General features: G+C 39.1%; 1 protein-coding gene across 2 annotated transcripts; it reads right to left on the bottom strand.

Annotated features, from left to right (window-relative positions):
• Positions 1-140,313: 140,313 nt before the first annotated feature.
• KHDRBS2 (KH RNA binding domain containing, signal transduction associated 2) lies at positions 140,314-527,459 on the bottom strand. Of its 2 annotated transcripts, XM_070954715.1 has the most exons (11): positions 527,369-527,459; positions 445,456-445,583; positions 376,872-376,988; positions 349,570-349,716; positions 281,369-281,496; positions 269,092-269,287; positions 246,002-246,015; positions 219,610-219,646; positions 168,394-168,476; positions 151,119-151,177; positions 140,314-140,411 (listed from the first exon to the last, which is right to left on the bottom strand). In XM_070954715.1, exons 1-11 carry the CDS (start codon positions 527,457-527,459, stop codon positions 140,314-140,316), a joined length of 1,098 nt encoding a protein of 365 aa, XP_070810816.1. The 2 variants fall into 2 exon arrangements, with proteins under 2 accessions (XP_070810816.1, XP_070810824.1); XM_070954723.1 differs by lacking the exons at positions 219,610-219,646; positions 246,002-246,015.
• Between the last annotated feature and the right edge of the window lie 49,257 nt (positions 527,460-576,716).

Below are 576,716 nucleotides of genomic sequence, written 5' to 3'. Positions count from 1 at the left end.
TCTAGCTGAATGAATTTTGAATTCTGAATGAATTTTGAATTCATCAAAACAGATTCGCCTTCTGCATTTGACAGTTGCACAGACAGTAATTGAACATGGTGGGTGGGTGGGAATGAGAAAGTGAAATTTTAAGAGGTTTTTTTTTTTGGGGGGGTCATATCTTTGTAGTACTTCTGATACCACTGACTCTGGATAATTGCAACCATGATTTCATTCAGGCATGTGAAGTCTCTTTGTGCAAGCTAGAAGAGCCGTGAGAGGTTCTGCCATGCCTCGATCTTTCTCCTAATATAGTTGGAATAAGCACACTCTTGCCTTAAACCCTCTCTATAAGCCACCTTTTCTGTCTGAAGAATTTACACAACACACTTCTCCTATCACCTGTCAATCAGTCTGGATGTAACTTCAGAGATGTTGTAGCATGGACTGTTCCTCCTGTACGTTTAACAATGTAAGTTGGGCTCTGAGCATGCTTGCATCAACTCTTCTGTTGGCTGTGTGATGGTGTTTTCTGATTATCCGCTAACATTCCCAAATTGGCATGCACTGGGACCCATTTTGAAATGTGTAATCCAGCAGGGCTATAAAAACTTCTCAACTTCAAAATGAGAGTGCTCTTCATGGTTTCACCCTGGGCCATGCATAAAATATACAGTCAATACAATGTAAGTATAACAAATGTGGCAAATACTTATTTCAATGGTTTGTCTGTGTGAAATCACTAGGCAGGAAGCACCATGTATTTCCTTGCCAAATCTATCACACTGTATCCAAAAACAGCTAAATATCAAAGTGATCAATTCAATGAATTGTGGGAAAAAATAACAAGAAATAGACACAATAGCATCTTATCAGTAAAGTGTGTTCCGGTATGAAGCGGTATGCCTACATATGCATGTATGCATGTGTGCACACATACATAAATATGTATGTATACATATGGTATATAATACCATATAATTTGTTAATTTTATTATAACATACAGATAAATTCTGTAAACATAATTTAAGACGGGTTACAAGATATCTGAAGAGGTAATGGACAACTGAAAAGGAAGGCATACTAACTAACTTTCTTGGCATCTATGACAAAAATCAGTAAAAGAAAAGAAAAAAAAGGTACTTAGGTCTACATGTACTGTATGTGATTTTACTTTTTTTCACATCAGAAAGATTGGCTTTTTAATCACAGTATTTTGGTTGGTTCATCTTTTCTTTGAGTTCTTTAGATTAGCTTGTCAATCAGCAATTGAGCCTTTGTTCCTCTTGAGTTTTTGCAGCATCCTTTCTGTTCTACAGGAAACAAATTATTTCTTTCCAGGTATCCATAGATTAGGTTTGCAATGATATCAGTAAGAAGCTTGTATGTTGTTGGCAAACAAGTGATTGGCCTATAGTTTCCAGGGTCCTTTCCTTTTTCTTTATCTTTTTGGATCAAAAATGTCTTTCCAGTTGTCATCCATTCATCATTTTCAGGTTTTTTTAGGATCTGGTTCATCTGGGTTGCCAATCTTTTGTGCACACTTGTAAGTGCCTTTAACCAGAAGCCATGCAGCTCATCCGGTCCAGGTGCACTCCAATTCTTCACTTTTCTTGACTGTCTTTGCACCATTGCTCTTGTTATTTTCACGTCTTCCATTTTATGCACTTTAATAGAGTCTTCAGCCTGTTTGATCCATTTTGCATTTCTGTTGTGCTTCTTGTTGTTTTCCCACAAATTCTTCCAGAATTTCAGAGCTTTCTCTTTATCAGGCTTTTCATTTGTTGTTACTCCATCTCCATTTTCTAAGCTCTTATAAAACTGGTACTGATTTGCTCTGAACTGTGAGTTTTCCTTGCTTTTAATCTTTTCAGCGATGGTAACAACCCTCTGCTTCAGCTCTTCAATTACTACCGCAATCGCCTTATTCCTCAGATCATATCTTGCTTCCAGGCTGCTTTTGACCAGCTTGTTCTTTAGCTGACTTGCCTTAGGTTCTTCAAGTTGCTCAAATCTCCACGTACTTTTTTGATCTTCAATTCTAACCGAATTTTCCACTTAGGCTTCCTCTCTTGCCTCTTTGGTTCTTTTGTATTTTCAACCCCAATTCTTTGGTGGTTATGATGGCTGCTGCATACATCAGTTGGTTTGTTTTGGCTAATGTAGTAGTTCGAATAGTTTGCACAGCCTCATTGACCTTTTTTAGTACATTTCTCAATTCTTTCCGGTTCACTTGGTTCAGCTTTGGCAAACGTGTTCTTTCAGCATCTTCCATTTGATGCTTTATTTTTCCAGCTAATTGAGCACTATCTGTTGGTGTTTGTTCTTTAGTGCTTCCTTGTTCTTTATCTTCATCCATTTCAGTATCCTCTTCTTCCCTTTCTTCCTCAATTTGCTTTTGAGTCTGCAAATCATTCTTGATGTTACTCTTCTTTGTTGATGTACTCAGACCATTAATTGCTTTCTCTTCTATTGCTATTAATTCTTCTGTAGTGAAAAATTTGTGGTTTAGGATTACACGTCGTTGGTCCATCAACCTTTGTTCACTGGTGTCACAGTCCATATGGTTCATCTTCCAAAACTGATACATTTGTATCTGTTGTTGTTGTTGTTGTTGTTGTTGTTGTCATTATTATTATTATTATTATTATTATTATTATTATTATTATTATACATTTATTCATTAAACATGAAACTCAGTCAACTGAACATTTAAAAATGTATCACAAATATTATTGACTGGCACTGATGGTTGATACGGGTTGCTGCCAGCATCCTAGGTATCGACCAAGTATCATCCGCTCCTTCTCCTTCTCCTTCTCCTTCTCCTTCTCCTTCTCCTTCTCCTTCTCCTTCTCCTTCTCCTTCTCCTTCTTCTTCTTCTTCTTCTTCTTCTTCTTATTATTATTATTATTATTATACATTTATTCATTAAACATGAAACTCAGTCAACTGAACATTTAAAAATGTATCACAAATATTATTGACTGGCACTGATGGTTGATACGGGTTGCTGCCAGCATCCTAGGTATCGACCAAGTATCATCCGCTCCTTCTCCTTCTCCTTCTCCTTCTCCTTCTCCTTCTCCTTCTCCTTCTCCTTCTCCTTCTCCTTCTCCTTCTCCTTCTCCTTCTCCTCCTCCTCCTCCTCCTCCTCCTCCTCCTCCTCCTCCTCCTCATTATTATTATTATTATTATTATTATTATTATTATTATTATTGACAAAAATACACAAAAGTGAAAACAGTACAAAAAAATAAACAAGATACTAAAAAGCCAAAGAGTATTTGATTTTAAGGCTGTGTCCTCTTTCTGCCTGATGTCTGGTAACCCTAAATGTAAGTGGATGTGGTTAGCAATGCCCTCTGGCTTCAAAATGGTGCTCACAATTAGCCAGTCAAAGTTCCATCCTTTTCTATAAGTGTGCAGATACCATTGTGCAGAATGCCTACATTATTTAAGGGGCCTTATATCCTTGTATCAAATTCTTTGGCCACCTAATGAGAAGGAAGGACTCACTGGAGAAGACCCTAATGATGGGAACGATTGAGGGCAAAAGAAGAAGGGGACAACAGAGAATAAGGTGGCTGGATAGAGTCACTGAAGCAATCGCTGTGTGCTTAAATGGACTTCAGAGGATGGTAGAGGACAGGAAGGCTTGGAGGAAAATTGTCCATGGGGTCATGATGGATTGGATATGACTTCATGACTAACAACAATAAAATATCCTTGTAATTGCATTTAGGGTTGCAACATTAAAATTCAATCCTCAGAATACTTACCTGAGAGTAAATCTTGCTCATCCTGAATTAGCATCCATAGAGTTACTCTGTGAGGTTCTAAATCTATGAACAATTATTTAGAAATAAATTTCGTTAACTAGCATGGGGCTGAGTAAATAGGATCTGTAAAGCTGCAATTCTGTATAAATAGATCCATTTAAAGATAGCTAAATATATTTTGACCATTCTGCTGCTTCTGGTCATGCAACAAAATAATCAAGCAAGCAAATTTCCGTTAACCATGACTTGTTTGTTCAGTTAGATTAACATTTCAAAATCAATAATTTCTTGTGCAATTATTTTCCACCCAACCTTATCTAATATGACTGAGTATAACAGGGTGCAATAAACTCTATGAATTAAAAAAAAAACCCACACCACAATCTGGACTGGACTATTGCTTTTTAGTACAGTAAATCCAAATCTAACTGCTAATATTTTCTCTATTTTGTGTTGCTTCCTTAATCAGGATCTACATCCCTAAACTGCAAAATCCAGATTCCTAGTGATTGGCATCATACAATTAGTTTGCACCATCTTGTTGCTGCACTCTAATAGACACCCACAACTTTTGGAGATAACCAGTTCCACTGGTTAATTGTTCTAACTGTCAGGAAATTTCTCCTTAGTTCTGGGTTGCTCTATCTTTATTCAGTTTCCATCCATTGCTTCTTGTCCTGCCCTCAGGTGCTTTGGAAAATAGGTTGATGCCCTCATCTTTGTGGCAACCCCTCAAATATTGGAATTCTGCTATCATGTCACCCCTAGTCCTTTTTTCCATTAAATTAGACATACTCAATTCCTGCAACTTCATATGTTTTAGCTTCCAGCCCCCTAATCATCTTTGTTGCTCTTCTTTGCACTCTTTCTAGAGTTTTAACGTGTTTTTTATTTTGTGGTGATCAAAACTGGATGCAATATTCCAAGTGTGGTCTTACTAAGGCTCTGTAAAGCAATACTAAAACTTCACATGATCTTGATTCTGTTCCTCTGTTAATGCAACCCCTGTTGGTGGTATAGGAGATATCTGGCTCAATAATATTAATTGCAAGAGGGACTTTGGATCCTAGTAGACAATCACTTAAATGTGAGCCAGCAGTGTGCTGTAGTCTCCAAAAAAAGCCAATGCAACTTAGCAGTTACTACTATTTATTCAGGTACCATCTATACCAGTGGTGGCAAACCTTTTACTCACTGAGTGCTGAACAGGTATGAGCTTCATGTGCTTCTCACATGTGCATGCTATCTGCGCTAATGTGCGGCTCCTACCCCATTTGCTGCACGTGCAACCACACCATCTGCACATGCGTGCAACTTTTGCACGGCTCCTCCCCATGCGCTGCACGTACAACCACACCATCTGTGCATGCATGCAGGTTTCGTGCGGCTCCCCCTGTGCACTGTGTGTGCAATCACACCATCTGCGCATGCGTCTGGTTTTCGTGCACGCAATGCACGCATGTGAACACTGTCTATGCATGTGCGTGCTGCACACAAGTACTCTTGTGCACATGCGCAAACATGCACACATGCGCAGGAGAGTGCCAAAGACCAGCTGGGTCCCTTGAATTGCACGCATGTGCACTGGAGGCCCAAAAACCAGCTGGGGTGTGCGTGCATGCACAGTTGCAGGTAAGTTGGGTGACAGCTTACATGCCCGGAAAGATGGCTCTGTGTGCCATCTCGGGCACGCGTGCCATAGGTTCTCCATCACGGACCTATACTATACCTGTACATTTGTTTTGTCTTGCCTAAGTGTAAAACCTTACTTTTCTCATCATTGAATTTCATTTTGTTAGATAGGGCCCAGTGTTCAAGTCTGTTGAGATCCCTCTGGACCTTGGACCTATCTTCTGGGGTGTTGGCCATTCCTGCCAGCTTGATGTGGTCTGTTAATTTGATGAGTTCCTTTTCTATCCCCTCGTCTAAGTCACTGATGAAGATATTAAAGAGTACTGGGCCTAAAACAGAACCTTTGGATGCCCCATTGCTTCCTTCCTTCCTTCCATGCAGATGGAGGGAAGTAAACAGTAAAACAAAAACTTTAAACATGGGCTTTGAGTAGGCAAAGCAATACAGAGAGGGGATATTAACCACAATCCTTGCCGGGGATATTATTGAGTGTTTAGTTACCCTTATCAAAGTAACTGACATTCCTGTTTATTTTAGTGGGGGTAGCATATCTGCAGTTTTATTCCTTCGCAGACGTGTTTGCTCTGCCAAACTTAGATCAGGCTTGTATTGCCTACCCAAGTTTTTTTTGTGGGCTCAGGTTTAGGATTTATGTATGAAAGACGGAGGAAGGAAAAAATTACCTCAATTAGGTAATGAGTGGAATCCTTTGATTTAACTGTTTCTGAATCACCCAATTGTGTGGAAACAGGCGGTAATGTATTCCGCACGTGCAATTATTTTTGACACTTAATAGAAACAGCTTTATTTTATTTAAGTAGAAAACTCAGGTAGAATGACTTAGTCGGGGTTTTAAGAATTAAAAAGAAAACCCACAATGAACATATAAGCAATTAATCTACAGACCTTCCTTGAATAACGAATTTCACTGTAATTGCCCACTATCCGCTGTTGATTTGCAATGCAGACTAGGCAACCGTTTGGCTTCCCCATGAAAATTCAGAGTTGTCTTGTTCTAGTAAACAGATTGCTGTGATGATATACAGTGGTAGTTAAACTCTCTGCTTTGTTTACCAATTTTGTTTCATGCTTCATTTGCTGGCTCTCTCCAGCATCTCACAGCGTATGATGATGCAGGCTCAGTTGCACGCTTGGAAACAATCTCTTGGCCACTCTCCAAAAGCTGCATCCGTGTGCCAGAGACTCTTCCGTCTGTGCTTCCGAGCAAAGCCATTTACGTTGCTTTTGGCACCACTCTGATGTGCCACCATACCTCCCTGAGAATTTTTAAGAAGTTGGAGCAAAATGCTTGGAGAAATGCCTTGGGACAAAGTGCAGTCCTTCAGGTTTAGGCCATTTTTTTAAAAAAAATTGAGGAATTCAACTGATGGTTTTATGTTGTTAAGCCGCCCAGAGGTTGTTAGATATGAGATGGGTGACAATAAATTTCATCTTAAATAAATAAACAAACAAATAAAATAATGGTTACTGTCATGAATCGAAGGGGTACAATACTCAGTTTATTAATGCCCAGAAATAGCAACCTAAATCCTAAATATTCTCCTATTCAATAGTAGTAATTTAAAATCTAGCTGACTCCTAAAATATAGAAGTGTGATGGAATGTGGTGTGGAGGTGGGTCCCCAGGAAGGAGCAGGGCATTCCAGGGGAGTAAGTGCAACTTACTCCAGAGGGTATGTGTGAGAGAAAGAAATAGAATAACAGAGTTAGAAGGGAAAGACGATAAAGGCAACGCTTCCCTAATAGTTCACAGAGTATATTGTAAATACAGATAGTAGAGTCTTCAGTCTGGCAAAATTTTGTCTATAAAAGTGAAACAATAAAGAATTCAGCTTGGAAGAATTGCCACCTCACATTCTTGGTTTTGGACATGACAAGTACTGCTTGATTTGAAACCTGCCCCTGTTACGTTTGCCACCTTAAGTTATTTTTGAAAGGTAATCAAGGTGGGATATAAATCAAGATGGGTTGATAGATAGATAGATAGATAGATAGATAGATAGATAGATAGATAGACAGACAGACAGACAGACAGACAGACAGACTACAGAGAGTGATCAATTCAGTACAAGAAACCACTGGTTGCCCTCTAACATCACTGGATGACATATCCAGGTCTCGCTGTTTCAGCAGAGTAAGGAAGATGCTTAGGAATGATTCACACCCTAGCCGGTGTCTCTTTTCACTTTTGCCATCGGGCAGAAGACCTCAAAGTATAGCCAGCCAGACAAACAGATTTAAAAACAGCTTCTACCAGGGCTGTCAGACTCCTAAACACAATCACAATCACTCCACATACATATGGAAACATATGACTAGGTTCCCCCCCCCCCAATTACTTGTATAAGGATTATTTTTTATACTATTTATGTTATCTTGTATTTTTTTTGTTATGGATTGCACCAGTAGAGGCTAAACCAATTTTGTTGTATACATGATATACAATGACAATAAAGGCTATTATTATTAGATAGATGATAGATAGATGATAGATGATAGATAGATAGATGATAGATAGATAGATGATAGATAGATAAATAGATGATAGATGATAGATAGATAGATAGATAGATAGATAGATAGATAAATAGATGATGATAGATAGATAGATAGCTTCTAAACCTTTGAGCCAATACTGGGTTTTTAAATTGTGATTGTTTGCAAGGCTATGTGTGTAGCTGTAGATAAGCCTTCCTCAGCTGATGATACTCCAGCTTTGGTAGGACTACCAAAACTACAATGACTATGAAATTCTGAGAGTTTTGGTTCTAATATCACTTAATCCAGTGATGGGATTAAGTTTAACAGCTGGTTCTGTGAACACGCACGTGCGTACCTAACGCACTTGTGCGCAGCATTCAAAATACAGCAATTTGAAGCTCAGCTGCTTACCTTCTAAGGCAGCCCAGGAAGTAGAACAGCAGAGGCACGGAAATCAGCTGTGCCGCGTGAATCAGCTGAGCCAGAAAGAAGGAAATATAAGACAGGATAGGGCGGGGGGCGGGTGGGTGGGGTCAGCTGATGGTTAAAACTACCGGTTTGCTAGAACTGCTCCTAACCGGCAGCAGCCCACCACTGAGTATATCACAATGGAGAAATCTGCTTTAAATAAATCAGCCAGGCAGCATGTACAAAATCTCATTCTGAAAGAATGAACAATCTAATAATAGACAGAATACAAGTAAGGAGAAAAGGGAGAGATGAATGAGGAAAAGTGTGATTATATACCTTTAAAACTAGGTTGCATCTGAAGGTGAAAAAAAAAACCCTAAATCGATGAATAAAGATCTGATTATTTGAAGGATTGTTTTTCCCCTTATGTCCAGGCATAAAGGATTGTAGCTCTTCTGAAAATGCCCTTGTTACACAAAAAAGGGATTTCACCTGCCTTGCTCTCAATCCCCACAATGTTATATAATCCCTTAAACACTGAATCAAACTTTATGCTTTCTGAGAATTGTTAAAACATCTGTAAAAATGCAAAGGCAGGATGAATGTGTAATGGGACTGGGTTAAACACTGGTCCACAAGTTGTCAAGTTTGGAGACTCCTGGTATAGACCAAGGATGCCTGACCTTTGACTAAAAAACTTATATTTCAAGCAGTCTCCCTTTCTTTCTCCTGTCACAGGGTAATGGGTTACCAACATAAGAAGGGAGGACCCCAGTCCACCTTTGTCATCCAGACCCCTCACCAAACCATCCCATCCCTGGCCTGTCAGTGAACCCCCAAGTAATAGAGCAAAAGACCGCCTAAGGTTTTCTTCCCATGTTGATACTTGAGTCAAAACTGACTGACTGTGTCACCCACTAGGAAATTGGCAAAAATCAAAGCTCCATCAAAACCATAGGAAATGCCCTCAAGATATGAAAATCCCTTGGACTCACAATAGGATTCTCCAATATAGTCCCATCATCCAAGGTCAGCACTTGGACGCACAAAGAGGCAGATTATGAGCCATGGTGGCGCAGTGGTTAGAGTGCAGTACTGCAGGCTACTTCTGCTGCCTGCTGGCTGCCTGCAATTTGGCAGTTCAAATCTCACCAGACTCAAGGTTGACTCAGCCTTCCATCTTTCCAAAGTGGGTAAAATGAGGACCCAGATTGTTGGGGGCAATATGCTAACTCTGTAAACTGCTTAGAGAGGACTGTAAAGTACTGTAAAGCCATATATAAGTCCAAGTGCTATTGCTATTGCTATCACACCCTTTCAGTGAGAGACAACCATGTTTTCTCTTTACTGGAGTCAACTCAACCTTCTGAGATAAATTTTGTTTGCAGGCTTTCTGAAACAAAGACCTAACTAGCCTATAAATGTTTCTAGCTCTACTTTTCAATGTGGGACCATCTTTGATTACTAAGCTGTCTGTTTTGATCTCAAATAAATCCTTCCTCTAACTCAAGCAGGTATATTGTGTTCTTTGACCCATCCTGGAAGAGACCAAGATTTTTCTTCTAACACACACACACACACACACACACACACACACACACACACACACACACAAGCATTGTTGCTTACTGACATTATATGAATTCAACCGCCCACCGTGCCAGCGTCAATTATATCCAGCCTACAATTGTTCTTGCTGTCTGGATAGTCCTTTGCAGTTGACCTTCAAGGCCTTGTGTCTATAGATTGCTTAGGATCCTGCTGAGATTTTAAGAGAATTCATCATTTTGAAATCTCTGGAAGACATCACACGTTTGCCTGGCGCTATACGATGAGGTTTTTTTATGAGTTTAATTCAGCGGCTGGCCTAGAAGAAAACTGTTCTGAATTTTGTGAGAAAAATACTAATGTGATTCTTGCCTTTCATACTGACACAGAACATTTCTGCCTTGGTGGCTGCAACCCCCACCCCCTCATATTGTCTGGACGTGTACATCTATGCAACGAACCGGAGTAAATTTTGAAGTAGACTCACCAAGTCTTGGAAGACACAGCTGCTTTCATGTTTCCAGGAAGGGAGCTTTGCTCATGCACTATGCACTGTATGGTTTTCCTTCCAAATGGTTTGCCTCACTAAACGTTTACCACCACAGACCCAAAGCAGTCAATCTTAGATTCTGTTCTCTTATATTGACTTGTGGTCTCCTGCCCTCTAGAGGGCACAGAGGCCCATTCTATTTCATTTCATTTCATTTCATTTCATTTCATTTCATTTCATTTCATTTCATTTCATGCCAAACGTTGATTATTCATTCAACAGGTTTATTAGCAGAGTCGTAGGCAACTCCCAGACAGGGTTCTAAAACGCAGGAGCGGTGTCCACCCAACTACAGACTTAGATTCCGGATTGTATTTAACAAGACACTAGTCCACTGTGACCCCAAATGCATGGCACCACATGCTACTCAACTCAACCTGTTGTTGTGAAGGAAAGATAGTTTTTCTATTGCAAATTTGAAGCAGAAAATAAAAGTTACCATGAGGTACTAAATAACAGGAGAGTCGTTTCACCAAAGAACCCACAGGAGTGAGATATGGAATAAAACATTGATTTTTCCTTCCTAAGGATCTTTAGGATCTTTGCTCCCATCTTTTCCACTATAATCCATTTTAAAAGAGAAGATTGTTCCCTCCATTCCAGTGTTCCAAAAAATAACACAGACAAACAAACAAACAAACAAATAAACAAACAAAACCCCTGATATTTTCTCCTTATTATTCTGATATTTCAGAATTCTGGGAGTTGAAATCTACAAATCTTAAAATTGCCAAGGTTGTATACCCCTAATATAAGCACAAAGACTCAATCTGAAGAATAATTTATTTTAGATTTGGACATATAAATATGGGAACTGACCAGAGTTGGTTGAAAGATGGGTGCCTATATAAATGTTTTAAATGGATAGACAGGCAGACAAACATGCTTAAACAAATATTAATCAAATAACCACCATTCTAATTAGTTCTTGAGGCTGATAATGTCTGGAACACTTCTTTTGTTCTCTCTGAAACACGCATATTGTTTTTTTGCATGTTCAGATAGTTCTCAACTGTTCGTTTAGAGACAGTTCGTTCAAAGTTACAGTAGCACTGAAAAAAGTAACCTATGAGTGTTTGTCACACTTACGACCAGTGGTGGGATTCGCACCACTTCAAGTGGGATTCGCACCACTTCAAGAGAACCAGTTGTTAACTTTCTGAGCAGTTTGGCAAACTCGTTGTTGGAAGAAATCATTAGTGCAGAGAACCGGTTGTTAAATTACTTGAAACCCACCACTGCTTCCGACTATTGCAACATTCCCATGGTCATGTGATCAAAATTTGGATGCTTGGCAACTGACTCATATTTATGACAGTTGCAGTGTCCTAGGGTCATGTGATCACTTTTTGCAACCTTCTGAGAAGCAAAGTCAATGGGGAAGCCAGATTCACCGTGTTACTAACTTAACAACTATAGTGATGCGCTTAACAACTGTGGCAAGAAAAGTCGAAAAATGGGGCAAAATTCACTTAGCAATAGCACTTAGACTTATATACCGCTTTACAGTGCTTTACAGCCCTCTCTAAGCGGTTTGCAGAGTCAGCATATTGCCCCCAACAATCTGGATTCTCATTTTATCTACCTTGGAAGGATGGAAGGCTGAGTCAACCTTGAGTCTGGTGAGATTTGAACTGACATATTGAGGCAGCCGGCAGGCAGCAGAAGTAGCCTGCAGTACTGCACTCTAACCACTGCGCCACCGTGGCTCACTTGACAAATGTTTTGTTTAGCAACCGTAATTTTGTGCTCAATTCTGGTTGTAAGTCAAGGACTACCTACAAATGCATTCCACAAGACCAGGCCACCTTCCTTCATCTCTATCTTCCCTTTTCTCAAACACAGCCTTCCTTCATGTTGTATTGTGCCATGCCACACTGGGTCATATCCTGTCATGATCTTTATCATTTTACTCTTCTTAGATTCCAAATTGAAATCTTCCATATGTCATGGTCATAATCAGAGCAAGTTAGGGAAAATCTAGACCAGGTTACCAGCTTGAGTGATATTCATACCACAGGTAGCGTTCTCTGCTAAGAGTAAAGGCAATATTAGTGGATTTGAGCATTCTCGTGCTATTCTACACAATCTAGGATTAACACAGGGATATTTTGCAAATCAGCATATTGGCAGAGCCTTTCCAAAAATTGGCTTTCAAATATATATTTTTTTCATATTACAGAACAGGAAATAATGATAGAAGAGAATATTTGTAGTTCAGGGTTGAACTGTGAGGTCCTTAGTGCTCCCTGAGCTTGATGATTTTCTTGCAGACATTTCATTACCAAACTAGATAACATCATCAGTGTATGATGACAGTTTGGTAATGAAACATCTGCAAGAAAATCACCAAGCTCAGAGAGCACCTTGAAACCCACAGAAGGGAATTTTTAAAAATATATAACTAATAAATGTTTTAACTGCAGCTAATATACTTATTTTAGTTAAATTTTAAAGTACATTAAACTAATTTCAGTTCTGTTTCTCTCTATTCTTTGGAGCGTAGCTCTTGGAATGCTATTTGAAGGGCCCTTGGCCTAAATCCTCCTTACTATGGAGAATGATGTGGATTTTAATTTAAGCAAGACTTCTAACTTGTATTCTGCAAAAAAAAAAAAAAAAAAAAAAGCAAAAAACAAACAAACAAACAAACAAACAAACAAAAAAAGCCCCCAAACCACAACTGTCAATTTAGAAGATGGAATCCTGTCAGTTCTCCCTGCTCACTTAGTTGCCAAATGATCTGAATCCACAGCCAATTTCATGCGATCTGTAGCAAATCACTCTATGGAAAGCCAGCTAACTGCCAGTGTTCAAATCCCAGCATTTAAAGCAGTCCTATTTTCCTTGGCCAGCGATGAAGGATGTCTGTTTGATCATGCTTCAACCCTGTGATTGTTTCCTAATGGTTCCATCTCAGCTGTCATCTTCTATCAGGAACAATCAGAAATCCAAAAGCAAAAAAGGAACAACCTTTGCTTTCCCCTGTTTCAAGGTATGTGATCGTAACTCTGTAGGCAAACATTTGATGTTTTTCTTAATATCAATTTTTTTTGATGTTTTACTTAGGCTGATATTGTTCATTACCTTATGTCCTATTTCTCATTCCTAGTCCTTCCTGTGTATTCTACAAGCCTGTGATTAACCTAGATCAGGTGGTTGGCCTGTTCTGTATTGATATTGTATTTTGCAGCATGATCTTTTGTCCAAGTTTTCATTGTTACAGACTGTGGCCATTTTTGTCCTAGATAGAGCTGTTCTACCTCATCTTTGCATTTAGAACACCTTTTCTGTCCCTGTTGCTCTCTATCTTTCTAGATGAAGTTTATGTCCTGTGTTTTCACACATTACTTTGTGACTTTATTTCTGGAAAGTGCTCCCTTCCCTGACTAAATTAGTCTTTTTGCACATCAAGTAATATTGAAAAATTGCTATCTATCTATCTATCTATCTATCTATCTATCTATCTATCTATCTATCTATCTAATCATAGGTGTCCAACTCACCATATTATGTTGCCGTCATGTGATATTTCATGATGTTTTCCCATCCGGTTCGTGGGCCACCAGTTTGACACCCCTGATCTATCATCTATGACGGGGGGGGGGGGGGTCAAACTTGCGGCCTGTGGACTGGATGCGTCACATGCTGCCCTGCCCATGGTTGTTTTAGTGAAGGGGGGAAAAGTCATGATACGTCACGTGATGGCAATGTTACACGGTGACACCCGTGCTCTATAAGGTATCTGATTCTAGGGATTTGAAGATAATAGGATAGAGAGAAACAACGCTGTGACAACGCGAGTTTGACACCCCTGATCTATCATCTCTCTCCCTCCCTCTCTCTCTCTCTCTCTCTCTCTCTCTCTCTCTCTCTCTCTCTCTCTCTGTGAATTAAGGGGAAAAGTGTCCTACAAAAAAATTCTATCTGGAAATTTTCAGGTGGGAAGGAAGGAAGGAGGGAAGAAAGGAAGGAAGGAAGGAAAAGAAAGAAAGAAAAAAGAATGAAAAAAAGGAAGGAAGGAAGGAAGGAAGGAAGGAAGGAAGGAAGGAAGGAAGGAAGGAAGGAAGGAAGGCAGGCTGGATTACTGCAGGATAGATGCAAATTTCTCCTGGAAAAGCTGACAGCACATAGCCATTCTCATCTTTGAAAAATGCAGCTGGGCAATGCTGAATAAAATATAGCTTTAAATTAGTAATACAAACAAGCCAATACAAATTGTGGGTTAATGTTACTTATTTATATATTTATTAGGTTTACATGCCATCTTCCCTTCAGGAGGTCGAGGTAATGTATAAAGTGTAGTGATCCTGTACCGAGCCATACAGATATAGAAATACAATGACATACTCAATAACTCCTTTATAAAACTATATCAGCAGCTCCTGGGGCAGTCTGAATTTCCTGAGTTGATGCTGAAAGAACATTCTTTGTTGTGCCTTTTTAATGATGAAGTGTCCATTTCAAGTCCTGGGAGATTATACAACCCAAAAACTTGAAGGATGCTACTGCTGATACTGTGCTGTAGAATATAGTAAGATGTGGTAAAATAGAAGGGCTCCTCCTAAAATCTACTCTCATCTCTACCGTTTTAAGCATGTTCAGCTCCAGATTGTTCCAGCTGCCCCACAGGACCAGTTGTTCAATCTCCCGTCTATATGCAGACTCATTGCCATCTTGAATGAGGCCAATAACCATTGTATCTTCTGCAAAGTTCAATACTGTACAAGTCAGTACAGTACAATTCAATGTCTATGAAGATTTGGCTCTCTTGAGCTCCAGTTTTTGCCTGTTTAAAGTTTATCAGTCAATATTATCATCTCTGCAAACCATGTAAGTGGGGTGAGGAAATGGCCTTTGGATATCTTGGCCTATCTCTGTGAGGGTATTTTCCTTGCACCCTACTATAATGCCCAAACAACAGGACCCTGGACTGACAGTGTAGCACTTGTAGCCTTTTGCGCAGAGCCCTGTGTTCCTCAGAGCAACTTCTTTGTTATTTGTTTGACCTTCATAATGAGAACAAGTTGATACAGCTATGGCTAATGAGCCAATTATTCTTCCTGAGAATAGCATCCATGGAAGCAGTTTTTCCCCACTACTTTACTGTGGGAATCAATTAAGAACTATTCTATCCTTTATGTTTGCATTGGTAAGCCTCCCTCAATGAGATAATTGATTGGTCAGGAACAAAACTACCCATGAAACTATTCCCAAGCAGGTAATTTGGGCTTTGCTGTGAGGTTCACTAACTCATGTCAGAAATTTAACAACCTGAGTTAACGTTGTTTGTTGCAGCTGTAGCAAGCAATGTATATAGAATGAAATTATGCCAATATTCAATGCTAAATAGCAGGTAGAAAGCATAGATATTTTCTCCACGTAAACAATGATATATAGATTTATCTGCACTAGTTACTGAGTTTTTTTCACTTGGATTTGATTATGGTTTTAAGGGTATGTATGGTAACTTTTTGGGATTGTGGTTCCTTAGTGTATATACCTATGTGTTTGTGTGTGTGTGTACACAAATAACCCCCCCCCACACACAAAGGAACTCCAATCAAAAAATGTTACATACCCTTAAATCCATAATACAATATTATATTAATATATTGATACGATAGGATACGATATGATATATGATATGATATGATATGATATGATATGATATGGGACTGTGTGTACTCTTTGAAAGATGCACTCTATGAATTGCCACGGCAGCCACATCTGTGATGCACAAACAACCACATGAGCCTGGAAAAATAAGTGGCTACTTTGATGATTTGAAAAAAGATGCTTTGAATTAGCTCTCACATCTTCTTTTGAAGAATATACACAGCCTTTGTATACATAAATGTAATACAAGTTATAAATAAATTACAGTACAACTGAAGCCATGCTGTGGATAAGAGTTACAGTATTACTGAGGTAAGTATAATTCCTATTTCACTTGTTTCCTGAGTGAAGAACTTTCCTTGTATCTGTTAAATTCCAGCCTGTTAATTCCAGGCTATTTTTCTAATCTATGAAAACTATTTTGAATTTTATTTCTGTCTTCTAGGGTAGCCACTATCCTGTTCCCCTATTGTGTAACGTCCAAATATGATAAACATTCCATTTACCTCTTCTTCCAAATTGTTACTGAAAATATTGAAGCGTGCAGGAATCTCGATCCTGATTCTGAAAGCCAATTTGACATGGAAATCCAGATGATGAGCATTCCTTGAGTATCCAGATAATTGTTGCGCTCTCCAGCTTACTAATGCAAATATTATTGATTGTTTTGTAAAATGCTGTGTTGAAGTCAAGATATATTAGGTTTACATTCCCATAATCTATTAAATAATTTACTGGTAAATAATGAGATTAGTCTGGAAAGTCTCGCTCTTTATCTTGACAAATGTATTGTGGCTTTTTACCCTATTATTTTCAAGAGGCTGACATATCAGTCTTTCAATCATCTGCTTTAGAATCCCAGGTACTGAAGTTGTTTGAATTCTCATCTTTTCCTTTAATCTTTTTTAAAGATGCAGACAATATTTGACCTTCTTTAGTACCTGGCAGTTCATGCCCATTCTCAGGATTTTGCAAGGTTAAATTAATGGTGAGACCATCCGCAGGATCCTTCACTGGGTAGTGAATGCAATTGTTGTGAGCTATGAGATTTAAACTCACACAAAGCAAAGGTTTGAATGTTTCTATAACCCTTGAGGTGTATTTCTCCATCTTTCATCCTGTTCCTAGAATTTTATTGTAGAATATTTTTTTTTTGTTGGAGAAAACAAAACCAAAAGAATAGTTAAGCAGCCTTGTCTTTTCTTTTGGTACTGTTAACATTTGGTTGTTTTCAACAAGAGAAATGTACTGATTACTTTCTCTTGATGTTGGACTTGGAGCAAGGAGAACAAAATTCACCCTCAGTCATGGAAATTAAGTGAGTTTGGGCCACTCACTGTTCCTCAGTCCAATCTACCTCATAAAGATGTGTCAGGGAAGAATGAGAGGAGAGAATGATATAGATGCTGCCTTGAGCTCTCATCTGAAAGGGGAAGGAAGGAGCCTTTTAATCTTTGATAGTTTTCATCTACCTCATCTCATTCTGAGAATTACCTCCCCTGATATAATATCTACAGCTGATGTCACATCTACAAACTTGGGCTACATGTTTTTCCTCTTGTTATCTTCTTCCTTCTCACCTTCGCTTAACTGGTTTGATAAAGCCTGGGCAGCTATACAAATTGATTTTTTCTCTTTCCCCCCCCTCTCCCCCTCCCTCCCTCTCTCCAACTGGGATGCCAATCCCAGTTTTCATTGATTTTTTTTGTGTAGCTCATCTCATTTGAAGGAATGTCTACCCATTTTTCACTCTGGTTAGTTTCTCTTTTTACTTACACTCAACTTTAGTTTTCCTTAATATTAGGAACACTAGTATTATGTTCTCTCTTTCCTCTGTGTTCCTGCTATTTCCAGTGGTCAAGGCAAACTTATTCTTATGTTTCTTCCTCTAACCTCTGAAGGGGGAAGATATCAGACAGGCAAACTAACAATTTCTTGGAATAATAATGTTTTGCAGCTAGGGCATTCTAAGTAAGCAATGCTAATGCTTTAATTCACTGCTCTACTTTCATTATATTCTCTACAGTGTTCTACAGCATGCTACAAAAACTGCAGAGTGACTTAAGAGTTACCACATTCATGGCAAGAACTAAAAGGTTCAAAATAAACTGGACCATTGAGTGGGATAAAATCAGCTTTCCTATAGTATCTTTGGATACTTTCTCGTGTTATTCTTATGGATTGATGTAACTCTGTCATTTCTAAAGTGTAGGTAACCCAAGGTTGTTTGTGCAAGCATGCATGTTTATGTCAAGGTTATTCAGCTTTATTCCGAGATAAGTATATTCACCATGAATGCTGATGGATGTATACAGAAATATTTTTCTTCTCAGATGACTCCACGGGAAAAGTGAATTCATTCATTATAGAAGAAATCATATCCAAATAATATGCTTTAAGCTGCTAAAACCTCACATCCAGGATATATTTAAAAGAACGTATACATTTAAAAGTCCCATCTTCCATTGTCTGATTACTTTGTGCTCAGTGTAACTGATACAAAACTCTGTACCTCATAGAAATTAATGCTTCTCCTCTTGGACAAACATTTATTGAGACAGATGGCATATCAATCTGGTTTAGAAACTCATGCCCAAGATGTTTGCTTTATAACACTCAGCTGCACATTCTCACTCCGTAAGATACATATAGGGCAAGTGTACTCATCTGCATGTTCCAAACACATCAGTATTGTGATTCACCTAAGAGTGTTGCCCACATATCAAGATCTCAGGTAGGCTCTGGGATTTAGTTGAATGGCACTGGATTATGGCACATATTGACCTATACATTCATAAGAGCTGTTCAAACAATTGTTGCACATCTAAAAAAAGGTTATTTGAATCAGTGGTGAAATCTAAAATTTGTTACTACTGGTTCTGTGGGTGTGGCTTGGTGGTGGTGGTGGTGGTGGTAAATGTGACTGGGTGGGCTGGACAATTTTTTTTAACTTTTAAAACCATTTTTTCTACAACCTCTTTGGCGAAGAGGTTGTAAAAAAATGTTTTCAAAAGGCTCTGACGATCCCAGCTGAGTTGGAAGAGGCTTTTTTTCTTTTAAATGCCTCTGATGATCAGGCAACTCATCTTGGATCGTCAGAGGCTTTTAAAAGAAAAAAAAGCCTCTGACGATCAGGCAATTCAGCTTGGATCATCAGAGGCTTTTAAAAGCTTTTTAAAAAATGCTTTTAAAAGACTTTGATGATCCCAGCTGAGCCGCATGATCATCAGAGGCTTTTTTTTTTTAAAGCATTTTTTCGGCTGAAGAGGTTGTAGAAAAAATGCTTTTAAAAGTAAAAAAAAAGCCTCTGAAGATTGTGCGGCTCAGCTGGGGTGGAGGTGGTGGGGCAGGGATCTTTGCTACCGGTTCTCCGAACCACCCACCTCCATCACTACCGGATCAGGAGATCCGGTTCGAACCGGGAGCATTTCACCCCTGATTTGAATCAATGAGAGCTAATTAAAGTAGGGGCTGCATGAATGGCTTAAGGCATTTAAAGAGGTGGAGAATTTTGTTTATGAATGCTGTAGGTTGGTGTGTGTATGTGTATTTATGTTTATGTGTATGTATATATATGTATATGTTTATATTGAATGTATTGATTTGAATCCCATTTACATAACAAATTGATTACAGGTCAGTCTTTATTTAACAACCACAACTGAGACCTGCAACTTGGTTGCTAAATGAAAAAAAAAATCACATGATTGTGCTTACAGTTTTACTTCAGCTTTCTTTTTTCCTCACGCTGCACTTTGAAATACTCAAACTAGGACTGGGATAATTAGCAAGAAGCAAATTAATGTTTGTATTTTCATTCATTAGATGGGAAGGAATTACAGGAGAGAAAACTGGCACAATAAGGGAAATATATATCAAAAGAAATGAGTTAGTGCCAGTTGTTTGGCTAGCATATTTGCTGCTCCCAGTCCTGAGTATGCTAGACAAATACAATGGTATTTCTCATTGTGTGCCTACTTATTCTCTGTTAATCCCTTTCTCTCAGATGTCTCTGCTCTGAGAGGGGGAAAAAAGATAAAAAACAAAGGGTCACACACAGGATAACACAAACTAATTTGTAATGGGGACCATGTGATTGAGAGATAGATGCTGCAAATGTTGTAAACATGCATCTTGACTGTAAAGCTATTTTTTTTTTTAGAACCATCATGACTTCAAAGAGTCACCGCATAATTGAAGCACTCAATAATTGAAGTTTACCTGTACCATTATTACAACAAAAGCAGTTAGTTATTAGAATAGCAAGCAGGATTTTTGCTATCCTATGTTTTAGGCATAGTCAACATGACTGTGTCCCAGAGATATATTGTGAAATTTGGTACCATTACATATACAGATGGTTAGCAATTTGGTTAGCTTTAAATCAGAATTAAACAAATGGGGGCCAAGGCAATTTCTGTACTGCAGCCATAGCTTCTCATCTCCTGTGCTATTCCTAACTGTTTTTTAAAGTCAACTATAGATATTCCGTGATGGATTGCTGTGGGTTGATAGTGAGACTGGGTTAATACTCAGTTAGACTCTGGGAATGTAAAATCTGAATGAAAGTTCCCCTCTGTTTTTCCCTCCCAATTTGATGAAGACTATCATAATTGGCTAGATGCTTTGTGGACTGCTCTACCAATTGTTGCATTTTCTTTGTAGGAATTGTTCCCTTCTTACTAGTCCCTGGGCCTTTCCTTTGCTTTCCAAGACATGGAAAGATAGATGCTTTTGCTCTTCTTTCCCCACAGTCTTTTCTTTGATGCTAATGCATATTCCCTCCCCCCTCATTGTCTCCCCCTCCCTTATTGTATCATCATTGCTCATATCAAAGCAGAAGGGGAAGGGCTGTTCTTTCATTCCCCCATTCCACATAGAAACTTTGCAGCAAAGAAGAATGGGTGGGTCAAATTCATAGAAGCAAAGTATCATTCCAACATGCCCATACTGGAAAGGAAGAAGGGAAGGGAAGATTTGCAATACTTTGGGCAAACACAGCTGCGATATAAGGATATCTGCAAGAGGGACCTAAAGGCCCTGGGAATGGACATTAACAACTGGGAAACCTTGACCTCCAATCGTTCAGCTTGGAGGCTAAAGATGCAGCATGGCCTTCTCCAATTTGAAGAGACGCTTGTATGGCAATCTGAGGCAAAGAGGCAGTCCCGGAACCAGCGAAATCTGGGGGCTGGGCAGGGGACAGAATGTATCTGCCCTCAGTGTAGAAGGGATTGCCACTCTCGAATTTAGTCACACTAGATGCTGTTTTAAGATCTCTTTCCAGAGCATGATACCATAGTCTCTTGAGACTGAAGGATGCCAATGCAAATGGGCAAGGGGTGAGAAAGCAAAATATGCATGTTTTACTTAGCTTGGTTAGAAAGAGAAAAGGTCCCTGATGGGAGATGTAAGGATTGAATGGGGCATGAGCCTCTAGGGCTGATTCATTGACAGATGGATCAACTGCCAATTGATTTAAAAATGGCCAAATGACTCACAGTAGCATCAACATGTTATTCAAATGAGGAAATGTAATCTGAAATAGATGTTTATGTGGCAGAACTTCTCCCTTCAGAGAATTCTGATATCCAAAATGAAACTCAGTTTGAGAATTTCATAAATGGGAAAGTCTGCCCAATCTTGTCCCAGAGGTGCTTTTTCTGAAGGCAACTGAACTTTCTGGTTTTTCTTGGAAGATGTTTCACTTCTCATCCAAGTGAATGGAGAAGTGAAACATCTTCAACACCCCCCCCCAAAGTCCAGTTGCCTCTTGAAAAAGTATCTTTGGGACAACCATGACCTGGATGACTGAGAATCTCCATAGACATTTAGCTATGCCCAATCTTGTTTTTGCACTGATCATGAGCAACTGTGAAGTGAGGAGATACCAGGCTCCTTCCAAGCCTTATTGGGAACTTCCAGGAACTGAATCTGGGAAGTTCTGCATGGACTGGAGACCATGAGTTCTAGTCCTGCCTTAGGCATGAAAGTCAACTGAGTGACTTTGAGCCAGTCACTCTCAGCCCAATCCACCTCACAGGGTTGTTGTTATGAGGCAAAGAGGAGGCGGAAGATGTGTTGGATACGTTTTCTGCCTTGAGTTATTATTGTAAAAATAATAAAGGTGGAATACAAGTAAATGAAATAAAACAAATCAACAAAATGCTATAGAGAAACATACAAACTTTGTACTAGTTGACATGTATCAGAATTCATTAAACTTATTTATTTCAAAGTGCTTAACATAATGGAGAACCATGACTATAACTTTATAATTCTGTGCATGTTGATAAAGATTACAAAGAGCTACATCAAGGGTTAATGATTTTTTAAAAAAGTTGCAACTAACTATACAACTTTATAAATAAAGGATCTCAAATGATAGGCTGTAGAAAACTTGGCCATCAGTCAGAGAGGACAGTTATGGATTGTTGGCCAGCAATCTAACTCACTAGTTTTCTTTAGCTGTCAATCACACATAAAGTGAAGGTGCCTAGTTGCTGTTAGTTGTATAACAAACCACCATAGCAGAATACAGTGTATCCTAAGTGTTTACATTGGAAGACAAATCTGTAGGTTGAGACTGGAACACCCTGTGAGCCCGTTCTATGTATGATTGACAATTGAACACAGCTAGTGTTAGAAAGGGTTAGCACAGATATCTTTGCAGCTTAGTGTTATTTATTCCAAACTAAAAAACTGATTTAGAATGGCATTTTCAAAAGGCTATTCTCTTTTTTTGTTACTTCATATGAAAGACAATATCTGTAGGGAACCAGAGTTATTTTTAAAAATATTGAAAATCTGTAAGTGGATAATGTCTCTCTCTCTCCCCCCTCTCTCTCCCTTCCTCTCCCTCTCTCCCCCTTTCTCCCCCTCCCTCTCACTCTCTGCATAATTTAAAAAGGAGGGGAGAATGAGACATGTTCATTACTGCTAAACATTGCCCGATCTATCAGCTATCTTTTTGACCTTTCAGAAAAACAATATTTTTTATTGCTCACATTTTTTCTAAAAATAGCAGTACTGTTAAAAATACATGAGATTAGTGGAATCTTATTATGTTCATTTTAGGGGCAAGTGCTCCTTTATCATTGGGGCATCCATTACTTTTATCTATCATGTTTGCCCGGGGATATTTTTTTTTCCTAGCTCAGTGACATGAACTTACATTTCCTGAACTTTCTGCCGACAGTTACGATTTGCAATCAGCTGACATTGCCCTAACATCTTGACTGAAGATCCTCAACTGTTCCAAAAAAATGCTGCAGAACCAGAGGTTTTGAAGGGTGTCAACAACCAGAAGAGGGTAAGAATTTGGAAGCACCAGGTTAAAAAATGGGAGTTTAGGACTTTGCTTTCAAAAGTCACAAGGAATCACATCAAGAAGGTTTTTTGGTAAAATTGAATTAATTGCCGTGAGCATTTTTCTTTCACCCATGTTCCTAGCTCCATGATGAAATAATGTATGGGTTGGGGATGAAGCAACTGCTAGCATCCTTGAGTATATTTAAATGGTTCCTGCTTGCATTGCAGGATTCACATAGATTCTGAGTTCTTCTGTGGTCAGATAGATTGAAAGGTTCCTAGCTGTCTTCTGCCATGTGGTTTGTGACTTTGGTTGAAAGGGTTAACAGTTGAAGTGATCCTTTAGGCCAGGGTGGCATTCAATATGTACTGAATGGCTCAGGAATTCTGGGAGTTGAAGTCCACAGGTCGTAAAATGGTCATAGTTGCCCTTCCTTGCTTTAGGCAGTCACATCTATTGTTTCCTTCTTCCTTGTTCCCAATAAATTAATGCATTTTAGTTTGCCATTCTGTTATCCAATATTCTTTTTGATACCAATTGAATACTTTTGGAATTCTTCCTTCTAAAAAAATGAATAAGTTTTTTTTAAAAAATAGGAAACACTACACCAGATATTAGGACTGTGGAGCACTTCCTTTGGAACATCTACGGATCAGTGGTGGGTTTCAATTTTTTTTTTACTACCAGTTCTGTGTGTGTGGCTTGGTGGGTGTGGCAGGGGAAGGATACTGTAAAATCTCCATTCCCACCCTACTCCAGGGGAAGGATACTGTAAAATCTCCATTCTCTCCCCAATCCAAGCAAAGGTTACTGCAAAATCCCCATTTCCTCCCGATCAGCTGGGACTTGGGAAGCAGAGAATAGATGGGGATGGGACCAGTCAGAATTTTTACTACCGGTTTTCCAAACTACTCAAAATTTCCGCTACCAGTTCTCCAAAACTGGTCAGAACCTGTTGAAATCCACCTCTGCTACGGATTGCATCTTTTTTCACCTTCTTGAAGCAGTGGAGTCTTTGTCTGGTACAGGTAGTCCTTGTTTTATGAAAGGTGGGTTAGGGACTGTTTGAAGTTATGATGGAGGACCCCAAAATCTTCTTACAACGTGGTTCTGAAGTTATGACATCCACCCCCTCATGGTCAAGTGACCACATTTCGGCCATGCTGATCTTCTCTGTGTCATTCCAATTTTAGCATATGTGCTACTCAGTGGTGGGTTGCTCCTGGTTCTGTCTGATTCTTTAGAATCAGTAGTAAAAGCAACGGGAGGCTCTGCCCATCCACCTGGACATCATAATTGACGATCTGCACATGAGCAGAAGCGTGCGTGCATGCGCTTCCATTGCGAACCAGTAGTAAAGGTAAGTAGAACCCACCCCTGGTGCTGCTGAAGTGAGCACAGGTGACCACATTTTGAATGTTTAACATTTATGGCCATTTGCAGAGCCCTGCAATTACCTAACTGTAACTTGCAAAGTTGTTTTTTTTCTTCCAGAAAATTGTATTTACTTTGGATTTCTAGAAAAAGACACCCATAACGAACAATGGGTTTGCTATGATCCCTCATGACTTATAACTGTAATTGTTAGATTTAATTACGGTCAAAAGTTGAGGACTACTTACATGCCATGGTTGCTTCATGCAACTGCTATATATTTCTAGGGAAAGATATGTTGTTGGAGATGGGTGTTACACTTCTCTTTCTCTCTAATTTTCCACCCATCTTTTAACTTTGGCATCCAAAGTGCTGCAGAGTCCTACCCGATGTGGTGTGGTTATTAGTTGAACAGCTTGGATGAAGCTCTGATCTCAATGTAAGAGTCAAATGTTGGGGAGCAGTTTGAAAACTCTCCTTGAGATGATGTGAAAGGCAATTCTTTTAGGGCTTTTTATTACCCAGCACTCATCAGGAACAATTGAAGCTGCACTATTATTTGAATTTTCTGTGAAATTGGAGAAGCAAATTAGCTGTGAAATATGCAAGATTTTTTTTTAAAAATGGAGCCTAATGTGACAACTGAGTATTATGACATAATTAAATTAGTTCTGTGGTGCAGCTTTTAAATAAGGGTAGCTGAATGGAGCAAGGCTCTTGTTCCCGGGCTTCAAACGAAAGGAGAGATTTAACTGTATGTGCCATCTCAAGAACTACAGCTCAGGATAAGAGAAAGGAGGTGTAAAAGTGATTATTCTGCCATTCAAGTGTGAATATTTGTCAGAGTTAAAGACCGACAATAAAACATTCTTGTATAAGCAAGAGAAATCTTTTCAAGTTGCTTTAATTTATTGATGGCTTAAACACTTAGGTTGTTTATTATGTGTTCTGCATTTGATTTTTAGACATCTGAACATGCCCCTTTGTCTCTGTAGCCAGTCTGTTGTTGTTTGTAACACTAATCCTTTCCCTGTTGCAAACAGTGAATATACCTAAGGTATTGTTTTTTGGAAAGAAGTTGATTTTGGATACTTAAAATCCGGATGTTCAGGAAATCATTTCCAGAAGGTGGAAAGCGTACAAAATGAACATGCATACTCTATAATCTGGTTAAACTGGAAACATTAAATTTAAGCTTAACTCCATTGAAACCATTTATTTGTGGATTTCAATTCCTAAATTGAAATCCTAATTCTAAACTCTAATTATGATTGTGTTTGCAGCAAGAAGGACCTACTCGCTGCAAGATAGCCAGACCTCTCTGTTGGCAGGACAAGAAACAATGGATGGAAACTAATCAAGGAGAGAAGCAGCCTGGAATTAAGGAGGAACTTCCTAACAGTGAAAACAATTAACCAGTGGAACAGCTTGCCTTCAGAAGTTGTGGTTTTTCATCACTGGAGGTTTTTAAGAAGAGACTGGACAGTCACTTGTCTGATATAGGGTTTCCTGCTTGAGCAGGAGGGCTGGACTAGAAGATCTCCAAGGTCCCTTCCAGCTCTCTTCTGATTCTGACTTGGCCACGGCAAGTTGGCCGGGGTGAGTGGACCATGGCAAGTTGACAGAAGCGAGTTGAATCAGCCCTTAAATGCTATGCCTGTTTGTAAAACTTTGAAGGGCTGATTCAACTCGTTGTGGCCAACTCACCATGGTCAATTCGCCATGGCCAAGTCACCACAGCCAACTCACTGCGGGAAAGCTCACCATGGCCGATTTGCCATGGGACAACTTGCTGCAATTTAACAATTATTTAAAATAAATAGAAAATTATTTTAATTTTGCCATTCACATTTGCATCCTTTCTTTAATGATTCTATTCCACTATTTCTTTGATATTAGTGTAACTCTTGTTCCGCAGCGAGTTGTCCTGTGGCAAATCAGCTATGGCGAATTGTCCCGCATTGAGTTGGCCATGGCAAGTTGGTTATGGTGAGTTGGTTGTGGTGAATTGTCATAGGCCCTTCTCCACAATGCCTTAGTGAGAGCATCCATCCCTTTTTTTCCCTTTTTCCTTTCCACTTCCCAGAGGGTCTTGAGTCCACCGGTTGAATTTTCATACTGTGCCTGGCTTCCCAGCTGCAGTTTCTGTCACAAATTTATTTATCCAATTAATACGAACAGCACTGCTTCAGATATAGACCCAGGTTCCATGATGGCCAGTTTCCCTGTTCTCACTTTTTGCATACTCTGGATTCTATGAGACAGAACTCAAAGGAGTTTTTGGATAAAATCCAAAAGTGAAACATATCTTAAAAGCAATGCGCAATACTGGGAAGCAAACTATTAATTCTGAAAATTAGCATGACCTAATCTACAATTGGGTGGTTCTGGAACTTTTCTTTCCTTCCTAATGAAATTTCCTTTGTGGTAGCTAGGGTTTTTTTTTTTTCTACAAGCATCTGTCATGCAAAATTAGGTACCAGTGGAAATACACCGAGAATGAAATTCATTTGCACATCTGGTTTACTAGAGAAATAGGGTTAATCTCTTCAGCCCTGGAGAGCGGTTAAGTAACATATTTGTCCACCTTTTAAAGTCAAACAACCCGTCCCTCTTTTGCTTTATAAAGTGTGTGGAGGATAGCCATGCTGGATGGATGGCTGAAGATACTTTGGCCAAAAAGACCGTCTTCTCAATCATATTTTATTTTCACTGTTGTTTATTTATTCTCAGGCTAGTTTATAAGGATGACATCATTTACAGCTGTATTAGCTCCCCACAGATTGTTCCCCTAAGAAGTGGCTTTCCACATGTCCCTCACACTCTGCCTACCAGATGACTGTCCCTTGCCTGGTATATTCCTCCTCCTGTTATATTCCTACTTTTTCCTGTCTGAATCACAGCTGTGGCTGCTGCAAATACAGAAAAGCACACTTGTCTATTGCCCAGGGTTAATGCAAGCCAAGTCTTTTGGGACCCAGCTGGGGCTATCTAGACTGCATTACAGAAGACGGTTAGCTGGCAAGGCAGCGAAGAAAGGTAGAAACTTGAACATCATCTGGGTTTGGTTGATGGAGTTAAAAAGCCCCAAATCTCACCCGTGTAACCTGAAAATATGCAAGTGGGCCACATAATTGCAATTCTCTTATGAGGAGTTTAATGGATGGCCTCCTCTTTCATCTTAATCTTAATGCAGAGCAGCCTGTAATTACGTTTCCTGTTCTGCTTGAAGAGTGACCCAGCCTGAGTTTTGCTGGGCTGAGCTCATCTGTGCCATTTCTTTTTGGGGCAAGCAACATCTGGGCTCTTATTGGTCAGTGGAGAAGCTGGTTGGTGATCTCCATGGCCATTTCCAGGATTCTATATCTCCAGAAAGGAAAATGTCTATGTAAAGCTTGAATCCTTTTGCTTTTGAGACAAGTCTTGGCATTGCATGGGTTCCTTCTATATCTGAAGCAGTGATTAACCAATTCCTTTCTGCATACCTAACCAGAGTCTCAATAACTAGGGCAAGTGAAAGACTGGTGGACTTGTCTCTCTCACCTGCTTTCACACTCACCATCTCTCTTACACTCTCACTCTCACTCACTCCCACTCTCTGCTTCTCAAAGATAGAACATTAGGCCATTTGTGAGGTCCTTGGTGCTCTCTGAGCTTCGTTGTTTTCTTGCAGACATTTTATTACCAAACTAGGTAACATCATCAGTGCTAAAAGGGAGTGGGTTTGAACTCTATTTATATACTAGTGGCTTTTTCTGTCATGTTGATGGAAATGTTCTTGTGGTTTCTTGATTAGGCTGTTTTTACTGTTAGCTTGTTTGTCTGAATTGATAGTTCCTTGATTGGGATATTGTTTACTCCTTGATTGTTGGTCTACTATTAATCTTGGTGTTAATTTATATTCCTCTGGGTATTGACTGCTGGTGAGGCCATCAGAGGAAAGAGTTGAAGAGTTGAAGAAAGGGATTTTTAAACAGGTTTCATTTCCAGCATATTTATTCATGGAGTCACAGGTTAAGGCTTTAAGATGGAAAAGCCCTAAGAAGCCCATGGAAAGCTTACTAGTAGGATGTAAGTGCATAGAAATTCCCACAAATGGTAGTAACTATTGTGATGAGTAGCCATACATGCTATTTAGAAGTTAGCATGGTGATTCAGTTTGATCAAGTCATCCCATTCTCTAGTTCTTCAGTACATGTACAGTGAACGCATTGAAGCTTTTCCCACAATACACTGTAAAGTGGATCATGATATCTTTAGGCGTTTTGCAAAGTGGATTGTGCTGCCTCTGAAATTGGAAGTGATCCTTGGAGTAATTCAGGCTTCTATTATTACTATTATTACTATTATTACTATTATTACTATTATTACTATTATTACAGAATTCTTTATTGGCCAAGTGTGATTGGACACACAAGGAATTTGTCTTTGGTGCATATGCTCTCAGTGTACATAAAAAGACAAGATACATTCATCAAGAATCACAAGGTACAACACTTAATGATAGTCATAGGGTACAAATAAGCAATCAAATCATACTAGGAAACAATATCAATATAAATAGTAAGGATACAAGCAACAAAGTTACAGTCATGCAGTCATAAGTGGGAGGAGATGGGTGATAGGAATGGTGAGAAGACTAATAGTAATAGTAATGCAGATTTAGTGAATAATTTGACAGAGTTGAGGGAATTATTTGTTTAGCAGAGTGATGGCGTTTGGGAGAATTATATTATTATTATTATTATTATTATTATTATTATTATTATTATTATTATTACTATCTGGTGCTCATCTCGTGGTTCAAGGTGACTAACTGCAAAGGTCTTAGTGACATAACAAAATTTCTCCATAGCTGTGAACTGTTTTCCAATTATAGCTAGGCCACAGATTTATGAAATGGAATCACAATATTGGCAATGTTTGATTTCTGTAAGGATTCCAAACGGGAGGTTGTTTGTTCATAGCAACAGATGCACATTGATTTGATGATTTTGTTGAGGGTTCTGTGTAGTGGTGGGTTGCTCCTGGTTCTGTCCGGTTCTTGAGAACCGGTAGTAAAAGCGGCGGGAGGCTCTGCTCACCCACCCTGATGTCACATTTGGTGATCTGCGCATGCGCAGAAGCGTGTGCGCGCTCCTGTTGTGAACCGGTAGTAAAGGTAAGTAGAACCCACCCCTGGTTCTGCGGCAACCCTTTGACCTTTTTCCTCTCTGTATTTTTCCATTGAAAATTCTGAACCCATCAGAATAACTAGTAATAACTTTAGTATCTCTTTGCATTGGCATATGGAAAATGAGACATAAATCATGAATGAATGAATAAATAGATCATTTGTCAATGTTAATCGATTTCCCCAATTTAGATATAATTTTGAAATTCTATTTGAATTATTAGTAAAAAAAAAAAGGAGATGCCATTATTAATTTTTTCTGTTCCCCCCACTGCATTTTGCCGGTTTTGATATTTATTTTCCTTTCTTCCCTTGAGTGAAGAAGTAACTTTTTGCAGTCCTGACTTACTGCTCTTATGGACTTTTTTGTTCAAAATAAAAATATATATTTTTTCTGCTGTGCAGCAAGAATACTTAGCTCAACAGGGGAGCCTTCTGAAGTTTAAAGGTTGCTTAGAGAAATTTCAGAACAGCTAATGCTGTATGAAGAAAGGACAAGGGATATATTTTTAAATCCCCCTTCCACAGCATCTCTTAAGCTGTTTCCATGTTTTGCAAAACAAAGCAACAAGACGAAAAACTTAAATAAAATTAAATAAAAACAGAGTTGCAAAAAGCATACATCCAACTGGGAAATTCTGGACGTTGAAGTCCACCCATCCAAAGTTAAGAAGATTGAGAAACATTTGGTGTGGACAAAAGAGAGGTATTAGGATAAACACATTTTTGTTGTTGGGTTTTCAAAGCTCTTTGTTGTTTCAATTTTTCAGTCAGAGCAGTTTCTTACACCTTTAAATACCACAGATCCAAAGAAAGAGGGTATTTTAGTTTGCCAGTGTTTTGTAGTAATGAACCTGGCAGCTTTAATAAGAATTGTATCAATTTCTTACATTACACCAACTTATATCCCTTAGGAAATATGGAAAACAAACTATTGAGAAGGTTCATTATGAGAACTGTCGATTTTCTTTATTTCTTCAGAAAATTTCAAGCAAAACAAGTAATTAACTAACAACAGCAATAGCACTCCATCAGCGCAGTTTACAATTACCTTACATTCTTGCGATTTCAGCAAGAAATGGTTCCCTACTATAAAGTATTATTTCGGTTAGTTTCTGGTGTTATATTTCAAGCTCTCTATTTCAAATATAGCAGCATGTTAATGAAACAAAGGTACAGAATTTACAGCTTTTGTCCTTATAGGGTAGTAATCTTTCCAAACAAATCTTGATATCAGTCACTGTTAATATGCATTTAAGCAAGGTTGGACTTGGTTAGTATAGAGATCACCAGGACATTTATAGCTGTAGGCAGTGGTTCAGCTGGTTCGCATCAGCTCAGGCGAACTGGTTAAATTACTCACCCCCCACTATCAATGGAGCTGCAATGGAGAAATGGGCAATGGAGCGGCCGGCCCAGGGTCAGGTTGGCTGTCACAGGAGGCTTGTCCCGCATGTGTGGTGGAGCTGGAGGATGGGGATGGGTGATGCCTCCCACAACAGCCAACCTGACCCTGGGAGAACTGATTGTTAAATAATTTGAATCCCACCACTGACTGTAGGGTTAGGCTTGACTTGGAAACTGGAACAAACATTCTAGAAAAAAAGGGCAGCAGCAAATTTCTTCTCAATATTTGTTGAGACGGACACTGCACGAATGTGTCTAAGATGTCTGTAGGAACTGAACTTGATTCAAGGGAATCTTTACTTTTATATAGGATAGGTTAATGAGGCCAGCCCATTAAGCTCTGAATTTTGTTCAAGTGCAACTGGAACACTAAACATTAAAGCTTTCCAATTTGGGTCTTTTCATCAGCTAAATAAACAAGTCTGTTAGAAGCTCCACTGTCAAACTTAGATTAACTATGTCACCAGAGGGCTATTTGGAGTCATTGGAGTATTTGAAGAGGTATTTAGACAGAGTCCAATTGAAAAATAATTTAAAATATAGGATGAAGAGGAGAAGAGGCTTTGCTTTCTAATCCCCTCTTGTTTGTGTGTGACATCAGCACATATGCAAAATGGTGGGGATTGGATAGCTATGCCCTATGTATTATCTTGCAAATTTTAACTGCCCTCTGCATATGCCATTGTCTGAAGCAAATTACCTGCTTTCCTTTTTGGTAATATGTTGATGATTTTGCACAGTGTCTCCATGATGTTTGATCCTGGATTATCCTAGTCTTAAATTGAAACAAATATAAGGATAATATGGACTACAGTGAAACTGGAGTGCTGAAATTACAGGTGTTGGCAGCCCTTTTCTGTGTTGTAATGTTACTTGTGGCTCTCAGAGAATTGCTTCTTCCTCCTTGACAAGAGTTTACGGATTCCATTTAAATGCCATCTTGCTACGAAAAAGAGGGCCAAAGAAGTTTAATACAAAATATTTGTAAGACTGCATTTAAAACTGTATCTATTAAAAACTGAGCTGCAAAAAAAAAAAGCAATAAAAATAAAGATCTCGGGACCTATCATGTTTAAGCTAAAGCCAGATATGTTTTAGATATTGAGGTTCTATCTTGGCTTTATTTCACATTTGTCTCTGAGGATCAATTAGGTTCCCAAAAAAAGAATTTGTCTGCAGACTGTCCTATGTTTTTGCCTATATATGTAATCATGTAATCACAGAGCCTCTATCTGGATTTCGAAGGCCACCAATTGAACAGTGACTCTGGGCTGAGTTCATGTAGAACTGGCTATTCATTCTTAGTTTACATTCAGTCAGATACAGCAAAATATATGGTCTGTGCTCTGATGGATAATTTTTGTTGGTTATTTCATACACATCTTTAAGAATTGAATCAGCAGAACTGGTATAATGAAACAGGATTTGTGATTAAACTGAATGATCTCAGAAACTACTAAAAACAAATGCTTCAGTGCATTTGTTGAATCACTGGATCATTAATTTGTTCAGATTTCTGTCTTACAAAACTATTGTAACATTTTTGGATGACTATTTGTGGGCTCTTAAAAACAAAACAAAGCAAAACAAATTATTACTGGAATTTCTTTTTCAGTCAATAAAAAAAGATGGGAAAAAGTTCATTTTCTCACTACTCTTTAACTTCTTCATCTAATTGTTTTGACACAAACAGGATGTAAATCCTTTTTTGCTTTGTAAAATCTCCTAACAATTCCAGTCTTTACATCAAATTAAAGTAGCTTTTAAAGAAAATAATGCATCTGCAGATGGTGCTGAATTGCATAAAATTAATTACTACATGTGCAAGGTCTCGGTAATGAATTCCACTGAGGCTTGTAAAACCTGCTGCATGCAGAATTAGGTGTTCTTCCTTTTGTACCTGTTCATTTCACTGTCACATATTGGGTCATGTTATGAACAGCATGGTGGCTGAGTTTTGAAGATGCTTGCCTCCTACCCGGAAGGTTGAGAGTTTAATCCTAGGTAACGGCAGGTGTTTCTCTCTGAGGGCACACAGAGAAAATATCTGCTGTGAACTCCGCATAGGCATTAGGAAGGGCATCCGGGCAATAAATGCTCAGCTCTATTAAGTCGCCCTGACTACCCCAAATTAAGGGGTTACAGGGTGGTAAAATATATATATATATTAAGAATTTCCTAAAGATGCGAGTTCCAGGTATAGTTGTAGAAGAAGCGATAGACATCACGATCTCCGGAACGTTTAAAAGTTTTAAAAAAAATTATTTTAAAACTTGTGCTAAGCTTTCGTCGGCCCCTACCGACTTTGTCAGAGTGTAAAATCACCATTGAAGAGCTGCTTGCTTTTATGTAATGCTGATCAATTTGGTCATTGCGCGTGTAACAGGCCCACACCCTTGCCTTCCCCCTGTAATTATCTTATTTTCTGCCTTAGTCATGCTGACAGATGACGATGCACTTTCCCCTGCCTCCTGCCCCATTGTGTGTTGCCTCTTTCTCTCCCTGGGGGATAACGCAGGGTTATCAGGCATTGCTTTGAAGGTATTACTCCCGACTCCCTCTCCCTCATTGTTATGCCTTTCCCTTTTAGGCGCACACGTTGCTTCCTCTAAACCCATTTGTTTTACCCATGATCTTGTGATGGGTCTGCGTTGTTCCTCCTTACCCCCCCCCATCTCCCTCATTCTGCTGTTTCCCTAACCTACTCTCTTGCCCTCTGTCAGGGTTTGTCACCCCTCCATTGGGCCAATCTCCATGCCTAGAGGAGGAAATTTGTCCCCGATCTCCATTCAGTCTTAGTGATCGGTCCTCCTTAAGTCTTTCCTGGTGCCGTAAAGCCTGGTATGCCGGTGGTATGTCAATATGTCTATTGAGGGAGTTGTTGTTAGAGAACCAGGCTTCTTTCAAGAGGCGCCCTCCTTTTGTTTCATCGTGGGCAACGACTTCGGTCTCTTGGAAGTTGAACTCGTGACCATGCTCCTCCATATGCATCCAAATCTGGGAGCGCTGTTCCTTGCGCAGGTCATTACATAGGAGAAACATCAAAACGACTGAAAACGAGGGTGCATGAGCACAAACTAGTGGTCAGACATAAGGAACAGCGCTCCCAGATTTGGATGCATATGGAGGAGCATGGTCACGAGTTCAACTTCCAAGAGACCGAAGTCATTGCCCACGATGAAACAAAAGGAGGGCGCCTCTTGAAAGAAGCCTGGTTCTCTAACAACAACTCCCTCAATAGACATATTGACATACCACCGGCATACCAGGCTTTACGGCACCAGGAAAGACTTAAGGAGGACCGATCACTAAGACTGAATGGAGATCGGGGACAAATTTCCTCCTCTAGGCATGGAGAGTGGCCCAATGGAGGGGTGACAAACCCTGGCAGAGGGCAAGAGAGTAGGTTAGGGAAACAGCAGAATGAGGGAGATGGGGGGGGGGGTAAGGAGGAACAACGCAGACCCATCACAAGATCATGGGTAAAACAAATGGGTTTAGAGGAAGCAACGTGTGCGCCTAAAAGGGAAAGGCATAACAATGAGGGAGAGGGAGTCGGGAGTAATACCTTCAAAGCAATGCCTGATAACCCTGCGTTATCCCCCAGGGAGAGAAAGAGGCAACACACAATGGGGCAGGAGGCAGGGGAAAGTGCATCGTCATCTGTCAGCATGACTAAGGCAGAAAATAAGATAATTACAGGGGGAAGGCAAGGGTGTGGGCCTGTTACACGCGCAATGACCAAATTGATCAGCATTACATAAAAGCAAGCAGCTCTTCAATGGTGATTTTACACTCTGACGAAGTCAGTAGGGGCCGACGAAAGCTTAGCACAAGTTTTAAAATAAATTTTTTTTAAACTTTTAAACGTTTTGACAGAATCTCATCTGCCATCATCAGGCTTATGTGAGGGGTCTTTTGCAGTAACTGCCGTTACTATTTCAAATCTGGTGCTGGTAGTCTGGGATGGCTCCACCTTTTCATTCTGATTGGTTGGGAGTCCCAGTCTGTGTTTATTGGCTTGGCTTCGGGTACATGGTCGGTTTTTCTCCACCAGGTGGCAGGGCTTCATCTTTGTGGCTGGCTGGAATGTGATTTGGCTGGAACTTGTGGCAATACAGGCCTTTTGATGAACCCTTGATCTATGTTTTATATTTATATATATATATATATATGTAGGGCTTTGGTTATTCGGGTTTTCTCCCACGTAAAATTGGAAGTATCTTGGCGACATTTCGATGAAGTCTCATTCGTCATCTTCAGGCTGGTGTTTTCGGCTTCGTGCTTCTAGGAGCTATGAAAACCCGAATAACCAAAGACCTACATACAAACACCCACGAAAACCTCAGAAAATACACACACACATGTGTATGTGTGTGTGTGTGTGCGCGCGTGTGTGTGTGTGTGCAAGTCTTGGCGTATTCTGGTCTTTTCCTGTGTAAGATTGAGAGTATTTTGGTGATGTTTCCACTGAAGATGACGAGGTCCCACTCGTCATCTTCAGGCTGGTGTCTTCGGCTTGTGCGAGGAAAGTGTGATCAGAGATGCTGTCTCTATAAATACTGGTGGGGAGTATATATATATATATGTTGGGCCTTGTTAGGGAAGAAAAAGTGTCTCCTTGAGTTGGAAACTAGGGACCACATACATTTACATTTGCTTTTGGAAGAGTCATTCTGATGGAAAATTAAAACAAGAACATTTTTTATTTTTACATGTGGCAATAATGTTTTAGGTTTGCCAGGAAATATGAATGATTAGAGTACTCTAATTCCTATTTTAGTCAAACTGGAATGGAAAGAAAGATTCACAGCAAAGAATTAAATAATATTAAATAAACTGGCCACAGACTAGTGATAGAGCAGAAGATTAGCAAAAGAACATCCTGGTTGAAACAATGATAGCTCTACACTCTGCTAGGGAATATTTAGACAAGTGTTAGAACACATAGAGAGTTTTGTTGCCAGATACTACCTAAATTAAATGGACCAGCCACATCTCATGTTACAAGAGCAGCAGTGTGTAGAGGAAATAGAGATGCTATAGTGAAGGAGAAAAAGTAGCAATGCACATGACAGACTACCAGTCACCAAATTGTCCATGGCAGATGCATCCAAATCCCAACCTTCTGCTTCACCATTGCATCCAAGCTGAGCATCAGCATCAGCATCAGCATCAATAGTCATGAATGAGTTGGTACAATTTAAGGGTTGATGTAAGGCAAAGGAAGAAGCATGAGCTTCCTTTCTAGCAACAGGATCCCCACTGCTTGCCATCTTATCTCATGTCTGCTGGCCCATCTAATGCACACAAGAGAGTTTTTGTGTTTGCAACCAGAGAGTTGCATACAGAGATCTGCATGGTCTGGCACAGATTGCGATGGTTGAATTGGATGCAGCCCTGCTTTTAACATAGCTTGGAAAATAGGCTGGCTCAGGAATATCTGGGAGTTGAAGTCCACAAGTCATAAAAGGGCCAGGGTTCCCCATTTCTGCTTTAAGATAATTCATACTGTAGATGCTCCATTTTTTAGGTGCTGGTATATGTTGCGCAAGCGAAGATTCTATTTGATCATACGACAAAGCAGATTCTCTTTTTTCCTCTTTCCTTTCATGTCTGCATTCTAGAAAAACAGCCGTGTTTTCTGACAATAAATTAGATCTCTGGGGCAATGGGCAGAATGTTATTAAGTAAATAAGTAAATAAGTCCAGAGCAGATCTTCCTCTTCCCCCATCGTTTTCCTTCCTGGAGATTTTACTCAGGGGATCTGGCTCAGTTTATCTCCACTGCCTGCTTTTTTCTCCTTTTGGGCTCTCTTGGAATTCTTTCCAACTGGAAGACAGGTGAGCAAGAAGGTAGAATTCACAAGAAAAAGGAGCCTCTCCCAAGAGGGGAACAGACATCATGGACTTAAGCAAATGCTTCTTTAGAGCCTCGTTCTTATTTAGACGGTGCTGAGAAGATTCATCACCTCACTTTTGGCCAGTTCTTGATATATGAAGGAAGCCATGTTGAGGGTAAAACTGCCCTCTGCAAAGTAGTGCAATGGACCAGACAGCGAATAGATACGATGCTTAGCAAAACACACAGATAGTCACAGACTCTGAATGCTTAAAGAAAAACAGTCTTTACTTGTAGTATAAAACGAACTTGGCTTCTCAAAACAACTTCTTCAAACAATCACGGTTTAACACAAAACATAGTTTGCTTACAATTCCAGTTCTCTTCAAACACAGACACAGTTCCTTCAAGCAGTTCAACCTTCAATAGCAGGAGCAGGAGCAGAAGCAGGAGTGAGAGCAGAAGTGAACGAACTTCCTGCCTTCCTTATATGTCTGCTTAGCACAGCCAATTAGTCATCCTTGTAGCAGTTAAAGTTACAGAACATAGTTTTCTATATATTATCTACCCAACTGTAGGATAAACATCCAACAAGCCACTAAGAAGAAAAGAAAAAAAGAAACAGTGAGCCAAAAGGTGCGAAAATTAGTACAAGTTAAATAAAGCATCCGTGCTTATTAAAAGAAAAATACATGAATTGAATATATGAATTTTGCTACAGTGGTTGGTAAATTGGAACATTTAGAGCAGCATTCCTGGAAAGATCATCATGTCAACCAGCTGCCCTTTTTACTTAAAAAGATTCTAGGTATCAAACCAACATCCTGGCCTTTTCATAATTTATCTGAACAAGTCAAGGAAAGCTCTGATTTTCCATTTACAGACCCTGAAAAATAAAGTAAGAAGGAATCAAGTGACCGTTGTATGCTTGGGTCACACTGAATTTCAAACGCGAGTCTTGCCTCAGCTGGTGTGCAAGAGTGCTTATACGTGAATTATCTTTGCTCTTCCAAGGTACAGAATTCTTTCTTTCTTCAGCAGCTGGGTTCAGCCTTTGGATTTCAGCCAAGGAGCCATAATTTCAGCCACAGGAGGAGAGATGGCTAATGCAGGCTGTCTTGTGCTTCTGAACAAAAGGCAGGAGATAACCTAGCAATCAAGCAAAGCAAGCAAGCAAGCTATGTAAGGAAACAAAAATAAAAGAAGATAGACCTGGCCCAAAAAAACACCAAGAGTCGAACATGACTGAATGGATAACATTATAGTCATCATCCTCAAGGACATGGGATCCTGGGGGATATAAGGGCTTCTTGGATTGCCATCCCAAAGGTTTGAAATAGCCCAGTAAGTTTTTCAGTGTCCAATATTCACAGAGGGGTGTCAATCAAGTTGACATCATGAACAACAATGATACCCAAATCTGAACAGGAGTGGTGACTTGTTTGGGGTTCTTGAAGCCAGTGGCTTCAGCTAAGCCAACTAAAATACCACTCCGTTCTCTAAGCAAAGGTAGAAGGCTGTTCCTTCAAAAGCTGTATATTAAACCTAGTCAGTCCAGAACTTTTATACCAAATGCCAGTCAGGAATTCTTATAGTTTCTGGAAACTTTTTACCTTCTATTAAACTCCTTCCCCCACTCTAGTCAGATCCAAAATACTGAAAGGGTGGAATGGGTTAAGGTTAGAGTAGTGTTCCAATGGCTTCCCCATCTTTCCAAAATATTCTATTGTCTTTTTCACCTGAATACTTGCATCCTGTAGTGTGTTGCCTCTGCTGTCACACCCCCCGTTCGCTGTTTTACCCAAAAGGAAACGACGACTCGGATGCCAGTTCTTGTGTGCATGTAGTCTTTAATCCGATCAGGTCACAACGGCAACAGCGGGTGACAATAGTGCTCTGAGCACAAAGTCGGCGTTGGGAGCGGCTGCCTCCCAACGCAATTTAAACATTCGCGCCGTCAAAGTAAACGCCCTTCCGGGTTGGGTGGCTAAGGCGCATGCGCCACAGCTCCGCAGGAGCGGAGCGGTTTTAAAGTTATATCCCTATCCCGGCCGCAGGGGTGACCGGCCGCCTGTGTGCCTGAATTAACACCCCCCTTCACCACCGTGACTATACAACGCCGCCCACGGCCCCCCCCGTAGTGCCGCTGGAGAGTGCACGAGCCCGGCTGCGGATCCAGAGATCGAGGTCAGGATCGCTGATATTCGCCGATGTGTCGAGGGGTCTCGACAGGCGGCTCCCCCTACCAGGGCTGCTCCTGGAACATAGAAATGGAAGTATTAATAAAAGTACTGAGACACCAATACCCTTCCCCTACGGCTTGGGTTTATGTGGATAGTGCGTATGAAATTGCTTAATCAGACGGTTGGCCTGCACGTTATCAGCCTTGACCCATGAGGCATCCTCGAATGGGTACCCCTTCCATTTAACTAGATATTGTATCGTGCCCCCCCTATGTCGGGAGTCCAGGAGTTCTTCTATTTCGTATCGGTTTCCATCTACTGGTCCAGGTCTGGGTAGATTGTCCCGGATGGCATCAAGCGGCTTTAAAAGGCTACTATGAAAGACCGGGTGGACCTTACCCAGTAATGGTGGTAGTTTTAGTTCTACGGTAACAGGGTTGATGACCCGTACTATGGGAAACGGGCCTAGGTATTTCGGCCCCAGTTTTTTGCTGGGAATACGCGGTTTGAGGTACTTTGTAGATAAGAAGACTTGCTCCCCTACTACAAACGGTTTATGACCGGCCCTTTTTTTATCTGCTTGACGTTTGTACATTTCTGTTGCTTTATTTAAAGCTGCTCGTATATGTGGCCATTGTTTCCAGATGTGGGTAGCCCACCTATCTGGTGCTCGCTGGTTCTGGTTCTGGACCTCTAGCTCAGGTATTGCGGGAAATTCTTTCCCTGACACTATTTGGAAAGGGGTATACCCAGTGCTTCCGTGAACAGCATTATTGTAAGCTATTTCAGCAAAGGGGAGCAACTCGGACCAGTCAGATTGTTGATAGGACACGTAACAGCGTAGGTATCATTCTACTAGCGCATTGGCTCTTTCAGCTGCTCCATTGGTACATGGATGGAACCCTGAACTCAATCCTTGTGACGACCCTATCAACTTTACAAACATACGCCAAAATTTTGAAGTGAATTGAACACCCCTATCCGATATAATACGTTGAGGAGGGCCGTGTAATCGATAGATGTGCCAAATAAACATTCTGGCTAACTTGCGAGCAGACGGCAGTCCGGAACACGGGATGAAGTGGGCCTGCTTCGAGAAAAGGTCCACCACGGTCCATATTACTGTGTTACCACTACTTTCTGGGAGGTCGACGATGAAATCCATTGCGATCTCATCCCAGGGTCGTGTGGGCTCAGCTACAGGTTGTAGGAGGCCGAGAGGTTTTCCTGTGCGGGGTTTGGTGACAGCACACGTCTTACAGCTTTTTACATACTGTTCAACATCCCTCCTAAAACGTGGCCACCAGAATTGGCGGCGCACCAGATGTAACGTCTTTTGAAAGCCAAAGTGACCAGCTACTTTAGTATCATGACACCTGTATAAAACGGATTGTCGCAGAGCCTCGGGAACATATAGTTTATCCCCCACCCAAACAAGTCCATCCCGTTGGGTTAACTTTTGTTGGTTGTCTTTACACCAAGCATCCATGGTTAGCTGCTTTTGCAGCTCCTCCTTCCAGGTGGAACCTAATCCTGTATAGAACGTTTGGCATGCTCGTTGTTTGTCTGGTAATATCGCCTGTACCACTTTCTCTCTTTTACTGTCATATTGTGGCAGACGGGATAGAGCGTCTGCCAGAAAGTTCCGTCCTCCCGGGAGGTATCGTAACCGGAAGTTAAACCGTTGAAAATATTGTGCCCACCGAACTTGTTTCGGAGACAATCGTCTGGGATTTTGCAAGGCTTCTAGGTTTTTATGGTCCGTCCATACTTCGAACGTAATACCACTACCTTCTAACAAATGTCGCCACGTAAGTAATGCCCATCGTACCGCAAAAGCCTCTTTCTCCCAGATCGCCCAACGTCTTTCAGTAACGGAAAACTTGCGTGACGTATAGGCGCATGGATGCAACTCCCCTTCTGGGATTTTTTGTAAAAGAACTGCGCCCACTGCTACGTCACTCGCATCTGCTTGCACGATGAATGGTAAAGTGGGGTCTGGATGCCGCAATATAGGCGCTTGTGCGAATAATGTTTTCAACGCCTCAAACGCCCTCTGACAATCTGGAGTCCAACAGAGCACTTGGCCTGGCCTTGCCTTCACCCCCGACTCTTTTGTCCGCAACAGGTTGGTCAATGGAAGAGCGATGTGCGCAAAGGCAGGGATGAACTGCCGATAAAAATTAGCGAACCCAAGGAAACTCTGTAACTGTTTTCTTGTCGTGGGTGCTTGCCACTCTAGGACCGTGCTCACCTTCTTTGGGTCCATCTCTACCCCATTCTCGGAGATGCGATATCCCAGATAGTCGAGTTTTCTTTGGTGAAATTCGCACTTCGAGAGCTTAACAAACAATTTAGCTCGAAGCAGTTTTGATAACACCTGGCGCACCAATGCAACGTGTTCCTCCATTGTTTTGGTGTATATCAGGATATCGTCGAGGTAAACAAGGACCCCCCGATATAAATGCTCATGCAACACCTCATTTATGACCTGCATAAACACAGCTGGGGCCCCTTGTAACCCAAAAGGCATGACGCGAAACTTATAACTCCCTAACGGGCAGTTGAACGTTGTTTTCCATTCATCACCAGCCCTTATTCGCACTCTATAATAGGCCTCACGAAGATCTAGTTTTGTAAAAATCTTCCCCGTTGACAGAGTAGCCAACAGATCCTTCATCAATGGAAGGGGGTATAAATGCTCGACACAGACAGCGTTCAGGCCCCGGAAGTCCACACACAGGCGGAGCCCCCTGTCCTTCTTTTCCCGGAATAACACTGGCGCAGCCAAGTGGGAACGGCTGGGCTGGATAAAGCCTCTTGCCAGGTTTTTATCAATGTAACGTCTTAACTCTTCTAATTCTGGTCTCGTCATGGCATACATCCGTGGTTTGGGAAGAGTAACACCTGGTTTTAACTCAATAGCGCAGTCAGTAGGTCTATGGGGTGGTAACACCTCGCACTCTTCTTCCTTAAACACTGCCTCCAGATCCTTATACTCATCCGGGTATGCCGGTGGCGTCGCACTGACTAACCCCCCCACCTGTGGTTTTCTCTGGTCCACTGGTGCCTCTGGCTCCGGCTCTGGTCCTACAGTCAATCGAAGTCGCCGAAACCCCCCTTCCCACCATATAGTAGGCCTCCATTTATCCAACCATGCGAGACCTAATATTACGGGTTCTACTATAGTATCCACTACTATAAACTGAATGGTCTCCCAATGTTCTCCGATGCCTAGTGTGACTAATTCAGTAATCCGGGTTGCTGGTTTCCCACCTAATAAAGAGCCGTCCATTTGTTCAAAGCGAATGGGGTTGGGCAATTTCAGTATACGGAGACCTAGTTCTTTAGCTACAGCCTCCCGAATAAGGCACCGAGTACACCCGGAGTCTATCAGAGCGCCCTGTTGGACTGTCTTTCGGGTGTGGGGATGTTTGAGTGTAATAGGGATAACAAACGGTTGTATTGGACCACTCACCATAGAGTCCACAGGAGCGTCTTCATCGCTGCTGTCAGAGACCTCCGGGACGGCAACCTGCTCGTGGGACTTCTCCGCTTCCATTCGAGGCCCTCGGGTTGTGCTTGGTGTTGTGGCTCTAGACCAATCTGACGAAGAACGAGCTCGTTCCCGTCCTCTAGCCACCGCTGGTGTACTTTTGGCAGATGGTATTGCTGGTAATGGGCATTCGGCTGCCCGATGGCCTAATCGGTTACAGCGAAAACACCGAATCGAGCCCCGTCCCACAGGTACTAGGGAGCGAGGAGCTGACACCCCGACTGCCGGAGGACCTAGCGGCTTGTCCGCACTACGCCGTGCTAGTGGGGGAAAATTGGCCACCCCACGGGTCCGAAACTCTCTCAACCCGACGTCTAAATCCACTGCTGCATGGAACCAGTCCGATAGCTTGGGACCCAATCCTCTATACACGCAAGCTTGCCTGAGGTCTCTATCTAGACCCAGGCGGAATTGATGCACTAATAACCGTTCAGGCCAAGCCCTTAGACGACCAGCCACAGTGCGGAATTCCTTGACGTACTGCCTTGCCGGCCGTCCACCCTGACGTAAAGCCACTAGCTCCCCTTCCAACAACTGTGTTCTCGACTGGTCCTCAAAGCGCGAGCGCAATGCTTCCAGGAAAAGCCCTACGTCCGTCAATTCGTTGGCGTGGTCGCTGTGAAGATCAGCGACCCAATCCGCTGCTTCACCCGTTAGGACGGAGGTAATAGCAACCACAATGGCCCATTGTGATGGGTATAGATGGCCATATAAGTCTATATAACTTAGGACCTGGCTCAAGAACAGGGACACTCTGTCCGCGCTTCCATCAAAGGCTGCTTGTAGAGGAGGAGGGCCCCAAAACCGTTGGTGGGTTTGGCCTACTGCGGGTGCCCAAATAGGAGCCGGGGCCCCGGATCGAGCATCCTGGTCTGCCCTAGAAGCGACTCCCCCCTGATATTGTCCTGGCTGACCACGGAGTTCCGTCTGGGCCTGACCCGTCTGGGCCTGACCCCGACGCCGAGGAGCTAACTGGTCCCCCCCTTGCGAAGACTCTGAACTAGGCAATGACGGTCCTCTACTATCGAGTCTAAGCTTTGGGCTGGCTAGACGGAAGCGGGAGTCAGCATTACTCCGAGACTCCCCCCTCCCCTGCCAGGTGTCCTGTGCAGGCACCCATGGCTGCCACGAATGGGCATCCCTAAAGCTCCCCTCGCCAAACTTTTCACGGAGTACATCCAAAGTAGAAGCCCCTAGTCCTGTAGAATGGCTTCTTTCTGCCTCATCCTCCTCCAGCCAGCGCCTCTCCCTCCAACCCTGGAAGGAAGGCTCGCTGGTTTGGGGTGTTAGCTGTCTGGCCCCGGTAACGGCGGGGCTCTGCCACCACTCCCCCTTTTCAAGCCGTCCAGTATTCGGGGCAGCCCCCTCCGTCTCCACCGCCGCCAACGGCTGTGGCTTCTCCTTGGGTCTAACCACCGGCAACTCCGCCACCGCCTCCTGGCTGTCTGTTGCGGGGCTCGGCATCACGTCTTCTGCCGCAACGTCGTCTATCCCCGGCAAACCGACTGTCGTGCCTTCCGCCATGCTCAACACGCTCCAGCCGCTCGTACCGGATAAAGGCAAACGCCGACTTTTCTGTCACACCCCCCGTTCGCTGTTTTACCCAAAAGGAAACGACGACTCGGATGCCAGTTCTTGTGTGCATGTAGTCTTTAATCCGATCAGGTCACAACGGCAACAGCGGGTGACAATAGTGCTCTGAGCACAAAGTCGGCGTTGGGAGCGGCTGCCTCCCAACGCAATTTAAACATTCGCGCCGTCAAAGTAAACGCCCTTCCGGGTTGGGTGGCTAAGGCACATGCGCCACAGCTCCGCAGGAGCGGAGCGGTTTTAAAGTTATATCCCTATCCCGGCCGCAGGGGTGACCGGCCGCCTGTGTGCCTGAATTAACACCCCCCTTCACCACCGTGACTATACAATGCCGCCCACGCCCCCCCCGTAGTGCCGCTGGAGAGTGCACGAGCCCGGCTGCGGATCCAGAGATCGAGGTCAGGATCGCTGATATTCGCCGATGTGTCGAGGGGTCTCGACATCTGCCTTTTAATCACATTTTTCTGGTGAAGCAGTAAAAAGTGGCTTAGATAATGCACATCTGTTTAAGTGCCGGTGCATTTTGCATGGATGGGCATGAAAACTGAACAATTAAGTCTTAGTTCATGTTAGGGAATTAATTTCGTCGCAATTCCATGCGATAAGGATTTTTATTTGGGTTTTGTGTTCTGCTTATTTGAAAATGTCCAGCACTCTGAAAGGATGATGCGGACTTCCTCATCCTCCATTGTTGTGCTTTCCCCTGGTCCTTGAGATGAAAGGAGAATATATCATGCAGAAAGCACTGCCTTGAACATGAAGCAGTTTTAGAGTTTGATGAGGGATTGGTGAGTTCCCTGCTGTCCATTCTCTTCCCTTTCTGCATCATCACCAGTCAGTCCACTGAACACAAAAGAGGGCTAAGCCCTCCTATGGATTGTTGGTATTCCTGTGGTTAGAACCTTTAAAATCTGTCTGTGGAGAATCTCAATCATCCAGGTCATGGTTGCTCCAAAGGTGCTATTTCCAAAAGGCAAGTGGACTTTCTTGGTTTTTTCCCCCTTTGAAAACAGGATCCATGATTACCTTCTTCCTAAGGCTTGAGCAAGCACCAAGTTCTTTTTCTTACCCCTCCCCTCCATCTCTGCTTTGCAAAATAATATTAAGTGACATTGGTCCTGAATTTTCTTCATATTCTGATGCTATGAAAACTAGGAAAAGGGAAATGTTAGATCTGAACAAATCTGAGGCTAGAGACCTGGAAGGGAGAGTGTGACGATAATAGTACTTTACCCAAGATTCACTGAGTCCTTCACAGTGGTGAAGAAGAATGTGGTGGACTTTCCATTGGAGACCTCATAGTCTCTATTGTTATGTCTCAGGAAAAAGCTAAGGAGGTAGAAAAGTTAAGGAGGTTAGAACCATTCTCTCCTGAATCTTGCTGGCTTGACAATCTGCCTCAGCAAGGAATTGGCTCAAGATGGAGACTTTTTCCATAGGAGAGTCCTCTTACTAAATTATTTACTTCCTTACTTCTTCCTCTTACTAAATATGGCTATATTCGACATTATATTTGTCTGTTAAACTGGGCTGACTCCATTACTACAGTAAGAGACTATCATGTTTACCGGTCAGATCGTGAAATCTGTAGAGGAGGTGGTGTTGCTATATTCTATAAAAAGTCCCTACATCTAAAAAATATTCAAGTTACACATGAACTTGCTCTTCCTGAGACCATCGTCTGCGACCTGTCCTTAAATACCACATTTCAATTCTTACTTTGTTACAGAGCCCCAGATTACAACATTGACCATACAAACAAGTTAACTTCACTACTAACCTGGGCAGCCTCCTGCCCACACCCAATAATCTTTCTTGGTGACCTTAATTTACCACTTATTAATTGGACCCTAAATGAATGTATAACTGAACCTATACATGCAACCCTGTACAATATTGTAACTAATTTGGGACTTGATCAACTAGTAACTAACAACACTAGACTCAACAATTGCCTTGATCTCATCTTCTGCAACAGTTAAAATTCTATTTATGGACTACAAATAAAAGAACCATTCTCCAACAGCGACCACAGCATGATTGACTTTTGTCTCAATTTACGCCCTCTCAAAAATCATCATAATGATGGGATTCCCAGTTATAACTTTAAAAGAGTCTTCCATAAGTAGCAAGCAGCCACTTTGCTGCTGGGGCAAAAAGGATGGGTGGATGAACACCATATATTCTTTATTCTGTGTCCTTGTACTGATTCTCAATTGGGTAAAGGGTATGGACTCTTCACTAGTCTACCGTGGTGGTGCAATGGTTAAAATGCAGTACTGCAGGCTACTTTTGCTGACTGCTGGCTGCCAGCAGTTTGGCAGTTCGAGTCTCACCGGCTCAAAGTTGACTTAGCCTTCAATCTTTCCGAGGTCAGTAAAATGAGGACCCAGATTGTTGGGGGCAATATGCTGACTCTATAAACCACTTAGAGAGGGCTGTAAAGCACTGTGGATCAGTATATGTCTAAGTGCTATTGCTACTGCTATTGCTACTTTTCAGTCATCCCTTTTTGGAGGCGGGTAATAGTAACAGTAATAGAGTTGGAAGGGACCTTGGACAATCTTCAGGAGAGAGAAACACTGAGACCTGAAGTTCAGATAGCTGCATGCAATGGCTATATTTCACAAAAAGCACATTGAGGTAGATAACATGATGGATTTTAGAAGGTCATCATGCTTAAGTATACTTAGAATGTATGAATTTCCTAATTCCATGATGTCTGATTCTGAAATCAAATAAACATGATGTTAATGGACACTGAATAGCCAGTATTCACCTGTTTTAAGTGTTGACCCGGATCCTCCTTCAGCATAGAATTGTTTGACATAGGATTCTCTTTTTCCTTGTTTGTTTGTTTGTTTATTTACTACTACTTTATTTATTGGCCCAGGGTTGTTGAAAGTTGGGTGTCATACAAATTTAATATGCTCTCATTATTATTACATACACAACATGTGTCATCACAGCTGCCTGTTCTTTAGCTGGTGCTGGCTTTCATGCACATCAAGTTCTTCCTAAGAACCTAGGATTTCATAATATATCAGCATAGTATATGTTTGGATTCAAGCAGCGTGGCTTTTTGTAATTGATGGATGGAAATTTTGTCAATGCACAGATTTTCTAAGTGTTGCGTAAGGCTTTTTGTAAAGGCTCCCAGGGTGTCAATAATCACTGGGCCTACCATAGCCAATTTATGTCATAATCTTTCAACTTTGAATTATTATCACTCCAATGGCGCCAGCTGACCCCATTTATGTTGGCAGAGGGGGCACTCAGTCAAGGAATTCTGGCTGGCAGGTCCAGGAGAAGAGCCATCTCTGCTGTGGTTCTTGCTTTTTGAAGTAAGATCTGTTCCCACTCTCCTGGGCTTCCACAGGAGCCTGAAGACCTGACTCTGCCAGTTGGCTTGGGGGCCTAATGGGGGAGTATCACACTGGAGGTAATTGATGGACCAATAGAAGACCCCACTTCTGTCCCCACACACCCTGCTCTCTCCCTCTCCCTCTATAATTATAATTTGTATTTTATTGTTATAAATATTTATTTTTCATGATTTCATTGCTTTTAATGTGGCAAGTTGCCTAGAGTTGCCTGTAGTGAGAAGGCAAATAAGATTAATAAACAAACAAACAAGATTATTATTATCATCCCTTTAGTTGGCATGAGGACCTGCTATTGTTTTCTCAGAAATCTCTTTATAGGTTCCCTGATCACTGAAAGTCTAGATGTGTGAACAAAAATATGTCCTGCAGTCTTGGGAGGAAAATTGGATGTGCCAAGATGAGAAGTTCAGCATTGTCACTTAGGATGGAAATCTCAGGACTGCAAAGAACCATCCATGCAAAGCTGAGAAAATGATTGGTGCTTACTTTCCCAGCAAGGACAGAAAATGGAAAGAAGCTGGGAGGAACCACGAATGGGATGGAGGCGGGGGGGGGAGAGCAAGATGGGGATGTGGTTTGTAATCCAAACAGCAACTTCTTATTATCAGCATCATTTCCAGTTGCTTTGGGGACATGAAACCGGAAGCTTCAGACTGCTGTGCAGAATGCTCATAACTTACTAAGAGTTATCAGATTCTTGCTGTTAATAAAGACCATCCGTGTATATGACCTACTTTACAGATGGCTGTATTTAGAATCCAAATAATCTGTGAGAAGTTATTTTTAAACCATATCTGGGATTACGTCCTTGATAGATCTGATCGGTTTTCAAGAACCCCACTAGGAGTATTAGCAATCCCAGAAGCAAAGGCTTCAGAAATCTCCCCTTAATTAATTCAACAAAATGTTTAAAGTTCTTCCTGGGGCGTGTGTGGGAAAGAAACAACCTTCAGGGATTTCAGTATTCTGAATTAGTTGCTAAGATAAGCAGGAGCAATTCGGAGGGAGGAAGTTAGCATTCTTTTGTGAGGGGACTGATCTGCTCATAAATTAGGCAATCAAATTCTCTGTCACATGTTGTGCTGACAGGGAGCTTCCCTGCAAAACCTTGGCTGAAAATCCACTGACATCTTTCTCAGTTTGACTATTTCTGCCTAGGGCCTCATAAAAGCTGAGGATTAACATTAATGGCATTTGAGGTAGACTAACAAGGGGAAGAAATGAAATCCATTCTGATCTTATATATATATGTCTAAAGCCAGAATAACTCCTAGGAAAACAAGAGGAATTGATGTGCAGACCCTCTGGCTTCCAAAATGTGATGTGTTACAGATGATATGCATTCTATTTTTCCTTCAGTCTCCAAGGGATGTTGATATTATAATACAGGTGAGGACATCCTTCTATAATTAAATCTTTAAATATAGTATGTTATGATAACACTATAGGATCTTTTCCACCCCTTAAGGTCAAGTTTTATGAAAAGGAATATTCATGAAGTCTTGGTATATACTTACATGTCCAATTTTTCACTTGGAGAGCATGTTTTGATGTTCACTTAAAATGACTACCTAAATGGGCTTGCTTGTTTGCAAAATGATTGATGGAGTGGCTCTAACTAGTCTCCCAAATGCTCACATTAGGAGTCAGGACATTTTCTTCCACCTCCAATATATATTTTTGTTCATTTTCTGGACAAATAAACATGGAAACTAATCAAGGAGAGAAACAACCTGGAATTAAGGAGAAACATCCTAACAGTGAGAACAATTAACCAGTGGAACAGCTTGCCTTCAGAAGTTGTAGGTGCTTCATCACTGGAGATCTTTAAGAAGAGACTGGACAGCCACTTGTCTGAAATGGTATAGGGTCTCCTCTTCTGCTTCAGCAAAGGGTTGGACTAGAAGACCTCCAAGGTCCCTTCCTGCTTTATCCTGATTGGAGGTTTGATCCTTTTCCAAAGAGAACTAGGCTGGAATCATGCTTCAGGGTTTATTTTTTTTTCTAAACATATCTCTTGGAATTCTGTGGATTAGAAACAAAGAGAATGGAGATGGGGTTGGTGGAGGAGGCTGTTAATTTTCTCTACTCCTTGTATCTTCCCATTTATTTAATCTTTGAAGCACTTTTTAAAATAAAAATGCAAGGCATCGTATACTGTATGTAAGACAGCCTGACTGCTAAACATGGTGAACTTTAAAACATTTTTGTCTGAATCTCCTCTTAATAGGATAGACCTTACCTTGCAAATGAAAGGAAACCTTATTTCCCCCTCAGTAATCTCTGCCAAGAATATTTCATTGTGAGTGAAATTGTGTGCTCTGTTATGCGTGAAAGTAAACACATTTTTTTATTTTGTATGAAAATTTAAGACATCCATACATGAAGAATAGGAAGCAGAGTTTTAACACATTAGGTTATTTGTCAAACTAGGCCCATATTATGCAACTGGCAGTAGCGCTCCAGAGTGTTAGTGAGGAATCTTTCCCTTCTCTGCTATCACCTGATGTAGCGCGTCAGAGAGATTGCCCTGAAGGGGATATTCAGAATCTGTTACATAAATAAATAGGACAGAAGCATTCCTTAATTCCTGGGAAGGGAACTAGTATTAAGACGACATGGGATGACTCCTCCCTGACTCACGGCTGCATAAGAGGGAGAAGAGGTAGACTTGGAACATAATGTACTATTCTATAATAGTACATTATGGTACTATTATATGGTGGTGAAGGGTTTCCTGCCTGAGCAGGGAGTTGGACTAGAAGATCTCCAAGGTCCCTTCCAATTCTATTCTATTCTATTCTATTCTATTCTATTCTATTCTATTCTATTCTATTCTATTCTATTCTATTCTATTCTATTCATTCTAATTCTAATTCTAATTCTAATTCTAATTCTAATTCTAATAATTCTAATTCTAATTCTAATTCTAATTCCACTCCACTCCTATTCCTATTCCTATTCCTATTCCTATTCCTATTCCTATTCCTATTCCTATTCCTATTCCTATTCCTATTCCTATTCCTATTCCTATTCCTATTCCTATTCCTATTCCTATTCCCATTCCCATTCCCATCCCATCCCATCTCTTTCTGTCTCACTGTCATGTTAAATTCTAGCATTTCTATGCAGTCCAGCACACCACGTAGGGTTGGTGCCTGGTTCCATCTTTTGTAGTGATGTCAAGGGATAGGCAAAGGATGTACCTTTGATATGCCTGCTTGTGAGACAGATCCACCAAACTGTGGTTCTTCTCATATGATTGAGTCAGATCATTCCCATGGACATGGTCTGATTCTAGTGTTCACCATACTCACACCTGATCAGAAACCTCCACTGTTGGGTCTGTGAACCTCTATTTTAAATTCTCCGCTGCCTTAGAATGGTACATAAGAAGATTTATTTATTTATTTTATTTCCAAAAATTTATATGCCGCCCTTCTCCCTAAGGACTCAGGGCGGCGAACACAGGTTAAAACATACAATAATAAAAGATAACGTAATTAAAACCCAGTTAAAACAACGACAATAAAATAATAAAACCCAAGGATCAGGGTCAACCCATTTGTTGAAACAGCCAAGTCTTTAAGTCCCGACGGAAGGAGCGGAGATATTTAAATAACTTCAATCACTTTCTGATGCCACTGCTGGTGACAGATTAGGCAGAGGAAACTTAAAAATACCACACAGGTGCATCTAAAAGCACTTGGTCCACAGAAAACATGTTTGTCCTCCAGCCGGAGACTGGCTTTCTGCATTTGATAAAGCGGATCACCTATTGGCAGATGGGTACCGTGTTGCAATCTTTCCTCTCCCCATCATAGACAAATTGCTAGCATGAATTTCCATGGATTGAAATCAAGGAGCCTGGATAACTCAACAGACAGAGCACTGTAATTTAACACCAGCTGTCTGCAATTAAAGTAAGATCGAATCTCGCCAGGCTCAAGGTTGACTCAGCCTTCCATCCTTTCTAAGGTAGGTAAATTGAGGACCCAGTTTGTGGGGGCAATAAGCTGACTTTGTATAAATATACAAAAGTATGAAGGCTATTGATTAACGCACTGTAAGCCGCCCTGAGTCTCTGGAGAAGGGCGGCATATAAATCAAATTAAAGAAAAAAAATGTTCAGAGCAACGTGATTTCTCCAGAACTTACCCTGTTCTGGCTTTCTCTGTTTGTCTCATCCACAGAGATTCAATCAGTCTCTTTGTAGAATAAGTACTATTCCCAACACTTCAACCAGTGACAAGGATCTCAAGTCTTGAAATTCAGCAACAGCTGTAAGGTCATAGGTTTCCCATCCTTGCCTAGACCAAGCAATAACATTTGTTTGTTCATAAGAGCAGACAGGTCTAAATAGTTTATGTAAACCACATCTGACCCACACAATACTTCCATTGGGGTCCAAAACACTACAGACTAGGCCATAGGTTGCAGTTCAAGTCAATTAAAGTTCAATTCTCAAAGTTCACTTTCTTTCCAACAGATGAATCTGGAAAACAAACAATCTTTTTGATCTCATGACCCCACATTGTTAACAATTATTGAGAATCCCAAAGAACTTTTGTTTTTGTGGGTTATATCTATCAATGTCTACCACATTGAAACTTAAAACTGAGGAAACTTTAAAATACTTCTCTGACTTATGGACCCCTTGAAAAGGTCTTGTGGATCTCCCACTTTTTCCCACACATCTGTGCAACTGAATCAGTGGTGGGTTGCTACTGGTTCTACCCGGATTGGTGAACCGGTAGCGGCGGGTGACGGGAGGCTCCACCTACCCACCCACAACGGGCACTTCTGTGCATCACACACACGCATGAGTGTGCATGCATGAGCAAACCAGTAGCGACGGGTTTTGCAACCCACTACTGAAATGAATGTTGGTGGAACCATCCTTTTGGACTATGGTGCCACTCTCATTTGAAATCATGTTAAGTTAGAATACGCAGTGGCCTTGAAATGTGAAGATAGTCTCCCATCTGCAAGTGAGCTTGTAAATAGAAACACCTGCCTACAGAGACAGCTGACATGAAATGATGAATAGAAAGGCCTTCCATGATGCACTTTGATATTTAAAGTAAACATTAGGGATGTGTTCTAATAGCATTATTCCTCTGTACTTTGAAGCTGCTATATTTTAAGTTGAAACAAAACAGATTTCAGAAGCTGTGTAGAATATAAATGGAATATCAATGGGTGATTTAGTGTTCAGTTGTATGATACTTTGGGTTTTTTCAACAGTTTATTTCGGTTTGTGGTAGAACATTTACATTCTGCTAAATTGCTCTGCGTCTATGGCCACAGACCTAAACAAGTTAGGAAGTCTACAGTACAAAAACGTTCATAATTCACATGCTCCATGTCCTTAATTTAACTTTAAAGCTTCCTCTAATATATCAGAATTCAGAAAAGATAAAATTGCCGGATGGCGTGACCTAGATAAATAAAAGAATGAAACGAGAAGGATCTTTTTGAATTCCAGTCCAAACTATCAAATTTCTGCATTCCTTGTTGCATAAGTAATACTTTAAATCCTGATTTCTTGACACTTGTACTATTTGTAATTTATCTGCCAGCTGCTGGGGCTAAGTGTCAATCTGCTAAAGCATGAATGAAGCCAAAACCCAGTGACAATAGCCACAAGCAACAATTCCTTCACATAGAGGTTCAAATTCTCCAGCAATAGCCTAAATGATAGCCTAAAACCTGCTGCAATATTACTAGGGCAAAAGTCATGAGAACTGATAAAGAGCGGGTCAGGGATGGGTTCTACTTACCTTTACTACCGATTCACAACGGGAACTTGCTTCGCTTGCTCGGTCGTGCTTCTGCGCAAGCACAGATCATCCATGTTGACATGCAGGTGGGTGGGTGGAGCCTCCCACCGATTTTACTACCGGTTCACAAGAACCAGACTGAACCGGGAGCAACCCACCACTGGTGAGGGTCCTTGGTGCTTTTTGAGCTTGTTTTCTTGCAGACATTTCATTACCCAGAATAAGTAACATATCAGTGTTAGTCGTGGCACTGATGATGTTACCTAGTTTGGTAATGAAATGTCTGCAAGCAAACAACCAAGCCCAGAGAGCACCAAGGACCTTTCATTTCAACCCTCAGCTACAAATGTTCTTCTTTATAAGTTCCAATGGAGTTATCATTAGTGCTCCAATATATATGCACATGGACATGGAATGGGAGTTTGATCTGTATTTCTCATCTGTATCTGTTATACTGGCAGTGAGTTGGTTTGGTTTAGTGGTTAAGATACCTGGTTCGAAACCAGGAGTCTATGAGTTTTCGTCCTGCTTTAACCATGAAAGACAATCAGTTGGCTTTGGGCCAGTCACTCTCTCTCAGCCCAACTCACTTCACAAGGTTGTTGTTGTGGGGAAAATAGTATTAGGCATCTTTGCCGCCTTAATTTAGTTATATAAAAAATAAAGGCAGGTTTAAATAATAGTAATAAATAAATAGATCCATGAGATATGCTACTGTTGTGTGTCAGGTAAACCCTGATAGAGGAAAATATGTTCAGTGTGGTTTTACATAATCATTTTTTTCTGTCTATAACTTGATTCCGAGTTCATGAAGGGAAGCTTGGTGCTTGCTCCTAACACAAACCTTTGTAGACGTTACAAAATGCCAGGAGAAATCATGTAGGAATATTATATTGGTTTCTCCTCTGCTATGTTTTGTTTTATTATCCTTTGTTAATAAGGAGAGTCCAGGAGAGTCCTTTGTTTCCCGAATCTAGAATTTTAATCGAATCCAATATTATTATCAAATTCATTGATGTGTTCATGTATGGAAATGGAAATTGCTAGATTCCTCCACAGTAGAATAGCTGTCTACAATTATATAGAAATGTGTTGGAATTTTGCTTAACAAGCATAGCTGAACTTCTAATAGTATGCAAAGAATTTATAATTTGTGCATAATATGTGATTAGATTGGATTCAGTACATATTGGACAGAAACAAGAATAGAAGCTCGCTTTTTACCCTTCTAGCCTGGGAATATTTTACTTTTACCAACCAAAGGATCTGTAAGATTACCTTCATCAACAGTGACAGGCAGTGGTGGGATTCAAATAATTTAACAACTAGTTCTCTGCCCTAATGACTGGCTAGGTGGGCATGGCCATGGTGGGCATGGCCAGGGGGTGTGACAGGCAACACTTAGCCTCCTGCACCTCCCTGGGAGCAAAAACGGGCTGTGAGAGGGGGTGTTTTGGGCCTAGGAGGGCTCCCTGCACTTACCTGGGGCCAAAATGGGGTGCATGGGGACTCTTGGAAGGGGTGGGAAGGGGTGGAGCCAGATAGCAATTTAACTACTGGTTCACCCGAACTGGCCCGAACCACCTGACTCCCACCACTGGTGACAGGGCAAGCCACTAGAACAGGAGTGTCTAATTTAAGGACCAGGGGCGCTTAGATCTGGCCTGTGGGGCCACCCTGGAAACAGTGAAGGACCGGCCTGCAGTCTCTGCCAGAAAAAACAGAGCTCCATTTTTGCTAGCAGAGGATTGCAGGAGGTCATTGCAGCTGACAATGGAGCTCAGGGGGGCCTTGGGTGGCCCTTGCAAGTTCCGTTTTTGCTGGCAGAGGATTGCAGGGAGACCGTCGCAGCCGAAAACAGAGCTCAGGAGCCCATTTTCACTGGCAGAACACTCAGCCCACCACAGACACTTCTGACATGAGTGACATCAAGCTGGCCACACCCATCCCATCCATGCCCCCCCCCCCCGATTGTATATTTCCAATTTAAACCAAATGGGCTGATAACTGAACCTTTCTTTTATTCGGGTTATGGTATTTGGGCATCTTGATCTGAGCATCAACTAGCTGACCGTAAGAAGATGCCAGAAAAACTCCTAACACTATGCTGCTGCCTAGAGATTATGCAAACTTTGTAATCCAGGTATGATAATCTATTTCAACAGTGAAAACAAGACAGTAAGCTGATTTAGCGGGTAGACAACTGTGGGAACATTAGTCAGCTTGCAACATGCTTCATTGTTCGCTAACCGCTCTGATCACTGCTCCTTGAAAATTGCTGCAAGGTAGTACTGGAAGGGTGAGTCATCCTGATGGATTTGGGTTGATGAAATGGTCTTGTATCTGAAGCTTTTGGGGGGAGAGGGGATTGAATCAGGTGCAATTTCACATAGACACACAGACACAGAGAGACTCTGGGTCTAATTAAAAGCATGTGAATTTGGCTTTATGCAGTATGGATTGGTGGTCTATGTGTGTCAAGGAAGAGGAATCTGCAGTTGGGCATTCAGGAGGAGCGAGAAGGACCTGAGTGAACGGGTTGGTGGAAAGGTCTCTGGATTTTGTATCAGAGATCAGCAAGGACTGCTTAACAAAGGTGCTGGAATCTAAGAATAAATATAAGTAAGATAAAGATAGATAATGATGGCTTCATAACAAGGCAGGACTAGAACTCATAGTTTCTTACTTTCCTACCTTGATGCCTTAATAACCACACTAGACTGGCTTTCTGGAAGTAGAGGGTGATTTTGATCATTCAACATGTGAATTGTAGACCCAGCATAATTCCACTGGGCCCAGTAAAGACCTGTTGATCAGCTTCAGCAGAACTTCAAAAGAACAACATATTGTCACAACATTGTTCAATGAAATCATGTAGATGATAGTTTGGAAATACTATACTCAGCTTGGATGTAGAATTGAATGAACGATGTTTGGCTATTATGGGTGGGTTTTTTTTTAAAAAAAAACCAAACTTGCCCAGTCAAAACTATTAAACTTATTTATTCAAAGCACTTTTAAGCCATTCAGTTGTGTGACTTTAGGAGGCCCACAGTACTCTCTTTGGACAATATACATCACTTGAAGCCAAATCCATAAAACCACATCTTCAATAAAATACCACACTTAAAACAAAATCAATAGAACAGTATCATAACAACAGCCCAGTATCCTATCCATAATCACATTCCGTACTCATACTAATAACATCATAACTCATGAATGATGTGCCTACTCCCTCTGTAATTCAGAATGCTCTATGGAAACCCAAGCTTTTAACAATGTCTTGAACATCAAGAGGGGGGAGGACACTGTTGTTATATCTGATGAGGGGCTAAGGCTTAGGAGAGAGAGGAGAAAATTCTTCTCCCATTGAACCACATTGAGCATTCCTTGCTGGTAGAGCAGGGGAACAAGATTCACAAGGAATTTCATTAGCCAGGTTTAATGATGGGGTCAGCTCCCATTCCTGCCCTGCTCTTGCTCTAGCAGTTCAAAAGCATGCAAATGTGAGTAGATAAATAGGTACCACTTTGGTGGGAAAGTAACAGTGTTCCTGTGTGTCTCAGTGTATAGTCATGCTGGCCACATGACCTTGGAAGCATCTTCAGACAATGCTGGCTCCATCAGCTGGAAATGGAGATTAGCACCATCCCCTAGAGTCAGACACAACTGGGCAAGGGAAATCTTTGCCTTTAATGTCAAGAAATTAAAAAAAATTGGATGCAGAATCTTGGTAAATAAAGAAGCTAAAGTTCTGCATTTACTTAAGAGTGAACTCATTAAAGCAGATTCTCTGAGAAGTTTGAAGCACTTTTTCCTAGAATGTGAACCAGAAGGGTTAACTGTACTTTACTCAGATAAACCATGCCCTGAAACATCCATCTACTTTTCACTAGGGGTGCTTTGAAATATTTCCTCTTCTTCCTCAGTTCTCTGGTTATTTGGAGTAAAGTGGCTTCAGAGATCACTAGTCCCCAAAGCATGTATGACTTTAAAGGTAATAATCATACCCAGAATCCAACTGCAGGAAAGTGAAGCTTCTATGGTATTATGTACACTGAGAGCATATGCACCAAAGACAAAATCCTTGTGTGTCCAATCACACTTGGCCAATAAAGAATTCTATTCTATTCTATTCTATTCTATTCTATTCTATTCTATTCTATTCTATTCTATTCTATTCTATTCTATTCTATTCTACCCTACCCTACCCTACCCTTCCATTCCATTCCATTCCATTCCATTCCATTCCATTCCATTCCATTCCATTCCATTCCATTCTCATAATGTAGCTATACCAGGTAGTTCCAGTTGGTATGAAGGCACCTGTGTTCTGTGATAGCTGCAGTTTCTGAATAGTTTTCAAGGAAAGTCCCTGGTAGGACACCTTCTCAACAAGGAGATGACAAAAGTACAAGTGGCTGTCACCCAGGCTTTCTGCTCCAGGGCTTGCCACATTTGCAAACTGGTTGAATCTGGCAAAATTGCTTATGGCCATATCTTCCATCTGCTAATTCAGCAAGGCATATGGGTCCAGGGGAATCCCCAAACTCTATACCAGAATCTTAGGTGAAGCACAACTCATTGATAGCTAAAGACGGCATTGTCCTGGATTCAGTCAGCCTCTGAACCAATAAGTTATTCAAGTTTATTAAGATTAAACCTCAACCAGTTTCTGCCATCCTGACCTTTACTGCCTTCCAGACACCAAGTTAAGGCTTTTAATACCCTTTGGAACAGCATCTCCCTGGAGCATCTCCTTGGAGTTATGTATGGTTCACACTTTTCAGTTGTTACAGAAATCTTTGAAAAGTTGGCTTTGTTCCCAGGCCTGGGTTTAAAGTAGTTACCTAGCCTATCACTTCTTTTTGTTGATTCTTTTGATATATCATGCTTTTTTTTTTTCCTGGATGCATATGGTTTCCCCCCCCTATTTTATTGTTCCTTGGTTTTGATGTATGTTACCCAGTCAAGTGGGAGTCAGATGGCCTCTAAATCCAAATAAATAAATGAAGAATCTCTCAGTTAATCTGGGGTTAGAAATGTAGACCTGGATATACTAATGATGTTGTACTCCTAGCAGCTTCATGTAGATATTAAATAAAATATGGGAGAAGATTATGCACTCTGATAGAGGGAAATGGTTCTTACCAAAAGATGGCACATCTCATCTCACTAAGGGCTCTATCCATAATCTCAGCATCAGCAGGTTCAAAATCTTTCCAGATGACATCACAAGATGTCCCCTTAGGACCTGTTTGGATAATGTCAAGTCAACTTCCAATCCTGAAGTGATCATGATCGCAAAAGGTAAAATAGCTCTCAGTGGGCCATTAACAATTCTCCCGACCCATCGTTCCATACAGATCTCCAAGACTTTTAAAGAGGACTCTGTAGATGCAATAATGGTGGAGATCATTCTTTCAGCTTCAACATTCTTACTGCCTCAGTCTAGTCTCATACATGGCCCTGAGCAATTGTTCATTTGGATTTGCTCATCTTAGCCTACAAGCATTTTTACTGAGCTGGTTTTCCTTTTCCCATCACTCCATATAATGAAATTATAGGGAGAAAAGTTAATATGCTACCACAATAAAAAAAAAAAAATTAACTGCCGTGGTTCTTTAAAAAATTATATTTAATCATGATCTGAAATAATTACACTAACTTTGTTTAGAATGAATATTAACTTTGAATGATAGCGCTGGGAAATTTCAAAGCAGTTGGCTGCTGGAAATGCTGAACCTTGAAACTAGTTTTATATTCAACAAGCAAAGAAGCTTTGTCTGTGGATTATACTGAGGGTTTTTTCTTTTTTTTGTTATTCCAACAACACTGTATTTTCTTCTGCATGTTTTTAAATGAATAAATTGCTTTGCATGTTACATAGCAGCTCCAAGCTCTACGGAAGTGGCAAGAATTTAAAATTCACAAGCCATATGCAAGCTGTCACTTTGACAGATGCATTTCCCCGAGCTATTTTAATGATAATTTCATTGATGGAATCGATTCCAGATTCAAGTCTTTCTTGAATTATCAGATTTTTCCAACGTGTCTTCCTTATTCTTTTATTTATTTTTTTTCTTCTCCTTCCAAAGAGATTGAATTCTGGGCCACCTTTTCCACTGACTGCAACTATCCTGAGATTTTCTTTTCTGTAGAGGTGTTAGAAGTGTTGCTTGTTTAGTGGTGTTGTTATTTTTTTTTTAAAAAAAATTGCTTCTGCCTGTTTCTGAGGCTTTTGTCAATTTGAGTTCTTTGCTGTCAGACATTCCCATGCAGAACAATACGTACCATCTGGTGAAAGGGCAGGTTGAGGATTCGTTTGTCTTTTATGCATAATCCCCACACAAGCCAAGGAATCTTGTCATATTAGCAGAATAAATACATTATTCAGTGAAACAGCTAGCGTAGTGGTCTATACTGTACTTCCCAATGATTTTTTTCTTCTTCCTTCTGTAGATAGATATCTGCAGATAGATAAATGACACTTCTTTCCATCTGCCCTTCCTTGTAGCAATCAAAGCCATTAATAGAAAGAGTAGCCAAAACTCTAACAGGGAGTCCAAAAGGAGATAATATAACATTTGTTATTCAGTAATATACAGTAATTCATATTGCTAGCGAGTGAATTATACTGCTAGTGATCTTCTTGTGTAATATTATCTGTAATTTGTTTCTTACATTTGCTGGTAATGTTTTCTGTACTGCAATTCTTCATCTGATTTTCTGAGCAGATTTACCAAATAATTTAATGTAGCAATGAGACCATTGTGACAAGCCATTTATGTCCTTCTCCTAGATGACTATTGCCTCTGTTTATGGCTATGCTATCTTCAATGACTTCAAAAGGCTATTGGAGGCCAATGAAGCATCTAATAAGCAGGGTCTTAGTGAGAGTTTTATAGCTAAAGAGCTATTTCTTCTTATTTGTTTATTCAACGTGTACACTCCCATTTCACCAAGAGATGACCCTAGGTGGCTTATAATAATCAATAATCGATTAAAAAACATTAAAACATCAAAGCAATAAATAGAGCATTACAAAGATGGTGTGGGAAGGCAGCAAGGTGAACCCAGGGGGAAAAATGGGGTCTTAGTACATTAACCACTTCCAGAATGACATGCGTCCATCAAGGCCCCAGGCCCATTGGCAAAGTCATGACTTTAAGCCCTTTCAGAAGGGCAAGAGGTTGGGTGTGGATCTCATCTTGGGGGTCACGATGTTCCAAAGGTCAGAGCCACAGCAGAAAAGGCTCTTCTCCTGAATCCCATCAGTTGGAGTTCTTTGACTGACAGATCTGTCTATGCTCAGGTGAGATCTCCAGCATCTCGGTAAATGACCTTTAGGTAAATGACCTTGTGCCATTATCCAGTAACCACCCTGCTCCAATTCAGCCAACATTTTGCTTGATTATAAAATCTCATTCCAAGATCTTAGGCAAGGAGGTCACAATATTGTGAGGTTGGGTACCACATGCAACATTTTACAAAATTTCATTGTTCTTGTTGGATGGGGTGATTTTGCAAGGTTCTGATCTTTGAATGTTTTAACATTGTATTTGTAATTTAATTGGGGGTATGCATGGACATCATATTGCGAACTTCCAGGCCAGCTCCCACTTCACTTGTTTTAGAGACTAAGTCAAAATACTGTTTGGTATCTGACAGTCATTCTGATTTTCCCAAAACCAATTGTTTTGCTCAAAACTATTGGTGTTCGATTAATATCTATTATGGTTGTGTTCCATTTCATATAGTGAACTTCTTTGTATACTCCAGATGGATACGAAGATTATCCACAGAGATTGAAACAAAAACGAATTGCAAATTGCATTGTGTTTAGAACAATGCAATGGAGTGAGTCAGTAAGTTGACATTTTTTCTGAGGTAACTTTAAAAGGTAATGCAGACAGGACAGGAGCAGAGATTCTGCCTCCTGACTAGCTTTCTACCACATATAGTTAAAAAAGGAAAAAAAAAAAACATTTGCCATGGCTATGTGTAAAAGAATTGTACCTCTCTCTCTTTTTTTCATTCATCTGACGTAAATGATTTTGTTCAGTTTCTGTAAAATAAATGCTGACCTTCTCTCTTGCCAGGTAGATGCCATTCTTCAAATAAAATGTTATCCCCAGTTCTACCTGCCAACAGAATGACAATTTCCCCCCTCTAACGCTCTCCTAACTTTGATCTTCTACTTGTATTGTCTCTGATTTTGTGTGTGTGTGTGTGTGTGTGTGTGTGTGTGTGTTGGTGAGGGGGATTTGTCTTAAAGGCCAGAGGATTTCGTTCAGCACATTTGTTTGCTGGTTTTCTCCAGTGCTGTAAGCTCTTTTGCATATTGCCAACAGTTTATTTAATGATCCTTGAAAATCTTTGGCTTATTGTCTAATTAGTGTTTCTTGTGGGAAAAAGTGACAGGAAAGTGAGGGCGGAGTCAAACCAAAATTGATTCTTTGGGCAAACTGTAATTGATTTAAGTCTTATGGGAATGGTCAAAAAACAGAGAGGGGGGTGGAGAGGGGGTGAAGAGTGAGAGAATTTGAAACAAGGACAATGTAAAACTGTCACATAACACAAACTCCTGCTATGTTATATATATCTGATTAAATAAAATAGCAGTAATTTGGTTTTACTTGTTTTAATAAGAGTTTTCCTTATTTCTGCCCTAATAATGAAAAAACACATTTTTCTCATACTTATATTCTATATAATCCAAATTTATGGTGCAATTTGCCTGTGTAAAACAATGCCCCAGGTAGGACCCTTTTCATGAGTTGCTGATTAATGAGGAAAAGTTTTAATTTTCCCACTAATAAAAAATAATTTCACTTTACATAAGATTCATCTGGGTTTATGGAGCAATCCAGAATGTGCCTGTGTAAAAAAAATGCTCCTAGTAACATCCTCTTCACAGTTGCTGATTAACGAGAAATTTTAATTTAATACTGTTTTTTAACCGTTTATAAACCATCTACCCATTTAGCCCACAACTGCACAATCCTATGTATATTTGCTCAGAATTAGATTACACTGAATGTAGCGAAACGTATTTCCAAGCAAGTGAATATACAGCTATAATCTGAATGTTGCATTTTATTTTATTTATTTATTTATTTTATTAATTTAATTTGTATACCGCCCTTCTCCCAGAAGGGACTCAGGGCGGTGAACAGCCAAAATTAAAAAACATACAAATGCAAAAGTTAAGATAATTAAAAGAATTAAATCATTGGCTACCCAAATTTAAAACCCCAAATCCATAAAATTTAAAATCCCAATTAAAAAACCATTTAGGCTAGGCCGGCTTGATGAAATAAAAACGTCTTCAGGGCTTTACGGAAGGTCCGGAGGTCCGGGATCAATCGTATTCCAGGAGGCAGCTCATTCCACAGGGCGGGTGCCCCCACAGAGAAGGCTCGCCCCCTGGGGGCCGCCAGCCGACATTGCCTGACCGACGGCACCCCGAGGAGGCCCTCTCTGTGAGAGCGTATTGGCCGGTGGGAGGTTATCGGTAGCAGCAGGCGGTCTCGCAAATACCCTGGCCCTAAGCCATGGAGCGCTTTAAAGATGAGAACCAACACCTTAAAGCGCACCCGGAAGACCACCGGGAGCCAATGCAGCTCGCGCAGGAGAGGTGTTACGTGGGAGCGCCACGTCGCTCCCATAATCACCCGCGCGGCCGCATTCTGCACCAGCTGGAGCCTCCGGGTGCTCCACAGGGGGAGCCCCATGTAGAGAGCGTTACAGTAGTCCAGGCGTGACGTAACCAAGGCATGAGTGACTGTGCACAAGGAGTCCCGATCCAGAAAGGGGCGCAACTGGCGTATCAGGCGAACCTGATAAAAAGCCCCCCTGGCCACGGCCGTCATATGCTCTTCTAAAGACAGCCGTGTGTCCAGGAGGACGCCCAAGTTGCGAACCCCCTCTGTGGGGGTCAGTGACTCGCCCCCAATAGCCAGAGATGGCACCAGCTGGCTATACCGGGACGCCGGCATCCACAGCCACTCAGTCTTGGAAGGGTTAAGCCGAAGCCTGTTCCTCCCCATCCAGACCCGCACGGCCTCCAGACACTGGGACATCACTTCGAGGGCATCATTGGGGTGGTCTGGGGTGGAAATGTACAGCTGAGTGTCATCAGCGTACAGATGGCATCGCACCCCAAAACCACGGATGATCTCACCCAGCGGCTTCACATAAATGTTGAACAGGAGCGGCGAGAGGACCGACCCTTGTGGCACCCCGCAAGCATTTTGCAGTTAACCTGTCCAATGTCCTATACAAGTGAACGGATTGCAAATGGCAGCCTAGATTATTTGTTTGTTTGTTTGTTTATTTCACATGAACTTGAAAGACTGTGCATTAAGAGATACCATTTGCACAGAAAGAGTTAAGTAACCAAAATAAAGAACAAAAGTGAAATTTTGAAAAATAAATAATCCTAGAGAATAGTTTTCTGAAGTAAAGGATTACCTTTTATAATAAAGGATGTATGATTACTAGTTATGCTCGATATTGATGCTTTGTTTGGCAGCATCTTAACTTCATGTTTTAATTAAAAAGAATTTATCAAGAAAAGGAAGGTCAAAGGTTGTGAGGGGTGGGGATAGAAAGGAATGAATATGGCTCACTGCCATCATGTACCACACTAGGGATAAAAGTGGATCTTCGTTGGGGCCTTTACAAAGAACTACTTTTCAAACTATTTCAGTGATGTCCACCAAACAATATGTGTGAGCCATACTTCAAGGTTTACAGAAGAAGCATTGCAATCTAGATGTTTCTTTTTATGTCTAAGAAATTTATACCCAATGATCCTTGAATATCTTCTGTCTTCCCTCAGTGACAGTCTGTCACCTTATACTCAAGAAGGAGGAGGAGGAGGAGGAGGAGGAGGAGGAGGAGGGGAAGGAGAAGAAGAATAATTCCATGATAAATTGTAAATATCATTGGACTAAAAGTCTAAATGCCAACTTGAAATAGCCATTATTATTGTGGTTGTTATTGTTGTTATTGTCACTGTTTGGTGACTCACCTGGTTGTTTCCCCTGTTGATTTTGCTTGTCAGAAGCCAGCTGAGAAAGTTGCAAATCCTGATCACATGATCAGAAGACACTGAAACCATTGAAAATGGTTTTCAATCATCCAAATTGTGATCACATGACTGTAGGGTTGGCTGTGACAGTCATAACTTCGAGGTCAGGTCCTAAATCCCTTTTTCAGGACTGTCATAAATCTGAACTGTCACCAAACAAACGGTTGTAAGTCAAGGGTTATCTGTAAATCATTTATATGTCCTGTAAGCTGTCTTCTATAGCCACATGCTATTGCTCTCTTGCCCCAAACAGATACTATAAAAATATCAAGCCGTCTCATAGCATGAACTGAAAACTAAGGCAATTATGATACAGTGTGTGATTTTTATCAGTGCCATAGTATCAAGAAACTACAACAAGAATTTTTCTTACAACTCACCTATTATGGAAACTTTTATTTAATCATTCCCTTAGGATCTCCAATGTTTTCTACATATTTCCAATTTATTTATTCCTCAATTCTTTAGCAGTGTCCTCCTAGTAGATGTTTTTTTTTTTTTTTAAATCTGATTTATATGCTGCCCTTCTCTGGAGACTCAGGGCGGTTTACAGTGCGTTAAGCAATAGCCTTCATACTTTTGTATATTTTATACAAAGTCAGCTTATTGCCCCCACAAACTGGGTCCTCAATTTACCTACCTTAGAAAGGATGGAAGGCTGAGTCAACCTTGAGCCTGGTGAGATTCGATCTTACTTTAATTGCAGACAGCTGGTATTAAATTGCAGTGCTTTGTCTGCAGAGCTATCCAGAATCCTTGTTCATGTTCAGAGGAGCTGAACTTTAAAATACTACAACTATTGTAGCATTTGCCAAGTAGTCCTGTTCCAAACAATGGGAAAAGTTTGCAGTAATTGAAAGAGCTGCAAGCCAGAGACATTTGCAGTATCAGGCAGATTCATTCCAAATGGAAAGCAGCTCAGCCCCTTTCATGTGTGAATGTGACATTATGATGCACGTTCAAAAGGGAACAAACTTGCATCTCTACCACACAATGATGACGGTTGTTGTCATCCTTTGTTTTCCCCCTCTGGATGCTTTCGCTCTGAGCTGCATTGTGTTTCCATCCCATTCTGTCAAAAAGAAAGTTGATTATAGAATTGGAGAACTAAGTGAGTGCCTCCTCCTTGTTTCCTATGGCAATTCAGATAAAATATGGGCCAGCCAATCTTACAAGCCAAGTCTTTGTATTAGAAGAGATATAGACCCATCCACAAAGAGTATAGTAGCATATCACTAGTTTGAGGTAAGTCATCTGTGATGGCCTCAATTCAATCTGAGAAGGTGACCATTTGGCATAAAAATGCCCAGCTACTCAAGACAACATCTCTCTCTAAAATGCTCACTGTTAAGAGAATTTAACACTTGCCTGCTTGAGCCTTGTACCAAACACTTTAATTGAATTTCAAAATACTTCAATGGGTAATGAAAGGCTTCTTACTACCTTTTGCCAGGCATAGCATCCTGTGGATTACTACATAATAATTTAGCCTACCCAATGCCTGTGTATTGTCTTGCATATTAAAGTGCCTCTAAAGGCTATACCAGAGTTTAGTCAGAGTCCTTTTGGCGGTCCTGATGTGTTGCTATGGAGATTTCAGGTTTCTCAGTCATGACATCCTGGGTAGCAAATCAACTGAGCCAGCGCCTTGTATGGTTTTATTATCCAGAGCCCCTGCACAGTCTAGGCAAGCTTTTTTTTCAGAAAGCAGGAATGCATGACCTTCTTTGCTCATTAAGCACAAATAATTGTAGCTACTAGGAAATGACGGACTTATTTTGCTTTGGGTGTCCCTGAAAGCTGTCAAAAAGGAAGAGTCAGGAAGCAAAACTAAATTAATTTCCTTCCAAGTGGGTTGGGCAATTTCTGGAACCTCTGCCACCATGGGGATTTGATTTTTTTTTTTTAAAAAAAAATCACTGATACATACATCAACATTCCCTTCACACCTCTCTGGGTAGTCTGTGTCTTCCTCAATCTAGAATCCTCTACAAGAGGCTTGGAGGTTTGAGGATTCTGCACACTATCTTGGCTGTGTCCTCTTCTGGACAGAGAGCTCTGAGGTCATTCCTGGGATCTGTTGGAGCCACTCTCCCAGAGTGGCTCCAACAGGAGGAGTCACAGCCACAAGTGTTTCTACCTCCACTGGAACCACTTTGGCCTTTACTTTCCACATCCTCTCCTTCAGGTCCTTGGTATTTCTTCAGCTTCTCATGGTGCTTCCTGATGTTGATGTCATTTGGCACCACTATACATCTATCATTACTGCTGTCTTCTGGCCTTTGTCCATGATATCTGGATGTTTATCCATCTGGATCTGGAAATTCCATGGGATCTTAGTCCTCTAACTGCCCATGACCCTCTGTGGAATCTCCTGTCTGGATTTTGGAGGGTCTAACATATATACTGTGCAGATGTTCCTATACACAATGCCCAGATACTCAGTTCTTGCCTACATCTTATACCCTGCCACACTATGTGACTTGAGGCTTCTTTGCAAAGTCTGCATCTTGGTCCTGTCTAGTGTGGTAGACCTCTGCTTCTATGGATCTGATGCTTAGTAGCTGTTCTTGTGCTGCTATGATCAAGTGCCTTAGCTCAGCCCTTTCTGACCACTGGTTACATTTCCTAATGTCTGTCATCTCAGCTCTCTGTCAGTGGTATATCCCATGTAGGGTCTTATCTTGCTATGGTGGTTCCTCTGTTTGGTCTTCTTCTCATGCCTGCTGCTGCTTCAGCATTTCTCTCAGCAGCTCATCTTTGGGTGTCATCTTACTGATGTATTCCTAAATGCACTAGGTTTCATCACAGTGACTGATACTCACCAGACCCTGCCTACTCAATTTCTGGCCAGGGTACAATCTCTCTCTGTGTTGGCATGGAAACCTGCATACATTATGAGGAGCTTCTGGATCTTCACATCAGTAGTTTCCATGCCCTTCCTTGGCCAACTTATTATACCAGCAGGGTTTATTGTCATAAATCAACGGGGCATATGTGTTGATGGCATGGATCTTGTTCTCATCATTGAGATGGCTCTTCAGGATCTGCTTTATCCTTTGGTGATACTTGGATGTTGTTGTCTTTCTTTCTTTCCTCTTCCTCCTCCTCATCCACCTCCTCCTCTTCCTCCTCGTCTCCATGTGACAGTAAGATTTAAAAAAAAAGTACTTGTAGTTGGTCTTTATGTCTGCTGTGTTGGCCTGCTGTAGTTCCAAAACATTAATCTTAACTTTCTTCCCTGTCTTGAGTACCATCTGGCCATATCTCTCCATACTAAATGATATTCCAATGTACTCACTGTAGATCCATTTTAGGTGGATCAGCAAGACAATGCCTCTTAGAATACAGCTCGATGTCATACAAAGCACCATATTTATTCTATAAGAAGACATTTCCCTCCCTCCCAATACTGAATGTCTCTTGATATCATCTACTAGGCTTCCCTGATCCATTGCCCCATTTGAATAGTGCCTCAACCATAATCATACAAGTCCAACCACTCTTCATCCAAGTCTAAGTATCCAATATAATTAGAGTTAATTTCAGGATGTGAAGTTCTATATTCAAATGTTTCAAACACCACTGAGAGTGTTTTATTATTTATCTACTAGATTTTTATCCTGCCTTTAATATTTTTATAAATAACTCAAAGCTGTAAATGTACGTAATACTCCTTCCTCCTCCTATTTTCCCCACAACAACCACTCTTTGAGGTGAGTTGGGCTGAGAGAGAGAGAGAGAGGGAGGGAGGGAGAGAGAGACTGGCCCAACACCATCCATTTGGCTTTTCTAAAGTAAGACTAGAATTACGCCAAATAGGCTCTTTATTATTTTATTATTTTATTATTTATTATTTTATTATTATTTTTTATTTTTTATTATTTTATTTTATTTTATTTCTGTTTATTTAGGGTTAGTAATTTTATTTAGGGAAATTACAATTGTTTAAATCATTGAATACTACACTGAAAACCATAGCAACATAAAACAATATATTAATATCCCTGAAAGAATAAAGCAGGTAAAAACCACTATCCTTTTGATTATTTGAATAGAATAGAATAGAATAACAGAGTTGGAGGGGATCTTGGAGGTCTTCTAATCCAACCCCCTGCTTAGGCAGGAAACCCCATACCATTTCAGACAAATGGTTATCCAATCTCTTCTTTAAAACTTCCAGTGTTAGAACGTTTACAACTTCTGGAGGCAAGTTGTTCCACTGATTAGTTGTTCTAACTATCAGGAAATTTCTCCTTAGTTCTAAGTTGCTCCTCTCCTTGATTAATTTCCACCCATTGCTTCTTGTCCTACCCTCAGATGCTTTGGAGAATACTTGACTCCCTCTTCTTTGTGGCAACCTCTGAGATATTGGAACACTGCTATAATGTCACCCCTAGTCAGTGGTAGGCTGCAACTAGTTTAACAACTGGTTCTATGAGTGCTTGCTGCGTGTGCGCAAGCAGGCTTTGCACATGTGCATGCCTAACACGCTTATACGCAGCATTCAAAATACAACAATTTGAAGCTCAGCTGCTTACCATCTAAGGCAGCCCTGATAAGTAGAACTGCGGAGGCGCGGAAATCAGCTGTGCCGTGTGGATCAGCTGAGCCAGAAAGCAGGAAATATAGGCCAGGATACGGCAGGGGTGGATAGGCAGGGCCAGTCGATCATCGGAACTGCCTGAATCACCCAAACAGGCCCAAACCAGCAACAGCTCACCACTGCCCCTAGTCTTTCTTTTCATAAGACTAGACATATCCAGTTCCAGCAACCATTCTTTATATGTTTTATCCTCGAGTCCCCTAATCATCTTTATTGCTCTTCTCTGCACTCTGTCTAGAGTCTCCACATCTTTTTTACATTGTGGTGACCAAAATTGGATGCAAAATTGAAGATGTCCTCCTTCAGTAGTTCAGGAGGAAAAAAAAATCAGTGGTCTCACTGGAAAAACTTAATTTCAATAAGATCTTCCATTCCAGCCAGAAGAATATTAATTCTGGTTGTTTCCTGTCTTTGATCATGTTATTAGTCAGTGACTTAGATGTTCATTTTACTAGTTTTGAACTTGATATTAAACTGCCACATAAATCTCCCAGGTATTTGATAATTACTCTTGTCCTACAGCTTATGCAATCAACTTCTCTGTTTCTGGCTGTTTGACCCAGCTAGTGTAGAAACCCACACGAACAGAAGCCCTAGGCATTAGGATCATTCTCTGTAACCAGTGTTTGAACTGCTTTAGAGATACATTTATTAATATTTTATGTGTTTTCATAAACATTTTGATTGAGTGGTTTTAAATCTGTTTCTCTGTTTCACTGTTCTGTGGTCAGCTGCCTCCAGAGATATTATTAGTGGAAGGAGAAGCTATGAATCAAAACCACTTAATGGGAATAATTCTCTTGGAGTGACCACCTCCTTGGATTAGCATATACAGTGTAAACAGTTCCAAATATATGGTACAATATATAGGCAACTCCCTTGCTGTGGGCTAGGCTCCCTATCCTATTTGATTTTTTTAAAAAAGCAACAACATATTTTTCATTGAGGAAAAAAAAAATGGGGACATGGCAGGCAGCAAAAGAAATGTTGCCTCCAGCATAACTTTTATTTTCATAAAAATCACTGAGTCACATAATGATTCCACAAGACATTTATAGCAGATATAAAGTCTGGGTTGCTTTAGCCGGTGCTTTAGTAGTGTGTTTGGTTGCTTTGATTAAAAACAAAATAATCTGGGGGAATAGAAAATATCACTGGAGAAGAGGCAGATAATTTTTTATGCTTGTCATCTGACAAATGGGATCCCCCCCCCAAAAATCTTGTCTTACCCGCCATTGCAGCCATTTTGGAAATTAGGAAGAGTTCTCTCCACATGGCTGCCATGTTGGAAAAAGCCCCAATGACATATTTTAAAAAGATACAGATGTTCTCTCTGGCCTTAAATAATTGACAGTTCCTGGATAAAGCTGATGACTGGTAAGCCGTGGGTTATTAGAAGGATTAGCAGAAAGATTCACTTGTCTGTTGAAAGTAATCTAACTCACCATTCTTGTCTGTTGGGATAGGATATTCCAGACTGCTAATAAGAGTTTTACCTTTTTGAGTATGCATATAACATTTTCCTGATCATCAGAAAAATAAAGTAAACCCAATTAGATTTGTTCCCCAACTGATAACAAGTAATAAACTCTAGAAATGTTTTAACTCTCTTACTCAGAGAGGAACATAACCTATTTTATGTCTGAAAGTTCAGTTTGAGAGAGACCTCTTCTGGGTTTTCTAAGGTGAGAAGGATGGGATAAATATGCAATAAAAAATATGCTTTTTTAAAAATGCTTTTAAAAGTTAAAAAAAAAAAGCCTCGGATGATTGCGCAGCTCAGCTGGGATCGTCAGAGGCTTTTAAGGTTGAAGAGGTCAAAGAGATTGTAGAAAAAATGCTTTTAAAAGCCTCTGACGATCCCAGCTGAGCCGCACGATCATCAGAGGCTTTTTTTTTAACTTTTAAAAGCATTTTTTCAGCCAAAGAGAAAAAATGCTTTTAAAATTAAAAAAAAAAAAAAAAAGCTTCTGATGATTTCGTGGCTCAGCTGGGCATGGCGGGGATTTTTGCTACTGGTTCTCCGAACCACCCGCTGCCATCGCTACCAGATTGGGTGATCCAGTCCGAACCGGGAGCATTTCACCCCTAGATTGGACCATGTGATGAACTTGTGGGTGTGGAGCGGGGTTATGAGCTTTCAACTGGATGGGGGAAACCTGGACGCTTTCAGATTCAGGTTTTCCCAGATGTGCCAACTTGACATCTCTAATAAAGTGGAACTTTGAGGAATCTATTGCCTTGGAGTTTTATTTCGTTGGGGGTTCTTCTTGGAACCCTGACACAGATATTGTGGGTCTGGAAGAGAAAATGTTAAAGCCATATGAGCTTACATGACTGTAAACATAATTCTGATTGACTTTGCCTTGGAATTTTTGGAACGAGGTCGGTAGCTGCTCCCTTCAAGTTCTTTGTTTATTTAACCTGTTGAGCTTATGTGTCCTGACAAGGTACTGCTCTGGGAGAAACAAAGCAATATGCGGAAGGCTGACCTTGGCTGGAAAATATGCAGTGGGGTTTGTCAGGCTTAGACCCATGACTTTCTTAGCAAAGATTACTTTTTCCCCCGCAAAAAAATATTTAGGACGTTTTCTTTCAAAGGGAAGATGCAGGAGGAAGGGACAGATTTAACAAACCGGGTGAGGAAAGCTGACATCTTGGTCTTCAGATCGTGCAAAAGTGGTCTCAGGAAGAGTTTTTGCTGAACTCGACTTTCCAGCTGCTGATGCATCAGGCCCCCCTCAAGACCTGTGCTTCTCTGTTTTTTAGGAGACGCAGATGATAAAACCTGAAATTGTTGGCTGAGAGAAACGAGGTTGCCTTTCATTCCTTTTTTTTTTATTACCTCTTTCAGACTTCGAAATGGGTCTTGTTTGTGCTGCTTTTGACAAAGTGCAGTGATTTTGTTCATTTCCTTTTGTGGGGTTGGCTCTGGCTTGATGTAATGCTGTTTATGAAACCAACCATCTTTTAAGACCAAAAAAAAACAAAAAACCAACCGGCACAAAGAAGGAGATGAGAATGCACTGCAAATGGATCACTATTCTGTGTGGAATAGTTTTGATCTACTCCTGGAGTGGTGGGGGTTTCATTCCTTTTCTGTCGCATTTAAGTGCTAAATACAGTTGTTGAAAGACATCATAACAGAAAAATAGGGTAAAGATGAAAGCTTACATGGTTTGTCCATTTAGAGTTTGGTGTAGCTCTTTTGGATTTGAGACAAACTTGAAATGGCTTTTGTAGATAATGTTGCACTACAGCAGTGGTTCTCAACCTGTGGGTCGCGACCCCTTTGGGGGTTGAACGACCCTTTCACAGGGGTCGCCTAAGACCATAGGAAAACAGATATTTTCAATCATCTTAGGAATAATTTTATGGTTGGGGGTCACCACAACATGAGGAACTGTATTAAAGGGTCACGGCATTAGGAAGGTTGAGAACCACTGCACTACAGCAAAAGGGGACTTGTGCGGAAATTCATACACAGATATCCCAAAGATGCTTTTTTCAAGAGGCAACTGGACTTTCCAGAAAGTCCAGTTGCTTCTTGAAGAAAGCACCTTTGGGACAACCATGATCTGGATGACTGAGAATTTCCATAGACATTCACACACAGATGACCTGCAGCTGAATGGTGAGGGTCCATTACAACTTCACAAAGACTCAGGAGAAGTCCCTCTATTATTGAAACACAGCCAAAACTCTACCAAGCAATGCATGGGAAGTTCTACAAACATCCCTGGATGAATTCCTTTATTCTTTCCTTCTATGCTTAACATTTGCAACATTTCAGATAATTACCTAAGGGCAAGATCCACTGAAGCGCTCACGAAGTAAGATCTATCCTGATTTGAACTTTCCTATTTAAGTCAGAAGGATGGGTAATGCACATAATAAATAAACAATTCTTTTACGCTTTTTTGTTAAAAAATTAGAAGTTGAAGATAAAAGAAGTAGGTGGGTCTTGAGAGAATGGAATAATCTGCAATGGCAGATTATTAAATTTATCAGGTCCTTTTTTGTCTTAGGCTGTAAAACCTGCCCCCTACCATGTTTCCCTGAAAATAAGACAGGTCTTATTTTCTTTTGACCCCCAAAATATGGCCTTGGCATTTTTTTTATTTGATTTATATGCCGCCCTTCTCCGGAGACTCAGGGCGGCTTACAATGCGTTAAGCAATAGCCTTCATACTTTTGTATATTTATACAAAGTCAGCTTATTGCCTCCACAAACTGGGTCCTCATTTAACCTACCTTAGAAAGGATGGAAGGCTGAGTCAACCTTGAGCCTGGTAAGATTCGAACCTGCAGTAATTGCAGGCAGCTGTGTTAATAACAGGGTGCTTTAAACCACTGTACTACCAAGGCATTATCGGGAGGGGGTGTCTTATTATTTTTCAGGTGCAGGAGGCCCATAAACATCGGCCTGCTGCAGGCGGACTGGTGCCAAAGCGCCGACCAGCTGCTTTGCTGGTGGTGCTCAGGCCACTGCCTCCAGCAATCGTGGTAGCTTTTAATTTGCTTCCCATGCAAGCAGCATGAGGTGAGGAGGCGAGGTGGCGGGGGGGGGCGAACATGCCCCACGCACAACTGCCATCCACCCAGAATGGCCTTGCAGAGGCCGCTCCTGCAAACCGTAATTTGTGCGCCCCTTCTCTTAGTAGCGGCCACAAACAAACTCTTGCCAGCCCTAGTCTTGTCAACCTGGGGGGAGGGGTACTGGTGCCAGAGCTCCGAGCAGTGGCCGGTGTGGGCTGTCTGCGCAGCCATGAAGTGGGATCAAGCCAGTCCATGGTTTTTGCAATCCCCTAGCGGTGTGTAACTTGGGAACCAACACCTTGGATTCTCTCTTTTAAACTCTTCCCAGCTATCATTTTGTTCTCTGCTTCGGCTCCAGGGGGGAGGAAAGGGGAGCAGGAGAAGAAACACTGGCTTGGATTGCAAAAGCCACGGACTGGCTCGATCGCCTTCCTCTTGAAGAGCCTGCAGGGCAAACAGGAGATCTGGGGTTTGGGTGACTAGCAGAATTCTCGCTTCTCCACCTCCCCATCCCTCCCCACCTGCCACTCCCCCTCACGGGACGAGATTGGCAAGCCTGATTTGGGGAGCTGAACATGCTGCTGCTGCCCAGGAGGAGAAGAACGTCAGAAATGGGCTTTATCGCAGCACCTCCTCTCTCTCTTCTCCCAAATGGCAGCGGTGCATCCGGCTCACCAAATCTGGCCTGCTGATCTCGGGCAGAAGTGGCAGCAGCTCTGACCTGATTCTCACTGGCAATGCTGTGGGCAAGAATCGGCCACGACGATCCCACTTCATGGCTGCGCAGACAGCCCGCACTGGCCACTGCTCGGAGCTCCAGCATCAGTACCCCTCCCCTCAGGTCGACAGGGCTGGGGCTGGCAAAAGTTTGTTTGCCACTAAGAGAAGGGGCGCACAAGCTATGGTTTGCGGGAGTGGCCTCTGTGAGGCAGTTCCGGGTGGATGGCAGGTGCGCATGGGGCATGTTCCCTCACTGTTCGTCCCCCCGCCTCACCCCCTCACCTCATGCTGCTTGCACGGCAGCTGCGCATGCATATGGTTTTTTTGGGGGGGGGGTATTTTCAAGGGGGGCTTTTGATACCATTGACCATGGTATCATGCTGCACCGGTTGGAAGAGTTGGGGATGGGGGGCACCGTGTTACGGTGGTTCTCCTCCTTTCTCTCAGACCGGTCACAGTTCGTGTTGGCAGGGGGGCAGAGGTCGACCTCGAGGCCTCTTATATGTGGAGTGCCTCAGGGGTCGGTCCTCTCGCCCCTTCTGTTCAACATTTATGTGAAGCCACTGGGTGAGATCATCCATGGCTTTGGGGTGAAGTACCATCAGTACGCTGATGACACCCAGCTGTACATCTCCACCCCAGGCCACCCCAACGATGCCCTTGAAATGATGTCCCAATGCCTGAAGGCTGTGTGGATCTGGATGGGGAGGAACAGGCTCAAGCTCAACCTTTCCAAGACTGAGTGGCTGTGGTTTCCCAGCATCCCGATATAGTCTGTTGACTCCATCACTGACTATCAGGGGCGAGTCTTTGGCCCCCACGGAGAGGGCGCGCAATCTGGGAGTCCTCCTGGATATGCAGCTGTCCTTGGAGGAACATCTGACAGCTGTAGCCAAGGGGGACCTTCTGTCAGGTTTGCCTGATTCGCCAGTTGCGGCCCTTTCTTGATCGGGATTCCCTGTGCACAGTCACTCATGCCCTCATCACCTCTCACCTGGACTATTGCAACGCTCTCTACATGGGGCTCCCCTTGAAGAGCACCTGGAGGCTCCAACTGGTCCAGAATGCGGCCGCGCGGGTAGTCACGGGAGCCGCATGGCGCTCCCATATAACACCTCTCCTGCGTGAGCTGCACTGGCTCCCAGTGGTCTTCCGAGTGCACTTCAAGGTGTTGGTTATCACCTTTAAAGCGCTCCATGGCATAGGACCTAGTTATCTTCAAGACCGCCTGCTGCTACCGACGGCCTCCCATCGACCTCTCCCACAGAGAGGGCCTCCTCGGGGTGCCATCAGCCAAACAATGTAGGCTGGTGACCCCCAGGGGGAAGGCCTTCTCTGTGGGAGCACCTACCCTCTGGAATCAGCTGCCCCCAGAGATAAGGAGAATCCAAGACCTCGGTGCCTTCCGCCGTGCCCTTAAAACCTTCTTTTTCCAGCAAGCCGGGCTGGCCTAACACTTTTTAAAATGTTTTTAATTGTCTGTTATTGTTTTTAATCATGGGGCCAAATTTATATATATCTTTTTAATTGTATTTTAATGTTTGTAGTTTATGTTTTTACTTGGCTGTTCACCACCCTGAGTCCTCAGGGAGAAGAGTGGTATACAAATTTAAAAATAAATAAATAAATAAATAAATTATAGTGCGTGCACTTTAAAGCCCAATTAGGCTTATTATCGGGACATGTCTTATTTTCAGGGAAACACGGTAGAAATAGCAATAACTCTTAGACTTATATACTGTACTTCTCCATAGTGCTCTACAGCACTCTCTGAGTGGTTTACAATGTCAGCATATTGTCCCCAACAATCTGGGTCCTCATTTTACCAACCTTGAAAGGATGGAAGGCTGAGTCAACCTTGAGCCCATCGGAATTGAACTCCTGGCAATTGGCAGGAGTTTTCTTGTTTCTGACTGACACTGTATTGGCTGATTTCCTAAATTCCAAAGTAAGAACTTGGGTTTTTTTTCCACCCAATGTTCTTAAACTCCTATTTTTCTAAGCACCTTCTACTGCTTGACATGACAGACACAACTGAAGGCCTTTTTATGATCAATGGAACATGCAGTGACTTCTTTTTGACAGTCATTGACTTTCTCCATTACCTGGCACACATCAGCAATCATGGCTCATATTCCTTGACCTTTTCTAAAGCCATCTTGAACATCTGCCATCTCTTTTCCCATGTAGAATTGTACTCTGTATTGGATATTCCTAAGTATCATTTTGAAAGCATGTGACATTAAAAGGTATTCTACAATAGCCTTGTACACTCTGTTAACATTCCTTTTTTTTGTCATTGAAATGTCAATTGACCTCTTCCAATCCTTTGGTCACTGTGTTGTTCTCTAGATTCATTTGCATTGCTTGGTTTGCATAGCTTTTAAAGGCAAAATTTTGATTGTTGCCAACACCTGCTTCAAACAACACAAACATAGTTACTGTACCTGTGTATCACTGGATGAACCATAATATCAGATTTAATTAAAAGGAAACAGAAATTGTAGAATAACTATGTCATCCGTCAATACACTTTCAGGTGCAGATTATTACCAAATTAAGTTTAATTTGGTAATAATTAAATTATATTAATTTAAATTAAATTAAGTATTGGTGTCCAATATACAAGTTAAATTTAGGAAATTTAAAAGAGGTGTGCCAACAAGATTTGATCTAGAAAATCAGTTTGCTCAGTTAAAATAGAAGATTAATGTTAAGGAAGAGATTCAACACACCACTTACGTGAAAGAGAACATGAGGATCTATAGGAAGATCCTATAGTAAAAATGAAAGCTAAAAGAAAAATCCAAATTTTGAAGCAAAAATATAGCCAAGTGACTGCTATTAATTAGAGCAAAAAAGAGGATGAAAGTCATGGGCCATAAAATAATGCATGATAGGTGAAGCCATTTCAACATCAAACAAGAAATGATAGTAAATTATATTTCAATCAAAAAGCCAAGGTAGGGAAAAAATAACAAGAAAAGAATGAGAAATGTATTTAAGAACATGAATGCAGAGAAGAGCAACAAAGATGATTAAGAGACTGGAGGCTAAAGCATATACAGGACGATTGCTGGAATTGGGAATGTATAGTTTAATGAAAAGAAGGACTAGGCGTGACATGATTGCAGTGTCCCTATATCTCAGGGGTTGCCACAAAGATGAGGGAGTCAAGCTATTCTCCAAAACACCTGAGGGCAGGACAAGAAGTGATGGATGGAAACCAATCAAGGAGAGAACCAACCTAGAACTAAGGAGAAATTTCCTGACAGTTGGAACAATTAATCAATAGAACAACTTGTCTCCAGAAGTTGTGAATGCTCCAACAGTGGAAGTTTTAAGAAGAGATTTGACAACTATTTGTCTGAAATGGTATTGGGCAGGGGGTTAGACTAGAAGACCTCCAAGATCCCTTCCAACTCTGTTATTCTATTCTATTCTATTCTATTCTATTCTATTCTATTCTATTCTATTCTATTCTATTCTATTCTATTCTACTCTACCCTACCCTACCCTACCCTACCCTACCCTACCCTACCCTATCCAGAAATCCCTGAAAAAACAATGGACAGTTAAGGTAGGACTCCTCAAGAGAAACCACAAAAGAGATCAAATCAAGGCAGATGAGGTTAAAAGAGAAGTTGGCAGATGGGGTATCACACTGATGAACACAATGCCATAGCATTGTGATGCTATTCCCCCATCTTTGTTATATATGTTGGGATGTTGCATGCTTGTACAAAAGGAACAGAGCTTGCTCATGTGATGCCAGAAAGATCCTATAGGCCCATTAGGGCATACTGAATCCATTACAAATGGATAATAGTACATAGAGTGAGAATTATTCAAGAACCAACTCCAGTACTATAGTGTGTTGTTCCTTTAATGAACTTCAGTGTATCATGATTCAGCAATTTTGCTGTTTTCCTTACAGGCTGACATTCCGAAACGATAGTTCCCTAAAGACTCTATGGGAGTTCCCCTATATTAGGAATGCATTATTATTAGTATGGGAGAAAATGAAAGAACAACATTGTTTGCACAACAATGGAAAAGTGAAGAGATCCCAACAGATGAAGATACGATTAGAAAAATATTAGAATGTGCAGAAATTGATAAACTAACATTTACAATTAAAGAAAAGAAAGAAGCTGAATATTTTTTGACTTGGAACTTATTTTATCAATGGCTAGCTGACAAAAACAGGAGCTAGAGAAGGGAAAATATATGAAAGGATTAGTGATATAAGGAAGACACATTAACTTGGTTAAACAAATAGTATGATTATTACTGTTATTAATATTAATATTATTAATATTAATGTAATGAATATTGTTGTAAACACTGTGATTATTATTTCCTAAAATGATTTGTACCCAGACAACACACTGTTCAATTGAAATTGGAATTTTTGTATTCTATAAAAAAAAAAAAACTTATTACAAAAAAAAAAAAAGACTCTATAGGAGTTCCCCTATACACTTCCAGGGAAATATTTTTCTGGATTAAGATATCCTTGTCTGGAAGTTCACAAAATGCTTTTAACAGCAAGACATTTACCTCTGCCCCAGTTATCTAATTTAAACTTCACCTCGAGCTCTTTTACAGTCATATTAGCATATCATTCCAGCCTCCTATCCTGTAGAACGAATAGGGATGTGATGTCCCAATTCTCCAAGTAACAAATTATTAGTCCAATCCATGAACTTGATGGGTTCTTTGCTCATTACTCATGGTTGAAAAGTCATTTTTACACATTCTGACATAATGATGTCTCCTGACACATTTGTGATAAATCTTTCTGAATTCAGGACAAAGACAAGGTTGATGTAGTATGCCACAAAAAGGGCACAGTGTATTTCTGTCTTGAAATCTTAAATTCTCAGTTTCAGATACCTCTGTTGGCACTTTATCACTCTCTTTTTTTCTACATGTACTGTGTACAGGTCCTTAGTATATGTTGATCATGACCTGCAGTTGTGTTTTAGTTAGTTCTAGGGCATGGCATATTTTAATATTCCTTCCAAAGGAAGCTCAGGCTCCCTCATTTATTCATTCATCTGTACACTAAATACTTTATTTCTCCTACTTCATTAGTTATAGAATCAAATTGACAGCTATTGGATTTTAATCTGCATAGCAACATCCTCAATAGCATCTCCATAAATCAGAATAATTCCAAAGAGATTCAAACTCAGCATTCTGACAGGGAATATATAAAATGCCCTAAACATCAGAAGAATGTATTCAATATATTCAGGGCTTGCAGCCACTAAGAAATCAAAACTCTTCTAAACACCTAAGAGCTCCTCCTGCACCACAGCGTAGCAAAATAACATCTAGTCATTTCTAGAGTATTTTACCACATTTGTAGCCAAGTATAAGCAAAAGCTCTATTCTCAAATCTAGTTCAGAGGCAAACTCCCCCATAGAGCACATTCTCAATTCCAATATTAAATTTTCGGTAAATGCATAGAAGTGCCAACTTCTGATACCGCTTTGACCGTTGTGTCAAAGACAAAGTCTTATAGACAGAACATTTGTGAAAGAAAGAAGGAAAAACAGCAGCAAAAGAAGAAAGCAAACAATGCATGGATGCAGTATAAGTGTGAGTGTGTGTAATAAATCTACTGAATATTGGTACCCTGAACTCCAGTGTCCAACATGCTAAAAGTACAAAATGAGGCAATATATAAGCTGATAAACAGAAGTACATCAGTTGTGGACAAAATACCTATTGAACTTTTAAGCTGCAGAAAAAAAGGCAGTTAAAATGCAAACAGCTCTGTGGAAAAATGGAACCTAGCCTGCTGTTTGTAAAATATGGTGAATATACCAATACCACAAAAGGGCAATGTACACATTAGTGAACCATTGTGGTAGTTTCTTATGTGAACATGATTTCTTCAGATCTTAGAAAGAACAAAGGAGCTATACATGGAGAGAAAAATGCCAAATGAATAGACCAGTTTTAGATAAAGCATAAGAGCATGAGATCATATCAAACAACTAGAAAGATAATGAGGAAGAGAATGTAAGGTTTACTTTTGTTTTATAGACTCCCATTCAAAGGCCTTTGATTATGTAGAAGATGCCAGAATATGGAGTACATTAAGATTATTGGGTATGACAAAGCACCTAATTATTTTTCTAAGAAGTCTTTAGAATGAACATGAAGCTATTGTAATACTGAATTTGGAGTTTCTGAATAGAAAAGAAATGCATATTGTCACTGTTGAACTTATAGAGTGAATATATTATAAGAATGGCAGATTGGAAGACATGACAGCTGGGAACTGAAGCATTAACAATTTGCGATGATGTTAGCTGATGATAAAACAGACTATGTAAATCTCATTAGGAAAGCAAAAATAGAAAATTAAAAAAATGGGATTAATGTTAAATATTTTAAAAATGGTAACATCATCCAGCATCCTTAATTAATGTACCATTGATGCTAAAAAATAGTGAAGGCATTATATAATTTGTTTTTCTTGGGTTCACTCAAAAATAAAGATGGGCAGTGTGCTGAGAAGCAGAGAGAAGATTAATTCTAAGAGGAAGAAAATGATAAAAGCATATTTCTGTGGCGGTATAGATCAAAGTAGAGACATTGGTGTTTCCAGTGATAACCTATGATTGTGAAAACTGGACATTGAGAAACAGCAAGAAAAGATAGAAACTTTCAATTACATATTTAGGGATGTTACTAAGAAAACCATAGACTGCAAAAGAGTCAGATAATGTGTCTTGAATCAGGTAAACAGTTTTTATTTGAGACAATGGAACGAAAACACATATCCTGGCCATGTGATTCTAGAGCAGTGATGGCGAACCAATGGCATGTGTGCCAGAGGTGGCACACAGCGCTCTCTCTATGGGCACACGAGCCGTCACCCCAGCTCAGCTCTGCCGTGCATGCGCGCACACCTCCCACCAGCCAGCTGGTCTTCAGGTCTCTGCCGTGCATGTGCATGTGGCGGGATGCATGTGGGGGCACACACATGCAGGGGGGCGGGGCGCATGCAGGGGGCCATGCACACATTTTTGGGGTGTGTGGTGCATGCAGGGGGATGGTTCATGCAGGGGCATGTGCACATGTGCAGGGGATGCAGCACATGCATGGGATACGCACACATGCACGGGGGCAGGGTGCATGCACAGGGCCACACGCACATTGCATTTTGGGGGTTCACGTATGCGCGTGCTTTGGGCACTAAGTCCAGAAAAGGTTATCCATCACTGTTCTAGAGCATGATAGGCTAGAAAGAAAAAAACGTCTACGCTCACGAGACTGTGAGAAGGAAGGGAAAGAGAAGACACCAAGTAAGGCAAATGGATGATGTCCAAGAGATCAAAGGGAGCTCCTGGAAAGAACTACAAAGGCAAGTTGAGATGGTGGACATTTTTTGACACTGCCAAGAAAGGGTGAGCCTCCCTCAGTGGTACTTAATGCATGGGATTCAAAACAAGGAAAGCTATTCTATTCCAATTTCTTCCTAAATACTAAGGGATCAAATCTAAGGGATTTATTTTTAAAAAATTAACGCCATTAGCTCATTGAGAGGGGACAAATTTCATTGTTTGAGGGCTGTAAGACCTTTTGCATGGTATATTGAAGATCATATTCCAAAAATTGGTGGGGATTGGCACATTTGGGAAGAGGTTTCACAAATCTTAAGAAACACTTAAAAACCAACCCACGCTCAAATGCCTTCCCATTCCACAATGTGAGAAGAAAAAGTCACGTTTTTGACCCCATTCACTCTGGAAGGGTTCATGTGGCCATAAAAGCAAAAAGAAAGAAAAAAAGGAAAAAAAGGAAAAAAGAGAAAGAAAGAAAGAAAGAAAGAAAGAAAGAAAGAAAGAAAGAAAGAAAGAAAGAAAGAAAGAAAGAAAAAGAAAATATCATATACAGCTTTTCTCATTCTGTGCAATCATAAACTTTTATATGATAGAAAAGGGGTAAGATCCATTTATTGATTTGTATCCCACTGCAATCTACCCATATCTCATCAGCTTACTGATACAATAAAAACACAATGCAAAACAACAAAAGCATACAGAACAAATAAATCGAAAAACATTTGTGAAACCTCTTCCCAAATGTGCTGCTCCCCACCATCAATCCTCTAGGCATCGCAATGCAAATGTCTTCTAGAAGAACTGAATCTTCAGTTTCTTTTGGAATATCTCCAGGGAAGATCTAATATGCATATTAACTTGAACTCTAGGAAGGAACAATTAGACATACATAGATATAATAAATGTGCAATAACACCCATAATATAAAAATGGGCAGACATATTTTGCCCACTTTCAAATTCTCTGTGTTATTATGTATTTGTTAAATTTATGTATGTCTAATTGTTTTGTGTGTGTATATGTGTGTGAGAGAGATATTCTCTGTAACTCTTGGAGTTTCTCTATTGTTGTGACATTTAAAAGTTGTTATTGCTCTGCTTACATATGGTTGAGAATGCAGCTGTGTAACAATAAAATCTTACTTCTTCCAGAAGGCACTTGTCAAAGTACAGTTTAGTTATTTTAGTACTTTTCCAAATTTAAAAAGACAACTCTTGAAACATCTGCTATTATTTTTTTTTCTAAGCTGAGATGCAATGCTGAGTGCCCCTGCTTTGTTAAGGCTTTTATATCTGAAGTAATCCTCTCTTGAAAAAGTCATACATAAATAAAGTCATGTTAAAGGAAAAAATGGTACTGTGGTGTCAATCAAATGGCCTGAGATTGAGCTCAGCAGGGGCTCAAATCTGGGTGACTATTCAGGAGAAAGTAAAAAAAAAAAAAAATCAGGAAAGCTATAATAAAATGGAGGATGTGGTGGAGTGGGGGCATCTATTTCAGATTTCAGATGGCTGAGGTAGACATCACCAGACGTTTTGAGATGTTGAGGCTGATAAGCAGCCGCATCAGAGTGGAGTCTGTCTACCAGTCACTGCACTGAGAAATAGATCTTGGCATGCTTCATGTTGAAAGTCTTCAGAGCCCTATTGAGAATTTATACTTTCTACTTCACTTTTGTTCGTGTTGCTTCTCTAATATTTTACATGGTCATTTATGAGGGCAGCAAGAGTTTTGTGTTTATTGGCATCCGCTCCCCAGATCGTTTAAAATCCCCAGATGATTTTATGGCATAATTTGTTAGGTGGAAGAAAAATTTTTTTTTGAAGCCTCACAGATTCAAAAAAGCAAACCAAACGTTAGTTTGAAATCAGATCTATGAAGCAAGGGCCAGAATTGGTAAGTCTGTGGATGAAGGAGCAGTGGCTCATGTAGAAAGCTATTAATTAATTGTCAGTGTAGACACAAGAAAACAAAGGCAACTAGAAATCAAGAACTGGATTTTAAGGAAAGGACTAGATTATAAAGTATTCTATAAAATGATTGTTTCAAAGAAAGAATTTATTGATAGAAGGCAAGGCTACCAATAGAAGATAATATTTGTACCTCAGGGTTGAATTGTGGGGTCCTTGGTGCTTTCTGAGTTTGGTTGTTTCCTAGCAGAGCAGACATTTCATTACCCAGCTAGGTAACATCATCAGTGCTAGTAGCTGTGGTGTTTGTTTTGATAAGTATTGATAGGTTTCCTCAGTGCTGTAAACCAATAGGGGTATTTTCTAGAGGTAGAGTTCATTAGTTAAATCAGTCAAAAATGGGTAATTGAAAATCTGGAGACAAAATTGGCAGGCTTCATTTTAGGATGATATAGTGCTAGGAGGATTAAGTGATCACCAGCAGAGTAGTACATTTAGTTGCCAAACTATTTTAAAATGGGGGTGGGAGATGGAAATAGGTTAGCTAACAGACTGGCAATATAAATAAGAGACCAAAGTATCACTAAGCTGTTATTTTCTCAACAGCATGAGTATCACTGACTCTACTTATGTCTGGGAAAATTAAGTCTGAAGACCATGACAATTGTTTTTTTCCTAGATTCATGGTAAAATAACTGTTTTAGCAATCTTCTAAACTAGATCTGCAATCTGCAAAGGCCAATTGATGTAGTGCAAAGAAAGATTTGATCAGCTTAGAGAAGAGCAGTTTTCTGCCAGTGATTTAGACTGGGAAGAAGCTGGCTCCCTTCAGGATGAAAATAGTATTGTTAACAAAGAGATTGAATAAGAGAAGAGCTAGCCCTGCATAACACCCTGCATAATTTAGTATAAATTATGGAGTCACTTAGAAGCACTGTCAAGGAGGATATGACTTGAATGAAAGAATTTATGCGAAGTCTCATTACCACATCCAATACTCTGGTGTCAATGCCAAATGCTTTGAGAAGGAACCATAATTAGTTTTGGACCATAGAATCAGAGGTTGAATGGAATTCTGCAAATGCAACATCACATTTTCCCTTAGTGATGTTAATGTACTTATTAATTAGATGGAACAATAGCAAACAATAACCGATAGAGGAATAATCTAAGTGGAAACCAGAAGATTCCAATAACAACCTTCTAGCGTATGGAAAGTTATTTGGCATATAGTTTATTTGTGTAACTTGCTTGAGAATTTAACTCGCCTCTCTTGAAAATTGAGTGTATGATGGTTAAGTTACAGCCTTCTGGGAAATGGTCACTTTGAAGTTCCAACTGACCATTTAATTCTCTGACTGGTTAATTTGGACTCAGTGAGATGAATCATGTTCTCTGTTAAGAGATTAACATAAGAAATATTGGATGGTAAGAGTTTGATAATCCTTGCATCTTCTAGGAATAGTCTCAAATTTTAGGAAATGATCTAAACTTGCATCTGGAATGTACATATTGTACTAAGGCTATATATAAATGGGAAGTTATAATTTCCTGAACAGTCTCTTAAATTGAGAGACCTATTCAAGGTTATTAATTCCATGCAAACAAAAATGTAAGTAACTTATTGTCCTGTTTCAGGCTTCAAACTCACACAGTTGCTTGGTCAGAAGAACAACCTCACTCAAGGCTTAATAGATAAATAATAGTTAAGAAAAGGAATGTAAATCAAAACAATCTCTGGGGAAAGAAAGCTTACCTGGGTAACTTCACTTTCAACAGGAATGTAGAGGAGAAAAGTAAACATCTGAAGTTCAGACACCCAAGTCAGATTTGTCAGCCAATCCAATGATCAGAGCTTCAAGGATTTTTTTTATTCAAGAAGAGGATATCACATGGCTATTTCCAATAGAGCAACATACTGTAGGTCAGGGCTGCCTCTTAAACCAGGCAACAGCCAGCTGTCTTTAAGATAGGGCCTTGCTTGGCAAAGAGTCTCACTGAGCATTTTGTTCTGCTCTCTGCTCTAATCACTGAGTATGAGAGTTTAGAGGCCTTATCTCATCATCTCATTCCTCCAACTGTTATGATGGTGCCTGTTCAGGGGTGGGCTTCAAAAGTTTTAGCAAGGGGTTCTCTGCCTGGCTGCTGGCCTGGGTGTGGCCATGGTGGGCGTGGCCTAGTCAGCCTCCTCCACCACAGCTGGGGGGGCATTTTTGCTCTCCCCGAGCCTCTGCACACGCCCTGCACTTACCTGCCTCCAAAACGGGCTGCATGAGAATTCCTGGGAGGGGCTGGGGGCAGGGTGGGCAGGGCCAGCCAGGAGTGGGATTTGGGGGTTCTCTGAACAGCACAGAATCTTAGCTAGAGGTTCTCCCGAACCCCTGCGAACACCCAGCAGCCCACACCTGTGCCTGTTTGATTAGACTCAGGTGATTCCTGGCTTGGTGTCTCCTGAGTTTGACATTCCACTAGTTCAGCTGTAACAAATTTTTCAGAGTGGTTGCTTGGGTCCTGGACCATAACATTTATATCCGGACAAACTGGTCTTCTCTTCCCTTAATTCATAGGAAAAGAATATAATTAATTTCTGATCAATGATTAAACATGATTTTATGAGCTTAAATTTTTGTCAGCCTAATTTTTACACTGAAGTCACCAATTAAAATAAAAGAGGAAGGAGGAAAATGGATATGATGTTTATTGGAAAGAATTGATAATTCGATTTTTTTTCAGAGCTGGGTGTGACAGATGTGTTCTTCCCTTTGGTTCCTGAGAGGAAACTCTGAGATGGACAAATGGAATCAATTTGCTAAGGGTACTGGAAACCAACTTTCCTGATTTTATCAGGAAAAATAATTTTGGGATAAGCATAGTAAAGCATAAGATGTTCATACTGCATGAAATGTCATGATAGCTGGAAACATTAAATAACCGTCTTCAGTGAATTTGATTGATTATGTTCTATTATGTCAGTATTGACTATCTGAGATTACAAAGATAGATATTCTCCAGGAGGATGTATGCCCAACCCGGTCATTTAGGTCTTTTAAAGCTGCACCATTGCTATAACTCAGTTAATCAACCTTGCCTTATTCCTCTCTTTTCTTTCACCTTTCACAGCATTATAGACTTCTCCAGACAGCCAAGTCTTCAATAATGGTTCCAAAGTATGATAACTTGAGCCAGATAATTTGTGTCTCCATTGAGAACTCTGAACTGATTTGTTTGATGATCCATTTGTTTGGTTTCTTGGCTAGCCATGAAATTCTTAGGGTTTTGTCGAACATCAGTCTTCAAAAACATCAGTGTTCTTTCTTTCCTGCTTCTTCAAAGTCCACTTTTCACTTCTGCAGAGTATCTTAAGGGAAAACCATTTTCTTCATGATTTTGATCTTTGTAGCTAAAAACTAGATAAAAATATCCCTGGCATCGGAGTATATTTTTGAAGGCCTTCATGGCTACTCTATCAAATGCTACTCTATATAGTATTTATTGATTGTTGGTTTCTTTACTGTTATATTTAGCCCTTCGGTATCTTTATTGACAATTCTAAGGTTGGTTGCTTTACCTGTTGTCATTCATTTGGTCTTATTTTATGTTCCAACTTAGTATTATTTTTTCCACTGGGCTCCTTGATTTTTATTACTAGAGCTTGCAGCTCTTCTTTGAATATTCCTTATAATTAGAATGATGCCTATAGCTATGGAAATCCTTGTGAAAATGTTAAAATTTGATATTACAGTAGACTTACCTTTTTGTTCCCTAATTTAAACTCATTAAAAATTATGCATACACTATTGCCAAATGGATGGTATTGAGGGACCAGCTATTTCCTACAGCATCTGTTTGGCTGATTATCAGCAATCCAGGCTCCTTCAATTAATCAATGCATCTATTGCCTTCTCCATTGCCATGCCCGCCCTTTGGAATGAAGTTCTCCCTGAAATCTGGAAGACTGTCATCCTGATGATATTTTAAGGGGCTTGAAGACCTGGCTTTTTGTACAGGCTTTTAATGAGCACACAATTGCAGGCTCCATTTGCATCAGGATAAGACAAGCGATAGATAGATAGATAGATAGATAGATAGATAGATAGATAGATAGATAGAGATTTTAGTTTCCAGGATGATCATTATTCATTTGTGTCTAATGTCTTTCAAAAATAGAAATGTAGAAATAGAAATAATAGAAATGTTACAAACAATTATTTCTACACCACCTTTTTGGCTGGCATTCAGATGTAGGCTTTTACTAACTTGGGACTGGTGTGGTATTTGATCCATGCAATAGAGTCCATTGTAATGTCCATATTAAAGAATCATGCAGATCTGTTTAATTCTGGTATTTTTTCCCATGCTAAGAACACAATTAAATGTTTAAGTCTTGTATGTAAATGACACACACGTGATTTTCCTTTCTGCTGTGCCCATCAGCTGTTATCACACTACTTTTGATAATTCCTGCCCCCCCCCTCCAGTATTTGGCACTCACACTGAACTTCAATTCATTATATCAGAAAATTTGAATAAACCTTACTTTGGAAATAGGAAATTAAAGAAAGATCCAGAATCAGCTCCCGCTTTCTCCCCCATGTTCTGTGTCATATGGGGAAAATAATAATTGTGACTGCTATTCCCCTCTTCATCATTCCTTTTAGAAGTCACTCTATACAATCCAATGCTTTATTGCATCTCTGCAATAGTCTTCATACCAAAGAATTAATGTTCTCAATTTCTCCTTTTTCCCCCCTCAATAAAATACAGCTTCTAGAAAAGTTTTGTTTTCATTTTCCCCAAATAACTGGCAAAGGTGCTCCCAAAGTTGGGAAGGTTGTATTATGTGTATGTATGAGTTTAGAAGGAAATACATCAATTTCTGGGCTAGTTCTGTGGCTCTCATCACAATGAAGTTAGGAAGTAATAGGAAAGGCTCTCATAGGATGTTTAAATGAATTCCTCCCCTTTTCCCAGCTATTCATGTTTCAAAAGAACTTATTCCTGGAATATGGAAAATAGCAATAGCAATAGCACTTAGACTTACATAACTCTTCACAGTGCTTTACAGCTCTCTCTAAGCAGTTTAGAGAGTCAGCCTATTGCCCTCCAAGAATCTGGATCCTCATTTTACCCATCTTGGAAGGATGGAAGGCTGAGTCAACCTTGAGCCTGGTGAGATTCGATTTGCCAAACTGCTGGCAGCCCGTGATCAGCAGAAGTTTTTCTGACCTAGGCTTCCTTAGAAATTAAACAGCACAAATTTAGTCCCAGCAAACCTCTTTAATTCATATGGCTATAAATTACTTTCATTTACAGCCCACAAGGCTTGATAAACAGTCTTTCAGAGGAAGGTTATCAACACCCATCTATCTCACATGAAATGCTGCCAAAGAACTAATTTTCAGATGCAGGGCAAGGCCAAACTTGGCACAGAGTCACGAACAGAATTTTCAAATCTTGAATCGGCCAGATGAACTAATTGCTTCCTGCAAAAGCTCACGTCCCATTCGCTTCTCTTTTATGTCTTATGGGAGTGGCCAATCATCTCCAAGCCTTACTCCCAAGTCACCCGTGTTTCCTTAATTGTTCCTGTCTCCTGGCAGCTCTGCTCATGCACACACCGGGAACAGGATCATGCTGTTCTTCTGCCTTGCTGATGTCAGACTCCAGAGACTCCAGAGGCAGCAAAGAACTACCAGATGGCCTTGGCCCCCTCTCTGTGTCTGATTCAGAGCCATCGTCCAAGCCTTACCCAGACTCCAGGACTGGCCCACGTTCCTCCCCAACCTCATCACGGTCTGAAACTGCTGCCAGCTCTGCTGGCCGCTGGCGGGCCACAACAGAAATAGCCTGCAGTCCTGCACTCTAACCACTGCACCACCATGGCTCATAGAAGTATTTTAGAGAAGTATTTTACAGAGACATACAGAGAGAAATAGCCCTTTATTTATTTATTTATTAGTCATATTTCTATGCCGCCCACTCTCCGAGGACTCTGGGCGGCTTACACCAAAGACGGTATACTAAATAGCATATTGCCCCCTAACAATCATTTTATCCACCTCGGAAGGATGGAAGGCTGAGTTAATCTTGAGCCGGTGAGATTTGATCCGCTGATCTGAACTAGCAGTCAGCTGAAGTTCTTTCTTTTTCGTAGGTTTTATGTGTATTTCTCTTTAGCCAGGTTCTACCTACGTAAACCAAGATATTATGCAGCCCTAGTGAATTGTGATTTCACTGAACTAGGGCTGCATAATATCTTGGTTTACGTAGGTAGAACCTGGCTAAAGAGACATATATATATATATATATATATATATATATATATATATATGTATGTATGTATGTATGTATGTATGTATGTATGTATGGATATGGATATGGATATGGATATGGATATGGATATGGATATGGATATGGATATGGATATGGATATGGATATGGATATGCAGTATTTCTGAAAAGGACATGTTTTGAATAGCATTCTATTTTTCCCTTCTGATGAACAAGGTTGACATTTTTCCCTGAAATACTTTAATAAGACAGGGGATTATATATACCAGATGCAAAGCAGTTTCCTTTTCAATATATAAAAAGAAATTGGTTTGTTTAATGTTCAGGACAGCTCAAAATTATCCATCCCATTGGAAGAAATAGTCGCTATGACCTTTTTTTTTGTCTTAATGAATGTGGATTTGAATGGGATTTTAAAAACTGAGCAGGGTAATAAAGTTTTACTGATCCATGAGAGAATTTGGGGGCGGGGGGCGAAGCACGATAGGAGGCTAGAATTTCTGCTAATCATAGCAGCCACCATTCATTTAATATGGACTCAGTCCACGTTTCTTGAGTTCATTTGCATTCCTTAAGGGACCGGAAAGGATACATGTGATAGAACTTGCATTCCATCCTTGCAATTACAGTGACCCAAGCTATTCAATGTCTGATCTGTGGTGAAGCCTACAAAATATGCTAAAGGCAGGAGATTCTGTAATATATAATTTAGGAAGGAAAGAAGGAAAGAACCCACACCCCCCCCAGGTTTATGTAGCAGAGATAGTTCCTGCCACACTGGTTTACCTATTAGTCTTGCCTCAAAATATAGATAGTCCTTGCTTAGTGACCACAATTTAGCAACCAGCAACTTCCTCATGAAGTGAAGTGTTTGTTAAATGAAACTACTCCTGTGCTTATAGCACTAGCACTTAGACTTATATGCCACTTCACAGAGCTTTACAAACTGCTCTCTAAGCAGTTTACAGAGTCAGCATATTTCTCCCAACAATATGGGTCCTCATTTTACCGACCTCGGAAGGATGGAAGGCTGAGTCAACCTTGAGCCTTTGAGATTTGAATGGCCAAATTGCAGGCAGCCAGCAGTGAGCAGAAGTAGCCTGCAGTACTGCACTCTAACCACTGCGCCACTCTGGCTCAAGTAAGACTGTTTCATTCAATCATCTCTGATTCTCAGAAATTGCCTGAACATGTCCCTGTAGTTTCCTTGGCAGGGTTTTTCAAAAGTGGTTTGCTATTGCGCCCTTCTTAGGGCTGAGAGAAAGTGGCTGGCCCCAGGTTGACCCAGCTGGCTTCTTGCGTAAGGCAGGACTAGAACTCATGACCTCCTGCTTCCTAGCCTGGTACCTTTCCACTAGAGCAAACTGGCTCTTTGTACAGGAATATAGGCTATTAAAACAGAAATAGTATTCTGTCCCCTCTGCTCATTTAAATGTAACTTTAAGTTCGCAATGGAAGTATTAAGAACAGGATTGCTTTTCTTTTCTTTAAATTTCCCCACAAGTGACATTTTATAGGATAGTATTTGTAAGCAAACATTTTGCACAGTTCCATTTACAAAGAAGTTACCGCTCCCCAAACAGCCAACTTTATTGTTAAATCAAATGAGCTCAGTACCTAGCTCTTGTAAATGTTACGAGTAATGTTTTTTTTATTTCAGAACATATGTTTCGGTGTCAGGACTGAAGGGAAAAATGACTAACAAACCAAGCAACCACAAATACAAAGGCAAAATGAAAGCAGATTTTTTTAAAAAACTGATCAAATAAATATTCCATCAAAATTGACAAAAATTAGGTAATGGCCCTGCCAGACAGATTATTATAAAATGGATTATTATAAAAATAATATTTTTCTTTACAATTTTACATTATCTCCATTAACAAATTAATGTCAGATTGCCATAAACCTATAATTGTTCTCTGAATAAGAGCCATCATTATTAATTCTTCCTATCCTTACAATAACAACCTCTAGGTTTTATGTGTTCATTTAAAATGATGAGCCAGAAATTTTATATTGAATGCGCTTTGAACTTGAAATGCTCTTTGAAACAGAAATTTTGCGTTCAAGTTGAATTATATTGCTCATACAGTAAATTTTCTAAATTTGTAAAAATATTTTGAATTCACAATAAAACAATTTTATGGTGGCCTGATTAGAACAGTGGGCTTTGAACTTAAACCATTTTTATTTTGAGCTCAAAATATTTTATATTGTGGTAGAGTTTTGCACATGTCTAATGATTAGGGGGTTATTTTTTTGGGGGGGGGAGAAATGAAAGTTTGAGGATTTTTAGGTTTTAAAGATTTTTCTTTTTAAAAGAATCTTCCAGAAGGATATCAAAACTTGGTTTTTCCAGTTGCTCTGAGGCCCCAAAAGGATGCTCACCACTGGAGGTGGTTAATGGGGTGAGAAGGTCATATCCCCCATGCTGTCCATCTTCTTGGTTCTAATTTTTATATCCTTTAAATTTTTAAAAAATATTATTTTACTCTATGTAAGTCATCCAGAGTTGCCTTATTGTGGAGATGGGCATTAATACACAAATAAAATAATACTTTTCTAAAAAAAAAAAGAAATATTCATATTGAAGAAGTGCCAGCAGAATAATTCCGATATTAGTAATAACTCTCCATAACCAGAGCAGAGGTGGTTGGTATTCAACAGGTTCTGACCAGTTCTGGAGAACCGGTAACGGAAATTTTGAGTAGTTCGCCCCGTCCCCATTTATTCTCTGCCTCCCGAGTCCCAGCTGAAGGAAAGGGGAATTTTGCAGTAACCTTCCCCTGGAGTGAGGTGGGAATTGAGATTTTACAGTACCCTTCCCCGGCCACGCCCACCAAGCCACATCCACCAAGCCATGCCATGCCCACCAAGCCACGCCCACAGAACCAGTAGTAAAAAAATTTGAATCCCACCACTGCCCCAGAGTAATAAACAACCAGGCTGCCCTAGATCTTCACTAACAAATTTTTTTGTGTCTTTTCTCACTAGTAAAGCCCAGAATTGCAGCTATGGAGCTGTTTTTGAAATCAGTGCAAACAGAACAATAGTATTTACAGATATGTGGATTTGCAGAAGAAGATGTATTGTGTTTCTCTGGAGGATCCTATTTTGAGTGTATGCTTTTATTGCTTCCTTTTCTTAAGGCCAGAGTTTGGCCATTGTCTTGCCAAAGTTTTCTGCTAAAAAGATTGACATGTCATGAGCATGCCCCTCTTAAAAATGTTTTGCACGCCTCTCATATGGAAACAGTGAAACCCCTGCAACATTTCACACAATGTTTTTTTTTTTTCCTGGCTTTTTTACGGTATTCCTGTCCAGGATCTTATGAGATGGGCTAAAGTATTAGTGATCTTTGCTGAAAAATTTATTTATTTATTGTTTATTTATTGGTTCGATTTATATGCCGCCCTTCTCCGGAGACTCAGGGTGGCTTACAATGCGTTAAGTAATAGCGGTCATACTTTTGTATATACCTGCTTAGTAGGGCTTCTGGCCCCCCCTAAGTGCTGTTCTTTTTTATACAAAGTCATCTTATTGCCCCCACAATCTGGGTCCTCATTTTACCTACCTCGGAAGGATGGAAGGCTGAGTCAACCTTGAGCCTGGTGAGATTTGAACTTGCAGTAATTGCAGGCAGCTTAACAGCACTTTAGTCCGCTGCACCACCAAGGCTCCTTATGAAATCTTATGAAGCTGGTTAAGCCCCTCCCCCCCCAAGGTTCTCACATTGTGTGGCAAATGATTGAGAGGGAGGTGTGCTCACTCTTTTGTCTGGCTCCGAAAACAGGAAGCATTGAGTCTTTTCCTTCTCTAGGACCAAGGGAAGGAATTAATTTCCTTTCCAATTAAAATGATGCTTTTCTTGTTCACCTCTATAAAAGTTTCTCACGATAACATTAGTGTGACAGGCTCTGAACAGAGCAATAGTGTGTGCCTTCTCACAGCTCCAGCCCCCCCCCCCCATCCTCACAATACCTTTCCAGTTACTTTTCACTATGTCACATTTGTGATACATCGTTATTTGGATGGGGTTTCTCTTGGCAAAAAGAGGTTGACTGTCCACTTGCAGATATAGTACAATCTACTCTCAGCCTGGACGTCTCCCTGCCCTAATTTACCCTTGATACAATTATGGTTGCCTCTTCTACCTTAATGAGAATGTTCTTCTAGCAACAGGGTGAAAGGTGTTCAACAGAATCAGATCTGCTCTTTCCCTTTCCCTCTCCGTAGAGCAAGGAGGCATTTCATAATTTCTCCCCCTTTCTCCTCATTAGAGGAGCAATGAGCAATGACAGCCGCTTCTTCCAAAAATGTCTTTGGGAACATAACATTATTAGTCAAAATATTGGAGATTGTGTGGCCTGGACAGTTCTTCATTTTAGGCCCACCTGCTGTAATTCAGTGCCACCTGAGAGACAACAAGAGCATCAGTTATAAAGCACCCTTAGTTTTGCTGTCTGTCATCTTTGCAGAATAAGATCTAAGTCTCCTATTTGTTAAGGAAAAAAAATATACAAACGGTGAGTTTATCTCAGATCTATGTTTGCAAGTGAGTGCCTTAGAGAAGAGCAGTGAGATTATGATTGAAATAAGGGGAGCCTGAGAGATGCGCTAGAAATATCACAGGGGGTACTATGGCTCAGTGATTAAAGATGCTGAGGTTGTCAGCTGGAAAGCTGAGAGCCTGGGTTCAAGACCCAAGCACCTCACAATGGGGTGAGCTCCCGTTACTTGCTCCAGCTCCTACCCACCTAGCAGTTCAAAAGCATGTAAATGTGAATAGATTAATAGGTACCATCTCAGTACGAGCATTCCAGCTGCCTCGGCATATAGTCATGCTGGCCACATGACCACAGAAGTTCTTTGGACAACGCTGGCTCCCTCAGCTAAGAAAAAGAGATAAGCACCACTCCCCTAGAGTTGGATATGACTGGACAGGGGAAACTTTTATTGCCTTTATCATAGGGATCCTAGAAAGAATATAATTCAAGTGACAACAAAACATCTCCCCCCCCCACATTCTAATAGGAGTGTTCTTCCTTAGATTTCCAGCCGTCGGGATATTCCCTTCCCTTTCCACAACCCAAATTTCCATTTCTCTTCTCCAGTGAGTCTTGGCTACTATAGTTCTAGAATGCTCATGATTTGTATTTCCCTGAAGTAAAAGACATTTAGACTTGTAGCATTTCTTTCTCCCTACAGATAGTCCTCAATTTATGACCATGACCACAGTAGACATCACGGTCGTAAGACATAACAGTCATAAAATGGATTGGCCACAGGACCAACTTGATTTTATGACCTTTTTTGCAGTGGTTGTTAAGTGAATCACTGCAGTCATTAATACAACCACAGTGGTTGTTGGTTCATTATGGAGGTGGTTTTGGCAAAAACTGGAAGTATAAAACTGTAGTAAAATGTGGTCACATGACTGCAGGACACTACAAACAACCATACATGCCAAGCACCTGAAGTTTGGTTAGGTGACTGTGCAGGGGGCACTGACTGTTGGAACGCTGAATCCAGATCATAAGTAGCCCACAGGTCCACTGTAACATCGAACATTAGCTAAGCAACTGGTCATATGTCGAGGGTTACCTGCATCAGTTCATTTTATGAGTTGTTTGGGATGTTGTTTTCCATTTTGTAAGCTTTTCTGATGTTTAGAAATATCTCCCAGAGTGCCAACTCCCACCTCTACCCTCAACATAATAATATTTCCAACTATAGTTTCTTTGTTATTCCATTTCTCTTGGCTATACTATGTTGAGAGAAGAGATAATGATGATAAAAATGTTTGTATATTCATCTTGTCTGTCGTGTGTCTACTACCATCAGTATTTGTGTTGTTTATTTTTCTTGCGGCCTTTGACCTAATAAGATATAATGACTACCATATATGTCTTCATAAAACTGTGGTTTTATTTATAACAGTTGCTTTTCAGTAAATAAGCTTTCAAGTCAATAAGTGAATATTGTTTTCTTTGAGTTTGCTGGGGCAGGCAGATATTTGCAGGATGGAGAACTGGCAGGTAACTAGCCAAAATATAATTGACCAAAGTTTTTCATGAAGCAATTTAATTCAAGGAGGAGTGACAAGTCTGGATGCCTGGGAAGTTAACCATTTAGTATATCATTTATTCTCCAGGTAGAAATAAAATATGAGCATTGTACAGCAAGCTTTCATATCCTGCTTATTCCAAAGCTAAAACATTTCTTTCACACAACAGATGTTTCTGCCTCTTGCCAATATTTCTTGAAAAAAACCTACTTGCAAACAGCACAGAGATCTTCCTAAAATTAACCTATTCTGTAAGTGGCAAGTATGGATAGGACATGGAAAAGTTTCAAGAGTTTTTCCTGATTGTTTTATTTCAGTGAAATGTTTGAAATTATTACTTATTTTAAGAGACTCACTCAAGGGAGAGAATGTCTGTTATTCAAGACAGTCCGTTAAATCTGAAATAAGGTGAGCATGGTGATGATGACATTTGCCTAATGTATTCGTTAACCAAATGAGGCAAAATTGTGTGTTATTATGTCACTTCGGTGATGATGCCATTATGCAAATCTCACTAATAACCCCATTTGTGCAAGTTTATGTCATTATACAAATTACGGAAATTGAAGCAAAATGTTGTAATTTTCATCATTTGCTCAATGCCTACATTTTGTAGTTTAGGTTATTCGTAGTAGAGAATGTGGTCACTTTGATAAATTAGGGAGAATAAAATTCTTCCTGTCTGATTCTAGGCTGCTGTTTTCCCTTGATGGAATCAGGCTCAAGAGGATTTTTGTTTTTAAGAAAATCATGCTTATTTTTTTTTTTTTTTTTTTGGTTTGAAAGAAGAAGCTTATTCAAGTAGCTTCTTCAGAAACAACGAAACATTTCAAACCAAAAAAGAAAAGAGTCCTGTTGCTGTGACTCATCTTCCCGCCAACTTGATCTGGATGACTGAGAATCTTCGTCAACATATTGCCATCCATTTTGGGGAAGAAACCCCTGAGGTTGGGGCGGGAATATGAAAAGGAAGCATGCTTATTATTGGTCGTTGTTAAAAATGAAAATAAAATCAGAGAAGTGGTCCACTCTTACATACTTAACAGAATAATGAAGTTTATGAAACTTTACTCTTGGTTGGAAACTCCAAGTATGCTTTCCCACTAAAAATACTACCCATTGCTATTTTGCCTGCAGTTCCATTGGGGTGTGTGTGTGTGTGACAACAAATAAGAGAGGTACTTAAGAAGGAAAACTTTATAGGAGAAAGAATTTGAAAAAAAAAATCCCTTAGGAACCTTGGGGCTTTTTGCTGCCGTTTTATCCCAAAAATAGCAATCGTCAATACTAAGCACACTTTTTAACATAGCCATTTAATTTCTAATGTTAAGAATTGGTACCTCTTCTTTCATTGCTCCCTTGGCTTTCCAAGATCATGCTTCCAAAATCTGATGGCCAAAGGCTGCAATTAAGCCAGCCTCCATCATTTTTGAACTAAAATAACAATAGAATGAGGAGACTCCTTTCCGTTTCGATCAATCGTTTTTGTTTTAAAAACTGCACAGACTCGGCAAATATTGGCAAAAGAACATCATTCTCCTGCCTTCACCCAAGAGGTTGCAAAAAAATGGAGGAGAGATGTGACTTCTTTCCAGCAAAAATGTGTTGTTTTTCTGGGGTCATCTGTAGTTTGACCCTCTTATTTTGTCCAAGAAAAGGTGTCGCTGTTGTGAAGGCAAATCTGACAGTCTGACTCAAAAATTAATTAGAAATCTAATGCAGGAATGCAGTACAAGTCAAATTGGCTAGTTCAAAATTGTAATTACTGTGTACAGGAGTTAAGTTGTCATTAAATTAACTGTGGTTATTCTCTGAAACAATGCACACCTAGAAATATGAATGCATTTCTCTTTGGACCAGCTAAATTAGTATATCAACAGTTTTCACGCCTTTGTAACATTTGAATATTGCAGTGGTGAAATCCAAATTTTTTTACTACTGGTTCTGTGGACGTGGCTTGGTGGGCATAGCAGGGGAAGGATAATGCAAAATCTCCATTCCCACCCCACTCCAGGGGAAGGATACTGCAAAAATCTCCATTCCCACCCCACTCTGGGGCCAGCAGGGGTGGTATTTGCCGGTTCTCCAAACTACTCAAAATTTCCTTTACCGGTTCTCCGAACTGCTCAAAATTTCTGCTACAGGTTCTCCAGAACCTGTCAGAACCTGCTGGATTTCACCCCTGGAATATTGCAAGAAGACATATGCTATTACGTGGTAATGCCTTTAAATATTTTCATGTCTTGTAAATCAGTTTTCAAATAAAGTTTGGATGTCATTTGCCTTAAACATCCAATCGTTGAATCCTCTGTATGTCCACTGGCCTCTGTACAACATTTCCAGACTTGTGAAAAATTACACAATTGGTCAGATTTTATTGGTCTTCGAAAAATAAAATGTTTTATACTCAAGAAAATGGATATGGAATTATAGCTGAAGAGATCTTTTTATAGTGCAGTGCCATGATATCTACTCAGAAGTAGCTTTCATTAACTTCAGTGGAGCTTCAGAGATTCTCTATAGGCTTTGAATCAAAAAGCAAGCAAATGGATAGATATTCCTAGTTGAACCAATTATTTTAGGATTAGGTCAGACAGGTGTATTTATTATAGAGTAATCTACATAAATGAAATTACCACTACTGATAGATAAATCTGTCACATTAGAAACAGGACATGGGTTAGGATTTTACACTTATGATATGACTTGTTACTCTGACTTTGTGGGTAGGTGGATCAATGGTGTTGTGTTCTCTGCATTTCTTTCACGGAAGGGTGAAGAGCAAAAGATTCACCGCAATATAAAAAAGATGTTGAGACTCTGAAAAGAGTGCAGAGAAGAGCCACAAAGATAATTAGGGGACTGGAGGCTAAAACATGTGAAGAACTGTTGCAGGAATTGGGTGTGTCTAGTCTAATGAAAAGAAGAAACTAAGGGTGACGTGATAGCACTGTTCCAATATTTGAGGGGCTCCTACAAAGACAAGGGGGGGGTGTTCAACCTATTTTCCAAAGCACCAAAAGGCAAGATGAGAAACAATGGTTGGAAACTAACCAAGGAGAGAAGAATCTAGAACTAAGGCGAAATTTCCTAATGGTGAGAGCAATCAGCCAACAGAACAACTTGCCTTCAGAAGTTGTAGGTGCTCCATCACTGGAGGCTTTCAAAAAGACACTGGACAATCATTTATCTGAAATGGTATAGGGTCTCCTGCTTGAGCAGGGGAATGGACTAGAAGACCTCCAAGGTCCCTTGCAACTCTATTATTCTATGTTCTACAGCTGAGCAAAATCCTGTCATTGAAGGCTGCCAGCCATCAGATGTTGCTGGAAGCTCATAAGTAGGATCTGAACATCGTTAGCCTTCTTAACATCTTGCACTGAAATATGCACGCAAATACCTACCTCCCCTCCCTAGATATAAACCCAGTTTCTGCTTATTATAACAGTTTTTCTAAGGAAGGCGTTGGCACTATTTTCTTTCCTTAAGTAAAAAAATCCTTAATTACTAGGAAATGTGCAGGAGTTAAATGACATCATTGTCTTGCAGTGCATTCATTAAACCAAACCCATCACATGTGAAATATCACAGGGAGTTCTTCGTCCATTAATCAAGGCTGTACACTGGATCAATCTTATTTAGAGTATTATTGGTCCTGGGCAATAAAAACTCTCCCCACTAAGATTGATTCACAAGCACTTCATTTTTTTTTTCAACACTTCCAAAAGATTTATTGTTCTACGGGTTCTCCCCCCCCCGCTTTGTTACAATTTCTTTCTTGCTTCCCCCCTCCGACTTTGGGGTAGGTGGACCGATGGTGCCATGTTCCCTATGTTTCCTTCTCGGAAGGGTGAAGAGCAAAAGATCGTCTTGACCTTTACAAGCACAATGTTTTGATTTGTTGGCCGTCACATCTTTTTCTGTTCTACAGTTGTCAACAGCCTGTGGAAACAGTGGAATGAGATTCAGTCAGTCATTAATTATCGGTGACACAAACACACCTGCGCAGCCCAATACAAATAAGCTCCATGAACATTTCGGATCCTTCATTATTCTTTCATGACCACAGCCGAACAAGAATGATAAAGCATTTCCTATTCCATTCATAAGTGCCAAGGCATAGGCCATAATGCTCTACAAATGAAATCATTTATGGACTGGGTTACAAATACCCCCCCCCCAAAAAAAAAGTATGTGTGTGTGAACGTGCATTATTATTTTCAGCCCAGATCAATCCATTGCCGAATGAAGGACCTTTCATTGGATGTTGTGGGCCATAATCTACCACACTGATCCTATGTGTGTTTTAAGATAGAAGCATTTCAACTTCCTGGAGTTGAAGGCTGGGAGCAATGACTGGCCCAAAGACAGCCAATCAGTTTCATTCCCTAAGAAGCTATCTCTCTCTATTCCTAATGAAGCACTTTAATCCCTACATCACATTCCCCCCCTCTCTCCCTCCTGTCCCTCCCTCTCTCTCCATTGATTTGACTGAATTCTAAAACTCAAGAGCCACCACATGATAATATGGCTTTATGAGGCAGGATCTTTTCAATGTGATCAGAATTAATGAGACTTCACAACTTCATGGTAACCCCCCCACCCCTTCCTTTTAGGGTTTATTTTTCTATAAAAAATAGTTTGAGGAAAGAAGGAGTTGAGGATGTAGCCTTTAATCATCAGGTTTGGAATTTCAGGAGCTTTCCAATTATGTTGGTCTGAGGCAACAGTTGCACATTCAATAAACCTTTGATTTTTCTAGTCATCGATGCCAGATTTTATAGCAGAATTGATCAAATTGTACTGTAGTTTATGGCATTTACTGAAATGTTGCCGCTTCAATTTACTGGGCCTTTATTAATAATTGAAGCCCTCCCACTTTGTTAAACCTGTTAAAATAAAGTTGTACTGTGTTACCTATCTAATTCTGCCCATTTAAAAAAAAAACACAAAACTTTCCTTTCTTTAAAAAAGTGAAAAGCATAGAAATTTAGCTGCAAAATCTGTATCTCTTCTTACATAACTTTCTTAAAAAAAAAAAAAAACCAAAGTAAATTTTCACAATGTCTTTCTGCTCTTGGGGGAAAATAACAATCTTTCAATTCTGTATTTCAAAAGGTTCTTTGCATGGTTCTTGCACCTTCTTCCCATGTTTGCCTGACATTTGGGAGATTCTTCTCTACGAGGAGGAATCTCACTGTTAAAATAAGAGTCGCTTTTGCGTTTTGGTGGAAGCAAAAAGAAGTAAAAGAAGTTTACTCATGTCTACAAGTGCTGGATTCCCTTGGAGGGGGTATATTTTATCCCATTCTTTCTGATTTTTTTTTTAAAAATACAGTTTTTATTGTCTCCAAAATTGGTGAATAGGAGAAATGATATTTGGGATTTGCAAATATTGCTTTTGACTCAGATTTGAAGTTGAAGCTTTAATTCACTTGATTGCAACCAGCCCAAGTGGCTTGATGTATTAGTATTATTATATTCTCCTAATACCCTATTTATACTCCTTGTGACTACATAGAGAAACCAACATTGGCTATTGCTTTATTCTAGGATATATTTTTTTTCAACTTCTCAGTTTACCCTACAAGATTTCCTAGTGATCTCCTATCAAAGGATTGATGAGGTCGAATTCCATTGGATTGTATTCAAGCTATAGCAAGTAGAAGTAACTATTCTCATGGTCAGAAACAGAATACTGAAGTCGATGGCCCACTGGTTTTTCACCAAATATACCTTTTGTTCCTGTCTTCTAATCATGAGCAAATATGACTTGCATTTTGGAAGGGCTTCTGAGATGATGGGATGATAAAAAGCCAATGCAATCCTAGGTTGCATTAATAGAAGGGTAGAATCGAGAGCACGGGAAGTGTTAGTACCACCTTATAATACCTTGGTGAGGCCATACCTGGGATATTGCATCTAGTTTTGGTCGCCACAATATAAAAAAGATGTTGAGACTCTGGAAAGAGTGCAGAGAAGAGGAATGAATATGATTGGAGGGGGGGGGATGCTAACCCATATGAAGAATGGTTGCAGAAATTGGGTATGTCTCGTCTGGTGAAAAGAAGGGCTGGGATAGACATGATAGGTTTCACTATTTGAGGGGCTGCCACAAAGAAGAGGGGGTCAACCTACCGCGTTTTCCCAAAAATAAGACCCTGTCTTATATTTTTTTGAACCCTGAAATAAGTGCTTGGCCTTATTGCCATGTACTCAAAAGCCCGATTGGGCTTATTATTAGGGGATGTCTTATTTTGGGGGAATCAGGGTATTTTCCAAACCACCAGAGGGCAGGACAAGAAACGATGGGTGGAAACTAATCAAGGAGAGAACCAACTTAGAACTAAGAAGAAATTACTTGACAGTGAGAACGATGGCTTGCCTTTAGAAGTTGTGGGTGCTCCATCGCTGGAGATTTTAAAGAAGAGATTGGACAACCCATTTATCTGGAATGGTATAACCCATTGTGCAGGGGGTTGGACTAGAAGACCTCTAAGGTCCCCTCCAATTGTTGTTATTCTGTTATATATATGCAAAGTTGTTTTTTTATACATTAAATCATCAATGGCAATTATTTATGATCTTTATGAAGCCTCATCAGTGGAGAAAGATGGCTGTAAATCCTGCTTGTGAATTTCCAAAAAGCAGATATTTCCAATATCTCTGAGGCATTGGATGTTGGACCTGATGTGTTTTCAGGATTAGCTACCCAGGTATTTTAGAGAAGGGGGCTAAAATGTTCTGATGCAATAGGTATCTAGCATTTCAGCAGAACCTTTCATACATGTTCAAATAAGAAGATGCTTCCTCATCTTATTTCAGCTTTATTGGGTTTTAATTCCTATAATGCACAATCAACTCAGTCCTTGGGAGCCAGTCTCAATACCACTGAAAAGCGCTGGAGTGGGATAGTTAGTCGATGGCAGTATTATGTCTACTACTTAAAGTTAGGACTTAATATTCTAACCTTTAGCTGTCTCTGACATGCTTAAATATTGCAAAGTGTTTCTTCATGTCTATTATCAAATCAGCCAGTCATATAATGGAGCCAGATGGCTCTTCCTTTGATTGGAATGAAATTACACCCACTTAGTACATTTGCAAACTCTTACACAGGCTGTATAGGACAATCATTCACCCTTGTTTGGGAAAGGGGAGGGAAGGGAAGGGAAGGAAAAGGAATGGAGAAGGGAAGAGAAAGGAGAAGGGAAGGGAAAGAAAGGAAGTGAAGTGAAGGAAAAGGAAGGGAAAAGAATGGAAAAGAATGGAAAAGGGAAGAGAAAGGAGAAGGGAAGGGAAGGGGGAAGGGAAAGGAAAGGGTAGGGAAAGGAAGGGAAGGGAAAGGAGAAGCGAAGGGGAGGGAAAGGAGGGGGAAGGGAAGGGAAGGGAAGGGAAAGGAAAGAAGGGAAGGGAAAGGAAAGGAGAAGGGAAGGGAAGGGAAGGAAAAGGAAGGGAAGGGAAAAGAATGGAAAAGGGAAGGAGAAGGGAAGTGAAAGGAGAAAAGAAGGAAAGCGAAAGGAGAAAGTAAAGGAGAAGGGAGGGGAAAGTAAAGGAGAAGGGAAGGGAAAGAAAAAGTGAAGGGAAGGAAAAGAAAGTAAAGGAGAAGGAGAAGGAGAAGGAGAGGGAAACAAATACAGGAGTACTGATGTCTTGAAGAAAGACAGCAAAAGACAATAAATATTAGCTGAATGCTAAAAGAGATATCTTTTCAATTCATTTCAGAGGTACAAAAGAAACTTCCCTGAAATGTCTTTATATATGTAAACAAAAATGAGTGCAACACTCTGCCTTTCATTATTTGAATGTTTGTGTAGGAATAATCATAAATAAGAAGAAAACTAAAGCAGGTACCTGCTTTAGTTTTCTTTTTATTTATGAATCTAATTTATGATTCAGTATTTGATAATTGGAATAGCTTAGGTTATTTTAAAAGCCAAAACAGCAGTCTTCTTTCAGGAAAAAAGAAATATTTCCCACTGGTTTGATAAGCATTCATTTGTCATCTTCACTGTGATTTAAAATCATTTTAAAATCTCAGACAGGCTTTGAAAATAGCTGAAGCCAATTGGAATCTAATTCTGGTGGATTGCCTGGTACTTAATATTTTCAGCATTCTCACTGGAAATCTAATGAAGAAAAAGTAATATATGCTTTACAGAATTGAGGTTTAAAGGTCCCCACTACAAACTGCTAGCTTCTCTGTCTTTTATTTCATGTATTTATGCAAATATTTATGGCTCTTTTTAAAAGAACATGAGCAGGGAAAATGTAACTTAGCTGGATGACCATTTTTCAGAAACATACACTTTGATCATAAAGGGGATAATTTCAAAACTATTTTATTTCCAACTGCGTGAAATATTTGGATGTTGACCTGAACAAGCTTGGATAATGCTACCAACATAGTCCAGTGATTATGAGTAAGTATACAGGAGCAATTTGATAAGAGTCTCAACTTTCAATGTCTCCCCTATTTCCCCCCCCCAATTTTTTTTCTCTAGATACAATATTAATTACAACTTTTCTTTAGCTTTTAGTATTATAATAGTTCTGCATATTTCAGATCAATAATTTTACTATTCTGTTATTCTCAATGATCGTTTAGTTGCCTTATATATATTGTATCATATTTTACTCTATTTATTTTTACCCCACAAATTCTTAAATTTAACTTACAGTTTTGCTTGTTAGTGACTTTATAGCTTGTTTTACTCTAACCAATTGTGACTCTCAGTTTTGCTGGTCAGTGACCGAAATAAAATGACTGATTGACCGAATGGCCATTAACATTTTCCTTGTCCATTAAAGTAACTCTTTGCTTGGCTTTCTTTGAGCTATTTATTTCCCACACTCAAAGGGGCAAGAGAAGTCATGGGGCTCGTGTAGGGAGCCTCACAAGAACCTGTTCTAGGAATATCCTATTTCTAGTCTAATGTCAATACTCTGAAATTATATGAGGGGATCCCTGCCAGATCAAGCCAAAGTGAAGTCTAATCCGGGATTCTATGTTCTCCTATGGCCAGCCAACAAAATGGGAAGTCATAAGATTTCCGCTGCTCCCTAGCAACCAACTGCCTATGATGGTTGGTACTTACTGTATATGACGCTTCCCTGTCTAGAAAAATGACATGATCGGATTTAAGGATGAGTGAAAAAAAATTGGTTCAACAATGCTCCTCTTCCTCATTAGTACATGCCTAATGTACCATAAGTATATTAAAATCAAATCAGAGTGTATATTTCACTCCCAAATAATCCACATTCTATGAAAAAAACTTTTCTGTACAAAATATGCCATGTACAACTTTTCTCCAATTTCCCATAGTTTATGCAGCAGCATTTGCTGTTTTACATCGTTTGTTTTGGGAAAAGAAAGAATCTATGCAGGACAACCTAGACTATACCTCCAGCTTCTGATAATGTGTGGTTGTATCAGTGGTGAAATCCAATTTTTTTTACTACTGGTTCTGTGGGCATGGCTTGGTGGGCGTGGCATGGGAAGGATACTGCAAAATCTCTATTCCCTCCCCACTCCTGGGGGAAGGATATTGCAAAATCTTCATTCCCTCCCCACTCTGCAGCCAGTCAGAGGTGGTGTTTGCCAGTTCTCCGAACTACTCAAAATTTCTGCTACTGGTTCTCCAGAACCTGTCAGAACCTGCTGGATTTCACCCCTGGGTTGTATCCATACTGACATTAGGATAAACCTCCCCCAATACATTGCTAAACGTGGATTGATAAATGCTACATTTGTGCTATCTTGGTAACTGCTGTCCATAACTTCTAAGCACACACAGTTTACCTGTGGTTGAAGTTTTCCTACAATTACATTGTTTCTCACTGCAAAAGATATGTCTCCTTTCACCTCAAGCTAGAAAAAAACCCCCAGCAATTACTAATACTTTTATTATATTTTGAGAGACAAGTGCACGCTTATTGTGACTTATGTCTTCTACTAATTTTATCCTCCAAGGTGGCAATTTATTCTTACACGTCTAGCTCTTGGAGAAGTTTCAAAGAAATGTAGGAGTTGTCAGCACATAAGCATCAACACATTTGTGCTGCGCTGCAGCCATTCATAATGACACCAAAATGTGCACTCACTTATTTGGCATTAATTTAATGTCCCACTTAACTTCTATCAGATGCAAATAGCTGCCTCATCCATTTAAGAGTTTCCGAGCGTGCACATAATGAAGTGCTCTGTGCCTGTCAAGTAAGCAGAATTCATAACTGAAATCAGAAATGGATGAGGAAATTTACTGTCTTTCTCGCCAAAGAAAATGGAAACCTCCAAGCTGGCAGTGTCAAATTTATAACTCACATTGGTTTTCTTCCACCAGCTTTGCTCCCCTTACTCTCAGTGCTAAGAGGGTGCTCATGGATGAATATAAACGTTTCAATCCCTTTCTAAAAACAAAATTAGCACTATTATTATCGCACTAACTAAAATCCAAATAATTTAGGCATCCCATCTCTGGTATTTAAGTTGATTTTATATCTCGTGTTTCCTTTAAAAAAAAAGTCCCACTGTTTCATTTTAAACAGTGTTCTATTTATGATCCGACTCCGTGGAGAAATATTTTTATGAGCATAAATGAAGATAATGACGATCATTAGTCACTGCCATTAGCATAAAGCATTAGAACCTTTATGCCATTCATAACAGGCTGTGACATGAGAGTAAAAATATGACTTCCCATCACGGGTGTCTGCTTACTGACTACAGCTGGTTTCTATTTTACCCAGCTCCACTGATATCAGAAGGGTGGTAAGAGTAGAATTTAATAGCATGTTCATCATCATGTCTAATTGTTTCTCACCAGAGGGTATGAAGCTTTATGTTCACGATCAACCCAAAACAAATAGCCATCCTGCTTAATGGCTGCTCAATTAATGCTTATGGTCCCACTTTTATACCCTGAGTTATTTGACAAATAAACTCCGAGAAGCAATTTAAGGACCTCTGAAGCTTAATGATAAGCCAACTGATATTTAAAAAGAAACAAAAAATATATATCTGGTGAGACATTCTTTATTGAAAGAAAACCTTTGAGATTTGGCATCTCTCTCTCTCCCGACTTCATTCTATCAATGGTCAGAATTGGCTTTGAAGACAACTTTTCTCCTTATGGTGTTCTAAAATAGTTAGGTGACATAGAAAGGATTCTGTTTGATTTTGTTTGATACAAATATCAAATGGAAATGCTAAATTCACTGGAGTGGATTTGTGATGCTGAGGTCAGTTCTTTAAAATATTTCTAGGATGCCCTTAAGGAGAGGAAAAACATATCTTATAAAGGTAAAATACTGTAAAGAGGTATAAGAATAAAGCATAATAATAATAAAATCCTGATCCAAAGCCAACATGCCAGCATTTAATCCTCTCTACTATCACACTAAAAATCAGACGAATCTGGGGTTAGTAACTTAGTTTGGGGTAGTAAAAGGAAGGCTTGGTGGAAGAGCCATCTGGGAGTGGTTACAACCCCAGATGGTAGCCCGGTCTGCATGAAGGAGGCAAAGGCAGGAAACATTTTCTTCCTTGTAGCAAAGAGTTTAACCGCCCGTGAGAATGGCATCACTTCCTGCAGGTAGGACTTTAAACAATTGGGTCACAAATTCTTTCAGCTTCTACAGGTAGAAACCAGCTCTCTCAACTATCCAGCACAGTGAATTTACACATCCTCTGACTCTTTTGCCTTTTGGAGTCTAACTGGCAACATGTTTTGCTATTCTTTTGTCAATAAATCCCGGATCAATTCCTACAGCAATAGTAAAAATACAAGCAAAAGATAAAATACAGCATAGAAAGAGAAATCTGCATCTCCTAGCAGTCTGGCCGTCAGCGGCCTGTGTGGATTGTAGCTGATTCTGACAGCCAGGAGGCTGGTGTGGTGCTGTGCCAGCAGCCTGTGCAGCTGGCACTCAAGTCAGACAATGAGGAGGCTGGAGAAGATGTGGTGCCAGAGGCAGGGATTCAGCCAGGGCCTTCAGAACCTCCAGAAGCTCCTTTAAGTGAAGAGGACGAAGAGGAGGAGTCTTTTCTGAATGCATGGGCGCGCAGAGCGGCCAAAAGGCAGGAGTGGCTCCTCAGGAGGAGGTCTCCTCTAGAGTAAGGCTTGGGGCTAATTGGCCACTCCCTTAGCCTATTTAAGGAGGAACGCCTACTGAAGCAATTTGTAGGGAACAACTTTAGTTCATTCTCCTTCGTGTCTGGATTCTTTGCAAATTGCTTCTGGGCTTTCTGCCAACCTTAGTAAGATTGTGATTACTTTATCTTTGATTTCTTGTAGGCTGTTAAGAACGTTTATTAACAGCCTTTGTTTGGAAAAGACTGAGTTATTTTAGTAAATTTAAGTTTTGTATAGACTTTGTGTGTGCTGCATTCTTTGGGGTCCGTAGCTGGGGCAGAACAGGTACTTCAGAAAAATCTCTGTGCTCTGTCTATCTGGTGGTCACTGACACTGCTTCTTCTGCTGGTTTTCCTGTTTATATACGAGGCACCAGGGCATTTGCCCACCTGGGTCTGCTTACCCATGTCTCTCCACATTCTTTAGCCCTTGACTTCTCAATACCTTCCTCCTACTCCTGCCTAGTGGTCAATGTGACCACCTGGTTACTCATGTGCCTACTCTCCTGGCCAATCACTGTCATGTTTTTTTTGTTTTTGTTTTATTTGATTTATATGCCGCCCTTCTCCGGAGACTCAGGGCGGATTACAATGCATTAAGCAATAGCCTTCATACTTTTGTATATTTTTATACAAAGTCAGCTTATTGCCCCCACAAACTGGGTCCTCATTTAACCTACCTTAGAAAGGATGGAAGGCTGAGTCAACCTTGAGCCTGGTAAGATTCGAACCTGCAGTAATTGCAGGCAGCTGTGTTACTTTTTGTCCATTTCTTTTCTCAGTCTGGTGCTTTCCCACATGATGTGCTGAAAGTTTACAAAAATAAGGTAAAAAAAGGCAAAAATAAGGTCAAAAAAGGGGGGGAAAGACCACAAATCCATGCCCCATCTGGAATTTATTTCATATATTAACTCTGAGGGGTCCTTAGTGCTCTTTGAGCTTGGTTGTTTTCTGATGATATTACTTAGTTTGAGTAAGGAACATTTGCGACCAAACAACCAAATTGAGAGAGCTCCAAGAACCCCTCATTTCAACCCTGAGCTACAAGATTTTCCTTTATTGATATGTTAACCCTGTCCTGTGATAAATGAGTGGAAAAGAAAGCTACTTGCATATTAGTGATCCATATACCTAAACTCTTCCTCCCCACTTCTGTCCAATCATGTCTAATTCTCAGAAACTGGCTGGACAAGACCAGTGGTGGGGTTCAATTTTTTTTACTACCGGTTCTGTGGGTGTGGCTTGGTGGCCATGTCATGGTTTGGTGGGCGTGGCTTGGTGGGCATGGCAGGGGAAGAACACTGTGAAATCTCCATTCCCACCCCACTCCAAGGGAAGGATACTGTAAAATCTCCATTCCTTCCCCAATCCAGGGGAAGGTTACTGCAAAATCCCCATTTCCTCCCGATCAGCTGGGACTCTGGAGGGAAAGAATAGATGGGGGCAGGGCCAGTCAGATGTGGTATTTACTGGTTTCCAAACTACTCAAAATTTCCACTACCTGTTCTCCAGAACTGGTCAGAACCTGCTGAATACCACCTCTGGATAAGACCCTATAGTTTTTTTGGGGAAGGTTTTTCAGTAGTGGTTTGCTGTTGCCTCCTTCCTAGAGCTGAGACAGAGTGACTGGCCTCCGGTCACTCAACTGGCTTTCATGCCTATGGTGGGACTAGCACTCCTTGTTTTTTGGTTTCTAGCCTCATGCCTTAACCACTACACCAAATTGGCTCTCATATCTAAGCCAGTGGTGGTATTCAGCCGGTTCTATCTGGTTCAGGTGAACCGGTAGCGGCAGCTGCAGGAAGCTCCGCCCACCCACCCGGATGTCATCATGTTTTTGACGCTCTGTGGATGCACAGAAAGTCCAAATGTGAGCGTGCATGCACATGTTCACATTTGCGAACCGATAGCAAAAGTAAGTGAATACCATCCCTGATCTAAGCTATCCTCTAGCAATTTCCTGTAGCTGATAGAAGCCTGGGGATGAGTTGCTCTTTATCAAGCGAATGAGCTATAATTCAGCCCCCTCTTCTGTTTTAGCAGTTACATTAATTAAAAATGAGAGTTCAGAGGCAGGTTTCCCTGCTACTGCTTGGGTGCCTATTAATTCAACACTTTCTCTTTTGTTTGAGATCTTAGTAAGTATATGTTTATATGTAAAAAAATACCAGCAATAATAAGCTTTGGATGAAGAGGTTCCACCGCAGGTTGTGAACCTGAAGGATTTCTAGTCGGTGTTACTAATTGTGTAGAACAGTAATGCAATCATCCAGAATATTTTAATTCAGTCTCCCTGATCTTTGATTTCTCATATTATGTTACAAGACTGCTGCTCCAGCACCAAGGCCATTAATCATTGATATTCTGGTGTCCCCCAAAGTAACTGGACAAAATTAGACAAGGAAAGAACAAGACTTGAAAGATGACTAAATTCTTATCAGAAATTACATGTGTTTTTAAAAAATCTTTCTAGTCCTTCTTGATAGAATATTGTAATCTATTTTAACACTTAAATATAGTATTTAACATCACTATAATCATACTATTATTATACAGGCGATCCTCGACTTACAACAGGTTCATTTAGTGACTGAAGTGACAACATCACTGAAAAAAGTGATTTATAACTGTTTTTCGCACTTACAACCGTTGCAGCATCCCCATGCTCGTGTGATCAAAATCTGGCTGACTCATATTTATGATGGTTGCAGTGACCTGGGATCATATGATCCCCTTTTGCGACCTTCTGAGAATCAAAATCAATGGGGAAGCCAGATTCAATTAACAACTGTGTTGCAGTGATTCACTTAGCAACTGTGACAAGAAAGGTCGTAAAATGGGGCAAAATTCACTTACCAACTATCTCACCTAGCAGCATTTTGAGCTCAATTGTGGTCGTAAGCAGGAGTGAAATCCAGCAGGTTCTGACAGATCCTGGAGAACTGGTAGCGGAAATTTTGAGCAGTTCGGAGAACCGGTAGCCGAAATTTTGAATAGTTGGGAGAACCGGCAAATACCACCTCTGGCTGGCCCCAGAGTGGGGAGGGAATGGGGATTTTGCAGTATCTTTCCCCTGCCACACCCACCAAGCCATGCCATGCCCACCAAGCCATGCCACGCCCACCAAGCCAAACCCACAGAACCGGTAGTAAAATTTTTTGAAACCTACCACCGGGGTGGAGCAAGAGGCTTGGGAGGGAAGGAATCCTCCCTAAGTTATTGGGTTTAAAAGTGATGGAAGGAGATCTGTACTTTCAGACTTGCAAGATTCTGTTAATGTATTATTTACAATAAAGTAGAATTAGCTTATCTGGCTATACTTCTTGTCTGGTTTACCAGGTAAAATGGCTATACCTAAAGAAGAAATAGAAAAGCAATGCCTAGAATCTCAGTCAGGCAAGGGCAGGAAAGACTGACCTACGTCATATTCATCATCTTCTTTCAAAGAATATTTAGGGTAATTTTAAAGAATCAACAGCCCTGCGAAGCCTGGATATACCAGAGATTATATGCAAAATGTTGTGTTCTTTGATATGGGATTTAGGAGTGAAGATTGGTGGCCTCCTGTAAAGAAAGGATATAATAGCTCTTTCAATATTTTGTTTTCTCTGTTTAAGTGCAATCACTCTCTCTCAGGCGACACATCTGCCACACGTGTCAAGTACCTATTTTTCATGCCTCACCTTCCAGGGTGATAGAATGTGCATAGAGGCAGCAGTGTTGCATTGGGAGCTGGGCAAAGTCAGCCTGAGATAACAGTTCTTGAAGGACAATAAACACAGAAAATCACTGATGTATCTTTTATCATATCAGAGGGCAGATTGCAAGAGTTTAAATCTGACAATGGAAAAATTTCTTAGAAATGTTGGAGGGATTCCAACATGCTCAAAATGCTCAAAATTAAATTATTTTTCTCTCTCTCCCCAGTTAATTGTTTTACTGCATCATAGAATGCAAAGGATACATTATAGAATACAGGGAGTAACTGAGTGTAATGGCATTTATACAATAGAAATTAGACATTTTTAAAAACTATAATGATTAAGATTACTTAAACTTTTAAAGATGTATCAGTGTTCGTATGGTTTCTATATACATTTCTAAATGTAACGAACCTAAGGTTGATTAAGTATTGCTAATACCAGTTGCAAAATACATTTTGTACTGTTTATTTATTGTGATTTATAAATGAAAGGAAAAAAAGAGAAAAAAGGAAAAAGAAGGATTTGGTTGGAAGAAATAGATAGATATTTAATTGTTTTTAATTAACAGATTATGTGTGAGAAAGGTTTTTGTTTGAATTTAATATTAAATTCTGGACTGTTTATTTATTGTGATTTATAAATGAAAGAGGAAAAAGGGAAAAGGAAAAAAGAAGGAATTACTTGGAAAAAATAGATAGGTATTTAATTTCTAACTTTGCCTTTCTTTATATTCTGATTTGCAGTGTTTATAAACATTTAGACCTCTTAAAAACCATACTGCAAGCTTTTCTCTTGCTATGTAATATATTGCATACAAAGAACCATTCTTGTTTGAATTTGGTTAAACTTCTGTTGTGGATAGATGCTGTTAGTTTTGCCGTTGTTGCATGTTCTTAAATTCTTAAGTTACCAATAAAATATTGTCATTGTTGTATCTATCTTTCAAAGTTGGGTAATGTTTATCTTCACAGCTATGACTATATATCTCAATAAAATATGTGTTTCTTGTTAATATAGTCTGGGATTATACCTAGTAAAAAAAAAACCACCTGTGATTTCATTTCAAATTTCATTTCTAAAATCCTTAAACTGAGCAGAGATTAGATCTGATGGCCTGAATGTCTGCTTCTGTAGAAGCTGTGGTGGAACAGTGGTTAGAATGCAGTATTATAAAAAAAAATATAAACTTGTAGTGTAAGGTTATAACATTGGAATCAGACATTTAATAATCACTCTTTATTAAACTATATAAGCTCAATGACATATATTCTGTTGATGACAAAAACTTATATGTAAAATGTTAGGTGGGTTTGTAGGTGGTGGGTTTTTTGTTTGTCTTTGTATTGTATTGTATTGTATTGTCTTTATATCTGTGTTTATATTTTAATAATAAAAAAAATAAAAAAAAATAGAATGCAGTATTGCCGGCTGACTCTGCCCACAGCATGGGGTTTGATTCTGATCAGCTCAAGGTTGACTCAGCCTTCCATTCTTCCCAGGTCGGTAAAATAAGCAGCCGGATTGTTGGGGGCAATATACTGACTCTGTAAACCGCTTAGAGAGGGCTGCCTGTAAAGCACGATGGGGTCTATTGCTACTGCTATTCTTACTCTGGTATACAAAATTTGTATTAAAGCATTCCTCCGTCTGGATCTTTTTGTATTTATTCTTCTTTATTTAAACAATAATGCTTTGCTCTTGCAATTCAATAGGCATTAATTAGAGTGACTTCCAATAGTTAAAAGGATAGTAAAACAATAGAGAGGAAGCTTGCTGGAGTGTATTGGTGAGCACGTATGCATGTGTGTTTCTACCACTAATGGGAGGAAAGTGATTTAAAGAAGAAGTTAATTTGACTTTTGACTTAGCCCTGTCTCTCATCATCTCCAGCCATGGCTTTCCATTTCTGACATAATTACAAGACAGATTTACGAAGAGCCCATGAAGTAAGCCCACTAATTTCCTCATTGAATTTCCTCTTTAAACAATCCACATTTTAAACAAAAGATCAATCTTTTTCATCTATGTATATCTATGGCTACGTAGAAGAGAAAGACTCAACAATCAAATCCTAGGAACACTACATAATAATAGGTATTATTTGGACATACTGAATGTGCAAAATTACTATGAATGTTTCATGCTAAGTCCAATCAATTTATGAAATATAGCTCAAATTATTCTATTAGAGGGAGTTCTTAAACCAGACAACACTAGAAGTGCTTCTCTTCTCCTTTGGCAGTAATAATATGTCCATGATCAGAATAACAGAACAGTAAAGGGACTTGGAGGTCATCTAGTCCAACCAGCTGCTCAAATAGGAGAGTCTATAACATTTTAGACAAATGACTATCTGGTCTCTTCTTGAAACCCTCCAGTGAGGAAGCACCTACAACTTCTGAAGACAAGCCATTCCATTGGTTGATTGTGTTCAATGTTAGGAAATTTTTCCTTAGTTCTAGGTTGCTTCCCTCCTTGATTAGTTTCCATCCATTGTTTCTTGTCTTCTGGTGCTTTGGAAAATAGATTGACTTCTTTGTGGCAGCCCCTCAATCATAAAATATTTTTTAAAATACAATGTGTGTATCCTTCAGAACACTTACAATGAGTTTCCTAAAGGGACCAGTAGTAAGTCTGGTCCTGTCAAAGATTATGAAAAGGCCATTTCTTTAGACAAAGATGGTCAGGCCAAGAGCCTGAGGCACTAACATATGTTGCTTTAATTAATTATAAGATGGGAATATATTCTTTGAAAGTTTGAGGAACTTCTCCCAGCAAACTCCTCATCTGAATTGGCTCCAGGCCAATGGCCTATTGGAACACCACATGGACTCAATGTGATCCAATTGTGGTTGGCTGAACAAGGAATGGATGGATATGACAGTCTCCATCTCTGTACCTCTCTCTCTCTTTCTCACACATAAACACCCACAGAAAAGCAGACAGACTTTTGCTCTAATTTTCTTTCTTAACATCTTTTTTTTGCTTCTCCCTAAGCAAGCAGGGTGTGTGGGAAGCAGAAACAGCTTTTATCAACAGTCTGAACCAATTTCTTTCAGAAGACTTTTTGAAATCATGCCAAAACTACAAGTAACTTTAGAGTTACAGATTCACACATTGAATCAGATTTTTTTTTTTTTTAAATGGCTCACACTGATGTTAATAAAAGCCCTATGACAGTCTAATCATTGCATATACAGGACAATTTTTTCCCCCCGAGCAGATCATCTTGTTTGACAGATCTGGGCAGATTTGAGAGAGGAATAAATCACAGGGAGTCTTGACCAGATTGAAAGCTGAAATATCCCGAGGTTTTAGTAGCGATGCAGAATGTAAAAGTGAACATTGATACAATCTGTGTATCTGCAAAACTGTACATTATCTTTTAACAATTTCTCATAAAACCATAGGAAAGCAAGTCCATTCTGAAGCCACTTAAATGTTCTTTAAAATGTGGTAGGACTGATGCACACACAAGAAACAGTTTTGCTTTCAAATTTTATTGATAAAATTCATTCATATATTCATTGATATATTTTTTAACTGAATCTATTCGTTTGAAATTTTGTATTTGCCATCCTTTTCTATTTCATTACACCTGAAACAAAATCATCCCATTCTAGATTGCCATCATTTTTTCCTATGACAGCCAAAGAGATCATTGGGATTCAGACAGATTGTTCATATTTGAATGAACTGAAAAATAATTACATTAATATAATTATATGACATAATTATAATACTTTATTTTGGAAGGATACAAATGAAATAACTGCAGTATTATTTTTTTTCTAAACAAATATCTATATTAAATGTACTATACATGAAATACAAGATGGGATCTTTAATTTGTTGGACACATCGAGAGTTCTAATGCTATACTTTTAGAGAAATTGCAGCCAGCTGAATTTATGAATTTTGGCAGCACGATAGCCTATCCTATTGCATAATAAAGTGGATGGGAACTATATTAATTGTAGAATCAACCTATTTCAGGGTATCAGTTTGATAAACTGTTCTAAACATAAGACTTCTCTTAACATTCTTGCGCGTGAAAGTTTTAATAGTGCCACTTTTGATTTTGCTACTCTTACTGTCTCTAAACTCCTTATTGCCAATTCTGAGTACACTTAGCATAACTAAGACTTTCTGCTCTAAGCATGTCAAAGGATATTCTTAGAAACTTCGTTAGTTAGAAGGAGATGGTCATCTTAAGCAGATGAGCCGGAGGCTGATGAAAAGATAGCAGATGGGCCATTAGCTGTATTATCTCTGGAAACAATCTGTCTTGGGCTCTATTGGCCAAGTTTATGGCAATTTTCCACATTCTTATATGAATTTTTGCTGAAACCCCTTTGAACTAGGACTAATTGTTTGGTTATCTTGATTATGTCATGAAAATTTATCTCATATTTCTTTAGCTTCTTTGATCTTAGAGATTTTTCTTATCTGTTTTGATACTATTATTTTCATAAATGGCAATTTAAAAGCTATGTAGGATAAGTTATTTACAAATGCATTCATAGCCTCTCAAAACAATGGTCAGTATTTTTCTTGTTTGTCCTTTTATATATATATTTAAAATTTTGTATTACCAAATTCAGCAGTACACCAGTGCCTGATTATGTAAAAGGGATTTATATCTGCAGATAATCTTCGAATTACGAATGTAATGCAGCCTTCCAATTACATTCAGAACCAGAGGATTCGTAGGATTGAATAATGTAACTTGAACGTGATTACTCCCTGCTTTGCTCACACATTCGCTAACCGAATGCGCGGGTCATTAAGTGCACAAGATATCTCAGGGTGGGGAAAGCCATGGGGGTCCTAGTGCTTCTGATGACCCAAGGCCTTCCCCAACCCACTGAGATATCTTATGCTTCCCCGTCCCCCCATCCTGCCTGACTGGGTCACTTATCTTACATAGATCTCAATGATCAACAGGGCTGTCTCCTCTCCAGCCTCTCTGCTGCAGTTTCACCTTAAGCAAGCAAAGGCCCCATTCTTGGCAGCAAAGGGCTTTCCTCAAGGCCTTTGCTGCCATAAACGGAAGCCTGGAGGGACGCGCGTGCCCCTCCTGGGCTTCGTTCTCACCCACAGATGAGAGATGCATATGCACCTCCTGGCCTCCGTTCTCAGCAGCAAAGGCTTTGTGGAAAGGCCTTTGTCACCATAAACAGAGGCCCGGAGGCCTCCATTCTCTATGAATGCACTAAAGACCTGAAGGATCGGAGGAGGCCAAGAAACTGAAGGCTCTTTGCAAGGTGAGTCTCCACAGGTCCAGTCCCTGTGCGACCTTGTGGGGGGGGGGGTTGTGTGGAAATAGGCAGGGTGAATGTCACAGTGCCTCAACGATTGTTCTTAAGGATGAATGACTGCCGTGATGCTGCAACATTTGTAACTTCAGGGCTGTGTTGTAAGTACTTGGGGGGTTATGTTGTAACTTTGAATGGTCACTAAGTCAACTGTTGTACCTCGAGGATTACTTGTAATGAGGGATCAGGTGCAAGTAGCACATTCAAAACTAGTTAGAGCGTTAGAATACTTGATGCATTCATGCTTACATATGATTTATAAATTATATACTTTAGACTGACTGGTGTAGCTTGGTGTTTTGATCTGGAAATAAATATTTGGAAATATGCTTGGCCAGTAATGAAAGCAACAGGTGAGCCACCCCTGTGTCCATCTGGTAATATCTAGTAATAGTAAATATGTGACATAATGACACTATTTCAAGTTTTCATACCTCTCCAAGGAGTAACCAAGGAAGTATTTTACAACATATAATTGCAATTAAATAAGACAGGAATCAATGCTACTGGGATACTATTTTTGTGAGGAAAAGTGGATGTTATGTGGCTATTCCTGTAGTGGTTTAATGAAATTGTGGGATTTATTTTTTGATTGAGATCTGACTTCATTTGAGGCAATTGCCAATATTCATATGCCCTTACCTCCAAACCTTCTTCATTTTAATAACCATCACCATGTCTATCCCTTTCTGCTACTGCATTATTCATATAATTTATTCATATTTATTTATTATTCATACTATTTATATAAGCTACCTTATAGGGGAGATAGATGGCATAAAAATTTAATAAACAAACAAACAAACAAACAAACAAACAAATAATGGTTTTTAGATTCCCCCCCTGTTTTAATTGGCTGTTTTATTTATTGTTTTATGCCATCCCGACTCTTCTTTGGCGGATGATGCACAGCTACTGATAAATAAATAAATTTATGAAAAGTAAGCCAGACAAACTATCTCATTATGTCTTGTATGGAAACAAAATTCAAATAATTATTTTAGATATAATTATAAAAATAATTAAGGTATCAAGCTTATTTTGAACTGGTCTTGGCTGAGTTCTAGAAATTAATGCCTGGGAAATTCAAGACTTTGACAGCATCAATTCCATAGTGCAGCAGTTAAACAGCTGAGGGCCCACTAGCTTTCTTCTTTGTCCATAAAAGACCACAGTGGAAGCAAATGAAGATTGTACAAACTGTGAAGTGCCCCAGGAATCTTTCCTATATTTTTATTTTATTATTATTTTTAAAAAAGCTTAATGAACTTACAGCAGTAGTGAACTTCCTAACCAATAGTAACAAAACTTTTAATTGTGCCCATGTCAATGGTCAGGTGGTTCAGGAAACACTGAAATCAAATGTTAAGATCACATCTGGATGTAATGTATGAACACTTAATATTGTATACTCAGAAAAAAAAGTTTGATCAAAATTATAAAGAGTTTAGAGGAGACTTGGAATAGGCCCTTTTTAAAAATGCTTTTGCCTTAAAACAAAATATTCAAGTTGAACTTTCCTTTGGTGATTTTATGGACATGCCCATATACTTTGCAATCAGTAAGTGGAACTGCCATTGCTTTCTTCCAGGATATTTTTCAACTTTTCAATGTACACTATAGTACTGGTATGTACCCTGGAAGTCTCCCATTCTGGTATGAACCTGGCCTTGCTTAGCTTCTGAATTGTTCTGCCATGGGCAGAAATCTTGCATTTTTATCCGTCTAAAATTCCAGTGGCTCCTTGAGTTGATTGTGTTATGAATACGTGGAATACTTGTAGCATAAGAAATATCAATTCTAATAAATTCCCTAACCTCAGAATATGAGATAAACTGTGTACTTTGTTCATCCTCTATAACAGGGGTGTCAAACTGGAGGGCCATGGGCCGGATGCATCATGCGCAGGCCATGCCCACCCCAGCTCTGCAAATGGGAAAAACATCACAAAACGTCATGTGATGGCAACGTGACGAGGTGAGTTTGACACCCGTGCTCTATACAGTATCTGATTCTAAGGATTTGAAGATAATAGGATAGAGAGAAACAAATACTGTAAAATTATTTGATTCTAAACCGTACAATTATTAGGTGGAAAGCTTCTGACTCCCCACCCCTCCCCGCCATGGTACAATTTGCATTATGTACATTCCCTTTCCATGCGCACGGTGGCTTACTGAGTCAAGATTCTGCATGACTGAAGTGTACATGAATTTTTATTTGCCTTCGGTAATGTGATTTTTGAATATGAAAAGCAGGATAGAGATTGGCATGCTAAAGTGTTCAACAGTGCCTCCCTGACATATTCAGTAATTAATGGTAAGATACGTAATAACATTTGAAACCACTCTACTACAATTCCATTAACCCACATAATGGATTGTGCATAATGATGACCACAATTGTTCCAATTTTTTTTTTTAATTTGATTTATATGCCGCCCTTCTCCGAAGACTCAGGGCAGCTTACAATGCGTTAAGCAATAGCCTTCATCCTTTTGTATATTTATACAAAGTCAGCTTATTGCCCCCACAAACTGGGTCCTCATTTCACCTACCTTAGAAAGGATGGAAGGCTGAGTCAACCTTGAGCCTTGGCGAGATTTGAACCCTGCAGTAATTGCAGGCAGCTGGTCTTAATAACCAGCTTAATAACAGGGTGCCTTAAACCCCTGTACTACCAAGGCTCTTCAATTTGTGCACAGGGCCTTGGAATGCTTGTTTGCTGGGTGCCTTGTTTGCTTTGTTTTGATCGGACGTGACTGTATGATGACCATCTGTAGTCTAAGTAGAAGGAGCTACAAATTTATTGCCCATTTCATTGTTTTTGTCACTTATTACTTGCACAGTAAAAGGAGTATCGTAAGCTATGTGGGGCCGCAAAAAATAAAATTCTGATTTTGTATGTGTACACTTTTGCATAAATGGTAATGAAGGGATGAGACCTTCCTTTGGAGTTGCTCAAATATCTGCATTTTGTCAGATGAGTACCTTGCTTGTAAATCGAGTAAGCATTTGAGTGACAGGTAGATGTCTGAATTGCCACAGCCCATGGAGAATGCGTAATTCTTGGATAAGCAAATTTTTATTGTTCTATATAATGAAGCAAATAAGAAAATGTTGCCAGAAAAATGAAAAAGATTAGATCTGCTTGAAACTTCCTCTCCGCCTGATCTTTTTCTAAAATTAAATATGTAAATATATTAAAAATAAATAAATAAGACAGTGCCTTGATTAAGATCAATTTTGATGATATGAGAGTGAAGGGATTAGTTCTGTTTGTTCTCCTGGATGAGAAAAGCGATTCTCATTTATTAAACAAAACATAGTCCAGATTTAATATCATAACTATTGTTTACAATAGTTTAAAGGGTTTTTTTCCCCTAAATTGCTGCCTTTTTATTAAAACGACATTGATAATAACAATGGGACAAAATGCAGTTCAACAAGCAAAAAAAATATCGCGGAATATACATATACAATCACAAAGAGAAAAAAACAAAATTTCAAATAAGTGTGCTCAGGATTCCTTCCCAGAATGTCATTTTTTCTTATTTTTAATATAAAATTTAACATATTTTGTTTTCTTAAAAAGTATTGTCAAAGCAGCATTCTATGGATTAAGCTAATCTATTAGGAAAAGTTTGTAAATATAGTAATGAAACAGTGTTTGGAATAAGATTTGAATAAAAGTCTTTGCTGAGTTCAGCTCCCAAATCATCCTTGGGGATCAGCTAATGCATTGCTATGGGCTACAGATTTAAACGTTTATAACTTTGGGGGGGGGGGGTCATTGGCTTAGAGATGCTGATTAGCTTCAGTATTTCTGGTGTGAAAAGCTGGTGTTTTAGTCTCCTGAAGCCATGTCAGAGTAGAGGATACAGAATAGAGGGCATGCATAAGCGCATCAGCGTGCCTATCATCCCTGTCCTACTGTCCCCATTTATTTTTATTCATTTCCTTCGTTCATGTCCATGTAGATATTCACATCTGCTATCTTGTACATGTTTGACAAACTAATAAATAAATAAAATGCAATCCTAAATTGCATTAACAGAGGGATACAGTCAAGATCAAGTGAGGTACTAATACCACTCTATAAAGCCCTAGTAAAACCACACCTAGAGTGTTTTGGTCACCACACTATAAAAAAGATGTTGAGACTCTAGAAGAAGTGCAGAGGAGAGCAATTAGGATGATTAGGGGACTGAAGACTAAAACATATGAAGAACGGTTACATGAACTGGGTATGGCTAGTTTAGTGAAGAGAAGGACCAGGGGAGACATGATAGCAGTGTTCCAATATTTGAGGGGCTGCCACAGAGAGGAAGTGGTAAAGATGTTTTTCAAAGCACCTGAAGGCCAGACTAGGAATAATGGATGGAAACTGACCAAGGAGCAGAGGTGAAATGTAAAATTTGTTGCTACTGGTTCTGTGGGCGTGACTTGGTGGAGGGGGGGTTAATGTAACTGGGTGGTCGTGGCCAACTTTTTTTTTTTTTTAACTTTTCAAAGCATTTTTTCTAATGCTTTGAAAAGCCTCTGCCAATCAGGCAACTCAGCTGGGATCGTCAGAGAGGCATTTTAAAAAATACCTTTCTGCCGATCAGGCAACTCAGCTGGGAGTTGCCAGAGACTTTTCAAAGCATTTTTTTTAACCACCTCTTCGGCCAAGAGGTTGCAGGAAAAAATGCTTTGAAAAGCCTCTGATGATCCCAGCTGAGCCGCATGATTATCAGAGGCTTTTTTTTTTACTTTTAAAAGCATTTTTCTGGCCGAAGAGGTTGTAGAAAAAATGCTTTTAAAAGTAAAAAAAAAAAAGCCTCTGATGATCGTGCAGCTCAGCTGGGCATGGGGTGGGGGGGGGGGGGAGCAGAGATTTTTGCTACCAGTTCTCCGAACCACCCGCCGCCATCGCTATTGGATCAGTGATCCGGTCCGAACTGGGAGCATTTCACCCCTGCCAAGGAGAGATTGAACCTAGAAATGAGGAGGAACTTTCTGACAGTGAGAACAATTGACCAATGGAAATTGCCTTCGGAAGCTGTAGGAGCTTCATCACTTGAGACTTTCAAGAAAAGATTGGACTGCCATTTGTCAGAAATGGTGTAGGGTCTCCTGCTTGAGCGGGGGGTTGGACTAGATGACCTATAAGGTCCCTTCCAACTCTGTTAATCTGTTAAAATAAATAAAACATATTGCTTTAAGGGGAAACAAAACCAGGCCTCTACTGTTATGTTATATTATGTTAATTTTATTTTTATATCGCCCTTCTCCCGAAGGACTCGGGGTGGTGTACAGCCAATTTAAAAACATAAATCTACTAGGAAAACTCTGCACTTAAATTCCAAAACACTGAAAGAATCACTACATGGGTTCAATAGAAGCCTTTATGCAGTTTCTCAAAAGCAAACACAACTTTTCCCGCAACTGCAATAGAGGGAAACCACAAAGTCCCAGAAAAAGAAGCCACTGCTTTAAGGAGATTCAAAGGGATACTAGGTTTTCCTCTTGCATACCCTGAAGTAGGGGTTTGTCACCTTTGTTGTAAACTGTGGTAATTTTCAATATTTTTCCTGCACAGAGGAATTAGCACAGAGACGGTGATTGAGGATTGTGGTGATCATATGCCTGGTAGTTAAGTTTGGGAAGTCCCATCAGAAAAAAATGGTGACCCCTAGAAATATAGAATGGACCTCCTGGAGAATCATTGGCCTTCAGCAATCATATTCTATAACTTACTGTACCCGGCCACGCGTTGCTGTGGCCCAGTCTGGTGCTTCCGCTGGGCTAAAAGAGCGAGGCTGAAGTTCCAAACTCTCCAAGAACATTTGGTGGGCGTGGCCAACTCGACGTCACTCACTTTCATCAGTCATATGACAGCCCCCGAGCCACGCCTATGCAGCTGGTGATTAGGGCAGAGAACCGGTTGCTAAAAAACAATGGGAACCACAAAATCCTCCCTCTCTGTCTCCCCCTCTCTCTTTGTATCTCTCTATGTCTCTCTCTCTCCCCCGTCTGTATCTCTCTATGTCTCTCTTTCTCCCCCCCTCTGTATCTCTCTATGTGTTTCTCTCTCCCCCTCTCTCTGTCTCTGTCTCTGTCTCTTCCCCCCTCTCTGTATCTCTCTCTGTCTCTCTCTCCCCCCTGTATCTCTCTATGTCTCTCTCTCCCCGCTCTGTATCTATTTATGTCTCTCTCTCCCCCCTCTGTATCTCTCTATGTCTCTCTCTCTCTCCCCCTCTCTCTGTATCTCTATGTCTCTCTCTCTCCCCCTCTCTCTGTATCTCTCTCTGTCTCTCTCTCTCCCACCCTCTCTCTCTGTATCTCTGTATGTGTCTCTCTCCCCCCCCCGGTCTCTCTGTATTTCTCTATGTATCTCTCTCCCTCTCTCTCTGTTTATCTCTGTCTCTGGCCCAGCCTCTTCTGCATCCCCCGCCATTGCCCTTACCTTTTCAGGCCAGGCCTTCGCAGCTCTTCGCACCACAGCATGTTATGTTAACAATATATTTGTTTCTACTCTCCTACCTATCTTAAGCTAGAGCTCATTACTTTAATTTACAACTATTTATATTTTATAGAATTATGAATTTCTATATCTAAGTTTCTATTGCTATGTTTGTAGCACTATATTTTTCTTATCTGGTTTTGAGCTCTTTAAATCTTTCCAATCGAATCTAATCAATCTTTAATACAGGTAGTCCTTAATTTACAACCACAACTGAAACCAAAATCTACGTTGCTAAGTGAGAAATTTCTTAAGTGAGTTTTGCCCCATTTTACCACTTTTTTTTGTTGCCACATTTGTTAAGTGAATCACAGCAGTTGTTAAATTAGTAATCCTGTTGTTAAGTGAATCTGGTTTGTCCATTGACTTTGCTTGTCAGAAGGTTGCAAAAAGTGATCACATGACCCAGGAACAGTGCAACCGTCATAAATGTAAGTCAGTTGTCAAGCAGCTGAATGTAAATCACATAACCATGGGGATCCTGCAATGGTCATAAGCATGAAAAATGGTAATAAGTCACTTTTTTCAGTACTGTTGTAACTTCGAATGGTCAATAAGTGAATTGTTGCAAGTCGAGGACTACCTGAGTCTTCTGTATCTGGACTGCTGCTATTTTTTTGTTGATATATTTTGGAATTATATCTAGTGAAAAATTTGTGATTTAATTTTCAAAATTCATGTGGTAAAATGTTCATTTTTTTTCATGGCATTGCCAAGATTTGTTACTAAGTGATTTATCTATCCTGGAAATTATTAATGGAGTGACATTTCATAACCAATCTGCTTTTCCCCAAAATTCCCTTCATCTGTGCTTCCTATAAGTATTCAGGTATATATGTGCAAATGCCCATTTTTAGACATTTCATTCAGTAAAAACACAACTGCATCTGTGGTGTGGTATGTTTCCTCAGAGAACAGAGCAACAATTTTTATAGCATTTTTAAACATGTAAATGTATGTGCTACCTGAGTCTTCTGTATCTGGACTGCTGATTTTTTTTTTGTTGATATGTTTTGGAATTATACCTAGTGAAAACTTTGTGATTTAATTTTCAAAATTCATGTGGTAAAATGTTGGTATGTTGGTTTTAAGTCCAGCAGGTGGTGCTGTTTTTCAATGTTTTTCAATGTTTGTCAATGTCTTTCAATGTTTTCCAATGTTTTTCATGTTTTTACCTGTCACAAGTGTGACATGTATATAATATAGATATATAAAAACATGCACGTAGTCGAATGCAACATTGTGTCAAAATTTCAAAGCAATCGGTGAAGAACTTTTGGAGATGTGCGGTTATGTACAAACGGACATTTACATTTTTATTTATATAGATAGGGGTATTAAACTGGCAACCTGTGGGCTGAATGCATCACAAGCAGGCCACGCCCACTCTGGCTCCACAAAGGCAAAAAACATCACAATATATCACATGACGTGATCGAGTTTGACATCCGTGTTCTATTGTCTTAAAAGAGAAAAGGAAAATTTGTAACGCATCTGGCCTCTATTTACTTTTCCTAAGTTTGTGTGTGAGAGATGTATACTGCATGTGGAAATGTATGCTTTCCCTACAGTGTTTGAATTTGGAGCCTGCCACTTGAATTTAGTCTGATATTGCAATTCCTAAACTTGTACCTAATAGATAAGCTCTATCCTATTTAGTTTTCTAAATGCTTAATATTTAGGGATCCAGATGTTCCTGCAGAGAAGAATAAAAATCTGGGATACCTATTTTTTTCAGTAAGTTCTCAACTTAGTTGTTAAAAATCATTGTTACTTGGCTGGGATGTGTGATGACTGGAATCGTAGGTAGTGATTTTTGGTTTAAAATCAGGCATACCGTATTTTTCAGAGTATAAGATGCACCTACCTTTTTTGGTAAGGAAAAGAAGAAAAAGAAATCTTTCTCTGCCCCTGAGCAATTTTGCCTTGTTGCAGCAAACAGCAAACAGCCTGCTTTACTTTCATTTTCGTTTTCAGCATAGCTTGATTAGCACAAGGAAAAAAAAATCTGATCCAGCAATTTACCTCTTGGCAGCAAGCAGCAGAGTCCTGCGCAAAACAGCTGAGAGCAAATCAGCTGAGAGTCAGGAGGCCGAGCCAATCAACTTGTGCTAATTAGGCTGTGCTGAAGCTGAAAGGAGCTGTTTTTTTCTTGCTGTTTGCTTGCAAGGAGGTAACTGCTGCGAGGCAGAGGCCAAAGGATGGGAGCCAGTGAGTGGGCAGGGCTACATTCGGTGTATAAGACGCACCTAAATTTTCACCCCCTTTTAGGGAGGAAAAAGGTACGTCTTATACTCCGAAAAATATGGTAATTTGATATTAGGAAAAGCAGAATGCTTTATTTTGAAGCTCACATAACACTATATAACTAGAATTGCTGGAATCAACATCATACAATATACCACCAATGAACTTTTAGAGCTCTTATAATATGATTTAAAAAGGAATTTACATCTAATAAATTTACTAGTCTTGTTAATTAAGTCAAGCAGCAAAGTAATGACAGCTTATGTAAATTTAGTATTTTGTGTTTTTAAAGAAATTGTCAGGTTATTTTATCTTAAGACTGCTGCCTTGAATCACAAGGATTTTTTTCTGAATGTTTTGATTGCTCAGTGTTGTCTCACGCAGACTATTACTGCCTGATGATCCAAGAGGAGCAGAAATCAAGGTGCTACAAATTGAAATATTCAAAATGAGTTTCAATTTCCCCTCCTTTTTAGATATTCCAGGCATGTCCAGGCATGGATAATCAAAGGCACACAGTTAAGAGAACGCTGAAACTTTATCCTTGTTAACGGATTAAGACTTTTTCATAGAATAAGCAATATGTGTATGTTCACATGTTTGTCTTTAACCATTTTTGTCAGGGGCTGTCACAGAGAAGAAGGAGTCAACTTATTCTCCAAAGTGTTGGGGGCCAGGACAACAAGTAACAGATGGAAACTTATCAAAGAGAGATCCAATCCAGAATTAAGGAGAAATTTCCTGTCAGTGAGAAGATTTAATCAGTGGAATGGCTTGCCTCCAGAAGTTGGGGGTGCTCCAACACTGGAGGCTTTAAGAGGACATTGGACAGCCATTTGTATGGAATAGATAGGATCTACTGCCATGGGCAGGGGGTTGGACTAGAAGACCTCCAAGGTCTCCTCCAATCCTATTATTGTATATTCTATGTTGTCCAAGTAAAGCACAGTGCAGTGGACAGTTGCGGAACTGTTATCTGTGGGCAGTACTACAGTCAGATCTATCTATCTATCTATCTATCTATCTATCTATCTATCTATCTATCTATCTATCATCTATCTATCTATCTATCTATCTATCTATCTATCTATCTATCTATCTAATCTACCTACCTACCTACCTACCTACCTACCTACCTACCTACCTACCTACCTACCTACCTATCCACTCATCCATCCATTTATCCATTTATTTATTAAATTTATTTGCTGCCCATCTTTCCACAAAGTGACTGTGTTTTTCTTTCCAGATCACTTCTGGATTAGAAGTAATTCTAGGGATGAAACTGGCTGGAGCCACCAACCAGAGGGGGGTAAGATGCAACAGGATCCTTTTGGTATAGTACTTTTACTGTTAAATAAGACCCATCTGAATGTACATAGAATGGTCTTCTTGTATCTGTTTATCCTTCTTTGCTCTCAAAGGTGCTTCTGGATAAACAAGGCAAGATTCAGATGCCATTCAGTGAGAGGTTAAAGGAGTGCTAGAAGCACCAATGGAGTGAAAACTCCTATTTGCCTTATTTATTTATTAACAAAACGTAATGGCTGCCCATCTTACCTCAGGGAAACTGTGGGTGGCTTACAATAATAAAAATTCTTGCTACTTCTGAAGGAAGTCCTAAAATGTAGCAAAAGAGTGGAATCCTAGTTTGTTTTTATCTTCTTATTTGTATTTCCAAAGTCAACTACACGGGTTGACTCCATAATGTGATGAACTATCGGTATATTATTTTAAGAGAGAATTCATCATATATATCACTCTTATGTTTAAATGTTTACTTCAAGCATTTGAAGTAAACATTTACTTCAAGCTTCTGGCTGTTAATGCTTTCCTAAAATAGAAGTTTTCAAGCAGAATTTTAAAAGCCATTAAAAAAAAGTCCTATTAGCACTCACAACCTATTTTATTAATGGACATAGCCACATAATTTGAATATGAATATCTATGTCTATATTTGACAGTGTAAGAGTGTAGAAGAATAATTTCCTTTATAAATTAACAAAAGGACATGAAATAAGGCTATATTACCAAGGAAAAATGGCTTATAACATTTAAAAAAAGAATCCATTTATATACAGATAGTCCTTGACTTACAAACATTTATTTAGTGACTGTTCAAAGTTACAACGGTACTGAAAAAAAAACAGACTTATGACCGTTTTTCACATTTATGACAATTGCAACATCCCCAGGGTCACATGATCAAAATTCAGATGCTTGGCAACTGACTCATATTTATGATGGTTGCTGTCTCCCAGGGCAGGGGTCTCCAATCTTGGCAACTTTAATCCCAGCTGGCTGGGGAATTCTGGGAGTTGAAGTCCGCCAGGCTTAAAGTTGCCAAGGTTGGAAACCCCTGTCCCAGGGTCTTGTCACCCATCATCTTCTGTGATGTTCCCAGCCAGCTTCTGACAAGCAAATTCAATAGGGGAACCCAGATTTACTTACCAAACGCACAATTCCCTTAACAACTACAGTGGTTTCCTTAACAACTGTGGCAAAAAAGGTTGTAAAATGGGGCACAACTTACTTAACGACTGCCTTGCTTAACCACAGAAATTTTGGACTGAATTGAGGTGGCATATCAAGGGCTACCTGCGATCACGCACTTCATCAGAAATCAATCCCTACTAGAAAGGATGTGTGATTCAAATTTTACTGTTATTTGCCGTTCGACCATTTCATAATCCTAGAGACTCTTCTTCATTTGGAAGATGGATTTATGTGTCTGTGTGCAAATAGTTCTGTGTCATTTCAAGTTAGACCTAGTCACTACAAAAAGGGAGTTGAGGTGACAGAATTCTAAACAGGTAAACACTGACTGTGCCAGTTCATACTGCAGATTGCAAATGGCATTTCTGAAAGCTTTCCTCTACAAAAAATATAAATCCCCGAACTAGAAAATAAACATAAAGGGCTTGGCTGCACACTCCATCCCACAAAACATTCTCATGCATGACATTTTGGGGGGAAAAAAAATCTAAGTTCAATTTATGAGGCTGTGGACTAATGTACTCCAGTATTACCCAATACAGAAGGTTAATTTCTCCCTGTTGTGGTTTATTGTTTTGCTGATATTCCTCGTAGTAATGATGTTTCTCTCAAGTTGAATTTTAAGGGGCCATCCGCATTAGAACCCTAACTGGTGATTGATCTTCGTCCTCTTGAAAAGCAAACTTAAGCTAAAAATTATGCCAAACCAAAAACCTAAATGACTCAGGGTGCTTTACATAATAAAAAGGCAGAACAGATGATATGTACCCAGAAAGATCGCATACAATAAAACAAAATGATGCCAAATCAAATCATGCAATCCCACCCCCACTCCCCCACTATTAAAGGAAAGAGCCCTTTGTTCAATGGCCTATGGAACATCATCCGGATGGAATGTTATTGAATTAATGTCTACACCAGGGGTGTCCAACCTTGGCAATTTTAAGACTTGTGAACTTCAACTTCCAGAATTCCCCAGCTGGCTACCCATTGAAATTGTCTTAAAGTATGATATCACATTTATAAGATAATTGATCTTCTCTTTCTTGGCACACTTATTCTCTTTCACACACTTCTACAAATAGGATGAAATAAGCAAAGAGCATCACATCCTTTTCCTCCTTCCTTTAAGAAGGAGCTGTGGTGGCGCAGTGGTTAGATTGCAGTACTGCAGATAAACTCTGCCCACAGACTGGAGTTTGACCCTGACAGGCTCAAGGTTGACTCAGCCTTCCATCCTTCCAAAGTGGGTAAAATGAGGACCCAGATTGTTGGGGGCAATATGCTGACTCCATAAACAGCTTAGAGAGAGCTGTAAAGCACTGTGAAGCGGTATATAAGTTTAAATACTATTGCCTTGCTTTAAGTAACCAAATTGAAGCAGAGGAAATGGAGGTGGAACATGAAGTGGGGAAGCAAAATCATCATCATCATCATCATCATCATCATCATCATCATCGGGCAACAAAGCCCTTCTTTTGCCAGTGAATGTTCCTAAAATTCTGAATATAAATAAAGGAATATTCACATGGTTTATTTTTACATGTTTGTATATGTTATTTAAAAAGTTATAATTATGACAAATTCACTGAAGCTTTACAAAAATAAACACTGTCTAAAACCACAGAAAATAAAAAAGTTGAACTATAGAGGCAGCTAGGCTACATGATCTAAAATACTTAGAAGGCTTGAATAAAGAAAAAGTTAATTCTCTTTTCCTCCTGGAAGACTCTCCCGTAATTGAAGTGCCACTGCCACTAATGCTCACTTTGTTTTACCTCATTTAACGAAGAAGTGTTTAAACTCCTGATAGATTTATACAGGAGAAAGTGTTTAAATCCCAGATTTAGTTACTTCCATTTAATAATCTTGTGGTTCTAATTAGATCAACTACAATTTCTGAATTGTTTTTATAGGTACAACTCATAGTAATGTTAGAAGGACCAGGGGAAACATGATAGCAGTGTTCCAATATTTGAGGGGCTGCCACAGAGAGGAGGGGGGTGTCAAGCTATTTTCCAAAGCACTTGAAGGCCAGACAAGGAATAATGGATGGAAACTGACCAAGGAGAGATTCAACCTAGAAATGAGAAGGAACTTTCTGACAGTGAGAACAATCAACCAATGGAATAGCTTGCCTTCAGAAGTGGTGGGAGCTTCATCACTTAAGACTTTCAAGAAAAGATTGGACTGCCATGTGTCAGAAATGGTGTAGGATCTCCTGCTTGAGTGGTGGGTTAGACTAGATGACCTATAAGGTCTCTTCCAACTCTGTTAATCTGTTAATCTAGTTGCCAACGCTTTGTTAAGGGAAGGGGTCTTCCCCGCTGCACTCAAAGAGGCAGTGGTTCAGCCCCTCCCTAAGAAGCCTAGCCTGGACCGTGACATTCTTAACAACTCCCGTCCAGTCTCCAATCTTCGCTTTTTAGCGAAGGTTGTTGAGTCCGTGGTGGCACAGCAATTCCCTCAATTCCTGGAGGAAACAGACTACCTCGTTCCTTACCAATCTGGTTTCAGGCATGGTCACAGCACGGAAATGGCATTGGTCGCTCTAGTAAATGATCTCTGGTGGGCCAGGGATGGGGGTTGCTCCTCCATCCTGGTCCTTCTTGACCTCTCAGAGGCTTTCGATACCATCGACCATGGTATCCTGCTGCAGCGGCTCAGAGAGATAGGGAGAGGAGGCACTGTTTTGCGGTGGTTCTCCTCCTACCTCTCTGGTCGCTTGCAGTCTGTTTGGGCGGGGGGTCAGTGATCCTTCCAGAGGCCCCTCACTTGTGGGGTGCCTCAGGGATTGGTTCTCTCTCCCCTGCTCTTTAACATCTATATGAAACCGCTGGGTGAGATCATTCATGGGTTTGGGGTGAGGTATCATCAATATGCTGATGATACCCAGCTTTAGATCTCCACCCCTGACCACCCTAGTGATGCCCTTTCCGTGATGTCCCATTGCCTGGAAGCGGTGTGGGTTTGGATGGGGAGGAACAGACTCAGACTCAACCCTTCCAAGACTGAGTGGCTGTGGATGCCGGCATCTCGGGATCTGGAGGTTCCAACTTTAATGATCGGGGGGGGGGGAGACTCTTACTCCCTCCGATAGGGTTCGCAATCTGGGTGTCCTCCTGGATTCTCGGCTGTCCTTGGATGACCATCTGATGGCCGTAACCAGGGGGCCTTTGCACAGGTGCATCTTGTGCGCCAGTTGCGCCCTTTTCTAGACCGGGATGCCCTCACCATGGTCACTCACGCCCTCGTTACCTCTAGGTTGGTCTACTGTAACACCCTCTACATGGGGCTGCCCTTGGGATGCATCCAGAGGCTCCAGCTAGTCCAGAATGCGGCCGCGCGGGTAATTACGGGGGCCTCGCGATACTCCCGTGTAACACCTCTCCTGCGTGAGCTGCACTGACTGCCGGTGGTGTTCCGGATTCATTTCAAGGTGCTGGTGCTTACCTATAAAGCCCTTCATGGCTTAGGCTCGGGGTACTTGCAGGACCATCTCCAGCTGCTCTCCCACCATCCTGTGTGCTCTCACAGAGTGGGCCTCCTCAGGGTGCCTTCAGCCAAACAATGTCGGCTGATGGCCCCCAGGAGGAGAGCGTTCTCTGTGGGAGCCCCGACCCTCTGGAATGATTTGCCCACCAAGCTCAGGACAGCCCCTGACCTCCTTTCCTTCCGTCGTGAGTTGAAGACGTGGCTCTTTCATCAACTTAACTGATCCATCATGGGTTACAATGTTATAGTTTTAAACTGTTTTAATTGGGTTGTTGATTTTAATTTTATTGTGATTTGTATTGGATATTGTTTTTGTAAGCCGCCCTGAGTCCCTCGGGAGAATGGCGGCATATAAATCACAATAATTAATAAATAAATAAATAAATAAATAAATAAATACATACATAAATAAATAAGGTTAAGGAAATAAATACGTACCTCTGCAAAATAGTAATTATATTCTATTTAATCTATACCCTTTATGAACCCAAAATATATTGTCTATCTTGTTTTCCAAGTACAGCTTCTATCTTCCTGAGTTATATTTAAATGATAGGAAAATACCGATATGCTACTATAGGAAACAAGCCCTAAATCATCACTAATATATAACTATAATCAAAGCAGGGAAACTCTTGTATTCAAAACTTGTGAAAAAGAAATACTGTGTAATAGCCTGCATACACATTTACATAATTAGTTATGTTCTAATAAAAACAATTATTCCGTATTCTTGGTATTCAGCATCTCAATGCAGAAAGGCATGCTGTTGACATGGCCCAGTTTATTCTATTAACCTGTCTAGGGATTTACTGATTTAAGAGTGTTCATGCTTTCTGAACTTTAGGCACAGTGTTTTCCTAGAATGACAAGATGAATTGTTTGAGGCGAAAGGGGATTGGGGAATATTCACCGAGAAAGCAGTTTTCCAATGTCTTAAGATTTGAGTAGGTAATACAGTACAGTAGACTTTAAAGTCACTAGGCAAAATTGATCTTTCTGTTAATAATACATATGATCGTTTGGGAAAAAAAAATAGCAGTATTTTATGTCAGTCTTCTAGTACATCATGGATTTATCAACTTAGATAAGACAAAACTGACACCAATAATTTATGTGCAATTACATTGTCTTACTGGAAAAAAAGGAAATCTCAATAAAAGCATGGTGTTATTATTTGCAATGTATTTCTTTATTTAGCATGTGGCTTTTATTTGCAAATAGTGCCAGGTCCTACGGTTTTCTCCAATTATTTTGTATCTCTGTCTTTCTTAGACTGTATTTAACCCAGAATCTGATTGATGCAGTTAATTTTTCAGTCTAATGTGCCTTTTTGTGATCATATCTAAAGATTATTTTTAAAGATATCTTTATTTCTTTCATAATATGTTACATGGCAACTAAAGGATTGTCCCTAATTTAAAAATCTTTGTAAAATCACGCTTCTGAATAAGCCTGGAAAATGCACTTAATTTATCTAACCTAGTAAAATTTCTGCACAATTAAGATTGTGAACCATCTGGAAGCTGATTAATTATTCTGCCTTCTAATTCATGTTTCAATTTACTGATTAACGTCTGCCTTCCCCAGTCTGAGACCATCTAGATAGGTAGGGACTGGAACACCCTGAATTGCCTGCCAGCATGAGAAAAAAACATAATTAATTGAGATTCTGGGAGTTCTGAAAAAGACAAAATGCCACATTAGGAAAGGAATTAAAAGTGAAACTGCCAATATTGCAGTACAATCTGCCTTTGAGTCAATGTTGACTCCTGGCAGCTTTCTTAGTAAGATTTTTTTCAGAAGTGGCTTGCCACTGCCTCCTGCCTAGAGCTGAAAGAGTGACTGGCCCAATGTCACCCAGCGAGCTTTGCATCCAAGGTGGGATTAGAACTCACAATCTCCCAATTTCTAGCTAGCCAGCTGCTTTAACCACTAAACCAACCTGATTCTCACTTGTTTCTACATTTGAAAAAAGACTGAATCAGAGGTGGAAAATGTGCAGAAAAGGACAACCAAAATGATCCGGACTTATGAGAAAATCTTAAACCATTTGTTTGTCTTTAGTTTAGGGAAAAAAGGGGAGCAAAGGAGAGAAATTATCATGGTACAAAACATGATTGGCAAGGAGATTCCCTCAAATTAGCAAAAAGCATCAAATGAAGCTGACTGAAAAGAGATTAATAAGAGACAAAGAAAGCACACCATGCAAAGGTAGTCCATGGAATTCCTTCCCATGAAGTATGATAGGTAAAGGTTCCCCTCACACATATGTGCTAGTCGTTCTCGACTCTATGGAGTGGTGCTCATCTCCGTTTCAAAGCCGAAGAGACAGTGCTGTCCGAAGACATCTCCGTGGTCATGTGGTTGGCATGACAAAATGCCAAAGGCACATGGAACGCTGTCACCTTCCCACCAAAGATGGTCCCTATTTTTCTATTTGCATTTTTTATGTGCTTTCGAACTGCTAGGTTGGCAGAAGCTGGGAGAAGTAACCGCATTATGCAGTACTAGGGATTCGAACCACTGAACTGCCGACCTTTCGATCGACAAGCTCAGCGTCTTAGCCACGAGCCACAGCGTCCCTTTTATTAAATATGATAGTGGTTATTAATTTATCGGCAGGTGTCTTTTTAAAAAAAGGAAATTAGATTAATTCCTAGAGTTCATCTGAAACTCAACATCTTTTTCCATGCCAGTGGCAAAGGGAAATAATAGTGAAAGAGGAATATGTTTCCAACTCCTGTTTGCCAGCACCTCAGAGGCATCTGATTAGAAACAATATGTTGTACTAAGATGGGCCCTGGTTTGATTCAGCAGTCTGATCCAGCCTTACATTATTGATTTGTTGTTATTTATTTGATTTATTCATCAAATTTAAATGAATTAGATGAGCCCATCTCAATCACATACGATTATCTTTTACAATACGGCCAATAAGCTCTTAACTGCACATTTTAATGGGACACTTTAACACCAATTGTTCAAAATAAACATTTATGTTAGAAAAATGCAAGAGACTTTGCATTGGAAGAAAGCTAAAGATTATCGATACAGCAGGTTCATGGCAGGTGGTTTTCTGAGGCACTAGAAGCTTTTAAAAAACTGAGCCATTGATACCCAAATTAATCTTCTCACGTTTCAATTTCACCTGGATTTCATAAAACACAAATTAGATGCTATTTTGTTGTGGGTGGGGCATAGCAAAATAACAACTGGAAAATCACATCAGATTCTCATGCCTAGGTAGTTCTTTCCCCTCTTTTAAGAAAGTTACCTTTAAATTAAAAAAATATATATCTGAAGACTTATTTTTCATTTTTTCCAAGTGTACAGTATTTTGCTTTGAAAATCCCTTTAGGGATTTTCTATAGGCCTTAAAGCAGTATTCAGATAGACAAACAATGTGTATATGGGTGTACTGTATGTGTATAAATTATATTGCCCAAATCCTCAAGATCAGTAGTGTCAATGCATATACCCGATAATCCGATTTGAGTCCCAACTCAAAAATAGTCACCCTGACAAAAAATGAATCAATCTAATCTTTATTGAAATGTTGTCTTCTTCTAGATAAGAAGGCTGCCCTACCTTGCTTTCTTCTTTGCTCTTGTTTAATATGTGGTTTTTATAACCCGAGGTCCATTCAAAGTTCATGTAGTTTGCTGGAAACAACAATGACCCTATGAATGAAATGAGATAGTAACTTAGTGAATATCAGATGCTAGAAGAGTCTCCTTTAACAAAGATTTGCTAAACTGTTTCTCGTTATGCATTTCAAAAAGGATCTCTGATTATAATCATGACTTATGCTTTGTTAATATTAGATTTGCCATCATTGGTCCACGGCAGAATTATATCCATCTGACAACTATTTGCAGATGGTCCTTCTTCCAATCAATTTAGAAGGCTAGATGATTTTTCTCTGAGCAGTAAAATTGCACCACATGTCTTGGACCAGAGAGCTGAAGTTCATCAACCAACCCATACTTTGGGGTTTGTCCCATTGCCGGTTCTCTAGAATAAGATAATGGTTTCAGGGTAGACAATTTTCAAAGCTTTGAAATAAAGTTCAGATCTCTATGTTTGGAAAAAAACAAAATCTTGTGAATGTATTTCTCAAGTGTGTGTGTGTGGGGGGGACTCTAGGATCCCCGAGGGTCAAACAGTGAAACTTCCAGTTATGAATAGACCAGAAGTCAAAATGGCATAAATGCACCAACCAATGATTTTAAGCAGAGAAAAAGGCTATGCTTTTCTTGGGGAAGTGGAAGAAAATGTATTTTTGTACTGCCAGGTGTAATGTCTTACTGGGTTATGCTTTGTATTTGTGATGTATCTCATTTGTTCACACAACAAATCCAATAATATGTATTGTAAGTGAGAAAGAAAACCATACGCTGAATCCAGAGTGGAAATCAGAGCATTAAGATTGCATTTTGTAGTTAGTGCTGTGGTAAACCAAGACATATATTGGTTTGGTTTGTGGCAAAGTAACATATTTTAAACTGTGTGTACAAGGAAGTGAAAGAGATGAATAGTAGATGTTTCTCTACTGCTGTTATTTTTCCACTATTAGATAGGTTCTCCTTTCATGCAGAGTAAGATGTAACCGGCTTGGTTAGACATCTATGTAAAGTACATTTCAGGGCAATCTAGCATGTTCTAGAATTCTCTGCCACATACAAAGGATTCAATTATGAAAAGAGCTTCTTCAACCATTCGGGTAATATGGGAAGAATTGCCAAAGGGGGGGGGAAGTTGAAATTGCCTAAAATTTAGACCATTCTTTTGCTAGAAATATGTATGTAGTCATTATATCAGTATGAGGACTTACCCCAGGGCCAATAATATGGTTGCTTATAGCTGAATCATGAACTGTGGAAAACACATTCTCTTTGTACATTTTAGCAACGTTAACTTTAGCTGTCAATGTGTGGCCTAAATGACTCAAAAATATCTACACACATTTTTCTTTTGTAATAAATAGCACTTCTAGTTATTGACATTTTGTGGAATTGTGTACAGTATTAATTCTATATAGCTATATTATTCCAATTTTTTCTCTCCAAGAAATATTATGAAAAGAAGGTATAAGAAAAACTGAAAGCTCCTCTTGGCCCTTTGACTTCTAGAACAAAACATGCACAAAAAGTTGTATCTGAATATAAAATCTGTCAGCAGGTGTGAGAGAGCAATCAATTCTCCTAGTTCAAAAGCTGGTACCTTGCCAACCTGAGATGGCTTCACCTGCAAAGTGGAAGAAGATGAATCAATAAATGAAAGAAATCTATCTTATATAAAATAAAATCTAACACAAATACAGGCTAACCCACTCAATCCTGAAAGTCATAGACCACATTTTGAAAATCAGTTATGTCTTTCTGCTCTTAAGCGATAGTACACTTACAAAAATATATGTATGTTGATTTTGAAAAGAAATGTTCCAATCTTTAAAAGAAAAATAACTCCATACATCACATTCATAACCATTCTGTGGCTTCTTGGACATCAGAAATAGCTTACTAGACAGACAAGCACAAAAACCAACACCACATGGTTCTGTATCTTTTGTTCTTAGAATAGTTTTAGCTTGTATCACATCTTGGAGTCTATCGGTATTTGATAGATGAGGACCCAAGTTTACATTGCAAACTGATCATTTTTACACTAAAGGAAATCCCACTTTGATCAATGGGGGTGACATCCAAGAAAGAATGGATAAAACTGCAACCTTGGAATTGGAATAAACTGAAATTGTTTAGCAACAATGGCAGTATTGTCATGAAATCAGCACAATCCTCACAATTACTAGAAGCGAGGAATCTGTAGGGTCCCTGGAGTTCTCTGAGCTTGATGGTTTTCTTGCAGATGTTTCAGTACCCAATAGGTAACATCGCTAGTCAGCACTGATGAGGTTACCTAGTTGGGTGATGAGATGCCTGCAAGAAAATCACTAAGCTCAGAGAGTACTAAGGATCCCACAGTTCAACCCTGACTTACAAATATTACCTTCTATCAGAAAAGCATCTGTTTTCATTGATTGACTGTATTTCTTGCTTACCTGGGCATTATGTTACAGTCTTCTAGTTTGCTGTCCAGTATGTTCAGATCCCTGAAACAGTGAGACAGAACATTCAGTGTGACAGATGCCAACCTAACCAAGCCCACATCAATAAACACAGCTGAATCAACAGAGAAAATGCATGTTTGAGAGACTAGTCAAGAAAGTTAGCATGCAACTCCAGCTGCAAAAAATCTTACATGGGCTCACAAATTGAACAGCCACCAGCTTTTCTCTGCTCTCATCAAAAAAGTAAACCAATTACATTGACAAAAAGCCACTGGAAATAAAAAAATTGCATTTAAGATTGCCTACGATAAAATTCTTCCTTTTTGTCATAGAAATGTAGGTTATATATTCACTGTTAGCAAGAGTTGCATTACTATTATTGTTAATTTTAGTTCTGTTTATTGCCTCAAGGGTTATATATTGTAACATAATTTTGTTGCCACTAGTTAATGTTAATTAGCTGTTTTAATAGCCTATAATACCTATTTGTTAAGTTTGGCAGGTTTACTTTTTTAACTATCAGTAACTTAATCACTTGGAATATTTAACATTGCTGTTGCATACTCAAAATTACAGTTACTATTATTGTTACCTGTTTAACGTTTAGTCATCCTTTGAGTCCTGCGACATATTTCGTTAATAATCATCAGCCATCAAGTCTGATATTCTCAAAAGAAATAACAGCCCTCTATAAACTGCCTTCAAGGGAGGTGATAATTAGCACTGAAAATTACAAATAGAGTTTTTGAAGTTGAATAGCAACAACTGGGCAGTGACACTGATGATTGGACTGTCAAGACAAGTTATTAGAGAACTCCGCAAATGCAGCCGACACACTCCTCAGAGTGAAAACAAGAAGGTGAGTCTATGCAATGCTTACATGTTGAATGGGATATTTAATGTATGGGGAAACTCAGCGGTTGAAGATCTAGCATTTAGACAGTCTAACACTGGTAAGCAATAATCTTACCTCTTTAAACTCCATTACATTCTCACGAGAGACAGGCTAATACAAACGAATCAATCAGAGCGTGTGTTTAGCAAGATCAAACTTAAGAGGAGAGTTTAAAAATCCATTTATTCTTCTAAAGCCACGACTTTTTTCCCCATTAACATGTTATATACATTAGTGTCTTCTAGTCATGAGCCATGTCACAGTTTAGTTGGTTAGCTTTTAAATTATTTAACAACCATAAGCTATTAATACAATTTTTTAAAGTCTTGCACATCGTCTTAAAACAAACTTGGGTTCATTTATATAGAGATTTTGTTTTTGTAAAAGAAAGGGTTTATATCAAAAACATATTTAGGCATCTCTTGAAGAAGAAATCAAGCAGGCATTTAAAGCTAAACACACGTAATTCCAAATTTAGTTTGTTACAAAAGTTTTCAGCTTTATTGACAAGTTATGGCAAACATATTTGACAAAATTATGTTTCCTATTTAGAGAAGCTTACACATGGAACTTTATGTGATTTAAAAAAAATAATAAAAAACAAAACAAATACAGATTAAAACACTGGACAAATTCAGTTAGCTACATCCATACAGTAGCAGCTTGTTGTCAACCCCGTTAAAACAGCATTTAAAATGAAATTTACAAACTTAATATTAAGCATTTTAAATCTAACTAACATATATTAAAAGACAGGTTAAAACAGCTTATCTACATCTCGATTATCATCTGGTTCAAAAAAAGGTCATATTACATTTTTTTTTTAGCAACCCTAAATAAAAACTCAACCTTAGTGTGGGGAAAGGGCGTAAGAGATGCAGCTTCATGCTTCTTTTTTTTTGTTTTGTTTTTCCTGTTTTGCTTTAAAATTACACACAACAGTGAGGAGGAACAACCAAGACAACATCATCTTGCTGAAAGGTTTAGTCAACAACTGCCAACAGTCTTTTAAAGTCCATGTCCTAAAAATAATACTAATGCCAGTTTCACTCCATTCTGGAAACATAACAGGTATACAGGTAATCATAAGCAGTAATTCCTAGGATAGAAAAAAAAATGGGCTATTACTTGTCTTGTTGCCATTTACGTGGAGACCACGGGTTCTTAATTGTCTTTAAGTTGAGGTCACAGATGTGGAGAATATCTTTCAATATCTACCATAGGGGTGTTCCCTGTAACTCCCTCTGGTTGACCTGGGAGTTGGAGCTTTTAGGCTGGGACGACTTATGGTCCATTCTTCTTGAGCTAAAACAGACAAAATAAAGAAGAAGTTGCTTTATTTTAGTAGACATGGATATGAGGCTCTGATCAAGCTATCCAGCTAATGATGCATCGAGTATTTAGAATATGAAGCCAGCAGTACTGTCTAAGATCCAACTGCTAACGAAAGAAAGCTCTCGGTCAAGACCAAAAACTCTCTTTCTTCCAGTTTCCAGCACATGTAAACAAGCAATGTTTTAGCCAAACTATCAACCTTGGGGGAAAAAAACAACACTCTTCAATTTTTGCCTGTTGCAAACTTATTTCATGCCTGAGTTTCTAATATGGTCTGAATAACTGGATCAGGAATTGAGTCAGAAGGGGGGAACTGAAAGATGAATGATTATATGTTTTCTCATTTAACTTAAAAAGAACAGTGGAAATGATAGGAAACTTAGATATTATTACAATGGTCTTTCTAATACAAGCAGATAATTCTGTGTACACACAAAAGTATTAATACAAAGAGAGGGAGGGGGAGGGAGGGAGGGAGGGAGAGAGCTATAGGTTATTACAATGACAATAGACTGGTTCTCTGCATTAGCTCTTAGTGATGTTGCTATCATTATTGTGATTTTATTAGCACCCACTTTTCTCTATCTTATCAGATACAGGTAATCAACAATTTACAACCATTTGTTTAGGGACTGTTTGAAGTTACAACGGCACTGAAAAAGGTGATTCATGACTGTTTGTTACATTTACATCCATTGTAGCATCCCATTGGTCACATGATCATAATTTGGATGGTTGGCAACTGGCACATATTTACAATGGTAGCAGTGTCCTGGGGTCATGTGATCACTTTTTGTGACTTTCTGACAAGCAAAGTCAATGGGGAAGCCAGATTCATTTAACAACCATGTGACTAATTTAAGAACTGCAGCGGTTCACTTAACAACTGTGGCAAGAAAGATCATAAAATGGGGGCAAAACTCACTTAACAACTGTTTTGCTTAGCATTGGAAATTTTGGACTCAATTGTGGTTGTAAGTTGAGGACTATCTGTATGAATACTGTAGCTGAATAATTTCCAGGCAGTATTGGCTCAATAAATATGCCTCTTCTACACTCGCGTAACATTGTTAAATCACTGTGAGGAGCAAAATAACAACTAATTTCATCCTAGAAATACATTAAATACATTAATAGGGGGCAGTACAGACCTAATTTATGGCTCTGCATAAAAAAGATAGTGTTTAGATAAACTATATCCAATTAAACATAATAATCTGAAATATTAATTTATTTTGAAAGTAATTTCTCAACAGACAATAACAATGTTCTGTGATATTGCATGCAAAATATTAGCATAACTTTTCACTCTTAAATAATTTTATTAAAAAGAACTGGAGCATGGACATCTAATTTTCTTATATTTTAAAAACAGCTCCTTAAAAATACTATCATCATCATCATTATTGTTATTTTTATCTTAATTTACTATGGCCTCTCATTCCAAAAAATTCTTGGTGGCTTACAACATCCACATATACAATTAAAACAATTTAAAATAAAGTGTTTTAGAAACTGCACAGGAAAGCAAGGCTTATATTAATGGTCATTTGTTTGTTGAGAAAAATCTGCAATCCATCATCTCTGTCAGATTCTTTGGTCTATATATGCTATTCCTTGCCTAGTTATGACTGAATGTAATAGGATGTGCTTCTGATTAGACATACTTAGTACTATGCTTGAATGACTATTGCTATTTATAGAATTTACAGTGTAATTTTATATACAGAAGTAACTCGCGTGAATAAAGTAAGATTTTCTGGCAGGTAAATGCAAGGGACTGCAATCTTAATTACCTATATGCTAGTTCTGTTGATTAAAAAACATTAAGAATATTACTTGGTAGGCTTAGCTGAGTTTTTCTAGAGGCCAGTTTTTAGCTACTGAAAGGATTTGTGATTGTTTTTCTTCCCTTTCCTCCATCCCATTCCTAAGCTTTGCATTTGAAGCTAGAATTCTAAGTATCTTGAAATATACTCCAAATATACATTGTTGTCTAATTGATATCTTGACCCCACTTGCTTCCTAGTTTGTGCATCATTTACAGTTTTAGCTTCCTAATCAAAATCTGTCCTACTTATATCAGGGTGTTTATTTATTTATTAAATTTTTATCCTGCCTTTATTATTTTTATAAATCACTCAAGGTGGCAAACATTCCTAATACTTTTTCCTCTTTCTATCCCCCTGCCTCACAACAACAAACACCCCTTGAGAGGTAAAGTTGGGTCGAGAGAGTGGCTCGCCCAAATTCACCCAGCTGGCTTTCATGCTAGAACTTTCTCCTTGCTTTTAGGCCAGCATCATAACCACTCGACCAAACACTCTCAATTTTTACAACCAGAATTTGGTGTTGCAACTAAAGCAGTTACACTTTTGAAAAGGTAGAGGATGGCCACATTTGCTATTTTTCCAATAGCCAAACTGCATCATTCACAGAAGCATCCAAGACTTCCACAGAAGGGATGACCTTGCAACACATCTATGGAAGGGTAGAACTGATGTTGTGACATCATGGTGCCTCTTTTATCATTTGGGAGTCTCATCATGGTTAGCTATGGATGCCTCTGACTTTTTAGCACTTCTTGGACAGACCATGGGACTTGCAAGGAAGTAAAAGCAGCTGCAAAGAGCCCTACATTGTTGTGAGGTGGACTATAATTTTGCTGTAAAAGAGCAACAACCAAGAATCTAGCAGCTTTATCCATTCTCAAAACGAAGAAAAACTAAATGCATCAGTCAATTTATGTCTGGATAGTTAATTAAAAATCCAGACACAAATCTGCCAGGATAGAGTTCTGCCTTGCAAAGAGAACCCTAAATTGGATTGGAATTAATCTCTCCGCATATCCTTATTTCCCTTCACAGAAAGTTTCTTTTCTTCAGGCAATTGTTCTTTCAAAGGAGATCACAACTTTCTTTGTCACAGAAAAGATATGACAGGAAGACATTTGGCGGAGTAGGAGTTGCTTCTTTTGAAGAACTTCCTATGCAGAACTTGAAATGTGTGCGGCATGTTGAAGTGTTATTGTGAATAAATTATTTTTTCTAGCATTGCTTGGGATCTGTTTGACCTGAACATTCATTCCTCCCCCTTCTTCTGATTCCAAATGCTGAAGATTAGACTTGTCATATGCCCAGAGTTACAGACAGGATGTGAAAGATGACAAGTTCTGTTGTAGGAGGATGAAAGCATAATGTGCTCTATTCCTCAATGTTGGGGTAATTTTGGAGAGAAAGGAAAAGACACAGGCATTAAGAGCTGCATAACAGACAGAAATTCAATCTATGTGCTTCTCCCCCTTCGTGCAATTACTTTTCTTACTACATTTCTTTATAGAACTTTAAAAAGTGAAGAAAATGGCAACCAATTTAATAAGGGATTGGACCAATTCCTCTACAGGAAGGATTTTAACTTCGGAGCAATATTGGTTAAGAGAAATACAACAGGACCCTAATGTGAATCTGTCAAAGATTCAGGACAGATGAATAAGAGAATAACATATTTGGAAGGGACCTTGGAGGTCTTCTAGTCCAACCCCCTGCTCAAGCAGGAGACCCTATACAATTCTGGACAAATAGTTGTCCAATCTCTTCTTAAGAACTTCCAGTGATGGAGCACCCACAACTTCTGATAGTGGATTAATTCCACTGATTAATTGTTCTGTCAGGAAAGTTCTCCTTAGTTCTAGGTTGGGTCTCTCCTTGATAAGTTTCTATCCATTGCTTCTTGTTCTGCCTTCAGGTGCTTTGGAGTACAGATGAAAGGAACTACAGGTTGACCTCACTTAGTGATTACTTGTTCAGCAACTGTTCAAAGTTACAACGGTCCTGAATGAGGAGATTTGCTACTGGTCCTCAAAGTCGAGGCTGCTGCCGTGTGCCTGTAGTCATATGATCACAATTTGGGCACTGGCACACCAATTTGGTAACTGGCACACCATTATAAGGGTCACTGCATCCCACAACCACAGGATTTCCAATTGTGACCATCACTGCCACCTTCCAATAAATAACATCAATGGGGAAGCCAGTAGGAAGTCACAACTCAAGGTCATAGAACATCACATTTAATGACTGTGTGTGAGATTTGCTTAATGACTACAAACAGAAATATAGTCCACATTAGACAGATGTTATTCTGGACGTTGTGACTTTTTAACATTTGGAAGGTTGTAAATTCCTCATTCCTGTCAGAATTGCTGCCCATTTTCCCTTTAAGCAATATTATTTATCTGTCCTATATGGTGTTAGCAGCCCATTCACAACTCCATTCTGCGTATAACATTTTAGGCTAGTAGAATGCTATCTGCAAAACTCCATCTTGGTCAATCTCAATCAGAAATCCTTGAACAAAGGGGTGGGGTGATGCCATCTTATTGTGGCTTGAGGTATGCAAAGTATCCATGATTAACTATCAGGTTAGTACCCAAGACAAAAGAAATTCAGTAAAGATGATCTTGTCTGAAAGTGCAGCTTCCTATTGGTGCCTTAAAGCCATTTTTCCTCCCCAGAAAAAGATGCCAGAATTAAGGGTGAATGAAAGAGAGGATGGGTTGCCAGATAGAAGAGGTAGCGGTATGACATGGGAAGATGTTGCTCTGGAGTAGGGACGCTTGGCAGCTGCCATGCAACAAGGCTAGAGTTTGTATGGAAGGGTCCTCTCTGTCTTGAATTGAAAGAATGGTGCAAAAGATTTGGAAGAGATGTGATACAATCAAGGTGCATGCAAAAGGAGGAAAAAGAAAAAATAAACAAACACAAACCTTATCATGTCTATAAGTTTAATAAAAAGTTAATAAAAAATAAATGCATGAGCAGAAACCCTTTATTAATGTGGATATTTCCAGCATTTTGTGTTTTCAGTGAATCAATACAGCAATCCACTGTTAAGAGTCCTCTCTCTTAAGGAGGTACATCTGGTGGGACCCAGAAGAAGGACCTTCTCCATGGTAGCTCCCTCCCTTTGGAACATCATCCCTGTGGAGATTAGACTGGACTCCACTTGGACACTTTTTTGCAAGACCCTGAAGGCCTGGTTTTGTCAACAGACCTGGAGCCCATCAAGTGGCTCATTTGATTGCTTGTTGTCACCAAGGTGAGTGGGAGGTTATTGTTTTTACTCTTTGTATACTGGTTTTTTTATTATTTGTGAGCCACGTAGAGTCACTGAAAGTGAGTGGGCGGCCATACAAATTCATGAAATAAAATAATAAAATGGGGAGTAGGAAGTCAATTGCCATTATTGTTGGCTGCTAGCCTCCTTGGTTTGTTTGATAGTTATCAATTCTGACTTCAGCCATGTTACTTAAAATTTACACTGGCTCTTCTCCATCATCTTTGCTAGGCTCTGGGGAAACTTCCTACATGTACTGGATATTGAAAGACCATATAGATATCATGCAATAATATAATAATAGACATATATCTGTTCTAGGTCCATGGATTGGTAGCCAGATGGAAATGCCACATGTTGCTTTTTAAATTAGTCTTTTATAAAAAGGACTTTAATATTTTAAGATATTAATTAGGAGGAGCAGAGACACCAAATAAAGGTTGCTTGACAAGCTGAAGTCTGCAGATTGTGACTCGCTTTGATTGCCAAAATAATGTATTTTTCTCATGTTCTATTTCACTTCCAAAGAGTGTGGTCCTTGGTGTGAAGCCAAGGCTATTCCCTATGCTCTTCCTAACTCAAAACCTGGAGTCTGGGATAGGGTATCTTTTCAGTGGCCGTATTGCCTGCCCAAATGACTTTGCTCCTGTAACCCCCATGCTATAGATGATGTTTAGCATGTCCTGTTGTCCTGTCATTTCTACCTGAACCTGAGTGAGGCATTGATCCAGCCCTTTTTAAAGGAATTCCTAGGGAGAGATGATCAATGGTATGTTATAGAAGAGAATATCTGTAGCTCAGGATTGAACTTTGGGGTTCTTGATGCTCTTTCAGTTTAGTAGGTTTTTTGCAGACATTTCATTATCAAACTAACATCATCAGTGCTAGAAGGGAGTGGGTTTACTATATAGTAGTGTTTTCCCCTATGTCAGTGTCTTCTATCTTTAGCAGACTATAAAAACTCTATCATTTACTATGTTGCCAAAATCTGCCTCACTGCTACAAGACTGAGGCAACAAACATTGTCCAACACAATTGCATTTCTTCAATACGTTTCTTCTTTCCTTTCTTTCTCTCTTCCTTTCCTCCTCTTTAACTTATAGAACTTACTTTAATTGTCATTTTAATGGACTGTGTGTATTTCACATATATGTGGATAAATTGGTCAAAGATTGTAATAAAGATTTAGCTACTTCTCCTTCCAAATTGCTGTGACACAAAGATAAAAAGGCGGAGGGAGGTTATATACCACTTGTATTCTGCTTTAAGGATATTTGCAGGGGTAACATTATGAATGACTGAATTTTCTTGCATATTTTGAGAACTATGGGTTTAGTCATAGCTATATGATTGGGATATAAAATGTGGCAAAAAGGATTCTGGTAGTTTTGTTCTTATTCCATGTATCTGAATTTTCTTGGATATTGTGAAAATGATGGCTATTCAATATAGAGCACACACTTTGTATCATTTTCTCATTTGTATTGAGAGCAATTAAACATCAATTTGTCACTTTCATAAATACCTGGAAGATCAAAAGCAAAACCGAGCAAACTCCATACACAGTGGCTAAATTCACAACACATGTTTAATGGGGTAAGCGTGTTATGCAAATACTGTCACTCTATTAACAGTGAAGCAGAAGAGGGTAGTTTTTAATTCTATTCATTTGTTAAACTGCTTTCATCTGATCGGTTGTGTTGTATGAAGACCATAAACCAAAACAAGGACAAAGCTGCATTTATTTTAAGCAGTCCTCCAAAAAGAAACAATGGAAAGGAAAAGCCATTGGAAAAGCAAGAAAGTTCTTGCAGAATTCGGGTCCAGCAAATTGTAAAACTTTCCTAGAGTTCTCCTGACCCAAGAGCTCATTGAATCCAAGGCATTTCCTGGAGGATGTGTGTATAAACAACTGTACCTTCTTAAATGATGGTTTCAGATCCAGTAAGAGTGATGCATGCTGGCAGAGCCACTAGTAAGTTGACAGTCTGGTGACAATTCCTCCTCTTCCTCCTCCTCCCTCCCTCCCCCAACTGTAAATACTGTTTCCAGGACTGGAAAAAATAAAGCCTATCATCTAGAATCTTCCAAGTTCTATTAACTCTGGACAATGGTAGACTCCTATCTTTAGAAGTAGATGATTCTTGGGAGAAATTTCTCATGCTCTTACAATCTAAAATTCTTTGTTAAAGGGGATTTACTGAAGTATTTCATAAATTAGAGTTATATTTTTGAAAAACAGATCTTGATCTTTACGAAAAGCAAGAGAACCCACCGGAAGAGAAAAATGCTGATTAAGAGAAACTGAAGAAAGAATGAGAGAAACTAAGGATGAAAGGATGGGCAGTTCCATGGGACATTTTTAAAAGTTGAGACTAATGCTGTCTTTTTCACTAAAAGCTGCATGCGATTACTACTTGCAAATTTAGGAATAGTGAACATTCTTGGTATATCAGCCCTTGAGGATCTAGCAGAAAATATATCTAATAGTGTATGTTAGGCAGCTGACTTAAATTTATTGATTTGAATCCCCCTTTCCTTTTTTTTTTTGGCTTAAATAATCATCATTATTGAGTGGCATAAGGAATGATATCGGGACAAGAAATATTAACCTATTGTGAAGAACTGGTTGAGAAGCAACTATCTAAAAGAAAAGCTAGGTTACCATACTGAATCTATGTTTTTTTTTTTAAATAAGCAGAGGTCAGCCTTCTAGATTTACCAGACTTGGATACCAAAGTGATGAATGCTAAAACTATTTTTATTACAGGGTTACAGTTCAAGAATCTTGTGAGACTGAATGTGCCTCCCTCCCGCCTGCCTTCATCCTAACCAGAATTAGCAACACTCAGGTTTGAAATTTTCTTTCAGGTAACAGTTTTGCTTTGACTCAGATTTCTCTTATCAGATTTCTCTTGTCTTGTCTGAGACTCTTCCTTCTGTTCCTCAAGGTTACTCTCACAGCCCAGGACAGATATATGGGATATCACAAGCACAAGATGATATAGCTCTTTTGAAGATTCCTTTCATATTTAGATACAGATAAAAAAGAGCCTAACAAAGATAAGTATTTAGGACATGTGTATCTCCTGCTAGCTTTGCAAGTGCTGCTGATATTTGCTGTAAAGCTAATTGTAGACATGGAACAGGTTCAAATTCTGAATGCTGTACAACTATAAAGAAATACAGAAAAGGGAACAACATATCTTAGACATTATTGGACAAGGCAGCTCAAATGTGTATCATGTGAAATTACTGATTGATCAAGGGGTTCAGTATATTTCTGGGGCTTGAGCACAGACAAAGCTATATTGCTATTTCTCAGTTATTATTGATCCTACTAATGCAAAAATATCTGAGGTATCACACAAAACAGCTTTGGGGGAAAGGGGATAAATAAATAAATTAATTTATTTATTTAATACATTGATATGGCTAATCATCTCATATACATGATTCTGGTGGCTAATAATTTTTTTAAAAAGAAAAGAGTAAAACAAAACCAAAAATTACAAACATAACATAAACTGGCAGCTGAAAACAATCACAACATCCTACTCTTAACATATTCAAGGAATGGACTCATCATCCACACTACCAGGGTGCGCTGATGGTGGAAACAAGTTTTCAAGGCTTGGTGAAGATCCAGCAATGTCAGGGCAAGTCTGATTTTTTTGGGACAGGGAGAGAGATTCCAAAGAGGGGTCTAAAGAGCAGAAAAGGCCCTCTTCCTAGGTGCAGCCAGATGCAAAATTAAGAACATTGCAAAATCAAAACATCTTTATTCACAGTTGTTGGGATTGCATACCTGACTAGCCACAGATTGCACACCACCACATCTATTTAGTTACTGAAACAGACCTCAGTTGTATATAAAGGAAAGGAAGACAAGGACAGGAGGATAAACTGAACCAAATTAGACAGAGGGCATTTCAAGAAACGGAAAGTGGAAAGAATTCATGAAAGAAAATACAATGCCCAGTGGACTCAGGAGTTCAACTATAGTTCATTGTCATTGTCTTGTGGCTTTACAGATTCTTTTGACATTACATGTGGAAGAAATGCCATTTTCCATTTGCCGGTATCATTGTTAACATTGATCTATTAGGAAATCATGATTTTAAGTTAAGTGTGAAAGAAATAAAACTTTACATAGGACACATATTTGCTCAACACTCCAAGAAACGTAATTATTTTTGAAACTGTCAACCTACAGGAATATTTGAGCATCATTTGCCTTGTTGTGTTTATTTTTTACAGGTGGTTTATTCACCTGCTTTTGTGGACTCACTTGCAATATTTTAAGAAGATTCTTTGTTCCAATAGAACAAAACAAAAAGTATTCCCCCTTGCTCCTTAACAAAAATTCCATGGACAAAATATTATTACATAGTGATGAAGTGTTAGCTAAAATTAAAGTAATTTACGGCTTCTAAAGCATAGGAAATATTTTGAGGTCAAATATTATCTAGATAAAAATGCATTTTCACTGGCAATATGTTGCATGCATTTTTTTTCCCAAACTCAGAAAGACACAAACTATTCAAAGTTAAGAACTTTAAAGTTGCAATAATCCTATCATACTTGGGAAAGCAGGAGTAACCATACATCTCCCCTGCTGAGACTGGAGAAAAATCTCAAGCTCAGAGGAGATGAAATCACCTCAGAAAACTACTCCTAAGAATGTAGGTAGAAACCTTGATAATTTCTACTACTACGAAAGCAGAGCTTTGCTGCGGGAGGAAAGGAAAAAGTGACAATGTTGGAATTGCTTTAGACTAGGGCTGTCAAACTCGCGACCCGTGGGCCAGATGCGTCATGTGCTGGCCACGCCTACGGCCGGTTTAGCGAACGGGAAAAAAGTTGCGATACGAACGGTGTGAGTTTGACACCCCTGCTTTAGACTATCTTGAAGTGATGGTTCAAAGGAAGAATTAAGCACATGCTTAAATCTTTTTTAATGAAACCAATTGAATTTAAAATATTTAACTTCAACTGGATTGAACCTCTCTCTGACTCTTATCAATTCTAAAGAGTGAATAGTTTTGTAGCATTGGGAAACCAGTGGGCCAATTTCTCTGAAGTGTATAGCTAAAGCAAGCTCTTGCTCAAATGGAAAGTAGTCCATATTTACATGGTAACCAGTGCAACAACAGAAAATAATTGCTGTAGCCTCCTAGCCCATGAAATCTTGCTTCCCATGGAGAACAGGAATATGAGATAACCAGGTATATATAAAGTTGCTGTTATATCAGTAACATCACTAAATCTGATGCTTGTCACCATGCAATAGATTTGCACATTAAATGGCATTTTCACCATCACTTTTGAAAACTGACCCTACCCCTGTGATTAACGTCATTGCAAACCTCTGATCAAAACGGATTTGTTTGGTTTTGTGACCTCAATTCCACAAGTTACATTTTACTTCAGAATGACATAAATCAGCTTAGCCTGCCCTCTGGGAAAGCAGGAAGAGAGAACGTACGAGTAATTTTGGGTTGTCACTGAATGATTGCTTTTCTGATTTCACACATTTACCAAAAATAGATCAAGCCTTACCGTAGCTGTCATAGGCATCTTCACTTGTTCCATGACCATAGTCATAATATTCAGGCAGACTGCAATAGATTTAGACAGCGAGTAAAAAGTTATTGCAAAGGGAAAATGGCTCAATTGAAACAAAACATTAACTAAACTTGTTATTTTTCTCTCTTACGCCTTTTATAAAAGCTACAACGGTGAATGGTATGTACGATGGTATGTTATCTGAGAGAGAAAACCGAATTTAAAAAATAAGTGAACACAAAACACAGCCTGTTCCATTGGACCGCTTTGTCTCTTAGATAAAAACAAATCTTATAGCAATGGTGCTTTCAAGGGAAACATGTGGAGTACTCATTTTGTATCTTCACCGCCAGTTTTCCAGGACATTATTTATGTAATCAGTTTTTTTTTTTGGCCTTCTCAGTTAACCTGAACTAAAAACGTCAATTACAGATTTGAACGACTCAGTTACAATATCTAGAGGTGTGCATCTTTCTGGTGTAAAATGTGACCTTGAGGATCTTGCGACATTTGCATGCTACAAGTGATTTTTCAGGTGCCATGGGAAAAAGTCACATTAGATTTCAAGCTGTAAAGGACTGGAAGGATTTAAAATTCATTGCCATCATCATCCTTTCTAATAAATTTTTCCCAATAAAAACTGCAGAAGAAATCTGAGCACCACGACATGGCAAATATGTTAGTAGCACAAAGGACAATTTGGGGACACAAATCTTACATTTTAATAATGTTGGAAAGGTTGTATGCATCACTAAAGGGAATCAAAAATAGCAGGAAAAAACAGTTTTCACAGTAGGATCCCTTCTGTCCAGTAAGAGAAATATGCCCTGTCATTCTTCCTTTCTGCTGGTATTCATGAGTTTGCAAGGCCGGCCTTTTACACAAGCTCGTGTTAGTAACACAAACTATAATAAGCAAAGTTTAATGTTCATTACATTAAATTGTGTTTTGTTTTCTGAAACAAATGCCCAATCTATCTGGCTTTATTTGTACGTGAATCTTCCTGAATCACTGTTATTTATTGAGTAATTACAATCAAAATAAAGTGCTACAATTGTAATTGTATGGTATTCAGAGTCTTATTGCTATTCTTTGCTTTGATTGGGAAAACAGACATTGTTGTCCATACATATATACTGCAAATGTTTTGTGTTCTGAAAAAAATAACAGTCTGACTAACACCTCAGCAAGATAGTACAACTCAATAACTCATAACATGTAACATCTCATAATTACTCATAGCAATTTCTTTATAGAAACACTAAGAAATCATAATGTAGTTGATAATAGGTTAACTCAAGTTCAATAAATGGCTTAAAAGGGTGACTCTGTTTTAGATTAGATTTAGAATTATTTAGAAACTAGTGGTCCACATCATTAACCTGATTGAAAATCCATGGCTCCAACATGGATTCAAATCCCAACATGGATTTAAACTACCTTCAAGTTATATTAATGCATGTGAGAAAAATGTAGCAATATCAGAGTAGCAGTGAAGGTGATGGCCATTGTCAACCAGGTGACAATGAGTTCTAGGCCTTCCTTAGGCAATGAAACCAGCTGTGTGACTTTGGGCTAGTCGTTCGTTCTCAGCACAATATACCTCACAAGGTGGTTGTTGTGGGGAAAATAGGAGGCAGGAGAATTAGGTATGGTTGCTACCTTGAGATGCCCAGATATTGAAAAAGGCAGAATAAAAATCTAATAACAATAACATGCAAAAGGAATTGATAGGACAACTCCATTCTTTTAAATGCCTTCCAGTCAATGTTGTCTCCTGGTGAGTGTTTGGACTAGTCCTTCCAGTTTTCTTGGCAAGGTTCTTCAGTAGTAGCTTGTCATTGCCTCCTTCCTGGGGCTACAAGACAGTGACTGGTCTAAGGCCAAACAGTTGACTTTGTATCTAATGCAAAAGTAGAATTCACAGTCTCCTAGTTTCTGGTTCTTAATCACGATGCCTTAGGGACATCTGTTATTTTCTTTCTAGTTGAATTTATTATTTCATACTTTTAAGATACACATGGATTGTTTGATTTCAGAAAAACACTTGACTTCCATGTCTTTCTAATTGTCATATGGAAGACTGTGACTTGGAATGTAAGAATAGTACATTATAAGAGCTTGAATTACACATGAAATGACTGAATGAAAGAAAAAGATATGTTGCCTGTTTGTGAAATTAAAAGTAGAATACAGCAGAATGAATGAAAGTGGTCTGATCTTGTGGAGTGGAGTTCATGAATATATGTAGGAAATTGAAGGGTATCGTCAGACATGAAAGACCAGGATCACATGTGAAGTTCTGATTAAACTCATTTATTATTATTTATGCTTATGCATAGGAATCTACTCAATTAACGGTTAGTTTTATTTTGACACTAGATAAGTGTCAAAAGGAGTTGAACATAGTCTGCTTATGGATATTTAGAGACTCTAGGCTGATTCCTCTTTTGACTCTGTCCCCAGTTCTGCCACCCCTTCTCCTACAGGTATGAGTTTAATTAGAAATGAGAGGAATAAATATATTCCAGAAAGTATAAATTGGAGTCAAGATTGTTGGGAATGTGTGGTAGAATAACACATAGCTGGTGATCGTTACATGTTAAGCTCCAGTGAACAGTATTAATGAAAGAACAAAAGATGAGTTTTTGAGAAAAAAAAGAGAGAAACATTTTAAATAAATATGATCTAGGGACAAAAGTTATTTTGTTTTGTGACATGAATGGATGGGTGAGGATGAGACAAGAGACAACAAAAATATGACTGGTCATTTGGAGACACAAGAATAAATAAGATTGGTGAATGTTAAGTCAGTATCTACTTAGAAAAGTTTTTTTTTTTAAAGTAAGGATGGTGACTGTTTACTGAATATCTACTTAGAAAAAGAGTTTTTTTTAAATACATGGTCTAAGCATAAATCTATTCATTGATACTTGTTATTCACTTGTTATTTATGATAAAAGATTGAGAGACTCACAGGGGTGATGAGAGGTTGTGAATATGGAATACAACTTTTAGATATTGTCAAGCGTGGGCACTGAGAAAATGGGTATGAAAGAAAAAGGAATAAAAGAAAGAAATAAGACAGAATGTAGAACAACTGCAAAAGAAAACATGAGTTTCCCATTAAATGACATTTAGGGGTACAGAAATGACAGGAACAAAAATGGTTTGTGAGCACAGAAAAGCGTAGAAAGACAATATGAGTGGAGTTGGTATAAGTTAGATTTGGTTAGATTTTTCTTTTTCTTTCTTTCTCAAAGTTCCCCCTTTCATTTCTTTTGCTCCAATCCTGGAGGCATTTAAGAGGAGACTGGAGAGTCATTTGTTTAAAATGGTATACGGTCTCTTGCTTGAGCAGAAGGTTAGAGAGCTAGAAGGCAAGCAGAGGGTTAGAAGACTTCAGAATAGAATGGAATGGAATGGAATGGAATGGAATGGAATAGAATAGAATAGAATAGAATAGAATAGAATAGAATAGAATAGAATAGAATAGAATAGAATAGAATAGAGCAGAGCAGAGCAGAGCAGAACAGAACAGAACAGAATAGCAGAGTTGGAAGGGATCTTGGAGGCCTTCTAGTCCACACTATTTCAGACAAATGGTTATCCAATCTCTTCTTAAAAACTTCCAGTCTTAAAAGACCTCCAAGATCTCTTCTAACTCTGTTATTCATTTATTCTGCTTACCCCATCTTACTCTTTTTCTGAGGCTCACATATATTGCACATCCAAGATGTGAACAGCATAAAGAATATATATGAATATACCATATGTCAAATTTCTATTAAAATATGTCATCCGAAAGAAAAGTTTTGCACAATAATTTTGTATGACAGTACTAATCATCTCCTTGGCTAACCTTTGTTGAGGAGTCTCATTTTAACAAAAGCTATGTTGGAGTCTCTTGTTAATTTCTGTTTGAAGAGCATGATAACAATTCATATTATCACAGCAGTTTGGACATTGTGTATCAATGAATAAATGTATGCTTAGCCCATGATTTCTGCTCTGTCAAAGCAATGCAGGTGTAAATGATCTTTCACTCACCAATGGATAACCGTAACCAGTCCTTTGGAATTATAAAGTAGAGCTGTGTAATGTTCTGATTCAATTCCATATAGATACTTCACAGTATAAATTGTGGACAACTCCTGTGTTTGTATCTCTGCACACTACTAAGCACTTTTCTCTGGACATGTGTCCAAAGAATTTTAGAAAGATGCCAATATAATTCCTTTATATTAATCAATGGTGTGACTGCATCTGGAATATTGGGTGAAGTTTTGGCCACCACACCTAAAAAAAGGATATACCGTATTTTTCGGACTATAAGACGCATTCCCTCCCCTCAAAAAAGTGGGTGGAAATGTCTGTGTGTCTTATAGAGTGAATGTTGCTGAAACCCCGCCCACCCTCCAGCTCCCACCCTTCGGCCTCTGCCTCCAACAATTTGCCTCCTTGCAGCAAACAGCAAGGTCAGCTTCAGCACAGCCCGATTTAGCACAAGCAGCTGGTTGACGGTTGGATCGGCCTCCCGGAATACCTCCGATCAGCTGTTCCAGGCTGCAGGGATTGCCGCTGCCCATCGGCGCCATCGCTGCCCATCGGCGTCACCATCTAGCGCCGCCTCCGTATGTCCCATTTTTGGCCTCTGCATGCCCCATTTTTGGCCTCTGCACGCCCTGTTTTCAGCCCAAATTATTTTTATTTGGATACTCAAGCTGGATGTTGACACTATTTTAGTGTTTAGTAGAATTGGGGCTAACTCTTGCATCACTGTTCTAACGTATAGGGAAAGAAGCACAGAACAAAACATGTCACCCATCTGCCATTTTTCCTTTCATTGTTTAACTAAAGGTGCTTTTTCAGGAGGCAAATGGGCTTTCTTGTTTTTTCCTTTGAAGATGTTTCACTTCTCATCCAAAAAGCTTCTTCAGCTCTGACAGGATAGTGGGGAATGGAAGGATTTATATTCCTTGCAGACCAAGAAAAGCACCTTTGGGACAACCATGACCTGGATTACTGAGAATTTCTACAGACTTTCATTGTTTAAGTATGTCTCTCTTACTTCTCCATAGCTAATTGTTCTTAGATATTATGAAGATGATAAGTAGGGACAATTGTTCTATTATTACTATTATTACTTTATTATTATTAGAACTAAAGAGAAATTTCCTGACAATGAAAATAATTAATCAGTGGAACGACTCACCTCCAAGAAATTGTGGGTGCTCCATCACTGGAAGTTTTTAACAAGAGATTAGACAACCATTTATCTGAAATGGTATAGGGTTTCCTGCTTGAGCAGGGGGTTGGACTAGAAGACCTCCGAGGTCCCTTCCAACTCTGTTATTCTGTTCTGTTACTACTATACTATACGATCATCATCATCATCACCACCACCACCATCATCCCCATCCATGACTTCATTTTACTAGATGAATGTTTGCTTAACAGAAGGAAGTCTGCTAATTCCTGTGTGTGTCTCCTATACTGTCTACCAGCACTTGCTTTCCCTGCCATTTTCCTTTTCTTTAAGGATAGAAGAAGTAGAGTGAAGGTCTCTGCTATTCTATCTCAGATCCACTCATGTAGCAAAATGGATTCAATACGAGATGAGATAGAGACAGACAGGTAGCAAAAGAAACACTGAAGATTTTTTTTTTTAAAAAAGGTTTTTTTGACAGGGGAGTAGAATGAATGAAAGTGGGGGTAGTGCCTGAAAGAGATGAAAACCAGAAGACAGACTGTACATAAAAACTAAAAGTCGGGGAAAGAGACAGTTAAGAAAGGATAAATAAAAAAGAAAAAGAAAAGGATTACCTAAGGAAGAGTGAAGGGCCGCAGGGTAAATCTAAATTTCCATCTCTCTTGCTCTCACCGAGCAAAATAACTGTCTAAACATTAATTCTAGCAGAAGGATGAAAAACAAACTTCAGTCCCGGAAACACAAATATAGGTAGTCCTCAACTTACAGCCACAACTGAGGCCAAAATTTATGCTGCTAAGTGAGACATTTGTTAAGTGAATTTTGCCCTATTTTATAACCTTTCTTGCCACATTTGTTACGTGAATCACTTCAGTTGTTAATTTAATAACACGGTTGTTAAGTGAATCTGGCTTCCCCATTGACTTTGCTTGTCAGAAAGTCGCAAAAGGGGATCACATGACCCCGGGACACTGCAATTGTCATAAATATGAATCAGTTGCCAAGTGTCTGAATTTTTATCGCGTGACCATGGGAATGCCGCAACTGTCATAAGTGTGGGAAACAGCTATATGTCACTTTTTTTCAGTGCCGTTGTAACTTTGAACGGTCACTAAACGAACTGATGTAAGTTGAAGACTACCTGTGTAGTCAGGATTTGTACAGACGATATGGAGGCAGTAAAACTCACTAGCATGCAGTGGTGGGTTTCAAATTATTTTACTTCCAGTTCTGTGGGCGTGGCTTGGTGGGCACGGCAGGGGAAGGTTACTGCAAAATCCCCATTTCCTCCTGATCAGCTGGGAGGCAGAGAATAGATGGGGTGGGGCCAGTCAGAGGTGGTATTTACCGGTTCTCCGAAGTACTCATAATTTCCGCTATTGGTTCTCCAGAACTGGTCAGAACCCGCTGAAACCCACCTCTGCTAGCATGTTAACATCAAGTAGCTTTTCACTCCTCCTCCTGTTTTTTTTTTAATATATGGAGAAAAAGTACACAATGTTTGAGGCTGCAAAGCCAGAAAACAACCAGAAGTCCAACTGAATAATTTTTGAAATGCTCCAGAGCAATTCAAGAGCACCTGTTTCACTTTGACACCTCGCCTCGATTTGAAGGGGAGATTCAATTGAAGCCTCTCCAAATCCAAGTTTCACACAGCCCTAATGTACCATGTGCGCTAAATCAAAAAGTGGATATAAATACAAGCATATTAAAACCACTTTAAATGGAGATGTGATTAGCCCATCTGTATATAAAAAGCCTAACATGGAGATGTGAAAGAAGAAGAACCGTATAGAACATGAGACAGTCTATTATCGAGGCTGTCACATAAAATATTGGAGATCTATAATGGAAAGAAATCTTCCATGGCATAAGGGCAAGAAACTTTTATTTACTTCAGAGGTCGCATACTTGCTTTGTAGTTTTGTTCACTGAATTTTTTAAAAAATAAATAAAGTGGCACTTCAAAAGAGTTTTGGATGATGAACGCCATACATGAATTGCTCTGAAACCTGCCAGCTTTTTAGCCTTGCTAATTTGATTCGTTCAGTAGCCTCGGAATAAAATATATGGAAATGTGAGACAAGTATCAATACAAACCCCAAAGTGAAATATAGCAATGCATAAATCAATTCCATGATCCACACAATAAAAGGGGAGTGAAATAAGTAGCAAGCATACTATATTATCAAGATTGTATAGATGATGCCATCTGTTCTCTATATAAAATGCTGCTATCTTACATAAGATGCTGAAAACTAATGTCAATGAAATTTATTTGCTAATGTTTGCATGAGCAACTAGGCATTGTCCTTGCAGCAACACTACTACTGTATATGCTCGAAAATGGGAAAAAAACTTGACAATATTCTCAACAGGGTATTGATGGTTGGTGAAGATGATGGAACTTGCGGAAATGGCTAAATTAACTTCTTTGGGAAAAAAACCCCCAGTATCTACCTTTATAGACTTTTGCATAAAATTGAAAAATATACCCTTACAATTTGTGCTTTGGATGATTAGAAAAAAAAAAGGATGTTAGAAAAGAGTCAGCATTATTTTGTTATCATGAAGTAAGAGGTAACGTAACTTTACTTATACTTGCTGCACAGGAAATTGGAAGCTTCTTTGTATTTGTATTCTTTCTTTCTGCAATTTTTGTCTTCTTTTCCTTTTCCTCTCTTATCTGCTTTTACTTTGTATTACTTTATGTTAGTTTTTATGCTCTGTGTATCAGTGGTGGGTTTCAAATTTTTTTACTACTGGTTCTGTGGGTGTGGCTTGGTGGGCTGGCATGGCTTGATGGACGTGGCTTGGTGGGCGTGGCAGGGAAAGGATACTGTAAAATCTCCATTCCCACCCCACTCCAGGGGAAGGTTACTAAAAAACCCCATTTCCTCTCAATCAGCTGGGACTCGGGAGGCAGAGAATAGATGGGGGTGGGGCCAGTCAGAGGTGGTATTTACCGGTTCTCTGAACTACTCAAAATTTCCACTACCGGTTCTCCAGAACTGGTCAGAACCTGCTGAAACCCACTTCTGCTGCGTATGTGTGTGAGTACCATACACACACACACACACACACACACACACACACACACACACACACATTTATTTAGCGTATGGCTTATCGTACATGGACATATATTAACCTTTTTCCTAGTTTAAAAAAACACACACATACACATACACATAAACACAGAGACATAAACAAACAACCAGGTATCATCCTATACTGGTTCAAAATCTTGAAATTAATGGTCTGCTAAAATGTCTTCTGTATTTTGTTCCCTCTCCCTTTCAGTTGCATTGAAAAATATATGATTTTGGGTATGAGTATCCTATGCTTCATTACACAAAACCCTTCCCAACACCACACCCCTCAATTTCTCATGCTTCATCTGAAACCCAAGAGATGACATCATGAAGGAACTCCTCCTATTGTTGTGTCCCGTCAGTGGCCTGTGCGGATTGTAGCTGATTCTGACAGCGAGGAGGCTGGTGTGGTGTTGCGCCAGCAGCCTGTGCAGCTGGCACTCAAGTCAGACAATGAGGAGGCTGGAGAAGATGTGGTGCCAGAGGCAGGGATTCAGCCAGGGCCTTCAGAACCTCCAGAAGCTCCTTTAAGTGAAGAGGACGAAGAGGAGGAGCCTCTTCTCGATGCACAGGCGCGCAGAGCGGCCAAAAGGCAGAAGTGGCTCCTCAGGAGGAGGTGTCCTCGAGAGTAAGGCTTGGGGCTAATTGGCCACTCCCTTAGCCTATTTAAGGAGGAATGCCGACTGAAGCAATTTGTAGGGAACAACTTTAGTTCACTCTACTTCGCATCTGGATTCTCTGCAAATTGCTTCTGGGCTTTCTGCCAACCTTAGTAAGATTGTGATTACTTTATCTTTGGTTTCTTTGTTTTGAAAAAGACTGAGTTATTTTAGTAAATTAAGTTTTGTACAAACTTTGTGTGTGCTGTGTTCTTTGGGATCCGTAGCTGGGGCAGAACACCTATTCAGACATTTGGGATCAGGAAGTGCAGCAAAGTGAGGGGGCTGCCAAATGATAGGAAGAGACGGAGCAGAATAAGTCAAATCGGCAGTCTTCATCTCTTCAGATATTACTATCCATTTCCCAGCAATATTCTCTTTGTAGAGTAAGGAGGAAGGCAGCAAAAGTAAGAGATTAATGGGGGTCGGGGTGAGAGAGCACTTACAATGGGTTCTGACACCTTACAGATGGCATGGCAGGGTTAAAGAGCATGCACAGTGGCTGTAGCAATGGACACATAGCATCCAGATGGTGGAGAAAAAAGCAATTTCTCTCCATCCCATGCCACTCTTGGAATTACTGCCTCTCATTCTGGACGTCACATTTGATCAATGTGCTAATATTTGATGTGTGTTCAGAGGATCACCAGAGAAAGGCAGCACTGGTGGATGCTGATGTCATTAGCAGCTTACTACTGGGAAGGGCACCTTTGCCACTCCATACCAGGTAGGGCCCTGGAAACTTCTGTTAAGCCTACTCTCTGCTTTAAGTCTTTCCTTCCTTCCAGGATGGTTGTATTATTTGCTTCTCTGAACACAAGGATGAAAAGTGGTATCCAAAACGAGAGGTAATACTCCAGATATGGTATGATGACTATGGAATGGAGAAGAAAGATTCTTTCCCACTAATTTGCACATTATGCTTCTATTGCTATAGCTTAATGAACAGGCTGTGTTTTTTTATTTTATTTTATTTAGTTATTTGCATGCAAATCGCTCTGGAGGCAAATCTCAAAACGCTACATCTGTGCTATCCACATTAATGCCTAATTTCAAGACTTCGCTGAAGTTCATCTTGGAGAACTTTGACCCAAAGTTCTCAGTTTCCAACTGTCATTTTGTCATCTCTGGTGTCAGTGAATTTTCATAACTTCATGCCAACTAAAACCTGACAGACCCACTCACTATGCTATACTATGCTTAAAAATATTAAATTTATCTTTGTTATGGTGGTCATTCATTGAATCAATTTGACTCCCTATAAGAATCAGTAACAAGGACTATAATGTACTTCCACAACTGTTCCTTTGTAAAAATGTAACTTTGACATTTTTAATATTACAAAGGGTTGGCTAAAGTTTAACTAATTTATGAAACTAATTTATGGAATCAGTAAAACCATGGTATTAGCAGCTGTTGCATAGTCTCATAGCACATCTCTAATCTCCTTGACTTGATGCTTCAGAATTATACACACGGACATGATGTTTGTTGCTATTGAAGCAGTGGCAGGTTTGCACAGGTTGTTCCTAGAGAGACACTTGGATCAGCTGTAGAACAACTGTATAAAATATGCTGTTTTTGGAAGTGGGAGTGCTTTGGTTTAACCTAACTCTTCTGAGCCCTCTTCTTTCTGGTGATTGTGTAAAGAACTAGCTCTAACATGGGACTACAGGAAATGAGATCAAGAACACCCTCACATCTTGAAAACATTTACGTCCCACATGCTAATCTGTCCAGTGCTACCACTGGACAGAATCAGGTCCTCTATTTGAGAAAGAAATCTGATTGAACCAAATTTGAAGGGCCCTTGATGCTCTCTGCGCTTGGCTGCTTTCTTGCTGACAACTCATTACCCAAATTAGGTAATATCATCAGTGCTACGGTACAGACTGATGATCTTATCTAGTTTGGGTAATGAAACATCTGCAAGAAGACAACCAAGGGCAGAGAGCACCAGGGACCCCTCATTTCAACCCTGAGCTACAAATATTCACCTTTATCAGTTCCAAACTTGAAGACATCCATCAGCTGATTTAAGTATGGCAAGGTCATCATGTGAACTCACTTTATTAAATGATATTGTGGGTGTTTTATATCATCCGGCCACTCTGATGCTTTTGCCTTGAGATTGCTGATGAATGCAAGAAATTAACGGGTCTCTCTAGAGCCCTACCAAAGCCCAATTATCTATGTGTTTCATATACAGCTGTTCACAAGACAATGCATTGAAACCAATAGGAAGACAGCCAGAATTCTGAAGCAAAAAAATAAAAATAAATGTTACTTAGAATTTTGACTTAGTGAGAGATCTCATCATCTCCATAATTCATATTGACTTCCTCTCATATGAGGCAATACTTGACAACAGAAATTGAGAAAAATAAAAAGTGTTGATCTTGTATATCAAGTCAGGTCCTTTTTTAAAATGTATACCTAGCACTCTAGGCAGAATTCCATTATCCTTTTTTGTATGCAACAAAGTAGGTGGATCTGTCACAGTGAAGCACAGGAGCGTTATCTGTTGCTCCTAGAATCAAAGCTCACAGGAGGAGACAATCTTCATCTAGACAATAAATCTCAGATACCACCTCGGCATATTTTATAGCATGTATGAGAATTACATAAAAAAATTAACGGGAAAAATGAAGACAAAAGGAATTTCTGGTTTATAATTTGGAGATGTTCCTATGTACAAAGATGCACCGGTGGTGCCACAGCAATCCCTGTCTCTTCCCCTGTTCCCACTTTCCAACCATATTTCTGTCCATCAGTAAACAATGAAAGGCCAAAAAAACCCTGGTATATAACAATGTGAGCTTCTAATGCAGGGCTGTCCAGCCTTGGCAACTTTAAGACTTGTGGACTTTAACTCCCAGAGTGGCTGGCTGAGGAATTCTGGGAGTTGAAGTCCACAAGTCTTAGAGTTGCCAAGGTTGGACAGCCCTTGTTCTAATGAATACTCTTGGTTGCCAGTGTAATGCATCTTCCTGGCAGGGATACACACTACTGAAAGAAGGTAAATGCAGACCTCCTTTAGCGACTGCCACATTTAGCAACTGTCCGCAATTATGACAGTGATTAAAAAAGTAACCTTATGATCAATCCTCGTATTTTCGACCTTTGTAGGCCTGTAAAGCAAAGGAAAGCTGAATTAATATTTTGTACACTGTCACAATTTCACTTAGTGACTGCTTCCCTTAACAACTGAGTTGCCAATCTCAATTTTGCTAAAGAAAAACTACCAGTAATTATAAATCTCAATTGGAACTGAATCTATCCATCCATCATGGGGAAGGTCTGTTCTCACAAATCATAACTTGGGAGAGCTTTCATTTTGGCCTTATGTGTAATTTGCATCTGCATAAGGATCTAGTGCTTTCTTTTTCCCGTGTCCTGCATGCCATTTTCCCTCTGCCTCTCAATTTAAATCTTACATCAGTATATGCATCTGATATATGAGCTGCACCCCATAAAAGCTTGTACCTTTTAATTAAATTCATTTGTCAGAAAAATTACACCGGACTCCTAATTTTTTTGCCACACACTCCTGTAATTTCTGATTTACAGATTATCTGGATATCTCCTGACTGTGCTCCAATTATTACCTCACAATATTTTTTAACTGATTCACTCTCTCTTTCTCTCTTTAAAAAATAATAACAAAATGACTTCCAAACAAACTCAAAATAATTATATAAATGTCAAATAAATTTTAAAAATGGTGCCGTAGTGCTGGCAGCAAAGGAAAAAGAATCATCATGGCTGCTGAAACTCTACCCACCTACTTGCCTCAGACTTAATTTGGTAGCCGAACTGATTCTGTTTCTGATTTAGATGGACACTAAATGAACAAACAGAGGGATTCCTATTGCCTTGGTGAAGACTTTAAACTTCTTAAGCAATGGAGTTTCTGCAGTGCAACCATCTAACAAACAACCTGAACGTAATAACAGGATGGAAGTAATATAACTGGGGAGGCAAATCCCTCAAACTCAATAACTGATTGTAAATTCAATCTCAATGGTCGGCTGCTGTCTTGTGCCTTCCAATAAAGCTGAATTATTGAATCAACGTGATTCGGTTTAACAGGGAATATTACTGTGAGGATTCTACAGCAAGCTATTACATAGTTATTAATATGTGATTTCAATAACTGACAATTGTCCCCATGATACTGGGAAACCATCTACATCTTTTTTATGATGGATAGATATTTTACTTTTAACAAAGCAACAAGTTCCTCTTTATTTCTTTGTTCAAAACGATATCCACTCTGCTTTGCACATGGAATCCCCTAATGTAGTCATTTCCTAAATGCTACAAATGGTTGGAATCTCCAGTCTGTCAGCTCTTGGCTCCCTTTTCTCATATTATGAGTGAAAGTCAGGAGCCAACAGCACACCCTTCCAGAAGATTTATGCCTTCACTATGGCAAAATACACTCTGTAGCAGGATTCGGGTCTCACACCGGGTCTGTAATTCTTTCTCCAGCCACTCCGGCCTCATATTTATGTGAGTTCCTAAGGAGTTGGATAGGAGTCTGTGATGAGTTGGCAAAAGGCCCATGATGGTGATTAAAGAATCTGCCGGCTTCTTTGCTTTGAACTCAGGCCTTTCTGAACCACTGGATAATGACTTACATTTGGCATATTTTTGAACAGCTGCCTATGTAAGTCTGTTATGATTCATCTTGGTTTGCATTGAGAAACAAGGATTTCTTTAAGTTCGAGATTTAAAAGAGCTGTGGTGGCGCAGTGGTTAGATTGCAGTATGGCAGGCTAATTCTGCCCACAGCCAGCAGTTCGATTCTCACCAGCTCAAGGTTGACTCAGCCTCCCATCCTTCCAAGGTAGGTAAAATGAGGCCCCAGATTGTTGGAGGCAATATTCTGATTCTGTAAGCCGCTTAGAGAGGGCAGTAAAACACTGAGAAGCGGTATATAAATCTAAGTGCTATTGCTATTTATAGCTGAAACCTTGTCTTATTTTCAGTTTTCCAAATATTTTAGAGGATTGGCAGGCAAATTTCAAGCTGGAGGGATGTGGATTCCCTATTGTGGCTAAAATGGCTCCTATTGTGGGTACAGGTAGCCCTTGATTTACAACCATTTGTTTAGTGACCATTCAAAGTTACAACAGCACCGAAAAAGTGACTTACGACTGTTTTTCACACTGATGACTGTTGCAACATTCTCATGGTCAGCTCTTGGCTCCCTTTTCTCATATTATGCATGAAAGTCAGGAGCCAACAGCACACCCTTCCAGAAGATTTATGCCTTCAGTATGGCAAAATACACTCTGTAGCAGGATTCGGGTCTCACACCGGGTCTGTAATTCTTTCTCCAGCCACTCCGGCCTCATATTTATGTGAGTTCCTAAGGAGTTGGATAGGTGACCAAAATTCAGATACTTGGCAACTGGTTCATATTTATGCCAGCTGCAGTGTCCCGGGATCATGTGATCATCTTTTGCGACCTTCTGACTATCGAAGTCAACAGTCAGATTCACATAACAAGTGTGTTACTCATTTAACAACTGCAGTGACTCACTTAATAACTGTGGCAAGAAACATCATAAAAAGGGGCAAAGTTCACTTGACAGCTGTCTCACTTAGCAACAGAAATTTGGGGCTCAGTTGTGGTTGTATCTTGAGGACTACTTGTACAGGCAGTCATAAAATATTCATTTACTACAGGGTGTAAAGGTGCTCCTTGTCATCCCAGTTAATGACCTCCTCTTCCTTGTCCCCTTAGCAAGATGTCTACCAATCCAGCCTCCAATATTTTTCTAGGCAGATGGGGCAACTCTTCCAAAGTGAAGAGGCATACAACCTTTTTTTGTCTCCCTCCCCTTCCAAATCTGTGTGACCCATTTGTGGCAAGGCACTATTTGTTAAGCCTAACAATCCTCAAGGCTCTTGTTGGGAAATGAGGAGAGACGACAAGAACAAACTCTGAAGTTTCTACAGTAAAAACAATGTACAAATGTAATAATAAAACAAACATTGCCCACGAGGATAGGGATAGCAAATAAAAGAATCTGGGTTATTCTTTTATAGTAGGACAAGTGGGGCAGTGGTGAACCGGTTTGCTGTCGGTTTGCTGGCTGCGCATGCACGCTGTGCGCCAAGTGTGCTCTGCGTGTGTGTGTGTGTGTGCATGCATAGTATGCGCCAAATGCGCGGAAAAAGGAGGCTTCAGATGGTAAGTATAACAGCGAGGGGGGGGGAAACAGCTGTGCCGCACAATTTAGATTCACTAGAAAGCAGGATTTCCTGCTTTCTAGCGATTTTAAATTGCGCGGCACAGCTGATCATTGGAAATACCGGTTCGGAGGAACTGGTACAGTTTTTATCATTACCGGTTTCATTAGTTTTTATCACTACCGGTAGAACCCGTAGGATTTCACCGCTGAAGTGGGAGCAGGATTGTGCTTGCAAAGAAAAGTAGCAATGTAATGCAACAGTTGGAGTAGCATTACGGCAAGGTTTTCAACAGATAGTGGTGTACCCAAGGATGAGATGCCATCTCTAGAAGCCAAAGTGGGATCCCCCACTTCTCTAGAAAGAGAGCTTGAGACATGCAAGATTGATGTCAACCTTTTGAAGCAGTCCAGAGCAGGAGACCGAAGTCATGAATACTACTACTTTTCTTGTAAGACTATTGAATCTTTCAAGTCTGAAAGTATTCCCTGCTTCCCTACCTGTATGTACTAGGGAGGATCAATTCTGAGATGCTGCCTCAACTTACATTTCTGTTTGGGCTCCAATTTTGTTTACCAAACTGTTGCCTCGGGAGGGGTTCTTCCTCCTGTCTTTCAAGGTTATTCCTACAACCCATTACAGAACGTACAAAACAACAATTTGCCCTTTCAGTGCTAGGTACCTTCTAATATGTCTTGCCTTGAAAGACTCAGTTATCTTCTTGAGTAGCAAATGTATTGCTCTTGTTGTGCAACAAATTCCTTTCTGCTAAATACCTTATCAGTTCTTGCCTTCTGCTTGCTTTATCCTGTCTTGCATCCCAAGTTTTGTCCAGAGTCTTTCTTATGTAAGCCATGCTGAGCCTCTGGTCTTACAAGATTCCCATGGTGTTACTCAGGGGTGGGTTCTAAATTTTTTTACTACCGGTTCTGTGGGCGTGGCTTATTTTGTGGGTGTGGCTTGGAGGTCATGTGACTAGGTGGGCATGGCTAGCTGGTCAGAGTCATTTCTGGAAGGTCCTCGTACTTACGACCAGTCCTCACACTTATGACCCGACTCATTTGTTTGCTTTTAACACTGATCAGCTGTAGGACGGTCCTTTGAAGCCCCGCAGCAAGAGTTTAAACAGTTTTTTTTCCCTCTAGTCATCAGCTGGGACTCAGGAGGCAGCAATAGATTGGGGGTGGGGCCAAATAAAAGGTAAGAATAATGTGGATGCGGGGGTGGGAGGGCGGGGGGGGGAGAACCAGTTCAGTGACGTCATATCATCACCGCTACCAGCTTGGCCGAACCGGACCAAACCAGGAGGAACCCACCACTGGTGTTACTGAACCTAATTCTGTTCCCAGTTTCCAATGTGTATAGTTTTTATGGGTCTGGGAGTGAAATCTTCTGTACAGTCTTGCATATCTATCATGCTTTAGTCCGTATCTTATACCAATAATTTTTTACAATTTCAAATTTTATTACTTATTTATCTAATTCATATCCTGCCTTTATTCTTTTTACAAATAACTCAAGCAGTGAGCATATTCAACACACCTTCTTCTTCCTAATTTCCCCACAATAATCCTGTGAGATAGGTTGGGCTGAGAGAGAAGGACTGACTCAAGGTCACCCAACTGAGGTTGGGATTTGAACTCATGTCTGTCTCTTGCTTTCTAGCCGGGTTCCTTAACCACTTGAACACACTGGTCAATTTAAAAATTATAAACAACAACAGTAAAATATGGTTGCCTACTGTAATATTGTAGGTTTTTTTTTTGTTTCTTTTGTTCTTCTTGCAGCTCATCTGCTGCTTTATAGTCTTTTAGCAGGAAGAGATTTAAGCAAAAATAAGAGACTGCATTTGGGCAGAAATGATAGCCCATTTACAAGAAGACCTCTCCTTTGACTTGGTTTTGGAAAAAAAGTAATTTGCTTCCATTTTGACTGTCATTGCACCATGAAATGTGATAATTTTAATATTATTGAAAAACATATTGTAAGAACTGAGATATGTTAAGATGTTGTTCCAGCAATAACCTGTCATTGGAGTTAAAAGTTAAAAATGTAAAGAAACCCAGGGACAGTTTGTCATTAAAATAATGAGTACTTACTTCTGTGTTTGTGTAGTATAGCTATTATCATAGGCTTCATAACTTGGTTCATCATATTCACCCCCATATCTATCATCGTATCCCTATAAGGAAAAAAAAAGACCTAATTTAGAAAGCTGATCCAGTAACAGATTGACACCTGTAACAAAACCTTAATATTTAAGTATTATATTGAAGCAAATTAACGTATCTTCAAAAATACAGATTTGAATGGATTTGGTTCTTCTAGTCAAAGCATTCCCTGAGCAGAGTTTTTGTCACAACTTCCAGTCAGAAAAGAGACCCACCTTCACGTTTGACTCTGTTCTTGAGACTCATTTTGACTCTGTTGATCAGTGCTGTAGTGCAGAATTTGGGGAAGCATCAAGGACTTTGAAAATCTGGATTATTAATGTTGTATTAGGAGAATTTGGAAACCTCTAATTTGGTTCAGTGGCCTAAGCCAAAGCATCATAAGTGCTAATCAGGTAGAGATTACTCCAGAAATAGTTCAGTGCTATTATCTAGACAAGACTGATAAAAATGGAGTTCCCTTGGTCAAAGTATGGCACAGAACAAAACGTAAATTGCATAAAGGTGAAACTGTCAAGTAAGCCATCTCTATGAGGAGGCTAATCATGCCAAGCAACTTGAAATAGTGGTCTCAAATATGCCAGTAAATTTGTTGTTTTGGAATACGATAAAAAATAAAGTGATAAAGATAAATGGGTTAGCAACCTTTACTATGAAGAATGCCCATCCCATATTCTAAACAGATTGTTTGTGGACTTGGCACTATCTAACAGTATGAAATAGATGAACTGGCAGATAAACTCTGGACAAAGAAACACAATGTGACTCTGGCAGAGAAAGGAAAATTGGTTCCGGGCAGAGAGATAGAGGCTGACACTAGGCAAAATGAGGATATATGGCTAAAAGTAAACTCTAATGAAGGGAGCCCAGAACCATATGGTAGCAAAGGAATATTTGGAATATTTAAGATTGAAAATTATATAAATGAAACAAAGGTAAACGTGTTGGAATTAGAGCTGACCTACTGTATGGGATCAGTGTGGAATGGAATATAAACTCACAAAATTAGACTACTAGTATACTCAGCCGTTACAAAAGTCCTCCTCCATTATTTTGATCAGGTTATGTACAACAGTGGTCTGAAGAGAGTCATAGTGAAAGGCTAGGCTGCTTTTTTCCTGCCTTAAAATGATCATGGCCCCTTAGAAAACCAAGAAGTGGCTACCCTGTTGGATCCGGGTTGTTGTTTTTTTTTCCTGCTGTAGAAAAGTGAGGAATGTCTCAAAGGTGCTATTCTAAAAGGCAACTGGACTTTCTTGTGGTTTTTTTTTCTTTGAAAATGATTTGCTTCTTACCCAAGTAGCATCTTCAGCTTCTTTGATGAAGAGCTAAACATTTTGAAAGGAAAAAAAAAAAACCAAGAAAGTTTGGAAAAGCATCTTTGGGAAAACCATGATCTAGATCAGGGGTCTCCAACCTTGGCAACTTTAAGACTTGTGGACTTCAACTCCCAGAGTTCCTCAGCCAGCAAAACTCTGGGAGTTGAAGTCCACAAGTCTTAAAGTTGCCAAGGTTGGAGACCCCTGATCTAGATGATTGAAAATCTCCATAGACAAAAGTGGGGAATTCCTTTTTTTTTTTTTTTTGCTTTAATTTATATGCCGCCCTTCTCCGGGGACTCAGGGTGGCTTACAATGCGTTAAGCAATAACACATTGCTTTTCTTCATCTCATCTCCATCCGTTCTTGCTTTGTTGTTCCTTTACAATTTCTACTAGCATGGTCTACCATCTAATCTTGTTGGTGGCCCTTCAGAGGCTACTCATGACCTAGGTGTGCAAATGATGCCAGCACATATAGCTTTTCTGATGCAGTGCTGTTATCTCAGTCCTTGGCTGTTAGGTATGCTGCTAGTAAGGCTGAAGAGCAATTTATTGTATATCCTAGGAAAATGTTAATGAAGGCTACAGTTATTTTTTTTCCCCAGGAGTTCAGCGTACAAATGCATTTCTAAATAGTGGTGGGTGAAATAATAGCTTAAAAAATGACTAGATGATTGCAAGAATGCATTGTCTCATTATATCACTAAGAAGCTTATTACTGGCATATAAAACATACTTTTCTCTCTGTCTCTGTGTCTCTCTTTTCCTTCCTTCTTTTCTTGTACAGAGAAAGCCACAAGTAAGTTCTGTACCAAATATGTTTTTAACTTATATCATTCTGGTTCTAATTTCTTCTGCCCAACTAATAATTGGAAGGATACACTATAAGTGCTTGGGTAAAATCATAAAGTCTATCAGTAGTCAGGTGGGTCAAACAACTGAGCTGCTTTAGCTATCAATTCTGCCAAATTTCCTAGAATGACTCTCAACCTTGATTTTAGAAGATTGGGTTGCTTAAAAATAACCTCTTTTTCTAACAGTATGAAATAGGTGAGCTCATGAATTAGCTCAAAAAAAAAAAAAAGAGTTTTCCACTTAAAAAAAAAGTGTGGGGGGTGGGGAAAATCTCTTCCGAGCCCTCATTTATTAGTATTGGTCAAAGCTGCAGCTCAGAAATTCAATCAGATGTTCATGTTTCTGAATTAAACAGACTTTCTGAATCAAATCAGATTAAACTGGGTTATGTAAGCCAGTTTACATAACTGGGGGGAGGGGGGGGCGGGAGGGCCCAGCTCCCGAATAAAGAGAACCGGTTCGGTGACGTCATATCGTCACCGCTACCGGCTTGGCCAAACTGGGCTGAACCGGGAGGAACCCACCACTGCATCCATCCATCGATCCATCAATCCATCAATCCATCAATCCATCCATCCATCCATCCATCCATCCATCCATCCATCCATCCATCCATCCATCTATCTATCTATCTATCTATCTATCTATCTATCTATCTATCTATCTATCTATCTATCTATTACGATGTTCCAGATATTGCATGTTCAGGAAAGTTCATCTGACAAATAAATGCAGGATTAAAAAAGAGAGATCTTTCCAATGAATTAACATTAGACAAGCTACTTTTCAAAATACACTTAAGAGCTAGATGTTTAACCTCTGTGGGTTTTTTGTTTTGTTTTGTTTTTTGCAGTACCTACTTTACTGAGAACTATTTTATGACATTTGAGCAGACAGGAACATTCCATGATATTTTGCAAAAAGCGTTGGAAGAGAAGCACACTCAAAAGGTCAAGAAAATTAAACTCTTTTTCAGAACAGCTTTGGCACGGAAAGAGAATCTCCTATTACTGTTATATATTTAATTTTGAGTATCTACTTCAACCAGCCACGGTGATAGCAAATAAGATTTGTGGCTAGAGTCGCTTGAGTGTAACCATGAGAATGCACTGTTACGAACAACTCCAAGGAATTGCATCAGCACAAATTGGATTTTTCCTGCAATGTTAATCGCAGCCAGTATTATTGTCATATTTGGCAACTGACAAAGTAGCAACACTTAAATTTATACTCTTCAACCACTTTCCACTTTACCCAGATTATATTAAAATGGATAATTTTCAAGTGCAAATATCAAAAGCAATATGAATGCATGTTCTGCATCTGAGCACATTCTGGCAAAGGGACTGATCACTAGATGCCCTCTTCTGGAACATGATGCTATTATGGAGCAAGTTAACTGTAAACATGCTGGAAGAATTAAAAGCTATAGAGAAAAAAAAAATTAGAAATCCAAAACAGAAGAACAGTGGGTCAATAACACAATAATACTGATTTGCAAAGAAGACCAGCAATTTAAAACTGTAAAGTCAGATGGAAGAAACTGGAGTATTAAGATTATCTTTAGAAAGCTTTCTGGCCCCCTCAGAGAGGGTTCACAACTTGGGTGTCCTCCTGGATTCACAGCTGTCTTTAGAAGACCACCTGACGGCTATGGCCAGGGGGGCTTTTTATCAGGTTCACCTGATCCACCAGTTGCGTCCCTTTCTAGACTGGGACGCCTTGTGCACGGTCACTCACGCCCTCATCACTTCCCATCTGGACTACTGTAACACTCTCTACATGGGGCTCCCTTGAAGAGCACCCAGAGGCTCCAGCTGGTCCAGAATGTGGCCGCGCGGGTGATTATGGGGGCGACTCGGTGCTCCCATGTAACACCATTCCTGTGCGAGCTGCACTGGCTCCCAGTGGTCTTCCGGGTGCGATTCAAGGTGTTGGTTGCCACCTTTAAAGTGCTCCATGGCATGGGACCTGGATATTTATGAGACCGCCTTCTGCGTCTGATAGCCTCCCACCGACCAGTACGCTCCCACAGAAAGGGTCTCCTCAGGGTGCTGTCAGTTAGACAGTGTTGACTGATGACCCCCAGGGGAGAGCCTTCTCTGTAGGGGCACCTGCCCTCTGGAACGAGCTGCCCCCAGAGATTCATCGGATATCCGACCTCCGTACCTTCTGCCGCATCCTTAAAACGCTATTATTCCATCAAGCAGGGCTGGCCTAAAATATTATTTTAATCGGTTACAGTATTTTAGACGATTGGCCAAACTATTTAATAATTTTAAATTGTTTTTAACTTTTGTATTGTTGGTTTTATCTTGGCTGTACATTGCTCTGAGTCCCTTTGGGAGAAGGGCGGTATAAAAATTTAATAAAACTGAAACTGAAACTGAAACTACTGCTATAATCTGTTTTGATTGCAGAAATCAGAACTAGGAGAGTTTTTTTAAATAGTGGGCCATAGCTTAGGAATTTCCTCTTCAGGTTTATATTAGTTATCTCATGTATATTTGTTAGTTAGAAAATTCTGTAGACAGGCAAACATGAAGCCCAAAAAAGATAAATCTACATTTGCTAAACGTGCTTCTACCTGTTGCTGCTTTTTTAATGATCGTAACTTTCTAATTAGGGCAGATGGTTTTAGCATGGAAGGCAAAAGCAGTTTATTCATTTCACAGATGTTCTTTCATTAAGTGCAATCTGTCTGCTTTCTGTTTTAATCTGCAATGTTTTTTTTAAAATCACATGAAATATCTCTCAATGCATTCCTAAACATTTATTTTGTACATATTTTCTTAGACATTTATTTTAAAAACTATTTTATACTAGTATGTTTTTATCATAGAGGTTGATTTGTATATATGTGTTTTGAGATGAGAAGACAATTTAGAAATTAGGAAAGATTTAAAAAAATGATTTCAGTATGTACTGGGTCCATTAATCTGGACCAGGTTGGTTTACTCTGAAATAAGGTTCAAATGAAATAGTTTAGCATCTCTAGGTTTTAGTAAAGCAGTTGGTATCTCACTTGAAAGGACTTTGTTCTGTACTTAACAGCCTCTAAAATGATTAAATACACTACACATAATTTTGAAGTTTTGGTTCTGATGTTACTTCCATAGAAATAAATCAACATTCGCATCATCCAAACATATTTTATCTTCTGTTCAATCAGCTTCATTTAACAGAAGCTTGTTAGAATGGGACTGTAACTGATAATAAATGATTTCACGGAGACCTCCCCTTGTGAGAAATGCAACCTGTACAAATGCATTGTGACACTAGTGTCATCTATTCCTTACCATCAGCCCGGCACCTATAGATGGCTGTTCACTGTGATGGGGAATTGAGCCAGGTGTCTTTTCAGAGTGCCTCTATGCATTGAAGTGATGGTCTTCCCCTATATCAGGGGTATCAAACTCGATTTCATTGAGGGCCACATTAGGGTTGTGCTTGACCTTGGGGTCCAGGGTGGGTGTGGCTGGGGAGGGCATGGCCAGGGTGGGTGTGGCCAGCTCAACATCACCTGTGTCGGGGCACCTGTGGTGGCCAAGTGCTAAAGCAGGACTTCCCTCAGACCCCCCTCCCTCTCATTAAAATCTCCTTCCTTCCTTCCTTCCTTCCTTCCTTCCTTCCTTCCTTCCTTCCTTCCTTCCTTCCTTCCTTCCTTCCTTCCTTCCTTTTCTTCTCAAGGCCCACAGGCTGGCCCTTTGTTGTTTCCAGGGCAGCCCTGCGGGCCAGATCTAAGCACTCTGCGGCCTGGATCTGGCCCGCAGGCCTTGAGTTTGACACCCCTGCCCTATATGGTGGTCCAGCGGAACAGAACAGAATAACAGAGTTGGAAGGGATCTTGGAGGTCTCTAATCCAACCCCCTGCCTAAGCAGGAAGTTGTGGCACTTTGTTTCTCTTGGCAAAAGTGGTTTTGTTCTTGTTTGAAGGCTCTTCTTAATGCAGCGCATGCATAGAATTCATCCAGGCAGCTTTTAGCAAACATAAACAAAAATGTTTATGAAGAAATGAAACAAAGAATGAACAAAGCACGATATCACAGCAAGCAAGTTTTTAAAAATGCATGTGAGAGTTGGAAAGCAAAGTGACTTTACCAGTAAACACATAAAAAGTGTACATTATAGAAATGTGCACAAACCTGCATTGCACGTACTTCAAAGATCATAGAATGAATGCAGAGATAGGAAAGAACTGTCTGCAGTTTGGAAAAATAAGAAACTAAGTATATTGAAATTGTTTAATTGTTAGGTTGAGCTATTTTTACAGCCAGGCAGGCTTTATTGCTTTGTAGCCTGAATCTACTTAATTCCATTATAGGAAATCTTACCAACAAAATGAAATACCTATTTTGAGTATTAAAGTATCAGATTCTTGCATGGCTTCCTCTTATTTGCTATCATTAGAGGGTCAAGCACCTTGCTGTTCATCTACAAATGTTTTCATATCCAGTAAGGGAGAGGAAGATTGCAAGGCTCCTATATCACGTTTTCTGCAGGAACGGCCCCAGTTACTAGTAAATACTCCAATGGTGGGTTTCAAATTTTTTTACTACCAGTTCTGTGGGTGTGGCTTGGTGGGCGTGGCAAAATCTCCATTTCCTCCTGATCAGCTGGGAATTGGGAGGCAGAGAATAGATGGGGGTGAGGTCAGTCAGAATTTTTACTGCGGGTTCTCCAAACTACTCAAAATTTCCACTACCGGTTCTCCAGAACTGGTCAGAACCTGCTGAAACCCACCTCTGAAATACTCCATCATCTTGCAGCTGAAAGTGAGTTGGAAAACTGGGCCATTTTATTTGCAATGCTAAACAACAGATCCTCTAAAGCAGTGGTTGCCAATTTTGACAACTTTAAGGTGCATGGACTTCAACTCCCAGAATTCCCCAGCCAGAAATTCTGGGAGCTGAAGTCCATGTGTCTTAAAGTTCCCAAAATTGGAAACCTCTGCTCTAAGATTTTGGATTCCAGCTTACTTTAGAAGGAACAACAGATGTTTACCATGATATAACATAAAAAAGTAAGCAAATTCGATCATTTTTTAAAGTCAGAAGAATCCTATGCAGTCCTTCTGCCTGAACACGTGGTGGCTAATGGTTAAGAACAGGCAGGATGGTCCTTGTTCCAATATCAGCAGGTCTTTTAAGGGAAAGCCTTCTCTCCATTGAGTAGGAAATGGACAGGAAATAAAATCATACCTTCTGATTTCCATATATGTAGGTTTTTCATTGGAAAACAGAATGCTTGCTGGAATTCTTGCGTTACTTGCCTAATACATCTTATCAGGGATTGCAGTAGGTTGCTCTAGGGCAGGGGTGTCACACTTGATTTCATTGAGGGCTGCAACAAGGGTTGTTTGACCTTGGGGGGGGGTGCGGGGAGGGCATGGCCAGCTCAATGTCACTCGTGTCAGGGGTACCTGTGGTGGCCTGAGTGCTCTGCCAGCGAAAACGGGCTCCCAAGCTCCGTTTTTGGATGCAGTGGCCTCCTGCAACCCTCTTCCAGTGAAAATGGAGCTTGGCAGGGCTGCCCATGGCCCTCCCAAGCTCTAATTTCACTGAAAGAGACATCGCGGGCCAGTCCTTCACTGTTTCCATGGCAGCCCCACTGGCCAGATATAAGCACTCTACGGGTCAGATCTGGCCCCCAGACCTTGAGTTTGGCACTCCTGCTCTAGGGACTGACTCCTTCCAAGCAGCTAGAAGACCTGGACATGCTAGGTCTACTGTAATGCTCTTTACACCGAGATCAGCATGATAGTTGGAAGCATTGTTTGGTTGCCTGCCCTTAGAAGCTTTGCAAACAAAGAGGAATTCTTTCATCTCGATAAATTGTGGAGATGTTTTAAGGTGCAATTCACCAGTGGAATGGCTTGCCTTCAGAAGTTATGGATGCTTCAACATGGGAGGTTTTTAAGAAGAGATTGGACAGCTCTTTGTCTGAGATGGCATAGGGTTTCTTGCCCAAATAGGTGGTTGGACTAGAAGACTTTTTAGTTGAATGGGAGAAGAAGGGTTTATATAAATAGATATGAAATGCTGACACTTAGGCTTTCTGACTCATGAAAAATAAAGGCGGGAGACGGGAGAAAATTAGGAAGAAGCAGACAACGCTAATGCAGAAGCTCAGGCAGCAGAAGCAACGCAAAGCCATTAAGGGTGAAATTTGGTTACTTATTCATCCCTTCAGAGCAGTAACAAATGGATGGGTATCATAAGCTCCCAAATTTTAAAAGTGGAGTCTTAATTTCCCTTCCCATCTTCTGCATGCATCTGAGATGATGCAGATGACTCAGCCATTATAAGAAGCCTGCTTTGCATGAATGTTAGCACTGATTCCTTCATACAACAAGGCATTTATGGCAGAATAGCAGCTCGCTGAAAAACAAGCTGTCAACTCCACTCCAATTATTTGGTGTGCAGCTTCAGCACTATGGAATCTTTTGTGACTGTAAATTCAGAAGTAAATGTTCTTCCAAACCTAGATATTTTTTTAAAAATTACCAATTTTTAAATTGGAATTACCAATTTTTCAATGCAATTCAGCATTGAATTGTTTTGGGAGGATCTTTAGCTAAAATGGTAATGAAATTGATGCACCTACCGCTGGCAGATTCTACAGGTATTCCTCGACTTACAACCATTTCTTTTGTGACCCTTCAAAGTTATGACATTTCTGAAAAAAGTGACGCTTGTCTTGTCTTTGCACTTATAACCATTGCAGAGTCCCTGCAGTCACATGATCAAAATTTGGGCCCTTGATAACCATCATGGATTTATGATGGTTGCAGTGTCTCGGGGTCACATAATCGGCATTTCCAGACAGTTTCTGACAAGCAAAATCAATGGGAGAAGCCGGATTCACTTAATGACCATGATTTGTTTAACAACCATGGCAAAAAAAGTGATAAAATTGGGCATGACTCTCATAATAACAACCTAGCTTCCCAATGGAAATTTTGGCCCCAATTATGGTCATAAGTCAAGGACTTCCAGTATTATAAAAAAACTTAAAAGGCATAGATACTAGGATTATGGTGAGAAAAATCAAAGCTCTCTTTGTGATAGCCCCATAATTATGGACTACATTGATTGGATGGAGAAATCATACCCAACATGCAAATCATGCCAAAGTTGGAATTATCACACCATATTTCTAGATTTCCCCCCGTGAAAATACATCATTAACTTTATCCTTCCTTTTGACACTCAGAATAATTTCATCTTATTTTAATTTTAAATTAAAAATTGTTTTTGCCATATCAGCGATTTGGGGTTTTGCATTTTATGATGGAAAGTCTGGCTTGAAATGAAACATATACTGTTTTTTCCTTGATGTTTAATACCGATTATTGTTTTAAAGGTTTGTGTATTGTTTTGAAAAGTTGCCTTAGAAGCCATTTCAATGATACATAAAATAAATTTAAAATATGGTAATATGTGTTCATATTAACGGAATCCTTTAAAAGGTGACTTAATTAATGCAAACTATCTCTAGGATTTCAGGCATAAGCTTATTTAAATAATTTTCTATTAAGTTCCTGGGTGAGAATAATCTGTTGTTTTTCTTATTGCTGTAGAGTGTAGCAAATTGATTTAAAACTCATTCTGTTTTGTAATACTTCAGAAATAGTATTTGCAGTGAATATTTCAAGGGAGTGCCCTTCCATAATGCAATTTTTTTCTGTGAAGCATTCATTTTGTTTTTCAATACAGTATCTGTCAATACAATATCTGTAAATGGAATGATTTAATAGTAATATCATTTTACATATTGGAAGTGGAAGTGCTTTTGCTTATCCCAAAGATGTCTATGATTTTAACTATTTCATGGAATCCAATCCCAGCTCAGCACTTCTTAATACAATTACCGTGATCATTTCATTGACCCTGAAAAGTATTTTGGTAAAGCTTACATTGATTTCATTATTCTTTGGTTCCCATTTCATTCGTTCGTTTGTTCTTTTTTTCATTTGTCCCCCTAACCAGAATGCCTTATTGAGAACACGTGATTATTTTTTTATTTGCATTTATTCCTGTATCACTCCCGTCAAAAGTGTAATAAGATCCACAAAACTCAGAAACCCACACCTAATCAGTAAACAATGGATAACATTAATGACAGGGTTAGGTTCCTATTAATGTCAAATAATTTTGAAAGTGGAATATGAACCATCGTAAACATTAAATTCAAATGATCCATGTCTGGATATCTAATACCAGCATCAACATTTAAGATATTTCTTTATTATTTTTGGAGTCTTCAATCCATTCCTGACTCTGGATGTCTGCTTGGATAAGTCCCTGCAGTTTCACCGGCAATTTGGAAGTGGTTTGCCTTTGCCTGCTTCCTATGGCTAAGAGTTAGTGATTGGCCAAGGTCGACTAGAACTCACAGTCTCCTGGTTTCTAGCCTAGTACCTTAATCACTACACTAAGCTATCTCATATTTAAGAGTCATAACATATATCTTCAGCATAGGTGTGCATATGTATACATTTATTTACACACACACACACACACACACACACACACACACACACAGACACACACACACTGAATATCGTGTCCTTAACACTAAGCACAATAGTTTCCTGTGTAATTTTTTACTTTGACAAAGGAATCCCAACATCCAATCTCTTATATTATTTAGTGTTACTGACACTAAATAACCTTTTAAAATAAAGATTAGCAATAGCATTAGCAGCACTTTAGACTTATATACCGCTTCATAGTGCTTTACAACCCTTTCTAAGCAGTTTACAGAGTCAGCCTATTTAGGGTATTTATTCACAGGTGAATCATTGTCAAGATTTTAAAGCTTTTTAGCAACCTCTTCTATCCCTCTCACTCCTTTTAAATTGGCCTTTTAATACGTTTGCCCTTATAAAGCTTTCAAAGCATTCTTTTCCCCTGGCACTTTCTGCTGCTACTAAGAATTTACATCTTCAAAGCCTTACGATTACCATTTCTCCACATTTCAGCATGTTTTTCTTAAACTAACTTTGTCAAAATTAAGGATCATCTCTCCTTTGATTCCAGAATTAAGAATTCCAACAAATGATCATCTTGTCCAGATATTCCTTTGATATTCCACAATGTGCAAGAACTTTAACATTTGTTCTGTTACTTATATATTTGCCACTTGATGGATACCTAAGAAAGAAAGTTAACAAGATCAAATCTTTGATATTTATCTATATAGCAAATACTGGTTTATACAATATTCATCTTGGCTCCATTTTAAATCTTGTTTATCAGAATGGGTTCTATTGAAATAGGAGAAATCCTTAACCCAGAAAAAGTTGAGTGACCTCACAACTTCCTCCGACAGGACTGTGTCTCTTTATTGGGTCTTGGAAGTTAAAGCATGGACAAGGCCACTTCAGTGATGGAGACCCCAATCTTCATTTTTCCATCCAACAAAAGGTAAACAGATTGCTCCATTTCCTTTGCCATTGATGGGATAAATACATTTGACAACAGGACCGGCAGATTTCAGCAAAGGAGGGTAGGGTTTGGGGAGTCATGCCAAGGTCTTTTGGAGGTTGGATGAGCAGAGTAGGTATGAGGCCTAGAAGGTACAAAATTTTCTCCATAGGGGCTGCCATTTTTGAATACAGGTTTTTATATTATTGTTTACCCAAATAAGCTATAGGCTATTGTTTATGTTTAGCAGGAACCTCCCAAAAATGTTTTTAAAAAGTCTGAGCGTGCTTATAGCTGTTAATTATTAGGGGACTGTGGAGATTAAATAGAATAGAAAAGAATAGAAATAGGCAGTGGGAATAGAAAGTTATGGAAGAGAGCATGGCAGAAATACTAAATTCCAAATTCCATTTTGGTGCCACCTTACTAATTTGGCTCTTCCTCCAAAGAGCACAAGGCATTTTTATTCTACAATTCTTTTTTTTAATCCCAAAATAATTTTATGGAATACAGTAAACTGAAAGGTTGGCTAATGTTACCCATATGCCATGTGGATGAATCAAAACATAACAGTTTACAATCCATTTCCAGTTTTTTTTTTAAAGACCTCCATGCACCTCCATGCACTATTTAATAGACCCAGAATTAAGAGATATTTGAAACGTAACAGATTGTTCACTATTAAGCTGTGGGCAGGCATTAAGCTTATTATACAACTATTTTCTTGGTTTTTACAGATAAGCATCGTTAATGGACCTAGAGACTTTTTAAACATTTTCTTACAAGAGTGATTGCCAAAAGGTAATGTAAAAAGATAGACATGGTGTTAAAAGAAAGAAAGAAAGAAAGAAAGAAAGAAAGAAAGAAAGAAAGAAAGAAAGAAAGAAAGAAAAATAAATGTGAGGCAGACACCAAAACTGAGTGCCAAGCAAAATGCAATGTAATAGCGAGCACGGTGATTAAGGAAATAAAGTCAGGATAAACACCATTATTGGGTAGTAGCTGTTAGTAATTAAAGTAGCTTAATTAGAGTATCATAGCGCTCTTCGGAAGATAATTTTTTTCTCCTAATATTTATGTTTCCTATTTTAAATCTTCTTTTTTTTCTATTCCCAGTGATTGGGCAGGGTGAAGAAACAATCCTACATCTCCTGTGGATTCCTGCAGTCAGACATCAGTATTATTGGTGGCTGGGAGGGGCGGGGGCGACGACGGGGTATTGAAAGCTTTTCCCTGGAGAAATGACTGGAAAGTAAGAGGAAGTTTACCTTTGCTACCCTGTAATCCCAACAAAGAAAAGAGATTGTGTGAATATGAGTTTATATAAATGAGAGGGAGGGGCAAGAAAGCTTTCCACTAGCATTTCACTAAGCCACTCATCTGGCTTGATTTCCCAGGCACCAGTGTGATACCTACCATATTTTCAGACATTAGTATATGTCCTTTTGCAAGATGACAGCTAAAAACTAAGGGGGATCAGGAAAGAAGGGGTGATATCATAGATAGGAAAAGAAAAATGAACTATTAAAGGAGGACCCAAAGATGCTTTTTCCAAAAGGCAACTAGACCACTTCTCATCCAAGAAGCTTCTTCAGTTCTGGATTCTCATTCTTGGATGAGAAGCAAAATTATTTCAAAGAAAAAAAAACAAGAAAGTTCATTTGCCTTTGGGAAAAAGCACCTTTGGAAAAACCATGACCTGAATGATTAAGCATCTCCATAGATTGTTAAAGGAGGACCATAAATATCCTTTCTATTTCCATGAGGTAGACTCTTAGAAACATCTGGTTTGGTCACTGAAATGAAGACATGTTTGTGATGGGCATGTTGATGGCCTGATGTCTTGCTTGCCTCAAACCAAGTTCATTAATGTCACAGTGAAATTAGAAGCACTGATGGCAATGTTGGGTGAATCGGTGGTCATGAAAGTGCACCAACTCTATCTCTGGGTAAATATTGTAGGAGTGAAAATGATAAAGAAGGATCTGCAGTGTCACACATAAATTGATAGTAGTTCAGCTAGTAGTAGGCACAGAGAAGAGAGTTGAGTTATTTTATGGGGTCATTGTGAAACAGGTTTATTCTGTTAGTGGTAAATAGGAAACTACCCACAATTTTGACATATAATCTCCTGTATAAATTATGAAGTACCAGTCCATCTCTTTCAACTCTAGAAACAAAGCAACGGCAAACCAGTTCCAAAAATCCTGAAAGAATATTTACAGGGACTAATCCAAACAGCTGTTTGGAGTGAACCCTGACACCAAAAAAGAAAGGAAAAAGCGGATAAGGTAGGATCTGAAAGGCATTTTATTTTTCCATTAATATTGGCATCTGGAATGAAGTAATAAAGTGGAATAGTAAGAGTCAAGAAAGGCAAAAGGAAGAGTGGAATTTGAGATGGTTTTAACCACCACCAACTCTGGTGGTTTTTAAAAGGGGACTTGACAAAAGTATGGAGGTTAAAGTTGTTGAGAACAAAAACAGGAGAAACGTTCTTGCTTAGGAGACTTAAATAAACGTTATGTTTCCATCATACAGCCCTTATTTTCCTTATGCTTATCTCAAGATTAAGACAGAATTTGGCCCAGCTGTTTTGGAAAAGTCTGGCCTATATCAATGGCATACATTATATATTTATAGAACAGAATGTTAGAGGGTTGCCTCTGTGGACCTTTCCTGTCATCATGGAAATATGTTTACCTGAAATTGGGACAAACTCTACAGGAAAATTATGAGTTCTCCTTCTGTGTGAAGGACATTTCTTGCATTTTACGTAGTAGACATGTGGATTTTTTTAAGATGTTCATATTGTGCTTGGATGTAATTACTATATTTCTATTCCTTTTAAGATAATGATCCTATCCAAATGCAGGTAATGTTAAAACTGTTGATGGCAATGAGTCTACACAGATTGGGTGCCGGAAAGAGATGGTCAGCAAAATTCCAATCTTGCATGAAATGCTCTCTGCAGTTTGCCTTGACAACAGTCTTGTTAGACACTCAATATCAAATAATATTAGAAACTTCGAAAACAAGTTTGTTTTCCCTTTAAAAACTATACTTCATATTTGGTGCTGATATTTATTGCATTGTATACAGATGTTTTTATATTACGATTGTGCTGGTAATCTCACTGACCATAGTTGCCGCAGACAATACACAAACCAACAGCCAACTAATACAGTGGCTAAACTTACAGTTGTAGGATAGCAGGATAGATTTCATCACAGACACAAAGAAAAACAGAGAGCATTAGGATTAATATATTTATAGGACTCTGTGTAGATTCAAAGCAGTGATTCAGCTCAACAAAGCTTCAATTACAGCATCACTTTGAAGCAAAGAATCAAATTAAAATGAAGACTTGGACTGAAATGATACCCCAGATCAAAGCTTTGGATTGGGGTAGTCATAATGCTTTGATGAAGCTGAAAAAAGGCCTTTTTTTTTGCACATGCACATATATGTGCAAAATACCCTTTACCCTTCTCTCTGGATCAAAGTACTATAAAAATGAATGGACTTGCTTTGATACTTCAACATGAAATGTTGAAGCAGAGCGGCTTTTTTTTTTTTTTAATCAAAGCATCCTTTCAAATCAAATCATCTTTTATCAAACAATACCTGGAATCAGAAGCAACACTTGGGCAATTTCTTCCCTCCCTTTTACATTTTTATATAGTTGTTATTGATTGGTTTCTGCATGATACGGGGAAAAAAATCATTTTTGCTTGAGAGACAGAGGAGACAATAAAAAGACATTGTCTCTTTCATACTGGACTACATTTTACAAGAGACCTGGGGATGATTTGAACATACTCAGGATGATTCAGCTTGCCCCCGTTTGGGCATCTAGAGAAGGTCTCCTTAAAGTTCTGTCCCTGTGAAAGGCAAGGAAAGACGTTGGAGAGCAGGAAGGTCCCCTCTGAGGCAGCTGCCCCAAAAATGCACTCAGATACTTCATTTTGGGTGGTTCCAGAAAATCCTGAACATCTCATTTTTTTCCATGGGCTTTTGCTTCCTAATGAGTGAACATCCATTTTTAGAAATGGTTTTGTTACATATTTGTTTGTTTATGTAAAGGAAGGTTGTGGAGAAGATCGTTTTAGTGAAATGGTGTGTTTTATGCTACAATTTTGCTATAAACCCCGAGTCATTTTATCGGGTGGTATACAAAAACATCGTGTTAAATCAGAGGACTTCAAACTTGGCAGCTTTAAGACTGGTGGACTTCAACTCCAAGAATTCTCCAACCAGCTATGCTATGCTGGCTAGAGAATTCTGGGAGTTGAGGTACACAAGTCTTAAAGCTGCCAAGTTTGAAGACCTCTGTGTTAAATAAATGCCACCACCCTGGCTTGATGGAAAACATAACTTGAGTTTGGGGATGAATATTTTTAGATTACATAGCAAGACAATGCAGAGATTTATTTTATAAAGAATAAGTAGTTTGTATGCGTATTCTAGAACTTTATTACAGAATCTTAATCCTAGAGTGTTCCATTTACTCATTTTCCTGCAAATTTACCTAATTCTTTTTAAAATACATTTTAGCCACATGGTAGATCAAAATGAGCATCACTTGACATTGAGTAGAATTGTGATAGCACAAAATTGGAAACAACCAGATATTCCTCCAGATCAAATTATAATAAACAAAATATATGAATGTGCGGAAATGGACAGATTATCAACGGAAATGAAGGAGAGGGAGGACTCCGAGTACTACTTAATTTGGAATAAATGGTATTCCTGGCTGGAGAGTAAACATAACACCTAAGGGATATTTTTGTTATGAGTTTGAATTGTAAATAGAAGTTAAGATAATTTAAATAAAGATGTAAGTTTAAGATAGAGATATTTAGAAGTAGAAACTGTGTAAAGAGATTAAGTTGGTTAGAGATACCAATGCAGAAAAGTTGTTACTAGTATTGAAATTTTCATATGATTGTCTTTGTGTGTGTGTGTATATATATATATTCTTTTTTGTGTGTGTGTCTTTTTTGTGTATTATATTTCTTTTTGTTCTGTGTATTTTAATTTTTGGAAATTTAATAAATACTATTTTAAAAAAACAAAAAAACAGAATGAGCATCACTTGGAAAAGTATTTGAGAGCCTGGGTGTAGCGAATTAGACTGCTCCCTTCCATCACAAATAGGGTTACCAGACATCCAGCAAAAGGAGAGCAGGTCCTCCTTTTTGTCCTCATGTCTTCTCTCTTGCAGGCATAGCTTTAAAAATCAAATATTTTCTGGGTTTTCTTGAGTATCTAACAAGCTGCCTGAGCAGCATTTCTCTACGTTGTAGTGCTTTCCTGATAAGTACCAGCTGCAGGGTTAAGAAGGTTTGCTCTCTGACCTTAATTAGTTGATTAGTGCCCCCCGGCCAGCTTCTGTGGCTGTTTGAAATTGACAAGACATAATCAGTTACTTGCTGAAGTCTTTTGCCTCCTAACTAGGCTCTAGTACAGGGATCCCCAACCTGTGGGTCATGGCTCACTACTGGCCCACGGCCTATTCTCAACCAGACTATGTGAGTGGTGGACTGGTAAGTAGGTGTGCGCAGCCCAACTCACACAAGTGGGGAGCATCGGCACTTGCAGCCCCACTTGCCTGTCACTCACAGAAATGAAGCTGTGGGTGTGTGCGTGCGTGTGCCTGCCTCTCACACAAAACCATCCCTCTTCCCCCCCTTCCCACCATGTTGGGCCGCCAACCTGGAAAGGTTGGGGAACATTGCTCTAGTACACTTCTGGGATTGAAAAACCAGTCTTTCTGATGCTGGCAAAAGTAACTTCCATTTCCTATATACATGTAAGCCTACGTACTTTTTCTAGCTAAAGTTTTTCACTGCAATTTTTACTGTGGAAGCCAAGACAGTGAAATCAGTAGCACTTTCTCCAAGCTTGGTTGTTTTCTTGCAAAACGTTTCATTACCCAAACCAGTAACATGATCAGTGACATGATGTTATCTTGTTTGGGTAATGAAATGTTTGCAAGAAAACAACCAAGCTCAGAAACATCAAGGACCCCTCATTTTAACCTACAAATATTCCCCTTTAAGATATAAATATTCTCTTTATTTGTCTTCCTTCCCAATTGTCCCTGCCCTTCTTTGTCTGTTCAGATATCTGGTAGGCCTAATCTCAAACAGATAAACTTCAGGAACAGTACTTATAAAGAAGCTATCAGTTTAAGTTATTAAACAATGGGCCATTCATATGGAGAAAAGGAGTCCTGGACTCAAATAATAGATACAGTGTAATGATACACTGACCCAGAAAAAAAATCTGAATGCTGTAAAAATTTTTTACAAATGGGATGATGTACTGGGGAATATGGTGATTAGCAAGATTGACTTCTGTTTGTGGCAGGTACCAAAAAATAATTGCAAAATGTCACCCAGAATCATCTCATGTCACTCAGATGCATTTTACTGTAATTGCCATAGTCCCAATTAAAGTCAATCTAGACCTACAGTAGGATGGGCTGCCTGAATTACAGCACAGAAATAAGATATCTGTAGTTTTATGTGGGAAAGACATTAGGGGACAGGGGAAGGGAAGAGATGTCGCTTAGTGAACAATCAAATAAGAGACATCATAGCCTGCAGCTGTACAATGGACAAAGCAAGATGCTCAGAAAGGAATGTTCCTAATATCTCAGGTTGTAAAAGAGACAGGAGGACCTGGAGCATGCCTCTTCTGCTGGGTCTAATGGGACTGATAGGCATAATCAGGGAGAGGTGATCAGATTTTTATTCCACTTGACAGGTTTCCCATGTTGGCTGTGATGAGCATTTTCTGGCATGGATCTGAAGTCACATTTCAAGGTAGATGACAGAAAGAATCTACTTAAGCCTTTGTTTGTTTGTTTGTTTGTTTGTTTAAAAAGAGCATTATCAATACTGAAGTTTAATGAATGTGATGAGACTACATGGCAAACTGGTAATCCCAACATATCTGGAGAATATTAGGTAGCGGTTATATTGACACTGCATGACCGGGCAATGCAAGTTGTGCAAATAAAGTTGTGCTTCTCTTTTGCATGTTAACATTGATATCTGATAGCTATTGTTTCCAAGAACATGCCTAGGTAGTGATGATTTATTTTATTTTTTTTAAATCTCTGTAAGACTTCTGGCAGCAAACAGATTGCTCATAGTTCTCCTTCAAAGAGGTTAATTGTATGCGATTGGGACATATTTTGAATCTGCTTATACAATAAATGCTTCAGGCAAAATTAGTTGAATTTAGGACAATTGTTTAGAGTAATGAATGCAGTTTCTTTGAGCATGATTTATGCATCAAAAAATTAGGTTATTTATTTGGAATGTGTTTTTAATGAGATTCCAGCCAAAAAAAAACAAACCCAAAAATTTATATACAAACATGCCCATATACACATGTATGTATATATGTAACATATGATACAATTATCAGGCTTTTCTAGATTGGCAAGGCAAAATATATTTGTGAGGAGATAAAGACTTAGATTAGTAGGTTTACTATAGCAAAAGAATTCCATTGCTGCAAACTCTATTAATATTATAATCAGTGTTCATTTCTTGAACCTCTTTCTCCTACCTACTGTATTCAAAGATGTAGGAATGACTGCTTTTAGAGAACATACAGTTACCATCTATTCTTTATGTTTCAAACAGCTTGATCTAATACCAGGTCGTTAACTTTTCATTGGGTAACAACTTTCACAACAGCAATAACAACAACAACTCACAGTTAGAAAAATGTTATGTTATAAAAGAATACAGAAATTAACTATAAATATTGAACGTTAAAAATTATATTTGCGATTTTTGTTTATTTGAGAAAATGATCCCCTGATAACGAAACTGAAATGATGGCATCTTGAACTGGAAATGAGTGGACCCTTTTGTGACTGGATTTCAAGCTTTCAGACAGTAAATAAATAATTTTATAGATAATTAAAATATCTCTATTTTGCCACAGCTTAGTAGAATTCATGATGCCACAGATCTACCTCAAAGCCCTATTGTAACATTTTAAAGGCCCCAACTATGTGAAGTAGGCTGTTCCCATAGGAATCAAAACCCTAGAAATTATGTCCTAGTACAAAGAAACAAATATATATGGATAAGTGTATATATGAAAAATATATGGATACATTTCTGTTTAGAGTGAATTTCTCATTTAAGAGGGCATGAAAAAAAAAACTTTTAGGCATAGAACATATTCCTAAACAGGTTCACTTGCAGAGAAATCCCACAGCATTTAATGGGACTTATGTCCCAACAGAAGGGTACATTTTTTGTAATCTTAATTAGATGCTTCAGTCCAATGCAAAGCCTTAATAAAGTGCTACAGTCCTACTCCGGTATACTTGGAACTTCCATTCCCTTCAAAGGAATTCAGTTCCAATACAAATACTGGATGTAGAACTGCACAGCTAATCTCCAGTCCTAACAAGACTATCTATGGCAGGGATGGGCAACTATGACCCCTTTATGACCTATGGACTTCAACTCCCAGAATTCCTAAGCTAGCTATCCTTCCTTTGGAAGGTCTTTGGCCTCCCTCCCTCCCTCCCTCCCTCCCTCCCTCCCTCCCTTCCTCCCTTCCTTCCGTGAATTGGAGTCCACAGGGACCATAGTTGCCCACTACTGATCTAAGAGTTCCATTGGACTAAATAGTTGAAATGCATAGGACTGCATTAATCAGAAGTGTAGTTTTAAATATGCCTTGGATCAAAGAAACAATAAAGGAGATGTTGCTTGCAATGTTACAAAGTTAAAATGTAACAGTTTTTAGATTAGGAAACTTTCTTCCTTTCCAGTACAAGGTGAACAGATACATTTTCAGGGAATATGTGTTTCTTTCAATTGTGAGTAGTAATAAATGAATATTAATGGAACAAAATATTCCAGAGCATATAACACAATATATCTAAATCTGATATCCTTTACAGTATTGCTACTTCTAAAATTTCCGTGGAATACAGTTTCAAAATTTGTAAGGGGCCTGGTTGGATATAATCTAAGTCAGTCCCTTCCTTCCTTCCTTCCTTCCTTCCTTCCTTCCTTCCTTCCTTCCTTCCTTCCTTCCTTCCTTCCTTCCTTCCTTCCTCCCTCCCTCCCTCCCTCCCTCCTTCCTTCCTTCCTTCCTTCCTTCCTTCCTTCCTTCCTTCCCAATATCTGAGCACCTAATATTGCCTACCTGTCACTTAAATTGAGGAAAGGTGACTTAGCCAAGGTCATAAAACGAATTAAGTTTTCATTTCCCATTTTTCAGTACTTTAGTGGTTTCACTGAAGAAATGAATAACAATACGACATTAAATCTCAGACAAGCAAGGCATGAAATGAAACTAAGCTCCTCTAGCTGAGGGTGAAGGAGGATTTCACCGAACTGTTGGATTTCACTGTAAAACATGGCAGAAAATGTATTTATTTATTTATTTTGTTTAGGAAATTTATATGGCCACCTACTCGCTCACAGTGAGTCTAGAGTCTCACAAGCAATAAAAACACAGTATAGAAAATAAAATAAAGTAAAAAACAATAACCCTCTTCATTAAAATACAGTTTTAGTTATAAAACAGAAGATAAAAAGGGAAGAAAATGGGAGAGCCTAGATTCAGCCCCTTCTTTCTCTAGCCTTCATGTCTTCAGCATGAGGTCTGAAAGGAAGTCATATTCACTTAATGAAGTGTCCACATGATTCAAGTCATATTTTATTTGGATCCTGATTATGAGGAAAGCTATAATTGCATTCAATCCAATACAAGCAACTCCCCTTCAGATCTGGTTTGAACATATGGAAACAGGAGAATGGCAAGACAGGATTTCTTGCATAACCCTGTTCTCCGGCTAGTTTGAGGCCTTCACACATATTTAGGCAACATGGTGATAACTGATTAAAGCAATTTATCATTCAAACTTCAACTCACTCTTCATTTCTTTTGTAGAGTTCTGAGCTTTGTGGTACTTGTTCCACTCATATGCTTGATCTTGGCACTGATTTGTTCCTTGACATTTTAATTATTCTCACATGATTAATTTAGGGAAAATCATACAATGGCTGCTAAATCCTCCATTATCCTTATAATTGAGGGCTCCCATCTTTTAGCTCAAGTGAAAGTATACCATATTGAATATGGCCCACAAGGGCTTAATAAATTAATTCAGACCTCACGTTGGAGGCTTTGGAGAATGAACTACAAAATAATATAGATTATTTTTTAAAAAAGCCAAAAGGGACCCACACCATTTTGGAATGGTGAAATTTTTTACTTTATAAATCTTTATTTTGAAAGTCCCAATCAAAAAAATAAACTCTTAAGAAGTGTTGGAATATTAGGTTTACTGCTAAGTGGATACTCAGTTTTGAATCTAGGCCTACTTTTGTACAAGAATGTAAGATGAAAGGCCTATCCTGTCTAGATTTTAATCCTACAGAGTCTGACCTTCCCTCATGCTTTAATTCCCCAACAACAGGTCGTGAAAAGTTGATTCTTAAATAAGGCTGCTCCTGTGACATGGGTGCTTTAGAAATCATAGCCCACATTCTGTCAGTTGTAAAAGACATTGGCCACCATCTAATTACCCTCTTTTAATCTAAATTTCCATATAATTTACATTATTTGTTAGATAACTAAAATAAATCTCTGTAAAAAATATCAACCCATTGCTACATTATACATTATGTGTAAGCTTTGCCCATGATTGCTAATAGTCATTGACTTTGTTTTACTTATTTATTTACCATATGGCATCTACAGAAGTCATGTGGTTACTAATATACAATATTAACAAAACACATTATGCATACAAACAGAAATATAAGTTTAAGTAGAGCATTAGCAGTGTGTGTGTGTGTATGTATGTATGTATAAAATTAAAGTAAAACCATGATAAAATCATCATATGGCGCCATAGAATCACATGAGTTTGTCTTATGTTTCCCTGAAAGTAAGACATATCCCAAAATAAGCCCTAGTATATTTTCTACATGTGTGCCTAATATAAGCCCTCCTTAAGAGCCTGCGCAGCCGGCCGGCCACTCATTCCATCTGGTTGTTTGTGGTACCTATTCAAAACAGAGTGATGGGAATTGTCCCTCTTTGAGGGAGATGGGCGGTTTAGAAATAGGAAATGTAAACAAACAAGCTATCTTGTCCATCAAGCCTTGTAATTTTGATATTACCTTTCTGGGCAAAGTAATCAAAAGGCTTGATCTAAAATGTCTTCAATACTTAGATGTCTATCATCCCTCTGTCTCTCCCATCTATACACGGAGAGATTTAGGAGAAAGCACCATCACAAATGCCATGTTGGGTAATGAGACTACTTGAAATGGCCCCTTTCAGATTCATATTGTAACAAACTCCTTTCTTATTTAAAAATACTGTTTCAATTGTGATGAACATCGTTACTATGGCAAAGAAATCAACGGATTTGGACAATTTTACAATGGCTGGTCAGAAATAGCACTGTCTCCTCCATGACAATGGACACACAATTTGGCTATTTTTTTCCTCACACAATTATTCTTATAGAATATTATTGGTCACAGTAGTTTATCCTGAAGCACTGTCCTATCTAGAGAAGAAAGGAAGGATGCTAACTGTGAACTTGAATGCTTTTTGACTGCAATCCAGGTAAATTGTTTTGGGCAGTGTTACAGAAGTGGTTTATCACTGCCAACTTCTGTCTTTCCAGTGTGGCCTACAAATTATTCTCCATCCAAGCATTAACCATAGGCTGCATTTACATATTCCAAAATGTTCTTTGATTCTCCTCTGTATGTCTGGAGGTGGAAGGAAAAACTATAGCCTCGCATATATTTTTGAAGGGTGAACAATATAATAGAAAGTACAATATAACTAGTGGGAAAAGTAGCTCAGTTGTACGAAATCAGTTGCTGTAATTGCTATGCCACAAGCTGAATAGGATAAGGAGGGAGGCTATTTTAGCAATTACCTAATTAACCATCTGGATAAGAGGTGGCATATCACATCATGGAGTTTTATATAGACACTTCACTGCTCTGAGATTATTAGATAGACAATGAAAGAATTGACTTGGTCAAAACAATATATATTCAGAATTTTTTAATGAAAACTTCAGTTCTGACTAATTCCCAAATCTATCTTGGTGAAGGAAAAAACCACCAGCATAAGAAAGCCTCATATGAATTGTATTGTATACTAATATCCATTATTCTGTTATGCTTTGCAAATTTCCTGCAAAGTGTAGTGCTTAGCTAATGAGTTAGGACTTTCTGAAGGTCAAGGTGTTCTTGAATAATAGTGACATCTTTAAGAGAGTTGCTGTCAATATCCTGGTTTATCTTCAGATCATATACAACTTTTGCCTTTTACTAAAAAGGCTTACTGTCCAGGTACAGCAAAATATAGTTAATGCTGTAGGGAACAATTACCTTCAAATTTATAGTGGCTCATATATTTCTGCAGCTATATATCTTACCTCTTGTATCTGGAATATTCATAAGACATTGTAACTGTGAGAATGAAGAGTTCTTAATTTTTCATAATATAGGCACTCATGCAAATACTATAGAAGGAAGGAGGCTATACACTACTCTCTAAAACCATACAGTAAGCTTTGGCGAAGCATGGTATCAATTGAATATTAGTATGATCACAGTCATTTGGCATTTTTATTTACCTATCGAGTCCTTCCCAAGGACTTGGGAGAGGCAGATATTGATGTTTTATAATATTAAAGGTATCCTTGCAGGATGTAAGCTGTTCCACGTAAAGTTGCCTTTTGAAATTGACTGATGGTGAGTTGTAAGTGCTGATTATGTTCAAGTGCTGTTGTTGTTGTTTTGGGATTGCACCCAACGTGCCTATTATTATTGGTACTCCTTTGCTTTCGTTTGCCACAGTCATTCTATTTCTAATTGCAGGTCTTTACTATTGTTCTGAACCTAGTCACTGCATATTGACTTCAGTACTTCAGTATTTTTTCCAATACATTTATCAAAGGGCAGTAAAGTTATATCCATATTGGCAATGGAAGACAATGCGTTGGTAGAAAACTCAGTGATCCCACTTTAGATAATGGATGAATTTCTTTTTGAAAATAAAATGAAATGAGAACAAAAGTGTGTTCTTCAATATTTTTATAAATAATGCGTAGAAAGGGACAGGAGAAATGATTCTCAAATTTGCAGATATGATAAAGCTGAGTGAGGGGTAATGTTTAGAAGTCAGACTCAAGATTTAAAATGATTGATAGACTAGAACCTTATACCCTATCTAACAAAATGTTGATGTGTTCTGCTCTTAGGTAGTTAAAACCAGGTGCATATGTAGAAGATATCAGGCTTAGCACAGGGGTGAGATCCAGCAGGTTCTGACAGGTTCTGGAAAACCGGTAGCGGAAATTTTGAACAGTTCGGACAACCGGTAGCGGAAATTTTGAGTAGTTCACAGAACCAGCAAATACCACCTCTGGCTGGCCCCAGAGTGGGGTGGGAATGGAAATTTTGCAGTATCCTTCCCCTGGAGTGGGGTGGGAATGGAGATTTTGCAGTATCCTTCACTGCCACGCCCACCAAGCCACACCCACCAAGCCACGCCCACAGAACCAGTAGTAAAAAAATTTGGATTTCACCACTGGCTTAGCAGCATTATTTGCAAGGAAGATATGGGTGTCTACATATATTACGGATTAAGCATGAGTTAAAGCCGCATTTCTGTTACCAAAAGACCCAATGTAATCATGGGCTTCCTCAAAAGACATTGAAAATCAAGATCCTAGAAAGATATTGTTTCTTGGCTGCAGAGGCCTTTCCTGAAGGCCTCTGATAGAGAAACAGAGGCCGGAGGTAACATGCACAAGTGGCGACAAGGGGCCGCAAAAGAAGTGGTCCAGCAGTGGGCTCCTGCTGGGTGGGGCTGTTGGTGCCACCGCCGTGAGGTGAATCAGTGGAAGACATCCCCTGAAAATAAGACCTGGTGCCTTTTTTTGGTGGCAAAAAATATAAGACTGGGTCTTATTATCAGGAAAACACAGCATATGCTGCACTGCTCCATCCATACCTGGTAAACTGTGTCCAGTTTTGGTCACCAGGTATGCTGATCCTCAGAAGGATGCTGAGGAACTAGAACGAATGCAACAAAGATGGTGAGGGGGGATAAAGATCAAAGCCACTGAAGAATGGTTTAAAAAACTGGGTACATTTAATTTTTTTTAAAAAAAAGGAAGGTCAAGGGGAGACATGACAGAAGTCTTCCAATACTTTGATTACCTATTTATATTAAATAAATTTACATGCTCTTCAGCTTTCCATTGAGACTCTGGCAAAGGGGGAAGGAATTAATAAAATATATAAATACGCAAAAAGGCTGCACAGGGAAATGGTGTAGATTTATTCTTCATGGTGCCCAAAGGTTGAACAAGAACCAGTGGGTGGAAGCATTACAGAGAGAGATTTAAGCTTCAGATAAAAAGGAATTTCCTGACTATAAGGGCAGTAGAACAGCTACCATCATTGGAGGTTTTGAAAAAAAGGTTGGACAGTCCATCGTCTGGGATGATCTGAGAATTCTTGTCCTGGGCAAGCAGGTAGACTAGACCTCCAAGATCCCTGTGATGCTATTATTTCTATTGCATATGTCTAGGATTATCAAGAAGGAGAACATTATATAAGAACAGTAATATTACTACATTGAATATTACTACATTGAATATTACTACATTGAAAAAGCTGTACATTGTACTCAGATCTTAACTGCTAAATACACTGAGAAAAGGACCTGTAACATTTATTTGACACTTAGAATAAGTGCTTGTATTAGACCATTTTAATGCAAAATTTAGTTATATGGTATCATTGCTATCTAGGAGATATGCGAATTAGAGTTTCATTTATATCTTTGATCTCCTGTGAGTGTAATTTGCAGGTCTTTTTTTCCAATCTGAATCTCACTGAGTGTGGGACAAATGATTTTTTATGAACTACTTTGCACCACCTACAGTTATCAATTGCAAATCTGGATATCCTATTGTTTTTTTGCTCAAAGGGGAAGTTGTTGGTATTAAATTTCCAGATGACTGTTACACATTTTATCCTAGCACAGTTTTCAAGCGCTTCAAGAATACATGCATATTTATTTTCCTGTTTCTTCCATCCAATTGTATTGTTAATGCATTAAAATTGCCTCTCTTTTTGTTTTTGTAAAATACATCTTCTATGCAATTGTACTGCATTCCGATTTTCAAAGGTAATCTAATCAAGCTAGATATTTTTATATCCTAAAATGATTTTATGTACTAAAACGAAGCTACACTACGTGAGCTTACAAAGGTTGCTTACTGCTAAGGGAGAAAAGAATATTCAAAATGTTCAAGCAAAAATAACTTTTAAGGAAAGCATTCTTAGCAGTGGTGGGATTCAAAATTTTTACTACCGGTTCTGTGGGCGTGGCTTGGTGGGCATGGCAGGGGAAGGATACTATAAAATCTCCATTCCCACCCCACTCCAGGGGAAGGATACTGTAAAATTTCCATTCCCTCCCCAATCCAGGGGAAGGTTACTGCAAAATCCCCATTTCCTCCCGATCAGCTGGGACTCAGGAGGCAGAGAATAGATGGGGGCGGGGCCAGCCAGAGGTGGTATTTGCTGGTTCTCCGAACTACTCAAAATTTCTGCTACCAGTTCTCCAGAACTGGTCAGAACCTGCTGAATACCACCTCTGATTCTTAAGCAGTCAATGGGTATAACTGATCAGTTGTGCACAGAAACATAAATGAAAATCTAAGAAGTGTGCACAAATTTTTCTCTATGCAACGAAAATGCAGGGTTTTTTTTAGCTTGATGTATGTTGGAATGATTCTCCAATTGCCTTCAGCAAGAAACAACTTTGCTGTTTGTCCAAAGATCTGGGAAGGTTTAGCATTAATGGAATCACCGTGTAGGGCAGAGGGAAAATTAGAGTACAAATCTTACAACATGTTGATGATATCTTATGTTTTATAGATAAAATAAATCTATCTTTAGATCTCATAGACATAACTCCTTAATAGAATTATATTGAATAGATATAAAAACATATTAAAACTCCTGTAATGCCTTAATTTGGGGAAGAGCCTGGGCGACTGGATGGAGCTGAGCATTTGTTGGCCGGATGTCCTTCCTGACGCCATGTGGAGTTTACAGCAACTATTTTTTCTTTGAGCCCTAGGAGAAAAAAAACCCATCTTCTACTACCTTGGATTGAACTTGCACGGGAGGCAAATGTCTTGATCGCTAGGTCACCACCCCACTCATAAAAAATCTATTAAAATAGATATAAATATATCTATTTATCTATTATCTTTTTTAAAAAAATATATTTATAACCATTTGGCATTGATGCTTGAGTCTGGGTTCCTCTCTAGTTACTTTATAATTTGGAATAAGTCAGACGGGATGGGATTGGATCATTGTAATAAGTTAGGAAATAATAAAGATAAATCAAATTAAAAAAAAAATAGTGGCTTTCTGATGAATTCCGATTCCTTTATCTTCATAATAAGGATTCTCAGGAAGTTTTCTTATCCAGACAATTTGGATGTAACTCCTCTTTTGATGCAAATGAAAGAAGATCTAGACAGATGGTTTAGAATACCTTTGAGTATCTGCGGTAAGATAAATGTGATTAAGATCAACTGAACTCCAAGGTTGATTTACATTTTGAGATTCCCTTCCACTTTTATTTCAGCAAATCATTTTCAATGAATAAATTTCTTTCGCAAGGACATCTTTGTATTTTCTGTTGCACAAGTAACAGATAACTGTTGAGAAAGGTGGATGTAACATTCAATATTGTATGAATATTTATCCTGGCTTTGATTATTGGCTGGGATAAGAAACTATGGAATCCCATTTCTCTTTGGGAATCATTATTTGACCCCATTAAAATCCTTGCAAGCATTGAGCTTCCCATTGGATGGAAATGAGTTTTAGTATCTGTATATAATGATATAAATCTTATATGGAAAATAAATGGTTGTGATTATAATTTTGATTCATTTACCCATGGAAAAATTTGCATTCTGGTATAATTTTAGTTTAAAAATACTGTAATACCTAAATCTAGTTTCGGGAATGGGAATTAACTCCCTTCCAACTCTGTTATGATGAAGCTATTTTTAATGTTACTGAAGAATTAAATAGACAGTTTCCTTTACCTTAAAATCTTCTTTATTTGCTTAAATAACTTATTTATTTAAATTTCATATGAGCTGAGTGTGTGCCCATGTGGACAAGGAACTATCAAAGCTAAAGCTTATGTCTTACTACACTGAACCTTCTATAAGAACTCACGGGCCCATCTCATAACATCTTACCCAGTGGTGGGTTTCAAAATTTTTTACTACCGGTTCTGTGGGTGTGGCTTGGTGGGCGTGGTATGGCTTGGTGGGTGTGACTTGGTGAGCGTGGCTTGGTGGGCATAGCATACTGTAAAATCTCCATTCCCACCCCACTCCAGGGGAAGGTTACTGCAAAATCTCCATTTCTTCCCTATCAGCTGGGACTTGGGAGGCAGGGGCCAGTCAGAATTTTTACTACCGGTTCTCCAAACTACTCAAAATTTCCGCTACCGGTTCTCCAGAACTGGTCAGAACCTGCTGAAACCCACCTCTGACCTCACCTGATAAAATACCCAGTAAAAACCAATCTTTTTTATGCATGATTGCTGTTATCGGATCAGTCCAATTCGTCTCTTTGAATGTAGCTAAATTTTGTTATACTATCTGCAAATTTAGACAAATGTTGATTTTTCATTGATAACCCACCACTGTGATATATTATCTTGCCTTTTATTTTATTTTTATTAGTTTTTATTTATACTGCTGGTCTGTGATCATAATAAAAAATATTTATTTATTTGTGATTCAGTTTATTTGGCCCAGACCCTATTGCTGCTTCTGAAGTTTGACAATAGTTAGAGGTCTTTTTTTAAAAAAACTATGCCTCCTAAGTCATAAACCCACTTTTATGTAGAGTCGAAGGAAGTAGATTAAATTGACATTAGTTATTTATGTGATCTCTTGATTAATAAGTATCAATGCCCTGCCTTGATAAAGCATGGAGAGTTTATTCAAAATGGTGTAATTAATTTAAAATCTTAATCGGATCTTTAAGTTAGCACAATAAAAATGCTTCCACACAATAAAAATGCTTCATGGTTATCAGATGCTTTGGAAATGGTTAATAATAGCCACTTGGAGCTGTTACCTCTGGAGTTGGGATATTAATGAATATGAATACATTTTTGTCCTATTAGTCTCACAGAGACTTTGCCCTATTAGTCTCACAGGGACAGACATCAGCAAAACAGTGTTGACTGTGTCCTTGGAACCTGTGACTTATGAAAATAGCAAGAACTGTAGATCTGGAGGGCATGACGTTTGAGTAAAATAAGAATCACATTACAGTGGATGGACAAATCTGATTCTGATCTATCATAAGGAACTGCTTGATCAATCAACATTTGAATTCTTTTTTTTTAAGGTTGGGGGCAAAGAAAATGGTTAAATTTTGGGAGGTTCTTTTTATGGAAAAAAATTCTCTAAGTCATCACATCTTTTTTTTTTTTGGTTTTAGTTGCTTACTTCATCAACACCACTGAATGTATCCATAGGTTGATATTTGGCACAATGAAATGTGACAAAAAGACAAAAAAATCCCTCTTAAATAAGATTTTCTATGGTGTTAGGATAAAGCTAAAGAACGAAAAGATCATTTCCAATATCTGAGGAATACAGTTTCTCTTCTTTTCCCACTGGAAAAAAGCAGAAAACCTTAATACCTCTTAATTATCACTTGGGTTCAATTAGGCCGACAATGGGAAATCTCTGAATTACATGATGCTTGGAGGAGAGGAGGAGGAAGAGGAAGGAGGAAGGTTAGAGAGGAATGAATCCGATTGGAATTAATCCAGTAATTTATATGTGTTGTCACAATGACCAACACTCCTTTTCAGTGCCATGCTTCACTTAGATCTACATCCTGTACACACACGTACAATGTCTATTAGACCAACCAAAAAGCAAGATTCTCAGACCGCTGTTGATTTGGCTTTCATAGTTACCATGAAATAGTTGATTTTATTCTGTTATTGTTCATAAAAGCCAACTTTTTTTTGGATAGTTAAGTTGCCAGGATTGTGTTGTGAATTTTCTTAGCTCTCTGACAACATCATGGCGCTGTAAGTACAAATGGGGACCAAGGCAAATTTTATCCAACATAGAGGTACGTTATTTGCTCAATGTCTGCCAGATGCTATACACAATTTTATAGGCTCCTGAAATTATTTCTCAGCTACATTGGCAAAAATTGGACTTCTGTGTTTCACTGCACACAATTCAGAGAGAACAGTAGGAATTTAATGCTGTGAGACAAAGTTAACACAACACAGTGGGAAAGAAGAAGAAAAAGAAAAAAAGAACCCTTCATATGTTGAAAACTTGTCACTAGGATTTCCAAAGGTAGAAAATCTATTGGATTGTATTTGCTTTTATCCATTCTCCAAATGCAGCTATATTGAATGTGAAAAGCCATAGGCAATGGCATCATGCGGAGCCAGACTATGCGAGCAACACAACCCTGCTGCTTTCTTGGTAAAAGAAAAAAGATGAATATTTCCAGCTAGTTAATGTTAGAGTCTAAAATTGTCAGTAGAATATACACTGCAATCCTGAAATTCTGGCAGTGTACTTTTTGTATGCATGGAGGCAGTCTTCGACTTACGACCGCAACTGAGCCCAAAATTTCCATTGCTAAACAAGGCAGTTGTTAAGTGAGTTTTGCCCCCATTTTACAATCTTTCTTGCCACAGTTAAGTGAATCACTGCAGTTGTTAAAATAGTAAGGGCCTGGTGGCTCAGCAGACTGATAGCATTGTAATTAACACCAGCTGTCTGCAATTACTGTAAGTTCAAATCTCACCAGGCTCAAGGTTGACTCAGCCTTCCATCCTTTCTAAGATAGGTAAAATGAGGACCCAGATTGTGGGGGCAATAAGCTGACTTTGTATAAATATACAAAAGTATGAAGGCTATTGCTTAGCACATTGTAAGCCGCCCTGAGTCTCCGGAGAAGGGCGGCATATAAATCAAATTAAAAAAAAAAAAGTAACATGGTTATTAAGTGAACCTGTCTTCCTCATCGATTTTATTTGCCTGAAGGTTGCAAAATGTGATTGCATGACCCCAGGACACTGCAACCGTAATAAATACAAGCCGGTTGCCAATTCGCTGAATTTTGATCATGTGACCATGGAGATGTTGCAACAGTTATAAGTCACTTTTTCCAGTTCTGTTGCAAGTTTGAATGGTCAATAAATGAATGGCTGTAAATCGAGGACTATCTATAACCCTAAAGTATTAGCACTGAAAGTATCCTAAACAGAAATGGAAGGACAGTTAAGTTCTTCATTGAACTGTGCATAGGCTTACTGAATTCCTCTGATAAACATGAGACCAGTGGTGGGTTTCAAAATTTTTTACTACCGGTTCTGTGGGTGTGGCTTGGTGGGTGTGGCAGGGGAAGGTTACTGCAAAATCCCCATTTCCTCCCGATCAGCTGGGACTTGGGAGGCAGGGAATAGATGGGGGCGGGTCAGAATTTTTACTACCAGTTCTCCGAACTACTCAAAATTTACACTACCGGTTCTCCAGAACTGATCAGAACCTGCTGAAACCCACCTCTGCATGAGACCATATAAAAATAAGTTTCAATAGTATGTAGTTAACAAAATTTTACTATTATTTAATGTTTCTTTGAATATTACACATTGGTAGTTGAGTACAAAACATCATACACCCTATTTTTCAATGGAACTTGCATTCATACAGAGAACTAAATTCATCCACAAAAGTCTACAGTATGTGAACAGCTGTAGTGAACAAAGATACATTTGCAGTATATTATGGACTATTGGATGATTAATTGGTACCTTGAAAGAGAGCTAGATCAGAGTAGATATTCAGAAAGATCTCTTTGGACTGAGTGGTTCTATTATCTCCTGTGTTTAGTGAAAAAAAGCCTACTGGATCTTCTTCATTCATGAAGGAGTCATAGTGGCGCAGTGGTTAAGTGCAGTATTGCAGGTTAATTCTGCCAACTGCTAGAAATTCAATCCTGACTGGTTGGCTCAAGGTTGACTCAGCCTTCCATCCTTCCGAGGTGGGTAAAATGAGGACCCGGATTGTTGGGGACAATATGCTAACTCTCTAAATTGCTCAAAGCGGACTGTAAAGCACTATGAAGTGGTATACAATTTAAGTGTTATTGCTATTGGTATTGGTATCTCAGACTGAGAATAAAATGATATAATCCTGTAGAAATTATACAAATTGTCTACTGCTGATTTCTGCTGGAGAACAAAATGAAATTATTCTGCTGTCCCAAATGCAAGATCCTTTGTGATGTATGTTAAAAGGATTTATTGCACTAAGAGTTCATAATGTTCCTTCACCATTGTTATACCTTCTGGATGCATAGTCCTCTGATCACAAATCTATATGTCTTTCTGTTTAGTAACCACCAGTTACATTGAGGGTGGCAGGTATGAATCCTAAGATACTTTGAAATGACAAGGGGATTTAACTACCACATTCAGTAATAAGCAGTGGTGGGTTGCTCCCGGTTGTGTCCGGTTCTATAGAACCGGTAGTAAAAGCGGCAGGAGGCTCCACCCACCCAACTGGACATCATAATTGATGATCTGCGCATGCGTGAGCGTGGGCGCTCCCATTGCGAATCGGTAGTAGAGGTAAATAGAACCCACCCCTAGTAATAAGGGAGAAAAATCTTCATTCACACTAGTCATTTAACAGAATAACAGAACAACAGAGTTGGAAGGGACTTTGGAGGTCTTCTAGTCCAATCTCCTGCAAGCAGGAAACTCTATAATATTTCAAACAAATGATTATCCAATCTTTTCTTTAAAACCTCCAGTGCTGGAGCACCACAACTTTTGGAGGCAACTTGTTCCACTGATTAATTGTTCTCACTTTCAGGAAATTTCTCCTTAGTTCTAGGTTGCTTTTCTCCTTGATTAGTTTCCATCCATTGTTTGTTCTCCTGCTTTCAGGTTCTTTGAAGAATAGGCTGATTCCCTCTTCTTGGAAGAGGGAATCTGGAAGACTGCTATCATAAATAAACCTTTAAACATGAAAAATAAGTCAGATTTTTCATGAGTAGGCATAGCAGAGAATTTCTGAAGAGCAATTTTCCACATTCTCAAATGCACAGTTATACGCAGGATTTGAAAAGGAGGATACAGTGAGAGAAACAGTTACTTAGGGTTAACTAAATATATCTAAGGCTGTAAAACATGCAGAAGTTTGCTCAAGGACACTATGGAATTTTCTATGTAAATCACATTGAAATAGAACATTTATTTAGTTTGAATATCATGGAAAATATGTAGATCTTCATATCAACCAATGCCTACAGGCTATAGAGCAGTGATGGCTAACCTTTTTGCCATCGCTTGCCAAAAGCGGGGGGAGTACGGGGGGGTCATGCACATGCGTGCCCATACCTATAATTCTATGCATCCTGCTCCCCGCGCATGAGCGTGCAACCCCCCCACACTCTCCCCACTTTTGGCATGCGGTGGCCCGGTGGGCCCAGTAGGCTGTTTTACGCTCTCTCCAGGTTCCACAACCTTTCCAGGAGCCTGGGAAGGGCAAAAACAGCCTTCCCTCCCAGAGGCCAGAAAAAGCGTGTTTCCTGATTTCTGGTGGGGCCAGAAGGCCCAAAAATCAGTGGAGCTGACCTCGCATGCTCACCAATATGGCTCCGCATGCCACCTGTGGCACACGTGCCATAGGTTTGCCATCACAGCTATAGAGGGATTCAGGTTATTTATTGTATTTTTAACCTTTCCAATTTTTTCACCAGAAGCTTCACATACAAGAGCCAATGTGATGTAGTCATTAAGGTGCAGAAATACAAATTAGAAGAATCACGTTATAGTCTACTCTCACTGAGTAACTTTGGGATAGTGCTTTATTCTGGTAGGAAGAAGTAGAGGAGGAAGCTCTCTGTGTGCTTCTGAATGAAAGATGGGATATCAATCAAATCAAGTTAAAACAAATTAACAATGCCCTCATTTTTAAATACACTGATACAACTATGCTGTTTTAATGAGATTTACACAGAAAACTCCATTATGACCTTGAGAAAACCTCTGGAGGTTGCACAGCCTTAGAAATATTTTGTTAACCCTAAATAACTGTTTCTCTCATGCCATATCCCTTTTTTTTTCAAATCCCGCATTTAAGTCTGCATTTGAAAATGTTGAAAATTGCTTTTCAGAAATTCTCCGCTATTCCTAGTAATAAAAAAATCTGACTTTTTTTCCATGCTGAAAGGTTAATTTAAACTAAACATAATCACACCTCTCCTAATTAGCCTCCTAAGTTCTAGTACAGCTGTGATTAAAAAAAATACCTTCAAACCAACTGACGCATTATGGAATTATGATTAAAAATACTAATCTTGAGGTAGCTTGAAAAATGCAAGGAAAATCTTCATGCTCTTTTTTTTAACTATTCAAACTCAATTTTTCTTCCATAATCTGCAAATGTGACTATAGTCCAGATCAATTATATATTTATAATAATTTTATTGACGATTATGTTTTACAATAAAACTAATACAATCTATCAATAAAAAGTAGAAAAAGGGAGAAACGGGGGAAAAGAAACAACTCTCTTCATCCCCAAAAAGTATAATCATTATTAATGACTTGTCACTACCTCTTAAAGTAAAAACAAGCAACCCTTCATCCCATACCTCACTATAAACCCATTTCTAAAACCTCCTCTCTCCATATTAATTAGCAAAAGTCCATTTAGGGCTAGGAAAAATAACAACATTAAAAACTATACCTAGTACATTCAACCTAGCTCCTTCCTTCAATAGTCATACCTCCATATCTATTTAAAAAGATCTTTAAAACATCATCAACCAGTTCCAATCCAAAAACCAGGGGGTGGGATTCAGCGAGTTCGGACCAGTTCAGGCAAACTGGATGCTAATTTTACATCTGGTTCACCAAACCGGTAGTTGCAAGGACTGGCTGGCCCCTCCCCTCCCAGGAGTCTCCACGTGGCCCATTTTGGATGCCAGGTCAGTGCAGGGCCTGTGCGGAGGCTCTGGAAGGGTGAAAAACAGGCCTCTCGGAAGTTCCGGAAGTCTGGAAATGGCTCCATTTCCAGCCTCCGGAGGGCCTCCAGAGCCCCCGCCATGGTGCAGGAGGCTGAATAGGCCGTGCCCACAATGGCCATGCCTACCCAGCAACCGGGCAGAGAACTGGTTGCTAAAATTTTTGAATCCCACCCCTGCTTTAAATGTTAGCAGAAATAGCAATCTATTTATTTTAATCTTGATCCAATAAACCAATTTTATATTCTTTCTCCCCCACCAATAAACTTTAAATCCCTCAAAGTTCTATCATCTTAGTTTCGTTTCATCTCCCAAAATCCTTGGCATTTTTGTCAAGCCACTTTTGTAATTCCAATAGGAAGAAGTTGTCACTGTTCAGAGTCACACTATCTCTTCTCAGAAAAGCTTTGGCAACTTCAACAAGTTCCTTTTGTGAGTCCAGTGTAGAGAAATTGTCCAAATCACTCTTCCGGTTTAATAATTGTTGATTTAATTATGCTGGTAATTAAATCATCATCCAGTTTCATTTGTAAATGCTTTATTTACTTAGTTAGTTACTTCTCAAATTTAGGTAGCCACCCTTCTCACTAAAATCAACTCTGGATGGCATACAATAATCAAGTAAAACAAGAGACATAAAAATAATATTTATAAAAGTATGAAAATCCACACTGAAAAAATAAACATTATAAAATAAATATGCAAATCCTAAGCAGAGAGAGGATAAAAATGGCCACAGCAACAATGGAACCAGCTAAGTAAGTCTCCAGTTCCTTGGGAGCCCCAGGCCAGACAACATAACCAGGCCTTTTAAGGGACTTCTGAAATGCCAAAATGGATAGAGACAATCTAATTTTGAGGGGAAGTATATTCCATAAAGAGGGCACCACTGCAGAGAAGGCACATCACATGGGACCCATCAAATTTAGGTCCCTAGCATGCCATCTCTACCAGATCTAATGAGGCAAGCTGATCTAACTGAGGAGAGGTGGTTCCTTCAGATAGCCCATCCCCATGCCACAAAAGGATTTAAAGGTTTAAACGAGCACCTTGGATTGCACCTGGAAGAAAACTGGCAGCCTGTCAGGTGCAAAAAATCAGGTCCACACAATATGGTCCAATTAAATGGATTAATTGCTAATCATATCTATGCACAAAGATCTTCTCAACTAATGGTTAACACCTACTTGGAGTTAGATAAGGGACAACAGAATTCAAGGGAGGTTGGAGTTAGTTTGCTTGTGGCTACATAGAGATTCTAGGATGATTCCTCTTTTAACTCCACCCCCAGATTCTGCCACACAGCCAATGCAGCTTGTGGAGCAGAAGTGTAACATGCCCTGTTCTAAGACTGCATGGAACTGCCTGCACCACTGCATTCTTAACTACCTAAAGCTTCTGGATACTTTTAAAGGGCAGCCCCATGTACTCCAATCCAGGGGCGGGTTCCAAATCCCATTGTTACCGATTCTCTTGTGTGTGCGCGCGCATGCATGTGGTGCTTCTGTGCATGTGCAGATGCGTCCGGGTGGGTGGGTGGAGCCACCGCTACCGGTTCGCCCGATCCGAAGCGAACTGGTAGCAATCCACCACTGCTCCAATCTGGAGGTAACCAGGGCATGAATGACTGTAAGCAGGTCCTTCTTACATGACAAGAAAGGGCATTCCTACCACTACAAAATGGTTCCTTCTCTAGACATCCCCAGAAAGAATAAAACCTGCTATGGTAATTCTCTCTCACCCCTAGTTATCCCCTTTGCTGGCACAAAATACTAACATTAGTATTTCATTGCTTTCTACTATTTTATTACTTAATATTATTTAATACTAAGGCAATATTTAAAATGAAGCCATTATATATGGTTTTGAGAATTAGGTAAAAAATAATAGATTATAGAGAAATGTAAACAATACTGTAACCATAGAGTAAAAAGATATTTTATATTTATCCTTATAACTACTGTAGAAGAAAATCAAAAATAATTTCTTTACAATTATGTTTTCTTTATTTTGAGTTTGTCTTTGCTCTTTTCTTCTTTTTTCATTTCTAAATATTGGTTCTCATTAGGTTTTATTCTGTATTTACAATTTTAATAACATTTTATTTTAGAAAAGAAAATACTAAGGCACTGGTAAGATCTAAACTCCAAAAACGGTATAGCATTGGTGGGCAATCAGGAATGAATATTGTAATTCAGGGAAGGAAGCTATTACAACCCATCAACTAATTTTGAGCATTCAGAAAGATAATACATAGATTTATACTCATTCCTGTCTCAAATCCTTTGTGCTCTTTTTCTCCGCACATCTTCCTATGTAATCATACTTTGGCCATCCTTCCTTCCTTCCTTCCTTCCTTCCTTCCTTCCTTCCTTCCTTCCTTCCTTCCTTCCTTCCTCCCTCCCTCCCTCCCTCCGTCCCTCCCTCCCTTCTCCCTTCCCTCCCTCCTTCCCTTTTTATTTAACAAATTTGAATGTGGCTATGGGTAGCTTATAAAATTTTAAAAATCTGCCATATAATAAAACCCCATAAAATCTCCCCTGCCCATCCCCCATGGCAGCAACAACACAATCAAATCAGTCACTTGATAGGATCCATTCTCAACTACTTCCCAGGTTCCCTCAAAGCATCCACTGATAATCACTGCAAATGTACATTCTCTACATTCCTGTTGATATAAACATCTCCACAAGAATCTTCTGTCACTAGCAGATTTCTGTCGCAGAAACTGTAGAAATTTCTACAATTTCAAGAGCTTTGGGCAGAGGATCAATGCCTGTCAATAGTTGCTTTAAGGGGGGGAAAAAAACCTTACAGTAACAGTTTGAATTACATGTGGCTGATATATTTAGTTCAGCAGCATAACATACAGTTTTCCTACAAGAGGCATGTTCGGTGTGAAAATCTGTATGGGTATTAAATATCATAAATATATATCTCAAGGATGGATGAAAAATGCCACCACAACATACTTTAATCAAACTTGGGCTTCAGAACAAAGTTTTAATTGCCTTCAAAGGCTTAGCGTTCTGATGATACTCAGCAACTGACAAAAACAGGCATCCAGATTCAATTGTCTCATTGTAGATTAATGTGCTTTGACAAACATGACAAAAGCCTGATTAATGACAGAAGTGAAACAATGTAATGGTCTTTGTTGAAATTCTGGACTCAATTGCTAAAATTTACATACAAAAATTAGTAGTTGCTGTAGAAGGGATATTTTTTTTCCACACCGTCCGTTAATTTGAGGTAGAGTCAGGGCGACTGGATGGAACTGAGTGTTTACTGGCCAGATGCCCTTCCTGATGCCTATGTGGAGTTTGTAGCAGATACACACACACACACACACACACACACACACACACACACACACACACACACACATCTATATTTATATATCTCTATCTCTATCTATCTATCTATCTATCTATCTATCTATCTATCTATCTATCTATCTATCTATCTAGAGATAGATATAGATACTGTATATAGCTATAGCTATAGAAATAGATATAGATATAAAAATAGAAATAGATATAGATATATCTTTGCACCCTAGCAGAGAAATATCTTCTGCTACCTGGGATCAAACTCTCAACCTTCCAACAAGTGTTTTCATCACTAGGAAATCATGCCGCTCACATGTAGAGGTGGTAATACTGCTAATAAATTCAACATATGTATTATGGCATTTTTTCTGGCCTCCCCCTAAATTATTTCTAGTATGTGGCTTTCATCATATGAAAGTCAGGCTGCTTAAGTGCTTTTGCAATGTATCTCATGTTCAAGAACTGTTGTTTAATATGAGGACTCGTGGAGAATTTCTGCCAGACAAGACCAGGTAGATGGTGTCACACAACAGAAGGTACTTTCTCTATTCTTATGCTGAGTCATTCTCTGGTGGCTTATATTTTAAATGAGAAATAGCGATATTATTATTGTCCGCTCGATAGGTGGATAAAAATGCCAAATCCAGCTGTGCAGATATGGACAGACTCACTTTAGAACTCAAAGACAAAAGTGAATCAACATACTATGAAGTCTGGAATAAATTTTATAATTGGTTAGATAAGAGGAAAAATGCCAAAAACAAGGGATAACGAATGTCTGGAAATGTACATATCAATGTATATATCAATGTATATCAATATATCAATGTATATTGAATGTGTGAATGTAATATAGATTTATTAAATACATGCATTGTTGTTTAGGAAGTAAAATACTGCATACTTGATATATAATGAAATAGGAGATATGTAAATTTGTATATAGATCAATGAATAGATCACTTATTAATTTGATTTAGACGCAAATGTTAGAAACCAGAGACATTGAGTAATGTCCATTGTTTTACTTTTAAAACTAATAAAATATTTAAAATTTTAAAAAAAGGCAAATCCAGTCTGAATATCTGGCTGACAATGCAACCAAGTTGGTTGGTTGCATTTTCAGCCAGATGTTCAGACTGGATTTGGCATTTTTATCTATCTATCGAGTCCTTCCAAAGGACCTCAAAGAGACAGATGTTGTTTTTTTGGTATTATTAAGGTATTGTCAGAAGATATTATTGTTAATTGCACTTTTACATGCCTGGTTTATTGCCTTTGTAATCTGTTTATAGTCACTTTCATAAAAGTACCATAAAGCACTTGCACCTGCATGCATATATTAGAAACATACAGTTAGGTGATAAAGAATGGGTTGCCTCCTTCTCCAGTTAGGCCTACAACTGTCACTCAGCTGAATCTAGCAAAGGCTATTATGGCTAACAACAGGAAGAGAACATGGTGACAGCTGAATGTGTGACATGCCAGTGAGATTCCTAAGTTATTCCTAAAGTCCAACTTTATTTACCATGAGTTCTAGAACAGGGCTTCTACTTGGCCTAGCCAAGTTGTCTCAGAGGCTCATTGCCATTCCTCTCTCTGATTTTAAGGGTCATCATGGCTGCCAAAGGACCTAAAACTCAGGGTAACTAATCTCAGACAAGGTCATGTTCTCATCCTTATCAAACCAGGCTTGATGATATGCATCAGGTCTACTAGTTTGTCCATATCTCTCACACAGAATCCAATTTCCCAGCAAGATCTAGAAACACCAGGCCTACCAGCAAACCATAGATGCTCTATGACAGCATCCCTTCCAGTTGCCAAGATGCCTGACAGGACTTTTCCTCTACTCCCATCCATATCCTCTGCTATTTTCAGAAGTGTCTATTTTCCAGATCCATGAAAGTCTCTCTGACTCTCTTTCAGTCTTCCCTTCTGCAACTTTCACATTGCTGAGGACAATCTCCAAGAATCCTCTGCACTGCTCACCACTCATGTTGTTTTTGCTGGTCTTTAGCTGCAGTCCTGGCTTCAGAAGGCTAGGACTCCAACTCATTAGGCCGAGTGCCACACTGAGAAACGGTAAATTTACACAGTATCATCTAAAGAGGCATTCCCTTAAATCCACGTGAAATAAGTGGAGAAATGCACATTTCTATTGGGACAGAATTCTACTTGTATGCTTTGGAATATAAAACTGCTTGGATGCTCCACTGAGTGACAGACTAAGAAGAAGTAACAGTTGAAATACCTGTTGGAAAATAAAACTTAAAAGTGAAGATCTTATGTAGTTATGTTAACAGAACATCAAAATTCTGACATAAGGCCTGTTATATTTGTTTAAAGCAGTGGTGGGTTGCCCCCAGTTTGGACCAGTTTGCAAGAACTGGTAGTAAAACTGACGGGAGGCTCCGCCCACTGACCCGGATGTCATCATGGACGATCTGTGCATGTGCAGAAGCTTCTGTGCATGCACAGAAGAGTGTGCGCGCAGGCACGATGCGAACCGGTAGTAAAAGTAAGTAGAACCCACCCCTTGTTTAAAATATCTATTTGATATTACAGGTAGTCCTCAACTAACAATCATTCATTTAGTGACGGTTCAAAGTTACTGAAAGCATTGAAAAAAGTGAATTATGACTGTTTTTCACACTTACAACCATTATAGCATCCTCATGGTCACATGACCAAAATTCAGATGCTTGGCAACTGGCATGTATTTATGACATTGCAGTGTCCTGGGGTCATGCGATCACCTTTTGTGACTTTCTGACAAGCAAAGTCAATGGGGCAGCCACATTCACTTACCAATGTGAATAACATAACAACCACATTACTAACTTAACAAGTGCAGTGATTCACCCTACAACCGTGGCAAAAAAGGTCCTAAAAAGGAGCGAAGTTTGCTTAACAATTGTCTTGCTTAGCAACAGAAATTTTGGGCTCAATTGTGATCGTAAATTGAGGACTACTTCTGCTAAAAAATTCTGGTCTAATTTTAATATCATGTATTCTAGATATTTTATGGCAGTAATTTACATGCATTGACTCTCAAGGGTAGATACTTTCGAAAGGAGCTGTGTTACAGGAATGATAATTTTATCTTCAACTAATAAAAGTTTTAGTGCTACTTTTACTGTTTGGCAGGAGAAGGGGTGTGCGTGTGTGTGCATGTGCACTGAATTACTTTTTTTCCTTTTATAACAGCTTCAGGATTCTGAGCCATTAGGAATTAATGTTAAGTATATCACACTAGTCACTTCATCAAGACAGCAGGTATCCTTTTCAAAGAGAATTTCCTCTAATGTTGTTTTTCACTAACTTTCCTTTTGCCTCTTCAAACCTAAGGCAAAAAAAGAAGAGGAGGGGAAAAAAAGTACGATGTCACACAAATAATACCAGACATAGGCATGCTTCGTTTGGAAATGTGAATTTATGGGCTTAAAATAAATGCGTGCGCATATGTTGCAGCTGGAGTTTTTAGGAAGAAAAGTTTTAACAGTAGGAAAGAGGTCATCTATAATGTATAAGGAAGCTCTCTTCTGACACTTGAATCATTTTATATTCTGTTCCACATAGATGGAAATCTTTTTCCTTTCAGATCTGCATGATTGATCTCAGTTCGTCAGATCGTCGGCTCTCCGTCAATATGCAGAACACCCACTGATATCAATGGGAGGGCCTTATAAAAGAAGCAGAAAGAATCAGAGATTGAAATTGAGAGTGGCCTAATTTTAGGTTGCCTTCTGCCTTCTGCCTTCCTAGGCCAGAAGCAATTGTTCTTTAAACTGGAATATAACATTGGTGATACCGGGATGTCAAAGGACAAAGTACATTCTCTCTATTTGGTAGGGATTTTTTTTTTAAAAAAACACCATTTGACATATGCTTGAGGCCAAGGTTTATTAGGGATCAGTCCGGTCCATTTTATTGTCTGCATTAATGAGACAGTTTTTAGATTATTTTTTTCTCTGTAAACCTACAAAGGATTAATATATTAACACTGCTTAACTATGGCACACACTCATACATTCTTACCCTTGAAATGCCTCTATAGTAATTCAAGAGATGTTGGGGAAGACTGGATGTTTGGTATGCTAGTTGCGTGCCTTTCAGAAGTTATTGAAAATAGAGTTCCCCTGGAGAGAATTCAGAGAATAAAATATAGGCTTTCTTTGGATGATAGATATAGGATATTGAATTTCTTTATTGCATGCAATTATATATTATATGTTGTGTAAAAAAAAAAAGTTTCTCCTGTCCAGGTGTATCCTACTCTAGGGGGCGATACTGATCTCTGTTTTCTAGCTGAGGGAATCAGCGTTGTCTGAAGATGCGGCTGGCATGACCATACACCAAGGCACGCAGAATGCTGTTACGTTCCCATCAAATGGTACCTATTAATCTACTTGCATTTACATTTAAACAGTTCCTGTCAACTGCTAGGTTGACAGGGACCGGGGCAAGAATGGGAGCTCAACCCATCATGCAGTTCGGGTCTCGAACTACCAATCTTCCAGTTGACAAGTCTAGTGTCTTAATTGCTAGGTCACCACACCTCTTCATATGTTGTATAGTATATTATAAGTATGTAGTATTGTACGCTGCCCAGAGCCCCTCTTTGAGAGAGATGAGTGATTTACAAATATGAAATATAAATATTTATTTGTGATTAAATGTTATTTCTATATTCTTTTAGCTGAGTTAATATGCACTTCATTTATCTCACTGTATGTTTCTGCTGTTGACCACTATTCTGGCCCACTGGGTGCCAGCGGAGCTGGTGGCAGATTCAGACATTGAGGAGGTTGGGGAGGAACTTGGGCCAGTTCTGGAGCCTGGGGAAGGCTCTGATGGATGCTCTGTGTCAGACGCAGAGATAGAGCCAGGGCTGTCTGACATTTCCCAGCCACTGGAGAGGCAGCTACCTTTGGAGGCTGATATGAGTGAGGAGGAACAACAACTGGAGCCTGTTCCAGATGCACGTATGCGCAGAACAGTTAGGAGAGGTGAACAACGGAGGACAAGGAGTCGACAACTCTGGAAGCAAAGCACACGTGGATGCTGAATGGCCCTTCCCTGGCTGGGGAATAAATAGAAGGAAAGGGGAGTGGTTGTCGTAGGAGACAACAGTTCGTATTTCTTAAGATTTTGCTCATTGTGTTTCATGTCACAAAGAGGGAGGGAGGGAGGGAAGGAAAGAGAGGGAGGAGAGAGAGGCAGGGAAGAAGGGCGTGAGGGAGGGAGGGAGGGAGGGAGGGAGGGAGGGAGGGAGGAAGGAAGGAAGGAAGGAAGGAAGGAAGGAAGGAAGGAAGGAAGGAAGGAAGGAAGGCCAAAGACCTGCCTTCTTATTTGTTGCTAGTCTAAACATTAGGACTCCTTTGTATAATTTAATTTATTGCTTTGGCAGAGTCCATAGAGAAAAGAGCAGGTCACCTTACATTGCTGTTTGTTTCCAAACAAAGCATGCTGAGTAAACACCAAGAGTGTTGTGCATTTTATTCTGATAGTTACCATGTTGGAGTTGGGAAGTCAACATGCACTAATATCAGACAAGTGTTCTGTGGTCTTTTCAAGTTGGCAACAGTAGCAGGGGCATAATAAATCACTCGAATAAATTGTCAACTTAGTAATGCGGCCAGTGCTGGGCTGCTTCTCATTAAGTCCAAGAGCAATTGAGGAAACACCACTGTTGCTGCTGAATCCAGCATTCTTAATGAGACATGTTACCATAATTATTTTGCTCCCTGACTATGCACTCTGTCATTTGGCTTGCTAAAAAAAGAGAGAGAGGGAGAAAAAGAAACAGCACACAAAGAACTTTAGCTAGTGTTTGGCAAGTTGAGGGCCTTTGAATGTTATGCCTTTTCAATATAATTTTGAGTGACCTTTGAGGGATGGTTGGGCTTTGGACACATCTATTGTTATTAAATAATAAAGCCTGGAGTGTTTTAGTGAAACCTAAATGCAACTGGTAATTTTTTTCATTATGCCCTGGGATACATGCCCAAATAGAGGGCTTCAGGAATGTCAGCCTCAAAATAGGGTGACTTAATAAAGTTTCTTTGACACATAGGGCACAAGCATTCTCTTATAATGTGCCACATCCATCAGTTATTTCAAGGTTGAAGGGAAATGCCTTGGATTATCATCTTCCTATAATGTGCTTTCAGTGACACCAAAAGAAAAGGCTGGTAGAGTTTTACATTTGCCAGATTTCAACCTGTCATTCATTAGGCAATTTCACAGGACTAATTAATCATGGCACTAAATATATAACTGAGTAGGCAGGAAACAAATTGGTGTCCTCCCTGTAGTATTGTGGGACTCACTTTCCCTATAAATATCCTCCAATAATTACAATTAGTGAAGAGGGTGAAATACTGCCCAAACTTTGTCCAGAAAGGGATATTTCTTGGAAGAATGGAAATATGTATAAGACATGAAAATGATTGAAAATGAGCCCAGAAATTAATTGTACAGGTTTTTTTCCAAGATCCCATCTAGGTCATTCACTGGGACCAGAGGTTTAGTCTTCTGAGCTTTTGGACTTGTGCTGGGGCCCATCCTCAGGGAACTTTTCTCTACCAGAATATGTGCTGCGGGCTATTCTATGTTTCGTATTTATGTGGTGCCTTCCTACTGGTTGATAGATATGTTGGTGGCTGGCAATTTTTTCTAACCCAAAGAAGAGGAAAATAATATGCCCCTTTAAGAGATAAAGTAGAAATCCTCCAATCACAAGAAAGTAACATTTATTATTTATTATTTGCAAGCAAAGCAGACTCTGGTTTGTTAGAGAATGCCTGCAAATTTCATCCCACTAACCTTTACATGGACTTCCAAATCAGTGGTGCATATTAAGTACAGCCTCCACTTAATGAAGTTGGATCTTTATATTTTAGCACTCGTTTGGAAAACCAATTAACTCTAGCTCTATTGAACAAACTCAAACAGGAAATAAATCAAGTGTTAAAACATCGGTGAAGAGCCAGACTTTCTGTAATTAGGGTACTGATGTGCCCAGGGCTGACTAGTTGTGCTGAGTGTTATAGATTGACAACTTCCACTTTCCAAAGCAATTAGAATTTTTAATGCCCCCTTGCTACATGGGTTGAAGTCTAGCACAAGTACAATAGGATTTTGATCTTAGGAAATGTGGTGATTTGGTTTATGTGTGAAATCCATGCTCTTCATTCAAGAGCCTTGATTTCCAATTATATTAGGGCTCTGCTTCAGTGATTAGACCAAAATACCTATCAATATTTACTTGGATCCTGTTTCATGGAATTGCTCCTAGGATCACAATGGAACATAGGTAAACTAAAGGATATCAAAACAGCATTTTCTGGTTTAAGACCATGATTATTATTCTCAGAGAAGGAATCATTGAAATAATGATCTGGCTTCACAAAGAATCCTATTCCTTCTACAAAGAATCCTATTTTCCAAATCTCCAGAGAGTAATGGGTGGAAGATCATTAAAGAGAGATTCAACCTAGAACTAAGGAGAAATTTCCTGATAGTGGGAACAATTCAGTGGTGGGTTTCAAAATTTTTTACTACCTGGATATGGCTTGGTGGGCATGGCTTGGTGGACATGGCAAGGGAAGGATACTGTAAAATGTCCATTCCCACCCCAATCCAGGGGAAGGTTACTGCAAAATCCCCATTTCCTCCTGATCAACTGGGACTTGGGAGGCAGAGAAAAGATGGGGGCGGGGCCAGTCAGAATTTTTACTACCGGTTCTCCGAACTACTCAAAATTTCTATAACCGGTTCTCCAGAACTGGTCAGAACCTGCTGAAACCCACCTCTGGAACAATTGATCAGTGGAATGGATTGCCTTCAGAAGTGGTGGGTGCTTTTGTCAACTTGATGAAAGAGAACTTACTTTAGAAAGTATTTTGAAGGTGAAGACAACCTTAGATACATTAAATATCACGGATGAAATGTGATATCCTTAACTATCTTTAGTTAAGAAATAGCCAAAGGGGGAGTACAAATCTTCCCTTATCATCTTCTCTCCAAAAGCCTGCAACCTCCATAGCTTCTGACATTTCAGTTCAAGACCTCATGATGGCCTTCTCCCATTACGTCTTTTCAATAATAATGCTTCTCCGTTGCTTTGGAGGAATCCTATTCATATGAAATCAATGGAGAATTTATTTCCTGGAGAAATTGGAAGACTGCTCGCCAATTTCTCTGCCTTCAAATTTGACGGAGAAGGTCAGCTTGCCATTTGTGCCCTATTGTAAGTTTGAGCACTAGGAGATGAAATTTCCATGAAATAAGGAAGAAGCCAAGCATTTGGTAACAGGCTATCTGCAGTCCCAAGGCTTCATATAGCCTTCAGCAAAATTCCAAAGGTCCTATGCAAAAGATCAGTTCAGTCTTATAAAGGTTAACTGTCCCTTTCTTACAACATATAGCTTGAGAGAGGATGGAGGATTTCAGAAAAACGAAAAAAAACAAAAGAAAAGAATATGTATGAGAGAAATGAGACTTGTCAAAAGGGTACTTAAAGAGGATGTCAGAGGACTGTATATCTTTATTCACCTTTGGGCCTGGTTCTTTTCTTTCCTTCCTTTTCCCTTCCTCTCCATGCAGCCCCAGGAGGATTATCACTGAATATGATCCTTCAGGGAACAAAAATTACCCATTCTCTCTTCTATAGACTTCTGGCTTTAGGAGTTTGCTTTTAAAAATGAAGCAATTTTTAGGATAAAGGATGTTCCTTTCAACTCTCTTCACTCTACAATATAGTCTAAGTGAGCTGTATGTTCCCACCCCCAACACATATCAACACATGAAATTACCGTATTTTTCAGAGTAAAAGATGCACCGAAGTATAAGATGAACCTACCTTTTTTGGTGAGGAAAAGAAGAAAAAGAAATCTCCCTCTGCCTCTGAGCAATTTTGCCTCGTGACAGCAAACAGCCAACAGCCTGCTTTACTTTCATTTTCGTTTTCAGCATAGCTTGATTAGCACAAGGAAAAAAAAAATTTGCTCCAGCAATTTACCTCTTTGCAGCAAACAGCAGAGCCCTGTGCAAAACAGCTGAGAGCAAATCAGCTGAGAGTCTGGAGGCCGATCCAATCAATTTGTGCTAATTAGGCTGTGCTGAAGCTGAAACGAGCTGTTTTTTCTTGCTGTTTGCTTGCAAGGAGGTAACTGCTGAGAGGCAGAGGCCAAAGGGTGGGAGCCAGTGGGTGGGCGGGGCTACATTCGGTGTATAAAACACACCTAAATTTTCACCCCCTTTTAAGGGGAAAAAAAGTGCGTTTTATAATCTGAAAAATACGGTAGTACATGTAAACAAATATGATGCAATTTTCTTATAAATGAATTTCACTCAGTTGCATTAATGATGTATCCAAAACTTTGAATTTTAGAAGAAAAAGGCAATAGTATGAGAAAATCACCTGAAAGTCTATAAAGATGTTTATATAGAAACATTTTATCCTAAAGACGTAATGTTCCAGATTTCCTTCTTGCTTTAGCTCTGCCCAACTTACATTTCAAGTCTGTGTCTATAAAACTATAGTTATTATATCAGTTTCATAGATCTTAAAGACTATAGATTTGTAGGAATCCCAATTAAAGAAATCTGAAAGGGCCTGTCCAATCGCTGCTTGAAAATATTCAGAGAAAAGGTCACCACCACTTTTGCGATTGGTTCAACTGTTTAACTGCTTTTATCCCTGGGAAGATTTTTTTTTTACAACATTCAACTGAAATGCACCTACCTTCCTGCATCTCCAATCCTGCATGAGATGACAGAGAACTGGAATTGGACTTCTTCTAATGTGACAATGGTCACATGGTATTTCAAGAGTAGCCCTGTCTTCTTTTTGTTCCCACCATCTTAGTTTCCTCAATTTCTGGAGCACCCTCAAGCCCTCAAAGAGAACTTCACATTCCCTTGGGTTTTTCTGTTTATGAATGTAGCCTTCCATAAACTAAGGATGCTTGGTTCACAATAACTCTTGTGAAGGTGAGAGTTTGGATCAATCCTGTCATTGAGGTGTTGGGGGCACCTACCTGCAAACCACTGAGTGCACTAATACCTAGAGATTGTCTGATTCAGCCATCTGTGAAAGATTTAGTGGGCAAAACTGAGGTAAAATAGGATATTTTGAAACAGTTGACAAATGGTAATAAAATCCCAGATGAGGCAAAAGCAAATTGATTAATATTTGAACTTGTCAGCAACCTAAAACACAGGCATAAAATTAAGCATTTTGGTGTCTAAGTAGGATATAAAAGATGTCCACTAAATTTTTGTGGGGTTTTACAAGCATAAAGAAAACCAAGGTATGTGACTTGGGTTTTGCTTAAGCTACTCCAAGATTTTTCCAAGTGGAGTTTTTTTTTAAAAAATAAGGACGTTTTGAACACAAGGATCTGAGAAGGTGGTTGGAGGAAATGTAGCTGTTTCTTCAAAAGGGAACACTAATACAAGTAGTCCTCCACTAATGACCATAGTGGAGCTCCAAATTTCTGTTGCTAAGCAAAACATTTGTAAAGTGAGTTTTGCCCCATTTTACGACCTTCTTGCCACCATTGTTCAGTGAATCACTGTAGTTGTTAAGTGAGTAACACAGTTGTTAAGTGAATCTGGCTTTCCCATTGACTTTGCTGGTCAGAAAGTCACAAAAGGGATCAGGTAAGCCTGGGACAGTGCAACCGTTATAAAAATGAATCAGTTGCCAAGCGTCCAAATTTTGATCATGTGAGCACAGGGACGCTGAAATGGTCATAAGTGTGAAAAAACGGTCATAACAAGTCCCTTTTTTCAGTGCCGTTGTAACTTTATACAGTCACGAAATGAAATGTTGTAAGTCGAGGACAACCTGTATAAGTTGTGGAGAAAAGTCTTGTTAAGTTTAATTTTGTTTAGTGGAATTTGATTAAAACAGAACACACAACCCTGCAGTCTTCTAAGAAAAGTTATCTTTGTTTGGGTAAATGTGATTGGTAGGCTGCACGAATACCACTCTCTCTAAATGGCAGAAGCACCATAAAGACTGAAGTATTGTTTGCTCTTAAGATTATTACAAGAACTTAACGAAACAAGCATAAACTTTCAAGGACAAATTTAAAATCTATTGTCCTACTACTGTTCCTCTTTATACCCAGCTTCTCAAACATGCAAAAGAGGAGCCTGGAGAATTCTAAAAAGACTATATACGCATGCATAATGTTAAGCGAAACCTAACTAAAGCTACAAAATCCCTCCATCCCATTCTTTATTAAAAGATGGCCAAAGTGCGACTTAAGGATCTGAATTCAAAATGTTGCAATGATCAGGAAAGAGATGGGGTGATTGCCGTGCATGTTCCCTGCACCTTTGAAGACTTGTACCATTTATAAGAAGGTGCAAAAGAAATTTTGAGTGAAACTTTTTACTCTTATAATACGTTGCAGCCTCTAGAAAATGCTTTGGACTTCCTATCATCCTGTTCATGGGTAGTATGCTTGATACAAGGCCTCCATAGGGCCTTGTTGGGGGGGGGGGAGGGCAACTATGGCAACCATGCTGGCTCAGGAATTCTGGGAGTTGAAGTCCACAGGTTTTAAAGTTGCCATAGTTGCTCACCCCTGGCTTACAGTAAAGAACTCTCATTCCATAGCAATCACTCTCACCTACAGGTATTTGGATAATCTTGTGTCCAGTGTCTGATGGTTGTTCTTCTTAGTGTTACTGATACAATATTTTTTGTTGACTTCTGACTCAACCAAAGTGAACTTTGTACTGATTAATCATTTTGGTGTTATTAACCATCTACTAGGGCAGTGATGGCTAACCTTTTTACCATTGCATGCCAAAAGTGAGGTAGCTCGCTTACCCCGCCCACCTCATCAGAGGCTTTTTTTTTTTACTTTTAAAAGCATTTTTTCTACAACCTCTTCAGCCGAAAAAATGCTTTTAAAAGTAAAAAAAAAAAAACCCGCTGATGATCACGCGGCTCAGCTGGGATCATCAAAGGCTCCTGAAAGCATTTTTTCTGCAACCTCTTCAGGCGAAGAGATTGTAGAAAAAAAAATGCTTCTAAAAGCCTCTGGCGATCCCCGCTGAATTGCCTGATCATCAGAGGCTTCTGAAAGCATTTTTTTCTGCAACCTCTTAAGGTTGTAGAAAAGATGCTTTTAAAAGTAAAAAAAAAAAAGGTTGGCCACACCCACCCAGTCACATTACCCCCCACCAAGCCACGCACACAAAATAAGCCATGCCCACAGAACCGGTAGTATAAAATTTTAGAACCCACCCCTGGCCCACACCCATAATTCAATGCGCCCCATCCCCCTGCGCATGCGCACATGACCCTCCCGCACCCTCTGCTTTTGGCATGATGGGCCCGGTAGGCCCATTTTTCACCCTCCCCAGGCTCCAGAGGCTTTCTTGGAGCCTAGGAAGGGCGAAAACAGCCTCCCCCCCCAGAGGCCCTCTAGAGGCCTAAAACAGCCCATTTCCTGACTTCCAGTGGGACCGGAAGACCTGAAATCAGATGGCCAGCATACTCATGCACGCTGGAGCTGAGGTAGGGCAACGCTCGCATGCCCAGGGATATGGCTCCGTGTGCCACCTGTGGCACATGTGCCATAGGTTCACCATCATGGTACTAGGGGATATATATAAACCTCTACTTAGATATGGCACAGATATTTAATTGGCTGTTAGTGTGCTAGATAAACTACCCTATGGCTCTACAATGCAGTTGTTAAAGTCTTAATCCACTTCAGGAAGCTACTGTAACAGATAGTAATTAACATTTCACCACATTCTCTTTCAGGGAATGAACAGAGCCCTAATACTAATAAGAATTAAAAATCTGATAGGTTTGTCAGTTCCTGTCTTTGACTTTAGCTGATCAGATAAGAAATTACAGTTATTGGTGCTTAAGAGTTCACATGTCCAGCAGAACAGACTATGAGGTAAGTCAGAAGAAGAAAAGGTGTATCACCAGTGAAAATAAAGAATTTCTGGATCAGCAAAATACTACAATAGTAGTAGCAATAGGAAAGCTGATCAAAGAAGTAGACAAGAGGTAGACAATGACGCCAAAGCTACTGAAATATTTATTAACAGAATTAGTGCATTAAATGCAATTTAGCTCTAGGTTCATCTGCTGAAATAGCATAATTAAAACTATGTACCTGATTTTGTATTGTCCACAACATATGAAAAACAGCTAATTGAGCCATGGAACATTGATTGCAAGATTATCAAAATAAGTATATTTTTCTTCTCTGACCTCCATACAAATCAAGGTATGCTCAACTGACAAGAATATAAAGGTAGTCCTCGACTTACAACAGTTCGTTTAATGACCATTCAAAGTTACAACGGGACTGAAAAAATGTGACTTAGCACCGTTTTTCACAGTTACGACCTTTGCAGCATCCCCATGATCATGTGACCAAAATTCAGTTGCTTGGCAACTCGTTCAAATGTATGACAGTTGCTGTATCCCAATATCATGGGATCCCCTTTGGCAACCTTCTGACAAGCAAAGTCAATAGGGAAGCCAAACACACTTAACAATTGGGTCACTAACTTATCAGCTGCAGTGATTCACTTAACAACTGTGGCAAGAGAGGCCGTAAAATGGGGCAAAATTCACTTAAGCAATGTCTCACTTACCAACAGAAATGTTGGGCTCAACTGTGGCCGTAAGTCAAGGACCACTTGTACTAGGGAAGTACAGGTAGCTATTTACACCCCAGATTCAAAGTTCCAACCTCTGGGCCCTCTCGTGGTCATGTAACCACATTTTGGGGGTTCAGCACCTGACCCACATTTATGGCTGTTTGTAGTGTCCCATAGTCATGGGGCCACAATTTATAACATTTTTGGCATAACACAGCATTTACTTCTGGTTTCCAGCCAAACACACCCCATAGTGAACAATGACTTCATTTAATGACCATGATATTCACTTAATAACTACACCATTGGTTTGCAACCAAGGTGTTCGCTTAATTGCCAACTCAAAAAGGTTGTAGAATCAGGTGCTGGTTGTGTGATGACCCACTTAATGATCATCACAACATGTGACTGTAATTGCAGGCTCAAATATGGTTGCAAGTCCAGCACTTCCTGTACTTAAATATGCCATCCCTCATAATCCAAATAAATACCTTAAATGGCCCCCTAAACGACCTTATAATTGGAATCCTGTTTTATAAGGAGGGATTGCATGTGGATAGTTAAAATCATGGATAGGGAATGAGTTAATGTGGAAAGAAAATTGCCCTATATGGTCGCTGTAAAACTCAATACTTTTTTTCACTGTGTCTTTAGAAAGTAGATTTTTTTTTTCCTCCCCAGGTCTTAGAAACTTACTCTGCCATTTCTGGGTTCACTTTGCAGCAGTTTGGTTGATAATTGTGAAGAGCTGGAAAGGTCAATTCTGTCTGTTTTATCGGCATCACTTTATTGGGACTGCTACTCAGAGTTATTGCTGCTGGCAAAACGTTACATTTTAAAAATGTCACCCGTTTTTAGTTACGACTGTTGCAATGATTGTTTAAGAGGATTCGGATAAGAGATGGCTCCTGCAGCATAGCCTTGTTCATTTTGAATCTGAGATTAAACAAAGAGAATAGCCTGTAGTTTAATTGGCTGTTATCAAAGATGGCACTCCAGATAGGCCTTTCATCTCACATCAGCAGGGTAGCCGGCTGGTAACATGGTAACTGATGAGATGTAAGGTTTCGGATAGTCTTCTTCCGCCCCGTAATCCAACTGTGCTGATAGCATGCTAGGCATCTAATTGAGGTTCTTGTCACATTATCCGAATGCCGTGCGCCTATCCGAAATTGAGGTACAGCATGGATTCATCTCCTGGCATTTGAAGTGCTGCACCTTAGAAAGGCCAAGACAAATCTTTTCTGTCAGTTTTGCATTTTATTAAGTTTGGCACTTGAATATGTCCGGGACCATTTGCTAACCTGAGAAGCTGCGTTGTTCACTATGTATCAAAGGCTTTTCTCCAGCTAAAATATGGCTTTGTCTCAGGGAAGGCTAATACGAGAATCTACAACTTGAATTTTTAGCTAAAATTAATTGGGCAGCTGCGGGGGGGGGATTCTCTGGTTCCTTTGATTCTTACCGATTTGTTGTCTCTTCTTAGAGAAAAGACATTGCCTTGATATACTGTGGACTCTTAGTACAATCCATAATAACGCCTGATTTGGGGAGATTAAGCCAACTTGGAGATTAAGCAATGAGTTTTTGATCAGGAATCACAAAGTGACGGAATCAAATTTCCCTGGCCTCCACAGCAGACCTTTCTCCAAATCTATTTATTTCTTGGACATTGTTTACCTCCATTACCTCCAAGGAAAACAGTCATTGTAGATAAGCTTAATAGTGCAATTGATGGTGTTGGGGAGAGTTTTAGCAACATCCTATTTCAGGACTGCCCATATCTACATTTCGATAGGACAATAAAGACAGTTGAGGATGTCTTGTGGTGTTGACTTTATCCTTGAGATTGTAATATCTCATATTTTAACTAATTGCTTCAGCTGGTCTGTGGAGGAGAATGCACTCTTTTTTTTTTTAATCAGTGCACTGATCTATAAAAATTTCTAGGAGGATTTCCAAATCTGCTCAGTTGCTTTTGTGATAAAACTCTACGTTTGGCTATACTGCTGGGTACACATCAGTGGTGGGATTCAACCGGTGTAACAACTGTTCGCTGAGCACACGAGGAAATAAAGGTAAGTAAAGCACAGGGGTGGGTGGGTGGGCCCAATTGATCGTCAGAGTGAACTGGTTCACTCCCAGTTGATTGTTGGAGTGACCGATTTGCTCGAACAGGTCCGAACCGGTAGAATCTCACCACTGGTACACATTTGGATATTTATCGCTAATCAAGCAAAGTACACCTGGTTTTTAATAGGGCTATCATGGTTCAGGTACAGGACTCAGTTTCTGACGCTGAAGAGGAAGCTCCAGAAGAGCCTTTGATATGTCAGCCTCAGGAAGAATCACACGAGGATGATCAAACACAGGGAATATCTAAGCAACAGGAAACGTCAGAGGAGGTTGAACCTCCCAGCCCATGCATGTGATAGGTAGAGAGGAGAGCAGAACAAAGAAGGTCTATTAGGCTCCTGGCCAAGAAGTAAATCTTCTGACTAATGACAGCTGGCTGCAGTCTATATAAGGATCTACTCTGCCCTTGTTCTCATTGCTGGACATAATGCTTGACATTCAGCTCGAGTGTGACATTCTGCTTTTTGGATCTCTGACCTTTAGACTAACCGATAACCTTGACCCAACTCTAAAACCTTGGATTGACTCTGGACGATTCTTTAGCATGCTCTTGTTCTCAAAGCAAATCTTGCAAGCAAGTCCCAGTTTTGTTCACATTTCTGTGCTCTTTTTACATTCCTTTATTTCTGTGCGCATGTGTGGCTGAAAGTTGCAGCAGGACAGGCCTGCACATCATACTGTATGTCCTGCCATGCAGTCTTATGTAGCCAGCTAGTGTTTTTTTTTTTTTAAATAATTAATTTACCATTGCCAAACATTATCACTACCAGGAAAAACATGTCACCGTGAAAAATATACCTCAGGCATGTTGATATTTCTTTGACTATTACCACTGTATCCTACTTTTAGCTATAATGATTTCTACTATTTATAGATAGAAATCCAATCTCCCAAATAAAACAATGTTTTTTTTTCCCTAGAAACAGAAAGAAGTCTGAAGTTACATTCCAGAATTCATGCTCATCTGTTTTCGAAGAAAATCTTTTACATTTTCAAAAGCAATGAATATTATTTAACACAAGAGCATACAGTAACTTTATTTTCTTACTTTGATATTTTAGAGCCATGTAAGGACAAAACTAATTGTATTTGTGATCAAGCACCCACAAAAGCCCTTTTGGAATGCATTTTGTGTGCTGTTGCTGGATCACTGTCTTGTTCTTTATTTTTAAAATCGTCGTTCTTATTTTTCTCTTTATTATTTTATCTCTGATTATTCATTTTATATTTATTGTCATTACACCTTGACCCATCCAAAGACATCTGGAGTCAGGCGGTGCATAAATTGATTAAATCAAATCAAATCAAGTTAAATTCATTCACCCAAAATTAACAAACAGGTTAAAAAAAAATTGACCTAGCCACTGTTTTATTATATCACGTTCTATTGTTTAAATACTTCTATCCAACCCAACTGCAACGTTGCAGATGAGTTGAGCCCTGATGCAGAGGACTGTACTGAGTTAAGACAAAAGAGGATAGATGACTAAATTTATTTCAAACATTTATTTTTTCATACTAAAATGGATGATTCCCCATTGATCCCTCTAAACCAACCTCCCAATGTTGTTGTCTGAAAAGAAGCTGTAAGTGCATTTAGTTTCTGTAAGTCATCTTAGTTTCTTTGCACACTTCACTGATAATAGGGTGAAATGACAGAGAGAGTAGGAGTGCATTTCTTTGCCTCTCCTCCCTGCATTATTTTTCAGAATGCCTGAAGGAGGTTTTAGTCTTTCATGTATTCATTATACTTTCAACAGGTTCAGTTGTTTTCTGTACCTCTTTATGAAAATCACGCTAGTATTATTTGTTCTGGAGTTTGTTGTATAGCTTTAATATACCTTCAGAAAGAATCACTGATTCTTTACTAATATTTTATTATTTATTTACTTATCAAGTTCTTGTTTGTTTTCTAGATTTCTATTCTATTTTCTTTCTAGGAAATTAAGCATCTTCCTGGGGATTGTACTGGGTTGTATCCTGACTATGTGGTGTATTTTGAACTAAGAGACACCGAAGGGGCCAAAATCATCAGGTCCATGCCTGAGAGTGGACTTCTGTTTGAACTCCTGCAAACTTAACCCAACCCCTTAGCGCAGCACTGGCTCTCTAATACTTTGAGACACCATCACTGTACAGTGAGTTAAGTTCTTTTGAGCTCAATCAGTTTTGTTTCAGTTGATGGGGGAAAGTGCTGTAGCTTTAATTTTGTATTTGAACGCTACACTGAATTAAGGGCGTATGAGTTATTTCCTCTCCCTCAAGAGAATTAACTAACTGTGTTTATAATGAGCTAACAGCATGAAAATTTAACCATGCCATCACCTCTCATCTATAAGCTGGAGTTGCACTCCATATAATGCGTTAGGATTGCTCTCTAAGGTGATTAGTGTCAGGCCCAAGCCCAAAGACGACACAGTGAAATCCAGTCGAGTCCAATTCTTTATCTGCTTATACCAAGTGGATGGAATCTTGCCAGACTAAAGTTATAACTTTCTAACCTAACAGTTACATCCTGGGAGATGGCTACTCTGAATCTCAATTCTCCCTGGCACATCTAGCTCTGCACCACACAGTCTCTTAATTTGGGTTTCTTTCTGGAATGTACTACCTCCTTCCTGAGAAATCATGCTACACTTGCAGGAAACCCCCCTCCCCTCCAGTCTTCTCCAAACTCACATTCCGTCACAATTAGGAGATGCCTCAACACTTGCCCTCCCCATTCTCAACAAATTACGACTTGTGCAGGATGTTAATGCAGCCCTAAGTGCTTTAAGTTTATCAGTTAAAAGGTAAAGGTTTCCCCTGCCCATTTGTGTCCAATTCTAGGAGGGGTCGGTGCTCATCTGCATTTCTTAGCCAAGGAAGCCAGTGTTAGCTGAAGATGTTTCTATGGTCATGTGGACAGCATGACTATATGCCAAAGGCACATGGAACACTGTTACCTTCCAACCAAAGTGGTACCTCTTTGTCTACTTGCATTCACCTGCTTTTGAACTGCTAGGTTGGGGGAGCTGGTACAGGACCAGCAGCTCCACCTTGTCATGCCTTGTTTGGGTATTGAACTACCAACTTTCTGATCAACAAGCCCAGAGTCTTAACCACTGGGCCACCACACCCCATAGTCTAATCAGTACACCATCTATATTAGTAACAGTCGCTTTCATGATCCTTTTTAAATGATGCATAGTTTTTCAGAGTTTGCGGTCTATCTATGGGACCACAGAATAAATAAATTATGGATCATGGTAACAAGTCCTTGGGTCTTGTAGAATCAGAGCTGAATGATCAGTGGCACTGTGCAGTACTTTATCACATTTATGCTCAAATTTCAGTTCGGTGAGATTTATTTGCTGGATAAATTTAAATATAATCCTTTCATTAACCAATGTGAATAGGTATCTTTAAAAAACTGATAACAATAGAATCCCGACTCTTATATTCCCAACTGATTTTGGCTTTGTTTGAAATAGCTGTCCAAAATGAATATATCTGGCTGTTATCCTCCTGTATACAGGAGGACATTCACAGACAGTTAAATTAGTACCACATTGTATTTTTATTATAGGAAAAAGCACCAGTTCATTTTGTCATGCCCCTACTTTGCTCAAAGTAGATGTTCAGCTAACCTGTATTGCTACCAAAGAATAAAATCTTAATTCTCAAGTATATTATAATCAACACCTTTGTATAATCCGTATATTTAAATTCCATCAGGCATTAAAGTCCATCTGACAAGTTGGTCTATAACTATGTTCCTGATGGATTTTTATATAATTATCTGAGTGGTTGTTTCCCTTCTGAAAAATAAATCTGAATAGAAATAATTCAGAACACTGAGCAAATTAGGTTTTTGTAAAAGTGGGCATCATTGATATAATTTCTAATGCCTTTGTAAGGCTGTAGCTTAATTATTAAGATAAGCAGAAGGTTCTAACTGCAACCTCAAGAAACTCCAGATAAGAATGGCTGCTGTGTTAATGAAAAATATGCTGCGTGAACCATGGAAAAAATTCAGGCAACCGCCTTGGTCAGTAAACTAATGGAAATATATGTAAGTTTTCAGGCAATGTAGGCAGAATCGGGTTCTAAAACCAAAGAAGGAAATCAGGCCAGAAATCAAGGCCAATAAGTCAGTAACAAGGATAGGCCAGGCACAGACTGAGCCCAGCAAGAGCTTTGTTTCTACCCCACTTTTCTGTTTTGGTAAGCACCGAAGGAGCCTAGCAAACTTTTCAAAGAAAGTATATTTACAATGAGAAACAGATTGAACTGAACAATACAAGGAATACTGAACCCTCTATCAATTAAAAGTATCCTGAAAGGAGATATATTCATAAAAAAAGTTGGGGGCTTAGATGCAACTCTGAGGAGAGGCAATTCCATATTGGAAGAGGAAGGTAGAAAAAGGATCTCTTCTGGGGTACAGAATGATGAGGCATCCTGTAGGAAACAGGAAATAGTTCAATTTTTATGACTGTCCACATAATGTCATATTGTGCTGTTCTATCAGCAACAATGGGTAGGCCACAAAGCACAGTGACTCATGAAGCATTCTTAGTAACTCCTAGTCTCAGTAAAATAAAACCAACCATTATTGTGAGACTACCCACCATAACTTCTTTCTTCTAGGATCCTTTCTATTGAGCTAGTTCACACATGACATTAACCTTAGCACTGATGATGTTCCCTAGTTTGGTAATGAAACGTCCGCATAAAACATCTAAGCTCAGAAACATCCAAGGACCCAACAGTTCAACCCTGCTACACATATTCTCTTATATCAATACTAAGCCATGATTATTATTATTTTTTTTGAATAAGCTTCAAAAGTTAGGTCCTGTACATTTTACTAAATTATGAACTATGGCTTACAAAACTGCTGAATTAAAATTGTATGGTGTGCCAAAAATCAAACAAGCCACAACATGGCTTAGTGTGATGTATTGTCCCATCCATTGACATTCCATACAACATGGCTGTCTTGGCAACTACAAAATAACAGGACTGAATTGTATTTCTGGTGAAAAGCGGGACATGGTGTAAAATGTGAACATGGACATGGTGTAAAAGTTTTATAAAGTGAGAAAAAGCTTTGATGAGTATAGGCAAGCAAATTAATCCCATTCCCTACAAACATTCAGTATAATGTCCATATTCTGGTATATTCTATGCATGCAATCAAACGCCTTCTTCCTCTTTTTTTCCTTCCTCCAATGCCAGGTTTTGAAATGCTAAATCAGGCATTCTATTCCAACTCTACAATTAGAACCATGCGAAAAATGAATTAAATTCTCCTCCTTCATCACATTCTCAAGCAGAGGCTGGGCATTTCCAGCTGGAAGACCGAACTATTGTGCAACTTCTAGAAACCATGAAAATCAGAGCTCTGAATAATGAGAAAGCTACATTAGTAGAGCACACTCCATTCTGCAGATCCATGCCTCTCAACTTAGTGACTGTAACAGAGACTAACATGCCTTTTCTATTCTCTGTCATGGACTTTATGGGACTATATATATTCTCTCTGTGTTGTATGTGTGTATGTATAAAACATAACAGCTGCACATAATGACAGTCAAATTCCTCCAGAGCTCATATGAATAACCATAAATCCATAGCTGGAGTCACCCTCGCTACAACACCAGAGATTACAATTCTGTATGGGAATTGTATCTTGGGCATACCAATATGTTGAGTTGCTATATATTTACATCATATTTTACTGGGGTATGGTTAAATGTACTTATTTTAAAACCCACCCATGTGAAACATGTATGCATTTGTTTCAGGTTATTGATTTGTGGCACTCTGGTTCTGTAATACATCTCGCTGGAAGGGATTTTTCTTTTAGCCTACACGGTAAAACTGTGAACATGAAATAACGAAGATAAGATTATTTTCTGTTTTCATCTCTATTTACATTTTTCTTTAAAGAACAGCAAATGAAAGAAATAAAGGGCAAACAACATGTAGGCTCTTAATGTTCCCCCAGCAGCTTTTTATCTGTTAAATTTACATCCTAGTTGTAGCTTAGGGTAACAAGGTACCATATGTAGTCCTCCCTCCTTCATTTTTTCCCCAATAATTCTGGGAAGTGAGTTGGCTGAACATGGACCAGTTGTTTCAGTTTTAGTTCTTAAGTTCTTCCCACTTCTTTTCCATATGATTCCCATAATGTAAATAGGGCGTTGTGACAGTGGCAGGTAAAGGAAATGGAGGGGGTAGAACGTTATAAGAATGAATAAGTGAAGGATAGGCATGATCTTTCTTTTTTGGCCCTGCTTGTGGTATGGATTCATTCTTCCAAATGCTGCCTTGCATGGAGACTTGAATACTGGACTTACTATGCATTGCTATAAGGTAGGAGCCTCACTTCATAGCCATCATTTGTTGACCCTGACCAAAAGATCCCATCAATTATCTCAAACTTCTACACATTCTGGTTCTTTACCCCTTTCCAAATCAGTTCCCACCCACCCACCCCCTTTTCTTGCTTTACTGATGGGTGAAACCCAAACTTGAGTCAGTTCTGCCTGTGGATGTTTCTTTTCTCCCTGGAAAGACTGCTTATTACCCTTCTTATCTATCACCTCTGTTTCCATTGAGTCAGGCTGGGGAACTGACTGGAAGGCAGCTCTGCTATAGCATGGAACTTCTCTCTCTCTCTCTCTCTCTCACACACACACACACTGCAGTGTTGATCTGTTGGCATAGAGAGAAGAAAGTGTCATCTTTTTTGTACATATGCATTTGCTAATAGATTTTTTTTAAAAAATCATTTATTACAGCTGTCCCATGCAAGCACATTCCTTTGCCAAACACCAGATAAATGCACATAATTTTGTGTGGATAAATGTGTGCCCTATGTATGGGACAGGGGTCTAGAAACTTCCTTCCTTCCTTCCTTCCTTCCTTCCTTCCTTCCTTCCTTCCTTCCTTCCTTCCTTCCTTCCTTCCTTCCTTCCTCCCTCCCTCCCTCCCTCCCTCCCTCCCTTCTCTTCCTTCCCTCCCTCCTTCCCCTCCTCCCTTCCTCCTTTTTTAAATATCTGGGGTTGTGAGAACAAAAGAGAAACTCAACAATTGTAAGTTTGGATCAAATAACCAATGCTCATTAGCTAACATTGTTAGCACTCAGCTATCCACAGTATTGGGCAGAGTTGAGATTGTTTGAAAATACCCTCTTTGAGCTCCAGAATTATAAGCATATCTAGATATGCTGACCCAGTGGTGAAATACAAATTATTTTACTGCTGGTTCTGTGAGCGTGGCTTGGTGGGCATGGTGTGGCTTGGTGGGCATGGCTTAGTGGGCGTGGCAGGGGAAGGATACTGCAAAATCTCCATTCCCTCCCCACTCCTGGGGGAAGGATATTGCAAAATCTCCATTCCCACCCCACGGCCAGCCAGAGGTGGTATTTGCCGGTTCTCCGAACTGCTCAAAATTTCCGCTACCAGTTCTCCAGAACCAGTCAGAACCTGTTGAATTTCACCTCTGTGCTGATCATATTCCTGAGCTGCGGATTGTGAGGACAAAGAGGAGGGAATGCGAGTTGATTCAGAATGATCTAAAGATTGAATGGGTGGGTAACAGTAATTTGCAACGTGCTATGAATTGGTCAAAACATTAATTTCAACTAACAATTAATTTCATTAATTTTAGCTTCATTAATATATGACTTTCATTCTATTTGCAGAATTGTAGTGGTTTCTGAGATATGTATCTATATATCTAAATACTGACATTAATATAAAATAGGCATCAGTATACTGACCATTTCCTGATGTCCTTCTTACAATGTCTGTAACTTTTTGCATAGTTTGATATTTGGTAAAATATGATTCCATACTGTAGCTTTTGCACTTGTAAAAGGGGAAAAAGGACTAATATAAAACAGCTATTTTGTTTCATTACTGGCAAACATCTTAGTACATATTTCCCAAGGCACTACTATATCACATTGCACATTACACTGGTTGACAGCTAGGGGGATTGTGTTTTATTAAAACGTTAAAATACTAGCAATTTCTCTTTTATCCATGAAATATATTGTATATATGTCTCTGAAGGAAATATCCATAAAGGAGAAGGGAAAAAAAAACCCTGCAAACATGAATGTGCAAATCTAGAACTTGTCTTCTCCCTCTTGTCAAGCCATTGCTCAAGGAATCTAAAGAACTGGTTCGGGGCGAGATATGAGGAAATCCCTTGCCATAAAAATGAGGAGACATTGTGAGATTAATATTGTGCCTTATGCTCATAGTTGTGACGCAGGTGAGGGTCTTTGAGCTGAATAACCAATATGCTGAAATCCTAGGAGAGGTGCATCTCACCATCAACATTACCCTTCCGTGCTTTTTCTGTTGGAGTGCGAAAATAATAAGATCTGCAAGAAAATACCATTTGCCTGCAAGCAAGAACTGCTGGGACCAAAAACAGAGAAAGTCATAGAAAATAAAGAAGCTAAAGGGCTCTGGGACTTTCGAATTCAAACAGACAAGCACCTGCCATGTAATACCTCAGACTTAATAACTGGCGATAAGAAAGACAAAAGTGTCCGGATAGTGGATGTGGCAGTACCTGGAGACAGCAGAATAAAAGAGAAAGAATTGGAGAAGATCACAAAACACTAAGACCTGCAAATAGAAATAGAATGACTGTGGCAAAAGAAAGCAAAGTAGTAATAGGTGCCAGAGGTGCAATCCCAAAACAACCGGAGCACCACTTGAACACCATCGGCATTGATACATTCACCATCAGTCAATTGCAAAAGGCGGCTTTACTCAGAACAGCTTACATCCTGCAGACGATACCTCTAACACCATCAAACATCCACATCTGCAGCCCTTGCGAAGGACTCAATAGGTGGATAAAAATGCCAGATCCAGTCTCTGATTGAGATGAACCAACAATAATCATATATTAATCCACTATCATTGCATTAGGGTTCTTTTATTCAAACTGAAGGTCAAATTCCTATCCAGTAAGAATTTGGGTGTGTGTGTTTAATTATTTGATCTTTTGGACAAGATATAATGTCTGAGTCCAGCGTAAGACGTTTAAATTGCCGAATTGACAAATCACTATTATATTACTTTGGAAAATAAATAGAAGTCAATTGTCAGTTCATTTATACATCATCTTCTTTTCCTTTTTTAATTTTAATTTTACTTTTCATTATTTTTTTATACTATTGCTGTAAAGCCCCAAGTTATGATTCATAAGGGGTCTTACGACAAATCTTATGATAAGATAGGAAACACTTCTCGTCTCCCATCTCGCTATCCAAAGCTACTGTTAAATAAAATAAATTGGGCAAATCTGCAGCAATTCTACAGATGTCTTTTGGCATGACTTCTATGAACTGTCAGAGAAGGACTACCAAAGAAATTAGGAACCTTGAAACTGTGTGGAACAGTTAATGGATCTGGGTACGTTTAACACAGAGAAGAAGTGACTGAGGTGGATATGGGTTTTCAAATATCCAAAGGGTTGTCATGTGGAAGAAGGAATAGACTTATTCCCAGAGGGCAGCAGCAGAATCAGTCAAGGAAGGAGGAGGAACTTCTTGGCAGTAGAAGCCATTAGCCATTGGAATGACTTGCTGTCATGACTTCTGCATTTGAGGTCTTCAAATAGAGTCTACGTAGTGCTCAGAGATAATCTGGTATAAAACTGAATGTTGGAAAAATGGCCTTCTAACTCTGATTCTATAAAACATAAGCTTAGTCCGATATTAGCCCAGATTTCTTGTCTGTTCATTACATATTTTCTTCCAACTGTGTTCTGATCTACTAATTTTAACAAATTTTAAAATCCAGGTGGGAATAATTAATTTTGAACACTTATATACAACAATTTGAAATTATAGTGATACTATACCACATTACCAATCTGTGATGCTGGTCCTTCTATTTCCTTCAGTGCCCGATGTGGAGATGAGCTTTTCAGAAGCCCAAAAGGAAGGGGTGATAGAGGTTATCTTTATCTTTTTAATAAAAAGTAACCATGCATGTACAGTTCACAAAGATCTGAGTTGAAGTGTAAAAGAACAGATGCTATCACTGACAACATACTGAATATGAATATGCCAACCTCTGTATAGCAACCTATCAATGGCCATAAGCGCACATTATTTAGGCAACTAAGGAAAATAAGCACATGAATTGGATGTAATTTGGGGTGTGTGTGTCTTCCTATTGTTTGCTTCTGTATTTTGCATGGCAAAATACAGATACGAAGATGTTAACAATTTGCCTTCCAATAACACTATGCTTAAAAAAATCTCTTTCTCTCTAATTTTTCATTGGAGCTTGATTTCAGGCATCATCTACATGTTAAAAAGATAATTTGGTGTAGTGGTTAAGGCATCAGGTTAGCAGTCAGCATGCCATGTCCCACCTTGGATACAAAGCCAACTGGATGATTTTGGACCACTCTCTTTCTCTTAGCCCTAGGAAGGAGGCAATGCAAACCACCTCTAAAAACACCTGGTCAAGAAAGTTTCAGGGACTACTCCTGCAGTCACCAGGAGTCAAAAACGGACTCAAAGGCACACACTACAGCTGTTAGCTCTATAATGTAAGTTATAATGAATAATATATTTGAACCTGTAACTCAATAATGAGGGAATTCTGGGAGTTGAAGTCTGCAGATCTTGCAGTTGCCAAGATTAAGAAACACTGCTGTATCTGTTTTACTGTAATATCCCTTTAGATTTTTTTGTTTGTTTTATTTTAAATGTAAAGAGAGAATTTTAGTACCTATTGCCCTTAACTGCAAAATACAATCCTTGTGTGTACTCTTCTTATTTTTCTTTCATCATATTATCACCACCCATAGGCAATCATTAGATGATTTGCTGATTTATGGTTAGAGTTTATAAGGTAAACAACGCTAACGCACAATGGACATTTTCCCCCCAGTTGTATAACAATAGAAAAATGTCTATCGGTTGTATACCAAGCTACATATATCAAGGAAATGGACTGGGAAGATTTTTTTCCCTGTAGAAAAAACACAATCCTTAGCATCAATGACATTCAGAACTGCTCTTTTATTACTTTGCGGTTTTGTTCCAATGCTATTTCTTTGACTGTCACCCATTTGTTGTGCAGGAAGCATAGCTAGGTATGAAAAAGCACGAAAAGCGTCCCCTATCAGAACAAGGTCACCAAACAACCTCAGTGTGTGAACAAAATTGCTATTATTTGGAGTGGTTCCGGTGATATACATTCTGAAAAAAACAAGTTGTGGTTCAGCTCCCACTACTTCTTTCTGACCCAACATTGGAGACATGAGATCTTTGTTCGATTGCTAGTTTGCTTTGCCTTTCCATTTGAAGCCCAAGAGCCTATATTGCACCTTCATCTTATAGTCTGAAAAGTCTTGTCCTGGCTCAGTAAGGATTTTATAAAAGCTTTCACATTAATTTGGTTGCTTCTACTTCAAAACAATTGTCATACAACTTGGATTCCTCAGAAAAACTCTCGAGCAAACTTGTGGTGTCATGTTACCGTCACGTGATGTTTCATGACTTTTTCCCATTTTGTTGTGATCTAGGCTTCCTGAGTCATTAAAACACACAAGTAGTCCCAAAAACCTCTTTTATTGCAACAGCTGTGAATTACGTTCATTCACAGTTGAGTCCCAATTAGTTGCAAAAAGTCCTTCGGGAGAAGTCGTTTGGGAAAATCAAGAACCTTTATCTCCCTTGACATGCTGCCAAAGACCTACTTGGCAAAGCCACACGGAGTCCAGAATCAAACAGAGATGCCAATTGGGAACAGAATTAAGAACACTGCTTTCCTGCAAAGGGCCCACATGCCTTTGCTCCTCTTTTAAGCCTTATGGGAGGGGCCAATCATCTCCAGGCCTTACTCCCGAGTCATCCCTTTAGTTTTAACTGTTCTTGCCTTCTGGCAGCTCTGCGCAAGTGTGCACTAGGAACAGGCTTCTCCTGTTCCTCTGCCTCTCTGATGTCCGACTCTGGAGGCTCTGGAGTCCATGTAACTCCCAGATGGCCCTGACCCCATCTCTGCCTCCGACGTAAAGCCCTCGTTTGAGCCTTCCCCAGACTCCAGGACTGGCCCATGTTCCTCCCCAGCCTCCTCACTGTCCAACTCCACTGCCAGCTCTGCGGGCTGCTGGTGGACCACATTTGCAGAGCTGGAATGGGTGTGGTCTGTTCATGACACATCAGGACCGCAAGCCCCCAGTTTGACACCCCTGCTTTAGAGAAGCTTGGGAAAATCAGACCAGATGTTTTTACTTTTTGCAAGCTGCTCATATAAAGGGATCCTACTTATGTAAGACTGGAAGATCGAATCATATACCAGGGAGATTACTAAGCCCTGAACATCCAAATGATGGTGGCCGTTGGGTACCTGAATCCTCCTGATGTTGTTGAAATACAGTAGAACCTCTGGTCTTGACCATAATTCATTCCATAACTTTGGTTGCAAACTGATTTGGTCGTGACCTGAACCTAATTTTGGAAATTTGATGCTTAAAAAAAGAAATGGCTTAGAAGGGGAAATCGGCCGCAAAAAAAAAAAAAAGTGGATTTTTTTTTTGTTGGAACCTGATTTGGTCATGGTCAAAAGTGTTCGTGACCAGGGGTTCTACTGTAGATCGTTTGTCAGCATGACAAACGGTAAGAGAAGCTGAGACAGGTAACAATACCTAGAGGGCTACATTCTCCCCACCTCTTAAGGAACTGAGAGTAATTTGATCAGGATCTTCTTTACAGTAATCTATAGTACACAATGCAGGGAAGCAACAGCCCTCCTTCATGCAGACTATGTTAACTCTGTGAAGGTGTCATATGAACACCATGAGTCATGGTGAAAGATGAAATCTACCCAAATCTACTTTGGGTAGATTTGACTAATCTCTTAAAACCTTTTAACCATCACCACATTGGATAACAGGACAATGCTCAACATGAAAAATGCTTGTTCAGAAAGGCTTTATTGAATATAATAGCCAAATTGCAACTTCTCTTCTAGGAAATATAACACTGCAATTGCAACATAGAGACAAGATATCAGATGGCACTATTATAAAACCCAAGATTTTCTACTCACTCCAAATACATAACTCCATTTTTCCTGATACTGTGACTTACTAAAAAGCCCTCCTGGAGAACAGAATTGCTTAGAACTTAGGTTTGTTAGGACTTTTTCATCAGCTGCATCTTTAGCAATACAAGGAAGAATCAGACCTGTTAAATATATTTCCACCCTTTTGTCAAAAAGGTGCTTCAGATGCTCAACTAGGAATAAAAACACTCCAAAAGGTTTGCTCGATTGTAACCATTACCCTTTTACCTCTAATATTACAGCTGTATTCTCAAGGAATGCCTCTTGTTGATTTCACTGAATCTCTTACCTATCAGTTTCATGAACTCTTTGGTCTTCTAGTATTAAATCCTCAATTTTGCTGATGGAACAGTTACCTATTTATAGGGATGATTTCACTAGGGAAGCCTCTTCACCTTTTCTCATATTTACCTGCACTGTCTAGAAGCTATTTTGCTGGACTGTTCTGCAGAGATTTTAACTGTTTAAATTACTTCTGAAACTGACATCTGTAAGTTTGGTTCAGTAGAGGGTGAGAATTAAAAAAAAAAGTGGAATACATTTCTTTTTTACAATCATTTTCTTTTCATAGATCAATATTTAAGAAACAGAACAAAACCAATTCTATAATTTAGCTTCTAACAGCCTACGCCACCCAATTTTCAGAATTTCTTTTTCCTTCCCTCAAAATACTCTGTTCTGATTTGCCTTGGAGCTTGACAGTTACTTAATGATAATCTAACATTGTTTATAGATTAATTTTCAAATTCATTAATCAAGGCTTCGAGAATTGCCCAACGTGATTCTACAGTAAAAAAATGGCAAGATAGGAATGCTTTGGGTAAAATTTCCAGAGAATAATTTGCATAGTAAAGCACACACATAGTCTTGCACACACAAACACAAACACATGCACTCACACATGCACACACATACACACACAAAGAGGCATACATATATTTATTTGGATGCAACAGCTTTGAATTCAGTGGGATTCCTTTTCAATTAGGACAGAGAATGTACTTTTAACTGAGATGGTCATCCTCTTCCACCAGCACACAGCTTTGGGGCGGGGACACCCACACAAGGTGGGTGGGGAAAGAAGGAAGGAAACACCCACCAAACTAGTCATATCAGCCAAATTAACCTTAGTAATCAATGAGGTGATAAATGTTACCACCACGCAGAGTCATGCAAGTGCTTCCAAGACAATATTACTAGTTGGAGAATATTCAGAATGTTTCTGAATAAGCTGTACTTAGTTGAAACAGAGAAACAATCCTGTGGCCCCAGCTCTCATATTGAAACTGAGGGAAGATTCGGTCCCCCAGAGATTTGCCAGACAAAATTTCCTCTAATCCCTATATAATTTTTTCTTCTTATCAATTCTGCTACTAAATCTTCCAAATAGCAGCGGGCTCCCAAAGGCTCCTGAACAGGGGTAGCAACTATGGCAACTTTACAACCATGGCTGGCTCATGAATTCTGGGAGTTGAAATCCACTGGTCGTAAAGGAGCCATAGTTAGCCAGCCCTGCTCTTGAAGATCAAAAAAGTCCCAAGGCACTTCTGGTTATTAATAGAATTCAACGCACTTGAATTCAGAAACAAAATGAAGCTTGGATCTATTTTACTAATTGTAGTAGACATAACCTTATAGATCTCCCAATCTACTTACAAAGTTAACAAAACTAGTTGCACCTAACAATAACTTTTGCACTCAAAAGCCTGGACTGTCAGTGTGCAGAGGTGTGCTGAAGATCTCCCTTATCCTTCCCCAAAAAGTGCATTTTCAACTACTAGTACAGAAACTTCTCATCCACCATTCTTCTTAACAAGGTTGCTCAGTCAGAGACCTCTTAAAAAACCTTCTGTTAGCTTGCATTTTCTTAGAGTTTAGAGTTTATTGGATTTCTATACCGCCCTTCTCCCAGGGGACTCAGGGCGGTGTACAGCCACATTAAAACACATGAACTTATAAAATTTAAAACCAATTAAAACAAATATATACAATTTGGCCCTCAAATTAAAATACACATACACCCACTTAAAATTCATATTAGGCCAGTCCGGCTTGCTGAAACAGGAAGGTCTTTAGGGCATGGCGAAAAGTACGCACTTGGACCTCTTTCTTGCTGGTGCCAGTTCAAATCCATCTTGGTTACTCGTAGTCTCTTCCTCTCTACGAGTCCTGATCTGCTTGCCTAGCCATCATACGTTAGATAATTCTCACTGCCTTGACACATTGAATAATTCCCTTTATGAGTGAAACTTGCTGACTTATACATCTTCCTTGAACCCAAAAGGCAACCAACCCACCAACCAACCAACCAACCAACCATACATACATACATGTATATCTATCTATCTATCATGCACATTGACTTCAGCATAATACTGAGGACTGCCTGGATTAATCCCTGCAGTGTTTGGAATGGTTTGTCATTGCCTTCTAGAGATGAGAGAAAGTAAGTGATTTAGGGTCACTGAGCTGGACTAGAGGTACAGGTTTCCTGGTTTCAAGTTGGTTAGCTTAAGGGCTAGACCAGACTGGCTCTCATCATTACCTCTTACTCTTGAGTAATCTTCTTGTCACTCTGGACACTTAAAGTATTCTTTAAGCAGTTAAAATTTTGAAAATGTTAACAGCCACAGTTTCACATTTTAAAAAGGGGTGGGCTAATGTTAAACCTTTTTTATTATTATTCTAAAGGGAGCACATTCTACTATCCAAAGACACTCAGATACAAAAATTACACTGAGCACTTGAGTCTACATTCTCATGACATTTTAATCTTGCTATGTCTAACCGTGTTTGGCAATATTATTATATCCTCTTTTTAATGAGAAATGAAAGGGATTCTTACGCTTTAAAATTTGGCAGCCTACAAGCAAAGAATACCAAAAAATAAAGCAAATGAAACATGAATATGTAATAGCTTTTTAATGGGGAGTTAACACTTAACAGAACCTAAGATGTTGTGTGACAGTGAATATAATACTCATATACAAAGCTTATGAGCAAAGAAAATGAATACTTTTAAATGAATAAGTTCATAAAGGGAATGTGTTGTTTAGTGCATAACCATGTTATTAAAATATTTGAAAGTTTAGTTGAGTGTTAGTGAAGCATAAAAAATATACACGAGTCAAAATCTTATATAACTGATGAATGTTACAAGTATTACATTATTCTCTGGAGGTAACTCATTTCTTGGGCCGAAATAAAGAGAATTAAGAATGGATTTTGGAGAGTTCAGGTTCTTTTTTTTGTGTGGGGATTGAAATTTGACAAAATAGAAGAGGAGGATAATTCCCTTTAGAACTGCATTCAGTAGCAAAACATTAGAACTCTCATAGCAGTTAGCAATAGCACTTAGACTTACATACTGCTTCACAGTGCTTTACAGCCCTCTCTAAGTGGTTTACACAGTCAGCATATTGCCCTCAACAATCTGGATCCTCATTTTACCCATCTCGGAAGGATGGAAGGCTGAATCAACCTTGAGTCCCATCAGGGTTGAACTACTGGCAGTTGGCAGAGTTATACTACATTCTAACCATTGGATCACCACAGTTCTTCTGAGATTCATGAACTTATATAGTGTCTGAACAAATTTTCAGTTCTTATATAGACTAATACTTGCAATTGACCTCTAGGATTAAATGAAGTAAATCAAAACATTCACTCAAAATTTCCTATTGAACAACCTAGGTGGACTTATTTTAGCAATGGAGCATGAAACAGTCAGTGAATGTTTTCAGAATAAATGGCTGAGCCAGCCATTTATGATTTCTATAAAGACAGGAAAACAGGTTTTGTGCCTATATTTCTAAGACTACCTGATACTATGTATTTATCAATTGCCATTTCATGATATTAGCTAAATACACTACAAACTGTATTGTATAAATTCTCTCTCTCTCTCCCCTCTCCCTCCCTCTTTCTCTCCTCCCTCTCTCCCCTATCCAATTTATGAAGTTTTTTCATGTCATCTCATTGTTTCTTTTCGGATGGGGGCAGATCTACTAACCCTAGATAGACCCGAACAGTAATTGGATGGATGACAAAGAATCATGCATTGGTGTGCATTGGAATATTTTCAACAAATACAATTTGCCAGCAAGAAAGAACTGGTGAGAACACAAAATAGACAAAGTAAGAGAAAATGAAAAAGCTAAACTGCTCGGGGAGTTTAGAATTCAAACAGACAAGTACCTGCCACACAATACCCCAAACTTAACAACAGTCAATAAGAAAGACAAAAAAATCAGGAATAATGGAGGTTGCCGTGCCTGGAGACAGCAAAATAGACGAGAAAGAACTGGAGAAAATCACAAAATACAAAGATCTGCAAATAGAACTAGAATGACTGTGACAAAAGAAAGCATTATGGAACCAATAGTAATAGGATCCTTGGGTGCAATCCCAAAACATCAAAGTAACACTCGAACACCATTGGCATAGACAACATTTCTATCAATTGACTGTGAAAGGCAGCTTCTGTGCCAATATTTTTGACACCATTAAACATCTGCCTGTCTTGGGTCCTTGGGAAGGACTCGATAGGTAGATAAAAATGCCATATCCAATCTAAATACCTGGCTGACTCTGCAGTCAACCCTAATAATGGCAGAAGCCAGCTAAGGGTTGAGAATGAACATCTAGGGTAGATAGTAATAATTTATTAAACCTTTATGCTTCCTGATTCTCAGGGTGCAATGTCACAAAGCTGGTTTCTGAATAATTGGTATTTTGTGACTCGGCTCTTTCCTTCTGACAGATACTTTGTGATGAATCTACCGCTCTCATGGCAGTCATTTTCCTTAAGCATCCATATATGTTCTTAAATATACCCATTGATCTGAGATATAGAATACTATCTAAGAATCATAACTTCCTTCATTGGTAAGAGAAGACTATTTACTCCCACTGACATCTTTTCAAAAATTTGTGTGGTTACTAGAACATAGAACATCATCAGAGTTGGAATGGACCTTGGAGGTCTTCTAGTCCAACCCCCTGTTTAAGCAGGAATTCCTAAACCATTTCAGACAGGTACCTGTCCAGTCTGTTCTGAAAATCCTCAAGTGTTGGAACACCCACAGTTTCTGAAGGCAAGCTGTCCTGCTGATTGATTGTTCTCACTATCAGGAAATTTATCCTTAGTTCTAGGTTTAATTTAATTTAATGTAATTTATTTAATACCAAGTGCTTTCGGCCATAACACATTTAAGGATAAACTCTTCCACAGCTGCATTACAGTCATTTTGGATTAATTAATCTAAGCATTACTTAAAATGCCTGCCTGTGCATGCCAACAGGTAATTTTTCTTCAGTAAAAAACAAACACTACAACACAGAGACACACACTAAGTTTATGACAAAGTGTCTTGGTTGTATGTAGGAAGTTTTAGCTCCCCTGGCAACTGGCGCTTAATGTGTCTGATTTATTACTTGCATCTCAGAGTTGTAACATGTGCATGACAGGTATAATTCAAAATTGGTTGATTGTAATATGGCAAAGCTCGGGCTTTATAACACATAACTGATTTTCGAATGATTGACACCGAGATTCATTTGGTGTTTCCATTTATTATTTAAAACACACATGCACAAGAAAGGTAACCTAGAGGGCAATTTGCTCTTACAGCAAAATGTGTGTAAGAGCAATCAGCATGAAAAAAAGGATGGAATCATGGATCAGAAATATTCACAAATACGTGCTTTATCGTTGACCTCATCTCTTTCCCAAAAAAACCAAAAACAAACTCCAAACCCTGCTTTGATAAAAACCTAATGGGTGCTCGAGAGAACTGCTTTATCAGCAAGCAAGCAACTAGCTCACTTACCAGTTGCTGTGTCCACAGAATGCGGGATACCAAAATAAACCAAGTCACTGGGGATGGAGGGAATTGATGCTTGTGATGCAGAAATGAGAGAGAGAGGGAGAGGGGAGAGAGAGGGGGGGGCGCTTTGGGCAGGGGGTTACTTGTAAGTGTTGACTTTCGATAATTGCATCTCTTTGTCAACACTGTTATGCAGATTACTTTCAAAATTCAAAGTGGAGGCAACGGAATTAACTTGTCCCGAGCGCTGGGGGTGCCACAGTTTGGTTAGCTCTAACAATAACAGCACAGAATAAACGTTGCGGTTTACATTGCCAGCTTGTGTCTTTAGGATTTTTGGCAAACAGTCCAAAGCAGTCCTGTTTCGTAAACAGAATTGTCATTTTTACCATTTAGTTAAACTATGATTGTACCATTCCACACTGCCCAACAGTTAGTTCCAGAAAAAGAAATGTCTAAAAATCTAGAATTAAATCTAAAGAAATTAAATCTAAAGAATTAAATCTAAAGAAAGCAAGGAAAATTAGAATGCAGTTTCTCTCTTCTAGTACCTCTTCTAGTATTTCTTATTAAATCCTCTACGTCAGGGGTGTCAACCTCAAGGCCCGAGGGCCAGATCCGGCCCATGGATTGCTTAGGTCTATCCCACAGGGCCAGCCTGGAAGCAGCCAAAAGACCGGCCTGCGGTGTCTCTGCTAGTGAAAGTGGAGCTCCAGTTTCACTGGCAGAGGGGTGCAGAAGGCTGTTGTGGTTGAAAATGGGGGACACCCCTCACCACGCCCACCCTCAGCTATGCCCTCCCGGCCCTCTGAGGTTAAACACAACCCTGATGGGGCCCTCAATGAAATCGAGTTTGACACCCCTGCTCTATGTGCTGGCAAATTTTCAGGATTTTTTTTTTTTACTTTGCCTTTAGAAAGACCAAAACACACACACACACAAAACCACACCACATTAGTGGCTATCCCTTTTCTGCGTTGCTATAACTTTACGCAGTCTAGACGATAAGGCCAAAACAAGGCCAAAAAAATATATATCTCAGGACTAGTATAGGTTACTATTTACAGTACATTAGCTTGTCAATATATAATAATAAAATCATCAGCAATACCTTGCCAAATGAAGTGATACAGTGCCCTTGCTTCCTCACATTTTTGATCAGGTCTTTAAAAAGTACTAATCATTTGATGGGATTTTAGAGACAGTTGGGTTTTCAAATCGGTACAGATATAATATTTTAATTGGCTTTAAATGGGATTTTAAATTTGGGGTTTTATGAATTGGGCCTATCATTTAATAATTTTAATTATTTTTAAATTTTGTCTGTCTTTGTGTTTTTAATTAGTACACCGCCCTGAGTCCTTCGGGAGAAGGGCGGTATAGAAATTAAATTAAATAAATAAATAAATAAATAAATAAATAAATAAATAAATAAATATAGAAAAACAACTAACTAACCACTCACATTCATCCACAATAGCCATTATACTAGCAAAACTGAAGATAAACTAATACAAGGATGATATGTCCCAGCTTCTGGTGTTCTCCCAGTTTTGACAACATTGAATGAGTGATACTTCAAAGTTCGGTCTGCCACAGTACGTTGTAGTAACATGACCACAATTTGAGTGCTTAGCAACTGGTTCATAGGATGATTGCAGAATCTCTCAATCTTGTGATCGCCATTTTCAACTTTCCCTGCCTGCTTCCCACAAGAAACCAATGGGGAAATTGTTAGGGAAGATCAAAAGCTGCTCCAACTGCTTTTATTCCTGAGGAGAACTGTTATAGAGTATGAGATCCCGGGGATCTGTTACTCGATGGTGCACGCCCACATGCAGGTCAGGCCGCAGCACCTTCCCATATGCACACCTGCCCTCCATAGCACATCTGCTGCCTAGCTGAGCTTGCACGATTCCTCAGCAGGCCCCGATCTGCTGTCCTAGCATTCACCTGTCTTGTTTGTGAACCATCTAAGGAAAGGTTTGTAATTGGGACTTGCAGCTTCTAGCTGGCTTCCCCATCGATTTTGCTTGTTGGAAGCCAGCAGGAAGTTGCAAGTCCCAGTCATGTGATGTCCTTGCTTAATGACCCGTGATCTTCATTCAGTGATGGCAGTGGGGACTGCCAGGATTGCGATCACTAAGCAATGCAGTCATGTGACATCATGCCTTATGAGCGCATCGCTCCCAAAGACCTTAGTTGAGCAAGGTCTACCTCTACAGAATATTCTTGTGATTCTTGTTATAGCCCCTTTCACAGTTTATTTATCTGCACGGTGAACTAAGTATATTACCAAACTTTTCTAAAGCATTAAATGATTCAATAATATGATTATATATTCCAAACTGACATATATAATCAGATACCCCCCATTTTAAAAAGATGTCCCACAAGAATCTTGTGAGCATAGTGTGGCTGAGAGAGTGGCTGCCTGAAGGCCATTTCATAATCCTCGAGTCTCCTTTTTCAAATACTGATGCTCTGTCTAAGAGGCCTAATTGAGCTGTTCTTCAATCACACCTTTAATGTCCAGAATACAGTAATTCCATAAACAGGCTGGGTAAAATACAGAAGAAGCTGCTTAGTTTGGTGTGATATCAGAAAAAAAACAACAACCCAGAGTGCAGATGCTGGGGAAGGAAGGTATTCTTTAAAAATCATTCTACTTTTTTTTTGCTCTACCATCTTCCTTTTTAATTTTAAATTAAAACAGCTCTTATTCTTCACTGACAATTTGAGATATGTGCATTTTCTTTGTTTTCTCTGCTCATTTCATCATTCTGATGTATTCTTTCATTACTGAAGCTGTGTACTGTTACTATGGAATGCTTTGCTAATATATTCTTCAGAGAGCTTCTCTTATTGAATAAAGAAATATATAAAGATATTGTACATCACGGTGATTCAATTAAGCAGGTAACTTAAAATACACAGGATGTTAGAAGATAGCGAATGCTTGCAAGTTACTGTTCAGCATTGTGCTATAATAGCATAATTTGTCATTTTCATAAAAAGTCAATATAATCTAATGAGGGAAGAACAAATAGTATCATTAAATATGTACTCTAATAGCAAAACTACTTCTGCATTTTTAAATCAATAGCTGTTCTGCAAGAAGCCAATTAATATGTATATGATGCTATGCTTGAATGGCTAAATTGCGTGCTTTGCCCTGTTATGTGTGTGTTTGGTGTGCATGTACTGTATGTTTTAGCTTAGATTTTGAATTTTTGCTTGAAGCTTCTGGAGTACCAAAAAAAGCACAAGGTCTATTTGGAGGTAGCGTGGGGATGGGTGGATAGGAAGTGACAATACATGCATTGTGACATCACAATCTAAATCCATGACTTATGTTCTCATGTCCAATTTCAGGATGCAAATCCAAAAGCCTAGGATTTTCTTAACATGACACATGCTTTGTCATTTTTTTTTCATTACTGGAGCAAGTAATGGGCGCCTATAGTTGTGTCATCAGCTTTCATGAAACATAAAAGTTTCTGCAGATACTTCAGTACATGGAATGAATGAGTGAGTGAGTGAGTGAGTGAGAGAAGGAAGGAAGGGAGGAAGGAAGGAAGGAAAGAAAGAAGGAAGGAAGGAAGGAAGGAAGGAAGGAAGGAAGGAAGGAAGGAAGGAAGGAAGGAAGGCTTCCTCCATATTTGAATGCCTCTCATTGATACAATCACAGGCACAGTGCTGGCTGTTGTATTCGAAGGAACACTGAGTAAGACACCTTTATTTATTTGTGAAATTTGCATGTTGCCTATCTCTCCACCAAGTGATTCTGGTTGGCTTACAGATGTCATATAAAGCAGAATAAAACAATTACAGGATTAAAACATCAAACATTAAAAACTAAAATATGAACATTAATATTAAAATCAATCAAAAGAACCAATGTCTATATGAGGTAGAGGTGGGATATTGCACTAGTCTACTAGCTGCCCTCAAAATGGGATGTCCGTATGGGCCCCGCAAGCCAGTTGGCAAAGCCAGGTTTTAGGCTCTTTCCAAAGGCCAAAAGGGTAGGGGTAGATCTAAAATCAAGGGCCATGATATTCCAAAGGGCAGGAGCCACAGCAGAAAAGGCGCTTTTCCTGGATCCTGCCAGATGCAATTCCTTGGCTGATGCCCTTTCTATACTTCCAGACTGAGTGGGGCGGGTCAATCCCATTGGGGTGAGATGGTTCCTCAGGTAACTTGGCTCGTGCCACAAAGGGCTTTAAAGGTGATAACCAACATCTGAGGATTCACCTTTAGGATTCTCGTTTGCTTTAATTTCTTGCTATATGCCCACATGAATTAAGGCATAACAAGTGCAGCAAGAAAGAACCTTTTCTGATAGTAGCCTTTACCCTTGGTAAGTCCCTACCCTTTTAGCCTTCAGGACAGCCACTCTTCCCTCAGGCAGTGGGGTAGAGCAAGACACAATCTATGACTTATTTGTTGGATATATTTCAGAAGAATGGTGGAAGTACTAGAGCAGGGGTTTCAAACTTAAGGCCCGGGGGCCAGATCTGACCCGCAGGGCTCCCTGGAAACATCGAAGGACTTGCCTGTGGTGCCTCTGCCAGCAAAAACGAAGCTTGGGAGGGCTGCGTGATGGCCTCCTGCAATGGTCTGCCAGTGAAAATGAAGCGTGCTGCCTTACTGAGCTCCACTTTCACTGGCAGAGCGCTGCAGGAGGCCGTCACAGCCAAAAACAGAGCTTGAGACTGTGGGGACTCTGGTGCCCTGGGAGCTTGGGACCTGATGCCCTGGGAGCTTGAAAACCAGGCTGGGTGCTTTCTCTCTGCTGCCTAGGGCTCTGAACAGCCTGCACCACCATCCAGGGTCCTCTGCATGGCCTGAGAGGGACAGGGAGGCTCCTCTGGAGGACAAGGGTTTGGCATTCTCCCTGGTCTCGCCTTCCTCCACTGGAGACAGTGGATTCCCCCAGCCCTGCCCAGGCCACCACAGGTGCCCCCAACATGAGTGACATTGAGCTGGCCGTGCCCACCCTGGCCAAGCTCACCCAGCCCCCTAATGTCAAACACAACCCTGATGCAGCCCTCAATGAAATCGAGTTTGACACCCCTGTACTAGATATTTTGTTTTTATAGATTGTTTTTTTTTTTTTTACAGTTTTCTTGTATGAGCCACTCAGAGTTGTATTCCAATATGGGTAGTCCTACACATTCTTAAATAAATAACCCCTGATGTGGCAACAATTAAATTTGAACAAAAGTACCAAACTGCCAGTTTCTTTATTTAACATGAGCTCTGTGTGGAAATAATTCTTCTCTAATACTAAATGCTGCAGGAACATTATCTAGCTTTTTAACTTTTTCAGTAATTGCTCAAAGTCTCATTGTAGGGGTCACGTCAAATCTAACACATTTTGCTTTAGAATAAGGTCAATTTTCATTTCATTGTTATCACACATTAAAGAGCTAAACTACATTTTCAACTGCAAATTGGAGTCGAAAAAGGAAATAGCAGACTTTAGATTTTTATTAGGAGTGAAGATATTCAAAATTATATGAATTTATTTATTTGACATTAGGGCTGTTTTTTGCCCACCGAAAAGGTTTTGCCTGCCAGTGAATTCTGCCATCAAAATATAATATCTTCAATAACATTCTATAAAAGCTATCGGTACAATATTCATGCAACTGAATTGCTGATTAATAAAAGTTAACAAAATCTGCTTTTGTGAATTAATCTGCCACTGGGCAAAAACCTTTTGTATGTGAAATTTGATCCTTACTGGTGGGCAAAAAGGAACTGAAGGAGTTGAAATCAGTTCTAGAACTGACAGGAGCTGACAGTTCTAGAACTGACAAGAATTTTGTTAATGTGTAAAAGAGAAATCATAAAGGCCTTTATGTTTATTGAAATTGTGAAATGCTTTTTCATACCTTGATACTTCCCTGTAATAATGAGTATGAATTGTTTAAGTCCACTAATTATGGGTTAAAATGAGATATGTGTGCTTGAGTACACACAACATTGTTCTAATTTTTTATCAAATACTGTCATTGGCAACAATATGCTATGTGAAAGCATTTCATTGGAATGTATTTCACTCAGTGAGCTGTCACAACTCTTTCTTCAAATTTCCTCTCTGCTGACTTGATCCAATTATTCATTCCTAGAATATAATGATATTACTGCACTGTATTATTGAATCACATTAGATATTACGGCAGGTAGGTTCAAAAAAGATTCTTAATATTTTGCACTCCTACCTCACTATTAGCAAGAAAGCTCATTAATCATTTAGCAAGACATCAACCTACATAGGGCCCTTGTCAGCCAAAACTGAGCATTGCTATTGGAAAAATCAGATTTCAAATTATTATCCTGCTGCTTCCTCCAAATTAGCACTGCGTATGTTCAGAGCTTACTCCTGAATTAAAAAATGCAAGTGAATTATACACACACACACACAGACACACACACACACACACATATATATATACACTGCTCAAAAAAATAAAGGGAACACAAAAATAAGACATCCTAGATCTGAATGAATAAAATATTCGTAGTAAATACTTTGTTCATTACATAGTTGAATGTGCTGACAACAAAATCACACAACAATTATCAATGGAAATCAAATTTATCAACCCATGGAGGTCTGGATGTGGAGTTACACTCAAAATTAAAGTGGAAAAAAACACTACAGGCTGATCCAACTTTGATGTAATGTCTGTAAAACAAGTCAAAATGAGGCTCAATAGTGTGTGTGCCTGTATGACCTCTCTACAACGCCTGGGCATGCTCCTGATGAGGTGGCGGATGGTCTCCTGAGGGATCTCCTCCCACACCTGAACTAAAGCATCCCCCAACTCCTGGACAGTCTGTGGTGCAATGTGGCGTTGGTGGATGGAGCGAGACATGATGTCCCATATGTGCTCAATTGGATTCAGGTCTGGGGAACGGGCGAGCCAGTCCATAGCATCAATGCCTTCATCTTGCAGGAACTGCTGACACACTCCAGCCACATAAGGTCTAGCATTGTCGTACATTAGGAGGAACCCAGGGCCAACCGCACCAGCATATAGTCTCACAAGGGGCCTGAGGATCTCATCTTGGTACCTAATGGCAGTCAGGCTACCTCTGGCGAGCACATGGAGGGCTGTACGGCCCCCCCAAAGAAATGCCACTCCACACCATTACTGACTCACTGCCAAACCGGTCATGCTGGAGGATGTTGCAGGCAGCAGAACGTTCTCCATGGTATCTCCAGGCCCTGTCACATCTGTCACATGTGCTTAGTGTGAACCTGCTTTCATTTGTGAAGAGCACAGAGCGCCAGTGGCAAAGTTGCTAATCTTGGTGTTTTCTGGCAAATGCCAAACGTCCTGCATGGTGTTGGGCTGTAAGCACAACCCCCACCTGTGGACGTAGGGCCCTCATACCACCCTCATGGAGTCTGTTTCTGACCGTTTGAGCAGCCACATGCACATTTGTGGCCCGCTGGAGGTCATTTTGCAGGGCTCTGGCAGTGCTCCTCCTGTCCCTCCTTGCACAAAGGTGGAGGTAGCGGTCCTGATGCTGGGTTGTTGCCCTCCTACGGCCTCCTCCACGTCTCCTGATGTACTGGCCTGTCTCCTGGTAGCGCTTCCATGCTCTGGACACTATGCTGACAGACACAGCAAACCTTCTTGCCACAGCTCGCATTGATGTGCCATCCTGGATGAGCTGCACTACCTGAGCCACTTGTGTGGGTTGTAGACTCCGTCTCATGCTACCACTAGAGTGACAGCAGCGCCAGCATTCAAAAGTGACCAAACCATCAGCCAGAAAGCATAGGAACTGAGAAGTGGTCTGTGGTCACCACTTGCAGAACTACTCCTTTATTGGGGATGTCTTGCTAACTGCCTATGCTTTCCACCTGTTGTCTATTCCATTTGCACAACAGCATGTGAAATTGATTGTCAATCAGTGTTGCTACATAAGTGGACAGTTTGATTTCACAGAAGTGTGATTGACTTGGAGTTACATTGTTTTGTTTAAGTGTTCCCTTTATTTTTTTGAGCAGTGTATATACTGCTCAAAAAAATAAAGGGAACACAAGCAGAAGACATCCGAGATCTGAATGAATGAAATAGCCTTATTAAATACTTTGTTCTTTACATACAGTAGTTTATACACTGCTCAAACAACTAAAGGGAACACAAAACTACTGTATGTAACGAACAAAGTATTTAATAAGGCTATTTCATTCATTCAGATCTCGGATGTCTTCTGCTTGGGTTCCCTTTATTTTTTTGAGCAGTGTATATCAGAGGTGGGTTCCAGCAGGTTCTGACCAGTTCTGGAGAACCGGTAGTGGAAATTTTGAGTAGTTCAGAGAACTGGTAGTAAAAATTCTGACTGGCCCCGCCCCCATCTATCCTCTGCCTCCAAAGCCCCAGCTGATCGGGAGGAAATGGGGATTTTGCAATAACCTTCCCCTGAAGTGGGGTGGGAATGGAGATTTTACAGTATCTTTCCCCTGCCAAGCCCACCAAGCCACATCTACCAAGCCATGCCACACCCACAGAACCAGTAAAAAATTTTGAAACCCACCACTGATATATATGTATATATATGTATACACACACATATACATACATATACACACACATATATAAATATATACATACATATATATATATATATTTGTATAAATATATACATTTTTTGGAACCCTGAAATAAGCGCTTGGCCTTATTGCCATGTGCTCAAAAGCGCAATTGGGTTTTTATATATGTTTCCCCCCAATTGGGCTTTTGAGCACATGGCAATAAGGCCAAGCGCTTATTTCAGGGTTCAAAAAAATATAAGACAGGGTCGTATTTTCGGGGAAACATGGTGTATGTATATGGAAATATACATACATACATACATACATACATACATACATACATACATATATATATATATATATATATATATATATATATATATATATGTCTCCATCAAAACTATTTAGAATGCCATGCTAGACATGTTAGAAACCGCAGTCTCTTGCCTTGCCTTGATAACCCTTTCAACCTATGGTGTTCTCTCTCCCAGCTATTGATAGAATAAACTTGGCATATCTCATATTTGATTTGGACCAGAAGTGGTATTCAGCAGATTCTGACCAGTTCTGGAGAAGTAGTGGAAATTTTGAATAGGTTGGAGAACCGGTAAATACCAACTCTGACTGGCCCACCATCTATTCTCTGCCTCCTGAGTCCCAGCTGATCGGGAGGAAATGGGGATTTTGCAGTAACCTTCCCCTGCCATGCCCACCAAGCCTCACCATGCCCACCAAGCCACGCCACGCCCACAGAATCGGTAGTAAAAAATTTTGAATCCCATCACTGATTTGGATAGTTCATGTTTACTTCTATTGGTTTTCAGCTTTTCTTCAGCTCCACTTACAATATGACACCCCATAAATTACTTCCAGAGGATTGTGGTCCTTGGTTATGAAAAAAATGTTAATAATTATATCAACCACTATTTATTTTTTTAATAAAACATTAGAATCTGTTTCAGAGGATTGTACATTTGCTGACTTCGCCGAGCACATAGGCTTGCCCAAAGAGGGAGTGAAGTTTCAGTGACTTTCATGGGCAAATTACAGGATCAGCCAAGTATTATTTGCCCAATATCAAAATCAGTTGGTCAGCTTCATTGCTCTGTTTAGCATCAAACTTCTCCTTTTTAAAAATTCTTCTACCAGTATAGCTCAGATTCCTCCTTCTTCAAGATCCTTCTGATTCATTCTCCTAAGATCCTTCATAAATTAAAAGCTCAGGATTACCAAAGTAGAAAATGGTATGCAAATGTATCCTTTTCTGCTTGGCTTTCTCTAAGCCAGTTCTTTCCTACTTACTATTTCCTGGACTTTCTCCACTATATGGATTTTGTTTGTTTATGGTTGGGAGAGGAAGATGAGATTGGCAAGGAGAAGTAGAGAGGATGAGTATGAGCCATTTCACATTTTTTGCCAAATGAAAGGGAATTGCACCAAACCTGAAATGGAAAATCCATGTAAGCTTTCCATGTCCTTTCTTGGGTTTTTTTTTCCTTGTTCTTCCTCATTAGTGCTTCTCAAGGAATCAATTTAGTATTTAGATAGCAGAAAAAAAGAAAAAAGCCTCCCCTGGATTAGATAAAATATTCTGTCTGCTTCTCTTTTTCTTTTAAATGGGTGACATCAGTGGTGGGCTTCTGACGGTTTGGACCGATTCTAGCAAACCGGTAGTTCCGACAATCAGCAAGCCCCACCCACTTGCCCCCACCCTATCCTGTCCTATATTTCCTTCTTTCTGGCTCAGCTGATTCGCATGGAACAGCTGATTTCTGTGCCTCCGCTGTTTTACTTACTGGGGCTGCCTTAGAAGGTAAGCAGCTGAGCTTCAAATTGCTATATTTTCAATGCTGCACGCAAGTGCATTAGGCGCACACGCACACTCACAGAACCAGTTGTTAAACTGGTTGCAGCCCACCACTGAGTGACATGCTTTCTTTAGAATAGAATAGAATAGAATAGAATAGAATAGAATAGAATAGAATAGAATAGAATAGAATTCTTTATTGGCCAAGTGTGATTGGACACACAAGGAATTTGTCTTTGGTGCATATGCTCTCAGTGTACATGTCAGATGTAAATGCCTTATTCTCTAATGTGTAAATAATGTATATATGGAACATCAGGGGTTAACTTATTACTTGAGCTTTAATGTATTCATATTTTACCACTCCCATTCCTGGCTCCGCCCCTTGTATATAAAAGGAGCCATCCTCCCCATTTTCCTTGCTTCTATCTTGAATATTCAGCGAATATAGAATGCCTATTATGATTAAAGAGAATTATATTTAAACCTATAACTTCTATTATCTTTATTGAGTCTGATCCTGAAAATATTGCAACAAGCTGGTAGCAGAGGATGGTTAATTGACTCAATAAGTAATTAAAAATGTCCAAGAAAGATAGGCCCAACACCAGGGCCTACAGCAAAGAAATAGAAACTGATCAAGAGATGATCAACGAATCCACTAATGCGATTTCGAGAGAATCCGAAGAATACACCACTGAAGAAGAAGAACTGATGAGTGAAAATAACGACCAGGAAGAAATCGAGATAGAAAATAACGAACTCAGGTCAGAAATATTAAAAATACTAAAAAGCCAAAAGAATGATGAAAGCCTCATCGCGGACCTCCAGGAGATGCTGAGGAACAGCGGAGCAGCGAGAGAGAAAAACGTCATTAAAGAAAAACCCAAAGATCAAAAAACTGTGAGTGAAATGACTACTGAGAAAATAGTTGTAAAAAAGAAAAGATGTGACCCCGCGCGAAATTTTGAACGGCAGCCATCTTGGTTTCAACGAACTTCAAAAGAGAGTGAAGCAGAGCCAATCAAAACGCTCAGTTCAAAATTTCTGGCGCGAAAAACACTATCAGACGGAGAAAGTGAAAAAGAAGTCTCAAACTCTTCAGATGAACCAAAATCAGAAAGTGAAGACGATTTAACAAAGTCTCAAGTAAAGTCAGCAATGAAAACGCTTTTTGCTGCTTTTGGGCCAAGATTGAAAATCTCCAAGACATCGACGAAGAAGCAAGAAATCAAACCGACAACTCAAGACCTGCACGCTCCCATCCTGACTTCGAAAACGACGACACCCGAGCCCAGAGAGCCATGCCGATTCCGCCCTACACCGCAGACAGAATCGAGTGCCAGCACACACAAGAGAAAGAGAAGAACCGCCGCCATCACCAAAGCCCCAAAAACCGAGCCAGAGACCGACTCATCTGAAGAGGAGCGGATCGAGAGAGCTGAAATGGAGAGAACCTTCCACAACGGCGCCAAAGAAGAAATGAGCAACGCGCATGTGCAAAACTACGTAGACGGCTCCGAAAGACTTGAACTGGCCAGAGAACCGCGCAGACTCGTTACAAGCATCCCAATGCCGTTCTGTAATTTCCTGCACTTGAGAGACCACGGACTGCCTCAGGTTGTAAGTAATGGACAAAATAATGTGGGGAACTTACCCAGTGACTTCCCAAAACTTAGAGTTGATGGCATTAATTTACAAGAGTGGTACCAACAGCTTCAGGTTATTTTTATGAAAGAAAATTTACTATTCTTTATAACTAGTCCTCCAAGAAGACCTTGGACTTTAAAAATAGACTGTTTACATCATAGAGCATTTTTCATAATAATTTCTAGCGTGTCTCCTGCAATGTATCATAGCATCAAACCAAACCTAACTGTATCAGAAATAATTCAATGCATGTTTAATCTATTTCACAGCGATAGCGTAGCCACAACCACAAGAATGTCTAAGGATTTCTTTTCTTCTAGAGTGAAACCAGGGGTTTCTATAAGTGAACATTTGATAAATCTAAACAAAATAAGAGCTGAGCTGCAATTGAGGGGGGAAGTGATTTCAGATCAAACTATGAAAAGTGTTATTATCAATTCACTTGATCCATCATGGGATAGCTTTATGTCACACTTAGATACCATTAATTTGGGATATTTATCAATAGAAAGTCTATCTAACAAATTGATAGCAGAAGACAATTCAAGAAAAAATCGTTCCAGTAACCAAACAGAACACAAATCTTTTAGGAAAGTAGTCTTTCAAGATAAATATAATGAAGCCTTTAGATGCCACAATTGTGGATCCAGGGAACACAGTAGAAGAGACTGTCCCAAAGTCTCAAGGGAGAGACATAGGCCAGAATATAGGAGCAAATACAATTACAGACAATCTTCCACAGATAGACACAAATATAGAAATCCACCAAACTAAAAACCAGTCCTAGACCAAAAAAATCTAACAGATCAACTAATAATATTTTTGATTTGGTACATATGGACTTAGTTGGTCCATTAACTCCATCAATTACCTATAGAAAACGTTACTTCCTAACAATAGTGGATGATTACAGTCGCTATGGTTTTGTTTACACATTAAAGCACAAGGATGAAACTTTTCAGAAATTTAAGGAATTCTACAAACGCATAGAAACACAACATAATATCAGAATAAAACAAATTATGACAGATAGGGGATGTGAATTCATGTCTAAAGAATTCTCCCAATGGTTAAAGGATAGAGGGATGCTACATTTCACGTCCAATCCATTTTCTGCCTTTCAAAATGGGATTGCAGAGAGAAAGAACTCCACACTACAAACCATGATTAGATGCACATTAGAAGATGCTGGTTTAGGCAAACAATTTTGGTCAGAAGCCTTACATTATTCAAATTACACTCAAAATAGAACATGGTCCAGTATTGTGAATAAGACACCATATGAGGTGATGTACAATAGAAAACCTAAATTAGCACACATGCACATATTTGGAGTTACTGCAGACGTGCACATACCTAAACAATTGAGGAGAAAGGGAGAAAACGTATCCAGGAGATTAAGATTCATGGGATACGAAACTGGAACCAAAGGGTACAGATTCATCGATAATAATAACAAATTTATAGTATCCAGAACAGCTGTGTTTCATGAGCAGGCCAATTGGTCTAAGTTGCACCTTAATGAAATTTTTCTTAATAAAAGCAAAGATAATATATCTTGCGAGGAAGGAACAACAGAAAATCAAAATATTAACAAAAGTAAGAACAAAACCAAAACTTGGACAAATAGTCAGCATAAAATAAAGACAGACACATTAACAAAAAAGGAAGCCAGATATTTGCATGACAACCATAGCAAACCTGAAAGAAATATTAGAAATAATAGAAACCAAATACCAAATAAATACAAAGATTATATTATGCATATGGATGGAGAACAAATAACACCTAATACATATGAGGAAGTATTGAAACTTCCCCGTGAAGAAAGAGAAAAATGGGAACTAGCTATGGAAAAAGAAATGAAAAGTTTACAAGGATTAAATGTATTCACACCTGCGATCGCACCTAAGGATAAAACAATTATAGGTACCAGGTGGATTTATAAAATTAAGAATTTAGAAGGAGGTAATACCTTATACAAGGCCAGACTAGTTGCACAAGGTTATGCACAAAAATATCCAGAAGACTATACTGACACATATTCACCCACAGTGAGAACAGAGAGTGTCAAAACAGCTCTTGTAGTAGCATCTGCACTCAATCTAGACGTGTTTCAATATGACATACAGACTGCATACTTACATGCAAAATTAGATAAGGAAATATATGTAAGAGCACCACACAGTCAATACACTAATAAGAACGAAATTTGGTTACTAAATAAGAGTCTGTACGGATTGAAGCAATCTGGCAAAAGATGGTACGATTGTTTGGTAAAAGTACTAAAGACCATGGATTTCAACGCCACCACTGCTGATAACTGTTTCTTTGTAAAAAAGAGTAATGATCATATTGAATTTGTATTAATTTATGTGGATGATATTTTATATATTGGAAAGCATAAAGAGAGCAGGGAAATCTTTGTAAATAAGTTAAACGAACACTTCTCATTGAAATCACTAGGTAAAGTGAATAAATACCTTGGTGTACAAATTAACAAAACAAAAAGGGGATTCAAACTTACTCAAAAAGATAAAATCATTGAACTCCTAAACAAATGTAACTTAAATAATGCCAAAACATGTGACACACCTATGCAAACTGATTTTCTTAGAAACAATGATGAATCTTCCCCTGAGTTTAAAGACAACACATTTTACAGATCAGTTATAGGTTCACTCCTTTATATATCTAATTGGACTAGGCCAGATATTGCATTACCTCTCAATTTATTGTCAAGATATGTTAGCAAACCAACCTTGTATCATTGGGAAGCTGTCAAAAGAATTTTAAGATATCTGAAAAGTACATTAGATTTTTGTTTAATATTGGAACCCAATAATGACAAAGAACCAAAAATTACTTGTTATGCTGATGCAGATTGGGCTGGTGATACATCATGCAGAAAGAGTACCTCTGGTTATGTTTTTCTATTGAACGATTGTCCAGTTTACTGGTATACTGGTAAACAAGAACTGGTAGCCACCTCTACCACAGAAGCAGAATATGTTTGCTTGTCTAAAGCTGCAAATAACCTTGTATGGTTCAATGATTTGATCACAGATGTTTGGAAGAAACCTACTTTACCATTTATTATGCATGAAGATAATAAAGCGGCCATTGAAATTTCTAGATCCGATGCAATTGGACAAAGGTCCAGGCATATTGATATAAAATTTAAGCACGTGAGACAACTATCTCAAGACGGATTCATCAAAGCAATACATTGTGATACTTCTGAACAATTAGCTGACATATTAACAAAACCCTTACCTTCTAAACAACACAAATATTTAACTTCTAAATTATATGTATTATATTGTCCTGAATCTGAATGTAACTGGTGTTGTATAACGAACCGGCATTTAGAGGGGGATTTGTCAGATGTAAATGCCTTATTCTCTAATGTGTAAATAATGTATATATGGAACATCAGGGGTTAACTTATTACTTGAGCTTTAATGTATTCATATTTTACCACTCCCATTCCTGGCTCCGCCCCTTGTATATAAAAGGAGCCATCCTCCCCATTTTCCTTGCTTCTATCTTGAATATTCAGCGAATATAGAATGCCTATTATGATTAAAGAGAATTATATTTAAACCTATAACTTCTATTATCTTTATTGAGTCTGATCCTGAAAATATTGCAACAGTACATAAAGAAAAAATAAAATATATTCATCAAGAATCATAAGATACAACACTTAATGATAGTCATAGGATACTAATAAGCAATCAAATCATACTAGGAAACAATAAAACAATATAAATTGTAAAGATACAAGCAACATGGTTATAGCCATAAGTTGGAAGAGATAGGTACTAGGAAGGATGAGAAGAAGTTTAGGAAGTTCATACACACATATCTTCTTATACCCCAACAGGATTGACTTGTTTCTCTCGCTCCAGCAGAAAAGGCTTTCTTCAGAGCCCGTCTGCCAAAGAATTTAAGCATATGGGATCTAGGAGAAGAGCCATTTTATTCTGTGGCCTCTGGCTTTTGGGGAGGTTCCCCTCACCCTCACACATCTTCTTGGTTTTTAGTTTATTATTTAATCTTACTAATTTTATTGTTATGTATTATTGTTTTTACTTTTTTTTTTTTATCATTCTGCAAGCATCCCAGAGTCACTATCACAGTGAGACGGGATGCAAATAAATTGTAGGCTTGTGGCCTACAATAAAGTGTTTCTGTTATGATCAGAAGAACCCAATAAACTGCTCCCATTTTAAGATTGCATCACTGTTTAAGTAAACTTCAGGTCAAGCTATTGTCTCCCATGATTCATTTGACCTCAAACCAAATTTGGGAGGGAGGGATTTGAAGTTCTACATTGTAGAATATTTAAAGATGTTGTCATCCCATTCTAAATGAGTTATGCAAAGTTTATCCTTTCAATAGCTGGGAAGGACAACACTAGAGGTTGAAGGGGTTGTCAAATCAAGGCAAAAGACTGAGGTTTTTAACATGTCTAACATGGCTGGTACATTAGCTAAGTTGTTAAATTGTTCAGCACCAGTCTATTTTCACCTAGGACCTTAAACCCTGATCAGAGAACACAGACAAGAGGAACAAGGCTATTCATGTGCAATAGTTGACTTGCCCATAGACCAGGGGTCTCCAAACTGGGCAATTTTAAGTATTGTGGACTTCAAATCAACTTAGAGCTTCTGCTACAGGGCAACATTTCTGGATTTATATAAAAAATACTTTTTCAAAACCAGGCAGGTGATATGAATTCTTAGGGGCCACAAAAAGAAAGTCAGCTAACACTCCTGACACTTACTCGTTACTTAGATTATTATATATAGATATGAATATTGATTAAACTGTATCATACTAGTATCACATAGAGCAACTTTGCATTTTAGACTGTGTCAGCTTTTCCTTTAAACTCTATCCAGCAGTGAAGAACAAAATTATTTACAGATGAAATATATTATCAAGATTTTCAGCTGAAAGAGGTATTCTGTTTTATATAGAAATAATCTCTTGTGAGTCAAATCATGAACTTGACCTAGGAAAACATTCAGAAAAATAATGTGTACTTTATGGCGCATTGCATGCTAAAAAGTTTCAGATGAGGAAACTAGGTTTATGGTAGAAATGTGCTAGAACTAATTTTCTTCTCCAGACGGTTGAGTTGTCCAAATGAAGAAAGGAAAGGTCACTGAGCTCAGATGAAGTTCCCCACTGAGTTACATCTAGCTGGGCTGCAGTCTTATAGCTACAAATCTGTGCCATCTTATTGAACTCCAGCTGGGTTTACATAACATTAGAAGGCATCCTATGCTTTGTTCAGTGCAATCTGTGAAGCCATTTCTAATTTGTAAACTATGGTTTGTAGCAAGGGTGGGTTCTACTTACCTTTACTACTGGTTTGCAGCGGGACCACACGTGCATGCGAGCAAAGCAAGCACGCACGCGCGCTCTTCTGCGCATACACAGAAACTTCTGCGCATACGCAGAAGCATTTTGGTGATGTCAGGGTTAGTGGGCGGAGCCTCCCACTGGTTTTACTACTGGTTCTACAGAACCGGTGCGAACCGGGGGCAACCCACCACTGGTTTGTAGCTTTGTAGCTAAAGTAAAAAACAAAACAAAACACCAAATTGTTATTTCTGAATGAGTGATACTTTGAAAGTTTGGCATACTTTGCTTAGGGATTGGCATTTAGCTTCAGTTGTTACTACCTTAACAACTGCAGTAGGTCACTTAACCACTGTGGCAAGAAAGGTCGTAAAATGGGGCAAAGCTCACTTGACAACTCTCTCACCTAGCGTAAGAAATTTGGGGCTCAACTCTGGTCGTAGGTCGAGGATTCCCTGACTGGGCCTTTAAGCTGGGACCTTGTGCACAGAACCTAACGCTAGGTATTATGAAAACTGGCCACCCTTGGGGTATCACTGTTGTCATCATTAAGAAGCTCCTGACAGCTTATAAAATATTTGGATATCATCTTGCCAGGTATGCTTTCATGTTACGGTTTTAAATCAGTTTGCTTGAGTTAATAATGTTACATACAATCTCTTTATTCACTGGAGTGCTCATTGTCTCTGGATCCCAAAGAACCAATTGTCTGGGCAGATAATCATTGCCCTAATACTTGGCCCAAAACAGAGGAGAACACAAATCCTCTCATTCCTGCTATGGTTTGACACATTTTTTTTATACATATTAGCCTTCTAATATCTTATAATAAAATCTTCATAAGATACAATCAAGTTATTGTTTACTGTCATTACCTAGAAATGATATCATCTGAACCTTCAAGAAGCTGTACATATTATTAAAATGTGATTTATTCATTTATCTACATGGTTTAGGTGTAAAAATAATCCATCACTTAAAATCAAGATGCTATTCAGACTAATAAATTTCATTGTCTGGGTTGATCCAATTATCAGTGCATGCCATATGTTTTTCACCATTTTGTTCATTTTCTATAAATACTATGCCAAAAATGTATGAGTAAAAACATAATTTTAAAGAATGGAAATAGTTATATTATTTTTGACATGTAAGCAGATTGGAATGTAACTATACTTTTGTTTTCAATGTGGCATCTTTAAATATTCTTATTTTGACATATCTGATCATCATTATTTTCCTCTACAAAATATTCAGTTTTAGAATAACCAATTGCCTAATTCTTTACTTGGACAAGTACGTGTTCTTCAGAGGTGCTTTCTATTTTTAACAACAACAACAACAACAACAACAACAACTACTACTACTACTACTACTACTACTACTACTACTACTGTACTACTACTACTTACTACTATTACTACTACTATTACTGCTACTATTGTTGTATGTACGCTATGAGCTTATGCACTGGAGAAAAAATCGTTGTGTGTATGATCCAACTTGGCCAATGAAATATTCTATTCTATTCTATTCTATTCTATTCTATTCTATTCTATTCTATTCTATTCTATTCCATTCCATTCCATTCCATTCCATTCCATTCCATTCCATTCCATTCTATTCTTACTCTTTTTTCTACTCAGGTATATTCTTGTCAGAAATAAAATATATCTGGTGGTGGTTATTAGCTATATGTATATGAATGGGACTTTAAGGAACTGTATCATCCATTATAAAACCTGGAATTATCACACAATCATGGATGGATTATGACCTTGGCACAGTTTCTGATTGTGAGGACAATGTGCAAACTAAAGAGGCTGAAAATGGTTTTCTTCCTTTCTTTCCCAAACAGGGATTTCATCTGAGCTGTTACAGACTTTTTTTTTTTAGGAAACAAGCACTTAAGGGAAAAGAGATACAAGGGGCTTTATTATTGTAAATCCTGCTCACCTGTTTTAAAACATTAGAAAGCAGTGTGAAATGCTTTAATCCAGGTAGTCCTTGACTTACAACCATTCATTCAGTGACCGTTCAAAATTAGAACAGCACTGAAAAAGGTGACTGATGATTGTTTCTCACCCTTACAACCATTGCAGCATCCCTGTGGTCACATGACCAAAATTTGGATGCTTGGAAACTGGCAAATACTTATGACGGTTGCAGTTCCCCAGAGTCATGTGATGGAGGAACATAGGTGGTTAAGAAATATGAAATATAAATAAATAAATAAATAAATAAATAAATAAATAAATAAATAAATAAATAAATAAATAAATAAATAACCATGTAAACCACCTTCTGCAACCTTCTGGCAAGGAAATTCAATAGGGCAGCCAGATTCATTTAACAATTATGCTAGTAACTTAACAACTGAAGTGATTCACTTAGCAGCTGTGGAAAGAAAGGTTGTAAAATGAGACAAAACTCATTGAACAACTGTCTTGCTTAGCAATGGAGATTTTGGACTCAATTATGGTCATAAATCAAGGATTACCTGTAAATGTATAGGATAAATGAATACGGGTCCTCATTTTCAACTACCGTTAATTCCTCATTCATACAGTTTGCCTGTTACCCAGAATTCAAAACTTTAGATTGTCTCCAAATGGCACCAGAAAAGCCACTAGAACTGAATTAGGATTTTTAAAATCTATTTAGGAAATATTTGGGTAAATATCTGAGGAGTCCCAAAGGTGCTTTTTCAAGAGGCAACTGGACTTTCTTGCTTTTCTTTGAAGATGTTTCGTTTCTCATCCTTGAAGATGCTTCTTCAGCTCTGACTGGATGGTGGGGAATGGAAGGATTTATACTCCTTGCAGACAGTTGGTCATTTGCATTCTTTTAGAGAGTCTCTGAGGACACCTGGAGGTTTATCTGTGTCATCAGGGTCACCAGAGTGTTGCAAATGGGTGTGGAGCCTTCTTGGAACTATTGACTGTGTTGTAGGTGATGTCATATCCCTCCCCCTCTGTTGAGAGAGGGCTGTTCAATTTTGACATAGATGGTCTCTTTGACCACTCTTTCAAACAGTGGTCCTCTCTATCCAAAATGTGAACACAGTCCTTTCAACAGTTCCAAGATGGCTCCACACCCATTTGTACTACTCAGTGAGTAGTACACAGACAAACCTCCAAGTGGTCTCAATGACTCTCCAAAAGAATGCAAATGGCCAGCTGTCTGCAAGGAGCATAAATCCTTCTACTTCCCACCATCCAGTCAGAGCTGAAGAAGCTTCTTGGATGAGAAGCTTGAAATGTCTTCAAAGAAAAACAAGACAGTCTAGTTGCCTCTTGAAAAAGCATCTTTGGGACAGCTATGACCTGGATGACTCATAATCTCCATAGACACCTTGCATGAAGGCGGAGACTCCCTTTGGATCCATTCCTTAAAGGTGTAAATCAGATGTTGCCACTCAAGAGGTTCAATTCTACCTCTTTGAAGCATTTTTCCTCCTCCCCTCAAGTCTTCCGGACATGTCATTTTTGCCATTTGTCCTGACAGAAGGGATTTCTAGACATATGCATGCACTCATGCTATGTATTAAAACACCCCCTACTCACAGCTTCAAGAAATGTATTTATTATTTTTATAATAATTACATTATTTTTATTTTATAATAATCTATAAATTATTATTTCATAATAATAATTATATAAATTATTTATTAAATAAATGTACATAGCTGCCCAACTCATACATAGGTGACTCCAAGCGGTTTACAAAGTTTTAAAAATTCACCATATAATTTAAAAAAAAACATTAAAAAGAAACTCTACTCCCCCCTCCCCCCGTGGCAGCAACAACACAATCAATCGGCCACTTGATCAGCTCCCTCTCCTTTTGTGTTCCCTAGGCCCACTGACAAAACCATATTTTTAGAGCCTTTTGGAAAAGCAGTAGGGTCGGGCCAACTGTACCTCAGGAGAATGATGTTCCATAAATAAAAGGCCACTACCGAGAAGGCCCTTTTTTGTGGTCCCACCAGCTGACAATTCCCAACTGATGGGACCTGTAACATGCCCTCCCTTCCCATCATGGTGGGCTGGGTGGATGTAATAGGGACAGGCAGGGTGCAGGAGAGTATCCGAAGGCACCTTATCTTATTTGCACAGGCTTGTTGATCACGAAACAGTTCTAAAAATGTCTACTTCTCTCTTAAATAATAGCTTCTACCACAACTGGTGCGTGTGTGTGTGTGTGTATCTGCAGAAATATTAAAATGTGACAAAATGTCTTCTGTTATAAAGCTCACATTGTCCATAAATCTATTGAAATAAGTACAGGCATTCCAATTTGTCCCCAGACTATTGAAAAATGCTAATAGCAAATGGAGCTTAAAGAGCAGCATGTGACATTCGGTTTCATTTTTAGTAATTTTCGCTAAAACACACACACACACACACAAGGGAAAAAAAAAAACCAGCACAGCCTTAAAAGCAGCAGCTCTAATTGTATTGCTCTGGTTTGGCCTCTTAGATAAAATGGAATAAGTGATTGGATCTACAAGTGATTGGATCTCCTTAGGATAAACACTAAGACTGAATCCAACTAGTTTTGGTAAGACTCTAGACAAAAAGGATGTTATATCTTGAATGATATTTATGCTGTTATTCATGCCAAATTCCTGATAGGATTCCCTCTTCAAATCATCCATCCATCCATCCATCCATCCATCCATCCATCCAACCAACCAACCAACCAACCAACCAACCAACCAACCATCCATCCATCCACCCACCCACCCTACCTACCTACCTACCTACCTACCTACCTACCTACCTACCAACCAACCAACCATCTATCTACACAAACACACACATGCACACATACACACAAAATCATACGACATGCTTGGGGGTGGTGGCTTCCAAGCCACCCCCCCGAAGCAAGGGTGAAATGTAAAATTTGTTACTACCGATTCTGTGGGTGTGGCTTGGTGGTGGGGGTAATGTGACTGGGTGGGCGTAACCAACTTTTTTTTTTTTAACTTTTCAAAGCATTTTTTCTAATGCTTTGAAAAGCCTCTGCCGATCAGGCAACTCAGCTGGGATCGTCAGAGACTTTTCAAAGCATTTTTTTTACCACTTCTTCGGCCAAGAGGTTGCAGAAAAAAATGCTTTGAAAAGCCTCTGACAATCCCAGCTGAGTTGCGTGATCATCAGAGGCTTTTTATTTTTTACTTTTAAAAGTATTTTTTCGTCGGAAGAGGTTGTAGAAAAAATGCTTTTAAAAGGAAAAAAAAAGCCTCTGATGATTGTGCGGCTCAGCTCGGCATGGGGGGAGAGGGTGCACAGGGATTTTTGCTACTGGTTCTCCGAACCATCCGCCGCCATCACTACTGGATCGGGCATTTCACCCCTGCCCTCAAGGGTGCAGTATTTACACTGCAAATACTCTCTTGCTGATGTCAGAAAAGAGACAATTTTCTGTTTTATGACCATATCTGGTAATGGAACCTGGATGGGGGAAGGCGGGACCACATGAGAAAAACAAGGTTGGAAGAGGGCCACTTGCAAAATAAAATCTGAGACACACTGCTAGAGATACCTTAATATGAAGCGGAAGAGTGTTCTTTTATAAGTGGTACTCACTCGGAATATTGATAGAAGAAATTGGTTTCTAATCTGTCCCAAAGGTGCTTTTTTTTCCCCTCAAGAGACAAAAGTGGACTTTCTTGTTTTTTCTTTGAAGACATTTCGCTTCTCATCCAAGAAGCTTCTTCAGTTCTGACTGGATGGTGGGGCATGGAAGGATTTATACTCCTTGCAGACAGCTGGTCATTTGCATTCTTTTATAATAAGAAAGTCCAGTTGCCTCTTGAAAAAAAATAGCACCTTTGGGACAACCATGATCCGGATGACTGAGAATCTCCATAGACATGTCTAATCTGTCATTACTGTGGTCAGTGTTGCATCTCCAGAATTCCCACAACATAAAACCCCCCAAGGCACTTGTGCATTGATAGACATGAACATTTATACAGGTAGTTGTCGATTTACAATTTATTTTATTTATTTATTTATTTATTTATTTATTTATTTATTTATTTATTTATTTATTTGATTTATATGCTGCCCTTCTCTGGAGATTCAGGGTGGCTTACAATGCATTAAGCAATAGCCTTCATACTTTTGTATATACCTGCTTAGTAGGGCTTTTTGGGCCCCCCTGAATGGTATTCTATGTTATACAAAGTCAGCTTATTGCCCCCACAAACTGGGTCCTCATTTTACCTACCTCGAAAGGCTGGAAGGCTGAGTCAACCTTGAGCCTGGTGAGAAGTGAACTCGCAGTAATTGCAGTAAGTGCTACTTTAACAGCAGTTTTAGTCCACTGCGCCACCAAGGCTCGTTCCTTTAGTGATCATTCAAAGTTACAACGGCACTGAAAAAAGTGACATGACCATTTTTCACCCTTACAGGTGTTGCAGTATCCCCATGGTCACAAGATCAAAATTCGGATGCTTGGTAACTGGCTCATATTTATGACGGTTGCAGTGTACCGGGGGGCCATAAGATCACCGTTTGCGACCTTCTGTCAAGCAAAGTTAATGGGGAAGCCAAATTCATTTAATAACCATGTTACTAACTTAACAGCTGTGGTAAGAAAAGTCGTAAAATGGGACAAAACTCACTTAACAACTGTCTTGCATAGCGACAGAAATTGGGGGGGTTTAATCGGGGTCATAAGTCGAGGACTGCCTGTAATTTGATGCCTCAGATAAATGGAACTCTCATTCTTATGCAGATGTTTTGGAAACCTGAAACAATTGTGCTACCTTTTTAACAGAACCTATAATTTTCTCAGTTCTATTGCTAGAAACACATCAAGGAGGCTTCCAAGCAACTGGGTTAGTTTCAGTCAAGTTTTGACACTACCTATTTAGCACATCATCCAGATATAATTACTTGAGGATTTTTCACAGTTGTGAACTATTGAATGTTTCTCCATTCACTCCTTGAAATAAAAATAAAATAACTGCTGAGATTTTTTTTTTTTTAAAGTAAAATGCATGGGAAAACCTATTTCTCAAGAACCTGAGCTATGAAGTGGCTTGGCTACAGCCTTTTCTTTGAATCATCCCTACTTTTCTGAATGATTAAACAATCATGGCTTCACGTTCCTTGAATTAAAGGGGGAGAAAGAAACTTCTGAACCAACCATGCAAAGGCAAATCCAACATCCGAAGCTCTAAAACCACGATGATATATCTCCGTGGGAGACTGATTGGCCATGATCTACTTTGCTCTGGGTTCATACAGAAATGAAATGATGATAATAGCACGAATGTCCTTGAACAGAAAACAGATCAAAATTCCCATTTATCCCTAATGAACCACTGATCCATATCTAGCTTGAAAAGAATTAAACGCATGAGCACACACCCAGACATGCACAAAGCTTATGTATCTGATCTTTAATTGGACAATACGCTTCTCTCTCAGTCTAAGTATTGCACAAGCATGCTTTGTCTATATTAGACCCTAACTGATTAATAATACAATTAATGTTCTGCCTTTTCTGCAGGAGTTTTGGTTGGCTTTTATGGGGACGTTCTATCTTTAAAAAAAAAAAAAATACCTCCACAGAAATCCTGTGAAGAAACTTAGGCTGAGAAAGTGGCTGGCCTGAAATCACCCAGGCCAGGTGGACTGGCCTATGGCTGATGGACTAAAAGCTGGGCCTAGCTCAGGGCTGTCAAACTCAAGGCCCGGGGGCTGGATCCGGCCCACGGGGTACTTAGATCTGGGCCGCGGGGCCACCCTGGAAACAGCGAATGACGGGCCCGCAGTGCTTCTGCCTGTGAAAACGGGCTCCCGAGCTCCATTTTTGGCTGCCACGGCCTCCTGCAAACCTCTGCCAGTGAAAAAGGACGTGGCCCTCCCGAGTTCCATTTTCACTGGCAGAGGGTTGCAGGAGGCCATGGCAGCCAAAAACGGAGTTTGGGAACCTGTTTTTGCTGGCAGAAACACTGTGGGCCACCACAGGCACCCCCAACACGAGTGACATCAAGCTGGCCACCCCCCCCCCCCGAGGTCAAACACAATCCTCATCCGGCCCTCAATGAAATCAAGTTTGACACTCCTGGCCTAGCTCAACAGTTTCATCTCTACAATTCAAGAATGCCTCCTCAGGAAATTTCAAGGCACCTGGAATGATCTCATCACAGCCACACTAGAAGCAGCCAGATGGTTATGTTCCTTAGATATTGAATTATAACATCTATCCCATTGTAACTCTACAACATAATATTATGGTGATTTTATTACAGTTCTATCTTAGTTTAATATTTTAGCTCATATATTGTATTGTCCATATATCTTGTATATATGTATATATATATATATTTACTGATGTTTTATTTAAGCTTACATTTGTGTATCCGTGATTGCATGACCTCTATAGATGCCCTACTAAATAAAGAAATAAAAATCTCTACATTATACTAGCTCTCTAAAAAAAAATCACTGGCTTTGAAAGATTTCATATGTCACTATATTGTTTCTATCACTCTTCTTTATAAAACTGGGATAGTTTTTTTAAAAAATAAAAAATGTAATGCACTTATAATTGGTCTATGATGTATTCTTAGTTAAAAACAAAATAACATTTGGCTATTTTAAAAAATATATTTTTAAACCTGTGGTTTGAGGGCCGCCAAGGTTTAAGAGACCTGTTTGGTTTAACATTGACCAATTAAATATATGAACAACAAGCACTTCCCCAATCTTCAGTTATCTTGTGAGCACAAAAATCACTTATCTCAACAGTTACCTTGCAAACAAACAAACAAACAAACAAAAAAATGAAGAAATTTAATCTAATTTAGTGTATCCCAAATAAACTTTATTGGATGTCTTTGGGCCACTCGCTAGCTTTTAATTCAACCTCTTCCATAAATTTGCTTGCGGGGAGGGGTGGATGAAGAAAATAGTGCTATGGATGCTGCCTCTGAACTCTCAGAGGAAAAGTACAATATAAAAACTACCACATCAACGTATCATTTTAAAATAAAAGCTAAACATTCCTACAACACTTTGCAAAGCTTAGACTTTCAGACTTAATGCAATCAGCAATCCTCAGAATCACTTTGAAAAAAGTAGGCAGACATTATGTTTTCCTATGCATATAATAACCCTGGCTCGGGATGAACTGTTCTGCAAAAGAACATACTTGGGAATGAGATAATGGCCTGAATAACTCTGAAATTGCAAAAGCTAATGCAGCATCCAGCTCATCAAATGCAAACAATTCCCTTGGGATTCTTCTGAATGCTCTTTATGGGTACAATTAACATATGAATAACCACTTGAAGCAATGTGAAATCTGACTTAGCAGTTGACATTTCTTTGTGTTGCTGAAAAATAGGTACTTACGTATTCTTCGTAAGACTCATGTGTTGGTAGAGGGGGAGGCCTGTAACCTGGTACGGCCGGAACTCCTCTGGCTCGAGGGGTGGGGACCCCTCTGGTGGCGGGTGGGACCGGGAGTACTCCGCGGGACACTGGCGTTCCTCTTGCTACTTGAGCTCCTCGTCCGGGTAGTGGTGGAGGAATGGCACTCCCACGCCCCCTAAGAGTGAACAGAGCAAGCCAATGATTGTGATAAGGAGCGCTAAAAAAAATGAAAGGTTTATAAAGGTTCATAAAAGGATTTCTGCGCTGACTGCATTGACATTAAACTGTTATGAGAGTCAGTAATAGAGAATGCATATTACCATTCGGGGTCCTTGGTACTCTCTGAGCCTGGTTCTTTTCTTGCAGAGGTTTCATTACCTAAATCAGGTAACATCATCAGAGCATTCTGATGCCTTGATGTTGCCTGATGATGTTACCTGATGTTTGGGTAATGAAACATCTGCAAGAAAACAACCACTCTCAGAGAGTACCATGGACCCATCATTTCAACCCTGAGTTATAAATATTCTCCTTTATTGGTACATTACCATTCAATGGTAAAGTTCAAAATTTGGAAGGAAATGTAAGAAGGAAAGAGTGCTGAGGAGATGCAACAGGCAAACCTAAGAAGGGCAATACTCAACATCTTAGATCAATATTCATAATATAGAGAACAAAGAGAGTCAACTTGAAACCCTTAGGATGAAAGATCTGGTATGGGAGAAAGTAAGGGGGCCAAAATTTATTAGTATTACTGAAATCTGATGGGGTAGGACAGGAATATAATCCTGGAAGGTTACAAAGAGGTCCAAAAGAAACAGACTCACTGAAAAGTGTGTGTGTGTGTGTGTGTGTGTGTGTGTAAAAATGATGACTCCTGTAGGGAATTTATAATACAGGTATCCTCAACTTCATTTGTTTAGTGACCGTTCCAAATTACAGCAGCACTGAAAAAAGTGACTTATGCTCATTTTTCATATCTACAACCATTGCAGTGTCCCCATGGTCATGTGATCAAAATTCAGACTCATGGCAATTGGCTCCTATTTATACAGTTGTAGAGTTCTATGGGCAAGTGATCCAAAGGTTTTGCGACCTTTGACGAACAAAGTCAATGTGGAAGCCAGATTCCCTTAACAACCGTGTTACTAACTTAACAAGTGCAGCGATTCACTTAACAAATGTGGCAAGGAAAGTTACAAAACTATTGCAAAACTGCTTTGCTTAAAAACAGAAATTTGGGGCTCAATTGTAGTTGTAAGTCAAGGGCTACCTGTGCTAGGATGAAAGCTCTGCAGAAAGCATCTCAGTCAGTATTAAGTGAAAAAACATAGAAATGACATGGTACTACAGGTCCCCCTAGCAAGCAGAAGATACAGATAAAAACTTTGTAAACCAGATGGCTAAGATGTTCAGGAAATATACCACCAAGGCAATGAGGAATTTCAGCTACCCTGATATCATCTGGGAATTAAACTCTATGCAGGTAGACGTACTTTGTAGAGAACTTCATTATCCAAAAGGTGAAGGAGGAAATGAGGGGACCAGTTATACTGGACTTAACTGAAAAGAAATGGTTGGGGAAGTGGAAATTGTAGGAAGTGTATAACCTAGAATAACACCATATGGAGGCGGGAAAAACTGAAGTTGATCAGATTAGTGTTCCAGAGTTCAAAAGAGCTTGAAGGAGTCCAATCCTGAAGAAAATCCTGAAGAAAAATTAGTTCAGGAAAGTTAAGATATTCTGGAAAGTGACAAAAATGTGGGGAAAGATGTGGCTGCCTTAAGCAGTGGATTCCTTAAAATTAACATGGCTGTTGAAGCCATCATTCCTTTCCTTTGGTTTAGGCAGAAGCCTGAAAAAAAAAAGATATGCTTTAATAAAGAGCAAAAAGGTACTGTGCTCACAATACCTAGAAATCCAAGGCACTCTTCCAAATCACTCCAGCATTTGTAAAATGTTACTATTATTATTTAAAACATCCTAAGGGATTTGTGACTGTGGCATCTCACAGAAATGTGCTTGAACCTGGCACTGAACTTCTGTGGCTGCTCTGGTTCCTCTACCTCCAAAGCAGGGGTGAAATCCAGCAGGTTCTGACAGGTTCTGGAAAACCAGTAGCGGAAATTTTGAGTAGTTCAGAGAATTGGCAAATACCACCTCTAGCTGGCCCCAGGATTGGGGTGGGAATGGAGATTTTGCAGTATCCTTCCCCAGGAGTGGGGAGGGAATGGGAATTTTGCAATATCCTTCCCCTGCCACGCCCACCAAGCCACACCATGCCCACCAAGCCACGCCCACAGAACCGGTAGTAAAAAAAATTGGATTTCACCACTGCTCCAAAGATAAGCTTAGTGAAGACATTCTAGCAAGCCTTCAGCACAGAAGCTCATGGATTGTGCACAACTCCTAAAAGATATTTGGCTGGTCTATAGCTAAAATATTAAAAAAATAGCTTCATCGTATTATATCATTGGTCTGCTCTACCTCCTGCTATGGCTACGTATATTTTAAATGACCTGAGTATTGCCCCCATTTGGTGGTTTGAATTATTTAACTGATACTGTATATTGCATGTTTTATTCCATATGGTTTATTGTACCTTTATATTTTAGTTGGAAGTTACAGTAGGGGACTTGGGATCAAAAGGTGGAGTGAAATTCTCCCACACATAATTAAATATTCTTTTAGGGGAAGAATCTACTGTAGAAACATCAATGCAGAATTAATAGCTCATGACAAAGATGTAACAGAACCCGCCCCCCCAAAGAACATATAGAATGCTTAAAATCACGAAAACCTATTATATTCATTTGTTTTGCACACTTCAATGGCAGAAACTGAGGTCAATTTCATTAATTAGTCATGAACCTGGACCAGGCACTTTCACTGAGCTGGAATACGTCATATCACAGGAAGTAAAATATTGGGAGGGTAGAGAACAACCAGGTAAGTGGTCCTGACCTTCTAGGGGGAAACCTAGGGCATAATGTAATAAGTTATAAGTAAATTCCCTTTGAAAGCAGAAACATTTTCAACAGTTTTGTCAGTGTGTTAACAATTGAAACGCCACCTATACCATGTAGAAAAATGGTCCCATCAGAAGTTGTCAAATGGGCCATTTTCACCCTCCGGAGGACCTCCAGGGGTGGGGGTGGGGGTGGGAAAGGCTGTTTTTGCCCTTCCCAGACTCCTAGAGAGGCCCTGGAGGCTGGGGACAGCAAAAAACGGGCCTTCCAGTCTCACCAGAAGTTGTTAAATGGGCCATTTTCGGCCTCCAGAGGACCTCTGGGGGGTGGGGATGGGGAAGGCAGTTTTTGTCACGGCATTATTTTATTTACCAGCTGAGCTAATTATTTCTGGACTATCAGACTTTCCGTATCTTGCCAAGAATTGTTATCAAAAGCTACTACGCATGTCCATCCACCCACATTCCTTCACACTCTTTCCTTTGTTCTCATGCCACGGGGGTGTCGACTGCTGGAAAGCAGCCGGCCCGAATTACTTTCAAAATGTAGCAATTAACTTTCTTAGTTAGTGAGGTGTTTTATTTTCTTTATAATAAATAAATGAGTTTTATTAGAGAACTTTTCTTCGTGTTTCTTTTCAGAATATTGCAACAGGGAATAAGCCTTGATCCATCCTCTAACCAGGGTGATTTGTCCCAGAGCCAAACATGGGATTAATCAATGCCCTGACAGTTTTCACCCTTCCAGACTCCTAGAGAGGCCCTGGAGCCAGGTGAGAAAGAAAAATGGGCCTACCAGGCCATCGCATGCCAGGAGCGGGGGAAGCGGGGGAGATCGCGCGTGCATGCGCAGGGGCAGGGGTGGGGCGCATAGAATTATGGGTGTGGGTATGTGTGCGCGCGACCCCCCCCCTCGGTATGCAATAGTAAAAAGGTTAGCCATCACTGGTCTATATTATAGGCTTTTGCTTTTAAAGTGTATATCACAAAAATTGTGAGATTGGTGGCCTTATATATTTAAATTATATGTTATATAAATAAGATGTAAGTTGTGTGCAGCCAAGACTTATTTGAAATAAACACTTTTTCATTTCAAGATATTCAAAAGAAATCATTTTCTTACTCAAATTTTGATCAAAGTCCTGGAGACTAAATCATACTGTATGAAGAACAGCTACAGGATTTGAATTTAGCTAATCTAAAGAAAAGAAGAATTAAGGGTGACATGATAGCAATATTTCAGTTCTTGAGGGGCTGTCACAAAGAAGAGGGGATCAAATTATTCCCCAAAGCACCAGAGGCAAGACAAGAAACAATGGTTGGAAACTAATCAAAGAGAGAAGCAACCTGGAATTAAGGAGAAACTTCCTAACAGTGAGGACAATTAACCAGTGGAACAACTTGCCTCCAGAAATCATAGGCACTCCATCACTGGATGTTTTTAAGAAGAGCCTAGACCAGCGGTTCTCAACCTGGGGGTCGCGACCCCTTTGGGAGTCGAACGGCCATTTCACAGGGGTCGCCAAAGCCCACTCTCGCCGCCCCCACGCCTTCACTCACCCTCACCCTCTGCCTTTCTTGGATCGTCGTTCACCGTTCGCTTACCCCACCCACTCCCAATCTATTGCTGTCTCCGGAGTCCCAGCTGATGGCTAGAGGGAAAAAAAACTTTAAATTCTTGCCACGGGGCTTCAAAGAGCTAGCTGCAAAGAGGTAAATTCCTGGAGCAATTTTTTCCCCCCCAGCTATGCTGATAAGCAAAATTGAAAGTAAGGAAGCAGGGTCTTTGCTGCAACGTGACAAAATGAGGCAGAGAGATTTCTTTTCTTTTTCCTCACCAAAAAAGGTAGGTGCAAACAATGGGAAATTTAGGGCAAGAGGAGGTTCAAGATTTTAAAACACAAAAGAAAAAAAGCTCTATTTAACTAGGGAATTGTAATAATTGAGATACTATTAATTGTATATTGTGTGGAAAGCAGAAATGGTTAAGTTGTGGTTTGGAGGAATATATGGGGGAAATTATTTGGTTTATTATTATTGGTAAATATAATTAATTGATTTGTAAGAAATTGGATTGCATGGAAATAATTGGAATATTCATGTTCATATTGATTAATATACAAAAAAGATAGTTATATAACTAATTGATTTATATTAAAATGTTGAATTTGTATTAAACAACTGTATTACATAATTAACCAATGTGAGGATGGATATTTATTTATTTATTTATTTATTTATTTATTTATTTATTTATTTATTTATTTATTTATTATTTGAATTTCTCTACCGCCCTTCTCCTTTCGGACTCAGGATGGTGAACAGCCAAAATAAAAACATTTATACATAAAGTACGATTAAAAATAGATTTAAAATAATTAAATTTGGCCCATAGTTTAAAATTTATCAATTTAAAATCCATATCAAAATTTAAAACCAACCATAAAATAATAAAATCAAGAGAGACCAGCTAACTGAAAGAGATGAGTTTTTAGGGCCCGACGAAAAGTCCGGAGGTCGGAGATCACTCGTATCTCTGGGGGTAGATTGTTCCAAAGGGTGGGTGCCACCACAGAGAAGGCTCTCCTCCTGGGGGTCGCCAGCCGGCATTGTCTAGCCGACGGCACCCTGAGGAGGCCCTCTCTGTGGGAGCGAACTGGCCGGTGGGAGGCTATTGGTGGCAGAAGGCGGTCCCGTAAGTACCCTGGCCCTAAGCCATGGAGCGCTTTAAAGGTGATCACCAACACCTTGAAGCGCACCCGGAAGTCCACCGGAAGCCAATGCAGCTCGCGCAGGAGAGGAGTCACATGGGAGCGCCCAGTCACTCCCATAATCCCCCGCGCGGCCGCATTCTGCACCAGTTGGAGCCTCCGGGTGTACCCCAAGGGGAGTCCCATGTAGAGAGCGTTACAATAGTCCAGACGAGAGGTGACGAGTGCTTGAGTGACTGTGCGTAGGGAGTCCTGATCCAGAAAGGGGCGCAACTGGCGTATCAGGTGAACCTGATAAAAAGCCCCCCTGGCCACGGCCGTCATATGCCCTTCTAAAGACAGCCGTGCATCCAGGAGGACGCCCAAGTTGCGGGCCCTTTCCGTGGGGGCCAATGATTCGCCCCCAATAATCAGCGATGGCGTCAGCTGGCTATACTCGGTCTTGGAAGGGTTGAGTCGAAGCCTGTTTCTCCCCATCCAGACCCGCACGGCCTCCAGGCACTGGGACATCACTTCCAAGGCATCGTTGGGATGGTCTGGGGTGGAGATGTACAGCTGAGTATCATCAGCGTACTGATGGAACTCCACCCCAAAACCACGGATGATCTCACCCAGCGGCTTCACATAAATGTTGAACAGGAGGGGCGAGAGGACCGACCCTTGTGGCACCCCACAAACAAGGTGCCTCGGGGTCGATCGCTGCCCCCCTGTCAACACGGATTGAGACCGGTTGGAGAGATAGGAGGAGAACCACCGCAAAACGGTGCCCTCCACTCCCAGTCCCTCCAGCCGGCACAACATGATACCATGGTCGATGGTATCAAAAGCCGCTGAGAGGACTAACAGGACCAGGATAGAGGAATAACCCCTATCCCGAGCCCTCCAGAGATCATCCACCAACGCGACCAATGCCGTTTCCGTGCTGTACCCAGGTCTGAAGCCGGACTGGAATGGATCGAAATAGACAGCTTCATCCAGGTACTGTGGAAGCTGTTGCGCCACCACACTCTCAACAACCTTTGCAATAAAGTGAAGGTTGGAGACTGGACGATAGTTAACCAAAACAGCCGGATCCAGGGATGGCTTCTTGAGGAGAGGCTTCACCACCGCCTCTTTCAAGGCGGCCGGCAGGACACCCTCACTCAAAGAAGCGTTGATAATTCCCTGGAGCCAGCCTCGTGTAACCTCCCGGGAAGCCAGCACCAACCAGGAGGGACACGGGTCCAATAAACATGTGGTGGCGTTCAGCCGTCCCAAGATCCTGTCCACGTCCTCGGGAGCCACAGAATCGAACTCCTCCCAGATAACATTCTCAAGGCCTGCCTCAGTCATCTCGTCTGAACTAACCCAGTCAGCGGCCAAGTCTTCCCGAATCTGAGTTATTTTATCATCCAGATACTGTACAAAATCCTCAGCTCGGCCCTGCAAGGGGTCCTTCCATGCTCCCAGATGGAGAAGGGAGCGGGTCACCCTGAACAGGGCGGCTGGGCTGTTATCTGATGACACGATAAGAGCAGCAAAATAGCTAGATTTCGCCGCTTTTATCGCCACTAGGTAGGTCTTAATATGAGACCTTACCAGTGTCAAGTCGGATTCGGAACGGCTGGCCCTCCAACCGCTCTCTAGGCGTCTTTTCTGGCGCTTCATTTCTCTCAGCTCCTCGGAGAACCAAGGAGCTAAGTGAGTTCAGTGCCGGGTCAGAGGCTGCAAAGGCACGACCCGGTCCAAAGCCCCGGCAGCCGCACTATCCCAGGCGGCCACCAGGTCATCAGCCGAGTCGTGAGCTAGAGTTTCAGGAAATGGCCCAAGCTCCATCTGGAACCTATCAGGATCCATCAGGCGCCTGGGGCGGAACCACCTGGTCGGCTCCGCCTCCCTGCGACGGGGTGCGGCAGTCAGAAAGTCAAGTCGAAGGAGCAAGTGGTCAGACCATGACAAGGATTCAGTATCTATATCCCCTATATCAAGGCCACTCAACCACTGACCAGAGACAAAAACTAAGTCCAGAGTGTGTCCCCCCATGTGAGTAGGGCCGTGAATTACTTGGGTCAGGTCCATGGCCGTCATGGAAGCCATGATATAAAAATAGATGACAATGCGAAGGGGTATAATATAGAATAGAAGGGAAAAATTGAATTTGGTTAAGATTAGAGATGAGGATGAAGGGTAATATTGTTTTTTTAAAAAAATAGATGAGGAATAAATATGGCAAAAAGGAAATATAGAAATTGTAAATTTAATTGAAATGACTAAATACTGTGTTGGAAGAAATATCCTTCTGGGTTCTGCTCCAAGTGGGGAAAAAGACACTGGAAACATGGAGACTGCTTGGAAAGATAGTTTAATGGTGGACAGGATCACATGGCTTGATGGGGCCCATTGTGTTAGTTTCTGTTGCTATTGTGTTGCAAATGTCCTTTGACAAAGGATTGACTTTCTGCCTCTGGCCCATTTACAAAGGGTGGGGGGCAGGAAGGTGGGAGCTGCTTTGTCTGTAAAATATGCTTCTCCATTTCTCATCCAGGGAAATATAATATTCTGCCTTTTTAATATTTCCCAAAATATTTCATTCTTCTAGGAAAGGAGTGGGTGCTAACCTCCTACAACTGTTTAAATTTGTGAACCGGCCAAATACTCTGTTCAAAGAAAATACGTTATATGTTTGTATGTGTGTTTCTAATTATTGCTATTTATTGCTATTTGTTCTCTTTTATTCTTTAAAGTTTAACAATTCATTCTTTATCTTAATATCTTAATATTTGTTTGGGATTGATTTTTTTTCCTTTCATCTTTTTTATTGTACAGCAATCTTTCTCCTCAAACCTACCATCTCTGACTTTTCTTTCTTACTTACTTTCTCTTCCCCCCTCTTCTTCTTCTCCCTACTTCCTCTTTCTTTCTCCTTCTCCTCCTCTCTTCCTCCCTCTCTTACCTTCACTCCTACTCTAATTTCCCTTCCCTTCCTTCATCCCTCTCTATTGCTGTATCCTTTTATGCATATGGACTACTCAGAGGGCTGAAAAAGTTATTTTTGACCGGTCCTCGAACTTACGACTGTCCTCACAAATTATGTTTTTGCCCTATCTGTTGTGAAATGAGTGACATGGTTGTTAAGAATGCTGCACAGGCATAAATGTGAGGATGGTCATAAGTGTGAGGACCAGTCAAAAGTGCGAGGACCTGTCAGAAATGACTTTTTTCAGCCCTCTGAGTAGTCCCTATACACATAGCCATGGCCACCCGGTCACATGACCAGCTAGCCATGCCCACCCAGTCACATGACCTCCAAGCCACAGCCACAAAATAAGCCACGCCCACAGAACCAGTAGTAAAAAAATTTAGAACCCACCCCTGGTTGGGGGTTACCACAACATGAGGAACTGTATTAAAGGATCGCGGCATTAGGAAGGTTGAGAACCACTGGCCTAGACAGTCACTTAGCTGAAATAGTATAGGTTCTCCTGTTTGAGCAGGGAGCTGGACTAGAAGATCTCTAAGTTCCCTTCTATTCTATTCTATTCTATTCTATTCTATTCTATTCTATTCTATTCTATTCTATTCTATTCTATTCTATTCTGTATATTTGATGAATATGCATTCTATGTTAATAATGTTGTGTATTAGGATTCTATGGAATTTTCAAATAATTCAGAAGAAATCCTTTGGATTTCAGACAAGAATATCCCATCTTTACTATCTATTAAGTTCCCTATTTTTAAAGGTTTTTGCATGAACATGAAAAAGATGCAATGGCTCTAAGAACTGCATTGACTGTTTCCTTAAAATAGTATCTTTTTTAAAATAAAGGATGCCAAGGCAGCCTGGAAAAAGTCAGTGTGCTCTAATGAAGAACAGAAAGCTGTTGCATTAATGTGAGGTCTGAACTTTTTCTTCTGAATTAGCATACTCAGCCCTTCCCTATATTATTCAACATTATTCAAATTAGAAAGGTGTTATAGTAATCAGGATTTGACACATAAATCTAAAGCAGGCACTATTTTTAATCACGTGCTGATTCCTGGAAAGAATTTATTCTGCAGGAATTCAGTTGAAACCACAGTAGGTTTTAAGATGAGATTCCAAGGATCTGAATTGTTAACACGGACTTGCAAAGAATATGATTTCAGAGGGAGAAGAGGTAGTTAAGAATGGGAATATGGCTCACTTTAGAACTTTTAGAGAAGGAAAGAAGAAATGAAATGCAGCTAATTCTACAAGTACCGGTAGTAAGGTGAACTAAACCACCTTATAAAATAGATTCCTGATTTTATTAGAAATATTAAATTGCATGTAATTGGAGTCATAAAGGGCAGAATCGAGTTTGATGAAGACATAATAATGTTCCCGTACAATGAAATTATGATCACACTCTGACCTTGGCTGTGAACGTTCTTGATCTCCATGTTTTGGGAAGGTGTTATTGAAATAAGTGTTTCCTTGTTTAGATGATCATTGCATACCCCAGAGAGAGAATGAATATTAGTTATCCTAAGGATAAGTATAGCATCAATCCGCTATAAAAGAAGGTGGATGTGCAAATGTAATTAAGATATCTACATATGCTGATAGAAAAAGGAAGTTACTACATTGAAAGAAAAACCAAGGTTATTTTTAATCAGTGTCTTGAAATGTTAATGAAAAAAGAGAAATAAATCCATATGGGATATTGGATAAAACCAAAGGCTTAGTTTAGACTTCAGTTCTGTGAACCCTATGAGGTTTTATTTGGACGTTTTTGCATGTACCAAGTTAAAATCTACCTACAGTCAATTAAATTCTTTTGTGGTATATAGAGAGACTGCCAAACATAAATTAAGAATAAATTTAATTTTGTAGTAGATTTTAAAATAAGTTAATTGTACTGGATCTATTCTAGACATTTTTTTTTATTATTCTTTTGAATAAGTCATCATGCATAAGTTATCCCAAAACCTGCTTTACACAGAAGCAGAAGGTACGCCCAAAATATAAGCATTTAACAAAATTGTTCTTGCAGATTTTCAGAGAAATAAGGCCCTACTATAAAGACAGGCAAGGGACGAGGTGGCTCAGTGGCTAAGACACTGAGCTTGTCAATCAGAAGGTCGGCAGTTCAGCAGTTTGAATCCCTAGTGCCATGTAACAGAGTGAGCTTCCATTACTTGTCCCAGCTTCTGCCAACCTAGCAGTTCGAAAGCACATAAAAAATGCAAGTAGAAAAATAGGGACCACTTTGGTTGGAAGGTAACAGCGCTCCGTGTGCCTTCGCCATTTAGTCATGCCGGCCACATGACCATGGAGACGTCTTTGGACAGCGCTGGCTCTTCAGCTTAGAAACTGAAATGAGCACTGTCTCTAGAGTCAAAAACAACTAGCACGCATGTGCAGGCAGTGTTGAAATCTAAAATTTGTTACTACTGGTTCTGTGGGCGTTGCTTAGTGGGGGGGGTAATGTGACTGGGTGGGCATAATCAATTTTTTTTTTACTTTTAAAACCATTTTTTCTACAACCTCTTCGGTGAAGAGGTTGTAAAAAATGCTTTCAAAAGGCTCTGACGATCCCAGCTGAGTTGCCTGATGGGCAGAGACTTTTTTTCTTTTAAATACCTCTGACGATCAGGGAACTCAGCTTGCCTCTGCGGATCAAGCAACTCAGCTTGGATCGTCAGAGGCATTTAAAAAAAAAAGCCCTTTTTTTCTTTTAAATACCTCTAACAATCCAAGCTGAGTTGCCTGATCGTTAGAGGCATTTAAAAGAAAAAAAGTCTCTGCCCATCAGGCAACTCAGCTTGGATTGTCAGAGGCATTTAAAAGAAAAAAAAGGGGTTTTTCTTTTAAAAGCCTTTGATGATCCCAGCTGAGCCACGCGATCATCAGAGGCTTTATTTTTTACTTTTAAAAGCATTTTTTCGGCCGAAGAGGTTGTAGAAAAAAAGCTTTTAAAAGTAAAAAAAAAAAAAAAAAGCCTCTGACGATTGTGTGGCTCAGCTGGGCATGGGAGGGAGGGGCAGGGATTATTGCTACCGGTTCTCCGAACCACCCACCTCCATCGCTACTGGATTGGGTGATCTGGTCTGAACCGGGAGCATTTCACCCCTGTGTGCAGGGTTTACCTTATAAAGACAGGCATCTTCCAGAAATATCAGTAGGTGACTTTAATCACCTCCAGCCAGCAAGGCTAAACCCATTGCAGGATTATGAGAATTGTAATCCCTAAAACAACTGAAGGAAACTAAATCGGTGAAGATGAGGGTAGAGGCCATATGGCTCCAGTAGATGTGGCTATGTTTATTTAAATATGAAAATACTGGGATTTATGCTAGGATGAATGTTCATCGGTTTGGAACAAAACCATAAATTTTCTTTAGTCTCTTTGCTTTACAAGACATATTTTCAGTTCCTCTGTGTAAATGCAATTACAACTAAGTGGAAGGTTTTGTTAGAACCAAATGTTAAACAAGACACCCTCTTTTATTTTTCTCAGCTGTATCTGTGAACTGTGGCATGTATCTGTTTATTAACCAAGTCATTTGTAACCGAGGTTATAGCTATTATAAAGTATTTATACTGAGTATAAAGAAAGACAAAGCAACTGACCTTGAAGGAGCTGCAGGAGGAACCCGAATTCCTCTTCCTCGAATACTTCGCCCACGAGGTGAGTCCTCTGAACCATTTAAATACGACAATTCTCTCAATTGCTCTTGACGGATTTCATCATTATAGTCCTGGGAAAAAGGAAGCAATAGAGCATCTGTCATCTTTACTACTGAAGTTCCATTCCTCCTCCTAGATTAGCTAATTTTAAGTTTAAGATGATTTTCAGGAAACTTAAATGACTTCGTTGCTTGGTACAGTGCTTTAAAAAAAGCAAATAATATTTAACCCATATTATGCAGGTAAACAAAATGTATTCTGCAAATATGGTTTATTGCCATCAAACTAGGCAATGTATGTAGTACATTTTCTTGTAGGTCATAGAGCTACGCAGGAGTAGACTTGACAGAATCAGCCCTAAATTAGTTAGATTTTAGAGTTTTTCAAGAGTCAAGATTCTATTTGAAATAAAGTAAACAGTGCATAAAGGGGATAGCTTGTTTCCATCTCCTTAATGACAACTCCCCTTTGGGTCATGTGACCAGGAGGAGGGGGCTTAAGAATGAAAGAATTGGCAGTATTTTGAGCCACTGTCTAATTGCCTCACTGGGATGTAGTGAGGATTAATATATAGTATATATATATATATATTCCACAATGCTTGGCCAGATGCAGCCCACTTGTGAATTTATTCTTTTCTTCGATGGTTTTGTTTCACCACACCAAATTGAGTGCCTTCTGTTCTGTTTGCAGAGAGCTATCCTACTAATGAAAAGACAGAATTCCAAATTCCCTTAAAATTATTTTTCAAGTTCCACTCCGTTAGAAAGAATGAAAAGAATCATTCCTGCTCTATAATAGGGAAAACAATCTGCCTACCTCTGATTCATTGTTTAGCTGAATGGAATGAAAAAAGCAGAAACACATCACTGCTTTGCAATGCAAACTTCACCCTTTATGTATTTCCATGTGATGTCAATGCAAGCATGAAAGGCAGAACTTGCATGGTGACATCATGATGCATATGTTGTCATTTTTGCGCCATTGTGTCTAGCTGAACTTAGGCTGCAAATCAGTGGTGAAATTCTGAGCACATTGTAAGCCGCCCTGAGTCTCCGGAGAAGGGCGGCATATAAATCAAATTAAAAAAAAAAAATTCAAATTTTTTTACTATCAGTTCTGTGGGCGTGGCTTGGTGGGCGTCGCATGGCTTGGTGGGCGTGGTAGGGGAAGGATACTGCAAAATCTCCATTCCCTCCCCACTCCAGGGGAAGGATACTGCAAACTCTCCATTCCCACCCCACTCTGGTGCCAGCCAGAGGTGGTATTTGCCGGTTCTCTGAACTACTCAAAATTTCCACTGCCAGTTCTCCGAACTACTCAAAATTTCCATTCCAGAACCTGTCAGAATCTGCTGGATTTCACCCCTGTGCCAAATGGGTTGGCAGGTGTAACTGTTATGTAGCTTGGATCCTTTACAGGAAAAAAAAAAACCCCTCATCAGTAGCTTTATTTAGTTGCCCTGGTTGGGCAAAGTACAATTGGAAAGGGAAAGAAGTCAGAAGAATTCCATTGACCAGCTCTTTGATGGAGGTGCAGCTTTGCTCCCTGTGACCACTGGACTTTTCCAGAGTGGTGGGCAAGCTTGATCTCTCCTGGACAGGAGCCCCTCTTAAGTGGCAGGATAGAGTTGTACCTAGGCTGGCAATACTTGATGTTAGAGAGCATTGGTACAATGCAATGCCATAGAGTTAAGCAGTCTAAAGAGAATGGCATGGTGCAAGCGAAGCTTGTAGCCTTGCCAACAAGCCTACTCCATCTATTTGTTATTGTAAAACCGATTTACAATTATTTGCATGCCACCTACTTGACTGACTGTGGATAAAATCAATTAAAAGTACAGCCCTCATAAAATCCAGTCTTTAACATCCTTGCTTTTAAAGGAAAGCAAGCAAGTTGACCAATGTTTGCACGATCAGCCTGAAATTCATCTGTGCCTTATTCAGAGACCTGCCAGAATCATGCAGAATTTAGAGCTGTTTTGTTTTAATCTGCACCATATAAATCTTACAACTTTGTCTCATCTCTTATTATGATGAAGTTCTCACAGATTCCATGCATCTTTGAGGTTTTAAAATGGCACTGTTAATTGTAAAACATTAGAAATTTAAGGGAAATGCAATGCAGCCTATCAAATGAATATTAGTGCACACTTCTTCACAATCGTGAAGCCGAATCTTGACTGTTTCTTCTGATAAAATAATTCAGTTTGGTGACCATCAAGAAAGGGTGTAGCAGTTTTGCAATATGCAAGCATTCCTCTCTTGATTCTAAAGGCTTATTGGAAATATTAATGCATTTCTTGGCTTCATCTAGCAGCTGAAACAATACACTTATTTATATCAGCCTTCTGTGCTGAAAATAATAAAAACATATTAGATGACATGTCTTATTTCTGTCCAAATGATACAAATAATTATGTACAAAGCAAAAGCTAGTTTTCAGAGCAGCACTTTTTGATTGCAGCTTTGAAAATCATAATAATCATTCATTTGCTGCTGCTGAGGTTTACTAGGAGAAATTGGCATATTCTGTAGTAAACCTAGTTAAATAAATAGAGGAAAAATATGTATCATTCTGATTGCCATTCAAAATAATTATATTTTGATTATAAAAAAAGACAGGTGTACTAAATGATGAGCTCTGAGATAATTCTACTAAAAAGATATCCCAATCAGTTTCTTTTAGTCAATATCATTTGCATTTTCAGATATATTTCTTCTTTTGTGCTGTAACTTCCCATTATTGTTTCTCAGAATTAGAAGGAATCTCATTCTTTGGATTTATTTTTTCTGATGATGCCCCAGTAATGATGGCAATGATGTTCCTAATTCAATATATTTTAGGTTTACCTTTTATAATTATATCTTGTGTTTGTTGTTACATTATTATTATTATTATGTTTATGTTGTATTTTGCTCAGAGTCATACCGCCTGAATTGCATGGCCTTATATCTTTTAAAATAAATAAATATCAGAATTTTAATTGCATAGTACTGTTAGGTGCATTCTACGAACCAAGCTGCATAAAAATGTCTTCATGTGCTACTTTCCCATTGCCATTACAATGTGAAATACTGTCAGTTTTTCCACTTTGTGATATAAAGCATCTGATATAAAGCAGTGGTGAAATCCAAATTTTTTTACTACTGGTTCTGTGGGCGTGGCTTGGTGGGCATGGTGTGGCTTGATGGGCATGGCTTGGTGGGTGTGGCAGGAGAAGGATACTGCAAAATCTCCATTCCCACCCCACTCTGGGGTCAGCCAGAGGTGGTATTTGCCAGTTCTCCGAACTACTCAAAATTTCCGCTACCGGTTCTCCAACCTGCTCAAAATTTCCACTACTAGTTCTCCAGAACCTGTCAGAACCTGCTGGATTTCACCCCTGATATAAAGGTAATAGTATTCCATTTCTGGAACTGTGAAGCAATCAATTCATAAGTTTATCTTAGTTCAGAAAGACAATTCATTGATGAATGGATATATAGTCTGTATCTGTCTATGAAACTTTCTCAACAGTGGAGAAAAAAATATAAAGGTATAGGGAACATCCAGACCCATATAATCAGGTGTCCTTGACTTATGATCACAACTGGGGCCAACATTTCTGTTGTTAAGTGAGTCACACCCGATTCTACAACTTGTTTTGCCATGATTATTAAGCAAATCACTGCAGTTGTTAAGTGAAACATACAACTGTTAAGTGAGTCCAGCACCCCGCATTGACTTTGCTTGTTGGAAGATGGCTGGGAAGGTCTCCAAAGGCAATCACAGGATCCTAGGATTCTGCAACTATTATAAATATCTGCTAGTTGTCAAGCCCCTGAAATTCGATCACCTCACCATGTGGATGCTAGTACAGTTATAAGTATGAGGACTGGTTGTAAGTCACTTTTCTCAGTGCTGTTGTAATTTTGAATGGTTACTAAATGTTTGGTTGTGTTGTGACTCCGACCCCCGAGCCCGTCTTATCGGAGGGAGAAGACTCTGAAAGTGAAGGAGAGGAGTTGGCAAGGCCTCCCTCTCCAGGACCCTCCTCTCTGGCAATGCCTCAGGTGTCTTCCGAAGGCCAAGAGATAGGCCAGGAAGCAGGCACTTCCGAGCAGCCGCAGTTAGACAGTGATGGAGATAGGTCTTGGCTGGATCCCCGACAGTGTCGGAAACACAAGCGTGCGCAGCAGAGAAGGAGGCGTGCCAGAGATTAAGCTGGGTCACTGAACCACACCCCACAGGGGATAAAAGGGGGTGTGGTGGCCATTCAGGCTTTGTGACGGACAAAACTGAAAGCTAGCAAGTCATTCTGCATTTCTGGAACTTTGTTATATGCTCTGCTTGGATTGATTTTTGGACTGGACTTGACTATTCTTTGGCTTTTGTGGACTTACTTTGATGTTTCGGTCAGAGGAGATAAACCTCCCTTTGTAAGTAAAAACTTTTGGCAAGCAGCCACTGGGTTGCTGCCAATTCTGTTATCAAAGGAAACTCTTGTCTGCTGGTTTATTTTAACTCTTGGTCGACTGCTGGTGTGCATGTGTGAGACGGGGACAGAACAGTTGTAAGTCAAGGACTACATGTAGTACTTTGGAGACCTAGAACCAGACCCTCTGGTTTTGATCAAAATCTGAGTTTCAACCACTAGTCCGTGGGGATACAAGCAAGGGTGAAATCCAGCAGGTTCTGACAGGTTCTGGAGAATCGGTAGTGGAAATTTTGAGCAGTTCAAAGAACCAGCAAATACCACCTCTGGCTGGTGCCAGAGTGGGGAGCGAATGGAGATTTTGCAATATCCTTCCCCCAGGAGTGGGGAGCGAATGGGGATTTTGTAGTACCCTTCCCAGGAGTGGGGTGGGAATGGAGATTTTGCAGTATCCTTCCCCTGCCATGCCCACCAAGCCACACTATGCCCATCAAGCCACACCCACAGAATCGGTAGTAAAAAAAATAGGATTTCACCACAGGATACAAGGAAATAAAATCCCTCAGTCTCTGAGGTAGAAAGCCAAAAGCAGAGAGATAAATTTATCTTTTCATGGAAAAGTTCCTGAAAATAATGCAGTCTATACAGGGGAGCAATAGGATTGGCTCATGTTATCTAAGTGCATGAATCAGGGCTATCTGCATATATTTAGTACAACTCTTGTGATGCCCCAGCACTAAGTGGTCTGACTTTTGCCTCCCCTCAAGAATGCCTTCTTAGAACATTTTAACCTGATTATCCCTTTTTGCTTTCTTGCTGAAGGTTGGTTACTACTAAGAGCCTTTGTTCCTATTAACTTTGACTGTTTTTGAATGTTAGCTTTTGCCTCACAAGTCCCCTTGCTATTGTTTGTTAACACTGAATCAGTATTTTACTACTGGTTCTGTGGGCATGGTTTAGTGGGTGTGGTGTGTCTTAGTGGGCATGGCTGGGGAAGGATATTGCAAAATCTCCATTCCCACCCCACTCCAGGGGAAGGATACTGCAAAATCCCTGTTCCCCCTCCACTTCTAGGGAAAGGATATTGCAAAATCCCCATTCCCTCCTCACTTCTGGGGGAAGGATATTGCAAAATTTCCATTCCCACCCCACTTTGGGGCCAGCCAGAGGTGGTATTTGCCAGTTCTCCGAACTACTCAAAATTTCCGCTACCAGTTCTCCAGAACCTGTCAGAACCTGCTGGGTTTCACCACTGCTCAGGAGCCAGGAAGTAGAGTGAAAAGAGCATGTGTGGGCACACTTTTGTTCTACATCTTTATGAAAGCCCAAAGATACTTCTGTAAAAGTCCCATGAGAATAGTACATGCAACATTCCAATAGAATTGAACTTCCCAGAAGAAAAAACGAAGAGAGAATTACATCAACACAGTGAAATATTTGGCCAGCTGTTTGGTTTGGTGTACTATTTGTTACACATAATTATATATACAGGCACATAGTCAGAGGGCATGCCTATAAGAAGCAAAGATAGCTGATTATTTATTTATACAATATTAGCATCAAAGGCAGGAGTTACAGCACCCAGGTTTTTAATGCCTCTTAAGTGATCCATATAAGGCTGATTTCAATATTATTCAACTAAAACTCTTCTCTTGTCCATGCTAGTGAGAGCTGCTAGGAATTGTAGTTCAACAGTATCTTAAGAATGAAAGATTCTCCTTTTCTTTCTTGGACAGCAATATCAGCTCATTGCTTCACGTGGCCAGGAAGAAGACAGGGGTATATAAGTATGAAATCAGTTGACATGTAGACAGCCACTTTGGTTCCGTGGTGAAGGCACCAGGCTAGAAATCAAGAGATCAAATCCCACTTTAGCTATAAAAACCAGCTGGGTAACCTTGGGCCAGTCACTCTCTCTCAGCCTAACTCACCTCACAGGATTGTTGTCGTGTGGACAATAGAAAGGAGAAGGACTATTGTGTGTGCTTGCTGCCTTATTTGTAAAAAATAATAAAGGCAGGGTACAAATAAATAAATGCATGTAAGATACTAAACAACTTTCTGAACATTTTAGCTAAGGAAGAACAAGAATGAAAAAGGTCAAATAACAAATTGGAAATAAGGATGACTTTTTATTTGACAGGAATGAGAGATATAATTGAGTATTTTTGTAATATAATGTAATTCAAAACTTCACCCAGAAATAATGAAACAAACTCAACACTGACATTCTGATATAATCCAAGGAAACAATTTTTTAAAATTAAAAACATTGAACTAACGCGTTCCGTTTTTAAATTGTTATATTAAGACCTTAACTGGGAAAATGAAGGAAAAAACAAGGTGATTAAATAACACCGCTAATTTTAAAATAACCATCCTATTAAAAGATAAACCCCCCACTCTTCTTTAGATCTATTAAAGCAATTAACTTGTACCCAGTAGGCCTGGATACAGTTTTGGCATGTATAACTTTGGTAGTAAACAAAACTTTTCTAATTAAAATCTTATTATTACTGTGTAGCAAGTTTCCTAAATGCCCAATAATCTCTAATTTGACAATTATGTACAGTCACATCATATGATTTGAAAAATTACTTTTCAAACTATTTATGACTAGGAGGGAACACACCCACACACATACACAGGGAGGTTTAGATAGATATCTGAGAGGTAACATTTCCAATTGTTTTATAAATCCTACCTGATTTGTCCATCATTAGATACCATCTATATGTTAGAAAACCAACTTCTGTAAAAGGACAAAGGACAGTTTCTGTCTTGAGCATTCTTTTGAAGCCTTTAAATCCAACACTGCCATGTTCATCAAGGCATGGAATTAACTGCTTTCACTCTTAAAGGGAGAATCTTTTCCATTTCTTTAAACTGTAATAATCCTATAACAACTGTAACAGGATTCTTGTTGGGGAGAAATTAGGAGAAGGAAGGTGTGTGGGATATGTTCCCTGCTTTGAGTTATTTGTAAAAATAATAAAGGCAGGATCAAAATAAATAAATTAAACCAAGGGCCTCTATATTAAGATTGAACAGCCCCTCTCTCAACAGAGAGGGAGGGATACAACACCGCCTATCTCCTGTTTACAACAGTTCTTTCAGCAGTTCCAAGAAGGTTCCACACCAGTGGTTGGTTTCTACTGGTTCGCACCGGTTCAGACGAACCGGTAGTGATGGTGGCGGGAGGCTCCGCCTACCCGCCCGGACATCATCACGGACGTTCTGCGCATGTGCAGAAGCGCTGTGCAGAAGTGAAGCGAGTGTACTCGTGCGCATGCTCACAGTTCCGAACCAATAGCAAAGGTAAGTGAAACACACTACTGTTCCACACCCATTTGCACTATGCAGGTGAGCCTGAGGATACATATAAACCTCCAAGATGCCTCAACGACTCTCAGAATGAGTGCTAGCGATCATATGACTGCAAGGAACATAGATCCTTCCATCCTCCACCGTTCAGTCAGAACTGAAGAAGTGTCTTGGATGAAAAGTCTTCAAGAAAAAAAAGTCCAGTTGCCTTTTGAAAAAGGCACCTTTGGGACTAAGACGTCTGAGAATCTCCACAGACAAACTAAACCAAACTTTTTTAAAAAAAATAAATCCTTAAGTTGCTTTACTAAGCTGACCAGTTTTTTTTTTTTCTTAGACGTGGCTTGCAGATTTGGGTATATCAAGTGAAGTCTTTAGATCTTTGCTCTTATATCTGTCCCTGCACCCACAATATTACCCCTTTTTAAAAACCTTTTCTCAAATGCTTAGTGGTGTTTTCTCTTCATAACAATCCTTTGGGAGATACTTCCCCTTCCTTGAGAAGTTCTACGGCTTCCCCAATGGCTCCATTTGCGTTAGAACTCTTTAATCCCTTCCTCTGATCCCTTTCCATAGACCTATTTATCTCTTTCCTACATTCTGATAATTACAAGCTCTGGCCACTGATTCTAGACCTCCATTATTTCATGACAATTCATTAGTGATATGCACCACCTTTATTCATTTCTCAGACGTTACCACAAAGTTAAAACAAATGATATAAAAGTCCATGCATAAAAAGCAATTCTAGGAGAATAAAAATACAATCCGGGCCTTTGTTCATCAGAGTGAATGATTATTAAACTGAATGTAAGCCACATCTTTAAGATGTATCACTGTGGTCTGATGGTTAACTGCATAAAGAGTAATAAATGTGCTAGCCCTTTTAAATAGAAATAGCACATGAAAAACTAGACAGCCTTTCTGGAAACTCTTAAATAAAGCATCTCTCAGAGCTTGAGACTTAATGGCTTGAGAATATGCTGTGCCTGTGTATATTTTATGCTTTGTAATTTGTGGATGCAATCATATGCTAAGGCTATTGGCTCCGCATATAGTTCTGGTTAGTGTTTGTAGCACACTGCACTGTGGAGGATTAGGGGAAATTGATATGTAGCCCCTCACATCTGTGGATAGGTGAGTGGTGGTACTGGTGGTAGCAAGGAAGGAGTAGTTTATGTGTGAATTAGTATTCCACTTTTGTACTTTAACACCTAATAACATTTTAATAGACCAGGATCAAGTGAGGACATTAACAGTGAGGACAATTAACCAGTGGAACAGGTTGCCTTCAGAAATCATGGGCGCTCCATCACTGGATGTTTTTAAGAAGACAGTCACTTATCTGAAATGGTATAGGTTCTCTGGCTTGAGCAGGGGGCTGGACTAGAAGACCTCCAAGGTCCCTTCCAACTCATTCTATTCTATTCTATTCTATTCTATTCTATTCTATTCTATTCTATTCTATTCTATTCTACTCTACTCTACTCTACTCTACCCTTAAAAACAACTGGCAAAACAGGACCACAAAACAGGTCATTCTATCAATGGGAGTGTCATTTAAAGTTTCTGTGTGCTTCCTGTCTAAATTCATCATTATCTGGCTCTTGGGTTCCAGTCAGATACTCAGACCAATCTAGGAGTCAGCATAGGACCACCTCAACCAATGAATACAATGAGAATTAAAAGAGAGATTCTCTCCCCCCCCATTAAAAATAGAATTAGAGGAAGCATGAGTTGATTCTTGGAACATTAGAATGGTTCTGGATACAGCTATGAACATGTGTTAAATGATATTATACTTTTTATCCTGTCTCTCTCTCTCTCACACACACATATTAAACTCAAGATGGTGAACAGACCTAATATGTTCCCCAGTGCAACAATCCTGTGGGGTGGACTGAGAGTGCCTGGCCCACAACCACCCTTTCATCTCTAAGGCGGGACTAGAACTCACTCACCATCTCCTGGTTTTTATGCCAGCATCTTCACCACTGCACCAATCTGGGTCTCAGTTGATATGTATGCTTGTACATACATGTGAACATCATTGTCCTACTGGGGATATCACAATTGATTGTGAGATCTGAGCTACAACTCACTTGGAACCTATTATTTTATGCTATCCTATTTGTATAACTATTTAAGTCATAGCAGTTGGGATTTGACAGCTGCAGACTTCAAACCTCCATTGATCTATGGATGAAAGAAATGACTACAAAAACATCAGGTCTAGTTAGATGGATTCTCTTAGTCTTTGAAATGTGAATATATTATTACCAATTCTTTTGTTTCCATTACATTCATTATAAGCCCATCCATTCTGCAGCCAAAACATGACTGACAAAACAACACTGTTTTTTCCCGCCAATTAAATCAAACTAAGATTCTGTTTTGTACAGTAATTAGTAACAAAAATATGCAATATGTACACCCATGCCATCAGCCAGGCTCTCTTAAGACCAGTGATTGGACAATATCCATTTTACTTCCTACTCCAGAGAGTATGGTTCGGCTTCAACAGTTTTCTGTCTAAACTTTTCTGTCCAAGATTTTAAAAATCTTGACACAAATATATTTTCTGAAGACGCAAAGGATTTTACTCATATTTGAAAATATGAGGCTCCCCCCCACTTTTCTCTTCACAACAAAAATACCCACAACTCTTTGTGGCTTTTCACTTCAAAAGAAAAAAGAAGCCATAACTAGTGGGGGTCATGCTGGGTAAAGAGAGTAAAGAAGCCCAGGCCCCTGCCTATTGAAAAAAATAGGATAGATTTTTTTTTTTTTTGAGAGAGAGAAATACAAAAGTTGTCTAGAAGTTCTTGCTAATTTTCAGATGCACTCCCAGCAGGATCCATAGCCATATTGTTTTACATTTTTATTTAAGGCATAGATTCTAGAGAGTAGATTACTTTCTGGTTAAGTGCAGGATTTCAATATAGCAATAGCAATAGCACTTAGACTTATATACTGCTTCATAGTGCTTTTACAGCCCTCTCAAAGCTGTTTACAGAGTCAGCATATTGCCCCAACAGTCTGGGTCCTCATTTTACCCACCTCGGAAGGATGGAAGGCTAAGTCAACCTTGAGTCGGTGAGATTTGAACTGCTGAGCTGCAACTAGCAGTCTGTTCTGTCCCCATACCATGCACACACCCAACCAGCCAGCCGAGGGTTAAATAAACTCTTCAAACACTCAACATCAGTGATAAGGAACTTGGCAGCAACTCCGTGGCTGCCTGCCAAAAACTTTTACTCCGATAACACAGACAAAAATACACACAGTTTGAATAGTCCAGTTTGTAATTAAATCCACAGCAAATAGGTCTTGTGTCTGAAGGTGTAAAGTGCCTCGCCAGAGATTAGCTTTGTCCGTCACAGAGTCCGAATGGCCACCACACTCCCTTTTATAGCCTGTGGGGTGTGGTCCAGTGACTCAGCTAATCTCTGGCATGCCTTTCTCTCTGCTGCGCACGCTTCTCCCTGCGCCTCTGGCGAGGGTCCAGCCAGCACTTATTTTCCTTGTTGCTGTCCACCTGTGGCTGCAGGGACGTGCTTGACTCTGAGCCTATCGTTTGGCCTTCGGTGTCCTCCGGAGGCATTGCCAGAGAGGAGGGTCCTGGAGAGGGAGGCCTTGCCAACTCCTTCCCCTCCCTCTCAGAGTCTGCATCTGTCGATAGCCCAGGCTCAGGCAATGGAGCCACAACACAGTCAGATGAAGTAGCCTGCAGTACTGCACTCTAACCACTGCACCACCTTCTCATATGATGCTTTATAGGTGTAAAGCACCATGCAGCCACTTGTTCTCTTCTACTGTTTTGGCTTCTGCTCCTCTACAATATGAAGAGATGATCACTAATGTACAATTTGTCCATCGTCATCATCATCATGGTAAGCCACACACATGTACTGTACACCAATATAAATTCAGATATTCAATGTGATTTAATCAACATTCCCCCTGAGATAATAGAAAGCATATGTATGTCTTAGCCGGAAATTAAGTGAAGCTTTAAAAGAAACTTCCCACTTATGTACATACTGTATATGTTTCCTATTATCTAAATGGAACATTGGTCTGATTGTGCACATAATCACATACGCAAAAACAACAACAACAAAGAAGAGTGAGAGAGGGTGGTATTTTAATGTTAAGGCACCAGAGCTTGTCTTTGACCTCTCTTTTTCCTTTCAATTGGAAAATGTAATTGAATTTTGAATGTTACCATATCCTTTAAAAAAAAAAGGCTTACGCCCTTTAATTATTTGCAAAGCCCTCTCTAGCAGCAACTAGAATGTATTCTCAAGCATGGCTGTCATTCACAGCAGTGCATGGCAGGCAAATGAATGGCCTTACAGATGAATGGCCTTGATTGTATTTTGCTGCAAACGATGGATATGTATATTTTCTCTACACATGCAACACAAAAAAATAATAATTGTGCATAAAATTAAATATCATAACTTTCTTGAACAAAGAGTAGTGCAGACTTTTCCCAATTATACTCTACTACTCTGTTCTACTAGGCAAAGTGGTTGCATTGCACTGAATAATTTGAACCATCTATAAATGAATATTGAAGGAGTTAGCTGAACCCATTCAGGAAAATGCTTTTCCTCTGAGCTTGTGCAAACAATCCTGGCTGTTAGTTTCTCCTGGCAAATTCTATGTCCTCCCTCCCTCCCTCCCTCCCTCCCTTCCTTCCTTCCTTCCTTCTTTCTACTGTCTCACTGCCATTATCAGTACAAGCAGCTTTCTCTCAACTCTAGTGGTAGGTTCTTCAAACTTCCTCTCCAAAAGGAACTGATCACTTCACTTCTGGTGCTATGTGATAGTTATGAGAGATTCATTTAATATTGTCTTTCTGATTAATGAAAGCATTGAACTGAGTTTGGTAATCTCAAATTACAGACTTCAGGTTGAGAAGATTGCAGTTCCATTCCATGCCAGAAGCAGCACATATGACAAATGCTTCTAATTATGAAAATGGAGCACTTACCTTCAGAATATTCTTCTTGATCTGTAACTCTGCTTCTTGATTATTTAACATGCTTAGTTGCTTTTTCTTTGCTCTCTCTACCTATAAATCGTTTCAGCAATTCAAGTGAGGTATGTTCAAACCAGTCATTTAACCCACCAAAAGAATGTACAAACTCTTCCCAGCTTTATTTAATTAATGAATTAATTAATGGGCATTGCAGAGACTAATTACTTATAGCTGAAACCATAGGGAGAAAGCAGCCAGTTTTCAGCTCACTGGACCACAAATAGTATAAATGGACAAAGTTACGTGTAGCTATAAATTACTTAAGGCTGCAATCCTCAGCAATCTGTTGAGGAACCTGTCACCCTGTGAGGAACCTGTCACCCTCTAGATCAGCCTTTCTTAACCTTGGTTCTTTCTAGGTGTTAACTTCAATACTCACCCACCCCGAATTCTCAACAATAGCCATGCTTGCTGAAGTCTGAATTTGGTACTGCAGATGCTCCAGCAATTAAATTACTTCTGTCAGGTGGAAGAAGTCAGGGGTCGGGATAAAGTTCAACCTATTCTCCAAAGCACCAGAGAGCAGGACAAGAAGCAATGGATGGAAACTAGTCAAGGAGAGAACCAACCTAGAACTAAGGAGCAATTTCCTGAGTGTTAGGACAATTAATCAATGGGATGATTTGACGCCAGAAGTTGTGGATGTTCCAACACTGGAGGAACAGTGTTCAACAATTTTAAGAGATTGGACAACCATTTATCTGAAATGGTGCAGGGTCTCCTGTTTGAGCAGGGAGGTTGGAATAAAAAACCTCCAAGGTTCTTTCCAACTCTGTCACTCTGTTATTTTGTTACTACAACTTTATTTCATGCTCCCCGTATACAATCTGAACTACTATGATCAAGGTGAATTGGTGTTAGATAAGAGTCAACAAACTTCAAGCGGGAAGGGGGAATGCACTTAGGTCTGTTAAGGGGATGTAGAGTCTCCAAACGGATGACGTGCTTGACCCCGGTCTCGGGCTCAGCCTGGTCATCTTCTACACTTTCTTTAGCATGATTAGCAGTATGGGATAATGAGAACTGAGTTCAGTGAAAACCTGAAAGGTCATGAATACTTTCAAACTGATTTCACACCTCTGTTAAATTATATACACTGATCCAGAAGTTATGCTTATCTAATTTAATTGAGCATCGTTCCCTTAAAATTTATTTATTTATTTATTTATTGGTTCAATTTATATGCCGCCCTTCTCCAGAGACTCAGGGCAGCTTACAATGCATTAAGCAATAGCCTTCATACTTTTGTATATACCTGCTTATATAGGCTTTTGGCCCCTCCTAAGCGGTGTTCTTTTTTTTATACAAAGTCAGCTTAATGCCCCCACAACCCGGGTCCTCATTTTACCTACCTCAGAAGGATGGAAGGCTGAGTCAACCTTGAGCCTGGTGAGATTTGAATTCACAGTAATTGCAGGCAGCTGGCAGCTAAGTGCTATTTAAAAGCACTTTAGTCCGCTGCGCCACCAAGGCTCTTAATAATAATAATAAATATCAAGGCATCCTTCAAGATGACAATATCAACCATTTTGAAGTCAAGAAGGTTAGAAGTGAATACATTATGAGACTGAAGAAGATTTTAAAGTCCAAACTCAGTGGAGGAAATATAATCATGGCAATTAACATCTGGGGAATTGCAGTCATTAGATACACAGCTGGAATAGTGGAATGGAACTCAAGCAAAACTAAAAGCCCTGGATAGGAAGATTAGAAAAATAATGACAATAAATTGTGCTCTTCTTCCATTTTAAAAAAAGATGCAAGTAAATCAGATAACAAGCCCTAGTAATTGCTAAGAGCAGGAAAGTTGAGGAAAGAGATACTAATTGTGACTGCACAAGACCAAGTCTTAAGAATAAGTGCATACAAATCCAGAATTGCAAAGACAGAAACAGAACAGAAAATGCCACCTCTGCAAAAAAAACTGAAGAAACAATAAACCACCTAGTTAGCTGCTGCAAGAAAATCGCATAGAGTGACTACAAACAATGGCATAACAAAATAGCAACAATGGTGCACTGGAATATCTGCAAGAAATATTTTCCCTTCAAGCAAGAACTGATGGGAGCACAAAATAGATAAAATATTAGAAAATGAACAAGCTAAAGTAGGGATGTCAAACTCGATTTCATTGCTGGCCATATCAGCATTGTAGTTTTCCTCAGGGGGCTGTGGGGGGGCATGGCTGGGGTGGGGGTGGTTATAGCTGACTGGGCATGGCCTGGGGGTGTGGCCAGCTCGACATCACTCATGTGGGCCGGGTAATATTGGGGAGGGAATCCAAGGCTCTCTGGCGGGAGGGGCGGCTCATCCCATAAGGTGAGGGAGGTGAGGCGACGCAGGGGGCAGGGTGAGGGTGCTGTGTGCATGTCCAGGGGGCAGGGCCAAGACAGCGCTGCGGATCTAAGGCTGGCCACAGTCTCGCCCGGATGGCCACCACCAAGTTGCAGATCAGCACCCGGTTGGCCTGGGCTGGGCTGAGGCATCACAGGCCAATCCTTTGCTGTTTCCAGGACGGCCTCATGGGCCAGATCTAACCACCTTGTTGACTTTGACACCCCTGAGCTAAAGTATTCTGGGACTTTAGAATTCAAACAGACAAGAACCTTCATATTTATCAACTGTTGATTAGAAAGACACAAACCTATGGATAGTGGAGTGCCAGTACCTCGAGATAGCAAAATGGAATCACAAAATACAAAGACCTGCAAAAAAATTGACTGTGGCAAAAAAAGCAAAGGCAATACTGTGTTTTCCTGAAATTAAGACCCTGTCTTATATTTTTTTTCAACCCTGAAATAAGCACTTGGCCTTATTGCCATGTGCTCAAAAGCCCAATTGGGTTTATTATCAGGGGATGTCTTATTTTGGGGGAAACAGGGTAGCAATAGCAATAGGCACTTTTCTTGAATGTAATCCCAAAACATCTGGAGCGCCACCTGAACACCATCAGCATTGACAAAATCCTCATCAGTCAATTGCAAAAGGCAGATTTGCTTGGAACAGCTTAAATTCTGCAACACTATCAAACAACCTCTACCTATCCGAGGTCCTTGGGAAGGACTCATAAAATGCCAAATCCAGTCTAAATATCTGGCTGACTGTGCTACCATGCACATAATTCCACCATTTAATTTTGTAATAATACCAACATCAATTACAGAATTGGCAGCAGTGGTTCCTCATTTTTTGAGATACAATAAATATATATGCCATCTGACACCCAGCAACTCTGTATAAATACACTTTGCATTGCACCATAAATAAGTTATTTCGGCAGATTTGTCAAATGCAACAACCTAATCTCACAGAAATTGAAGCTAAAAGATAAAGAGGAACCAACTGCATGAACTGCTTATCAAGACATCCTACTACAGATCTAAACTCAGATTATGTTCATAATAACATTTTACCAAAAGAAAATAATATGCCTTACATATTTCTTCCAAGTTTGTCAGCAGTATCTTCTGAACTGGGGTATTTAAGGCACCAAGGAAATACTGCTCTATCAATATAAACATCTGATATTTTTTCCACTGCTAGAATGACATCATAAATCAATATGACAAGTACAGTCTCTGTGTTATGTCCAAGTTGGAAACTCAGCTGCAGAAAAGTGATATAATTTGTCAGAGGTCAGAACAGTGTAAGACTAATCCTTCCAACTTCTTGAAAGGCTGGTAATTAGTCATCATGCAACAGCTAGAGAAAGGGCTCAAAAACTATGTGAAAGTAACAATGGGTTCTTAGTTTCTTCAGCATTTGAAACGGCCCATTATTCATTCTCTGGATTGGCTCCTATGTGCCAATCTTCTTTAATATAGTGTCATCCTGATGTCTGAGACCATAATCACTACCATGCCTTGAAATGATGAGGGTTGTGGGCCAATATTGCACCTGGTTGGAGAAACCTGCTCTAGGCTAAGGGACTGACTTCTCACTCTTTCTGTGAGAATTGGTCCTGAAAATTGATATTGACTTTCTGTAGACTACTCATTTATTCCTGAGCCCTTGCGGAGAACAGAAGGTGATAGCTTTAATCTATCTGTCTGCTATGGGACAGCTTTGTATTCGCAGTCAAGCTCATTATACTAATTAATGGTCTAGTTCCAATTGCAAAACATGATTGCCATGCTTATATACTTCTTAGGAAATGAATGCCCGGGAATCAAAATACATAAGGTTGGATGCAAACAGGACAAATGGGAGATTAGCAACACATTGGTGGGAGTGTAATCCAGGTTCTACACAGTCTGTATCAGACGTCTTATAGACCAGTTAATCAGGATTAAGTCTATGGTTGAATTGGGAGGGATAAACAGTTTGGATGAGTTTGATATACCAAAAAAGGAAGTTAAAAATTAAAAAAAAAAACACTGAGGAAAGTCTTTTATGCATGAATAAGTAATTTCCTTAACATGCCTAGGGAACAACTGATGCACTGATTTAACACTTGCTACTTTGTTGTAAGAACTTGCTGCTTTGCTGTGTTCTGTGTCCTTCTCTTTGAACACTGGAGTTTCAGTTTCATAACATAGCTAAGTGGACTTCAGTGAAAGCAACTGTTAATTTTCATGCACTAACCACTATCCTTGGGTGAAATTCTCAGTGATATTTTTAGAGAGATTAGTGACTGGCTGTTCAATGAACTGATGGCGCAAATGTGGAAAATGTAATACTATTTGGAATGTTACGACTGGCCAAATTGTGAGCTAATTTTCATTTCTGGAATTAAGATGGCCAGTTATTGAAACTTTGATAGCAAATGAATAGTTGAGGTCCCAGTGAAGATGACAGGCGTTTGATATTTAGGAAGCTGTCCTGTAAAAACTCTCACTTTGAATGAGAGGGAAGTGAAATTGTTGTGAAATTGATGTTATGATAAAAGTGGAGAGATTACTTCTCTTGACACACATATAACAACTGACAAGAGAAGAGGACAGAGAATCAGCTGCAATTTATCCGTTTGGGAGGATATTTTGGAGTATCTGTTCATGGGGGTGGAGATTTAGACCAACTAGAGGAAAAAGCACATGCTTAACAGGTACCTCTTTCCCCCTTTTTTTCCCTACATGGTGATAATGCAATAGTAAAATTGGAACAATATAAGGAAGAAGTATTGATTAAAACTGACATCATGTGGTGATGGGGTGGAGAAGAATTTATAAATTGACTGGATTTGCCTTTATTCTTTAATGTCAACGTAAAATAATGTGAAGTTTTCTTTAACTTAATTCAAATGCAATGTAAATGAGGACAGGTTTATTTGTGGCCACACCCCAGGTATGAGCTCTTGACGATATTATTTTACACACACAGTGTAAAATGCAATTTTGCGCAGTGCGATTTAAATAACCTACTAGGCAAATGCAACATCAGACAATAATTTTTGCCTAGCCTCCTTCCCTTTTTAATTGGGCAATTATACATCTGCTTCACCTATGCCAATACTGCATACGCTTACTGAACATGACTTTTTATCATTTAAGTTTAGATGCTGTTTTCCATCATTTCTTCCTGAGATTACTTAACCGATACAAATAAGTAATCTGCTTTTCTAATGATGTTACATGTTTCATCAGAATTCTTTCTTTTCCCGATCATTGTGAAAAGTGAACACAACTGTATTCTACTTCTTAAGAATTAACTCACAAGGTACAGCAAGACATATTAACATTCTGGGTTTTTAATAGGGTTGCTCACAGCCCCCCTTCAACCTTCACTGAAGTTGTGTGATTTCTCTTAATTTCCCATACAGGTGGCCATGTCATGAGGATGTAGTTAGGGTATGATAGTTAAAACTTCATTAGCTAAGTGATCTTCAGTGAAGGCAACTGTTAATTTCCATGCAACATCCATTATCATGGGATGAAATTCTCAATGTTATTTTTAAAGAGATTAGTGAGTGGCTGACCAGTGAAATAATTTGTTGTACAGCAATAGAAAAGAAAAACAAGTGCCCAGAATGAATAGCAAATAACAATGCAAGTATCCTTTGTCCTAAAAATTGATCCCAGTTAATTCCCATGTCTTTTGGAGTTCTATTAGTGATTTAATTTCTTTAATTGATTTATTACATCCCATCAAGTCAGTGTTGACTTCTAGCAATCACATAGATTTCCTCCAGGAGGACCTTTTCCCAACCTAGTTCTTCAGCTCTTCTAATGGAGAACCCATCTCTGCTTTCACGGAGTCCATCTACCCTAATGCCAGTTGTCCTCTTCTCTTTAATTGCTTTTCATTAAATAAAGTGAATTGAAATGAATTCTTGTTTTCATCTTGAGATGACAATTCATTCCGTTTTGAAGAAATCGTGTTGGGAAATTTAGTGGCTTCTTACAACACATTTTGATTAAAGTAGGTCTTTGTCTTCAATAAGTAGATAAAAGAGAATGAAATAAAAACTGGTTCAAAAGTGAGTGACAAATGTTAGACAGTTTTCAACATATTTAAAACACTTCAGAACAAGAAATATCTTTTTTTTCCTATGTGCATCTTAAAACCTGATTAAATTAAAGAAAAATGATCTTGCTGCAGGAAAAATATATTGTTTCTCAGCTAAAGTTGCTGAAATTTAATAATTTAAAATACATCTATCTAATTCAATTGCAGGTAACAAGAGATAAATTACTAGCAGTTGGGGTGCTTGAATAGCTTTTAAAACTTTTCTACCTTGAGGCAATCTTAAATGATTATTTTTAAAGCAATTTAAAAGCACAGCAGCACTTTTATATTTATTTATGTTATTCCAGTTATACTTACAAAATATTAATGTTAAGGGTCAAACATTTTAAAATAACTTTCATTAGAAATTGTTATTATTGTTCCAAATGCCTAAATGAAGATGCAACTTTTAGCTTCAGGACAATTCATTTAAATATTCATCTGGACTTGACTGATGAATAATATTAACTGGGTTAGAAAGTTTTAAAATTAATAGTTTTAATAGCTCCGTTCCTGCATGCCTTTAATGATACATTGTATAAATGATGATACATAAATATTTTAAATAAATAAAAATAACGACTATACACAGCACTCAATTCCAACTCATATGCATAACTTCAGGACTGGCAAATTTGACCAGTTTGGTTGCATTTTATCCTCAAGCGAGACAAGAAAATCTTTCTGTTACTCTCCATTTCTGAGTTTTCTAATTGCAAATTCTTGGTCATTTTTTTTTAAAAAAACCTTTTATCCACAGCAAATAAAATACTAAAGGAAAAAAGATTATCACAATATACTTAGACTTCAGTAAGGCATTTGACAACGTAGACCACAATCTACTTTTTGGTAAACTAGAAAAATGTGGAATAGACAGCATCACCACCAGATAAATTTGTAACTGGCTGAAAAACTGTAGTCAATGAGTAGTCCTTAATGGTACTACATGTACATGGAGGGAAGTAAGCAGTGGGGTACCACAAGGTTCCATCTTAGGCCCAGTACTCTTCAATATCTTCATAAATGACTAAAATGAGGGAATTGAAGGGAAACTCGTCAAATTTGCCAGTGACACTAAGCTGGCAGGAATACCCCAACACTCCAGAAGACAAGCTTAGGATCCAAAAAGATCTTGATAGACTTGAACAATGGGCCCTATCTAACAACAAGAAATTTAATGTGTAGAAAACAAGGTTTTACACCTAGGCAGGAAAAACCAAAGATACAACTACAGATTAGGTGAAACCTGGCTCAAAAACAGTAACTGTGAGAGGGACCTTGGAGTCCTAATGGATGATCACTTAGACATAAGCCAGCAGTGTGCAGCAGCAGCATCCAGAAAGGCTAATACAATCCTTGGTTGTATAAACAGAGGCATAGAATCAAAATTATGTGAAGTATTAGTTGTGCTTTATAAATCCTTAGTAAGACCACACCTGGAATATTGCATCCAATTTTGGTCACCACAATACAAAAAAGATATTGAGACTTTGGAAAAAGTGCAAAGAGCAACTAAGATGATTAAAGGTCTGGAGACAAAAACATATGAAGAATGGTTGCAGGAATAGGGTATGGCTAGTCTAGAGAAAAGAAGGACTAGGGGGGACATGATAGCAGTATTCCAGTATTTGAAGGGCTGCCACAAAGAAGGGGGGGGTCAACTTATTTTCCAAAGCACCAGAAGGTAGGACAAGAAACAATGGATGGGAACTAATCAAGGAGAGAAGCAACTTGGAATTAAGGAGAAATTTCCTAACAGTGAGAACAGTTAACCAGTGGAACAGCTTGCCTTCAGAAGTTGTAGGTGCTTCAGACTGGAGGTTTTTAAGAAAAGACTGGACAGCCACCTGTCTGAAATGGTATAGGGTCTCCTTCTTGAGCAGGGGGTTGGACTAGAGTAGGGGACCCCAATCCCCACTTTGTGGATCAGCACCGAGCCATGGCATGCCAGCAACTGGGCTGCGCAAACAAACAAAGCCTCATCCGTTGGATGCAGGCGGCAGGTGAAACCACGCCCCCTCCGGTCCATGGAAAAACCTCTCTCCACAGAACTGGTCCCTGGTTCCCAAAAGGTTAGGGGCTGCTGGACTAGAGAAACTCCAAGATCCCTTCCAGGTTTATTCTATTGAACATGCTATTGTTCACAGATAGGACGGATAACATTTTTGTAAGAAATTAATGGCATTAATGAAAGATGTTTGTATTTTTTTATGGTATAATATAAAATGATCTAAATTGGGATAGCACCTTTGGGATCCATTGCATTATTAATATCACTTTCTTTGGGAAGTTTTGACAGTAAGGTCTTGGACTGAGACTGTCAAAATGCCAGGGAAATCAGGAAATCCAGGCAGTTCAAATGAGTATAAAAATTTATTTCATGTTAATGCTCCCTTCAAGAATCTGAACTACTAATAGTGAAAGCAAATTGGTGGTGGATAAGAGTCAATGGAATTCAAGGTGGGCTGGACTTAGACCTCTAGTGGGTGTGAAAGGAATTGAGACTGATGATGCGTTTGACCTCTCTCATGGACTCAGTCTGGTCATCTCCTACAGAGACTATCTAAAAATGTAGCTCAGGAATTAAATTGGATACTGTTGCTGGAATTATAAAAAAATTGAAGGTTTATTGACCTATATAATAAGGTAATGTGTGTCAACTCGCAAAGTATCCCTGGCCTGCTCTCGAGTTGCCATAGGCAAGGGGGGTGGGAAACCGGCGAAGCAGCACGGCAGCCAAAAACAAAAGCATATTCCAGACATATCTCTCTCAAGGTTGTCTCCCAGGATTACCCACAGCGGCCGGAGGGGAGTGAACTCTACAACCCGTGAAATTGCTCCATTGGCGAATGTGACTGATGACACACTCTGGGGGAAGGGGGGAAACAGGGTCAAGATTGGGCTGTAAATTACATGGGGTAAGAGTTGGCTTCACTTGGAACGTGCTGACATGAAGCTCCTAATAAATAATTGGATTTCTTTTGAAGCTTGGCTCAAGACTCATGATTTAATTAGGGCATCCATTGGAACCATCAGTACGCTGATGATACTCAGCTGTACATCTCCACCCCAGGCCACCCCAACGATGCCCTTGAAGTGATGTCCCAGTGCCTGGAGGCTGTACGGATCTGGATGGGGAGGAACAGGCTCAAGCTCAACCCTTCCAAGACTGAGTGGCTGTGGTTCCCGGCATCCCGATATGGTCAGTTGACTCCATCACTGACTATTGGGGGCGAGTCTTTGGCCCCCACAGAGAGGGCTCGCAATCTGGGAGTCCTCCTGGATACGCAGCTGTCCTTGGAGGAACATCTGACGGCTGTAACCAGGGGGACCTTTTATCAGGTTCGCCTGATCCGCCAGTTGTGGCCCTTTCTTGATCGGGATTCCTTGTGCACAGTCACTCATGCCCTCGTAACCTCTCGCCTTGATTACTGCAATGCTCTCTACATGGGGCTCCCCTTGAGGAGCACCCGGAGGCTCCAACTGGTCCAGAACGCAGCAGCGCGGGTAGTGACGGGAGCAGCATGGCGCTCCCATGTAACACCGCTCCTGCGTGAACTGCACTGGCTCCCGGTGGTCTTCCGGGTGCGCTTCAAGGTGTTGGTTATCACCTTTAAAGCACTCCATGGCATAGGGCCTAGCTATCTTCGAGACCGCCTACTGCCACCGACGACCTCCCACCGACCCGTGCGCTCCCACAGAGAGGGCCTCCTCGGGGTGCCATCAGCCAAACAATGCAGGCTGGTGACCCCCAGGGGGAGGGCCTTCTCTGTGGGGGCACCTACCCTCTGGAATCAGTTGCCCCCTGAGATAAGGAGAATCCATGACCTCAGTGCCTTCCGCCGTGCCCTTAAAACTTTCTTTTTTCAACAAGCCGGGCTGGCTTAATTTCTTTTTAAGGGTTTTTTAATTGTTCTGTTTTGCTTATCGTTTTAATTAATGGGGCCAAATCTCTATATATTTTTAAATGTGTTTTAGTATTTGTATTTGATGTTTTTATCTGGCTGTTCACTGCCCTGAGTCCTCAGGGAGAAGGGCGGTATACAAATTCAAAAATAAATAAATAAATAAATAAATAAATAAATAAATAAATAAATAAATAAATAAATAAACCCTGACAATGTGATAATTTGGAATCTTTTTGGAAAGGTATTTTAATCTATATTCTGGTCCTCAAATTATGACCATTCATTTAGTGACTGTTCAAAGTTACAACACCACTGGAAAAAACTGACTTATAGCCATTGCAGCATCCCCAAAATTTGACTGCTTGGCAACTGGTTCATATTTATGGTGGTTGCAGTGTCCTGGAGTCATGATTATGTTTGTGATCTTCTGACAAGCAAAGTCAACGGGGCAGCCAAGATTCACTTAACCACTATGTTACTAATTTAGCAACTTAGAATTATACTATAGTAGTCTATATGCCATTTATATAGAGTTTTGACCATGAACAGTATCGTAAAATGGTCATTCTTTTTTGAAAAGATTAGGGTGGTAATTTTTGAAAGGATTAGGGTGATTAGGGTTACAGAGCGTGCACATTTTAGACTGAACTGAAGATCTTCTCTCACATTAATAAGTTATTGGAAATCTTATTCAAGGCTATTTTAAGAGTTGGTATCATGAACAGAGAAACCACAATATAGAATTACATGGTCATTTCCTGGTATGGTGCCATGTTTCTTGTAGCTGTTTGAATTATGCAGAGAGCTCATCATTCATCAGCTAGGTCAGGGGTGGGCAATTGTAGCTCTTTTACAACCTGTGGACTTCAACTCCCAGAATTCCTGAGACAGAAGTCCACAGGTTGTAAAAGAGCAATTGCCCACCCCTGAACTAGGTTATCTTAATTTTGGAGCTATTCCATCTCAAAATGGAAATATAAGCCACAGTTTACAGTTCTTATCCAGGCCAGGGGAAAGGCAAAGGGCTACTTATCAAACGGTTATCAGGGAACAGTGATAAAAATGATCAATATTGGTACATAAACTGCCATAATCCCCACAGAACATAACATTTTAATTTTACTTAGTTTATAGTCAGGGCAAACTATCTGGATAAATGCTTAATTGCATAAAAGCTACTTTTATTATGTTTTCCTTTAAATACATACTAATCTTTTCAGGAATAAAATGATGTTAAATAGTTTGAGCCTTGGGTGAAACTTTGCAATTAACTGGCTGTATCCGTGAAATAGCGAAAGAAGTGGGAATATCAGAATGCTTAGGGGCTTTTCATATAGATGAAATGCAGAAATTTAAAGCAATTGGCTTTTTACAAGGTTGCAGATACTGAGTAGAAGGAGTGATGGAACCTACTCTTAGCAGAATTCCATAGAAACCAAGAAAATAACTTCCTAGTCATCATAATGAAAAATAACTTAAAATGCTCAGTTTTTTCTTTCTTTCTTTTTTTTTTTTTAAAAAAGAGCCAGTTTGGTCTAGTGATTAAGACATCAGGCTAGAGACTAGTAGACCAGGTGTTCTAGTCTCACCTTAGCCATGAAAGCCAGGTGGGTGTCTTTGCGCCAGCCCCTCTCTCTCAGCCCAACTCACCTCTCAGGATTGTTGTGAAGAAAATAAGAGGAAGTGGGATTCAAATTTTTTTACTACCGGTTCTGTGGGCGTGGCTTGGTGGGCGTGCCATGGCTTAGTGGGTGTGGCTTGGTAGGCATGGCAGGGGAAGATTACTGTAAAATCTCCATTCCCTCCCCACTCCAAGGGAAGGTTACTGCAAAATCCCCATTCCCTCCCAATCAGCTGGGACTCGGGAGGCAGAGAATAGATGGAGGAGGGGCCAGTCAGAGGTGGTATTTACCGGTTCTCCGAACTACTCAAAATTTCTGCTACCGGTTCTCCAGAACTGGTCAGAACCTGCTGAATACCACCTCTGAGTCATGCTCCCCACCTTAAGTTATTTATACAAATAAAGAAGGGAAATAAATAATAATTTATTATTATTTGATAAATAAATAAATCAATTAAAAAGTTACAATATTCAGTTTCAATAACATCTTTTCATAGAAAAATCTTATTGTATTATTATAATGTCCACTGCTTTAAGAACTTGATTATCTATGTTAACATTTATTAGCTTTAGAGGAAAGATACTAGAAGCTTTCAGGGAATAATAATTAGAATTCCAATGCCATGTCAGTTACTAAATGCTTTAGTGCTCTCAATATTAGTTGGACGGTGACCTAATAGTGACCTTGACAGAACTATTTACCAGCATATTTAGAATGCAGAGCTTAACATGCACTGAATTAAAAACACATTGAAGTGTGTTAGACTTCACATGTGGGTGTTACTTGGAACCCTAACATATACAAGCATCCCTTTTAGCACGTCTTCTTTGTTGTTTCACATTCTGAGAAATGTATCATACTGTAAATGGCTTTTTAATTATTCCTATTTAATAGCGGGCCAGAAGGTTTCCTAATGTGATAATAAGGTATTGTATGCATGAATGTAAAGCTAATGCATGAGCGTTACAATCTTACACAGAGTTTTGTGCTGAAACAGGAAGTTTGTTTATCAGTAAGTTATTCAGCTCATTTCTCACATAAAGTCTCCATCTGAATACCAACAAGATTTACATGCACCCATCAGGATAAAGCAGTCTTTATGTGGCCCCTGAAATTCAGTCACAATCTGGATATGTGGGTAATCAGAACAAGTGAACTCTACCAGGAAACAATATTTCCTAGTAGAGAGTAATAAGTAAACCTGTCATACTGAATTGTAAAAAAGTAGAGATCGCTAGATGGAAATAAATAGATGGCATTTCTATTATTTCATTCTATTATATCTCTCTGCTGCCATCTAGTGATTGTCTGACTATTTACAGACTGAATATGAAAGCTCTATATCAGAGTTCCTCAACCTTTTCAGCTTTGTGGACCAGTGGGTGGGAGAGGGAGGGGATGGTTCCATCCGTGCAGCAGGCAAGTGCATCCATGCAGCTCCATTGTGCAACTAGTAGGTCCATAAGCCACCAGTTGTGAAAATGGAGCTAGCTTGCCCATTGGTCACATGAGTGGGGATGCGCGCACACACGTTCATCCACTACTTCCACGGCCCAGTTCCAAAAGGCTCAAGGCCCAGGAGTAGCTGATCTTTTTTTCCTCTTTGTCCATTCCTTTGATAGTCTTTCATTTCTTCCCCTATTTTTCCCCTCTGTTCTTTCCATACCAAAGCCTGTAATTATAGGCACTCATTTCTTTTTTCTCTTCTCTTCTCTTCTCTTCTCTTCTCTTCTCTTCTCTTCTCTTCTCTTCTCTTCTCTTCTCTTCTCTTCTCTTCTCTTCTCTTCTCTTCTCTTCTCTTCTCTTCTCTTCTCTCCTCTCCTCTCCTCTCCTCTCCTCTCCTCTCCTCTCCTCTCCTCTCCTCTCCTCTCTTCTCTTCTCTCTCTCCCTCACCTGAGCAGAAGCAGAGGCATGGTGGTGATCTGAGACAGCTGGATGCAGACTGGATGTAACATCAGAGTTACAATATTGTGTTCTTAGGGGCTATTTGGAGGCTTAGCAGAAAATCTTTCTGACAGCCCATACAGATGATGTCAACTCAATTTTCAAAGCTGTCAAATGAGATGACTGACCTGATGCCAGCTCCATCAATATTGATGCCATTAAGAATCTGTAATCTTTGTAGTTTCACTTTAGAGTAAGGGCATACACAGATGTCACTTTGGACCCTGTTGGGAGCAGGAGATTTGATATTTTTAGTCTGAGCAGATCCACAGCGAGATGAATTTAACAGGACCAAAGTTGGAGTAGTGTTTGTTCTACTTTCTCCATTCCCCAACACCCCCCCCCCCCCTCAAATTTCTAACCAGTAATGGAAATGCCTACAGTTTGGGGAAAATATATAGAGGTTGAGGTTGTTGAGCTTTTGAGGCCATATAATATGGTCTCCTGGTCAGTTCAGATAAGACAGGAAAAAAGGAGCCTCTGGAGGCAATCCTCTTCTGAGTGACAGAACAAAACGACCAGGAATCCTAGTCTTTTTATACTTTATATCTGAGTTTTTAATTAAAAATCCCCATAAAATTTTTTTGGAAGTGGATTTGTTACTGCAAAGTGAGCAGGAAAATGGATTGGTTTTACATTGATCCTCAAATCCCTACTTGACAAGAAAAGAGTTCTTTCTGTTCTATTTCACATATACTTTTACAAATTGCTTTGTGTCAAAGTCAAGCAAGATCACAACTGGGGTAATTTTACTGACAGCATTCCCATTTCTCTAGAGACTATAATTAATGAAGGGGTGCAAACTTTATGATGCATGCAATTTTGAAAATTTACCCTCTATGTTCTTTAAAGATAGATAATGGATAAATATGGTCTAGTCTTGAAGGTATAACAGTGTCTATATTGTCAGACACAATTAGACACAACATTGTCAGACACAACTAGACAACAACTAGACACAAGAACAGTTTTTTCCCAAATGCCATCACTCTGCTAAAGAAATAATTCCCTCAACACTGCCAAACTATTCACTAAGGCTGTATTACTATTACTATTAGTCTTCTCACCGTTCCTATCACCCACCTCCTCCCACTTATGACTGCATGACTGTAACTTTGTTGCTTGTATCTTTACGATTTATACTGATATTGATTGTTTCCTAGTATGATTTGATTGCTTATTTGTACCCTATGATTATCATTACGTGTTGTACCTTATGATTCTTGATGAATGTATCTTCTCTTTTTATGTACACTGAGAGCATATGCACCAAAGACAAATTGTGTGTCCAATCACACTTGGCCAATAAAGAATTCTATTCTATTCTATTCTATTCTATTCTATTCTATTCTATTCTATTCTATTCTATTCTATTCTATTCTATTCTAATTCTATTCTCACAACTGATAACACAGCATATCACAGCATGGATATGCTTCAGCCTATGACAGTTCTTGAGATCTAGCCTTTGAAATGAATCCTCATCATTATCATTTAAAAATGAAGGACATTTAAATGTGTTACCTGGAGATATTAACTTGCATTCTTATCAATGACAGTAGCTGGGGTTCCTCTAAGAGCACTCAAAAACAATAGTTGGCCCAAAATGCACTGGGTCTTGTGTTAACTGGGACTAGACACTATGAACATGTAAACTAATGCTTTGGGCTTGCCATTAATTTTCCAAGTTTGCCTTCAGAAATTGTGGGTGCTCCATCACTGGAGATTTTTAAGAAGGGATTGGACAAACCTTTTGTCTGAAATGGTATAGAGTGTCCTCTTCAGCAGGGGGTTGGACTAGAAGATCTCCAAGGTTCCTTCCAACTCTGTTATTCTGTTAATTCTGTTAAAAAGCTGGTTTTAGCCTATAAAGCCGTATATGACCTGGCCCAAAGTATCCTTAGACTACACCCTTAAATCAGAATCAGCTCATCAGTTGAGAAAAATTGCTGGTAGTTTCTAAGTACAGTGAAAATTGTGATATGTGTCTATGTGTGGGGAAGTGTTGGTAGGTAAGGCTTGGAGGATATACTTCTTGGTTGTGGAACCAACTGCCCTGAGACTGTTGGATTTCTAGAAGTTGGTCAAAATGGAGCTGTTCCAGAGCATTTTTAAAAAAGAATAATCAATTAACATGACATAAATGGAATTGCTATTGAGATACTGTCTTTATTTCAACTTAATTTAAATGTTTTTTTTCATGGTTTTACTGTTTTAGTTATATTGTATTGTGGCTGTTTTATTTCTGAGAAACAATGAAAATATAAAGTTGTGGTGTCTAAAAGTCTAATAAATAATTATCCTTGTTCTGCTTCCCAGTAAATCTACTCCCAATTCTATTTCACAATCAAGCATACACAAATTTTGTGTTATGCCTAATTGTGCAGTAACTATTGATTTCTTACAGCATCTGATTGACTTTCTGCAATAAATTTTGTATCTAAGGTACTGTTCCTTATTAACTGATCTTTAACTTTAGCTCACTTATTTCTTAAATTACTTTCTTAGAATGGAGATTAGATGAAAGGGAGCTTTCCTATGGGAGAAGGAAGAACTGCAACTCCCTAGTTATGGACTTCTGTACTCATGTTGGTGAGTCTAGTATCAATGATAATTTTACTCTTGTAGCCTAATATAAGACTCGCGAAATAGTCCAGACAGAAAGTATGGCCAGATGAATTAATTCTGCTTTACTGTAAAGTTATAGTAATAGAATCTTTCAAGTCTGAAAGCATATTTCTCCCCAGTCATCTTTACAGTCGATGAAATTAGGGGAGGGTCCTTTTTGATATGTTTGCCATAATCACATTCCTTCTGCAGGCTAAGCTGTCTCTTATGCCCTAGCTGCAGTTCTTCCCCATTTCCCAAAGTCATTCCCACCTAACGTTACACGAAGTCTCTATTTTGTCGTGTTTTCTCATTTTATTTTTTCAGAATATATTTTTGTACCTTTCCCTCCCTAATATCTATCAATGTGATAAACTTATATATCTCATTCTTTCACTTTTCTATGGAGATTCTCAGTCATCCAGGCCATGGTTGTCCCAAAGGTGCTTTTTCAAAAGACTTTGTTTTTCCTTGAAGACATTTCACTTCCCATCCAAGAACTGAAGAAGCTTCTTGGATGAGAAGCAAAACATCTTCAAGGAAAAACAAAGTCCAGTTACCTTTTGAAAAAAACACCTTTGGGACATTCCCTCACTTATTGAAACATTAATAGCACATTATACACATATACACATCTATGTCATCTATCTCCATTTCTATCTCCATTTCCAGCTCTATCGCTAAGCCCTTCTTTGCCTTTCCCCAGGGCTCCCTATGTATTTAGGAAAAACTGAGAAACTGCCCCACCCATGAGGGGAGGAGACAGTAAAGGACAGCAGAGAAAGATAGCCAATAGGAAAAAGCAAGACTGAAAGGTTTTAGCCATCATTCATTCTTTCTGTATTTCATACAGTTCAGATTGCAAGAGAGGTATGGAAGACTGTAAAAGAGCTCATGCACTTACGTTGCTATCTTACTTCTATTTTTCAATACAACTCTGCTTAACAAATTTGAATTTCTATCCTTTTTATGGAAGTACATACATTTAAGTGTAAAGATAAATCCATCATTATTCCACTGTTGTTTGCATACCCTCGCTCTCTTTGAAATTAGTTAACGATTTCCATCAGATTGTTATGATCTGACCTAAACAATGATTTATAGTACGTTCACATGAAAGCTCATTTAAATCCACTGAAAATGTATCCATAGGGTTTTTTGAGCCCCCTGAAATGACAGATTCAACAAATGTCAAGTGTTCAAGTAGATAAGAGGTAGGATTTTTCAAGGAATACAAATCCAATTGAATGAAGAACAAATGTGAAATGAACTTATTATTTATCTAAATTATCAGCTTTAAAATACTGACTGGGAACCAGTGCTATCTACTTATAGATGTTAATTTCCATATATATTGAAATGTGATTCTTTTTTTTTTTAATGTACAAATTATATAAGAAACACGAGCTTTAGCATGAAAGTGTTAAAGTCTTTGGACAGAAGTTAGTCTCTAGGTGCAGAAATATCAAGGCTGTTGTTAAGAACGCTTACTGGGGTTAAACTGAAGACAGTAGGATTTTTAAATACATGTTGTTAACATTACCTAATTGTGTACCAATGCATACTTCTTTGGGAATAGGTCCCAGTGAGCATCCTGGGATTAAGCCAGACATTATTAAACTTGTTAGAGACAGAAAGGTGAATCATAATCATCATCATAATTAATACTCTGCCAGTGAAGCACTACCTTGACATTAGTGGTGAAATCCAATTTTTTTTTTCTACCAGTTCTGTGGGTGTGGCTTGGTGGGCATGGTGTGGTTTGGTGAGTGTGGCTTGGTGGGAATGGCAGGGGAAGGATACTGCAAACTCTCCATTCCCTCCCCACTCGTGGGGGAAGGATATTGCAAAATCTCCATTCCCACTCCACTCTGGGGCCAGTCAGAGGTGGTATTTGCCAGTTCTCTGAACTACTCAAAATTTCCGCTACTGGTTCTCCGAACTGCTCAAAATTTCCGCTACCGGTTCTCCAGAACCTTCAGAACCTGCTGGATTTCACCCCTGCTTGATATGGTTGTGAGGTTTGAGTGCTCCAAAGAGGATGAGAGCTCTGCTTAGAGGTTCAATCATACTGGACAGATCTCATCAGAGGAGTCACACAAAGAGTGTCTCTTCCATAAACAATATGGTCAGATGTAACTTACAGAAACTCATACTAGATCAGTCATTGCCCAGGTCAACAAGAGCCATGCTAGGTTTTGGAGTTTCTGAACATCTGGTGGCAAATGGGCTACAGTACTGAGAACTGTTGGATGAGCCACCAGGCTAACAGCTGCAGAATTACTGGAAGAAAAGTTGATTACCCATCACAAAATATACAGAGTGAAAATAAAGAAATAAGAATCTGTTATTACAAATCAGATCTAATGGGAAGAAACAGACTCAGACTCAATCCATCCAAGACTGAGTGGCTGTGGATACTGGCATCTCATGATCTAGTGGTCCCGTCACTTGTGATAGGAGGGGAGGTACTCACTCCCTCAGAATGGTTGCGCAATCTGGGTGTCCTCCTGGATTCATGGCTATCTTTAGAAGATAATCTGACAGCTGTGACCAGAGGGGCCTTCACACAAGTACACCTGGTGCACCTGTTGCACACTTTCCTAGATCAGGATGCCCTTGCCACGGTCACTCATGCCCTTGTTACTTCTCGGTTGGACTACTGTAACACCCTCTACATGGGACTGCCCTTGGGATGCACCCGGAGGCTACAGCTAGTCCAGAATGCGGCTGCACGGGTTGTTATGGGGACTTCTCGTTACTCCCGTGTGACACCTCTCCTGCGCGAGCTGCACTGGCTGCCGGTGGTCCTTCAGGTCCATTTCAAGGTGCTGGTGTCCACCTATAAAGCCCTACATGGCTTAGGCCCAGGGTACCTGCAGGATCATCTCCTGCCATCCTCCCATCGTCCTGTGCGCTCCCATAGAGCGGGCCTCCTCAGGGTGCCGTCAGCCAGACAATGTCGGCTGGTGGCCCCCAGGGGGAGAGCGTTCTCTGTGGAAGTGCCGACCCTCTGGAATGGGCTGCCCACTGGGCTTAGGACAGCCCCTGACCTCCTCTCCTTCCGCTGCGAACTGAAGACGTGGCTCTTTCATCAAATGGGCTGATCCGCTGGGGTGATTTTTACATTGGAATAATTTTAATCAAATTTTAATTGGATTTTAATTTTTATGTAATTTTTCGTTCTGTTGCATGTTTTCTCTGTAAGCCGCCCTGAGTCCTTCGGGAGAAGGGTGGCATATAAATTAAATAAATAAATAAATAAATAAATAAATAAATAAATAAATAAATAAATAAATAAAGAAAGAAAGAAAGAAAGAAAGAAAGAAAGAAAGAAAGAAAGAAAGAAAGAAAGAAAGACAAGAGGATATCTGACAAGAATGAACCAGTTCAAAAAGATCAACATCCAGAATCAGAAATAACAGAATAGAGGCTGGAAGAGCAATGTTGATTTATAATATGGAATAAAATATTCATATTAGTAGAATTGGAAGAACTGCAAAGATCTGACTAGGGCAAAGAAATGGAAGCCTTGTCTGAAGCAGCTCAAGATGCAGAGGAAAATCAGGGGGGGGTACCTGCTTACCAACAACTTTCCAATTGCTAACAGGTATAGTAGTTGATGCAGTCCAACATCATTCTTCCACCTGAGCAGAAAGGAAAGAGCAGAGGAACAAAAGATCAACTCCTAATTGAAAGTATGATTTTGGAACACTGCAAGAGAAGGAACCAACTTGAATGTAGCTTGGACTGTTTACATTTACAAGAAGGCATTTGACACCCTGCTAAGTGAGGGAATCAAGTGTTGGAGTGAGCAGAAACATCAGAAGCTTTGTGCAAAGATCAATGGAACAATGGAAGACACAATTGTTGGTCAACAGTGATATAGATTGGGAAAGATTAATATCAAAAGATAATTTTTCAAGGAGACTTACTATCACCACTACTGTTTGTTATTGCACTGATTCATCTGTTAACAATACAGAACAAGTTAGGCTAACAAACATCAAAAACATCTGGCAGGCTATCCCACCTCCTTGGACTGAATCTGAAGCTGTATGAAAAAGCACCATCTGAAGTTTAAAAAAAGAAAGAATAATTACTCCACACCATCCATATATACAACCAAGACATTGCAATGGAGTTTGGCCTTGACCAATCTGCCATATTCACCATCAGGGGAAAACAGTGAAAACTGAAGGAATCAAGATGCCCTATGGAAATAACATCAAGGGTCTGGATGAAGACCATCGCTACAAATACCTGGGCATCCTTCAAGCTGAGTACATCAAATCCAATGAAGACACTTGAAGTGGCATTTTCAATCTTGTATGACTGTCAGCGGTAATATTTTTATTTCACTTGCACATAGCATTGCAAATACCTTGACAACTCTCTGAAACTTCATTATGTGAAATGCTCCGTGGGCTAGTTGCACAACCACAGCTGAACTTTCCAGCTTTTTCATAATCATTACACAGCCAGTAGCCAAATAACACTAGCATTACATCAAATATAACCTCGAGATATAGAGCCATGGCATTCTCGAGAGACTAAAATGCTAGAAAAATTGCTATTTTTTTTTCCTCTAACAACACAAAAACCTGTATTCTTGTAAAAGCTATTTCAACATTTTTAAAATCTTCTTTGTTAAAGAAGAACACTCCGACATAGAAATGTGTCACAGAGTAAATATATCCCTGGCATAGGAGTAAAAATTTCACTATTTTTGCTGAACTGACGATAATTAAGTGTTAAAAAAGGCTGGGCAATCAAGATAGTTCAAGAAATAACATTAACAATGGAATGATTGGGCCTTTTCTTCAAGAGAAAGGAGAAGGGGATGACAAATTTCTGAAACTAGTGATGGACAAGCTCACTTGGTCTAATTTTCTAACATTTCAGAATTAATAAATCAAATGTATAAATGTGATAGCTTGGAATAACTACTTCTGGATCCAGTTTGAAACCCACCCAGCACATAAGGGTCATTCTGTTTTATACTCACACCATTTCCAGGCAATTCTGGAAATATCCACTTGACCAAGGCTATCAAGTGGATTTCAAAGCTCAGTAGAAACTTGAACAGCAACCTCTAGTATGAATCATACATTTAATTCACCCTACACAGGTCTTTACTAAATAATCAAATGTTACAGCATGTAAAAATGTAGATAAATCAGTGACCATTTCTATATTATTTGTTAGTATTAGTTAATATTGTTAGTTAACATGCGTGCAAATCTTAAGAATAGTACAATCAAAATAATAAAAATCAGAAACAGTTTAAACAACTATCAAGAGCATAATAATCCATTTTAAACTGGATTTTCATAATCCAATATTAATAATCCAATTTAAAATGTTATCTAAACTATTATAGATTTAATGGACTGGTAATAAAAGTATCTAATTTTGCATCTTGACTAGCAATGATGAACCCTAATGGTGCAGTGGTTAGAATGCAGTATTGCAGGAAAACTTTGTCCATTGCCAGCAGTTCGATCCTGACCAGCTCAAGGTTGACTCAGCCTTCCATTCTTCCAAGGTCAGTAAAATGAGAACCCAGATTGTTGGCGGACAATATGCTGACATTTGTAAACTGGTTAGAGAGTGTTGTAAAGCACCATGGAGTGGTATACAAGTCTAAGTGCTATTGCTATTTATTGCTAATTTGAGATTTTCTGGCTTAGAGGTTCTTATTTTCCAATGGGATAATAACATTATAGGTCCATTGCCCATTATGGATCCAGCTTCATTTAGATTATATAAGGATTTGGCCTGGCTTTGAACTGGAGGCAGAACAACCAAGACCTTTTTTAAATTTGGAGGGAGTGTACTTCCACTTGTGAAAATTATCACTAGTGAAGGCATTTTTAATTTTTTTGTCCTCCACCCCCTCACCCCCCAATAAATGTTTGAAACACCATTCATGAAAAGGAGTCATTTTCATTATATTGTCATGTCTTCCAATTAAGAGAGTTCTATTGATTACAAAACGTTGTAATATAACAAAGCTGAAAATAGAAAGCTGCCTTTATGGATGGGTAAAAAAGCAGAGAGGGAGAACAGATGGCATTCAAACTATTGTGGAGCAAATAAACAAGACATAAAGCACAAAGTTGCGACAAATTCAAGAGCTGTCAAGCAAGCACCAACAGAATAAAAAGTATTATGTACGATGGCAGTTAGAGACTCCACAGGCACCTTATAGTACCAACCAGGCATATTACTGAGAAACACACTATGTCAGGATGTCATTGTTGTATAATGACTCCAATAGCATCTGCCAAGGATGGTGCTTTCCAACAGTACTTTCCTGTTGACAACCAGATTAATGGCAGTTGGTGCCCAATAGCTCAAGTTCTATGCGTTGTGAGCTCACAATTCTTCAAGGTTTGCACATGCATTGCCAAACCTACTTACAGGATTAGAATGTCACATCTGTTGGTTTGACATTATTCGCAATGAAATAGACAATTTTACAGTCAGGAAACTATCTTTCAATCATATATACAGTAGTACCATACAATAGTGCTTTTATTTTTTGTTTCAAATGTTTGTTTAAAGGAGACAATGCCAGGGTGGAAATTCCTGCATTTATCTAACTTTAAAGCACTTTGAGATGGTGTGATTTACTTTGTATTTTATACTGGAAAAGCTTTTCTTCAGAGTTTCTTCAAATTCCCTTTTTAGGGGGAGGCATTGGCCTACAGGCTCCCTAGTGGTAAAATTAGCAGGCATTTTTTCCATCTTATATTTGGAAAAATTGGAAGAAGGGCTAAATGTTCACAATGTCATCAAAGTCTTTACTTCCCATTGCCAATCCTCAACTTTGTTGAAGAGCACACTTTGCTAAGATATCTAATTTCAAATGGTAGAAATCAAAGAATAGAAAAAACAGATGGCTGTAATATATGTTGTGGGAGTAGAAGCCCTGTCCCAGCTAGGTAGGGTCACAATAGCACCCTCTAAATTAACTGCTGGTTTGTGGATCATACTTACAGCCAACCTTTTGAAGTTGGACGGCTTTCAAACAACGTTATGACCCAGCATAACAGTGGGGTGACGTGGTGGCACAGAGGCTTAATGATGCTGGAAATGGTCTGCATTCTGATGGTTTGAGCCTGGCTTTATGAGATGGAGTGAGCTCCCGTTGCTCGATCCCCAGCACCTGTCCACCTAGCAGTTCAAAAGCATACAATATTACCAGTAGATAAATGGTTACACTTTGGTGAGAAAAAAAAGTTAGCTATGTTAGGTGTGGAGAGCAGAAGCCGGTGCTGGACTTGGCTGAATATGAAGCATCATGACATGAGGTGAGGCAAGGTAAGACTGGCAGAGGAGCCTGGAAGAGCCAGCAACCTGAGTGTTAGCTGATATAAAGCTAGTTTGTCTCACCCGGTGCATCAAAAATAGGCATGCAAGCACCGAACAAAATAAACTAGCCTTCTAAGCCGTCAGGACTGCATTGTGTGTCTAGCATGTGTAGATTTCCTTGACATTGCCATACGCTAAATAGATAAATAAATAAATAACCCAGCATGAACACTATTTGAGTTCCCTCAAATGGTTTATTTCAGAAATCTTTTTTATACTGCCTTTGTTTATTGTAGCTGTTAACTATCTGTGCCAAAACCACTTATGAACAGACAACATGTAACAATGTATATAACCTTCAGCTGCCCACCCACTTAAAAAAAAAAAATCTGTACAGTTTTACACTGCCATCTGTGAATCTTCACTGTTCTATCGCTTTTGTGTCTCAGTACTGTCTCCTATCAGTGTTGGTGGACATTTGTATATGAGTGTCATGGCCCCTGTGTCTGCAGAGGAGGACAAGCCAGAGCTGGGGCTGAGGTCAAGGGGGCAGCCTCGTTGGCTCTGGAGGAACGTGGGGAGGAGCAGGACAAGGCAGCCCCGGGTCCCTCGGGCTTGGGATGGCTTGCCAACAGGGAGGACAGGGGCAGGATGACTGAGAGAGGGGGAAAGAGATGGCAGGCAGTGGAGATGAGGAGTGATGGAGCTCAGGCAATGAGCAAGGATTGCCCCCTCCTGATCCCCGAGCACAGAGAGTGGAGAGGAGGCGGGAACAGAGCAGGCTGACCTGATGACTTGGGAGGAGAGTACCCTGCCCCTCTTCACAAGGCACACCTGGGGACGGAGACTTAAGGAGATGCTGTGGGGAGGGGCGCTTGTTGGGAACAAGCACTGAATTCATGGAGTTTTGTGTGCTGTTGCTGACATCTGGAGTTAGCTGGACTTCTTGCCTTCTTGCTGCTTTGCTTCATTGGACTCATTGCCTTGTTCCTTTGCCTTGCTGGACTTCTAGCCTTGAAGCCATTGTGCTAACAATATTTTGCTGGACTAGTTGCAGTCAGAGGTTGCTGGAGTTTGTGTGAATGCTTTGCTCCGGGACTTGCCATAAATGTGGGAATGTTTGGGGGAAAGTTGGAGCAATAAAGGGGAGTTTGAACTATCAGCTGGCTGTGCTTCTGTGCCTTGCCCCAGATCATCACAATAAGTAAATGGGCAATGGAAGTGTGACACTTGTGTATAATGAAACAGAAGGATTTCTATTTAGATGCATGTTCACTTTTCTTAATACTTCATTATACTTCACTTACATCAGGAAGCATGGTCTTGCTTATTGTGATGGTAAAGGTCTTTTACTGTTCAAGTTTTTATGAGATTCTGGTTTTAAATTGATGAGTCTTATTGGAAGCTCTCATCAGTATCCAGGCCACTGTAACAGAAAAAAGCTTCTAGAAATTCAGAAGCTACAGAGAAGATTATAATTCTTAGCATAACTCTAATAAGAATTTTTCAAGAGCTATACAAAGCTTCTTCCAGAGATCAATCAGCTTGTTTTTAGGGCTAGGAATCTTTAAATGCAGAATTTTAAAATAATAACAATATAAAACAACAAACAATGACAATGATCTATTATACTTGTAAGTCACATAATCATTGAATTATTGTTGCCATTATCACATCATAAAGAATTAACCCCCTGGAAGATTCATGAAGATGCATATTTGATTCAGCTGAAGAAACTATGTCGTTTGCATTGTATTTCATACCTTATATCTTTTTAAAAAAATTATATAGCTTTGCTTCATGACTGACTTGGTAAATAACTACTTCTTATAATAATTTTGTTCCCATAATCAACTGTGTACATTCTTTCCTCCTTTTGAAGCAAAATTACAATTCCATAATAGGAATTAGCTGTATAAATTTCTGCATTGACTGCCAAAGTCAATGTGGCTCCAAAGTAAGCTCATTAGAAATTATGGAGGGTCAGGGAGCCATTGATTCTGCCAAGCCTGCCTATTGCCTATTTCTGATTCCCTTTCAGACTTTCTAAAGTAAATCTGAAATATTCTAATGTAAAAAAGAAAGAAATTTGAAAGTTGGTGAAACAATCTTTCCTCACTTGTGAAAGGAAAAACCCAATTAATGTCCCTGCTAACCTATATAAGGGACACAAAATTGAAATCTAAATGACTTAACCCTTCGCTGCAGAACAATTTTAAACTTTTAGATCTATTGGTGTTGTTTCTTTGTAGGAAATTAGAGATGATCCTCAAAATACTAGCTCACAGTTTCCCAATAAATCCCTTGAGTGAAATTATTTCTGGATGTAAGACATAAACGTTTTTTGTGAATGTGATCCTACTTAATGTCTTTCCCATATTATCAAAGACCTTGAAATCTCAGCTATCTGGATTTTCTATCTGATTCAAATCATCATTATCAAACAGATATGGAAAGATCACTTCCCACATATGGTGTGATAAAGGCATCCAATATGAAAGACAAATGTATTTTTATACTGTATTGGGAATAAAGGCCAGTAATAACACAGATGCTGCTGCTGTTTTTCTGATTCTATGAAGCACGGACAAATGTAAAGCTATAATTATTCAGGCTTGTGTTTAGGACTATTACAAATTGTATAATGTGGAGAATTTTCTTAAACTCTTTTTGGGGAATTGTAAATTCACTGCATCTTGTACAAGAGATTAACTTCCTGAATATTTCAGTGTTAACAGATGGTAGAATACCCAGTTTAGGGTTATAGCACAACTCTTCAGCAAAGGAGCCTATATAATATGCAGATGATTATTGGTGAAATATAATACTAAAATATAGTATCATAATTGTCACTGGATTTTTTTCAGCCTAGATCAATGATGGCGAACCTTTTCGGCACTGAGTGCCCAAACCGAAACACGTGTGCATGTGCATGCATGTGCGTGCGTGTGAGCGTGCCGGCCAGCTGGTCTTTGGGTTTCCGGCATGCGCATGTGCACTGGCCAACTAGTCTTCATGCACGTTGGAGCACCGGAAACCCAAAGACCAGCTGGCCGGTGCATGCATGCCTGTTTTTTGGTTGGTTTTGGCTGGTCTTGGGGCCATTATTGGCTGTTTTCTGGTGCTCCGGTGGCCGTGAAGACCATGTGCACCAGAAACCAGAAGAGTAGCTGACAATGGCGCACATGCCCACAGAGAGAGCTCTGCGTGCCACCTGTGGCATGTGTGCCATAGATTCGCCATCATGAACCTAGATATACAACAGGGAAAGTTGTTGCTACAACTACATCAGTGGTGTGTTGCCCCCGGTTTGCACCGGTTCTATAGAACTGGTAGTAAAACTGGTAGTAAAACTGGCAGGAGGCTCTGCCCACAGACCCCGACGTCATCAGAATGCTTCTGTGCATGCGAGCGCATGCGCACGTCTCCGTTGCGAACCGGTAGTAAAGGTAAGTAGAACCCACCCCTGAACTACATGTTCTAGGACCCACCATTCATTTAGTGCTTTGCTATTTTCTTAAAATAATCATTCTGAAGATAATGCTAGTTAGTCTTATGTCAGTTTCATTTGTAGTTTATACTCTAATAAATTCAATAAAATATTAGAAAAAAAAATAAGGCATTAAGCAGAAAATGGTATTTCTTTCCAGTAACTTTCAAAAGCAAAGCTCACAATAAATTTACCTTAAAGATGACAATGTTTATGGAAGGCAATCACAAAACAATCAGATCAAATACTACCCTCACCAAATATTCAAACTTAAATTAAATGATTTTTTAAAAAGTTTTCTTCCATACTGTTTTTTGTTTTGTTGTTTTTATTGAATTTGTATACCGCCCTACTCCCGAAGGACTCAGGGCGGTGAACAGCCATAAAATAAAACAATGTAAATACAAAATTTAAAATAGAATAAAATGAATTAAATAATTTGGCTGAACAAATTTAAAACCCCAATACTTTAAAACCAAATTTAAAATTTCCATTTAAAAAGGGGAAAGACTTAGGTCAGGCCAGCCTGATGAAACAAGAAAGTCTTGAGCGCGCGACAGAAGGTACGCAGATCTGGGATCCTCCGTATCTCCGGGGGGAGCTCGTTCCAGATAGTAGGTGCCCCCACAGAGAAGGCTCTCCCCCTGGGGGCCGCCAGTCGACATTGTTTGGCCGACGGCACCCAGAGGAGTCCCTCTCTATGAGAGCGTACTGGTCGGTGGGAGGCTATTGGTGGTAGCAGGTGGTCCCGTAAATAGCCAGGTCCTAAGCCATGGAGCGCTCTAAAGGTGATAACCAAAACCTTGAAGTGCACTCGGAAGACCACTGGGAGCCAGTGCAGCTCGCGCAGGAGAGGTGTTACATGGGAGCGCCACGTCGCTCCCATCACCATCCGCGCGGCCGCACTCTGCACCAATTGGAGCCTCCGAGTGCTCCTCAAAGGGAGCCCCATGTAGAGAGCGTTACAACAGTCCAGACGGGAGGTGACGAGGACGTGAGTGACCGTGCGTAAGGAGTCCCGATCTAGAAAGGGAAGCAACTGGCGGATCAGGCGAACCTGATGAAAAATCCTCCACTGCTTTATTCCAACAAATGTAAGACACTTCTTTGGCAGCCTTCAAGTCATAATAAATCCTCTGATATTTAGCCCTTCAAACCTACCAGAAATTCATCCATCCTGGAACAGAGCAAAGGAATTAAATGTTTGACATAACTCCTTCTCCCTCATATAATAACTACTGGCAACTGACGGGGGAAGGATAAGAGTTATTTGCTGCAGATACTTACCTGGCAAGTATCAGTGCAACACTTCTATTTTCTCTGCTGCAAAGAGAAAACTGTCAAAAACCCATTGTTTAATTACATTTACTGGCTGAATCTCATTAGTTGTTGTTTCCAGGATCTTATTCAGCACTGTTGGCAGCACTTCAGTACCTTCGAAACAAAAATTACGAGTTAGAGTAATAGGAACTTGGCTGGGCTTTGCTACTTCGGGCACTAGGAATCATTAGCACGGCTGCATCTGGGTGATGTAAGAATGACAAATTTTCACTTATATATCCTGCCACTATTTTCAGGACTCAGATTTGATGAGCTTTTAAATACACCTACTGTACATTCTTCACCTCACCCCAAAGAAGAAATTTACAATATATGAGCCGCATATTTCTTTTGAAGCGTAATGTCAGGATTTGCCAAAAATGGAATTGCTCAGAGCTGGATAGCACACAACTGTAATTCATGGGCTCTGATAGCATTCTAACCAGAATTGCATTAAAAATGCACTGGGGAAGATCAGCACGAAAAAAAATAGGTATGGTAAATGTGAAGTAACTTCCCTTAGGAACGGCAAATTATAGCATGAGTGAATACAAAAACTACATGGGGATTAGTTTGTTAGGTACGCTTAGATGTCTTGATTGAAAATCTGTAAGAGGTACTAATGAACAGAATTACCGTAGGAGGTGTGGTGAAGGTAGGTGGTGTTCAGACCAGATTCTGGTCTTCAGAATGTCACTGAATAATATATGAGTATAAGAAAGATATAAGGCAAATAGTGCTAATCAGAGATGGGATTGACTTACCTTCCCTACCAGTTTGCTTTGCTCGCACATGCCTCATCTGCGCATGTGCGCAGCCTTCTTCACATGTCAGGGGGGTGGGCAGAGCCTCCCACAGTCGCTGCTTTTGGTTCGCGAGATCCGGAGAGAACCGGCTAAATCCCACCTCTGGTGCTAATATATTATTACTACTGCCTTGTTGTATTCAGTACAAAATTGTGATTTTGTCCTGCATGTAATGGCTGTGGGGAATGGACAGGATGTCAGCTATGCTCTGAAGGTTGCTGCAAAAGGAAGGGGACAGCCACAGAAGGTGGACAGGAAGTCGGCCATGCTGGGAAGGTCTCTGACATAGGAAAAGGAGCAGACAGTGTTGTGATCTAGGTCCAAGTAGTTATTACCAGACACAATCAATCCTAAACAAACATATTTTATTAGAACAGCTGACAATTACTTCATTCTCAGCTTAGCCCAAATTAAGTCCAAAACAAATTCTCCATAAACAGTCCTTCAGCCTTATCACCAACCTTTATCTACTTTGGCACCCTGCCAAAGGCTTTTCTTGGCAAAAGTTCAGAAGCAAGAGACGCTGATATGAAACAAATGTAGCAAGACAAGAAACAAATGTAGCAAGACAAGAAACAAATGTAGCAATGTTGCTTTCCTACAAAGATCTCAAGAGCCGTTGCAGCTCTTTTAAGCCTTCTGGGTGGGGCCAATCATCTCCTGGCCTTACTCCCGAGTCGTCCTTTTTGCTTCAGCTGCTCTTGCCTTCTGGCAGCTCTTTGCATGCGTGCACTAGGAACAGGCTCCTCCTGTTCCTCTGCCTCTCTGCTATCCGCCTCTGGAGGCTCTGGAGTCTGCGCATCCCTCCCAGATGGTCCTGGCCCCATCTTTGCCTCCAACGCAGAGCCCTCGTCTGGGCCTTCCCCTGAATCCATGACTGGCTCATTGTCCACCCCAGCTTCCTCACTGTCTGACTCCGCTGCCAGCTCCGCAGGTTGCTGGCGGACCACAACAGAAAGTTCTTCCCATCCGGAAGAAAGGGTTAAATGGTAAATCACATGGCTTTTTTTAAAAAAATTTGATTTATATGCTGCCCTTCTCCAGAGACTCAGGGCAGCTTACAATGTGCTCAGCAATAGCCTTCATCCTTTTGTATATTTATACAAAGTCAGTTTATTGCCCCCACAACTGGGTCCTCAATTTACCTACCTTAGAAAGGATGGAAGGCTGAGTCAACCTTGAGCCTTGGCGAGATTCGAACCTGCAGTAATTGCAGGCAGCTGGTCTTAATAACCAGCTTAATAACAGGGTGCCTTAGACCACTGTACTACCAAGGTTTGTTTGAGACTCATCCTTTTTATTACCTGTTGCACTCCCAGAACCAATTAGTGCAGAGTACTGAGGTACCATGTACATGCTCTAGATCAGGGATGTCACAAACTTATGGCCTGCGGGCTGAATGCATCACATGCTGGCCACGCCCAATTTAGTGAAGGGGGAAAAACTTGTAATATGTCATGTGACGACGCGAGTTTGATACCCCTGCTCTAAATGTTCCAGAGAAATATTGTCAAAAGCACAGGTTTCTACAGATGATACAACAGGCCTTCTGCAAGAAACATCAGCCTATTTCTGAATCATAACTGCCACAATGGTCACTGGTATTAAGCAGACACACTATCAGATTTTCCTTTGCTATTCGTCTGCTCATAAAAATATAATAACTATCAGATTCTCAGTAAGCAATAATCTCCTTGACAGGTTTCTTTCTTCAAGAATCTCTTGGTAATATCAAGTTATAAATTAAAGATTTGGAAGTTAGAGAGCAATAATAAATAAAGATCACTGAAAAAGTAGTATTTTTGCCAGATCTCTCTTGGCGTGAACATGTAGTGAAAATTCTACACCAAAGTATCTGCTAAGCTGCTTTTTACACATGTTCTAAAATGTGATTTGGAGTTTCTCATCGCCATCTGCTGAGATATTTTCCCTTTCCTATCAATATGACATTGTGCCAAACAAGGAAGCAGTTTTGTCTTATTCAAAATTGGGAAACTAATTAATATTCTGATGAGAAGCCCAGCATTGGAATCTCCTGCTAATTTAATAAAAATGTCCACATAGCATCTATGTTTATGACTGCAAATGACCAAAACTTTAAAAACATGGGGGGGGGGGAGAAGGAAAATGATGGAGGATAAAAGGAGTTAGGAATGGAGAAATAAGTTCAATTATGCAAACAGACTTCATTTATTTGAAGCAATTTTCAAGCAGTGGCCCTGGAGAAAATAACTCAAAAGACCGAGGTGCTGCGAAACATCATCATTGTTTTAGCATGAAATTGTATTTTATGCTTTTAATATCTATGTACTACCTAAAGAACATGAAGTATGGAACAGCCCTAAAGTATAAGTGTTTTAAATAACTGGAACAGGACAATTTGAAGATAGCACACATGTACTTTGCTGTCTAAAGAGTTTCCAACTCCCTCAAGGTATTGGATTTAATCTTTAAGGCTTTTGAATGAAGGTATAGCCCTCTTTCAGTGACTGCCTCGTTTAATGACTGTTTAATGAACTATGCAACCCATCCTTACATTTATGATCTTGCAAGTCTAGAAAGCAAAGAAAAGCTGAAATGAGATCACAAGCATAGCTGCAGTTAATTTTTATTTTACTCTGGGATGAAAGTAAATTTACCTAGTGGTTTTGCAAAGTTGTTGTTTTGAACATCTCTAATAGCTTAAGGTTGCTAAATAGTTAATTTTTTGAAAATGATTAGAAAATGAAATTGGTGAACCCAGGGTCCTTAAAAAGGCTCTGCTGTGGTTGAAAAATGGATGGCTTCTTTTCATCTCCTGGTACTCAACCTTCAGAAAACCATTCTACTGTGGTCTTTTTGTGAGAAACAGCCATCTGAAGCAGGGGTCACCAACCTTTCAGACCTCAGGGACCACTAAGTTCATAATTTTAAATCCCGCAGACCACTAATATGATCTGCCTAATGACTGGCTGGGTGGGTGTGGCTAGGTGGTCATGTGACTGGGTGGGCATGGCCAACTCAATGTCACTCATGTCACTCATGTCGCCGGCTTCTACTGCCCCCCCCTCCCACCCACTCATTGCCTGCCTGCCTGCCTGCTCCTTAGGGCCCCAACAGGAAGCAGTTGTTGGAGCTAAGCAGTCACCATGAGAAAGAGTTGGCAAAAAAACTGGCTCAGTTCAAATTGGATTTGGCCGACAAGGAGGCTCAGCAGAAGCACCTCACTGAGAACTACGAGCATAGGTTTTCCAAGCAGAGGAAAGAACTACAGGAGTGCAAGGCCAGGTACCGGCACCTCCATGGTGCAGTCCCACTGGAACGAGGCCCTCTGGCTCTTTGCCACCAGCGGTGCTTCCCTCCAGCCTTCGTCCACAGCCCTGTCCCAGGAGGCTGAAGCAGACCCCGAATCACAATTTCTGTCCCCCTCCGACCCGCACAAAAAGACTCCGAAGGGGGAGGCTCTTTGCAGCAAAACAAACGTTCATTGCACATATCTGGCCCAGTCTGAGGACCCTGATTTAGTGCAATATAAAAAATGCAAATAATTTTTTTCTGTGGACCACCAAAATTTTCTTGTGGACCACCAGTTGGTGACTACTGATATGAAGCACAAGTGGGCAAATTCCCATCCTCTCTTTTTCCAGAGAGAGTCCTTTGGCTATGGCTGCAATAGCATCTCTGCTCATTTGAATGCATCTTAGCTTGCTGTTCCTCACCCAGAAACGTACCGGTGGCGTATCTTTTGATTTAAGTTTCCCCAGTTGCCAATGGTTTACCTTGCTTGCATGCTGTTGTAGTAGCAACTTGACTGGCAGATAAATTGCAGAATATGGTTTTTGGTCACCCTATGACTATGTATATCTTTCACACATTTTATACATTCTTTGAAAATGCATTTACATGTTTTTCCTCTCCTGAAGGGCTTCTTTGCTACAAACTAATTATTCTAGCTACTTAAAATGGAACCCTGGTAAGTGCCCTCCCATAAATTTGACTTTCCTTCTGTCAGAATTATCCGAGAAGATCCCACATGAATGGCCACGTGATTGTGTACCACTAAATTCTCAGCTTTTGATTCCCAGGCTTGATCTCTCTGATACCCGCCTCAATTTAATTCTGATTTAATTATTTCCTCTGATGGCTCTTGTCACAGAGATCAAGCTGGGAAATTGTGTGCTGGTATTCAATGTGTTCTGTAGATGTTGGACTAGAATCTTTCTCTTTGCTTCTAATATGTGCTGCTCATGCTAAAGAACTTGTTGCCCTTGCTTCTACTTGCAAATTGGGAGTGGACCAAATTGCAATATTGACATGAAGTATGCCCATTGACTTAGTCACTATTTTGGTGTTCTTTTGAAGGAGTGGTAGTTCCTAACCTCCCCAGGTACTTCACATATCTTGCTTCGCTTTGAGATATTGAAACTAGCATACTGATGCAGCAGCCTGTACAATTGCCCTTAGAGACCTACTAGTCGTAGTAATACCCAATAGTTCAAAGATATGCCTGAATCCCCACTTTCACATTTTTTACAGAGATAAGCCTGCCCATATGAAAAAATGGTGCTATAGATGTGCAGGGTGTGCAATGGACTCTGAAGGAATCTGGCAACATCCAGCAGGTGTCTTGCGGCAGCTCAACAACTTGCAAAAGTTGCAAAACTTGTGCCACACATGTGAACAACCTACTTTATCTGTCTGGTACACTCCTTTTATTCATTCTTAACAATTATGATTAACCTGTCCCATGTGCCAATTACAGGTAGTCCTTGACTGATAACTACAATTGAGCCCAAAGTTTTTGTTGTTAAGCAGAGACACTTGTTAAATGAGTTTTGCCCCATTTTATAACCTTTCCTGCCACAGTTGTTAAGTGAATCACTGCAGTTGTTGGTAACATGGTTGTTAAGTGAATCTGGATTCCCATTGACTTTCTTTGTCAGAATGTCGCAAAAGGTGATCACCTGACCTCAAGACACTGCAACCTTCATAAATATGAGCCAGTTGCCAAGCAACCAAATTTTAATCACGTGACCATGGGGACCATGGGGAAACTGCACCAGTTGTAAGTGTGTAGAACAACCATAAGTCACTTTTTTCAGTACCGTTGTAACTTTGAATGGTCACTAAACGAACGATTGTTAAGTCGAGGGCTACCTGTATACAGTGTGAGTCCTGGGAAGCCCTTCCCACAGCCAGGCTTTGGATATAAGGACCTCCTCAAGGCTCACAGATGGACTTCACAAAGCTTTCTAAGAAAAGCATGTTCCTTGTGCTAGTGGTGGTTTGTACTTTTTCAGGGTGGATGAAAACTCATCCATGTGGTTGCACCAGTGGTGGAATTCAAATTTTTTTACTACCGGTTCTGTGGGCGTGGCTTGGTGGGTGTGGCAAGGGAAGAATACTACAAAATCTCCATTCCCACCCCACTCCAGGGGAAGGATACTGCAAAATCCCCATTCCCTCCCCCCTCCTGGGACCAGCCAGAGGTATTTGCCAGTTCTTTGAACTACTCAAAATTCCCGCTACCGGTTCTCCAGAACCTGTCAGAACCTGCTGAATAGAACCCCTGGGTTGCACTGATGCTGTCATGATGTTTAAAATGTTGACTGATTGCATTCCTAGATGGCGGTTTGCTGTCTCATTGGAATTTGAAGCAGGTGCTCCTTTCTCTAGTCAGTTAATGAAGATCAACTGCAAAGCCCTGGATATCAAGTTACACTTTCATATTCCTTAGTAGCCCAGAGTTCAGCATTTATGTAGAACAATACAACTAAGGCATGGAAACTCAGTTGGCTAAAGACACTATTGAAAGTTGCCTCTTATAGCCAGAAATGCCCTCCAGACATTCTTATGGGGACCAGAACACCTCCTGATAGGAACCAGGAGGTGTTCTGCTTGAAACTGTATTTGGCTGGCTGACGTTGGGACTCACTGATTATAATTGCTTGATGCCTCTGGATGGAAACGTTGGAACAATCGCTCATTAAAAATTTCCAGCTTGGTTTCCCAAGGTGAGAGCTTCATTCCAGCCATCTGTTACAGTCGTTTGCCATTCTTGAAAGCCAGGAGACTATGTTCTGATCCAGAAATAGGGAAGCACAGCCAGGCACCATGCCGAATCAGATCCTTTTAAGTGCTGCTGACAAGTCACACGGTATGTAAAGTGCAATGGTTGAACAATATACTGTAAGCATCACACTGTGTTAGCTTTACTAGGTAGACCAGATTAGGGAATCAACTCCCGAGGAAAACTACAATAATTTTTATTGAGATTGGAAATCTTAACAGAATCTTGCAAGTGTGATTGTGCCTCTACCTCCTCCTCCTGCTCCTCCCCCTTAATAGTTCACTGAACACAGAGATACTATCTGTGTAAACCTGACTGTTTACAGTGTAGGTACAGGAACTTTGGAAAACTTACTTTTATCTGATAAATTTTTATTTTATTTCCAAAGTTAAAATATAAACTTCAACAAAAAAAGAGAGAAACAACAACAAACAATAGCAATAGCAATAGCACTTAGACTTACATACCACTTCATAGTGCTTTTACAGCCCTCTCTGTTTACAGAATCAGCATATTGCCCCCAACAATCTGGGTCCTCATTTGGATGGAAGGCTGAGTCAACCTTGAGCCGGTGAGAGTTGAACTGCCGAATTACAGCTAGCAGTCAGCTGAAGTGCTGCACTCTAACCACTGCACCACCTCGGCTCAAAAACTAAACAAGATGAAAAAAATGTGCAATCTGGAGTAGGCCTCTTCTACTGGAGCAAGCGGGAAGGGCCAATACCATTAGGGTGGGACAGCTCCTCAGACACTCATTTCTATTAATTGGAACTTGGAACTTTTTAATGCCATTCTTGATTCTGTAGAAAATCCAGAGGGAGAAGTTTCTTCTTTGTTTAAGGTGGCCTCATGAAATTGTAGAGCTTTGGATTTACTGATAGCAGCCCAGTGGGGAGCATGGAAAGGACAAGAACTGGGTTGTTTCTATACAGAAAAAAGAGGAAATACAGAGCAAAACATCTAAATCCTCAGAAGTGCTATTATATCTTTCAGGGAAGCTGCACACACCACCAGAAAGTGATTGAGAAATTCTCCTGGCTTACTTTGGGAAATGCTATTTTAAAACATTTTAACTGTTGCTTCCTTTCTAAGTCTCATAGACTTTCAAGGAAACTTGAAAGAACAGGTTAAGGATAGACCATCCTGGAAATCTAACTATGTCCATGATAGTGAACCTATGGCACGCATGCCACAGGTGGCACACAGCACCCTTTCTGTGGGCACATGAGCTGTCACCCCAGTTCAGTTCTGCCATGCATGCATGTGTGCCTCCCGCTGGCCAGCTGATTGTCAGGTCTCTGCCACACATGCATGGGTGGCGGGGTGCATGCAGGGGACTGAACGCGCATGTGGGGGTGGGTGGAGCATGTGTGGGGGCTGTGCGTGTATGTGTGGAGGGTGGTGCGCATGCGGGGGGTCAGGCACGCATGTACATGGGGGTGGGGTGTGTGCATGGCGTGCACATGCGGGGGTGGGGTATATGCAGGGGTGCATGCACATGCATGGGGGCAGGGCACATGTGCAGGGGCCACACACACATTGGATTTTGGGGGTTCAGGCACGCATGCATGCATTTACATGCACGCTTTGGGCACTCGATCCAGAAAAGGTTAGCCTTCACTGCTCTGTGTGGTCACTAGGAGTTAAAAATAAATTGATAGCATATCATTCCCCACCACCAAGGATCAGGTCTTTGTTATGAGAAGCCTACATTAATGACACTCTGAACAGAAACAAGGTAAGAAAAAAAAGTTTTGTGAAATCAAAGGAAGCAACAAAAATAGAATTAGAGCAGTAACCATAGTCACCTAGGCACCACAAAGGTTAAATTAATAAATTTGCGTAGTTGCAGAGTTATAACTCTTGGCATGAAGTAGAGGGGTGGGCACAAAGTAGAAAACAGAGCCTCAAGTTAGGCAAGTAAATTACCCCAAATATACTTTCCCTAGAAAAACAGAAGTGTCAGCTCAGCTATAAAATACTTAGATACCAAGGAATGTTAATTTAAATTCTAAAGAGAGAATAAAAACACTGGGACATAGATAAACCTTAAAAAAAAGTAAAATCTTAACAGAGACTTTCTTTGACCATTTTAATTAAGGAATTTTGCCTCTGCTGCCTCATCGTTCTCATCTTATGAATACATAAAGTATCTGCCATAACCCAGTCAGGGAACAGCTGTACTGATTAAATGTAAATTGTAATTTGTGTAAGTCTATGAACTTGTAAACCCTCCCCTTGTAGGCTGATATTTTTTTGCCTCTAGTACCATAATGAACCAATTTGTGCTTTGTTTGTTTAGAACCAGAGGTCCACACACAATTCCATTGAAACAATTGGTTTCTTGTGGTGCCCCAGGCAAAAGAACAAGTCTAAAAGGGATAGGGACGCAAAACCCCTCTTTATAGACTTATGCAAATTACCATTTAATCAACATAGCATTTAACTGATTAGATTATAACAGGTGCATGCTAATGAGGTCAGAGTGGTAAGGTGATGGGTTGAATACAATGGCCTTCTTGAGTTGAGGAAGGAAACAGTCCAAGAATGTTATTTTTATTGTGTTATGTTCCTCTAAGGAGAACAAGGAGTTACACTGGCACTGGAAAAAGTGACTTATGACAGTTTTTCTCACTTAATGACTGTTGTAGCATTCCCATGGCCACAGGATCAAAATTTGCCCACTTGGCCACTGATTCACATTTATGATGGTTGCAGTATCATGCGATCCCTTTTTGTGACCTCCTGACAAGCAAAGTCAATGGGAAAGCCAGATTCATTTAACATCCATGTTTCTAACTGAACAATTGCAGCGATTCACTTAACAAATATGGCAAGAAAGGTCGTAAAATGGGACAAAACTCTCTTAACAACTGTCTCACTTAGCAGTGGAAATTTTGGGCTCAATTGTGGTTGTACATTGAGGACAGTGGTGGTTTGCTCCCGGTTCTGTCCGGTTCTTGCAAACCGGTAGTAAAAGCGGCGGGAGGCTCCGCCCACCCACCCAGATGTCATAATGGATGATCTGCGTATACGCAGAAGCTTGTGTGCATGCACAAAAGTGTGTGTGTGCACTCCTGTTGCCAACCGGTAGTAAAGGTAAGTAGAACCCACCCGTGGTTGGGCACTACCTGCAATAACATCAGAAAGCCCCAGTTTTGTCTAGTGGTTCAGGCACCAGCTATAAACTGGGAGACTGGGAGTTCTAGTCCTGCCTTAGGTACTGAAGCCAATTTGGTGACCTTGGACCAATCTTTGTCTTCCAGCCCTAGAAAAAAGACAAGGGCAATCCCCCTTCTAAAAACATTGCCAATAAAACTGCAGGGACTAGTCAGGCAGTCAAAACTGACTTTAACATACAAATACATACATAAAAACCTCAGAAAAAGAAACAACCTAGATTCTAGCACCAACCCAAAAGAGAAGACGACTCAGGAAAACTTTGAGACTGGGTAGCTAATGTGACAATCTTTCGACAGAAACAGCAGATATAGCAAGATAAAGGAGTAATTTCTCAAGAGATCTATTTTCCCCACCTTTTCTTTTTCCAGGTTATGAAACCCTCTTGCGTTCTCTGTTCAAAAGGAGTGTGTACTCCTTGTAAAAACAGATAAATATAACTCCCCTTTCTCCAGTAAAAAAAACCCTGTGATACTTCAAGTGTGTCTCCAAATCATGATTGGGTCAATGTAAAAACAATGCTACAGGCAAGACAATATTCCTAATGGTATGAAGATCAGAAGAAACAAATCAGAACAAATAATTTTGGTTCATAAACCCTGAGTAGAGGCCCACCTATATTAATTTTAATGGCATCCAGCACACAGGCCACCAGTTTGACACCCCTGTAGACTTAGGCTAATATGTCTATTAGGAATAGACTATTTTATTTTGCCATTTGGGGGGAAGGGAAGGGAAGGGAAGGGAAGGGAAGGGAAGGGAAGAAACACTATTTCCTTTTTGCCTTTTTTGAAGATAGAGCTTTTGATTTTGTCAGTCTTTTGCACTAAATGTGCAGTAATATTTTCTTTGCTGTTCAATAATACAAGATAAATAGATTACTGTGAGATGCTTTTTTTAAAAAAACCAAAAGCTCATTTGGTCATTTGAATGGCTCATGTATTTCAGTAAAGTATGGACTTATATTACATTTAACAAATAACACATGAACAATTTGGTGTACAACTGGTTACTGTATATGCATTTCAATAACATAATTGGTTTAACTCATATAAGTCTCTATGGAAAAGATTTTTCTTCTTTTTCAAAGCTTATTGTGAAGTGAAACCTTTGGATAAAAATGTACAGAAAGAAGGAGGAAAGACAGCAAGAAGGTTTTTTTTAGCAGATCTAACAAATAATGTCAAATAAGTTTGACTTAACCAGGATGTGATAAATTAGGAAATCCATTTAACTTGGACATTTCCCAGGGAATAACATTAAGGCAAATGAGATTTAACTGACTAGGACTGATGCTTAATTGGGATGATAATTCCATTTAATTGGGATGCCTGGAGGCAATTAAGTGATTTTCCGATATACAAACTAATATGTTTAGGACCATGTCATTCCTTTATAAAATAAACCACCTATCAATTCTAGATCAGAATCCAAAAGGTCTTTGAATCCAGCCTATAATTTGTTTAATCTTACACGGTAGTGATTCTAAAACATGGCTCTGTATAAATAAAGTTACACAAACCAGAGTCCAGAGACAATGAATGAGTTTAAGGAATAACTTTATTGACAGCTTGGAAACTTTTCCCAACAATAGCTTGTTTGACTGTTGTTGTGACCCCGACTCCCGAGCCTGTCCTAACAGAGGAAGAGGACTCAGAAGGTAATGGGGAGGAACTGATCAGGCCTCCCTCTCCAGGACCCTCCTCTCTGGCAATCCCTAAGGTTCCATCCGAAGGCCAAGAGGAACAGCCTGGGATATGCCAGGAGGAAAGCATATCGGAACAACAACAGATAGGGAGCAAGGATGATGAATCCTGGCTTGATCCCAGGCAGCGTCGGAGAGAGAAGCGTGCGCAGCAACGAAAGAGGCGTGGGTGGGCCAGAGATTGAGCTGAGTCACTGAGCCACACCTCACAAGGAATAAAAGTGGGTGTGATTGCTCTTCAGGCTTTGTGACAGTCAAAGTTAAAAACCTGAGAGTCACATTGCGTTACCTGAAATCTGGCTTGTGCATATTTGGATTGGACCTTGGTGAATTATTGCTTCGTGGATTATTTTTTGCTACTGAATCGGACTGAGGATAAACTCTCTCTTGCTTACTGTGAATGAAAACTGACTTGGCAGGCATTTCGCAGTTTACTGCCAAAACTCTTATCTGCAAGGGTTTCTAGTCTGACTGCATAATAAAATCTTGGCAGGCGTGCCTGGTTGTGTGTTTGCCTGTGTGGGGAAGGGGAACAGAACAATTGTTTAATTGTTTTCAGTGTTGCTTGTTGGGATAAGTATCTTTCAAACTTATTATTTCTCCCTTAAAATGGGTATCATTTCTCCAGCAAAAAGAGGAAAAGCCAGCCAATAATAATACTGACTAGTTTTGGGGAAGTTAAAAGGATGTTTTTCCTTTGATGGGAAAAATCATGTATTACTTACTGGTTTTCCTTCCTACTTATCTGATATTTGATGCCATGTTTTTGATCTTGTGTACTAAAAGCATTCATACTTGACTTTTAACATGGTCTGCTATCTGCATATGCCTTACACCAGAGGTGTCAAACTTGCGGCCTGCGGGGCCAGATGTGGCCACGCCCACCCCCAGTTTAGCAAAGGGGGAAAAAGTCACAATACATCACATGACAAGAACGTGATGCCACAAGTTTGACACCCGTGCCTTTCACTGTACAGAAATATAGTGTATTTGGCTTTTGTTTTAATTCTGAGGGGTTTATTTATTTATTTATTTATTTATTGCGATTTATATGCCGCCTTTCTCCCTAGGGACTCAAGGCGGCTTACAAAATGACAACTTCAATACAAATCACAATACAATACCAAATTAAAATCAGTAACCCAATTAAAAACGATTTAAAATTATACCAGTGTACCCCCAAACGGATCAGTTTAATTGGCGGAAGAGCCACGTCTTCAGCTCACGACGGAAGGAAAGAAGGTCGGGGGCTGTCCTGAGCTCAGTGGGCAATCCATTCCAGAGGGTCGGGGCTCCCACAGAGAACGCCCTCCCCCTGGGGGTCGTCAGCCGACATTGTTTGGCCGACGGCACCCTGAGGAGGCCGACTCTGTGAGAGCGCACAGGACGATGGGAGAATGGCTGGAGATGGTCCTGCAAGTACCCCGGGCCTAAGCCATGAAGGGCTTTATAGGTGAGCACCAGCACCTTGAAACGTATCCGGAGTGCCACCGGTAGCCAGTGCAGCTCACGCAGGAGAGGTGTTACACGGGAGTATCTAGACGCCCCCGTAACTACCCGCGCGGCTGCATTTTGGACTAGCTGAAGCCTCCGGACACATCCCAAGGGCAGCCCCATGTAGAGGGTGTTACAGTAGTCCAACCTAGAGGTAACAAGGGCGTGAGTGACCGTGGCGAGGGCATCCCGGTCTAGGAACGGGCGCAACTGGCGCACAAGACGGACCTGTGCGAAGGCCCCCCTGGTTACGGCCGTCAGATGGTCATCTAAAGACAGCCGAGAATCCAGGAGGACACCCAAGTTGCGGACCCTGTCGGAGGGAGCAAGGATTTCACCTCCGATCATTAAGGATGGAACCTCCAGATCCCGGGATGCCGGCATCCACAGCCACTCAGTCTTGGAAGGGTTGAGTCTAAGCCTGTTCCTCCCCATCCAAACCTGCACCGCTTCCAGGCAGTGGTTTAACGCTCATCATGAATAAAACACACAAAAAGAGAGCATTTTCATGAAGTAGGCCTTTCACAATGTGCTTATAGGATCAGAAATCTTTTGATTTTCTCCCTCTGGCATTCAAGAAAACATGCCAATGCTTAGTTTGATTTAATCTACTGTTTGGTTTTATGAAAACTTCCATGTCAGACAATATTCTATTAATTGCTTGCATAGCTCTGAATATATTTAAAATAGATCTGGTTCTGCCAGTGGGCCTGGGGAAAGCAGAACAGGATAGAGCCCATTAAATGGATCACATGATGTGTTGTCACTGGGGTGCGGTGTTATTTTATTATATAATTTTATTAATTTATTATATAATTCTCTCTTTTATTAGTTTTATTGTTTTTATATGATGTTTTTACATTCTTGTAAGTCGCCTGGAGTCGCCATGTGTGAATAAACAGCAATATAAATCTCATAGATGAATGAATGAATGAATGAATGAATGAATGAATGAATGAATGAATGGTCTTTGGCTATCCAAAAGTGTCAAATCCCCGTTTGATTTTCCTTTCTTTGTTGATGGACAATGCCAGTCACAATTCACATACTATACGCTCTTTTTAAGCATAACTCAGAATAGAAGCGGATAATTGTTACAAATTTAGGGAGGTTGTATAGTGGATCCTTGGTGCTCTTTGAGCTTGAATATTTTCTTGCAGACTTTTCATTACCAAACTAGGTACAATCATCAGTGTAGGTTTGTATAATGGATCTTGTGGTAATACCTTAAATTCCTTAGCTAACTACTATTATTTATGTAATTGACATAACTTGAAGCATTCCCCACTTTGGTTTTAAATATACAAACACCTTCCATATCAATTTGGCTGATAATATCTTGCTCTTGTGTTCCTACTTTCTGGACTCTATTTTATTCACAAATAGTGAATAAAAGAGGCAGGTTACAAAATATTATGGTAAAACCTAGAAAAATGTTGGTATAATTTGTTAGTTTCTATTTTCTCCTAACCATCAAGGTCATATTACTATAGAAAAGAATCTGTTTTCCCATGAATGTCAGTGCAGAAGTTAATTAACAATTAAATTATACTACTTCATTCTGGTTTTAAAAAAACTGCACAAAAGTTTGCATTTAAGTAACTGTTTAAACTTATATTTTGTACCTAGTCTCAAAATGCATATCACTGGAATGCATTTCCCCTCCAAAGATGAATTCATATATCCATTTAATTTCCAAACAGACATTTCTTTTAAAAAATGCATTTACTGTAGGCATGTTTCTTTTTAGCAGCGAACTGCATGATGACATTTAGAAAAGCATGGATTCTGATAGATGGCTTCTTCCAACCCATACATCAGTCTCTGAGGTTCAGAGCAGGTCACATGGTGCCTATCATATTCTGCTTACATTGTCTACTGTCCGTTCCTACTGGCTGATTTACATGGAAACCAAATAAATGAAACAAAATGGAAAAGACTCTGGATCCTGATTCGTTTGGTAGTGAAAAATTGTTCCATTTCTAATCATAGTGAACAGGGAAAGAATTGCAATCACTCTTATAGACAAGCACACCTTTTTCATTGCAAAAAGAAAAAAAAAAGAAAAAATATTTCCCTTTATCCCTCAATAAAGGAGAATGCAGATACTTCAAGCTATTAAGCTCTGCTTTCTCTCCTCCCCACCCTCCCTGGGACCAATATTTCTACTGAAAAAGTTATCTCTTTGCAGGTTCTCTCATCTGTCTGTCCCAAGCAGAACCATAACAAGTAACCTCACATCCCTCCTTCCTTCTGTGTATTTTCAAATAGAGAGCAGGGAAGAGGACGGAAGCACCAATAGTGACACACAAAGAAGGAAGTCCTTGCTGTACTATTTCCTTACTTTTGCAGAGGAAATAATATTTTATTTTATTTTATTATTTTAATTTTTATTTATTTTATTTCCACCTTTATTACTTTTATAACTAATTCAAAGTGGTGAATATATCCAACACCTTCCTCCTCCTGTTTTTCCCACAATGATAACCCTGTGAGGAGAGTTGGGCTGAGATATGGCCCAAGGTCATCCAACTGACTTTCATGACTAAGGCGGGACTAGAATACATAGTCTCCTGATGATTGGCCCAAAGACACCAAGCCAGGTTTTATGGCTAAGGTAGGACTAGAACGCAGGATCTCCCAGTTTCTAATCTGGTGCCTTAATCACTAGACAAATCTAGCAATTTGTGAGGAAAGAATAATTGCGCGTGAAAGAAAAGCCAAGTCAAGTCAATTCAGACATTGGAAATCAATGAAATGGGTTCGAAACCTTTTGTTCCCCTTTTTTGGCTTTTCTTTTCGTTACTTGTCTTTTCTTCCTCTTTTTCCAAAATCATAATTCTGAAGAGAGCCCCCAAGATTTAGTCATTATAAGTAATTCTGGTATCTTTGAATTAAGAGTAAAGAAATAGAAAAGCTGAAAAGAGGGTCCCCAGTCAAGCCTAATAGTAGCTTGGATGGACAATGTTATTCTTCAGGAAGGAAACGGAGGGATAAAGATTTCTAAAGATCTAAGTGCCAAAGCCCACTGTAACAACATTGCCAAAAAGGCAATGCCTAGGATGCACTGCCTGACTCTGGTTTCTTCCCCAAGCCCCTAAAACTTTAACCTTAAACTGTCTACTGTTGACCTTACCTCATTCCTAAGAGGTCTGTAAGGGGCATGCATAAGTGCACCAGCGTGCCTACCGTCCTTGTCCTAATATTCCTTTTTATGCTTACTCTTTTCATGTATTCAAATTATGTTTATACTTTTACCTGTTATCTTATATATGCTTGACAAATAAATAAATAAATAAATAAATAAATAAATAAATAAATAAATAGAGATGGGGAAAACACAGCACAGTTTTGATCAGTTCTATCATCTCTTGGACTATATTCTTTCCAACCATCTCTTTATTTCTATGAACATTATGTAATAGCCTTCACTGAATGTGTTTTTTAAATAATCAGTCTCGCATTTGCATTTCTCCCTCCTCTACCACCTTTTTCACTTACTTGTTCCACTGAACAAATTTTTTTCTATTAACAGAACTCCAGACAATTCCGTGGCACTTAGTAGCCACATTCAGTCGGTATTTTTTGTTCCAAGCAACTTCTGAAAGTTCTTTCTTTAAGTTTACTTTTCACTTGGGAAATTAACTGTTTTCCTAACATTTTCTTTTTCATATAAAAATTGAATTTGGGCTTTTTGGTGTTCTGTAAGACATGTGTAATTTATCCAATTTTTGAAAAGGCGATCCTTTCTATAAATAAAAAATGACGCAATATGTTTCCCTTTGGCATAGGCTTCGTAGCATTTTACAACGATAACATTTTTTGTTTTTTTAAAAAGGAAATTTTCATATCCTATTTAATACTTGATATGAGGATGATATGTTTGGACTGTTAATGCCAGAGCTGTCACTGGATGGGCCCATAACTATGGATTGCCACTGGCCCGCATGGACTTGGTTATTCAAGGCTCACATGCAGCTCTTTTTAATAATTAAAGGAAGATTCAGACTAGGTTGCCAGTCTTAGTCATATCAGTGAAATATGCAGCAGATAAAGGCAGTTGGCACACATTTGGGGCACTATACCACAAGGTCAACCAAAGCTTAATTTAATTGCAAGCACATTCATGCTATCCTATGTAAACTAAGTGGCCAATTTGCAAGCCAACACACTGTTGCCCTTCTCCCTTCAACTAGGAAATACATGCAGCATGTTGATGAATTTAGAATGCAAACTAAAGCACAATGTGATTTATTTAATTTTTGGTTTAGAGTGTTACATGATATTAGTCAGTGTGGTTTATGTTTATGATTTACTTGTGCACTAATCATTGTCCTCTTTAAATAACTCATGACTTAACCACACATAATTAGGGATTCTGTTTGCATGTCATGCCAAGCACAATTTTATTCTTACAGGGTTTTTCAAGATTACAGAGGTGAGCGAATCCAGCCCAGCTGATCAGCCATCAATTTGATGTATTGTGTAAATCCAGAAAATAGGCTAATTCGGTCAACTTAACATTTTGTGCAAACACAGCCCTATTTTGGGTATTTAGGCATGAGATGGAGTTATTTCAAGAAAAAAGGACAAAATTGTGCTAGCAATGGCCACCAGCACTGTTAAAGCTAGCATGTTGAAATGAAAATAGCAAGGCTTCTAATCAGGAAAGAAATAAGCTTCTTGGGATAAGCAATTAGCTCTGTGAAACCCAGGCTGCCTTTAAACAAACTGATACAATCCTCGGAGATTCAAGAACAGATGGAACCCATTAAGTCTAAATTCTTCTGCAGGTAGGAAACAACATTAGAGGCACCCAAACAGTTTTATAACTTGCACTGCAGCCACATGTCCAAAAAGCTGCAGCAAAATGCCGTATCAGATTTGTGAGAGCAGAAAACAAAATTATGAGGCTCATATTATCACTGCCCTTAACTACACTACACTACACTGCTCTTAACCCGCCTTCGGTGACTTTCAGGCTATCACCTCGTTGCATATTGTTCTCCTAAACCTTTGAAATAAACACTTTCCTCAAAAGCCAAACACTGAAGTACAGAGTCTGGAAGCAGTGCCATCCAAGATGCCTTCGGTACTCAAGCTGTTAAATGTGAATGATTTCATTGAGATAATGTTTGGGCAATGGAAGTTGCAAAAGCCGATATATGGCCTATCTCAGAATTAGATCTGCAGATGTGTAATACACGGTTGTTTTTGTCTCTTCCAAGCTACAGAAGACATCTGTAGGCTGTCTGGATATAAAGATCTCCTGAGTTTCATTTTCTTCTGCCTTTTCACTCACATGTCTCCAGGCAGAACTTATGATCTATGATTCATCAGTGTAATGAAAGGAAACTAGGACTATGACCTGTTCGATACTGGCCTGCCAGAAGTCCCAGAAAAAGATCCTCTTTCAGTGAGGGATTTTTACATTATCTTCAGAGAGTGAGCTGAAGATTCATAGAAATCTGGACTACCATTAATATCATACATCTGAATAGGTCACACATGGATACACACAATCCCAACATCCTACAATATTTGAAGTGGCGTGTATAAGCCTTCTTTATAACTTTAAAGAGCGGTATAAACAAACATTCCTACAAAAATGATACAAATCCCCTCAAAAATTTCATTAGTGCTTTTTTTTTTTTTGTTATCTTGATGAGGCTCATTTCTGATTTCAGCAGCAACATGTCCCAGTAAGAACTTCTTTCATTTAGCTATCAGCCAGCTTGTCAATAAAATCCTTGTTTTATCATGCATTGGTGGCATGCCCATAAAATCTAGGTGAGAGTAATGCAAAACAAGTGGATCCTGCAAACTCTGCAGGCTGAGAGAAACAATAATTCCTCTTCAGGTTGAAAGCTTTCAACGCATAAATGTTTCGTATGGACAATTATATAACACAACTGAAACATGTGCTAACTTTTAGCAATCTTATATGAACCATGCATAGTGCTATACATAACTTGTCCTCATGCATAATGCGTAGGAAGCCTTGATTACATTCTGCAGGTGAATGTTCCACCTATATGTCAGATTTTTAAAATTGAATATTTTTTATCCCTCCTTTATTATTTTTGCAAATAAAACAAGTTGGTGAACATACTTAAGGCTCCTCCCTCCTCCTATTTTCCCCACCACAACAACCCTGTGAGGGAAGATGAACTGAGACAGAGTGACTGGCCCAAGGTCACTCAGTTGGCCAGTCATGCCTAAGGCAGGACTAGAACTCACAATCTCCTGGTTTGTAGCCTGGTGTCTTAACCACTACAGCAAGTTGGCTCTCTGATTATATGTCATTTTTGAGTCCTGGTGACTACATAGATAAATTGTATCCAAGACGATGTATCCCTAACTTGTTCTTTCAAAACTCTCAATGGTGTACTACATTACGGTGTAAACCATCCACAGGTCATTGTCTTCTTATCTTTCCTTTTACATTTCTCACCATTAGAGTCTATTCAAGAGAGCTGAGTCTTCCCATAATGTGTCAGAAGTAGGATAATTTAAGTATTGTCATTTATGCCTCAAGTGGGATTTGTTTGATGAGCCATCAGTTCTTATTTGTGTATTTACTTCTCAAATTTATATAGCTGCCCGTCTCACAAAACAAGTGACTCTGGCCAGCATCTTCTAGACTTTCTATGGCATTCTTGGGAGCCTTGTGAGAATTCTCTTTTTAAATGTTCCTCTAAGCATGCAGGGAACATCTTAAAACACTAACAGCAGATGGTCCTCCTCTTCCTTTTTCTACAGGATTTGTTATTGTTTGGAATATTTCTTCTTCTGAATAGGCTTCCCTTCCCTGCCAAGATCCTTGTTCCAAATTGTAAAATGATTTAACTACACCAGTAGTGGTGTCCTTCTTGAGCAGTTTCTTAATCATCATCTGCAATATACAAGATTGTAAATAAGCCTTCACTCCAAATCCTACTATAGGAGGAGTGTTTGTCTTGTTTATCTTGAACATAAAGAACCAATACTTCCTGCGAAGAAGGTAGCCAAAAATATAGAAACAGAAACAAAAGACCAGCTGTTCCAGGGGGCTTTTGTTGCTACACTGAAGGCAATGTCTTTGTACATGCTGCAACGGAGGCTTAGCAATATCTGCTTTAAAAAGTCATGAGCGTTACTATGGGACTCATACCAAAACACATGCTTTTCATCATCTGAATTCAATTGCGGTCTACATCTTATGATGGGTCAGGAATGAGATACACCAATTTTTTTTCCCTTTTAACATCTTCTCACTTTCCCTAATGCTGAACTTCCAAACAACCTGGGAAACATTTCAGAAAACTCCAGTCATGCATTCATATAGTGCATACAAGCCACGTTGTTCTTTTTTAAAGTAAAGAGCATTACACAAAAAAGAGAGTAGCAATCTTCAGTCCAATAAATTAATGCATAAATTAAAAAAGGAAATACATCAATACTATTCTCCATTTCTTTCTATCCTGGTGTCTACCACTTCCAGAGACTGATTTATCCTAAAACTTCTCACTTCACTTCTGCTCTTCCCCTTTCTCACAAACATCTATTCCTCCTTCATGTACTTACCTGGTGGTTAGTTCAACATCATTCACTATCTCTATGAGTAAACCATCTAAACTAAACCATCTCAACACCAATCACTCCGTCACCTGGTTCTTAAGGTCAAGCCAGTCTCATCTCCTTAAATTACTGAAACATCATGCTAAAACACTATTTTTACAGGTCTTCAGAACACAAGTGATGAATATGCCCTGGTGCCTTTTTACCTCCTCCTTATAGTAACTGCTTCTGTTTTTTTAGATTAGCAGACAAATGGCATCTAAAAACGTCATGGAGGAAGCATTTTATAAATAGCAATTATCTTCTGAATAAAACCATCCTAGGAATAGAGGCGTTGCTACAGTATTTTTAAACCAAGCACTATTAAAGATTTGAGGTCTAATATCATGTAATCTGCAAAGAACTTTTCATAATCCGTTGCAGCTCATACACTTGAAATAACAGTCAAGGAAAAAAATATAACATATTTGACTTCAGCTCCTGCTCATGCTACAGATTTAGATTTATTATCTTGCTTTTCCTCAGGGAGGAAAGCATACATGGTATATTTCCTCTTCCCATTTTCCTCCCCATAATCCTGTCTGTGGCAAAGTCACCCAATAACTTTTATATATACAGTTTAACTTTGTAACATACCGGCTCTTGCCTAATTTTGTATGAATTTTTCGCTGCTATGCACATTTTGTATCGGAATGTAGACATATGGACATATAATTATTGTGTGCAGCAGTGTGTTGAAATATTTGGAGAAGTGGAACATCCAAAGGAGAGCTCTCTTTTGATCCACATATTAGTTTGGGAATTGTACAAATTAAATCTCTTCACTTAAATATGTGGACAAAATTAATTTTTGCCCTTCCCTAAAGGGAGATCTCTTGGGGTTTTGTTGTCTGACATGTGCTTTTCAGAAGGTGTTGCACAATAGTTTGCTGAATAGTGACTTTCATCTATGTGGTACATAAGCTATTATATGTGGCATTTGCTATTGCAATAAATGCTATTTTTATAAACAACAAAACCTCATAAAACAAATTAAAGTCACGTCGTAAAATGGGAAATAAAAGACAAATTCTTTACTACACATTTGTGCAGAATGAACCATTGGCATAGTTTTTAACAAGCCAGTTAATAACAACTTTGTTGTTTATATTATAAATCTGAGATTATTATAAAACTGAAACAAAGGAATAAGGAATAAATCTACAAACTGTAAAACATAGCTGTTATGCCTGCAGTAAAGCAAAATCTTAAACCTCACACCAGCTGTTCAGAAATTTAATTATTATATTTTTTTTAAAAAAATATCCTATTTATTATTTTTTCAGTGCTCTATAATGTGCATCATAATCATAACTGTAACCAACAAAACACAAATCATAGGCTGTAAAAACCCTAAAGATTAAGACACAATTTTAAAAGTTAGGAAAAAGGCATGGATCATTTTTGTCCAATAGAACAGACCATTGTTTAGAAATGAACCGTGCTATAAGCTCATGATTTAAAATAAAAAAACATTACTACAAGTAGCTATGGCCTTAGAATTAGACAGAAGGAGGAAATGGTCTCAAATGGCAGCAGCTTGATGCCTTCAGCTTTAGTAGAAGACAACCAAATTTTTGTCTATGTCAAAGATCTAGCAGCCAGGCCAATGCACTATGCTGCTTATGTAGTTTTTGACCATGTGAGATACAATATGCAATTCGGTTGCCATTTGTGTACACTTTCAGCTGCTCTGTTAGGACAGAACATTATGTGAGGTAAACCATCATGGAGGTAGTTTACACTTCATACCCTCGCAGCCACACCAAAAGTAGTTACTGTAGATGATTAACTTCCTTGGATATTGTTGTAACTCTATGGTACCACATTATGGCAATTTTATCCCAATTTCATATTTTACCCCATTGATTGTATTTGTGTTTGTATGCATAATGTGTTTTAAAAGTGTTGTATATCAGTAATTGTGTGAGCTCTGTAGATGTCATACATTAAATAAATAAATAAAATATGTAGACTCCTTCAACTTAAATTTAACTAATTTCATGGACATGTCCACAAATTTTCTTGGCAACACTAAGGAAATGGTTTGCTGTAGTGGGGAGTAGCTGGCCCTTTTAGGAACAAGCCAGCCTGATGCGTCTAATGGGAGTCATCTGAGCCCTGATATCCAATAGAAGAAAAGAAGATTCTGTTCGGATTTTGGTGGGAAGAGTTTTGGGTGTCTTGTGGAGTCCTAGATGAGCAGAGGGTGGCCTTCAATCAGCTTGGACATTCAATCTTGCAGCAGGAGCTAGAATTGTACTATTTTTGGCTATTTTTATCTCTGTCTAACCATGGTTTGATGTATGGAACCTAATTTTCTTTTTGCATCTTTAATGAAGTCATTTTTGTTTCATTCCTGAAGTCAACTAGTGGCCTTCTGGCTCTCCCATCCCTACCTCACCTTGGCTGAGCTACCCAGTCCCTAAATTTTGGTTGTTTGGTTTTTCCTCTTTGTATTTAACCAAAGTCAAGGGGAGGGTGAGGATTTCCTCTTCGATCCTCTCCTGGTTCTTCACAGGACTGGTGTGGAAGAGAGATGGTGGTTTAGTGTGTGAGTGTGTGTGAGATCACAAGGGTGGTTATCACAGAACTGAAGGACCTCTCAGAAAGGGCTGGACCCTAAGTGCCTTTTCCCTTATTAAATTTGGCAATATTTTTGCCCGGGATGGTTTTCTGGTATTCAAGTACCACCCACTAGTTTTATAAGTTCAACCATGGTTGGTTAAGTGTCTATTGGGACAATTTAAAATGCAATTTAGCATTTGTTTTGTCTCTGAAGATAATGCCATTATTATCTGTCCAAAGTTTCAGGAAGGTCTGTTAAGAATCCTCTTGCACCACTAAAGTGAGATGCCCACAATGAGACAACAGACTTTTTCTGTGGGCTTACACATTTTGAAATCGTTTATCCCCAGAAGTCCATAAAGCTCCCTCCCTTATAATTTTATCTTAGTGTTAAAGAAATTTAAAGACAGTTTTGTTTCCCTGAGCTTTCAACTGCAACTAGGTTTTGTTGGCATTATCTTGCGGAAGAGTTGATTATTTATTGTTGATGTGTGGTTCCTGATGGGTTTTTTAAATAACAAAATAATAATTTTATTATTGTAGCTGCCATTTTATCTTCTTGTAACCTGCGGTTCAAGTAATGGGGTGAGTTCCTGTTACTTGTCCCAGCTTCTGCCAATTTAGCAGTTCGAAAGCATGTAAAAAATGCAAAGTAGAAAAAAAGGGACCACTTTTGGTGGGAAGGTAACAGCATTCTGTGCACCTTTGGTGTTTAGTCATGCCGGCCACATGACCACGGAGACGTCTTTGGACTGCCTTGGCTCTTCGGTTTTGAAACGGAGATGAGCACCGTCCCCTAGTGTCAGGAACGACTAGCACATATGTGCAAGGGGAACCTTTGCCTTTACCTTTTAACTTGCCTAAAGTCTTTTGAGATAGGCATGCTATAAACATTGCCAAACAAACACTCTCTCATCTCTTTTTAGTAAATCTCTACTTGTTTATCACATATTCATCCTCTTGTTAGTATTGTTTCATAGTTACGTCCTTGAGAGAAAATGGCTGCCCACTGATTGACAGTTACATTTTCAGAAACATATTAAACCTAGGCATAGAAAACCTAGCCAGTGGACAGGCTATTGTAGAATAAATGTTGATCGAACACAGCAAAGAGACAAACCATCAGAAACGTTTAGTAGTGTGTCTTTCTCAATGTGAAGGTGATGGTTAGTAATTGGAGAATTACTCAGCCATAGAAAGTCGAACTGGATGGGTGAAGAAATGTGAGCAAAAAACAAACCAAAATAAAATCATATAATGATTCGTTGAATATATACTTTTTTGGTTTGTTCCTGACAATGGATGGTCGGTCACAACAATATGACAGACACAAGTATTGGTGTGCCAATCAGCATCCTCTCTGTGTGTTTAATAACTCTGTCTGTTTATGTATCTAATATCCATATACACTAAATATTAAGGCTTTTTCGGCTCTAATAAATGTCTACATTCTGAATTCTGAGGTTTATTATGGAATTTTTACATCTTTCATTTCTTTTTTGTCATCTTTGATAATACCTTTTGCTCCCCTGACTCATTAATTTAACTTTTTGTATGCCCTGAGGATCTCTGCCATTTAGCTCCTGTTGGATATGCATGTTTCAGTAGCAGCATATCTTATACATGTTGCAGTATTTCGATTATACCAATAAGGACAATAAGGAATAAGGGCAGAGGAATGTATTATGTATATCACTGGTATACTATATAGTAATAGTATACCACAGGAAGTCCCCAACTTACAACAATTCATTTAGAGACTGTTCAAAGTTAGAGCATCACTGAGAAAAGTGACCTATGACCATTTTTCACAGTTATGACTGTTCCAGCATCCCCATGGTCATGTGATCAAAATTCAGATGCTTGGCCAGTAGTTCATATTTACGACAGTTGCAGTGTCCTGGGGTCATGTTATCCCCTTTTGGGACCTTCTGACAAGCAAAATCAACGGGGAAGCCAGATTCAGTTAACCATGCTACTAACTTAACAACTGCAATGATTCACTTAACAACTGTGGCAAGAAAGGTTGTAAAATGGGGCAAAACTCACTTAACAAATGTCTCACTTAGCAACATAAATTTTGGGCTCAATTGTGGTCGTAAGTCAAAGGCTACCTGTATATGTATCATATACTAGCCAAATGTGCCCCAATTTATAAACTCATCTTAAACAGATATTTCAGAATATGAAACAGTCATAAGTTCTTTAAAGCTGCCACATCTTTCCCATTGCAGACTGCATGGGACTTCTGGAAAAGATGTGGATGTTTCAAGATGCATTGTATTGTACAACACCTTTTTGGAATCAAATCTGAAGCACTGCACTCCCCTAATAAATAGCAAATAAAAATGACTGCGAACGCCCTTGGTTTCATTCCAGTAAACTTTTTTTTCCTGCCCTTAGTCTCTCACAAAACCCCTTCAAGTTTTTGAAGAACCATAAAGTTCCACAGACTACAATTTGAAAAACGTTTGCTGAAGCAGACGGGCAGAAGCATTTCTCCTTGGACTGACTAATTGTATTTCATTTCCTTGATAATGCAAAGAAACTTGGGATGTATTCTGGTGGGTTTTTTAGCAGGTTTTTTTTTTATGGTTAACCTTACCTGTATCTTGTTCTCTAACTCTAGATTCATGTTCCCTGTTATCTTTATCTGTAATAGCAGTCTCAATCATGCCTAACATCTTTTCCCTGTTTGTGTAGGAGAAGAATTGGCAGAACCAGAGAGTGGAGTTAAAAAAGAGGAATCAGCCTAGAATCCCTACATAGCCACAAGCAGACTACGTCCAACCCCCCCCCCCGAAATTCTGTTGACCCTTATCTAACTCAGAATTGGAGAGGAATGCCCCCTATAGTTGGACTAGTAAAATAAAATCTACAGTGGAATAAAACCCACAGGGACTCCTTTCTTTATCTAACTCGAAGCAGGTGCTAACCGTGAGCTGAGAAAGATTCCTGTGCATAGGCATGAGCAGGAATTCATCGGATTAATTGGGCCTCACATTTGGGCCTGATCTTTTACACCTGGCAGTTTGGATTTATTTCTTGGATATCAAAAGAAAGAACAACACGCAACAATTAATAAGCAACAGTTAACTCATTTGGCAATTTCCAAAAATATGTTTCAAGTGCAGAATAATCAAGGGTTGATATTTTCTTCAACTGGTGATAAGGATAGTACCGGAAGAGGAACCAACATCTATTAATGATGATGATTTTCAAGTACTATGTTTAATGCAATAGAGTGATTGCCATGTACTGTACATTTGTAATAGCTCTAGTCTGCAAACAACTTACCGGAACAAGAAATTTTTTAATTTCTTCCAGGGCATGACTCATCCGTGAATAAGCTTCTCCAGGAGGGGCAAACACTTCAATTAATACATGTAGTTCATCACTCAAGTGTGCATATTTGGCTTCTTCACTTTTTCTTAGTTCTTCTTCCTGTGGAGAAGAGTATTTTTAGAAATCACTTTGCATTGATTTAACATTTGTAAATTGCAAACCAAAGGTCATAATCTAGGCAGACTTTCAGCAAAATGAGGCCCCGTGAGAAACAACAAAATTCTTGTATAAATTACTTCACGATCTGAAAATCACTTTGTGTGAATAATGAAAACTAGCATAATTAACATCTGCAACAGATTTTAATCAATAAAGCATAGAATGGCTAATGCCTCACAGAGTGTTGAAATTTTCACAATGCAAAAAAAAAGCCCATTTCTAAAAAAAAAGAAAAAAAAGGATCAATTCAGATTTCTTTCACCAGAGTAACTGATGTGATGAACTATAAAATATATCCTAAAGTGCTATTTATTTTGTTTGCTTTATGAACCACTGTTCATCAAACAGAATTGTGCCCAGAATATTTTAGTAAAAAAAGAAGGATCAAACTAGAAGAAACAATTATTAGTAAAATAGCCAGATAAAAACTTTAAAAATAGCAGCATTTGTTGCAATATCTAAAAGCATTTATCAAAACTAAAATGTAATAACATGTTTTTAAAAAAGGAGTCCTTGCAGATTTTACTCTGCTAGTTGTTGCCAACTAGCGGAATAGTAGGGGGCAGTGTAGGGGGCAGTGCTCATTTCTGCTTCAAGGCCATTAAGTTGGCACTGTCTGTTTCCATGATCATGTGGCCATCATGATGTCACAGAGTGCTGTTACCTTCCCATTGAAGTGGTACCTATTTATTTACTCGCACTTACATACTTTCGAACTGCTAGGTTGGCAGGAGCTGCGACGAGGACGGGAACTCACCCTGTCACATGATGCTTGGGTGTCGAACCTGGGCTGCTAGCTTTCCATCTGACAAGCCTAGTATCTTAACCACTGAGCCACCATCCTGCCCCAATAATGTGGAAGATATGAGAAAAATCACTCTTCTCTAGAAAGTCAGCCACTATGGGAGAAAAAATATTTTGGCTGTGGTATTGGATACACACTACAATAATGGGAGCTCAACCAAAGCTTATGAAATATGCAAGCCTTGGCATCTTGGTATTATCCTAATCTTGTGTTGCAGGTGCTTAGACAAAAAAACCTGGTTTATATTTCCCCCATATTCTAACTCTGTGCTAACTGTATAACTGCCAAGATATATCAATATAATAATCAGAAGCTGAGCTCAAATCTAGGACATGTTTACCTCAAGCAGATTTCTTTAAACTTTTATGTGAAATAAAAATTCTACATTAAATGTTCTGCTAGAAAGCTGTAAGGAAAGAGACCATCTCCTTGGAAGAACCCGTGAAGGATTTCTCTTGCTGTTTCCCATATAATGGGAGATTTATCTCTAGCATCACAAATCAATTGCTTTGGCATTTTGCAGGTGTGGGGACAACTGCCAGCCTTTCAGGCCTTGAAGAAAAAAACGAAGAGACACACTGATAATTTCTTCCAATGGTAGTGCTATTTCAAAACTAGTCACTTTCCTCCACTAAGGAAAAAATATCAAATGAATATTTAGGCATTATTTATATTTGTATATTTTCCTGCGCATTGGACAAAGAAACAAGTTGAGGTAGTCAATCTTTTTTTTATTATTATTATTTACAATCAAAGGCTTGGCATAGGTTCTTCAAAGACCAGTAGACTTTCCAGACATTTCCTTCATAGCTCCAGATCCATCAATTATATTCATTCACTAGGATATGTAAAAAGAATATGCTTCATGCCCAAGGCTCTTCTGTAGTAAAAGCAAATTTCTGCTTATATGATAGAAATTTCTCTTTGCTTTCCCTCAAAGCTTGAGGAGGAGGTTTAAGGATATTCCAGAGCAGATCTTTTAGATGCATGAGATGTTAGAGGTGAACAGGAATTTCTGCTTCCCAGTTTTGTTGATGGAAAAAATTCTGCCAGTAGAAATACGTGCCATAAGTGACATTCTCATGGAAGAAATATGGAGTTGCATTTCTCGAGTTGTGAGATGCCCGGGGTGGGTGTGTTTTTTTCATGTAGCATGTTTTGTTGTTCCTTATTTTTAAATTTAGTTTTTTACTCCTAGCACAAAGAGAATAAACTACAGTATGTCAGCTCCAGGGATGGTCAGTTTACCTCTGTTCTATGATCATTTCATGGGAATGGGAGAGTTTTGATTCTACAGAATAACAGCTTTATTCAGACCAACTCCAGAATGCATCCTTTTTGTTTTCTTCACTGACAGAGTTCGACTGTTGCTCATTTATCATTGTTGATGAAGACTTTGTTTTATTTTTTAATATTATCTTAAGACTAGATGTGATCTGCCCAAAAATAGTAATCATGCTAATTTGGGCACAGAATGTACCAACACTTGTTCAACGGACACGTGTAGGCACTGCAGTTGCTGCACTAGTCAATTAACTATTGACATGATCCAAGAAGCTTCTTCAGTTCTAACTGAATTAAGTTAGAACTGAAGAAGTTTCTTGGATGAGAAATGAAACATTTTCAAAGGGGAAAAAAACCTCCAATTGCCTTTTGGAAAAAGCACCACTGGGAGATCAATAAAAGCAAACATTACAGTTCTGCTCCTGACTTTTCTGAAACTGGTGTGTAGCAAAGATCATGTCAATAGTCCCACAATCTTTGCAGAAGCTGCACTGTGACTCTGGCAGCAGGCACCGCTCCAGATGAGTGACCTGATGATGTAGCAGGACGTTTGCAAGGGTTTTTCCTGCAATGAGAGCAGAGAGATTTCTAATGAGCTTTCTAATAGATTTACTTAATGGGTAAGTGTTGGTAAGCCCACTCAGTGCTCTTTCTATGAAAGGAGGCAATCCAAACAATATTGTGATTTATGGAATACTTAGGGATAATTAATATATTTACATGTTTTTGCTTCAGTCCCGGTCAACAAGAGCTTGAGTAGCAGAAAATAAATTGAGGTACAAATCCAAAGATTGCCAAATCTTTTCTATAGAATGTAAATATGTTAGATAGCCTTACGGAAGGCCTCACGTTGAAATTTCTTGATTATTTTGTTCATGGATGAGGCAACACATGACTCAAACAAAACAAAGAAAGGATTCAAAAGCAGGCTTCCTCATTATGAACTCAGGACTAACTACTATTGTTGTAAAGAAAGGAGAACAAGAGAAAAATATTTGCCCAGAGCGATGCTGCCACTTTACATCTAATTATGTTAAGTTGTTCTGGTAGACTTCATATGTAACAAGCTTTTTGAATGATAATGTATCTCTGATGAGCCATGCAAAATTTGCAGGTTTTTCAGCCATTTAAGCACAATCCAAGGTATTATATCTGAAATAGAATTCTGAATAAGTTCAGAAGGGATCCATGTTTCTTTTCTGTTGAATCTAGCAATATTGACCCTATTTTTAACCAGAAACTGCTCTTCGTGGGTATTTATTAAGAATTTCATGGCATACAAAACAATAATTAAGTGTTCAACTAATGAGGTAGATATAACTATTAGACATATCCAAAGCGTACAGCTTCTCAGTTGACTTTGAACTGTTGTCCCTAAAATGTTATTTTTCATAGCTGATTTGAAAGAAATCAGCACGAAGAGGGAACAGACCCTATACGTTGCTCCCATTAATACAACATCCCATGTGTGGTAATGGGAGACTCAGTCACCTGTAGTTAATTTAATAATCATAGTTTAGCCAATGTGTGTACTCAACCACAAAATCCTCAGGTCACGAAATCAATGCAAAATTTTAATGGTGCATTACTATATATTTCTCCTGGATAAAAGTTTTCTGTCAGAAAAAAAAAAATCCAACTCCATTCTTGGAAGGTGCTGCCTGAATCTAATTCATAATTACTTGATTTAAAATACTATTCCAAATCCCTTGGCAGAAATGATTTTTTTTTAAAAAATATACAATAACAATGAACAGATGCCAGCTTGTGCATTCAGAAAGTTATTGAAAATTTGGCTTGTCTCCCAGGCTTGGGGCAGACAGGTGACTGAGCTCCTGTACTAGGTTGTTTTATTGTCATTTATACTATATCTTCTGAAACATATTATTTAAACAACCCGTTTTTTTTTAATTTAAGACCCCTAGAATCCTCCAGAGTTGGGCAACCTTTAAACAATAAAAGTTTGATTTATAGGCAGTATAACAACATTTATCTATGTTCCAAGAGTCTGAATTATACTGATCGGGTGACAAAAACTCTTATTTAAAAAAGAGCAGAATTTCTCATGTTTTTTTTAACCAGATAAGGAGTTATAAGGCAAGTCCTTGAATCTCTTTACATACTTTTTATTATTTTATTATGTATTATTATAGATCAATGAATAGCAAATAATAGCAACTAATAAAATAAGTAAATAAAACCATTGCTCTTGTCCCCCAAAAACTGGCCCTCAGCCCATTTTGACCCATGGATGAAGAAGATGTAAGATTTGAACTTTGGATCTACTATATATATGGCTTAAGTCTTACAGTTTTTGGTTGTATTTCTTTCTAGAAATGGATTTTCTAGTATCTTTAATGAAACTTATTAAGAGCTGTGTCCTTTAATCGCTGTCTGAGATTTTTCTGTTCTCAATATTAGTCTGAAGTCTAAAACATGAACAGACTCTGAGGGTGAAAAAACATTTTGAATTCATATTTCTCATACTTAGTTTAGTATGAGAAAATAGCTTTTTTGTTTGATACATTCACTTTCTGATTAAATTGTCTTTGTTTTTATCCAAAACAAACATATATAATGTGTTCTATCAGATAATTTACAGATTTAAAAACAGATATCACTAGATTGCCTGCCAGGTGTTTTGACTGTAATAATCAAATGAGCTTTTTTGCAGTGTAATACAATATCCGCTCAACAAATGCGTAGGAATTCATGCCACGAGTCACGACATAAAGCTAAAACTGATTTTGCAAATGCTGTTATGCCCACCCTACGGTCCAGCTGTAATAATGATAATAGTAAGTGATGGTTTAATAACGGTAAGGGGAAAAAAAGTTAAATCAAGCAAGACCTAAATTGCTTTGTACAGAGCCAGTCCAAAATATTTATCACCTGCGGGATAGCACAATACGTCTTGCGTTTCATGCATAGAAGCCAACTAGACAGTTGGATTTTGTGAGACTGGTGAGAGGACAGCAGGATGGTTTATGAGGATCAGGAGAAGATGTGGAGCATGGTTGTAACCTACTGCTATCAGGCTTCCAACATATGCTACAATCAGTTACTGAATCTTTGCCTAAATATAGGACTAACCCAGGGGTGGGTTCTAAATTTTTTTACTACCGGTTCTGTGGGCATGGCTTATTTTGTGGGCATGGCTTGTGGGGGGGGGGGTAATGTGACTGGGTGGGCGTGGCCACCTTTTTTTTTTTTAACTTTTAAAAGCATCTTTTCTACAATCTTAAGAGGTTGAAGAAAGAAATGCTTTCAGGAGCCTCTAACAATCAGGCAACTCAGCTGGGATCGCCAGAGGCTTTTAAAGGCATTTTTTTTCAGCTGAAGAGGTTGCAGAAAAAATGCTTTCAGAAGCCTCTGACGATCCCAGCTGAGCCGCACAATCATCAGAGGCTTTTTTTTTCACTTTTAAAAGCATTTTTTCGACCGAAGAGGTTGTAGAAAAAATGCTTTTAAAAGTAAAAAAAAAAAAAAAAGCCTCTGATGAGGTGGGCGGGGTAAGCAAGTGGCGACCGGGCCTGGGACCAGTTTGGGGGCGTGGCCAGCCAATGTTATTACCAGTTCTCCGAACTACTAGAAATTTTTACTACCGGTTGTTGTGAACTGGTGCAAACTGGGAGCAACCCACCACGGGACTAACCCTGACTTTCCAAAGTCCCCTGTGAGAGCCTTTAATAAATTGGCCTTTCTCTTTCTCTATAACTTGATCTACTAGGAAGTCAGCTCAGATGATTTTTTTTTTTTAAAAAATCTGCTACGGTTAAATCCATTCTAAAATAGCCCGAGAAGTCATTAGCTATTTTTACATGCTCTGGCATATATACACGATACCAAGTTCAATTAAAATGCAGATGTGCTCATCACCAAGGAAGGTTGGTTAGACTTCAGATGAAAGAACGTTGAAATTGTCTGAATTTTCTAACTACTCATATTCTAATGTAATTTTCTATGATATACAGTTTTCTACTGGGAAAATAATTTCTACTTTATTCGGGAAAAGGAACAGATGTTTGCTGACTGTTATACTCAACTAAGATTTGGAAAGCCAATATACTTGCCCACTCAACAGGCCGTTAAGACCTGTTACTTTATTTCCCTTAGGCATTAGAGCTGGGATATATAAATGAGTCTGTTTTGTGAATTATAAGGAGCCTCAGTTTTGTTTGATTTAGATTATTTTAGCTTTGCCTAATTATAGCATTAGCCCTTAGACTTATATACCACTTCATAGTGCTTTACAGCCCTCTCTAAGCAGTTTACAGAATCAGCCTGTTGCTCCCAGCAATCTGGGTCCCCATTTTACCGACCTCAGAAGGATGGAAGGCTGAGTCAAGCTTGACCCTGTCAGGATTGAACTCCTGACAGTGGGCAGAGATAGCCTGCAATATTAACCACTGAGCCACCAGGACTCTGATTATGGGTGCTCTTTTTTTTTTTTTTTTTTTACAGTATATTGTGTTTGTAAATTAGTTATTAACCTATCTGGGTTATGGATTTAAGCTATCTGGGTTACAGATTTATGTCTAAATAAATAAATGCTAAATAATCAATAATCCCCCTCAAAACCCTGCCCTCAGGAGGAGTTTTTGAAATCATAAGAGATCTATGGGAGATTGGGGCAAAATACGCACTCTATTTGGCATTAAGGTAATCCAATGTGGAGCTAGTCTGTATTTCTGATTGTAAGATATGCATAAATTTTTCCAGGATGATTGTCAAGAAGAGCAGAATCCCTGAAAACAGCTGCAAGCATTTTTCCATTTAGCATTGTGTGACTTAATACAAATTCAGAGTGCATTGAAGATCGGCTTGGGACATTTAAGCATGTGGCCTATTTACTTTATTATTTGTAATTATTACCCTGCCTCTCTAGCTCATAAGAAGTTATGTCAGGGAAAAACATAAATATTTACATGGATTTTTGATATTTTTGGATTTTTAGTGCGCAACTAAGGATCTATTATTTAGTAAACCCTATTGGGCCACAATGAAAAGCCTAATTTTGAGGAAGCTTTTCCAAATCTAATAGAACTGATGTCTGGATTTTGGCAGAGAAATAAAAGGAGCTGTAAAGAGAGAGATCCTAATATCAGATGCTGGGAGCTAGTTCAACAAGCCAGAAGATGGTTCTTGTCTCTGATTCTTTCATAGCGAAACAAAAGCGTCACGTAACTCACGTTCTATAATACAGAACTGAGTGCCGTAAAGCTATTCAGAGCAACTGATTTGCCAAAACATACCATAATCATAAGGACCTATTCAAAGTGAATCACCAAATGCCCTACTTGATTCAGATACTTAAAAAGGCTTTAACAAAGTCTGCTGAACAAGTACAGAGGCTCTTTTCCATCAGAGGAAAGAGCTAAACTGCATCAGCCTCTTTCATCTAGTAACCATGTTTACTCAGACAGATTAATGCCTCTAATTCAGTAGTGAAATCCAATTTTTTTTACTACCAGTTCTGTGGGCGTGACTTGGTGGGCCTTGTATGGCTTGGTGGGCATGGCTTGGTGGGCATGGCAGGGGAAAGATACTGCAAAATCTCCATTCCCACTCCACTCTGGTGCTAGCCAGAGGTGGTATTTGCCAGTTCTCCAAACTACTCAAAATTTCTGCTACTGGTTCTCTGAACTGCTCAAAATTTCCGCTACTGATTCTCCAGAACCTGTTAGAACCTGCTGGATTTCACCTGTGCTCTAATTCCCCTGACCAGCATGTTCGTTCCCGAGGATGTTCTGCCTTTGACTTCAAGGCAGCTGAGACTTTGGGAATTGCAGCTAGTCCTTGACTTGTGACCCAAAATTAAGACAGTTGTTAAGTGAGTTTTACCCCATTTTTATGATCTTTCTTGCCACAGTTGTTAAGTGAATCACTGCATTTAGTAACATGGCTGGTAAGTGAATCTGTCTTCTCCATTGACTTTGCTTGTCAAAAGGTCGCAAAAGGGGATCCCAGGCCCCCAGGACACTGTGACCATCATAAATATGAACCAATTGCCAAGCATCTGGATTTTGATCACATAATCATGAGGATGCTGCAATGGTCCTAAGTGTGAAAATTGGTCATAGGTCACTTTTCTCAATGCCTTTGTAACTTTGAACTGTCGGTAAATTAACTGTTGTAAGTCGAGGACTACCTGTACACAGATCCATTCGAAGATTTACCACTATTTTGCCCAGGTTAAAGGTAAGCCATGGCTTCTAATCAAACTGCATATGATAATTACATATGTAGTGGATGTAGTGTCTATGTCACACTTAATTGCTTCTTTGTGCAATTATTTCTGTCATGCTTCCCTTCCCTTCCTTCAATACTCCTCCGATCTCTTCTCCTTTTCAATGAGATAAATCTAATCCTTCTCAAGAAGATACACTTGCGTGATAGCTGTTTTACTGATCCATGAGACAGACAATTGCACACACTCCCTGCAAACAGTTACACAGAGAAGTATGGTCTGATGGACTCAAGCTTATGATCTAGATTTCTTGTGGCTGAAATTGAAGTCTAATCAGTGACAACCCCTCAATACAAACATTTAACTGATTGTAGTGAAGCTTAACAAAGCCCAAAAAGAAAGCTTGGGTAAATCACAACAGGAGTCACAGAAGCACAAAAACTTTAGATTGGATTAGCCAACTGAAGTAAACCAGAGAGTGAAACGTTGTGAACCAAGCACAAAAACAGCAACAGGCATTAGTATGCAATTGGCATGTTACCACTGACTTCTAGCTGGTGAATAAATTGTATTCAAATATCAAAGTATAGACATTATGAAGAAATGTTTCCTCTGGTGGTTCCCCCCTCACTTCTGTTCTCTTAAATCAGGTCAGCCTTAAAGATCAACAATAAAAAATATTCTGGATTGTATACTTTGTTGTAAATAAGCTCCTCCTCAGGAAAAAAAAAGGGGGGAGGCAGTAATTGTTTCAGTTTAGATTCTTAAGTGGCTTCTATTTCTTTTCCTAATTAAGTACAAAAAATGATTCCAGCTACAAAATAATGGTAAAATATGTACATCTGGGACATATATATTTGTTACTTCTTTTTCAGAGGCAATTAGAAAGAAATGAATCTTGCAGGCAAAGGATATGTTTAAAGAGTACAGTTAATCTTTTTGGAAAGAGGAAAATTCAGATCCTATAATCAGAACATAATACCTCTGCAGTACAAATTAGTGCACATCCAGGATTCCCTGTGTATTAATCTTCCTGATTTATTAATTTTAATGCCCAATTTATCTTAAATTCCATTGTGTAATTATTTTATCAGAATTTTGCAAATGGCTTCCTGTGAAAAACTGAAGTTTCCATCCTTTTCAGATAAAAATACCCTTTCTTTATAAATTGTATAAATTTTAAAGGTACTATTTTCTCTCCTCTGCTTTGAGGAGAGAATTAAACAAAGTAATACATTGTAATTCCTTCTTAGATCTTTCAAAACAGTGAATATAATAATACTCTTTTTTTCTACTCATTACAGAACATGTGACATCTCCTCTATATGGTTCTAGTGGAGTCTCCTCATTGTTGTCACACATGTCACAAAAGGATATGCCATGGCACTTCACGGTAAGAGACAAGATAGCTGAGGCAGGGAAGGGCACAGATGGTCTTTTGTTGCTTTTTTTTTTTTTGTCTGCTAACAACATTTTTGCTCACCAGTGAGTCTCACATACCAACTGGTATACTTCCAATGGATTAGGGTTAGGGTTAGGGTTATCGATCATTGGTTGATTGCATTGATGTACCCATGCAAGAATATACACAACCAAACATATTGCATGGCCCAAATCCTTGGCAGGCAAAAACATTTTGGACATGAGATTTTAAGCTTACTAGAGAGCAAAAATGGAATAGCCCTCATATGGCTTGTATGCCCTAAATCAGGGAGTCTGCAAACTTGGAAACTTTAAGACTCGTAGACTTCAACTCACTGCTGGCCGGGGAACTCTGGGAATTGAAGTTCACAAATGTTAAAGTTGCCAAGTTTAGAGGCTCCTGCCCTACGCTATGGCCATTCTGAAAAGGGGGAAATGCTCAGTTCTTAAAAGCTATGATATCAATTAACTACCCAAAAGTTGCTGTTTGCAGTTGTGACTCAGAACTGAGAGGATGGGAGAAAAACCTTAATATTTCACCAGCCAATTTAGGAGTACAGGAAATTTTTGATTTACAACATTCATTTAGTGACCGAACGGCAAAAAGAGATGCCGACTGGAAACTGAGTTAGCAATGTTGCTTTCCTGCAAAAAGATCAAAGTCCTTTGTTTCTCTTTTAAGCCTTATGGGAGGGAACAATCATCTCCTGGCCTTACTCCCGACTCATCCCTTTTGCTTTAGCTGCTCTTGCCTTCTGGCAGCTCTGCGCATGCGTGCGCTAGGAACAGGCTCCTCTGTTCCTCTGCCTCTCTGCTGTCCGACTCTGGGGGCTCCAGCGTCCGTGCATCACTCCCAGATGGCCCTGGCTCCATCTCTGCCTCCGATGCAGAATCCTCGTCCGGGCCTTCCCCAGATTCCAGGACTGGCCCATGTTCCTCCCCAGCCTCCTCACTGTCCGACTCCACTGCCAGCTCCGCAGACAGTTGGTGGACCACAACAACTCAGTTCACATTTTGCATCATGTCCTAATAGGTCAAAACCATAGGCTGTGGTTTTTGAATCATGATTGTTAGGTTCACACATCCTTTTAGCCCAAACTAAACCAACCAACATTTTCCATGAAATCTTCTATCCTTCCATTACAGGCAAACTGTCCTGCTTCTCATTGGAACTCTTCCCTAGATGTTCTTTCCAAGGCCACTGGTTACACCTTCAAGATCATCTCAATTGTACGGAACCATCCCTCCATAATTGCTCTTTCCAAGGCCTTTTGTCACATTCTTTATAGTGGTACATATTGCTTCATGTTCTTATTTCGTATGCTTGTTCCACCTCTGGTAGCTCCAACCAAGTCAGTACGGGTTTCCTTGATGTGCAATCCTTCAGGATCAATGCACATGCCGTACATGAAGAAATCTCAGTCATCAGTCCTTGGAGTCTCAAATTAAAAGGATCAACATCTAGTGATGAGTAAGCTCTCTTTCTGAAACCAGGACATAGACGATGCAGGTCAAGACAGAGAAACAGCATGATGTGCTCTTAGGACATAATTTTAAAGACAGAGCTGCTGCAAAGTCCTCGTGAGAAGGGAAGCATGTTTTGAGCCCCCCCCCAAAAAAAAACCAAGCAAAGGCTTAACCTTTACCTTTTATACCTGTAGCCTAGAATCATCATTGCTAGGGGAAGTAAAATATCACCGACACGCTGAAGATATTTTTTTGTGTTTAAAGGCTGAAAGTGTCACGACTAATATATTATTTTTTCTTTCCTAAAGGTGAATCTACCAATATTTGAGTGGTAGCCTTTTGGAAATAATGTAATTTTTTTTTAAAAAAGAAGCACTTCTCAAACATTCACGAATGTCCAGTCTATCTATGGTTCATAAGGTCACTCTCATTTATACAGTAAAAGGTAAAAAGAAAAGGGGGAAAAAAGAGAGGTGGGAAAAAGGGAAAAGAAAGAAGGAAAGAACTTTAAACAAACCACGTTGCCTGGTAATCATTGGATGAGAAAAAAATGTCTGGGAGACTAAGCAATAAGCCTTGCTGTAAAACCGGGGGGGGGGGAATAGAGTCAGAAAACACACAGCTTATTTTTAGATTAGTTTGGGATTTAATGATGCCAAAAATAGACGGTTGATATTAGATAACGAAGAACTCCTTTACTCTTCAGCATAGCTTTACTGTTTGTTTGATTGAATGAAATTATTTCCATCATAATGTTGGGCTGATATAGCTAACTTTAGCAATAGCACTTAGACTTATATTCAAAGTGCTTTACAGCCCTCTCTAAGGAGTTTACAGAGTCAGCCTATTGCCCCCAACAATCTGGATCCTCATTTTACCCACCTCAGAATGATGGAAGACTGAGTCAACCTTGACCAGATGAGAATTGAATGCTGAACTGCAGGCAGCCTGCAGTACTTCATTCTAACCACTGTGCCACCACAACTCTTTAGCCAGAGAAAGGCCATTTTGTCCAAAAACCCACCACCCCTTCATTTTGTTCACTTCAGATGTTTTTCCTTTGGCTCTCTCGTCCTCCGGCTGTCATCCTTGCCCTAAAATTCCTGGAAAGCTATATGATAGCCTTATCAAAGAGCACAATATCATTCTGAACCAGGAAACCAGTCAGCCTGATATCTGAGGGGTCCTTGATGCTGTCAGAGCTTGGTTGTTTTCTTGCAGATGTTTCATTAACCAAACTAGGTAATATCATCAGTGCTAGTGCCAGGCTGATACCTTTCAGCCAAAGAGCCTGATAAGAAGGCAACTGATTATTTCTTTGTTGTTCACCAATAATTAGTGTTCTATGGTATTTTGTAATTTTACTGGAATTTTTGATACTGCTCTGTTTGAAATTTTCAAAATCCTAAATTTGTATAGGCAATGAACCTTAGATACATAGTCATCTTGGTCAATGTCTGGATTTTTTCCCATTTATAATTCAAAACTGAAAAGCAAAGGAAATTCAGTGGAAAGCTATAAGAAGACAAAGAAAAACATCACAGAAGTAAATGATTCACTACTGTGTGGAATTGAAACAAGTGTTGATCATATCTCTCAGCTTCCTGAAACCTGTTATCTGCAAGGAACAGGAACCAGGATGTCAAGGAGCAGCTGACTAAATTCACAGTCAAATAATCCGCTCACAATTAGCCCTTTCTTTTTTTCCATTGCACAGAAAGCCAGGAAGAGAAAGATACTGTAAATGAATAAATGGCAATGCAAATAGGATTTCTCAGACCGTGATCTGGGTTATTTGGATAATGGAGGGGTACCACGAAATGGGTTGCAACTGGTAAAAATGTATGTTGACAAAAGCTCTAATGTAAGAACTTTGACTTTAAAGGCTTGGGCACTGTAAAAGGAAATGGGAGTGGTGCCCTAATTGGACTTAGTAAAAAAAAAAAAATCAGAAATGAATATTGATGCATTATACCTATGGAATGCACTGTCTCAAAGTATAAAAAATAATTCATGTGAGTCTGAAATTTTAGTATTCAAAAGAAAATATGGTTACTATATGTGAGGAGTCCCATGACTGGGCTATTGTTTTTGATAAGTCTTTCATTATGCATGAAAGTATGAAGCCATGCAGAATTATAGATCAATCGATCGATCAATCAATCGATCGATAGGTAGGTAGGTAGGTGGATATAATATAGATATAATCTGTAATATAATTTCATAATTTCATTTATTATTTCATAATTTCATTTATCATTATTACACACACACATATCCCCATCTTTGATAACCATGCAATTCTGCTTGATAAGCTCCATATGCTTCCAATATAATAATGCATATCACATTAACATTATGAATGGAATTATGAATGGAAAAATCTTAGGATTTCTTTTTAAATCTTTCACTAAGAGCATTTAAAAATATCAAGCAAAAGTCCAACCTTAAGTGTTTTGACCAAAGATGTACTGAAGTAAGTACTGATAATGCTGCAAATTGTTGTAGATTTAGGAACAGTTTTGCTTGATCTGAGCTGCATTTCTGAAGGTGGAATGGATTCCATGTGATGATTAGAAGGCCTCAGAGGACAGATGGATTCTATTTTAGATACACTGCATTATCCTTGAAAGCTTAGATCCAATGATTTTCAGATTCCTGAAAAGAAGATAAGCTTTTTTCCTTAGCTAGGTAACTGTGAATGGAGGAAGCAGGAGTTCATCCTAAAGTCTTTTTTTAAAAAAAGCTTCCAGTGATGGCGACCCCCAACGTCTGGAGGCAAGTCCTTCCACTGATTAATTGTTCTAACTGTCAGGAATTTTTTTCCTTAGCTCTAGATTGATTCTCTCCTTGGTTAGTTTCCATCCATTGCTTCTTGTCCTGCCTTTAGGTGCTTTAGAAAATAGGTTGACACTCTCTTTTTTGTGGTAGTCCCTTAGATATTGAAAGACTGTTATTATGTCACTCTATCTATCTGCTATCATGTCACCTTCTTTTCATTAAACTAGACAATTCCTGCAACTGTTCTTCATATGTTTTATCCTCCAGTCCCCTAATCAATTTTGTTGCTTTTCTCTGTACTCTTTCTAGAGCCCCAACATCTTTTTCATATCATGGTGAGCAAAACTGGATTAAATATCTACTCCCACCTCCGGAAATTTTTCACATGAAGGAAAATTGGTTGGTAAATCATGTCTACAGATACAGATGTTATAAATGTTCATCCTCAAACATGGAGAATGCCAGGAGGATGAGACTGAATCCCATGGTTAAAGTCTATAGCGCTCAATAGGATTTACCACAAATCACGGGTAGGGTTGCTAATATTTGCTGCTCATCAGAAAACCTCTACTAATCCATTTAGTTTTTGCAAATAGAAAGAGAAAAATAGCTCAGTCGCAAAAAGATCTTTTCCCTAAAATAGACTGTGTTAAGTAAATCCATTTTCACCATAGTAGCAGCTTACATATTCTGCTGAGAGGAAGAGCCACTGAACTCAAAAGAAATTAAGCTAGAGTACGAACACAGAGGTTTATGCTTATTATGCTGACACGTTTCTATAATCTCTCTCTCTTGCAATATATTTTTGTGTGCACATATGTATGCAAGAGGGTTGTTTATGCACATGTTGCATGTATATCTATAAAATTAATTTTAATCAGTATTCATCAATTCAATTAAAATCACTTATTTAATTTTTCCCTAATATCTATCCATAATAATATCCATAATATAATATCCATAATACATCCATAATAATCTTTGTGGGGGAAAATTGCCAGGGTTGGTTTCAGCGTGAGAGATCAATTTTAGCTGACAAGGAAAGGAAACTGTAGAAAACTGTGGAAAATTCCACATAAGATTTTTGTTCAGGTTTACAATTTTCTGTCAAATCATTCTATCTGGGTGGCATTTGTATAAATTCAGAATCACCTTTCTTTGAATATCAGATGTCAGATATTCTAGTTGTGTTTAATACAACTATTATTCAAAAACCAAAGTCTTTAATACGTAGGCTCAGTGAAAACACAATACAAAGTTTCCTGTTCAGTCCCAATAGCCCTTCTACTGACAGCTAGTGCTATTTTTCTTTCATTTCCATACACTAAATACATTTTCTTTCATTTTCTTTGAGAAGCCATGGTAGGAATCAGCAATCAAAATTGCAGAAACATGCAATTTTCTACTCATCTGCCAAAGTCAGCTCTCTATCTTGGGTATTCTGCAATGTGACAGAGAGTAAGTTTCACAATGTTGAAAAGCACCATTGTTTAAATTCAGACAATGTTCTACTCTATAATGATGTTTGTGAATAAAAATTATACTATAAATAATAATGCTACTCTGAATATGTAAGGACATGGAATATTACTGTTCTATTGTTGGCCCTTTCTCTTATAAGACACTGCTTGGAAGGTTTTACATTATACAAATCATAAAAGTACAAGGCCAGAAGGGTCCTTGGAGGTCTTCTAGTCCAACCTCCTACCCAAGGTAATAGTCTTTATACCAGGGCTCCCCAAACATGGCAACTTTAAAACTTGTGGATTTCAACTCCCAGAATTCCCCAGCCAGCATTCTTATACCATCATGGACATGGAGTTAGGGGTGTGATGTACAATTCTTCACTGTCGATAATCAAGACAGTTTTTTATACAGGTATTTAACTATCTTTCTATTTAGTTATTTATTTGGTAAATTTATATACACAGCTGCCCACTCCATGGCCATGACTCTGAGTGACATACAAAGTTTAAAATGACAAAAAAAAAAAAAAAAAACCAACAAAACAACAAAAAACATAGCAACAAACCCATTAAAGAAACATTGAAAACAATAACAATCATTAAAAGCCCTGCAAAGAATTCTATGATTCTTCCAGACTTGTTCTCCTCAGTAATCTGTAAATACCTCAATTGACTTGAACAATGGAAGTAAATATCTATGTTCCTTGCGAGGAATGTGGTATTTTATGTAAGACTTAAGCTTACAAGCCACGGTGGCGCAGTGGTTAGAATGCAGGCTACTTCTGCTGACAGCTAGTTGCCTGCAATTTTGCAGTTCCAATCTCACCAGGCTCAAGGTTGACTCAGGCTTCCATCCTTCTGAGGTCGGTAAAAATGAACATCCAGATTGTTGGGGGCAATATGCACCAATATGCACTTAGAGAGGGCTGTAAAGCATGGTGAAGTGGTATATAAGTCTAAGTGCTATTGCTATTGCTACAAGAAGAGACTGTGACTTGACAGATATATAAACACTGACCAAGTCAGCATGAGAAATGAGATGTAAAATTGTTACAAAACAGAAAGAGGCTCAGAAATTAAATGTGGGGCTATACATATATGTGTAGAACCATATTTTCTTGCATTGTGGCCGAACTCAACCCAAGCAGAGGTTTTAGCATTCTGTGCAGGGGTGAAATCCAGCAGGTTCTGACAGGTTCTGGAGAACTGGTAGCGGAAATTTTGAGCAGTTCGGAGAACCGGTAGCGGAAATTTTGAGTAGTTAAGAGAACAGGCAAATACCACCTCTGAGTGGGGTGGGAATGGAGATTTTGCAATATCCTTCCCCCAGGAGTGGGAAGGGAATGGGGATTTTGCAATATCTTTCCCCTGGAGTGGAGTGGGAATGGAGATATTTTTTTTTTTTTGCAGTATCCTTTCCCTGCCATGCCCACCAAACCACGCCCACCAAGCCACATCCCACCCTCCAAGCCACGCCCACAGAACCGATAGTAAAAAAATTTGGATTTCACCACTGATTCTGTGAGAATGCAGTACACTGGCTGGTTGCACCAAGAGATGTTATCTTGCTTTACTGGGATCTTCCCAGGCCCAATCCAAGGGGGAGAGATGGAGGCTGCAACCTGTCTCCTCCCACCACCCCATGGATCAGCCAGTTCCGGTGACCAACTCATGACTAAGAGTTTCCAAATCAAGGCAGATGGGAGACTCTGCCATGCTTTACTGGGATCCGCCTTCCCCTCACTCCATCAACATGTCTCTTAGATGGTTAGTTCCACTGCTCTAATTATACATCAGAAAGTACTTCTTCCTAGGACTCCAGACAGATCCCATATAAGGGAGAGAAACTGGTGGATTTTTAATCACTACTGAGGAAATTCACTAATTGCTAAACCTTAAAGTGCCTGGCAATAAGCTATTAGGAGAACACTATTCATTGGCTCGTTAATAAGGTAAAATTGAGATTAGCTATATAACAGAAAAAAAACTATTCTATGGGTAGTCTTCAACTTATAATCACAACTGAGCCCAAAATTCCCATTTCTAAGTAAGACAGTTGTTAAATGAGTTTGGCTCTATTTTACGACTTTTGTTGCCATAGTTGTTAAGCGACTAATTGCAGTTCTTAAGTGAATCTGGCTTCCCCTTTGACTTTGCTTGTTGGAAGGTCACAAAAGGTGATCCCAAGGCACTGCAACCATTATAAATACATGTCAGTTGCCAAGCATCCAAATTCTGATCATGTGACCACAGGGATGCTGCAATGGTTCATGCGTGTGAAAAAATGACCATAAATCACTTTTTTCAGTGATGCTATGAACTTAGAACGGTCACTAAATGAATGATTGTAAGTTGAGGACTACTTATACTATATTTTATAATGCCTCTTGGACTAGGGGACAGCATGTTAAACAACTACTGGATGTGACTAGAGAGAGGAGAAGAGGGTAGAAGATTTGAATCAAGGTGCTCTCAGCTTATGGGTTAGTTCTGTTGAGTAAAGTAAATTTGATTATTGATAAAAGGGTTCAAAATCAGGAAATATGAACGGGATCTTCTGGAATGCAATGACTGCAATTGAAAATAGACAATGGGTATGTTGTTGGAAGACATGAAGGACTAGGTTAGAGTTTTGTGAAGGAAATCTAACTACAGGTAGGCCTTGAATTAAATCTAACTACAGGTAGGCCTTGAATTAAATCTAACTACAGGTAGGCCTTGAATTACAACCATTCATTTAGTGACTGTCTGAAGTTACAAAGGCATTGAAAAAGTGACTTATGACTGGTTTTCACACCGTTGCAGTATTCTCATGGTCATTTGATCAAAATGTGGGTGTTTGGCAACTGACATGTATTTATGACAGTTGAACTGTTCCAGGGTCATGTAATGTGATTATTATTTGTCACCCTCCCAGCTGGCTTCCGAAAAGCAAAGTCAATGGGGGAAACCATATTTGCTTAATGACTGAATGATTCACTTAACAACTGCAGTGATTCTTTTAACAACTATGGCAAAAAAGATAAAATGGGGTGCAACTCACTTAACAACTGTCCTGCTTAGTAATGTAAATTTTGGACTTATTGTGATCATAAGTCGAGGACTACCTGTAGTGGTTGACATGACTTGAAGACACATAATCAATTATTCAAAAAGTGGACAAGGGAATTAGCAATATTTCCCAGTTAGTACTCATTGTATTGTTGATGAGAAATTAACTATAAATAGTACATTAAATTATGTTAATAGATTTTAAAGATTGCATTAATGTGGCACACCTCAATTTTCCCTGTGTCTTCAGAAATGAAATGATAAGTCACACAAAGTTTTCCTGAGAAATACAGTGTTATATGAGAATATACCCAATTAACTGCAAGGAAGTTAATTTTTTCTCCTTATTTATAAATGACTACAAGCTGAAATAACCGACTTTCTTTAAAACTGTTACTGAAGAATGAAAAATTACTGCTGATTGTACCATAACTGTGCCAAGATGAAGTTCTAACTATAAAGATTTATTGATCCTGGTTAGATATATGAAGAAGGGATGTTACTGTACAATGGCAATCAATAAGAAAAATAATTTAGAGGCTAATCAATGACTGTGAATAAGGCAAGAGAACATTAATCCCTCATGGAGATATTACCAACACATATCTGGGTTACATATCTAAATTTCACTCACAGCTTCCCTATTATGTTAATCAAGAATCTGAATTGCAGAGGACTTGAAACTGCTGTTGGTTGGAGTTTGAAGGGTTTTTTTATATTACTATTCTATTTAATTGTCTGCACTGTAATTTAATGTAAGGCAGTCTCTGTAGTGGCAAGTGCAAAAATTTCTTGTAACACTAACCTATTAAGGCATATTAAAAGTATTTATCATGCTTCTCAGGAGTACAGATAAACACAGCACAGCGGAAGCTTTAACATAATTGCTCCAAATAATTCGAAATGGCCTTTTCTCCATTCATCCATATGAAAAAATTGGAAAACAACAGTAATAAGACAAAATACAGCAATATCAGAAATAAATGTTTGTGGAGTTCAGGGCAGATAAATGAGATATTCTGGACTATAAATTATGATTCTGCAGAAGTGTAGAAGGGGATAGCAATCAAGGGAAGAAAGATATTTCTCAGCTCCCTAGCCAACCAGCACCATAAAATGTCAACTGTTTATTCATATTTTTCTTTCTATTATTTCAGACTCCCTCCACTTCCATTACTTTACTTTATTTAAATTTCTGGTGTAGCTTTAATTAAGCCATTCTTCAGACACATACAGAATCTGGCGAGTCTAGAGGGCAAATATAAGAGAAGACACAAATTCTGTTTTCCTGTGTAGAATGGTTTTATTGTTTTATTAAAGAAACAAGAGTCTTCCAACTTCAAGTGAAAATGAAAGAATCTCTGTTATTGACAAGTTTCTTTGAGGTTTGACTTACTTTATATCTTTAATTCAATTAACTACAATGTAACTGGGAACATTTTTTTTTCATATTGCCTTTCTATAATATTGTCTTCACTGAAGATGTGCTTTGGGTGCAACAATTTACATTTGTTAAGAAGGAGACGGGTTAGACTGCAAAGTAAACTAACTCATACATAAACGCCAATATTTTATGACTAATGTTGAAAGTGATCATGGACAGGCTCGAATTTGACTTCAAATACTGGATTTTAGTGTCATGGAAGATAGTTGACTTGCCAAGAGGTCACTGTACACTAATTAGCAACCATTGTGACCAATTCATATGAAATCTGGCTACTATTCAAAAGCATTGTTTTATTTTATGTGACCATGATATTTATACACTTATACAGTTTAAGACTGCTCCCCTAGAAATATTGGTTTATGAATATGCTTAATTTTTAATAGTTGGGATCACCATGTGGCACTAATTAGATGGTTCTCAGGTAGGTGCTTTATCATCAGAATGAATGTTACTCCAAGACTGATATGTATTTGTAGAAATGCTCCTATTATTAATAGGAAAATATTTTGTACAGGTTGATAACACATTAAGAAATGTGTGTCTTTTATGTGACAGTCAAACTGCTAGATTTCCATTATCAAAATTATGATGTTAATATGAATCTTAGGGTTTTAACCTATATTATTTGCTTTACCTTTTGAACTGGAATTCAAAAGATCTTGTTCCCTTAATATCTTCAGAGGGACCTACTTCCTGTTTTACTTGTCAGGTTTCTTCCCCACATTAAAGCTGGAAGATTCATTTGGAACATATTCAGAAGGAAACTCAAGTTTGATTTGAATCCTCATGAGCAGCTGACATTATTTATCTATTTGTATCCCACCTGCATTATTTTTTACAATTAACTTGAGGTGGAGAGCATATCCAGCATATCTTATTCCCTCCTATTTTTCTCAAATCAACGGCCCTGTAGATGAGTTGGGCTATGAGAGAGCCACTGGCCCAGAAGTAACCCAGCCATCTTTCATGGCTAAAGTGGGACTTGAACTCACCATCTCCCACTTTCTAGCCCAGTGATTTAACCAATAGACCAACCTGATTCTCAAAATTATCAAATTCTACAGCCTTACCACTATTTAACATTCTCACTTAATTTAAGACTTATTCTATTTTGGGTCCAAATTATTCGAATCACTTTTTCTATACTCTTTCATCTTCTTCATACCCACTGATCCACTTATCACTTAATAGATAAATCTTTTTTCAATTTCTAGATCAGTTACCTATCAAAATGCTTCCTGTTTAACCTCAAATATGTAACAAAATATAGAGGAGCATAACTGTCAGTCACAGCTAGTATTTGATAGCAAGAATAATATTGCTCACTTGAGTAGATTAAAACAATTATTTATTTGCATATATCGGTACATGTATGTATTGAATGCCACATAATTACTAACCTAAGGTGTTACCTTGCAAAACACAGTTGCAAATATTATTGTGAATGATAGCAACCCTTGGAAAACACTATTCATGACACAAGTGTTTCCTAAGCAATGATGGCTATATATAATTCCAATTGTCATCAAATTTCACTTGTGTTTATGGTTTTAATTGCTTCCTTTCATCACATTCTCCCAGACTACTTGGAATCCTTTTGTGAAGAGATAAGGTGCAGGTAGAGAAGAAAGAAGAATAGGAAGAAGAGCTATTTAGTCACAGGACACTTAGACGCTTGTAACAGTTTTGCAGGGCCATTCTGGTCTGAAAATGACAAGCGTCATGCAGCGCAGGAGATGGGATGGAAGTGCCTACTAACAGAATATAACAGAATAACAGAGTTGGAAGGGACCTTGAAGATTTTCTAGTTCAACCCCCCTGATCAAGCAGGCAACCCTATATCATTTAAGACAAATGATTGTCTATTCACTTCTTAAAAACCTCCAGTGTTGAAGCACCCACAACTTCTGAAGGCAAGTCATTCCACTAACTGATTGTTCTCACTCCTAGGAAATTTCTCCTTAGTTATAGGTTGGTTGTCTCCTTGACTAGTTTCCATCCACTGCTTCTTGTTCTGCCTTCACTGCTTTGATGCTTTGCTATTATTTCAGTCTGTCCAAGGACTAGTGTTGATACTGGCTGCTCCCCCCCCTTATTTTAAAAAGGGTACAATTCTCTTCTGTTCCACCAGGCATGGTCCCATCAGTTAAACAAACTGCCGTGAGTTCATGAGCAAACTCTGCAATTTAGTCCCTAAAATGTTTGAATTACATTATTTAGAAAGGCATCAACATTTATACATCGATTCCCATATTGCTCATTTAGACTAAGGGAAAGAGACATTTTGCATTTCCCTTCAAATGTCCATCCTTTTTATGTATTTTTTCTAAAGACAATCCCTTTCTGTTCCACGCTGAACTGTCTGGATACCCTTTGTGGTAGCAGACAACAGGGTCAGTTCAAGGCCTTCTGTTGCTTGTGACAGAATAGCAAACAGGACACTCTTATCATTCAAGTCAAGCAGCTTAGCATCCAAGGTCACTCATGTTACTGTGCTGCATGGGGAGAAAAATCCCACAAATATCATCATCTTTATTCGTTGTTTTAGTAAAACTATAAGAACGACATAAAAAATAATTTGATGCTCCAATGTGGGACAGAAAATACGCTGACTTCTCTTTACCGAATGGGAAGGCTGGCTCTTAAGATGAATCTTCAGTTGACATTATATGACATGCTTCTCATGAATAAATCAGTTGGTGAACACAGGTGGATGGATCTATTCTTTTTGATAAGGCTTCTCTCCAACTTCATTCATTTCAAAAGTCTCTAGAGTCAAATTTGGCGATCTGTGAACATTCTAAGTTTGGAACGGCCTTTTTGTTTTCTTGTAAAGAACCAATGTGTGACTTGCACAAGTCAGGTGGAGATTGATTCTGACCTTTGTACAACACTATAGCCCAGGTTTTACTCATAACCTATTAGCAAGAGAGAAGGGCATATCCATGCTTATAACATAATTTTAGCTTTAAAAGTCCAAGAATTTTCCAATGGATTGTACTCAAACATCATCAACCCAGCTAGAGATACCCCTTGACTTACAACCATTTGTTTAGTGACCATTTGAAGCGACAATGGCACTGAAAAAAGTGACTTATGACCATTTTTTACACATGACCATTGCAGCATCCCCATGGTCACATTATCAAAATTTGGATGTTTGGCAACTGGTTCATTTTTATGATAGTTTCCTGGGGTCTTGTGATCACTTTTTTGCAACCTTCCAAGGTTTCCAACAAGCAAAGTCAACAGGGGAGCCAGATTCACTTAACCACCATGTTACTAATTTAACAATTGCTGTGATTCACTTAACAACTGTGGCAAGCAAGCTGATCAAATGAAGCAAAATTCACTGGAAATGGAAATTTTGGGCTCAATTGTGGTCGGAAACTGAGAATTACCTGTACTTCATCTATCCATTATTCTTTACATTTGTTTCCTATTTTATCAGAAATTCAGGGAAGTGTTTATGTCTCTTCCCTCTTCCAATTATATCCCTAATAATTTGGAGAGCAACAATTGGGCTAAATTTACTATCAGATGTTGAATGAGGGTTGAATTTAGATGTCCCAAGTTCTAATTCCATGCTCTAACTTCTACACTACAGTCCCCATTTTTATCTTATTTGAAGTTGGTTGTTTTTCCTATGAATTGTTAAACAATCATCATCAGTCCTTCAGATGATTAACAAAATCATTACTTGCCTGGATTATTTTTTCCCTTCCTTTTTTTCCTTGTATATCGTTCAGGAATTTGAGGACACAAAATCAAGCCAAAATAAGGAAAGAAATTACCAACAAATCATGCATTTCTATAGCACATTATAGGAAAAAGATGTATTTGACTTGAAGAGAAACCAGAGTATTGTAGCAAATTACAGTAAACCACAGTTGGATTTAGTAAACCAGCATTTACTAAAGATAAACCATTTTATTCACTGCTTCCATGCAAATACCACACTAAACCAAAAACCATACACATCCCATTATGGCTTATGTGAACCAGTCATCATGGCTAAATGCTATGTATATATCTACTACTCACTATGAGTTAGTCAACAACAATAGTTCAAAAAGTCATCATTTAGCTTTGGATCTATGCCAGGACCAATATTTACTTTACATTTTCGGAGTTGGCCCAAGATGTTTTCTTGCCTGTGCAGACAATAGGACAGTATTTTTTACTACACTAAATAGCAGCGTTTCAGTCAAAGAACAGGGAAGCAAATGACACAAATTCATTTCTCATATAATTGGTCAGTATTTACTCACTACACCACCAAATTGCTAGCCTTTCCATAGCAGCCGGAGCTGGAGATGACCAGTCTACTTTATTTGCCTTTTTATAATGCAGTCCTCACTTTATAAATGTTGACTGGGTGAATTTGCAAACACCTATCCCAGGGGTCTGTAAGCTTAAACACTCAAAGAACCATTTGGACCCGTTTCCCACTGAAAAGAAAACACTGGGAGCCACAAAACCCTTCCCGTGCCTGAATATTTCTTGAGCAGCCACAAAACTAGCATATGTAGTTGAATTAAACATTCTGTTTTCTTCTGAAAGTTTTCTTTTCTTGGATTTATCCATGGTTGGCCTACCGGGGGTTGAAAAGCTCAATAAATCATGTGCTGGTGGGTGTCGCACATTGGCGGTTGTGGCGCATGTTTTGAGTGACAGGGAGCTGCAGCAGAGGGGTGAAAGAGCCACATGCGGCTCCAGAGTTGCAGGTTGCTGACCCCTGACCTATCCATTTACAGTAACAATACTACACAGCATGTCTCATTATGTTAATACATGTCTCAGTGTGTACAAACACACACATAAACACATACAGCTACACTATATATCCACATAGGCTCAGACACACAGAGGTCTCTGTTTTGGAAAAAAAATGGCAATTCTGGATCATGCTGTAGCAGGAAGTAGACGTTAATGATTCACTTCTCTCCCTGTCTCTTAAGGCAATTGTTATATCTCCTATTATGATGTTTTAACTGCTGAGATAAATGACAAGGTTGACAGAAAGATAGAAAGGAACCACTACAATGTCAGTAATAACTGAGTGGAAGAGATAAACATGCCAGGCCTGATATGTAACAATCCAAATGAGTGAGTAGAATTAATAAACAAATATGAGACCTGGTTCTGCATTAAGATACGTTGCCATCACCTTGTACAAAAGCCACAATTGAGTAGCAATATAATGGAAGGAATAGGTGGGAAAGCCCAGGGGGGTAAATAACCAGGCTGAGGCAGAAAGACAGGAGTAAACAAAGGACAACATTATTCTTCTTGAGAAGCTACTTCTGTTCAGCTTTTCTCCTTCCATAAAAGGGGAAAACTAAGCTATTTATATGAACTAAGATCTCTATAATGAATGTACTTACTTTTCTTTCTTCCACATCATCATTTTCCCTTTTGTGTCATTGTCATGGCAGAACTAAGGAACTAATGTATCGATCTGAAAACTATATTGAGTAATTTAGTGCAGGATAGATAGATAGATAGATAGATAGATAGATAGATAGATGATAGATAGATATTGCGTTGCTTTAAATTTGATTGAGAAGAGATGCTGTACAGATACTCCTCAACCGAAAACCACAATTGGGACCAGAGCACCTGTCATTAAGCAACATGGTTGCTAAGTGAGTTGTGCCCAATTTTACAATCTTTTTTGTTGTATTGTTAAGGAAATCATGTGGTTGTTAAGCAAATCCATCTTTCCCCATTGACTTTGTGTGTCAGAAACCCTCCCCCTGAGAATGTTGCAAGTGGCACTCCCAAAACCCCGAGACACTGCAATTGTTATACATACATTCCAGTTGCCAAGCTTTTTGATCAAGTGATTATGGGAACACCATTGTTAAATAAATAGCAATAAGTCAAGGGTAACCTGTAATTCAGGCTTCTGACTATTCTGAAGTACCTTGATGCAACTGAACCTGAAGAAAATTTTCAGGCTGATACTATCTACTATAAATTTCAAGAAGTTTTAATACAGTTCCAGTTTGAAAGCATACAAATGCAAGTAGATGAATAGTACCACTTCAGTGGGAAGATACCTTGGTGTATAGTCATTCTGGGCACATGACCTTGGAAGTGTCTTCAGACAATGCTGGCTCCCTCAGGTAGGAAATGGAGATAGGTACTACCTCTTAGAGTCGGACAGTGGAAAGCTTTACCTTTTGCCTATAATTTATTTCATCTAATAGGAATTCTAAAAGCACACCTGCAAGACCAGTAAGATCTTATACAGCTTGTGTTGTGCACTAACAATAATAGTACAGGTACGCAGCACAAAAACATCATTTATTGGAAACTGTGCATATTTTGGGGTCCTTCCATTTTATCTTCACAGCATCCTGTAAATTGGGTTAAAGTGAGTGATGTGGCCTGTCGGCCGCCGGCCCCTCCAACAGCCAAATCAGATGAGGAGGAGGCATGGGAGTCAGGATCAGCATCAAGGCAACCTGAGAGCTCCAAGGGGGAAGTGGGAATGGAGTTGTCACACACACACACACACACACACACACACACACAGAGAGAGAGAGAGAGAGAGAGAGAGAGAGAGAGAGAGAGAAAGGGGGGGGAGCCTGGGCCGGCCTTCAGCCCTCAGATGGACAGTCAACAACTCTCAGGTCTGGAGATGGCTGGTGAGGAAAAGGAGGAACAGTTGGGTCCAGTGCCTGAAGGCAGAGGAGAGGAGAGCAGTGGAAATCTGTGGGCCAATCCTTGGGAAGGAAGAGCCACTACTGCTAGCGAAGCCCCACCCTAGCTCTGGTGATAAAAGGCAGGGGGCAGAGATAAATAGATGTGGCGGACAACTATTCATCTCCCTGCCAGACAGACTTGTTAGCCTGCTGTGTGAGAGAGACTTTTTACCAGGGCACTCCCAATAAAGGAATTGTTGATTAATTACTGAGGGTTTGTTGTGTTTGGAGAGCTGGGTTAGAACAGTGAGTCATAATGAAGGCACCATGGTATCTAATGAGTGTCAAGGGCAGATGAGCATACAACCCTTCATTTCCCTGGTCTCTGTGTAGCCCACTAACCACAATACTGGTGGTCATAATTTCTATACCGATTTCATTTTAAAAGATATAATCTTCCAAGAATAATATTTTGAACTGTTTTCATCTTCGTTTGGTAAGATTGGAAATTAAGACTTGGGTACAATACCTTGGCTTTGTCTCTCATCGAACCTTTACCAAGGATAGACATTTTTGCACCTGTTTCCTCTTGTAATCTTTTTAAGGAATTTCCTCTTGGACCAAGGAGTTTCCCCACAAAATTAAACTAGAAAATAAAGAGAAAAGAAGGGATAAATATTAGAAAATATTTCCTTTTTGAAGTGCAGTAACAGAGAAATCCTGACCAAGAAGAGAAGATCCAGAAGTATCATTTCTCTGCAATCCCAAATCAACTGTATTTTTCTTATTCATCTCATAGCTATCCTACCTCATTGTAATGACTCAACTGTCTACACTAGTGATAGCTAACCTTTTCCAGACCGAGTGCCCAAAGCATGTGCATATGCAAACCCCAAAAATGCAAAGCACGTGCGTCCCCGCGCATATGCCCTGCCCCGTGCATGCACATGGGCCACACACATGTGCTGTGCCCCCTGTGCATGTGCACACGTCCCCGCATGCACTACACCCCCCATAAATGCGAGCACCCCCCCACATGCATCCCACCCCTGCATGCGTTAACCCCCCACGCACACATGTGCTCCATCCCCTGACAGAGACCAGAAGACCAGCTGGCTGGTGGAAGGTGCGCACGCATGCGCGGCAGAGCTGAGCTGGGGCGACGGCTCGCGTGCCCATAGAGAGGGCACTGCATGCCACCTCTGACATGTGTGCCATAGGATCGCTGTCACTGGTCTACACAATATAAAAAAATAATTAAAGCATTCACTATAAATTGCAAAACCTGTGCACAATATAATGATACAATAAAACAAAATAAGAGAAAAATATAAACGAAAGATGGCACAATCCATCATCTCAATAGAATGCTCTCTAAAATAGCTCATTTTTGAACATCCTCCTGAATAATGTTAGAGAGGGGACTAATCTGATCTCTGCTTGGAGGCTGATGCCTCCTCATTTCTCAAAACAATGGGTAATCCAAGGAGTTTCTCTCTAGAACATCTAGTTCAGGGCTGTCAAAATCTGGGTCCATGGGCCAGATGCGTCACGCGCTGGCCACCTTAGTGAAGGGGAAAAAACTCCCGATACATCACGTGATGCCACTGTGACGCCGTGAGTTTGACAATCCTAATCTAGTTGGACGATTCTATAGATATGCAAAGTGGCAAGGAGGAGCGTAATCTTTCCTTAATAATATCTGGACATGTCTATCACTTTGCAAATTATTTTCAAAGGCACTCACAAGTAAACTAAAAGCATATCATCATAAGCATACCACTTATCTTTATATTACCAACTAATAGAGATATGTACAAATTGCTTAATATACTGTATAAAAACACCTTTCTCTTATAAATGTTTGTTACCCCCAACATATTTACAGTTAGTTAATGAAACATGACATAATGAAACATATCCAACAATATATCAATAGCACATGTCTGTCTGTCTATCTGTCAGTCTATTATCTGTCATCTATTTATCTATCTGTCAATCTATCATATCCAACAATATGATATCAATAGTACATGTCTATCTGTTTATCTATCTGTCTATCTACAGTATCTGTCAATCTATCTGTCTGTCTGTCTGTCTGTCATCTATTTGTCAATCTATCTCTCATCTATACAAGGGGAGCTCAACCATCCACATTGCGCACATCAGCTTTGGCCTTGAGCGTCTCTGCAGCAGAGTGGAGGTAGTCCTCGACTTACAAACAGTTCATTTAGTGACCATTCAAAGTTAACAGCACTGAAAAAAGTGACTTATGACTCTTTTTCACAGTTACAATCTTTGCAGTGTCACCATGATCATGTGATCAAAATTCAGATGTTTGGCAATTGATTCATATTTATGACTGTTGCTGTGTCACAAGGTCATGTGATCCCCTTTTGTGACCTTTTGACCAGCAAAATCAATAGGGAAGCCAGATTCACTTAACAACTTGGTTATTAACTTATCAACAGCAGTGATTCACTTAAACAACTGAGGCAAGAAAGGTCATAAAATGGGGGAAAATTCATTTAAATAAAGTCTCACTTAACAACAGAAATTTGGGGCTCAATTGTGGTCGTAAGTCGTGGATGAGCTGTATGCTGCTCCAGTGTAGGGTGTATCTGCACATGTGAAACAAGTTGATATTGCCGTCAATGAAGCAGTATGCTTAGTGACAGATTGTCTCAAATCTACACCAATTGAGAAAATATATCCTCTCACTGGCATTGCCCCCTCTAAGGTCAGGAGAGAAGTAGCAGCAGATGCCAAGAGAACTTAAGCAAGAGAAAGTTCCTCAACATCCTCTGAATGGACATATACCCCAAGCCCGCCAACACAGATCTAGGGACAGCTTTGTGGCAAGAATAAACATTCTTGAGGGTACATACAAACAAAATAGAATTAAAAGATGGAGGAAGGAAACAATTGAGCAGGGAATAACATTAAAGGAAGATATGGCTGAAGGATCTGACCTCCCTTATACTACCCTGTTTCCCCCAAAATAAGACATCCTCTGATAATAAGCCCAATCAGGCTTTTGAGCGCATGGCAATAAAGTCAAGCACTTATTTCAGGGTTCAAAAAATATAAGACAGGGTCTTATTTTCAGGGAAAACATGGTACTTGGAGATCTCTGAATAGGTTGAGATTGGAATGTCTAAATAGAAGCTCTTAGCGGATAACAACAAACTATGTGAATGTGGTGAGACACAGAGCCTGGCCCATCTGCTGGTATGTCGGCTACTACCAGAAATATATACCAATAATGATTTATTTTTGGCCAACGACAAAGCCAAGAAGGTGGCTTCATTCTGGCAGTTTAAAGTTTGATCCAGACATGGAAGAAGAAGCATCTATTATCTATCTACAAGATCATTTTATTTTTCAAAAATATTAACTGTTATTATACCAGGCTTTCAGTGAAATAATCAAAATCCAGACTTCCTTTTAAACAGCAGTTTTAAAGCAGCCGAAGGAGGAAATATCAAAGGTCATTTCTATTAATTGATTTGCCATTCTCTATTTACTGACACAGCTTGAGCTGAACCATCTTCATTTCTGGGCTGAAGTCACCATTCCCATCATTCTCAGCCAGCGGGCCCAATCAGAGAGGCATAGAATATCAAGATTAGCAAACCACCCACTAAGGCCCAGTGATGGGATTCAAATTTTTTTACTACCAGTTCTGTGGGCGTGGCTTGGTGGGCATGGCATGGCTTGGTGGGCATGGCTTGGTGGGAGTGGCAGGGGAAGGATACTATAAAATCTCCATTCCCTCCCCACTCCAGGGGAAGGTTACTGAAAAATCCCCATTTCCTCCTGATCAGCTAGGACTCGGGAGGCAGAGAATAGATGGGGGTGTGGCCAGTCAGTGGTGGTATTTACCGGTTCTCCGAACTACTCAAAATTTCTGCTACCGGTTCTCCAGAACTGGTCAGAACCTGCTGAATACCACCTCTGCTATGGCCTACTGCAGGAAACTCCTACCATGCCTCCAGGCTACAGAAATCCATCATTTCTTGAAACAATTTGTGGCACAGTTGAACAATTATTACCATTAGTTAGTTTTTCTTGATATTCAACCAAAACCTACTTCCCTTTAATTTAAGCCCATTCTTTTCGTCGTGATTTATAGCAACTTCAGGAGGGCCATCAATTCCCTCACTCCTAGCATAAATAAAACTGGAAATATCTATGTGACAGATCATGAATTATTGCTCCACAACAAACGGTTCTTTCTCTTCTGCTCACCTGCCAAAAGCTGGCAGGAAATTTTTACTGACGGACTTTCGACTTGCAGTGCTAACTCCCGGAGTGTGCTAGAGGAAATTCAAATTCTTCACAAGCTCTTCAGGCTACAGAAGGAATCAATAGCCCCCTCTTGTCTTCTCTTAGATAGCTGAGAATTTCAGTCTGTCTGTTTTTGGTATGAATGTCACTTAAATTCAAATATTTCCTCATTAACTACAGGTAGTCTTTCACTTACAGCAGTTCATTTAGTGACCATTTGAAGTTACAATGGCACTGAAGAAAGGTGACTTATGACCATTATTTTCATATTTATGACCATTGTAGCATCCCCATGGTCATGTGATCAAAATTTGACTGCTTGGCAACTGCCATGTATTTAGAATGGTTGCAGTGTCCCACTGCCATGTGATTCCTTTTGCGACCGTCTGAAAAGCAAAGTCAATGGGGAAGACAGATTCACTTAACAGCCATGCTACTAATTTCACAACTGCAGTGATTCACTTAACATGTTTGGCAAGAAAAGCTGTAATATGGGGCAAAAATCATTTAACAACTGTCTCGCTTAGCAATAGGGCTCAGTTGTGGTTGTAAGTCAAAGACTACTTATAGTTTGAAATAATATGTGTCTTCTAAAAGAATCAGTTGTAGGAGAAAGTTAAAAAAAAATGTTCATCCTCCTTTCAATGCTGTACAGATAATTTTTTAAAAAGTCATTGGAAAAAAAAAATTCAGCAAAGTTCCATGAGCAGTTTTAGTTCATTCGCATCTTTCAGAGCTCTTTCTCCGATGTCAATTCGACTTTCATAAAAGCTTTCTTCAAAAGAATTGTTCTACCAAAATTTGTGGGGTGTTTATGATTTTTATAATGCAGACATCAATCACACTGTAGTGATGTAGAATTAAGAAATAAAGAAACTAGCACCATTTAATTTTAAGCCAATGTGGAGATTGTTATAATGCAAAGTCTATCAATGGTTTTATGAAACATTTTTAATTACCTGATCAGCTTGTATTATGTATTATATATAACCTGGATGACACTCAAATTGGAAGAAACTTAATTATTTCAAAAATTGTATATCAAAATCTAATTATAGGATGCACTATAATTCATTGGAATTTTGTTATCATTAATAGCAATTATAATTAAGGCAGTACTTACATAGTGATTTGCATGTTCATAACGCAATGCAAACATTAATTTTCTTATTCAAGTCAGACCTATATTCAAAAGAAACTACTTATTTTAATTTTACTGATGTGCTCTTGCTCATTAGCATATCTTTAAAGAGGCCATATTAATTTGCAAGCAGCTCTGTTTCAACAGAGACAGCTTAAAAACTTACAATTTCCCCAAAACTGTGAGGAAATGGGTTGAAAGTGCTGGTGTTTCTTTGCAATGTTACAATTATTGGAAGTGGGAATAAGTCTTGCATCTCAGAAGGCTTTCAGTCTTACTACACATCAGCTATCTCAATTAATCAAGTATTCCTGGAAGAAGTATGTTCCCCTTTGATATTCAGGGGTCAGTAATTACTTTCTTCAAGGGCCATTGCCTGATCTTAACTGTAGATCTTGCAGAATACAATGATACGGATAATAACAGGAATATAATAATAATAACAAAGCAAAGATAGTACTAATCATGATAGGCATCTTGGATGCAATGCCAAAATAACTGGAGCACCAGTTGAACACCATCGGTATTGACAAAATCACTATCGATTAATCACAAAAGGCAGCTTTACTTTACAGCTTACATCCTTTCACCATCAAACACCAACATCTGTCCATCCCACCTTCTTCGGAAGGATTTGATAGATGGGTAAAAATGCCAACTCCAGTCTAAACATCTGTCTGACTGTGACCAACCCTAATACCGTAATAATAAATGATAAAGATTGTGTTGACCGATTATGTTTAGCTTTAAATTCAGTATGGATAGTTGAGTTTTGCTCCACAATGTTATCAATTCACTGGAATATATTATTTTTATATATTTTGATATGTTATATCAAATATATGTTATATATTTTGATATGTTAGATCCACATATTCAAACCTGCTGTTCAAAAGAATGATTTACCAGATGAGGTTTTTCTGTCTCTCTGGAAGAGAAAGAAAAATGGAGAACATGACACCATAGAAATGATCCATGATAGGATCAAAATACAACTTCAACATTAACACATATCGTGGTAAGCTGGTTCATGCAATTTCTTCTTGCTTGTTGGTTGTTAATTGAATATATTAGATTATTCTATGAAAGTCGTAGCATATGACTTATCCTTGTATCTGTAGAGTTGTAAAAGGTCCATTCTGATGTGTTATTATCAGGGTTATTATCAGTTGTGAAATTCAAATTATTTACTATCAGTTCTGTGGCATGGCTTGGTGGGCGTGGTGTGGCTTGGTGGGCATGGCAAGAGAAGGATACTGCAAAATCTCCATTCCCTCCCCACTCCTGAGGGAAGGATATTGCGAAATCTCCATTCCCATCCCACTCTGGGACCAGCCAGAGGTGGTATTTGCTGGTTCTCCAAACTACTCAACATTTCCGCTACCGGTTCTCTGAATTACTCAAAATTTCCACTACTGGTTCTCCAGAACCTCACCCCTGGTTATTATAGTATGTACCATGTTGAGCTTTCTTGATCAAAGATGGAAATTAAATATAATAAGTGTGTCCATATGTCCGTGTGTATAATGAATTCCTGGTGTCTTTTTGGCAGCAATTCAGAAATGGTTTACCATTGTCTTCTTCCAAAACAATGTTTTTTGACTTCCTAGTCCGGTCTGCACCTTTGGCATTTGCTAATATTGTCCTGTTTGAATATTAGTTATGTCTTATTTGATTTTTTGAGATCTGCCAAAGTAGCCAAGTGTAATACCACCTAGCTGTGTGGGGATAGTCACACATACATATACACATACTAGACGAAAATTGTGTTCCTATGTCTCTCCCTATTTACATTTTTTGCATTGCAAGTAGAAAATTGTAAGTGGTTCCTTGACTGAAAATTTGTTCCCTTTTGAGTGGTGGTGTTGAGGGTAATGCATATTTTATATCACAAAAGATTTCCCTAGTGAATAGGTACTAGAACATGTCTTCTTGCAATAAAAGGAAGCAAATTGTTTTGTGCGTTTTATATAGATTCACTGCACTGAACAGAACAAAACTTCATCTAAAATATCTTCACATCAGTTTAAACGAAGCTTTTACCAAAGCTTATATCAAAATATGCTTAGAATTGCTTTTGGTGAAATACATGTATTTTAATGGGCCTTTCTGAAAGGTGAGACAAATAAATTCTGATTTATAAGAGTAAAGTTAGACTCTTTGGTAGCGTCTTCTCTAGAAGCAATTATTTCTTCAGTTGCCTGCTTCATCATTTCCAAATATCTTCCATAGTGGAAAAAAACACATATGGGCATTTTAAAGGCTTTACTTTCAAACAACAACAACTGCAAACGTTCAGACTAAGATCCTCATAATCTGTAGAAATAATGACATAAACACTTGATCTTAGGTACTTTTGTCTTTCTCAGCAAAGTTTGCTTTTTTTTTTCTTTCTTGTAATCATCAGCCCTTTAATCTACCATCTGGTTCAATATTCCCCCCCCCCCCCCCCCAGAAATGGACTGTCTTTAGAGTTCCATATGGAGCCTTTCAAAGATGAAACTTGTGATTCTCTATTGTCAGCAAAGGCAGCCAGGCTTTGAAATGATACGTTACATTTGTCTGTCTTCTGGGACACATTATTTGCAACGATCATCAGACAAGGATTGCCTTTGTCAAAAACTTTGATGGACTTGTGTGGTTTCCATTTATTTTATTTTTTTTTTGAAACAAACTGGAATTCAAAGAAGAAATTACCCTTAAAGAACCATTGCTTTTTACTTCATTGCTCAAAGCCCAAACTTTTGGGTTTTTTTTTTTTTTCAATTTACCTTTAAGCCCCCCTTAGAGTACTTCTTGAATGCGGCAGCTCTCTAGGTGAGCTGGATGTTTATTCCCATAATCTCAAGGCAGCATATCCCAAAAAAAAAAAAATGTGTTGACTGGCAACTGTGAGAATTGTAGTCCAACACATCTCAAGGGCAACCGGTTGGAGAAAGCTGCTGCGTGACCAAAGTTTATTTATAAGCAGCTTCTTCGAGATGCAATCCCATAGCAGCATGGGAATGGTGAATTATGCAAAGCTATGAGTGGTGCCAAGGAGATCAAGTAAGAGGGGTTTTCGCATTCTGCCAGGCACGTCTTCTACCTCTTTCTACTCTACTTCTAGGGTGTTTTTAAAGTCGGAAAGGCTCATGCAACTGGCATTATCTGCCTCACTGTAAGAAGCATCAGAGTTCCTGACTGCTTGAGAATGCAACATCCACACAGCATCCAGGCAACTGTGAAGAGACTCAGAAAAAATGATTAGCACTTGGCCACTTTCAGTGTTTCGAGCTTAGGAACAAGGAAATTGGGAGTTCTAGGTCTCCCTTAGGCATGAAACGTGGCTGTTGTTGTGAAGAATAATAGAAGGCAGGAGTATTAGGTATATTGATGCCTTGAGCTGAATATATATATATATATATTACTGATAAAGAAATAAAGGGAGACTGGTATAGATCTATTTCAAGCTTCTTAGCTCTCATCAGCCAGCCTTACCCTTACTTGGATTCGAACCTGGGCTGCCTGCATGTTAGGCAGTTGTATTAACCACTGAGCCACAGGTTCTCCTCCCTTCATCAGCCTGAGCCAGGGGAAAGATTAAGTGTTTTACCGAGACACCTGGTCTACTCCAACATATGGATTAATACAACTTCCTAACGTGCAGGCAGCCCAGGTTCGAATCCAAGCAAGGGTAAGGCTGGCTGATGAGAGCTAAGAAGCTTGAAATAGATCTATACCAGTCTCCCTTTATTTCTTTATCAGTAAAATATATTTGGTATTAAAAAAAATGGTTTGTTGTGGATGCAACTGCTTGAGGGCTCCTGGGTTGGAGCTGAAAGGCAAAAGAGAGCAGAATGCTCTCTCCCACATGTTGGAGTAGACCAGGTGTCTCGGTAAAACACTATATATATATATTTGTTTTCTTTCCTTTTCGTAGGCTTCGTATGTGTATTTCTCTTTAGCCAGGTTCTTCCTACGTAAACCAAGATTTTTATGCAGCCCTAGTTCAGTGAAATCACAATCCACTAATTTCTAGGCTTTTTTTTCTGGCAGCCAGCAAACACTCTGCTGCCCATTGGGAGACTAAGGAGACTAAGATAGATCTATTTTGGACTTATAAGTCCTCATCAGTTAGCCATACCCTCATCCCATGTATCCTCCCTGTAAAGGTCCCTGTATAAGTCCGAAATAGATCTATATATATATAAAGAGAGAGAGGGAGAGAGGGAGGGAGGGAGGGAGGGGGAGAGAGAGAGAGAAGGAGAGAGAGAGAGAGAGAGAGAGAGAGAGAGAGAGAGAGAGAGAGAGAGAGAGAGAGAGAGAGAGAGAGAGAAAACATAGACACATTAAACCAATACTGGAGAGAAACAAAGGCTGGAAAAATTCTGATTCCCCCCCCCACACACACACACACAAATGATGCTTATGTAGCCTGTAATTGAGTTAATCTGCGCTGCCCTCCAGATTCCTTGCAACCCGCTCAACAAATCTGCATTCATTTCCATAGCTGAATTGAAATAAATTATTCATTATGAAAATGGATTTTTCCAGCTAGAAATAATATTTATTTCATTATTACTCTGCCATTAAGGAGCAACATGCATACTTAAGACCCCATTCAGCACAAGGCTACAGTGAGGAGTAATACATGCTTTCCTTTGTATGCATAGCCATTTAATAGACATTTTAGACATTTTTTTCTTCTTCACTCCTCGGTGATCAGGGTTCCCTTCCCACCTTTAAGGGGAGGGAAGGAGAGTGGGGAGGAATCGCGAATCTTACTCTGATAACCGATGATTGCAGTAAAAAGCAGTCTAATTTGCTTTTATATAATATTAGTCAGAGGGGGAAAGCACTGAGAAGCTGCCACAGAAGGATAATTACAGGTTTGCGATGCTGTATTGGAAGAGATTCATTATAAATATGAAAGAAAGAAAAAAGCAAGTTTTTTTTTGTGTCATAAACACAATGGTGCTACAGTGACAACTGTATCTGTTTCAGAAAGATGCATAGTATTAAAATGAGGAGTATTCCATTCACTAATACGTTGCAGATTTACATAAACCCTGTCTGGAATACCTATTAAATATTCTTTTTTTTTGAGGGGTGGGGTGGGGGGAATGGGAGAAAAGATGAAAGAGGGAACAAATTTACTTCTTTCTTTCATTTTTTAAAAATTATTTGAGGAAGAGGAGCCCTGCAGCTGTGGAGGCTATTGTTTGTTTCTTCAAAATGCTTTGTTTTAATGGACAGTTTAGAGCAGTGTTTCTCAACCTTGGTAGCTTGAAGATGGGTAGACTTCAACTCCCAGAATCCCCCAGCCAGCGCTGCTGGCTGGGGGATTCTGGGAGTTGAAGTCCACTCATCTTCAAGCTACCAAGGTTGAGAAACACTGGTTTAGAGAAAAATGCCAGTCTTAGCAAAAGGACACCATTTATTTTTGTGGTAGCTATTATCCCACTTCTCAAATACCAAGTAGGATCAATGTTGTCAATCCTGCTTTTCCATCTCTTTCTCCTTGCTTGTCCATAGTTATTCTATGGGATTTTCTTCCCATCTCTGCTCATCTTTTCTTCATGCTTTGCCATATCACACATCTGTTTTAAGTAGCCACTTCCACTTGGACCTTCAACTGTTGCTTGGGCGCTGAGTAACTGGCACATGGGAGTAGCTGAAGAGGGAGATGTGACAGCAAAGGCCAGGTGCCTTATAGAATAGCATATTTATACAGATAGTCCTTGACTTTCAAGAGTTCATTTAGTGACTGTTCAAAGTTACAACAGCACAAATAATAGTGTGCCGTTTTTCACCCTTACAACCATTGTGGCATTCCTGTGGTCATGTGATCAAAATTCAAACGCTTGGCAACTGGTTCATATTCATGATGATTGCACTGTCCTGAGGTCATATGATCAGCTTTTGCGACCTTCTGACAAGCAAAGTCAATGGGGAAGCCAGATTCACTTAACATCCATGTTACTAAACAACTGCAGCAAGAAAATGGGGCAAAACTCACTTAACAAATGTTTCACTTAGCAATACAAATATTGGGCTCAGTTATGGTCGTAACTCGAGGACTACCTGTATAAGGTAAGGAAATTAGGACAAGATGTCATCCTTCCTCGGTTGCATGGATTGGGCAGAACCCCTTAGCAACACACATTTTTCTCAAGAAGAGAGTGAAAAGTGGTAGATTTCGAGGAGGAGAAGGAGGAGGAGGAGGAGGAGGAGGAGGAGGAGGAGGAGGAGGAGGAGGAGGAGGAGGAGGAGGAGGAGGAAGAGGAGAAGAAGAAGAAGAAGAAGAAGAAGAAGAAGAAGAAGAAGAAGAAGAAGAAGAAGAAGAAGAAGAAGAAGAAGAAGAAGAAGTAGTAGTGCTGATTAAATTTGAAGTAGGAAGCCACACAAGTCTGAAGAAGGATATGGAGACGGATGATTAGGAGGAAGGATAGGCTCTGTAAAATGCAGAAGATACTGGAGGAGGTTGTTACTTGCATGGTGTGGATTTCTTTTGTGAGGATGGGTGGGAAAAGGCAAAACATCAAAGTATGGGCAATTTGCTTTGAAAGTGTGATGTGTATGGATGTGTTGTGTACAATTATAAAAGGAATTGGGAAGAAAGCATATTGCTGAATCCAGTCCATTTTTCAGGCTAAGGATTCAAATTAAAACATCCCTGAAAAAACTGGCTCTGTATCTATGTCATCCCTTGCCTTGGAGGGTTCCTCCATTGAAGGGGAGAAAGAAGCAGAAAATCAGATTGTGCCTGCAGATGCATACCTTCTAATGGAACTGGCCAAGGACTGGGCAGCTTATCTTAATGGATGACACACACACACACACACATAAGTAGACGCACAAACATTCCAAAAATGAGAATTCTCCTGAGGCTGTACCATCTTTCACAATATCTTCCAGAATAGACATATGCGCTGGCAGTATATCTACATAAAAGCTGTTACACCTTTTGCTGCTGATGAAGAGGGATCCAACAGGGAGACACAATCAGCCTCTGAGCTGTCTTTTGAGTTGCAAGGCTTTTGCATTGCAAAACAGTTCAAATGTCTCCTCAAGGTGAGGAGACCACACATTTGACCCTGAGAGGGTCTTTGGTGTCACCTGGCATATAGGCCTATTGGGTATATGCTGATCTTTAAATGTTTGATTTGATAGCCTCTTGGGTAGTCCTTTTCGCCTGGTGATTCAGATTTGTTTCTGAGCATCATTATCTTATAATGAAACAAACAAGCAAACAAACAAAAACAGGAAAAGGAAATCCTGGGAGTGAGTCAAAAGCAATATAATTAATATTGCTGGGAAAGACATTTTAAACACGATCATATAACGGCTGATGATATTATATGAGCATGAAAAAAGGTGACCAGTGTCAATCACATAATGCGTGAATGTGGAAGAAACCTGAACTGATTCTCTTTTCCATTCTGACAACTTCCAGGATCGAGGCTTTAAGCCAAGGAATCAACCCTGGCTGTTCTTTGAAAGGACAGATATTGAAACTGAAGCTCAAACACTTTGGCCACCTAATGAGAAGAGAGGACTCCTTGGAAAAGACCCTGATGTTGGGAAAGACTGAAGGCAAAAAGGGAAGGGGATAGCAGAGGATGAGATGGTTAGACAGTGTCACTGACGCAATGAACATGAATTTGGGCAAAGTTTAGGAGACAGCGGAGAACAAGGGGTACTGGTGTGCTATGGTCCATGGTCGGAAGGAGTCAGCCATGACTTAGCAAGTAAACAACAATAACAAAACAACAACCAAGGAAACTGATTAACTGAATAGGCAATTAGGTCAGCCCAAATTACATCACAATACAATATAATAAAATTAGCAAATTTGGGGCAGTTTCACAGGCAGGATAACCATGTTACAAACAGTATCTTGGATCTTTGTGATATCATATTGTTTTAAAAACATTTCTAGGACTAGGCTCCAGAGCATGCATAAAATCGTTTTTCAGTGGTCTTCGTTACAAGACATCAAATGATATACTTCTAAGACACTCTACATTTTCTGTTTGTTTCTGCTGCTAAAAGGAAACAAGCATACCTGCTATTACTCAATGGTAAGTAAGCTGGGTACATTTTAAAACAATTCCTCCTTCTCTGAAAGCTTTACTGGAATTCTTTCATTCTGTATAAGCAGATCAAGGTCCCCGCTGACCTGCAAATGAAAGCTAATCAATGTTCCAATGTCTCCTAATAAAATTTAGTAGAGCATATCTGAAAACAAATACTGTAAATCAGAGACTTAAAGAGCAAAATAAAAAAAAAAAAGTATAAGAGCTCATAAATATCTGTCTCCTGAACATAAAGTGGGTTCCTATAATCTCCCCCCTTTCCTCCTTTTGAAAACACTAATAAAAGGGGGGATTAAGTTGTAACACTCACCACTTTGGCACATCCAAAATAAATTGGAAGACCACATTACCCCCTTTTGATTTTGTATGATACTATTTAACAATTGCAGCACATTAAGCTTGTGACTGAACTCTTTGCTGAGGGGAGGGAAGTTTAGTGTCCCTTCAGTTCTTGGAGTTTCTATGTGCTGTACTGCTCTACAGTAGTGGCCAAAATTGTGGAAACCTTTTGGGAAAAGTGTATTTTCTAAAACTAGCTAATAGCACTACTTTTTTTTTTTTTGGAGTAGTACCATAAAGTTATCTATCAATGGAAAGATAATTTAATCAAGAATGTAATGCAATAACTTTTATGAAGGATTTGCTATTAAAATAGCAGTTTCAGTATAAAGAAGAAAAGTGAAACACGTAGTAAAAACGAGATATACAAAAATTATCACATCAGTTAATACTTAATTGGGTAACCTTTAGCATGAATTACGGCCTTACAACATCTTCCCATGGAGTGAACCAAGTCTTTTAGTTCTGCACTGTTAATGTGAAACCAAGATTGAAAGATTGCTTCTATTAACTGGGTTTTATTGCTAGGTTGCTTCTGACTAACAAGTTTCTTTAGTCGGCTCCATAGATTTTCAATTGAGCTATTCACAGGCCATTCCAGCAATGGAATATGATTATCTTGAAACTCCCCCCCCCAAAAAAGTGATGTTATTAGCCATTAAACCTCAAAAATACACTTTTCCCAAAAGGTTTTCACAATTTTGGCCACTATTGTAGTAGCATTTCTGGGAGATGGGACTCAAAGAAATAGAGCATGTAGAAACTCCAGACTTCAGCCATGATGGCATTTCTAGAGCAGTCATATAACTTGATTGACATATTATTGACATATAGTATGTTTAAGGTTTGATATTTTGTTTCTTAGCCGAAAGGTCTTTTCAAATGCATTCTTTGGCATTGTAATCAGAAACCACATACTGTATATCAGATTCAGGATTATCAAGATGTAGTAAGAACTTAAAAACTTAAAAATTTGCATGATCCACAGGTTATTTCCTTTTAAGTTTGTCACACAGTCAGATGGATTTGGCATTCTTTTCTACCTTTTCAAGGGATAGGCAGATGTTGATGTTTGATGGCGTTAAAGGTATTGTTGCAGGATGTAAGCTATTCCAAGTAAAGGTGCTTTTTGCCATTGGCGGGTGGCTATTTTGTCAATGCCAATGGTCTTCATTATTATGGTTCGGTGTGCAGTCTGCCAGACGTTCAGACTAGATTTGGCATTTTTGTCTACCTATCGAGTCATTTTCAAGGACTTGGGATAGGCAGATGTGGATGTTGGACAGTGTTACATATATTGTTAAAAAATGTAAGGTGTTCCAAGCAAAGCTGCCTTTGGCATTCAACTGATAGTGAATTTGTTATTGCCGATGGTGTTCAAGTGGTGATCCAGTTGTTTTGGGACTGCATCCAAGGCATCCATGTTTTTTTGTTATTGTTACTGTTTGTTATTATTTTGCATTTAACTCCTTGGGAAGAAACTAAATTTACTACATTGTAGAATTACTTCTCAAATATTTGGCATTTGACCGTTTAAAAAAAACTGGGTTATCCTTGACTTATAACCACAACTGAGACTGGATTTTTTTTGTGTTGGTAAGCAAAGCAGGTTGTTAAGTGAGTGGTAGCCAATTTTGTGATCTTTTACAGCAGTTGTTAAGTGAATCATGTGGTTGTTAAGAGACTCTAGCTTGCCCCATTGATTTTGCTTGCTGGAAGCTACCTGGGAAGATTAGAAATGGCGATCAACTTTTCCTGGGATGCTGTAACCATTGTAAATATATGCTGATTATTAAGAACCTGAATTTTGATCACGTGACTATGGGGATGCTGCAAGGACTACGGGAACCAGCAGCACTACTCAGGTAACTCTGAGGAGAAACAAGAAAGTTCAGTTGCCTCCTGAAAAAGCACCTTTGGGACAACCATGACCTGGATGACTGAGAATCTCTACATAAATCACTTTTTTTCAATCTGTTGTAACTTTAAATGGTTGCTAAATGAATGGTTGCTAAGTTGAGGACTACCTGTATGTATTCTCAGAAAGAGACACATGTGCTTAACAGAAATTTGTCAAACCTCATCTTTAAATAGGCTTTTCATTGGCAGAGAGGCAACTTTAGATAATATCATCTTCTATGTGGTCTATGCGTGATGTAAAAGTTCACTTAATGATATATTTAATTATGACATCATTTTTACTTTCATGGAAAAAAAGCATTATAGTATTATTGCAGGTTGCTTTGTTTCCCTCATTTTTGTTTCTTTATATTACTATTATTATCTTTTAAAATGTCTTATTTTAATTTATAGCTTGTATTACCTCATATTTTTTACATACATTATTTGTTTTTGAGTAACCTGGAATGACATTAATAGGTTTTGGTTTCAATTGTTACCGTTATTAATAACTGTAGTATTTAGTCCTGTGTCTAAAATTCAGTAAAATGACATTTAAAAACACTGTGCGGCCCAAAATAAATAAGTAAAGCAACCCTTAACACAACTTTCACACATAAATTAGCTCTGAGATGTCCCAGTGTGAATAGGAATTGCATCTCTCCTGACAACCCATCCAAAAAATTCTTTCTGCAATGGCCTGTATTTATTGACAAGCTGTACATGGGCTAGTCTCAGCCACTGCCTCTCTTCACACAAAAAGCTCATTTGAGTGCTTCAAATTAACATAATCATTGAGAAGTAGCACAAGGCAAACCCAGAAGGGTTTCTAATAGAATTAGTGTGGTTTCTAAGGCAAGAATCTATTTTTACTAAACAATCAATGGAATTGTATCTGGATTTACAAGTCAGATACCTTTAGCTTATCAAAATATTCCTTGTCTCTTTCAAAGACAACTCAGCCTATTAAAATACTTCATTAAATTCTTGCCATCCATTACAGAAATAGGGTTTTCCTGACAGATCAGATTATTATAAATGTTTCAAAGGAAGCTAGGAAGTTCGTGGATTTTTTAATTTATTTACTTAAAAAGGATTTTGCTCTGTATGTATATTCATGAAGACAAGAAAAAGTCATCTACTAGAATAATGCTTTAATTAAGACTATATATTAATCAAATATTTGAAAGCAAGAATAGTCACAGAAGACTTTGAACAACAGGTTTCTGGAAAGTAGGAGTTAACTACTTGGTAGTACAGGGGTTTAAGGCACCCTGTTATTAAACTTATTAAGACCAGCTGCCTGCAATTACTGCAGGGTTCGAATCTCGCCAAGGCTCAAGGTTGACTCAGCCTTCCATCCTTTCTAAGGTAGGTGAAATGAGGACCCAGTTTGTGGGGGCAATAAGCTGACTTTGTATAAATATACAAAAGGATGAAGGCTATTGCTGAGCACATTGTAAGCCGCCCTGAGTCTTCGGAGAAGGGCGGCATATAAATCAAATTAAAAAAAAAAAAAACAACTAATGTATCCTAAATTATTACGCCCACATTTGGAAATATTTGAAGTTTGATGAATGATTCTCTATTCTACAAGGTTGAGAATGGTGTGCTATCTCTCTGCAAATATATATTGTTTTTGAGAGGGGACAATTGTCACCTAGGAAATTTGGGTGGCATCTGTAGGCATTCTTCCAGAAATACCTGGACCTGAGGCCTGGTTTGTGAAATTGGACAAATTAATATTGCTCCTGTTGTACCATTCTGATGCTGCACAGTAACATCCCAATCCATATTGCTTGGTCTTAGTGCCAAGATGGTGGTAGAACTCCCTACGCTCATGTTGCTGAGAGATGTCAGCAGTTAATGTACAAAACCACCAACACTCATCAACATAATCATTGCAGGTGCTCTAACACATACTGAGATCCCCAAGCCCAGTGACACTATCATGTCTTTAAGGCCTTGCATAATGTAAGTTTGTTTATTTATTTATTTATTTATTTATTTATTTATTTATTTATTCATATTTGTATACTGCCCTACTCCCGAAGGACTCAGGGCGGTGAACAGCCATAATAAATACAAATACATATAAGTTGGGTCAGGATCAATCTAATCTCTGGAGGGCATCCACTATGACAGAAAAGGTTCTCTTCCCAGGTCCTGCCAGATATCACTCATTCAAGGACAGGATCCAGAAGACGCCTTGCTGGACCTAATGAGACATAATTGGGGAGAGGCAGTCCCTCAAATCACTCACTCCTGACACTAAGGGCATTTTAAATTGGACCTGCAAGCTTACTGGTAACCAATGCAGCTCGCAGAGCAGAGATATAATGTGGGCTAATCAAGGAATGCAAATAACTGCTCATATGTTGTTTTATTCTGTATTAGAAGTAGATTCTGGAATGTTCTTCAAGGGCATCCCCATGTAAAACAAATTGCAGTTATCCATTTAGGGCAGGCCTGTTAAACTGGCAGCTTGCGGGCCGGATACGTCATATGCAGGCCACACCCACCGCAGCTCCGCAAAGGCAAAAAATGTCACAATACGTCACAATCCAGTTCATGATGCGATAAAGTTTGACACTCATGATTTAGAGGGTGACCAAGGCATGAGTGACTGTGAAGAAAGTCTCGCAGTCCAGGAAGAAAGTTTATTAGATTTCTATACTGCCCTTTTCCCAGGGGACTCAGGGCGGTGTACAGCCATATTAAAACACATAAATTTATAAAATTTAAAACCAATTAAAATCAAATATATAAAATTTGGCCCTCAATTTTTGGCACAACTCAATGTGAAGTTTTGCAATGTTCTTCCAAGCAACATCAATCATGAGCCCAGGTGGAGCCTCAACATATAAGCAGGCTCTGTTTGTGATAAAGCAATCCCATCCAGAACAAAAGATGGCACTTCCCTGGAACTAGGGGCCCTAATACCCAAAATATGTTGAAGTAATATGAAGTAATATACAAGCTGAGTCAAGCTGACATAGTGGTGAGAACTGACTACTTTGACTGACAGGGAGTGCTTCACTAGTACATCTTCAATCATAGTCCTTTGGTCAATACAATGGTTTGTTCATATCTGCTTTATCTTTTTTGCTAGTTCTGTCTCAGTGAAACAGGATTTGGGGAACAGGGTGCAGGCAGAATCAATAAGGTTGCTAAAATATGTGTGTGTCTGTGTGTATTTTGGTATCTTCCAATCAGTCCTAACTTTGCAAGCATTCCGTTCTTCCTGTCATTGTCATAATTAAATTTCATTCCCTGGTGTTTGTCAAGCTCTCTATGTTGTTGCTTTTTTTAAACTGGATAGCATTCACTTATTTTTTTAACCCATTCAAATTTAGATCTGTCAGTATGGTTGCTACATATCTGGCTATAATTATTCCCTGACTTTTGTAGCATACACAGTGCCTTGTAAGGGACAACTCTTCATTTATCTTTCCAGTGAGAAGGTATTAGAGTTATTTGCTATTACGAGGCAACAGTAGCTCGTCCTGCTAGGGCAGAGATGTCAAGTAGCCAGATCAATATTAGTCCAAAGTAAGTCTTTTGGTAGTATAACCATAAGAAGCAGAAACCGAGGCAAGCTTCTACTAAAAACAAGGTGAAGTGGGATCTTCAATGGCCAAATATATCTCTTTTTATCTCTTAATTGCAAACAGCTTGAAAAGAAACCTACAAAGAACTATATAATTATACTTACAGAGAAGGAAGAACCAGCAATTCTCATCAGGCCAAAAAAGCAGACAGTTACCTTGCGTTCAATCCAAAATTCAACATGGATGTGTCACCGATTTCAGTGAGAATTACTTCTGAATAGCTTTATTTTCTTCTCCATTATTTTTTTTAAAAAAACTTCAATTCTTTCTGTCTCGTTGTATTTAAAAGGATATGTAGTTCTTGGTAGGTATATATAAAAAAAGAAAGCTGAATATCATCTGCATGGGCCATCTTAACAGTTACAATCACCAGTTTTTACCAGCTTGGAGAAGGTACACTTTGACGTTGCTGTTAAAAGTTTATAAAATTCTTGTATCATAAAAGTCAAAGGAGCAAATTAAGCCATTGAGTCTAACTCTCTGCCTCATGCCGATTTTTAAAATAAAGCATCCATAACAGATACCTGAATGGCCTCTGACTGAACACAGTTTAGCAGATGGGTCACACCAGCTCCCTAGTTAATTGGTTCCAGTGCGGCACTGTTCTTCTTCTAACATGTCTTCTAATAAGTGGAATGTTGCTTCAATCTATTTATATCTACTATCTGAGATGAGAGATACCGGCGTTTGAAAAGTGGTATCATAACTCCACTAGGTCTTTTTTGCTTCTTGAAGGCTGAATATTCCCACTTTCTCTTTATAGGACTACACTTTTGTGCCCTAGTAATCCTTGAATCTGTTTCCAGCTTCTTAAAGTGAGATGCTTAGAACTGGAAATAGTATTGAAGTGAGGTGAGATAATGCAGAATAAAGTTGGAACTACTAATGATTTGGAAATTAGACCTGTGGTTTAAAATTGCACTTGTCTTCAGTATCTCACAACTATTCAATTTCATGTCCCAGAGATGCTTTTCCAAAAGGCAACTGGACTTCGTGTGGTTTTTTTTTTTCCGCTGAAAACATTTTGCTTTTCATCCAAGAAACTTCTTCAGTTCTTTCGAACTGAACTTTCAGAACTAAAGAAGCTTCTCGGATGAGAAGCAAAATGTTTTCAAAGAAGAAAAAAAAAAACAAGGCAGTCCAATTGCCTTTTGGTTTTGGAAAAGCATCTTTTCCAAAACCATGACCTGGATGATTGAGAATCTTCGTAGACATTATTCCATTTCATATTTATTTATTCATACACACACACACTTAAATAATTGTGGAATTGTTCTGTCACTAAGTTATACAATGATAGGTCTGGAGCTAAAGCATCGCCTCACCAAAATCGGGAAACCTTTCTTTTATATGGGCTGAATTTTGTCATTATTTGATTAAACCAGGGATGGGTTCTACTTACCTTTAATACTGGTTCGCAACGGGATCGCGTGTGTGCATGCGCTACGCTCAAGCGGGCGCCTTCTGAGCATGCGCAGATCGCAGATGATGACATCCGGGGCACTGGGCAGGGCCTCCTGCCGGTTTTACTATCGGTTCTTGCGAACCGGTCTGAACCGGGGGCAACTCACCACTGGGTTAAACCCTTCTACAAAATAGGATTTGGCTGTGTATTGCTGACTCCTGGCTCCAAATTAAGCCACTTGGCTTGAAAGAAAATTCTCAGCTACTTGATATAAAATGGCTTGATAAGACCATGCACTGCAAACTAGAAAAAGCTCTCTAGCTGGCTACGATTGCTGTGCTTTTTTCCCCAGGTCTCTACATTTCATGGTGTGGATGGAAGCTGAATAGTTGTGGGTAGATGACATCCTTAATATCTCAGTCCCGACACCTGTTGGTTTTCAACTTAAATCTCATATACTCCATTGCTGTGTTTTGTATTGAAAGAAGGTCCATGACCTTGCCTGATTGTCAAAATCTGTCTCAGAAGCTTTTTGTGAGGGGTGGAAATTCCTCTCCTGAAATGAGCACAGACTTTTCTCAGATGTGACATCTTGGCAGCGTGGACTCCTTCCATTTGTTTAAGTATTGTTTGCTTGCTTTAATCTCCTAGTATTTAAGCCAATGTTTTGCCATGTAGGAACTCTTGAAGGAAATCTTGTTCTGCTTCAGTTTTCTTTAAATAGTGTTCATTGTTGTTTTAATTTACTTGATTTTGTGCTGACACATTTTTCTTGGTGGCTTCTGTACTTTTGTATGTACTTATTACTGTGATTCTAGTTCTGTCAGTGGTTTTGGAATAAAATCATAATAACACAGCATAATAGCTTGGTACATAGCCAAAAGAAAGAAAAGCTTAATTAGAGTGGAGTTGAGTCCATGGAGAGGCTCACTAGAGAAATGAGACCAGATTTGTATTGTTTAGCAAGGTTTCTGCACTAGTAGTTAGTGGCACCAAGATTTCTTAAAAAATGCACTAGACAGATCAATACAGGAAGTCCTTGACTTACAGCCATTCGTTTAATGACCGTTCAAAATTATAACAGGACTGAAAACAATGAATTATGACCAGTTCTCTCACTTATGACCATTGTAGAATCCCCACATATGATCATATGATCAAAATTTGGGTGCCTGGCAAACAACATACATTTATGATGGTTGCAGCATCCTGGGATCCTGGGATTGTCATTTGCAACCTTCCTAGGGAGTGTTTGGCAAGAAAAGTCAATGGCGGAAGGCAGCATGAGTTACTTAACAATTGCAGTGATTCATTTAATGACCATGGCAAAAAAGGTCATAAAATGGTGCACAACTCGCTTATCTGCCTTGCTTAGCAGTTAAGGACTACCTGTAGACTGCTTGTTTTAGCTATCGCAAAACCAGTCCTAGTCCTCATTAAGAGAAAGATTAGTGGATGTTTTTCCCAGGGTAGAAAATCCATAAATTACTTTATCTTAACTTGCCTCCAGTCTCATTTGCTGGCCTTGGAGTGGAGACCAGCTATATAGTCAGAACAAAATTATTCTGGCACACTTTGCATCGCCTCGGGGATTGAAGGAAAAGATATGAAAAAGACTTCCTGGATGTGCAATAAATTCAATCTAATGTGCCTTTATTTAAAAATTCCTCCAAGCACTGAAAGTATGAAAGTGAAAATGTAGCTTTAGCAGTCAAAGACTAAAATTGTCCAACCTTTTGGCTTGCCTGGGCCGCATTGAGTGAAGAGCAATTGTCTTGGGCCACATAGAAAATATATAATATAATGAGTCATAAGGATCACATAGTAATGTTAAAAGATTATGATTTTGTTGGGTAGCATTATTAGCTGTCCAGGGCCACGTGAGGCCCGTGGGCCATGGGTTGGACATGCCTGATTTAAATCCTGATTTATTTATTTTTTAAAATTTGATTTATATGCCGCCCTTCTCCGGAGACTCAGGGCGGCTTACAATGCGTTAAGCAATAGCCTTCATACTTTTGTATATTTTATACAAAGTCAGCTTATTGCCCCCACAAACTGGGTCCTCATTTAACCTACCTTAGAAAGGATGGAAGGCTGAGTCAACCTTGAGCCTGGTGAGATTCGAACTTACAGTAATTGCAGACAGCTGGTGTTAATCACAATGCTTTTAGTCTGCAGGCTCTTTTAGAGAAAGACCTGGCTAAGAAGATAATACTGTAACATGGTGATGAGGCTGAAAATTTTTACTATGCTTTGGAAAGTAGGACAGAGGTTTCAATCCTCATTTTGGAGATAAAAGTGTTAAATGTTGTTGTAGAAGGTGTGGGAGACCATATTTAGCCTAAAGGTTGCCTGTTACAGGTTCGAACATCACTCGAAGGATCCATTCAATCAATACATTCATCAGCAGTCAGAAAAATAGTTTGACCTGTACAGTTATCACAGATGTACCCACTATCCTTTTTTAAGGATACTGTAGGATGTCCCACAGGTATTTTTTCAAGAGGCAACTTTCTGGTTTTTCTTTGAAGATGTTTAGCTTCTCATCCAAGAGGCTTATTGAGCTCTTATTGGATGGTGGGGAATGGATGGATTTATACTCCTTACAGTTAGCTGGTCATTTGCATTCTTTTAGAGCAGAGGTCTTCAAACTTGGCAACTTTAAGACTTGTGGACTTCAACTCCCAGAATTCTCCAGCCAGCATACCTGGCTGGAGAATTCTGGGAGTTGAAGTCCACAAATCTTAAAGCTGCCAAGTTTGAAGATCTCTGTTTTAGAGAGTCGTTGAGGCCACCTGGAGGTTTATGTGTGTCATCAGGGTCATTTGAGTAGTGCAAATGGGTGTGGAGCCTTTTTGGAACCGTTGAAAGGACTGTCTTGTAGACTAGAGATAGATGATGTTGAGAGAAGGTTGTTCAACTTTGACATAGAGGGCCTCTTTGAGCCCTTTTTTAAACCAGCGGTCCTCTCTCTCCAAAATGTGGACTTTGCTGTCTTCAAAAGAGTGCCTTTTGTCTTTTAAATGCAGATGGACTGATGAATCTTGCCCTGATGGGTTTGTTCTGTGTTGTGCCATGTATTTATGAAGTGGTTGTTTTGTTTCCCCAATGTACAGATCTGCACATGGCTCACTGTGTGACTGAGAATCTCCATAGAATACACTAAAGAATATTTCAGTATTAACTGGAAAACTTTCTTCCAGCCTTTTATACAGAATTCAAAAATCTCTTTCATTGATAGACCTAGACATTTGAATCATCAAATCAGCATTGGTTAAACCTTTGTGTATGCGCCCTTCATCTGTCCTTAGAAGGCCTGTTTCATTCCACTTGTAGAACTCCTAGAGTTGAGTAGAGTAGAGTTGTAAAACCTCAGAGGACCACTAGGTAGCAATCAAAGAGATATAGAAAATTCCAATTTGTTACTGTCATCTAGTGGTCAATCTTTATAGTCCAGATGTAGCAATTATGTATTTGCTTGTTTGTTTTTCAAATTTGTACTAGGACACACCCAGCAAAGCTGGTGCTTGTGATACTTTATAACTTTAAATAACAATAATTTTAGTTAAAACAAATACAGTTAGCAACAAATGACAAAACTATTTTTTCCAGAATTATAAAACAGCCCTGATTCTGGAACATAAAGTGAACTTCAAGGAGGAAGAAACTCTCAGGTTATGTTTAAAAGCAGTTGAAGAAGATGAAAACCATACATTGCAGTTGAAGTAGTCCTCAGCTTCAACCATTCATTTAGTGGCAGTTCAAAGTTACAATAGTACTGAAAAAAGTGACTTATGACTGTTTTTCACACTTACAACTATTGCAGCATTCCCATAGTCATGTGTTCAAGATTTGGATGTTTGGTAACTGGCATGTATATATGACAGTTGTAGTATCCCAGGCTCATGTGATCACCTTCTGACAAACAAAGTCAATAGGGAATCCAGATTCACTTAACAACCATGTTATTAACTTAGCACTACAGTGATTCACTTAACAACTATGGCAAGAAAGCTCGTAAAATGGGGCAAATGTGAAAAATGGACCCTGTAATGTGAAGACAATTCTTCAACAATAAAGCTCATAGAAAATTCTCTATGATGATAAGTTGGCTGCTGAGTTAATATTATAGGATGGTAGTTATTCATTTAATTATGAAGGAAGTTATTTTAATATAACCACTTTTGAGCCTCTTCTTTTGCAGAAATACATTTTTCCTCATTTCCAGCCTCCTTTACCTCATACTTCCACCAAGCATCCTTTTTCATACTTCCCATTAGGATAATTCCACACATCACAGTAGCACTCTGCAGCACGATTTGGAAGAGACTTCCAAGGTCATATAAAGTCCAACTTCTTGCTCTCTGCTAAAGAACTTTGACAGATGTCTATCTAGCTTCTCTTTAAAGACCTCCACTGAAGGGGAATATATCACTTCATGAAGCCGAGCTATTCTACTGATTGACAGCTTACTAGGAAGAAATCCCACCAGCAGAATTATTTTTCTCCCCTGGTTAACATTCATTAAGAGTGTTGCACAATGTTTCTCCAAAGTATCTCTGGTTCTTCCATTATCATCACTTACTGGAGGGCAACGATCGCCACTATTTGGATTACTGTTTTTGTATGTACCTTTTTTATACAAATTCATTTTTCCCGATAAGACATTTTAGCCCTTCAAAGGCTTAAATCTTCACCTTTTTTTCCTACATGCATTCAACAATTTTATCCCCAAAGACCTAACCTTCTTTCGTATCTATTACATTCAGTTTTTATAAGTTGTATGGATATACAATCTACCTATTTTTCTTTATTTCATCTGTCAATTTGTGTTTTTTTTAAAAAATCATTTATATTTCTTATATTCCATTTGTCATGATTGCCAGCAGATGGTGCCACTACCCATCATGGCTTTGATTGAACAAGACTTTTCAAGTAATAATTTTAGTAATACAAAAAAGGTGTCTAGATTACCAACCTTAATCATACAAGCCACATGTGACACTCCTAATAGTAAGAAGTTTTGGCACAATTTGTCCAGTATGTTGCAAAGATAATCAAAGCCCAGTTTTACCCCAATTATGTATAGGATAGTTTGTATCCTATACAAACTAAAATGCTGACCTAGACATTATCTTACAAACCAATATACTATTACTTGTATCACATAAAGCAGAAGTCATATATAGGATAATGACATGTTCAAGTAACACTGTCGTTCATATGGATTTAATTTGTCAGAACTGTTACTCAAATAGGAAATAGTGGATTGTAAAGGTTCAGAGAAAACCACTGATAGTAAGTCAATGAGCAGTGCAGAAATAAATCCGTACACAACATTGTTTGAGACACTCTAGCATTTTAGCCCAGCTCCATCCCATTCCCTCTGTAAATTCAAACTGTCATCTATAATCACCACACTAACCTTCCAGAGTCTTAGCAACTCCAGCTTCTACAAAAAAATATTCAGTAGACTTGAAAATGGAGCTTGGTAGTTTTTGATATTTTTTTTCCTTGATAAATTATTTTTCTCATGAAGCTCATGAGGCCAGTACGCTCTCATAGAGAGGGGCTCCTCTGGGTGCCGTCAGCCAAGCAGTGTTGACTGGCGGCCCCCAGGGGGAGGGCCTTCTCTGTGGGGGCACCCACTATCTGGAACGAGCTCCCCCCGGAAATACGGAGGATCCCGGATCTGCGCACTTTCCGCCGTGCTCTTAAGACCCTCCTATTCCAGCAAGCCGGCCTGGCCTAATTTTCTCCCCTTTCTTTTAAATTTTTAAATTGAAATTTTAATTTGTTTTAAATTATTGGGATTTTTAATTGTGTTGGGCTAAATTATTTAATTTGGTTTTAATTATGTTTCTAACTTTTGTATTTATGTATTTTATTTTGTGCCTGTTCACCGCCCTGAGTCCTTCGGGAGTAGGGCGGTATATAAATTTAATAAAACAAACAAACAAACAAGCTAAACTTCTTTATCATTAAGAAAAGTTAATAATTTGCCAGTTTTCTTTGTGGTAATGCTGATGCAGATGTTAGAAGTGTTCAGTTCTACTCTACTCCATGTAAACTTGTGCAGAAGATATTATCACCAAGCAGAACATGAAGTCACTGAAGAACTGGCTGGCCTTATAAATTTCATAAAAATAAAATATATGCTAATATATAAAATGCAAATTTTCAATAAAGTTAGGATATATAGAGAAAGCTGTTTCTCCTTAATGAGATATGACATTTGATTAATTACTATCAAGTTGGGGTCAAGTTAGTGACCAGATGAGCAATTTCTCTCCAGAATAATCTGTCTTCAATGTGACTTTTAAATGTATGACAGGAGTAAAACCTAATATAGGATAATATTGTGCAAATAATTACCCTATAAAAATTACTGAATTAAATTATGCATATTTACTCTATGGAATGAGGAAGAATATATAAGTCTGCTTAGGAATTTTTCACTGAAATAAAAAATTACCAGGACTTATTTTTTTTTGCTATTATTTGTGCTTTTTAGTATGTATTTCAGTACACTGATCAATTTTATATCTTAAAAATAAATTGTATTATTTTTAAAGTTTGTTCTTACTACTTTTTTTCTTAATGTGTTTTCTCTTGTTCCAGTCCCCTTTGTGTTTCAGTATTATTCAACAGGATCTCCCATTGGAAGAGTAGGAATCATATGATTATTCGGTTTTTAAAAATGTCTTCAAGCAATGCATGTAGATTATCCAAAGGGTTTTCTATTATTTATTATAAACAGCAGAAAGACAACTTTTAATTAGCCATGCTTATATTTTTATTAAAAAGGAGGATATATTTCCCTGCATTCTGTTAATGTGCTCATTAACTCTGACACAGCCTTATTATGTTCATTAAAAATGAGACCATCGTAAGAACTGTGTTGCCTTTATTATATCTCAGAATGTTTTCTGCTTGCATTTCAAGGCCTTTAGATAGTGCACATATTATCCATAATTCAGCAAAGGGTTAATTATGCTTACTCCTCTGATTTCAGTAAGATTTAAATATTCATCCTGCCTTGCCAATAAATATGCCCATGTTTACTTCCTTAATTACTTAATTGGAATGTAACTATATTACAGTACATAAATAAATAATAAACTAGAAAAATTTCAGGCGCAAACAACCAGATCCACACCTGTAGTGTTCAAACTAGTACTTTATTATTCTATGCCTATAGTATAGGAATCTCCCCAAATTGGCAGATCTCACCTGAAAAATAGAAGATAAGAAACTGGGAGGGAGGAGGAGAATCAAACCTTGCCCTTTTGTGTTTATGTAGGGACTAATTTCCCACTAAAGCCCTCCTCCTGACTGGATGATTGCTCTCCAAAAAAATTGAGTATTCGTTAGTATTCTTCCATTTATAAATAGATTCAGTCTGTACTGCACCTCTGGTTCCCCAGCTCATTTTTTTTAACATGATCTTTCTTTTGCTACCTTCATTTGCCATACCAAATTTGGTCCTATTCTGTTCAGTTTCCAGAGAATTATCCTACTGACAGACAGACCAAGTGCTGATCCCCTTTGCATAATTTCTTTCTAACATCAGTTTGATTTGGAAAGAATACAATAATTGACTTGATCAATTTCACTACTTGGGAAGAAGATTCTGTCTGTGACTTTTTTTTCAAAGGCAGCCTTTCTGTCAAGTTTTGTTCAAGCTGTGGGTAGAAATCTTCACCTTCTTCATTTTGCCTTATTCAGCTATTCATAACAGTGTTACTTTTAACTTAGCCTCATATGGTTGAATGCTTGTTTTATAACATTTTATTTGTGCTTTAAATTGTGTTAATGTTATTAAAATTATTTTTATACATAATTTGTAGAAAAGGAAGGAAGGAAGGAAGGAAAGGAAGGAAGGAAGGAAGGAAGGAAGGAAGGAAGGAAGGAAGGAAGGAAGGAAAGAAGGAAGGAAGGAAGGAAGGAATTTTTATTGAGAATTTTGAGGGTTTAATCCTTAAGAAAATCAAGGGAAATAGTATCTTAAATTAAACACAAGTAACTACAAACAAGGTTAATTTAAATGTGCTTTTTAAATATTCAATATAAACCATATTACGTACAGTATTTGATCCACAATCTAGTTAAAATGAAATGCTTGCTTCAACTGAAGCTATTTTTCCCTTTATAATTAAAGAAATGCTCTTAAATAATTGTATTATTACAGTCTGTTACAGAATCATCTGGTGCATGGAACATACATATTCAATTTTCAAATACATTTACAAGAGTGAATGACCACAATACTGCAAATAAATTACATGCACTTTATTATTATTGCTCCATCTGTGCAAAGACATATTATTGAGGCTAATCTATTTTCATTGCCATTGCTATTATCTCACTATCAAAGTACATGGAGTCCTTTTGGGCTCTTATCTGTGATGCACAGTTTGGGTAGTTAAAAGGTCCAGTATAGACAACAACATTATCCAGAGTTGTCCCTGGGCTATTGAATTGCACAATTCTGTTAGCTGTTCTACTATTACTAGAACCAGAAAATATCAATTTAGACCCAATCCCTTAAAAGACCTTTAAGGCATTTCAAGAGCATCTCTTGATTCATTTTCAGTTGACACCAACAGATTATGTCATATTATCATTCAGATAGAAACCAGGGTGAGTTGGCATTCAAAAGCATGTTTTCCCACAATTTCATGAAAATCTGCCATCTTGAGGTCCAAAGTGTACGACTAACCTCTCACCTTTTCTTCCCCAGCTACCTTGACATTCTAGTATTCTAGTTTTCCCCCTGTTCCCTTTCTCTGCACTGGGCATGCTTTAATAAGCCTCTTTCCAAGAAGAAGGCAGTTTAAAAAAGCAGCAAGATTCTTATCTTTGACAGGCAGGGAGAAAGGAGTTTGATGCTGAAGAGCTGCTACTCCTGCTGCTGTTTTGGCTGCTAGATCCTAGACTGGTGGAGTCATTTATCATGCTCCACATGCTGTGCTGGCTGACTCATTGTCTGGGTTAATTGATTCATCCAGGCTGCCACCTGACTCCGGTACTGAATCATGAAGTTGCAAGAGAATTGGTAACCATCATTATTCTGGAGCATGTGGTCTCCTCCAGGAGTGTTAAGAGTAGGAGTGGGCTTCATGCAGACATGGCTTGATTCATACCTCTCTTGACACAAACACACACACACACATGCCTGCGCTTCTTAATTAGCAAAGAAGAAAACCTACGAAAACTCTGCCACATTGGATAAATAAAGTTGATTTCAAAGTTGAAGTTCTTACAGCTATTGAAATCATGTTGAGCATTATGGAACCCACAAAAATATATATTTTAAAAACCCCTTCTCATCTTTATGGGTGGTCTGTATCTTGCTCAAACTTGGCTCCTTTACCAAAGGCCCAGAGTGTGAGGGTTCTATGTAGGATCTTAGGTGTTCCTACAATTGCACTCTTCTGACAGAGAGCTCTGATGTCGTTCCTGGGATCTGTTGGAGCCACTCTCCCAGCTTAGGAGTCACAGTCCCAAGTGCTCCTACCACCACTGGGATCACTTTCCACATCCCCTCCAGTTTCTCCTTCAAGCCCTCGTACTTCTCCAGTTTCTCATAGTCCTCCCTGATGTTGCTGTCACTTGACACTGCTACATCTATGTTAAGATATTTAATTTAATAGCTGGAACAGTAAAGTGAATAATGGGCCTGTTGTAGTTGATTGGTTGGAGAGAGCTGGCTCCTGTTATTATGAATGGTTGCTGGGTACAAAGGAGTCCCACCTTTTTCTTCTGTGTGCTGTTCTGTGATTTACCTGATGATTTACCTCATGATGTAGTGATGTGCCTGACTATCTTGTTTGCTGTAAATGTAGAATATATTTAATTATATAAAACTACAAGTTCGTGTTAGTGTCTCTGACTCCATCTGGACACCGGTTGCGTAATTTCCTGGCAATCTATCACCACCACTGTCTTCTGGTCCTTGTCTACACACACACACACACACACACACACACACACACACACACACACACACAGGAACATCAGCTCCCAAGTCTAAATTCTAGGTTTCTTTCATAGACTTTTGGTTGCTCTGGAGCATGAAGGACAGTTGCACATGCTTATATAACAGTCTTATCTGATCAAAGTCACCTTGCTTTTCATGCTTTGCCAGCTTCAGCCCTGACATTTTGGAAAAGGAAAATGGGGGTCAAATGGCTAGGGACAATAGACATAAGCACTGACAGACTGGCAATCAGACACCAGATCAAATACAAGCCAAGGGCAAGAGGTGAATATATAGTCAAAAGAGTATATATTTTTAAGGAACAAGTTTGACAGAAAATATTCAAACTTCGGAGGAAAAGAGCATCCATTGATTTTTATAGAGAACATTAATGATCATTGTTGGATTTTTTTTTTAATATATGTTTTAAAATTCTAACCATACAGTAAGATTTAATTTTATAAGCCTTAGTTTTGTGGACTTCGGAAGAACTGAACAAGATCTGTCGATACACGGTATGTTTCTGCACATTTGTCAAATTCCATTCATCATTTTATACATGGAAAATACCGTATGTATTTGCCACTTTGCATATGCATAAGATGTGTAAAAAATGTAAAATGAACAAGTGTAAAATCCCATTTGGGTTTAATAGTCATTTTTCCTCCTCTTCTCCCATTACAGTGGTGGATTGCTCCCGGTTCTGTCCGGTTCTTTAGAACCGGTAGTAAAAGCGGTGGGAGGCTCTGCCCACCCGCTCGGACATCATAATTGAAGATCTGCGCATACCGTTGCGAACCAGTAGTAAAGGTAAGTAGAACCCACCTCTGTCCCGTTAGTCCATTACATCGAGCCTTTATTGTATTTTTCTTCAGTTTCTTACTTTAGAGTATTCTTTCTAAGTACTTGTACTTCCGCTTGTTTTTGCTAGATCTTACAGTATTAAACAATTTATTGCCTAAAAGTTAAGTTTGAATTATGCAGAGCCTTAGAGGTACTTATATTTACTCAATTCAGGTTTGTTTAATACACCATGAAAGAGAGCTTCTTATCACTATGTTGGTAGCAAGAAATAGATAACAGAGAGACCTAAAAAGGCAGCTGTACTTTATTGTTACAAAATGGGAACTACAGAACTTTGCCCAAGCAATATGAACTGCAGTGAACAAAAGAAATATAAACTAACAAGACAACATCCCCTAGCAACCAAAACTCCTCTCCTTACTTTTTACACAGCAGCCTTCTAAATTCAGCCTGAAAAATCTGAGACATTGTGCCTTGGCAATAGCTCTAGATCAAGTACCACAATCAATGTTTGATCTACATTGTGACTCAATTTTGTCTCATTTGATTGCCAATGTGACTCAATTTTGTCTCTGATATTTCCACAGGGAATGTAGCGGACACATTAGCCACAAGGAATGGCATGACCACATTGAAAAGTAGAAACCATTCTTCTTAGACTGGATTGGCACCAACAGATTCATGAGAGGACACTTTCGAGAGCGATGTCCATTACATTAACTAACAATACAGCACCCTGGCATACATAACAGTGATCTATGGTTCCCAACAATACAATGAGACCTAAGATCATCTCTTATCCCTGCTACTCCTTGCAATGCCCTTCTGTTTTGCTTGCTTTTTTCCAGTTTATGCAAACAGCATGTTCCCCTTTTCCCGCCCTCTTGGGACACTTATAATGTTTAATGTTAACCTTAAAGCTCAGCTGAGAATTGACTCTAGCAGCAGTCCCCAACTTTTGTGGCTTGGCAGCCTGACTGAGTGGGAGGGGAAGAGGAGAACTGGGCTGCATGAGCAGTGGGCCAGTGCACATGCACACACAGCCCATGTGCAAGTGGTGGGCCGGCATGTGCAGGCACACAGCCTTTGCAATGCGGTGGGCCAGCACGCAGGCGTGTGTATGCCCGCTGCTTGTGTAAGTTGAGTTGTACGCACACGTGCACTCCAGCTAGGCATTAATGTGGCCCAATTCTGAATAGGCCACAGCCTGATAGTGGACCGTGACCCAGAGGTTGTGGACTCGTGGTCTATAGGCTCTCTGCTCTAAACAAGCCTAGATCTGTGTCCAATGAGCTGTGGAACTGCTCTTCTTCAATAGTCTACAGAAGCTATAACTGATTTTGCCTTCAGCTAATCAGTCTATAATTTAAAGCTGTGAATTATTACAAATGCATGGTTTTGATTGAATCATCAAAGCCACACTCCATGACACTGTACTGATAACTTGACATGTGTTCATTGTGCTTGTGGTGTTACAGAATCAGCATTAAACAGATATTAAGCCTTGAATAACTAGCAAAGCCTATACCCTCTCTGGAAGATAAGTATCAAGAGATTACTTGACACGTGACCTCATTTGCTCTGATTGCATCCACAATCAGCAAACCTAGCTAAACTTTGTCCTGTAATAAACAAAATTTATTTTTAAGTGCTTTTTATCTGATAGCTCAGCGGGATATGATTTTTAAACAGATTTCTCTTCCTTTTGGAAATTGTTTTTGATAGCCTGGGTTGCACAGTAAATATTAAATGTTTAAATGTCATTCCAGAAAAGGAAACTATGGTAGAGAAATGGGCCATAGTTAGCCATCTCAGTACTTTTCTTTTTGTACTGACAGCAATATCCTTAGGGATCTGAAAAATTGACAAAAAGCAATGTTGTCCTTGAAACACAATATCTCTGTTCAAAAAAAAAAAAAAGTGAAAAGTGAAAACTCCTTTTCTATATCTGTGCGTTTAGAATAATTGGCTCAGAATTGTTCAAATATATGTGAAGGTTATCCCTGTTATGTTTCCCAGATCAATGTCAGCTTGGATTACCAGGCGCAGGTGAAGGCATGAGATTGCATAAAGGAAAGCAGCAGGCCAAAGACATTACATGGACTTACATGTTTTTTATTCTTGTTGTTATTTCCAGATAGAGGATCACTACTTGGAACTGTATTATAACCATCTTCTCAACAACCTTCCCCAGGTTTAATTGTTTGTCTACTTACTTTTTTTTAAAAAAAGTATATAGCTACCCATGTTATGAACAACAATCCTGGGTGGCTCACCAAACATTACTTTTTAATATTTTCAAGTCAATATAACTCCTGGCAACTGCTTACGAAGTCCCTGCAATCTTCTTGGCAAGATGTTCAGAAGTGGTTTGCCCTTGCTTCCTTCCTAGGCCTGAGAGAGAACAACTGGCCCAAGGTCATGATAGCATCATGAAACCTGGAACACTGATATATTTCTCAATCATATCATAACAAACCCACCATTCCTATCCTTGAGAATTTTGAATTTTTAAACCACAATTCACCCCCTATCAAAATGTTAGAGTAGGGTTTTGTGCCTAAGGCAGGTCTATAATTCACAGCCTTCTAGATTCTAGCCTGGTCCCTTAACGATCACACCTAATTAGCTCTCCACAAAACAATAAAAATATCAAAGAACAAGACAACCACAATAAAAATTCTGGTTCCCCATAACAACACTTTCTCACACATCAATGCTCCACATTGCTGGTTTCCAGCCTCATTCTACCCAGCATTTGTGGGAATGGCCTTCTCAAGGCCTTCTGAAAGTCCAAGAGGATAGGGAGCCTGTTGGATCTCAGTGGGAAGAGTGTTCCACAAGGCATTCTTCCTTTATCCCACTTAAATGACCACACTTAAGGGAATAGATCTTTTTTCCCTATCACATCCCTATCTCCACATTTTTCCTGAACTGACAACGGCCCATAGGAGGAATTTCTCCTGATATCTACACTGAAGATTTCACTGGAGAACTGGAACCCAGGGAAGCTACAGACCAGTGGCAATGATAGCATTATGAAAACTGGAACACTGATATATTTCTCAATCATATCATAACAAACCCACCATTCCTATCCTTGAGAATTTTGAATTTTTAAACCACAATTCACTCCCTATCGAAATGTTAGAGTAGGGTTGAAAGAAAAAAGAGAGAAAAGAAATTTGCAGCATAGCATATGTTCTGCCCTATCACAAGTCTTTCAAAATGCAATTTCACATAAACCTTGCCGGGACAAGAAAAGTCCTGAAACATACACACATACACACATCCAAGGACACTCATTCCCCCAAATACAAACACAAATACTCCTACCTGCTGCAGAGAGAGAGAGTATGTGAGAGAGTTAACAGCAAGTGGGAGCAAACTGACAGGATGAAGAATATACCTACTGCCAGGGAATTTACATATTCCCAGCTCATGCGTTGGCCACAGCTTACCCCAGTTTAATGACACTTTTGAACTGACAAGATGATGATGCTCCCACTCGATGGGACTAATCAGACCCAGTAAAATGCTTCAGTGACCAAAATTGGAGGGAAACTTGCACAAGCGGCTATCTTGCCTTAAAGATAAATGGGATCGTAGGGGCTCATTTAGCTTCCTTCAATTACAATCCAAGTGCGGGAGGGAGGTACAATTCAAATGTAATTGGAGGAAGAGAAACTAATTTAAGTTTACAACACAGAAGGAAAAAGACAGAGAGAGAGAGAAAGACTCTGAAATTAAAAGAGGTTGACAATCTGCCTAAAAGGATCCCTACCCCATTACCAGAACTACACCTACCTCCCTTCCTTTTGTTTATTTCCATGAACAAATTGTGCATAAAGTGGAGAAAGGATTGCAACTTAACGTGGCTAGCAAATTACACACTGGTTGCAATATAGCCAACTCTTAACGAGTAAGGATTTGCATTCCGGGTAAAGAATCCTCGTCCTTGGAAACAATAGAGTGTGTATAGTTTAAGGCAGCACTTTCCAATGAATATCAGTGAAATCAGACAAAATGTGGAAAAATATCCTTTCCTGTAGACATCATTGCAGTTTGTAAAACAATACAATACAAGCCACTAGCTGAAGTGAAGAGGAAAGGTTCTTCATGTGGGAAGCTTTCTAAGTTAATCAGAACATTGATGAAACTATAGCCAGGATCCAGACCAAAAAAACAAAATTAAGTTATTTTAGAAAGCTGTTTACAGTCTGCCTGCTTTACCATTGACCTGAATGCGATGGAGGCATCACGTTAGATAACCTAACATCTACAATATTACTCTGTTTTACAGAAAAAGCTAAGGAAACCACATTGACTCACAAGGAGGAATATATCCAAAATCCATGGTCAGACAATAGCTACAATTAGTTCTAATAAAGATTCTGCCTGCTGGCAATTTTTGCTGTTTCCTGGCACTGCTGTTGGGCATTTTGAGGAACCATATTGATTCTAGAAGTGTGAGAAGAGATGTAGAGGATACCCAAACAGCAAAACAAAGCACAGGAAACAATTCTCTACGTGCCTTTTTTTTTCTTCTTCTACTGACAGCTGTAAGGGAATGTAGTACTGCTGCTTAGGCTGCAGAAAAGTCCAACCCTGTGGTAGGCAGCATTTGTTCTTCTGATACATAAAATAAAGTTTTCTCAGAGTCAGAGACAAATATTTGTAACTTTCTGTGTTACAGTGTGGAAATTGTAACTCAAAATCAGCAACTGATTAGAAGGAAATAGTTTTCTCCAAGCAGATGATACAATTTTGTGAGGTGGTGTCAATAATCCAAGTAGGCTCCTTTATAACTTTATAACTTTTCTTCTCTTTGTCATTCACATACTATTCATGCTCTTTCACAATGAGTTAAGGAAACAGAGGAACAGGGATAACATGTTGGTGTCCATAATACTGAGAAGACTTTGGTTATAAATGTTCTTTCAGGACATTTATTAGCATTTACAAGGCCAGAGTGACAGGTTTAGACACCTGGTCTGAGATGGCCCTATGATAAACCATGGAGCAGTTGCTAGAGTGTTTTTTTTTTTTTTTTAATATTTTGAGTCACATGTTAATGATGGGGGAGAAATTCTGAAAATTAGTCATTGATAGGAATATATCTGGGATGCAGAAAATTGACTGACCACTAGAGGGGAGCAAAATGTTATTTTCAGCTTGCCATCTAGTGGTCATGCAGAGTTTTGTAGCCCAGATCAGATAGCCCTAACAGAGATTGTGGAGGGGTCCTTGAAGGTTACACGATGCAAATAGCCAGATTCATTAAAAAAAAAAAACAGATACAGAAATCTGCATAAAAATCTGGAGCAATTGATCAGAGGAGTTTATCATTTAATACTACAATACCCTATGCTATGCTTGTATAATGAGTACATAGTAACAACTGTGCTGTTTAAACTGCAAGAGTCCAGAAAAAGATTTCTAATGGATTTCTCAGCATGACTGAATTATAAATTCACACCCACTTCATTTCTAACAGATGGGCCCAGCTATCTTGAAGAGCAAGACTGTTTATTATTGGATAATAACAGTGCCCTTGTTTAATAATGGCCATCAAGAGATGTGCTGATGTACTGTTTCCATGGAGATGTGGAAGTGTCATTGCATAGAGTGTCTGTTAAGCTAGTCATATCTCCTCCTATGTAGACTATCAATAAAGGAAGAAGCCCTCACTTGTCAACAAGGAATGTTGCAGTAGAAATGAGTGTAACCTGTCATTTGTTCACACTGTCACTGATGGATAACAGTTAAAATCCTAAAGGAGAAAATAGAGAATCTTAATGAACAATTCAACTATATTCAGAAAAAAATGTGTGCACAAAAACATATTGCATAAAATAAAACCCACAATCTACATAGTGATCTAATTATGTATCTTCTCATAAGCTTCAGAAATGTGATTGCACATTCCTTTGCCACAATATTGTGAATTGCTCTCAATGAAGAGACTGGTTTTGAATGTACACATGGGATCTACAATGTTTCAACACAGAATGAATTGTCCTGCAGATCATGGAGTAAGTTTATCTTCTTTTTGGATAGTCTAATCTATTTTGCTGTCTTTCAATGTTCCAGTTATTCTGAGGAATCAAGATGTCATTGATGTTGAGTATCTTCAGACTTCACTGAATAGTTCTGGTGAATCCCTGATTTTGCAGGTTAGGGAGGGAGAAAAGATTCTACTGTTTTCTAGAAGGGTTTAGCTTCGGGTTCCCATCAACTTGTATGGGTGGAGTTTAGGTCATATACAGTATTAACATGTTCTGATTTCTTCCCAATTCTTTCACACTGTGACCTAATTTGCTTTGCTAATTGGCCCTACTTCTACTATCAGCTATTAATCATTCTTACACTTATTTGTATGAATATGCAAAGTATTCAGAGTGGTGCTTAGAAACCCATTCTATATTTTTCCCTCCACTATCCTATGATGCACTGAAAGGTTGCTAGGAACATCTAGCTCCAGAGCAGGCTGTTTCTACTTATTTTGGTTTAAAGGGTCAGGGCTCCATGCTACATAGAAGCAGAGGTGGGTTTCAGCAGGTTCTGACCAGTTCTGGAGAACCGGTAGCGGAAATTTTGAGTAGTTTGGAGAACCGATAGTAAAAGTTCTGACTGGCCCCGCCCCCATCTATTCTCTGCCTCCCGAGTCCCAGCTGATCGGGAGGAAATGGGAATTTTGCAGTAACCTCCCCTTGGATTGAGAAAGGAATTGAGATTTTACAGTGTCCTTCCGCTGGAGTGGGGCAGGAATGGAGATTTTACAGTATCCTTCCCCTGCCACGCCCACCAAATCATGCGCACACGCCATGCCAGGCGATCAAACCGGTCAGTCCTAGTAGAGATCAACCCTGACTGCTCTTTAGAAGGCCGGATCCTGAAGATGAAACTCAAATTCTTTGGCCACTTAATGAGAAGGAAGGACTCACTGGAAAAGTGCTTAATGCTGGGAATGATTGATGGGGAGACAGCGAAGAAGGGGATGACAGAGAATGAGATGGCTGGATGGAGTCACTGAAGCAGTAGGCGTGAGCTTAAATGGACTCCAGAGGATGGTAGAGGGCAGGAAGGCCTGGAGGAACATTGTCCATGGGGTCACGATGGGTCGGACACAACTTCACAACTAACAACAACAAATAGATTGCATGCTCACATAAGGATGAAACATAGAAACATAGAAAACTGATGACAGAAAAAGATCTAGTGGTCCATAGACTTTTGGCCCTTTGAGTTTTTTATTATTTTATTTTATTTTATTTTATTTTATTTTATTTTATTTTATTTTATTTTATTTTATTTTATTTTATTTTATTTTATTTTATTATTTCATTTTATTTTATTTTATTTTATTTTATTTATTTATTGGTTCGATTTATATGCCGCCCTTCTCCGGAGACTCAGGGTGGCTTACAATACGTTAAGCAATAGCCTTCATATTTTTGTATATACCTGCTTAGTAGGGCTTTCGGTCCCCCCTAAGCGGTGTTCTTTTTTTTTATACAAAGTCAGCTTTTCTTTTTAATTTATGTATTTCTTATTTTTATTTATTTTTATGTTTTAGTTCTCGCTGGCAAGATTATTTTAATCCAGGTCAAGCCCAATAAATGCATATGGAATGTTCCTCAGAAGCAAAATTAGCATTACACACACTAAATATTGTGTCATCTGCCCTATGTTCTTGTCAATATAATTTATAAAAAGTAAAAAAGAAAAAAGGGTTATATCTGTGGAACAATATGCCTGGAACATGAAAATCCAAGCTTAAATTAAACAATAAGAAAGTCAGAGTTTTGGGTTCCAGAGGAAAAGAAAGATGACGAAATCTCCTAGATATGGAATTCTACTTTGCTTATCCTTTAAAACTATTCCAGGATTGTCTTGGTGGAAATCTTATTATCATCCTAAGTAGACCTCTACCCTTATGTTTCAGAAATGCTTATGAGGAGGAAAGGTGGAGTTTAATTAAATGGTCATGCTTTGACTATTCTTTATAGGGAAATTTTCTTTTGTGCTTACTATTGCAATGGCATTTTATATCCAAAAGAAGTAAATAATTTTCCCAAATGATCACAGTTGCCATGATTATTTATAGTAGATCATAATATAAATAAAGGTACTTATTAAAGACTGAGCTCATAAAGTACGGAATATATTTCTGTGGCAATGTATCATATGCATTAGGAAATAAGCAAAAATATGGGATATGTAAGTGGATGCTACTGGCACTTTCTTTAATATTCATCAAGTTATATTATAATGTGATATTCCATAGTACTTCACCACCGGATGAAAATAACCTATAAAGGGAGAATCAAACTTTAATGAAAATATAAATTGAAAAGAGGATAATATTGAATGCTCTGCGCAATCCCTGAATACAGGAGCTCCTCCAACGTGCCTGTTCTTAGATGAGATCTTGGATTGAAGAATTTCTTTTCTTTTTTTTTTTTAAAGCAGATTGAAGCCAGTGAACTGAATCAACCCAGGGAAACGTAGGAAGAGAGACAGCATACTAGTTGCTCTTCTTGATACAATTTCTAACATAAGCCTGTTTACCAGCATTGCCTCTATTTCAACTTCACCCATGGGGTTTTTGAGAGAGGCTTCAATTTCTTTTTCGCTGCAGTTCATAGAGTGTTATGCTGATATCCTCGAGTCAACGTTTATTTCCCAGTTCTGCCAAATCATAAAATTGTTTCCAGTTTGGCAGGCAAACTATGTGTCTTTGATGTGCCCTTTGTCCGAAAGACGTTAAGAGTGAATGCAGTGAATGCATTATAAAAGGATCGCAGCTTACTATGAATATTCCATTAGAAAACAGGTAGTCCTCGACTTACAACAACATTGAGTCCCACATTTCTGTTGCTAAGCAAGAGTTGTTAAGTGAGCTTTGTTCCGTTTTATGACCTTTCTTGCCATAGTTGTTAAGAGAATCGCTGCAATTGTGTTAAGTTAGTAGCATGGTTAAGTGAATCTGGCTTCCCATCGATTTTGCTTGACAAAAGGTTGCAAAAGGTGATCACGTGTCCCTGGGATACTGCAACCATCATAAATATGAACCAGTTGACAAGCATCAAAGTTTTGATCATGTGATCACATGATGCTACAATGGTCATAAGTGTGAAAAAAAAGGTCATAAGTCACTTTTATTCAGTGCCACTCTAACTTCGAACGGTCACTAAATGAATGAATGGCTGTAAGTTGAGGACTATCTGTATATATTCAGTGACCACATTAGGGGTGGGTTCTAAATTTTTTTACTACCGGTTCTGTGGGTGTGGCTTATTTTGTGGGCATGGCTTGATGGTCATGTGACAATTATTTAGGATTTAGCAGAAGTACTGGTCTACCAGGCTTTTAACTGCTTGCAGAGCTGTACCGATCTACCCATTTATTTTTGCAGGCACTGGTCTACCTATTTATTTTTGCAGGCACTGATCTACTCATGTATTTTTGCAGGCACCGGTCTACTCATTTGTTTTCTTTTACCATTGATCAGCTGTAGGGCGGCCCTTTGAAGCCCCGCAGCAAGAGTTTAAACAGTTTTTTTCCCTCTAGCCATCAGCTGGGGCTCAGGAGGCAGCAATAGATTGGGAGTAGGACCAAATAAAAGGTAAGAATAACACGGGAGTGGGGGGCATGCGGGGGGGGTGGGGTGCCGGGGGGGTAGAATCGGTTCAGTGACATCATATCATCACTGCTACCGGCTCGGCGGAACCGGGCGGAACCGGGAGGAACCCACCACTGGACCACATATAATTTTCCACTGAAGTTTGGAACTTTTCTTTCACAAATATACATTTGTGCTTATTATTGAGTTTTAATCCAGGTCACAAAAATCTGAAATCTATATAGTCTTGGATGTATATATAATCAAGAATTGAGGGACATAATTTAATACATGGACCAAAACTTCACTTCTCCATTTCTCCTGTTAACATGACACAGTCTGGCTACAAATGTATAGTTTTAAAGTGACTTAGCTTCATATGGTTAGATTAATGGCAACTACATTTATTTTTAAATCACCTTTTGGAATGGCCTTAATCATGTTGTAACTATTTTGTATTCCCAGCAAATTATATGAGGTTTTGTTTCTTCTAAACAACAATATGCTGCACTAAAATATATTTTAGGAAACTGGCTTATTTCTACTGTATAATTACTACATGGCAGCTCAAAACATTATTTAGAGAAGACAACTCACTCGCTCCCAAGAATGATAAATACAATGGAGGTGACTCTATCAATTCATGATTAATGGGATCTTTTTTATTCATGAAGTTAGATGTCAGACTTGACTGAAAAATGTACATAATCTCAAATGTATTTATTCTAAAACAGTTAAATTGCACTTTTGCTATAGCAGGGTACAATAACAACTACATTTCACTGTTCTACAAATTACAACAGAATGCATGTCAACTGATGACTTTATATGTTCACTGGTTGAAAATTTCATTTTAAGTTGCCAAATATAAAGGAAAACTTCCTTTCACCAGAGTATGGCATTAAACATAAAATAATATACAGACCCTAGTCTATTTCAGTCCTTAAATTTGCTATAAAGAATACTGGGTTTGCAAAGCATCTGATTTATAGACTATTCCTACAAAATAAACCCATCTGGAAAAAAATACGTAAAATCTTTTCTGTTATTAGGTAGCTCGCATGATATAGTTTTAAAATAAAAACCCTATCTAGAAATCCACAAAGTAAAAGAAAAAATTAATAGGTTTGGAACAGAGCAAAATAGAAGGAAGAACACTTGTAACATTATGAATCTGGGTATGCTGATAGGATATATATAAGGCCCTTTCAGAATAGAATAACTCTCTAGTTGTTATTGCAAACAGAGAGGAAAGAAAACTAACAATAAACCTATGTGTTACTTACTTTAAGAATCTTCACTTCTTTAATAACTGAGGGCTGTGATTTTTTTTTTAATTGGCACCAGTCAAGAGTCTAATTTACCCTCCCTAGCTATGGCTTTTACCAATTATAACTCCCCAGTGCAGAGCTGAGTTTTTTCTAAGCTCAGATCTTGGGAAAGCATTATTGATAAAACTTCAGATGAAGGGGGGGGGGAGGGGGGCGGGAGGATGCGCCTTAAAGAATAGACCACTTCAAATCCAAAGAAAGCCAGAAAGCACTTCCAGCTTTCTTGAAATTATTCCTTTGCATGCTCATACATGTGTAGCAAATTGAAGACAGCTTTTAAAGCTGTCAATGCACAATTTGCAAATGATGTGGCTGCTTTAGTGCTTTAAGAGGCAAGTTTTGCTTTCAGTGAAGGATCTTGCAAAGCCCCTTTCTGAACACTTTCCACTGTCCTGTTAATTATCCCTTCCATTCTCTCACTCCACCATCGCTGAATTCTAATATTATAAATATTAGCATTTTTGTCCCTCAGATAGCCCAGTACCATGGTTTTAAAGATCAAAACCAGAACCTTGAATTGGAACCAGAAGCAAACTAGCAACCCATGCAGCTCATAGAAGTAGGATGTGACATATGCTGTTTTGGAAGCACACATAATTTCCCATGCTACTGCATTCTGTACCAGCTGAAGCTTTCTGTATACTCTTGGGTAACCCATGTAGACAACATTACAGTAATCTAACCTGGAGGTGACTAGAGTAACAGTAACTGTGAGCTGAGCTTCCTGATCTAGGAACAGGAGGAACAAGTGGTGCACAAACCAAAGGAGCCTGGATAGCTCAGCAGACTAATGCATTGTAATTTAACTCCAGCTGTCTGCAATTAATAAGTTTGAATCTTGCCAGGCTCAAGGTTGACTCAGCCTTCCATCCTTTCTAAGGTAGGTAAATTGAGGACCCAGTTTGTGGGGGCAATAAGCTGACTTTGTATAAAATATACAAAAGTATGAAGGCTATTGCTTAACGCATTGTAAGCCGCCCTGAGTCTCCGGAGAAGGGCGGCATAGAAATCAAATTAAAAAAAAAAAAAAAAGGAGTCCAAAAGTCCTCCTAGCCATGACTGCCACTTGCTCTTGGAGCAGGAGTTGTGAGTCCAGGAGGATCCCAAGTTGTGTACTGGGTCTGTTTGGGGTAGTATGATACCATCAAGCACCAAACATGGCATAGATTCAGTAGTTCCCAGAATCTAAAGCAACTCAGTCTTACCGGGATTCGACTGTTGTTCTCTGTTGAATGAAAAGGATCCAGATAATCCACTTCTTCCAAGATCTTCTGAAGCTGCTACACAAACACTTACTGAATCACCCTTTCCACTAAGGGAGTGTTATATACTAAAGGAAAATTGTCAGTGATGGCTTTTTGAGGAGCAGGACTACTCATAGCCTCTTTAAAAGGTAGAGGAACAACCTGCCCCGCACCTTCAAAGAAGAATCCACTCATATCATACGTGCTTTAACAATCCAGGAAGGATATGGATCTGAAGAGCTGGTGATTAAGCTCACAGTTCTAAGGATCTTGTCCACTTGTCCAGGTTTAACAGATTCATATTGTTCCCAAATAGCCAGGCAACCTTTTCCCCCAGATATCTCTTTCAGACCTGTATCAAGGCTGATAGCCTACCATAGGTCAATCGGAGTAACTTTGTCCAACAGATGTTGAAAATTTTCCTCTGAACACTCTTACAAGAAGTTCTCCAAGTTTTCTTTACCCATAACAGGGTGGCTATCTACAGGACAAAGAAGTACTGATATACTTGATCACCATTACCTCCACAAGGTAGGCCTTAATAGCAGCTCTAATCAATGTTCAGATGTATCCGTCCTTCATTGTGTTCCAACAATGCTCAGACAAGTCTTCTCTTGTTTCATCTCCCTGAACAATATCCCCAAGAAGGGAAAGTTATATTGATGCAATCTCATCCAAATCCCCCCACCCCTTATTCCACATGGTGACCAAGGCATCAAATGGATGGTGCAGCAGGAAATGGTCTTTCCCTCTGAACCCAGCTGAGACCATCAGTGTGGGGTGGGGCGGGGAAGGGTGTGAACCAATCAAATTGGTCCAACTTTCCTGCAGTGGTTAGTGGCATTATCCCATAAATATCAAGGCACAATTTAACCATGACAAGGGAGGCATCAAAAGCTCAGTTTCAGATCACATAGCCACTGCTCTAACAGGGCCATGGATGATCTGTGATAGTCTTATTGCCATTATGACGGCCAATGAACTCCCAAGCACACCCCAGACCAAACATCTAAAGAAGGCAGATTGAAGTGGCCCAGAATCATGAATCCCCAGTGTTTGTATTTCATAGGAACAGATCTACATCTTCTACTGAGGTCATTTTCAAATGTGGGGAATGGTAGATTGTTTAAATTATGCTTAGGTGAAAAATATGGTCAATCTCTTTTTCATTTCCAATTCATGAAACAAAAGGGTGAGGATGAAGCTTATTCCTGTAGATAAAAGCCACATCTGAACAATGCTTGAGGTACAGCAACAATGAGAAAAGAATGTGTCTGTCAGTGTGTTCAGAGGAATGAAAAAAAAAAATAAGAATTAAGAAATTTTCATGTGAAGCTTTCACCTGATGGGAAACACTGCTCATTTCACTACAGTCTCATGGGTACTTCACACATACTCATATATCCTGGAAACTATTAAACTGTCTGATAAATTCATCCAATTTAACTTCCATTTCAATGGGTCATTGTGAGGCTATCACGTCTAAAAGAGAGTATCATTAGAATCCATGGGCCATGAAATCAAGAGGATTAAATGAGGGAAAATTTAAAGTAATATAGTAGTAAATCAGGCAGCTTACTTATGCATGACAAGCAAGATCTGAAGGTTCCTACATCAAACCTGGATGAAAACTCTGCTAAAGTCAAGACTGAAATTATACACACCTGGATGAGGTGGGAGTATCACTGCAACTCCTTACTCCCATTTCAGGCAAAGAGAGAAATGCAAATGAATATGATGAAATAACATTCAACTGGGAACATAGTTTCCACATGAGAAGTTTAAAAATATTACCAAAAGAAAGCTGGCGGAGAAAAATTTAGAATAACATGAAATGAGGGGGGAAAAAAACCTAAAATATGAAAATAGTTCTAAAATAATATTTTTAAATATAAGAAACCAGAATGGACTTTGACATCAAAAGATTGATTGATTCAAATGGATCACCAAATTCATGTTTTGGAAGTTGAAATTCTACAATCTAAGTTCCACAAGAATCTCTATATTAGCCACCCATCTATGCAGAAAAAAACATCTGAGACTGATCTGGACTGCTGAGCATGGACTCAATTGTGACAAGCTATTTTGGTTGAATTGTTGAATTCAATATGGTTGAATTGAAGTGATTATAGGATTGATAAGGATTTATGTGGTGTTTGTTGGAACTCCAGATCCTCTAGTTCACGGGTGTCAAACTCACGGTGTCACATGACGTATAGCAACATTTTTTTCCTTTGTGGAGCTGGAATGGGTGTGCTTTGCACATGACACATCTGACCTGCAGGTTGCCAGTTTCACACCCCTGCTCTAGTTGAAGTCTAATGCAAGGGATGAACATCTAAAGTCAGGCCCAGAAAGTTATAACATCTAGCTATTGCAATTCTATGGCTCCATATTAAGGTGATTTTATTATGCTTTTTATCTTAATTTAATACATTATATCCATTACTATATTGTCCACATTATATGTGTGTTTACATATGCTTTATTTAAACTAAATTTGTATATCAGTGATTGCATGACCTCTGTAAATGCCATATGCTAAATAAATATAATAAGGCATAGAAAAGAGTATTTGAGCTACAACTTCGGTATACAGTGTCCTTCCAAAGAACAGTCAGGGCTGATCCTAAAGGAAATCAACCCTGAATGTTCTTTAGAAGGACAGATACTGAAGGTAAAGCTCAAATACTTCAGTCATCTAATGAAAAGAAAGGATTTATTGGAAAAGATCCAGATGTTGGGAAAGATTGAAGGCAAAATAGAAGAGGATGGCAGAGGATGAGCTGGTTAGATAGTGTCAATGATGCAATGAACATGAATTTTGGCAGCCTCCAGGAAACAGTGGAGGACAAGGGAGCCTGGTGTGCTATGATCCATGTGGTCATGAAGAGTCGGACATGACTTAGCAACTGAACAACAACTAGAAAAGAGTAAGAATTCTACATGGAGTTATATTAAGTTCTTCTACTCAGAGCAGATATATCTCAGAGAGTTGTGTGCAGAGTGCTATTCCCAGTTACCGCAATCTTTTCTCATCTTAATGGAATCATTTAGAATACTGGGGCAGAGGGACAACTAATGTGTTGCTGATTTTCTATTTAAGGGGCAAAGCACAATGACAATACTGAGCTCCAGAACTTCTCTTATGAAATTTGGCATATTCCTGTGGGGAAGAACGTTCCCCATTTTCACCGGGAGCACTCTATTCACTCAGCAGTTTCTATACAGAAGGAAATCTAGATATTCCCAAAGGTTTGCTAACTTCAGAATTGTTAACAAACATTTCCATGGTTACATCTACTGAATTGTCCTTAAAATGCAACCACCTCTCCAAAAGTCATGAATATAAAATAGTTATAGACTTCTGTATCATGAATATGGAACCAGAGTGCTTGATCTTGGCTCTTATACAATGTAAAACACTATAATGTCTAATGATGAATTTCTCCTCAGAGAATGAATAATTGCAGCCAAGGTGAAACTAGTCAACTTTCTATGTTCTTGGGAAAGAAAAGATACCCTATTTAGGCGATGCAAAGAAACAGAAATCTGAGATAACAGTATTGCTGATTATAATTCTCCTGTATCTGCTACACACATAGCAGCTGTTGTCGTTTTGTGGGCTTAATGGGCATTGTGGTATGTTGCAAAGCAGGAATAGGCTCTCAGTCTTTCATCAAAGTCAAGATAAACCTGGTCATACAAAAGATTCTCTCCTCTTATTCAGAGGAGCCGGCTCTTTGTTATTTAAGGAAGGTGGGAGAGCAGGCTAGAATTACCTTCCTCCCCCCCCCTGCTTAATTTTTAAAATGGATGCTCCCAGACAGTGCCATAATTGAAGTACATCTATGTGACTACTGAGCCAAATTTGTCCTTGTGGAGATATTTGCAAGGAAAGGCTCATTTGCCAATCTGCATGGTGATATTTTTATGGCAATTCACGCCAAAATATTGTTTACTTTTGTAAATCAAACCTACTAGAGAACCAGCATTTACCTTAATGGCCATTTACAATTATTATTGATCGACTCTCTAGTAAGGCTTCAGATATGAAGTATTTTGCCTGCCTTCTCTCATTAGTGTTAGCAATCTGCTGCAACATATTATAATCCTCTGATATTTGGAAAAGTGCGGCTGAATAGAAAACAGAAAAAAATTGAGGTGCAGCCTAGCAAACGGGATGCCAATTAAACCAAGGCTAGCTTGACACTCATTAGATACTTCTAGCTTTAGTCTGCTCTAAGGAGTACAACATGGAAGAGCATCCACAAAGTAGATACAAAGCTACAGCTACTAGTTTTGTTTTGTTTTTAAATATGTATAGGGGACAGTAGATAAAGCATTGTGTGACTTTGGATCAATCATTTCATACCCCCAGACACCAGCCAATTTCCCATGTTATTCCTCTTGGAGATAAAAAGGAGGGAATTCCCATGTAAACTGTCTTGAGGAGGAAAAGCAGAAAAGCAGGCAAATTAATAAATGTCATGCTTTTAATCAATTCCTTTATACTCTTTTATATTGCTAACATTTCCATGGGATAGGTCTGAATAACTCAAAAGCACCTAAGGAACTTCATCATTCCTTAGCTATGTATTCATATATCTACAGGGCATCGCAGGGCCAGATAATGCTTTAACTGAGTCATGCTGTAAGACTTAAGTCAAGGAGGCATACAACTGCAAAGCTAAGGATAGTTATAATGAATGGTGTAGATGTAGACTAGTTCTAACTAGTCCTCCCTGCCCCCATCCCTTATCTCATAGCTTTAATTCCTTCAGCTTCCTCTTCTGTACTTGTACCCTTTGGGTAACATTGCCCACTCCTAAAACAAATACAGGTAGTCTTGATTTATAACCACAATTGGGCCTGGAATTTCAGTTGCTAAGTGATGTGTTCATTAAGCAAGTCCTCATGTGACTGATCCAATTCTACAACCATTTTTACTATGGTGGTTAAGACAATATGGCTTTCCCAATTGACTTTGCTTGTCAGAAGTCAGCTGGGAAGATCACAAATTGCAATCTCGTGACTGCAACATGCTGCAGCTTTTGTAAATGTGAGCCAGTTGTCAAGCACCTGAATTGCAATCCTGCAACCATGGGATGTTGTAACAGTCATAATTTAAAGAATGGGTAGTAAGATACTTTTTTTAAGGCTGCCTAAATTTGAGGCATTGTTAAATGAACAGTTTTAAGTTGAAATGTCATATATATTAAAAATATAGCCAATTTAAATTTAATTTTTGTCCTGGCCTACCAAATTCTTTGTCCTATTCCCATCCTCTATGGGATTTCAAAGCCTAAGTATAGCCCTTGCCATCAAAAAAGATGTTGTACAATGGTACTCTAGACCTTCAGATATTTTCAGACTTCATTTTTCAGTTCAACCATGAAACTCATTGTATATCTTTAGACTTTCTTTCTTTCTTTCTTTCTTTCTTTCTTTCTTTCTTTCTTTCTTTCTTTCTTTCTTTCGAAGTTTTATATCAAAATATATTTTATTCTTTATACAGTTTCCATCTTCTCTTAAAACAGAATCCACAATGAGCTACGAATGAGTCTCCACTAGATAATTGACAGTCAAACTGAAACTAAATTAATTAAGGGAAAATAGGGAAAATCTTTTACTCAAATTTCCTCAAACCCCCAAATAAGTTATCCAGACTTAATCCACATATCAAAAGGTAAAGTCTGTAAACACAAATAGAGTTAATTTAATTAGATCTCCCAGTGGAACTGCATATTCACAATACACACCTACACCTACACCTACACCTACACACACACATACACACACCTCTCAAGTGTCACCCTAGAATCAGTACATGGACACTTCCACATCCAGAACAAGCTCTATATAACTATAGCTATATAACTATTCCTGTACCCCATTTGTCTGCAGATGTCCCTAAAGGCAAACTCTTTGCTTTTAGGAATAAATATTTCTTCTCATAGCTGCCTGGGCCTCATTTTGATTTATTCTTGCACAACCCCAACTTGAGTTGGAACCTTAAATTATTCCTCTGACTCTTTCTTTCTTTCTTTCTTTCTTTCTTTCTTTCTTTCTTTCTTTCTTTCTTTCTTTCTTTCTTTCTTTCTTTCTTTCTTTCTTTCTTTCTTTCTTTCTTTCTTTCTTTCTTTCTTTCTTTCTTCCTTCCTTCCTTCCTTCTTTCCTTCCTTCCTTCCTTCCTTCCTTCCTTTCTTTCTTTCTTTCTTTCTTTCTTTCTCTCTCTCTCCCTTCCTTCCTTCCTTCCTTCCTTCCTTCCTTCCTTCCTTCCTTCCTTCCTTCCTTCCTTCCTTCTCTTTCTCTCTTTCTTTCTCAACAGAGATGCCTAAGAATGTCAATTCTATTGCCTGCCTAGCTACCTACCTACCTACCTACCTACCTACCTACCTACCTACCTACCTATCGTATGATTTTCAAAGTCAAATGGAATGCCCACCATCAATGAGATGCAGAATTTCTTTTTAATATTCTCTCTGCTGACTTGTATTTCTCTACATCAGTGAAAGTAAACACATTTTCTGTTATGCAGTATATGGTTGAATGTTTGTGACCTTCATAAGCATCATGAAAGAGAGGAAATACATTTGGGGAGAACTGTTATACTTATTTGGTTTTCTGCCTGAAAATGAGATCAGCATCTCTTTCTTCCACAGCCAATGTTCTGACAGCTCCAGTCATATGAGTGGTATGCATTCAGCCATACGGGCAAAGATAAGTGCAATGGTCTGGTTGATTGCATACCATGTGCTGCACATTTGATCAATTTTCTTAGCCAGTCTCAGTGGACTGTTGCAGCAATTTTTTTCTTTTTTTTGGAATTCTTCCGGAATTGTGTGGGCTTTTTCTTCAGTAGTAATTGTCTGGTTGTTTAAGATTTTCTAAGAAATGAGTGCTTTAATGTTCAAATACATTTCGGAAGTAAATTGAAGTATTGGGTCAGTAAAACAGTGGCCTACTTTAGATAGAATTAAGACCAATGAAGAAAAAAAGCAACAGGAAAAAAAAAACTGCAAAGGATTCAAGTGATTCAATAGAGACTGGGTTGTTGTTTTTTTAATTTGTTGTTCTGAATGATGTACTTCAGCTATGCAAGAAATGCAAAGGAAGTTTGACAAGAGCTCCAGTTGACCTTTTTATGGTTGTAAATCTACTGAGGCATCTTGGAATTGTTCTCCAACAAATTCAGGGCAATTATTATGACTACAGAACTAGGCATGGATGAATCTGTCAGTTACACTTTGCCTAACACGTTTTTTAAAGCACAAGTTTGTTCTGAATCAATTCATTAGTCTGCAATTTCTTTTAAAAATCTGTCATATAAACCTTCCAAAAGACAGCAGAAATGATGGGGAAGTTGTTAGATATGTAACATTGCAGTGGACTCCAGAATGTCTATGTAATACATTTTATACATTTTTCACTACAGTAGAAATCTGTGTGAGGAGGAAATCTGTAATGAATTTTTATAGACATTTTTGTTGAAACTTACATCCCAAAATGTAGAGAGGTGTAAAATTTTCCGATTTCCCATTGTTACTTCCTTTATTATTCATAGTCATTATTTAGTGGAGAATATAATTTATTTCTCCTTAAAAAAAAATCCTGAAAGTATCCCTAATTTGCCACTATAATTTAGTAGCTCTTGAATGCTTTGTTCCCCTTGAGCATTTTTATTATAAGAAACCCCAAGAAAATCATACTGAGTTTATCATTTTGTTTGGTTTATCAAACAAAATGAAATAATAGTTATTATCTAACAAAAAACAAAAAAAAATTACTTTCTTCCATGAGAAACACTTTCAAGAGTTACACTTCTTAAACTTTTGTAATGTTTGATGGTATGGCCATTTCTCTAATTTCAGAACAATTACCTTCTGTAGGACTAGGACAGAATAGAATAGAATAGAATAGAATAGAATAGAATAGAATAGAATAGAATAGAATAGAATAGAATAGAATAGAATAGAACACTTTATTGGCCAAGTGTGATTGAACACACAAGGATTTGTCTCCGGTGCATAAGCTCTCAGTGCATATACAAACAACAAAGTGATAAATCATAAATCATAAGATGCAATAATAAATCATAAGATACAAACAACAAAGTGATAAATCATAAGATAACAATAGGAGAAGGTAATAGGAATGATGAGAAGGATACTGTAATATTAAGGCAGCTTATTACATGGATAAATATCCTTAGATAGACATACTTAAGACAGTGCTCTGGGAATTAAGTGTTCAGCAGAGTGATGGCACAGGGGCAAAAATTATCTTTGTGTCTAATTGTTTTGGCATGCAATGTTCTATAGGCTCAGGAATTCTGGGAGTTGAAGTCCACAAGTCATAAAAGGGCCATAGTTGCCCACCCTGTTCTATAGCGCTGTCCTGAGGGGAGGAGTTGAAACAGTTTATTTCCAGGATGTGAGGGGTTTGTAGATATGATGGGTACTTGTCTATGTTCTACCTGTAAATGCTATTTGCACCAAAACTCTTGAACCTGTTTTATTAAAAATGTTGCAGATTATATCTTTTTGAAATAGGACAGTTTCTTGATCATTTTTATCCTAGTCTGTCAATAGGTTTGACCCTACTCAGTGTTGCCTTACTTATCACAGGCAGTTCAAATGATATGAAGTACCTTTTTGGGTATTTTTAGAGTTTTGTTTCTCCAAAATGTCATGAATCACTGGAAGGCTTTTAATAGAATTTCTTCACACTATCTAATTTAAGGAGATATATTCCTGGCATTCCATCTTCAATGAATTCTACCAGGTGCTGCCATCATGAAACAGCATAAAATATGCTATTAAGTTATCATCTATGGACTAGAATAATTCAATGAACTCTAGAATAATTTACTTTAGCACAAATAGTATTCTTGGAAACATATCTTATTAATCAATTTTATTTATTTGATTTACATTCTGGCAAACATTCAAGATAATAAATAATAATTTCAATTTAAAATTAGTGATGCAATAAGTAGTAAAATCATTTAACATTTAATTTTATCTTATTCAGCTGATATTTCTATTTGAGCTTCAAATTACTGCAGAAAAGAATCTGAAGAACAGATTCCTAGATTATTTTTTAGTATATCAGCTCTCTGCAGAATTCTTACCTATTCAAAATTGTCATATTGAAATATAATAAAAATAGGCGGATATCCTAAAGCCATAAACCATATTAAGTTTTCAAACATCCTAATATTTCCAAAGGTACATATTTAGTATACACCCCAAATATCCTACCATTCTAGTCTATTATTTTGCAATGTTTACAAGAGGATTGAGAGGATTTTAAATTATTTTAAATTATTGTTTGAATTGTGTTTATATACACACATACACACATACATACCATATATACATACATACATACCATACATACCATACATACGTACAAATAATTTCTTCACTTAGTCCCACTCACAGTTTGAAAAAGATCAGTCATCCCATCTAATATTATTTTTAGATCAGAACAAGCCCTATTTTACTTATATTCATTGGAATAATTTTAGTCTCACACATAATTTGAAGTTGTATCTAGATTACGTTTTAGTCAATGGGAAAGTTTTGGTATAATATTTTGGTATAAAATTGAGCAAGAGGCCCACTAATAGAGTTCTACCAAAAAAATTCAATGTTTACAATAAATATTTTTATCCAACAGCCTCAGAAACAACTCTGCATCACTGACATATGACATCACCAGATGGACAGCAGCAAAATCAATGGCCTACATGCTTTGCAAGCAAAAAGAAAAGCCAAGAGATCAGAGTGATCACTTTTTCTTGAAACATTACAACTGAAACTAAAAAGAACAAGATGTGTTCTCAACAATATCCCATAAGATCAGAACCACCTTAATACCCTTGTAGGGCCTAGGCACATTTATCTTAAATCCTACAAAGAAATAATAAGATGGATGCTTAAGTTTGTGAAGATATTCCCAGCGCTTACAGGTAAGACCACTGACTTGTACTTATCCTAACACATACACACATACACTTTGTGTAGATAACAAAGATTCTGACCTAAGCCAGCTGGGATAAAGTACATCTTGCTATATATGTGCTTTTAAGCAACTGCAATTACGCATTACTATGGTATATCGTTACATTGTTTCAGAGCAGTGATGGCTAACCTTTTCTGGATCGAGTGACCAAAGCGTGTAAGCGTGTGTGTGAATGTGTGTGCGTGCGCCCGAACCCCCAAAATGCAATGTGTATGCGGCCCCTTTGCATGCAGCCCGCCCCCATGCATGCATGCATGTCCACATGCGTGGCAGAGACCCAAAGACCAGCTGGCCAGTGGGAGGCATGCATGCATACGTGGCGGAGCTGAGCTGAGGCAATGGCTCGCATGCCCACAGAGAGGGCGTTGCATGCCACCTCTGGCACACATGCCATAGGTTCGCCATCATTGTTTTAGAGCCTTGTTTTAACTAAATGATTCCAGGATTGCTGATTATTTTTTTCTAGCTTCTATTTAAAAGCAACAAATTATATTTGATTTATCTGAACCCTTAGGGAAAAAATCATTTCAGAGGGAAATTAGTTAATCTATATAATCTTTAATCTGGCTGTAAAGATTATGAACAGACACCACTTTTGCCTAACTCTTGTTAATGTTTCAGTGTGAGTTTCAATGCTACAATGCTAATTTTTAAAAGCCATGCAATGCAATGGGAACTATTTTAGGTCTTTTCCATTTCACATGTTTGTTCCAAATTAATCCTAAATTAATATATCCTCTCTTACCCTATTTGTGATAATAAGCATCAAACAGATTCTACATGTTAGTGGCATGAATTTCCTTAGCTGACTAAATAGGTGTTTTGAGGTTACACATCTCAGGCTGGAACTACATTATAAATAAATAAATGCAACAACAACAATAAAAGGCTATGCATTATTAAAGCAGGTATCCTTGTTAGTTTGTTGCAAAAGGCTATGTGTAGCAAAAGGTGATTTGTTTGGAATGAGTTGCTTGTTTCCTGTTTATTTTTTGCTTCCAGTTTGTTTTCTGCCAGAAGTGATTTGTTCGTTTCCTGATAGCTGGAATGTGGAAGTGACCAACTTTCTGCAAATATATGAAGTCAGGCTCATAGCAGTAATAGGGTAATAACTGTCTGACGATTCTAGTTTTGATGAAAATAAACAGCTGACAATGTGATAGGTGAGAAATTGTTCCTCAATTTCTCCACTATGGCATAACTATCAATGAAACCCAAGAGCAAGGAGTTAATTAGAAGGAAATTTGTCCCAAATTTTTTTTTGCTTTGTTTCACTCTTAAATACAAGGAAGCCATTTCGCTTTTCCAAAGAGCTTCAGGAGAATATGGACTCCGACCTCTCTCTGTTGAAAGGAAGACATCGTTTCAAAGATGTACCCAGCCCGGATGCTGATTACAAAGCTTAAATGGTAGCCTATGTTTGGTACAGTTATTCTTTGAACATGACATAAATGTATTTTTATATATATATATATATATATATATATATATATATATATATATATATGTATGTATGTATGTATGTATGTATGTATGTATGTATGTATGTATATATATAATCAGATTTCAATGCAACCCACACTGGATGTTCTTTTTAAAAGTTTTTGGGACTTTTATTTTTAGAATATACATCAACATCAATACATGAACAGTGTGGTGTCTGGGTATTGTTCATTTTGGGACAAATGTCAATAATAATAATGGTATTTGTTACATTAATCAAACTTATGAAATCCTAGTATTAATATACGTATTTGTTTTAAAGTAGCTATTCAATATTTCAATGTTACATTTTAATGCCAATTACAATATTTGTGTCAGGTTTCGGTTCTGTCTTAAATGAGTTCCATTATCAAGCGCAGAGTCTCTAATAAATCACTTTTTATTAAGAACAGAAATAGCCGACATTCCTGACTCTAATTGCTGCCAAACTGGCTCCTCCTCCCAACCCCCTCCTCTTCCGCTCTCCAGCCCAATGTCCCATTGGCCATCATGCAGATCCATCTCTACGTCCCGGCACGTACTTCTCACAGGAATGTGGCCCCCACCCTCGTTCCCCAGGAAACCCTATCTGTTGCATGCAGAAAACTAGGTAAAAGTTCATCTCAGCAATAAATCAGCGCTTCTGGTCTTTGCTTCATGTCTTCATGTCAGAACTGGAAGAGAGCCTAATTTGGAATGCTGACAATTTGTGTACTATGAGTTTACATAGTACTGCCCTCTTTCAACCTCTAATCTTTCCCTCTAGTTATTGCTTTTATTCTATTTTATGAAAAATATATGTGCTAATATTCCCCCTATTTTTTATTTCTGCCTCTATTCTGGCTTCTAGTCAGGCCACCATTACTAATCCTAGTGTTAATGCACTTGTTTATATTAAGATATAGTCCTTTATTTAATTATTCAACTTTTCAATGCACCATTCTAGTGCCAAACCATATTATTTAAACATACTTAATAATACTATCTTTCAACCTCTAATCTTTCCATCTAGCTATTACTTTATATGAGAGTGTATATTCTTATTTCTACCTCTATTTTAATCAAGCCGTCATTATATTTTTAAAAAAAAGATAGAAAGAGGAAAATAATATTTCTTTTCTATCCATCATCTCTTGTCCGTTTCAATTCTTCAATTCTTATTCATTTTTTAGCTTGCCTCCCATACTCCTCTCTTGGATCCTTGTCTCTATCAACATCTGTATCTTCACTATTCAGTCTAAACATTTCTCCCATCTCTATCCTCCTCTGCTGCCAGGCCTCTGAAGTATCTACCCAGGCCCCTATCTCCCTTTCAAAAGTATCTTCCTGCTTATCCGATTCTATTTTTAAATCTCTTAACGTACTTTCCCCTTGGTTTATTTCATCAGTCATCATTATCTTTATTATCTTCTCCTTCTCATCTTCTTTTTTTATTTGCTGATTTGTCTATTCTGTCTTTTCCTCCATTTTTTCTGTTGTCTCTTCTCTTTCCTAGAATATTTGGTCTTCATTCATTATCGGTTGCAGAGTGTTTTCTATTTTCCCATTTATGCCCTGCAATAGGTTCTTTATCGCCCTGTAATTCTTTGTCAAAAGTGTCCTTAATGCTTTGGAACATCAACGCTATTTCTTTTGAAATTTCACTTATTTGCCCCTGATGGAGCATACTTTGGAAAACTTCCTGGACTATCTAAATGGAACTGATTTAATAACACTGGAATATAAAGAACTATGAGCACTGTACTTTCTGAAGAGCAATATTAGGTTTTAATATATTGTTTTTGGACTATTGAGTAAGAGCGGGACTTACTAAAATAAGCAACACTGGATGTTCAAGAGTCAAACTATTTATAGTTATTGTCAGATACGAGTGTGGTAATATCAGGGAAATCTGTCAGTTGCAAACATAGTAGCACAGGATTTGAAATTAGTTTTGGTTATATTCTTTTTTAGAATCTAAAAAATACTCATAAGTTTGTAGTTTTAGACAGGTTTATATAACATTTTTAGGAATAATTGTCCCTCCTATGGAGGTAAAATCTGGAAAACTCAGATATTAGAAGGGATTATTTTTTTAAAAAAATAGAATCTTTGCAAATGCTAAAAGTACTAGTTATCTGTATATTGTTGTATGGGAAATATGTGACAAACTGCCAAATGCTTCAGAAAGACTGATGGATGAAAACTTACCAAATTTAGAGAAATATTGTAGGTGCAGGTATTTTAAATCCAATGTTGTTTAAATATTTACCGTATTTTTCGCTCCATCAGATGCACTTCCCCCCTCCCCCAAAGTGGGTGGAAATGTCTGTGTAGCTTATGGAGTGAATATTCCATCCGCACCACCTGGAACAACTGATCGGCGGTATTCCAGTAGGCTGATCCAAGTGCCGATCAGCTGCTCAACGGCAAAGGCTCTAGCATTCCCCGGCAGAGGCAGCAGACATGGAGGAGGCAGCAATGGCAGCATTTTCAGTCACTCAGCCCGCTGATCAACGGGGCTATGGGAAGCCGGAATCCAGCCATCACTCAGCTGACTGGTGGTGGGTGCATCTTATGGTCAGGTGCATCTTATGGAGTGAAAAATATTATTTTATGTATTTATTTGTTTAGTGCCACCCATCTTGTGGAAGATGACCCTAGGCAATTTACAATCATTCAATAAAAATGCCATATTAAACAATAAATAGAGAACTTAAATTTAAAATTCAGTTAGAATTAAATTGAGCAAGATGAAGGGGAAGGGAGCAAAGTACACATGGAGAGGAGATGGGGTCTTTTTATCTAAACCATTAACCACCTCCAGAATTCCACACCCCCATCTGGACCCCAGGCCAGTTGATAGCGCCAAATCTTCAAGCCCATTCAGAAAGCCAAGAGGGTGGTTGTAGATCTCACCTCGGGAGGCATAATGTTCCAGAAAATGGGAGCCACAGCAGAGAAGGCTCTTCTTCAGGACCCTGCCAACTGGAATTTCTTGTTTTGTTTTTTTATTTAAAAAAATGGTTTACAAAGCAGTGTAACCTATTGTAAGCAGTGGTTTCAGACAGTACTATACTTTTATACTTTAGGGGAACTAAAGATCTCCACAAACACGTTGTTATTGGAGGGCCCCTGGCAAACCACTTCCAGTAATTGGAAGTCAATCACTTTCTCTTTCCTCTTCTCATGCTGGTGTGAGAAATAAAATCTAAATATAGCATGGTTTTGTTTTTTTTTCCAGGCACTGGAACTGGAAAAGACAGTGACTGTCTTTTCATAGCAAGCACAAGCACTAAAATGTGTGTGAAACTGTGCTATGGCCCCTACTCAATTCTAGTCACTTTGCAATTATCTCACATCATCTCATAAGGCCATAGGACAGTCTGAAATCGCTGTGTTTTATTTGACTAGATCTCATGTGCCCGCTGCATAATGATTTCTATAGCCCTGGATACTTTAATCAAATAAAATGAAGTGACATTCCAAAACATAATCTCCAGCACAATGTCAATCTTTGAAACAATCATGCTAGGTATGATTATTTCTGACAAAAATCAATATGGAGTAAAGGTATGAGACTACTTTTGAATTACAGACCAAAACCTTGGAAATTATCACTATATGAAGAATTATGGATTTACCAAGCATGGGGACAGGGATGAGGATTCTTTCTGAAAGCTGGAGACAGATTGTCTGCCCAGATTTACAGTTTTGAATTGCCAGGATGTGTTTATTTTCTGTTTATGAAATAGGTTTTTAATCAACAGAATGGAGGCTGGTCAATTTTATTCCTTGTGGCAAACTTTAGATTATTTTTTAAATAGGCTGAATGATTTTATTCTTTTATTCTTTCCTTTGTTGTTTCCCTTTTTCTCCTGTTTCTTTTTTTATTTTTCCCTTCTCTAAGAATAATTCAAATCAGTTTGGTGTAGTGGTTCAGGGAGATCATGAGTTCTACTCCTGCCTTAGGCATGAAACCAGCTAGGTGGACTTGGGCCATTCATTCTTTCTGAGCCCTAAGAAGGAATCAATGGCAATCCACTTCTAAAAAACCTTTCCAAGAAAACTGTAAGGATTAATCCAGCCAATGAAACAAACAAACAAACAAAAAAGATCTGAACTTTATCGAAAATCAGAAATCAAAATCCAGTCATTGACAAATACTGTAAAAAACCTTTAGCACAGCTATAGAGATCAAATTTGGCCTAGAGAAAGTCTTGGCTCATAACACATCTGATTGAAAAAAAAGGAAGTGTGGGTAATTGAAGATAATAGAAGACAAAAAACTGGAGAAATTCATGAAATATCAAGATCTGAAAATCAAAGTTGAAAGATTATGGCAGAAACTGACTATGGTCCCAATGGTTATTACACTGGATGCAATGCCAAAAAATACTTGGATGCCACTTAGAAAGTATGTGCAATGACAAAATTTCCATTTGACAATTGCAAAAGGCCACACTACTTAGATCAACACATATACTATGCCAATTCATTATGACATCCTAGGTTCTTCGGAAATCAATGCAAATGAAAGCCAACACCAGCCAAAGAACTGGCAACTGTGGTTTCACATTCTTTTGTGTAACAAGAGCAACAGCTTCATTACTAGATGACTTCCCCCAATGAGAAAAGGGCAAAAAATTGCAGCTTCAAATCAAATCATATCATGAACTAAGAAGGATAAATAGGGTGCAAGGGCACTAATCAAGGACACTGTCCCATCCCACCTACTTTCTTTTTTTCTGGATTTTTAGAAGAGAACCAGGTTCTTACACATTCAAAAATGTATAACAACTACTAGATAGCCTAATGAACATGCAGATATTAAATATTTTTAAAGGTTGTGTTCTCACAAACCCCATTTAATTTGGCTCAGCATCCATTACTCCTGTATATAATGCATCTTTAGTAGATAGTAGATAGTTTAGTAGATAATACCAAGCATTATAGAAACATAGAAATGTAGAAAACTGATGGCAGAAAAAGACATAGTAGTCCATCGAGTCTGCTTAAGAGTTATGTGTTTCTTAGTGCCAGAAAACAGAATATACATATAATAGGTATTTCAGATACACACACACACACACACACACACACACACACACTTTAAATATAAAGTAAGCATAAAACAACAAAACAAAAAAAATAAAAAAAAATAAAACAACATTACTATCATTTATTGTTATTTAGAAAAAATACAATAGTGATGATTGGCAGGATTAGTGCTATTGCTCAATTGAAGGTGGAACAAATGCAGACAAATTATTGGTAGCCCAACAGAGCAAATACATATGTATAAATATGGTTGGAGTGTTTCTTGCTAACATTTATTTATGGTGTTCGGATTTGTAGTTTTTACAAAGTTTAACTCTCTAGAAAGAGTTCAATCCAAGTTTATAGGAGCTAGGCTTGCAATTCTGGGATGCATCGAGAATGCTAACTTATAACTACAGACCAGTTTGGTTCCTCTAAGAATCAGAGCCTAATATTATCCCGATAATTTCTGGTTAAAATGATTTTTACCACCACCCTCATAGTCACACTCATTTTCAGAGACCATTTTTAAATCAACTTGGTTAATTAGAGCTAATAGCATTTTTTACTCTGCAGATCTCTTTTAGAAGAATCTTTGCCCATCAAGATTTGAAAATGCTAGGAGTCCTCTAAAGCATCGTATCTGGGACACTAAACATGTATGTCGCTAGAAGGCAAAAACACAAAATGATGTCTCCCTTATTTTGGCCATGTCACTCAGGGGAATTTACCGGAAAAAGCAATTATGTTAGGAAGAGTTAGGTGTAAAAGGAAACCGGGCCATCAAAGAACACATAGGCTGGACACGATCAAAGCTGAGACCAGCCAGAGAAGAGCATAGAAAAACTCAAAGAAGTAGGGCAAGATCAGAAGATGTGGAGAGACATGACTCATAGAATCTCCACAAGTCAGACACAACTGAATAGATAACATCATCATCATCATCACCTGGGATGCTGATTTGCAAACCAGCATAAATTTAGAATCCAATCCCATAATCCATGGATTTTTTTCCAAGTGATATCTGCCTTCATTCTATCTTTCCTCCATTGTAATTTTGAGATGTTGCCGGGGTCTTCAACTTGGCCAGGATGGACCAGTGGTGAAATTCAATTTTTTTTTACTATGGGTTCTGTGGCCATGGCTTGGTGGGTGTGGCTTGGCTTGGCGGGCGTGGCAGGGGAAGGATACTGCAAAATCTCCATTCCGTCCCCACTCCTGGGGGAAGGTTATTGCAAAATCTCCATTCTCACCCCACTCTGGGGCCAGCCAGAGCTGGTATTTGCCGGTTCTCTGAACTACTCAAAATTTCAGTACCAATTCTCCAGAACCTGTCAGAACCTGCTGGATTTCACCCCTGGGATGGACCCATTTCCCTCTGCAGTGCTTTGGGGGGAGGGGTGTTCTACCCCAGCTCCAGGTTCCCGAGGATATTGACACACACCAATGGTCCTTATCAAATTTATTAAGTAGCAAGAATAAACCAAAGTCCGGCAAAAGTTGGCAACCAGACCAGAAAACAAGATATGATAATACTTTTCCAAATATGCTCTGATGATAGTTACAAGTTGTTTCCAGCAAGAAACTTACTAAAGGCATGTGACTTAAATAGGCTAACGGAGTGGCCAATTATCCTCAAGCCTTACTCTCGAGGAGACCTCCTCTTTCTGAGTAGCCACTCCTGCCTTTTGGCAGCCTTGCGTGCTCGAGCATTGAGAAGAGGCTCCTCCACTTCGCTCTCTCCACTTGAAGGAGCCTCTGGAGGTTCTGAAGGTCCTGGCTGAGTCTCTGCCTCTGGCACCACATCCTCTTCAGCCTCCTTGCTGTCCGACGCGAGTGCCGGCTGTGCAGGCTGCTGGCGCGACACCACACCAGCTTCCTCCTCGTCGGGATCAGCCACGATCCGCGCAGGCTGCTGGCGGGCCACAACAGGGTGTTATAAAAATTTCCCTCTTCTTCAGCTTTTAGGCCTGTGTGGAGACAGCTTTGTGGAGTCCCTGTGCCACACATTCCTATCCTGCTTTCTTTACAAGGAATTCCTGGACATCATTCATCTTTTCCATTTTAAAGAAATATCCAGGCAGTGAATATGATGATAATCTGTTGCTTCTTCTGTGTGACCAGGACTCTGCCCTATCTATTCAGAGTGTCTGACTCAGTGTCTTTATTTGATTGTACTCCAAAATATACCGGTTAGCACTCAAAATTCATTGTAGTATTTCAGAATTATTCTTCCAATTCAGTTGAGTGTCTTCAGAATATTTGTCACATATCAAATTAATGATAAATTCAGATAAATGAGGTTAATATTTATATAAGTTTCAGAATAATAAATTGTATAAAAAGATCCATGTATATTTTTAGGGTTGTGATTATATTTTTCAAATTAAACAAAGCGTTACATTTAGCTGATTAATTGAACTGCAGTTTGCCCAATCCATTTCTTTTTCTCCCAGCCAATATATAATTACAGCTAATTTTGTACTGCAGCTCAAATGAACAAAAGTATTAGCTAATTTGCATTTTGCATGTCTAGTTAATTTAAAAGCCCATTTATGTAAATAATAGTTAATTGAAACACAGCATACAGTATTGAGGCAGATTAATTCATTTAGTGGAAAAATATATATATTTTTTCATTTAGCCTCTCTTTATCAAGCACTACTCAAAAACAAAAAGGCACACATAGAAGATCTTAATAAGATATCTCTTAGAGTGGGATATTTCTCACTGGACCACCACAATTATCCTCTTTGGAGCCCCCAAAATCTGGAGCCAGCATCAGTAATGGCAAATATCCCATTTCCTCCATCAGCAATAAAACATCCCCAGTCCACTTTTCATGCCCAAACTATTTTGGTATCCACCCAAAAGTACAAAAAGTATACCTATCTAGAGAGAGAAAAGATTAATTTTATACCACCCCAATTTTAGGGTGCCAATTTTGCAAATTCAGTAATTTCTTACTCTGCCGATTCTTAGCTGAGATTGATATAGGTAATTGCCATCTGGGACCAAGAACTACAGAGATGACCTTGGAGAATCAGAGGATAGTAGTGGCAGTTATCAAAATATGAACCGATCTTGGGAAGGAAAGAAGATGTTATATAATTTTAGGGATATTTGGTAAAGTGCAGTTTGTATCAAAGAAGCATCGTGGGATGTACAGTATGTACACATAGTCCTCAGTTTATAATAGTTCATTTAATGACAATTCAAAGTTACAACAGCACTGAAAAAAATGACTTATGACTGTTTCTCACACTTACAACCGTTGCAGCATTCCTACGGTCATGTGATCAAAATTCAGATGTTTAGCAACTGGCTCATATTTATGAAGGTTGCAGAGTCACCCGGGGGTCATGTGATCAAACAAAGTCAATGAGGAAGCCAGATTCACTTAACAACTGTGTTACTACCTTAACAACTGCAATGATTTGCTTTAACAACTATGGCAAGAAAGGTTGTAAAATGGGGCAAAATTCCCTTAACAAATGTCTCGCTTAGCAACAGAAATGTTGTGTTCCATTGAGGTCGTAAGTCAAGGACTACCTGTACTAGTAGTTAGAATTTTTCCTGTGTTGTATTCCTGTAGAGACACATGATCATTACATACTGCTTTTCTTTGCTAAACTTACATGCCTTTGTAATAGCATCCTTCTACTTGTAAACAACAAGTATTCTTGCAGCAGATCAATGACCCTGGGTCAATTGCTCATAGGAAACAGATAACAAGCCCCGGACTACACTGTTTATACTATTTGTGCATGGTGGCTGACAGGTTATTGTAACTGTGCATTGAACTAAAACTGAGGAACAGAGAAAGCTTATAGCTCTCCAAGTCATAGCTCTCCAAGTGAGTCTACAGCAAGGTCCCCACTTTCAAATTCACATAGGCAATCCAAAGGAAAAGGCACTATCAGGTATAAAAAGGTAAAGGTTCCCCTCGCACATATGTGTTAGTCGTTCCTGACTCTAGGGGGCGGTGCACATCTCCATTTCAAAGCCAAAGAGCCAGCGCTGCCCTAAGACGTCTCCGTGGTCACATGGCCGGCATGACTAAATGCCAAAGGCACAAGGAACGCTGTTACCTTCCTACCAAAGGTGGTCCCTATTTTTCTACTTGCGTTTTTTAGGTGTTTTCGAACTTCTAGGTTGGCAGAAGCTGGGACAAGTAACGGGAGCTCACCCCATTACGCGGCACTAGGGATTCAAACCGCTGAACTGCCGACCTTTCGATCGACAAGCTCAGCTTCTTAGCCACTGAGCCACCGCATTCCCTACTGCCAGGTATACCAATGGACAAATCTTTAACCCATTTTTCCATATCAAATATCAGGCTGTCCCATAGACTATTTCTGAGCCACTTATTGTCTCTATTAGGCCAATTTCTCTCCCCTGTCTTGTCTTCTATAAATTTCCTTAGGAGGAATTTGCTGTGCAGGTTGCTCTACTGCACCTTAACCTTGCTTGCTTGCCTAAAAGCCAGACTCAAGTATGAAGGAATCAATTATATTTATTCAGCCCTATTCTCAGTCCTTCCTTTGTAGCCTTCTGATGAAAACACTGATCTTGACTGATTTGTGGAAACGTGTAAAGGGAAGGAAGGGACAATGCCATCAGACTTTCAAGATTCTGTTACTCTACTCTACTCGGTCTGTCTGTCTACCTTGCCTTCAAGTTAGTTTTTTTCTTTCTTTCTTAGCAACCACCTAAGCAAGTTTTCTTGACAAGGTTTCTCAGAAGCGGATTGCCCTTGGTTCCCTCCAAGAGCTGAGAAAAGAGACTAGCTCAAAGACACCCAGCTGGCTTTGTGCCCAGGTCAAAACAAAAACTCACAATCTTCCAGTTTGTAGCTTCACCAATACACCAAACTGGCTTTATCAATTCTGTAGAGTTCCAGTATTTGTTTGTCCAGGGTTTGTTTCTTGACTTGGCCTACCTCAAAGGGTGGACATCAAGCTTTCCTTCTGTCTCTTTATCTCAGCTATTTTCCCTTGCTCAAATCGGAATGTTTTGATTCTTCACTTTTAGATATTTTCTTAGTCTAAGCTAAGGGTTCTTAACTTGAGGTCCGTGGATCCCTCAGGGGACCGCAAATAGATTTCAGGGAGTCTGTAAATTTGGATGCAGAAAAAAAAAATACAATTTTATTTTCACAATCTCTAATTGAAAATTAGCCTGCCTTGTTATTGAGTTAATGGGCTAATAGGGAAATGAATACATGTCTATGTTATATTGATGTCTTTTAATATTTTGATATTTGTGTCGGAGTATAATTGATTCCTTTCCAATGCAATCTATATCCATGTATCTTATTTTACCCATTTAAATACATTTTGGATGTGATGGAGTCCATACCTTTCACCAGCTACTCAAAGAGGTCCATAGCCCCAAAAGGTTAATAATTCCTAGTTTTGCTGCAATGGCTAAACCAACAGATATCAGAGCAATGTGATTCTTCAGAGCTCTACTCTTCATATAGTCAGTGGAGGACTAATGAAAAAGCCTAACAAGGCATTAACAAGCAGTACTCTAACCATGCATTTTTTATTATTATTCTTTCACAACAGTACATTCAGAATTCAGGAAACAAATGACAGATTGGAATCAATGCACCTTTCTTTCTCTTTCACATTTTTTACTCATTGAAATTTATTGCTAGAGTTGATAAAAAAAAGAAAAAGAAAAATGGAGAGTGTAATCTAGGCTAATAATAGGCTATATACCATCTGTCAATAATCAGCAGGATAAATTACACTAGAAATAAATGGTGTGTTTGCTATTTTGGGGGTTTGATTACTGCTATAGAACAAATATTTGTATATAAAAAAAATAAGATCACACGAGGAGAGCAATTTTTCTTTATCTAAAAAAATAAAAACCTCTCCCTCCTTGTTCTTTACTATGCAAATCTGCATAACGAAATTTTTATTTATTTGTATCCCACCTTTATTATTTTTGCAAATAACTCAAGGCATGTTCAACACTCCTTCCTCCTGTCTTCCTCACAACAGCCCTGTTGGGTGGGGTGGGTTGAGAGAGGGAGGGAGCGGCCCAAAGTCACCTAGCTGGCTTTCATGGCTAAGGTGGGACTAGAACTCACAGTCTCCCATTTTCGAGCTCTGTGCGTTAACCACTAAATCAAACTGACTTGGGGAAGGACATTGTCCTTTAAGTTGTAGTGAATTCCTTTGTAGTGAATATTTTTTAACTTCAGTGTAAATAGGAAGAAAACAATTGATTTCATAAGGTGAATTCTTGGAAGCAGGAAATAGCTATTAAATATATTTTTTTCAATTATATAATACATTTGAAATTTCTTCACAACAATGGAGACTTCAATTCCTCATTTGGAATGAATCTGGTTTTTAAGATAAACAGACTGTGATGGAATGTGTCTATGAAAGGAGAGGTGATGTGATGGACTACAGTAACTAGCAGGTCCCAGGAAAGAGGGGGAACACACCAGTGGTGGGTTTCAAATTTTTTTACTACCGGTTCTTTGGATGTGGCTTGGTGGGCGTGGCATGGCTTGGTGGGCGTGGCTTGGTGGATGTGGCAGGGGAAGGATACTGTAAAATCTCCATTCCCTCCCCACCCCAGGGGAAGGTTATTGCAAAATCCCCATTTCTTTCCTTTAAGCTTGGGACTTGGGAGGCAGAGAATAGATGGGTGTGGGGCCAGTTAGAATTTTTACTACTGGTTCTCCAAACTACTCAAAATTTCTGCTACCGGTTCTGCAGAATTGGTCAGAACCTGCTGAAACCCACCTCTGGAACACACTCCTAGGTGGGTGGATGGGTGAGACAAGAGACAATACAGTTCAGACTTGAATCATGGAAAGAGGAAGGTATTTAGAATAGCCATTCCCTAGAATCTCCCAGGGTATTTCTTTTATTTTCTTATATCCTGCCTTTAATATTGGTTCAAATAACTCAAGGGGGAGAACATATCCAACCTTCCTCCTATTTTTCCTAACAAATCTGTGAGGTTGGATTGGGCCGAGAGAGAGTGACCAAGGTCATCCAAATGGCTTTTCTGGCTAAGGCAGGATTGGAACTCACAGTCTCTGGCTTTTTTAGCCTGGTGCCTTAACTACTAGACCAAACTGGCTCTCTTGTATATGCATTAGGTAGAGTAATATAAGTTGTCTAGATGGTATAAGCCAGGGGTAAAATGCTACTGGTTCGGACTGGTTCGCCCGAATCGGTAGTAATAAAAGCTACCGGTTTGGACAAACCAGTATTTCCAACGATCAGCTGTGCCGCACAAATCTAAATTGTGTGGCACAGCTGTTCCCCCCCTCGCTGTTCTATTTACCTTAGAAAAGGCTTCTTAAGCCTCCTTTTTCAGTGCTGCGCGGTAGCACCTGCACTGCGCAGATGCGCAAAGTGCACGTTTGGCATGTAATGCACATGCGTGCACAAAGCGCACATTTGGCGCACACCATGCATGCGGTAGCAGACTTCGGAGCATTTCACCACTGGTATAAGCCAATGACATAGAACTGAACTTTGGCTGGATTGTTCCTTGTCATTCTTGGACTAAGTCTGACCCAATCATTCTTTCCACTGTTATTAGTTACAAAACAACAACTATTTTGTCACACTCCTGAGGAAAAAAAATGGTCAGTATACTTAATGCCAATCAAAGGTGATTTTTTTCCTTTTTTTTCCTAGTTAACATTTTTATTGAGTTATGAGATAAAATAAGATACAAAATACGAAAGAAAATAGGAAAACAATGGGGAAGAAGGGGGGGAAGGAAAATGAGGAAGGATTAGGAAAAAGAAAAAGAAGCATTGACTTCGACTCTCTCTGTTGCAGTAAAATAGGGCATTAACACCAAATCCCAACTTTTTGTTTTTTAATAATAATATAAACTAACCATTTCTATAAGGAAAAGGTGAATTTATTCTTGATGATTAAAAAGATGCTGGTCCCATTTTGCTCTAAATCTCTTTCCACTGATTTAATGTTGCTTCAGCTAGAATTCAGAAATATATGAAATGTTCAGGTCAATCAAAACTCTGTCAACTAACATTCCCATTATTGTAATTTTTGGCTGCTGCAGTCAGAGGATTGGAAATCTTAGGTCCCTGAAAGGTTTAAAAACTCCTAAACACCTAAAGCTACAAAACCCACATCATAATACTCCATATTAAAATGGCAAAGTTGCATACTGATGATCAAGGGATTAAATGATTTAGCAGACATCTTTCACCTAACATATTCTGCATTCATGACAAACGGGATTGAATCCCCCAGTTTATTGGAAATTAAAAGAACTCTGCATGAACGAACATCCACAATTCTTACAAAGTGATGCAAATGAAACCGGCACTAAGGTGGATTTGAATCAAGTTGGAAGCTGGCTTTTAGGAGATTAGTTTGGTCATCTATTTATCTACCCTTGACTTTCAGGTTCTATAAATTTTGTAAGCCGCCTGAATCACCTATGTATGAATTGGATAGCTATATAAATTTGTTTAATAAATAAGAAAATAAATCTGAGGTAGAAGCTTTGATCATCACCTGTTGCCTGATCCTTTAAATGTGTCGTTCCAAATATGAAATCTGAGACTGTCTTTATGTAAAATAAATGCCCCACTTCCCTGTGTCCATCTCCTTTCAGCATGTTTTCTCCAAAACCCAGTTTGAAAAAAAGAGATCACCCATTTCACTCAAAACAACCAAGAGGCACAAAAACATTTCAATTCTGGATGAAGCAATTGGAGCATGACATCAAATTATAACAATAACTATACCCATTTATCAAGAAAATACAATATATCATATATTATGTAGTTATTACGATACCTTTGGATATTGTTTGACGGGAATCAATACTCTTTCTGACAGCTTTATATTTTTATTGCTGATGACATCAAGATATTTTTTCTCTTCATCCTCCTTTTTCTCATCAGAACTCTGGAACTTTTCAATTTCTGGAAAGAGTGAACAAAAATGGACCTACAGTTATATTACTGATATTGTTGGATAGAGTCTTCCTTCCTTCCTTCCTTCCTTCCTTCCTTCCTTCCTTCCTTCCTTCCTTCCTTCCTTCCTTCTCTCTGACATCACTCTGGAAACACTCTGCAATAGTATATACATACACATACGTACACACATATACACTTACACACATAAATGAATATATATTTGCACACCACTCATTTTAGTAGAATCAAGAATCAGTGGTCAAGAATAGCTTATTTTGAATTCACCACCAGGCTTGTTTTTCTAAATTGAAAAATAAGTAAAATGGGTCCATACTGGGAGTCTTATTATGAGGTTAAGGAATCTATCAACTACGATCCCATTCTAGATTGGCTCTTGTTGTAAAATGTCATTGCCCCAAATCTGTTTATTTCAATAGATGCGTTAACAACTTTTGGGAATATAAATGGTTAATACAAGGTCTACATAGTCCCCAAATCAATCCTCTCTGCAGATGTTCCTATTGAAACTCAAATCTGAGATCAAGATGTTTCCAATTCAGCTTACTGACATAGTGGTAAAGTATCTGAAAAGTTCTTCTAAAAGAAGGAGATACAGATTAAAATGTCTACTTAGCCATAAAGTTCATTGCTTCATTGGAAGTTAATTATTATCTCTTTGTGTGATCGAACCAATAGGATTGTTGTGAGGATAAGATGGTTGAGCTCTAGGGAAGATAGCTCTTTTTTGACTATATCATTCATGGAGGAAAAGTAGTATGGTGTGTAAGAAAGAAGTAGGACAATGTTATTGAAAAACTACTCCCTTTTGCATATCTTTTGCATATCTTTAACCTGAATATTTTCTTTTGAAACTTGCTTTGAAATTTATTTGGTAATATATATACTGAACTGAGATCTGAGTTGCAAAACCTGAAATGTGGAATTGCTGAGTTCTAATTTTCAAATGCTTCTGGAAATCTGGATCAAACTAGTTGCAATGAGTAACTAGTAGAGTAGGGGTGACATCTAGCAGGTTCTGACAGGTTCTGGACAACCAGTAGTGGAAATTTTGAGTCGTTTGGAGAACCGGCAAATACCATGTCTGGCTAGCCCCAGAGTGGGGAGGGAATGGAAATTTTGCAGTATCCTTCCCCTGCCATGCCCACCAAGCCACGCCCACCAAGCCACACCACTCCCACCATGCCACACCCACAAAACCAGTAGTAAAAAAAATTGGATTTCACCACTGTAGTATAGAGTCACATTTTTCAAGCACCCCATACCTCAGCAGAGCTATCACTCTGATAGCTCAACACTTGTGCTGGAATTGGCAGTCTTTTGCCAATCTTGGCTGATCTAGAAAGAAAGTTAAGTATTTAGAAAGGGAGGGAAACATCTGGGGATTCCAGGGCTGTAGGCAAGATTATAAAGTCCCAATTCACATGATGGAAGGAATCAATGGCAAACAAGAAAATCAGAATATATAAATCAACATAAAATCAGATCAACTTGGAAGCTGCATAACATTAACTATACATTTGTGTTATTTAGTACCTAATAGACATTTGTTTCCCAAGAACACAGAATAACAGAATAACAGAGTTGGAAGGGACATAGACAGTGGTGGGTTTCTATTGGTTCGCCCCAGTTTGAGCAAACCAGTACTGGCGGGAGGCTCCGCCCACCTTCCCGGACATAATCACGGATGTTCTGCGCATGCACAGAAGTGCCACGCACGAGCAAAACAAGCATGCGCATTTCCGGTTCTGAACCAGTAGCGAAGGTAAGTGGAACCCACTACTGGACATAGAGGTTTGATTACAAATTAACAGAATTAGAAGGGACCTTGTAGGTCATCTATTCCAATGTCCCGCCCAAGCAGGAGACTCTACACCATTTCTGACAAATGGCAATCCAATCTCTTCTTGAAGCCTCCAGTGATGAGGCTCCCACAACTTCCGAAGGCAAGCTGTTCCATAGGTTGATTGTTCTGTCAGAAAATTTATCAGAAACCAGTCTTCTAGTCCAACCCTCTGCTCAAGTAGGAGACCCTATACCATTTCAGGAAAATGGTTGTCCAATCTCTTCTTTAAAACCTCCAGTGATGCCCAACTTCTGAAGGCAAGAGTTGAAGAGGGCCTAAGAGATTATCAAGTCTAACTTCCTAAAGACTGCAAGACCCACTACACCATCAGGAAGAGGTGACTATCCAGTGTTTGTTGGAAAAGCTCCAGCTAAGAGGGCAACAAATAACTCCATGCACTCGTCTATTCCACAGACTGGAAATACAAAGAAATGGTATCTTCTACAATGGTAAGTCTTTTCCTCTTTTTAGTCAGAAACCAGTCAACTGCCTTGCAATAGCTTACTAGTAGCCTCTTTAAGAGGTGGTGGGGAAGGTCAAGGGGCTGAAGATGGTAATGGTAATAAGGAGTGGGAGATGTATATGATCTCTAGCCACTGTCTGCACTGAAGGTTTTGCATGCCTTTCCTGTAATTTAATGTTTTCTACATTGGATCAATAAGATGAAATAGAGGGTGCCTGCTTAGGAAAACAAATATGGTTTATTTATGAGGAGAAGATGTACGCGGATGAGGCTTTGATTCCACTTCTGGAACTCTATTAAGAGCACTGGAAATTGTCATGGGATTCCCCGTCTGAGGAAAGGAAATACTACTCGTTATCAATAGGACCTTCAATTATTATTTACCTTGTTTCAGGCCTTAGCAGTGACACTGGGAAGTAAGCAACCACTAACTCTGTGTAAAGCTTTGCTCTGAAGCTGTGAATGAACGGCACCGTCTGATCAATGCGGGAGGGAAACAAGGCAAGCAAAGCAGAAGTCTCATTTTGGGAGAAGCCTGAGCAGAGCACTAGAGATGGTAGAAGAGAGGAGGGGAGAGGAATTCCACAATAATGGCTGAAGTGTTTCCCAGCAGGGTTGTTTTGGCACACACTAGATGAGACTACCTGCTGGATGCAGCAAAGGATGGCAGCCAGAGCAGCAGGCTGAAAAGATTTAGTTGCTTTAGAAAATACTAACAGAAGACAGTAAATCCACACCTAAGGAGCCACATCAGAAACCGGGACTGAAAACAATAGGGCTGTGAAGGTTCATAGGTGTGTATGCACACACATACAGGTAGCCCTCGGCTTATAACTATTCATTTAGTGACCATCTGAAGTTACAACAGCACTGAAGAAAGTGACTTATGGCTGTTTTTCACATTTATGACAGTTGCAGCATCCCCATAGTCACATGATCGAAATTCAGACACTTGGAAACTGGTTCATATTTAGGACCATCGCAGTGTCCAGGGATCAAGTGATCACCTTTTGCAACCTTCTGACAAGCAAACTCAACGGGGAAGCCAGATTCACTTAATAACTGTGTTACTAACTTAACAACTGCAGTGATTCACTTAATCACTATGGCCAGAAAGGCATGGGAAAACTCACTTAATAACTGTCTCACTTAGCAAAAGAAATTTTGATCTCAATTATGGTCATAAGTCGAGGACTACCTGTATATAGCAAGCCAGCCAGGAATTTCCTTCAGACCAGAGGTGGGTTGCCCCCGGATTGCACCAGTTCTATAGAACCGGTAGTAAAACCGGCGGGAACCTCCGCCCACTGACCCCGACGTCATCAAAATGCTTCTGCACATGCAGAAGTCTCATTTTGGCAATCTATTCACACAAGTTGTTGTAAAATATATTTATTCACCTCAGTTTTCAACCCCAAAGACTATGGTAACAGCTTGCAAATATGATGCTGGGATTCTTCATGGTCTTACTGCAGTCTTAAACTTGACCCTCCTCAAGGAGTAAAATTGTCTTACTTCTCCTGCCTATCAAGGGCCTTGTGACCTCTTTCTGTCTCAGCCCTAGCTGCTGAGTTTGCATAGGGAGATATAAGAATTAAAACATAAAAATTAAATAGATGGAGGGAGGGGTAGAGGGAGAGAGAGAGAGAGAGAGATGACAGAGAGAGAGAGAGAGAGAGAGAGAGAGAGAGAGAGAGAGAGAGAGAGAGAGAGAGAGAGAGATGGGCGGCATAACAAACAAACAAACAAACAAACAAACAAACAAACAAACAAACAAACAAAGTGTCCAGATGATACAACTTCCCTTTTAGGCTGTTCCCTGTAGAACTGAATGAATCCATAGCAGGGAACATTCTGGAACAGCTGAAAAGCCACTTTAAAATAAGTCACAAGAAGATTAGCTAAAACAATGGAAAATTAATGCGCACCTCTGTGTATGAGTAAGTGAGAGGTTCTTCCTCCCTACCTTTCTGAGTTCTTGGATATTCTGGGAGACCTTTTCATCAAACTTCAAGCTTCTAGAAACTTTCAGAGCTTGACTAGTATCTGTTCACTTACAAATACAAGCTGGTTGTTCCTGCAAGCTGACACATCGGCTTCTAATGTTGAAGCTGTATTCATCTCTGCAAAGCAAGAGCTACGCAAATATAAGTTGTCCTCAGGTTATGATGGCCATTGAGATCCAAATTGCTGTTACTAAGCAATGTGGTCATAAAGCACAGAATCACATGAGTACATCACTTAGCAGTGGTAGTCCTGATTGTAGGAAGTTGTGTCACATGAAGTCCTTGAGGGACAGCTGCATGTCATTGTCAGCCATTCAATAGTATCTAATCCCCAGCCGCTCTATGGATCAGCACTCTCCATGCCCTTCCACTCTTGCACTGCCTCCCTCAGATCCTTAAGGATGATTAAATGAGAAATGTGCAAGCTGTCTGTCAAGGACCTCATGTGACCACAATCACAACCTCATGTAACTTCCTATTGGCTTCTCCACTGACTTTGCTTGTGAGAAGTCAACAGGGAACATTGGAAATCACAATCACATGACCATGTCTTACTACAATGTCGTAATTGCAAACCAAGTGCCCAGATTATAATGATAGACTGCACTGATACTGTGACAGCTGAAACTGTGAGGACTGGTCTTAAGTCCCTCTCATTCAGTGCTGTTCCAAGTTTGAACAATCACTCAATGAGTGGCTGTAAACTATGGATCACCTGTACACATATACATACATACACAAGGTATCTTCAGAAAAACTTGTCTGGGGTCTGAAGGAGTGACTCTTACTATCCTAGTAAAGATTTTGCTATGTATGTTCAATGCAAGGATGGATGGAACCAGAGAAGAAATGAAGCATCAAGGACCATTGTCACTGTTCCCCCTTTCTTAGATGCTTTAGCAAGTTTGATCGTATTTTTAGGGAAAGGAAGTATTTCTTCTTTTTAAAGAATTACTTAATGGCTGCCATGCCAAGACATTGACGTTAATTATACTCCACTTCACTAAACCTGACATTTGTTACGAAACTCATGTCACAAATATGGTTTTTTCTCATTAAAAATAATCACTCCTATCAGAAACATACTTCGCTACATTTTGAGGCATGTCAAAACATATCAAATAACATATTCCCTTCCCATCAGCCTCTTCAATCTCCCACAAAATAGAATGAACTTTCTTAGACCGATGGCAATTGGTTCTCTGCCAGAATAGGAATGTTAATAATTACATCATTGTTCTCTGGGCAGTATTGATAATAACTTAATTATGGAGAAAAGGGGTATTATTGATATATTATTGGATATTCATCACTGATGATATAACTTCATAATCAAACCAAATTTGTGAAGGCAGTTTCACTACCTTTGGGAAGCTGCCCAATGCAATGAAAATCAGAGAAAGTTGTTTAATCCTTAGCTTCCTTGCAAAAGGTTCCATTAATCATATGTCTTGAAATGCATGTCTATAATTATTTAAGGTATTTAAGTTGCACTAAAGTTATAACATGACCTACTGAGTAATATAAGGCTGCTGGGTAAATACTTACTTAGCTTTACATGCATTGTGAAAGATGTGGGCATTGAACTGTGGCGATTGAAGCTTGCATCCTCAGAAAAACCTACTTCATCCACGATTTAAGTCAGTTTAAGTGCTTATATAGCAACAGGTGATTATACCTGTTCTTTGTTTTCAGGGAGAAAGCTGCTTAAATTGTCTATTACACAAGAAACGCATAGGAAGGAAATCCTTATACAGATACATGGACATTTTATCCAGTGGTGGGATTCAAGTAATTTAACAACCGGTTCTCTGCCCTAATGATTTCTTTCAACAACCAGTTTGCCAAAGTGCTCAGAAAGTTAACAACCGGTTCTCCCGAAGTGGTGCGAACTGGCTGAATCCCACCACTGACTTTATCCCTAAATAGTTCACAGATGATCTGAAATTCTGAGGCTAATCAGAGGATGTAAAGTTTGGTTGGAAATGAAGGACCTCTGATTCTATGGTTGGAATGTCTGAAGCTTCTACTGCAGTAATTTCAGTAATATCAGAGACTATGTGGTTTTTCTGCAACAAGTAGACATGCCATGTAAATTAATAAGGGTGATATTATATTGATATATTGATCATTGATATAATATATACGATCCCTCTTGATAACATCTCGGTTCATTGGTTTATTTACCTATTGGAACAATGCATGTTTCAAAAGTCTTTTGGAGGAAATGCTTTTGTAGAGAGTCGCAGAGATGACCTCGGAGAGGCTAGAAAAGAAGACGGTTTGAAGAACATGGGCTAAGCCCGGGAATCAGAGAAATCCACAAAAAGAGACTTTTTTAATTACACAATGTAAGGAAGGGAAACAATTCAGACTTTCAAGATTCTATTACTGTAGCCTGTACAAGTAGCCTGTATAAGTCCAATCAAACATGTTGGGTCTGTTTCTTGATCTCATCACCCTTGAAGGATGGACAGCTTTGGCCCTTATGCGAACACAAATGGTAATGGTAATCAAGAAAGACCATAGGAGACATGGGGAAGAACTGCAGAAGGAATGTGGGCATGGCAAACATCTCAAAAAGGACCCATTTTCTTGGGCTGAAAGGTTGCATGGAGAAATATATTTTCACGCTTGCAAAATTCTGTTAATGCAACCTTACAATAAATGAGACCTAGTTCTTCTGGGTTGCTTCAGGCCAGGATCACCTTGAAAGACTTGCAGAAGCAAAAGTGTAATATCTCTCAGCTATTCGTTAATGCAGTCCAACTTTTTTAGGCCTCCCTGAAAAGAAATGCCACTGCTTGAAGGAATCTTCTCATTAAAGTTAATGCAACCCACTCCCTCTTTTTCAAAGCTTCCATGGAAACCTGAAAGATGTCAAACTGCTTTAATGAATAGTGGAGAAATTCTACACTTGCATGAGGTCCAAAGCATTTCTTCTAAATCCTTTTGGAATTGTGCACATCTTTAATATGTTATAGTGCAAATGAATTCTTTATACTGTGACACAGTAAGTTTTTCATTTACAAAAGCAACCAGAAGCATGAGAAACAGGGTATTCAAATCCAATCAAAAAGGTCAACAATGCTGGAAATTGATCAGAAGAAACTTTTGGTTTGTCACAGGGTTTTTAAAAATGCAATTACAGGAATCAGGTCATCCCATTTGACTAAGTAATGTAGGTAGTCCTTGATTTATCACAATTCATTTAGTGATCGTTGAAAGTTTTTTTCAAACTGAAAAAGTTACTTGTGGCTGTTTTTCACATTTACAACCCATTGCAGCATTCTTATGGTCATGTGATCAAAATTTGGATGCTTGACAACTGGCATATATTTATGAGGGTTGAAGTATTCCTGGATCATGTGACTTTTGCAACTTCTGACAAGCAAAGTCAAAGGGGAAGCCAGATTCACTCAATAACCGTATTACTAACTTAACAACTGCAGTGATTCACTTAACAACTGTGTCAAGAAACATCATAAAATGGGGCAGAATTCATTTAAACAACTGTTTTGCTTAGCAACAGAAATTTTGAGCTCAGTTGTGATCATAAGTTGAGGACTATTTGTACATGAAATTGGCTATTAAAATAAATCTCATAATTTAATACTATATTATAGAAAACATAAATATAAAAAAAAAAACACTATTCCCTTGTGAAAATAGGATATATATGTTTCATGGTTCATAAACCAAAGCATAGTTTGAGTTATGAGCCCAAGCTCAAGGTTGACTCAGCCTTCCATCCTTTCTAAGGTAGGTAAATTGAGGACCCAGTTCGTGGGGGCAATAAGCTGACTTTGTATAAATATACAAAAGGATGAAGGCTATTGCTTAACACATTGTAAGCCGCCCTGAGTCTCCGGAGAAGGGTGGCATATAAATTAAAGTAAAAAAAAAAAAAGTAACAGTAGAAAAAAAAATGCATCATGGATGGAAAAAAATCACAAATAAAATTGATTTCAGATGAACACACTACTGTGAATGGGGGGGAGGGAATGGGGTTTCATTCAATTACATTTGAACATAAGCTTACACAATTCACACTTTTTACACATTTGATGGACAACCAAAAATGATGTGATATTTTGATAGGTATATTTTCTGAATTTCCCAATGCAATTTTCCAGTTTAAGAATCAACAAAAAAAGAATTTAGCTGTGTGCTCAGTCCCTACCTGTATTCACTGTACACACATGATTGTGTATCGTCTGACCCATCCACTGTGATCATTAAGTTTGCAGATGACACCACCATACTGGGTCTTATTACAGGTGGAGACGAAAAAGCGTACAGGTTCAAAAACTATCCACATGGTGCTTAAAAAAACAACCTGCACCTGAACATCAGCAAGACCAAGGAGATGGTGTTGGACTTCTGGAGGAAGAGAGAGGAACCTACCCCACTTTACATCGAGGGGGCTGTGTAGAGAGAGTTTCCTCCTTTAAATTCCTGGGAGTCCATCTCAGTGAAGAGAACAATAGAAAGTGTCCTCACTTATTGCATCACAGTATGGCATGCCAGTCTGACAGCCGCGGATAGAAAAACATTACAGAGGGTGGTGAGCACAAAACATTGTGGGCTGTCCCCTGATACCACTAGATGAGATCGCTAGGGCTCGCTGCCTTAGAAGAGTGAGGAAAATTCTCAGGGACGATTCTCACCCTGGTCATCACTTCTTTACCCTCCTACCATCGGGAAGGAGATACAGAAATATAGTCAGCTGCACAAACAGGCTGAAGAACAATTTTTATCCATGGGCTGTCAGACTCCTGAATGAGAAATAACATCATAACTACATAGTATGATGGACTGCAGGGCCGGCGCAATGCGTAACATGTTCCCATGGGGGGGTGCATTGAGGAAGCTCAACCAATCTCATTGTACATATGTTATGCACTGACAATAAAGATTTGAAATTTGAATGCTACACTTTAAAAACAAATATAATAGCAAAAATAAATATACAAAAACTCACCGAAGGAAGAAAAGTCATTTGCAGAAATTCATACTTAAGGAGAAATGGCCTAAAATGTGTTACATTTTCCAGCTGATGCCAAAATTGGATGAAATACTGTACATTTTGACTCAAACAATGAGAAGCTAAGACAAATCAAAACGACAGACAGAAATAGAGAGAAACTGATATGAAACTGCCTTGGAGCAAGTAGCTGATACAGAAATAGGACCGAATAAAATTAAGAATGGAAAAAAAGAAAGAAATTTAAATTGACAGATAGGAGTATCCTTACAATCTACATGCTTCTGTATTCTGTTTGTATATCCAAACCATGGGAGAGCCTTGTAAAACATGTGGACAGTTCAAATTGGTAGTCTATATACAATACATCTGGTAATAGTGTGGCTGTATAGAATAATTTATTGAGTGGCTTGTTATACCATCAACATGAATCATATACTATTTTTAGCACATGGAGTGGGAATGGGAAAAAAATTGAACCATTTGTGTTTGAGGAACAAAAATGGAAGCAAATGATCAAGGCAAGTAAATTCTTAAACCAAATTAGCTTCCTAACAGGAAGCCAGTAAAACTGCAAAATAAAAATTGCCGTTCTGGACTGCAAAAGGTAGACGACAGCAAAGAGACAAAAATAATCACCTTCTCATCTCCCATGTACCATATTAATCGTATAGATTTGCAATGCCAAAAAAGTGAATATATCTGCAGAGGATTGAAGTTAGGGTACAAGTAGATTAGGGGAATTCCATTCCAACCTCCTCTGAATTGAAGTTACCATCACTAACCTTCTGACTGTACAAAGATCCTCTTTCTTTTCCATTTCTTTCTGGCATCTGTGTTGTTCAACACACTACTCTTCACACCTCCAAGAACAATCATTATAAGCAATTTAGATATCATCTTGCTTGGTATGTAAGCTTTTTAAGTTATGCTTTTAAATCTGCTTAAATTAATAATAAAGCTTAAAATCCCTTTATCTCATAGTGTGTTCATTGTTTCTGGATCCAAAAGAACCAATTGTTTGGGCATCTGAACACTTGACATTTGTTCTAACACATGCAGAAAGTGGGAGAAAAATAAAGAACTAGGGTTAAAAAAAAATTAACAAGCAGAAGAAAGCTTAACTGCTTTTTTTCAATCAAGCAATTTAGTAGTAGGGGACAATCTGGGTTGCAAACTGGGAATTCTCAAAGCTGACTTTATTTTAGTAGGATCCATGTCCAGCCTTGTTAAGTTTGCTAAAGCCAAAATAGATTCTAGCCCTCTTCTTGTTTTAACTTCTTTGGGTTGACTTTTTAATGTTGGCTGCTATTTTCAGTTCAAGGAGACAGAATTCCAAATTCAAAGCTAAGTTGAATGAGCAGCTTTCAAGCAGCAGCAGGATTGAAGATTTTCTACCATGTGTTGGCAAATAGTAGCTGTAAGAACTATAGAAGAAAGAGCCATATCAGTACTTCACAGGCTGGCTCAATTCACAGATGTTGGACAACTGCTAAAATTCCCTAATAGAGTGACTGACATATCTGGGTTGCTTGTCTCCCTTTCCTCTCCATCATAGGCTGTAGTCCATACTACTTGTTCAACAATGGTAATAGAATTTCCTTCCAGATGAGTAGACATAGGATTGCACCAAGAGAGAAAGTAATGCTTCAATATCATCCATGTCCTAAACTTAATATTTTAATAAGTACTACTGTTCAAATGACTAAATATAATGAATTTTGTTTCTATGTCCTGCTTTTTCTGCTTTGTCAATGTCTTTACTTTAGTAATTTTCCCTGTCCTTAGCAGCAGCTTTTAAATCTAAGGTCTCCATGGTTATTTAATTTTTCTTCTCAGCGGTGAAAAACTTTTTACCAAAACAGGTTCCATAGTATTAGGACTGTGAACTCTGAAATAATAAACGTTTGCTTGTAAAAAAACCCGAAAAACAAAATAAAACCCTAATGTTAATCAGCTGAAATATGGGGCATTTTTTTTTCATCGTTATTGAAACAAAAATATTGCCTCATTTTTTTCACCAAGATATACAGTTTCCTTGGCATTCTGATATAATACTTCTGAATCTCCCCATTTTGAGTTTTAAACCATGCTTACTATATAACAGCTGAGCAAATGCCCTTTGGATTCATCGATCTGGACATTTGAGGGACAAAACATATCCCTAACACCAAAAAGGATTATAAATGTTTTGTTTACTTTATGCCTACCTCTCCTCCAGCTTTGCAAAAAGCAAACAGTTTGACAATGTGAAATTTTATACTATGATCTGTTCAACTAGGTGCATTTTATGCCTGCTAAATGAGATGAAGCGATCAGTAAAATAATAATCTTTTGGTTCCAAAAAATATGCAAGTATAGAATAATATAATGTAAAAGTTTGAAGAAATCCAAAGATCAGACAGCCAACACCCTGCCTGGTGCAGTAATTTATTATCACAGTTCTTTAGAAACTTATACAGGTAGTCTCTGACTTACAACCACTTGTTTAATAACCATTCAATATTATGAAGGTGCTGAAAAAGTTATTGATAACTAGTCCTTGCACTTACAGCCATCATTGTGTCCCCCCACAGTCACATGATCAAAATTTGGGTGCTTGGCAACTAGCATGTACTTCCAATGACTGCAGCATCAGAGAATCACATGATCACCTTTGGGAACCTTCCCAGAGACAGTCAATGAGGTAAACTGGATTTGCTTAATTACTGTGTGATTTACTTAAACAACCATGACTAAAAAAAAAAGTTGTAAAATTGGGTGTGATTCATTTAACAACTTTTATCCAGTACAAAAGTCTCAATTCCTATGGTTTTGTACTGAGGAGCACCTATCCAAGGCACAAGTGAGTAATCTCTCCTTCAATGGAAAAAATATTGTCAACCAGAGCTCTCCACCTGGTCACTGATGTTTGCCCATCTCAAGCCCTCACCCAGCACTGTGCAAAATTTTTGAACAAGAGTCGCTTACAAAATTCAGACTGAAGTAAACTGCCTCAACTTGCTGTGAGAATCACATTTGTGTGAGATGGGCAGCCATATAAATCATATAAGTAAAATAATTACATTCCAAACTATGGATTAATCCATAAATGCAAAGGTGGTTTATTATCACAGGCACAGTAATATTCTTTTTCATCTCTTTTTCCTGAGCATATTAGGTTTGGATTAGGGAATGATAAATCATCATATATTTTGCTGGCTATTTGTTTGAGTTAATTCAATATATACAGGAATTCGTATCTTGCTAATCAGGAAGAGAGTTTTAGGAAATTGCTTCAATTGCCTGCCTTTCATTCCTCTAACTGCCTTTTATCTGGCTGCACATCTGTCACTGCAAATCTCAGCAGCTGGTCAAAGGAACATCTGTCACTGGTTACTCCCTTTAAGAATGTTCATTACAAGAAAATAAAGTCGTGCAAAACCTTTATTGATTCAAACCACTGTCAGTTCTCTTGATAAACAGTGGAATTACTCCTCTGGGTTTACAGAAGGTCAAAGATTCATTCCTGACTGAAAATTCCTGAATTTTCATTCCTGAAAATTCCATCTGAATTTTCAGATGAGGAATACTTTGCTTCTTCTTCAATCTCTGTTCTTCTTCTTTCCAAGATGTTACCTTTAATTTTGTGCAAAGTTTGTTTTCCTGTTAAAAAGCATTCATCAGTTAGCAAAAGTATTTGAATGCTTCTGTATCAGCCTGAGCATGTAACATGAAAAAGGCATTGTTGATGATGCAGTATTTATTATTTCAAATTTTAGGCTGCCTGATTTACAGATTAAAAATTAAAAGAAAATAAGAAATATCAAGAATTCAGCAAAAAGGAAAAAAAATAACCTTGTGCTTCTTTTTCTAGAAACAAAATACCTTATAATTTTAGAGGGCAGAGCTAAAATAATCAATTACTAATCAATCAGTAAAATAAATAAAGATGGTGATGGACCAAAGCACTCTAAAGGTGCTTTTCTTTTCAAAAGGCAACAGGATTTTGTTTTTTTCTTGAAGTTGTTTTGCTTCTCATCCAAGAAGCTTCTTCAGTTCTGACTGAATGATGGAAAGGAAGGATTTATATTCCTTGCAGTATATATAAAATATAAATCCTTCCATTCTCCACCATTCAGTCAGAACTGAAGAAGCTTTTTGGATGAGAAGTGAAATGTCTTCAAGGAAAAACAGTTAACTTTTGAAAAAAAAGCACTTTGGGACAAGCATGATCTGGATGACTGAGAATCTCCATAGACATATGCGAATAGATAACACACTCAGAAATTAAGCTACCTTATTCCTTTTATCTTTTATTTTATTTTCTATGTTTTCATTATACTTTTTAGCTTTCATATCATGGGCCAGTAAGCCTTACTCTACTCTACTCAAGCCTTCTTGTTATTTTCTGGCTCCTGTTAAGCAATTTCAGCAGTCCTCACAGCAACATATTTGTAACTGTTGGTTTTGATATACAGGCTGAGCTTGTCTTCACTCTTTCCATTAACTCTGGTCACCAGAAAATATTGGCAACAGGATACCAATGAAGATTCTCAATCATCCAAGTAGAGTTGTTTAAAAGTTGAGTAATGACAACTGGGCTTCTTTTTTTGTTGGTTTGAGACATTTCTCTGCTCATCCAGGCAGTTTTATCAGTCTAACTCTCTGCCTAACTAACTTTCCCTGAATGACTGATGAAGCAACTTGGATGAAGCAATGAAACATCTCAAACCAACAAGAAGTCCAGACTGACTCAACTTTCAGACATCAGCTACATGAGATTGTTCAAAGTTGGTTTTGATCAAAACTAGTTATTTTGAGCTGGACTATGCCGATTGTTCTGACTTGAAATTAACTTGTGACTACAGTGGGACTTTTACAGGATAGCCACTACAGCAATTGAGAATAGTCATATCCTGCTGCTCTTGGGTAGAAATGATGTGAGAATGGAATGTCGAGGGAAGATAGCAGTTCAACCTAAAAGGAAGACAATGGCCCCAGAACTGCATGATTGCCAGTCTGTCATCTTTTTAAACAAATAAACAAAAGACCAAACAGCATCAGAAGAAGAAAAAACAGGACTTATCTACAATGTATAGTGTAATAACTGCAAAAGCCACTATGTAGGACAAACAGGCAGAGAACTGGCAGAATGCATCCATAAACACCAACTAGCAGCCAGAAGACATGATGAAAATTCTTTAATTTTACAATATATAAACCGACTTAATCATACTTTCAACTGGGAAACTGTAACCATCTTAGACCAAACCAAGTCCAAAAATGCTAGAAAATTTCTAGAAGCCTGGCAAATTAGCCATCAATTGACACATACATAATGTCTACACACTATGCAAAAGAGACAATCAACAAGACAAAAAAGGAACAAAAAGACCAAAATAGCTCCCCACCAGCAATCAGCACTCAGATGAGCATAGATTAACTCCAAGATTAACATCAGACCAATAATCAAGAATATCAATAATCAATAATCAACAATACCCCAGTCAAGGAACTGCCAAACAAGTCAACAGCAAACATCCCAACCAAAAAAATCTCTAAATCTCTAAAACCATCAACTCTGACAGAGCAAACCACTAGAATATAATCTGAAAGCAAACCCCATTCCTTACTAACACATTATGTTACCTAATTTGGGTAATAAAATGTCTGCAAGAAAACAACCAGGCTCAGAAAGCATCAAGGACCCTTCAAACAAACAAACAAACAAACAAACAAACAAACAAACAAACAAACTTGCTATGAAGAAATTAATCTGGGTGGTTGGGTTGTCCTTGCGAGCATGTGTGAATGGGTAGATGAGTTCCAAGTGGGCTCTAGTTTAGTTGATTTTATGGGCAGGAGTATGTGTGTATGGACATACTGGTATATTTCATGTTTTGCTACACCTGTTGAAATTGTAAAAAGACAAGAGCTATAAGTACAACGTTGGTTTGTTTGGTTTGATGAACTTTAGGGGGGAAAAGGGTAATTGAAAGCTAAGGTGCTTTTTATGTGACCTTTCCCTTGACTTCATTTTGTTGCCCTATCTCCCAAGGTTATTCTCGCATACTATTAACAGTATATGAAGGATCAAGTACTGGTTAGTTGATTTATTGTTACTTCCATGTATACATTTTATTCTTATTCATATTTATTTGGAAAGTTTATGTCACTTACTCCTTTAATTACTTTAAATGGCTTACATCTTTTTTAAGAGAATTGTAAAATATTCTGTTTATTTGGCTCAGCCTAAGTTCAATTACCATCTTTGAATTATGCTAGTATATTGATGGAATGTATATAAAATAATTATAATTCAGGATTAAGGAACAAATAGCTGGTGATAACACAAGAAATATTATAAGAGAACATAATCTATAAAATAAGGCTATGAAATTAATTACTGCTGCTCAGAACAATATTTTATTTCAAACCCCATTAAAGTTAAACTGCTAATGGTTAGTTTATCATTATCAATTCAGATAACAGATATCAACAGTGATTTCTAGAGCCTGTTTCTGTTTCTGCAGAACCCCAGTGGTGTTTTCTATTCATACAAAGCAAGACATCAAAGTTCCATCAGTCCTGTTATGTCTCCTGATCATTTTGGGCACATTTGCATATTATTACCGGTAGTGAGATGCTGATATTAAAGCCATCTTCCTTTTCTGGATTTTCCTTTTTTTTTTTTTTTAAATAACAGCCACTCAGCTGAAGCTGATGCAGAATTCCAAGCCACCAAATATTTCACATGATATGAAGTACTTGTAAGAAGGAGCCACCTCTTTCAGTTCTGAATATATGAAATAAAAGCAGTCAGATGATGCTGCGTTGAGAATATCTGTGTATGAATGAAGATACCAGTCCATAATTATTCACTCATGTAACTGAAATTTTAGGACTACTAAAATTAAATAATAGTTTTAAATCCTAGTTAGGCAACTGCCAAGAAAAACTGGGTGGCAGATAGACTTTTCCCAAACAAAACATTCTGAACTGTGATCTTGGCTTCTACAAATGGTTTGAGTTATCCCATGGCGAGTTATCCTATTCCAATTTTAGGGATTTTGGAGGTGTGTCTTCTCCAAGATTCCTATATTGTCGATCGATCGACATGGAGCATGCTGATCCACCAAGGCTGCCAAACATCTGAGGACAGAAGAACAACCATAGCACTAGAGAAGAGAGCACTCTTCAAAGCCAGAGCTACAAATGCTGCAACAATGGTGCCCACACATCTGCCCGAAATGTGGCAGAACATTTTGTGTCCGTATAGGTCTTACCAGCCACCTGCTGACACATTGTGGACAGCCCACAGCCTGTTAGATGTCAAGGTCCTCTTCGAACACGATGGATAAACATCATATTATAGAACAGCATTTTTCCCGATAGCTTTCTTTCTTTCTTTCTTTCTTTCTTTCTTTCTTTCTTTCTTTCTTTCTTTCTTTCTTTCTTTCTTTCTTTCTTTCTTTCTTTCTTTCTTTCTTTCTTTCTTTCTTTCTTTCTTGGTTCAATTTATATGCCGCCCTTTTCCGGAGACTCAGGGCGGCTTACAATGCATTAAGCAATAGCCTTCATACTTTTGTATATACCTGCTTAGAAGGGCTTTCCCCCCACCCCCCAAGCGGTGTTCTTTTTTATACAAAGTCAGTTTATTGCAGGGGTGAAATGCTCCTGGTTTGGACTGGCTTGTGCGAGTAGGTAGCGATGGCGGCGGGCAGTTTGGAGAACCGGTAGCAAAAATTCCTGCTCCCAGCCCCCATGCCTAGCTGAGCCGTGTGATCATCAGAGCCTTTTTTCTTTTTAAATGGCTCTGACCAGCCAAGCTCTGACGATCCCAGCTAATCAGGCAACTCAGAGCCATGTAAAAGAAAAAAAGTTTCTTTTTTTCTCCCCCTCCCCCCCCCCAGCCTCCAGCTTGCTTACCTTAGCTGCTGGTCCCAACGCTGTAATACCTGCAATCCATTGCATCAGCAAGCAACTGAATCTCCCTGCCTGCAATCAAGCTCATCGGTGAGCAGCTCTATTTGCAACTTTAAGACTTGTGGACTTCAACTCCCAGCAAAGCTGGCTGAGGAATTCTGGGAGTTGAATTCTGGGAGTTAAAGTTGCCAAGGTTGGAGAGCCCTGTTCTATTGGGTAAGTTTTTTTCCCCTTTGGGAGCTTTAAAAAAAATAGTTATTTGGCCATTTAAAGTTTAGGAAGTTTTAAATTTAGCTGCTTTTATATAAAAATAAAAATAAATTAAAATAAAATAATATTTGTGCAGCTTTCTGAGATTTAGTGTGTTTCTGTAGTGTTTCACTCTAACTATACAAACACACAAAATCTCACAAAGCTGTATGTGGAATTTTGTGTGTGTAAAGTGTGAAAGTTGTTTTTTTGGGCTTTTTGTGGCTGTGTGAGGTTCCTGCTTGTTGCGGGGCCATTTTGGGTCTAGCACAACTGCTTTTACATTGTGGGCGAGCCAGTTGTGTTGTGTTGTGTTTTGTAGGTTAAAAAAAGGCAAAGAAGTGACATTGACTTGGCCACGCCCACCCAGTCACCTTACCAAGCCCCGCCCACTAATTAAGCCACACCCACAGAACCGGTAGCAAAAATATTTAGATTTCACCCCTGGTTTATTGCCCCACAATCCGGGTCCTCATTTTACCTACCTCGAAAGGATGGAAGGCTGAGTCTACCTTGAGCCTGGTGAGATTTGAACTTGCAGTAATTGCAGGCAGCTGGTGATACTTAATAGCACTTTAGTCTGCTGCGCCACCAAGGCTCTTATGGTCCCAACATTGATGTCCTATTTAGCAGGTTCTGAGCTAGACCAATGTGCAAACTGCATTGGAATGCTGAGAGGTAAAATGTGTATATTCTCCTAGGGAGCTTATTTATTATTTTTGGCCTTTTGGTTATGATTTGTTTTTAATTCTCTTGCTACATAGCCTTGAGTTACTTGGCAGCCTTAGAAAGCAAATTACAAAATAAACCCATTTCCATGGAAAGAAAAAAAAATGCCCAACACCATTAAGAACAACAACACGCTAATTCTTCAAGATAAAATCATCTCTTGTACATTTTATTTTAAATAAAGATGTAGGTCTTTGGATTGGAGTTTGAAGGCTGGATGAGAATAAATCAAACTTTAGCATGACAGCAAATAATTCAACAGCAACAAATATCTTTTCATGCATACAGTTAATCAGTTTGTAACTGCATACCTTCTTCCTAAATTAGAAAGTCAGAAAATTAGAAAGATTCCTGGCATTTTGTTTTCTCTTTACGACTTCCTTCAGAAAAGCAGAAAAAATATATAACATTGCAACATGTAAGTAATAGAATGAAAGATGAAATCCAGTTATCAGCAGTGGTTCATCCTTTAGTTGCAAAGAATTGTTTCCTCTTCTTATCTTATCTTGCTTTATATATATTTGAAAAGTCATTGAGATATAAATTATTATTGTCTATTATTTACTGTTCTAAAATAGATCATAAGAGCTTTAGCCTCTTGTCAAGGACAACTATCTCCTTCTTAACCACATTTGTATAGTTTTACAGGGATTGTTGATAAATGTAAGTTAAATGTTTGTTGTTCATTTTTGCAATGTTCCTCTTAAAATTATACTGAATTATAGCACAAAATAAATGCAAAATGTTGTGAACATCATCAAATCATAGAGTTGGAAGGGATTATTTAAGCCCGTCTTAATACATCCAAATTAAAGCATTTGTGACTGCCCATAGAATTAATATATTCCTCAGAGGATTTTTTTAAAAAATGTCAATGATAGATTATTGGATGATTAGTGTAAATTCTATGGAAGTTGAGCCATGATCATTTCTCCCAGTCTACAAGGATTGATTTCCCCTTGAAACTAGCACGTTTTACAGAGAGGCTATCTTGCCCCTGTTGAAAGAGAGACAAGAATCTTGCATGTTAAATGGGAAATTTCTATTTCAAATACTTAAGTGTCCCTGAGATGAAGGAGAATCATAGAAAATCACAAGTAACAGGACCAGGTCCCCACTTAGTTGACTGTTACATCTTTCTTATTCAGAAACTCCAGAAACTTGTTGCCAAGGAGATGGAGAAGCTCAAGCCAAGTTTTAAGTACCGATCAAAGCATCCCTGATAGATGGCTGTGCAGCTCTGCTGGAAGATATTCAGGGAAGGAGAGATCACTCTATTCCTTCGTAATTGGTTCCTCTGCTGAACCACTCTACCAGGAAGCTTTTACTAACAGTCAACCAGAATCTGCCTTCTCCTAACTTAATACTATTATCCTGCATCCTGGGATAACAGAGAACAGGTTGTAACATTCTCCTCTGTGACTCTTCAACTACTTGAAAAATGATGCCCTATCTCACTTTAGGCTGCTTAAGATTTAGTTTCTCTCATTTCTAATCCTCTGTATTTGTTCCAGTTTCTCTGAATCTGGCTTAAAATGTGTTGTGTTTAGGAAATTTAAATGGGATATCTTTCTACATTCTTATGATAAACAGTATAAACACATACATTGACAGTTCTCAAGGTATGATCTAAAACAATATGGGATATTATTTATTCATGTAATTTGGAAATGAGTGATGCCTTCTAAAATTGTCCTGAATTTTTTAATAGATATGTCACACTGCTGACCCATTTATAACTACAACTCTAAGTCCTCTTGCGTGACCACATAGCCTCTATTTTATACATGTGGTTTTGATTTTTTTTTCTTCTAAATCAGGGCTGTCAAACTCACGTGCTGGCCACACTCACACCCGGTTTAGCAAAGGGGGAAAAAGTCCCAATGTCATGTGATGCCACCATGACAACGTGAGTTCAACACCTGTGTCCTAAATGAAGAACTTTGCATTTCCAAATTTTATTTTGTATTTTTAACTTATTACCCTAACCTATTGGTATAATTTAAAAATTTGCATTCATATTTTAGAATGCTAGCTATTCTACCTAACTTTACATCATCTGCAATTCTGCTCTGTATTTTCATCAAGTCATTAATAGCTGTTGAAGAGGACTGAGACAATTTAATGAGCACTATTAGACTAAACTTTTAAAAGAACCTCCAAATGTGCCTAACAGACATGCCATTTATCTGATATTCATTAATTGGAATGTCATGAGGTAATCTGTTACATCAGGATATATTATATTCACATAATCCCAATTTATTTCACTGCACACTGAAGCATGGAAAATTTTTAAATGGAATGTCAATAGTTACTTCATAATTGCCCAGGATTCCTCTTTGACCTTAAATTTAGTTTTTGGTGGAAACTGAACATAAGGAGAATATAAATATAGTAAACAACATACTCATAGAAGCAAGTTGTATGACTGGAGACATACATTGGAAATGTTTAATCTTGACAAAAGTTAACCACAACCTTCATGAGCTAATCATATCATATTAGACTATAATTCCTCACCAACTGATCCTTTTTTACTCAAAGATCTACAAGACATCATACTATATTAAATATCTTTCATTTTTTTGTTGAAGAGATAATAACAGCCTACTTTCCTCATTCTTGAAGGTGAGAAAACTGGATCCTTCTCTCACAAACAAGCAATTACGAATTGCCCAATTTAACACAAACAAGCAATTACAGATTGTTCCATTATCCCCAAGATATGCCCAAATCACCCCCAGCTGAAGAACTGCTGATCTAAAAGCAGATTTCTCTCCCCTCCACTTTCCTCATCCTGTCCTTACTAAAATGGATTATTTGTACTAACACTGCAAGTTCTATTTTCCAATTTGCAATTCTAAATTTTCCTTAAAGCCTTGTAAGAATCCAAGGCAATTAAAGCCAGAAGAGACCACAAGCAAGGTAAAACAAACAAACATTATGCTCTTCAACAAATAGCATTTATGTTGAAACTGGATATTCCACTCAAGTAGCATTGCTAAGATGTCCCCAGAGAGCTCAGATGAGAGTTAAATTTATGAGTGAAACCATTTTGCACAAGCGGTAACCTATCTGGCAAGCATAATTTGTAAAAGCTTTTCGTGTTTCAGTAGGTCAATTTACAACAATCCTTAGAGGTAGATCACTGGCTCCTAACATCCCCACACTAACATTCCCACCCAGATGCCAACAACATTACTTTGAGATAAGCAGATTTTTGAAGGGAATTTCTACCTGCCAATTCCCTGTACAGGTGTTTTATCTTAAATGCAAAGAACCTACCAATTACATGGAGCAGACAACCAAACTAATGTTTGGCTTAAAGGTTCATAATTCATAAGCTCTGTGTGTACAGCTGAGCCATTATGTTATTAAAGGCATTTATGAGCTTATCTGACAAAGCAATTTTAATCTAAAGAAGCTGCTTCGGGGGAAAGTGCAATCTTCCAACAAGCCACTTATTTCAAGAAGGACTTTGCGGTGACACCTAAACTCTGTGAGAGCCTTACGGCAAAGAAGGCTTCTACAGGTGCGCTCACAGAACTGAAACCTCTTATTCTTCTGTTTAAAGGATAGAATTAATGCTGCATGACTTTTTAAAGCTTTGTGTAACTTTGTTTGTATTTACTCAACCCAGTGCTTGAAAAACCTGATACAGGTAGTCCTAGACTTACAAGCATTTGTTTAGTGACCATTCAATGTTACAATGGCACTGAAAAAAAGTGACTTATGACTGGTTTTCACACTTATAACCATTGCAGTATCCCCATGGTCACATAATCAAAATTCAGGTGTTTGGCCAATGATATTTATTTATTTATGTCAGCTGCATTGTCCCAGGGTCATGGCATCACCTTTTGTAACCTTCACAGTCAGTTTCTGATATGCAAAGTCAATGGGGGGAAGCCAGACTCATTTAATGACCACATGACTCACTTAACAATTGTGGCAAAAAGGTCATAAAATGGGGCAAAACCCATGTCAGGGAACTACGCAGGTGTCCAAATGGAGTCAGAGACAGTGACACGAACTTGTGTATGTGTGTGTGTGTCTGTATTTATATATGTAGTACATCAAATAAGATGGTCAGGCATATCAGTACATCATAAGGTAAATCATCAGGTAAATCACAGAACAGCATACAGAGCACATAGAAGAAAAAGGAGGGGAAAATCCAATCATAATGTAGATTGCCTCATGCAGGAGCCCGCACACTCTAACACAGGGGTGTCAAACTGGCGGCCCATGGGCTGAATGTGTCATGCACAGGCCACACCCACCCCTTTTTCCATGAAGGGAAAAAGACATCGCGATACTTCACGTGATGCAGCAAGTTTGACACCCATGCTCTAACCAATAAAGCACCATTATGTGTTCTGGCCCATTATTCACTTTACTGTTCCAACTATTAAATTAAATATCTTAACAATTCACTCAGTAACTGCCTCGCTTCTCAACGGAATGTTTAGGGTCAAATGTGACCATAAATTGAGGATTATCTATAAAGCAGATGTTATTTTCCCCTCTTTTTTGACAGAACATATTGATGAACAGCAATTGACACATGTAGCAAGAAGCCTCGGAAAGCTTTCTGATCCTCTCTGTTTACCTAATTCTCCCTTTGTTAACAGAAGCACTAAGAGGCTTTGGAAAAAAAAATCATCTGCTCCTTTCAAATATAGCTTCTAAAACAGTATTTTTTTCCCATTTAGGGAAATGGAGTAATCTATCTGTAGGCATAATCTCTCTGCTGCGCCGTAATTCTATATAAATTTCATTGTAAGCTCCAGGTGCTTACAAGGCAAGGAAAACATCCTGTGCTTAAAACAACAACACTGTATTTAAGGAAACAAAATAATGGGCTCTGTTATTGCTGATTGTCAAAGTGTCTATTCTTGTGTGATTACTATGATATTACTGGTATCAATATGTTCATTCTATATAAGTGATTTATAATTCATATTTTAATATTGTGCCTTGGAATTTAGATACTGTCTTCTTTGATATTCATATTTATTACCAGGGTGTTAGAAAGCAATCCATTCTTTTGCACTTAGAGACAATAATGTCTCTAAGTGTGTCTCTTTCAAGATCTCTTTAAGCTATAAATAATCAAGAAATCAACTTATATGGGAAACAATTGCTTCTGCCATGTATTTTCACCAATTAAAACATGGAATTAAGTATGCAGTTTGATTTATTTATTTATTTGCTAGGTGTGTATGCTTTACCAGTCAAAAACAAGCCTGAGCAGTTTCCAAAAATAAATATGTAAAGTAAGGTTGAAAAATACAGATATAACAATGTCACACAAAACCCAATATCACAGATAATTAAAACTCAGCATTAATTAATCTACAGGAAGCAGCAATTTATCCCCATCCTGAGGTTGATATGCATTTGTGTGCACGGATTTATGGAAGGGAGGGGAATTGTGCTGGAAGGAATTGTAAATAGATATTATGGCTTCATTAGCTATATAGCAGCAGGTAGAAACACTTTGACCAAAATGAACTTCCTATACATAGTTAAGGTATTTGTGCATTTTTCCAAAGTAGTTTATGCCTTGTTTGATCCCTTGATTCATTAAATTTGCAAAAGGACTCCAACTGCTCACCTGGGTTAGATAAAATAAAAGTAGATGGACTGTTCCACAAGTGGATAAATGATGAAAAAAGACCTGCTTCAGCAATGCATGGGTTTCTTTTAAAACAGTGCTTATTTTGGCCATTTATTTTAAGCACCTATTTTAATTTCATCACCAAATTTTAAAAATTACTTTCCTATCTCAATATTTTCCTATAGAAGAGGTTAACTACTGATCGTAACAGTGAAAACATTGCCCTCTCCCCAGATCAAATTAAGAAATTAGAGACTCTCAAATAAAAATGATGACTTTTTTTTATTTAACATTTACATATTCAGTAGGAAAAATGCTTATATGAAGTTTTATAGTATTCCTCTTTTAAAATCCTATTTGGAAGCAATCAAAGGAGACTACTGACTTTGGGGAACAGGAAAATAATAATATGCTTTTTTTAAAAGTATCACATGAGTAACTGATTTTTTAATCAAATTTAAATTTGATCAAACTCCTAAGGGAAAAAGAGGCCGTTGAAACATGGTATTATTTGAGTTTCAGTCTATTAAAATAAAGTGATTATCAAATCAGAAATGATCAAAGGAATAGATTCAAATTCTGATGCCCACTGCATGAGAGAATTTGAGTTTGTTATTTAAGAGAAGCTATAATTAAGATATTTGGAAAAAGGTGCTGTTTTATGCAGTAAGATAAAGCAAGATTTGTTTAAGTCCGTAAGTAGATAATTTCTTGCTCATCCTTTGATGTTAGAATTTTTTCAAACAAACTTTTTGATGTAAATCACATGGGCTTGTTTTAACCAGGAGGATAATTAATCTTTCTATGCAAGCATCAAAGCTCAATAGTGATGTTCTCTCTTCAGAAGTCATGAGAGAATCACCATTTCAATTAGAAGCTATGTTTGATCACTGTAGGGACTACAATAACTTGTAGCCTTTCAAAGTTTTTCAAAACTAAGAAAAATATTCCAGCTTATTTGTTCTCTATATATGTTTCATTTTTAAAAAATCTGTTGACTTGTTGAGGAAAAATATAATGGACTTTATACAGAGATAATTTGAGAAAACTGGGTTTTTCTTAATTTTATTAATTTCAGTGAAAGAAAATTCAGAATGAATAAAAGTTAAATTTACCACACATGAACATATAAAGCATCAAATGAAAGAAAAGGGCCTTAATTCCCTGATAAAGCAAAGGACATATTTTATATCTATTGAGCCTAAATCATTTATGTTTATTTACAGTGGATTGCATTGAAGATTGTCAAATAAATGTCTATCATGGCAAAGAGTTATTTGGTGGAGTTATTTGGAGGGAAAAATGATAACTCTTAAATCCTGACTGCCTTTAATGGTTTATTGGTGCAACTCAATTCATTTTTTTTTTAATTTGATTTATTTAAAGAATGTGAAAAATTTACAGTAGCTAAGATTGGATATCAGTGTGCAGAATTACCCACCTCTGTGTGAATCTTCATCCTATTTAGAATAGAATAGAACAGAACAGAACAGAACAGAATTTATTTATTTACCTATGATCCTGTAAACTGTGCCATGACCTAAGAGCAAAATAGTACATAAGTAGACATTCCTGCCACCCTAATACATAATTCCTGGTTTAGATGGCAAAGCAGTCATTGACCTTCAAGACTGTGCCAATTCTGATTAAGACAGTTTTGCAGGGATGGCCTACCAATGAATGAATGTATGAATAACTAATTCTAAATCAGATTGGGATGAGGAGGGATGGGGATCTTTACAGCTGTGGCATCACTTTCCAATTTATACTACAAATATTAGAAAAATGTTGACCAGAAATAAATTGCTCATACATTTTTAAACTCATTATGAAATATGTTTAATACAGAGTTTATCTCTTGATATACAGTAGTAACTGCAGAAATTGCCCAGGAAATACTTCATAACAAAACACACACACACACACACACACACACACACACACACACACACACACACGAGTGAGTCCTGGGCATGTTCCAATGGCTTTCAGAATGATATGACTTAAAAATAATTGCACAACAAGGCTGTAAAATAAGTCCAAAAGTGAACCGTTATAAATCTAAGTAATTGATGGATGCAGTTAAACTTTCAGATATTCTGTAAAACTGAGAACATTCTCAGTTGCTCATTATTCTTCATACTGATATCATTTTATAATCATGAGATAATGACTCCAGGACAATGACAAGCATGTTGAGATATCTTATTCACAGGACTTAACTGTTTTTTTTCCAGAGACAGGAACAATTCTGTTTTCTTTGTGGGAGGCACACACAAAGATTTATTTCAAATACCAAGGCCAAAACTATCAATGGCAGAGATACTATCTCCCACATAACTGAAGCCTTGAATCTATGGCCTACAAAATGGACACCATGTGGCTTTCCAAAGCTTTTGGTGAAGCATCAGTCAGCTCATCATCATCTGCTAGTGAGTTCCAAAAATATGAAGCACACTCTTTGTAAGGCTGGATAAGCAGACTGAAGATGGGTGCTGGACATGGGGGATGGAAATCTACCTATGAAAGCTGGCAAACTTGAAAACAAGGAAGCTATGAGATATATCATTATAGCTACCTGGAATTGCTTATGAGTGAGATGAACAGCCTATAAATTTCATAAATAAATAATCAAAATGTAACACATGTCTTCCACACCCAGGCACCCAGGCACAATAAATTCCACAACAAGAACTCTTTGTTATTTTGTACAGACAAAGAAGAGAGATGTAGGTTTTAAACTGTGGTTCTAATATAAATATGACTTAAGACCTAGATTGTACAGTAGCTGATCTTCATTATTACACTTTCTTTGATATTTGCAATAAAGGCAACAATCCATTTGAGCCTTGGCCTTAATTCTTCCACTATAAGCTATTAAGTACAAATTTGAATTTCTAGAAACAATTACATTTCTGTATTCTGAGTGAACTTCCATGCTACAAAATTTTCATCAAGCCCCTGGTTCAAAAAGAGTTTGGGACTCCAGAATTCTGTTCCCCATTACAACTACTGGTACTAGAATCTCTTCCTTTATATTTCTAATATTTCCATTAGATTCCAAGATGGCGGCGCCGAAGGCTGCCTCTGTGAAATGCTAATGGTTTCTATTCTATTCTATTCTATTCTATTCTATTCTATTCTATTCCTTTATATTTCCAGTGTAAAGCCAACCCCAGCAATTTAAAACATCTTATAACAGGACAGCGGAACCTGATGTCTCAACTGTATGCAGTATATCAGAAAGAAGAAATAAATACAGGTAATTCTTGACTTACAATTGCCAGTTTAGTGACAATTCAAGATTACAAGGAACTGAAAAAATGACTTATGACTGTATTTCACACTTAACGCCCGCTGCAGCATCCCCATGGTCACGTGATCAAAATTCAGATGCAACTTGGCAACTGACTCATATTTATGACAGTTGCAGTGTCATGCGATCCCCTCTTGCAATCTTCTGACAAGCAAAGTCAATGGGGAAGCCAGATTCACTTAATAACCATGTTACTAAGTTAAAACTGCAGTGATTCATTTAACGACTGTGAAAAGAAAGGTAATAAAATGGGGCAAAACTCACTTAACAACTGTCTCACTTAACAACAGAAATTTTGGGCTCAGTTGTGGTCATAAATTGAGGACTACCTGTATATTGGAGAGCATATCGACAGCAGTTAATTAATTTGAGTAAAGCTTTTTTTGGGCCTTGGTGCACCTTATTTCTTTGCCCTGCCCTGCCCATTTTGGGAAAAACAGACCTGGGTATCCTTAAGGTGGAATGTGAACCTCAGCGTAAAAATACATATACTTTCTATAGTTTAAGTATTGAATATTGTTTTAGACAAAGGATTTTACGAAATGATTCTCTATTTAAAATATACAAATACATATAGATTCAGGGGAATTTTTTTTTTTAAAGAAAAGGCAGGGTTTCTGTGACAGAAAGGCCTTTCATCTTTCAGAGGAGCGCTGAAATAATGGTAATAATAATTGGCCTCTTCAGCTTTCAAGAGATATCTTTCTTTCATATTTTAAATATTGCTTCAAAAATTCCTGGTGATGAAGTTTGTTCTTTTGACTCCCCCAAGGGGAAAAAACGAAAACCAAATACTTTTCTCTAGCTCTTTCTTGGGTCTCCTTCTCCTTTTCCCTCTCACTTCTTAGTTCACTTGCTATTTCTATCCACTCTCTTCCTGTTCCAATAAATCTCTTCCTGTTCCTGCTTTATTCGTCTCCCCATCTTGTTTTCGCATATTCTTCTGAGGATCACTGACATGGAAACTTGAAAAAAATGAACACAATCTTCCACAGTGCCTTGCAGAGGAGAACACTGTTTCCACTGTTTCAAGGAGAGAGAGCAGGCCACCGCCACCCTTTGAATTATTTACTTCCCACATCAGTCAGAGTAGCATGAAAAGGGAAAGATCCTGAGCAGATCATGTGATCTGAGTATGCAACAGCAAAAGGGAAAGATCAAGTTTCTTTTCCCTCCATTATTTCTGAGCTACAAATCATCCTTGATTTGGAACCGCTCATTTACTGATAATCTGAAGTTGCAGTGGCACCAAAAAAAGTAACTTATGAACATTTTTCATACTTATGCCCACTGCAGCATTCCCATGGAAATGATCTAAAAGTTGACCCACACTCTGTCAAGGACCTAGGAGTACTCACTTCAAAAGATCTAAGTCCCAGAGCTCACTGTAACATCATTGCAAAAAAGACATTAAGAGTTGTCAATCTTATTTTACGAAGTTTTCTCTCTGGTAACACTATACTTCAAACTAGGGTATATAAAACCTTTGCCAGACCTATACTTGAATACTGCTCACTTGCCTGGAACCCTCGCTGTATTTCAGACATCAATACATTAGAGAGGCTCCAGAGATATTTTACTAGAAGAGTACTCAAATCTTCTACTCGAAATAAAATTCCCTATACCACCATGCTTGAAATTTTACACCTGGATAGCCTCGAACTATGCCGCCTACGTTCCGACCTATGCTTAGTTTATAAGATTATTTACCAAAATGTCCTACCTGTAAATGAATACTTTAATTTCAATTGTAATAACACAAGGGCTATCAATAGATTCAAACTCAATGTAATTCGCTCTAATCTTGATTGTAGGAAATATGACTTCTGCAATAGAGTAGTAAATGTCTGGAACACGCTACCTGATCCTGTTGTTAGTCTCGCTAATCCTCATACCTTTTACCTTAAACTGTCTACCGTGGACCTTTCATGTTTCTTAAGAGGTCCCTAAGGGGGCGTGCATAAGCGCACAAGCGTGCCTACCATCCCTGTCCTACTGTTCCCATTTATATGTACTCATTTTATGTGTTTATGGCTATGTTTTGCCTATTTATATCCTTTTATTTGTGCCAATATTTTTCATGTGTCCATGTCTATGTCTATACAGTTACTTGTTTTTTTGTACTTGTTGAAAAATAAATAATAAATAAATAAATAACTAAATAAATAAATAAATGGCCATGTGATCAAAATTTGGATGCTTGTCAACAGGCATGTATTTATAACAGTTGCAGTGTCCCTGTGCCCCATACGATCACTTTTTGTGACCTTCTGACAAGCAAAATCAGTGGGAAATTCAGTTACTAACTTAACATTTGCAGTGATTCACTTAACAAGTGTGGCAAGAAAGGTCATAAAATGGGGCAAAACTCACTTAACTGTCTTGCTTATGAACAGAAATGTTGGGCTCAGTTGTGGTCGTAAGGGAAGAACTACCTGTAAGTAGATGTATTATTTTCCAATGTCAGAGAAAGGGAACATTTGGGTGGCAGTGGAGATTTCCCCTCTCTTTCCATAGATGTGTCCAAGCTGGAAATCAGGAATCAAGTTGGATCCAGCCTCAAAAGATCTCAGCCTGGCCTTTTGGATTCCAGTTAAGGAATACATTAACTCGAATGAAAAAGTACTTGCATCTCTTTTTGTCATTTCCCCTTTGGGTGCGAAGGAAGCACACACAGCAGCCGGCTTGGATGCAAAGTCATCAGACAGATGGCCAGGGCAGGGACTTTAATGTACGGAGTTGCTAACTAAAATCTCCCAAAGCAAGCATTATCCATCAAGGAAATTGCATGACTCTGCAATGATCCTAGGAGCATATTAATTTCATTAAACCAATTACTGCTTTGTAATGTATCCAATTCTAAGCCTAAGCCTGTTATTTTTTTAATTCTAAAGAAAATAACACTTTTTTTTTTGCTTAGAGAAGTTTTAGTGAAGATTTTAGCAAAGCCAGTTTGTCCTGGTGGTTAAGGCAGCAGGCTAGATAGTGGAAGACCATGGCTTCTAGTTTTGCCTCAGCCATGAAAGGCAGCTGGGTGACTTTGAGCCAGTCACTCTCAGCTAAACCAACCTCAAAGGGTTATTGTTGTGGAAAAAGTAGGAGGAGGAAAGAGTATTAGTTACGTTCGCTGCCTTTAGTTTATAAAAATAATAGAGGTGTGATAAAAAATGAAAAAAATCTGTAAGAATAATATCAGATAATATAGATTAGGAATCTGACTTCATCCTTTGGCATCAAGAAGAGCCTTGGTAGTACAGGGGTTTAAGGCACCCTGTTATTAAGCTGGTTATTAAGACCAGCTGCCTGCAATTACTGCAGGGTTCGAATCTCGCCAAGGCTCAAGGTTGACTCAGCCTTCCATCCTTTCTAAGGTAGGTAAATTGAGGACCCAGTTGTGGGGGCAATAAGCTGACTTTGTATAAATATACAAAAGGATGAAGGCTATTGCTGAGCACATTGTAAGCCACCCTGAGTCTTCGGAGAAGGGCGGCATATAAATCAAATTAAAAAAAAAAAAAGAAGGAATCATAACATCTTGGTCCTCAGAAGACAATTTGGTAACTTTATACTAGGGCATGAAAAGAAAAAAATATTGTTTTACATTTTTATTCCACTGGCAATGATATACTGTACATGTTTCTCCACCTCTCTCATTCTTCTAGCTTAGTCTAAAATATCATTCAGTAATCTTTATGTTTATATGGTTCCAGCTTTCTTCCAGCTTTTCCTTACAATAAAACTTAGCTAAATAACATGGGCACATCCAAGTTATTTCTTGGAAAAAATATGGTTTGCGTTGCCTTCTGGGAACTGTTTACAATATTATTTCCCTTGGATTTCCTCATGGTTTCCTAGCTCTCTAAAAACCAGATAAAATCCTGCTTACTTTGACATCAGCCAAAGTCAGGTCGATGCAGCCAACTAGCTGGGCAGATTTATTTTCTGAAGTACACAATGGTCTGCAATGGATAGGGGTCCATTATGTAAACTTTCCTTCATCTCCGTTTATAAATACCATCCAATAAATGCAATTTCAATAGTAATTATTTATTTTCTTTTGAACCCTGGACTCATTTGCCTTTTAAACATGGAGATGGGGAAGAAAAATATCTGGCTTAGCCATTTCCATGTACAGGTAGTCCTCGACTTAGAACAATTTGTTTAGTGATTGTTCAAAGTTATAGCAGCACTGAAAAATTATGACAATTTTCATATTTATGAATATACAACATATTTATGTTGTAGCATTCCCATGGTCATATCAAAATTCAGACACTTGGCAATTGGTTCATATTTATGACGGTTGCAGTGTCTTGAGGTCATGTGATCACCTTGTGTGATCAAACAAGCAAAGTCAAATGGGAAGCCAATTTCACTTAAAAGCCATGTTACTAATTTAACCACTGCAGTGATTCACTTAACAACTGTGGCAAGAATGGGGCAAAACTCATTTAATTGTCTCACTTAGCAACAGAAAAGTTAGGCTCAATTGTAGTTGTAAGTTGATGACTAGTTTGTTGAGCAATAGAAGAGAGTAGAATTCTTTATTGGCCAAGTGTGATTGGACACACAAGGAATTTGTCTTAGTGCGTAGGCTCTCGGTGTACATAAAAAGACAAGATACATTCGTCAAGAATTATAAGGTACAATACTTAATGATAGTCATAGGGAACAAATAAGCAATCAAATCATATTAGGAAACAGTCAATATAAATCGTAAGGATACCAGCAACAAGGTTACAGTCATACAATCATAAGCGGGAGGAGATGGGTGATAGGAACATCAGAAGGTTAATAATAATGCAGACTTAGTAACTAGTTTCACAGTGTTGAGGGAATTATTTGTTTAGCAGAGTGACAGCATTCGGGAAAAAAATGGTCTTGTGTCTAGTTGTTCTGGTGTGCAGTGCTCTATAGCAAGATTGGAAAATTGAGTAATTTTGGAAAGGAGGAAGAAAAGAAATCAAAAGCTTTTTTCTTTCAACAAAACATCCACTGAAGGTCTGTTCTGGCTCTTCACGTACATATTTCTACTTGTACATTTTAAATACTTCTGGAAAGAGTCTGAAATTCTAAGACTTGGCCTGCTACCAATCCACATTTCCACCTAATTTATTCCTCTCCATCTGCTTCCCAACTGACTCATTTCTCTGAGCTCACATGATAGTCCTCTTCAGCTTTGCCATGCTGAAAGGAAAGGAAAGGAAAGGAAAGGAAAGGAAAGGAAAGGAAAGGAAAGGAAAGGAAAGGAAAGGAAAGGAAAGGAAAGGAAAGGAAAGGAAAGGGATGCAATTGATTGGAATGCCCCACCTTTTGTGTATGTGTGAAACTGGCTGCAGAAAAACAACATCTGGGAGCCAAAACAGATTTCCACTGGCTGTTGGTCACTTTTTCCCATTATTTTCTAGTTACCTTGGCTGAATTGCTCTGTCAGAATATGCTGCTTCCCTTCACAAATGATCTTAATGACAGAACAACAGAGACTATGATTAACATTCATTAAAGTCTCATGTGTAAGCTGCATCAGAAGAAATGAAGTAGTAATTAACCTATACACTTTAACTGATTGTTATATCTAGCTATTAGGGCTTAATGAGGATAGACAGTGTTGGGTCAAAAAGCTTACACTTCAGAAAAAAGCACAGCAACATCAGCTGTCACTCCATTAATTCACCAGCTCTGGCTCACATTAATCCTTTTGCAGGAGCCTCTCTGCTCCTCCTGGACTTCAAGCAGGGAGGCAGCAGTAAGATCAAAAATGGTAATGAGCAAAAGTTTTATTATTATTATTATTCAACTAAAAATCCCCCCTCCCCCAACTTCAGAATGCTAGATAGTGTTTCTCAACTTTGACAATTTTAAGAAGGGTGGACTTCAACTCCCAGAATTCTAGGAGTTGAAGTCCACCCTTCTTAAAATTGCCAAGGTTGAGAAACCACTGCTCTAGGCCTTTTACAGTTACAGTGATGACAGCAGCACATTCACAGTTATGGGATTGCCTCCATATTCTGGTATACTTCAGATATAATAGAGAATATAGAGAAATAATTATATTTCAGATATAAAAAGAAGCTCATCAAATGTTGGCTGGGAATTTTGAGACCTGAAGGCCTCACCCAAAATTAGAGACATCAAGACTGAGAGAGGCTGTCATTAAGGGCAGATTCTTTTGATATTTATTGATTTATTGTCAATCAAATTTATATGGCTGCCAGTCTTACAAAATGTGACTCTTGGTGGCATACAATAAAAAACATAAATAACAATATTAAAAAATTATACAGTTTAAAAGGTAATATTTTTATTAAAAGGCTAGGAGAGAGCATTAGATATTATAAACAATGTGACCACATCAATTCCTCATTTCTTTGAGACTCCCGGGCAAATTGGCACGGCCACATTATTCACAATGCTCAGTATTGTGAGTCAATTAGTAAAATAACTTTATGGGTACAAAAGTGTCTGTCTGTCTTTCTGTCTGTCTGTCTGTCTCTGTCTCTGTCACTCTCTCTCTCTCTTGGGTGTGTAAGGTAGAGAGTATATATACAGTTAGCATCAGTGATGGGTTGACCCCGGTTCAGACCGGTTCGCAAGAACTGGTAGTAAAACTGGTGGGAGGCCCCACCTACCGCCCCAGATATCATCATCGTGATGACATGTGATCATGCACATGTGCATGCACATGCACAGAAGCTTCTGCGATCCCATTGCGAACCCGTTGCAATCCTGTTGCGAACCGGTAGCCAGCACCCCTGGTTAGCATGTGTGATATTCAGGAATCTTGATATACCAACTCTATAGAAAAAAAATCTTTATCTTAAAAAACATTCACCTTTTTAGCAAAGAAATAAATCAGCTGATGGGAAATGGAAAATAAGTATTCTGAAATGTTTCACAGAACTATTTATTGCAAGTCTCTGCTTGTCAATGTGCCAAGGCAATGAGTTAAAGACATTAACATTCCAGGAACACATCACATTTCTTTAAGCGGGCACCAAATCTATTGCAAAATGTATAACTAAAAATGGAAAGTCTGAATAGAGGTAGATAGCTCAGAAAATTAAAATGAGAGAAAAACCATATTTATGTCTTATTTTTCTTTTCTCTTCCCAACATTTCATTCCCCACACCAGCTTCAGATTTTTAAACAAAAAATTCAAGCAAATGAAAGCAAATATACATGTCCCAGGATAATGTTGCAAGATCGAATCTGGGTCGGTCACTGGGACCAGAGGTTTAGTCTTCCAAGCTTTCGGACTAATGCTGGAGCCCATCTTCAGGGAACTTATCTCTCCTGGAATATGTGCTTTGGGCTATTCTGTGAGTCATATTTATAAATACAACTTTATAAATAATAAACATAATATGCATTTATAAATGTGCAACACATAAATACAACTCACAAAAAAGCTCAATGCACATATTCCAGTAGAGAGAAGTTCCCTGAAGATGGGCTCCAGCATGAGTCCGAAAGTTCAGAAAAGTAAACCTCTGGTCCCAGTAACTGACCCAGATTCGATCTTGCAAAAATTTCTAGGTCTTATTGTCATTAAATCTGAAAGGAACAAACATCTTTTAGAATGCAGGGAGTATTTTGTAGTTTTCTTATGTATGATGTACACTGAAGATGACATTTAATTTTGTTGTATGAGGTGCAATGACAATAAAGTAAACTAAATTAAAAAATAAAGTACTGTAGGGCTATATCTGAAACATGATGCAGATTTTGCTAATTGGAGATATGAAATTGGACCTTGTCTTTCGTGTCAAGTGGCCTCCTACTACATGAAATGAATTGTTTTTCCTCCATGTCTTACATCATGTAAGATGGCTTAGGACCTGGTTATCTACGGGACCACCTACTACCACCAATAGCCTCCCACCGGCCAGTACGCTCTCATAGAGAGGGACTCCTCTGGGTGCTGTCAGCCAAACAGTGTCGACTGGCGGCCCCTAGGGGGAGAGCCTTCTCTGTGGGGGCACCTACCGTCTGGAATGAGCTCCCCCCGGAGATACAGAGGATCCCGGATCTGCGCACCTTCTGCCGCGCTGTGAAGACCTTTTTATTCCACCAGGCGGGCTTGGCCTAATCTTTTCCCTCTTTTAATATGTAAATTTTAATCTGTTTTTAAATTATTGGGGTGTTTTAATCTGTCTGGGCCAAAATGATTTAATTCGATTTTATTTGGTTTTTAAATTTTTTGTATCTATGTATTTTATTGTTTGGCTGTTCACCGCCCTGAGTCCTTCGGGAGTAGGGCAGTATACAAATCAAATAAACTAAACTAAACATCAAGGGTGTCAAAGTTGCATCGTCACAGTGGCGTCATGTGACGTATCAGAACTTTTTCCCCTTTTGCTAAATCAGGGAGGGGCGGGGCCAGCACGTGACGCAACTGGTCCACGGGCTGCAAGTTTGACCCTGTCTTACATAGACATAAAATGGTCATCTGATTGTACGTACCAAATGATGACTTTAGATTGTAGTTAAATGTACTTTCCTAACATTGCATTTTCAAAGTAACAGTAAAACAATTCATTCCAGCCCTCTCAATTCATATTTGGCAGAAATATGATCTGCTGTTCACTACTTTTAACCTAATTTATATTAGATAAATGATTGCACATTCATGTATATGTTCATGAAATTGATGTACAAAAATGCATTCAGCTAGGGAAAACTGTTTGCAAAAACAATTTGACAAAACTACAAAACTACATTCATTGGAAAAAAATGTTTTACAAGAAATGCAAACATGAATGTTGATTTTAAAAAAACCCTAATCATAGCAGGTTCCAAACTTACATATGGAAAAAGGGCAACCCATTACAACAAGAGACTATTTTCCAAAAATGAGAAACTAAAAGAAATCCTAATTGGCATATTTCATCATCTATATTGTAATACCATTGTAATATCATGGCATGGCTTAATTCTGATAGAGGTAAGAGAAAGCAGATGTGTAGGGAAATTTCTATTTTTATTATTTTATGATATTTATTTGTTAGGATTTTAGGGTTTTAATGCTGTAAACCACGCACAGTCGTTTTGTTACGAGATGGGTGACAAATTAAATAAATAAACTTACCCTCTGTTTGTCTTTTTTGTGGTTGGCAGAGGAGTTGTATCTCTGAGTCATTTAACTAAAGAGGAGATTATAGACATCCTAGTTGAACTGATCAAAGCTCCATCTGGTCCAGCATTCTCTATCTGAGAAGCTGCCCAGCAGGATGTCAACCTGCTAGCCCATTCCTGCTCTCACTCTTGGCAGCTGCCTCTGCTTCAAGCAATAGGGTGTAGATAGCTAAAGTGCTAACAGCCATGAATTTGTCTTGCTCTTTTAAAATTATCAAAATTGATGTCCATCACCAGATCTCATGGTCTCAGGGATTCAGAACTGCTGTTATTATTAATAGATGAAAAGTAAGGCATCGCTGTTATTTTGCAGTGCAATACAAAACTTTGTAAAAAAATATTTTTATTGTACAATACAGTGTACAATACAAAATTCTTAGCAAAAGGAAGTATTGGATATTGCCTCCTTTCTTAACGCACAATTGTGCTTTGGCTTTAGTGATCTCGATAGGGGTATAGATGGAAACATTAGGGAGCTTGAACCAAAGACACATCATACAATATTTTTAATCTTAGTCAACTCTTTAGATAAATTCTTAAGTTTAATGTAAGTGTAATGTGCTCTTTTCCTGTAAAAGTTAAGGTAAAGTTTCTATTTAACGACTCTTCCAGGTAAGAAGAATGAACAAATTGCTCTGCAATTTGATAGCCTGGTCAAAAGCTATGGGAAATGTAATCCTTCGTTTTCAAGTACTGCTGATATGTCGAAGATAGAATTGAAGATAGAATTCAGTTTGCTACCATGCCAAGATGGATGGTAGTATGTTAAAAACACAATATGTCATATGTGTGGAATTCTATTTGTAGATCATCTTCAACCTGATCTCCCTCTTTCTTTCTAAAAGGTGTTCTTTCATGTAAATATCGTTAAGACAAAATCTAGTCCTATTTGAAGACTGCCAGCATTTTGTGGCATGAAAGGAAGCCAAGCATCTTTTATGAGCTATGTCAGATGCCAAAAAAAAGTAAGGGTCAGTGGTGAATGAATATTTCTCTAGAGCTCACTCACAATGCTCAGTTCTCTTGGAAGGCAGGTTAACCTCAAAATATCCAGGCTAAAGAGCATCTGACTGTAAAATTCAAAATCTCTCAGCCAGGTTCTGTGAAGCCAGACAGTGGAAAACAAGACAGGCATTTCAATGGCATGAATCTTTGTAACTCCTTGGTCTTCAAGCTAAATATGGACTTTGATCATTTCTAATATCTTATTAAAACAGATAATGAATCCTTAGTTTACTGGGTGCATGATCTCTAGAGATATCTACAGGATAAAGTGCCTGGAACTATTACATTTTCATTTCAAAACTGTCAAAAAATTCAGTGCTCCATTTTTTTTCCTACAATGCTTGAATTTGGATAGGCAGCGAAAAATGTACAAGTACTCAAATCTTTGTGTTAACAATGCTTGGCAGCACCTAGTCCAAATTTCAACCCAAGATCTTTCCAAACCTATCTGAAGATCCCTGAAGATTCCAGAGATTGATCCTTCAAATCTCTTGTCTTACTTATTTCCTGAAGTAACTTCACCATCTAATTAGTTTTCTTTGTTTATTCTTTTAAAAAAGTTAATATTTTATATTGAAATTAAGGAAATGTCTATATTTGTGGACCATTAAATAAATATATGAAAAATCCAGGATCTGTCCAATTAAATAATTTTTCTCTATGTTTTCATCTTTAAGAGCGTTTTTGGACAAATTAAATAATGAACATAGTTGCTTTTCTATGTGCCTTTCTTTATTTTTCCAATTGTAAAGGCTTTAAACAAAACTTTGTATCATTTTTTTTTAAATTCAAAATTAGGCAATTATGTACCCTTTGTTACAGGCTAACATATTTTAGTATGAGTCTGTTGTGTAATAATTGTACTAACTCCACTTGAAGTAACTTTTTCTATTCCATCATAGCAACTATACAGAAACTGGCTATACTATTTAAAATCTCCTCCTCCTGATTGACTAATAGGTGATTGAGATAGTGATCCTCAGTCTTGCCTTAGTACTATGCTGTGATAAGGGACAGATATATTTATAAAAGAGGCCATAGAGTTTCAATCTCCTTAACACTTAATAAACTGATGAAATGATATTGTAATACCAATTTGGGGATTATTTTCATGGCATTGAACAAAAGCACAAAAACTTGAGCTCACCAATTAATGTTTGATTTTAACATATCAAGAGAAATGCTACTGCCTCCTGGGGCTTTTCCATTTTTCATTGCAATATTGGATTAATAGTTTTAGTGGGGTAACAGAGGACTAATCTTGCAAGTTCTCCATAACTCACTGGGAGTTATAGATATGCAACTTTCAGATGAATAGATGGGTCAATAATAATTTCCCACATGGAGGCAGAGATGTGGATTTTTCTCATATCGCCTTGTACAAATTGTAATACAACTGTTAAATTTGGAGGCTTAGACCAGTTGTCTCCAAATGTATCTCAGAGTCCCTCCCCCCCTTTTTTTTCTTTTTCAATGAAGCTTTATACTTCCTTTTTTGTTCATGAAGTAAATTGAAAAGCGATGGACAGCTGCTATTGTTATATGAATTTATGTTTTCAATTAAGGATTAGTTAGTTTTGCACATTTTTCATCGTATTATTGGTTGGATCTTCTGTTGCTGGAACCCCATTTAATTTCACAAATTAGCGCCTCTTAATTAATGTACAGTGTAAATTGTAAATCCTTTGGGATTTTTTTTCATTAATTAAAGAAGAGTATAAACTGTTTACACTGCCAGATTTATATACAGTGTATATTGTTCTTTGCATCTCTTCAGTCCATTTTATATAAATATTTAGTGGGGTTTGAAGAATATTCATTGCAATAGGATTTTTCGTATATATAAAGCTAAACATTTCAAGCCAAATGAAAATTTTGTTTAAAGCCATCACTAATCAAAGATATCCCAGCTCTGAAATTAAGTATCACTACATCGGAAACAATAATGTAATCAATAACACTCGCTTGTTCCAAAGTCATCCCAGAAAGTACAACTTCCAGAGATGTTATTTTCCTAGGCACCATTCAGGATTAAGCTAAATCTAAGTTATTAACTGAGTCAAGCATCATCCTGCAAAAATCATATCTTCTTTCTCTTAGTCAATGTATTAGAGAGGGAACTGGATAGTATTACTAGCCGTGGTGGTACTAGAAAGCGCTTTGGTGGCACAGTGGTTAGAATGCAATATTGCAAGCAAACTCTTCACATAGCCTGGATTTCAATCCTGACCGACTCAAGGTTGACTCAGCCTCCCGTCCTTCTGAGTCGGTAAAATGAAGACCCAGATAATAATAATAATAATAATAATAATAATAATTTTATTTCTATACCGCCCTTCTCCCGAAGGACTCAGGGCGGTGTACAGCCTATTTAAAAACACAAAAAACACGACAACAATTAAAATTTAAAATCATTAAATAATTAGGCTCCAATTAAAATCCCAGAAATTTAAAATACCCCAATTTAAAACATTATGTTAATAGCCCTGCCTGGCGGAACAACAGGGTCTTCAGAGCGCAGCGAAACACCCGGAGGTCGGAAATCTTTCGTATTTCGGGGGGCAATTCATTCCACAGGGCTGGAGCTCCCACAGAGAAGGCCCTCCCCCTGGGTGTCGCCAGCCGACATAACTTGGCTGATGGCACCCGGAGGAGACCCTCTCTGTGGGAGCGAACTGGTCGGTGGGAGGCTATTGGTGGCAGAAGTCGGTCTCGAAGGTACCCGGGTCCTATGCCATGGAGCGCTTTAAAGGTGGTAACCAACACCTTGAATCGCACCCGGAAGACCACTGGGAGCCAGTGCAGCTCGCGCAGGAGGGGTGTCACATGGGCACAACGGGTTGCACCCATAACCACCCGCGCGGCCGCATTCTGGACCAGTTGGAGCCTCCGAGTGCTCTTCAAGGGGAGCCCCATGTAGAGAGCATTACAATAGTCCAACCGGGAGGTGACAAGGGCGTGAGTGACCGTGCGCAAGGCGTCCCGATCCAGAAAGGGCTGCAACTGGCGAATCAGGCGAACCTGATAAAAGGCCCCCCTGGCCACGGCCGTCATATGCTCTTCTAAAGACAGCCGTGCATCCAGGAGGACACCCAGATTGCGAGCCCTCTCTGTGGGGGGCAAAGATTCACCCCCAATAGTCAGCGATGGCACCTGCTGACCATATCGGGGCGCCGGAAGCCACAGCCACTCGGTCTTGGAGGGGTTGAGTCTGAGCCTGTTCCTCCCCATCCAGGCCCGCACGGCCTCCAGGCAGCGGGACATCACATCAAGGGCATCGTTGGGGTGGTCTGGGGTGGAGATGTACAGCTGAGTATCGTCAGCGTACAGATGACACTTCACCCCGAAACCACGGATGATCTCACCCAGCGGCTTCACATAAATGTTGAACAGAAGGGGCGAGAGGACTGACCCTTGTGGCACTCCCCATGCGAGATGCCTCGAGGTCGACCTCTGTCCCCCTGCCAACACAAACTGCGAGCGGTCGGAGAGGAAGGAGGAGAACCACCGCAAAACGGTGCCCCCTATTCCTAACCCCCTCAACCGCTGCAGCATGATACCATGGTCGATGGTATCAAAAGCCGCCGAGAGGTCTAATAGGACTAGGACAGAGGAGCAGCCCCTGTCCCGAGCCCTCCAGAGATCATCCACCAACGCGACCAATGCCGTTTCAGTGCTGTACCCCTGCCTGAAGCCCGACTGGTACGGGTCTAGATAGATAGCTTCATCCAGGTGCCGGGGAAGTTGTCGTGCCACCACGCTCTCAACAACCTTCGCCACAAAACGAAGGTTGGAGACTGGACGATAGTTGGCTAATTCAGCCGGGTCCAGGGAAGGCTTCTTGAGGAGGGGCCTCACTACCGCCTCTTTCAAGGCGGCAGGAAAGGCACCCTCACTCAGAGAAGCACTTATAATCCCCTGGAGCCAGCCTCGTGTAACCTCCTGGGAGGCCAGCACCAACCAGGAGGGACACGGGTCCAATAAACACGTGGCGGCACTAATCTTACCCAGAACCCTGTCCACATCCTCGGGAGTCACAGGATCAAACTCCTCCCAGATAACATTCTCAAGACCTGCCCTCGTCTCCTCCCGTGGACTCATCCAGTCGGAGTCCAAGCCATCCCGAATCCGAGCGACTTTATCGTGCAGGAATTGCACAAAATCCTCAGCGCGACCCTGCAAGGGATCTTCCCGCACTCCCCCCCGGAGGAGGGAGTGGGTCACCCTAAACAAGGCGGCTGGGCGGTTCTCTGCAGATGCGATAAGAGCGGAAAAGTGGTTAGACTTTGCCGCTTTTATCGCCACTAGGTAGGTCTTGATATAAGACCTCACCTGTGTCCGGTCGGAATCGGATTGGCTAGTCCTCCAAATGCTCTCTAGGCGTCTTTTCCGACGCTTCATCTCTCTCAGCTCCTCAGAAAACCAAGGAGCCAGTTGAGATCGGCATCGGGTCAGAGGCCGCAAAGGCACGACGCGGTCCAAAGCTCCAGCGGCCGCCCTTTCCCAGGCGGCCACCAGCTCTTCAGTCGAGTCGTGTGCTAGGGTCTCAGGACACGGCCCAAGCTCCGTCAGGAACCTTTCGGGTTCCATCAGGCGCCTGGGACGGAACCATCTAGTTGGCTCCGTCTCCCTGCGGCGGGGGGCGGCGGTAGGAAAGTCTAGTTGGAGGAGCGAATGATCTGTCCATGACAAGGGTTTAATATCTAGGTCCCCTCTACCAAGATCATTCAACCACTGACCAGAGACAAAAATCAGGTCCAGAGTGTGTCCCCCTATGTGAGTGGGGCCTTGAACTAACTGGGTCAGGTCCATGGCCGTCATGGAAGCCATGAACTCCCGAGCCACCTCTGACGCCTCACCCGCGGATGGAAGGTTGAAATCCCCCATGACAATAAGTCTGGGGGTATCAACCGCCACCCCGGCAATGACGTCGAGTAGCTCGGGCAGGGTCGCTGCCACGTGGCAGGGAGCCAGGTACGTAGTCAGCAAACCCATCTGCACCCCACGGCCCCACTTTACACAGAGGGACTCACATCCGGCTATCTGAGGAACAGTGGTCTCCCTCGGACAAAGACTTTCCCTAATAATCACCGCCACTCCCCCACCCCTCCCCTGGGCCCTTGGCTGATGAAATGCACGGAAACCTGGCGGGCACATCTCAACGAGGGGGACCCCCCCCTCCTGGCCCAACCAGGTCTCCGTGATACCTGCCAGGTCCGCACCCCCCTCCGAAATAAGGTCACAAATGAGGGGGGCTTTATTAACCACCGACCTGGCATTACACAACATCAGCCGCGGACCCAGGGCCTGAGACTCTACACAACCCAGGACACGAGTCACGCATCGGGGGCCGGAGTGCGCAATCGCTCGTAAACAGCGTATGCGCACCCCCGACACTTGATATGGCCCCCTGCGTCCGTCATACCTGCCCCTCCCACTCATTATTTCAATTTCACAGCCCTTCCTGTCATCCCCCTGCTTCCCGGTTGAATTTCCTTTCGCGACCCTCCTGCTGCAACTAATCGACCCATCATCCCGCTCGGTTGCTATCTGGACCCCCCCAGGTCCGCTTTTACAACCCCCCCCCTCCCTCCCGGGTCCCCTTAAAATTTTTTTAAAAAATTTTCCTAAAAAACCCCTCAACCCCCTCTTCGCTACATGCCATCTCTCGGGGTTCCAAAGCCCGTCATCAAGATAGGCCCTCGATAATGTGGAGGGCCAGGCCTGCGAGAGGGGGGAGTCTCGCAGCGCAAGAAGGTCGGCTTTTTGGAGCATCAACCGAACCAAGATGGGAAAAAGGCCAGTCCGGGGGTCTATCATAGTCCAAAGGGGTGACTGAACATACAGATCACAAAAATGTCCATTTGTAGAGCTGGACTCCACTGTCCTCTCACGACAGGGAGAAGGTCCAATGTTCTTTTTCTCCAACAGAGGCTAATAGCCAACCATCCTCTCACGATGGCCGGTCCCGTTACAAGGGTTAACGGGAACAATGTTCTATCCTCCCCGTTGGGATACAAAAATCCCTCAGTTCTTTCAAATGGTGTTCAGTCTCTCCTACCAGCGAGGGCATGAGTGGAACATAGTGGGGGGGGGGGTCCAGGATGTCCAGAGCATAGTAGTTCGTAAGCCCCACCCCCCATAAAAAAAGGGGGGGGAAGGCAGGGGGAAGGAGGGGGGGGGGGAAACAATATCCCCAGAGGAGGGTAACATCTCCTCCTCTGCCGATCTGTAAGTCCAGGCCCCCTCACTTCGGCTTCTCCTCTCCACTCTCAGCAAGCCACCACTGCAGCATTCTGTGGCAGACGTCGCACCGGAGCCAGTGTCACCCCCCACCCCAGCACCATAACAGATGCATGGGGGGGGGGGGAACCAGCGCCGCCAACTGGCCTCCACCGCCAGCACCGCCTTGGTTCTGCTGCTTTGAGTGGGGGGGGGGAGGGGGAGGAGGGGGGGGCATCGCCCCACGGCAGTTCGTACCACCGCCGGAGCCACCGTCCCCCTCCAGCCCCTCTTCTCCGATGGAAAAAACAAGGACCGCAGCTAGATGACTCTTTGCGGCCACGCCAAGCTGCTCCCACCATCGCTGCTACCGCCATTCCCGCTGCTGCTGCTGCCGCCGCCATCACCGCCGATGCTTTCTCGGCGCCCTCAGCTGTTCTTCGGCGCCCTCAGTTGTTTACGGTGCCCTCACCGCCGCCACAACCTCGCGGGGCTCCAGGCAGTCCCACAGCGCCCAGGAAGGTCTCACAGCGTCGCCGCCGCCGCCGCCGCTACCAACCCTGCGGCACTCCGCGGCGTCCTCGGCGTCCCAAGCACCCTTCAGGACCTCTCCCAAACCGCTAGCCCCTCGCTCCAACCATGATGTCACAAGGGGAGCAAAAATCCTCCCCAGGTTGGGCAGGGGCTCTCCTCACTGGGGCTCGGGGTCGCAGGAGGATTTAGCGCCCCTACACCCCTCGAAAAGGCCAAATAGCCCCCATCATCAGATCGGGAGCTCACCCAGCACCGCCATCTTCGAGCATGCGCTCGATTGTTAGGGGCAATATGTTGACTCTGTAAACTGGTCAGAGAGGGCTGTACAGCACTATGAAGCAGTATATAAGTCTAAGTGGTATTGCTACCACATAATGGCAACTGTTAACAGCAGCAAACCACAGTAGTTCAGTTTTTATGGTTCAATGCCACTAACAATATGTTTTGGTGTCAGCAAATAATATTGGTTTTCTTAGCCTTGTTTCTAATTAGTTTAACTGATCTTCACTTAGTCCTAAATTATATTCTGCGGACAACTTTTATGCATTAAAAACCCCCAATGTTTTAATAAATTTGATGGAAAAGAAATTGCTTTCAAGAGTTTTTTGTTTGTTTGATTGTTTATTTACAGAACGCAACATTGTCTTTAGAAGAGCATATGACAGCCGTGGCCAGGGGGGCTTTTTATCAGGTTCGCCTGATACGCCAGTTGCGCCCCTTTCTGGATCGGGACTCCTTGTGCACAGTCACTCATGCCTTGGTTACGTCACGCCTGGACTACTGTAACGCTCTCTACATGGGGCTCCCCCTGAGGAGCACCCGGAGGCTCCAACTGGTGCAGAATGCGGCCGCGCGGGTGATTATGGGAGTGACGTGGCGCTCGACCGTAACACCTCTCCTGCGTGAGCTGCATTGGCTCCCGGTGGTCTTCCGGGTGCGCTTTAAGGTGTTGGTTCTCATCTTTAAAGCGCTCCATGGCTTAGGGCCAGGGTATTTGCGAGACCGCCTGCTGCTACCGATAACCTCCCACCGGCCAATACGCTCTCACAGAGAGGGCCTCCTTGGGGTGCCGTCGGTCAGGCAATGTCGGCTGGCGGCCCCCAGGGGGCGAGCCTTCTCTGTGGGGGCACCCGCCCTGTGGAATGAGCTGCCTCCTGGAATATGATTGATCCCGGACCTCCGGACCTTCCGTAAAGCCCTGAAGACGTTTTTATTTCATCAAGCCGGCCTAGCCTAAATGGTTTTTAATTGGGATTTTAAATTTTATGGATTTGGGGTTTTAAATTGGGTAGGCAATGATTTAATTCTTTTAATTATCTTAACTTTTGCATTTGTATGTTTTTTAACTTTGGCTGTTCACCGCCCTGAGTCCCTTCTGGGAGAAGGGCGGTATACAAATTAAATTAATAAAAAAAAAAATAAACATTTTGGTAAAATATCCATGGGTGAAGGGCAGAGGTCTTGCATTAAAGACTATTATGAGGAGCTCGAGGGACGTATGTCAGTATCTTGCCTTCTTTTGTACAACTGACTTCCCCTGCTCAGTCATGTCTAACAAAAATATTCTGAGGAACTCTTCATGAGACTGTTTCATATCTGGAAGCAGAAGCAGCTGAGGAGGAGGGTGGGAGAACTTTACCACTAACTCCAAGGATTTAGGATTTTTGCAAAAGAAGCATTTTGCAAAATCTGTTGTGTAAACCAAGTGTGCTTCTTAAAATGCTTAAACCAGCCACATCTTCCAGAAGCTAACCACTTCTTTGAAGACTTTCCCAGGCTCTGGGTATGTTACATGCATGCCTACACAATGATCCACTGAGATCATTAGCAAAGGAAATGAACATTTAGGCATAGACTGCCAAGGAAAAACATCAAAACAATTCTGGGCCTTCCAAAGAACATGGCTGCTTCAAAGTTTTGAAGGAAGGGTGAAGAACTCCTTTCAATGCTTTGGACAACAACAGGAAAATAAGTTGAAAAGGTCTCTTCAAAGAAATGGAAACAAAATAAGCATGCAAATGAGTTAGAAAAAAAAAGATCTTTAGCAGAGGAAGACAACTTGGGAAAATCAAAAGAAAGATTTTATTGCATTAATGATACTAGGCATGTTCATATTAAAGCCGGAAATTGATATCCTTCCTACCAAATTCCCTATGCACCAGTCTGTTTTCAACGCCTAAAAATCTTTTAGATTCCAGAACTGCCCTCAATTGCAGCGGGCAAAGGACAAGAGGGCATTAAACACTTGAGATCAGCGGGAAATGAAATTCTGCAACAGATTATTTCTGTTACTTTTGCTAAATGGAGGACAAAAGCTACTATGCTTCAGGCAACTCTGAAATGCTTCTGAAACCAATTAAATACAATGGGGGAAAATATGATTTTGGAAATCTATCATACCTGAACAATATTCCCTTGTTGTAGAACAATATGATACAAAGCCTGAATCTGGTACTAAAATAAATAAAAGCCTTAAACAAATAGCAGGTGATCAATAAGTTCTCTCAAACAATCTCTGAATGGCATGATTAGTTTTTTGAAGGGAACATCCTTCCTCAAACGACTACAGTAGGAAAGACGGTGCTTTCAACCATTCATTTTACATAATCTTAAGAAAGGGATTCTTTTTAAAATCACGATTCCCAGCCCACTTGTTTTATGGAGCCACATTGCTCCATCCACAGTAAAATACAACCCAGACTTGCATTTTGGCAAGATAAGTTAAGACTGCAGCATCTGGTGGAGCAACCACTGCATTCCCAATAGTCCCATTACAACTAATGGAGCTTACCTTGCAAAAATGATTTCAAACTCATTAGAGAATAATAAGAGGCACGGTAAATGTATTTGCCCTGTTGAAAATTGAGTACTTATAAAATAAGGTTTGAAGGGGACTTCAAGCGAAGGCTTACGGTGAGCCACATAAGAGGGGGGGGGAAGAAATGTGCATTTTTAAAAGCTTAGCTTGCACTTTGAATTCAAGGAAAGAAAAATTATGTAATCTAAATGTAAATAGTCCAATGAGTGGAAAGAGGGTTAAGGAAGCTATGATTTGCACAATATAGCATCTATGTTGTTTATTTAAAGTAACTTTGCAAAAATAGTGCTGTGTCTGAGAATGCTGCACTTGGGGCTGATCTCAGTGCTTCCCCTGCAGAACTGTTCAACTCTATCCTGGGTCACAAACAGGACCAAACATTAGCTGACAACCACGAAAAAGAGTCTTTTATTTAGATGGGGAGAGAATGTATCATGGCAAAAACCTTACAAACTAGTTAAGTGGGTTCTGTCTTTTTCAATCACTGGCTTATTCATTTATTTCCTCCATAAATAAAGGAGGATTATTAAAACCATTAAGGAATTTTATGGACAGAAGCATTAAATATGGATTACAAAATAGCCCAAGAGGCTGCGACTACTCGTACAATTTTAATATAGGAATTTGACAGCTCAATCTTAGGCATCCTTTTTAGGAGTGAGTTCTACTTACCTTTACTACTGGTTCACAACGGGGCTGTGTGTGCATGCGTAGAAGCTTTCTGATGACATTGGGGTCAATGGGCGGAGCCTCCCGCCAGTTTTACTATCAGTTCTTGTGAACCGGTCCAAACTGGGGGCAACCCACCACTGATCCTTTTCTGAGCAAGCATGGGAACCCTCCCTTATTTATTTCTTTATATGCCATCTAAAAATAGAGAAATTGTCCTTTTCTTCCCAGAAAGTGCTTGCTTTACTCAACTGCATGGATCATCGATGCACAGATTTAAACCTTTAAATAAAATTAAAATGTACAAAATTAAAATGAGATCAGAAGTACAGGTAGTCTTTGAGTTACAACAGTTCATTAAGTGACTGTTTGAAGTTACAACGGCACTGAAAAAAGTGATTTATGACAATTTTTCACACTTATGACCATTGTAGCATCTCCATGGTCACGTGATTCATATTTGGATGCTTGACAACCGACTCACATTTATGACGGTTGCAGTATCCCGGAGTCATGTGATCCCCTTTTGAACCTTCAGATTCACTTAACAACCATATTACTAATTTAACAACTGTAGTGATTCACCTAAATGTGGCAAGAAAAGTCGTAAAATGGGACAAAACTCACTTAACATACATTTGGGCTGAATTGTGGACATAAGTTAAGGACTACCTGTACAACTTCAAATGGCAATGTTAATCTTTCTTTAAGATTATGTAAAGACCTGGATAATATGTTTGGTTCTCTGGTTCATCAAACTGACAGAAAAAATGAGTAGTCCTAGAGACTTAAATTTTAATGTGGGCATCTGCAATAAAGTAATTCTTCTCCCAACCATTGTCCATTGGATCTCTGACAGCAGAGCCATCCAGCCTAACAAGCAGTGCTTTCCAGTTGAAATAATAAATTGTCTTCTCAGCTGACACCCTGTGAAGCATTATAAAGTTTCTAGAATAGTGTAATGATAAACTCTCCGTTAAGCTGAGCACAATATTTATATATGTATTTGTTTGTTTGTTTGTTTATTTAATATCCCACCTTTATTGTTTTATAAATAACTTAATGTGGAGAACATATCCTCCTATGGTGGCTTAGTGGTTAGAATGCAGTATTGCGGGCTGACTCTGCCGACTGCCAGGAGTTCGAGTCTCACCAGCTCAAGGTTGACTCAGCCTTCCATCCTTCCAAGGTTGGTAAAATGAGGAGCCAGATTGTTGAGGGCAATATGCTGACTCTGTAAACTGCTTAGAGAGGCTGTAAAGCACTGTGAAGTGGTATATAAGTGTAAATACTATTGCTATAGATATTCTTTCTCCTATTTTCCTCACAACAAACAGCCCTGTGAGGTGAGTTGGGTTGAGAGAGAAAGTGATAGGCCCAATATCATCCAGCTGGCATTCGTGACTAAGGCGGGACTAGAATTCATGGTTTCCCCCTTTCTAACTTTGTGCCTTAACCATTAGACTACCCTGGCTCAATAGATAATAGACATCTTATCAGTTTAAAGAATGAAATGAAGATGGTTAAGATTAACAATCCATGCACACACAGAGACACAGAGACAGAGACACAGACACACACAGACACACCTCAATGGGTTATTTCCTGAACATATTTGTTTACTTTTTTTTTCTTGGCAACAGAAGAGGAACTAGCTTGCAATTGTTTTCTTCTGGATTTTTACTTCTCGTGCTAGCCTACAAACTTTGCCATTTGTTCGAAATTTGGCATCTATGTACTAATCAGGTTTGGCCCTAATTACCTTCCTAAAATCACCCAGTCAGACTAATGTAAGTTTTATTAATTGTATATGAACAGAGAAATTTGACCATAATTTCAAATAAAGTTGTAAAGAAGACATTATACCAGAAATAGCCATTGTACTAATATGCCATCTTCTTAATGAAAAAAAAGCTGAGGAGCTCTGGGAACTGTGCGTAAGTTGAATTTTGCTATGGTTGCAATGAAACAGTCTGAAAGCCTAATTAAGGAGAGACCAGAACAGCCTCTGGAAAAATATAATCTCACAGGGTCAAAGCAGCACAACTTCTTTCAGGGAAAATTGTGCTTTTTCCAGCCCAGTAAAAGTCATCCTGTGATAAAATAATGTTAATCAAAGGATATAAAGCGACCTCACTGAGCATAATATCTTTGAATTATTTTTTTTTTCAATGGCACGGTTCCCCTGTAATACTGGGAAAATAGAATCCTGCAGTGTCGGGCAAAGTAGAGACACAAATTAAGAAGCGTATAGATGAAAAGATAATCCATTTTCACAGAACAGAAACAAATGCTGTGATCCATGGGGGCAATCCTCTTTGTGAAAAACTAGAAGCAGTGGGCTTTTTTGTCATGCAATTTCCTGCAATTCACTGTTTTCTGAAGTGAATCTTCAAAGTCTTCTCCTGTGTGTTGTTTTTCCAAGTATGAATATACATATGAACAAAAATTTGTGAGTTTTGATGCCACCCGCCAGTGCTGGAAAAGTCTGAATAGGATCTGTGCCTTGCATGGCCAAGACTCTGTTTCAATGGGGCAGAGTATCCTCCCCTGAATGTGATTGTGATGCTTCTCACCAGACATTGGATCATCATACAGTGATTAGCTACCATTTAAGAGCTTATACTGTACAGGAGGAAATGCAGATTTTCTCCAACTAACAAATACTGCACTTAATTGGATAAATGACCTAGATATTAATATACAGAACACTCATTCTATTCTTATGAATCAACTCCCTTTTTATGACCTTGTAATCCCTTAATTCGGGGTAGAGTTGGGACAACTGGATGGAGCTGAGCATTTACTAGTCGGATGCTCTTCCTGATGCCTATGCCGAATTTGCAGCAGATATTATTTTTTTTTTGCCACCCTAGGAGAGAAATATCTTCTGCTACCTAGGACTGAACTCTCAATGTTCCGAGTGAGAGGCAAGAGTCTTCACCACTAGGCCACTTCACTGCTCGTTCTTATGAATCAATGTGTTTTAAAATGTAACCTTTAACTTACATATAATTTCTTAAATTCCTCAAACCTTGCAAAATTAACTATATATTTCATCATATGTGTATCATAGTATTATGTGCTCCTATATACAATTTTATCCATGTGCTATATGCCATATGCTAAATAATAAATAAATACATATGAATACTATTTATTGAGCATTACATGATGTAATATAGATTCCAAGTCTATATTTTTTAAAAAATCTGATTTTTTGAAAATAACATAGGTACATTTCATTCCATAGCAATCTGCAAACATCTTGCAAGCAAAAACATCCAGATGTTCTTTGGCTGAATCAAATTTCATTTGGCATAACCATGAGAAAAACCGATCATAGTGGGCTGAAAGTGGTGACTGAAAATGAAAATGATAAAGTGATAAGAATGAAAGAACATTGGAACAAGCAAGATCTACAACAAAAGGCTGTCCAACAAAGGACTTGTGTAAAAGCTCCAGACAACCATATAACTATGGCTACTTTTTTCAAGTCATTCCATTCAAGGTCTCCCCTTCTTTTTTCTCCAAGAGCAGTCAGTATGTTCTTATACTTTTAAAAAGGATATTGTACTTCTGAAAATCTTGGTATACATAAAGACCCTTCTATATATATAGAATGTGAGATTTTAAGTACATAAAGATTGACAGCTCTGGAAAGTGAGACATTATAGCATATAGATTTGAAATCAAATGAAAATGGAACAGAACAAGGGTTTGTTAGGAACAGTAAGTTTTCTCCATACCATTCTTTCCTGAAGATTTTGCTTCAACGAAAGGGCACCATAATATAAAATATATCTGGTAAAAGATCAAGCACAAGAGCTCTAGAGCTGCTTCTACAGAAATGACTGAAACAGCTTTACAGGAAGCTTTATACGTGCATTTGATTGGTGTGATATCTCATACTGATATGAAGTATGCAGAAAAAAATGTCTACCATACTGAAGCAAACTTTCATCAATCATGATTTGATTTTTCACTTGATGAAAGCATCCTTCAGTCAAAAATGGACCTTTCCCAATGAAACCAGTGCAGCCAAAATTTATTTTGAAGAAAACCATCTAAGCATGGACATTTGTCTAGTCCAAGATGAGAAGACATTGTCTTTTTAGTTCAGCGAGTCAAATAATTTAAATGAAATGTATGTATCGAAAGACTTTGACTGGTTTGTCATTTACTCTATATAATTTGAATTTGTTTCTGAAAAGTTCTGACTTTTCCATTATCAAAATACTTTTGAACTAGACTCTTCCGCAATTTTTTACTAATATGCCTTCTTATGCATCATTCATGGGATTCTTAAATAAGACAGAAACTCCAGTTCCTGATGATTATATATTTGCTTTTAGGCTGAAATGTTAATCTTAAAAATGATTTAACATTTCAGCTATTTTATTGGGGAAAAATGGATTAACCTAGTACATTATTACAGCTTGCTACAAAAGACATTTATTTCATTATTCTCTATATAAGCTGCTTGTGAGGCATAGGCTAAAATCTTGTCTTAAATTTTCAAGACACATTTCAGCAAAACTATCAATCAGTCCATTTAAATTTGACTGTACTTGGTCCTTCCTCTAGCAACCAAAAATAGATAACTAAAAAGCACACTGAAAAAAAAATGGAGGCAAGTTAAATTTACAGACCAAATTAATGACATCAAATTCAACAACCAGCCTAAGAGTTGACAATGACAATATTGAAGTGGTAGAAAGCTTCTGCCTTTTAGAATCAATGACCAACAGTTAAGGTGCAAGCAGTTATGAAATTTTTCTACAGACTAGCACTTGGAGAAGATATTGTCTCCTACTTTCAATCACTCATGCCCTAGTCATCTCCTGCATGGATTGCAGAGCCTTGATAGTACAGGGGTTTAGTGCACCCTGTTATTAACACAGCTGCCTGCAATTTCTGCTGGTTCGAATCTCTCCAAGGCTCAAGGTTGACTCAGCCTTCCATCCTTTCTAAGGTAGGTGAAATGAGGACCCAGTTTGTGGGGGCAATAAGCTGACTTTGTATAAAATATACAAAAGAATGAAGGCTATTGCTTAACGCATTGTAAGCCGCCCTGAGTCTCCGGAGAAGGGCGGCATATAAATCAAATTAAAAAAAAAAAAATAATCCTCAATTTACAACAGTTCATTTAGCAACTGTTCAAAAATTATAACCACACTGAAAAAAGTGACTTATAACCATTTGCACACTTGCGACCATTGCAGTATCCCCATGGTCTGATCAAAATTCAGGTGCTTGGCAACTGACCCATATTTATGATGTTTGCAGGATTCTGGGATCATGTATTCACCTTTTGCAATCTTCTGACAAGCAAAATCAACAAGGAATCCAGATTCACTTAACAACCATGCTACTAATTTAACTGCAGTGATTCACTTAACAACTGTGGCAAGAAAGGTCATAATATGGGGCAAAACTCACTTAACTAATATCTCACTTAGCAACAGAAATGTTGGGCTCAGTTGTGGTTGTAAGTTGAGGCCTGCTTGTATTGCAATGCACTCTACGTGGAGCTAACCTTGAAGAGCATCCAGAAGCATTCAGCTTGCACAGAATGCCTCTCAGAGGTGGGTTTCAGCAAGTTTTGACCAGTTCTGGAGAACCGGTAGCGGAAATTTTGAGTAGTTCAGAGTAAATACCACCTCTGACTGGCCCCGCCCCCATCTATTCTCTGCCTCCCGAGTCCCAGCTGATCGGGAGGAAATAGGGATTTTACAATATCCTTCCCCTGGAGTGGGGAGGGAATGGAGATTTTACAGTACCCTTCCCCTGCCATGCCCACCAAGCCACACCCATCAAGCCATGGCACGCCCACAAGCCACACCCACAGAACCAGTAGTAAAAAAAATTGAAAACTACCACTGATGCCTCTGTGTGAGCATGTTTTTGGGTGCCTTAAGAACTGCACAAGTAACACTTCTATTATGTGTGTGCTTTAGTTTTCCAATAAAAATAGTGTCACACAATGTTGTTAGACAGAATCTCCACCTTAGCATGTGATCTCCCAGACATAGACTGCACCAGTAGTCTTAGCTCAGAAAAAGGCAGACAGAAGAATTAACAAAGGTTTCTCTCCCTCCCTCCCTCCCTCCCTCTCTCTCTCTCTCTCTCTCCCTCCCTCCTTCCCTCCCTCTCTCTCTCTCTCACGCACACACACACACACACACACACATGTCTGTAATGTGGGCAGTTAAGTTGGCAGGAAGCAGGCAACAACAGAGGCAAGGAAAAAGAGAAAATAGCAAGGAAAGATGGGCTAATGTAGCCTCAGACTCTTAAAGTGTTATAGATTCCTGGGTGATTTAAGATACCAAAGAGAAATAAGAAGACAATGAGATGGAGGATTCTTCTATCTGAAACAGATTCTCAGAAAAAGAAAAGAGAAGAGGATCCAAGGAAACAGGATGAGGATGATGGTTGTGTGGGCCATCAGAGGTTGACAATTTTGTCAACCTTTAAATAAAATCCTTGATTAACTATGTAGAATTTGCTATACACATAGCAACAACTCAAGACAGGCACATACTGTAACAGTAGCATCCCTGTAGCTGGCAGGGAGGTAGAGTAATTAATCTTGGAACGGTACAGCAATCAGGTCATCCAGCAATTCACTATATTCCATTTTTCTTTGAAGGCAGAAAAAAACGGGTACTGGCAACTCTGGATGCTCCAGCTAGATACCCCCTGCATGTTTATCTGAAAGAATCAGTCTCTAATATTTTTGTATCCTGGATACAATAGGGATAAAACACAATTGAACTGATTCACAAGAATTGTTGCTGCCTTTTGTTTGATTGATCCAAACAACTCTCACAACAAGATGGCTTGCTGATCATCTACTGCGGTGATCATCTACTGATGTACAGGCATCTGCCAAGGGAATAAATGCTTTCTCTCTCATCCATCTCCTGTACTTCCTTCAAATCTGATCTGGAGAGATTGGGCAACCTTGAAATTTAGGAAGGTGGAAAGTTTAAAACTCAAGCTGCACAAGTAGATAATCATGAAATGCTGGATGTGGCCAATTAAAAGCTTTTTGCCATTACCTCTTATACACATTATTGTTATTGTTGTTCAGTTGTCCTCCACTGTCTCCTGGAATTTGCCAAATTCAAGTTCATTGCGTTGATGGCACTGTCTATTTCATCTTCTCCCTTCGCCATTAATCTTTCCCAGCATCAGGATCTTTTCCAATGACCTTATACAGTTGCCAAATTTAAAATCTTTTAAATATCACTATGAGTTTCTATCTATTAGGGGGAAATACAAGTTCTGGTAAATAAATAGCAGATTAAACCAAAATGTGAATTATATGAAATCTGCCACCAATTGGTTAACATGTAGTGTCTCCGATAGGTCCTTTTCAGAATCTGAGCAACCCATACAATGAATTTAAGATATCCCTTCCTTCTTGGTTGTATAAATGAGAGCATTGTTTCTCCCCTCCCCAATTGAAATATGGTACTTATTGTGATTTACTGCCCTACCATATGTGGTGACTCCTCTGCATTTCCTGCAAAGCTCACCTGAGATCTACCTTTAAGATGTTGCTTTTGTAACAGATTTAAGATGGTCTTCATCATGCACTTGGCATTGATGCAAAAAATGTCTATAGTTCTACGTGTATGATACATAATCCACATAGGAGATAGTATAACATCAAAAATATGCAGTATAAAGTAGAGATATGAACATGCAGAATTATAGGAAAAAATAGTTTTCTGGATTTAATTTTAATCCTCAAAATTGTGAAAATGGATTTCTGAATTATCTGATAGAAAAATGCAAAATGCAGCTTTAAAAATGTGTTTGCCCAGCTAGGAAGTGATGTCATATTTAGTATTCTGATGAGGTGTTTGCTTCCACAGCTGCTTATCCAGATTTAGTTCTGCCAGCAGGGTTTTTAATATGTCAGCCTTTCATCTTGTCTTGCTTCAGCTTTCTTTTCTCTTTCTTTAGTGTTACTATGTAGCTTAGTGTTTTTCAAACAGGGCAACTTTAAGATGTCTGGATGTCTGGATTTAAGATGTGCTGACTGGGGAATTCTGGGAATTGAAGTTCACACATCTTAATGCTGCCAAGTTTGAAAAACACAAATGAAGCTCAAGCTCAAGTGATTGTTGAAGACACCACTCCCTGCTAGCTTGGAAATGGAGAACCAACACTTTCTCAATTACAAATAGTCCTTGACTTTCAACTATTTATTTAATGACTGTTTGAAATTATAACAGCACTGAAAAAAGTGACTTATGATCATTCTTCACACTTATGAAGAATGGGTAAATGTGATGCTGCAGCAAAGTCAATGGAGAAGCCAGATTCACTTAATGATGACATTACTAACTTAACAACTGCAGTGATTCACTTAACAGCTGTCATAAAATAGAGCAAAACTCACTTAATAACTGTCTTACATAGCATATTTCTCCAGGGTTGCCTGGTGTGGGTTATTTACAGAATACCACTAACATTTACAGCAGTTGAAAGAAAGCATAACTTATGCAAAAAACTTTGGGCTCAATTTTTTCTTTGCTTTAAAAAAATAAATTATGCTTTCTTTCAACTGCTGTAAATGTTAGTGATATTCTGTAAATAACCCACACCAGGCAACCCTGGAGAAATACTTAGATTTTCAATTTTCCAACTTCTGGCTTCCATTTCATAGATATCTTGCCACTTTTTTCTTTTCCTATATTCAGTGTGTAAATGAACAGAGATTATGAACTTTGACCCAATGAGATCATTATATTGGCTGCTTCCTTTGTCTTTTGTTTTGTTTTGTCTTAGTTTTGTTTTGTCTTGTCTTAGTTGGACTTTGGGGAATGCTTCTGGCCTGCAAGTTCCCTCTCTGCTCTTTTAACTTCTAGAGCAGGCATGTCCAACACATGCCTATGGGCTGCATGCAGCCTTGGCAGATAGTAATGCGACCCCACAAGATTGTAATAAAAAATATTTTTAAAAAGGAAATTTGGAGACAGCAGAATAGAAGAGAAGGAACTGGAGAAGATAACAAAATACAAAGACCCGCAAATAAAAGTGGAACAACTGTAGCAAAAGAAAGCAAAGGTAGCACCAATAGTAATAGGTGTCTGTAGGAGTTTGCATATGTGCAGGAATTTTCCTAATCTCGAAGGCAAACCTCAGATAAGGAAGGTTACATGCACGTAAGCGCCAGGAAATGACATTAGAAAATAAGACCCTAGATCTGTAAATAAGAGGAGAGGAAGTGGGATGTATGTTAGACTTTAACTATAGCTAAACATTATAAGTGCTTAAGCAAAGCAGTAATGATTAACCTATGATTTAAGTTACTTGGAAGACTTTTGTGAGCCAATGATATGCTGCCAAGTACGCTGTAACTTGAAAGTAACAAACTATATAATGTCACTATGTAAGGCAATAAAGTTACCACATATTTCCTCAACCCCTTTGTGTGTGTGGTCATTTACAATAGGTGCCTTGGGTACAATCCCAAAACAACTGGAACACCCCTTGAACACCATCAGCATTGACAACTTCACCATCAGTCAACTGCAAAAGGAAATTTATTCAGAATAGCTTACATCCTGCAACAATATCTGTAACACCATCAGATATCCACATCTGCCTATCCCACTCCCAAGTCCTTGGGAAAGACTCAATAGGTTGATAAACATGCCAAATCCAGTCTAAATATCTGGCTAACATCTGTGTGGTGAAACTTACATATTTTATATGTAGCTCAAGACGATTCCTCTTCACTCATTGCAGCCCAGACAAGCCAAAAGATTAGACATGCCTGTTCTAGATCTTGGTGATCCCAAATGTTCCCCTAACTGTTGGGAATGAGCAGACGTTCCAATCAGCAGGCAAATAATTAGATTATTATTTTATGCCCAATTGTGTGAACTGGCCCCAATTGCCTTGCTAAAATATTTACCCTCCAAAAGAACCCAACCCAGGGTATCTGGTGCCCATGTCATCTCCCCACTGGGCTCTGCAAACAATTGAAGAATACTAATTTTTCAATTATTTCCAACCTCTGGCACTCCAGTCAATGAGCAACATTTTGCCTTTAGACTTTTGTTTAATTCATTGTCTTCAGAAGTATAGGCTGAATTGTTTCACCACATGATATTATTTTATAAAACAATACTTCACTATTTGCCTTTCTATTTATAAATGTCTTTTATGCCTCTTTCAGTTCTATTCTTTTATATTTTCCTGTGTCATCTGAATAGCAAAGATTTTGCCTGCTTGCTAAGGAATAATATTCATCCTAGCTACTTCATCCTCTTTGCTTCTGATCACTGGCCTGAAAGCACACAGGTTCCCTGCTTTTCATTTAAATCCTGAAATGACTCTAAAAAGAACAGAAAAAAAGAATCAATGATATTACTTTTTAGACAGCTTCTTCTTCCTTTGAAGTTTTAAATAAGTGTATTTTAAGAATGAATGGAATGATGTATCATAACCTAGTTTGAGAGTGCATAAAATTGTTCTGCATCTTCAAAAATGTGAAAATAAGAATATAATCCAGGATTTAATATACGCCATGTCACAAGCCACTTAGAAGTTCCTACTCATGCAGATTAACATTTCTCAGTAGAATAATTCTGTCACTAAGCAAGAGTTGCTTTGGATAGTCAGATGGGTGGCTTATCAATTTAATGCAGGAGGAAAAGGAGAAGGAGAAGGAGAAGGAGAAGGACTAATAGTAATAGGCATCTTTGGTGCAACCTGGAAACAGTTGGAGCACCACTTGAACATCATTGACATCATTGACAAGTCACCATCAGTCAATTGCAAAAGGTAGCCTTACTTGGAACAGCTTACATCCTGCGACAATACTTTAAACACCATCAAACATTAACATCTGCCTATCCAAGTCCTTGGGAAGGACTCAATAGGCAGTCAAAAATGCCAAATCCAGTCTAAACATCTGGCTGACTGTGCAACCATAATCATCATCATCAACATGCTCCTTATGCTATATATCAACATACTGTATATCACAATCCTTTTTCTATCCCATGTAATGATTATAATATTGTAGTAAGTTCGAGTTCCCATTCAGCCATTAAGTCAATTAAATGATATGCTATTTTATGGCATGCCCTACCCCAAAGGGATGTTGTGAGTATAAACCAGAATGTACAACAGCTTGAACTCTTTGAATAAAAGAGCAAAAACGAAACTTAAAAAATTTAATACTTAAGTAAACCTTAAGTAACTCCCATCTTACTTTTCATCAGAAGCTTCTACAGAGTCTGAGAATTCAGTAAGGCAAATGAAATCTCCTGATTATCCATCTCTTATTTTTAGTTTGTTTAAATAATATTATCATAAACCACCCTGATAAACCTGACAGAAGGCTAGCACGCACATTCCAACAGATAAAAATACAAATCAATAAGACAAAAACAATCAGGACTATCAAGAATATTCTGTATATGAAAAGATAGAAGCGCCTAGGAATTTTTTAGCTTAAAAAGGATTGGATAAAATGATAAATGGGTTTGACCATAAATGGGAAATGCATCAGACAAAGAGTTAGTCTCCTTAATCAAGAAAATGTTGCAGTTTTTTCTCCCTTTGCATGATGAACAATTGACCTAAAAAATCACTTCAATTTGCAATTGCGGTAATCTCCAGGACACACAATGCTGGTACCAAAAGGTTTTATTTCCTTTGCATTTTAACCATGTGTAGAGTGATTTAGACTCTAATTGCATTTTGGAATAAACACATACGTCTTCTCTCTATCCTTGCATAATTTCTGATGAAGTATTATTATAGTTCATCTGCTGTGGTTTATACAGATTTCTGTTTTGGGTGGTATCATTCTGATAAAGACATATACGCACATTCTCTGTTTAGTGGCAGCATGCTTTTGCCAATTAAGTCAGTAATTAAACATTAATTTAAAAAGAGAATGAGTAGTGTTATCTGGCCTTATGATACATTCACATTGATTTCTACTGTGCTCCGTGGAACTTATTCCCAGAAAAGTGTATATATAAATGCAATCAGAATTGATTAAAATTGCACACATTTTCAGCTAAAAAAGCAATCATTTTATATATCAGTCTATGTCTTTTGAAGATCTATATTGTACAAAAGACATTGGAAGAGGCATTCACATCAATTAAAAGAGAAATATGCTTCTACAATAGCAATTTTCACCTGCAATTTTATTAAATATACTTACAGAGCCTTATTAATTTGCCAGCTGATTAATTGGAGCATCACTTTAGTCAATCAAAATGTTTTGACATGATTAATCTAACTAATTAATTGACTAAACATAGCTTTAGGCATTAATTATATTCATTAAGACAGCAATTGCAAATGACTTTTCTTATATTTTATTATTTTTCTTCTGTTCAATCATGTCCAGTTTTCAGAGATAACCTAAACTAGTCCCTGCAGTTTTTTTATCAGGTTTTTCAGAAATGGTTAGCCATTGCCTGTTTCCTAGGGCTCAGAGAAAGTGACTGGCCCAAGATCGCTTGGGTGACTTTGTACTTAAAGGTGGGACTAGAATTTAGTCTCTTGGTTTGACTTAACCAAACTGATTCTCATTATGAAGTTATAAGCATCCAAAAAATGCATGCATTTGGAATGCATGATTGCTTGACATTTCATATAATCATACATGTCAGGAATATACAAAGCCATTGGTACATTCTCAACCATTAAACTTGCCAACAGTGCTCTTTAACATTCTGTTAAAGAAAAGAACTGTAGCATCTTGTTAGAGTAATATTTAATTTTTGTCCTATTAGTTTATTTTTTTTATTTGAATTTATTAGCCACCCAACTCCAATGGACTCTGGATGGCATACAAATCTAGAAGAAGAAAAAAACACAGCAACAGAGGAAAAACATAAAATCAAACAGGCAGCCCAGACTGAAATAATTTTACAGACAACAAAAATCCTAGATCCTAGACCAGTAGGCGAACCTTTTGGGCTTGGCAAGTAGGCGAACATTTTGGGCTTGGCAAGTCAAAAATTCAGAAGACTTGACTCTGCTGGTGTCTCTCTCTCACACCTATACACATGCCTGGGCAAAAGAGAAACAAATAATAACCAAGAAAAATAAATTAAATTAGACTAGATTTATTATTTAATAATAAGTAAATACTTACCTAATGGCAAATATTTTTTATTTAATTTTGTCTCAAAAAAAAAAAAAGCCTATCCAAGAGTCACACAAAACATGGAAACTTTAAAGAATGTTGTTGGGTGGCCTTGCAGCCTCCACAAATGTGAAAGTGCACCCAGTTCTTGCCCATTTTACGGAGGCACCAGAGGTTGTGCAAGAGCAAGAATCTCTCATGTGACTTCTAGAGGTGGTCTGGCGTGGCACCAAAAATGACATGGAATGTCACCTGTGACATGTGTGTCATAGATCTGCCATCTCCACCCTAGACAAACAATAATATATCAATTCCAAGCCTGAGACCAGAGCTAGATTTTCAGAGCTTTCCATAGGAAAGACAGTGTTGTTCTTATCTCTGGCGAGGTGTTGTCCCAGAGAGTGGGGGCTGCAACATAATAGGCACACTTCCTTGGTACCACAAGAGAATAGCTTTTAATTGAGTATGGGGGGGTGTCCTGGAGTGCACCCACTCTAGTAGAAATTACAGGGGCAGAAATGTTTGGAAACCAATGGTCCCTCAGATATCCAGGGGGTCATGCCTCGCATGGCTGGCTGAGGAATTCTGGGGGTTGAAGTCCACAAGTCTTAAAGTTGTCAAGAACTCTCTGCTTTAGAGAAAAGGAAAAAATAGGATGGATTGGAAAAGGAGTCCTCCTTCCATATCTTGGTTGTTCTTTACAAACTGCCTTGAATCCTAAAACAGCATTCCCTTTGTTTATTTTAGAATAAACCATTTACAATCCTTAAATCTGTTTGTCACAGTAAAAGTTAATTTCTACTTCTCTTCTGTCAGGATTTTTTTCCTTGCCATATAAAGTATTGGCTGCTGTTCACTGGTTAAGGTTCTGTTTCTCTGCGGCACCCTCAGTGAAAGGAGCCAAATTCTGAATTGAAAGTGAAAACATCAGGGGTGCTTTGTCTCCAGTCGTTTCTGCTTCTCTTTTGGCCTTGGCCCACACTTTTGGGAAATGGTAAATGAGATTGAGAATGATAACCAGGATTTGCAGATTTGAACCTTGCAGGACATACAGTTCATTTATTTATTTTTTTCCTGAGAGAGAGGAGTTATTACTGCAGGTTGAGAATAAAGCTTGAGGTTCATGTTGGGAAGAAAGTTGCAGAGGATCAGAAACAATACAAGATATACACAGATTTGTACATCCTACGTGATTGAAAATGAACCGTCAATTGCTACCTACCACAAAGGTTAACATACTGTGAGGTAGTATTCACATATACTAAAGTATTAATCATAATGATCATTGTCATCCTCTATCTCTTCCTCCTATTGACCAAAGAGCTGTAAATGTATTAAAAGGACATTCCTTACAGCATAGCACAATAATGTGTTGAGAGGTAACTTGCAAAGCAAAGTCAATAAAGAATGCATGGGCTGCTATCTAGCTACTTTAATGAACCTTTCAAGACATTGTGCAAGGTTTTGTGCAAGACTTTGCATATATGAGAAATCTCTGGTCCTAGAGTTATTTTGCTACAAATTTATCCCTAGACCATAAGTCAGTCAGTCAGTCAGCCAGTCAGTCTGTCTGTCTCTCTCTCTCCTCTGTTTTGACATCACTTTTGATGATGTGAATAGATAAGCAAACATATAATAAAAAATGCAAACCGACACAAAGAAAATAAATACGGTCCTAATATAAATTCCATCTCATACTAGTCAATCAATAATTACATATTATGTTAACAGTGCCACCACTGACCTTACATACATCCCTTTCTCCCTTCATAGTCCCAAACAGGGACTTTGGAAGAGTTATACATTTAATCTGGAATCCACAAATCTTATATCCAGTAGCAGGATGTTCCACAAAAGGAGTGCTCCTGCAGAAAATACCTGTTCCCAAAGTCCTCTTCCTCTGCAGAGAGACCTTGATGGGTAGACTCCATTTGGAATAAGTGGCCCTACAGATAATCAGGCCCCAAGACATGGATGAAAGTTTAAAGATAATAACTATAACTTTGAACTGATCATGAATAAATTGGCAATCCATTAAACTATAGTAATAGTAACAGCACTTAAACTTATATATTGCTCCATATTGTGTTACAGCACTCTGAGCAATTTACAATGTCAGCATATTGCCCCCAACAATCTGGCTCCTCATTATACCAACCTCAGACTGATGAATCAACCTCAGGATCAAACTCGTGGCAGTGGGTAGAATCAACCTACAATACTGCATTCTAACCACTGCACCATTACGGCTCCTGTGAAGTTCCAGCTAGACTGGTGTTATATGGCTGTGCTGAGTTATACAGCAATTCTATTTTGAACCATGTATGGTTTTTCAAGGCCTTCAAGATGTAGATAAATCATATTATAGCAGTCCAGCCATGAGTAGATTATGGCATGAGTGATAGCTGCCAACATTTTCAATGCTAGGAACAATCATGAGTAGCCCACTGAATGACAGTTCAGCAAGGGTTCTCCTGGATACAGCTTCCGCCTGCTGCTCCAGCAGAATTTGAGAGTCCAGGAAGATCTCCAAGATGATCAATCAGCTATTTCTGCATGAGCAAATTCCACTGAGAATCGAAGCTGGTATTGTCCTGGACTCAACTTCTGAAGAAGCAACTCCATCCTGCTAGGATTAGCAAGTTCTGTTTTTCTTCAACCAACCTCTAGACACAGTTTATCTTTTTTATTAATCTTACATTTTAATGAGATCTCTTAATATGTTTTTGGATTTTATTATGAGCTGCCAAGAATTCCAAAGGATAGCAGCATGTAAATTAATACAAAAATATATAATCAATACCTACTAAACAATTTCCGATGGATAGGCTTCCTTTCCACAGAAGAGTATCTATGGATCTGAACTTCTGAATCAAAAGTCCTCTCTTTTAAACTAAGTTTCAAGCTAAGATACAGTTATTTTAGTTCTTCCAACAATTAATTTAGTCCCGCCATCTGTACTGGAAATGGGAACCCGTTCCTACTTTGCTGATTTTCATGCTGGCTTTCACCTGGCATTCTCCAAAATATTAAATTGCTGGGGTTCCTCTGGAAATGAAACAGACCATCTGTGGGCTACAGAACATATTATCAAAGTGGCAGCAAAGCTAAGAATATGATCCAAGTTGTAACATTTACTAATGAAGATGTTTATCTTCAGACTTCTCCTCAGACACTGGCAGCTTCCCTGAAGTCTGTGCCACACAGTTATAGTGTTTGCAACTGTTTTTTAAAAAAGCTGGCAGAATAATCTCCAAATTCTTGATATTTTTGTCAGTACTATTTCTCTATGATCAGACTACTCTTGGGTCATCATCATAAATATTTCTGTTGCTTATCACATAGTTCATCTAATACTGTATAAATATATAGATAACCAATAAAAGAGGATAGTTGTAGTGTAGGTTTGAAACGAGCGGAACCATCTGCCTCTCCTTTCTCTTCCCAACTTACATGCCTTTCTGTACTGTTAGCTTCCACAGCAATGCATCTCATTCTTTCTGAATTATATTCCCACATCTTTACGTAATTGTCCATCTTTGTGTCTGCAGGCCACTTCATAGAGAGGATGATCATATGTGCTTATGTATATAGGAGGAGTCCTTGATGCTCTCTGAGCTTGGATGTTTTCTTGTAGACATTTCATTACCAAACTAAGCAACATCATCAGTCCTACTAAGGAATAGCATTTGCTCTCACTGCAAGCTGAGGCAGTGCAAACTGAGGACTGACAGGGCAAGCCACTAAAATATAAACTGAAAGCAAATCCCATTCTTTACTAACTCTGACAATGTTACCTAGCTTGGGTAATAAAAAGAAGCCCTGGTAGCGCAGCAGACTAAAGCACTGTTATTAACATCAGCTACCTGCAGTTACTGCAAGTTCAAATCTCACCAGGCTCAAGGTTGACTCAGCCTTCCATCCTTTCTAAGGTAGGTAAAATGAGGACCCAGATTGTGGGGGCAATAAGCTGACTTTGTATAAAATATACAAAAGTATGAAGGCTATTGCTTAACGCATTGTAAGCCACCCTGAGTCTCCGGAGAAGGGTGGCATATAAATAAATAATAATTAAAAAAAAAACATCTGCAAGAAAACATCCAAAATCAAAGAGTATCAAGGACTCCCCATATATAGATAAGCACATATATGAACATCCTCCCTATGATGTGGCCGTCCGACACTGATCTGTCCCTGTCCACACATACACACAAACACAGCCAGCCGAGGGTTAAGGAAGCACTTGGCACACACCCAGGTCTTTATCTCCAACTTGGCAGCGATATACACACCGTCTGCCAAGTGCTTTATTTCCACAGAAACAGAAAGATAATATACTCAGCGTACAAGAGTCCAACAAAAATAAATATTCCTCTCAGCAGTTTCGGACAAGGCTTTAGTGACTATCCAAGGTTTATTTTTGTTTGTCACAAGGATCACTGGCCACCACCCTCTATTATATAGTCTCTGGGGTGTGGTCCAGTGACTCAGTTCTAATCCCTAGCACGCCTCCTGAGCTGCTGCAATCATTTATCATGCCTTCGGAGGCATGCGTCCAGGAATGATGTCTCTCCTTCACTCTCATCCGAGACACCTGTCTCCCTGCTAATCTCCTCTCCCTCGGCCGGCACCTGAGACAGTGCCAGAGGGGAGGGGCCTGGAGAGGGAGGCCTGGCTGACTCCTCTTTCTCATGCTCGGAGCTTTCTTCCTCCGATGGGATAGGCTCAGAGGGCAGGGCCACAACAGACACAAAGATGGGCAATTACTAAAGGTGTGGAAATATAATTCAGAAAGAATTAGATGCATTGCTATGGAAGGTAATAATATAGAAAGGCATCTTAGCTGGTAATAGAAAGGAGAGGCAGATGGTTCCATACCAAAAGAATGAAGCAATGGGAGAACTATAATTAATATTAGGGATCCCAGACAGAACCCCAGCCTAGACCATGGTGTGCCAAGAAGTGCCTTCTAGGTAGCCATTCTCTGCTGCATCTGACAATTATTTTTTAAACTGCTTTTAATTGCAAGCCAACATCATCGTTATTCTCATTAATTGATCTGGTTCCCAGAAGTAATTTTGAAACATTAAAAAAAATAGCCTGTGCTTTGTTTGGAAGGGACAAAGTGAGTCTAGAAGTGATGGTGGGGAGTAGAGGGAACATTGGATAGCAAGCCCACAAGATCATCTTCTAGCTAATGCACCCAGTCATTTTCTATGACAATCATATTGTGAGAACTCTCCTGGCCTTTCCTAGGTATGCCTAGCATCCCCCCAAAATTGGCATTCCTGATCTAGAACATAAAACATAGAATAATAGAGTTGGAATGGAACCCCATCTAGTCCAACCCCATGCTCGTATAGATTTTCACACTTGTATTCTGCTATGTGCCTAAACCAGAAGGGCCGCATATAAGGTTACTTATAGCATTCCTTAGATCAGGGGTGTCAAACTCGCAATGACACATTGTTGTCACATGATGTATCACAACTTTTTCCCCTTTCTTTAAACCCGGGGTGGGCATGGCCAGCATGTGACACATTCGGCCCATGGGCCACCAGTTTGACACCCCTGCCTTAGATCATATGTACATGAGCCATTTTTATGAGTTTGAAAGATGGTTTGCAGATCTGTCTGTCTGTCTGCCTGTCTTTATATATGTATGTATGTATGTATGTATGTATGTATGTATGTATGTATGTATATATGTATGTATGTAGATGTGTGTGCATGTATGTGTATGGTTATATATTTATTTTCTTTTGAGAGTGGGCATCAGAATTTCATTTTTTAATGTGTGCCAGTGCGTTCACAGAAAAAAGTGACAGTAAAGTTATCTTATCTTATCTTATCTTATCTTATCTTATCTTATCTTATCTTATCTTATCTTATCTTATCTTATCTTATCATCTTATCTTATCACTTTACAATCAGAACTATTCTGATTTGGATGCTAGAATAGCACAGATTTACAGCTGTTAATCTTTTCATAATTTACTCAATAGCCGATCGAAGATAGCATGGAAGTAAGAATGACTTAGTGTCATGAATAAATTTAGACAACCCAAATAAACAAGGAAACTGAAGTCAGGGACTCATTCGAAATCTGGGACAGAATGCTACAGTTTTAACAAAGCAATAAAATAGACATTCAGCTGAGAAAATATTTACACGCAGAAGTGCGGCGCCCCATATTATACAATGAGAACAACTAGTTCAACATTATTTGGATATGTTCCGGCATTTCCACCCACACACATCTTCAACCTATTCCAAAGCCTAGTTGAGCAGCCTACTAAGCACTCTTGCTTAGCATCATAAATTCCACCACTGCCCTGCAAAATCATCTGATGCCTAGGCACAGATGTTGAAATGAAACTAGGTAATGATGCACTTCATAGTCGATTGGATCCTAGCTAGGTACATGTTTGAATTTAGCTGTTCCAGACAAGTGGGTTAAAATGTACTCCTTGTGCATATAAAAGGAAAGACTTCATTTAAGCCATATTTTGATGACATTTTAAGTTATGGGTACTGTTTCTTAATATAGATCTTGAAAAATAACTGCTTGGAATAAAAGAATACTTAGCAATGCATCAACAGTTTTATTTTTATGCTAAGTGTGACTTACTTGAGGATAATTATGATTTCAGATGGTAACAGACATTGTCCTTCAGTTCCCTTGTTCTGTTTTTATACGACTGTGCTCAATTACTCCAATTGACTCTCAATTGCATCTAGGAATGGAGAATCCAGTAAAATCCATGGGGCTTTCCATGGGTTTCAATGTAGTTCTCCAACTTGAATGAATTTGACTTGAAAATGTTTCACATTGTCCACGTTGAGATGGGCTCAGTGAATAGTGTTTTCCTAAATGAAATCAATCCTGACTATTCTTTCGAAGGACAGATACTGAAGCTCAAGCTGAAATACTTTGGCCACCTAGTTAGAAGAGAGGATTCAGTGGAAAAGACCCTGAAGTTGGGAAAGATTGAAGGCAAAAAGAGAAGGGGAGGGCAGAGGATGAGATGGTTATATAGTGACATTGACACAGTGAGCATGAATTTGGGCAGGTCCAGGGAGACAGTGGAGGGCAGGGGGTTCTGGCGTGCTATAGTCCATGGGGCTATGAAGAGTCAGACTCAACTTAGTGACTCAACAACAACAACAACAACAATTCAATGTCTAAGTTCTGTGCCTATAATTTTGTTTGGAATATATTTACAGTCCAAGAGCCAAGCTTTCTGTTTCCAACCATGCATTTGGAGAATGGATGTGACTAGGATATAGCTATATGAGCTACTTGGCGGATATCAGTCATCATTCCAACTCATCTCAAATCAGTTGCTTTAGTCCAACGTCCAACTCTAATACAAAGCACTGGAAGAGAGGAAAACAGTATCCCTTTATCCCTTGGAGATCCAGTCACTGACATAGAAATTTAATTTCCTTGTTTGTTTTTTTCTTCTATTAACTTCTTAATCTGAATCTTCTTAAGTTATCCATTAAAAGAAACTCTTAGAAATATTGGGAATAGCTTCCTGAGTTTTATGGGGGCCCTGGCAAAGTGCTGTCTGTAGCTTTAGATACCCCAATGGAGCATTTAGCATGGCAGTCAGCAACGAGGATCAGCAGCCTTTTATTGCATTGCTATTATGCTTTGCAACAAAATCATGTTCTGGGATCCTGTGGCACACTAACAAAGTCTTCTATACCTAGATATGGAGGTGGAAGCAGTGGGCTCTGAAGTCATGTGCCAGAGTGCCAGTTCCATAGAAGGCAAGACGCGAGATTTAAAATGAGCTTTTGGAAAAACACAAGAGCTGGGATGGCATTTTCTCAGAAATACATAACAAGAGTGCTGCTACAGCACATCAGATGCAATATGTGTTTCAAAAGAGGAGTCTGAAGAAGCACTGAAGGAATAAATTTAACCATGAAGCATAAGGGTTCTGACAGGCACTGCAAAGGTAAATTTAATAAAGGGTGATGTATCTTCATTCCGATCAATATTATTCAGATGGCTCTATATTACAAGTCTCATGTTTCCCAAGTGACCTCCTTCTGAGCATAAAGCAGTATTGTTAGCTTTATAATGTTTGAGCTGCTGTTGCTTTTATTGTAAATGTGTAGTAGTAGCAGCTTATCACAATCCCAACTTGTTCTTTTAGTGAGTCTGAGATTTGATATCTGACTAGAAGGAAGAAATAAATAAGAGACCTTTGTATAATAAAATTATTGAAGATTGCAATTGAAAAGATAAAAAAAACGAATACAAACTAAAAACATGAGTAAAAGTAGAAAAAGAAGGAAGGATAGAAAAGAAAAGAAAAAGAAATATATAAACAACTTTTCCCCCTTCATCACAACAAGTACAAAAAATTACCTTTTCTTAAAATATATCAAATTCTCATCATATTTCATTTCATAACTATAAACAACATGGTAAACACCATGAGCTGTAGTAGCAGAGTCATTAGAATGTAATATTATAGGCTAATTCTGCTGACTGTCAGCAGTTCAGCAGTTTGATTCTCACCGGTTCAAGGCTGACTCAGTCTTCCATCCTTTCGAGGTCAGTAAAATGAGGACCCAGATTGTTGGGGGCAATAGGCTGATTATGTAAGCTGCTTAGAGAGGGCTGTAAAGCACTGTGAAGAGGTATACAAGTCTAAGTGCTATTGCTATTCATTCCTTGTCAATAAGAGTCCATTAAGGGTTACCAAAATTTTTGGTCCAAAAATAATGTGTCAACTTTAATAGAAACCAACTTTATATTCCTTCCCTGTACTTTTAACAATATTGGCTTTTATTCCTTTCAAAAAATGTCCTGGAACGTGATTTCTTTTCATTTTTACTTTGCTGTTCTCAAAATGTCCTTCAAAACTTTAACACATTTTTTTATATAAATCCAAAGCAAGAAGCTCTACCAGACATGATTGATATTGATTTGAATGTAGATTTTAAAAAATGATAAGCTATAAGAGTGATATGGAAAAAAATGATATACTTGCCATCCACATTCAAATCAATTTTAGTCATGTCTGGTACAGCTTGTTCCATTTCTGTAACATCGTTTACACATCTTTTATCTATAGTGACAGACATTCTTAAAATTAACTTTTGAGTCTTTTGTTCCACAAATATCCTTCAAAACATCCAATGTTAAAGTACTTTCCTCCATTATGGGTCAACAAGTTGACTTTAAGTATTTTTCTCCTTTAATTATAATCTTTAGTTTCTTCTCTAGCATCCAACATTCAAAGTCCCACCTTATCATGTTTCTCCCTCCTAAGGAATCTGAATCACAGCAATTTCCCTTGGGAATGATTCTTATCTTGAGAATTTAATTTCAAACTCTTCTTTCAAATACATCTGGACCTTTAATCCATTCTTAATTTTCCAAAATCAATAGTTTAAAAATCTTTTTGCTGATTTATTTGTTTTTTTAAAAAAATTCTAAGTCACTAAACTTGTACTAAAAACAAAGTCCAAATGCAAGGAGTGGTTAAATTTTGCATTAACAGGTAGAAGTAGTATAATTAAGATTTTTAAAATGGAAATGTAAGTGATCATCAGATTAATTTAGTTCAGTGTAATTTTCAATTGTTCGACTTTTTTAAAAAGAAGACCAGAAGGTATGTATCTAATAGATAAATAAAGGATTAAAAACTCTTAATTTACACATTAAAGGAATGTAAAGGGAAATGTAATTTCCTTTTACCTCTTAAAATAGAAAGTTCAAAAGCGCTTAATGTCCCTAATCTAATCACAATGTCTCAAAAAGTCTATAATTTCATCTTGAAGTTATGTATCTATAACAACATCAATGTGATAGAAATTGGAATTTTAATCCCCCCCCAAAAAATATACATGTGCATAAATCACACACTATGCCAAACAGTGCATAGAGATATTGCATAGTTGCAGCTTCCACCAAAGGTTAGCAATCTTAAATGAAACTGGCTTCCAGTGGTTGAAATTAAAGGAATTAAGTGACAGACCATTTGCAAACTTTACTGGCAGCTATCTTTGTCCATCACCATTAATCAAACTGCAGTAGAATCTTCTAGAGTTGAATAAACAAACAAACAAACAAACAAATAAACATTGGTAAATTTGCATTTTTATAACTTTCACTACATTTGCATTTGATTTTCATTTAGAACTTTCTGGTGATTATCTCCATTCCATTTGCCATACCACTGAACTTTTTTTTCCCCCTTCCAACTGCTTCTATCATTCCAGCAGGTTCTCATTTCCTTCTCATGGCCTTTTTAATATTTTTTTTTCTTTTTATCCATCCTTCAATGTATCCTTCTTTATGGATAATTATTACAATTTGTTAATGAGATTTCTCCCAGGAGGAACGGGGAAATAAAGAGAAGGATGAGCAGAAGAAGAAGAGAAAGAAACAGCTGAGCATTGCTCCTAATTTTTAATTACTTCCCATAGCCAGGTCTATATTTTTTTCCATGCTTCAGCCAGCCTCTACCGCCTCAGCAAATCCAGGGCCATAGGGGAGAGTGAAAGCTGATTTTTCTTTGTTTCCTCTAATTAGGTGCCTCTTTTTTTCCCTCACTCTGCAGGATGCTCATTCTTTGGTTAATAGTAAAACTAGTTAAGAAAGCAATCTAAAGCAGGCTGCTTGGATGTGTGTCCCCCTGAAACAAGTGAGAATGTATTCCAAGAAATAGATGGCTGGGAGACCATCATACAGGTAGTCCTCAACGTATGACCACAACTGAGCTCAAAATTTCTGTTGCTAAGCGAGACATTTGTTAAGTGAGTTTTGTTCCACTTTACGACCTTTGTTGCCACAGTTGTTAAGTGAATCACTGCAGTTGTTAAGTTAGTGAATCGGCTGTTAAGTGAATCTGGCTCCCGCATTGACTTTTGCTTGTCAGAAGGTTGCAAAAGAGGATCATATGACTCGGAGACACTGCAACCGTCATAAATATGAGTCAGTTGCTCAGTCTTTCAATTTTGATCACATGATCATGGGGATGCTTCAACAGTTGTCAGCATGGAAAACGGTCATAAGTGACATTTTCTGTGCTTTTGTAACCTGCAATGGTAACTAAATGAATGGGTGTAAATCAAGGCCTACTTGTATTTTCTTAGAAGCTCCCAAGTTTAGCAAAAATGTATTGCTCATTCAGATGATTGTATTTTTGTGCCAGTCTCTCTGTAAATTGGAACTGCAGTGGAGAGAATTACTAAAAATAAGGAAACATCCTTGCTACCTGAGCTTTATTTTCCCTTATCACAAAATTACTGTACTTTTCAGAGTATAAGACATACTTTTTCCCCCCTAAAAGAGGGTGGAAATGTTGGTGCATCTTGTACACCAAATACAGCCATTTTTTGCCTCCCAAAATCCCGCCCTACATGTCCAGTTTTTACCAAAAAGAGGCCTGTTTTTCACAAAAATGGGATGCGTAGAGGGGTTGAGAGGCCTGAAGAGTGCTCCTGGGGGCTGGGGAGGGCAAAAACACGACACATGGGGGATTTGGGAAGCCAAAAACAGGCCTGTTTTTCACAAAAATGGGATGCGTAGAGGGGTTGAGAGGCCTGAAGAGTGCTCCTGGGGGCTGGGGAGGGCAAAAACACGACACATGGGGGATTTGGGAAGCCAAAAACAGGCCTGTTTTTCACAAAAATGGGTGCATTTTTGCCCTCCCCAGCCCACAGGAGCACTCTGCAGGCCTCCCAAACCCTCTGTGCATCCCGTTTTTGTGAAAAAACAGGACACACAGAGGGTTTGGGAGGCCTGCAGAGTGCTCCTGGGAGCCGAGGAGGGCAAAAACTTTTTTTTTCTTGTTTACCTCTTTGAAATCTTGGTGCATCTTATACTCTGGTACATCTTATAGTCTGAAAAATATGGGTAATACTGGATATAAAATGAGGCTGTGCAGTGTTGTAGGCCAGAGGAAGAAAAACTCTACTATGTCTACTTAATTCCTCCTTTCCCTATTGCTTCAATTATTATTGTAAAATCACTGTTTTCCAATATCACTGCATCCTTCCTCATACTGTGCAATTCAGTGCATTTCTATCAGCCAGGCCCGTCCATACTACAAAGCTCAGTGACTAATGTAGCTGGCCAAGGACTGCATTGTAGCATCATGTTCGCTCCAGAGGGATCCAGAACAATTTTTATCCTGCAAATTTTAATCCATCTGATGCCTTTGTTTATTTGTTTATTCGATTTTTATCCTACCTTTATTACTTTATACTTATCTCAAGATGGTGAACATACATAATACTCCTTCCTCCTCCTTGTTATGTTACTCCATAACAACCCTGTGAGGTGGGCTGGGCTGAGAAAGAGGGACTGGCCTAAAATCACCCAGCAGCCCTACATGCCTAAGGTAGCACCAGAGGTGGTATTCAGCAAGTTCTGACCAGTTCTGGAGAACCGGTAGTGGAAATTTTGAGTAGTTCGGAGAACCGGTAAATACCACTGGCCCCGCCCCCATCTATTCTCTGACTACCAAGTCCCAGCTGATTGGGAGGAAATGGGGATTTTGCAGTAACCTTCCCCTGGAGTGCAATGAGCATGGAGATTTTACAGTATCCTTCCCCCGCCATGCCCATCAAGCCACACCCACCAAACCACGCCCACCAAGCCACACCCATCAAGCCATGCCATGCCCACCAAGCCACGCCCACAGAAGCGATAGTAAAAAATTTTGAATCCCACCACTGGGTAGCACTATCTCCTGGTTTCAAACCTGGTGCCTTAACCAAACTGCCTCAGTAGATAATAGACATCAGTATCAAGAATGAAATGAAGATGGTTCAGGTTAACAATCCATATGCTCACACACACACACACAAACACACACCAATAGCTCCATTGTTATATTTTCCTCTTTACACTTCCACTTCCATCTCTGCTTTTGCGAGGCTTTAGAAAAGCAACAAAAATAATCCCTCAAATTGATGCCCGTCAAAATATTTATTTGACTTCTTTCTATTCAGTACTAATGGATTCTGAATAAAACTAAAAATGAAGCCTCTTTTAGTCAAAAATGACAAGGAGGGAAAGCCAGCTGGGATATTGGCAGTTTGGATAACAATAGAAAACAAGCGGTTCTCCCTGCCATTATGGTGAGCCAGGAACAAGTAAGCATTGTAAAGGATTTTTGTAAAAAAAACCAAAAGGCTGCATATACACAAAGCACAATCCTTTCCCAGGCTGATGTGCTCACTGAAATGTGCACCTGAAATAAGGTGAGTTTAGGGCTACAGCCAATCACCCAAACTGAAGTCTCTTATGGGTCTTCAAAATGCACCGAGTTTCACAAGTAGAACCTCTTTATATCAGTTATAGGACAATTATTTGTGATCTATATTAATATTAGCTATGTGAAAAATATCATGCTAAAAATCTCTCCAGAACCCAGATTTGCCATTCCCTATTATTTATTTATTTATTTATTTATTTATTTATTTATTTATTTATTTATTTATTTAATTAGATTTCTATACCGCCCTACTCCCGAAGGACTCAGGGCAGTGCACAGCCAAACAATAAAAAAAACATACATAAAAAATTTAAAAATAGAATAAAATCAAATTAAATAATTTTGGCCCCGACAAATTTAAACCCCCAAACTTTTAAAACCAATTTAAAATTGAATATATAAAATACTAAAAGATATTTAAAATTTTAAAAATCTTTTATAAAAGAGGGGGAAAATTAGGCCAGGCCGGCCTGGTGAAATAGTAAGGTCTTTAAGGCGCGGCGGAAGGTGCGCAGATCCGGGATCCTCCGTATCTCTGGGGGGAGCTCGTTCCAGATAGTAGGTGCCCCCACAGAGAAGGCTCTCCCCCTGGGGGCCGCCAGTCGGCATTGTTTGGCTGACGGCACCCGGAGGAGCCCCTCTCTATGGGAGCGTACCGGCCGGTGGGAGGCTATTGGTGGTAGTAGGCGGTCCCGCAAGTACCCAGGTCCTAAGCTATGGAGCGCTTTAAAGGTGGTAACCAGAACTTTGAAGCGCACCCGGAAGACTACCGGGAGCCAGTGCAGCTCGCGCACGAGGGGTGTTATATGGGAACGCCATGTCGCTCCCATTACCATCCGCGTGGCCGCACATTAGTATGCACTCATTACTTCTAAGATTTAAATGAAATTAAAAATAAACACCCATTTTGGCTTGCATTTTTCCAATTATGGTGATTTCAGTTGTTTTAAAAGGAAGTCCAGCCTATACATTATCAAATGTAGGCAGTCACTTGAATTATTCCATAAAAGATAACGCCCAGCTAATCAAGTTCCTTGATTAAGGTATCAGTAATGGTGGAACAGTCTTACTCAATGTTGAACCACAGTACATCCATGGTTAATGCTAGGAAAATTCCAGGCTGTGTACAGGTGATCCATGACTTACAATCACAATTAAGCCCAAAATTTCCATTGCTAAGCAAACAGTTATTCAGTGAGTCTTGCCCTGTTTTACAACCTTTTTTGCCACAGTTGCTAAGTGAATCACTGCAGTTGTTAAGTTTGCAGCACAGTTGTTAAGTGAATTTGGCTTCCCCATTGACTTCGTTTGTCAGAAAGTTGACTCTAGGACACTGCCACCATCATAAATATGATCAGTTGCCAAGTGTCTGTATTTTGATCATGTGACCGTGGGGATGCTGTAATGGTCATAAATGTGAAAAAGTCATAAGTCGCTATTTTAATGCCACTGTAACTTTGAATGTTCACTAAACAAATGGTTGTAATTCAAGGATTATCTGTATGCCAGTTAAAGACCAAATGGCAAAACATTGGATATCCTTCTGAAGTTAATTCAATGAAGAAGCAGTAGAGTTGGAGTTTTTTTATATTAGCGTTAGGTAAGTTAAACAAATGCATCCTATTAAATGCCTAGTTGCCATTATATTGATAGCTATATTTCAAATATATACTTTATCAAAATACTCAGTAGCTAAATAGCCTTTTAGAATTGCTTGGTTATTCAACTCTAGTCTACAGTAGTGCTGGGAAGAATTCCGACCTGCTTATCTACTATGCATGATTTTGCTATGCAAAACCTGTGCCTCACTATGCAATGAGAACCACTGCTTTTCTTCAAGCAGAAGCATTGACTCATGCTACTTTTCTGACATCCTGCGTTTGCTCTGGGCAATAATATACTTTCTCAACAATGATGCAGGTCAATCTGAATTTTTTTAAACCAGTGAGATCAGAGCAAATAATTCGTTTCGGGTGACATCAGGAGGTGCAGTACAAACCGAGAAAAAACCCCGGAGCCATCAATTTATAGCAACTTCTTTAATGTGTTAATCTTATTGGAGAATAGTTGTTTTATGGCAGGTTGATCCACTGTGTTAGTTACCATGTGAAAAGACAAATTTTCCATGGTACCTGTTTTGTAATTTATTCACTCCGCGTCTGTCCTGAAGGGCTGCCTATCTCTGTGTGTTTCTACCCATAGATGAGGTCAGCAAGAGGGGCACACACTTCAGATAAATTAAGCAATGGGACCCCTCAAATGTGCCTCCTTGGTGATGTATAATGATATGTAAGGAAGACCTTGAGAGACGGGGCAGAGAAATGCTGCTAATGATAACCCCAGAGAGATCCATACTGTTAATTTTTTTGGATTTTTTTTTTAAAACTTGGTTTTTCTTCCAGGCCTTGTATTAGGATGATGGTGAAGTTCCTTTGCAGATTTTATTTTATTCGGTGTGGAGGGGTTGTATCCTTCTGGTCTTAGGTGTTAATGGGGTTGATTTTCACAATTGGTTGTATGCCCTTTCCTTTTATATACATGGCTTTCTTTTTTTAACTTTTTAGTTGTAAGTTACCCAGAATCAGTGTGAAATGGAGATATTAAATTAAGTAAATTAAATGTCCTCAACTTTCCAAATATATCTCCAATTTTTTTTTTAAAAAAAAAGTCTAGCGTGGTTTTAAACATTTATCAAGGAAATATGGATTCTAGCTTTACAACAGATTTTATTCCATTAACTCCAATAACATCCGTAAAATTGACGTGTGGACCATTATACAATTAGGATATATTTGTCCTAATTATATATATATTTAAATTGGCTAATAATCTAGTGAGTCATCACTGGAATTTATCATTTGCCCTCAGATAATCCTCTTTCAAGACTTTTTGTAAGCCTGAGTATACAGATCATATTATTTCACACAATTTGCATATGCCTTAATCTTTATGACTAGTGTCTCCCTCTGTACATTCAAAACACATCAAAAGATATTTGCTTAACAACCATTACAATAAGCAAGCTAAAATTAGTTTAATCCTTGATTAGGCTATAATTATATTAATGCAACATAAACTGATACATACAAGTTTGTAAATGTAAGTGGATCCATCATTTGTTAAGTTCGGTTCAAAAGCGACTCCTCTGAATGAATAAATTATCTGGGATTAATATAATCAAAGTGAGAGAATTCTTGTGCTCTGTGGTTGATCCAAATATTACATTTCTTCACTTAGTAGACTATCTCCTAATGAATCATTGGTAAACAGGTAACCCCACCTGTTGAAAAGAGCTTCCAAACTAAACATGTAACATGTCACCTTTATAGTTATATAAAGATATATTTTATTCATATATAGGTAGTCCACAATTGAGCCCAAAATTTCCATTGCTAAGTGAGACAGTTAAGTGAGTTTTGTCCCATTTTACAAACTTTCTTGTCACAATTGTTACGTGAATGACTACAGTTGTTAAGTGAATCAGGATTTCCCATTGACTTTGCTGGTCAGAAGGCTGAAAGTGATTGCATGGCCCTCGGACACAGCCCCCATCATAAATATACAGTATATACTGGTTGCCAAGCATCTGATTTTTGATCATGTGACCATGGGGATGCTGCAATGGTTGTAAGTGTAAAAAATGGTCATGAGTCACTTTTTCCAGTGCTGTTGTAACTTCAAACAGTCACTAAACAAATGATTGTAAGTCAAGAACTACCTACAGTATATGCATGTTTCTGTGAATGTGTGTGATACCCCTCCAAAGAAAAACACATGACAAAGAGTAGATTGTTTGTTGGGAAGATGGATTTGAAAATATTTTCTTCATCACTATTCAGCCTTTCCCCCCTTCAAATTCAGAAAAAAAAATCAAATCCAACAGTGGTCATAGGGAACCCCAAGATTCCCACATCTCTCCCACAATTTTGCATTTTACCTTCCTTCCCTAAACAGACTTGTCAGACAAAAAAAAAAGCCCACATGATGAAAATACAGTTAATTAAACCACCACTCTCCTGCATTAACCAAACCCATTTTAATGAATCCCCAAACACATTTTCCATTCACATTCTCAGATTAGTTCCTCCCCCACTTTCCCGCCCCCCTTTCGTGCAATACCAGGCATATTTCTAAAGCACACACAAAAAATTGGCCTTTGATTAGTAGCCCTAAGTGCTATAATAATAAAATATTGCACATAAAGAAAGATATTTAAATATTGCTAGATACTTCAGACTTGTTATAGCTATTGGAAGCTACTTGGCTAAATACTCTCTTAACCTGCCAGGTGGAAAGGTTGTACATTAATTGTGTTAAACAATGAACTTTAAAAGGGCCACTTAAAAATTGCACAAGGCAGCTTAATCAGCTGGAGGAGTTCTTTTAGAGTGGAATTTAGAACCTCTGGATATTTTATTACTTCTGCTCAGCTGTGATTGGACAATAGTGACATTACTAGGTTTCTAATAGGAGGCTTGGGAGGGACTGCTTTCGTTGTCAGGATGTTAAACAAGAGCCTATCCAGTAGATGAAAGAGGGCATACAGCTTGCTCTTTGTGAATCCCAACAATGTTCATACCCCATCCTTGTTTATCCAAAAATAAGTCAACAAAGTCATTTGAGCTTTTCTCAATAGGATATGTAGCAGCCTACATCATTAACACTCAGAGTGCTGCTGATTCTTTCAGTGAGGACCTCATATTTTGGTCATAGAATTAAGAATAGGCATATCATTTACTGAATTTACTTTGTATTGTTATGATTGTTCAATTAAATGTGTCAGAATTATTAAATATTGAATATTAAACTATTCAGAAGCTTGTCCAATGAGTTCAATGGGAATTATGTCCAGAAAAAGGTACAGGTTTATAAGCTTAGTAGTTTACCTTAGACATTTTTTCAGTATATTCCTGCAATATGTCTGACACAGGAAAATCTCAAAACTTGTGAAACTATGATGGATGTGGAAGAATGTTGAAGGGTTTTACGGCAGCAAAGGAATGATAATTAACGTAACAGGCTAGCTGCTGAAATACACTGAACTTTGTTTACATATATTTTGACACTGCCTTAGTGACAGCCAAATACATTTTTATAGTTTTTTATACAAATCTAATCTAATCACTAAAATTTAATTCCATGCAATTCATAAAAGATAAGGTATATCTTCCAAATTTTGGAAGCCTTAGGAAACTATAGAAGATCTTCTTAATTGAAATAGTTATTCTCGTTCTCTCTCTCTCTCTCTCGCTCTCTTTTATTCCAAGATTTCTTTCCTTAAGAATTCAGTATAATCCAGTCTAACTTTCACTTCCAAGCATTAAGAAGTAAGACAAAAAATATTTTTTAAACTGAAGCAAATGCTAAACCTTGAAAACAATGAGGACGTTCTTGTATACCTTAATCAAACACATCGCAGCAAGAAGCTTCAGTTAAAGCTCTACTTTTTCTGTCTATCAACCAATAACAGCAAACAATCAACATCAAGGCCACAATTGTAGTAAGAGGTATCATTTTTAAGGGCTGATACAATTGCTAGACAGACAGATAGTGAATGAATGGTACTTTAAAACAGATAATCTGGTTTCTAAAGAACAGTCTGCAACCAGTTATTCTCATTGCAGTATCTCTATTTCATACCGCTCTTTGTATGCTCACTTTAATGAAAGTTTGCACCAATTGTCATTTGTTCTGTGGAAACCTACAGAACTCCAGAAACCTTGACAGATGGTGTTTTGAAGGATGTTGCCAGGTAGCTGGTGTGAATCCCACATTAGCATTCTCTCTGGCTTTCAGAGGCAGCTCACCTTAGTCTCTTTTTAATATTCACATATGCTCACCTACAGCTGCACTGGGGTGGGGGGCGGAATAGTATGGCATTAGTTTATTAAAGCTTCTAATTCATTCAGAGTGAAACTCTAGCCTTTAAGAGGAAAGTCACATGCAAACTTATTTTCCTGTTATTTCTAGCTTTGAATTACTTGTATATTTTAATTCCCTTACATTTTTCACCGCCCCTGCCCCCCTCTTCGTTTCTCTTGAGATTCACATTGTGTCTCAGTAGATACTTCCCCCTGCTGGGAAAGGTTCAAATTACATCTACAAAGTATTGGAGGGAAACACATTTTATTGATTGCAGGGCTTTAAAAGAAGAACCCTCTATAAAGGCACACTTTGGTAAATCTGTCTCCTATAGATGTATAATTTAAGAAGACCTGAAGATTTGTGAGCTAACATAATGTGCTTAATGACAGCCGAATTATATCTTTAAGGTAAAGGAATTGTAAAAAGAATCAACTGAAGCAATATATTTGCTTGCCCATATATGAACATTAAAAGAAAAGTGAGTAGTTATTTACATTTGAACATCTGATCATAGTTTTCCTGATGACCAGCTGACCAATATCATCTGTGACTGTCTGAATTCCTTTCCAATAATAGATGCTCAGAGTTGCCTCAAATGATGAGTGGCAAATAAATTTAATAATAATATTAGGACACTGTTCCCAAAACAGAATAAATAATCATTCTTAATGTACAAGGAAAGAAGATAAGTAGATTATGCAAATTTAGTATTATGGAACTCATGCTTAGGCAAAAAGTTCAAAGAAGATTTTTAAAATATTATTAGTTCTATATCTCAAATTTCAAAATAAAACTATACCATTATACAGAGTTTTAATTATCTACTATCCAATGAAATAATTCAGCAGATATTTCTGAAATGGATCTTCATTTTATATTCCATAAGCATAGGGTGAACCTAAGAATATAATTGTTAAAGTTAACAAATCCAAACAGCAGTAAAGTAAAATGAAAGTTTTGCAAAATTATAAATGCAGTAACAACCCGTTTTTTCCTATATAAAACTGACCATGGCAATGAGTTTTGTTTTGTTTTGTTTTTAAACCATGATATTGATCTTTAATGAGGTTGCTGCCTTTGTCTTTGTGTAAATACATTTCTGTGAAAACTTCACCTGTCAACTCAGGTCTGACCCTGACCATAGTAGTTTCTTTAATAAAGAGGCAAAATCCATTATTAATGTAAAACGATTAAATAAATCCATAAGGGAAAAAAAGTAATTATTATGGTTGCCATCCAGACATAAGTTGCAACATCACGTTCTGAAATGCAAAGCTTTAATTCATGACCTAGCAGGATATCTCTGAAAGTCGATCCAAAATCTGCAAAATACAACTGCAAGGCAACGTTCGTTGAAACCTATGCCTCTTGTTATCAGCAGGGCTACATTTCACAAAATGCCTAATTGTTGCTGATTAATCTACAAAAGGAACGAGGGTTCTCCCAGGGCTCTGCTGTGGACACTAAATTCCCGGCTTATTGTACAGTGTTTCTCGGGAAATCTGTCAGCAGCTCTGCTTAGCCTTGTACTTGACAAAATGCTGCCAAAATCCAGCATCCCTCCCTGCTCAGGTTTCTATTCTGGTGACCTTAGTGTCAGAACTAAAGCAGTGCGCTGATGCCACATAAAAGGCAGAACTCCCCGGGTCTCTTCCCTCCTGCACTTTCTGACTTGCTGGTGCCCTGCAATTTCTAAAGCAATCAGTCCTTCCCTTTCAGCCGACTCTGCCTCTGCAACCTCTCTGCCTGTGCGTAGATCCGAAAGAATGCCAGAGAGAGCGAGCGAGCGAGCGAGCGAGAGAGCTGAGCTCTCCTTTTCTCTTCCTAACGGGGACAGATCTGCCTGTTTCTATGCCCTTAACCCATTTCGGTGTAGCCCGCACCGAATCGCAGAACGCAGCAGCGGTGGCAACAGGGAACCTCGGCAGAGGGGATGGCAACAAGCAATCCGCCAACAAAAATCCGCCAGACTCGAAGAAAGGAAAGCCAAGACTTACCTTCCGCCAAAAGGCGCATTGCATGAACAAAGGACGGGTCTAAGCTATCCTTCTCAGCCATCAGCTCGGGTAAATATTTTTCTTGCTCCATGCTGGGTTCGCCTACACTTTGGACCGGCTGCCCGCCCAAGGTAGCGCAGAGAAAGAGAACTCGCTCACTAAAGGCTTTGTTGGCTTCGATTCGTCTCTTGCCCTTCTGTGCTTGTACTTGGGACGGGCTCACTTCCCCATGTGCGTGGTGGCGGTCGCGGGTGCGCCGCTGCTTCAGGACCTTGGACAGCGCGCCCCTCCGCCGCCGCCGCCCCTCCGCCGCCTCCCTCTTCGCTCGCTCCTTCGAAAAGCGCGTGTGTTGGTCCGCCCGTCTGGGTGCGCTTCCCCCCCCTCCCACCCCGTACTGAGCTACCGTCTCATACAGTACCAGAAGCCTTAACAAGGGAGGTGGGATGACCAAGTCTTCCTCCCGCCTCCGTCGTCTTCTCATTGGGGAAGGCGCGGGGGGGAAGGCGGTGAGAGACAGGACGAAACGGACGCGGGATTGGCTTCTGCTCCCGCCCAGTCTTCTGACAGGCGTCTGAAAAGCCGCGGGCGCGGCGAGATCTGTGACAGATGAGCGAAGGGGGCGGGACAAGACAATCCACCCGCTGTCCAACGTCCTGAAGTAGCGAGAAGGACGGAGCAACCTCGAGCCAACATCGGAAAGGACTGCGGATCGAAGCCGGAGCTGAAATCCGGAAAGCTTCCCTTTTAACCCGACTATCGTTTGTCTGGGTAACTCGGTTCTCGGCTAGATTAATTAGAAAAATCTCTGAACGTTTGGCTTGTGTTCGGGTTTCATCGGTTGCAAAACCATCCACGTACCAAGACTATGTGGTGTAGCTTGATTAACAGAGACAGTCTTCATCTCTGGAGCTCTTTATTGTTCATGTTTATTTGTTTACTTGGCATGGAACAACAGTTCTTCCTCCTTCATCCGTTCTTTTGTTATGCCTATAAAAGGGAGAGAACTGCTTGTAAAGAATGAAACACCCTCAAAAGTGGCTAGGGGTTCCTTGTTACTGCTTTAATAAATCAATGGGTTGAATATCTCTTTTCCATGTTAGTGTCTTAGCATCATTGGCTCTTGATCAAGTGAGTTTTATCTACCTACCTACCTACCTACCTATCATCTATCTATCTATCTATCTATCTATCTATCTATCTATCTATCTACATATTGCCCTTAATGGAAGTTAGAAACCTACACCAATTCCTCTAAATTTTGTCTTCAAACCAAATAAAAGAAACTGGGTCAGATGTTGACGCTTTACAAGGAACATAAAACAGTGTCTTTATTTCGTGATTATGCGAGAAATACATGATTCCATCATTAGATAAGCACACAATTTGTCAGTCAGCATGAGACAAAAGCCAACTTGTTCAAACAAAAATGGAACTAATGAAAGAGAGAAAGCTCTTTATAGATCTCTATTCCACTGATCCCACTCAATAAAGACCAGCACTTGGGGTGGGGGGTGCAGAAGTCACTTCCTTATGATTCATACTGATGTGCTTCTACGCATTGTCAGGCCTGTCCAGCCAACAAGTATTATATTTTATCTAACCATCTCTAAACTATGTCTCTTTAATATATCAGATCTCTTTTCAAGTCTCAGTCCCCTACTTCTCCCACCACAAAATAAAACCAGAATATCTGGCTAGGAACAGAGTAGAAAAATATGCTTTTACTTAAAAAGTACTAAATCAGAAATACTTGTTATTTTAATTAGAACTATATACAGGTTGTGTGGGTTTGTGTGTGTTGTGTTCTATACATTTTCTTCTATATAATTTTAACAAAGTATTTCTAGATACTTTAAGGATATATTTTTTTTCTTCATTTTCACCTTTTCTGAAAGAGCTATTAACCATTCCTAAGTACAGCTTATTCAGCATGCAACTGGTTTATATTTTCTTTTCCATCTTTTTTTTAGTCTCCGGGTATGATCAGAAATATCAACTCCGCCTGTTTTTACAGTCAGAAAACTGAGTTTGGGACACAAAGATTTGCTCAGTCTTAGACTTATCAGCTGCGATGTAATGTGCCACTGAACTTTTGAGTACCATTTTTAACAGCTATTGATGCAGCAGAAGTGTTTGATTGCATTAACATACCATTCAAGTCTAAAGATTCACAATAATTTTGTATCAAAAATGTGTATAACCTGTGGAAAAGGTACTTTAATGCCCGTATGGTGTGTATTTATGTATTGTATATATATTTCCATCCAGTCAATATAATACATTGGGTGGGAATTTTAATCCTTTAATCTGGGCTGTAGATTAAAACCCAATTTGGTTTTAATTAATTTCAATGTTTTATTGATATTTTGTTTAATTTGTTTGTGTATATTTTATATTTTATTGCTTTATTTATTCCCTTGCATTATACTTGTATGGGTTTTTTATTTATTTAAAGCATCATCTCATGGACAGGACCAATGTAATATTGCCACACCCACACAGACAACTTTTTTTATCATAGGATTATTAATCTCCGAAGATATATATATGAAAAGAGCACCACACCAGAATAGAAGCATGACTTATAGTTGATGCAAAAACTAAGAATTTAGCACAAATTGAATTACAAGTTGAAAACTGCAGATCAGGTCTTGATATAGTGGGACATGTTATGCTGTTGAATAAATTCTCACGGGATGGTTAGAAACCCCTGGGATTGGTGGTAAATCATACATTCTCTGACATGAACAGAGAAAACTTATATTAAAGGACAGCTTTGAGTGGTCAGAAAAGAAGGAATCAATTAAAGTTTTTCTAGCCTATCATTTTAACTGAAGGTTTTAATGATGATCTATTTTGCAATTAAAAAAGCTCATGGTTTAATACCGTTCTGCTGCAAAACATAACTGCAATAACTAAAGCTATATGTATGCTTTCATTGATTCAGGCAATTCATGATTAAACTATGGAGCTCACAGGTGGTCCTGGAATCCAGCAGAAAATGTACTCAAAATACCAGAAAGAAATCTTTTCACAGGACCTGAAAATTAGAAACAAAAGTTCATTCAGTTCCTGCATACAAAGAATGTCAGTCTTTTAAAGAACATTTTTTAAGGAATTTTCTTTTACTCTCATAATAAATGAATTTTCAGTATTAAATTTGTTAATAATCATTTGTCCCATAACTACTCAAAACAATTATGCCCTGGGCTGAGTTCAACACTAGAATTCTATTGCTGTAAATGTACTACAATACATACAATACATAGTTCTTAACCTAGAAAAGGGGATTAGCTATATGTAAGTTACTCTAGACCTAATTCTAAATTGGTTCTATTTTTTGCATTTTTCTGGCTGCTTACGAAAGGCACATCTTTTTCACAAATACATTTAAATGTTGTTTGATGATAATAAATATTTTTTTGAACATATAAAACAAACTTTTAAACATTTTTTTTTAAGCTGCCAGGACCCAAAATCTGAATATAGCTCAGTTCTAAGGAGTTTCTTATATGTAAACCAGTAGAGACGGGAATAAATTGATATTTTAAAAGAACATATGTAAACAGTATCAATATTATTAGGAGTTCTGATTTAGCGAGGTAATTGATTATATGCAAGAAATAATAAGACACTAATAGAAAAAAGGAAAAGAATAGGATTCTCGCTGCTAATAAAAGACCAGAAAGCCAAGGCAACATATTAAAATGTAGGAAAAATAGTAAAATTATAAATGAATTATTAAATAAGTATTAACTGGTTAAGTACCTTGGCTGCTGTCTATATTTATTTTGCATCTCAAAGATGCTTTTTCAAAAGGCAACTAGATTGTTTTTTTTTCTCCCTTGAGGAAGACATTTTGCTTCTTACCTAAGAAGCTTCATCAATGAAGCTTCTTGGATGAGCAGTGAAACATCTTCTTCTTCCTCAAGGAAAAAACAGTCCAGTTGCCTTTTGAAAAAGCACCATTGAGACAACCTATGACCTGGATGACTGAGAATCTCCACAGACATTTATTTTGGATGTTTTTATTATTTTTATTCTTTTTAAAATGTTTTATTATTTTATGCTGTTGGAATTGTAAGCCATCCAGAGTCATTGATTGAGGTGGGTGGCTTTAGAAATTAAGTAGGTAGGTAGGTAGGTAGGTAGGTAAGTACGGAAGGAAGGAAGGAAGGAAGGAAGGAAGGAAGGAAGGAAGGAAGGAAGGAAAGAAGGAAGGATTGTAATGTTTATTTAGAAATAAAGCAACTATGCTGTAAGACAGATGCCAATAATGTTTGAGTATGATTGAAGGCCTAGTTAAATGAAAATATCCTTAACCATCTTCTAAAGATCCTGAAGGAGGAGTTTTGCTATTATGCTATCTGAAGTCTGATTACAAGCATTGCATAGAAAATCCAATTATTTAGATCAGGGGTCCCCAACCCCTGAGCTGGGGCCCACTACTGCACCGTGGCCTGTTTGGAACTGAACCATGGAAGCAGTGGGAAAGTATGTGCATGCACGCAGCTATATTTGCACTAGCGATGGGCACTCATGCTCACATGTGAAGCTCCATTTGTAGAAATGGCAGGCACCTGCCCCTTGCACAGAACTATCCCCTCTCCCCCACCTGCTGAGCCAGAAAGGTTGGGGCAGTGGTAGGTTCCTCCAGGTTGGCCCGGTTCCGCTGAGCCAGTAGCAGTGACGATATGACATCACTGAACTGGTTCTGCCCCCCCCCCCGCCCCTGCCCCTCCTGCCCCCCGCCCCCTCCACATTATTTTTACCTTTTATTTGGCCCCACCCCCAATCTATTGCTGCCTCCTGAATCCCAGCTGATCGGCTAGAAGGAAAAAAACTGTTTAAACTCTTACCGCAGAGCTTCAAAGGGCCACCCTACAGCTGATCAGTGTTAAAAGGCAGTGTGGTGGTAGACCGGTGCCTCCAAAAACAAATGAGTAGACCGGTGCCTGCAAAAATAAATGGGTAGACCGGTGCCTCCAAAAAAAATGAGTAGACCGGTGCCTCCAAAAACAAATGAGTAGACCAGTACAGCTCTGCAAGCAGTTAAAAGCCTGGTAGACCAGTACCTCTGCTAAATCCTAAAGAATTGTCACATGAGCATCAAGCCACACCCACAAAAGAAGCCACACCCACAGAACCGGTAGTAAAAAAATTTAAACCCATCCCTGGGTTGGGGACCATTGATTTAATTTACTAAATGCATTCTGTTATTAGCAGGCACATGGATGTGCATTTGAGGTTTGTGTTCAGGACACAGTATTTTCAGGTGTTTATAACTTGGAATCTGGCATGGAATTTATGCAATGTTTTGTCACAGCATGCTTCACTTTAAAATATATTGTTTTTAATGCGCCATCTACAGCTTTCTTTCAAATTTCCACCCCCCCCAAAAAAAAAAAAACCCGTAGCTGATTTGTTTGTTTGTTTGGTTTGCTTCCTTGTTCTCAAGAAGATATGTAATATTTTAAACATTTTTCTGGTGGTATACTGGAGCTTTCTTTATAGCGGTGAAAGATGGCAGAGGTGACCTTATAATGATTACCATTATACATTTCTGAATCACTCAGGACTACCCATGCATCTTGATTTGAAAAAGCCTAATGAGAGGAGTTCCCTAATGATGTCTTCCATTGGTATTTAATTGAAGTGTGGGAGGCCAGAGAGAACAGAACCCTAGGAAAATACAATGGAACAGCTCAGTTGCCGCAACATTTAGCTGATTCTGGATAATCATAGAAGTTAAGCAGGCTCAGTCCTTGAAATATTTTATGGAGGACTTGGGAATTCCAGAACTGATGTAGAAGTAAGAAGATTCTGGGAAAAACTTATGGTATGATAAACCATTTCAGTAAGGCATGGGTGCAGTCAGCAGAAGTCAATCTGGACCAAGGAAGTATTTTCATTGTTATAGTACGTTACATGATATTACATATGGGCATGGTAGAACAGAAATCTCTTAAATAAGATTGAATCTAAAAGATCTAATTCAGTTTTCAGAAAGAGTAAGATAATGGCCTGAGAAGGACAGAAAAATGAGGTAATAACCCAAGCAGGACATGAATGAACGTGTGTGTGTGTGTGTACACATACATGGAAGTAGTCCTTGACTTACAAGTACATTAGAGACTGTAAAATTTGTCCTTACACTGTGCAGTTGTTAAGTGACTGCACCCAATTTTACAACTTTGTTCACCACAGTTGTGAAGCAACTCATCCCATGACTGAGACTTGCGACCTCCCACTGGCTCCCCATTGACTTTGCTTGTCAGAAACTAGCTGGGAACGTCACAAAACACAATCACAGAATTGCAGTTCACTGCAACTGTGGTAAGTGAGATCTAGTTGCCAAGTGCTTGGATTGTGATCATGTGACCTTAGGGAAACTGCTACTCTCATACGTGCAAGAACTGCTTGTAAGTCACTTTTTTTCAGCAACATTGTAACTTCAAACAATCATTAAACAAATGATATAATATAGGTGTAGGTATAGGTAGTCCTCAACTTACAACCATTTGTTTAGTGACCATTCAAAATTATAACGGCACTGAAAAAAGTGAATTATGATAATATTTCATACTTCTGATCGTCCCAGCATTCCCTTGGTCATGTGATCAAAATTTAGATGCATGGCAACTGGCATGTATTTATGACAGTTGCAATGTCCTGGGATGAAATGATCACCTTTTGCGACCTTCCGACAAACAAAGTCAATGGGAAATTCAGATTCACTTAACAACTGTGTTAACTAAGTTAACTAACTAACTAACGTAACAACTGCAGTGATTCATTTAACAACTGTGGCAAGAAAGGTCGTAAAATGGGGTAAAACCCCTTAACAACTGCCTTGCTTAGGTTAGCAATGAAAATTATAAGCTTAATTGTGATAAATCAAAGATTACCTACATAAAATAAACCATCTATGGGGCACACCATGTATATATACAAATAATTGATTTTTATAAAATGGTTGTAGTGGAGAAAACATAGATGAGGAAAAGTTTGCAGGGATTAAAGAGATATACTGCCTGTATTGCCAAGGATTGCTGAGAATAAAAACGCCAAAGAAATTTTGAGGGAAATCAGACTGGGAAGATGATGTGGATATGGGAACAACAGCAGGTAATGTAGCTGTTGTGACAGGTTATGTGGTGGAAAGAAGAGTGGAATAAAGGGGAAGAGAAGTTTGATGATATGGAACATAGAGAGTAGAAGCAAAGATTTCCAAATCAGTTACTTGAGTACTAAGAGGCTCTTTTTTTGCTTGCACTGAAATGGAAGAATCCACTAGGATGTCTCATCCTGAGTAACAAATTGTTCATGAGAAGATAGCCAACTAGGTGGAGATTTATAGGATCAGAGACTGATTTTTTGTTTTTAGTTACCTGATCCTTGCCAGACATGCTCTAGTAAAACTTGGAGCCATCTGCTTTTGGGATTCTGCAACACAGCTGAAATCAAACCAGCAATTTTGTCCTCCTGTACAATGGCCAGGAAAGAAAGGTCTTGGAGTCCCAATGTCAAACTCCCCAGTTCAAGACTCTTGCCGCCTTATAGAACAGCAAAAGAAGAACAGAGAAAGCACAAGTACTCCTTAGTGCTTTCTGTTAAGCAGGTGATTTTCTTAGTTTTGCACCAGATGTTTTGCATAATGCAGTTTAGATTATTGTAAAAAGAGCCCTTGATTTACAATCATTTGTTTAGCGACGGTTCAAAGTTACAAGGGCACTGAAAAAAGTGACTTACGACCAGGCTTCACTCTTATGGCTGTGGCTTCCCAGAGTCATGTGATCATTGTTTGTGATCTTCCCAGCCGACCCCTGACAAAAATCAATGGAGGGAGCCAGATTTGCTTCATCAGTATGTGATTCACTTAATAACTATAATGACTCACGGAATAACTTTGGCAAAAGAGGTCATAAAACTGGGCACAACTCAGTGAGTTTTGCCTCATTTTACAACCTTTCTTGCCACAGTTGTCCAAATTTTGATCCCCTGACCAAGGTGATGCTGCAATGGCCACAAATCATTTTTCAGTGCTGTTATAATTTCAAACAGAATGGATGTAAGTCAAGGGCTACCTATAATTTGGCACTGCAAGGTAGGTCTATTGGAATCAACCCTGGTTGAATTCAAACTGGAAATTTGAGATTAAAAGATGGTCCAGCTTGATTCAGGTTTGAGATTCCAGGTCTGAGGATGACTTGTTTCAATGGAGTCTGATTCAAGATTCAAGATTCAAAATTCAAACGTAGTATTAATAATGATAATGATGATGATGATGATGATGATGATGATGATGATGATGTCATGTAACAGTGTAATAATGTATAATAATAATAATAATAATAATAATAATAATAATTAATAAAAACAGTGTAATAATAATAATGTAACAATGATACCCATTGTCATCGGGACACTTGGTACCATGTCCAAGAATTTTATAAAATACATCAAGAAATTGCAGCTTCCTGCAATAACATCAGTGGAACTGCAAAAAATTGCGCTATTCAGAAGTACCTTAAGAAGATACTTGGTTGATATCTAGGATGCTGGCAGCAACCCGTATCAACCATTAGCACCAGTCAATGGTATTTGTGATGCATTAATGTTCAGTTGACTGAGTTTCATGTTTAATGAATAAAAGATAATAATAATAATAAAAGATCTCTCCATAGGGTTACTTCCATGCTGTAACAATCTGAATGACCTTAAATGGCAGGAAAGAACTAGAATTTTTGTGTCCCTTGGCTACCCATAGTATCCAATCCTATTGCTATCTGAATTTTGATCACGTGACTGTGGGAAGACTGCAACGGTTACTATTTTCAGTACCATTGTAACTTTGAACGGTCACTAAAAGAATGGTGGTAAGTTGAAGTCTACTTGTAATGCTCTCAGTGTTGTTAGGATTCAGTGGTCCTAAGCAAGCAAGCAAGCAATATTATTCAGAGGCAGTAGGAAGAGGCTGGCAGAGAGAGCAAATGCCCAAGATAGGCAGGACACAGAGGAAGAGGCTGGCTCTGGACAAATTGCACTCTATTAGCCTGGGTGAGATCACAGTAGCTGGCTGTAGCCATAGTCAAGGGGTTGAGAACTCAGCAAAGGCCAAAGCAAGATGCAGCCACCAAGGCAGGGTTATATACATGTAGAGAGATAACAAGGACCACTTAAAGCAGAATATTTACAAAAGCATGGATTAGCAAGAGTCCCCCATTTGGAGATAACAACTGACTCATTCACAGCCCAATGTCTAATGCACATTTGGGTAATGTTTGCCTGCTCATTAGGTGAAAGAGTGAATCAAAATATATAAGTCTGGTCTAGATGCTAGCTAATAACCACAGGTTGAATTCTTAGAAACAGTAAAGCGAGACTTCTGGGGTTTGGCCTAATCTATGTATATTTGCTTATTACATTCTACTTGTGCCTCAATCCAGTGAGTTTGGGTTGCTTACAAGGCTTTATGAACAGAAATGAAAACATTCATGGTGAAAGTAAAGCCACTCAGAATAACCATAACAAGAACTACCGTACATCAACTCCCAGACATAGAAATGTATAGACATTAAAAACAATAAACAAAAAAAAAAGTAAAACTGCATCACGTATAGGCTCAAGGAAAGGCTCTCTTAATGTTATGGAGCAAAAATCCTTGTTTATTCCTAGAAGAAGCAAAGTCTCCCATTACAAAACAGTTAAGTTTGACATTTTTTAAAAAAACAGCCCTTATCCTAATTTTAACAAGTTGTAGAGACAAAAGCCAATTTGCCCAAGCTCTACATAATAGAAATAGAAATCCAGCACTGGGTTATTTTAACCCTTTCCAGTCAGCTTTCAGACCTGGGTATGGGATGGAAAATGCATGCACCATGCTTTCGGGCTGACCTCTGTCTTGAGTGGAATGGAGGCAGCACATCAGTCCTTGCTCTTCCTGACTTCTCTGCAGTCTTCAATATCATCAGCCATGGAATTGGTCCTTTTGTATCAGATGGGCATTTTTTTTTTCAGACCTGAGAGGTTTACATCTGTCCCAAGCAAAGCAAAAAAAAATTGCATCCTTTTTTCAACTGATCTGTGTACTTCTTGAAACTGTTTTTGCATTCTGTATTGAATAAAGTGCAAAGTTAACAAGACCTAAGTAAGTACTGTATAGGCACTCATTCTGTCTGCAGATCCAGCTTGGGGTACACCCCAGGAATGAAAGCTCTACCTTTAAGAATACCAATGGTCCTCTAGTTCATATTCCAGAGAGGAGCAAAGGAACAATACAAATATTGGTTATCCTGGTAAATGTTCTCTCTTGTCCTCTTACTTTGTGGCCAAAGTGGGTCTTCCTGAAGCCAGAATCTCCCACCACTGGCTTCAGGTACTCCAGGGGATGATTTCTTTTGATAAGTGGGGGCAATTTCTTTGATCAGCTTCCTTACAACATCTCTGCCCACAGTGAAGCTTTTGATGGAAGAATTTATTTATTTATTTATTTATTTATTTATTTATTTATTTATTTATTTATTTATTTAATTCAATTCAATTTGTATACTGCCCTTCTCCTAGTGGACTCAGGGCGATGCACAGCCAGAACTAAAACACATACCAATACAAAATTTAAAATTATTAAAAGAATTACATACTTTGGCCCAAATTTAAAACAATTCGAATTAAAACCCATTGACAATTAAAAGCTAAAAAACTAAAAAGACTAAAAAGGGGGGGGGGGGGTTCATGCCAGCCCTGCTTGATGGAAAAGAAAAGTTTTCAGGGCACTGTGAAAGACCCGGAGATCCGATATCCTTCGTATCTCCAGGGGCAAATCATTCCAGAGGGCAGGAGCTGCCACAGAGAAGGCCCTCCCCCTGGGGGTCACCAGCTGACATTGCCTGGCTGATGGCACCCTGAGGAGTCCCTCTCTGTGGGAGTGTACTGGTCAGTGGGAGGCTATCAGAGGCAGAAGGCGGTCCCACAAATACCCAGGTCCTATGCCATGGAGCGCTTTAAAGGTGGTAACCAACACCTTGAAGCGTACCCGGAAGACCACTGGAAGCCAATGCAGCTCACGCAGGAGAGGTGTCACATGGGAGCGCCCCCTCGCTCCCATAATCCCCTGCGCGGCCGCATTCTGCACCAGTTGGAGCCTCCGGGTGCTCCTCATGTAGAGAGCATTGCAGTAGTCCAGGCGGGAAGTGACGAGTGCCTGAGTGACTGTGAGTAAGGAGTCCCGATCCAGAAAGGGACGCAACTGGCGAATCAGGCGGACCTGATAAAAAATTTATCACAGCTGCAGGTGGAGTTAAAGGTTTTCTATTTGCTCTTGCATGTGCAAAACAAAGCAACAAAATAACCCCTGATTATCTTTACCCCAGGGTACAGTCAACCCAGTCAAGGTTAACATGTAAAAGCTAACAACAGTTGGAATGTCAGAAAAGCAATAAAATCAATCAATCAATCAATTTTATCCCTCAATATATTTATAGCCTCAATCAAAAAATAATACTTACACATTTTTTAAAATCCAAAACCAATACGCCTTATATCGCAGTGTCTAACCTTGCTAGTACGATTTACAGCAAAGAAGCCACACCATCCAACTTTACTAATCACCATGTTCAACACTGGTTCACAACTGCTTCCAAAAGTAAGTGTGCAGATGGCAGTATAAGTAAGCGTCATGGATCTGTCAAGTCATACAGATTCTCATCATCGGGACAGCCCCCTCTCTGACATTTACACTGTTGAAATTCTCAGGTTTTTTTATCAATAAGAGAGCTGGTATGTTTGCCATCATATCAAGGAATAAAAGGACCCAGCCAGTGTACAGGTAGTCTTTGACTTACAACAGTTCATTTAGTGGCCATTCAAAATTATGTAGAAAGTTATCACCCACCCCTCTCCTAGAAGAATGAAATATTTTGAGAAATATTAAAAAGGCAGAATATTATATTTCCCTGGATGATAAAAGAAGAAACATGTTTTAAAGACAGAGAGCAGCTCCCTGCCCCCAGCAGATATTTGGTGCCCATTAAGAAAGACTGGGCCAGCCTATCTACAAGACAAAAGACCTCCAGTTCCAGGGTGATGGGATTAAGACATGACCCTCCAGGACATAATAGGATTAACTCATCTAGCAGCTCACCACATGGCACAATCACCTGGGGACATTGCATCACCCAGCAAGCTTCAACCAAGCCTGGGACTCAGACAGCCTACAAAGTTAGTTGTCACCCCCTACAGCAATAGAATACATGCTCTTGTCACAGGAACAGGAAGTTCAAGTGCAAAGCCTACAACTCCATATGGTCAACTGCACCAGGACTATGTGCTTGATGGTTCTGCTTCATTAAACCATCTTTCCAATCACCCTCCATGTTTCCAGTGTCTTTCTCTCTGCCTGGAACTGAGCCAGATAGATATTTCTTCCAACAGTTACAACGGCCCTGAAAAAAAGTGGCTTATGAACTGTTTTTCACATTACGACCATTGCAGCATCAAGGTTCACATGATCAAAATTCAGATGCTTGGCAAGTGACTAATATTTATGACAGTTGCTGTGTCCCAGGGTCATCACCTTTTGAGACCGTCTGACAAGCAAAATCAATGGGAAATCAGATTCACTTAACCCCTGCAGCGATTCCCTTTGCAACTGTTGCAAGACAGGCTGTAAAATGGGGCAACATTCACATAACAGTCTCACTTAGCAACAGATATTTTGGACTCAATTGTGGTCACAATTTGAGGATTACCTGTACATTGGCAGCTGAGATGGGGAGATGCTGCTGCCTTCATTTAACGTCTAAAAGGCCAGTGAGGAAACACAAAGGAAGTTCTTATAATTTCCATGTACAGCTGCAAAAATCTATTTCAAAACAGACTTCATGATAGACTCCAGAATGCTGGCTACATAAAGAGGTTTCTGTCTCAGGAGGGTCTTATAATGAAAGCCCTGGTATGGAAAACCAGCCCTAAAGGGACTAGGTGGCCCCTTCTGAGTCCTGAGTTCATTTCCTCATTACTTTAGTACCTTATTAATCACAGATGCTGAGCAGCTTTAATGGGAACAACTGCACAGTGACGCAATTAGCTTTCCATCAGGTGAGTGCACAATAGAAATGAATTCCCCAAGGTAGCCTCTTCAGTAGCAGCAAGTGTTAATGAGGTGCTAACAAGCAATATGTCAGGAACACACACAAAAAGGACCTATTAGCCAATGACCATGGAGATGATACTTAAGTATTTCACGTATAGATGGGAGTCTATTAAAGCAGACATATGCCATTCAGTCTATGGTGCTGTGTTCTTCAAGGATGGTCAGAGTTCTGAGTTCATAATTAAGGTACTGATCAACCATCTGAGCTCCTAGATCTCAAACCTGCACAGAATTTGCTTGCTTTCACTACAAGAGCAATGTGTGTAGGCATTTCATTCCAGGGTCAAACGTTCAAAAGAGTAACTTTGGGGATGGTCATCCTTTACATACGATTGTTGACAGAGCAAAATAGTTCAGCACACCCCACAGCTGCTTAGCAGCATGACATTAACAGTATCCACCCTGCAATGTTCATGCTGAACAGGTGACCCATTGAAGTCACTTATTTACCAAAGTCACACAGAACAACTTATAAAGTAACTGTAATAAAAAAATGTCATTTGTTCAATGTTGGCTTAGCCTGTTCTATGAACCTGGCCATTATGGTTTATGGCTATTTATGGCTTAGGCTGCTGAAGAAGCTCTCCAACCATAGTTTGTTAAATACACCATGGCTTAATGGTGTGTTAACTTAATCACTGAGTTTTATTCTGGTGGGGATTTGATCTCATTTTCTTGGTCTTACTCTGATATTCTCCAATATAGAAATGAAATCAGGAATGCTAGTAAGGTGAAACTAAGGTTATTTGGGCAGAAGTGGCATCATTGTTCCAAGTTTATTCTCCGATGGATGTCTTTTTAAGATGTAGCAGCTGCCATCTCCCAATGATGAATTTAAAGGTTTTACAACTGAAATGTGCTCTTATTTTGCACTTGTCTCCTCTTTTCTCTGATTTTTAGCAGATAGTGTGGTATCATAGACAAGGAAGGAGATGATTATATTTTGTCTCTTGTCTGTTGAGAGAACCTGACAATCACACAGAAGTAAACCCTTATGGGGCAATTACATTGCATGAACAGATAACACGGGAGATCAGTTATTTCTCTTTAGATGGGTACAACAATAATATCTGAATGTATGGCTTATCACAAGAAAAGAAGAAATCATTTTTGTTTAGTTGATTGGTTGGTTTGTAAACCAGTAGTTCTTTTTACTCTTCCATTGTAAGTTGCCTTCCTCCTTCTTCTCTTAAACCTTCCTCCTTTTCATGTTCTCTTAATTTTACTGTTGCATCTCAGAGTCACATAATTTAGGGATGCGGCCTTGTAACCCGCACAGAACAGCAAACAACATCTTCATCCGAGACGCTGCTGCTTAGGGAAAGGGCTGTAATTATGGATTTCTTAGTAGTTAAAGCTGAGTCTGCTCCATATATGCATATGTGATGGGACGAGCCCGATTTTAGACCTGAAGAACTGCATGAAAGTAGGAAAGAACATTCACCGTATTTGATGATTATTACCTTGCAGTCCAAGTATAATAAGATACATGCTGAAATCTCACATTAATGGAAAAAATGGAGAGAGGGAATATCTATTATTTAATGACTGCTAAATATGGAAATGTATCACCCTAGCAATTTGTTGTATTGCCACACAGGCAATTTGCAATTCGTATTGCAAATTGTAAGGGAAATATGGTTTGTTGCATGCAAACTTAAATACATCAAGGTTTCATCACATTGGTCTTTGGCTAGGTGTAATATATGAACCTGGCTCATATATTCAACCAACTATGTTTTTTTTTTAAAGTCCAGCCTTTCAGCAATGTGCAAGTCCCACATATGTGTTATAAAGTACTCTGAAACATTTAAACATGAACATTTGTTGCCAACACGGTAATTTGAAGCATGAGTGGAAAGTTCTGATCCCAAACAATTTGTTTCTACATCTTTGTCTGCCACACTGAGAGGTATGCTGTTAGAGCAATTTAAATCAACATTTAGGAGTGAAAATATTACATAGTATGTGATTCATCTGTTGAAAGTTGCAGCTTTTAATGTTGCATTATAAATATAATGGTAAGCTTTGCAATTATAGTAATTTCCATTACAATAATTACTGTTATTATATTTCAGTACGTAACCTATTGGATGGGATTTAGAGAAAAATGAAACGAGATCACAGACAATGGTTAGCTCTCTATGGACACTGAGCTTGGATAATGTAAAAAAAAAAAACGAGTTTGATGTGATAAAGGCAAAATAAGTATTTTTCTTTCTTTTCATAAAAAATTATACCATCCTGTATATACTGAATTGTCAGCAGAAGGATGACATAAATATTAGTACCTCGTTTTCATCCTTTCTTCAACACATGAGCTAGAAGAAAAAGAGAAGTTCTCTTAATAACTTTGGGAAAATTGTCTAATTTCTCCCCAGCATTATTCATGGATTGGATGGATTGGATTTAGGGACCAACACAGATATAACTGAAACTAATAAACAAAAAAGTTGCATGAGATGAGAATATTAGTAAAGAGCACAGCAAATTCTTTACAAGAAGAGAAGCTATTCTCTACTAAACAAATAAAAATGAAATGAATAATAATACTAATAATACTAATAATAATACTAATAATAATACTAATAATAATACTAATAATAATACTAATAATAATAATAATAATAATAATAATAATAATAGTAATAGAATTCTTTTGTGGTTTGCTTTCATTCTGTTGCAGCCAGCTATGAAAGGGCTATTGAAGTGTAGGGACCAATTTACTGTCAGTTCAGAACAGCATTAGACAGCAACCCCTAAGCTTTCGTATATTTGTGACAGCATCCTGATCTCAGTAAAGTGTTCAGAGTTGCATTAAACAATACAAAATCAGTGTAGCTGTTCTTCTCAATACAGCTCATCTTATTGCTATAAAGGATGTGATATTATTTCTATACACAGCTGAATCAGAAATGACATGAAGAAGTGGGGCTGTATGAATACGTTAGCAATTTAAAGAAGAGGGGTGGGATGAGGTGAGAAGGAGAAGGGAAAAGAACAGGGGAAAAAAAAAGAATTCATCCATTTTTTTAGACAGCTTCTCTCTTTGAGGTTTTGAATAAGTATATATTAAGAATGAATGGGATGATGTATCATATCGTAGTTTGAGAGTACATAAAAACTGTTCTGCATCTTCAAAAATTTGAAAATAAGAGTATAATCCAGGATTTTATATACCATGCCACTTAGAAGTTCCCACTCATGCGGAGTAGCATTTCTCAGTAGAATAATTCTGTCACTATGCAAGAGTTGCTTTGGATAGCCTGATGGGTGGTTTATAAATTTAATGATGGAGGAGGAGGAGGAGGAGGAGGAGGAGGAGGAGGAGGAGGAGGAGGAGGAGGAGGAGGAGGAGGAGGAGGAGGACCAATAGAATGGAGGAGGGACTTGGAGAAAGAATTCGGAGAAAGAATAAGAAAAAGAAGAAGGGGAGTGAAGGAGGAAGAGCTTTTATTCAGAAAAGGATCTCAGCTAATATTTAAGCTGTACTACTCTAGTGTAATGAATACTGATGCTAGGAACTTACAGACTAGCTGCTGACCCAATGACTGGTTAGCTGATGTACAATATCTGACATTTTCAATAATTGTCCTGTTCCAAGGGATTTGGAGTTAGATATTTGTTTAGGGAGGGGCAGATGGAGGCGAGGAGAGGTGAAGTTTAAGAACCTTCATCATTGCAATAAATAGCAATAGCATTTAGACATATATACGGCTTCACAGTGCTTTTACAGCCCTCTCTAAGCAGTTTACAGAGTCAGCATATTGCCCCCAACAATCTGGGTCCTCATTTTACTGACCTCGGAAGAATGGAAGGCTGAGTCAACCTTGAGCCTGTTGAGATTCGATCTGCCAAACTGCTGGCAACCAGCAAGTCAGCTGAAGTAGCCTGCAGTACTGCATTCTAACCACTGTGCCACCACGGCTCTTCACCTTTCCCATATTTTCATTGTATTGTTTTCGTTGTTCAGTTGAGTTTTTCGTGTTTGGATTTTAAGGGACGTTTCAGGGGTGAAATGCTCCCAGTTTGGACCAGATCACCCAATCCGGTAGCAATGGAGGCGGGTGGTTCGGAGAACCGGTAGCAAAAATCCCTGCCCCACCCCATGCCCAGCTGAGCATCACAATCATCAGGGGCTTTTTAAAATTGTTTTTAAAAGCTTTTTTTCTACAACCTCTTCGGCTGAAAAAATGTTTTTAAAAGAAAAAAAAAAGCCTCTGCCGATCAGGCAACTCAGCTGGGATCATCAGAGGCTTTTAAAAGCATTTTTTAACAACCTTTTCGGCCGAAGAGGTTGTAGAAAAAATGGTTTTTTAAAGTAAAAAAAAAAAGTTGACCACGCCCATCCAGTCACATTACCCCCACACCAAGCCACGCCCACAGTAGTAACAAAATTTACATTTCACCACTGGGACATTTATACATTAAGATTATACCAAGGGGAGGTGAGAGAAGTGAGATGAGAAACTCTTACTCTACCAAGATAAATTAAGCCACATCTTGTTTCTTTAGAGTGCCTTTTTTGGTAATTTCATATCACCCCCCATTCTCTATCCCTCACATTCTTTGTTTGCTAGTTAATAATTGTTAGTTCTAGGATTCAGAACTCAGCCTTGTATTATTTTTTGGCAGCCAGTCATGTTTCTTACATCCTTTTTTTTTTTTTTTTTGGTTCAAATTAAAATATATTATGTATATCACTGATACCAAAGCTGCCTGGGCCTGAAAGCCTTGGGTAAAGGGAAAGCTGGAGCCATTTACTTTTTAAAACAAAATCCTGCTAAAAGATACTCCCCTGTTCTGCCCTCTTCAGATCCAGGTGACAGAAGGCACCTCCCAGTTAAAGAGCAGATGAGTATTGCCATGATTATCTGCCCAGGTAAAGTCTTCCCCTTGGGGAACTGTCCCCGTCCCATTCGTGTGGGGGGAAGGCATCATTTAAGGGGAACAGTTGCATTCAGATATCCTGGGGAGGGAGGGGGAGTCAGAGATGCCAGGACAAGATATGGCAAGGTGGTGTGCAGATGCTAGTGACAAAACCTCCCCGTCTCATGCCTGCAAATGATAATGCCTGCTCAATCACTAATCTGTTAGCAAGAGTCAAGGAAAAGGGAAAGGGAGAGATTATATTTCATTTCTGTGTGAAAAGAACAGCAGACTACATTACTTTTTTCATGAGTGAAGCTAAACTCTCTGTCTATCTTGTCTATCTTGCCTGCCTGCCTGCCACTATCTATCTATCTATCATCTATCTACCATCTATCTATCCTCTCTATCTACCTCTACTTCTACCGCTACCTCTCTATTTATCTCTACTTCTCTATCTATCTTTACTTTTCTGTCTATCTCTACCTCTCTATCTATCTCTACCTTTCTCTACCTACCTTTATCTCTACCTCTACCTCTCTCTATATATATACTTCTACCTCTACCTCTTTACTATCTACCTATCTACCTAGCATCTATCTATCTTTATGTCTACATCTCTCTCTTTCTCTTTCTCTCTACCTCTACATCTCTCTCTCTCTCACACACACACACACACACCTATCTGTTCTAATGCTCTGAATAAATATTGTATTGCACCATAAGTAAGAGGAACATTTAAATGTTGCTTGTTAAAAAACATTTGAGTGGATATCGATATGAAGAATAAAATGAATAAAAATACAAAGGGTAATAATAACTACTATCATTTATTGTATTTGAAGATTCTGAGACTGGGAGGTGATTTCATACTTACTGTACAGAAGACTCCATCTCAAGTTTACCTTTTCTATTTGAAAACACAGCAGAAGTAGATTGAATAAATAGTTCAAATAATTTTTTATGAGGCATAGCCAGCTTCCCCCATTGCAGACTGCAGAGCTATAGATAATGTTCTTTTCAATTTTCCAAACTTCAGAGGCTCTACTATTTTGATGTTTCTCAACTTTGGGTTTACTTTGATTTGTTGGCTCTGGGCTTTAAACAGTAAGGCAGTGCCTGGAAATAATGAGAATCACAATCCAAAACATTGGAGCATCAAACTTTGGAATTTGAGTGAGCAGTAATAAGGAAATTCACATTGGGGAGACAGGGCTGACGTTGCAGCTATGTGAAGCATCTCCATGGGGCTCTGTGGAATTGCACCAAATTCAACTTGCCAGGAAGTTCTGAGGGATCCAAATCACCCTGGAGGGGTGATGAAGATATAGAGGACACTCCGCTGATCACAAGGAGACCACATACTTCTTGAATTGAATGATCAAGGGATAGATATAACATGGTGATCATACATGCAGATATAATCTAGATACAAGAAGGATGTTAAAATGTATGGTTTAAATAAAGAACTAACAGAACTAGATCAAATATTAACAGGGACAGATGAAAAATTAATAAAGAAAATATATAGCTATTAAGTATTAGGATGGAAGATGAACAAGTAAAAAGACAATGATAGTATGGATTAAAAATTTTGGCTATTCGATTGAGTTAGATCAATGGCAGAAATTATGGGATAGAAATTATAAACTAACAATGTCTACTGCATACAAAGAAAATCTTTATAAAATATTTTATAGAGGCATTTTCTGCGCTCAAGGTTAGCAAATATGTTTAACGATAAATCTGCAAAATGTTGGAAATGTCACCAGATACATGGTTCATACTATCATATGTGGTGGACATGTCAAAAAGCAAACAATATTGGACAAAAATATATACATGGCTTGAAAAAATGATAAAATAACATATAAATTTGAAACCAGAGACATTTTTGTTGGGCATTTTATCAGACAAGTATAACAAGGAGAATGTATATCTGATTTTACATGTATTGACTGCAGTGAGAATAGTATTTGCACAACAATGGAAAAGTGAAGAGATCCCAACAGATGAAGATGCGATTAGAAAACTATTAGAATGTGCAGAAATGGATAAGCTAACATTTACAATTAAGGAAAAGAAAGAAACATAATATTTTTTGACTTGGGACTTATTTTATCAATGGCTAACTGACAAAAACAGGAGCTATGAAAGGATTAGTGATATAAGGAAGATACGTTAACTTGGTTAAACAAATAATATATTTGTACTGTTATTAATATAATTGATATTAATGTAATGAATATTATTGTAAACAATATGATTATTATTTCCTAAAATAATTTGTACCCAGACAACACACTGTTCAATGGAAATAGGAATTTTTGTATGCTATAAAATAAAATAAAAACTTATTACAAAAAACCCAAAACTTTGGATACTATTATTTAGATTTTTGAGTGTTTTGCCACTCTGTAATGAATGTTGTTTAAGTTACATTAGATTTCTCTAAAATAAAAGCCTGTGTGCTTCAATTTCAGGCTGAGCCCAGTTCTAGTATAAATCAAGTGAATTTTGCTCAGTTTTTAAATTCCTTGAAGAATTTAATCTCTTTGCTCTCTAAGTCACCTTCTTGATTCAGAATCCATCATGAAACTCTGTGTCTGGTGCTCTGCTGGACTTCAAATAGTGTAGCATGGTAGTGCCAAGGAGTTAAAATGAACACCTTTAACCCTTATACAAAATACTTCAGTGAGACAGGAGGGACCAGTATTGGATTCAGCAATCAATAAATCTGTTCTTTGGTGCCCTTCTCATCAGTAGCAAAACTGTCTAGATTGGGGAAAACAATAATACGAGAATACTGTCCGGACAGTGTAAAGCCATCCACCAAGATTAAGGCGAATCATTTAAATCTCATTTACTAAAAGTTAGCAGGAGCTTTCCAAATGCCGTAAAAGTAGTCAAAGCAAACAATTGTTGAATCCAGAGACAGAGCAACATTAATCAATACTATCAGGAACTCATAGGAAGTGATATCACAGAGGCTAAAGGATGCTGGATGTGCTGAGCCATTGCCAGTACTCTGGTGGTTCAAGTGCAGCTCCATGGGACAGGGTGATCTCCCATCTCTTGTCCCTAGCTCCTGCCCACCTAGCAGTTTGAAAGCATTGTTTGCAAGTAAATAGATTGGTACCGCCATTTCGATGGTGGGAAAATGCTTGCCTGAGTTCTGTGCAGGGAGCTGGAACTGGTGCTGGATCTGGCCAGATGTGATTGGTGAAGGAGCAGTGGAGGAAAACCCCAGATAAGATAATTTTGTCTGAGAACACTGCAGGCCAGAGTGAATCTAGTTTGCCCTCTTGTGATGCACCAGTGCAATAAATGGACTAGCGATTGTCGCCAGCCAGGCCTTCTACTATATATAAAAAACATTATAGCCTCCCTGGCCTTGTATAGAGTCGAGGTGGCACAGTGGTTAGAGTGCAGTACTGCAGCTACTTCAGCTGACTGCTAGTTCAGCAGATCAGCGGATCAAATCTCACCGGCTCAAGGTTGACTCAGCCTTTCATCCTTCCAAGGTGGGTAAAATGAGGACCCAGATTGTTGGAGGCAATATGCTTTTTAGTATACTGTCTTTGGTGTAAGCCACCCAGAGTCCTTGGAGAGTGGGCGGCATAGAAATATGAATAATAAAATAATAAAATAAATAAAATAGTATGCCATATGCCAAATAAATAAATAAATAAGGAACTCACAGTAACAATCATAGTCTTGCTTGAAAGGTAGAATAGTTATACCAGGACTTTAGGGGAGAATATCAAGTCGTTCTTCAAATATCCAGCCTGATTCCTCTGTTAAAAATAGCTCTCTAACATTTTGCAAAGAGTTGATTGGCACCAGAAAAGAAGAGATGGCCTTGACAGCAACAGAGTACAGGCCTCCTGTTAACCAGCATTGATCAGGTCAGCAGTGGAAGTTTTCAAGCCTTCAAGCAATTTGTTGCTTGCTTCAAATATCATTGCGTCTTGAAATAAGTTCTGTTCCCTAAAGTTGTGACATGATACATTAATGCAACAAGATCAGAAAAACAAAAGAAAATCAAAATTCTGACTATAATCTCAAAATACCCTGGCTAGATTTATGGGACAATGAAAAAATCTGAAACCTATTCAAGTTACTGGTAGAAAAGGGACATCTGTAAATTTTATTTCTAATTAATGTTTTGAAGAGCACATTGGAAATATTTTAGAACTGTTCCTTAGAGTAGACTTTACAGCTCTCCCAAAACTATAGAAATTATAATCTATTAATGATCATATAAAGGTTGCCGAAGGTTGCTGTTTCCTTTAGCTTTTCTTTGGCTTCAAACCTTATGATAATTCTTGATTAATTGACCTGTTTTCATTTTCACTTTCAATAAATTTCACTTATTTATCAAATTTCAGAGCTGCTCAACGATGATTCTGGGCAGCATAAAAATAAAAGAAAAATACTACAAGCAAAAAAGATCAATGGCTGATCAGACCAGTCCCCATATACTGTAGGCAGTCCTCAACATACAATACTTTATTTAGTGACCATTAAGGTTATCAACGGCACTGGAAAAAGAGACTTATGACTGTTTTTCACAGTTGCAACTATTGCAGCATCCCCAGGGTCACATGATCAACATTTGGATGGCATCTGATTCATATTTATGACGATTAAAGAGCTCTGGGATCTTGTGATCACCTTTTACAACCTTCTTATAAGCAAATTCAATGGGAAAGCCAGATTCGCTTAGCAACTGTGGTACTACCTTAACAACTGCAGTGATTCACTTAGCAACTGTGGCAAGAAAGGTCATAAAAATGAGGCAAAATGTTCATGGCACTTAAAAATGTTGTGCTTGGCAACAGAAAAGTGGTCATAAGTCCAGGACTACCTGTATAACACTTTCTATTATTAGCATTACCCAAATTAGAAGCTCACCAACATTTATTTTCCTTTAGTTCTGAAGAAAGGATATAAATCCCACAGAGTTATTTCTGAAACTAATGAAAATGTGGGAAGGAAGATGTTTTCTTCAAAGCATTGGCAGAATCTGTGATTTTCATCCAAACATTGTGTATTCTTGAGTGTGCATGTGCTGCTTCTTGACATTTTATTCCTCCCCTCCTGCAGATAAGTTCAGGCTTCTGCTACTCACTGAATTACTTCTCCCAACGAAGATCATCAACCTTATGAATCCATCATATTCTTATAACCTGCTTAAGATTCTACTCTGCTCATTGATAAATTATATTGCCTGGGATGTAAGCCAGTAGTTTCTAGAAGCAACAAAATCCTTATTGATCTGGCTAGGCATGGAGAGCTCTCTCATTTGTTCATCTTTAAGTACCTTTGTTACATCTGATCTCAGTTACTATTTTGAATATTGGTATCTGATCGCTAAAGTCCTGATCTGATATTATGAACAGTTTATCCTACATGTTGCTATTACAAGTTCATTGTATTTGGAATGCCATCCCACATATTGTACATGTTCTCTGCTATATACAGTAGTTCAAAATATATAGAGAGACAGATTAAGATTTTATTTTGTTTTGGCTATATTAATAGCCGTCATGTTATAGTTGGACCCTCAGACCGATTAATTGCAGAGGGAAAGGAAGAAACAGAGTGTTAATAGCCTCTCTTCCTATAATAATTGTTAGATGCAAAAGACCAGGTCCACACATAAAGGTTCAATTTAACTAGTTTATTATTAAAAACCTATGTACAAGAATCTTCTCAACTAATGATCAGCAACTGGTTAGAGTTAGATAAGTGGCAAATGTAGTGAAGAGGGGCTGGACATGATTCATTTGTAGCTACATAGTGAGTCTAGGCCAGGGGTATCAAACTCACAGCCGTGGGCCAGATACATCTAGTGTTGCCCATGCCTAATTTAGCAAAGGGGGAAAAAAGTCACACTATGTAACATGACAATGCCGTGACGACACAAGTTTGACACCTCTGGTCTAGGCTGATCCCTCTTTTCACCTCTCCCCCTGGTTCTGCCAGTCCTACTCCCACAGAAATATGTACAAGGTGAAGTTCTAACAATGGAAAAGGATCAATCTGAGTAAATTTGTATCTACATGAGCCCTAATGCAACCTAAGACCAATTTTTGATCCACTATTGTAAAATTAGCAGAAGACCTTCTAAATGTATGTTGTAATACAATTATAATGAAATACACCTCAACACTTTTTTTTCTAGATCATTTAAGATGACAGAAATGGCTATTGAAACCATTGTAGACTTTATGCTAATCAACTTCTGATATCGCCTTTATTGCAAAAATATGCCAACAAAATAATTAAATACATTAAAGAAGCACAATGATCTAATCTCCATTTGTTGGACTTCAAGATGCAATGAAGATTCCTTGCACTCTTTATGTCCGATGTTCTGATTTCTATTATATGAATTGTTGTTCCAAGTATAAAGAAGAGGTTTCTGTCAGCCATGAAATCTAGTCACTGTTTATAGCAGAATGAACACAAATCAATAGTTTCCTTGTGTGCTTTGACTAACCAAGATGGATTAAAACATGGTGACAGTCTGTCTAGGCAACACAGCACAAATAGAAAGCCTTGTCATTAATTGATGGCAGGATGCATTTCACATCTTTCTCATTTAAGGGTTAAACAAGCACATGCAGCTCCTGAAATTGTCACAGTTGGGTAGATCTCCTTCGCAATCAGGGCAAATCCATTCTTATCACATTCTCAAATGTTAAAGCTCCTACTTAGCACATATCCCACTTGCAGAATTTAAGTTTTACAACCAGGAATTGCAATCTCCTGCATCCTTCATATATAACAGGAGTGTCAATTTCCTTAGCTGAATAATCTTAGCCCTTAGCCCAAAACTCAAGACCAGAGAAAGAAAAAGAAATTATGCTTTATTTTGACTTGATTTAAAAATTAAAGATCGCACTTGAATCGTTTAGTTGGCATGTCAATATACTTCAGCATTGGAGTATTTTCTCACATTGATAAGATGTGTTTGCAGCAGTTAACAAAATAATCAATTGAAGTGAACTGCTCATGTTTTTGTTTTTATTTTTTTACATTTTCCTCCTTTTTGCACTGGGAAAGTGTGAGAATATAGCACATAGCTTAATTGCTTTGGTATAAGGGCTGCCTCTGTCTATTTCCTGGGAATGAAAAATCCTCAGCTTCATAGAATTAGAGAAAAGTACTTTTACTAGGAACGAATCGAAAGCAAGAAATTCCAGGCAAGCTCTGAGGCAAAGCACGTGAAAACAGCAACTTGAAACAAACTATACAGCCCAACACCCTTGCAGCTAGGCCACCAGAGGGCTTCTGCATACCAACACTAGAAGAGCTGACCTTTGAGCAATAAGCAAAGTTTAGGCTGTAGTTGCAAAACTGAAATGAAAAATTCTCCACTGAGCCCTCCCCCCCCACTTTTCTATGGCAGCAAGTAGTAGGCTAGCTGACATTTGGATTGCTTATACAGCTAATCATAGTTTAACTATCAAACTTGGGATGGGCAACTCCATCACTAAGGGACACAGCCATTAAATGAGATATCATGTGACCCCAACTTGCAATTTCCTGCTGGCCTCCCCAGTGACTTGGCTTGTCAGAACCTGGCTGTAAAAGTTGCAAAGGATAGCAACCATGTGACTGCAGGATGCTGCAATAGTTGTAAACCGCTGCAGTGCCTGAATCTTGATCACCTGACTGTGGAGAAGGTGCAATAGTGTGAGGACCAATCATAAAGTTATTTATTCAATGTTGGTGTAACTTGGAACAGTTACTAAACAGGGCACTTGTTAAGCAGGATATACTTGTACAAAGGACTCTCATTTAGAATGTTTGTGTTGTAATCTTACAACACAAATCTTTTTCAAGATCTAAAAAAATTATGTTTAGTTTAATTGTTGTTGTCCAGATTGGCTGGAGAAAATTTGACATTCTGCTACTATTTGACACGGCTGATTACTTCTCTTTTAAGGGTCCTGATTTCCAGGGTTTGAGTTTATTAGTGTACTTTACAAGTAGTCCTCCCTGAACAACCTGAACAACCAACTTAGTCTGGACTTTTTCATTGTAAGTTGTTACAGTCATTAAGTGGGTCACCATGTAGCTTAACTCAATTTTATGACAAGTTTTACAACTGATCGTAAAGCAAGTTACTATAGTTGTTAAACAAACCAGGTAGTTGTTAAACAAATTCATTCTCTTGATTGGATGGGTTTTTTGGGTTTTTTTGGAAACTGGCAAAAAGCACCAGAAATCAGCAAAAAATGCCACAAATCATGGTCACATGTATGTGGGATGCTGTAATCAGTCATAAAGGCAAGCAGGTGACCAAGGATCTGAGAAGCAATCACATGACAGTCTCTCTCCCTTTCCTTCTCCCTCTCTCCTCTCTCCATCATAATTTAAAGGGTAGGCTGTAAATAACATTTTTGGATTCTGTCATAAGTTTGAATGGTCATCAAGCAACTGGTCATTAGATAAAGACTACCTATAGTAGAAATGTGAAACCTCCAAAGATGGGGCAGGTCCAGAAATGATGCTTGCATTATGGGGTCTCCTCCGGCCACCAAGGTACTTTGTTTAGCTTCCCCAAGTCCCCTCTGGCCATTACGACTGAAAAATCAGTGCTGAGATTTCTCTCCATTTTGAGGCATGATAGAAACTATGGCATTAAGCACAGAATAAGCTTAACGTATTTAAATAATAAAGAATCTTTCAAAGCGAATATAAAATAAAACTCCCAATCCTATCTAAGTACATGATACGATTCTCTCCACTTGGTATCATTATCCTTTCTTGTTCTACCTCAGCTCTGAACACATATAGTAATCTGGTTTTGATTTTTAAATGGCATGGGACCAGAAGTGGGTTTCAGCAGGTTCTGACCAGTTCTGGAGAACCAGTAGCGGAAATTTTTAGTAGTTCGGAGAACTGGTAAATACCACCTATGACTGGCCCCGCCCTCATCCATTCTCTGCCTCCCGATCCCAGCTGATCGGGAGGAAATGGGGATTTTGCAGTAACCTTCCCTTGGATTGGGGAGGTAATGGAGATTTTACAGTATCCTTCCCCTGCCACGCCCACCAAGCCACGCCCACCAAGCCACGCCCACAGAATTGGTCGTAAAAAAAATTGAAACCCACCATTGCATGGGACCACCTTATGTCAGAGACCACCTCTCTCCAATTATATCTACCTGTACTATCAGATCGGAGCAGGAGGGATGGGTTATGGTTTATGGGTCCCATCTGCTAAAGAACTTCAGGTGATGGTACTACTTGTAGTAATAGCAATAGCACTTAGACTTATATACTGCTTCACAGTCCTCTCTAAGTGGTTTATGAAGTCAGCATATTGCCCCCAACAATCTGGATCTTCATTTTACTGACCTCAGAATTAGCCTGCAATACTGCATTCTAACCACTGCACCACCACGGCCCTTGTAGATAAGCCATACCCTTCAGGTACTCTTTCTACAGTAGTTTCAGAATGTTCTTGCTCACTGTATTAAATTGAGTATTTTAAATATCTAAGCTTTAGATATGTTGTACTCCTGAACTTAACCTTATACAATCAATTTCAGTTCAGGTATTTTTTTTAAATGAGTTTATGGATTAGGCTATTAACCTCTGATGAAATTTGGAGTCTGGTTCATAAAATAGTTAAAAAAGAGTATCTACAGTTTTTCCATTTATCTTCTGCAAACCTCGCCTGTGTATTATTCTGAGGTGCACATGGAACGTTTCTTGGAGGGCAGTATTGTCCATCAAATGATAGGAAGCAATAAAATATTATGCTCTCACTGAATATTTCTTGCAATGGTAAAATAATAAATGTCCAAAAAAAAAAAAAAAAAAGGAAATTGAACAAATTAGCTTAGTTATTAAAATGCAAATGCTGGCCTTTGATTGACTGATTGATTGAAGCTTATTCTATATCCAAAAAGTGTGTAGCTCCCCATATGCTACCACTAAATAATCCAAGCTGTAAATTTGATTATTTCCATTACTTTGGAATTGCTACTTGATCTGATCTCAGGGGCACTGGATTCATTGCTGCCTTGCTACTCACTATTAGTAATAATCAGGATCTGTAAAGTGCCCCTATTTTTATGTATTTATTAAATTTAGGAGCCTGCCTGACTTCAGAATATCACTGGGTGATACATTTACTTACATTTAAAAATAGCAAACAGTAAAAAAAAACTATGTCTGGACAAGCCACTTACTATATAGTAGTATAGTATAGTGTAGGAGGTTAGCACCCACCCCTTTCCTAGAAGAATGAAATATTTTGGGAAATATTAAAAAGGCAGAATATTATATTTCCCTGGATGAGAAATGGAGAAGCATATTTTACAGACAAAGCAGCTCCCACCTTCCTGCCCCCCACCCTTTGTTAATGGGCCAGAGGCAGAAACCCAATCCTTTGTCAAAGGACATTTGCAACACAATAGCAACAGAAACTAACACAATGGGCCCCATCTAGCAACCGAAACTCACCACACTTGACCTGGGAAGCATGTGACCTGGGAAGCACATGTGACCATCAGCCAGCAAGGCTAGCTAAGACCCCCACCCCGTGGGAGTCTGACAACCAATCAGGATACTCTTTCGGGGCCCCAAGAAATGCAAAGCCAGAGAGAGCATAAAACCCAAAAACTCGCTGTATCTGCCCCTTTCTGTTCAGGAAGTCAAGGCATGTGATCCTATCCACCATTAAACCATCTTTCCAAGCAGTCTCCATGTTTCCAGTGTCTTTTTCCCCACTTGGAGCAGAACCCAGAAGGATATTTCTTCCAATAATAGTATACTGTATATACTATATATTACTATAGTACATACTATACTATGTACTATAGCATACTATACTATGTACTATAGCAACCAACCTACCAGTACATGCATCCAAAGGCCTGGGAAAACAGAAAATGTTTTATGACTTCCAGAATACCAGCATATAATGCTGGGTTATTATCATGGTTTTACAATATTGTCAGATGTGCAGGATCATTTTGGGTGAGATTGGCAGCCATATTAACAAACAAAACAAATGTCAAATATCAAGTAACTCAGCAAAGAAGCTACACTTCATGGGCCCCAGTCCAAATCCATCCATCCATCCATCCATCCATCCATCCATCCATCCATCCATCCATCCATCAATCAATCAGAATAGAGCTAGAAGGGACCTTGGATTTCTTCTAGTCCAACCCCCTGCTCAAGCAGGAGACCATATACCATTTCAGACAGGTGGCTGTCCAGTCTTTTCTTAAAAGTGATGAAGCACCTACAACTTGTGATGGCAAGCTGTTCCATTGGTTAATAGTTCTCATTGTTAGGAAGTTTGTGCTTAATTCCAGGTTGCTTCTCTCCTTGATTAGTTTCCATCCATTGTTTCTTGTCTTGCCTCTGGTGCTTTGGAAAATAAATTGACACCCTCCTCTTCTTTGTGGCACCTCCTCAAGAATTGGAATACTGCTATCATGTCACCCCTAGTCTTCCTTTTCTCTAGACTAGCCATACCCAACTCCTTCAACCGTTCTTCATATGTTTTAGTCTCCAGGCCTTTAATCCTCTTAGTTGCTCTTCTTTGCACTTTTTTCCAAAGTCTCAACATCTTTTTTGTAATGTGGTGACCAAAACTGGATGCAGTATTCCAGGTATGGTCTTTCGAAGGATTTATAAAGTTGTACTTATGCTTGACATGATTTTGAGTCTATGCTTCTGTTTGTACAACCAAAGATTGTATTAGCTTTTTTGGCTGCTGTCGCACACTCCCTTTTGAATTTGATGGCTATATCTTGATGGTATTGAACTCTAAACAGGATGCAGAGCAGATTCACATTTGTGTTCTCAATTTTTGATTTGATTGGAGAGCAAGGGAAGGTCCTTTGCTCTCCAATCATATTCCATCTATTAGCAAAAGGCCATTTTCTTCAGAGTTAATAATGGATGAGTAAGGAGATTTTGAGAACTCTGATGAGAAAATCTAAAATGTTCTCCCCACACAGTGGTAAAAAAATAAATCTCCCAATCTGCAACGTTTGAGAAAACTGGCAAAGATTACCTTCCCATTCAGCATGCTAACTGTTATATTACAATATTTCTCCTTCTGAAGCCTGGATGGTAGGAATGCTTAAAATGTGACTTAGATGGAAGTGATAAGCTTTTACTTTGGTTTTTCTTTGGGGGGGGGGTTTGATGTAAAATTACTATCTGAATCAGCAAACCATCCATTCTTCTGTATGCAACATGCTATAAATCACCATGGGAAAAATATAGATAGATCAGATTAATATCCTCAATTTCAAAATGTGAAATGAATGTGAATATGACCTGTGTAAGGTGGGGGTGAATTTATTTGAGCTGAAGGAGACACAGGCAGGAGGTTGGGCATTCTCTTAGCAGTAAGAATGGCTGGATGCATTCCACCAAAGTGATGGAAACTTTTAAGATCTAGAGCCGTGATGGCGAACCTATGGCACATGTGCCATAGATGGCACGCAGAGCCATATCGGTGAGCATGCGAGTGTTGCCCTGGCTCAGCGCTGGCCAGCTGATTTTCGGGCCTTCCAGGCTCACCGGAAGTCAGGAAACAGGCTATTTCCGGCCTCTGGAGGACCTCCAGGGGGGTGGGGAAGGCCGTTTTTGCCCTCCCCAGGCTCCCAGAAAGGCTCTGGAGCCTGGGCAGGGCGAAAAACAGGCCTTCAAGTCCCACCACAATTTGACAAATGGGCCATTTCCAGCCTCCAGGGGGATGGGGAAGGCTGTTTTTACCCTCCCCAGGCTCCAAGAAAGCGCCTGGGGAGGGCGAAAAACGGGCCTACTGGGCCCACCATGCCATCTTGTGCCAAAAGCGGGGGGACCGCAGGGGTGTCGCGTGCACATGTGTGGGGGCGGGGTGCACTGAATTATGGGTGTGGGCATGCATGGGCACGACCCCCCTGCACTCCCCCCGCTTTTGGCACACGATGGCAAAAAGGTTAGCCATCACTGATCTAGAGCATGGATGTCCCATCTTTTGGCTTGCCTGGGCTGCATTCAGTGTGTGAGAAGCACCCCACTCCCCCAGAAGAATGAAATATTTTGGGAAATATTAAAAAAAGATAGAATATTATATTTCCCTAAAGGAGAAATGGAGAAACATGTTTTTAGAGGCAGAAGACAGACTCAATCTTTCTTAATAGCCCCCAGCAGATATTTTGTGCCCATTAAGAAAGAATGGACCACCCTATTCACAAAACAAAAGAACTTATCTATTTGATTATCTGGGCAAGGAAAAAAGTTTAATGCTGTGCAGAAAGAATAGACTGCCAGAATTCTCCGTGAGGAAAGTGTTCTATAATCAGGTGTTAGAACAACAATAGCAGCAACAGCAACAACAACAACAACAACAACACACAGGCTGCATTAAGAAAAGTAATAGAGCCTTCATCTATCTATCTCATCCACTCTTTCCTGCATGGATTTTCTAAACTAGTAAAGGGAAAGACAAATGCTAAGCTTCATTCAATTAATCTGCATGGATTCTCTTAGATGCCAAATGTTCCAATTCACTCTTTATGGAATTTGTGTCATTTTTCCCCTACCCCTAAGAGAGAGAAAAAGAATTGGCTTTTCCTTCCATATGCATGTTCTTTCAAACAATAGGGCTATGCTAACTTGAAAAAGGAAATACGGTTACCTTTATTATTTGTTTATATACATTCATTATAGTAATTATTACAACTAGTAGTTTGATTCTTAACTGCCAAGCCTATCTGGGGCATAAATGATATGGCTGAGTCAAGCAATAAATAAAACCAGGTAAATTCTAATTGCTGACTGTGAGACCCATCTACCTCAGGCCTTAATTTTAATGTCATTATTTATACTCAATCTCAGTGGATTGCTTTTCATCCATTCAATGACCAAACCCAGGCATTAATTCAGCTCCTGAACAGCCTCAGCTGACATAGTGAAACCAAGAGAAATCAGCTACTTATTGGTTCTTCCTATTTACCACCTCCCACCTCTACGTGTACTAACTTAAACAAAAACTTGTCTAGGCCTACAAGATCTAGGCAAGAAAAACTGTACTCATCTGATGGTTTGGATTTTCACAACCCAAGCTCGATTGTCTTATCCTAACTCCAAAAGCCCAACAACAAAGTTCGCACATTTTTTAAGGGAATTTATCTTCTCAACCAATCACTGGAACAGCTTGCCTCCAGAAATTGTGGGTACTCCAACACTGGAGCCTTTTAAGAAGGGACTGGACAGCCATTTTCTAAAATGGTTCTGTGGTTCTGTATTCTGTATAGTATAGTTTGGTTGCTTTAGAATCCAATCTCAGTGCTGACCTTTACCAACTGACTGGAAAATACTCACCTAAAAATAGGATTCCCTATTACACATACTTTAATTATCTAAAGAATTATTGGCAATCACATGCTGACATCCAAGGTAGTCCTTGGATAGTCCTAAATATAAAAATTGTCAGAATAATGACAATTGTTATACAAAAAATATAAAAAATGTCAGAACAATGACACCGCAGTTCTTAGTTCACTCTGAAATGTAGCCCCTCTACTGCTACTGATAAGAAAAAAACAAATTCCTTCTTACTTATATACCTAGCCCAAACAGGAGTCGGCAACCTTAATATATAGTAAACCTTAAATTGATTTTAAAAAATGAAATAGCTGAAATTTCACCATTCTCGTGTGTTCTTGCCTGATGTTTCTCAAAATGCCAAGATGTTAGCCCTTTTATTTATTTATTTATTTTGTTTTGTTTTAAATTGAGAATTGGCAAATGCCATTTAAAACATCCCTTTCCATTTGGGGAAAGAAGTGATGAATGAGAATACAAAAATGGAGTTTTCCATGACTGGACTATAGTGATCTTAGTCTAAGTCAGAGGTCTTCAAACTTGTCAGCTTTAAGACTTGTGGACTTCAACTCCCAGAATTCTGGAGAATTCTGGGAGTTAAAGTCCACAAGTCTTAAAGCTGACAAGTTTGGGGATCCCTGGCCTAGGTAATTAAAGACAAATAGCTGGAATTCAAGGGCAAATCTCTTATCAGCTTTTATCTCTCTCAGCTTTTGGAACTTTTCAAAAAGATAACAATTATCCATATACTCTCTTCCCCAAGTAATGATTAAAAATTAGCAATTGTGAAAAGTGGTTAGTGATCATTACTCACTTATGCATAAAACACATAGAAAACTTGCACAGTCCAAACTATGTGCTAAAGCTTCAAAAACATCTCACAAGTTCTGTGCATTGCTGCTGGAGTCTTTGGCAACTAAAAATTTTGGCGTTGTTGCATTATTTTTCCGAAAATGTGATTGTTTGATTATACAATATGTGTGAAGTGGATAGCATAGAAGCTGTGATGTCAATAGAAGGAACAAAAAATATTTCCCCTTATTTTCAGTAAATTGCTATAGAGAAAAAAAATGGTGTGGTTATTTTCCTTTTCAGATCCTTTGAATTTACACTTTATGTTTGGCATGCTGTAACTCCTGTGTTAAAAGTGATGCAGTGGCTCAGTGGCTAAGATGCTGAGCTTGTCGATCGAAAGGTTGGCAGTTCAGCGGTTCAAATCCCTAGTGCCGCATAATGGGGTGAGCTCCCATTTCTTGTCCCAGCTTCTGCCAACCTAGCAGTTTGAAAGCACATAAAAATTGCAAGTAGAAAAATAGGGACCACCTTTGGTGAGAAGGTAAGAGCGTTCCATCTGCCTTTGGCATTTAGTCATGCCGGCCACATGACCACGGAGACGTCTTCAGACAGCGCTGGCTCTTCAGCTTTGAAACGGAGATGAGCACCGCCCCCTAGAGTCAGGAACAACTAGCACATCTGTGTGAGGGGAATCTTTGCCTTTACCTTTTTAACTCCGTGTTGATGGTCCCATTCTGTCCCAGTTCCTGCCTAGTCTTCTAATATAGGTAAGAATCAATCATTTTTGCTATGGAGACTGGTGGCGACTGTCAAATTGCATGCCACTCAAAAGTTGAGCATTGTGTTGTTTTTACGATTGTGGTGGTGGCTGGTTCTACTTGGCCATGCTTTCAGAAAAATGCTTTATGACCAAGACTGACATTTATGGTGGATTCATTAAGACTTTGATTGGTTTGTTTGGAGACTACATTTGTCGCTTCATTACAGAGTACCAATGGTTTTATCTGGATTTGTGCTCACGGGTTGAAAAAGGATACAAAGGGCATGATGTAAATGTTACGCCAATCATGAAAAGCGTCTTTTGGTTTCATGTTGTGCTTAGAAAGGTCAAAAGGGTAGAAAAGTTGACATATAAGGAGAGATAATGAAGCAAAAAAATATTGGCACATTTTCATGCTAATATATTTTATGCCTTGCTTTATTATAGCAAGAAACATAGATGAGGCCCCCACCTCCTCCTTCCCAGGTGCATCTCCCTCCCTTCCTTCTTTCCTCTCCATCTACGTCAATTTTAAATTACATTTACTGTTTTAGTGTTTTATTGATTGTAGGCCATCTAGACTCATCCCCAGGTGAGATGAGCAGCATATAAGTTTAATAAATAAATAAAAATATTTTGCAGAAACCTATGTGCTAGTTTCTAAGTTACATTGCCATTTGACCAATGCAACCACTTTGACAGAGTTCTCTAAAAAGTTCTCATAGATCTCTCTTTCACACACTTCCTCATTCTCACCATCTCTTTAAAAAAATGGCAAGAGGAAGGATCACTCTATTTTGGGGCCAGGACAATGAATCCCTCAATTCAATACTCCCCTCTTTCTTCCCCTGAAGGGACTTTTTTCTTGACTAAATTCCAGAAGCATTTCCTCTTTCTGGCATGAGTGTTGTCCACCACAATGTTCCTGAACTCCATATCAGAAGATTTTGGATTAGAGTCAAATTGATTTAAACTTCTGTCCTGTTGCAAGCGAGTTAAAACCTCCTCAAATTGCCCATTACACTGCAAGTTTTGGTTTTGCACAAATTGGCACAACACGCAATATATTAGAGGTCAGGCATGAATTATACACCAAATATTAAAAACATTGACATTCTATCCCTCTTTCGCTGTTGATTATTCTATGATTCTGCTGCCATGTAAAAAGAGGCTCGTTAGCCATTAATAAAATGAGAGTATACAGTAGCTACAGTATATCTTCCAGCTATTGGTTTAAGTAAAATATTTATAAAGCTGAACTTGACAGTTCTTGACAAGGAAGCGATATAAACCACCAGCCATGTTTGGAAAGCTCTAATTCCCATATGAACTTGTTCTATGGAAAGCTTATTAAAGATGACCAAAGTATCGCTGAAAAAATCCTGATCTAATAAGAAGGCAGTGTGAAACAGGTTTCATGAAATTGGTCAACTTGCTTCATAGCCATCCAGGTTGTTGCAGAAATGGGCCATTTCTAGTTGAGCCAGAGACTTGGAACAGCAGGATGGAGACCCCGCTGCTAAAGGTGAAGGGGCTACATAATCAGGTTTAAAATGTAGTGGGAAACAACAACAACAACAAAAAACTAACACTAACTAGACATGCTTTTAATTGAATGATTTAATTATTAAACACGTGAACTCATTTACAGTAATGTCTATATTCTCACATTTCAATTGATCCCCGAGTTTAATAAAGTCTGTGAGTGAATCAAACTATAAGCACCAATTCTCTCATGCCCATATATTTGATTTATATAAGTGAGAGCAAGACGAAGCAGAGAGAGGCTGCAGTGTCAGGGTTTGTTTTGTTGCGCAACAGAAAATGGGCCAGGAAGGTATAGGTAGCTACCTTTGACTTCTAAGTGTTTGCATGTCACTGGAACCAACTGATGAAAAGAACTGGATTATCAGGTTTTTAGGCTTAAAATATTATGCACTGCGGGGGAAAAAAACAATCAAAGGGGAGCAGAAGTGGTTCCGCTGTATTGAAGAATGAATTATTCTTATATTTCAACATTAAATTTATATGATTCACATATCAATATCAACTTTTGTGCTTATTTCCAGAGATGAATTTCAGTTATAGCTTCAATCCAACATGCAGCAATTGTGAGAAAATCAAATTCCATGTTGGGAGTCATTAGGAAAGAAATAAAAAATAATAATAAGCCAATATCTTAATGATTTTATACAAATTTATAGTAGAAGCTGTTTGGAATATTGTATATGGTTTATTTATTTTTTTAAATCTTAATATTCCATTAGCTGACAAATAAAGATGAAACGTTGAGTCATTTGTTCATTTTATTTTATTCTGCATGTTGTAAACTTTTATTTTGCATTGCCACTGGAAATCTGGTCAATAGTCTAGTCATCTGGAGCCCTGGTGGCGCAGCAGACTAAAGCACTAAAGCACTGTTATTAACATCAGCTGCCTGCAATTACTGCAAGTTCAAATCTCACCAGGCTCAAGGTTGACTCAGCCTTCCATCCTTTCTAAGGTAGGTAAAATGAGGACCCGGATTGTGGGGGCAATAAACTGACTTTGTATAAAATATACAAAAATATGAAGGCTATTGCTTAACGCATTGTAAGCCGCCCTGAGTCTCCGGAGAAGGGTGGCATATAAATCAAAATAATAATAATAATAATAATAATAATAATAATAATAATAATAATAATAATAATAATAATAATAATAACTGCAGCAAAGTCTTTAATCTGTAAAAACCGGATACAACCTCCTCTTCTCAGGCCTATAAGCAGCCAGCTGTTCACCTGACCAGCATAAAAATATTAAGTACATAATACAATTGAATATCACCTAGGCAAGATATTATCTATTTTATCTAACAATTATATTTGCTTCTGCATATTGATCGCTGTCAACCGAAAAGTCAGAAAGCTCTAATTGGCTTTGCTAATCATTCTAAGCAAAAAATATGTGTTTCTTAGTCCCCCACAATCCCTTAGAATTGTTGGAGTACATCACATATTGCATATTTTGCAAGCTCAGTTAACTGTCAGTTGTAGAATGAAACGTGGTTAAAAAAAATGAGTTAAGCGAAATGTTGAAAGAGGCCCAAAATCTGTTACTGCCTTCTAGGCATCGCCCAGACATGGTAGCTCTATTATATCTGTACTTAAACTAGAAGTAAACTGCAAATGATGTATACCTCGCTTCCTCTTTATTTTCCATTGCATTTCATGTTATAGACCAGAGATGGCTAACCTTTTTGCTGTCACGTGCCAAAAGCGGGGGGATCCAGGGGGGGTGTCATGTGCATTTGTGCCCACACCCACAATTATATGTGCCCTGCCCCCCATGCATGTGCGTGCACCCCCCCCCCGCTTTTGGCACGTGATGGCACAGTGGGCCCTGTTTCCGGCCTCCAGAGGGCCTCCGGGGGTGGGGAAGACTATTTTCCCCCTCCCCAGGCTCCTAGAGAGGCTCTGGAGCCTGGGAAGAGCAAAAAATGGGCCTTCCCCACCCCCCAGGCCCCGCCGGAGGCAGGAAACAGCTTGTTTCCCTACTTCTGGTAGGCCCAGAAGACCCGAAAATCAGCTGGCCGGTGCGCACATGTGTGCTGGAGCTGAGTTCGCGTGCCCACCGATATGGCTCCGTGTGCCACTTTTGGCACGCGTGACATAGGTTCACCATCACGGTTATAGACAGTTGGGTATTAATTAATACAACTTTTTTTACAATGTTTGTACAAGCTTTCCCCTCATGATTTTCTCACTTTCTACAACACACTTTGCATTTCTTTGGTCCTAAATTAAACAAAGAAGTATTTAACTTTTGGTGTTATCATTGATGTTACTGTCATCAATTTTAAATCTCATTTAATATTGGATGCCAGAGCTTTTTCTGCAGTGTACGGCTGAGATCTCTATGGCACAGCATATTAGTACCTCAAGCCCTAAAATCCTCATGTTGCTAGTAGATTCTTATTGCTATTTCTTTGCTGTGCCCTGGGGTTTTTGCTCTGAAGAGCCATTTAAGTTCTTAAGGAGAAATTAATTCTCGGGTTGTACTTCTACACTCTGTAACTGCTATTCATTGGACTATTCTGTAATAGCAGAATGCTTTAAATTCTCCCCACCCAAAATGACCCAAACTCATATGTGAGAATGCCAAAATGTCTTCTGCTTTAATGATGCTGTGATATCAAAAGATCACCAGAAACTTGTGGAAATTGAAATATCAGAGAGATATGGACAACTTTTTAAAAAGAAAAAATGCAGAGTGACAGTTCCTCCGCTGGTCCATCAGACATAGAAGAAGGCTATTTCCAGAGCTAAAGTCAGACCTTTATCTTCTACACGTGGAGTCTTCTTTCAACAAGAGGTCAGAAAAGTCAAGGAGACCACCTGATAAGAGAGTGTAATATTGACTGCATGCTTGTTTTGACTCTTACTCTCCCCCATAGTATTCTTCATGACTTTTAACAAAATACTTCACTGTATTGACATCATGTTCTTGATCTGTGAATATCCTTGACCACAAATCATGCTTGTTGTTTCCATTTCGTACTTAATTACAAATGTGCTCTTATCAAAATGCTGAGAGTTGAATGGCAGTTTTGTAAATCTTCTTTTGTGGAAAATGTCTATTTCCTCAGATGTTTTCCAGGATTATTTCAGTTGTTCTTCTTTCAGGTGACCCATTCAGAGTCTATGCTATATCCATAGCCACAGAGCTTTGCAAAATGCATTGCAATGTATCTCATTTTTAGAAATAGAGCAAAACAGGGTTCTGTGTTAGAAATTCTGTATATAGCCCTACAGAATAAACAGCGCACAGTCTACATGTGCTTTTCTGCTTAACTGCAACAAGGAAACAGGAAACCTTTATATAGAGAAAAGACATTGAGTATATCATAGATGTAACTACAAAACTTATAAACACTGCCGTCTACTGGATGCTGCTGTAGTTGTTACACAAAATATATGAACATTGTATTCCAATATTCTCCCCAAGAGTTGATTGGAATTGCAAGATTCTGTCAATGTAAAATGTTAATCTAAAAAAAAGGGGGGGGAGTAGGAGCCATACATGCCAGGCATAGATTCTTAGAAAGCTGTCCCCCATTTGGTTATCATTTAATGCAGTTTAGTTTAATTGGGTCCTGGCTTCATGCCTTTGATGCCCTTGCATACACTTCCAATCAAAGCATCCTTGTCAGAGTCACTTTGATTAAGCAGCAAGATCTGACAGTGCTTCACAAATGCCATTCATCTGAGCTCCAAGAAACCATCAAACTGGTTTTTAAGCTGATAGCTCTGAAGGCAAAATAGATGGTTATAATCCAATGACTACTTTGCAGGCAAATGAGATCTGGTGGGTACTTAGTTAGCAATTTTGCATCGTTCTCATTAAGAAGCTTTGCCTCTTCTAATGTCTCTATACTGTATTCTTAAGTGCCTAGAGGATTTTTTTTGTTTTTGCATAAGTTTCAGGAATAAGATGATCACAAACTGTTAAATCACAAACTGTGACTTTATAGTCCCATTATATGCCAGAAACAGTATGATAATTTTCATATATGTGTTGCTTATCTCAGAATTAAAGTATGCTTTTTTGTGTGTGTATCTTTGAACAAAGATTGGCACAATGGAAGATACTTTAATTGTATGTGGCCATTTACATTTTTTATTGCCTTTCTATTCTGGCTATATCATATGGGAAATCTGGTCACATAAAACCTGCTGCTATCTGGTCAAAGAATAATAAGAAAAAATATATGAAGAGAAAGACAGAGAGAAGGTGTCTGAGCTGAGAAAAAATTATGCTTCACATTCTTAAAAATTACTTATCAAAATGAGCAAACCTGGACTAGAAGAGCTAATTACACGACTCAGAGAAATAATCATTCATATGTTCTTCTAAAATTATATTTGCATGCCTGTACTGAACGCAATCCTAGGTTGAAATCTGAATTTTCTATTTTAAGGTGGTTACATTCGGAAATCCAATTTACTCATTATCTTATAAGTGCCAAATATTATTTCAGCTATTAAAAAGATTTAGACCATGAATTTTTCCTCAATTATAATAACCCTGTAGGTCTTAGTTCCTGAACAACATGGTGAAAAAAACAGTCTTGAGCATTTCATTATAGCTAGTCCTTGATTTATCACAATTCATTTAGTGACCATTTAAAGTTACAATGGAACTGAAAAAAGTGACTTATGACTGTTTTCCACACTTACAACTGTTGCATGGTCACCTGATTTATATTTGAATGCTTGACAACCGACTCACATTTATGACGGTTGCAGTGTCCCGTAGTCATGTGATCCAGTGATGGGTTCCTTCCGGTTCGGCCCGGTTCGGCCAAGCCGGTAGCGGTGATGATATGACATCACCAAACCGGTTCTCTTTGTTCGGGAGCTGGGTCCTCCCACCCCCTCGCGTTATTCTTACCTTTTATTTGGCCCCGCCTCCAATCTATTCGCTGCCTCCCGAGTCCCAGCTGATCGGCTAGAAGGAAAAAAACTGTTTAAACTCTTGCTGCAGGGCTTCAAAGGGCCACCTTACAGCTGATTAGTGTTAAAAGGCAGTGTGGTGGTAGGCCAGAGTGCTCGAAAAACAAATGGGTAGACCAGTGCCTCCAAAAACAAATGAGTAGACTGGAACACTCCAAGAACAAATGGGTAGACTGGTACAGCTCTGCAAGCAGTTAAAAGCCTGGTAGACCAGTACCTCTGCTAAATCCGAAAGAATTGTCACATGACCATCAAGCCACGCCCACAAAATAAGCCACGCCCACAGAACTAGTAGTAAAAGAATTTAGAAGCCACCCCTGATGTGATCCCCTTTTGCAATCATCTGACAAGCAAAGTCAATGGGGAAGCCAGATTCACTTAACAACTGGGTTAGTAACTTAACAACTGCAAGAAAGGCCATCAAATGGAGCAAAATAGCCACTGTCTTGCTTAGCAACAGAAATTTTGGGCTCAACTGTGGTCATAAATCAAAAACTATCTGTATTATTGAGAAAAACACAAAGTACACAAACGAAGTGCAAACAAAAGTGTTTTGGTCTGTTTATGTTTGGATGGGAAAAACTCAGTCTGAAACCAAGAGAGCTGCAAACAACCCGATTTAACAATATTAAGCTAACTGGACTAGCCAGTTCCAATAAGTCATTTTCCTATTTTCTTACTCCAAAACATAGAATCCTTTTCCTGATTAAATTATGTGAAGTCGTCAAATTTGTGAATAGGTAATTGTGAGAAGATAGGCTGCCTACAAAATGGCCAACATCCGTGCTACTGTTGCCCTATCCCTTTAAGGCCTCTCCCTAGCCAGCACAGGAATTATTGGCTATAAAAAATAAATAGGGAGGTTGCTGGAGGTGTTGGTATTGACTGAATTGGTCATTTCCCCCCCCCTCTTTTGGGTATCCCATGTTTTGGATGTCCCACTTTTTTATGACTATCCCATGTTTTGTTTGTCCCACCTTTTGGGGATATCCCACTTCTGGCACTACTTTGTCATGGGTTCCTTTGCATATACCCAAGTCAGTGAGCTCCAAACCCAAAAAGAACCAATGCAACCACACAGGCAACACAGTCACACAAGCACTCAAAGGCTAGTACTCACTGATCACTATACCACTCTTCCCACTTCTATCTCACTTCCTCCTCCTGCTCCTCCAACTCCTATGTCTTACTGCTGGAGAACAGTATCTCCACCTACTTTAGGCTGCTTCGCAAACACACACCTCCTTCCCTCTCCCCATACTGCCACCTCCAACTGCCTCTCTGCTCACCTTTTATGCCAATGGTTGCTGTGCTGGCTAGGAACAAACCTCAAAGGTGCTGGTCATTTTGTAGGCAGCCTGTCATCTCACAATAATATTGCTCCTCTACACGTCATACCATACATGATATGAACAGTGAACAGGTGTGTTATAGCAGTGTAGCCACACACCCCTATATTATATGCAGGTGTCCCATCCTTTGAACAATGGGAATGCTCTTATTCCTAAAGAAACTAAAGTACATTGTAGTAGTTTCCCATTTAAAATCTCTCTCTTGTGTTAAACTGGTACTGTTTAGAAAGTACTCCTAGGTTAACTGTAAAAGTAAGCTTCTTTCATATCCATCCTTTTGATGGCTAAATCCTGAAATTGTCATTGTGGGAAGAAAGCTGTGAATGTTTACCTAGATTTTCAATACTTTTATCAACTTTCTTTCAAGGAAAGCCAAGAGATTTTGATTGATTGATTGATTGACTACCCATTACGTAACAAAACAACTCTTAAATTAAACTATGATATAACAGAAGGACTAAGGAACTGCAGATTTGATTTGGTAATCCTAAAAGTTGCCAACTGTCATCCGGCCAATCATATAATTGCAGTCCAACCAACTGCATGGGGCTTTTCTCATTTGTGGAAATGAATGCTCCCAGAATTCAACTCCCAGAATTCTTGAGCCAGCATGGACTTCTTGGTGGAATTATAGTATACAATACCATCACAACATAGTAGCAAAAGCAAGTAAGCAAGATATGTTTATTCCTTGCCCAGGTTTGCTGAAAACTCCTAGATAGCAAATATCATTTTATATCCTCTAAATCATTTGATTTTTCTTTTCTTTTCTTTTCTTTTCTTTTCTTTTCTTTTCTTTTCTTTTCTTTTCTTTTCTTTTCTTTTTTTTGAAAAGAATTGGTACAGACAAAGTTAAAAAGTCGAGTTCAGCTTTGGGAGAGGCAGGATTTTAAACCAGCATGATCTGATACACTCTGGATGTCTAGGATTCCCAGCTAACATGCTGACTAAGAAACTTAGTAGGGGATCTGGAAGGAAAAAACTAAGTCTATTAGTCTGATGCATTGCTGATGATTTACTACAGAGAGAAACTCAGGCTCTCCCTCCTAGTCATTCTGTCTTCGAAAGTCTTTAGTACCAAGCATGTGCATTTCTCCTTGGAGAAGCCCATCATGCAGATCATTGACTTACACGAACAAGGAAGAAACATTCAATTCCTTTCTGGCTTTCCCTGACATTTTCTAAGATTAGATTTATTTTGCAAGGCAGGAAACAGATGCATTTCTCTAGTTAAGACTGTCCCAAACAGGGGCTACTTGTTGGGCAAATTCAGTAGGAAATTAAAAAAAACAAATATTCTCTTGATTTTTATGAAGCCCAGGCTTAAATGGTAAATGACTCAAATTGCAATCAAGATGGTTGAGATAGCAATAGAAAAGTATTATAGTTAGAGTTTATATCTACTTCTTTGTCCTCGCACAAAAACCAAAGGGTGGCTCTCATTTCCCCCATTAGACTCCCCCAAAATTATTAAGCACTGATAAAAAGAAAAATTAATTGCAAATTATAGTCATCGCATGGATCCATTTCAAACCTCATAATATTTCTGCTCTGCTTAATTTTTTTTTGCATAATTTATTCATGTGTGGGGTTCCAGAAGATTGAATAAACTTTTTGATTTACTGCCCTTGTACTGTTTCTAATTAGATAGCTCCTCGCTGTAAAGTGTTCACACAAGGAGCGATCATTTTAAAATATCATGCCATATTAAGCAATTGTAAAATGCATATATTTTGTGTAATTACAAAACTCATTCTCTTGTCCTCAAGAGAGTTCTGTGTAGAATAATAAAGTTAGGAAATATATTGGTTGGTGGAGCTAGTGCAATTTCTAATTTGCACCTTTCATGCTCCTTGTCATGTTTTATTTACTCTGAAATGTCAAGCATAACTAAAGTTGGTCCAGAAGGAGTGTTAGACATTCACCCTTTTTCCCCTGGAAAGGTAATGCATGTCAGGAATGTATGTATGTATGTATGCATCTGTGTGCGTATTCATTATGTACGTGCATATTCATATGTTTATAAATTAAGGTTTCTCAGTATTGCATTATATTGTATTCAATAGGAATGAAGCTGTAGTTGTAAATTTATTTTTTGGGGAGTAAGTCCCATTGAGTTCCATGGCATTCAGAGTATTTGTTTGGGGGAGTAGTTTTTCTCCTAGTTTTCTCCTAAATGTAAAATAAATCTTTCCACAAGCGATTATTTGTGTCTTATGGTCAAGTTCAACAATGTTATTCACATTATACTAATTGTTAGATCATATTGTCAGTGACTTGTAGAGTTGCAGTTACTGAACAATAGTTGCCGATTTATTGTCAGAGTCATTGAGAATCAGGCAGCATACAAGTTCAAAAAAGTATTATTATTAACAGACAGTACTACCATTACTAAAAAGCATGCATATTCATGCATGCATTTAAAACTCCTTTTATTTTTATTTTTTAAAAAATGTTATTTATTTGTTAATATTTTATTTATGGTGGGAGCATGTCACACTTTCAAAATGCTTCGGAAGCCCAAGAAATTGAAAAAGAAGATCAGGAACCTACAGTATATCCTTCATCATACATCACATAAGCTTTGTTCAGTTTTGTATGCCGTACTGGATTTATAAGTTAGAGTCCTTGCAGTTTTATTAGATTCGGCTAACCTTGGCTCAGTCAGTGAAAATTTGAGCTACTGCTTAATACGGGCCTCAACACTTTGTTGAGGAAGTGATAACAGATAAAGCTGGAATTGACAGAATTTCTGCTTGCACGGTAAGTAAAACATATCATCAGCTATCCCTTCTCCTTTCTTCATTCAGGACTCTCAATGCTTTGAATGGATCCATTAACCTACATTCTCTGTTGAATGTACTTCTTGAATGTCTGCCCAGTCATATGATTTACACTCTCACTTAAGCCAACCAAATATTTATTTTGATGATTGAATCATAAACTGAATTAGTACATTGGGACATTCAACTCAATGTTGTTTACTACAGTTGAAAGCAGCACTCCCATAATTTCAGGTAGTGTTTCTCCCATTGCCCAATTTAGCACATTGAGATTTTGTTTGTTTGTTTGTTTTGTTTGTTTTGTTTGTTTGTTTGTATATCATATTTTTCGGAGTATAAAATGCACCGGAGTATAAGATGCAGCTTAGTTTTTGGGGAGGAAAATAGGGGGAAAAAATTCTGCTTACCAGGTATTCATCTGGCTAGTGTCCTTAGTCTGGTCAGCTTCAGCACATTAGTTTGCTGTTTTTTATTCCCTGCTTGGGGATAAAAAGCAGCTTCTAAAACACAACTGATCTTTGGAGAGAGAAGCAATGAGAAAAGCAGGCAAACCACAGAGACTGCTTCACTCGCTAGCGCCTCATTAGGGCTGAACAAAAGCTTCACAGCTGAGAATCAGAGGGAGCAGGCAAAGCACAGGTCACTTCACTCATTAGCGCCTCGTTAGGGCTGAAAAAAAGCTTCAAAAAAGCTACATTCGGAGTATAAGACGCACCCAAATTTTCAGCCTCTTTTAGAAGGGAAAAAAGTGTGTTTTATACTCCAAAAAATATGGCTTTTGTTTGATTTTTATGCTGTCTTTTTTATTTTGTAAGTAACTCAAGGCATAATAGTCCTTCCTCCTCTTATTTTCCTCACAGGTTTGGGTGGTGGTTGGGTGGAGAGAAAGTGACTGGCCCAAAGTCACCCAGCTGGCTGTCATGCCTAAGGTGGGATTAGAACCAGGGGTGAAATCCAGCAGGTTCTGTAGAACTGGTAGCGGAAATTTTGAGCAGTTCAGAGAACCAGCAAATACCACCTCTGGCTGGCCCCAGAGTGGGGTGGGAATGGAGATTTTTCAATATCCTTCCCCTGGAGTGGGGTGGAAATGGAGGTTTTGCAGTATCCTTTCCCGCCAGCCCACCAAGCCACACCACGCCCACCAAGCCACGTCCACAGAACCGGCAGTAAAAAAAAAATTAGATTTCACCACTGAACCCATGGTCTCTTCATTTCTAAGGCAGCACTTTTTCCACTACACCAGACTGGCTCTCATTATTTTCTCTGATGCCTAGTCCAACTGACCATTTCAATTTTTAGTAACAATAGCACAAATTAAATTCAAACTTGATTGAAGGAGGATGGCAGGGGTTTTTTTTCCCCATAGCCTTGGCCTGAGAAAAGCCACATCTTGAGGAGCAAATGCAGCAGCTGAGCCTTGTTTGTTCACATGACCACTCAGATATATACTTGCTCTTCTACCCTGCTAGGTGTGCAGCAACAGCCAAAAAAGCCAATACAAGTCTAGATTGCATTAACAGAGGGATAGAATCAAGATCACATGAAGCATTAGTACCATTTTATAAGACCACACTTGGGATATTGCATCCAATTTTGGTCACCGCAATATAAAAAAGATATTTAGACTCTGGAAAGAATGCAGAGAATAACAACAAAGATGATTAGGAAACTGGCGGCTAAACCACATGAAAAGGATTACATGAATTGGGTTTATCTAGTCTAATGAAAAGAAGTACTAGGGGAATCATGATAGAAGTGTAACAATATTTGAGGGGCTGCCACAAAGAAGGGAGGAGGGGGGAAACAACCTATTTTCCAAAGCACCTGAAGGCAGGAGAAAAAGCAATTGATGGAAATCCCAAAGGTGCTTTTTCAAGAGGCAACTGGACTTTTTGTTTTTTTATTTGAAGACATTTTTCTTCTCATCCAAGAATCTCCATAGACAATTGATGGACAATTGATGGAAGCTAATCAAGGAAAGATACAACCCAGAACTAAAGAGAAATTTCCTGACAGCGAGAACAATTAACAAGTGGAATGGATTGCCTCCAGAAGTTGTGGGTGCTCCATCATTGAAGGCTTTTAAGAAGTAACAGACATTTGTCTGGAATGGTATAGGGCCGTGATGGCGAATCTATGGCATGGGTGCCACAGATGGCACACGAAGCCATATCAGTGGGCACGTGAGCATTGCCATAGCTCACCTGCAGCACGCATGCGTGCGCTGGCCAGCTGATTTTGGGGCCTTCCGGTCCCACCGGAAGTTGGGAAATGGGCTGTTTCCAGCCCCTGGAGGGCCTCTGGAGGTGTGGGGAAGGCTGAGAAAGCCTCTGGAGCCTGGGGAAGGTGAAAAATGGGCCTACCGGGCCCACTGTGCCATCATGTGCTAAAAGCAGGGGGGGAGACACGGGGGCAGGGCGCATTAAACTATGGGGGTGGGCACACACGTGGGTGACCTCCCCGTGCTCCCCCCGCTTTTGGCACACACCAGCAAAAAGGTTAGCCATCACTGGTATAGGGTCTTCTGCTTGTGCAGGGGGTTGGGCTAGAAGTCCTCCAAGGTCCCTTCCAACACTGTTATTCTGTTAAGTGCTGGCTAGGGAAATAGCAACATCAAATTTTTTATACCAGCAGAAATCTTGGTGACAAGGAAAGGGAGAAGGAAGTTAAAAGGGATTGATGTGCTAGCCAGAAGAGAAGGATTAGAACTTGTAGAAGAGGGGAAAAAGAAGAGATAGCTGACAAACCTTGTTGGATAAAGCAATTCTGGAATCATTCAAGGTGAGCTTGTTTCAAAGCAGATCCAGGACTTTTGAAGTCTGCTATGGTAGCTGGGATAAGGATGCGGTGGCTCAGTGGCTAAGACACTGAGCTTGTTGATCAAAAGGTCGGCAGTTCAGCGGTTTGAATCCCTAGTGCCGTGTAATGGGGTGAGCTCCCGTTACTTATCCCAGTTTCTGCCAACCTAGCAGTTCGAAAGCATGTAAAAAGGCAAGTAGAAAAATAGGGACCACCTTTGGTGGGAAGGTAACAGCGTTCTGTGCACCTTTGGTGTTTAATCATGCCGGCCACATGACCACGGAGACATCTTTGGACAGCACTGGCTCTTCGGCTTTGAAACAGAGATGAACAATGCTCCCTAGAGTCGGGAATGACTAGCACATATGTGCGAGGGGAACCTTTACCTTTATGTTATGATAGTTGGAAAAAGTATTCCAAAATGAGGAGGAGGAGGAGGAGGAGGAGGAGGAGGAGGAGGAGGAGGAGGAGGAGGAGGAGGAGGAGGTACAGAAAATAATATGTACTTGTGCAGTTGATCAAAATCAAATCCTGCTACCTCTGAAATTGCCAAGCAAGTATAAATAATGCCTTTACTTAATAAGAAGAGCTTAGGTTGCTCAGCATAACATGTAAAATGCACTAGACATTTACATATAAAACAGATGGACTGGCTGATTCAAAAAAATTGTTTTAGCTGTAGAGAAAACCAGCTTTCCCTGTCTTTGGTCCAGGAATCACTCCGCAAGCCTAGCCAAAAAATTCTCTGACCTTCCCAGAGAGATCCTCTGTGCCACCTTCAGTGAGTTGAAGGCAGCTTTTCATTCAATTCCCCCAGGAGAGGCCATTGGAAAAGATAGCTGACTTCTCTATGGTTCATTGGCTTCTGTAGCTAATTATATCATTACAGGAGGACACTTCCATATTCAATGAGAAGTCGACCTCCCAGAAAAGAGTGTCATGCAAGTACATATCCTCCCCTCTCCCATCACACTTTATCCCGTATTTATGATAACATCATTTTTCAACCACTTTCCAAATGTGAATTTTGCTTCTTATTGCAGGAAATCAAAGATTACTTTCCACACAGGTCTATGCTGATAACACAATCATTCTCTCCTTACCCAAACTGGGTTGTTCCAATTCCACAACTGAATGGCTAGGCTATGTTTTTCCTCTTCATCCTATCCGTCGCATTTGGTATGCAGAGCTCATAACCCACTTCTTATCCATTGTGCAGGAAATGAAAATGATCTAGTTTGACTTGCTGAATTCTCCATTGAAAATTTCCAGGGATGTTGCAAACTTTTGCTCAATTGCAATTGTTATTAGAAGACTCTTGCTTTGATTTGTATGCTGGTTAAAGGCACTGAACCTCTCTGTGTCTAATTTGAATTATTCCTAATCTTCTGTAACCTGCTTCTTGTATATTGTTGGCCTCTGGCTGTCAGTGAAGACAGTAAACGTTAAGAAGGTTGTAGAAATCAGTACACATATAATAGGATAGACTTTACCAGAAAAAGTAGATTTACTTTGCCACTATGTAACTTGGAAGTGCTTGAATATAAAAAGCACTGTTTTACTACCCACTTATCACAAAAACTGCCATATGAAAGTGGGAGACCAGCAGGAATGACGTGTTTAAACAATTGAGTTTAAATGGCACACCACTTTTTTTAAAAAGTGCATTGCTGAAGGAAATACTTCTTATCTCACTTATGCTACAAATTAAAAAAGGGAAAGATATGAAAAAAAAAGCGTTGGTGTGTTGAATGTCTGATCATTTCCCGAGAATCCAAAAACCTTATGAGATCAAGCTAAAATCAATGCAAGAATGTCCATTTTGACCTGCATCTCAAACTTGCTCCAAAATCCAAAGGAATTAATAGAATCATGGGAAGTGAGGTTCATATTGGATCATATAACTGATTCAATAATAAAATTCCAGAATCCTAAGCAAAAATATTTCATATGCCTTGCTAGCTATCTTCTAACTGGAAA

This window comes from Pituophis catenifer, unplaced genomic scaffold, assembly GCF_029215685.1.
Source record: "Pituophis catenifer annectens isolate HBS135680 unplaced genomic scaffold, rPitCat1.0.hap2 SCAF_1, whole genome shotgun sequence".
NCBI classification, from domain to species: Eukaryota; Metazoa; Chordata; class Lepidosauria; order Squamata; family Colubridae; genus Pituophis; species Pituophis catenifer.
This window is presented reverse-complemented; position numbering and strand designations above follow the sequence as displayed.

Excerpts from the sequence above, each read along its gene's own strand:
- KHDRBS2 (XM_070954715.1), bottom strand. The coding sequence starts at position 527,459 with ATGGAGCAAGAAAAATATTTACCCGAGCTGATGGCTGAGAAGGATAGC. Across the intron at positions 445,584-527,368 it reads AATGCGCCTTTTGGCGGAAG|AAATTGAAAAGTTCCAGAGT; the intron begins GTAAGTCTTGGC and ends CACTCTTTCCAG. Across the intron at positions 281,497-349,569 it reads TTAAAAAATTTCTTGTTCCG|GACTATAATGATGAAATCCG; the intron begins GTAAGTTGTTTG and ends CCTTTTTCCCAG.